This window comes from Pagrus major, chromosome 8 (assembly GCF_040436345.1).
Source record: "Pagrus major chromosome 8, Pma_NU_1.0".
In the NCBI taxonomy this organism is placed as follows: Eukaryota; Metazoa; Chordata; class Actinopteri; order Spariformes; family Sparidae; genus Pagrus; species Pagrus major.
Genome location: NC_133222.1, coordinates 6,558,600 through 7,063,393, shown reverse-complemented (window position 1 = coordinate 7,063,393; position 504,794 = coordinate 6,558,600). Strand labels below are relative to the sequence as shown.

Below are 504,794 nucleotides of genomic sequence, written 5' to 3'. Positions count from 1 at the left end.
CTCCGAATGCTTCTCTGTTTTGTTTTTTCCCTACAGTATAACAGTATACATTTCCACTGTATATCTGTTCTCGCACCATGAGAAACCTACTTGACTCCAGGTTTCTGTTTAAAATCTACTGGGAGACACTGTGAAAAGCAAAAAGTGGGAAAAGGAAAAATTACACAATCAAGAAAATCAACACTACGTGACACTAATAACAGCTTCTCAGCTAAAAAGTTCAAAAGAGAGGGAGAGAGAGCTAGGAAAAGAAAAACCACAACAAGTCCTTCATTTGAAAGGTGTTATAGCGAACACCTCGCTGAGCACCAACAGGGACATTTTATAGTCCTGCCAGTTTAACACCAGAGTCTGAGATTCCTGCACTGAATAGAAACGTTGAGAGCCTCAGAGAGGACTGAGTTACTGTAACACCCCCTCCTGCTGCTTCTCCCTCTGGTCATAAACCTCTCCTGGATCCTGTCAGGCACAAAAACGAACCAGAAGGAGTCAATCTGAAATCTGCTCACAGGCTTCACACTGAGGATAGAAAGGACAGAGGGTGTTTCTGTCTGTGTGAAGAGAAAACTCCTCGTGTAGCTGTGGACCTGCTGCGCCCTCTAGTGGAACAAATGTATCACACTGCTGCACCGAAAGCCTCACTGGGCAGAAACCTTAAAACTTTATCTAAATGTGACCTTCAGTGTGTGATCACTGTGTGTTTATAATGCAAGCTGCACAAGAATTGAATAGAAAGACAATCAATACTCAAAGATGTAGTGATTTCTTAATAAGACACCATCAGAGACCAAGTCTCTCGCTTCATCCTTCATCCCACCAAACGTAACCTGAACTAAAACCTTCAATAACAACCAAAACTTAAAGGAGAGGTATACAATTTTTCAAGTCTTTCTAAAAACAACAGTCAGGTGCTGATATGAACATTGACAAACCACAGACGCTTTGGGATGGCGGCCGACCTGTCCTACAATCCCACAGGGTCAGTTCTTGATGAGTTGGGAATGAGACTCAAAAATCAACTTTTCTTACAAATAGGACCTTTAATGTGATTTCAGTGTCAGGTAGCGATCATTTTCCTCTGACATCGCGGTCATGGCCTGCTGTGCTCCAGGCTGCAAGGCCTTTAAACATCAGGAATCCAGCAAAATGTTATCACTTCACTACTTCCTGAGGATAGGAAATTAAAACCCAGAGAGACATCGGGCTAATTTCAAGGTAAAATAACATATTTAATAACCCAACAGCTAACGTTAGCATTAAACCACTTTCTAGTGAGCATTACTGTTTGATATTGTTGCAGGATGCGATAGGAAAGCCTCACATCCTGAGTGTAACATAAAAGGAAAATGGCTGCCGTGTGAATATGGTCTATGGGGGTGATTTGAGGTAACAACCACAGTCATCCTTCCATGAAAAACACATTTAAAAGTTCGTCTGAAGGTAATATGAGGCTCTATCGTTGTGACTTTGACAAATCAATCTTCCACTGCAGCTCAACACACGAACACAAGGAGGAAATTATACAGCAAAACACACAACATGTTTTATTACAAGCAACCTCACAATTATTTCAAGACAGACGTGAAAAACTGTGAACTTTGACACCATATGAAACTTAAAACATGATAAAATCTGAAAACTGCTCCAGTTTGTCAGTAACAGAATCCCCCATGTTGTTTGGCACGCCCTGGGCTGCACGTCTTTCCGCCTGGCAACAGACACATAAAAGGAGGTTGTCGGTCACCATGGGGCCACTATTGATGCTGGTGGGGTTTAGTGTAAACATGCCTGTTTGTTTATTATGTAACTGTTTGCGTTGCACTCATGATTTTGTGCTCAATGTGATACGAGCCAGTGTTATCAGAGACAACACAAAAGTGGCTCCGCGAGTCCGGATGCCTGAGGTCTCGAGTATAAGAGCTTCTTTTTAACATACACGGGGGTCCTTTCTGGTACAAAAGACTGTACGAGGGCATGTTGACATCTACCTACATGGCATTTAAAGTGAGATACATTCCTACATTTCCAGGTTACATTCCCCTCTATGAAAGAGCAGCGCTCACATCAGTGTTGACCCTGTAAACACTGCATCCTGGACTAATTATCTACTTTACATTTAGTCAAAGTAACCCAAGAGCTGCTGCTGTTTAGTGTAAACAGACGCTTGCAAAAGGAAATAAGATGTATGTGGGCAGGGTACGGCTGGGCCGCCACCTGGTCTCCTGTTGGGTCACCTGAGCAGGAATCTAATTCACTTCATTACTGGCTGCCAGGGGAGTCATGTCGGAGGAAAAGGACCAGACAGGATCCTCCTGGGAGGACCTGCCACTACCTGATGAGTATCCTGAGCCACATATGGAGGTCAGAGCTGCGCTGAACGGAGAGGAAAAGGAGGATGCGTCTGCTGCCACCACAGAGGAAGGGGTCCAAGATCAGTCAGTAAAATGCAGCCCCAACCTGTTGCAGATGTTAAAGGCAGCTGAGAGCAGGTGGACACCTCAGGGCCAGCACAGAGATGGGGAAGAGGAGTGCGAGACGGGAGAGCAAGTGACTGAAGCTCGGAAGACTGACATGGTGAGCAAGGACACTGATCAAGACGTTTTATGTAAAGCATGAATCATTTTCCACAGGAGGTGTGAAGCTGCATATACTCAGGCTGTTAATGATTTGGGTTGCAATGTGCTGCCTGGATGAATGTTTGACCAGCACCCTCACACATATTACATTCACATGCAACCATTTTGTCTCTTTTGAAAAACTGGACGGACTTAAAGGGGAAATGCGCTGATTTTATATAGTCTAGTCAAAGCTGCATGCAATCTGGTAAATTTCTCACTCAGTGGCTAAGTTGCATTGTGGGTAATGAAGGCGCCCACTTTTAAAAAGGAGGAAGAATGCGTGGAATAAAAATGGCAATGTCTCTGGTTCTGATCATTTGTTTATAAACTGTCCATAATGAGTCCAACATAGGTGTGCGATAGTAGACCAGTGGACTGCTTTTCAACACCTGATGCCAACATTACCCACAATGCAACTTAGCCAATGAGTGACATCATTGGATCATAATGCTTGCAGCTTCCTCTCAAGCAAAAAAAAAGTTTTTTTTACTAGTTTTTTCACGATTGCAGTCGACCTGTAAACACACTTTCATGTGTAAAATTGGTGGAGTCACCCTTTAAGTCTGCTTACAGATCTTGGAGATTATTGCTGCAAATGAAAAACAACAAAAGAAACTTGTGTAAAGCTTGAAGACTACAAGTTTTATCTGGAGGTGAGAAGCTGGAAAGAAGCGAGCTTACCTGACCTCCTCACCTCAGCTTGAAGCTATCTTGAGGCTACATTAGTCACAACCACCAGCATTACCCACCTGCACCTCCGCCCTTTGTGGATAGTGCAGGCACCAGGAAGAAGAACGCGTGGAATATAAAGAACCGTATTTCTGGTTCTGCTTGATCTTTCTTTGGATGTATTGTGTGTCCGACAATTTTATAGGCGTACAATTGTAAAGGTTGAAACAGAAACTCTAGCGCTTTATATTTGTACATCCACAGAGTTGGAAGACATGTAAGACACATTTTAAAAAAAGAAATGTTTAAAATCAAAGCAGCAGGGACTGAAATATCTTGACTGTTAAGGACACTGAATCCTTACATTTCCCATAATGCAGCTGCATAGCATCTTTATTAGACCTTCGCTGGCTGTTAAACGCCACCACGGTGCGAAACCCAGAATATCTGTTATGAAAGTGAGATTACACTGATGACTTTAAAAAACTCCCCTAGGAGTTAAAACACAGCTGTTTGCAGGTTGTGTGGTACCTTCCAGGACATGTACTGTACATGTATCAGGATGTGTAAAATTTTGTGGAACGGCCCCTTTAAGAGTCTTTTAATACCCTTGCTGAGCTGCTTTAGTCACTTAGTGGACAGAAAACAATGACAGTATACAGTCCAGCTCGATTGTCTGATTTACTTGAGGAAAACTAAGCTGCCGTCTGTCCCTGAATGCAACGACAAAGCTTGTGTTTTTTCACTTTGCTGCTTCTTCTATCGCAACAGCTGCTCTCTTCTTTCTCTCCTTTCTGTCATGAATGTACAGCATGTTCATGTACGTGCATCTCTTTACTGTCTGTTTAATGTATACCCCGAGAGCAGAGTGCACTTGACTGTACACGCATTCATCCGTCGCCTCCAGTAACACTCGCCTTCCTCACAGCTCTTCTTTCTTCCCGTCATCTCTAACCTGTTCTTCCCCTCTGTGAGCCTCACAAAGACTCCATTTGTTTCCACCTTCTTCTTCTCCACCTGTCACCTGTGTGCGTGGAGGCGAAGGTGTGGCATAAAGCGTCACTCTGTGTACTCTGCTCAGCATCAGCTCACAGCTCTGCAGAGTCACTGTGGTCAGCGTGAGAGCCAGCATGAAGAAAGTGTACAGTCTAGTGAACATTACTAAAGCCAAGGACCAGGAGGCCGTGCAGTCCATCTGCATCAAGGTATCAGTGCTTTTTGTGTTTGGAGACGTTTTCTTCTGGAGGTCGGTGAGTCAGGCCTTCATGTTGAATTAGCTAGAGCTCAGCATAATGTTGTTTTTTAAGCACAACCAAGAATTTCCTTGGTTTTATTGATCCCAAGGACAGAGAAGAACATTTTCAAAAGGTAATTAGGAATTCAGGCTACAAATCAAAGCACGACTGGTTTCCCAAGGAGATGCATTTTACACATTAATGCCCACGGTCACTCTAATTAAGATGATTATTGGCTTTCATTGTTTTTTTAACAACAGCTGAGCTCAAACCTATTTTCTGACCCCTGCGTGAGAACATTAAGTTAACTTTCACACTGCTCCAGGTCACAGCTTAATGTTTCTCTGTGTTAAACATTAAGCAGCTGCTTGAGTAAGAGTCTCCTTATTCAAACATTTATATACATTTGTATTTGTATTCAATCATTATTGAGAACAAAAACAGAGTTTAACATGACCAGTCGGTCTTTAAACGGGCATAAGTGCTCAAGAAAGTGGGTGTGAATATAATTTTTTACTTATTTGTCTTAAATCAGTCCAATACAGAATAAATGTTGGCAAAGTACATGTCTGCAAAACCACAAATAGTTAAAACTTCATGTTTCTTTTGGTTTCATTTTCTATTCTATTTCTTATGCTTTGGTTTGGTTTGGGCACAAAATCACTTGGTTAGGGTTAGAGATAACATCATGTTTTGGCATAAAATAACTGTTTGTTCGTCCGAGGTCTTGTTAAAACAACACGGTTTTGTTGCCACAAAAATGGCTGGAGATTGTCCCGAGGTCCCTTTAAAAATATCCAGTGTTGTCACGCTTACGAATGTTTAAACGCTGTCTCAAACTGCAGACAGTGGCTTGGCAGCCTTCCGCCGCCTTTGTCTCCTGATATGTAAGTTATTTAGTCAACGTGTAATGTAAACGTGTGATATGACACGTTTTGTGCAAATGTCAACATGAAAAACTCTACAGGCTAACAGTTTTTTTTTTATCCTGGCTGCTTAAATTCAGGATTTGTTATTTCAGATTAAATGTTACCATCTTTTTAGTGATTAAAAGAAGGATTCTCAATAATGATGTTTGATTGTTGTATCCTACATCCTTTGCTAGTGTTCCTGATAAGAAAATAAGACGTCCTAAGGGTAATTCTATATCTAAACATTATTTAATCTCATGTTCGATGTTGCTTTTTGCATTTTTAGATAGTCTACAGTGTGTAGTTGTCAAGAAATGAACGAGAAGAGCATCACACTCATTTTTCATGTCTATATAATATTAAAAAAACTCAAATCTTATCAGCTTGTTGTGTTAGTTTAAGTGTTTTTCTTAATTTGTTTTCATGGGTTTTTGGTTCTTGTTTACACATCTATCATCCATGAAATTTATAATGAGAGCTGTGTGGAAATGTTTATTTACTATGGAACGTACAAATTTTGTGGTGTGACTAAAAAAAAACAATAATAATAACGGAAAATCAGAGGAAAGAGAGCTGAGAGACCCCCACAGAGATTGTCATTACAATCGTTCATGAGCAATCTCAGGTTTAATTGCTCCTAACGAGGATTTGGGGACTTTGATTAGCAGCATGACAGACTCCTCTCGTAAATCCTTATTGATAATTCAGCCTTTCCCCAATGCAACATGATTAGTTATGATGACTAGAGGACCTGTCAGTTTAAAATGAAGGCTCTTTGTTTGTGATAGTCACATGGAAATGTATAAATCTGCATTTTAATTTGCATGAAAAACAAAAAAGCATCATAGGTCTCCTTTAATATTTGAGCCAGCAGTGTGTGTATTTATGTAACAGTATAATAGACTTGCAGTATACTGTAGTTTCATATTTAATTCCTTTCCCTCTGCAGTGATCTCATTAAACCTGGTAACACTGTATTGTTTGGAGGAGGGGTCAGTGTGGGGGTGTGTCTGCGTCGGTGGGTGTGTACACGCTGTCTGCCCACATGGGTAAGAAAAAGAACAAAAGCAGGAGATTGTAGTAGGAAGGAAATAAGCCTTCAGTTGAGCCTGCAGGGTTTTTTTTTTTTTGTTTTGTTTTTTTGGAGCTGGACTCGAGGCACAGGCAGCAGAGTCAGGCGAGCAGCCAGGGAGCAGACATGGCCAAGTGGGACTCCTGTGGCAGCAGCCCAGCCTTCACAGAGCCACACTGGATGGTGAGACGGAGGCAGATACAGGGATGAGTCAGGAGAAGAGGAGGAGATGCGTGCGATAGCGACAGGCTCTGAGACATGAAAATCTGCCCTGAAGGGTGGTGCTCATGTGCACTTTTATCTGTTATAACTGCATGAAGTTGATGAGACTTTATGCTCGTGACCAGCAGCAAAGCAACAACAACTAAAACTACAACTTTTCTCTTTCTAACTCTTTATTTTTGTCTTTTTTTGGCTCCACAGCAAATACAGCTCACCGACCAGAAGCAAGAATTCAACAAACGTCCCACCAAGACCGGTCGTCGCTCTCTGTCTCACTCCATCTCACAGTCCTCTACAGACAGCTACAGTTCAGGTATGGAAACATGAAAACACACACGCATACCTTCTTAAGTCTGATCACATGTCTTTGATATATACACTGAGCTAATTCTGAGCCCGGCAGCACGAGAACTACAGGCCCCCGAGGATTAGCCTCGGCGCTTTCTGCCTCAGCTGAACCTTAATTAAAAGGAAAAGTCCTCTGAAGACTTAAGTCTCTTTAATTTGGTCCTAATCGGCTCTTTATGCCTTTCTCCAACATGTCAATCACTGTCAGAGTTTGTAGAGACTTCAAAGGCTCAGAGAAAAGAGTTACCAAGCTTGAGTCTGATTTCTGAAACAACAGAAACAACTTATACCTTAATAAGTATGTCTGCTTTTGGACATGACATCATATCAGCTGATAATGTTCACACATGATGCCTCATTTCCTGTGTTGTAGTGGGCAGTGACAGCTCAGAGGATGAGTCTTCTCCCAGAGACAAGGCTCAGAAGAGCTCCAAGGGCTTCTCTGACTTCTGCATCAAAAACATCAAACAGGCCGATTTTGGACGCAGAGAAATAGAGATCGCACAGCAAGGTAAAGACAAAGAGTCGTCAAACCACCGAGTGATGATGAGAAAATAAATATCACTTATATACACTGGAGCACCCATCCAGTTCATGATCGGTCTGTGATGTTTCAGAGATGCCAGCTCTGATGGTCCTGAGGAAACGAGCCGGTGGGGAGAAACCTCTGGCCCGAGCCAAAGTGTTGGGCTGCACACACATCACTGCACAGACAGCGGTCAGTTCAACACACACACACACACACACACACACACACACACACACACACACACACACACACACACACACACACACACACAAACATCTGAGTGTCATGTTATCCATATTACCCAAAGTATGATACCCATATCATACTTTGGGTGTCTACTAGCTAGTGTTCACAAGCTTTAAAGGTGCAGTATGTAAGAATAAGCCAAAATTCAAAAGAATGAGGGGCCACATATCACCAGAGGGCCACTAACTGCTGCTAACTGTAGCCACCGTATTTTATCCCTGTTTTATATGAAAATTGTTTTATATGAAAATTCTTACATATTATACGCTTCATATTCTTTAATATTCAAAGAATTTCATTTCTTTACGGTCTATTGTTGCAGCACCTCTATTCATCCTCTGTCTGAACTCTCTGTTAGTGCCTGTCTATTTAAGGGGCTCCCCTTAAAGAGAGGGTTATTACTTGTATCGCAACTAGACATGTTTCATTATCAAGAAAGACAGGAAATCTCACTTTCTACAATGCGCGACCTATAAAAAGACAGACGGTGAAGGTGTTTTTTGCGCTCTGTTGCAGGTGTTGATTGAAACTCTCATCGTGTTGGGGGCTCAGTGTCGCTGGGCGGCCTGTAACATCTTCTCCACCCAGAACGCTGTGGCTGCTGCTCTGGCTGAGCGAGGTACGACCGGCTGTGTAAACCTGACTCATCTGGTGTTTTTTTTACTTGCTCAATTTCTCTTCTAAGTATCGCCCGCTCTATATCTCAAGGAATCCCAGTGTTTGCATGGAGAGGAGAATCAGAGGACGACTTCTGGTGGTGTATTGACAAATGTGCCGGCGGGAACACCTGGCAGCCCAACATGGTACTGTGTGCAAACACTCATATTGTCACAAAATGCCAATTTCTACATAATGTTGCTTTAAAGGTCCCATAATATGTTCATTTTCAGGTCAATATTTTTATTTTGGGTGCCTATAAACATTATTTTTCTCATATTCTCCATACCTGTGGGACCTCTATTCGCCTTCTGACTGAACGCTTCATCGTAGCGCCTGTCTCTTTAAGGTCCCCCTCCCAAAAAGCCCAGTCTGCTCTGATTGGTCGGCTCTCACAGGCCTGAGCAGGCACTGCCCACTGTGTTTTAACATCACGGCTTGTTTAAAGGCAAAATTTCTGAATATGGGCCTTTCTACGCATTTCTCTGTGGATTGAGCATTTCGATACTTTCATCAAAAAAAGACAGGACATCTCACTTTTTACAATCAGGGACCTTTAATGACTTTTGGAGGGTTTAGCTTGTTTTTCCACTCTTGTCAGATTCTGGATGACGGAGGCGACCTGACCCACTGGATCTACAAGAAGCACCCGAGCCTGTTCAAGAGGCTCAAAGGCATCGTGGAGGAGAGTGTTACAGGCATCTATCGGTTAGTTTCACACAGAACTAGATCGACGTTCCTACGAGTTCACAAAGTCGTTCTCCAGCTCACATGTGTGTGTCTCCGCCTGTGTTTCAGGTTGTACCAGCTGTCAAAGGCAGGCAAGCTGTGCGTCCCTGCCATGAACGTCAACGACTCGGTGACCAAGCAGAAGTTTGACAACCTCTACTGCTGCAAGGAGTCCATACTGGACGGGTAATTAACTAACAAGTGAAGCCACTGCTGCAGCACAGAACAACAGTCTGACTGTGTTGAACTCTCCTCTTTCAAGGTTGAAGCGGACCACTGACGTCATGTTTGGAGGGAAACAGGTGGTGGTGTGCGGATATGGTGAGGTCAGTACGAAGAGGAATTTCCGTATAAAAGAACGATGACATCTCAGCAGCTCTGCCAACCTCTTTTCTCTCTTCTTGCAGGTCGGCAAAGGTTGCTGTGCTGCCCTGAAAGCGTTGGGTGCTGTCGTATACATCACAGAAGTGGATCCCATCTGTGCCCTTCAGGCCTGGTATGAATGCAGGAAGCTTTTATCAGCACGGATGTGAAGTGTGCTTCACTCTGTCAGGCACGCTGCAGCAAAACATCATGAATTATTGCTTAAAAAAGAAAACAAAACGCTGTTCTCTCCTCCTCTCCTCTCAGCATGGACGGCTTCAGAGTGATTAAACTGAGTGAAGTGGTCAGACAGGTAGACATGGTCGTCACCTGCACAGGTAACTGCTGTCCTCTGCTATAAGCTCTAATTAAAAATATCAATACAACAATAAGATCGTGTTTAACTTCATCTCTGTTTCTCTGCAGGCAATAAGAACGTGGTGGTGAGGGAACATCTGGACAGAATGAAGAACGGCTGCATCGTCTGCAACATGGGGCACTCCAGCACCGAGATAGACCTGGTGTGAACATAGACTAGAGTTTGTGCATGTGTTTATGCGTGTATAAACCTGTGTGCTTCCTTATTGTCAGTGTAAAACATGGACTCTTCCTTCTCAGGCGAGCCTGCGGACTGCGGAGCTGAGGTGGGAGCGCGTGAGGCCTCAGGTGGACCATGTGATCTGGCCGGATGGGAAGAGAATCGTCCTGCTCGCTGAGGTGGTGATACTTTAATTATCATACACCCACACCGAGGGATAATGTACAGAAACCAATTTATTGTGAAGTATATCCCCCACAGTGCGCTCTGAACTGGGCTCCTGCTGCACATTATGCTATGCTTCCCTGCTTCTCCACACAGGAGGGGAGCTGATGGTCATCTACTGCAGGTCATACACCGATTAGGGATAAGTTCCTCATACAACCCCACATCAAAAGACCCAAACTATCACTTTAAACCTTCACATAGCACTACCTGAGTCTTATAGCTCTACATATGCACGTCTGATCCAAGATAAGTCGACCACCAGGAGCACCTTTACCTGATCATTGTTATGGGATCTAGCAGTGCAGCATAGAGACATAGAGAGGGAGACTTGAGGATTATTTTTTACATAATTATTTGAGATAATACGCTTTCCTTTACATGTCTTTAGGTTATTATCAGTGGCTGCTGTCACATCACAGTATGTTTTTTTGATGCTCTCTCAGGGTCGTTTGCTGAACCTGAGCTGCTCCACGGTGCCGTCGCTCGTCCTCTCCATCACTGCTACAACTCAGGTCAGATCATATGTTTCATGTTATTAACTTACAGAGTTTTAGTTAGCAAAATACAGGCACTTTGAGACTGGTGTTAGCCACCTGTAGTTGTATTAACAGAGACTTTCACTGTACTGTTTGTCAGGCGATGGCACTCATAGAGCTGTACAGCGCTCCAGAGGGACGATACAAACAGGACGTCTACCTGCTGCCAAAGAAGATGGGCAAGTCCTCAGCTTATATATCCTGAAACAGTCACACCTTTCTTGTGTTTCAGGAGTGATTAACTGATATGTATGTTTTGTACTTTCAGATGAGTTTGTGGCCAGTCTTCACCTGCTGACCTTTGACACTCACCTCACAGAGCTGACTGACGAACAGGCCAAGTACCTGGGCATCAGCAAACACGGGCCCTTCAAACCCAACTACTACAGGTGAGGATGAGTGTGCTGTTTCTTACACACAAAACAACACATATGGTTTATTTTTTATTTGTATCTAACAGAAACAATTTTTCATATAGGTATTAACCTTCAGGAGATAAAGCCAAAGCTCTTCAGGCGTGCTCTTACGGATTTCACATCCTGCAGACTCTGACGCCCTCTACAGTCTGAACCGTGTTCAGTTTCATGGAGAGACGGTGGGTCAGGACGTCAGCTCGCTTTGTCTCTGCGCCGTTGCATCTGTTTCATGTGTTGTTTCCTTGTCACAGTATCCAGAATGTAATCATAGTGACTTCTGATTTAAAGTGAAACACAAAGTGCTGAATGGGAGCTGAAATAAATAACAATATAATGTATTAATTGGAGCAGCAATCAGTGATATATACTGTATTTAACTGTGGATTATAAATTAACATCTCAAGTGATTAAGGCTGATTATCAGCGAGAGAGAAACACATTTGTACATAAAGAATAGCTTCATTTCTCCTGATTTAAATCTTGCATTAAACCTTTTTTTCTAAACTTCACCTTGAAATCCTCTGGTAGTTCAGCATGCATGAGATATTATAATAAAAACAACAGTTTTGCTCTATCTCACAGCTTTTTCTTGCGTCTCTGTCTCATCACTTTAATATAACGAAAAGAAGAAGGCCTTTTGTAGCTCTGAACTGCAGATAAGCGAAGCAGTAACAGGACAGTATGTGATTTTGTCTGGTGTCAGACACAAAACCAAATTATCTGCTCGAACTCATAATCTATACAACCACACAAGCCTGCACATCCATTTTCTTCTACTCCGGTACATTTTGGATGCAAATATTGTACTTTTAACTCCACTACATTTATTTGATAACTTCAGTTACTTTGCGTCAGTTTTAAAATAAAAGTATTTTGTCTGCACTCGGCTGAAAAACAAAAAATCAAATCATCAGAAAAATGCTGAATGATGGAACAGATAATCAGTCGACCGACACTACATGCACGTAAATATATTGTTACGGTCACACAAAACACACAGTCAGCTCAACCTTGTGACAAGCACAAGTTTGCAAAAAGATGTGAGTTTAATTACAGATAATACTTAAATCAGTCTAGGAGTCTGGAGAACCTCCGTCCCTAAACTAATAAAATCCCCACAAACTAAATTCACAAACCAAGCTGCAACTCCCAGGCCTCCATCCTAAAAAGAAAGAAAAACAACTAATGGAAAGGAGAAAGACAACAGAGCTCCCAGCGGGTCAGAGATGGTTTGTCTGGAGAAGAGAAGCTCCTGGTGCCTCGACGTCCATTAAATATGGAGCAGGGTCTAACTGCATCATCAGGAACACCTGAGAGAAGAGAGGATGGAGAAGAAGAAGAGAGGAGGAGGAGGAGCTGGACCAGCAGTCCTTAAAAGACCACAGAGCCTCACGAGTGACTGTTTTGCCACTAGGGGGCGTAATAGCTCTGTTGTCTTTGAGTGTTCCTTGCAGTGGGTTTAATTAAAGGTGTCACTGTTTGTCCTGTTGTTAATAGCCTATATTTAGCACCAGTTTTTTTTTTTTTTAATGAACCTCTCACTCAAACAGTCACACCGCACTGAGGTCAAGGTTATAGGATGCAGTGGCAGATGGACGGTGGTTTGCTTCGGTGTATTTGTGTGTGTGTGTGTGTGTGTGTGTGTGTGTGTGTGTGTGTGTGTGTGTGTGTGTGTGTCGAGTAGCTGTCATGGAGATAATCTGCAAGGTGATGAGGTTGAACCCAAACACAACAGACCTTTGCTACAGAAGACATTTTGACATTTACCAGTGATAAAAAACAAAACAGTAACAGGTGTAAATACTGAAAATTAAAGATGGCTGAATTCCATTTAGCTGCCTCAGTTTCAGGGTCCTGATATTGTGCTGGTCTCCTCTCAAGTCATTTGTTTTCTGTCAAGTCAAGCTGAAGTCACAATCTCACATCTCTGGTTCCTGAGTTCTTGAATCTTAAGTGTGTTCTGCCGCTCTGCTGTGACGATCATGGGAGGAAATGACACACACATTAAGATTAAGATTTATTCAACCAGTGTTGTAAAACAGGGTAGGAAACAGGGTTTGTGTCTCCAGTTACAGAATTTTAAATATGACTCACTGTCGCTTAATATTCCTCCCTGTCTTCTTCCATCGGACCTACAGAACATGAACTGGAACACCTTTTCTCTCCATCCTAATTAATAAAGCGAACACTGACACATGAGTATTGTCCCCGTGATGTTTAAAGCTGCATTGTGTGGAAAGACGTAGTAATATTTTCCATTTCCCTGTCGTAGCTAATGATAGTGATCATCATCCCTGAGCGTTACACAATCTATCTGTTCTCATAACCTGTAATTAGTTCCTCTTGTACAAATGATTAGTTTTAACTATCGGCTCCATTTATATGATGAATGCCATGATTATATTTCAGGTACTTACAGTGTTTGTTTTAGTTCAGTCATTAACTTACTGAGCGTAAAAAAAAATGATTTCCTTTTATTTGGTTTAATTTTCACATCCATTCACAAAAAGTCCCCTCTGATACTTACTCACAGTAGCTTTCTATGCTGAATTAGCTTTCTGAATCAGACGCTACGTAATTAAATCTGTTCCAAGAAGATCCAGCTGGTCATATGACAATCATTATCTCTTTTCCTCGATTGTTGCATCCTGTCTGTCTCTGATCATGAAGTCCTAAAAATACCCCCCTGTCCCTGGATTACTGTAATCCAGAGTCTCCCTCTGTGTGTGTGTGTGTGTGTGTGTGTGTGCTGAAGATCCTTATTGAACTGAACACTGTGTTTCGTTTGGCTAAAGGTGAGTCACTAATGCTGCAGGAAATAGTAGCTGATGTCTCTCCTCTCTCAGATAATTGAGACTTTATGTTACTGATTTACCTCAAACGCCTCATTCCTTCACTCTTCTCTCATCACGGTGGCAAAAGGTGAACCGGTCCACCGATAAATCATCAGGAGGTGTCAGTACGTCACGTGTTTTGTCTTTGTAGTCTGAGCGAATGTTGTGAACGATCGATAAATTCAGACTCGACATGCTGAGATTAGTGTAATATACCTTTAATGCAATAACACAGTGATGTACAGCACAGAGGAACGGTCGAGACAAAAGCAATTTAACCGCCATTAGTGTGAGAGATTAATGAGGAGATCGCCACACCCAATCTAATCTAATGACACCACTCATTCTCCTGTATTACCAACGTGTGTGTGTGTGTGTGTGTGTGTGTGTGTGTGTGTGTGTGTGTGTGTGTGTCTCCTGCTGATAATCCATTGGTCGATGATGCATCTGAGAATGACAGATGGCCTGTTCAGCCTATACGCTGCTGGCCCTGTGTGCTCAGTTTAAAGGCAGTGTTAGCAACCAGGAAGTTCAGGACTCTGTGTGTGTGTGTGTGTGTGTAGGTGTGTGTGTGTGTGTGTGTGTGTGTGTGTGTGTGTGTGTGTGTGTGTGTGTGTCCTGGCCTCCTCCTCCCTGTCAGGGATTCTCCCTAAAGAGCTTTGATGCCTTCCCTGCATCACTACACGGTCTAATCACTCGTACCAGCTGTCAGCGTGTCGGCCTCCCTCCTTCCTCTCTCTGCGCTCTCCACTGGCACCACTTAACCTCACATCCTCTGCAGTCGGCCATAATGGACTCTCACAGAGTCCATACTGAAACATGATGAACGTATATCAGACGCTCATCGCTCCGACTGCTCAGACTCTACAAAGAAGCGCAGATGGTGGACTTACTAAATAATGGACTCTTGCCATTTATCCTCTATCATCCCTCTGTTCTGTTTTCCTCCTGGCCTCACCTTTTGTCTTTTTTCTCACACTTTGCTACAACATAATGTTCTTAATAATGCATATGGTAAATCATTAATTATAATACTTTTAAGTGAAACATTTAAATTTTAAAGGCTGCAGTCATTCTTGTACAGGGTGTCACTTTAATTCAATGCTTTAAGACCTTTTCGGGATCATTTTTAACCAAATTTCAGACTGATTATTGGACAATTATGAAGGAATATGGTTGTTAAATTGAGTTTGGTTAATCTATATTTAGTCAAAAGATTATTGCAGGTATAAACTAAAAAGACAGCGTTAGTTTCAGTCGTAGGTTTCAAGATTTGTAACATCAGAAATGTGGATGTTACTCAGACGAGCTTGACTCATTTCGGCGAAAAGAAATTATAAGATGGATAAATTAGATGAGATAAAATGTTTGTGGCAATTAAAACCTCACAAATCCAATGAATTATTTAATGACTTTTTAAGGACCTGCAGACATCCTGTTGAACACATTTTACTGTAACTGTGCCAGAAATATTCAGCATTTTTGGAAACATTCTGCTTTACCAGAAGGTTTCAGGGCCACAGTCAGGACTTCAGGAACACTGAGGTGTTTTTCTAAATCTTCTATTCATCTAAAAATATTGTTTCCACACATTTTATCCCCACACAAGGTTGTCTAAATTATGTTTCAAAGCTTTCCCCTTTATATTAATATGTTTTATGTCAGGATACAGGATGCATGCACAAAACAAAAGACGTGAGTAGCAAGGGATCATGGGAGCTGTTGTCCTTGTTGTTAAACAACCACCATTGCTGCTGAAAATCTATCTGATGTTCATGGACGAAGTAACGTTTTAAAGTTTATTCACGACATGTTTAGTCACATTCACTGACTTCCTTCATCACTCTCTGACTCCTGGAAGTTACAGTAACAGGCGACCAAACGAAATACACTGTTACCTTCAGTAAAAAAGGATTTCTCTGAGTTTAAACATTGTTAAAACATTTGAGATAATGTAAGTAAACACCTAAAGAAAAACAATTGTGAAAGTTGAGATGTTTTTATACATTTTAATGCAGAAATGTTACAGATTATATTTTTTAAATGAAACATTGTGAACAGTCCGAAACGAACATTTCCGCCATTATGGCAGGCTGGAAATAATGACGCTTTAATGACGCACATGCAACACAAATGTTTGAGTAGTTTACTCATTTTGTCCTGTGAATGTGTACATTTTAAAAAGATACGTGCATATATCGACATCGCCATCTGCAATCTTCCAAAGTGAGTTGGAAAACGTCAGTATATTCGGCACAAGTTCAATACTTTCCAAGACCTTTGACTCTGAGCTTTGAATGATCAGAGAAGTAAACTCCTCGGGTCGTTAAAACCTCTCAAATTCCCAGAAACACCACTGAGGACGTAACTGTAAAGCCCTGCAGGTTTGATAGATGTTACTGTAACAGTTCATCATGGTGGTTTAATGGTTTGACGCAGCACTGACATCACTTATGATGAATCTCTGCAGCGCCTCGACGTGACTGAGCTGGATCAGGTTGCACCATAAAGTGAGTTAGCTGCTGCTGCTACCTGCTAACACACTGAGGCTTTACAACTCCAGGCCCTCAGCTGGGGGCTTCACAGCCAAACACTTAAGAACAATATTGATTTATTGAATTATTGATCGGGGTGGATGATAGTCAACTCAGTGCTTAATGGCGTGTGTATAGATTTATGTGTCGCGGCCCATTGGTCCAAAGTCTCCTTTGGTTCATACCTTCAGTGTGATCTTCCTGGCCGAGACGACCCCGAGGGGACATCATACATCTGAAAGGACAGACGGGCAACACAAAGAGGATTTAAAATCTCTGGGGATGTTTTTCCTAACCAGCAGACTTACTGGACTTTCTGTACGTGGCTCATTTTGTTCTTCTTCCCCTCAGAAACTGTAAACTTCTTGCATCCCCTGCAGAGTTTCTCTGATGTTCTGCGACTGCAGGACACTCAGGGGGGGATGCTCAATTCAGACCCCTCACTGCTCCGCCTGCAGTCACTCACACGCCCAACAACCACACCCGTGTACTTACACCCTCTCCTACAATAAAACAACCGTCTTCCTGTGATGAGTCCTGCCGTGGTGGCGGGCAGGTCAAACCTCTCGGCCAGTTGTTGGCAAGTCTAGAACCACCGGATCCTTCCAAGCCCACCAGAGTGAGTTCTACCATTGCCAAACACTGTGGGAGAGTGCACCAGATCTGTGTGACGAGCAGGGCTCGGGTTACGTGCCGTGTTCGAGCCTCCATGGCAACCAATGATATCTGAGATGGAACGACGCAAATCGATCAGATCCATAGCTCATCCTCCCGTCTCTCCTCTCGCAGACAGACAAACGTATTTTCCAAGCTGCTGGGTGTCTCTCTTGTCCTATATTGGCACTACACATGATTGCTCAAGCGAGGAGAAACAAAGCAAAAATGTGCTAGTGCCAAAATGGGCAAAGAAGATGGTCGAACTTCACCCCCGGGTTGAAGCGGATGAGGACAACAGGCAGTGTGGTTCTGTCTCTACTCTGTTTATGGCCCTATGGTAATTCACTGATAGTGTGCTGTGACAGTGAATTCTACCAGTGCCATACACAGAACAGGAGGAGATATGACTGGAGCCCAACGCCCAACATACAATGCAAACATAGAGCTGTCTCAAAACCCGAGCGTCTGTGACTTCCTGCCTGCTGCTCCGCCTGTAAAACTCCTGCTGACCTCTGTAAAGGTTGGGTCAGCACGCAGAGTGGAAATAAGCGGTATCAGAGTCAGCGGCGTCCTTCCCTCATCTTTTGTTGTAGTAAAGTAAATCCAGCCACGCCATCTGGTACACACAGGCCTGTAGTGTGAGAAAATCTGCCCGTAAATTAGCACCTATTCATCCCTATTACAGGATTATTGTGGGCCTCAGTGTTTTGGGGACTCTCTGGCCTCCATGATGCGATGCCGCTCGGTGGAGGAGCAGGTCTTCTGCTGCTGCTCCGATTGATTCTGGCTGTAGGGAATGATGCGCTAAGTGATTTTTGAGATGCTCCAAATGGGTCCCAAAGCAGGGCTCATCTTTCCGTTTCCGGGAGAGATCAATAGAGTAAAAAGCTTGAGAGAGAAAGAGAGAGAGAGAGACAGAGAGCATAAACAGAAATGTGCTGAAGCTGCTGCGTTTGGCTGAATGTTTTTTAAGTTGCTCCTCATGTCTTGGTCGCTCTTTCCTCTCAGTGAACGTCACATTGTCTGGGGTGATAATCTGACAGTCTACACATGACTGACACTTCACTGATAGTTCAGTATTCTCCAATAAAGTCTTTTCCTGTCAAATCCACCGCATCTCGCGCGATCACCTGCTAGTTCCAGGATCTTCACATCTTCACATTATGAAAGCAGAAATCAAAAAGCATCATTTCCAAAGAACAACTACTCATGTGTTGTATTTGTTTGTGTTGTGATGAGCCTGGCTAGAGGTCATAAATGCTCATTATAGGCCAAAAAGAGAGTATAACTGCCCGATTACTCTCATTTTAAAAGTGGATTTTGTTTGGATTCTTACCTTATAAATGATCCAATATCCTCAAAGCACACAACACAACTTTAGTGCTCTCAAAAATACAAGATGAAACTTGTTTGTTGAGCCTCCAGGAGCAGAATATCTTCACAACCAGACGTTTTTTTTTAAAATCAAAGACGAGAAAACAACCTCGAAGTGGTCTTCATCTGGGTGACCTGATGACTTTTCTCTTGCTCCACTCTGTGCCAGTTTACCCTCCATACCTCCATCTCTCCGTCCCTCACGGCTCCCTGCTTGTTTAGGCTGTATGGCAGGGGATTTTAGTGGACAGGTAATTAGTTGGTAAGCATCTTAACCCACTGGCAGTATAGTAATCCAAGCCTCCCTCCTCCCTCTCCGTCTGCTGCTCCTGTATCTACGCATGGCCTACAGCACATTTCCTCTGCGCCCTTTTACGCACAGGACGCGCACTGCAGTGGCGACGATGATGGACTCCAGTGATGCCCAAATCAGCCTGCATACGTCAGACAAAATCAAGATTACGCTCAGACGAAAATAAAGTTAATTTAGTGCGACACAAGCCGGAAATAAAGCACTCACACCGATGTATGCTACCTTAAACTTTAAAGATTAAGGATTTGTCGGACGCAAAAACCTCTCAGCTCCTTTTCTAACATTTCACACGCTACAAAATAAAAACTCCTGACGTTTTCCCAGACCTACCAGCATCTTCCACCGGGTGTGGCACCCTGCTGCAGCTCCGTCTCAGCCCCTCCACGGGACTCAAAAGTTTCTCCGAGCGCAGGCCTCCTGTCTCTCTCCGCTCTGCGCTCCTCGTTATATACGCGCACCCAGAGGTCCCTCCTGGGCTCATTTACCTGCTGTCGGTGATTATTAGACAGATTGCAGGTGGAAAAAGAGGCATCATCCTCTCAGCTGCACGAGAAGCCGTCAGAGTGGGATGGGACAGGTTTGGGTTACGGCTCTTTCAAAGTTGACGCTGAAATCCACCCGTGCAGCCTTTTGTCCTCTCCATACATTATGAAGGAGGCGCAGCCGGCCAGCAGCGCGCTGCGTTCAGCTGCTGCTGCTGCTGCTGCTGCTGCTCGACTTACTCTCACATAACTCCACTCAGCAACCACTAAAGCCTAAATCGACAGATACATCTATTTTATTAATCATGACACTCATTATGTCTCCTTTTTCGATTGTTATACAGTTTTTAATCTTCTTAAAAAGTAGCTCTACACTCCAAATATTAACTGTACTGAGCCTGAAATAATACAAATATAAATAAAATATCTTTACCTCAACCATTAATTTATTTTCAGACACTTTTTTTCTTCTAATCTGAGCAGAACACAAAATAAAATATATGAATAAAATATACAGGAGCTGGTAATCCCATTAAAAACCTTAAAATCAACATAATATTTAAAGTAATAATGAGTTTCTGGAGAAAATAATCCCAATGATCAAATGTCTAATCTGCCTTACAGAGTGTGTCTTTACCCTCCAGCTAAATTAAACTGACGCTGAAACAAGAAACCTGACTGTGCTCCTAAAGAGGCTGAATGGCAACAACTATGAATATTTCATAAGATGATTATAAGCTCCTGTGTTCCTGATGAACAGCGTCATACTTCAGCATCTCATGCAGGAGGGCTGCCTTCATTCATTCATTTACTCACTTACTTACTAACCCAGTAAGGATGTAATGGGAGAGAACAGGGATAACATTACAACCATCACTCCTGATTTGGCCATTTGAGACATCTACACAATTAATCGAACTCTGGACAAATGCAATATCCAAACTGAAGAAGCTGAGATGTTTCGGTGAAGGTAAAATATGTGACAAACTGCGTCTTAGTTGAAGTACTGTAGAGCTGCAGAGATGACAAGACCTACAAATGTTGTTGATGATGTGAGAAGTGTCACAAATGTCACATCATCGTGAGTGCAACAGTTTTTTCAGTGAAAATGACAATTGTGATGCAAATCTGATTATTCCTTCTAATCATGAATCTTATCACAGTCACAATATCTGTCAAAAATAATGGTAAAATGTTTTTGAAGCAATATCACGCAAGAAAAAGCTGAAAACTCAGGTAGAAAACAAAAAAAGCTTATAGTTAGTTATAATTATGAGATGGTACGTCAAAATCATGTTGTCAGAAAATGTCTAAATCCTAAATCATAATTTTAAATATTTGATTTACCACAATATGTTTTTATTTTGTCATGACAAACTATAAGCAGACATCTTGCCCTGGAGGAAAAGCACTGGTGTTCGGGCTGGAAAAATATATATCTTTCGTTTTATCATGATTTGTCATAAGTGTTGTCTTATCCTGGTTTTAAAGGCTGCATTTCAGTAAAGTGATGTCATTTTCTGAACTTATCAGACTGTTCTACTTGTTCTTATATTTGCCTTTACCAACAATTACATCCACATTACCGATGAGTAAACGCTCATTGTGTTAACAAGGTCATATTATGCTTTTTTGCCTCTCTTTTATTGAGTTATGTTGCATTTTTGTGCATGTAAAAGTGCTGCAAAGAGAAAAAGCCTGAAGTCCACGCCACAGGGAGTTACTCTGGTACGCCTGGTTTGGAGTCGAGCCTTTACTTCCGTAACTTATGTGCATCACTATGTCACAGGCGTTACATAATATATATATTTATATATATATAAAATATATATAGCTGTACCGCAGCCGTGGTTACCAGCTGAGTGGCAATGTTTAGATCACATTACCTTGTTCAACATGACCCGCCCTACTCTGATTGGCTACATCCTGCTTGTTAAGTAATGAGCCTGAGCAACTCTCATCAAAGATTGAACAGAGGCGAGATGTCCCACTCCATAGCTAAAACAGAGCGTTCAAGACTTACTCAAAAATATCATAATTGATTTTGTTGACCAGTTCAGCACTGAAGAACTTTCCCTCCTGTGACATGACAAAAGGCCTGCTGACACACATAAAGCCCTTTCTCTTAAATATATATATATACAATAAGACATAAATAATTACAACTATTAAAACGGCAACAAGACATGAAAAATGAACATGTAATGATATACCATTTCCTACCGATATGGGCCATGTAAAACATATCTGCAATGTGATTTAGAAATGGTGTTTTTTCTCTACTCATATATTTAAAGAATAAAGTTAAAAACAAAAACATAAATAAGTGAAGGTTCCTCTAAAACTTCCCATAACTTGGTGGACCTCTACAGGCTATGAGACAGATAGGACTGCCATCTAGTGGTCGGAGGAGGGACATGTTATTGTCGTTCAGTGATTGTGAATATCCCCAGAGTGACATCATTCTTCCCCAGCACATGACTTTAATTATGTTACATGTGTGACTAGTCCTGTGAAAACTAGGTTCAACAACTCAAACGATTTGAAAAGCTCATTTGAATGACATTTAACTCCTATTAATAAATGGCAAAAAAGTCTTACCATGTCATACACACAAGCAAAATACACATAAATCACATATTTTTTGTTGTTTATTTCTTTCTTCAAGTTACAAGGGAAGCACATTTATTCATTTTTTGCTTTTTAAAAATCAGTGATATCTGGATTTCTTTTTATCCTGGACAAAGGGCTTAAAAGACAAAAAAATAAAAACATTCAAACAAATTATAGGCATCAAATATATGTCTCATTAATAAAAAATACATAACACACTGATGAATCCAGAATACAACGAACAACAAGGCTGGACAGTGGTCTGTTTTTTGTTGCAAATGACAGTCCTAAGACCTACACCAACTTATATTTGGTTATTGAGGCCAATTACAGCCATTTAACTAGGGTCATTTAACAAATACATTTTTAATGTCATGTCAGAAAACAACCTGTGACATGCTTGTTATACCAAACTATGTTAATTCTCAAACAAAGGTAAACCCTCTTGCAAGAGACCACGGAAAGATCCTGATATCATTTTGAAAAATAACAAAAGGGGTTATTAATTAAAGTTTGGATTATAATCCAAGAAGCCTGTTGTGACTGGGCTAAAGTAAGAGTCAAATTTTTGTTTCTTTTCCAGAAATAATACACCCCGATCTTCAATGCCTGGAGTGCATCCTGCAAACATATATCAGGCTTTAAGCCTGCACTGAAACACAGACCGGCGTACCATCATGAAATTTAACAGTAAACTCACTCCAGGAACACGAGTCTTTCCACGAAAAGCTTTTAAACTGTCCTCTGAAGAAAAACTGAACTTAAGTTTTGAGATTTTGACACTTGGAAGAACATTATTCATCCATCTTCTTGTTTAACCTCCTTGTTTAACCTCCTTAACCTAAATCTGAGGAGGATTTCCTTGTTTTCTGAAGGGGTATAATTATGAAACTAAGCTTGTAGATCCATTACATTTTGGTCCCACCATTTTGAAAAGAAAAAAAGAACAGGCCATCAACAGCATGAAAAAGTAAATGCGGCAGTGTTGAATGGCTGAAACAAAGAGCACTTCTGTCCGACAACGTAAATGATCTTTTATGGACATATTTGCATATAAGAAGGGGGTGCAGGGGGTGCAACGTGTCTTTGGAGGAATCTGATTCATCCCACAGACACAGAAGTTATTAACTCTCCTCATCTTAACAGGACAATTAGTCTTTAAACTAGTGTGTTATATAAGTATTAAACCATACATAATGATAGGATTCACCACCCGCAAAAAAACTAACTATCCCTACGCAAGTCAAACACCTATTATAGTTCAACACAAGCAATAGGCAAAGTTAAGAAGTTCAATAATTCAACAAGGACCTGGATAAACCCCACCTGCACACAGGTGTCCTCCCCACGTCTACAGCGTTACAGCTCCACAAAGCCCTACACAACTTTACTTCTGTGTCATGCCACAATATACAAAGATACTCAGAGAATGACAAACACTTTCCTAAAACGGAGAGGAGGAGGAGGAGGAGGAGGAGGAAGAGAAGGGAGGAGATGGGTGTTGAAGGGAGGGATCAGGATTGTGCTCCTGATCTGTATCAGCGGTCATTACAACACAGGTTATCAATACGCCATGATTCCCTGGGTTACATTCATGCATGCACACACACACACATACACACACACACACACACACACACACACACACACACTGTGGCGTCGTCATGGTTGATGCATTTGTTGTTTGATGATGTGTGTGTGTGAGTGACGTGTCAGCAGGTTTGCAGTCCTTTCAGAGAGGTAACGCCTGTACTGTCTGTACACGACGAACATGTGGCGGCACTGTGGCCTCCTGGTCCTCAGCTCCTCGGAGGCGATGATTGTAACGGCGACTCCTCAGCGGGGGGGTGGGGGCAGTGTCAAAATCAAAAAAACAAAAAGGTGACGGTTGAGAGTCCATGTTCTTTTGAAGCTGACACCGCTCAGAAGTGGTGGATTGTCATCCTGCAGTCCTCTGTCGGTGATGATTCGCTAAAAAGTCAAATTAAGACGAAAAAAAAAAAAAGCGTGACGGTTACGCTTGTTACAACTGAGGAGGTGGTGAGTTGTGGCTTGTGGAACCAAAAATGTAAACAGTTTTGTTTGGACGACAGTCCTCCTGCCTCCAGCGCTGGTCTCCCCGCTGGAGATCATGGAAATGAATGATGCACTCCTTTCTGATCTAAACAGGCTCTCAGGGCGAAGGGCAGGTGGTCGTGACTTCCTAAATAAGGGTTAATATTCTGCAATATCATACTGCAAATCCTTGTGTCACAATAAAAATCCTTGTGTCGCTGTAAAAAATTGTCTTGTTTAAATATGAATATAGTACTGAGTTTCTGCTCTTTAGGAAACAACAGTCTGTTGTGAGGTGAAGGGGACGGGATCTTCCTCCCTTCACTACAACTCCATGTCCTGAGCCTCGTCCTCCGAAAAGTCTGACATGGAGCTCTCGGAGGAGGAGTCGCCCCCTCCCTCCTCCTGCTCCTTTAGAGCCTCCTCTGTGGCATACCTTTGGATGTACTCTGAAAAAAGACACACAGGGAGATATTAGGAAATAATTCAGGAATGTATCCATCAAGCTGGTGACGGTGACAATAGTTATTCTTTAAAGTATCATTATAAAGTAAATGTTGATTGCACGGTGTAACGGCCACAGAATAATGACACCATTATATCCATTGGCTCTCTACACCCTGCTTTCACTATGCAATTTGGTCTGCCACCAGGCACTAAATCTCCCAGGAAAATGAAGGCTGAGTGGCGATCCAGTCTAGCACAATTTCTATCTGCTTTCACGTCTCCATTACAGACTAAATGAGTGAATAAATAAACTCACTTGTTTGATAGTTGCTACGCTAGGGAAAACAGATAGCGATCCATCTGTCTTTGCAACTCGGCACCAACAAGAACACCCCTTGTAAATGCTAGGGGGGAAAGTTGTCTGTTTCCACTCTTTCGTTCAGAAATCTACATTTCGATGATGACTGAACAAACACAGTTTTCAATTTGTGCATAAAAAACCTGTGTAAAATCAATAAAATTTTTAAGATCAAGCGATGTGGCAGAGTTGGTGTGTCGTTAAAAACAAAATGCAACCGAAACAGACTAAGCGAATGACATAAATGAAGCATGTAACTTACTGAAGCCTCTAATGAAGAGACGAACACATCAGATCTGTGTGGAGCGATGAGGAGACTGAACAGTTCCTCAAATTCATACATGGACACATATCTTCAACAAGGTTTCCCTATTGACTTATTAACATCTGATGCTCGACTGGCTCTTTTTTTTTTTTATTTTGTCGCACCCTCTTCTTCTGCAGTGGTAAAATGGCACCCAGCTGGAGATTAACCAGTGCAAAAATATTCACATAACACTTGTGGATGAAAAACGCTCATTAACGCACTAAATCCAGAACAAGCAAGTACGTGGATTTTGAGCAGGGCTCGTTTTGCGCAACAATTACCATTTTCATATTTTTTAAATGTTAACATCTCACTCGTCGTGTCAGATTGTCAGTGTAAGACGCTGGTGTGCTACCTTTGATCTTGTGTTTATAATCCTCCGGTCGGTGCAGGTACATGGCCGCTGCGTCCCCGTTCAGAGGGTCGATGGGGTTGGGGTAGGCGAGCAGCTGAGGGAGGAACGACTCGAAGATGTTGGTGAGGTCTAGTAGATGTGGGGAGAAAGATTAGTCAGTACAGAGAACTACACAGTTACAGAGAGACGTGTGAGCTCTCATTACTCCATCATGTGTGTAGCTACGACAGCATCCACTAGAGGTCTCACTTGTAATGAAATGATCAAACAGCTGTCTGGCTGCATAATTGTACTATTTTCTGTTCATGTGTCATCAACCTCAGCACTTAAAAGTGTGAGTAAAGACAGATGAGTACATTCTCTACATACGCTGCTCTATATAAACACAAATTGTACGTACTATATTGAAAAATGGTAACAGAATAACATCTATCCACCACTGTGACCACACAGGATGCGTTCAGGTAAAGTATTAAGTGAGGCATTTTGAAGATTTCAAAACCTTCAGTTTGTTTTTTTGTGTGGTCTGTCAGCTGAAAACTATTTTCAGATACATAATCAAGCAAACCAAGGATATCTAAAGGGCTGATCTTCATGTTGAAACTCACCATGTTCAATATTAAGATGTTAAGGTTTCAGTAACACCTTCAAAATGTTACGTCAGTCAAGACTCAAACACAGCTGCTGGCTGTAATCTTCCATTTGTTCAACTGTTCGTCATCGCAGCTAAAGATTATCATCTGTGCTAACTACTCATCACACCGGTGTCACGCCGCCCCCGCAAGACACACAAATACTTATCAGGGTGTTTTAAACGTACACAGCACGTGTAACAACAAACAAAGCTGTGGATCAAAAGCAGGCTGAAGAACAGATAAACTTCAGTTGTCTCTTGGCTATCCCTCTTCTGTTACACAATATCATACTCTCTCTTTCTTTAACATAGAGGGGCTTAGATTTGAAAAACAAATAAACCCTTTTTCATGAAGTCCTATGCAGCATCTTTTTTTAAACAGATAGCTATCAGTATGACTCACAGCCCGGTTAAAAAGGGTCTGAAGAACCATGCTGAGTTCTTTTGAGCAACTTTTTAGCTTTAAGGTAATCCTTCAGTATAAGGAAACCTTTACTGGGACTTTACTGGGGAATTTTCACTTGAGGTTTTTTGTGCTGCCGGCCCCAGGAAACCACTACCTAAACCTGAGCGCAGCTGACAGAAGAGTTTTACATTCACCGTGACACTAACTTGAACAACAGACACAAAGTGAGAAAAATCCCCTTCAGGTGAGCGAGTTCACCAGTCTGCCAGCCTCAGGACCTTCTTAGCTATCAGTACTCAATGCATGACCTCAATACAAGCAGCAGTTATCACTGAAGTATAAGCTGATTAAACCGATAAAGATGCTCTGCCTGAAGCTGCACTGCAGAAGTAGTAGAGACTCATTCTGTGTGTGTGTGTGTGTGTGTGTTTTTATTGACTATTACTGCCAGTCAGTTTAAACAAGGGACCGATGAAACTCTATGAACCCGTGACCCACCGTAGAGAGCCGTCCATGTCTGGTTGATGACATCTAAACACACAGTTCCTGACCTGCAAAAAAAAACAAAAAACACTGAGGACAACACAATGGCCTAGTAATGGTTGTCAAAGCAAAGCAGGAGCGCAGAATGAGGGGAAAAAAACATCAACTTCTTCTTAACTGTGTGAATCATTTCTTACACGTCAAACCAGAGGATGTGCTACAGGAAATAATGAAAATATTTGTACTTACACCCCAGGTTGTTGCCATTAAAACCTATTCAATCTTGGCTATATTGACTGACTAAGAGCCAGTGCAGAGAGATATCTAAAACACTGTATGTCTACTTACGCTTCATCGATGTTGGGATGAAAGATTTTATTCATGAATCCTGTAAAAACAAAAAAAGAAGAAGAAAAAGAAGCAGGTTTTAATCATCAGAGATTGATTTCTTGAGGCGAGTTTAACGGCTTCACCACAACACTTTGTAAAAAATATTTCATACCTATTGATGGTGATTTGAAGGGGTATTTATCTGGTAGGTCCACTCGCACTTTCCACACACCTCCTTCATACGCCGCTGCACAGAAAAGACAGACCAACTGATTGAGTCCAAAACTACAACAGTGTGACACAAACTCAATGAGAGGGAGAATATGTGTGAAAATCTGTAAATTTCAAGAGGCTCTTACTTCCTGGTGGTCCGTGAAACTTGACTACAAACTCGTTGAGACCGCTGAGGATGGTGACCTCGTGCTTGCTCTCGATGCTGACGGCTGGTTAAGGAAAAGGCAACGACAAAAAAAGGAGCAACAGGAGACGCGGCGAGAAAAAAAGACGCTGCAGTGCTGATCAAAAAACTGCCTCTTTCTCTCTTTTTTTTTTGTCTGGGCAGAGGTCAAACATAGGATCAATAACATGAGCAATAGCAGCGAGATCAATAATGCACACAAACTCAACCAACACACAACTCCTGAGCAACAAAACAACCTCACAGGATAACAACTTATCAAACATTAAGATAGCCGTCGATCTCAAAGTAGAAACGTCAACAACCAACAGCTACAGAAGACATTAATGATCAGTTTTCTGATGGTTGAGGAAGAAAAAACACTAAAAAGGGAAATCAAAACTGATGGCAGAGACGTCAGCGGAGGGTCTATCAAACATTATGAGGCTGTGTGTGTTCGTCATGTGCTGCCTCCAGCCAGCTAACTGACTGACGGGAACTTTCATCTGTTTTCGCAGGTAACTTCAGATCTTGCGGATGAAGGGGGAGGATGTGTCATAATCACAGCGTGTGGTGACAGCAGAGAAGCTGAGCGTATTCAATCAACGACTGCGCCGGTCTGACACAATGACAGACTGAGAAACAAAACCCCGCAAAAACCTCACGAGCAACTGTCACGCCCTGTTTCATCATCCTGTCATAAATCCTTCTGTCATCTCTCGCCCAACCATCTAACCAAGGTAACGCACGGATGTTAATTTAGCCCAACTGCCGGCGCACGATGAAAAAATAGCGCTACATAGTTTGATTACATAACTGTCAGGAGGCTAAGCCACAGTAAACATCTACCAGAGGAAGATGGTTTAAAAAGCCAAGACACTCGATAGGAGGAGGTTCACAAACCACTGACAAAGAAGACACAGAAGCACTAAATGTGATCCGAGGCAATGGTGCCTATAAATAAACCTGTTATAGACTTGTGCAGTAAAAATGTGCATCTGTCTGTTATGCCTTTCCCCAAGGGTCGAGCACAGAACAACCCAAGCATATGCTCACTCAAGAGTAATGTTACTACGCCAGGGAAGAGCTTTATTTTGAAAAAAAGCTCTCAGTGCACTGCGATTTATCCTCTGATACCAAGAGGTTTGTGTTTAGGTTTTGTTCGACATTGAGTTTGTCCGATCTAAACCCATCTGTGCACTTAAACTACACATTTAAAAAGGACAAACTCTCCTGACCTGCAGTCAGAACATGTGGCAGGACATTTCCCTCCAGCCTGATGCACACGTGTTCGACGTACACTGAGGTTTGTTTGTGTCTGCTTGTAAGGACTGTAAAGTAATCAGAGCAGCTACGACAGCTGTGGCGGCCGGCCAGCGTCAACTGTGCTCCGTCACAGCGGTTCAATTATACAGATTTTGATTTAAAGCCGCATCATGAAACTATGCATAGCGTCTGCTGGTAAAACAGTGGTGCTACAGTCGACAAGAACTGAAGGATCCCAACATGTTTGCACTGTGTATTCTTTGTTTTGACACTGACAATGAAACAAAACAATATTAGCAATAAATAAGCTTATGTTGTGTTTTTCCTCTGTTTCCTCTTTCTCTGCTATGTTAAGTGTAAAATTCTCAAACGGATACATGTGACTCACGGCGTCAACACTGATTATATTTTAACTAATTCCAAATAAATGCTCGGGTGCGTTAGGTCGAACTTTTTATTTTCAAACTGAAAAAGTTTTTGTGTAAAACTTAAACTTTCTAACAACTTCAAACTCTTTTCAGTATTTTTCCGATGATCAGTTTCAGTGTTTTTGTGTCTAGTTGGCAATAAAAAATAAATTAATTTAAAATTCACTACTTTGATTCTTTATTTATTTCTAGGTCACCACTCTAAGTTCTCATTAAATGTCCTACCCACAACACTATCTGACTGGTTACAAGTCACGTGTAATGGCCTATTTACATTGAATAATCTGAATCTTCAAAGTAACTAGTAACTAAAGTTATCAAACAAATGTAGTAAAGTGAAAGTTTCAAATGGAAATATTTAAGTAAAGTACCTCAAAAATTGTATTTAAGTACAGTACATCACTGCTCCACTGAGCAAACCCTGTTCAAAAGACATCGTTGTACATCATTAAAGAGCCAGAATTAAAGTATTCGCAACATCTTTTCATTGTTTCATTGACATCAGGCTGTGTGCCCCACATACTCATCACAAAAACTTTCATTTTGAACCACCAGAAGTTCTTTAGACATCCGGTACTGAAGTTAGAAAAGATATCTCAAATGGCTTCGTAAAAGCTTTAACCCCCTGAGCCCTGTAAGGATGTGACATGGACGTCAATAGTGAACGTTGAAACGACGTCTGGAAAGATGTTGCTAAAAGCTTTCACTGGTGCTCTTCAGTGGAGGTCTTTTCAGCTTCCTGAAAGATGTTGAAAAAACATTTTTCTTTTGGATATGTTTTGCTCAGTGGGGCAACACTTAGATTTTGATTTTTACTGCAAATGTATTTCAGCTCTAAATATTGGTTATCAGTCATATTAATTACTAATAATCAGTATCAGCCCTGAAAAAAACACGAGTTGGTCCCTAATTTTAACATTATTCTTATTCACTTATTGCATCCGAGGTAAAAGGTCTTAAAAAATTGCAACCATTATATATTCAGTTATGAAGGACTGAAGCTAGGCTCACTTCATGCTGTCTGTGAGGCTGCAACAATGATTATTTCTACTCTTGATTTACAAATCAATAACTTTCTGATTAATCTGCAAAATGTCAACTATTGGTGGAAAAAAATCCCCATCACATTTTCGGGGAGACGTCTTAACAGCTACATGAATTATACATATATATATGATCAGTTTTAGCCTCTTATCCCATACTTCATTTTGGTAAATATTAATTGTTGAATAAATAACATGTCCAGTACAGTCAGTTCACTATAGCACAGTTGCCAGTTAACACTAATGCAGTCTGTTACAGCAGTCCTGCAATAAATTCTCCTTTCATGACTTATAATGTTGAGGATTTCTTGAAATTGGTGTGAAAGTGGTGTTGATTTTATCTTCAAAATGTTTCTCCCCCTTTTTCTTAACCAAATCAAGGTTCTGGACTCGGACGTCGTAAGTTGTACAGGCTGCAAAGTCCCCTCAAGCATATATTTTATGCTCACTTGGTGCTGCAACGATGACTATTTCTCCTCTTGATTAATCGTCATCACATCGATAACTGTCTGATTAACGTCTGTTTAAATTTGACATCTTCAAATTGCTTGTTTCGTGCGACCATGAAAGAAAAATACAGCAAATGACTTCAACCGATGCATTTTCTATTGATCCGCAAACCAACAAACGGCGTCATCAGCAGTGGTCTGTTTGCTCTCCAGATGCAACATGGACACAAGTTGTCCACCTCCTCCAGCCTACAGCCCTGTCTGTCCCTGTCTGTCCCCTGCCATGGACTGGATGTTCCCAGTCCCCCCTCCCTGCCTCCCTCCCTGCCTGCCTGCCTCCCTCCCTGCCTGCCTCCCTGCATGTGCCCCTACAGCACGCTTGTTGTTCCTCGATCAGCTGTGTGCGAAGCTCCGCCTTCTGCCGTGTTCCGGATGGTAACAGGCGGACCAATCAGAGAGCGGCATCTCGCTGCAGGACAAAAACAAAACAATTCACCTCACGCTGTCAGAAAAACCCTTTCATGCAAACTTCAGCTGATCGCCGCGAATAAACTGGCAACAACTTAAAAATACATACTCGACGATAGAAGAGGATTGTGAGGGGTAAACAAATCAAACGCACTGCACCTCAAAGAGAGTGTTGTTATGGGAAAAACAATTAAAATAATAACACATCCATTAGGTTTTTTTTTGTTTGTTTGTCTTTTTAGCATCGCGGAGATATAATTACATTTCGTCTTCGGAGTTTTTAGTCAGTGAGATTACAATTTATATTTATAAATTTATATATTCAAATATCACAAAAAGGTCAAACTGTGGTTTGTGTGCAGTGTGAAGTAATCTGTCGACTTTGCGTTTGTCACCTATCGTCTCTCGTCGAGCTACATCGAGCCCGTTTGTTCCCCCTCGGCGGTAGCATGCTACACGGCTAGCTCCCCCTGACGTGAACGTGACAAAAACACGAAAAAACAAACGCGTCTTCCCAAACGACGCTTCTCAAAACGTGAAAAAGTGCTCGCTAACCCTTCGCGTTGTGCTGTCAGTCCCGTGGGAGCACATTTTTCTTTCCTTTTTTTTTCTCTAAGCTAACACAGCTAACTTCTCGCTTCCGAGCTAAAAGCTAACACAACGTTCAAACAGAGAGTTCACAGCCAGCGTTGTGTTGCGACACAATTCACGACTGATACACACACACACACAAAAAGCACTGCTAATGTATTAGCAAAGCTAACAGTGGCTAACAGGGCAAGTGAGTTCACGCAAATAAAAAAACTAGAAAGCGTGTAGCTTCATCGCCGTCCTGCTAACTTCACCGAGCTAACGCCAAAGTGCTCAGCGATACACACTTTTCACTAAATATGTTAACATCTCACAGCTGCTAGCCAACACACATCACCATCCACATTAGCAGCCATTAGCAAACATTAAGACAGAGCTGACAATTCGTATAAAATGACATGTTTTTTTGTGGGGGGAGGTTGTTTTTTTTGGCTATCCGGGGGCTTGTTGTTGTTAATGTTGTTGGAAAAAAGGATACAGTTTCACCACGTCGGTATCCATTCGCCTCTTGCCCGGACTTGGAGACGACATTTTTTTGTATTCCTCTTCAGAAGTGATCTAAAAATACTGCGGCGATGAGGAGGCTACCTCAACCAAAAAAAAAATTACCTACAAAAGCCCCTCTCTGGACCGTATCAGCAGCCTTCCCACGATGTCCATAAACAAGATCCGAGCTGCAACATCGCCCACTTTTTTTTTTCCTCTCTCTCTCTCTCTCTCTCTCTGGCTCTCGGCGGATCTTCAGTGTTTCCCCCCGGCCAGCTCTGCCTCGCTGAGTCCCGTCCTGAAGTCTCTCTCTCCGCCCGTGACATCAACCTCCAGCGTCCACACCGACGGGAGGAGGAGGGGCTCAGGTATAGACGTGCACCGCACAGATCACGCAACACACACGCTGTTTGAATGTCGCGTGTGATGGTGGGTTAAAGTGATGTCATCGTTCCTGTTGAGGTGGAAGTCGACATTTTTTTTTTTTTTTTTTTTTAACATAAAGTTGATTTCTGAGGTGTTTTTTTTTTTTTTTTGTCAGGCTGGTCAAATTGTGCTCGGAGATAAAGTGCGTGCCTGTCTAGTTTGCGTACATCTATGACAAAGTTAGCTTTATTGTAAAGGCTGAAACGAGCACTTGAGGCCAAAGTTGTTTCTTCACAGCCACTCTGTGTCCAACAGCTGCGTGATCAGTTTCAGCCTCTTATCCTGCACTTAATCTGGTAAATGTTAATTGTCAAATAAATAACATGTCAGCTCAAGATAGCAGAGTTGCCAGTGAAAACTAATGCAGTCTGATGCAGCAGTCCTGCAATAAATTCTCCTTTCGTGACTTATGTTGAGGATTTGTTTGAAATTGTTTTAGAGCGGTGTTGATTTTATCTGCCAAATGCAATAAATTCTCCTTTTGTGACCTATAATGTTGAGGTTTCTCCCCCCTTTTCTTAACCAAATCAAGGTTCTGGACCCAGTTGTTTGTAAGTTGTACAGTCTGCAAAGCCCTCTCAAGCATATTTTTGTTTTTCGGACACCGTACGGGTATATTTAAAAGGTCCAATTGGTAAGATTATTGTTGAGTGTCATTACCAACGTGTCACAAGTGTCAGTGTTTGACGACCTGGGAAAGCCAGATCGTCGGTATGAGATTCAACAATCATCATACAAATTGGACCTTCAAATATGTTTTTTCCATGTACTATTTATGAGTAGAGTAAATAAACAGTATTTATTATAAGGTTTTTCAAAGGCTTATGTGCACATGTTTCACAGGGGTCATCCCTGAAGGAAAAATGTACTTTTTTAAAATGAAGAAATTGGAGTTTCACAGGTTTTTAGATCATTGGAATAAATCCTCAGGGGACCTACGTCAACCATTAGATCAGGACAAAGTAATTTAGTTAGTTTTACATTAATTTTATATTAATTTGGTGTCCAAAACAGCGTGGATGCTGCACCCAGGCCTGTAATGTGAGGTAAAACCCTGTTCTTAGCTCAGGCCACCCAAAATCCTCTCCCACATACATTTGTTTGTAAAGAGACCTACAGTAGCAGCTGAAATCCACGTCTACAATAGTGTATTTGTGTAAATGGAAATGTGAAAACGCATTTAAGGTATGTGGAAAGGACACATCAGTTGTATTCCCACAGTCTCACATGACCTGAGATGAGTGTGTGGTGGTCAAAGTATGACCTCCTCAGGTCACGAGACCCTCGCTTGTCATCAGATGACAGTACTGAACTTTGTTCTGCTGTTAGAAATCACATCGGCACATTGGATCTCTGAGCTGTGTTGCTCCAACCACACGGAAACAAGAGGAGAGCCATGTGACAAAAACAAAATGTCATTACTGTTTGACGAATGTCTCTTAAATCTCTGTGTTTGTCTGTTGGCTGTGAGATGTTGTCACCGTTGTTAGCGTCTGTCAACACATTGCTACCAAGCTGCACGGACGTGACGAAGGTCTCAGTTAATTAAACTATGAATCACAAGTCATGTAACTTGACTCCAAACTTAAGGACACTGAAAACCTCTTGCATTGCACACTGTGTCCTTCGGGGTTAGATTTAAAGGTAATGAGATCCTGCCTCGTGAAAGTTTTTAATGAACGCCAAACAAACTCTTCCTGCAGGTCAGAACTTTTTTTGTGCACTCAGCTAAAAATGTCTTCCAGTAAAATCTTTTTCAAGCTGAATTTCCAATTTCCAAAAGGTCGCCGAGTGCCAGAAGGTGTGTAAAGGCCGTTCATTTCTCTGGGTTAATACAAAACAAAACTCTCTGTGAAGCCTATCCTACAGATTTAAAACATGCTGAATTGATTAGATGGTTTGAAGTCCTGACCTCCATAAATCTGAGTAGATCACTGGATGGAACAAAAGTTGATGACTCGTCTCCTGTTTAATCTCATTAACACAGCTGCAGCTCATTGTTCCTTTTTCCTAGAGTGGCTTCATCTCCTGCCTGCAATCAATCTGTTGAGAAATTATTTGTTACCTACCAACAGAGTCTGTGATACTTTCTGCTGACAAACCACCTGCGGGTTAACATTTTAGCCACTGTTTCTGCTGAGATAGCAGCCCCACAATGCAGCCATCAGCTTGAGATCCATGTTGTTTCATCCACATTGTTCCTTCACCAGTTTCCTTCTGACTCAAGACGTCACTTTTTAGAAGTGCAATCCCAGTTTGCCTCAATTGTAATTATACTGTGTTGACAGACGAGAGCCTTAAATGTTAAACATGATATGTGCATGGTGAAAACACTTCTGTTGTGAGGTGTTTGTAGTGTAAAAAGTGTGAATACTGAAAATATTGTGTTAGATCTATAGCTACGATGATTAAGCTATTGGTTGTCAACTATTTAGTTAATTAATTAATTAGTTAGTTAATTTTTGATGGTAGACAAAAGTGAAAATTCTCTTGTTCCAGCTCCTTAAAGGTGATATTTGTAAGAAAAGTTGATTTTTTGAGTCACATTCCCAACTCTACAAATAACGACGCTCTGGGTTTCCCAAATTGTCAGAAACTGACGCTCTGGGATGTAGGACGGGTCGGCCGCCATCCCAAAGCGTCAGATTTTTGACGAGTTGGGAATGAAACTCAAAAATCAACTTTTCTTACATATAGCGCCATTAAATGAGAATATTTTTATGACAGTTAACTGAATATCTGACACCATCTTGGGCTGTGGAGAACACTTATCCCCAATTTCTGATATTTTATACACTAAACAATTAATCGATTATCTGAGAAAATCACAATAAAATAATCATTAGTTGCAGCCCTAGTTTGAGCCAGTCTTTTCTTGATCATTTTGATAATTGTATGCTCTATGACTGATGACAGCTCTTAACTGTACTAAGTTTATTTTCACACGGCCTGCATAAATAAAAAAGCCATAGCAGCTTCTCGTGTGGTTGGTCTCACCCTATCCCAGTGAGCTTCAAATCCAGATTACCACATGTCAGCAAAGCAGCCCCAGAAGATCTGGAGTAAAGGTTGACTCTTGGTTCAGTCGATCGAAGGGAGTCAGACCAACCACTTGTTTCTCTCAAAGTAACTATGTTGTCCATAATTTAAGCTATATAGAAAATGTTGTTTGTACTTTGCTTAAGTTAATCTTTCTTTTGTCAGGTAATATGTCACCATGAGGTCCTGTGACATTAAATTCAGTGGAGCGACAGTAACTGAGAGACAACATCGAGGCTTTACAAGTGACAACTCAACACATTCACTTTGATGCCTATGTTTCACTTACTGAGGGATATTCCTCACACCTTGTGAATCTCTGGTATTTGACATCAGATGACAACCTATTTTGTGACAGTTTTTCTACCAAGAATGTCAAACGTTTATCGCTTACAGCTTTTCATTTGTGAGAATTTGTTGCTCTCACGCTGTCTTATGAGACTGTGAAGTTAATATCTTTGGATTGCAGTCGGGCTGCAACTAATGATTATTTTCACGATTAATCATTTAGTCTTTTTAATATAAAAAAAATTGTGAAAAACGCTTATTAAAATTTCCCAGAGCCCAGAGTGACGTCTCAAAATTGCTTCTTTTGTCCAAAACCCAAAGAGTCTTTAATCTTAGAAGACAAAGAAAAGCAGAAGAAGATACTTTTTTTTTTGCTTGAAAAATGACTGAAATGATTAATCAATTACAAAAATAGTTAATAATAATAATGATAATAATAATCATAATACTACATTTTATTTGTATGGCGCTTTTCACGAGACTCGAGCACACTTTAAATGTGAACAAAAAAGCAATACACTAGAAAAAAAATCTAAAAAACACATCATACAACATTAAATCTGGCAACTAATTGTCTTTTGATTGCCCTCCAGATTTTTGACTGTTATTTGGACAAAAAATAATTGTGATGGACATTTTTGACTATTTACTGACATTTCTGTTGGATCAAGAAAATAATCTGGAGCATAATCAATAACATATTATTTCACTTTTCTATTAGACTCATTTTTCTTTAAAAAAAAGATTATATTTTTATGTTTCTTCTATGTTTTAACTGTTATTTACACGGACAGCTTCAGGCCCCTGCAGCCTTTCAGAACTATAAACAACACCATGTGGCTCTTGAACGCATCACGGAGGGTCCCGCCTCCTCTGATTGGTCAGCCGAGGCCAGCTGGCTGTGACGCGGCAGCAGCAGCAGGTGTGGACGCTTGTTGTGTCTTTAGCTTTGCTGAGATTGCTGGAGCCCGCAGTCTCATGCCACTGCGTTTGGGCAGACTGAAGCGGGTCGTCATCCAGGTCCAGGTCCAGTGAACCCTGTCTGTGTCAACATGTCGGCCGAACCTGACGGAACCTTCAGTCAGCTCAACAAGTTTGAGAAACTGTCGTGGAGGCCCTTCGTCCGCGACTCAGGTTTGTAAACAAAGCTCACTCCTCTGCGTGAGCAAACAGAGGAGCAGATGTTGATCCAGATGACATTACTCATCGTTTATTTTGTCTTCGTGTGCACCAGGATACTCATTTGTGTGAGTAAGCGACGTGGTGTCATGTGTGTCGTCAGGCTAAAAGCTAGCTAGCTAGCTAACGTTGCTACGGAAGCCAGCAGGAGTTAGTGAGAGGATGAGCACCTAGCAGGCTAACACAGCGCTATTGTTGCTGTTTATTTTGGTTAAATAAATATTCACACTTAAAAGACTTGATAGAAAATAGAGGGATGAGCATTAGCAGTAGCTTCTGCGCATGTTAGCTTTAGCACACTGATAACAATCCAGGAAACGTCCTGTACCTGCAAATACAAGCTTAATGATTTATAAGAAGTGTGCCAAACGGCCTTCAGCTCCACACAGTGTTTGCCAGCAGAAATGACTATTAACTAGCTAAATAAAAAAGCTTGAAACTGGAGACAAAAACACTGAAGAACCACTCTGAATGGCAACTACTAGTTCTGGTGATAAACATTTTAACCTGAAACTCTCAAAGACAAAAGGCTCCAGTGTCCTTTAACCAACATGTGACAGACAGGCCCTGACACTAAGTGTACATATTTTTTCCTCTCCCACATCTGTTGTATGGTGACTGACTGACAGGCTCCAAGAAGCGGGCACGGTGGCTTCAGGCTCGACGCATCTTCTCCCCGTCCTGCCCCAACCTGCGGATCCCCAACAGGTTCCTGAGAGAAGGTGCTGAAACAACACGATGTCGCAATCAGACTGTTTTACCTCAGAAACAGGGAGACTGATGCCAGATAATCTGATCCTTCTTCCGTAAAATGCGTAACTGTAGTGTTGTAAAACTCATCGCTTGCATCATTTCCATTTCCTTTTGTCTTGACCGTCCCTCAGGTCACTGTGTGCCCCCCGCCCGCAGCGGACACCGCTGTGTTGCAGACAGCGCCAACCTGTACGTGTTTGGAGGCTACAACCCAGACTTTGAGGAGGCAGGCGGGTCAGACAACGATGACTACCCTCTTTTCAGGGAGCTCTGGCGGTTTCATTTTGCCACAGCCACCTGGCAGCAGGTCCGCACAGAGGGTTACATGCCCACAGAGCTGGCCTCCATGTCAGGTGAGGACCGATGTGCACGCACCCACTTGTGCTCATTTAGAGCCGGTTACTGGTCTTGTTTAAAGGTATGCTGCTGACCCCTGGTAGGACTATGGCGTAATGTTTGTAGTTGATAGTTTCAGATTATCCTACTGATCTACAGGTGGCAGTAATGCACCAAAAAAACAATGCAGTGTTCCAACAAGGGCAGGGAAGACAATGAGTTAACAAGGTGCACATCCCAAGTCTCCTATTTAATATTTCCTCACTCCTTGCTTGAACCACAAGCTCCGCCATCTTGCAGGCCGCTCATGCTTCTGCTCTGAGGAGCGAGGAGGGATCTCTATGAACGAGGATACACGAGATCATCCACAGCCCCTACATCTGGCACGTGACATGACATCACGTGATGACACCTCAGAGGAAGGGGATCTCTCTACTCTTCCCCTCTCTCTATGCATGGTTTACTTTGTGGGAGGGACTGGGATGAAAGAAAGGAGGACAACATGGATGCAATTAAAGAGACTTGGGGTGAACCCATAAATGTAAACAATGAAGTTTCAATCAAGAAAAATCTGCTTTTCAGTTGTTTTAGGTGGAAGCAAATGTATTCAACACAGGTGTTAGAGCTCAGGACACAGACAATGAGCTTTGTTGAGTGAATGTAAACAGAAGCTTTGTTTGTTGGCAAGAAAACTCCACAGGGCTCCTTTAATGCTTTCTATTTAAGCTGTCTGACAAACTGTGAACAATCAGTGGGTTGACATGCGCTCAGTAACGAGATTAGAGTCAGCCTTCAGGGATTTAATGCCGTAAACTGTCTTAGTTTGCACCTTGCGAAACTCCGATTTCACAAGACGACATTTGGAAAACCTTTTTATTTGATTGTTTTGAAAGATTTTATTGACTACATAGACATGTGGTTTTGTCTCCTCATCTTAAGACTTTTTGAAAGTCTTGAAATTATTTGTAGATTAATTGATAACTGATCGATCAGTGGTTTCAGTCATTTTTCAAGTAAAAATATCAAACATTTGTCTCTCTCGCTCTTTCAGCTGTTTTACACGGCAACAACCTGCTTGTGTTCGGCGGCACTGGGATTCCATTCGGTGAAAACAACGGCAATGACGTCCATGTTTGTAACGTTCAGTACAAACGGTGGAACCTGCTCAACTGCAGAGGGAAGAAACCCAACAAGATCTACGGACAGGTAACTGTAGCTGGATTAGATTTACAGATATTAAGACCATGACGTATGTGTAGCTTTGCATTCAAACGACAAACATCTCCATTTTCAGGCAATGATCATCATAAACGGCTACCTCTATGTGTTTGGAGGGACAACGGGCTACCTTTACAGTACTGACCTGCACCGGCTGGACCTGACCACTAGAGAGTGGACACACCTCAAATCCAACAACGCACCCTCAGATCTTCCTGAAGAGAGGTCAGAAAGAAGTCATAGTTTAAACGGCTCCAGTATGTGTGACCTACAGTGAATCACTAGAACATTCATGAAGATAGACTGAAACTGAATGCATGATTTTACAGGTACAGACATGAACTAGCTCATGACGGACAGAGAATATATATTTTAGGAGGTGGGACTTCCTGGACGTCGTATCCTCTGGACAAGGTGAGAACGAACGAGTTCAGGTGAAAGATTTGACAGAATAACGGTGTGTTACTAAAATTCTGTTTGTCTTCATCAGATTCACGCGTATAACCTGGAGACAAATTACTGGGAGGAAATCGTCACCAAGCCTCATGAAAAATTAGGTTTGTCATCCATCTTTTTTTTTTTGCTGAATAGAGGATTTCAAGATCACACGTTAATTAACTTTATTTGTCATTATCATGACAGGATATCCTGCTGCCCGCCGCTGTCACAGCTGTGTGCAGGTGAAAGATGGTAAGGAGTATTTCACACAGCCTTACCTGGACACCAGAATATCATTACACATGAAGAATATCTCACTCTGTCTCTTCCTCCAGAGGTGTTTATATGTGGAGGATATAATGGAGAGATGATCCTGTCTGACCTGTGGAAGATCAACCTGCAGACTTTTCATTGGACCAAGCTGCCCGCCGTCATGCCAGAACCAGCCTACTTTCACTGTGCTGCTGTCACTCCGGTTAGTTTAACATCATTCAGACAGATTTCTCTTCTGCACCGAGGGACAGAACAAATCTACTGAAATTGTAAATGCTGTTGGACTGATCAGGACTCGTCACCATTTTCATTAATAGTTTATTATCTGATTAATTATTTAGTCGGTAAAATGTCAGAACCCGTGGTGATCTTTTATCTGACAAACAGCCTACTAGGGCTGCAACTAAAGAACGTTTTCATTATTGAATAATCTGCAGATTATTTTTACAGTTAATCAATTAATAATTTACTTGGTAAAATGTTGAAAATGAAATATTCTCATCAGAATTTACCAGTGCCCACAGTGACGTCTTCAAATTGACTTCTCATTTACTTTTTATTCATCATAAATGACAAAGAAAAGCAACAAATCCTCACATTTAAGAAGCTGGAACCAGCAAATGTTTGACATTTTTGCTTGAAAAATAACTGAAACACTTAATCAATATCAACACAGTTGGTAATTAACTTTCTTTGGATCGATTAATCGCTGCAGTTTTACAGCCCAAAAACCAAAGATAGTCAATTTACAGTAAGACAGAGACGAGCCTCATGTTAGTCCTCACGTTAGTAAAGCTGAAATCACAGAATATTCAATTCAATTTCAGAGTTGATTGATCAGTTTAAGGTTAATTGTTTTGTTACTTTCTCCTTCAGGCTGGCTGTATGTACGTCCACGGCGGTGTCGTCAACATGTCCGGGAACAGGAGGACGGGCTCTTTGTACAAAGTGTGGTTGGTGGTGCCCAGCCTGCTGGAACTGACCTGGGAGAAACTGCTGAAAACTTTCCCTCACGTAGCCCAGCTGTCCACCCTTCAGCTGCTCAGCCTGGGACTGACACACACACTAATTCAGCGGCTCAAATAGAGACCGAAGGAAGCGGTACGTGACGCAACAGCACTGACTCAAAAATCGCAGGTAACCTGGCGGGAAAAAAAAAAAAGGACAAAAAAGTTTTTCATGATGTCAGATGGTTATCAAACAACTTTGAATGCCTTTTAAACTGTAGTCTTATTTAAACGTGTGCTTTTTTTTTTTTTTTTAAGGAAAGAATTCATAGATTTTAGTTTGCACGCATCAACCAGAAGCCATGCATCCACCAAACTCACTGTAGTATACTTATTTCCACCTCCAGGTACTTGCTCTTGTCATTTTTGGTACTTTACCACCGTCAGAAACTTGTGCTGCATGAGCATGAACAGTTCAATGTTCCAAAGACCATTTCTTGAAGGCGAAATGAATGTTTGCTTCTAGAGATCTTCTTGTTTCACAATCGCTGAAGCGACTATGATGCTGAACACAGTTGCCATCTTTGTCCCACGTTCAGTCAGCTGCTGCTACTCGCACTGTGATGTAGGTTAGATCAAACAGTGCTGACGTTCACTTAAATTTCCATTTAGTTAGTCAACTTAAGAGGCACGCTGCTGATGAAGCATGGACACGTTATTACTGTGATACCTCTTCACTGTCTAATTAGGTCAATTATTTAAGGAATCATGTTTTCGCCTCGAGGACTTTCTGACTGCATGCTGATACGGAGCTGTGATCATAAACAGAAGAATATTCCCCTTACATCAGGCCCTGTGGTCAGATCTTTTAAAGATACGTGAGATGGCATCACTGTGAATCTTCTTGTGCCTCTTTGATTATTTTTCCTCTTTTTGGAAACATGAGAAGAAGTTAGAAATGAATTTCCACACCTGTAGCTCCGCAGTGATTCTCAACACTTTTTATTTTGTCATTTGGTGCCTTCTGAATTTCCAAAATGTCACACACGTTGTTTTTAATATTTCTGTAAACCTGTCTTTTTTATCAACATTGTTATTTGTTCGTTGCTCTCTGAACGGTGTACGTGTAGCTGTTTTCTCCCCATGTGATTTGCCTGGTGCTCTCCACATGAGCCTCCTGTCGCTGAACCTTTCTGCTCATGATGAATCAGGAGATGCCGCTCGCAGCTAAAGACTTTTCTCTAACTTAAATTCACAGAGACCTTTTTTTATTTTTACCTATTTATTTTAAACACTGTGCTGCTGTTTAATTCTATTACAGAGTCAGTATCGTAGCAGAACGTGTTGCTGCATTTCTGTTTCACCTGCTTCGATTTCATCTTTTCAGTTCCCGCTTTATGCCTCAACTCCACTTTAACCTTTTATACTGTAACATAAGCTGCATTATTATTATTTTTTTTACTTTTTGTCTTATTTTTCTCAAATGTTTTGCTGTGGTACTTTGAAAAACAAGTGGCATGGGACTTCCGTAACTAGTCACACGGCAGAGTATGTAAGGAGTACTCAGGATGTTAAATACTGTGATCAGACTCGGTCTGTTGAGCTCCGCAAACATTCGCCAAACGGTTAAACCGACTGTAATTCTTGTGAAACTACATTTCGGTACGCTGAGATGACTTTGCTGAAAACAAATCTTTTGAGGTTGCTGTGGACTAACGAGCTAAAATACTGTAGTAAAACTCCCAGCTGCTTGTATTAAGTCAAACTTTTTTGTCAACCTCTCTTGAATTTCTTCCGAGTATCTGCAGCATTGTATGTCACATGTTCACTGTAAACTAATACTAAGCTCAAACTTACTGTATCATCATCATAACGTCCTATTTCACATTTCAAAACTCCACCTCAGTTACTTTTGATTATGTTTGACATGTTATGGCCTTATTTATATCTTATTGTGAAGCAACAGTCTGCTTCGGTACGTGCTCTGACTTGGTAAATGTACTACGTTGCTTAAGATTGAGATGTTTATATTTGCATCATTTTCTGATGTTAAAATGATCTCTTTTGCATGTCGGTATGCTGTGCATGTGACTTTACATAATCTCTTGGGAGAAAAGGTGAATGCCTCCTCAAAGGCAGTTATGGCTGTAATGTACATTACGTTTTGTAATTCCTGTCTGTACAAACAATAAAACACACAGGCAGCCAGTTTTTCAAAATGTTGTATTGACAGATTATTATTCTTGTTAAGCACAGCCAGCCATGCCTCGTTTTACAACTATATGGTGCCAGTTTAATCAAAATAATTTACTTGTATCATTAACTCTGACAGACACGAACCATTTAAAAAGTATACAAAATGTATTATCACAGTACCTTAAACAAAATAGCATTAGTGCAGATACTTTACATCATAATATCCATTTGTATTGTAAAAATACTGCTTCTCTATCTTTTCATCAGTTTACAAAGACCATAAGAAGTTATCCGTCTAAGAACACATTGTTCAGTGTGCATCTTACAGTAGGAGTGCCGACCTGAGATTAAAAGTTTAAGTTTTGTCATTTGTATAATTTAGCATAAGAAACAAAATACTCAAAGGATAGGTTCACCCAAAAATGAAAATTCAGTCATGATCTACTCTCCCACATGCAGATGGAAAGACAGGCGAAGGTTCGTAGTCTTCACGGCAAAACAGCGTTGCAGCATTCTCCTAAACGACTGAAGTAGATGGGTGCTTGTTTTAAAATGTAATAAAACAACTGAAAAAAAACAGAATCGTCCAGAGTAATCCAAGTCTCTGGAAGCCTGACATCCCAAATTAATTTGACTAACGACTTTATTGCTGAAATCTTCACTGTAGCTGCTAAGATAAAAGCGCCCTCACCCTGTCTGAAGTGGGTGCACAAGCTCAACCCAGGTCGAAGGTGCAAATAACGTCTATTCAAATCAATTTGGGATCCCGGGGCTTCCGGAGACTTGGGTTACACTGGATGAGCTGTATCGAACCATTTTATTTTTTATTTTTTTGGTTGTTTAATTTTAAAACTAGTCCCCGTCTTCTTCAGTTGTTTAGGTGAATGCTGCAACTCTGTTTTGCTTTGACGCTCCAGAAATGTTTTGTGGACTACGAAACCATCTTTCCATTGGCATAGGGGTGAGTAAATAACGGCTGAATTTTTAGGTGAACTTATCCTTTAATAATCGGCCAGTGTCATGATTTTTTGCATCAGCGTTAAGTCATAATCCTGTCAGAGTAAAATCTTGTCAACAGGGGAGTGGTATTAAATGCGGTCCTCCATGTTGCTGAGATGTGTCAGCAGCCTGCTGGAGATGGAGCGAAGTAATACATAGCCAGTAGAATAAGGTAGACGACCACCAGAGCTGTGCCTGAAGGAAAAAACAAGACCGGAAATAACACTGAATATACAAGACTGTCAGTGTTTTGTAATCCTAACATTCATGTGTGCCAAGTGACTAACTCTTCCTGAAGCCTGTTTGGCTGTTTTGACAATCCACTTGCCACATTTGTTTGCGGTCTCCTGGCGTTTTAAGAAAGAGTTACATAATCATGACCAAAACATACAATTTATTTTGTGAAAGTGCTTAAATTTTACTCTTAAAAAGCTGTACGAACTGTGTAAATCTTACCCTGAAAATAATCCGACTTTCCGTCCATGAAGATGTAGTTGACGAGAATAACGCTGAAGATACTGGCCCACAGGTGCAGGTCGCTGAATAACAGCACAAAGCCCACATCCTACCCAAAACAGAGATGGTGTTTTATTCTAGCAACTATAAAACAGCAAACAGTAGGTATTAAGATGAATGAATCTATGAAAATGAAGAAAGGGTGTCTTACGTAGAAGGCATTAAATAAGACCAGAATTGGGATCTGTAGCATGCAGACCTGAACAGCAATACAGATCCCCACCTCCAAGCTGAGGAAAGACAACTCATTTAGAATACAGATATATCTATTCATACAGAACCTTTCTAGAAAAACAGGATTTACCTGAGGCTGATGTTGTTTTGGAGTGCGAACTGGATCCCATTAACAATCTCTGGGATCTCAGGAACCATAGCGAGAACCGTCACCCCAATGAAATACTGCAGAAAGAAACAAAAACCGTTAGCACAGCCGGAGGAAACGATCAAATAAGACCTGCCTCAGCGCGCTCAGGTGCGTGTCCTGACCTGAGAGATGTTCGGCTGGTTCAGTATGGGCTGGATGTTCTCTGTGACGAGATCGGCACAAGCAGACGTGAGCACGGTGGCCATGATGAGGATGACCAGAGACCTCCAGCGTGACCAGTGGACCACTGCTCCATGGTGGCCGGTCACTGCACAGACAAAAGAGGAGATGGTGTGGTGTGTTTGCATGAGACAACTGAACCCTCACTTTATTGTAGTGTAATAATACAATTAAAATCTTTACGATTATCATGTGAGAGGGAGAAGCTCACCCTGTCCTTCTCCGACGTGAATGTCATAAATGTGGGAGTGCGTCTTCAGCGTGAATGTCAGACCAATGATGTAGGCAACAGGCAAGAGGGCAGAAACTGTGTACACCAGCGGCCTGAAGACAAGAACACACAATAAACGAGGAGAAAGAGGGTAAAACAGCTTAATGGATTCTTATACAATATATGTTTTTTTCTCTGGTCTTTTACACCTTAAATTGTAACTTTGGTATTTCTCAACCTCGATGTTATTTTCCTATGTTTTTGGATCTGAGTAATGGTGACAACATTTTTGAAGTTGGTCCAGTATTGAGTGAGACTGCGGCAGCCGCAAAAACCGGCTGCAATGTAATCCCTGCGGGCACTGTCAAAGTACAGCCACTTAAAGTGCTTGTTTATGCGACTGGCAGGCTCAGAAGTGTCAGACAACATTATGGAAAGGATCCCTACAGACATTTTTGTCAAAGATTAAAATGTTTTTTATGTTCTAACCCAAAACAGCTGCTATCGTTCTCGCAAAAGCCACCAGACTCCATTTGCAAAAACAGTGATTATATCGTCGTAAACTTGACAGAAAAACAAAATAAAACTCAGCAAAAACCACCTTGGTTCATCTGTACACTGTTCCAACAATCACCAACTTCAGTTTGGTTGAAACAAACACTTAATTCACTAAGTTAGATGTGAAAATATCGGGAGAGGATAGATCGGAGAAGCAGAATATTTTCACATCTGAGGCAGAGTGCAATTAACAGCAGTGATTACATTGGAGCCCATTTCGTGGCGGCTGTCTGCAGTTGTCTCACTCATTACTGGACACATTTATAAACTGTTCATAGACTAGCTTCAGATATATTTGTCTCCTCTGTTTTGGATTTGTTTCAAAATCAACTCAGAGAGAAAAGTGTTGAAGCCTCCTTGTTATACTTGATACTCTTGATACTTGGATGTCAGAGCTTCAAAGAGAAGAGTTTTCAAATGAACCTCTGCTCAAAGCACAATGGCAGAATTACAGCAGAAATTTTGTTTTCAATCAGTATGTTTTCTGCAAGTGTTTTTTAGGCTCCACAACTACAATCAAGGGCTAAAACATGCAAAACCACCAGTAAATAAATGAGGAAAAAAAACAAGTTTCTTACTCAACATGGTTGCGGAACAATGTACCGTTGTTCTGTAGAAAAAAAATCAGATCACAGATAATTCAGTGTGAAGTTATACATGTTTTTTTTTTTAAAAAAAACGAGACTCATTGGTTTGGGAGTTCCTCTTGATTAACTATACTGACCAGATCGTAGTGGCAGTTGTGGCAGATGAACGGCCCGCTGCTGTTACTCGTGCTGTTTCCTCCAGTGGAGTTGGTGCAGGCGTCGCACACCAGATTTCCATACGCCTTGGAGAACAGCGTGGGGGCAAACACACCTGCCGTTGACAGTCAGGCGGAGGAGTCAGTGTCAAACATTTTGGTAATGTAGCTGATTTCTGCTTCAGCGGACAGAAATAAGAAAACACCCGTACAGCCGGCTCTGTTGCTGCCACCATCGCCTAAACTTCATCGAGCGTTTTCATGTCAGATTGTTACTTTTGGGGTTGAATTTTTGATTTATATATTAACATGGGCATGGAAATAATTAACAAATGTCTTCTTTATGGGTAGAATATCCCTGAACATGTGACTTTCTTTTCTCAAGACATTGACTTGTCTCTGGTCACGTGTCTAAAAAGTCATGTTAAGCCTGGATGTGTTAAATGTAAAACTTTGAATGAAAACAGGAGCTGGACAAAGAAAACAAATGTAACTGTAACATGTGTTGCCATCAGGTGGCAGAAGCATCAACATTTTAAGCAGCTGCTACTTTTTGTTGTCTTTAGGAGGCAAAAACAACATGTTTGCATCTGGAGATTCAAGCTCCTGCTGCTGTTTCCTGTAAGACATGTCTGCGAATGACCAAACAGGTGTCCCAGTGGACAAACTGCAGCTAACTTAATGTGAAGGGATGAGTTTGTGAGTAAGTTAGGTGCCAGTTTGATGAGGGGGAGTCCCCTCAGGGAGGCGCTAAAGGACTGTTTGTTCCTGGACAAGCAGGTTCAGGAACAGCTTGTTCCCCTCGGCTGTCACCCTGCTGAACTCTGGGACTGTTTCTGTCTCACAGGCTGCTGGCTCATACATACTGCTATACTCCTGCACGTGACTGTACTATATGTACTCTCACATACTCATACATATTTATACTACAGTCTATAGTGTATATATATGATCTATAGTGTATAATGTCTCACTATTTCCATTACTTGAACTTATACCTGCACTGTATCTTAGCGTACTCTAATCTAATATCTAATATCTACCCTGTACTGTTTTTTCTGTACATATTTACATTACTCTACACTCCTTTTTGCACTTCTGGTTAAATGCTAAAGTGAGGAAAAAATCCTGGATCCGTCCCCCAAAAGTTAACCGGGTCTCTTCTAGGCCGAGACCTATCCTCCATCCAAGTTTCATGGAAATCTGCACAGTAGTTTTTGTGTTATCCTGCTCACAAACCAACCCTGCACTTCCAAAAATGTACAGCTGGTTGATGGGTATTGGTTTACTTGCCTCCTACAGAGATGAAAAGCAACGCAGAGCTCACTCCTGTAGAGCGACTGTTGAACGTCTGCTCACTGTGTCTCAGCCCTCCGATTATCATGCAGATGCCCTGAGAAAAAAAAGACAAAGCAATGAGCCTCATTCATGCTGCACAGCCTGTTTTATTGATGTGTTTGAACATGACTTGTCTTGTAACTGATTCACTGATTTAACTTCTAATTGAGTGTACAGATGTAAATAAAGTTCATTCAAACCGCCTCCAATTTCAAAGTTTTCTGTTAAAAGCTGTAAAATGAGACTGATTGACTCACGGGGATGAACAGGATGCATCCGAGCAGCGTGCCCGTCAGCGCTGCTTTAACAACTTCCTGAAGACACTTGTTGGCTGCGTGGTGACCTTTGAGCAAGGCTGTGATGTAAAAGGTCAACTCTGTGATCGAGCCAAAGCTGGCGTTCACCACCGCACCCACAGCGAAGTTACTCTGGGCGGAGATACTGCAAATGTGATGGACAAATAACATCAGAAGCACTTCATAAGAACATGTGTAACACTTTTAACATTTCTGGTGCACTACATGTAAAAGGCAACATCAACTTTGACTTCTAATGTCACTGTACAGGGTTTTAAGGAAGTAAAAACAACTCACCTGGCAATGCCCATACCAATATAATAAGACAGAGGTATGATGGAGCCGATCGCTATGGCGAACTTGACCTCAGAGCTGGCGTACTGGTTTTCTCTGTCAATATATCCAATTATCATGGCAAATATTACCAGAGGGAGGAGGTCTGAGATCGGAGTCAAGGATAACAATATGTCCTTATAAGACAAACACACAGATATACACACACATTTACTGGTAAAGGATACTGACAGCGAACACATTGATCCCATCAACAGTGTACTTGTAGTAGTACCAGTTTACAGCGTGGTAGCAGCACAGCAGAGCTCTGGTCTCATAGCCCTGAGGCTGAGGGTCAAAACAAAAAAATAAAGCAAGCATAAAACCAACGCTCTGTAATCTCTTCAGGTTTATGTGCTATGGATGATAAAAATTAGATCTTTCCCTTGCCTTCCTCCGTGAGCAGGTGGAGACGGAGACATCCTCAGGAGCCAAGAGAAGAATGACGCCCAGGGTCCTTGCGTTCATCTTGGAGACAGGGATGGTGAAGACCAGGATCCAGGAGAGGAAGCAGGCCAGGGAGTGGATGACCACCAGAGGAGGATATCCCAGCAGCAGCCACACGTAGGTGGAGAAGCGATGCTACATAACAACAACAAAAAATCCTATGATTGATACTCCATTTAGCAGAAAGTATATGCATATAAAGGTGCTCATGTGTTGTGTGTCTACATGTACTGTATATTTCACATGTGACAGTTACCCAGTAGGGAGTGCGCAGAGGTCGTCCAGGCAGCTCTGGGACCGCCACCTCTGTGGGTGAAGGCAGCAGAACTGGAGAGTTTTCTTCCGTTCCCTCTCCGTAACAATCACAGTCTGGTGCTTGCTCACAACATCTCCTCAATGTATTTCCAATCTGGAGAAACACAACCAGAGGAGCATGTTATCTCGGCCTCATTAGATCAAACAGTCAGTTGGGGCTGCAATAGCAATTATTTGCATTATTGATTGATCTGTCTTTTATTCTTTCAAATAATTCATTGTTTAGTGTATTAAATGTCAGAAAATAGTTCTGAAAATCCCCATCACAATTTTCTTAAGCTACGTCAGAGTCTTAAAACTGTTTTATTAGACCAACAGAGAAAAAACCAAAGATATCCCATTTACAGTGCTCTAGAAACAAGAGAAAAAAAGCAAATCCTCACAATTGAGAAACTGGACACTATGGATATTTTGCATTTTTGCTTGATAGGTAACGTAAATGCTTAATCAATTATCAAATTTGTTGTCAAAACTACACAATAAAAGGAAATCAAATATAAGAAAACAATAAGAAATCAAATAATATAAAAAAGAAACTAGTCAAATGAGTTAGTGTAAAAGTTTGTTCAGAGAGAAAGAATTTAAGGGAATTTTAGGACAGAAATTAAGTGACAGCAGGTAGTTTCAAGGTTTATGGAGGCCGTTACTGTGAAAGCTCAATCTCTGCTTGAATGCTAAAAGTCAGTTTGCACCAAGTTGTACAGCATATGCATTGTGCTGTGTTGCACACTTGCAGTGCTTTTCAGTAGCAGCAAGATTTCCGCATTCATGACCACAAGACATTGAGAAACAATGAGGAAACTACAAGATTCACTTTGCAGAAAAAGGGAAAAGAAACAGCAGGAGAAACGTCCCAAACATCAACTGAACCCAAACAATACCTCGTGGATCGACTTGCCAAAAGGCCACAGGAAGTAGCACGACAACTTCCAGCAAAGCTTGCCTGAAGAGTGAGAGATAAAAATGAATGAGGACACCATATTTTTAATAATAAACACTACAATTAATCCCTGTTGATTTGGCACACCTACCATATGGTATACCAGAGATAGTGATGAACATAAGCATGCCGACCAGAAAATACACCAGGGAGACCCACCAACCGAAGAGAAGCACATACACTACATTTCCACAAGTGATAAGGTGACCTAAAACCAAGAAGACAAAATATTTTTTAAAAAGGCTGACAGGTTCTCCAGCAGCCACAGTAACAACAAGTCTCCATGTAACTTATATATAAATAATAATGTTGGTTTATTACAATTTGGATGTTATTTTTGTAGTTTGTAGTAACATTTCTTCCAGTAATAGTAACATTATACTTGTGAAGATCATTGTTAATTTCTTTCCCCGTCAGATTTTGCATCTCAGTAATTACTTTAGCGAGTATGGTGTTATTAGTACAATGACAAACAATGGTCACATCTACGAAATTAAGGCTCAAGTTGTAATAAACTTTAACTATCTTTTAACACAAGCATCATAACCTGTACCTGAATGTGGTTTAATGACGTTCAGTTCAGAGTAGAGCTCTTTTACAACCTCTGACCTGACTTCAAACGGACGCTCAGTCACATGGCTCTTCCATTTTCTAAAACCAAACTGAGACAAACAGACACACACACAATTTGGGGGATCAACCTTCCTGCCTGCAGTGCTTCACCTAAATCAGTGTTGATTTATGAAGGGAAACATTTGCCTTTAGACATCTTACCCTGTAGTTGTTGACCAGTTTGTTGGCTTCCACTTCGTTCTCCGCTCTGATGGTTCTCTTGCTTTGGATCTCCACCCAGCCGTCATCACAAGCATGATGGCTCTGACCTTAAATGACAAGCAACAAGATGACGAATAAGTGTTTAAAAACACATCACATATTGGTGTTTAAGAGATCTAAATACGTTGGTGCCCAGTACTCACATGTGTGTGAAGATATGCATTTTGCTGTGCACAGAGCAGGACATACGGAGGGATGTGAAGATGGAGTGCCTGTTGAATTAGGTTGTGGGTCTCCATGCAGTCGGTCATGGATCTGTTCATGATTGTGACCTGCCTGAGGATCAAACTCCCATGGAGCATCTGCAACACCAAGCGAGAAGTAGGTAAGTAGCCAAAATATTGATCAACATGATGACAGAAATATTACAGGAAATACAGCAACAGTCCTTTTTCTGAAAAATACAAACTGCTGAAAATACAGATCATGTTGTTGTACTACTGTATTTTTGCATGAACTAGACAGTATTATTATGATATTATATTTAACCATCAGGTTATTAAAACATTTTATCATCTGATATAAATATAATTTAACTTATTGTTTTATATAGCAGTGAATTTACAATAGGGTTGCAGCAGTATACCAGTTTCAAGGTATACCATGATATGAAAATTGATGGTTTGTGTATATTTGCTTATTTACAATATTGAATCTTACCGTATTAGTTTTATTAAAGATATATTTCAAGTTTATGTTAAGTTTCATGTCTGTTAGACTTTTATGAAATTATAATGAAGCGTTTGTTCAACCAAAAAAATAAAAAACCTTCTGTTTTGATTCATTTAAGGGTCATTGTAACTAATAATTAGGATAATAAATGTGTAATACCGTAATATCATGGTAATTTCTGAGATGTTATTATACTGTGAAAATCTGATACCATTATACAAAAAAAATAGTTAAATTACCAATTTAAAAAGTTACATATTGTACCACAATAGGCCTCAAAACTAGTTGGGATGGTCATACATACACAGGTTAAACTCAGATTTAAGGTGAGCACATTTTGAGTTGAGGGGGACATTAAACATTTAATGGAAACATCATAAAACATTTTGTAATGAAATTCAGACTGCAACACAAGACAAGTCTTTGTCTTGAGAACAACGTCCACGTGTACTGACTTGATGCCAGACTGTGTCAGTTACACCCTGTATCTACAGCTCTGCAAAAAAAAAAATCAAATTAAATAAATGACCCTCCCAAACCCCCAAGGTCTGAGACTTCAGCAACAACCATCACACACATAGTATTTAGGCCTGCAATAGCACCTGACCCAGGCATAACCTCCATCGTGTGGATGTATGCATGATAATGTCTCGGGGCATATGTAGTACAACCTTCCTCTTAAGGTCAAAAAGCCTCTCTATCCATCTTTGATCTGATTACTGACTCTAACAATCTGACAACAGCTTGATTTGTTCTGCGGGGAAACCAGAGGCATGACTGCAATTATTGAAAGGGTAAAAAACATCTTGGATCATTCACTGCTCATTTTCAAGGGTTTGTCTCTCACAATACACAGCGTTGATGATTTAAATACTGACAAACCACTGGCATCATGAGACAAGAGAGCACAGAAACCACGACTTCCCCTTTTATACAGTACAAAACTGTGCCTTCACACATCAGTCTTGTTTTGTTTCCTTTTTCTTTTTTAAAATCTGCTTCCTGAAATAAGCACAAACTTTACATATTCTAAGAAGTGTTAATGATTGTGCAGCATCAGTTTATTTCACTACTCACTACTTTATTAATATCTATATTATGATGGGCATAGATCAAAGTAAATTCATGCAGTCAGGGCATTATTCATGAACTCACACTTGGTATCTTATATATATTAGACTCTTACAGATTTGGAAATTTATGAATTTTCAGATTCAGATATGTTGCTGTCATGGAGTGATGGAGAAAGTCTGGACGAGGCATGAAACAATTATTTCATTAGTCAGTTAGTAAATCAACTCATTTTGATAATCGATTCATCGTTGACACAATTTATCGAGCAAAAAATGACAAAGATCCTGATTCCAATTACTCCAATGAGAGAATTTGTTGCTTTTCTCTATTACTGTTTCGATTTTGGGCCAAAAGCAATCAGCCTTTTTATAACCTCAGTCTGGCCCTCATCCCATCATCAACCCCATCATTCATTAGTAACGTCTGGCTGTGTTGAACTGACAACCTACTTCTAAGATTAAAAAGGTGCATTTTCTCTGTACTTTTGTATACAATATATATATATTTTTAATTGTTAAAACTAATAAACAAAGCGAGTGAAAAAGACATAGGGAAAGTAAAAGTTGCCCCCTTAGGACTTTTTTTCCAAGAAGTGGTTGAATAGGTCTGCTGCAGATGTTACCTCAGAATATGGGGAACTGTGACGGTCTATTTTTTACTATTTTCTGACATTTTTTTTTATACATGAGCCTAATTAAAAATGAAAATAATAATTAAAATAAACATTAAACGCAGCCCTAGTTTGGATAGCTGCAGGTGTCTGTTTTAAAGCTGCAAACAAACTGCAACAAAAAGAGATTTCCAATGTGTATATGTGCACTTTTAACATGGACAGAGATGGCTGGCACCCCCCCCCCCCCCCCCCCCCCCCCTTCCCCCATAATGCATTTCCAAGCCCTTTACCTAACCATCATCTCTACATGCCTAACCCTAACCCCCTCAAAATCAAGTCTTAACCTTCAAACAGCATTTTGAAATTGTGAGGTCCTCACTTTCTAAAATGTCCTCACTCTGGTCCAACTTGTTCCGGTCCTCACTATGTAACTAATACAAGAACACACACACAAACACACACACATACACACTGAGGGGGGTGGGCGGACTACATCTTAATGAATAAGACGTGACTGTCCCGGTACGCAGCAGCCCGGTCCGTACACTGGACCGCCGTCTTCACCCTCTTCATCAACACAATAAATAACAGCCCTACACATGCTGACGGACTTAAAATGGAGAATGTAGTGACGGCGCTGTTAATGACACAGTCTCCTTGTTAACGTACACATAAAGTTGATTTGTATTACCACGAGATAAATATGAGCTGCAAGTCGCTCACCTTGTGCGTGTTCAGCCGGCCTCCTCCTCCGGCTGCTCGTGTCCGAGCTCTGTGCGGATGACAGGGACATCTCCGCCGGCACAAACACCTCACGGTGCGGTCTAGATCGGCTGCTCTGACCCGCTCATACTCCCTCTGAACGGACGCTGGTGCTGCTGCTGTCGCTCCGGTGCTGCGAAGTAGGCGCACTGATTCACGAGGATTTACCCCGCGTGGAATTGTGGGAAATGTAGGCAGCATACATAGTTGAGCTCCGTAAAGGGAAAAAAAACACTATAAGTAGTTACATTGAAATAGAAAAATATTTAATTGTATAAAAAGAAAATGTCCTGCATTCAACAACAAAATGTAAAAGTAGGACTTATCATTGTGCAGAATGTTATATTATTATATGTCACATAGATATTTATGTGTAAGAAGTTTTTAAATATTATAGCTGCACGCTGATCTATTAGTATTCATCAGTGTAAAAAGTCATAAAAGTTAAAAAAAAAAATATCATGTATAAATATCAATAGGCTACTACTTTGGTAAAAGTCAAAGTCTTCTCAAAATAGTATCTGATATGTAATGTGCTGAAGTATCAGATGTAATATTCTGGAAATAAATGTACTTTAGAATCAAAAGTACAAGTAAAAGTGAAATTATAGGCTACATATATTTACTGTAGTGGCGTATTTGTTCTAAATAATAATGCCCTTTGTCCAAATCAAAAACATTATCAACAAAATCAAAATCAAATAGCCACTGAGGCACTTAAAGAGTGAATCTTACGCAGGGTTGTGACAAAACAATTTTCCAGTCATTTTGGTACGGTTTTGCGGTTTATTTTCCTTTTGAGTGGCAAACAATTGACAATGGCGTCTGTGTCTCTCTTGCCCTGTCACCCTGGTAAAAAATCATAAACCCTTCCCAGTGCCTGCTTAGTCATATATATAGATTCACCTGTGCCAGTGCCTTCAAAACAAAAGCCTAATCAAATATTCAAAATCACAAAAACAATGCTACCAATATTGTAATCAAACTAATTAACTAACTTGTACTCATCAAAACATTAACAAAATAAATAAATGTTGAAATTATATTACAAAACAATGAATAGCTCCAACATTTACATGTATGTATACACTGTATGCTACTGGCAAATTAACAAATCGAATATTCAGCATTTTACTGATTACAGAATAAGTTATTTTTCGTGGATTGCAGATCAAATAAATTATTTTTAAAATTACACCACCTTGGCTCTAATACAGCAAACAAACTGCAAAGTAACTAGTAACTGAAGTTATCAAATAAATGCAGAAGAGTCAAAAGTATAATGTTTGTTTTTTTTCCAAGTGTAATGGAGTGGAAATATAAAGTTGCAGAAAATAGGAATACTCAAAGTACAAGAACCTCCAAATTATACTTAGGGAGACCTACACTTAGTGATATTCCATATCTAAAGTTTTGTATGTAAAATCTAGCACACAAAAAACACATGTGGCGAAGTACAATTACAATATTTCCCTCTGAAGTATGTGAAATTTAAATACTTTACTACAGTTCAACCTCAAAATTGCACTAAATAACAGAATGAATGTATTTTTTCCCCACCTGCAAGTTGCACAAATAAGATAGTCTGTCACCCAAATACTCAAAATCAGAGCATACCTGATGACTTGAGATGAAAATCTCACCAAGTAAGAATTTGTTTATAAGCTGGTAATTCAGCTGCTATACAATTAAATATTTGGCCTTATGTAGTGGTTGTTATTAGGGTAATACTTTATAATAACCATTATTAATAAATGATGAATTTAAAGTTAATTAAACTTTATAAGTTGTATACTTAATTAAAGATTTATCAGTTGCAACTTTTTAATGGCCATCCAAATAATGTTTTTTGATGAAATACACAGTATTTATTTGCCGTTTACGAAGTATTACAATCATCAGTTGGTAACTTTACAATAAACAATTGCTTAATAAATGGTTTATAAAGCATTTTCTTGTTTGTTAACAGTGAAATAACTATTAATTAATGTTTAATTAACGATACACTTACCATACTTAAATTGTGGTTTTTATTAAGTGTTACTGTTACCGAACTGTCCTTCTGTATTTATGTCACGTTAGTATTTAGTTGTATCCATTCACCCTCCTCCTGCAGAACACATTCACTGTTGCTTTCTGCAGCTTACTCTGAAAAACACACAAACCAGAAATGACAACAGTAGAAATAATATAATAGATAATAATAATACATAAGAAAAAACAAGATCTTTACATAATGTATTCATTTTGCTGTAAAAGTATGTGTTAGTAAGGTGTGTGTGTGTGTCCTGCCATTGATCTATCCAAGGTGTCTTCTTGTAGCGGAGACAGAGAAAATAGCTCCACAACATGGTCAATAGTAGCTATGACATGGAAGTTTTTTCATTTCACATCCCCAGCTCCTCAGTCAGCTTGCCAGCAAAGTGTTGGCAGTTCATTTTGTGAACAGCTGTTGTGCATTAATGCATTTTTTAAAAGAAACTTAATGAAACGGCAGGTTTCATTTAAGTATCTAAATAACAATCTCTGTGATCATGATGATTTAGTATTTTTTTTAAGCGTTTGATTTTTTAGAAATATATTCTCCAATCAATCATTTTACATACATTTTTGACAGAGCAAGATTTTTTGCCTGTTATCCTAGGGTTTAGTCTACAGTGTTTTCCATATAAACTAAGATTGCACAGATTTAAAATATATATACATATATATACATATATACAGTATATATATATATTTATTTTTTTCCTCTTGCAAATAAAAAGTTGAAAAGCCATAAAATCACTCAATATACCTTACACAGTCTGGTGTGACCATTAACTTATTCTGGCTAATGTTAGCTGAGATTACAGAGTTGGTTTGCTGACTTTAACTATTCTATAACTGTGCTACTGTTATGTTACATTTTAACATAGCTGTTTTATTAGTGTTATCACAAGAGTAAAACAAGTCTTTTAAGCAACTTCATCTTTATAAAATGAAATTCAGTGCAATACTGCAATGACAACTTGTAACCTCAAAGGCAGATGTTTAGCAAAATAGTTATTTATTAGAGTTCTAGAGAATAGTTTGAATTTATTTGTCTACACAAGGCATTCCCTCTGAGGAGGACTTCTTAAGGGAAATAGTCAACACTTCTAAAGCAAATTGAAGTGAAGAGGATTTGGTTGAAATGGATATTATATTATTATATGACCAGTTGCATGTATGATATATATGACTTATGTAAATGTGGTTCAGCATACACAAAAAAAGCTAATTTTGTTGTGGATTTGTTTAGAACACAGGTGACCTAATTTGCACTTTACAGACCTTGTTTTAGGTCAATCTATTAAATTTGGCAGTTGCATTATACCACTGAAATCTTTCTCATCACATCAAAAGGTTTGCAGCATGTGAATAAGATTGCTCAAGATGTTTTTCTAAAATAGAAGTTTATAAAATGTAACTACTTGTCAGAGCTATGGAAGTTTTGGATACAACATTATGCCTGCAAGAACTCTGACTGGTCAGCTTGGGTTGCCTTTGTTTTCTCATTAAGTTCCATTATTAATAGTGAAGACAACATCTTGCAAGCTGAAGGAAGGATATATAATCATTTTCAGTAACACAACCCTGCAAACTTTCTGCTTGCTATAGTCAATAGTCTATCACAGCAAGTGGACTGCTGTTTGGCAAGCATGGCACAACAAAGCCCCAGATTCTGAGGAAGGGATCTACATGACCCATTTCTTGTGTTTCTTCTTCTTTCTCAATGTCATCTAAACCTTTGACTTTTTAAGTTATAGGTGTCAGACAAACTACTAGCTAAACCAAATTGAAATCCTGCACATGCATCCTGTGCACCAGCAAAATAAACATTTGGTGACAAATACAGCCTGAGACCACAGAGATCTTTAATGAAGGTTTTAGTGACCCAAACGTTGGACTTGTCAATAAATGCTTTAATGTCAGACTGTCCACCACTGACCTGATCTGACAGGGCATGTGTTTTTTCCTCTTGTCCCACCCATACGACAGGTCTTGTGAACAGCTTAGCAAGCATCCACCCAAATAATGAAAAAAAAGCATTACCTAATACATCCCTGAAGTGTTTAAGTGATTATTAAAAATATAGGAAGCTGTGATTGGTTGTGATTTGGCCTAAGGGGTGGGGTTTTCAAAAACACCATGTCAAGTCACATATAAATATGGCAACACAGTGGTACAGTTAGGGACTTTTCAGGTCAGACTGCTGTTGAACCATGGCAAAGCGCTGGAGTGCCACGTCTTTAGTGGCAATAGCCCTGTTAGGATGCTTATTTGGGACAGAGGTTGAAGCGCAGGGCTGGACGAAGTCTGGAACGAAGGGTTCTCCACCTCCTCAGGTACCACAGTCTCGTGAACCTGCTGTACCTCAGCCTCAGCCTGAGCCTCAATATCCTAACACGCCAAAGGTCTATCCTCAGCCTCAACCTGTGCCTCAGCCTCAGCCTCAGCCTCAATATCCTAATACGCCACAGGTGAGACCTGTACCTCAGCCTCAGCCTCAATATCCTAACACGCCAAAGGTCTATCCTCAGCCTCAACCTGTGCCTCAGCCTCAGCCTCAATATCCTAATACGCCACAGGTGAGACCTGTTCCTCAGCCTCAGCCTCAGCCTCAATATCCTAACACGCCAAAGGTCTATCCTCAGCCTCAACCTGTGCCTCAGCCTCAGCCCCAGCCTAAATATCCTAATACACCAAAGGTCTATCCTCAGCCTCAACCTGTGCCTCAGCCTCAGCCTCAATATCCTAATACGCCACAGGTGAGACCTGTACCTCAGCCTCAGCCTCAGCCTCAATATCCTAATATGCCAAAGGTCTATCCTAAGCCTCAACCTGTGCCTCAGCCTCAATATCCTAATACGCCACAGGTGAGACCTGTGCCTCAGCCTCAGCCTCAGCCTCAATATCCTAATACGCCACAGGTGAGACCTGTACCTCAGCCTCAGCCTCAGCCTCAATACCCTCAACCATCACATGATCAATCTCAGCTTCAGCCTAAATACCCTGAAACGCCACAGGTTCGACCTTGGCCTCAGCCTCAACCTGTGCCTCAGCCTCAGTATCCTAATACGCCAAAAGTCTATCCTCAGCCTCAACCTGTGCCTCAGCCTCAATATCCTAATACGCCAAAAGTCTATCCTCAGCCTCAACCTGTGCCTCAGCCTCAATATCCTAATACGCCAAAAGTCTATCCTCAGCCTCAACCTGTGCCTCAGCCTCAATATCCTAATACGCCAAAAGTCTATCCTCAGCCTCAGCCCCAGCCTAAATATCCTAATACGCCAAAGGTCTATCCTCAGCCTCAACCGGTGCCTCAGCCTCAGCCCCAGCCTAAATATCCTAATACGCCAAAGGTCTATCCTCAGCCTCAACCGGTGCCTCAGCCTCAGCCCCAGCCTAAATATCCTAATACGCCAAAGGTCTATCCTCAGCCTCAACCGGTGCCTCGGCCTCGGCCTCAGCCTCAGCCCCAGACTAAATATCCTAGTACGCCAAAGGTCCAACCTCGTCCAGCACTAAAGTTTCCTCAATATCCTCAAGCACCAAAGTTTGGTGGATATCCTCGAGCATTTCCTGATTCTCTGCAAGAACCACAGGCCCCTAAACAGTTTGAGCCGGAGCGAACATCACCGCCAGTGTTCCCTGGCCCTGCCCAGTCTTGTGATGTGACAGAAAGCCAGAGAGTCCCATGTGGAGCTTTTGATATTTCTGCTTATGAATGTGAAGCGATTAGCTGCTGCTTTGACGGAAGACGGTGCTACTTTGGAAAAGCAGGTGGGTTTTTTACAAAGCTGTGATTATTAGAGTTATAGTCTAACTTCGTTATTAGGGCACATTAGCATCGTGGCCCTGGCAATGGCAAAGCTGATCAATGACAGACAAATATTGGATGAATTGTTGTGTAATTGTTGAATGATATTTAAGATCCTGAGAGGATGAATGCTAATGACCAATACCTGCAAAAAGGTAATTCCCATTAGCTTTAGCTATACTTTAATTGGTGCTAGTTACCATATTTCAGTGTACAGACATGCTAAACTAAGATGGTGAACATTAGCGTGTTTAAATTGTCATTTTGAGCAATTTAGCAATCTGATGTTAGCATTTTGCTCTTGGCACAGCTAAAGCAAATCCTCAAATAGTTACTAAATTTGGCTGTGGACTTTTTACATTTTCCTTTGGTCAATAATATCAAATCTTTCAACATATCAATGTCTGTTTTTGTGCCGCCAGTGACCGTCCAGTGCACCAAGGATGCCCAGTTCATTGTAGTAGTGGCCAGAGATGCCACCCTGCCCAACATTGACCTCGAGTCAATCTCACTGTTGGGACAAGGTCCAAGCTGTACACATGTTGACTCTAATTCAGAGTTTGCCATCTACCAATTTCCTGTAACTGGCTGTGGGTCGGTTGTTACAGTAAGAATTTGATTTTCTATTTTCCAAACAAAAAAGACAACTTTGAAAGATTATTATCCCACCTGACATTTTTTTTTGTTTGTTTTTGTACCTTTTGTAGGAGGAGCCTGGTGTTATCATCTATCAGAACAGGATGTCTTCCTCATTTGAAGTTGGAGTCGGGCCTCTTGGAGCCATTACCAGGGACAGCAGCTATGAGTATGTGATCATAAAAAAAAATGTTTTTGGGTCAAAATAAAAGCTCTCACCAAGTATAATGCCAGTTCTCTTTTTCAGCTTGCTCTTCCAGTGTAGGTACACCGGCATATCTGTTGAAACTGTGGTTGTAGAGGTACTGCCATTGCAAGATCCTCCTCTACCAGTTGCTGCTCTGGGACCCATCGATGTGTACCTGAGGTTGGGTAATGGACAATGCAGTACAAAGGGTTGTAATGAGGGTGAGTGTATGTTAGCCTGGCAGCATTTCTGTTTTTGTAGATAATTCCATAATGTTCATGCTAACTGGTATCTCTGCTCTCACAGTGAATGCAGCCTATACCTCATACTATACGGACTCAGACTACCCTGTGGGCTATGTTTTGAGGGACCCTGTGTACGTGGAGGTTTTTATCCTCGATAGGACAGATCCCAACCTTGTCCTGACTCTTGGTCGCTGTTGGACAACCACAAGCCCCAACCCTCACAGCCTGCCCCAGTGGGACCTTCTGATAGACGGGTAACTAAAAAAAAAAAAATTTAACTGTCCATTTTATTCCAACATGTACATTTTTTTCAGAGTTTGCAGGTCTGGTTATTTGAAATAGTGAATGGGGAAATTATTGCTATGAAAACATTGACTTCCTCCTGACCCATTTTAATTTCAGTGTCGTCACATCAACTTAATTTGCTCTCCATCCAGGTGTCCATACAGGGATGATCGCTACTTGTCCCAACTGGTCCCAGTTGATGCGTCCTCTGGTCTGGACTTCCCAAGTCACTTCAGACGTTTCATTTTCAAAATGTTTACCTTTGTGGACAATTCAATGGAGCCCCTGAGGGAACAGGTAATGAATTTATCGACAGCTGAGAAACCGATAACAAAATATTTTTGTATTGCTCTGCCAACACTGCTTGTTCCTTGTTCAGGTGTACATTCACTGCAGTACAGCTGTTTGCAGTGCTGCACCAGGTCGCAACTGTGAACCATCATGCTACAGGAAAGCAAGTAAGAAAAGTATATTTTCTTTAATCTGCAGAATTCAGGAGCAATATGCACTTAAATCTGACCATGTTTGTATTTGTGTCTGTAGAGAGAGCTGTCAAGGAGGAGCTCCAGGAGACGGCTGAGCCAAAGGCCGTGGTTTCTGTTGGACCTGTGATCATGGGTAGACCTGAGTAGTAAACAACTCAGTGTCAAGCTCAAGAATTTCACTGAGAACATTCATTAAAATATTTGGAACTTTAACATGGTTCATGTATCAGTGGCAAATGAAAATGACACTGTACGCATCAAGTCAGTGAGGTGCAGATTTAACTGCTAATTTGAGGCTGTATTTAGTGGTGAAATTGTATTGAATTACATTATATTCAAAGTGTTTCTAATGTTTGTCAGCCCTCATTTTTACATAATGGAAGCAAAAAGATAATTGGAATCTCTCTATATGATTAAATTCAACACAATGCCACAACTTAATACAGTATCAAAAATAAACTTATAGTTAAATCAACTCCTATCTTATTTTTGTTGTGTTTCTGTCGAACAGAAAAGAAAAGAAAAGAAAAGCATTTTAGATTAACAGAGATATTACATGGATTGGACTGCTTTAAAAGAGTTAATTAGAAGTTATTTAGAATGAACAGGGGATACAAAAAGGGGAAGAAACTGTATTGCATGAACTTTTGACTGCACTTTTTGGGTAATCTGTGACTTTAAAATAAACGTGTACTGTTTGCATTGGACCATGTTCCCAAAATAATATAAAAAATGTCAATAAAACAATTCATTTCATTCACAAAATGATTTTTTTGTCAAATATTTACTGTAAATGAGTCATAAGTGTTTCAATGGACCTAACTGTATTAATTTCATTAAGTTCCTGACATCTCATCAGGGAGTATGAACAGTATTTGTCAACAAACACACAAAGTGTAGACCACCAATAAAAGGTATAATATTGACAAATCAAAACATTTTTGATGGATACAATTTATTTTGTACAGTGTTAAGGGATCCTTTATATAGAGTAAGTTATACAGTGCTACCACTATTTAAAAATACATGTTAAATACGTGTACGTACAGTATATAAATTCAAAATTGTACTTTTAGTGGTGAAACTGCAGAGTTTCAGCAGAATGTGAGTGAAATTGTCAAAAGTAAAAGTACTAATAAAGTTCAATTATCACTACATTGATAAGCATCACAGACAGCTGTGGACACTACACACCAGAATGTTTAATAAACTGTGGGGTCACATTTTTAGTTTTAGTTATTTTAATTTTTGATTAAAGGCCATTATACCAGTGTGCTAGTGAGACAGCTATTTATCATTACACAGGGTTTGGAGGGTGTTGTCTTTTTCCTTGCCTTTCCAAAACCTAAAGAACAAGTACACAAGTGTAGGGAATGTATTAAAGAGTGGGGTTATCTGAAAACATATATTATTTGAATGCACAAAGAAATATGACAGTTAAGCAACCAAACAGAGTTATGGAACAGTTACAGAGTTTTTTTTCCATGAAGTGCATATTTAAAACAGATTTTTTTCTTTTACAGAATCTCATTTTAAAATGAGTCCGCTGAAAAAATTAAAAATGTGACAGACTACCGATTTAAATATCTAACTCAGGGAGCTAACGTTACCTAAATTAGCTTGCTAGCTAGATAGCTACAAAGCAACAAATCTCAGATGATAAAATCAACGGTTGCCGACTGGAAAAGAGAAGCTGCTGTAATCTGCCTCTGTGTAAAATCAAAGCAGTGTTTGAAAATACTAAAAAATGTAATCAAGTCAATCTGCTAACGTTATCATGGTGAACTGCTATGTAGCTAGAATGTGACATCAGAAACAGTTACAGATACATAAATGTATCCATCATTACCACACCTTGTGAGTTTTGTATGTGTGCCATATAACTTATGTCTGTATGTTCGTCTGTGGACAGATATTTTATAACTGTGCAAGATACAAATTTACTGTCTTCAAATCTTCACTTTCACACAAACATCATTTGATGAATTACACAGTGAGGTATTCAGATTTTGAACAATAAAGACTGGTTGAATTGACTCAGTTAAATATCCTGGGTCTAGGGTGAAGTTACTTTGCTGCAAGTATTTACAAAACATCACAATATAATTGTTATTATCCTATGCCACTGTATAATTGGCAGTTTTTATAACTAGATGGGAAAAAAAAACCTTGGACCTTTTTCATGTGTCACGTTCCAAGCTACAACAATTATGTAACACTGAGCCATATCTAGAAAAGTCTTCCCAGACTTACAGATCCACTCTGCAGTGGTCATAGCTCTCTGTCCAGGAAAATGCAAAGTGGTTGTGACTCAGAGATTTATAGATTCCGAGAAAAGATCAATATATTCGCTATTGTGCACGAGCAAGATCAACATTTGGTGACAAATAAAGCCTGAGGCCACAAAGACCTTTATTAAAGGTTTTAGCGACCTTGTCAACAAAGGCTTTAATGTCAAACAGTCCTCCACCTCAGTGTCCTGATCTGACAGGGCATGTGTTTCACCCCCTCGTCCCACCCATACAACAGCTCAGTGAATCATCAATCACCTGAATAATGTTGCAAAACATTACATAATAGGAGCGCCGCATGCAGCACATAATCAGTTAAATTTCAGCTGAGGACATTTGTTTTTAATGTCACACACCTCCCTCTCTCCCAACAGTTCCTCCTGTCTGCCTTGAAACTGTCCAATAGAGGCAAAAGTCTCTAACGAATAATGACATGATACACCCCTGAAGCTTTTTAGTGGTTACTGAAAAGATAGGAAGCTGTGATCTGTGTTTTTTTGTTTGTTTTGTTTTTTATCTCTGAGGTGGGTTTTTAGTCGCATATAAATGTGGCAGCGCAGTGGTACACTTGGGGACCACTAACAAAATATTTTTGCATTGCTCTGCCAACACTGCTTGTTCCTTGTTCAGGTGTACATTCACTGCAGTACAGCTGTTTGCAGTGCTGCACCAGGTCGCAACTGTGAACCATCATGCTACAGGAAAGGAAGTAAGAAATGTATATTTTTTAATCTGCAGAATTCAGGAGCAATACGCTTTTAAATCTGACCATGTGTCTGTAGAGAGAGCTGTCAAGGACGAGGTCCAGGAGACGGCTGAGCCAAAGGTTGTGGTTTCTGTTGGACCTGTGATCATGAGCACACCTGAGGAGTAAACAGCACCGTGTTGGGCTGATAACATTTAGCAAAAGTTTTGGAATATTTACTTGGCTAATTCATGAGTGGTGTGAAATGAATTAAATGTAAAACTACTGTCTAAAAGAGCCAAAAACATGATGCCAGCAGATTGAAATGGAAGTGTTGAGGTCAAATCTGTATTAAGAGAATATTGGCTTTGATGTGATGTAAATACTCTGATTATGTTTGTGTATGTTTTATTTTTTCTTGTCATTGGCAGTGATAGTTAACTACTATAATAAATAATAGCAATTCCACTTTACCTTACCTTTTAAATATATTTTTAAAAATGTGTGTAATTTTACTAGTAGTTTCTGTGTCACCTGATGAGAAGACATACACATTATTGACCAGGCTCATAGTTTATCAATGAAATCTGAACATTTTAGAATAAAGCTTTATCCTTACTTTTGATGTTAAATGTGATCTTTATCATTTTAATGGTATCTAGCAATTTAAACATGGCATACATCTACTGCGATCAATTTTCTACAAAGATGTTATCGACTGGTCTAATCTTAATTTAAGAGTTAATTAAAGCTTTTTGGGGTCGAAAGAAATCCTTCCCTTACTGATGTAATCTACAGGCCATGGATGTTTTTGATTTGCAGAGACTGACATTTACATTTTTGTATCGGAAGCAAGTTAAGTCACTTTAAACTTCTGTAACAAATTTGTTTATGAGTTTATCTGGTTGCTTTTTCACCATTCATTCAGTTTTTTTCTTTATGTTCGCTTGTTTAACAGTTATGGTTACAGACTCTCTCCACCTCCCTACACTCATATTTTGAGGGTAATTAACTTGGAAAAAAAAGGGAGACAAAACACACAGGAAACAAAGTTTAAGATACATTTCAAACACATGGTTTTCACAAGACTTATTTTGTAACTGATGGAACACGATGCATACCAAACCTTCAGCAAAGGCTTTATTTATACATGTTCTTAATACAACATTGCCATTTTTCAATAAATTGTCATTGTTCAGGAAACTTCCAAACAGTCTGCAACACTGATTAACACTTTGAAACCTTCGTTTTGCATCATACAAAGCTTGAATAGCAGTTCAGAGTTGATTTACAATTGAAAAGGGAAAAATAAATTCTGGATGTAATGTCAAGAAATCCCAGCCATCGGATTTTTGTAAACACAGTGACCCTAAACAAGATAACGGAGCGTTAGCCGAGAACTTAACTCTCATGCTTTGGTTAAGAGGGAGAGATTTATGCCATTATTAAGATTCTGGGTCTAACGTGGCAGCTTGATGACATCACGTCACAGTAACTATGAAAATATAGATTTCGTTAAAAGAAGTGTCATGTAGATAATCAAAATACTCTTAGACTTTTATAATGACACAGTATTTATTGCAATAAGTCTGATTCTGCATCAAAAGACCAAGTTGCGTTCCACTGAGCTGAGGATATAACCACCAGAGGGCGATGTGACCGCAGAGGAAAATGTAAACTCACAAAGATTTCAAGTGGCAGAGATATCAAACTGGATCTTTGCCGTTCATCATTGATTGTCTTGCAAGTGTAATTTAAGTGCGTTTACCCTCTGAGCTTTCTCCTCTGGTACGGTCTGCGGTGAAAACAGTGCCGTGGCTTATCATCAAAAATGAAACATGGACTTTTTTTTTTTTAAAACAATTTCAGACACAGATCATAATATTATGGTGTGTTTTACCTTTAACAACAGAGCAGGAGAGTCTTTGTAGGTCCTTGCCACATACTCATATTAACCACCAATCACACAAAACAGAAACTTAAAGGACAAAAAATAAACAAACCACAGACCCCCTCACCAAAGTGTGTACACTACACTATTGAGTCCTCTGTTAGTCTTTTCCTGCTCATAAATGCTATAACAGGCAAACACAGTGCGAGCCATCCACACTCTTCCTCTCCACGTCAGTCAGACTTGTCCTTCTTTTTGCATCCTCCTATGGGAACTTTGCTGACCACTGCAGAGCCGACAGCAGTCACTCCTCCAGCTACGGCGCTCACTCCTCCGGCTACAGCGCTCACTCCTCCTTTGACCAGCCCCACTCCCATCCCAGGCACAGCGGCTACAGTGCTGACAGCGCTCTTGGTTAGGTCCAGACTTTTTCCTCCCACCCAGGTCACACCGCCCACCGTCGCTCCCACAGCTCCCTTGGTGACGCCGTACAAGCCCCCCGCCAACCTGCTGAACATGCCCGGCTGCGTCTGCGGGTGGTCCTTGTTGTTGTCTGATTTAAAACAACAAGAGCAATTTTAAGATTCAATATGTCACTGCCAAATAACAAAGGAGGGAAGAATAGCTCCAAACTACAGCTGCAACTAACAACAATTTACATTATCATTTAAGTTGATTACTTTCTAAATTAATCAATCGTTTTGTCTTTAAACATCAGAATTTAGTGAAACTGTCCATCGTGATTTCATAAAGCCAAATTCAATGTGTTCAAATAGCTACAGTACATTCAAATATAATCAGTTTAATTAAGCATTGCTCCCCACAACAGGACCTCAAAAGGACATTTTCAACTGACTTTACCTGTAGCTACTGGCTCATCATTGAGGTATGCAGGCATGTCCTCAGGCACCTCCTCGGCCTGACTCATCTCGCTGGGAAAATAAATGACACGTTTTACCAAAAGAGACAGTGACAGGTGATAAACATAAATACACAGCATAGACAAGTATATGGAAAGAGATTCTGTTTAAAATTAATGCTGCTGCCTTAAATAGTTTTTCCTCCTGCCATCCTTGTGTAATTTATGTTATGATGCAAACCCTGCTAGACTAGATCTGTGCCTGTGCTTGCTGTCACATATTTTTCTGTGTTTATTGCCGTCTGGTTAAAGAGCTTGTTTGTTTTACCTGGTGCGCCTCTGAGGTGCTTTAACTATCCCACAGAGATTGTGACATGTTTTTAAAAAGGCCTTATATTCAACAAACGGGCTGTGTCTTTTTTAGAAATGACAGTTTACAGAGAAAGCCTGAATGTCAACAGTAAGGAATGGGGCTGAAGTTTGCACACATGGTGCAAAGAAAATAGAGAAGCTTGCGTTGGGTGTGCTGCTGATCCTAAAAAACAGGGCAGACCTGTTCACAGAGCTGTACAACAAGTTAAAAGGGCCACTGTGTAGTTTTGGAGAAGAAATTCAAACTCAGAATTGTAACATTTACAGTATTAATGAGGCTGTAATACAACCTCAGATATATGTATCGTTTCCATAATTGAACAAACAAGCTGCGCTCAGAGGAAATTAAGGTCCCCAGAACACTGTTTGAAAGGTGGCAGGGTCCGCCAAATGTAAACAAAGTAAAACAGTATTACACCATGAAAGATAAGAGTTGTTTATTTAGTGGGTTTAGGCATACAAAAATAAAAGATGAAGATTTTTCTTCTCTGATTAAAATGTCTTCCCCAAAACTACATAATGCACCTTTAAAATAGTAAACAAAGGACAGACTTACTGAACTTAAAAACAAGTATTGAAGTAGCTACTGTTAAGAGTCCTTGTCTTCTGGACTTTATGAATACAAACTACAGGTTTAAAAGACTGAACATCATCTCACCTACATGACTGAACTCTTCTGACTGGGTTGTAAATAATAAAAAAGGCCTCGTCAGTGATGCTTTGTTAAGAAGTCATTAAAATCCACTCAGACAAAGGACTTGTTTACACAGCCATCGCGTTTATGGAGCTAAAAGATAAACTCACCTCAGCTCACCTGGCAGGTAAACACCACTACCTCCCTGTGTATCCTGGTTAGCTTAGTTAAACTTGTGCTAAGTGTCGGTAGCTAACTTTAGGTTTGTTGCGTCGACTCAAGCTAGCCTGCATTTTCAACACGACCGTCGCGGATGCTCGGTTAAAAGTACGTAAAACTGCGCAGCTCAACTCGTGAGAAATGTTGCCGCCTCACTTTTAAAAAGCATAAATTAGTGAACTTTTAGTTGATTATCGCGTCCGTGTGGTTGTTTTGTCCGACATTTAAACGCCACAAACTGACGCTAGCTCTCCTGTGGAATCTTCTAGCTGACATCCACGAACAGACACGTCACCCCCGAAACACTAAACATCACTTTCACCGCTTTTCCTCGACTTTATTGTCCCTATTTTGTCGAAGTATCTCTGTAACATGTTTGTTTTAAGTGTTTAAAAGCTGTTACATCAGATAACACGGCTCACTTTTTTATTTTTTTGATCATAACTGAGGCTCGCGGACCTTCAGAAGTTCTCATGAAACAAACTGAACTAGCTAGCTTCTTTAGCATCTTTAGCTTCTTTAGCTCTTACCTTTGGGTTGTAGCGTCAGCAGACTGATCCGATGCACCGGTGATGTGTGTTTAAAACTTAACCGATCCGAATAATGTGCAGGCTCCCGGGGCTCTGCGGTGATGTAGCTGCTGCTGCTGGTGCTGCTGCTGGTTTAGGCTGACTTGTCTGACTGTGTTTTTGGGGGAGGACCTCCGTCTCCACCCATAATAACACACAGAGGTACACACTGTCCGCACAGTGGAGCTCCAGCTGCTGGCTGTAAAAAAACACACACACACACACACACACGCATGCGAGTTAAAAGTGTCTGGATTCAATGTTAGTTCACGCAAACAAAAAGGGGATTTTATTTCCTTTTAATTCAGATATTACTGGTGATATTGCTGTTCCTTGCTGCTCAGAGATGATCGCAGGGTGTGGTGATGAATGAGGGGACATAAATAAGAGATAAGCTGGAGGTTTGTTTGTGTAACTTTGGCGGGAGAGGAAACTGATCAAAACAGCCCAAAAACAGCCTCCTCGCGACGACGTGGAAGTGACGTAGCCTCCGTTCAAAATCCTCGAAGATCGTCTCTTTTATCAAGAGATGTCACGTCACAGTTAGAAACAACGCACCAGAATCAAGCACCGCCCTGCACATTGTGACCTGCCGAGGTCCATAGCTCTTAATATCATTATGTTTTATGTATAAGTTCCCCCAAATGTGTCTGTAATAACTGAATAGACACATACAGTTTGTGTAGAGGTCTCCATTAATTTAATTTAGCAGACAAAGTTATTTAATGTATTCACATTGACTCAACATGGCAAAGAATTAAATGTGACACAATGCATGGGATGGGAAATTCACGTGTAATCAAAATACTAAAATTAATTAATTAATTTAGTTGTTATGTAGTTGCCCATTAATTTTCTGTCAGTCAACCAAATGGTTTCAGCTGTATTTGTATATGCACTGATGGGTAGTTTAATTTATAATGTGTCAAATTGCCTAACAAGTAACCACAGCTGTCAGATAACTCAGTCATAATTACTTATATGTTTAAACACCTTATCGACGATTAATAATTAATAATAACATTTATAAGGTGTTTAAAGACCTTATCAGCAGGAGATCTGTGCCAACATTCACATACATCTACATAAAAATGTGTGTTTACCTAGATTACCTGCTTTATAGGCTAATTTGTGCATACAGATATAGATAAAGGCTTACAGTCACAACAAGTAGCCTCCAAAAAGAGTGGATCCCAGACACAAATATTTTACAGCTTTATTTGAAGGCTTAATTGTTTTGTTTTAAAATCTTTATTTAGAATAATGTACAATCAATCAGTCACACCAGTTCAATGTTTAAAGAACAGAAAAAGGATAAAAGTAACAACAGGCCATGGCAGAATAAGAGAATAAAAAGAATAAAATTAAAAAATATATATATACATTGGTGACAAACTTTCCTCAGGCAAATAATTCAAAGTAAATATTAATTGCTGAACTGCACTCCTTGTTGATTACCAGCTTAACAGACTATAGAAAATGATGGTAAGAGGAGGAATAAATAATAAATAAATATAGTAGCAAAATATAAAACAAATAATATCATACGTTAATAACATTTTTTACTTGTAGTAAAAGTGCCGTCATGATGGGACACTGGGGTCGGGAAGCGGAAACACAGACCCACGTGACCGCAGCCCTGTTTCCCGCCTGTATGTTAATGACTTATTGAGTACCCGGAAACAGCAGCGGAGTGACAGCTCTGTCCTCTAAACCTCTCCGCTCCAGGCCGCTGCGTGCAGATAAAGTTGGTGCATTTCAGCAGAAGGAGACACTTTAACTGCTGCAGGAGCACATGTGGAGCTGACTGCTGCGGCTGCTGGATTATAAACTCACAGTTTAAAGGTTCAAGAAGCTCCTGAGTTTCCCCCCCTTTTTTTTTTTTTTTGTTGTTGTTGGATGTGGAGCATCACGAGTAGCTGAACGAAGTCACCGCCGTCTGCTCAGCATTCAAAAGGTCCGCCGACTGGAGAGACAGGTAGGTGGTGATGGTAATGATCAGCCTCTCATGATGTGGGTTATTATCACCTGGAGAGGTGTGGGGATGCCTTCTTCTACCTTTTTTAGACAACAATAACAGCTATTTCCTGCTGACTTGCATGAGCCCATTTGTAATTTTCAAGTTTTTTTGATTATTTCACTCAATATGAGCGACCTGATTAATGTGATTAACAGCAGCTGAGGATGTTATATCAATGGAAATGAAGCCTGGATGTTCAGACTGTCCTCAGGAAGTCTGTTTACTTCTCATGACACTGCCCAGTCTGTTTTCTCCAATGAAAAGCTGGTATGTTCTCATGTAGATGAGAATGTGTGTGTGTGTGTGTGTGTGTGTGTGTGTGTTTGAGCTTGCAGAGTTTAACACATCCAACAGTGAAAGGGGAAAAGTTCCTCTTTGCTCACACTGAATCTCAGCTGAGGAGGTGTAGGCGGCCTATCAGCAGGACCTTTGGACGTCTCTAGTAGCTGGGAGGCCTATCTTGGTCCTATATCAGCCGATATGCAACTGTGATGTGATGTGATTCACAATTTTTGTTCTGGTCTGCATCAAACAGACATGTTTTCTTCCAATCCAATCCAAATCTTTGTATAGAGCGCATTTAAAACATCAACCAAAGTGCTGAACAGTCAGAAATGGCAAAAGAAAAACACAATAAAACACAAAGACCGTAAAAACAAGAAAGGGAAACGCTCGTACTGAATCAAAAGCAGAGGAATAACAATGTTTTTTGAGACGGGATTTAAAAACAGGCAGTGTAGAGGACAGCCTAACATGTACATCTGACCCGAGTGAGCCCATCGTACATCTGGAGAACCAGGACGTCTCTGCAGCACTGCAGTTCTTCATTACAACACTGATTTATCACACATTTTAAATTCAACTTCAGTGATTTGGATATTGAACTTGAAGCCTCCTGGTCACAAACACTGAGAATGGAGACATCTTGTGTCCAGTAGTTAAACTTTTGTAATCAAAGAAAGATGCATGTTCATAGATTCTGGATTTTTGAAGTATATATCATTTTACTTTAACAATCTTTAAGACACCAGTTATTATTTTAAGATGAGTATTTTAATGTCTTAAAGCCCATTAGTGCATGTCCAAGGTGCAGATGGTCCCCTGCACATATTGTAAATGCCTGATCTTTTTGAATGAAATGCTTAACATCTTTATAAAATGTTAAAAACAATATAACCTGACTGAAAGCTCATATATGGGCTTTCACAGATTATTATGCTGAAATTGGTATGGGCATATAATTTGCCCAAAACAAACCGATATGAAATTATAATGAGCTTATAACGCAGAATAAGATGCTTGGGTGAATTTGTACTCGTTAAATTCACAGCAAGTTTACTGTCAACTTATACTTGTGTCATTTTAGACGACAAGGTTCGTTGTTTAACTGTAAAATATCCTGCAGACGAGTGTTTGATGACCAATTTTGAGGGATTATTCTCCTCAGACGGCTGCGTATTGATTATATTTACTGTTTAAACTGAGTTAATAGTTTGTGACTTGCTTCCACTGAGATACTCAAAACAATTAATCCAATTTTAGCTTTCTGTGAAAAAGTAAACCACCCAACTAAGCCGGTTTCAGTGTGTTTTTTTAATTGTTTTCATGTGTAATGACATTTAGGTTCCTGCAGGTGGCGGTGCAGCCTCACTGTTGTGACTCCTCTGTGAGGCCTGAGACTGATGAGGGATGTGTCACCTTCTGTTTTTATTCAGCAGGTGTGCTTTGCTAACAAGTTAGGCAGTCGCCCTTTTTATTAGTTTATTTTTTTTAATAGGGGTTTAAAGTATTGTGTTTTCAAAAGGCCTGTTCTGTAACACAGACTCACACTCGGATGATTCGATTGTCAACTAAAGAACGAGGATGAAAAACAGTTTTGATAATCAGTTTAGCGTTCAGTCATTTAGCACAGCAAACATTTACTGATCAGATAATAGGATTTGAGGCTTTTGCCGGTTTTTATGCATAAATATATAGAAATAAATATTAAAGATTTAAAAAACTGATGGTTTATAAAAAAAGTGATATTTTTAAGATCAAACGGTTACTCGATTATTTAAATTATTAATCTGCAGATTAATCAACGATCACCAATATTTTTCTCGATTAATCTTATTCTAATTTCTTCGATCAATTAGTTGTTTGGTTTATAAAATCTCAGAAAATAATGAAAAATGTTGATCAGTGTTTCCCAAAGCGAGAGATGACGTCTTTAAATATCTTGTTTTGTCCACAACCCAAAGATATTCAGTTTGCTGTCATGGAGGAGTAAAGACACCAAAACATATTCACATTTAAGAAGCTGAAATCAGAGAATTTTGACCTTTTTTCTTAAAAAAAAAATGAAACTGATTATTCGATTATCAAAATTCTTGTTAAAATTAATTTAACAGTTGACGACTAATTAATTAATCTTTGCAGCTTGAATATAAATAAATATCCTTTAGTTTAAAAGTGTTGATTTTACAAAACATGCAACAATTTTACGACTTCATGGTTACTTAATCCAATAATTAATCTCCATAATAATTTATAATGTGGAAAATTGATTGTTGCAGCCATAAATTAACTGTACGACCTTTTTATTTTTTCATTTCAGTTGCTTGTTGTCACTGTATGTAGTGTTATATGTGATGGCTTAACCTTAAGCGTGGACACATTTCAGCTGAGGATCACCTGGAAACGACGAAGAAATCCACGTGGTTGTACAAATAACGACACGTAACATTACTGGCAGATTGGTGTTTAATTTAGGGCTGGTAATTCCTCAGAGGAGTTAACAGGACAAGAGTCATTAGTTTGCCATCGACCCACCGGGCAGCATTAGCTCTCCGCCGCCCTCCTTCCCCTCCGTGTGCACAAACAATATACTAACACAAATTAGGACTCGCTGCTTTGTGTCAATTGAGAGAGCAACAAAGATGCTACACAGAGTGATATGTCATTAGCGAGCAGGTGGGGACGGAGGACTCGGAGCTACTGCCTCTCCAACTAAGTAATGAAGAGGTTTCCATGGCGACCAGGCCGCCGTCCCCTGTGTCTTGGGGGGGGCGGCAGCAGAGATCAAAGTCGGGCCGTCCTCAATTCTGCTGTAAGTGGAGGGTTAAATGCCGGGGCTGCGGGGAAAAGCCCCTCATTAAACTTAACCAAATCTGCTTTAAGACGCGGCTGACGTACGACTCCGGACATGTTGTTCGCACTCGACTCCAGAGGAGCCGCAGCCATCGGTCGATTAGTCGATCAAAGGAGAAGCAGTCGCCGTTAATTGATTAATCGTTTCATGAAAGTTTCAAGCAAATGCATTAAATGTGCTGGGTCCAAATTCTTATCTGTAAAGATTTGCTGCTTTTCTTTGTCATTTATGACGGTAAGAGAAGAGGCGTCACTTTGGGTTCTGGGAAATTGTGATGATTTTGTGTTTTTTTGACATTTTATAGATGAACGATCAATTATCAATCTTAGAAATAATGTGCAGATTAATGGAGGATATCATTAGTTGCAGCCTTCCTCTGGAAACAAAGTAAAACTGTCTGCATTAAATGAGGATCTGATTTTTGATGTAATACCTGTTTTATTACAGTTTCGTGAAGGTTTTATGGTTATCGCACTGGACCACAAAATATAGACAAAAATTTAAATATTGCTTTTGGTATTCAGAGAAAAGAAGCCTTTTTTTCTTAATACTAGGAACATAACATTAACTTACAGTAATAAAGAGTATAAATTGGATTAACTCGATTACTGTCCAGTTTTTAGATATTTAAAGGACTTTTAAGTTAAAGATTTACTTTAACCGAGCCAGATTCCTAACGAGTAGAGCTGTTGATGTATTGTCTCAATTTAATATTTCATGGAAAGTAAGGGGAAAACAAAAAAAGATCAAGAGTAACTGACAACAATTTTTATAATTATATAGTCATTTATCCTGGTAAAAATGTCAAACATGATCTGGACCCCTCAAATGTGACCATTTGTGGCCTACCTCAGTTTTGGATCATGGTTCAGACAAAACAAGTGATATTAAAGATACTAATCTATAACTGAAAACATAGAAATAAATCTGCATTTAATAATCAAGTGACGTAATTGTTAATTGCCGCCCAAATTTGAAAAGAAAGTGGAGTGAAACTTTGTGTTGTCACGACCTTTTAAAGCTTCTACAAAGTGTTTAGATCTTTTAACTGAGTTCGTATGTGCAAACTGTGCTTGATCGGCCTTTTTGACAGCAGACGTATTGACTTGTCTTCGCAGCAGAAGCACAGGTGTCAAGATGTCTGCTGTGAGAAATCCTATTGTTGTATTGTAAAGATTTATTTTTATAAAATCTTTTAGCAGTTAAGACAATATTTTCCATCCAGGAACATCGATGTCGGATCGAACATTCAGCTGCATCCAGACTGTAGTTTTTAGACATCAGGTTGACTTTTAAACAGACTAAATGGGTTGTAAGATCTAACGGGACCCTCATATATTGTTAAAGTTATTATGTGTGTCCATGACATTAAATGACATTATTTCATTTATTTGTTTCCATCTTTCTTTAGTTCTTTCTACCTCACATTGTGGCGTCTCCTCTGCTAAAAGAGGAGCTGCAGCTGTTGCTTTCTTGTTGCTCTGACACAAACTTTTCCTCCTGCTGCTGTCTGGCTTTTGCTCCCAGCCTCTTCAGTTGCAAAAAGGATTATTCAGCAGCCTGACTTTTTGGGTGGTAATGGAGAGCAGCGAGCTGTGCCCAGTGTTGTAGGACTGTCCTAATGAGATAACTGTAACCCTCATATGAGCAGCTACACTCCTGGTGGTCCGGTACTGGGACACACTGGGACACACTGGGACACACTGGGCTCAGCTTCTCGACTGTGGAGAGCTGCGAGAACAAGCGATGTGAAAGGCCAAGAAAAAAGAGGGGGGGGGTGGCTCTCAAATCCTTTTTAAGCCTTTTGTCATTTATACAGGGATTTATTTGTCATTAAAGAATAATAAAAGCATTTGTGGCACAATTAGGTCTTTATCAGATAAAAACATGGACACTTAAAACACTGAAAGGAAGTTTGATCTCATAAAAATAACTTTTGTGCACCTGTGGATGGGAATTTTTTTTGAGTTTTGGTTGGGGGACCTTCAGAAATATGCACAATATTATTTTAAATTGTTTTAGGTTGTTGCTGAAGTGTCCTCCATTTTGTCAACATTGCCCTTTGCTGCTCTGGTTTGAACCTTTTTCCCTAAAAACCTGCTGCAGCCTCGCCTCACCACAGCGTTCCCCAGCCACACTGACTGTTTCCCCTCGCTCCTAACCTGTTGCATGTGCTGTATTTGTTGTTCCTGTTCTTAATTCAATTAATTTCTGGTTAACCAGTTTTCGTTTGCATCGACTTTTTCAGCAACTGTTCCAGATGTGATTCGAGCGGTGTGATCGTGGGTCCGCCGCTACACCGCACCATCTGTGTGAGACCTTAATAACTGGGCCGGTGATTTATTGCCTGTACTCAGCAGTGTCTTTTTGAGAGGAGTCCAGACAAAAGCCGAGACCCTCACCCTCCCGCTGCTTTTAATAGTTCTTTAGGATGTGCAGGGGGGGAAGAAAACACAGTAAGTAACGTGGGGGCAAAGTGAAAGAAGATTGAGAGGCTAAAATGAAAGAGATTTTTAAGATGGTTCAAAAGGTTGTCTGCAAATTAAGCATCAGTTTTCTTTAAATGTTGATGTAGGAATGAGTAAAAAGCCTTGAGGCTAATACTCCTGCTGTGTCTCCGGCCGTGTCGCTGCTCCTTCTGTCGCCTCCGCTGACCCCTCTCCTCCTCTGCCGTCCCCCTCCGGAGGGCGATAAGGTGCCGCTGGAGAAAAGCTCGCCTTATCTCCCCGCTGCCCTCTGAAGCAGTCGTGTTTTATGGGTTGTAGCTCTTTTGTTTCCGTGTTCGCTGCCTCTCCCTGATCACTCACACTCATCCCTCATGGAAGTTGTTTGAAGGCCGAGAATAGCCCCCGCCTCCTCCTCCACCTCCTCCTCTCTCCTCTCCTTCTTCTACTCCTCTGTTCCCTCTTTATTGAATCACGCCTCCGTATCATTTATCTCTGCATCCCCCCCCCCCCCCCCCCCCCCTGCCCTTTTTTCCTCACTCTGAGGGGGCCATTAGGGGGCATCCTCTTTTCTCTCCCAGCTGGGTTTGTTGACACACAGTCAATCTACGGTTCCCTTTCACCTCTGCCACCCCTCTTTTTAACTCTCACCCCCCTCAAACCCAACCCCCCGACTCTACCCTCCACTTTCCCTGAACAGTAAAGCTGCCACAGCTGTGGACTGTATTAGCATAGCTGCTGAGAAGCAGGGGTGGGGGGGTTGCCAAATATATTGCAGCCATTACCTTTTGTCCAACAGTTGACAGTTTTAAAACATCTCGGCTCCTCTCTGAGCAAAGGGAGAGAAGAGAAAAGGATGGCACGATGATTTCGGTGTAACAGCTTTTTAAATATGGGACACAGAAGATGGAGGGAGAGGAGGGAGAGCGAGGGGAAATCACTGAAAACAAGTCAACATTTGATCGGTGCAGTGAGGGGAAAAAAGTAGACATTACAAGAAAATGTCCAGAAAATGAACAAACAATCAAGCCCATATTTTCCATTTTGCACAATTAAAGATAAAACATGGCTGACATTCAAATGTCAATTGGACAAATCTCATTTTGAGCTGACAGCTCAGATGACGTTGTATTACAGCTCATAAAACCGTGATTGATGTTTAATTTCGGCTCTCTGATTTGTTTTGTTCTTGCGGTCAACAGGTGTTGGAATGAACCGGTCCAGGTCCAGCTGGGATAAAAAAGCCGCCCAGCCTCCAGTCACCAGGTTAACTCGCAGCTCCAGCAGCACCCAGACCAGACAGAGCGACACCACAGAGACCCAGGAGTCCGGACCGGGTCTGTATGGAAAGCAACGAAAAAAGCAGACGGACTCCGCTTTGGCCCAGGACCTCAGTCAGATGAGAGTGAGTGGACAGGACGGTTTAAGTACAAGGTGAGGACACTCTAAGGTACCTTTTTTATTTTTACATAATTTTTTTAAATGTATAACTGATGAGGAAAAGGAGCCTTACAGCTCCAAGAAATCAAACATGAGACCATGAAACACGCACACTGTTGTACATCCATGAAACAAAACGAAGGCATACCAGTGGAAGCAATGACTGGTCCAACACATTTGAAGAAAAGTGGCTCCAGATTATAAGATAAACCATCTTTTTTGAATGCTTGGTCAAGTGCAACTCCGTCCTCGTCAGCTGGACAAAACTCTACAGCCACGCCAGCATACAAGTCTATCAAGGAGTTACTAAGATATGTCAACAGACCAACATTCACTTACTTTGTTGGAGATCTCATGCCAGAATTATTGAAAAGACAAGAAGCAGTGAGTGAGATTTTGTACATTTAGGACATGACGAGAAGGAGTCTGCCTCGGTCTACGTTCCACATTAACAACTCAATCTAAAATAGTTTAGTTGTGATCATGATTGGTTTTACGTTGTCTTCATGTGTCACTTCTCGTCCCGGTCTTCAGTAAAGCAAAGATGTCCAAAGGCAGCAGTGACTCTGTGCAGGCTGCTCAGTCCTCTGGGTCCAGATCTGATCTGAGCAGTCCCTCTGAAGTTTCTGCCAAGTCCTCGTCCCGGGGCGGTCTGGCCTCTGTGGCTCGCCTGGTGAAGCTCGGTCGCTGTAAGAACGTGGTGGTGGTGGCCGGAGCAGGGATCAGCACGGCCAGCGGCATCCCAGACTTCAGGTTGGTGTCTGTGGGATTCATCTCTCTACATTCTCATCTTTATCTTGCTTATTGCCGTCATATAACTAAAATGTACTTTTTCAGAACACCAGGAACAGGTCTTTACGCCAACGTGGAGAAGTACAACATTCCTTACCCGGAAGCTATTTTCAACATCGACTACTTCTCCAACGACCCGCAGCCTTTCTTCTCCCTGGCCAAAGCTCTGTATCCCGGCAGCCACCGACCCAACTACATACACTATTTCATCCGCATGCTCCATCACAAAGGCCTGCTGCTCCGAATGTACACCCAGAACATCGACGGGCTGGAGAAAGGTAAGTGAGATCTGTAGACCAGCTGGAAGTGTTGATAAACTGTCATTGAAGATATTTACTTTTTCTCTTTTATTTGTTATTCATCAGGGGCATCATACATTAATTAGCATGAATATATTGTATATTTTTTTTAATCTGCAGCCCCTGGGCAGATTGATGTTGCACATAGGAAACAAACAACACATACAAACAGCAAAAAACGTATTAAAGCAGCGACAAGGAGTCTTTTTTTTGTTGATTCCTGCAGCCCCTGTGGAGAGTCAGTTTTGTTTAAGTGCCATGCTGTACCATCAGACAGCAGCTCCTTTCTCCAGGCTGCGACACCCCTCAGTTCAGCCTCAGCCACCCCCCATGAAAAATAGTTTTAATTTTATGTCTTATCTGATGGAGATAAGTCTGAATCTGACCCAGTGACTGTCATTAAGAAGAACCATAATAACTATACAGGAAAAGCCAATCTTCCTGCTGATGGTCTCACATCAATATTAAAGAGACAGTTTCATAACCAGTTGAAAACCCGTCATTAAAAAAGTCATAAGAAATGAACAAACACACACAAAAGATGACAATAAACAACATTGAACAGTAAGATAAAAAAAAATATATATATATATTATATTATATTATATTATATTATATTATATTATATTATATATATATATATATATATATATATATATATATATATATATATATATATATATATATATATATATATATATATATATATACAGTCGTCCTCAAAATTATTCATACCCTTGCTAATTTTTGTGATTTTCTATTTTTGTGATGAAATGACTGCATTTTTTCCAAGTTTGTTTATGAGTTATACGTGACCAACAAGTGAAAGAATGACAACAATACACAATACAAGAAATTCTTCATTTCAGGGGTATTTTATTCAAGGATTCCCAAAAAATGCCATGTTCAAAATTATTCATACCCTAGTCCAATGTCTTTCTTTAATAGTCAAAAGCATAGCCTTTGTTTTTTATGACTGCTTTGAGACGATTCTTGTATGTGTCCACAAGCTTCCTGCATGTCTCCTGTGGGATGTTTGCCCATTCCTCTTTTGCGAAAGCCTCAAGCTGGGTCAGGTTGGTCGGTTTCCTAGCCATCACTCTGGTCTTCAAGTGATGCCACAAGTTCTCGATGGGATTCAGGTCAGGACTCTGACTTGGCCATTCTAGGATGTTGACATCATTGTCCTTGAACCATTTCTTCACTACCTTGGCAGTGTGTTTGGGATCATTGTCTTGCTGGTACGTCCAGTTGTGGCCAAGCTGTAGTTTCTCAGCAGATTCCTTCACGTTTTCATCAAGGATCCTGATGTAATCTTCCTTTTTCATTATTCCTTGGACCTTGACTAGGTTCCCTGTGCCACTGGAAGAGAAGCATCCCCATAGCATTATGCTTCCACCACCGTACTTGACTGTGGGCACAGTGTTCTTTGGTTTATATGCTTCGCCTTTCTTCCTCCAGACATATTGAGAATCCATATGGCCAAATAACTCCAACTTGGTCTCATCAGACCACAGGATGGTTGACCAAAAGCTGGGATCTTGCTTCAAATGACCTCTAGCAAAGGCCAGGCGAGCCTGCACATGTTTCCTCCTGAGCAGCGGCGTCTTCCGAGGCCTATGTCCATGGAGACCTCCTCTGTGCAAGACTCGCTCAATGGTGGACCGTGAGACCTTTGTCCCTGACTGGTCAAGCGTTTCAATTAGGGCCTTGGTTGTGGTCTGGGTGTTGTTGTTGACCTCTCGGCATATTTTCCTGGCAAGTTTGGGGGACACCTTACGCTTCCTGCCACGCCCGCTGAGGTTTTTAACAGTATTGAATTTCTTGTACTTGCTAATTATGCTCTGGACGGTTGCCACAGGGACATCATACTGCTTTGAAATGGCCTTGTAACCCTTTCCTTCACTGTGGGCACGCACAAGACGTCGATGTAGGTCTTCACTGAGCTCCTTCTTCTTGACCATGATGACCAGAAATTGAGAATGACCAGAACACTTTTCCTCTATTTATACTCTTCTGGAAAGATGCTATTTTTTTAAATCAGTGTTTAACATTTGTTCAACAATGTTAATGGTATTTATTCCATTGTAACATTTTGAAATGACCACAGGACAAAGATTTTTGTTGAGATATTGTCAGGGGTATGAATAATTTTGAACATGGCATTTTTTGGGAAACCTTGAATAAAATACCCCTGAAATGAAGAATTTCTTGAATTGTGTATTGTTGTCATTCTTTCACTTGTTGGTCACGTATACCTCATAAACAAACTTGAAAAAATGCAGTCATTTCATCACAAAAATAGAAAATCACAAAAATTAGCAAGGGTATGAATAATTTTGAGGACGACTGTATATATATGTATACATTCACAAAATCAACTTATAGAAATGTAAAAGATTTAGTTGTCTTTATGTCAAAGGTTTCATCACGTGTGAAAGCTGCCAGTTGGGACCAGCTATGAAAGCTCTTCTTGTTTATGGATGGACATTTTGGCAATACATTGTTTTTATTGGAAAGTGCCAACATATAGCGTTCCTCTGCACAGTTTGTCCATGAATGCACCATCGTGTGAGAAGTTTCTCTTTGTAATGACCTGTGGTCATGCACTGAAACTTCAATGTTTCTGTCATTGTCAGGCTTTTAGCCGACCTAACATGTCACTCTGTTTTGTTTTCAATCATCAGTCGGTCAAACTTTATTTATAAAGCACTTTTCAAACAAATCAGAATGCAATTCAAAGTAATCGAGAAAAAAAAACATGGTACAAAAACAGGTTTAGAGGCTAATGCACACCAATTGCAATGAAATAAAAAGTTAAAATAATAAAAGATAAAAACAAGCAGTAAAAATAATGATAGAAATAAAATATTGCACGTAAAAATGTGTTTTAAAAGTTTATAAAATATAATGTAAGATTAAGAACATGAAAATGTAAATGAAAATCTATATAAAATCTAGTATATATAAGTATATAAGAATACAGGGCTATGATATGATTCTGTCCTTGTTTGCTCCGGATGTCCGTCGTCATATCTGATAACTCTCCTCGCAGTGTGTGGCATCCCTGATGACAAACTTGTGGAAGCTCACGGTAGTTTTGCCACGGCTTCCTGTCACCTGTGCTACACTACGTACCCTGCTGAGGAGGCGAAGGTATGTCCGACCCCGTGGTCAAAAACTTTTCTGACATACAGGAGCTCTCTTCATCTGATGCCACAGGAATGCTTCCTTCATGTCTGTTTGTTTGACAGCATGCCATAATGAGCGACAACGTCCCCATATGCACATTCTGCGCCGCGACAGTCAAACCTGATGTCGTGTTTTTCGGAGAGGACCTTCCTCAGAAGTATTTCCTCCACACTAAAGACTTCCCCAAAGCAGACCTGCTGATCATTATGGGCACGTCTTTACAGGTAAACATGTTTAATATCTTTTAATCAGGGTATTTAGTGCATTTTGTGAGAAGCTAAACCCTGAGTTCAATTACTGTACATAAATGTTTCAGATTGAGCCGTTTGCCAGCCTGGTGAACACGGTGCGCTCCACTGTGCCACGTCTGCTCCTGAACCGACACGCTGTGGGTCCCTTTGAGAGGGTCCCACTGCGCAGAGGAGACCACGTGGAGCTGGGCGACCTGGAGGACACAGTACGGAGGTTCGCTGAAATGCTTGGCTGGAATAACGAGATAGAAGAGCTGATGAGGAGTCAGGAAACGCTGGTGAGTTCAATGTTAAACACCAGGGACCAGATATCAGATTAAACTCTGTGGAGTCATGACCAAAATATGCATACGCAATCCTTACGTATTAATATTTAATACTTATTAAATACACCTGATTCTGTGTTATAAATCTCAATCATTATGGAAACAGGTGCATGAGCTTCATTTCCACTAATTTTTCTATAAATGGATGTAGAATCGCAGCTCCCTTTGGATAAACTTTTATCACTGTATGAACCTTTTTTTTTTCCACAAATGCAGTAGTTCTTCCCAACAGACTTTAGGACATGTCTTATGACTATGGCGATAACTTTCCTCTCTGCAGAGCCTCCCTGCATTGATAAGCAACCCTCCGCCAGTGAGCGGACAGACACCGTGTCAGAGCAGAGGAGCTTCAGAGCCTCCAGCCAGGATGGAGACATCCAGGTCCAGACCAGGAGCTCAAAGAGGAGCCAGCAGCGGCAGCAGCGAGGAGACGGACTCAGAAACGGACAGCAAGAGCTCTGCGTCATCCAGCCTGAGCAACTGATAACTGCATGTTTTATAAACGACGGCACTGGAAAGGTTTGAGACGGTTTCTCACTCTAAGACTGTTTTCTCCTGTTAGCTGTAAACACGTTACTGTTCAGCTGGTTATTTTCTGCTGGTGGCGGATGGTTTGTTTCGTGTGCATGATAGTGAAAGTGCATCATCGTACCTCTGCGACTGGGAGTCACAGTCATGTTCATGTGTTAATCAAGTCAACAACTACAATTTATTAAGCGCAACAAGCACATTTAAAGCACTTATTATAGAGTGAGGGTCCATCCTGAACACTAGTATATAAATGAGTCCTGCGAGGAAAAACTCAAGTGTTTCTTCAGGTGTTTTTTTTTTTTTTATATATGTTCCATGTCAGTAAACTTGTTCATGTTTTATATCTGCACAACACTGTATTTTAATCAATATTTAATAAAAGTTGTGTGTTTTGCATCTTTTTCTGTGGGATTATGTTGTACGGCTCCAAAAATGACAACTATGCTTACTCTCCAGTTTATTAACATTTCAGTGGAAGCCTCACTACATAAAGTAAGTGTGATGCTATTTACAGTGTGTAAAGAAAAGAGCATCTTCATTCAACATGGAGAAGTGATCAACATGCAATTTTGATTTATACCACTATGGTTGTGGAGGAACAAGAGCCCAGAAGAAGTAAAATCCAAAGATGCACGACAAATTAAAGGGAAAAACATTATTAGCGGTGCGCTAAGCAGGAGCTGACATGAGTTTTAACGCTATATGTTTACATTTATTTGTAAACAATTGAGCAAAACACAGGCTCGTTACTTGAGTTATAGCGGGAAGGAACAAAAAGTGCATGTTTTCCATCTGAAAATAGAAGTAATTAACGAAAATTGGCACGAAAGAAATTCATAGTGCACTTTAACAGTCACTGAATGTTTACAAGCATCTTATGAAACAATTAAAGGTGCATTATGTAGTTTTGGAGAAGAAGTCTTAATCAGAAGAGAAAGATCTTCATTGACTTAATAAACAAATTCTTTGTTGTCACGACTGTATAAACCAAATAAACAAACTGACCTTAAAGGACAACACAATCTCATACTGTTTTACTTTGTTTATATTTGGCGGACCCTGCCACCTTTCTAGCTTCAGGGTTCTGAGGACAGCTTGTTTATCAGTTATGGAAAAATGAAACATTTCTAAGTTTAACATTAAAATTCTGAGTTTGAATTTCTTCTCCAGAAATACATAGTGCCCCTTTTTAATGTTGCTTTTCCCTTTCATTTGTGACACATCTGTAAATCCGACCTTTCATGGCTCTCTTAAAAAAACAAAACAGTTCAATGATTCAGGAAACGAGACTCACGGTGTTGAGTCACCTCTTTTGTACCTGTGTGAAGCCAAGTCCAGATCATTTACATACTCTTTTTTATTCTTGTGTGTGTGAGCCAGGCAGTAGTGATGATTCACAGGTCAGGAGAAAAGTGTGCTCATGATTATTCACTATTAAAACTATTAAGTGACGTTCCAACCGTTCCTGTAATGATGACACACGTTCTCTGGTTAAAGCACTTTGTCTGGATTTATCACAACAAATGAATCCAGAGGAGGGTTTCAGACCTGTTGGGCCAAATCTAGTTGTGAAGTCCTATATAAAACCATGCAGCTGATGTCAGAAGTGGCAGCTTTTACAATAGATTTAATTGTACCAACATAAAGAAATATTATTCAGTTTATACATACACTAAACTTGTGGATTTATATAAAAATTAGCAAAATCTAGAAAAGAAAAAAAAAATCACAGCACTGACAACTGATTTAACGTCATGCAGATTTGGCAAAAAAGTAACATGGATTTGAAAACAATCGTCGCAGTTTTACACATTTCTTTGTCAAGAGGCAGAAAACAATCTGGTTGTACGATCATCCAGCACAGGATAAAATGTTTGCACCTTTTCCATCTTATGTCATGATTTTGAATGAAAAGACGTTCTTGGCCTAAACAGTTAAGCCAACAAACCCTGAATTCAGAAAGTTTCCTCTGGTATTAACTCGGTGTGCAACATTCGTGATAATTACACAACCACATAAGACTCAGTTTGCCTGCGTCCACAGCTTTGAAATCCCTCCGCTCCACCGAGTTGACTGATGGAAAGTGTAAAATTCAGTCTGATGTCAGGCACTGTGAGCTGCAAGTTAAAACTATCCACACTGACACTGCCTGATTTTTTTGTTTTAAATATACATCAATCCTGTCTGTGGTCCTCACTCAGCAGGCCCCATGATTTTAAACCCAGAACTAAGCGCACTGCTAACAGTTTTTAAATGTGCTTGTATATAATGTGCACTTGAATCATCTAGAAACACAACGAGTGGACAAAATCATAAGGTAGCAAAAGAAAATAAGAGAGAGAAACTTAAAAAAGAAAGTGAAAATCAAAAAGCACCGGTGAAGGAATGATTATTCAGACCATATTACACTTTCAACATAGCAACAGTTCTTTCAGTGAGATACACAAGATCAAGCAAAAAAATTATATTATTACCTCTATTTTCTCAACATAGGGAGCAATAAAATAAATGATAAAGGTGCAACAGCAACCACGGAGGCCTCTCCCTCCTATGCATTTTGATGTCACTGCAGAGTCTTTATGCCACACGTAGGTCCACTTCTACTTCGGAGAACGGCTCACAGCTGCGGCGGGTCCTACAGAGTTTCCTCTGACATGTTGAGCTGTGTCCCAGTTCGGGGCTGGATCATCAGAAGTCACATATCTGCACTGAAATCGCCACAACGCCCCCTGTTCCCTTTGCACACCGGTTAATTGTTGCATGATGTGTTCAGGTGATTCTTGTCAACTTGTCACATTGACCAGATTTCTAGTTGTCACTGTTCACGATTAAATATGACTTAAACTGGACGAGGTGTGAATAATGGTGGCCGACATAAGTGTACAGATAAATAGATGTTATATGGATACATTGTTCCTTTAACTTGATGCACTATTTGAAATATTAAGACTTCTAATACGGACTCTGGTATCATGAAACAAATATTCAACCTTTGTCGACCAATTTCGAGCGACTTCCTGCCTACAGCCTAAATTCCACCATTAGTTTCAGTGATCAGTAGTCTAAAATCCACACACTGTGCTGATATCTGCCAAACCATTTAAGTTAACAGAGTGATTTATTGGGAGATATCCGTACAGCATGTGGCTCTTCTCACTGACTTCTGCTAATTTATGGCCGAGGTTCAGCCTTGCCCCTTCACGAGCACCACCCTTCAAAAAAGGATCCACGCCTTGAAATGGGACACAGCTTTAGATGTGTTGGGGCCCGGCTAGCGTAGCCTGGACCGTGTGGCCTGGACCGTGTGGCCTAGATGTGGAGTGCACTAGTCAGAATCGGATCCTGAGTTGTCCTCGTGTGGATCGCAGAGAGTTTCCTCAAGAGGCGCTAACGTCCCGTCGGGCCTGACCCCCATTGGCCGGATCACATTCTGCCTATAGACACAAAAAGAAGAAGAGCAGAGATCGTTACAGAGGACGTAATGTACGTCTGTCAACTCTACGGTAACCTTCACCTCCAACCTTAGTGATCACACTCCATTTTCATCCTTAAGTTAGTTACTTCACCTTCACGGTTAGCTTTGTTCACATTGTTAACATAATTTACCATTTATTTTGGTAGATAGTGCCAGGGTTAGCGAGTTAGCTAGCCTAGCTGGCAACGAAACTGAAGAAAAGCATCAACAAGTTCATGAGCGATGAGGTCGGAGCTTTACTACTCGCTTTCTCAAGACAGTGACAGTAACTTTAATTACTCGGTGCCTTGAAGAGCTGCCAAAAATTAAAAGTGACCGACTTGCACCGTCTTGCGAAAGCGACACATTGGCTACCTGACTGGCTAGTGAGGTGGTTATCAAAAGCTAACAGTGACGGGAGGAGGAAAAAGCGTTGTGATCACTAAGGTGGTCAGCATAAGGAATGTAACTGTAGAGCTGACAGGAAGTAAACAGACGTGCAGCTCGTAAAATGGACTTACGTCACACTTCATTGTACGAGTAGAAGATGGACATGACTGTCTTTATGGATACTTTCAAAGTAAACAGACGTTATACGTTACAGAACCAACTCTGTTCAGGACCCTTTGTATCCACGGACACTCTTATGAAGGCTTTCACTTGTACATCTTTACTCTCTTACATCCAAAAGCTTGAGGACCCTCACTCAACAACCCCCTTCCCCCCCTTCATGGACACTCGGCCCTGTCTGGCCATCCTCCCTGCCCTCCTCCCCTCCTCTTCTGTGGCAGTTTAATTACAGGATCAGCGCTCACACTAATCTCCTCAAAGCCACGGCTGCCCCTTCATCCTAATCCAATTATACCTGCACTGTGTGTCACCACTCCCTCTAAGATGATTTATCAGAGAATTATCCATCAAAGATTTAAAAAGGACCCATTTGCATTCATTTGAAAGAGATTCAGATATAAATGCCCTTGTAATTCCTGCTGATTCCTGCAATTAATTTGAACTTAGCCTACGAAATCTACAGGTTAAGTTCCTTTAAACGGAGATAGAGGGAGACCTATGATGTGGTTAAATCTGAAAATATCTTAAGCCTGCAGAGAGGCACCACCAGTCCACAGCCTCGCAGCACTGGTCAAAGCCAGCAGGTGCAAACGAGACAAAAACAAAAAAATATCGAACATCAACTCTCCTAATTAGAGCAAAATGAAAGAAGCCCTCCTCTCCTCCTCAGTGTTGACAGAGGACCGAGAGTCTGGCACATGTAAGAGGGGCTGGTGGTGGGTGGGGATGCAAAATATGTGCTAATTGGAGGACCAGTTAAGCAGTTAGGGGAGCACATTCTTGCAGGGCTCTGACCGATCTCCTTAGAGGCCGCAATGAGGAAGCACCTCTCCGTCGTCACCGCATCTCCTTTGCCGAGGAAGAGAAGAAAGAGGGTGCAGCCTCGGAAAGGAATCTTCCTCTTCTGGGCCGCACGTGCCTCATTACAGCTCAACCCCCTCTTTGGCTCAACAATGACGAGGTCAGCTTTCTTATGTCTGCACATTTGTTCAACCGTGTCTCTTCCTCTTCGTCCACGTTCCACCCAAATTGCTTTGTCTACCTCTTCCTTCTGTCTCAGTCCACTCTCTGTCTGGGCAATGACCGACTCCTCAGAATGAGAAGAATAAAGTCAGCACACACGAGTTATTAAAACTGAATGCGACACATAAAGGCAAGCCGGCTGTGTGTGCCAATTAGGTGATAATTAACGGAGCGCTGGTAATGATGGTGCAGTGGCGTGCCGGCAGCCTCCCTTTGCCGAGGCTGAATGCTGCGGCGTGCTGGAAGACCCGGCCCTAATTGAAGCCAGCGGCTAACGGCAAGAGATTCTTCCTTTGATGAGCGGGTTGGCAGGGAGCGAGCTCACCGTTACCTTTGTACAAACTTGACTAATGTTAGCCTCTGCTCGCCGGGGAAAAAGGTCAACACAAATACAACAGGGCTCTTTGCAGAGGAAACAATAAAGAATATGAATAATTTGAGCAGGGAAGCGACAGAAGAAGTTCATCATCTTAGAGAAGCACAATTCATTATTTGTCTCCAACTTTTGCGGCATCTTTTGTTTGTCTTGTTTGTTTCCTTCTGAAAACATTTTTCTTTTCAGTCTCTCTATTGACTTTTCCATTATATACAGGATGCCGGACACTGTTACATACAGTGCCAAACATCTCTAAAAACCTGTCAGCAGATTTTAATGAAATCTGGTGGAAAGTCGGGCAGAAAGGTGAAGAGGATAAACCACAGGCGTCTCCTATCACCAGGTACATCTAAACAAAAACTTGGGACTTGCACTGACAGGCTGTATTTGCACTTCAGTGCTTTTTCACCACTGCAAGAGTCAGAAGATCCAACGTTTATTAATGATGGACATCTTTTTAACCATTTATATCAAGGACTAATAATTACCGAGGGAAGTTTAATGAAGTCTGGTCACATAAAGAAAACATAATCGAATTAAAATATTCTTTTTCTTCTTCATTTTGTCATACGTATCTGGTATTTTTAGTTATACTTCATGTGGCTTGGCGTGCTTACTTTAAAGGTCCAGTGTGCAGGATTTAATGGCATCTGTGGCATATTTGTTTTATTTTTTATGTATCATTGTCCCTGCTTTTAAGTGTTTTTATATATGCTTTGCTAAATGTACAATATTGCTGCTCTGTTTTATTGTAGTTGTCATTACACATGCCCAGGATAGCTAAACCGGCACATTTACAGAAATGTTATTAATGTCCTATGTCTCTAAACTGTATTAATAAATAAAATAAAAAATCTGGCAGTAAAACACCCCTTTCCTCACCCTCCCCTACATGAGCGACCCTCTGCAGAGCCGGTGTTTGGCTTGTCTGCTCTGGGCTCCTGTAGAAACAAGCCGGTATAAGACAGCAGCCTGCTTGGAAGAGGACCCGCTGCCTCTGTACATATAAAAAGCTCATTGAAAACACAACAGCTCTTTTAGCTGACTGTACATGAATGAAAATGTGATTAGAAAGATTATATACCAAGAGGTTTAAGACGCTGGCTATGTTGTAAAACATCCGCGGTTAGAATTCAGGTGGAGGCCTTTGTTCCACCTTCTCCCTCCTCTTACTCTCTTTTCTTGTCACCTCTGTGCCGTAGTTGACAGTAGAGAGCTAATTAAAATACTTTTCGTGCTCTCTGAGTCTTTTCTTGTCGAGTGTATTTACCTCGACAACTTGTCAAACATATTGACGAGTTCCTGGGCTTCATACTCCTTCTGCTCCTCCGTCATCTCTTCGATGGGGTTTGGCAGCGGCTCCTCCACGTGACCGGTGATGGGGTTGATGCTGAAACAAAGAGACGAGCACGGTTAATTCACACGTTACCGATGCATGCGCATTAATGTTGACATCACATTGCAGAGCACTTACAAGGGCTTTGCAGATTTATATTCCTCCGTGTCTGAGTCTTCATCCTCGGAGTACTGAGTCTCTCCTCTGCCTCCCGCCAGAAGTCCTCGAGCCACCAGGAGTCCTGCTGCGTTTCCATATCCTGTGTACTTCAACAGGTTGTCCACTACAAGACGACGCCACGGACACACAAGGTGTGACAATAAGTTATGCTGTAATTACAGTTGCTCACTCGTTCTTGTATTCTCCCCCCTCTCCTGCTCACCGCTTTCTTTACAGAGGACGAAGAGAAACTCTGCAGCCGTCTGCTTCACGCCCATGTCAACATGTGTCATGAGGCGAACCAGTTTGTTTCTGATGGTGGTGCCGATCTCTGGCCTGATCTTCACATCTTTCAGTGGGGGAAGTACCTGGAGATGCAGAGATTACAAATCATTCAGATTACTGTTTATTTACGTATTTATTTTTTTTAGATCTAAACCTGCCGGCAGCTTCTGTACCTGAGCTTTGATATATCTACGGATCTCCCTGTGCTGTCTGGATCCTTCAGTCAGGAGGCTGAGCACCGGAGTCAAACCCTCTTTGTAGTTGGAGCCCTGCTTGGAGTGACACAAACCACAGACACTTCACAAGCTGGAACAGCGGATAGATTGTAACCAGGAGTGGGTAATGTAAAGGATACTGAGGTAAAGACGGGACGAGTAGCTGAGACACTGAATGACTTTAGCTTTGTGTGAAGTCGTTGTAAGCATCAAGTGATCAGTAATTTCCAGTGTGTAAACAATGCTGCCAGTTCTCTCTCTGTATTCGCAGCAGAGGATGAATTTTACCTTGTCGATCCTTTTCTCCATGAAGTCTAGTAACACTTGGATTGCATCCATGTTTTTCCCACCATACTTCTCTTGTCCTCCCTGGACAGGCAGATCGATGAGCACATCCAGGCAGGACGCAGGCAGGTTGTTCAGCAGGTTGACGGCATGGCTGCAGACAAAATATATGTATATATATATATACTTTTTAAGACATAAATCTTATATATAAATATGGACATTAAGCACTTTAAATCTGCTTAAATCTGGAAATATTTCTTATAAAAACGACATGTAATTGTTTTCTATATTAAAACAACTTGTTCACACTCCCCTCTTCCATTCACACCAGTTCAGTCACATTCAAACAAACTGAAACAATGTGATGTTGGTCACTGGGCCAAACTCCCATGACCAGGTCCAGCCACCGACTCGACAGGTCAAGAGAAACATCAGTCACTTTTACACGACGCTGTTTAAATTTCAGTCTACGGCCACAGATTCTTGGCATTCCTGCATAAATTACCATGAGAAGAAGATGCTGCCGCACTATTACGACAGCTAAGAGCAATTTAGAGGATGAGACACCCAACAGGGCACCGAAGTCACATGTTGGTTCGGGTTTTTCCCACGACACCGCGGTCTGCTATCGGACCTATCAGTCCTAATTTGCAGCGAGCCCCTAGCTCGCTCACAGCTCCTCGGTGGACACTTAAAGCCAGAGGAGGTGCTCACATGCAAATCACAGCAGAGGACAAAGATACAAGTTAGTCCTCTGAGTGGTGGAGGCACTTTGTGGGCTTTTCTATGCAAATCAGTTTCAACCGAAGCAGCATTCGAGTTAAAGTAGTAATACTAGTACACACGTTTACACACTGTGAGCTATGAAACACAGGAGCATCATGGGTAAGACTGGCGAGGAACGGACTTCCCACCTGTGTGCTTCCTCTGTTTTCTCCTCCGTCTCAGTCTTCAGCATCAACAGATGACGCAGGATGGCAGCGATGAGTCGGAACTGGTGGTCGTCCTCCTGTCACATCAAGGACGCACAGAAACGTGACTTCCAAGCAGACGTTTCATTGTTAAAAGCAAAGAGGCAAAAAATACTTTAGCTACAAGGACGGGAGCGTTGAGGCGAAGGCTTAACTGCAAAAAGCTTCCTCAAAAACCTCTACAGCACAAGACTGAGGGAGCAAAAAAAAAAGCTTTTAGTCTAGATTTTAGGGGAGGTTTGGACTTCTACAGTTTCAGAGAGGAGTGAAGGATCAAACACGAGCCCAAGAGCTAAATCTGCTGTCATTCAGACTCACACTTTGTTAGATGCCATCATGTGTCTCCTTGTGGAAATGGGGCATGTTTGAAATACGTTCTTAGACGAGACGGCCGAAGTCTTTTCACCAATCAGCTACAAACTATTACATGATAAATGCATCATGAACAACAATCACAGTCAAAGATCACACAGACTTAATGGTCCTAAAGTATACATACAAAATTGCCTCCAGTGATGTCATTAAGTGACTAAATTGCATCCTGGGTAATGTAGTCCACTGGTCTATCTTTGCGCTTCTTTAACGCTGTTGAACTCATTATGGACAGTTTAAATACAAATGATCACAATCGATCCAGAGACATCACCTTCGTTACTCTGTGTTTCTACACCTGGTGTCTTTATTACCCACAATGCAACATGGCCACTGAGTGACATCACTGGAGGCAATTTATCAGATTACGTGCAGCTTCCTCTGGAGCCAATATGAAGTAGTAACTCCCCTGTAGAGACCTGTGAACACACCTTGATGTGTAAAACTGAAGGAGTCGGCCTTTAAATTCTACATTTTGTGTTCCTGACTGTGTGTGTATTGATGTGTTTAATGTGTATTTCTCTTCCTGACAGTACATAGTTTGACATAATCAGCAGAAGTGGTTCGTGACAGATGTAATTTGGCTGTTGTGGGGATCAAATGTGTGATCGTTGTGAGACGGGTCAGTCTAATCTGTGACCTGAGCAGAAGACTGAAAAACATCCCCACCTATTCTGAACCCCTCCATGCACAATTAACTCATGTGCACACATTTACACACTCACCTCACCACCCGTGTAAGACAGCGTGAGGTTGAATGAGGCTTTGAGCGCCTCCATCGCTCGCTCGTTGTCCTCCGCAGGCATGGGCAGGGCCTGTGAATCTGGACGGGCGGCTTCATATGGACCGACCCAGCTCACGTCCAGGGTGTGCTCCAGCACCTCCGACAGCAGTCTCACAGCGTGCCACTCTCTCCTCAGCACCCCTCTCAGATCAGGTCTCAGGGCCGACAGCAGGAAGAGAAGGCGCAGCGAGAACAAGCCCACCTCGTGGCGCCACGAGCGGGCCGTACGCAGGCTGGCACACAGGCCGTGAGCCAGCTGCACGTCCACACTCACCTGCTGGGCTGCAGGACTGTTGTACACCACGTTGCACAGGCACTTCAAGGCCTCCACCACCACCCTCTCCTCCTCCTCTGACAGGGCGTCTTCCTGAGAGCTTTTCTCCTCATCGCCTCCTTCCTCTCCGGCACGCAGCCTCGCCATCCGTCCCAGGATCATCATGCCCTCCCTGGTGGCCACAGGTGCGAGGACACGCTTGTCTCTGGACAGGATGCGGAGCGTCTCCAGACATGTCTTCTGACAGCCGGGCAGCACCTGCCTCCCGAGCACCGTCAGCACACTCTGACACAGTTTCTGAAATGACACAGGGAGGAAACATGGCAGGTTATTACTTCACTGAGCTGCCTCGATCATCTGATGGATAAATACTCAGATAGTCAGCACTTACACTCCGCAGGGCTTCTTCTTTTTGTTCAAAAGCGAAGGTGTGACTGTTCTGAAACACAGAAGATGCTCATTGTGGACACCAAACAACTCAGTCTGACACGTCACAAACAAACACACTTCATTACAAGTAAACCCCAGCCCCCTTTTAAAGAGGAAACAGGTTTAATGGCAACATATTTCCCAGAAAACGCTTACAAAGTTAGCTAATATTGCTAATATTGCAGTAGCTAACATGATACGTGAGCAGGCAGCATTAGCATCGCTGTAAACAACATATCAAAGTCCCTTTTGCCTCATTCAAAGGTTTGGTGCGATGTGCTTAAACAACGCAACACAGGATATCATATGACAGCGCTAACATCTTAGCCTAGCTGGTCAGCAGGATGCTTAGCAAACTAGAAGCTAGCTGTTTAGCTCGCTGGCTAACGTTAGCAGCGCTGTTTGTTTTGGTTGACGTTGAAAACGAGCAGCGACGCGACTCACCTCGCGATTATACTGCTGCAGCAGCGCGTCCACGTCCTCTTCGTTGGCAGATTCAAGCTGCGAGAGGATATTATTCAAATCCATGGCGGATATCTGAAGACAAACGGGTGGCTAGCTCGGTTTTTTGACGGTGACCAGTTAGTGTTGTGGAGCTAGCTAGCTAGCTGGTCGGCTAGCGTAGTGTGTGTGTGTGTGTGTGTGTGTGTGTGTGTGTGTGTGTGTGTGTGTGTGTGAGAGGGCTGCTGCTGTCAACAGGGAAACTCCCCTGACTGCCTCCATCAGCTGCAGCAGGGCTGTCCTCACTCTGCACTGGGTTTATTCACTGTTATATAGTTTTATATAAAAAATATAAATCATCAGTCTGGTTATTATGTTGCATTATATAACAACAGATGACACACAAACACCCTCAGCTTTGAACGTGTCTGGATCAGAGGCTTGTTTCCAGGCAGAAAACATGTTAATGTGAAAAACAGTCAGATAAATAAATAAAAAATACAAATAAATAACTAATACATAAGCCTGCACAACAGTGAGTTTTATATTAGTGAAACTTTTATATATTTAAATAATTAAAAGCATAGGGGATGTCTCATAATAATAATAATAATAATAATGATTTCATAAGACCACATTTTAAAAATCTACTTTATTGACTCAACAGTGCCTGAAAAGAAATATCCAGAAGATATATTTATTTTTTTAAGTAAAGGTACAAAAGTATTAACATTAAAAAATATACCAAAAGTAAAAATATGGATATAATGTTTATAATTAATCATTATAAATATTGACTTAATGTTGGTAAAGGTGATTTAAAACTACTTACGTTTATCTGCAAGTGAAGTTTTATCTTATTCTATAATAATACATCATAATTTACTTGATGATTTTATTCATATATGTATTATTGAACTAAATCTGCAAATTAACCAGTATGTGAAGTCGTCAAACACTTGCAGTGAAGTAAAGAGTTCAATATAGAAGTATGAAGTAGCAGAAAATGAAAATAGTGCCTCAAAATTGTACTTCAGTAAATAAACTCAGAAAATAAGAAAATGTTTTCTCTTATTTTAGTTTATAAAGAAGATAGAATATTAATTCATATGTTAATCTGAAATGTCTTTTTGTTTTGTACATTTAGAAAATATAAGGATTTATTGTACATGACAGTAAGTGATGCTGCAGATCGGTCAGTGCAGGAACTTAATTATTTGTAGGCGCTGTGTGTATTTGTGTATTTGCATTTAAAAATATAAACCCAGTTGAGACTTGAATTAATATTTTCTGTCATTGTAATTTTATATCTTCAGATACGTCTTTTGATTTCATTTCCCTTTTTTTTAGTTTCATACAAATGAATTACAGCTTGTAGAATAAATAAACTTGAATCAGTGGATTTAAAAACACAAAGCGAGGTGCTACAGGTCACAAACACTGTACAAGCAGCTCACGTCCCACCGCAGCTGACAGTGATGTCCTCCTGCTCACCCTGTATCACCGATCTCCCTCTGAAATCTGCAGCGGATATTGATAATGACACTCGGGTCAGGTGATTAAATCACAATAGTGTGACGCCGACAGGTTTCCTCCATTGAGAGTCTGGGCTTGTGAATCCTGCAGGACGGCGGAGAGAAAACAACACAGAGGATCTATGTTCCAATAAACACAAACCTCGGCAGGGGTCGGAGGTCAGAGGTCACGGGACTGAGGTGCAGTGACCCCGAGCACAGCAGGACATTCTCTCTATAGAAATGTAATTCTTTCTGCTGCGGGCCCGACCCGCCCCGACCCGCCCCCCCACTGTGTTGTCACCGCATGAAGAGAGAGCGAGAGAAGTAAAGAAAATGTTTTTCTCTTTCCCAACATCGAAATGTAAACTGGAAAACTGAAGGAAGACGACACAGGAAGTTATTTAAGTCAACATATGTGGACAATCAGTGAAATCTACCTTAATTAATTATATTTTTCTATTATTTAATTATTTTATTTAATCAGTTACAGCTGTCTGGGTCACAGCTGACTAGAAAAGACTAGAAGAAGCAGGACTGAAGTGCTTATACTGAATATAATATAATAAATAGATACAATAATGTGTTTATATACTTATATCAATATATTAAACACTTGTTGATGTTACTTTTGTGCATGATTTTGTGTATTTTTAACACAAAGAGCAGAGAAAAGAAGACGATCCGACAAACACGACTCACTGTGTGTTTTTAAATTGTGAAATTATTTATGTGGCGCCACTTTTCCCCACAAACACATCAGCTTCAACTGTGATCGTTTGACAGTCACCACAGACGGTTTCCAGTGCTTTTATTTACAGAAAAGTGACTAGACTTCATGTTACTGTACACTTTGATATTTTCCATTTTTTTATAAATACCCATAGGGTAATAGGTCCTCAGTAGCATCGAGTGCATTATAAAACACACAACCCTAAGTTAATGTGTCTTTTACTAACCATACAAAACAGAGAACAAAGTACCAATTGTAACATAGAAAATAAAGGATACACCATGTTACAAAGTTACAGAAAATACATACTATATATAATATATATATATTGTCACAGGAAAACAGCAAAAAAGATTGCGACAGAATACACTCGCACTGTTGTTTTTGAGTCACAGCATTCAATCATTAAAAAAACTATCCAGGATGAAGACGCCTTAACGCACCGATCGAGGTCTTTCGTGAGATTTCTACGATGTCGCCTGTTGTCTTCGTGCCACAAAACACAGCGTTAAGGCAGTACAAGTTCATCCCGCAGCAAAACAAATCTGCTGCAGCGAGCCCGCCGACGAGATGTCGCGCCGAGCGAAAAGAGAGGAGACAGCGGCGTCACTGAGATTGTACTGGTGTCAGTAACAGCTTACAGAACCCTGATCCGTCAGTCACCGACGAACCGACGGAGGGCTGATCTGCGTGCTGACGAGGGAAACTCTGGCAGAGGTGTACATTCCTTAAAACAAAGGCACAGCTTGGCAGCAGCATTGCACTCTTAAAATGATTTTGCTGCAAGTTTTTGAACAATCGATTTGATTGGAATTGATGTTTTTTTTTTTTTTTTGCTCCAGCAGTGAGAAAAAACATCAATTGTGGAATAAATTTCATTTAACCTCTGCACGAATTACACCACGATCACTGGAGCGATTGACGTAATGAGTCGTTTCAAATAGTCAGTACATCCGCACCATGATTCCTATCACCCTGCCTTGATACTCTCCACTCTCTGCTCCTCTTTTTTTTTGTTGATGTACTTGATTGGAAGTGTTCAGAGGCTTTGCATCCTGCAGGCCTTGCAGCTTGTACACGACTGTCCGAAGCAGTGTTTGCCGGCTATTTGGCCCAGCCCGTGGTAGCCTCTCCGTTGATATAGGCAAAGCCGGGGAAATGCTGCGAGTGTTCGTACTCTGAGTTCCTGCGTGGGCCCAGTGGAGAGTACATGTCCCCAGAGGCGGCATAGCGGGATGAATGCATAGGTGGGCTGGTGTAACAGCTGTTAGCTGGCGACACATCTGGCCACCGAGGAGCAACAGGTGCGGCGTGCAACCGAGGAGTGCTGCTCATCAAGCAGGGCTCCATTCGAGACATCTGGCCGTTGAGCTGGTACTGTGGAAGAGAAGAAGAAGAAGAAGAGGACGTTATGGTGACGCAAGCGTAACATGTACAGTGATTAGCTTAGCATAAAGCTTAGCCTGGCTCTGGGAAGAAAGACTACAGCTAGCAGTCCGGACCAGGAGTTTAGATTTAGGCCGAGACAGGCCGGGGCTAGCTGGTTAGCATGCTAACTTCAGTAGATATCTCTGCAACACAATACATAGATGTCATAATGTCAGAACGGCTATTTCTTCTCATTCTGTTGATACTTTTAGTTTTGAATGTTTTTCAACTAAAAATCTTACATACTGCGCCTTTAAATCATTATGTAAACAGGAATAAAGGTGCAATTACTTGTTTTTCTGAATTTAAATCACATAAAACGAAGAAGACATTGCAATGACCCGTTAAAAAGAAATAAACTGCTTAGTTTCAGGTGCACCGATGAAAATGTTTAGTAGCACTTGACAGATTTTTGGGCGCACGTGAGACTAACAGTTGCACCCTGGAGGCCTGCACAAAAAAAGTGCATAAGTGTCTTTTTTAAAATGTCGAACTATTCCTTCTCCGCGATGTGAGGAACTAACCGGCGTCGAAATGTCCTTTATTTACAAACTGGCCTAAAAGCAGACATCCATCAGCCCTCAGTGTCCTCAAAGGTAGCTGTACGACTTCATATTTGACGCCGTGTTCGTCCTGTAGCGTCGGGCGTGTGATCTGACCCCGCTGATGGTAATTTCCTGTCAGGGGAAATTGCTTCACAAGTTGTACCACAGTGGACAAAATAGAAAATTAAGCCACTTACGAAAATTAGACACGAGCAGAAAAAAGTAAGGTTTCCTGTGTTATATTTGTTGCCTATGGTGACTGAAGCCAACAGCTCCGACTAAATCTGCCTGTTGACAAGAATATTTTGGACAGATGGGGATCCGACAAAGTTTTGTGTTCGTCTCAGCTCCATCCCAGACCTCTCACGAGGACAAAGCGCCGGCATTGTGCCCGATTTAAGCTCAGACAGGCTTAAAAAAAAAAAAAGTGGAAGTAGCACCCTTTTCCCTTTTCTCACTAAATATAAACACGACAGTCGCTTCCATTATAAGAGATCGCGGCATGGAAAAAGACAGTCAGTGCAGGTCAGAGAGCAGAACAGACGGCTCGGCTGCCTCTTGTTCACAAGCAGAAAAGAGACCATTGAATAACAATATTTTAATAAACGCCCCCTTGCCCTGCTCTGTGGCTACTGGCTCAAACAGATGAAGAGACTATTGAGAGCTGGAAAGAGGAGTAACGGAGCAGGGCCCCTCTTGGCCCCAGCCGAGCCACCTTTCACTGTCTGCTTCCGCTGTGTGGAGAGGGTGATTCGGGGACTTTTGGAAACACTGCGACCGCTGAGGCCCAGCTGATCTCCTCCCACTATAAAGGCAGCGGAGGCTGGAGGGCCCTTGACAGGAAATTACCATCAAAAGAGTTAAATCACACCGGTCGCTACACGAGCTGTAGATCAATGACTCCATCTCCTCCTAATAACGTTTTTTTTTTTCCTTCTTCTCATGTTTAAATCTTCAGTTTTCCATTTAAAGGGCACTTTAAGTATTAAAGGGCCAGTCTGATGTTATTCATCCACCGCTGCTCCAAGTGAACCAACCGGTGCTTCAGGCTCTGCCACACATCGTCCGTTAACATTGACGTATTTCTATTTTCTGGACACATTTATGCAAATATGCTACCATTTCTTCTTCTACATGTCTCAGTTTTACACTGCTCTGTACTGCAGATGCACACAGTTAGTTACAGTTTAGACACACACACACGTATTCACGAACGGTATTGCAAACATATTCAATTGTTGCCTGTACGATTAATGTTTATGTTGGTGGAAAGTGACTTAAATACAATTTAGAGGTACATTTCCTCTACTTAGTTACTTAGTATTTCAATTTTATGTGATTTTACACTTCAGTTCCACTTTATTTAAGCAGGAAATATTAAACATTTACCTGGCAACTATAGTTACTTTGCAGATAAAGATTTTGCACATGATAAATTGTTGCACATTAAAACACTCGTATAGAAGGTTGGTTCACCTCCACCACATTAAAATGCAGCTCACACCTTATATCAATTAAATATGAATAAAAGTCAAATAAAAATAAAGCACATAATAACAAGTAATCTTGTATAATCAGAAGTTTTACTTTTGAATGTTTAAGTCAGTTTTGTGGATAATACTGTTTGTTTGTCTGACTTTACTTGGAGTATTTTCATACTGTGGCTTTGTTACTTTGACAGTTTTATATCTTTTTGCTGTTTTAGTTCCCTGAATGTAAAATGTTTGTGTTTTTATAAATGAAACGATGCCTTTATAGATTTCCATGTTGGATACAAAAGGATTTAAATTCACTAAGCAAACGTATGAATTGACTGTCGTTCATTTTAAATGCTACCTGAAGCTCAGTTCCTGGGTGGCTGAGACTGACCTGTGCAGATGACCGGTGGTAGGCGGAGTAGTGGAGGGGGGCTGGGATGGCCGGCTCGTGGGCCAGACTGGGGTACTGGCTCTGGATGGAGTGAGGATGCTGGTTGGCGTAGCTGCCGTAGTTGTAGCTCCCAGTATACCTGGAATGGAGTAAACAACGTTCATTCAAGACAAACCCTCCAACATAATGTTTCCAAAATGCCTCACAGTTGAATTTTGATACTGAAATCATAATTACCCATGCTCCTCTCTGTGGGTGTAGACTGGCATCCGGTGGGTGGAGGACGGAGCTGGGACTGGAGTGCTGTTCCTCATACAGGACAGCTGCTGCCCGGCCTCTGGAGTGGAGCCGCCTGCTGTTGTCACTGTGTATGTAAGGGACCAGGTATATGACTGAACAGCGCCTGGCAGACACATATATGGACACAGAGACAAATATGTTGGCGCAAAGGAACTAATGTGCTCATCTAAGATATCTGCGTGTGACTGTGAGCTCTGGGTCACCTGTGGTGGTGGTGGTGGTGACGCCGCTGTACTCCGGGGACACGGCCGCAGTCGGGGAGCTGGCTGAGGAGACGCCCACGGAGTGGACCGAGCGAGCGGGAGAGAAGGATCCAGGAGACGGGGAGGTGGGGGTGGTTTCTGTCAGCGTGAACTCCTCCTCTCTCTCTGCTGAGGGTGTCAGGAGAGGAATGAACATTAGATTACAGGGGTCGCATGTAAAGTACAATTTTGCCGTTACTTTAAAAGGGTTGATCTGTTTGTGAGTCGTACATGGATGTGTACGATTAAAGTACATACATGAGGTGCTTGTTTTTCAAAACACTTGACCAGAAGGACATGAAATTTCAGTGCATATTATGCTAATATGCTATTTAAATACGTATACGTTAAAGTATTTCTCTGTTTTTTCCTTTAGTGTTTTATATACAGTTGGTGCACCAACAGAAGCTCCTCTCTCCCACAGAAAACACTGCTCCTGAAACGCCTCGTCAGTAGTCCCGCCTTTAATTCCGTGACTTTGTGACATCACACTACATCACCATGTCACGCATTTGCATAGTTTACGCCCAGCGGCTAATTTGGCGTGTAAGAAGTAATTTAGCACAGCTGCTCTGTTGTTATTGCTGCTGCTGGCTCAGGTGTGTGTGAGCTGACCAATCAGAGGAGAGGAGGGTATTCAGGAGGGGGGGGGGCCTTAAAGAGACAGGAGCACAAATGCATGTAAACCAATTCTAGTAGTCACCCAAAATAAAGTTATGAACCTGAAAATGAGCATAAAATGTCTCCTTTAATAAAATAAATCGTTTAACAAACAATTTGATGTACAGGAGGTAAAATTGTGTGTATGATAATGAAGATACTTCCTGTCATTATCATTACAAGTAAGGTGTAAGAGTAAAATCTTGGGCTGAAAAGATTAAACTACCATGGCAGAGCACTAAACACACCACCGATCAGGGCTTCTGAGGGTGTTTCTGGCAAGTGAACGCATCATATGCTCCCAAAACTCTCACAACTTGGTTTCAATCTGCTGGTTTTCTCTGAACAACAAACCCAAAACCAGTTATTTAGTTTATTTTTAACATAAAACAAAGAAAAGCAGCAAATCCTCACAATTCTTGAGCTGGAACCACGATGATCGGTGATTTATTAACACTACATAATTACTGGACAAAGGCAGCGGTCTCACCTGTGCTGCCCTCTCCCTTCATGGCCCTCATGAGGTCGTTGGCTCTCTCCTGGCAGTGCAGGGACTCCAGCAGGTAAAGCACATAGTCATCAAACATGAGGTGGATCAGGTGGAAGGAGCCTGCGTGCAGACAGACAGGATGAGGTGAACACAGAGGAAGTGTGTGTGCTACTTGTACCAAAGAGGATTATTGTGTTGTGTTAAAATGTGACTGATTGAATGAAACGCGACCCTCTCCGTGTTTTTGGATAGGACTTAATGATGACGACCGTTAAGGCCAAAGTGTTTCTAAAAGCATCCGTGTGATGACATCACATCCTGCAGACTGACAGGAGGGTCGCTGTTATCAAAAAGGAGCGAGTCAGATTTTTTCCGCGTGCCGAGTCAGTGCCAGAAATATGTCAGCTGACCTCGAGGTCGCACGGAAGACGAGACCGTGGCGTGTGAGGGAGTGTCACAATTGTGTCATTGTGCCGGTCGCTGCCGCTGCCGTGCGCATAATAAACACTTGTGGCTATTCAGGAGAGCAAGGGTTGTAACACTGACCGGTCATAAAATGGAAAAGACAGGCAAACACGTCGGCAGAGGGGAGGGGAGGCTTTTGTTAATTAGCTGTTTGTGCACAGAGACCTGCTTTATCAAAACACTGCAACCAGCTGTGTCTTTGATATTCACAGACAGGAAAGAGAAGCCATTTTCTTTTCTTTCATTTTTTACAACTCTTCACTTATTGCACAACAAGGTCGTGCACAACAAGCCATTAAAGCAGCCATTTTACGTTTGTCCTTGTCTCCTTACGTCAGACTTTAGATTCACACAGCAGAGGAATCTTCAACCTGTGTGGACTTAAAATATAAATATAAATATAAATGTACAGCAGCTTCAGCCGTCAGTGGTGATACGAATGTTTGATGTTTTCTTTATTTTGTATTTTTGGAGCAGACTTGTACACACGTCTGAACAGCAGAGCAATTAAACTATCTTTAACTAGGACATCCCTGCATAGTGATGTGACATTTTCAATTTGTTGTTATTTTATTTGTTGTTTTTTTTGTTTCATGATGCTTATTTCTTAGGTATAAAGAACGATAGTCCATTGATGTGACAAATCCAAAGTTACAAACATATTGCTTCATTAAAAACACCTACATTTTGCCTAATGTGAGGCAGAATTTAATCAGAAGTCAGATATCTGTGTGCATCAGCTATAGGAACTATAGAAACCAGCAGAATGTTTTCCTTCGAAGAGGAAATACTAAATTGATTGTTTTTGCAAAATTGAAGTCAGTTTCGTGTATTGTTGCTCATCACAGGGTGATTTCAAGGACACAGTTTTCAGTAAAATGTCCATTTAGTTTAAATCTCTTTTGTTCTGAACTCTCAACATCCTTCACATGTGGAGTCTCAGATGTTTCAATCGTGTCCTTTGCTCTGTCTGCTGTCGGTTTGTTTAAACCAAATATAACCCTGGATGTCAGTGCGTCTTCATTTTTTCATGTTTCATATTGACGGTGTCAGAGTTATAGATCTTGTGCTGTGTGTGTGTATAATGTATGTTTTTGTGTTGGACTACTGTCTGTAAAGCAAATGGCCCCTTGGGGACATTAAAGATGGAGGATTATTGAAGCTTGTATTGTGGCAAATTATTTCTATTACTTTGTTTGCAGTGTACAAAGTTATGATTCCTTGTGTACTGCAGTCGTTTTTTGGCATCTTATAATTCTGTGTAATTATTATTATTATTATTATTATACTGATGGTTTATATTTTAGCTCATCTATTTATTTTTCAGCATTCATATGCAATAGGTTAGTTGTGTATCTATAGAAGAAATAAAGCCCTATATTTAACATTTCATTTAAATGCATTTTACATTTAATTATAATCTGTATTATTCAAATTTAGATATTTAAATAAAAAAACATTTACAGATGTTTTCTCCTGACTTTCAATTCAATGTAAAAAAAAAAAAATCACATTGAAATAAAAAAAAAACATTTAATTTTTTTATTTTTCTATTTTCAAAATATTTTAAAACATGTTGAACATTATTTAATGTAGTTAGTCTGTGCTCCATAGTGGGACGGAGGCCTTGATCCAGCCCAGTGCACGACACAATTAACAGAAAATGTATTCATGCTCATGAAGTGCCGTCACAGATTGTGTATTTCCTCGTCTGGTGCGTTAAGTAATGATGACAAAGCATTAGCAGCTCACCAAAGCTGGGCGCGCTGTGGAGGGTCATATCCCGGATGACTCTGGTCCCGAAACACGACCACATCAGCAGGAACTGTTGGGCCACCTTCTTCAGGCACCCGGGCCTCTTGCCTGCCACCTAGAGAGAACATTTCCATGAGAAAAGGGGGGGAAGGGTCGGGATGCCGGGGTAGAATTAACCCCTGGGTCCGCATTGGGGCTTAACCCTCAGGAACGAAAAACATGTCAACAAGTCAACTATTTAATTTGCCCCCAGGGACACGCCTTCCTATTGAACTATTGTCTGGCCAGTCCAAGACGTTGCCAGGGCGACCAAATTTTACAAGCCCATATCTGGCACATAATGGACGCAAATGGGAAGCTTGAAGACATCATTAACTGGGAGGATTGCAACCTAAGTGCCTCTGGGTAAGAAAGACACGCAGAGACGTGTGGCCTCCAGCCGCAGGTGTCTCCTTAACTACAAAATAATCAGACTGCTGCTGCGCAAACACTTCAAACGTTCAGTTAAAATCACAGCTCGGCATCGAAAGTGGAAAATATGTTAACTTAATTTGTGCAAATTGAACAAAAGACAGATCTTTTATGCAGAAATGCTGACTTACACCAGGCTTAAACACCTTTTAAAAAAGTTTTTGCTGACCTTGACGACACAGCGGTCCACCATCGAGTCCAGCCATTCGATGTACGCCTCGATTGGAGACTGCTCCTCCAGTAGACGGTCAAACTCCTGATACACTGTGAAAGCAGGGAGAACGTCAGGTTACACGGTTTATATTCTTCATCAGCTGAAAGCTGGAAAACTTGGAGGCAAACGGCATCTTTGTGCAACAACTGCTTCGTATGTGTGACCTCTGATCCCGTCAGGACTGATTCAGAGGAGTGAATCGGAGAAGCTCCACAGGGTGTTTCAGAGGAGAGTGAACTTGTTTAACCTCTTGGTCTCCATCATTAATGCTTTGACTCTGCTGGTCGTGGGAATGATTGCCTCTCTGTGTGTTGTTTGTGTGGAAGTGGAGTGTAACTCTCTCTCCAGCTCGTATGCATGAACCTACAGTGGATAATAAGCTGCCGGTGCTCCTCCTGCGAGTCCTCCATGGTGTAAAGTGTCTGCTTGGTGATGCTGTTCAAGTCCACATTCCTCCAGTCCTCCAGCATTTGAAAGGTGATGTCGGCGCTGTTTATCACAGTCCGCGACGCCTGCGGACAGATACATCAGCGATATTACTTACACAAGCATACCCATATCCCTTATCAGCCGTGTTTGTTCATATGGATTTTTATTAAAAAAAAACATTCAGAGTGTGAGAGGCACCTGACAGAGATGGTTTAGGGATGTTTGTCGCTTGAGAATCTGAGAAAATCTCCTGGACACTGGAGACAAAGAATGAGAAGAAATATGGTTCACATTTCTGTTCAAAAATAAAAAACATTAAGACGTTAACTAGATTAAATACTTACATTCAAATTTGATATTCCTCAGGTTTTCAGGAAGGTCGTGAAGTGCTATTTTTAGCCACTCATCGAGTTGTTTGGCAAATTTTCGAATTACCTGAGTCAAACTGTTTGAATGAGGGAAAGAGAAGAGAAACACAATTAATATCTTAGACAACATTCGAGATGTCATTTAGGCAACAAGAACAAATGTTTTCATCTCGAGATAATTCTCTAAAAATAATAAATACATTTTTGGTTCATAAAATTTCCCAGAATCCGGAGTGAGATCCTCAAATTACTTCCTTTGTCTGAGCAAAACATAAATATATGCAACCGAGGAACCACAATATGATGAGGAAGAATGAGATCCGATTAAAAGCTACAGAAAAAAACAGTAAGTGGACCTTGAGTCACATTTCTGTTTCCAAGTAAAGTTCATGGTATTTTTAATAAGAAAGAAACTTTGCAAGTAGCTTTAAGTTTGGTGAACAGCTTAATTCCCTGAAGTGCATGATAGAAGAAGATGAAGAAGAAGAAGACAAAGAAGAAGAAGATGAAGAAGAAGAAGACGAAGAAGAAGAAGAAGAAGAAGAAGAAGAAGAAGAAGAAGAAGAGATATCATCCTATCCAGCTTTAGTAACAGCAGACAGGAAAATGGCACAAAACTCACTAATTTGAAGCGTGAAGGTTACAACAGGCGCTCACCTATCAGGCAGTGCTTGCAGGACGGTGGGCATCAGCACCCCAGAGATGGCCTTGTAGAGGATGGAGTCACAAACGCCCACGATGTTCACGACCGTGGGGGAGCTGAGGACAGGGAGCATGTGGGGCGGCATGCCCTGCCAGAAGTGCAGCAAGAAGCTTTGGACCTGAAAGTATCACACACACACACCGTGTTAGTACGTGTTACAAGAAGATAAAAGATCAGTTTACATACAATCAAACTTTTTTGTTGAATTTAACGTGTAAAATGGAAGCTTGCCTCGTCAAAGTTGGCTCGAATAACAGTGTCCAGTATCCTCTGACAGTGCGTTCTGTACATCATGATGAAGGTTGACACCTGTGGACAACAACACATCATTAATCTCACTGCATCACAAACTTAATAGCTTTCTTCTTCTTTCGGGGGAAAGTGGGGAAAAGAAAAGCGGTACAAAAACAAGAAAATAAATCTTGCACAAAGCATGTGAACCAATAAATACATGTTACAGGTCTAGGCTGGAGCGGAGCGATATAAAACGAGCTTTAGAGATCAGCAAAACACAAACCATTTAAAATCATGGCCCCTCTTTAAGAGCCGGACAGCTAGTGCCTGTCCTTTGTCCATCGCTAGATCTTATTATCTCCCCCAAAAGATTAAGAGTTAGTGAGGAGCCAGCATATAAATCCTCAAGGTCCTTCTCTAAATGCAAACCCAGTGAAGGTCCTGGGGCAGATAAAAGGCTGGAGCCAGAGGGGGCGCAGAGATGGTGAGATGGCAGGGAGAGGTGGGAGGCGGAGGCGGGGGAGGGGGAAGCTGTAAGGATGGACTTTTAAAACTCCTGTTTACCCTCTCTTCTGGCAGGCTGGCAGGCAAATTTAGGTCTTTGACATTTGGAAACTCTGGCAGGAGCGTCCCCAGTTTGGAGCGCGGTGAATACGCCACTGTCTGCTTCGTGACCTCTTTCTTCCCCGTCTCATTCACCCACGCCGCTCCCTTCTTGGAGTACATCACGTCGTAATACTGAGAGGTCTCCTTCACCGCGATGCCGTAGTAGTGGTACCTGAGGAGAGAAGAGGGCCAACGGGTGAATAACATCTCTTTACTACAAGCAGGATCATTACAGGCTACAAAACACTGAGAGAGAAACGATTCATACACATTTTATAAATAAAACAAAACAAATATGTCTTTCTAACAAATATATTTGTTGTAAAAGTTCTTTCTGGTTTAATCTCATCAAAACGTGTATGTAGTCGACAACAGGGCTGATAGTAATAATTATTTTATTTTTTTTAATCTGTGGATCTTTTGGTCTATTAAGTGTGGTGAAAAATGTTAAAGCTCAAGACAACGTCCTCAAATGTTTCACCTTTTCTACAACCCAAAGATTTTCACTTCATAAAAACACTTGAAAATAATCACATTTAAAGAGCTCAAATCAGACAATTTGGATTTTTTCCCTAAAAATAACTAAAACTGATTAGTTATTAATCAAATTAGCTGGCAATTAATTTAATAGTTTCAGACTAATTGATTAATTGTTGCAGTGCTAGTGTATAATTGCTATATTAAATGTGACAAATGCTTTTGTAACCGGTACAAAGAAACAAAGAAAGTGTAGATTTACACTTTTTAGACTTTTTGGATACGAACTCAGAATCTTAGAAACTCAGGATCACAGTTTAAATGAGTTAATTTAACTTGAAGTGTTGTTTTCCTTTATCATGCTTCATTTTAGGCTTAAAACAGCTCTTTAAAGTCTCATTTTATAGTTGTTTTTTTTATCTGCATGCTTCATGTTTGATTTTGTGCCTTTTGTTTTGGTGTACGTAGGTAACCAAACCAACTTACTTAGACTGCCCTCTTGTCCCCAGTCTTCTGGTGGTTAACGCTGGAAACTGTTGTCTGATGATCTGTTCATTGTAGAAGAGAAAAAGTTGTCAGGTTAAACTTTTTTATTTTCAATTTCACGTCAGTCTTTCGCCGCAAATCATTAAAGTAAAGAGAAAAGGGAAAAGCAGGTGGAAAATAAAATCTTAAAATATCAACTTGACTGTTTTTTTTTTACTCGTTGGAAGAAAAATACTGTTGAGCAGAAAATGTTTGGGGCTGATTTAATATGCAAAGTAAATATAGGAAACACGACTTGACTGCACTTGTACAGTATCTTCAGCTCTTTATGAGAAAGTGTTTAATAAAGTTTGTCAGGAGAACAACATGAAAGTCTCATAGCTGTGTCCACGGGGAGGTCTGCGAGGGGAAAAAAAAAAAAAGGCTTTGAGAGCCATCCATTTATGACATCCAGGGGTATTACTTTTTTTTCCTCCCCTATATCAACAGTCTCCCCTCATCTATCCTCCCACCCATCCTCTCTCTCCTTCTCACTCTCTTTCTCTTCTCTTCTCCACTCCCTCCTTCTTCTTCCTTTTCCTCTCCTTTTTGTCCAAAAAGAGATTGGCTCCCTCGGTCCAACTCCTGGTGCAGAAACTTTAGCAAACAGTGTAGCTCTCCATTGTGTGGGATGAAAAAAGAGGCCAAGCTGTGAAGTTTCTGTCAGGCCCCGCTTGATAAATGAGCAGACAGGGAGGCAGTCCGGGCCCTCTCTCGTTTTTTTGTCCTGAATCAATGAAGCCTTCCTAAAGGACACCCCACACTGCTCCAGCCACTGATCTAACATTCCGCAACATCTCACCCTTCCAAATTTCCTTTAATTACACATTAATCCAGGCCCCTTCTCTTTTTCAATATCTTCCGACAGGAGCTGCGGAGGGGCGGGGGTGGGCCGGGTTGGGGGTTGGGGCCGGAGTCCAGAGTACAGGGCGATGGCTGGGGGTAGGAAGGCTGAGGAAACTTCTTGGGGTTGTGGGAACAGACGAAAGCACATCTCCTTTGGCTCTAGATTAGGTGTTCAGTGAACGGCCGCAGAGCTTTTGCTCGCTTCACACTGAGCTGCGGTTGATATTAGTTCAGCAGCAGCCAGCGCCGCAGCACAAAACCAAGCCAGGCATGAAATGGTCAGGCTAATGCTTATGGCCGATTTAGTGTGTGAGATTATTTGCCTTTATAGAAGGCTGCAGCATCCGAGTCTTCTTCTGTTCTGTGTCATTTTATTCTGATTACTTTAAACTTACTGTGCATGTATAAATGTATATTAAAACATAAAATAAATGCTTGACTACACATCATTAATTTTATATAAAGACACCAGCTACAGATGTTACTGAGCTAATAACTTTCATGTGTTTTCAAGACATTTTAGTGAAACTGAATGCAGCTCAGACTGATGAGTTGCCAGACCGTTTCACCGTTATCTCCGCTGACGTTTTATGGATCTTACCTTTCCAAAGCTGGCCGCGTTCACAGGCTGCGTGTCGTGCTTTTCGCTGAAGTCTAGGTAATGCATGTAGAGGGCACTTCTGGGGATGCACACGCCTTCGGCTATCTCGTAGTTCTCTTCTAGCCTGCGAACGACAACAGGAGTGATCAGGGCGGCAGATAAACAAAGATGGAAGTTGGAGAGTCGTTAATATGGATGAGGTGAAATGAAATGAGAGAATCACACCAGGGAAAAAGGCCTCTTATGATCATAACATGTAAAATGATTTTAAAAATGTGTAAATGTTTTGACAGCCAGATTAGATCGATGTCAACAAAAGGAGTCAGTGCAGTGAAATAAAACTATTTGATGTTATATTATGTTAAAGTTAGAATTGTATTTACTTGAGACAGAATATAAATGTACCAGATTTTAAAGTACAGTCATATCAAGTGAAACAACAGCAGCTTCAAGAACATTAAAGCAACACATAATCACATCACACCACATGTAGTTTAAAGCTCATTTAGGGGACACTAAATACTTAACAGGAAACTATTACACAGACATCAACACCAGCACCTGATGCCATTTTGTTGTTTAATTGATTTGCAATTAAAACCCTTTCACTGATGAACTATTTAAATCTCTATTAAGCAATAAATGTTCGATATTCACATTGAATCAATCTCTCTCTGTGATGTGAAAGAGTTGCTGGTCGGGGAGAGCGGGGCGTCTCGTCACACTTTTTACTTTCACTTCATTTACTTTTGTGTCAGTAGTAAATTCTTGTGCACAAATATAATCTCTATATATAAACTTTATACATGAATAGAGCAGCATTTCCACACTCTTTTTACAGTTAAAAGTCTGATTTAGTAACATTGAGACATATTCTGCATGTCAAGAGGAAAATGACTTCAGAATAGTGAGCTGAACATGCAACTGTAAGATTTTTTTATACAGCTCCCTCTGGTGTTAGTGATATAACCAGTGTGACAAGTGCACCACTGTCTCTGACTGTAAATCCCAATGAGAAGCATTGAAAAAAATGCATTTTGCTGTGTCTGCTGGACTTTCACCATGACAGTGATTTCACTCTGGAGCACTTCAGCCTGTATCTGTCCAACAGGTCGCTCTCTGTTACATTTGGAAAAAATGCCTCCTCCTCTCGTGCTCCTCTCTTTTGTGGTGTCCCCCAGGGGTCTATTCTGGGTCCCCTTTTATTAACCGTCTGCATGCTACTCCTCATGTATAGACATGATACTGATTTTCATTGCTAAGAGGATGATACGCATCTGTATGTCCTGATAAAGCCTGGTACCACTGATGTGTGATGTGTAATTGATGTCCTGCCTCGCTGAAATTAAAAACTGGATGTCCAAAAGTTTTTTTGTAATAGTTTTTTATGCAAAGCACTTTGTAACTTTGTTTTTCAAGGCTGCTGAATGAATCTCATTATTATTTTAAACATTTGATAATCCATTAGTATATCAGTGCTGTTCGCTGATGGTCCAACAAATGAAAATTGCTTAATGCAGCTTTAAAGCCTCTTCACTGACATGTTGGTCAGCTATCTCAAAATACAGATTATCACACATATTTAATCACATTATCTGTGCACAACTTGCACGTCACAAGAAAAGATCAAATAACTAAAATAAGAACAGACCCAAATCTCAGCCTCGAGGTACGACATTGTATTATAATGTTATTTAAAATAAATAAAACGTTCTAGGAAAAATACAGCAGTGACAAAAAATGCCAAGGTCTGTTATTATTACTGACACTATTGTGGCAGCCATGTTTTTTTTTATGTATTTACTGCAGTTTTCCAGTTGTTTGGAACAACTCCTTCACTGATAAACTCCTTTTAGCCTTTGAACATCCAACAGAGGAAAATATTTGTGCAGTTTGTTGCAGGTCAGAATAAAAAAGTGATGTTTAATGGAGCTAAACCTTCACAGAGTCAAAATACCAACTGAATCCAGCCTCAACGGCATCATGACTTACATTTTCATTTCTATAACACGTCTGTTTATGCACTCAAAAATGTGTGTAACCTTATTTTTCAGTCCTGACTGAATGCCTCATATCATTCTTATGGAATATATACGGCTGCTATAAGAGCCCGTTTCTGTTGTTTTACGAGGCGTGACTGTATTGTTTCATCTGGCCAGTGGAGAAGAGCTCTTTAACCTAACTTAGCGTCTCCTTTCACTTACAGAGCAGTGAACTGTCCTCTGAATTACAGTCATAAAACAATTACAGTCATTACATCTCACGCCTGCAGGGGATCATGCTTTGGTCGTGTGTGTGTGTGTGTGTGTGATCTGTCTACAGCTAGTCTTAAAACACTGCTGGACCCATCAGCCTAATAATTTTTGTGCACATTTAGGAGTGTAAGGTTCAGGATCTCTTGTGGCTGTGGTGATTCACAATTTTTGAAAAACGTATTGTTTTGACTGCTCTGTTTTACACCGACACTGCCTGCTGTCTCTTAACCGACTGCGAGATCAACAAGTTTCTGCTCGGCTCAACGTACGTGTGGTTACGTCAGTGTTGGCGGATTCCTTTGCTGGTATTTTGACTTTTGCATTGACATTTTAAGTCGCTGGCGTTTTGAAACCTGCATATCGTCTCCCCTGAATTCAGCTACTATCATGCACACATGCTGGACACACAGGCAGCCCTGCACTCCCCTGTTCCCCACCCACATGCCCGCAGACACACCTGGTGGACATCTGTACTCTACTGAGCGCACTCTTAAAGGTCTGAATTGTTGAGATGTAAATATCTTCTTAAAATCTGAGCTAGAAAATTATATTTCCTGCGAAAATACAGTGAAATGAGTCTGAAAGCACAGCTGAAAATGCAGAAATTAACTGCCTGACAAATCATAAAACTAAATATATTCTTAAAATCTGAATAAGTTGTGGTTAATCAGTCCTGTGACCAAATGTTTTCTTTCAGGGTGAACAATGACAACCAAATAATGAATCAAAAACTCATCATCACAGTCGTAAACATAGAAGTTTTACTAACTTTTACTGCAAAATCAACTAATTTGTAACAAATCTCACTATAATACCTACAAGAAAAAAAAAAAGCTCAGTATGCACAGTGAAGTGAGGTCTTTAATGCTTCTCTTTACAATGCTACACTGACCCAACTCATGTTCCTCACACTGGGCTTCAGCCCCCCCACAGTGCAGGTTTTAAATCAGTATGAATATTAATCTAAGAGCATGTGAGAGAGGCAAGCACATGTAAACAAAACGTACGCATGAGGTTTGTATTATATAGATAGATAGATAGATAGATAGATAGATAGATAGATAGATAGATGCAACATTAAGATTAAATAAATAATAACTATATTCTCCTCCTTGTTGTTACTTAATCTTTACAACATGATGTGTAGAGAAAACAATGAAGGAAATCCTGCAGGCTTCATCCCCAAGTTACCGCTGCTGACCAGGATTAAGATAACAAAAAAGATAAGGTAAAATAATTCATTACAAACCTCGCCTCACAATATTTGTATATGAGTATTGCTGTTTGTCATAAAAATGTCAAAAGTTTTTATTTTTTATTTCTCACTTTTCTTTCACTGATTCTTACGTATGAGAAGAAAACATACAAATGTGTTTTTATTAACTTACCATTCCAGAGTAGCCGGTGTCGAATGGGGTTTAGAGGCTCTGTTGTTTTCTTTTTCTTCATCTGTGACACGAAACATTTTGGATTTCAGAACAAAATCGAGCTTCACAAATATGGTCAATGCAACACAATAATGTGCAAAACACTGTTTCTGTGTCGACGTGGTTAAATGACTTTAACTGCGCTCAGTGTTAACTAGAGAAACACAACAACAGTTTACAGGATTTCCTCAGTGAAGTCGGTGGTTTCAGTGTTAACAGTGTTCGTGCTGCTTACGTTCGTCGTTGGACATGTTCCCCAGAGACGTGTGACTCGAGTATCGCTTGCTCTCACTCTCGTTGAGGCATCTTTCAATCCAACTCTCTAAAAAAAGACACAGATGGACCACAGGATCAAGAAACTGTGACGCTAACATGAAACCTCTTCAAGAAAAACAATTTATATTCTTATTTAGACAGAAGCCATTATGAAATGATGCATCTGCTCAAAGGAATATGATTTTTGTGACATTTAATTTAATTGTGATTTGACTAAAAACATCAGTTTTCTGCAGTTTTGGTCAAATTTTTCTACTAATTTTCATTCAAATTGAAACTGTCAATTTAAGAAAACTCACTTTGTGAATTGAACCCATTTTGTCCCGCAGCTCTCGCACAAAGCTGTATTTACATAAACAGTGAAAATCACCGCCTATACAGGACACTTTAAATGTCGCTAATGTGACAGGGCGAGCTGACAACAATCGATTGTATGGGCAGCGGTGCAGCCATGGCTCTATTTGAGATGTTTTCACCAGGACGGCAGGAATCCAGCATTGTTCCCAGGGGACTACGAGCGTACACACTTGCTTAAAAGAGCCTGCGCACATTACTGAGGCAGTCTGCTGGAATAGAGGCCATTGTCCTGTTTTAATTTCTACTTTAGAAATAGCTCAACTGGTGTGCTTTCTGTGAGTGAGCAGCAGCAAAACACGGAAAGCTTTCATGTAGAAACAGCCTGATAAGTAGAGTGGAAATCCGTTTTAAAATTCCTGCTCTGTTTAAAGAAAGGTATTCAGCATTTGATAAATGTAATTAAGAAGGAAATTGTACATGAGTAATATTCTTTTTGTTGATTCGGGTGCAACAAAGCATTTTCTGAGCTCTATTTTTGTTATAATAAGAAGCAGAAGCTTCTTTTTAAGCAAACAGAAACAAAAAGTATAATAATTATCATTAACTCTGGTGAATTAAAACTATTATGTAACCTCAAGTAGAAAAGTCCACTGTGTACCTTTAATTTAGCACATAAAGCAGTGAAATTAAACCACTAACTCTTCAACAAAATTTTATATATTTTTTTAATTTGAGTTTAACTTTTTTTTTCTGGATGTGAACTGACAACACTGATTATGGCAGCTGATGCTGGGACAGACTGTTGGCAGCTGAACCTGTTGGTGGGGAGATTTTCACAAGTTTCAGAAGTTTATACTCGATGAGGAGTCTTCACGTCGACGTTCGGCACGTGCTGACAGAAAAAGGTCAGACTGCAGTAATTTAGAGAAATCTCACGGCCTCTGAACACAACGTTTTTTTCTGCCTCTGCTAGAGAAATGTATTGATTAGAGCTCTGTAATGGTCTAAATAAATGTGTCTGTGCTTATCATCACTCTACATGACAATTATAATACTTGTTAGACAATAAGAAAAACCCATCTTGAGTATTTTCCCGTTTTAACTGTGAATAAAATACTAACATCAGTGTCACTGACGGCCCTCTGACACGTCTCGTCATTTACAAACAGTCTTTGCTTCTTTCTAGCTAAAAAAAACCCCAAAACAACAAAAAACAAACAAAAACTGGAAATGAAAAAGTGAATCCACTGAAGTGAAGCTAATTCTCCACAGAGGCTCAGACCTCAAGCTTCATTTGCCACAGGAACAGATAAGTTGGGGATCTAATTAATTGGATTAAATTTGATCAACAAGTCAAACGGATGTTAACACACATTCAGAGCTAAACTACTCCACACTGCTCCATCATACTACAAATATCAATTATTTCAAAACCCATCCATCATTTAAACAAAATCACCTGCTTCTCAGCTGAGAAGAAGCTGCTGGTAATTTGTTTTATTTTAAATTATTTCAGTCAGATTGGACATCAGTCATTAATGTCTGAAAACCAGAAGATGTTCCCCTTTTTACCAGATAAGATACAAAATGATTTCACAGAGAAAATCTCTTTTGAAGTTGAAATGCTTCAGTTTTCTAATTTTAGACTTAAAAAAACCCCATAAAAATGAGCCAAAAACACAGATGCATAATACTTTAAAGAGCACCATGATGTGCACTTGCTGCTTTTTTATTTCTCCTTCTGAAGCATGCAGATTTTTTTAAGTTCGTTTAACTGAAAAGATGAAAAGAAACAGCAAGAAGCCACTTGTCTGAGCCAGTACTGGAGATGTAAAGGACTATTTCCCTGCTCGTCTGTGACTTTAAATCAGTCGACACCTGCTGTTTATAACAGCGCTTCTCATAAATGTGTGTGACTGAATGCTGATTCAGAAATAACTTGAGAAATTTAGAAATTAAACAAGCGAGAAAAAATAAAACAAAAAGGTAGAAATCAACCACCGAGCATCCGGACACTTGCTCTGAATGCCTGCAGAGAAAGTTTGAGACTTCCAGCAGCAGCAGCAGCAGCAGCAGCAGCTCACACACTGTCTCTGAGCAGACGCTAGTCTTTCTCAACACAATCCACAACAAGGCGAAGCGAGCAGAGTTTAACAGGACTGACCTGTGGAATCCATATCAGGCTCCTCCAGCAGCCCGCAATGCATCCTCTTCCCATCAACGACACTGGCTCCTCCAAGAAAATGGCTTAGTGCACGTTTCCCCCTCCTCAGCGGCTCTCCCCTTGTCTCGCTCTGTGTTTCCGTGACCACTGCCCGTCACAGGAGATGTTGAGGATCTGAGGTTCGCCCACAGAGGGGTGGTGTTGGCGGAGGAGAGAGAGAGAGAGAGGGGTGGGTGGGGAGGTGGGAATAAGGGAGGAAAGGGGGGTGGGGGGGGGTAGAGACTCCAGAAATCCAGCGGGGGGAAAGCCAGACCCGTCAAAATGTTTGCTGATGTTTCATGGGAAAGGGGCTGATTTTATAGGAGCCCTGATGGGGACATGTCATTGATAGGCTTGGAAGGCTGATGAATGGCCCCAAGTCAGATGGGGATGTGGCAAGGCTCACTGGAAGTCTTTTGTGGGGCTGTTTTGAATAAGAAAAGCTCCCTCCCAACGAAAAAAAAAGAGGCTTAGATCTACGCAGTCCTAACACTGTGGCCTCCCCGTCTTCCATTATGGCATTTAATACGTTTTTATACACCCCAGAGCTCCATATAAACATACATCCCGACACAACCGCCGCTCCTGCTTCTCCTTCTGGATTTTAACTCCAATTTTCACATCATCACCGCAGACACTTGTTGCCACATTTGGTCCAGTTTCTCCACCGTGAAACCAGCTCTGTGATAACTTTTTCAGAGTTTTTTCGCTCAGACAGACAAATCCGAACACGCTGCAAAAACTCAACCAGTGTGAATTTTCTGGTGGCGGCCTCTCTTTTTTTTTTTTTCGCTCACTCTTTTCGCTGTGGCAACCTTATTTTTTTGGTGTGCCTCTGAGAAGAGGGAACGGTCACAAAGGGGGGGAAGTAAAAGTGCAAAGCCCGAGGCTGGGAGGGCTCTGATGGAGTGCCTGAGAGCTGGAGAAGGGAAAGCTGTGATTAGAATATGAATGGAACCACAGGAGAGGGGGAGAGGAGAAGGGGAAAGAAGAGGGGAGAGGAGAAAGGCGGATTATGGCTGAATTACTCACCACACCATGGATAGCAAAGGAGGACTTTCTCCACCAGTGCGCAGGCGTGGACACCATGGCTGCTACTCACAGACACACACACACACACACACACACACACACACACACACACACACACACACACACACACACACTCACACACACCGTGCAGCCACCTGTGAGCACGTGTGGGACAAGGTGGCAGCAACATCACACGGGACACTGTGGACAGAGTCACAACAGGTCCGAGCATAATAAAGCTGCTGGACCGAGCGACAGGGTCAGAAAAACCTCCAACATCACGACAAGAAATCAGTTTCTGCAAAGATTCTTTGTGCGTAAGAGACAATCAAAACAAGAGCACACTATAACGACCCATCAATGACACACTGACCAAAGGCGTAGATGGACGGCTGGTGCAAAGCTGTGACCTCAAAAGGAGGATCTAATTAATTTCAGTCAAATAAGGAGAAGGTGGAGTCTCCATCTCCTTCCTTTTTTTTCCTCCCCGTCCCGTTATCTGCTTATTAGAGCCTCATAAAATAGGACAGGTGCAGCCACCAAAAGAGCCTCTTCCACCCGTCCTATTCTCACACACTCTGCCCGCACAAACGGATGTGTACCGCTTTTGTTCAGTGAAAAGGCCCCAATTGAGTTGTGTGTGTATGTGCGAGTGGGGGGTATGGTTACGCCACATACGACATGTTGGTGGTATTAAGGCTTCGGTCTGAAAGAGGAAACCGTAAAGAGACTTTCTCTTCCTATTAACATGAATGAGGGTGTTGCTCTGTGTGGGTCTGTGTGTCGTCACTCGACATTGTTGGATTTACATGCAGAGAGATCCTCCTCACTGTCTGCTGAGAAAAAACACCTTAACAAAACTCATTTTGATGGTTTTATGAGCAGATGATTAGCTCCTAATGGGCTCACATGTAAATGCAAATTTACATTTTACCTAAAAAGTCAAGTTTACTATGAGCTGGGTGATAATTCAATAGATTTTCAGGGGATTCACACGTTTTGTGTTTTTATTATCACAACCTACAAAAAACTAGAAAGCCCTGATGATTGGTTGATTAATCAATTAGTCAAACAATTAGCAAAACTATTTACAAGTAATTGATTAACAGCCCTGATTGCAAAACAGTTGAGATGCTGTGTAAAATGTTACTTGAAACAGAACTCAGTCATTTGCAAACGTTAACGGTCTGTTCCTGCACATGTAGTAACATCCTTTATGCAACCGTGTTTCACAGAGTGGTGAACGTAACCCCACGTCTGAGCCTCTCGAGGATGTCCAGGTCACACACAATCACGATACCATCACCTGATACCAACGAACCGGTTCACCTGTGGAACGTTCCTAACAGGTGTTTTTTGGGGCGGATGAGGCTGATGAGGTAAAACATTAAATATATTGTTTGTTTATATATTTCTACAAAGGATTTTCAAAGTATCACTTTCATTTTTATTTGTTCACACAGGGTCCCAAACTTCTTTTTTTTTAAATTGGGGCTGTATGAAAAAATTCTTTGGTCTGAGCTTCTAAAATGTGAATATCTGCATGTTTCCTTCATTTACAGTTATAAACTGATTATCTTTGGGTTTTAGGAAATAATTCATAATTGATAACATTTAGATATTAACTGCTAATGGAAGTAATCCTGAGTAGAAAAATTGCTTGATTTTTTTCTGTATTATTTTTTGCTATAAATCATGACAATCAATTTTAGAAAATATACTAATTTTTTATGGATTCAATTCTATGATATCTCCCACAGAGATGAATTTAGATCTTCAGGAACATTAAATAAAGCGCTGTCCAGCAATTATTAGTTTCTTTATTATTCAGCAAGGTTGATTTATATTTATTTTTTTGAGAATAAATTAAAATAATTTGTATTTTTATTCTGTTGCTGATATTTTCACTCCTGTTGGGATGTTGATGCACGGACCGTCACCAGTGTAGGATAATGTGCCATTATATAGATAATAGAATTGTTTTAATGTGAAGAGCTGTCAGATTATTATTATTTTCATGTTGTTTTTGTATTTTTGTCTGTTTTATCGGGTTGATTCTTTAACTAAATGACTTGTGAGAGACATGTCTCAGATTTCAGAGCTTTTATCAGCACATGAATGCACCATAAGTGACTCCATAGACTTCTGCGTTGAGTTTAATTTCTTTTCGGCATTTTGCCTTTTCAAGATAGACAGAGACAAAACAAACAGAAAGGAGGGAGAGAGGCGTTACGTGCAACAGCCTGGATTCGAGCCAGTGATGTCACCTGGTTGCCTCAACAATCAGATAACTTTGACAAAAGTACCACAGTAATGGATTACCTGTAGCTCGAGAACGTTTCAGGTCTCTGATTCAAAAACCAGTGTCTCTCTTTAGTTTAGAAACACACTGAACCATCTAAAACTACTAAAAATACTACTTTTACTTTGAAATCTAACTCTAACTTATTTTAAGCACTAAAACACATAAAAGTAATGATGTTGTTCGTCGTGTTGTTACTTCATACTCGATCAAATGTTGTATATCGATTTAAACAGGAAGTGCCAAATTAAAAGTATTCACACACAGCAGCTGTTTACGAAATAGTCGTTTTGTGTTTATTATGTACACATACAAAGAGCATAATGAGAAAGTATCAACGTAAACAAGAAACTTCAGTCTTTTGGTTCGTGGACACCAACAAAAATGTCAAAATGACTTTTTTTAAAGTTTCTTTCTGCTCTAACAGCTTTTACAAATGAATCAGCTTCAGACTTTGTAAATTATATCTAACTAAACCTTTCACTCACACAGACTGTGTTTCTGTCCTGGTCACTCGTTGTAGCGCGACAGTTTGAGTCTGGGGATGATGTTCATGGACTGCAGCTCCTGGAACAGCAGCTTGCAGGCGTACGGGATACGTAGGGAGGAAACGTGGCAGGAAGACTTACAGTAGTGACACCTGGGAGAGAAAAGACAGAGAATCAGACTCGAGATGAAGTAGAGGACTAATGACTGTACTTTGTTCTGGCTCTATCGTCCAGTAGAGGTGCGACGATTAATCGATTAGCTGTCAACTATGAAATAAATCGAGAAAAACTTTGATAATCCTTTAATCTGTTTGAGTAATTTCTTCAAAATCTGGTCTGTCGTAATATTGAAATAGTTAGAAAAAGCTCTGTTTATTGTCCAGCTCCAGCTTGTGATGAACAAGGACCAGAGATTAAGCAGCCAATGAGAGCGCAGCTGCAGTGGGGGTGAAGTAAAAATGATAAACAATAAACCTTACATCATATCACAGTTCTTTGTTCTTTCAGAAAACATTAATACACACTGGATCATGTGATCTCTGACGTCCATCTTTCCAGGTGTGTTGTACAAGAGTTAAAAGGTTAGCCTGTACACTGGCTTCCGGGGAAAAATGGATCAACAGGTGTCAAAAGAAGTGTTCAACTTACCACCCAGAGTATCCCAGCAGGCCGCACTGTCCGCACACGTCCACCTCGAAGGCGTCGCTGGAGATCATGAGGCGCTCCAGCAGTAACATGCTCGCTCCGTAGCCGATCAGACAGTCACGTTCCATCTCTCCCAGACGCAGACCTCCGTCTCTGGAGCGACCCTCCGTCGGCTGCCTGATGGCGGGACAGACGCACGAGACGGACGACAGAATGTATTTTGCATTCACAAAGCTTAATAATAACAACATAAGTAATGGTGATATTGACATTAGAGAGCAACACTTTTCATGTTATAATTACAATAAGATCGTTGAGTTTACCTGGTGAGAACAGCTCTGGGGCCTCGGGCTCTGGCGTGCATTTTATCGAGCACCATGTGCTTCAGTTTCTGATAATACACCGGTCCAAAGTAGATATAAGCCTCCAGAGGCTCCCTGAGGAAAACACAAATATCAAGATGATGCATCCATAACAGATCAAGTCAACACTAAAATTGTTACTTATTTGGGACGGCTACTTCAGCTCTGTTCAATATGTTTGTAAAATTAACTGATGTTTGTTTTTTTAATTATTTGTCCAACAACTAAAAAAATGTTGTGCTCTAGTAATGACTTTTTTTTTTTACAGACTGATGGATTCATCTGTTAATCAAAGTTACATCATTGTCTTGTGGTTATGTAGGAGAGACACTTGATGCTGAAAACATCATGAGGATGATGGTGCATTCAAGTGCCAATGGGAAGCTCAGACTTCCTATATTTGACACCTGGCTGCCAAGATATTTCAAAGTTTTATTAAGTCTCGTTTGATGACTTCTCTCCTCACTATCTGACTCTCACCCGGAAGTTACAACGAGAGGAGACAAACTGAAACGTATAATTAACTTGAACTCAGAATCAGATATATGAGTTTCACTGAAGACACCAACAAGGAAGAATTATTTAAACAGTCCTTTATCAGTCTGAGAATAAAGTGTAATGTGTTGGAAATTATGTTTTTTTTTTATCACAAGTTTTATGACTCAACAAGCTGGTTTTCTTCATAAAAAAAAATGAAAACAGCCCTTTAGAAAATCATGCTTTGGAAAATGGCGTATGAGTCTAATGAGATGAGACTTAATCTCTTTATTACCCGGTGATTCCTGAGGTGACGTAGTCTTTGCCCTGGTAGTTGTATCCGTACCGGATGAGATCCTCGCACACATCCTTCACCTTGCTGCCTCCGAAGGCCGTGCCGTAGTGAAATCGCCCGTCCAGGACTCCCGCCTTCCCCGCCAGCAGTTCAATCAACTTTCCCACCTGACAGAATAGGACGCAGAGAAATGCAACAATGGTTCAGCTCATACCATAAATCTCACTCTTTCCTGGCACCAAATGTTGATATTGTGGGTGAGATTAGATTACACATGTACCCCTCGGGGTGGGACCGGCAGTCTAAGGATGACTGATTTCAACAATTCCACCGAGGTCGCACCCAGAGGACCCCTGACCCCGTCACATAAAAGGAAACACCTACTCTCATTTCACTCTCAGGCCGCAGAAACATCCTCCCGAGCCAAACATTTCTGAGTCCTTTCCATGACAACCAGAGCGAGCAAACACGCTGCCGCTGACAACTTCAGCAGTAAAGATCGCTCCAGTTTTTTTTACAGTGTAAGACACAAAAAGCAGGCAGAAACAGAGCCAAGTTTCATGTCATTCACATTCAGCACCATCCTACAGTTCAGATGTACTGTGCATGTTTGATAAAACTTCCACACACACCGCTACAGGCGGCGGCGTCGCTGGCAGCCCTCTCCGCAGCAACAAATATCTGTTTGTGAACAGTGAGATTGGTGCTTTAGCGGCGTCAATGGACGTGTGCTCTGGAAGCCAATGATAACCCAGAGAGGAGAGGAGCGGGGATAATGAGGGTTTTGTCTCAGAAGAGCCGACACAAACTTATGAAGAGCGACGGTCAACACGGAGACGGAGGTGATTCAGACTCAGCTCGCAGCCAAAAATCACAAACAACAACCGACTGTCTATGAGGTTTCAGATTGAGCGTCTAATCACAGAAAATCACAGATTAAATCGACCTGCCTGACATATGATGAACAGAATATCAGAGCTGAAATGATAAGGCATAATGAATTAACTGTCAGAAAATTATTATGCAAACTTTTTTGATAATTAGTGAATCTTTTCAGTCACTTTTTCAACAAGAATGCTAAATATTTACTGTGAAAATCACTGCAGATTAATTTGGGTTAAAAAATGATTGTTAGTTTCAGCTCTACAAAACTCTTGTTCTTCCAAAGCTGTGAAGAGTCGTACCGTCATTCTGGAGGGATATCCGTGAGGGTTCATGATGATATCTGGACAGATGCCCGTGTCACAGAACGGCATGTCCTCCTGCGGGACGATGAGGCCACAAACACCTGACACACACATACACAAACACAAACACACAAACACACACACACACAAGAAAAAAAAGACATATTAACACCTGTACACACAGCAGTGTGACTGCACTTTTACTGAAATTACAGGTAAAGCACACAAAACACTTTTAATGTATTTATCTAAAGTTAGTTAATTACGAAAACAGAGGATAATTTTGACATTTAATCGATAGTTCAGGTCCTTTATCAAGCAAAAATGCCAAACTTGCTGCTTGTTTCAGCTTTTTACATGTAAGGATTAGACACTTTTCTCAATTTATCATCATAAGATGGTCTAAACAAGCAATTTAAAGAATCAGAATTTAACTAATCCAAGATAATAATCAAGAGATTAATGTGAGGAAAATAATCTGTTTTTCCCCACACACTTTTAACAAACAAATGAGCAGACTTAAAGTAAAATGTGTTGTTGTGTGTTCTGCTGCCGGGAGGCTCGGTGTGGACCTGGTGTGGAGCATGACATTTCCATACTCATGTGGACAGACGGGGTCGTCTTTTGATTCACATGACGTGGGGGGACGAGCGCCCTGGTAGCCAGGAGTTTAAGTGTGAGTGCAAATGTTTGCCGAGGGGCCAAAGCACTCTTCCCTGGCCAGGGTAAACAGATTGTAGGCCCATTTGCAAATGAAAAAAAAAGAGAAAGAGGAGAGAAGAGAAGAGAAGGAGAGCAGGAAGTGGAGAAAGGTGCTTAGCTTGACAGGGAGACCGGGATTACACATCCATGACTTTCAGTTCAACTCAGAGGAAGTGGAGGGGATCAACTGGAGAGGAGAAATTGAATCCGTGCACGTGGGAAAAATTCACTATTAGCCGGGCGGTCACCGACACAGCAGACTGTTGATGCCTTACAGGATGTAGTAGCAGGATGTTGACTGAGAACAAGTGCAGCGATTTACTGGAAAGTCATCCAACAGCAGGAAGAAGGTGAAAAGAGAGGAGAAAAGGCAAAGCCAGAAGAAAAGGTAAAAAGGGGAAAAGAAAAAGAAAGAAAAAGGCACTAAAAAGAAAACGTTTGAATATCGGGGTAAAAGTAGGATGAAAGAGGAAAAGAGAGGAGGAGGAAGGAAAGTGGAAAATGGAGGAGAAGTTGAACAGAAAAAGATTCAGGAATAGAGAGAGACACTAGTTCCCATAGCCGACATCCTCGGTGTTGTTTGTTTTGTGTGAAAGTGAATGATAAAAGAGGCATGAAATCAGCAGAGAAAGGCAAGACAACAGCAAGGGTCCAGAGCCCTCCATCACAGCTCATACAGCTCCACGCTGGCGGCTCGCACAATGGGCCCCTACTACTGACAAACCCTCCACCTCCTCCCCCACCTCCACAGCTGTGTGTGTGTGTGTGTGACCGGTAAATAATTAACTTATTCTGCTCTGCTGACCAGGACTTATGAGACTAGTCATGAGTAGCTGGGAGATCTACTGCTGTGGCCAAATTCACTTAAAATAATAAAACTTTGAAAGAAAACTTTCAAAGAAAATGTGGTTATTCCTACACACAAAACCAACTAAATAAAAGATTTCACAAGCGTTTCTTGATTTTGAAGAAGCTGCGAACACCTCAAAGTGACTTCAAAGAGCTCCGATTAAAAAAAAATGTCCATCAGTTGCACATCTGGGATCTTTCCATCCAGATCTCCCTTCGGCTAACCCCCCGGCGACCCCTCTCTCTTCGTCACTATCCGAGACAGAAGACATTGTCCCACCCTGAGCTGACCGCCCAGTGGCCACAGCGTTAATGAGGAGAGTAAATTATGCATGGCGCCAGTTAGCTTTTTGATTAAAACATCATACAAGCCCTCTATAGGGGAGGTGCTGCAAAACAATGGAGGTTGTAAACACTTTTTTCCCCCAGTAGCAGCAGAATACTGCTGGGGTGTAATAAATTTGCATAGTCTGGCACAGGACAAAGAGCCAATTAATTGAAAAGAGCTCTTGAAAGATGAGGACAGGGGGGCAGTGACAGAGCAACAGCTACTGGGACTTGACTCAACAAATGCTCCAGCACGGAGACGACCAAAGTTTTTTTTTTTCCCCCTAGTCATTTACAATCTTTCATGACAGGTTCAAATTTGGGGCTGGTTGAAGATGAATGCAGTCGTCTGTACTGTGCACATTTAGGTTTGAAGCTCAGTGTGCCGCTCTTTTCAAGAGACAAGACAATGTGCTGAGGTACGCACCTTTCTGTCCGTGCCGACTGCTGAATTTGTCTCCTATCTCTGGTCTCCTGGTCTGCCTCAGGAGGATCTTGATGAGGAAAGCATCTTCGGCGTTGGATGAGATCATGACCTTCTCGATGTACGAGTCCGTCGAGCCCTTATAGCTGCAGAGAGAGAGAGAATAGCCAGTGTGATTTCTACATACAGAAGTCTAACAGGTGAGTTGACAGCGAGGTGAGACAAGCTGAGGGCGGCGGCGGTAGCTCTCACCTGATGGGCACGTCTCTGTACTGGGGCTGGCCTGGCTGGGTACTGCCCTCCAGTGGTGTCTGGGTGACAGTTGGCATGGACTTGTTCACCAACACCTGCTTGTTCTCCACTCTCTCACCTGTGCCACACACAAAACACATCGCACATGTTTATCACAGTGTCAACAACAATTACACTCAGTTATTACAGGTAACTCAGCGACAACAGAACAGATGTGCACAGACAGACGGCCTCTCTCTTGATCTTCACTGGAGCCCAGCAATAATGAACTTTATTGTCCTTAATGACATTAATCCACTGACATAAGAAACTTCACTGGGAATTTAATAATTATAAATAGCCCAAAAATCTTCTTCTGCATTATAATCTCTAAAAAAAAAAAAAAATGTTTTCATATCAACACCGGTCAATAATATCTGCTATAAGCTGGTCGGGCTCTAATTTTCACCCCATGTTTTTCTATTAGACTTGGTTGTTTTGAAGTTATCTGTAAATTAAATGTTTATATCACAATGAATATGTACAACTTGGAGTCTTCGGCATGGCGGACAGCGTGTTTCCACTCAATCACCATTTGGTCAACCAACCTGTCGACGACTTTTTTGTTTTGAAGTCATTCTGGATGCTGTCAGTATCTGCTGATTGGCTTTCAAACAATTAAATACAGGCAAGCACATGAAGTGTGCTAATTAACTCATTGCACCACGTTAGTGTCCTTAATTGGGTCGTGTTGTGTGAATGTAAACACAAAATGAAGCCTTAATCAAGAAAGCTGGAGACTCCGTTAATGTTGTAACGCCAACCGTCCGTACTGGACTGAGAGATTTTTAAGAGGTAAATAAATAGAGACTAGTGAACAGAGACGCTCCTTTCTTTTCCTGCAGTAGTTCTCCACAAGCAGGAATAACAGAATCAAACTATAAAGCCATCACACATTTTAAGAAATGACACTACAAAAATCAAATTTAAGACTTATTTCCTGTATTTCTTTAGTTTTTTTATTTATTGATGATATAATTGCATGAGGCCTTAAACACCTGGAAAACATCAGTTACAAACTCATGCCAGCAAAGTAAACTGATACACTTAAAAACACTGAAGCGTTAAATCATCCCTTACATTAATATACCAGTTAAGGTCGAATCCAGCGGTATTATTAATGATGTAGTCAGTCACATGTTAGAAGCAGTGAGGCACGCTGGGTCTCAGAATAACTCACTCACCGGGGGAGCAGATGCCGTCAGCATCCAGGATGCTGTGCCTCCAGATGGGCTTTCGTGTGGCAGCATCCAGCATGGGTCCCATCACCTTGTCAAAGGTCTGGTTGGTGTAACGCCGCAGCGTGCACTTAGCGTTTTTATAGACGAGGCACCGGCCAAATCCTGCAGGGAAATATAGAGATTAGGCTGTTAAAGTGCCTGCTTCAAACATATTGTAAGAGAGGCCTTTGTTAAAGCAGAGTCTGACAGCCACTGTGAATTAAAGCGGTATGAGGACCACCAACTCCTGTCGTAAAAATCTTGATTTGGCGAGTGCAAAATATTTTTCATTTTATAATCAGCTGTCTGCAGAACGCATAGCTTTGACGTAATGTGTCTTTTTGTGGCCATGTGAGATTAATAACTGTAATATGACGATGATGAAACAGATCAAACTTTGTTTTGGTAACGTCACCGTTCATACACCTCAGTTTCAGCCTATCTTCCTGCTGATGGTCTTGTTTGATTACATGGGTCATATAGAGGCATCCGTATTAAACTGAGACTGTTTCATAAGCAGTTAAAAACTCCTTGTAGCACGTTTAAGGAAAATCCAATGAAAGCCTTCAACTAAAATCCTATAATCCTGTGAGACTGACAACATATCACCTCTCACCTCTGTCGAGTGAAGCTTTATTGAGGACCAGAGCGTCCTCAATATCGTAGCCGCTGTAGCTCATCACGGCCACGGTGGCGTTCTGACCAGCAGGCAGCTTCTCAAAGTCAATAATCTCGATAGTTTTTGTTTTGACCATCGGCCTCTGAGGATACGCCAGCAGGTACATCAGAGTGTCGATACGATTCCTCTGGTTGTAGCCGATAGTGCCTGGAGAGAGGAGACGTGGAGAGAAGATGAATGACTCTTACAACATACAGAGACTTTTCTTTAAAGTTTAAGGTGTACTGTACATCTACCGTCTATCTCTGTCAATGCAGGTCATAGGTGTTGAAAGGATAAGTTCACCATAAAAAGGAAAATTCTGTCTTTATCCTACCCCAGGGCTGATGGAAAGTCCACAAAACATTTCTGGAGTTTCACAGCAAAACAGTGTCGTAGCATTCTCCTAAACAACTGAATAAAATGGGGACTAGTTTTAAAACGTAAAAAACAATCGCAAAAATAACATAAAATGGCTCCATACAGCTCATCAGGTGTATTCCAAGTCTCAATTTGGGATCTCAGGGCGCCATTTTATGGTTTTAAAACAAGTCTCCATCTACTTCAGGTGTTTGGGAGAATGCTGCAACGGTGTTATGTTGAGTAGCTCCAAAAACGTTTAATGACCTTCAAAACTTTCCATCGGCATGAGGGTGAGTAGATAACGACTGAATTATTTGGTTGAACTTATCCTTTAATGTGTCGGGGCAGGGCCTAGTTAACACCATCTCATAGCAGCTGACTGAAGGAGGAGGAGAGTTATGGCATATAGTCTGGCCTCCCTGGAAGCCTTGACATTTGTCAGATGCTATTACTTCACAATCAGGCTACAAGCACAGAGTGCGTGATAATAGGCCCGAGCCACACAAGCAGATTTGCACATGTATAGGGCCGTCCACACAAAACAGACAAGGCGGAGGATATTGGGCCAAATATAGTTCCAGTCTGTGTTTTTGTAATAATGGGAGGAGGGGGAGGAAGGGACGGATGGAGGTAAAGCGGTGGGGTGGGGGTGACCGTGGCTCTTACGAATGTTAGCAGGGCCGTTTGGGGAAGTTTTGGTTACCAAGGAGCTGCGGGTGCGCACTCTGTGGTCTTTCGCAGCTGAGCACACTGACCCCCTGAGCACAGCCAGAGCAGACACAATGAATTGCTAATGACACTCTGGGTGACTGGCAGGGAAAGGGCCTCCGCACACACACGGCACAATAGAGAACCTACGCAAGCGCCCCATGTTTGATGTCCATGCGCATACACACACTGACACACACATAAGAAAAACACTCAATCACACATACAAATGTATTCTGACAAGAAGTAGAGCCGGAGCAGAGTTTTTTGGGGGAGACGAACCAGCAGGCTGCTTGTATCTTTAGTGTTTGTTATTCTAATGTCCTTTTGTATGATTTTAACTTGTGCAAATAAAACTTTAAACTCTGAACCTGCAGATTTAGGGGGCTTAAGAACAGTGTTGATGCAAGATTAAATTACTGTCAGGATCTGTGTTTGTGCGTATGCATGCACAGAAGTAAACACTGCAGCTGTGTAGAGGATGTTTGAGAGAGGATTTGAGATCCTCACAGTTTAATGACCTGCCTGCTGACTGAAGCTACCTGCCCAGCTGAGTCTTACCCATCGCCTGCTTGCCCATAGCACACTGGTATGTGTTCCTGGGTGACTGGTTGTGGTGGGGGTAGGGAATGAGGCCAGCACACACCCCGAGCAGCGTGAAGGGCTCGATCTCCAAGTGTGTAGTGTCTCTGCAGGGATAAGAAACCAATGAAAAGAAGCAGTGAAACCAGTGCGGTGAATGACTTCAACAAATTAGGAGAACCTTTTCCTCATTTTCTTAATACGTCAGCTGAATTGTGTGGCGCTCACTTGTAAATCATGTGCTCATAAAGGGCGATCTGACAGTCGTTCTCCTCGTTGACGTCCAGGTACTCCACCAGGCCCTCGTGCAGAAAGTCTTCAAAGTTTCTGCAGTCGAGAAAAGTGTGTTTCAGAAATGATAAAATCAAGATGACAACACAAACCAATATCTTGACAATCTGCAATCTCAAACAAGACTCCCAGCCTCACCTGTAGCCCTGTGACAGATCTTCAATGTGCTTGTTTTTTACCATCGGTTGTCCCTTCTTCACTATAATGTACGGTCTGATGGAGAACAGACGGAAGCAGAACATTGTCAAACTACTAAAGAGTCACTTTTAACATATTATTGTTGCCTGTGTGCGTAAAAAGTCCAGACTTCCCCACCTGCAGAGACGACCTCCATCAGAAGAGATGTAGACGCAGCGGTCCGTCAAGTTGGTGGAAATGGACACGAACTCGTTGATAAAACCGGCCCTGCGCATCAGTCTGAAGGTGTTGACCAGCTTATGATGATCTCGAATCACACCAAGAATGTTACCTGTCGACAGAATACAGACGGACAGAGAGAAAGACAGAGACGATGTTTGTATTATATATAGCTCAGAATTTTAAGTTTTGGACTGCTTTGGGTTTGGACAAAAACTAAAATTGTGAAATTGCCGTTATCTTCTGACATTCAACAAACCAAACTCCTTAAATGTAATTGATTACGAGAGAAAATTATCAGGATATTAATTCATGACAACACTAAAATGCGGCTCAGACATTAATGAGTTACAATAACCCACTGGTATTATATATAACAGCTGAAGAGTCACAGGGACATTTTTCTGCATAAGTACTTTACTACTAGTGTAGCAAAAGTACTTCTACTTAAGTAAAGGATCTTATTACTCCTCCCACCACCACTTGCTATCATATAAAGTCAAGAAAAGCAGTAAATTTACACAGTTTAGAAGCTGAAACATGGAGATGTTTGGCATTTTTGTTTGAAAAAGTACTCAAACCATTTATCCACAATCAAAATTGCAGATTTATAAAATAAAATTAAAGATTAACAATAGAATAAAGACTTTACTGAAGTTACTGTGTAATAACGCCAATGAACCAAATCTGCTTTGGGGTTAAATACTGACTCAAAAACTGCCATCCATAAACTTAAATGGCAAGAAAAATAGGGAACAGCATGCGTTTTACAGTAGCGAAGCGTCCACGACCGGTGAAAGCAGAGCTCAAACTGGCTGCAGGGGGTTTGTTCATATCAAGTCTGACAGACAAATGACTGGAGAACAGAGGAGACACTGTGCTCTGCCTCTGTGTGAGGGCACAGTCGCACCGAACACACTCTGAAGGGCTTTGACACCTGCTGCTCGCAGCTAATTAAATGGTATGGCAGCTAATATAATTTGACAGTTATCAGTGGCAAGACAAACATATACAGTAATTAAGGGGCCAAGTTCTGACTCAAGAATAATACCTACTGCTGCCATGAAATTAATGACTTATCAGCTTGCCTGCAAAACACAAAATTGCCTTCTGTAAACTAAACAGAATATTTTTCCCTTCATGTTCATAAGCAATGCATTCAAAACAGGGAGGATTAAACTTTCTTTTCAAGTGATCTAAAGCGACAGCATCCAGCGGTAATTCTCTCTGCGTTTCTTAGGCTCCACCGCTGCGGAGGAGTTTTTACCATTGAGGAAGACGAGGAAGACGCTCGGGTACGAGAGCTCCTCTCCGCACAGCAGGTTGACGTCCTCCACTCCCAGGTTGAAGGCCAGTTTGATGATAGGACCGTCCTCCATGTCGGTGGTGATGTGCGTCATCAGAGCCAAGTTCTTCACCAGACCACACGCCTACAAACCAAAACGATGATACGATGATTCGTTGCACATCCAGGACAGCATTCATCATGATAACATATATAATATTTGGCAGATATTCAACACGGACATCAGTTTGCACGCTGTCAGTACAATCCTCTCACTGGCTCAGTCAGGTGTGGCCGCTGCAGCTCACTCACCTCTCCTTCAGGGGTGTCAGACGGACACAGCATGCCCCATTGTGACGGCTGCAGGGAGCGCGGCCCGCTGACCTTCCTCGTCTTCTCAAACTGGGAGGAGATCCTGGTCATCATGCCCAGAGCCGAAATATAGGAGAGACGAGACAGGACCTGGGTCACACCCTGACGGTCCATCTTGAATCTCTTCAGAGACCAGTTGCCCTGTGGACACAGAGAGTTCACTGTTGTTTATTAAAAGTAGAAATAAGATTGTTGTATTAATAAACAAACATGCTGGTGCTTTCAAAAGGTTTTTGATTGGAGGAGTATTCATGATTAAATTGCAACTGACTTTTAAAACCTCCACCTGTTAACATCATACTGCTGCGACAACAGTGTTGCTGCAGATTTATGCAAAGACTCAGCAGATAAAGCTGTGATATAAAGGTGTGTGGTCTGCACGCAGGTGTTTCATTAACTTTGTTAACTCAACTTTTCAATCTGTCCTGTTACTTTACTTCTACTTTCTACTAAAGCTTTATTAGTTACGACTTTCTTCTTCATCAAAAACACCTCATGAGAGTAAATTCAAGTTTCAAATGGTAAAAAAGTGATGTTAACTGGGGAAACAGAAAGGAAAGCAAGCTCTGCGAGGTCCATTTCACACATTGTTGCCTTCTAGAGTGTGCTACACCTAAAAACTGGAACACAGCCTGTGGGCACTATAGTATGAAACATTAAGTGACAAGCTGACAGGACCCGTTTGAGCCCACTTCCACTCAAACAACCCTGACTGGACCAGACCAGTTTGATGAAGCTATAACAGATCGTGTCTCTATGGATCGGCATATTTATGACACTTGTCACTCTTCTCTTCTCTTCTCTTCTATTCTCTTCTCTACTCGTCCGTGTCTTTTTCTCTTTCTTCTGTGCAGCAGTACTCATCCCTCCACAGACACAATGTTTGTTTTACTACTGCGGTTGTGGAAACATTCTGATTAGCGTAACGCTCCCTTGAGAACTGACGTTTGTTACCTTCACCTGTGCCGAGAGCGCAGTGTTTTCACTTGGGACACGCGTTTGTGCCGGCTGGGCCAGGTGTTGTCATTTGTGTTCATGTATTAGCACCTAAAGTACTTTATATCACACTATACATTAAGTAAACTAAAAAAAATTGGCAGGCACTCGCTGCTCAAAGAGTTTATGTTTATGGAGTCGGACTCACCGTGGATATGGCATTGACCATCCCGTTGGTGATCTGATCCTGCCGCATGTGCTTCACCACATCAAACTGAGCGGCTCTCTGCTTGGGGATGATCTGGTCAGCGATTTTTTTCAGTTCAGAGTTGAACTTCTTGAACAGATCTTCAAAAAGCAGAGACAGGAGCTAGAAAGGACAGAGAGAGAGAGAGAGAGAGAGAGAGACCTTCATCAGTAAGACAGTTTTTGACTGATATGATTCACTTGTCAAGTTTCAGAGATAGAGTCATCACACAGTCTGACTCTCAGATGTCGTGGCACCCTACACCTGCTGCAGCCTCTAATCAGTGCTGAGGTGCGTTTACAGTCAGATTTAATAACCAGGTGCGCCGGCTCTTTGATAAGCCTGACCCGGCCCCTGTCCCAGGTCCCTGTCCTACAGGAGGCAACCTCTCTCACAGCCCCCACCCACCCTGTGCATTAGCATACATCAAAACAAACAGGCAGCGCTGCTTAAAATTAATAAAGAAATTAAGCTTCCGTCGCGCAGCCAGGCCAATTAGTTGAATGTCAGGGAACCATAATTGGAGAGTGAGGAGATTGCTGGCGTTGTTAGTGTGTAAGCCCCCTATTGAAAGAAGGCTCTGTGCCCTCCCTCCCCCTCCTCCTCCCATCTCCTGCTCCTTATACAGAGCAGGTTGGGGGGGGGAAATTAAAGGCCTTAAGACAGCAGTAATTACATTATCAGAGCCGGGCCTGCGGATTAGCTCAATCGCTCCAGTCAAGGCAGCAATTCTATTGTCACGGTGCTGAAAAATCCCCATGCTTCCACAGCCTTTGGATTTTGGTGCCACCGCATATCTCTCTCCTGACAAAGCCAGGCTGAAATACAAGGGGAAGGAGGGGGGACGAAAACAAAACAGAGAAAAACAAAGCTGAGGGAAAATAATGAGAGTCTTATTAAAGGAAGGAGGCAGGAACAAAGATGCAGGTGAGAGATCAGGGCGGCAGCCGCCGCTGTCCTCTGGTCCAGTGCTGTGATCCATTGGCACTAAAGCATGCGAGCATTATTGGCACTTTTCTATTCTTGTATTATTAATACAAGGCATGAAGCCTGTTTTGTTTTCTAGTGGCTCTATGAGCAAAGACAAGGTAGTAAACACATTTCAGATGAAAGAAATGAATAAGCACTCAGATCAACAGGGTGCCTTTTGATGTCACAGCTCAACTGTGGCTCAATTATAATGTTGTTGAGAAATTCACAAACAAACTGAACTCAGTGGACCTTCACGTTTTTGTCACACATGTACAATAAAAGACCGAACGGCGGATTACATACAAGCAGTAAAAAAAGACGGGTGCAGAGAGGCTTACCTGTCCAGCCAACTCCAGACGTTTGTTGCCATAGTAATCTCTGTCGTCCACCTTGTTGTCCCCCTGAGCCAGGATCACCCTCCGCACCATCACAGCCAGGTAAATACACTTTGCCCGAAAGTTAAACTCTTTCACCTGAAGACAAAATACACAGTGATTATACTCTGTGGAGAATACAAAGTGAAATCCATGATTCTCGCCGTCTGTCAACGTACAGGAACATGTGTGAGGATGAGAGACGCCAACAGCTCTCTGGCCTCCTCCATCTTGGTCTTCTTGGGGCCTCCCCACATGCGCTGTCGCCGCACTTTGTTCCCGAGGTACCTCAGAGCCTGAGACAGACACAGCAGAGGTCAGAAAGAGTAAGGATTCACATTATGGATTTTTTTTCAGCAGATTCAAATGACCGATAATTACCTTTTTCTCACGGTCGATACAGAATAAGATGATCAATAATTTCACATATTTGTATTTCTTTTTTTTTTTAAAAGTTCATAGCCTACAGTTTCTGCCCACACCAGCAATGCCATGTTTGTGTCTCTCGTCTACACAACAACGTGACAAAAGCGCACTGTTCTTCTTCTTCTTTATGCTTATTGGTAGATCACAAACCAACTTTAAAAAAGGTGCATGGCACCACCTTCTGTACTGGAGTGTGTAGATGTTGCACTTAAGTCAATGACAGCAATCTGGTTTTGTATCATCAGCTCCCAAAAATATTAAATTCTGAATAACGAGCTAATACATATTGTGCATCACTAAGAAATATCAGTCAACAGGAGATTGTTGTTCATAAACATTTTAAATATTTGTACCACGAGGATGCCAGAGTTTCAAAACTTGTCTACTAAGTTTGGGGAAAACAATTTTTTTTTTCCAGCTTTAACATGTTTGCAAAAAGCAAAACATATAAGCCCGTCTACCCATCCAACAAATTTGGTAACGAGACCTTCACAAAGACACCAACACAAGACAATGAAAATAAATAATTAATAATAAATTAAAATTTAACCACTAGGGAGGAGAGGGGTTGTGAGATATCATCATCAGCAATAAGCACAAGTGTCTTGAGAACAGCATCTTATTTTCTCTGACTTGTTCCTTCAGTGCCTTCAGTGATCCAACCTTTGAATAAGTTGTCTGAATAAACAACTTGGAGATAAGATTTTAAGATAAGTAGAGATTTAGTTCGGAAATATTTGATCCGAGAATGAATAAGTTATTATGTCTATGATTTTGACTGATTGCATTATTATTCAGATATTATTGGAGACGTTTTGACTAAAGATGGTAGAAAAATGAAAGATAATGAGCAGAGATAGAGGGAAGACATGCAACAAAGATTTACAATTACTTGGTCACAGTCTTTCCACAAGATGTTCCACAATTTTTGATACATGAAAGCTTGTAATACTCGATGTAACCGGGGAAACTTGACTTGGTATTAAAAGGTTTGTTACCTGGCTATGTCAACAATATGTTTATCAACTGATGCATTCAGAGGCAGTTGGTTTTCGTACGTTTAAAGTGAAAATTATTGTAAAATGATTCATGTGTGTGGAATTTTCTTGGGGAGGAGCAAAGAAAATGCCATGTATCCGGTTGTGTGAGGTCAAGTGAATCACAAAGGGCACACACACACACACACACACACACACACACACACACACACACACACACACACACACACCTGACTCAGTGTGCCTCTGCAGCCCTCCACAGATCTCCAAAGAGGTCAAAGGTTAATGAGGCTGAAGACTTTTAGTAAGACCACCCACCCTGCCCACCATGATGCATAATATTTATAAAACATATATATCATAAATAACCTGAGGACAGCTCTGTAGAAAAACAAGTTATTGTCTAAATCAGAGAAATTAAAAATGATATTATTTGATGAAATCCAGTGATGTCTCAGTGTATATCACTAGAAAAAAAAAGATGACAATCAAATTTGGCTAAGGAAGATTACTTATCATAATCTGATAACAATGTTTCTTAAGCCTTATCTGCCTTTAATTATATAGATTTAGGCGTCATTGTGCACAATACAATGACCCAATGAATACCATGAAAAGACATCATGGAGGCTGGCGGACAGAGGAACATGAGAGCTGCGGCGACCGGTTGCTAGGAAGCAAATATGGCCTCATCAATGCATCAGTGGCTCCTCTAACAACATAATCTTTATGAAAAACAAATTGGCCGATTGCATTCATCTGTAGATGTCAAAGAAAACACGCGGGCGTCTTGAATAACACATGAAAAGCATTACTTAACTGGCCGGTAAGACAAAACCTTAGTCATCTGATCACAGAGAGACAAAGAAAATAGCTTCTGTCAACAGGCAGGAGTCGCTCGTTTGTGTGTCTGAACGACTTCCTGCTCCTCACACAAACTTAATGGGCCCATTAGTGCCGACTGATAATTCACCCCAGCTGACTCATAACCTCATGATATGTCTTCATGTTATCAACCTACAAATGTCTGTTTTCTGTATTACTCAGTCTGAACAAGCTGCAACTTAAAATGTGTCGAGTCACGATGTAGATGTTTGTAAAGCACCCTTAATATTTCAACTTATTGAAAATGCTTCTGATATGGTCTAAGATGCTGGGTCGGGTATTGATGAGTACACAAGCGATACGATACCAGGTGATGTATATGCCATTTTTCAGCAATGTCTCTGTCCACACCTGTATGTAACTTCAGTACTAGTTAACTGACGTTTATGTTTAAAATTTAGCTGACTATTCCTTTAATTTTGTAATAATGACTTTAACCAGATCACTCAGCTCTGGCGCACATGAGGTACCTGAGTCTGTGTGAAGATCTGGGCCTTCTGACACTCCTCCAGGCTCGGGGCGAAGCTGGCCATGACGTGCTCCTCCGTACCGATCATCTGCACGATCTCCTGGTCGCTCTCTACGCCCATGCCCTGAGTGAATGACAAGCAAAGACAAAATTAATCAATAATTAATTCATGTGTCCACAGAAAGACCTTGTAGGTGAGGTGAAATGACATTCTGTAGCTGGTAACTGGAACAAGAGGTGAGCCAGGAGTCATGAGGAGGAGCAGTGTGTATACAGGGAGGGAGAGGTGAGCTGGGAGTCATAAGGTTGTCTGACATTTGCTTATGGAAATGTGAAGCTGTGGGAACTGATCCGTCTTGTACCACAATGATTACGAGGTTGTTTCTGCAGCCGTTTAGGAGAGACGGGGAAGAAGTCTCCCAGGATATACAAGCGCACAGCAAACAGAGCGAGAACACAAACATGCTAGTCCTGTGGATAATATCCAAACACTTGACGATCACACGACGACATGTTCGGGGAGATCCGTCCTCAGCGGGAGAGAAGTTAATGATGCCAGCTGGCTAAGTGACATTTTCATCGAGAGCAAAGGGCGACACGTGAAAATGAATCTGAAGACGAGTTAATAACAATGCTGACCTCCGACAACATGCAACAAACCTCTTACTAAACACATGCGTTATTCATGCTGCGTGAAATCATCTATTAAGGACAATCCAGGGGGCCGTGGTAAAGCAGAGTGAGGCATGAAAAGTTCAGTTCAATCCAATAAATTACAGTGGAAACAAACAGAAGGTTTAAGTCTCTGGGGAAGGAAACAGATAACACAGTTTCCAAAATCATCTAGCTGTCTTGCAGCTCCCCCTAGTGGCAGCAAAGTATCACTGAGCTGTATCAGTGCTCATCATCATCGTCGACAACTCTTTTACCTTGAATATGATGGCGATCGGGGCATCCTCTGACAGCGTGTTGTGTCTCAGGTAGAATCGGCCTTGTTTGACGATCATATTAGTTCTGCTTTTCTTCTCATGAGTGGAGCTGTTATTCAAGAAAGAATAAGCAGAAGGTTTGACAGAGAAAGTGAATAGTTCCCCCAAAAAATTAGAGAAATGGACACTAATGATAAACATGTCATATATAAATCTATCTTACTGCACAATATATTGTTTAAGCATCAACATCACACTGTGAAGCAAATGTAGGAATTTATGACATAATTCAAGAGCCCATTTGACATCGATCGACTCATACAGTCTGAGTTTCTTGTGCAGGATTTCTGTGTTTTACTAGCTAGAAATCTATATCTACAATCTGTGAGATGTTGTTACAGTACCTGGTAACCGAGGCTCCGACTGCACCCTTCCTGTCCTGCTCCACAATGATTCGATTCTTTGACAGCTGCTCTTGAATCAGGATGACTTTCTCCTGACCTTTTACAATGAAATAACCCCCTGTGAAGAAATAAAACAATGAAGCGTATAAATCATTATTATGAAAATGGACTGATAATCATTAGACATCATTCTTTGAAATCCTTTGTGTACCTGGATCCAGAGGACATTCATTAAGTTTTGAAAACTCCATGGGCGTCTTTCCTGTGAGAACACAGTTCGAGCTCCGCAGCATGATTGGCATCCTGAGAAGCGCAGGGTTCAAAACGTTAACAAGAATATTGTATGAGTACGACAACTGTTATACTGTGTGTGATTACTGGTTGTTTTGCAGTTCAGATAAAAGGAGAGCAGCCTTTATTGGTGGTGAAGTTGAGTAAAAGTTGTTAGATTCAGACTGATGAAATGGCTTTTTGGCTTTTAACGTTTTGACTATGAAGGTCAGAAGCTCCCTGATGTGACACTGTGGGACACAGGAAGACAAACAATGATACCTTCCGATGGGCAGTGCATTGCGGATTATTCTCTGGCTGCCACGGGTGTACTCGATGTCCACTGTGATGGGCGCCGAGTAGGTCATGTCTCTGAGACGACACTGTGGAAACAGACAGGAATGATGAGCTGTATCTCAACAGCAGAGACATTTTGTCAGATTGATTACCAAATATCCCTGTTTTGGTTACAATGAATGATTTTTCTTTTCATACATTCATTCATCTTTATATTAAGTAATCAATTAATCATGTAGTCCATGAAATATCAAAACATTGGGAGAAACATGCATCATGCTGTAAGTTTTTAAGAACAAATAAGATTGCTATTTTGGCTGATCAACTGTCCAAACACTAAAATATATAATTGTTAATAATATACAACAAAGAAAAACAGCCAATTCACACATTCGAGAAGCTGCAACCATCAAATATTTTGTATTTTAGGCAATTTTCTCCCAACTGACACATTGTCTCTAATAAAAAATTGTCGACCTACTACTACAACTACCACTAGACAAACTTACATTTTTAAAAAATGGTTCAAATTCTTGAATATTACACAACAAAGTAAGCTCACCTCATGAGGAGATACTGGTCTGGTTACGTTGAAGCTTTCTTCAACATCAGGCATGCCGACGTAGATATTGAGGTATCTGGAAGAAAACATTTAAATATTTTGGTTCAGAGCTGAAACTAGAAGCTGCTACATGCTGCTTACTGTTGGTCAATGCAGGCGAGGACAGTTCGTGTGACTTACTTGAGGTACCACATGGGATCAGCATCACTTGTGATCTTCTCATTGGCTTTCATTATTTTCTTTATCTAGAAAACAAGACATTCATAGTCAAGATGCGGCTGAGACAGCTTTCACAAAGTCACTCAAACTGGAGTCGTGTTTTACCTCCACGTTGATGAAATAGTTGAACGAGTCGATGTGCTGCTTCACCAGCCCTTTCACCTGGACAACAGAAAGTCAAAAAATGTTACACAGCAAAATATTTTTCCTGCAAATCATCAACATAAATCCTGACATGATATTCAGTGCTGTCGACTACTAGGTAATTGCAACCTATCTTTGAGTAGAGGACAAAACAAGACATTTGTTATTGTTTTTATTGTTGTTATTATAGGCGAAAAAACTAATCGATTAATCGATAAAGTAATCCACAATGAAAATAATTGTTAGTTGCAGCCCTACACTGTAAGCAAGGTTGAAGCAAGTCAATGAGCAGGAGCAGGATTTAAGGCAATATCAGATTTGACTGTGACTTTTATTGTTTCTTCATCTGTAAGTAATTCACAGCATTTAAGGAAAACAGACTCTATCAATTAAACAACCACAATATAAGGGTACATACATCGTGACAGAGGATTTAGAGGAGATGTAGGATATTAAAAAGTGAAATGTTTGGGATGAACAGCAGGTGAGTTATGTTACCTTCAGGAAGGCTGGTAGCAGTTTCCATTTTTCCTGTCAAAAAGAATAAAAGAAGTTAAAAAAGAAACACATACTTTCATTGGACTCTGTTGTTAACAAGCTAAATTAAACATTGTACTTGACACACTGTTAAATATGCAGCTGTCACTAATGTAAGGAAACGTTAATGAGTTGAACAACTGTCTTTTCAAAATAAAATAGTAAATAAATTTGACTCTTTTCAGCACTCAGACCAAAACAAACTGACACACTGTGAGTAGTTCAGGTTCATACCCTCCTCCTCCTCTGCTGTGTTGTGTTTCTCTGTGCTGTTAGCCACCATGCTAGCCACCATGTTAGCTTCTCTGCACTCGTGGTGTGAAACTTTCAGTGTTTATTCGCTCTGAACTCACCTCCACAGTGTTGACAGGAGCCGCCAGCTCCTGAGGACTCATGTCACAAAACTCTCCTCCAAGAACCTCCATGATTTATTTCTCCTGCTCAGCCCTAAACACGTAAACCTCTGCTCATACTGGCAGTGTTGTTGTACGGCGTCGGAAGTCGCTCCAGCATGCTCCTCTCTCGTGTGCTCCACTGTAAAACGTCCGTGCCGGCGGAACCAAAGAAAGGGTTCCGCTCTGACTCGTTTTGTGCTGCTGATAAATAGACAATAAATCCGTTGTTGTTTTATCCTCTGCAGTAATCAGGTACAGAGGATTCATGTATGTATTTAGGTAAGAGTGGTTATCTAGGAGAAGTCTGTGAAAATATACAGTTTAAACTCATTGTAGCCTCCAAACAAGTGGTGAAAAAAAGTACTTTTGTCCAGGTATTGTGATTTGAAGTACTGGTACTTTACTTGTGTAGAATAGTGGAAGAATGATATATATTCAAATTCAAATTGTACTTACAAAACACCTGATTTATTTCATCAAGATCCATCCATTATTCCCTGAGAAATTAACAAAATTTTTGAAAAAACACCCTCACTGGCAATGTTAAAAAAAGTGAGAGAACATTCCTGGATCCGTCCCTCAATCTGCACCTCTGCATCGTAGATGAGTTTTTGTGTAATCCTGCTGACGAACCAACCAACAAATGGGCACGAGTGGAAACACAACCTCCTCGTTGGAGGTAAAAAATGATAGGTAACAAGAAGGGGACATCAAACACATCAAATATTTGATTTTAAAAAGAATTCATTACTTTTATTGAAATATGACAATAAATCAAGTTAATCATCCTGATAAAAATTACAGACGTGCACATCTAAGTCCTGCACTATACTATCACTGCTGTATTAACCACAGTGCACTGGTGCCTCAGATTCTTGGTCGTGAACATGACGAGGATGTGAGCATCACTTTGCATCAGAGGAGCCTCCACATCAGTGTGAGTGCTGCCTGAGATGTCTGCTGTTGCTGCTGAGCAGTTTGGGGTACGCCGTCCCGAGGGAGCGTCCGTGTCTGATGACCACCAGCTCCATCTGACACTGGTCGATGTTGACCACCACTGTGGTGCTCCTGTCTGTGTTCAGGAGGAAGACGATGGTGAAGAGCGCCATCTCAAACTCGGGGCTGGTCCCGATGAAGGCGCTGCCGACGGGCTTCACCAAACCGTGCCAGCTGAACTGGAGGTTCAGGACGTGGTCGTCTTGATCGGGCTGCGGACAGAAACACAGAAGACAAAGTCAGACACAGTTGTGGGTGGATAATAAAGACAAGAGTTTATTTATTTGTTATGTTGTCACAGAAAGAGTCTGATGAACTGTTTTACTCACTAAGTCATGGTCCCTGGCCTTGTATCCTTTGTAGTCCAAGTGGCTGTTTTTCTCTTGCAGGTAGAACTGGATCCAGTTGTGAAAACCGACGATGTCTGATCCAGATCTGGTCTCTCCAACAAAAACATGCTCGAATCCACTTGAGTCCAGGCTGTGAATGTTTAGAAATACCACAGGGAAATAAAATACTACTTCAAAAACAGGTCATAAACAATCCTTCACACAACTGCAGTAAATCCCTCGACCGCTTTCCGTACACACGCTGATTTAACGACGTGATCGTCTGCTGGTGTTTGTCAGGGTGTTTCTCACCCTGCGTTCCTCTGTCTGTGGTAGAGGTGGAACCAGATCAAGTTCAGCTGGCTCTTAAACTGCCTCAGGTCAGAGCTGGACTTCCCTTTGCTCACCAGGTACCTGTGAGCGCGCTGAGGAGGAATCACATTCAGGACGTACAAGTCAATGAAATATGGCTATAATTCTTTTTAACTTAACTTGACATCTTTTAATGGCATTACTGTTGACTGTTTGCCTTCATGTTTGTTTTTATCTTCTGGAAACGTTTGCTTTTGTTTGTAATTCAAGTTTTCCATCACGTATTTTTGCTATTTTTGCATATTTTTTTCTTTTCTGTTGTGGTTTGTTGTTTCATGTGAAGTTTTATTTCATCTGTTTTTCATTTGCACTGTATTGTTTGGTTTTGTTGACAGTGCACTATTTTAATTCGTATTTTCGTGGTTAAAAATAAAATTAAGTAAACACTGAAGAATTGTAACCACTCTGTGGAAGCTAACGGGGATTCAATAAAGGTTAAAGAATGACACCAGAGGAATTTTACTGTTATTTAACTATCAGAAACATGTTGTAAGAATATATTTACATTTAGTATAAGCTTTTCCATGTTGCATTGTGGGTAATGTAGGCACAAGGTTATGAAAAGGCAGAAGAACGTGTGGAATAAAACAGGTGATATCTCTGGTTCTGCTGTATCGACATGTTGGAGCAATGGACTGTTTTTTAAAAACCTGCTGCCTACATTACCAACAATGCAACTTAGCTTAGAGTGACATCACTGGATGCAATTTATCAGATTACATTCAGTTTCCTCTGGAGGCTTTATACTACTGTTCCCACATATGCAGTCGTACTTCCCAAGACCTGTAAACACACTTCAATGTGTAAAATAGCGGAGTTGCACTTTATATTGTTCCCATGACTACCATGTCCATTTTCTTCATTTTATTTTCCCCTTTAAAATGCTCTTTGTTTAATTAATTTAACAGTTTAACAGTCCACCTCTCACAAACATGCCTTCTTCTTCTTCCAAACACAACAAGTACTGCATGTCCATATTTTTTCCACTGAATGTCTCCGGGGAGACAGCTGAGGCCAAAGCAGCATTCCACAGCTGCTCGCAGATGTTTCAGATGTTGTTGTTTTCTAACTTTCTAACATCATGAAGTGAATGTGTTCAGCAGGAAGAGACAAACCTCCCTCTGGAGCTCAGCTGCAGCCTCAGAACCACAAAATGTAGGAAAACTGGAAACAGTCAGTGGGAAACAAAACAACTTATAGTATACGTTATATACGTTATGTTTTTACTCTGAGAGGCCTGAGACACCCAGAAAACAAACAGGTGTAAGAAATGACGCATTGGTGGGGCTTGTTAGGTGCAACTGGTTGTAACATGTCAGATGGTACCTTCATGACTTCTGTCTGTAAGACGGCATCCAGGAAGAGATTAATCTCCGTCAGCTCCTCTGCTGTGACTCGTTCGGCCACGCCTGTGGACCGCTCATAGTTGTCCAACAGTCTGGTGAATCCTGCAGACACAGAATTTCATTTTTATTTGTTATAGTGAGATCTGAAAACGAGCTGAGATGGAGAAAAACTGTGTCCGTCACTCACGGGAGATGGTGGTTGAGTTCCTCAGTTTGCCCTCATTAACGTTGGAGAACAGAGGCTGTGAGGCGTGATCCTGCACAACATGGCTGCCCTGGGTCACAAAACTGGCTCTTCCCTTGAAACACAGAATAGTTTTTGTTTTTAAATACATTATGCATATAGATATAAGTGTGGTCTGAATGAGGAGAGGCTCCGTACCTGGACAGAGATTGTGTAGTCCACCCCAGGTGTCATGCGGTTCACATCCAGCCTCCACAGCTCATTGAAAATATTGGATAGTTCCTGATTTACAGCCGGTCTGTGAGGAGAAATACAGACAACTGACAAATACTGACAAACACAACAACTCATGAGAAATGTTTTTACTGTACCTTAATGCATTCAGTCCACTGAGAGACACTGTGAGGAGGACAAGGACTCCACAGAACCTGAACAACACACAAAAAAAGACTTCATCTAGTCAACTGTCCAACATTAAGTTAAAAAAACAAACAATATCACTAGTTTGTGTGCAGTCATAAAAGAGTTATCAACTACAACAATGTCCACATGGAGGGAATTCATTTTCAGTGTTTGGACAAAAATAAAAGCACAAACCTTGCAGCCATGATACTTCTTCCAAGCTTCCTCTCCTGCAGCTCGACTACAGCAGACTACTCTCTTGTCTGTCTCACTACAGGTCCAGTCTCCACCCGCACTAATACCCCGCAGGACCATGTGAAGCAAACTGCGCATGAGCAGCATGTCCACATGTTTTACTTTTCAGCCACCAGAGGGCGCTTTCTGCCAAGTGTGTTCACATGCAACAATGGTGATACAGTGATCACAAGTTTAACAGTAAAATTCATTTCAGTGATTTATTTCTGATTTTATTTATAGCCCACAGTTTCTCACAGAGAGCATCAGTGTTGTAAGAAGTACCTCAAAGTCATACTTGAGTAAAAGTGAAGATATAATGAATAAATAAAAAATAAATAAATAAATACATGTGAAGATGGCTACTTGCACCTGCAAAGTAACTACAAATTTAAGTTATCAGATGAATATAGTGGAGTATAAAGTAGCAGAGATAGATATACTCAAGTTATGTACAAGTAGCCTACCTCAAAATTGTACTTAAGTACAGTACTTGAGTAAATGTACTTAGTTACATCCCATCACTGGAAAGCATGTTTTGCAAATATCCAACACAAGCGATCAATCTGAGTGCATATTTCACCTTTATTTTAACTATAATTACCTTCAGTCCATTTGCTTATTAGAGAGCCAGATGTAATTTGAACCCTTATATGGAAAAGCTCAGTATAAATGTTTCCCTTGTCTTCACAAATCATGTAGCAACAAGTAAAATATCTGTTCACCTGTTTGTTTTTTTCCCTTTGCCATTCATCTTTCAGAGAGAGAGGAGAGAAAGAAGCTGGAGATGGGGCGTATTGTAGTGGAAAACATGTTTTTTAAAAGACTTAATTTGTCACTTATTTTGATGAATGTGATCTGTTAGTCATCCCACCAGGTAATCAGAGTTAACCAATTAAACCTGTCATCAAACTATTCTTACCAAATACAATGACTGAAACTGTGTGCAGAAAGATGAATCCAGCAAGTTACAAAATGTTGATGCATCTAATCATATATGTGATTTGAATGAATGTAACTAAAATCGCCCAAAGTGAAACACATTTTTGCTGTTTTTTGGCACGATGAAATAGCACAAATGCTTTACATAGAAAGCCAAAACAAGAGGAAACTATAGGAGGAAAATGTTTAGTTTCTAAGGCTGATTATCAAATTTCAACCTCAGTTAAATGATATTATGAAGAGGAAAATGTATTTCAGTACAACATATGAACAGCCAAGCTTTCGTCTTGTCTCTCCTCTCAAAGTGAACATATTTTGGAACCAGGGATATTAGATTTGTGTCAATTATTCACACTTAAACTGTTACCTGGGTCACATGAAAGCCACCCATTTTAAATCAGAGGGTCCTTTACTTCATGCTGGGTATCAATTTTACTGTTTCTGTGACTATTACACCTTATAATTTAGGCCCTGATAAAACAGCCTCAGTTTGGTGAAAGTCAAGCTGTAATGTCAGAACAGAAGAGTGCGACCGATATAAACCCTCATTTCATTTATTGCCAGTATCTGTAGTGAAGAGTTCAGTTATACAGACTCTTTAACAGACATTTTTTTCGGGACTCGTAGTTTACTTTTCATCATTCAGCAGTGAAATCAGCAGTTTTACCTTCATCTCTTCGGTCCTCAGTTCACGAGACGTGTGTGAGGGAAAAAACAAGCTGATTTAAATTACTTTATTGATCTTAGAAATGGATAAACGTTTAAAAAAAACAACACAGTCTATTTTCTCAGGTATGTTCAAGGGTTGTATTACAACATTATCATTTTGAAAAAATCTGACATTATCTCACAAATCTGAATATGCCACAACACTTTCTTCATAAAAATAACTCTGTCAGCCAACATGGTTCCATTAAAAATCGATTTATAGTAAAAAATAAAATAAACAACAAGCTGTTATATCAACGTGTTGGATTTCTATACCATGCAATGATATTTATTAGGCTTTGTACTGTATGATATGTACTGATGCAAATGCATATAGAATATTACTGTTGAGTGAAAAACCTTTAAAATGTTCAGCGTAGGATAAAATAAAAAAACTATTTCTATTTCATTAGCAAGGCTTAGTTCTGTAGAAAACATAGCAGCTGTTTCAGAGTTACTACTTTACACTAAAGTCTAAAAAGGGGGAATAAAATCGCCTCAACTTCTGAATGAAGTCCATCTCTATTTTTCAACATTTCTACAGTCAGAAGGCAACTTAAAAAGACATATATTAAAATCTATATGGCATATTTTATTTGTCTTTGTTTTTCTGCTGGAGTACGCGACCGAGTACAAAATATCTCCAGAAGCCAGCTGGCAGGTGAGCAGTGGTGTTGCCCTTAATGTTCCCTCTGTCATCGGACGACAGTAACAGACAAAGTTCAGGAGTAGAAGTGGCTACTGGACTGCGGGCTTCCTCAAAACACCGTCGTTTGACACTGAAAGAAGAAGGGCACTAATACTTTCGGCTCATCTTTGAACGGTAACACTAAGAAGAAATGTGGGAGCATTCTTGGGGTTTTGTTGAGACAGGTCTGTGTGCGGGTGGAGAGGGGGTTGGCACAGAGTTTCATTCACAGCAGGACCAGGTCTCGTGGTGCTGTCAGTCTCATGCGTTGGAGTCCTCGTCTGTTACGCTGGGGTTCGGTGAATTTGAAATCTCTTTGAAGAATTCGTCATCTTTCAGCATGCTCTGGTACAGTGCAGAAGGAAAGAAAATATCAACGTTACGACCAAAAGCTGGAGTTTAATGTGTAATGTGTTCTGGTCGACCCTTAGATTCCTACCGTTAGGTTTTGAATGCCTTCAGAGAAAGCTCCGATCTGTCTCACAGTTCCCTCAGAGTCATCCATCTGTGAGACAAGAAGCAGATTTCAACACTGGTGACGATGTACACACGGTAAAAAAATACGAAACCTAATTAAAATAGGAAGTGTTTTTTCCTTATGATGCACATAACATCTTGACTTCAGATGTATGGTTTTTGCAGTTATATATAAAATAGTTTTCGGTGACATAACATTATTCTTAAATAGACCCTTCGAAAAACAAGCTCACCTGTTCGAGCCTGTCGAGGTCGTCCTCGTAGATTTGAAGCTCAAAGCCTTTCTGAAAGCTTCGTCCCTTTGGCATCTCCACGTCCATCGGACACACGTACTCCTCATTCTCATCCTGCTTTTTCTTCCTCAGGCTGCCAAAGTTACCAAATGACAGTTTCCTCGGCTGGTGTGAACGAGGAGAGCGAAGACAAAGAAATACAGTTAACATATCTTTGTTTTCTGAAGATTTTATGGGAGAAATGTATGATCAATGTGGGATTTTTGATTCTGTTTCTGATAAGAATGTTCAATTTGTGCATATCATTAAATCCACAAAAAAACCCAACATCTTCTTGGATATTCATTACCCGGGAATCCTTGTAAGCAGAAGTACTTCTAGTACCATCGACAATCTATATTCAAGAACTCATGTGTTACCTTGACCTTCGTGGTGGCAGTAAGCAGAGTGTAGTCTGGATTTTCAAGACACTCCTGTTTGAGCTGCTGAGCCTCTGAGCCAATGAGCAGGTTGAAATGTGTGGCCAGGTGGCGGCGCAGCAGCGTCTTGTTGGGGGGGATGTTCAGCAGCAAAGCCATGGTCTCTACGTTGAACCGCGGCTCCAGAACCTGCAGAGAGAAAAGACGTTTGAGGAGTGGATACTTTTAGGAGAGAATCTCTGTTTTCCCATGGAAGACTGAACACTCACCATCAGGCCTCCGTGCACACCGCTGCCTCTCAGGTTGGGAGCGTATTCAGCGAGGTCCACAGACCGCAGCCACTCCATCACCCTATGGTTGGTCCACTGGGAAATCTCTGCTGGAGAAATATTGTTCTAAGGGAAGAGGATGGAAATGTTAACATACAGCCAAAGCATTATAAAATGAGAACGCGAAAGAGTAGAACAGGCTGCTGAGCTCCGTCAAATGATTTCTCAGGTGGATGCACCTCGTCAGATGGCCTACGACGCAAACAGTTGGGCTCGTAGTTGTTGAGTCGCAGCACTTGGATGGCTCTCTTGATACTGAGGTGATGCAGGACGCTCCCAACTTTTAGAGAAAGCAGGTCATCCTGAGGGACAGAGTCAGACATCAATGGCTTAGTGTGATACCAAAACAAGTAAATGCAGAGAAGACTTTCAAACATGAACATTCCCTGACAAAGAAGTCTCTGTAAGGCTATCGCAGTTTGAGCAGAGACAGACGCTGTGGTATTTATTCAACACTGTCCCAAATATGGAGGGTGAGATCAGGACTCTTTAAGCCATAGTCCTAATGCGAGATGGCACCGTAATCATCAGAGCTCCTTATCTGCGGGGTCTCTAGAGGGAGCGCATGTGTCTTGCCAAAACACTCACCACTGTCATGTAGTGCAGCATGCGACCGTCCACCCTCCCCTCATCAAACTGGGTCTTATACTGAGGCAGGCCGATGTCATCCAGCCATCCTGTGAGGAGAGGGAAAAAATAAAGTGTCATGAGAAAGGAAGTTATGTTTACAGTGAAGCAGGATTCAAAACATAGAGCATTGGTAACTTCATGTCTTTAGCCGGTACTCACTCGTCACCCAGTTGTAGTCCAGCTTTCCCTTGTTGTCCTCCTCCTCTGAGCCGAGGGCCTGCAGAGCCAGCTGCAGCTTCTTTCTGTGCAGCGGGTGTTTGATTCCCAGCTCCTACGCATCCACAAGAAGACATGGAAGGATTATACACAACATCTGCAACAAGAATACTTTGCCTGTCTGACAGCTTTGCTAAACTAATCTAATTCTTCTGCTTCATCTCACCCTCTCCAGGTCCTGTTGTGAGGCCTGTAGAAGCGTCTGACCAGAGGAGATCCACACACGAGCCATGTTCACATAAAGGCCGAGCCCCTGGTCCTGCAGCCAATCACACACCTGATCCTTTGACCAGCGTGCAAAGGGAGCGTCAACTTCACTGAGGAAAGGAAACGAGAACAGAAAAGTCAAAACTTTTAAAAGTATAGTACGTACACATTTGTGATTTCTTCATTATCCTCACAAAGACTGCTTTGTAAAAACACTCACATGATCTCTGAATTTCATTGTGCTCCAGAGATTCCAAACACAGAAACCACATTCTGAGTCTCATTATTCAGGCTGAATGCACAGACTTACTTGTTGACTCTCTGGAGGTCACGAGACCAACCCAGTCTGGGTCCCGCTGTGGCTCGCACTCCGCCTCTCTTGAACTCACCCTCTGACAGGTTGTCGTCCAGGTTAAATGTGGTCGATTGACTTCTTTTTAGCCTTAAAAAAATGATATTCATTTTTCAAAAATCTAGCTGAATCTGAACTTTTATATTCATGTGTTTCTTTTGATCAAATCTAAAGATCCTCATGTCATTTTCTACTTACTTCCCAAACAGCTTCTTTATTCCTTTGGATTTCTTCTTGCCCTCTGGGGTCGTTGGGAGTGTGTGGGTGCTGTCGCTGTTGGTCGACCTCTGTGGCATCCCGGCCAAATCCAGATGATCGGTACCCTGTCGCTCTGTTTCAGCTACACAAACAGATGCCCACAGAAAATCATCAACATCTTGAGCAGCAGTGTGGCAGACATGCTCAGGGCCAGTCGAGGGACCCAGAAAGAAAGAAAGACACATGACATCACCTAGATGAACTAGGAGGTCATGGTGCTTTGCGTTAAAAGCGGTTTCCTCTCTAGTATGCATGCATCAGACGCGGCTGATATCTGAATAAAATGGTCTTATTGTATTAGATAAAACAGGGAGTTCATTAGTTGTTTTGTTTTAGCTATTTAGTGGGATGCCTTCAAGATCCAAATAAATCATTTGAGCTGATAGTCTGGATCTCGACATAGATTTCGTTTTGGTGAAGGGGTTTGAGAGTGAAAACAAAAACATGCAGGCACGCAAGCAAATCAACATACACAACAGACTGGCTGTATGTTGGACGTATAGTGGGTAGTGACAAGGGTGTGGCTGCTGAAGCGCTGCAGCTACTGAGACGTGATATGATAAAAAAAGATGTGAGCTGAATGGATGAGCTTAGAAAAGGCACATAGGAGGTATTCAGTAGTTTCCTTTGTTGCCTTCGGAGAACTACTGCAACCCTACAATGACCTGCGGTCAATACTGTACCTAGCATAGGCGCACTTGCACTCCGGCTGCGGTCTTCATGTGTTCACAAAGCACACGCAACACGGGAAAGGGTCCAACAGAAAAAAGAACAAGACAAAGGGCAGAAATTATGATTGAAATAACAACAGGATTGGAGAGGTGGAACAAACACAGACACAGACACGAAAACGCACATAACACAAAACGAAGGGCACAGAAACGGACTTCCATAATTAACTGGGGACCACAGTTTGTGTGGGCTGCAAATTATGGTCTTGGTCCATGTAGTATATTCCATGGGTGTGGCTTGGGAAAATAAAAAGCGGATCATGGTGGAAGAAAAACCTCCAGGGAAAGAAATGTCACTCTCCAGTAAACAGCCAGTCAGTTCCACAGATATCTTAACATCTAAATGGCATCAAATACAGACCGAGTCACCTTTTACAGCTGCTGAATCAGGTGGTTTGCTCTTACCCAGGTTAGGTGTACTGTTTGTCTTCTTGCCCCCACGGATCTTGAAGAAGCCCTTTCCAAAAGATGAACGAGCCTTTCTCGAGCCAAAGCTGTCGTCTTCCGCGGTGGCAGGCAGGTTGGCAGGCAAGGTGGCAGTGGGACTCATGGGGGGCTTTTCACTGATCTTACTGATCTCTTCACTTGTATTCTGAGAGAACAAAACACATATGCAAAACACATTATTTAGAAATATTTTATCTTTAACTGCCTAAAAAAAACTGTACTGTGGGTTATTCTAAGGGTTAGAAACACTATGAATGCTATGGTGTATTTTACAGATTTCTGAGACAAACAGTATGAAGACGAGAGCAAGAGAATGAGTAAAACTTGTATCAGAGACATTTTGGTGAAGCCATCTTCTTTTTTCCTACTAATCAAACACCACTCAAACTGTGTTACCTTCACCTTTTCATTATTGCTCCTATCCAGCTGGTCCTGGCTGCCAGTCTTTGTGGCATCTTGGCTGCTGAAATGACAAAAAAAACAAAACAATTCACACACTTTCACTCATGACAGTGTATTGGACCAGAGCCCATCTCACATGGTCATGAGAAGGAGCGCTGAGGGGCAACAGGATGTGAACTACCATGACCTCTCGAGTGTAACTTAAAGAGGGCTACTGAGGCACTTCCTCTCACTCTGTTTGCGTAAGCAGGCCGACACCTGTTTTGTCCATTTGCTGCAGCCATACAGAGTAAATTACTACTCTGCTCTCAGCAGCACTCTGTAAACAAATGTGAATTCAAATGGTACACAGACAAACTGAATATTGAGATAACAGCGTTAACTTAATCAATATGTTACAATCTTTTCTAATAAGTATGTTACTATGTATTTTAAACAATACAGCACAGCTATAAATATTGAGGGGCCATGGGACAGACATTTTCAGCATCCCATTTAAAACAGTTTTCATTGTCAGTATTATGATTCAGTGTTGATAGAGACATATTTTCAGTATATCACTTGTCTACTTGTTACTGTAAATAGCCAAATGTTCTGAAAAGCTTGTATTCATTCAAGGACATGAGTAGTGGCAAAGAAATTATGACTTAAGTAAAAAATATCATTATCTTCTTTAAAAAAAACATCTACATTAGCCAAACTCCACCTGTAACTTAAACTGCAGTGTATCAATGCATGTGAATTTTTCACCTTTCTACGTCTGTCGGTGCAGTCTCTAACAGTCGTTCTGGATCTAAAGGGCTCGGTGTGGGTGAAGGTTCTTCCATCAGTCCATTGAGGCTCTCCAACTAAGCACAGATATATCAGAATGAGAAGACATAAAACAAGACAGAAAATATGCAGCTCTAAAATCCAAGCGAGCACTGTCTTAAAACATTAACTTGCATATTCTCCCGGGGCCGTGAAAATGCAGCGGTCTAATTTTGCACACAGGCTTAGAGAACTGACGGGAGATGTTATTCAATTAATTGGATGTCGAGCCCTTCAACACTCATTTCACAAGTGTGAAATTTATGTGAGCCATTAGTGTTTTACTGAGCATTTTAGAGTTTAATAAGATTTGAAGCTGCTTGAGGGGAAAAAGGTAAAAGCTACAGGACAAGAGAATCTTTTGTCAGCTACTCATTAGCAATAAATTAGAAACAATGACACACACACACAAAAATGACATTAGTAAACAGTGGGACATTGTTTTAGTACATCCTATCTGCTATTATTTTTTTCAACGCTGTATATTGTTAGTAGACAAACCTCGTCTGGGCTCTTCCTTGTCAGTTGTTCAACATCTGTCATTTCATGATTTTGCAACTCCATAGACACAAAGCTGACGGGCAAGAATGTGATGGATCCATCACTGTGAATCTCGACATGCTCGTTATCTTTGGTTTTCTCTGTAAAACACAATGAATAAGATGCAATTAAAGTTGACATGTAAAATATAAGCTGTTTTATTTGGCATCGATCAGCCCATCTCAAAGCTCTGAGCAACAAATTTATCTGACAAGACATGTATCCCCTCTAGACAGCCACAAGTCCAATGGACATTAGATTAACATCATCCATCTACAGAGGATTTATCTAACCTTTCTTTCCTTGCACTGACATCACCATGTCTTGAACTTTCTTGTACCGCAGCAGCGACTGCTTCAGTTCCTCAATCTTACGATCCTGCAGAGGAAAAGACAATTAAAACACAGTGAGGCAAATTTTCAGAAGGAGATCTGAATCAATTGGTGCAACACAATCACAAACTTGTCAAATGTACCTTCTCCTCATTGGCTGCCATCAACGATTCAACTGCCTTTTTCATTCTCTGCACTTCCACATCTAATGAGCAAAGAAAAGTGATTAGACAAAGAACTGTAGTGTTCACGTGGGGATGGATAGTAAGCCTGAACACACAAGGAGCAACTGGAGGATTTACTTCATTCAGACCACACAGGCTGCAACGTTACTGACTGTCATTACAGTAACATCACAGCCACAGTCTTTGTTTTGTAAGAGTCCTTCAAACAGACGTGTAATGTCCTTGTGTACACAGGTGTTTCACTTTGGTAGAACATTTTCACTTTTCAGGACACACACAGCTACAAGGTTCTGTGAGCAGTCAACCCTCAACATTAGCAGTCCTTTTGATTTTATCTCCAAGTAATATAAAATAAAGCTGCATTATTTTTGTCTTTTTGTTTTTCCTATGAACAATCCACACACAGTGCTGGTAGTGAGAAAGTCACTACACATACTAACACATTTGTAATAATGTTAATATCTGCGCAACCTTGGGTAGATCATCTGATTGCAGTCGTCTGTTGTTTATAGCTTTGGTACCTTGGATACTACTGAATGCATGAAAGATATAATATGTAACATTTCTGCATTAAAATGTCTTCAAATGTTCAGAGAAGTGTGTAATTTCATTCAAAGTAAAGGTCGGTTTCATTTGGTTGCCTGTTGCTTTGACTTCAAGGGAAACAACAGATGATATATCAAAGAGTGAGAAAGGAAGTCTGAAAAAAACTTGAATACATTTCTTTGTCGTTCTGCCCGAGTCACGTCAGATAAGCTTCAACGACAACAGTGGTTTTTAAACCCGAACATCTCCCACGCTATTTCTTGACGTCATCAAGTGATGTCTTTGTTTTCACTGTAGGTTTCACTGAGATTTTATCGTTCTAAACATGTGTTGTCCAAAAGTATCAAAATATCAATATTTTTGACAACTTTAATCTCTAACAAGAAACGTAAACACACTGGTAAGTGCTTTAAAACATGTTTGAAGATGTGTGACATACATCATATAAATAAGAAGTTTTGTTTAAAGCCTCCTGTACAACTCTAGTGATGTAAACTTCTGAGCACTATCTCTGCAGGGTCATGTTGAGGGAGTCTGAGCCTGAATGAAAAATGAAATTGTTCTACATAGGTGAAGTATCACAGATATAAAGACACAACTCACAACACTGTCACATGACACTGAACATGAACACAACATTACATATTAGCGGGGCACACACTGGTTGATGATGGGAGCAGTGGAAGGTTTAGAGGAGTTTGAGGAGAGACACTGAGGGGAACAGGAGGTGATTATTGTTGGAGGACATGAGGCAGGAGGATGAGTGAGCAGCCTGAATGGTTATGACAAACAACACAATTCATTCCTCATTCCTGTTGAAAACACAAAGCAGACATTCCTCGCTGCTGTTGGTTGGACAGATGCACAGCTTTTGGATGACAGGGTTCCTACACATCTTTTCTTTCAAAATTACACTTTTCCAGACTTCTATTTGACATCTTAGTACAAAAACCTAGAAGTTTTTTATGTAAATAAACAAGTTTTAAATACAACTGTTATTACGTATGTTATGCGGTGACTATGTATGCTAATATGTTGCAATTCAAAGATATTGCCAAATTTTCCTTAAACTAATTTGGTCATGGATGTCCAGATTTGTAAAGTTCTAAGGTTCTTGGGACAGGCTGCGACATACAGGCGTAGAGGCAGCTCTGCCTCGGGTTTGGGCGTTCAGTTGCACGCCAAACATCTTGTGGTGCCCTCAACATCAATGTCACTCTGGCCTGTGATCTCTCACGCAGTGGTAAATGTCTCGACTGTGCTGGCTGCCGGCTCCAACTGGCATTAAAAAAAACACTACTTGCGTGATCAAATTATTTTTAGATTCAAGATTATGCAAGATAGATTTAGTTTAAATTCTGAATTTCATTTTTAAAAAAGGACACAGAATAGGAGCAACAGTCTGGAAACACATATTTTTTACACTCTTCTCTTCCGTCCATACTTATCCACACCTGGAAGTTACTAAAATCTAATTCCATGCTTTTTCATACTGCGTAGGAACCCTGGAATGACCTTTGTTCACTTTCCTTAAAAGGGTTGACAACCGTTGGACAGGTTGGTGATGTGGTGCTCTGTGGTCAGGTTTTAGCACTCCAATGGGTTATAATGGACAAGCAGAGTTCAGGTGGCTCATGCTCGTTCATGCAAACAGGGGTTGCGATGGGTGCAGCAATAAGGTGCAACAATAAACACAGGCATAAAAACCCCCCTTACGTTTTTCTTTCAGCCTCTTTCTAAGAGTTTCATCTTGATGAGAGACTAAACGGGACAAAGAGTTATGAAACAGAAACTGGTTGGTTACAGATTCTGACTTCTTATAGAATTATCCTAGTGCTTTGCTACTTATAGACAGATAAACACGTGTGAACATGAATTTAAACATCATGCATGTTCATCTTCAGTGGGGGTTGCTTTTCGACTGGTTTTCCCACCTCTCTCTGTGGGATCTGCACTGCTCGAGGCGATGGCTTTGAAGCCTGTCTCATCCTGTAGCCTCCTCATCTCTCCGTCTTTGCCCTCCAGCTGCCTCCTCAGTATGGCTAGCTCCTCCTGTCCAACAGACGACAACAGTGAGGAGATTTCCTCCACGGAGACACTACCCCCGCCCCAACACCCCCACCCCAACTCCACACTACAAACAAACCACAACACAAAAGGTTCACAGATGCTGACGTGGCGTACAGGCACACAGGCCACACCTGCTCATGTGAGAGGTGAGTTGTAAGCACTCACGTCTGGGAGGGCTGAGGTAAAATCAAATACAGGAGCCATTAAACAAAAAAAAGTGTTTTAGTGAACAGAAAAGGATCAAACATGGTTACAGACACATAAAATTGTAAATAGGTTTTAATGAAGATCAAAAAAAGGAAATCAGTGGGACAAGTGTGAAGAGGGATAAAGAAAGACACAGAGAAACACAACTTGCCAACTCTTGACAAAAACCCAAAATTAAAGCATACCTGTGGTTTAAGACACTGGTGCAGACTTAGGAAGTGACTACACTTGACTTTTTGCATTTCGCTGTACTGCACATTTCAGTACATAGAGTGATTTCATTGTTTGCAAAGTGACATCATTCTGCCTAAAATAGCAACAAAAACAAACTTGGAAAACTGCTGCAGACCAGATATTATGTTTTTTTCCCTCAAAAATAAAAACAGAAGAGGAGCCAAAGGGAGAGGTCAAAAACCATAATCATACAGCAAGCAAAGCAGTCATCCTGAGAAAAGCCAACCTTCATAGCCTGGAGTTTGTGCTCCTTCCTCTGTTTCTCATACTGCATCTGGCCCATTTTGATTTTCAGGCTAGAAAGCTTGGCCATTAGCGACTAGCAGTAGAGAGACAAACCAAGGAAGAGAGAAAAATAGAGATGCAAGAGGTGAAAGATAACGAGGTCAAAGAGGTGGAATACCCAAAATTCAAAACAGAGATAGTTATATCAATTCAGAATTGAGTTATTGAATTATTTGTGAGCCTTTTATAGAAGCAGGAGGATATTTTAACCTGAAAGAATGTGGCATGTTCTTGTGAACTGTTTCAGTTGTGAATCCGCCCAAACAGTTTTTAACTATTTCAACATCAAGAGGGATTAAAAAAAATGTGTTGAGCTGGAGGAGTCAGCGCTGGAAGATATTTAACCACCCAGGAGAGAGTAAAATGTTGGTCATAAAACTTTTTCATATAAACCCTGGGAGTGTGACAACTTCCCTGTGACAACTCACCTTTGTGGATTTAAGTTTCTTTTCGTACTGCATTTTTTCACTCTCCAGATCTGTCAGTCTGTACCGCAGTTCATTCATTTCAAGAATCAGATCCTAAAAGAAAAGAAAATGTATGTCACAGAATGGTAGTGAAAGAACAAGCAAACTCCTAAAATAAAAGCCATACAATACTACTTTTCAGTTAGAAGTTCAAATCAAACTGGTGGCACTTGGCTTTTGGTACTGAACAGTAATGTCACTTTCCAGAAATCAGAGGGAAGCGTGCATGCACTCATAGCAGATACGCTTGTGACAGCGTAGGATGTAAACATTAATGGCGTCCTCCTCAGCTGACCTGTACTTTTAGCTAGCTTAGTTTGCTATCCTTTTGTCCATGGCTACATGCACGCTTCTTTCTGTGCGGTGATATGGAAAGAAAATAGTTCCTACATGAAATTGCTCAACAAGGTCTGTGGTTTATCTTGAGGAACCCAGTTATGATTTCTGGAAGGTGACATTACTGTTGAGTTTTTAAATGTATTTTGGTGTTTTGAGCACCACAAGCCAAATGCTATCTAGTTCTATTATATTTTAGAGAAGACCAACATCTCTTCTGCTTAAATCTCCAAAAAACAATCTAGATGGATCAATAGCACTACATGCAAGAGGATAAATATGTATGTTTGATTTTGGGGTGAAGTGCCCCTTTAAAAAGAATTGTACACATCTAGCCTAAGGTTTAAATTCCATTAACCACTCTGATCTAATCTAACTCAGCCTAACTGGTACAGTCCAGTATAAATACACTAGAATCGTTTGAAAGGACTGAATTCCTTGAAAAGTAGACGCATCAAAGCAGCAGCAGTGAGAAAACGAGAGGAAGCTGCCGGCAGAGGAGAAGTGATTTATGTGCAGTGAGGCGGAACATGGACAGCAGCTTTTTTGTTCCAGTGGGGTGGAAGAGACGGCCGCGCTGCTGCAACAATAACATGACGTGTTTGAAAGCTTTCCAAGTATTCTGCCTGGTTCACCCGGGAGCAGAAATCTCCCTCATCTCTGGTAAACAAATGATTGACATCTGAATGTTTGTAATCTGACCAGAGGGTAGAAATTTTTTTTAAAAAAAAGGTAAAAAACAACTGTTCAGTAAAGTTTTTCATTTATATTCAAGACAAACGCAGCAGGCACATTTCCCATGGATAGTAAAGTGTCGTTTCCTCGAAGAGCTTGAACTCCATCTGACTTTTACTTTCTTCCTCAACACACAGCTGCTGTGAGACTGACAATAAAACAAGTCCCTCTCCCACACAGGTGTCAGACAACATGAATGAGTGTTTGTTTGGTGTGTGGGTAAGTGTGTGAGGTTAGAGAGAAAGGACATAGGCAGAAACAAAGAATTTCTGTCCTGTGAATGAGCTCACATACCTCACTGTCCCTAAATCTGTCAAAGTCCAGTCCGTCCTTGTCCATGGTGTTCAGCTTCAGCTTTAAGTTGGACACTTCAGACATCAGTTCGTGCTTCTGCGTCTCCAGCGCAGTTCTGCAGAGAAGCTCCTGCAATGATACATGGTAGTAAAAACATTGTGGTTGCTATGCAGTTAGTATTGGCAGTGCAAACAACATTTGGTGGTGTTGTCTGGCCTATAATGATGATGATTTCCAAACGTGCAAAGGTTCAGAGCTTTGTGCTACAGAGAAACACATCTCAATAGCTGACAACAAGCACAAGGAACAAACAAAGCAGATGTTTGCTGACAGAAGGACATGAAGTCAGAGCTTCCAGTTACAAGTCAGTGTCTCTTCCACACATGTGAACCAGGCTTTCGCTGTTGGGTAAATCTTGATCCTGCGTACAAACAGTTTGTCCTGAGCTTCGTTTCATATGACACACAAACACACACCTGTTGCAGCATCTCCTCAGTGGCGTTGAGTTTATCCCTGTGCTCGTCCAAACACAAGTCCAGGTCTCGAATCTTCTCTCCCTGAGCCTCCACCTGGTCAGTCAGCACACTCACCTGCATGGAACCACAAAGTTACTCCTTTATATTTCTAACATACATATGCACTAGAGATTTTAGTCTTTGTGGAAATACTCAGATCATCCAAGCATTCCTGGATTGGTACCTGAAGAACCAGAGACTCCTTGTCACTCTCTAGTCGGGAAAGCCTCTCCTGGTAGTGGTCTCCCCCACCCAGAGAGATGTGCCCATTAGACTGCAGGGAAGGAAGAAAATATATAAAATTCAATCTGTTAATCTTACTTCAATTGCTACACTGCACAAACAAAACCTTACATGGCTGAGAAGGAGACTCAAATTCAGACTGCTGTACACAGAGTGAGTTACAGCGTTACACAAAAGCTCTGGCATTTATCAGGCCTACAGCCCATCAGTCTCCCAAACAGCACTCTGGTTCCCAAGAAGTCAGCATGTTTCACACTGGCCGTGACATTCACAACGGCAGCATTTCATCTTCCATTCTCTGAGAACTCAGCAGAGGAGGACAGTTATGTTTTCGCTTAGCAAACAAGTTTGCCGTGTACTTGCACACAGGACTTTTAACCCACACGTGTCTGTATTTGGAGAGTTTTAATGCGACACAGAGTGAGCACAATCAGAAGCAAACCAGATGTGCTTCAGCCTGTTTGGAGCACATTCTGTCCAAGCATGGCAGACAAAACCCCTGTATGGTTACACAACTTAGCGTTCTCTTTCCATCACCAACATATCAAGGGTAAAATGGACAGAAAATCTCAATATACTATATTGTACATCTTGTACCATATGTCTAGATAAACCAGTTACGTGACATTACCAGTGAAACTGATCTGACCTAAGGCTAGACCTTTCTCAGATCACAAGACTATTAAGATCTTCAATTCCAGCTATTAAACTAAAAGATTAACATAGAAAACACATTCTTGTTCTCAACTAATGATGAAAGCTCCACACCTGTGCCAGTTGCATTACCTCGTCTGTTCAATATCTCCAATAAAGAGAGTCTACTGCAGCATGTATGCGTCTTACCAGGTGACCATGGAGCCACTCGACCAGACTGTCAGCTGTGGAGTCAGGGATCTGGCAGCGTAGACTTTCCCTTTCCTCTGTGTCCATTAACTCCAGGACGCTCCTCAGGTCTTCCAAAAGTTGAAGTGCCCTCAGGCTGCCCATGAAAGGAGAGGTGGGTGACTGGCAGTCAAACAGCCCATTAGAGTAGTCCAGAGCCTTGGAGCCTGAGGGGGACGAAGCACAATGGAGAAGTGAGAAACACATTCAAAAAGAGCTAAAATCCAAAGAAAGACATCACTAAGAAATTATTTAGACTACTGCTAATAACAGCACAGCGGAGAGGACAAGGGAACATTTTTGGCTCTGGTCCTCATAGTTATTAAAGCACACATATTAAAATTCACTGTGCCCCACATGAGACAAGACTTGGGATCTGACAATTTGAGATTGTGATTGCTAGTACTTTGGTTTACTGGTTTACTTCCTTCACACAACCTCATTGACAAGTTGATCCACGCTACAAGCACGGACCAATGGAGCGATGTTACTAACAAGATTGCTATGCTGATTGGATTAATTAGTTTACATGGCTTTTCCTTGAGGGATTTACTGGAAACGATGCAACGTGAGCTATAGCATGCTAGCAGCATCGCAAATGTAGAGTTTGAGCCAAAAAATAACTATCTTTAACCCAATTTTGTTTTAAATAGTTCGAATTGAATAATTCACAGGCTATTTTAAGTCACGCTCAGGAAGATTGAGTAATAAGATCACAGTTTAGATTGTGGATCGCGGTCAAAATTAAATAGATCTGACATTTTGTGGGCAGATCCCCCAACCTCTAGACAAGACTTCAGCTGCCTTTATGTATTACAAGTACGATTGTGGTTATTAAATGGTAGTTAGCAATCATAGGCTGAACTAAAGTGAGTAATTCCAATCATATTATTTGGACTGAAGTTGGACATTAATGGCACTGCTTTGACATCTGATCCTGCCGAGCCACACCCAGTCTTTCTAAAGCACTTTTCAATACTACATTGTGTGGATATTATTTCAAATGGTCCCTTGATGCACAATGCAAGTTGGTATTTATATTAATGTAACGATTGCAACGCTGGTGAACATGGCTACAAACCAAACAGCCTAAATAAGAACAGAATAAATGCTAAAACCTGTCTTGACAAACATGAAGCTCCACGCTATACCGTCAGCTCTGCACATTGGATCAACAATTCTGCAGGAGAACTTTACCTGCTATAATGCCGTCCATCTGCTCCAGAGCGGCTGCCAACATGTCGCTGGCATCGGACATCATCTTGAGTCACTGATAAGCCTGGGAGGAGGAATGACACCATGTAAAAAGAGCAAACCTTTCTAACTTCATAACTGTATTTTACTCACTTTGTAAACTGAATGTGTGTATTCTCAATCGTATTGAAAAGAGCCAGTACAGTAATGCTTTGTAAAAAAATATCTTTATGGCACTGGCACTTTGTACCAAGCAGTAACACATGAAAAGAAAACAAGTAACCTTGACATAAAACAGAGGATTTCAAAATGAAAACATCCATGATTATTGTGACTACTAACCCAGCAGCACGATGCAGAGATAACCACAGTTTAGTCTGAGGAATAACAAATCATTGTGGCAGCCGCTCTGTGTTGTAAATGTCAACAGTGTTGGAAGAGGACAAATCCAACAACCCAGTTACAGTGGTGTTCAGCTTTCGAGGCTAAAAAGTGCAGGAACGTCGCTTTAAGCATGTGATTATAAAAAAGGTTCCCACCCAGGAATTAGGCCCGAACTGCAGTACATCCTCAACAACCCTGCATGCCTAAAAAAGGACAGTGCCTGGTGAAATGGCGTGTTTGTTAGATGAGCTTGACTTTACAGAAGCAGTTAAGCTGAGCGATATTGTTACATGAAGACCAGGGGTCGGTGGCAGCTAAAAAAATGAGACTGAAACAAAAACAACTGAAAGAAAAGGATGCTCTCTGCCGAGGTGTGAAACCCTCTATTGCTGCAGAGATTTTATGTTAGCTTTGTCAGACTGATGAATGCATTTCAGAATATCAATCAGGCCATTTACCTAAAATATTGGCAAAATGAATGTCCTGCCAATAGGACACTGGACTGGCTCTGTTTGGAGCAGAGTGAAGACACATTTTAGTGTCCCAGCGTTGGACATCTGCCCAAACAGCACAACAGACCCTTTATCACTGGACGTTTAATCAAAAGGCTCTGCTGTACATTCACGCATGCCTAAACATGCATGCACATTCACTCATCTGCATATACACGTGCACAAACACACACGCGCACCTCTTCTTTTTTTTAAATCGGCTGCCTCACATCCTGGGAGTGCCCGACGCGGCACCGTTTTCAAACTTTATGGAAACCACCCACAGACCTAACACTGTTATTTCAGCATTCCTTTGGTTACATGTTTCCATTATGTGTAAAATAAGCGAGCCCTAAAACGTAAGGATCGTCACAACACAAAGCAGGCTGAAGGAACCAGCATGCCATCAGTCAGCTCCATCGTAAACTGCTGAGTGGTTTCCAACAGTAAAATGCTGGATGTGGATGAAACGCTCCTCGCAGGCTGCCTTCAGTTACTGCCTGTCCCACTTCTTCTACACATGGGTTAGGGAGACGTACAGCATGACATTTAAAAAAAGGCAGTGCAGACAGAATCCAACAGTCAGCCTACTTCGAAAGGACAAATTTACACGCTAGCATTTTAAATTGTTAGGGAGAGAAATACTCAGATTTCTTGAAGAATTCAAAAGACGGCATTTAAAATATGTTTTCACAGGGAACCTCAAAATATCTCGCCCACTGAAAAACTAGCAATGGCCTAATGTCAGACAGACACGCAACATTAGACTGTAATACGTGAAGACAACAAGACAATCCATTCCACATTTATGATTTCGAGCTGAAACGATTAGCAAAAAAATTCTGCTAAAAGAAAAAGAACAGACTCAGGGAAGGGACCTTCATTACTGTAACGTCCCAGAAAATACATCCACTCTGCTGTAGGTCCATTGGAAAAAAAAATATATAAGAGAAGGAGAATATTCAACTCACTAGACCTCTACAACAAATTCACAGCAGAGGAAACACAGTCCTTAACAGCAGATTAAACAGACTGAATTTGGATTGTGATGACTCAAACGGGAAAGAAGGCCTGCAGGGCATCCCCTCCAAAACCCTGAGTCAGCTGTTCTCTCCCGACCGAAAGGCAAACATGGGTTAAGTTAACACATGGCTTTCAGCAAACATACTTCAAACACACCCGGCCAAGACCAGACACGCTGCCCAGATACCCGCTGTCCATGTGCGTATCGGTGCTAAACAAGTGTCAAGGGCGTGTCTGGGCACTTCATCCTGGATTCAGTGGACACAAAGAGTCCAGAAAGATGTCGGCACAGAGAAGGTCTAATTACAGAGAGATGCACTCTGTCCTCAAGTCCTGGGATGCCTCTATGGTATGTAAGTCATATGTAAACACAAGAGGGTTGTCTAGCAAACAGACAGGGTGACTTTGAAAATGTTGTCTTCACTAAGGCTGCAACTAACCCTTGTTTTTGTCGATTAATCTGTCGATATTGATGTTTATAAAATGTCAGAAAATGGTGAAAAAAAACTACTTGAACCGATTAACTGATTGTCAAAATAGTTGGAGATTAATGCAAAGGTTGACTAAATTAATATATTAATTTCTGCAGCTTTTGTCTTTACTATGGATCAGTGTTTTAGGGCTTTTGTGCGATCAAATGTCAGAAAATAGTGAAATGCTCATTTTGTTTTCCAAGAGCCCAAAGAGACATTCACATTGCTTGCTCTGTCCAAACAATTGTCTAAAGCCCAAAAACATTCAGTTAACTATTACATACGACAAGGAACAGCAAGACACCATCACATTAATGCAGCTAGCCCCAAATGAATGTTTGGCATTTGTGCTTGAAAAATCCACTAAATATTTAAGCTCAACATGCTTTCATTTTTTCTTGGATTAGAAGACATTATTGGAGAATATGTCTGCACCTATGTTGGCTCTTAATTAATATGTGCAAGCTTTCTATGAAAGGAGATGTCTCAAAAATCCCAACACACAAGCATCACTCTCAAAAAACAAAGTCTCACTGTCTGCTCTTCTATAAGCAGCACTTACACCAACCATAAGACACACAGAGAGTCCTATTGTTCATGGTCGCGGGGTATTTTGACTGAGAGGCATGAGAAGACAAAGACAGAAAAAAAAAGTGCAGTGCAGTCCAACGCTACAGTACACATGGCATTTGCACTAACACCTGCCTGCAAGTTTTCTGCTTAGAGCCTCAAAACAAAACCAGAAGAAAAAAGAGAAGAAGAAACGCATTCAAAAAGCAATCGTGCCCTTTGGTGAAAACAGCCATATAATCCATGGAGACATGCAGAGAATAATGAATACAAGGGGGAGAGTGGACCACTATAATGGCTTTTTACAAATCCTTCAGCTCTGGTCCCTTAAGGTTGGATGAACCATCACAACCCATCCACACTGGACACTGCAGAGAGCTGAAGTGGGACAAAACGAGAGACAATCTTGTAGTTCCTCAGTCCCGAATGACCAGTTAACTACAGTATGCTCTTGCACACACAGGAAATGGGAAACAAAATAGAAACCCCCAGGGCCACATGTCTCTGAGGGGGGAATGTCTTAACAGCAGCCATGCAACTGGCTTTAACAGCTTGTGTTGAGACGCGTTGCATTGGTGGTGAAAAGGCCCGGGGAGAAAGGAATTTGCAATCTTGGCATGAATCATACAGTAGTTGTCTATCCTGCTTCTCTTTTTTTAATCCAGGTGAAGGTAGTTTTTTTTTTTTTTTTTAAATCAGTGTCGATTCCTGTGGACATGAGCAGATAGGTCTCACCAAATGATGACATTTTCCATGTTCTGAGTCATGCAGGCCCTGACTCTTTGTTGTTGCCCTGAGTCTTTACCTTCACACAATGTTTCCGTGAGAAAATCTCAACTCTGTCATACCTCAAACTGTGAATGCTCTATTGAACACTACAAACCTTAGAAACTGCTCACGGGTAACTTTTCTTTCGGCATCACCGCAGGCACCGACCATATGCTGTGTGCAAGATGATTATGCTGTGAGCAAACAGTGATTTGATCTCGTGACGGGATGAATGTTTTCGTCTCCAGGTTTAGGCGTGCATGAAATGAAGCAGTGCGGTAAGAAGGCTGTGTGTCCGCTGATTCACCGGGTGTACACACAGTCAGGGCATTCAGCAGCCGCCTGCAGGGCGCTGCTCTGGAATAACCTGCAGCTATTTCCAACCCGAGTGAGCAGGCAGAATACATCATGACTAATTTTACACCTCCAAACAACGAGGCCTATATGAAGACGAGATGCGGGTGCAAAGCTGAAAGAGCCTTTTCTTTACATTTAGTCTGGCTGCTGGAACTAAAAGTAAGAAGCCCACAGGGCGTCCGTGCAATGGGTGATGCAGTGTGTAAACACGCTGAACAAAAGATGGAAACTGAGGTCTTGAATTAAAGAGCTTCAATGTGATAAAATCTTCAAGAATTTTTCCTGCCCGTACGTATGCAAAGGATCACAGCAGCAATTTAATTTATGTTGGACAGCAGCACGCATTCTTTTCACATTAAGTCACGACTGCGCTGCTTGTATCTGAACTCGACCTAGAAGTTGTTTATCTTTGACATTTATGCAAAAAGCCATGCAGCACTGAATAGTGCACACGTGGTGCAGAGGGTTAGGTTATGTAAATCACAACAGCAGAAAGCTTACACACAATTGTTGTTTAGCTGTGTGTAAAAAGAGAATAGGGCTGCAACTAAAGATTATTTTCAGTCTTGAGTAATCTGTTGATTATCGTTAGTAGATTAGTTGTTGATCTATAAAATGTCAGAAAATCAGCCGAGATGATGTCTTAAAGAAACGAAAGATGTTGTATAGAAACCAGAAAAAATTAACATATAAGACTTTTATATCTTAACAAATTGCACAAACCAATTTATCAATTATAGAAAAAAATAGTGCAGCTCTGCACAAGACTATAAAGCATCGCTCCATATCAACTAAAACAGTTTCTTGTTTCAGTTTTAAAAGGTCAACTTCCAACATTTTTGTAGCATTGTTTCTACATAAATTCCTTGCATTTTTTGCCGCAGTCAAGACTGGACGAATTTGAAATTAAGATCCCTGGGGGTTTTCCCAACATGTGAACATGTTGAATGAAGACTCTTGAGTTAAACCACAAGGAGACACCTCAAATACCACAACACACCTTCATACAGCATCTCACTCTCCAGATATGGGAGTAAGATAAGCTCCAAAACTACTAAACTTATCTTGTTTTGAGGCTATTCTGTTGTTTAGAAAAGCATTTGAGACTAACCAAACAGTCTTAAGAGGTTGCCTGGAGGGCAATACAACAGCTGATCATATTTCCTAGCTGTTAAAAACACAAACCCAGACAGTAAACACTGGACAAACTTGCTAGTAGAGTTTACAGTCTGGGTCCATTCATCATATTCACTACCAAAGTCAATCTCACCAGTCAGCAGCACCTCGGGGCAACATCAAACCAGATGAGGTGTAGAAAATGGTGAAAGAGGTGGCCCCGGGCAGTGGGAGTAACTAACCACAATGTCTGGCTCTGTCTGGAGCTGTGGCACAGTCATAAACCAGCGTTAGACTGACTTTCTCACGTCAAGAAAACTTTACACCCCCGTTTCAGGATTCACACTTTGTTGTAAAACATTAGCTAACGCTTTTAACCAGATGAAAGTATCAGAGAAACGTCAGTCTGACTCATAAAACTAACTTTAACTCCAGTGAGGCTTTACGAGCACTTGCTGTCGACGTTTTCTGACGTGCAACAAGTGAAATAAAAGTGAAATGTAACTTATTTTGCGAGGGTGCCCATAAGTCCCTGAAGGTAGCACAGGAACTTTAGAGGAGAAAAAAAAAAAAACAAGTGAACGCAACCTTTTCTTTTCGATCCAACGGTCGCAGCTCCTGAACCAAAGTTAGTGGAAATCACAAATCACAGCCCGAACAAAAGAGTATCCACTTACCGGAACTCCACTCGAGGAAAAAGTCGGGATTTTTCCGTTAGTTTGTCCCCTCTAATATTTCCAAAAAGCCCGCAGTGCTTGGTTTCTGAACTTCTCCGTGACCACCAGTGTTGCCCCCGGTCGTCCGCATCGCTACGCCATGATGTCGAAGTGACAAGACCGCTGGAAAACTTGGGACGTCATGGAGACTAAGCCCCGCCCACCGAGTGCGTGGATTGGCTCGGGAAGCAGGGACGTGGCGCGTTCACTGTAGCATGGGAAAAAATAGGAGAGGAGAGTTTCTCGCTGGATATAACCGCTCACTGTAAACGTCAGCAATGGACGATGAGGATAATTTAAAAGTAAAAAAAACAATTTGTTCACTTATCTGTGCGAAAGATGACCAGGAGCAATCGTAATCAGCCGTAAAACTACGCGGTAAACCTTCCTTGAATACTCTTCTTTTTTTTTTTTTTTTTTTGCTGAAACTTGAAAGCTGCATACTCAAGTCTGGGAGGTGCCTGTGTGTCAGTTTAACAAAGCACAGGCGACATCAAGTGGTCCGTAAGCTTAAGTGGCAGACTGAGCATTAAAATTAAAGTCAGAATGATAATATTTACAGTATTAATGAGCTAATAATACCAACTCAGAAAAAATTAGAAACAAGCTGTTCTCAGAGTAAAATAAGCTCCCCAGACCACAAGTGAGAAAGCTGGCAGGGTCCGCCACATATAAACAAAGTAAAACAGTATTAAATTGTAATGTCCTTTAATGTCAGTTTGTTTATTTGGTTTATACAGTCATGAAAAAGAAGAAAGTTTGTTTATGTAGTTTGTTTAAAAAAAAAATTAAGATCAATGAAGATCTGTCTCTTCTGTTAAAATGTCTTCCCCAAAATTACATAGAGTACGTTTAATTCAAATTTTCATTTAGTTAAAAACACATACACATTAACAGCAATATGCAGAATGGTCATATTCAAATTATTTTACAGATTATATTATTGGACTATGTTAGCCCAGTGATGCATATCAAGGTGGGGCTAGTTATTATCGACTTGTATGGGTTAAGCATCCACTGCTGAGGCCCAGAACTGGACAGCAGACATGCAATGAATCCCAGAGTATGCAGGACAGATGTTACAGGGTCACTCAGGGGATATCACTGCAAATGTCATGTTTTGGGTCAGTAGCCTGATGCAAGTTAATCTGGCCACAATTGCTGAATGGATTTGTAATGCTACGATAAGAGCAGGTTAAAGTACAATTTCATTGTTGATGTATTGTATAGGGAGATGCAATCAAAAGCAGATCAACAGGAACAATCAAAAAAACAACATCAAATGATGCGGCAAAGAAAACACCAACAATAGAACATTACTAAGCAGCACTGATCCAAATGGCAGAAAGATGATAATGCAAAATAAAACAAGGCAGAAAACCGTATCTAAATTTCCTTTTGCTCTTCAGCATCTACTTTGAAGTTACTCAACAGGCTGTGATATAATTTATCACAGTGAATAGAAACTGTGTTGCTGCAACGATTCCTGGAAATCTCCAAGTCTGAACATCAACCAGTTTATTTCCCTGCTCCCAGTGAATAGAATACTCCACTTCAGGTCAACCGTGGGTCCCCAAAACGGTGTCCCTCCTCAGGGGCCTCTGCACGTTCACAGTGCTGGGGTCACATTCCAGCATCTCTCTGATCCAATCATCATCCAGCGCTCCCTCTATGAACTCCTCCAGACTGATGATGGCTACAGTCAGACATAACAAGGGCAGACAGTGATTACAGACAAAGAGCGCTGCAAGGTAGACAAAGAGCTTTATGGTTGTTAGTGTTATCTAAACACAGCCAATAAAAAAAAAAAATAAAGTATATAATCTATGACAGGAGAATGTTTGATGTCTTTCTTGTTTTCTAAAATGTAAGCATTACATGGAGGCAAATGTATATTAACAACCTAAAATGGATCAAATTTCTGAACTCTGCCAAATGTTTTGCAGCTCTGTTTTCCATGTGGTTCGACATAGAACAGTCTTGAAAAACATATTGTTATGTTTATAGCTGTTAACTGTATGTGGTTGGTTTTTGAAGGGTGAAAACGCACACTAGGTGTCCCATCACTACGAGGGTGAGTGTGATTTGGTTCCAGGCGGAAATAACACTATACCATGACTTCAGGCAGAAAAGGGAAAATCATTTCCTCACCGTTATTGTCTTTATCTAATCGCACAAATATCCTGTTGGTACATTCTTCAGCAGTGAGTGAGTTGGCTTTGGTCAAAGCAGCCGCTACACTCATCTTATAAACGGCCTGTGGACAAAAGGAAACACAGTTGGACTGAAAGATGCAGCATCTGTCATCTCTGTAGTTGCAGTTGGAAATGTTGGAAAGCACACACACACCTGCATGATCTCCAGCATTTCCTCCCTTGTAATGGCTCCGTCGCTGTCTTTGTCATACAGCCTAAATGACCACTGCAGCTTCTCCACAGCTGAACCATCAATAAGCATGCTGATGGCCATGACGTACTCCCTGAAATCAACCACCCCGTCCTGGAGAAAAGCAGCCTCATTAGCATCTGTTGGTTTGTTATTCCCTTTTTCTGGTTGTTTTAAAGGTCTGACATTTAAAAAGTGAGGTTTTCTGGTTTTTTTTAAATTATCATAAAGCAGGTCTGGGTGTTATACAAATACTTTGAAAATATCAAGTCAATTAATCCAAGGAGAAGGTTGTGATGTCACAAATAACACGTCAGCACCCTCAGCCATGCCCCCAGCATGACTGTGTTTGCAAAAAGATATGCATATGTAGGGTGGAAGTAACGGAAAGTAATTTATATAAATGAAAGTGTTGAAAATGCATGTCAATTTAAAAATTTAGTGATAAATGATCAAGTGATTTGATTAATTTGAAGCCATTTTGATTAAAAAAGTTGTGATAAGATGAAAACAGAGCCATGCTTTAATATTTTCCCTGTCTTATATTCATCACTGACAACACAATAAAGCCATTTATCATTTAAAGAAAGTGGCCTCAAGGGTGGGCGTTACAAAATATAATAAACCGAACTGGTATTTATCGGTTTACAGCGAGCAATTTTTGTCCCCTCCGGCCAAAATGTCAATCAATGGAGGCAACAACTCAAGAGAAGGAAGTGAGAGAATTCATCTTCATCCTACAAAAACCGACCATGATGTGCTTCACTTTCACATCAACTGGCTTTTGTCATTTACCAAAAATGTGCGATAAATGTCTGTTGGGTGTTGAGAATGATGAATGAAAGACAGTAACACAGCCCAGTTGATTATCGGATCAAAACTTAAAATAAATAAATAAATAATATGTCTTGTTACTTCCACCCTTGAGATAACTTTCCTTATATGATAAATTAATTTTTTTTATTACCCCTCCATTTTTATAATAACATTTTTGTTACTTATACTCCTTCTACGTTCAGGCCTGTGGGAGCTGACCAATCAGAGCAGACTGAGCTTTTCAGGAGGGGGGAACTTAAAGATACAGGCACTAAAACGAAGGACAAAAGCAACAAGTTTTTTGTTTTTTACAATACAGCATACAAACATTTTCCAGAAGACGCTCATAATAAAAGTATAAACCTGATAAGGAGCATAACATGGGACCTTTAACTTTATGATGCATCATTATGATAAAACATTTATCATTGCCTTGTTCGTGCTGTAGGATTCCCTCCAGACTCATCAGAGATAAAATATGGCGTCATTGAGTAATTTTCTTACCCTATTACTGTCCAATGTGCGGAATATCTGTTCTGCATACTCAGCCGACTCACTGCCCACCGTCCCATTGCAGAAATGCCTTTGAAACTCATGTAGAGTGATCAGACCACTTGGACATTCATTAATAAACTTTCTATGACAAAACAACAAAGAATACATTTTTTTTTAATAAAGAGAAAAGTTGTTGTAATACACAAGAAGATATAGGTACAGTTTGGAAGAAGGGTCAGATTTGTAGCAGAAGACACGTGTCCTTTTTTTTTTATTATTAAGAATTAAGAGAATTAAGGTCAAGCCATCCCCAACCTGTGGAGATTACACGTGTTTCAGAAGCTTGTGTACACCCTGGGACATGAGTGCTAAGATAATTAGGCTGAATGATTTTGAACCACTTCACCACAACATGGCAAAGTGAAGCTTATCTGCAGTGTGTAGTCATGAAGATAAAGCCGGGCTGTAGAGACACTATTCCTCAAGTTATACAACTGCTCATACAGGAAAAATAAAAGGAGTACAGAGATAAAATGAGAAGAAATATAAGAAACAAAAGGCCAAGGAAATGCTTTGTAAATTTATCTGGAAAATAACTACTCTACACAACAAAACACACCCACAGGTACTCTTCCCAAGAGTTGCTTCACCCAAAATCTGCATACAAGTCGCTCCTCGCAGCTCAAATGGGAGCTTAAAATGTTTCCACTCCCTTTCCCCTTTCATTTAAACAGACATCTTCTACCTGAATACACATAGAGCATGGTATTATTATCATACCAATAATAATGTCAGGGCCAAAGGAAAATCTTACCTGAACCACTCGTACAGCTCTGTAACATAAGACTCCCCTCTTCTACAAGGTAAGGTAGCAGCTTGGCCCATTCTGTAAAGGAGCAGTAACAGCTCTGTGTTCACCACAGACTTAATATACACAACAAATCCCAGCTTATGCCACGCTTTCTTAATTGCACCGACCACTACCTTATCACATTTGACAAATTACTCAGCGCTAATCTCCTCAGAGGGAGGGGGGCAAAAAGGAAGGGCGCAAGTGGGTTCAGTAGACGGCAAATGTAATTACTCAGAAAGCAGGCGACTGCTTCTCAATCTACCTCACAGAGAACAGAACAATGCAGAAGGGAAACTGTTCTCACAGTCCTTCTGTTTGACAGATAGTTTAATAACATGCCCAAAGTTCCTGTTGAGGGTTTAGTAAACTAATATTTATTAACATGACAACCTGGGGAGACAGCCCAGACATGCTGATAGCAGCAGCAATAATGCATTAGACACATACAGTAAGTGCTTCTGCTGGGGCCCAAAAATCAAACATCATCATCAAACAATGAAGCTATAAATTGGCAGGAAGTGGTACAATGGAGGCAGTAACAAGGTCCCAACAGTCCAATGTAAGCCCAAAGGTCAAAGTCCCTCCTCCTGTGCAGTGACAGTTGGCTGTGTCAGTGTACGCACAACACAAACACCAGTCTGTCTTAATTTCCCCAGGTCTAATGATGCAACAAATAATAATAATTAAAAAAAACTAACAAAAATCGATACAAACACAGCATGCAACGAAACACACAGCAGGGCATGAAATCAAACATAACATTCCCTATCTTACAAAATCTACTGTTTTCAAATAAACTGAGACAAATGCGAGAACAATATTTTAGCTTTCTGGGGGAAATTACAGCTACAACAGTGCAATGATTGGACAAGAAGAACGGAAACAAAATAAAACACAAAATGGACTTTAAAAAAAGACCAGCCTGCGTCTATGGCACGCCTCCATAGCTCCGGTTGTTTGGTCAGGTAGTGAACAACTGTTCTTCCACTTCATTCATGATGTGCACAGCATGCCATGTTGCATCAAGTTAATCCAATGATACATTGTAGCCCTCCTTTCAGTCTGCTGAGGTGCCAGGTGGGGAGGCGGTCTCTGTAAGCAACACAGGGTTTATTGTGTGTCCGAGCAGACATGTCCAAAAGGCACTTCGGACACAGGCAGGAGGGTCCTCGGGAGTTCAGCCGCTCCATCCACTGGCTCCTCTTCAATTCAAGCATTTGGGAGAAAAAAACAGTACTCTTCATGATTCACAACAACCTTTTTCTATCCTTTAAAAACTCTGAACAGTCCTCTTGAGATGACTACTGTATATATCGTGAACGATGGCAGGACGTAAAAGCTACACAGCTCTATATAAAGTATACTTGGGCAGCAATACAACAACTGATGTTTTGACTGAGGGTAAGATGCACAGACACAGCCCACGCACAAAAACTTAGCACACGTATTGACTGCACTCCAGCAATGTACACTCAAGATTAATCAGGTAAAAGAAATGGGATTCGATAAAAGTAACAATGAACAACCCAAAATCAATGTGCCAACTAATATAGCTGGATTTCAGTGTGTTCTCATTTTCCTACCTATAGTTTGTAAAATTTGCATTCACTATAGTTTTGAGAAATGTTTTAAGTTTTCATTAAGAACTGGGAAAGTGAAGTAAAGTGAGCCAATACAATATTTTTCCTAAACGTAACCAAAGTGTAAAAACATTATATGGGTATTATATGATTGCCAATCATTTTACATGACCCATAATGCCTCAGGCTGCCACATAAATCCCAGGAGTGGATCACATAGACGTCATCACATAATGGCTATCAATGTTGTATTAGGAAAAGCCTAGATATGCACTTATGCAACGGAAAAACACAATTCCACATGAGGTAAATCGCAACGGGATCCATCCAACACAATCAAGTTCTCACCAAATGTCATTTTATACGTCAGAGTTATGGCTCATACCTTTTTTTATGTCATGCATGATATGGACTTGAGATATATATAGGGAGAGAAAGGAACATATCTTAAAAGTTAGAAGTTGTGGAATGATAGCTCTTCATAGGATTATCCCTTAATAAATGTATTCATAGAAACGAGTGCCTCTGACAGACTATGGAAAAAAACAGCACAGCTGAAGCTATGGCTTACCTATAATGCTGAGACAGAGATGAACTTACACAGACTCATCACGAGACATGAATTAACACAAAGTAGGAAGGTAGGAGGACAAAATACTGCTACAGTTACTGAGAACTGCGTCTTTGTATGTCAAAATAGGGCGGCTCTGTTTCCGTCACTCCCTGAGTTATCACTTCTACCACCAGACTCAAGAGATCGACCTCAAACATGCATTGATAAAATGTCACAAATGTGAAATAGACTGCTCCCAAACCTCCATGTCAGCACCTCTAAAGTACCATTTCACTGTGCATGAAGTAGAACTATAGTGCACCATAAATCCACCAGAACTGGCTGCTCTGCCACACATTTTGAGAAGATGGATCATTTCTGTCAGGAAATGTTAAATGTTTAGATCTAGGGCAAATTAAATCCAGGGCAGCCACATCAGGGGCTGAATGTCTATACATGTGTGCATTAAAAAAAAAATAAGAAAGTATTCTTCCTATACAAGCTATCCCTTTAAGACAGATTTGGCCTGAAGACATGGTGTTTGCAATCATACCAAATCCACACATATACAGTATGTTCAAGTCAGTGGACAAGAGAGGAGGTTTCTGGACCGTTTCCATGGAAAATGTTCAGATACTGACAAGTTAAGAGAGAATTCTCTGAGTTGCACATCATTAAGTGACTCTCAAAGTTAGAGGTTATGGAAGTGTGGTCTGCCGTGGTACACTGGCTACCTACGGCTTGGATCCTGAGGGGTCACAGAGATGGGCCAGGTTGTCAAGGTGTCTTCCTCGCATTTTAATTAAACATACAGTACCTAATCAAAGTACAACCGTTTAAAAAACATGAAAATGATTCAGTGCAAATTGTTTGTTTTTTTGTTTGTTTTTTTTTTGCATCGTGACTCCCAATGTAGGTACAGGGGAGAAATATAAGCAGGAATCCCATCACGTCACTGTCATTTTTTTGTTCATGGGTTCTTGAACCTCGTGAGGCCTCTTCAGTTAAACAGAGGATGACCGTAGATGTGAGGAAAGCAGTGAGGAACAGCGTTTCAGGGCAGGCAGACCGCTGTAAGGCTTTAGAGGCACATCCTCCTTTTGAAAAGGGGAAGCAGGTGTCAATCCCGCTCCCTGTTAGAGCAGCCACACGAACACTACACAGCTTATGTGGAAAAAGGTTACTAATAAATAAAAAAAAAAAACCTTTAGAAAAAAAGAGGAATGCTGTGTCTTTGAATAAGCATTCGAGCAGTTCTCGTCATCAAAAAAACAAAACAACAACTGATGGTCCAAGTGTTTTTCAGTGTGCTACAACGTCACACTGCAAGAGCAGATTCTATAAAGACCAGTGCATCTCTTCAAAGTCCACAGCTTCATCCAGGTTTGTGTCCGTCTCCAGGAGGCTCATGATCACTGCCATGGCTGCTTCATCATTGCTAAGACTACTAAGGCCAGGTCCAACCACGCTGTCCAAATCCAGCTGGGAATTCTCCCCTGAGGTGTCAAAAAAAATACAAGGTAATTGAGTTATTACAGGAAAAAACTAAACATGTTCCTGTAAACAAGTTTATCAAAAGAAAGAGTACCCATGAGTGATTCTCCTGAAAACGCAGCTCCCTGTGGCTCATCCTCTGAGCTGGACTTTCCTGGCATCTCCACGTCTGTTGCCTCTCCGTTTGGCACCTGAGACCGAAAAAGGAAAGGAAATTACAGCCCTTGCAGCAACATGGTAGGAGTTTAATAATGAGGGAAAATGAGAAAAGAAGCAAATCTGGAAAAGCTTTGATTACGCCTTTAAACTTTTGGAAGAAATTCACCATCATTTCTCAATAGAGTTGTGATTGCTTCACATTATGGTTGTTCTAACTCCAAGAACATTTTTTTTGCCATAGCTGAGAGATGTTTTAACAAAGGAGGCAGCAAAACATGAGAAACCAGAAAGAGCTTGAATAGTTAAAATGCCAGGTTGAAACCTATTTTTCTATATTTGAACTGTAGGTTAAGCAGGCTACATATAATGACTGGGACATATTTACCTATGATCAAAGACATGCATGTGTTAAACCTTACACTGTTGCTGATTTGATTGTGAGTTTGTTGACTTTTGTCCGTTGGTAGACTGAACGGGCTGACGCTGCCACTAGAAGGTGAAGAGTTCATCCTGAAAGCATCACAGACACAGATCAACTTAAAACTGCACAACAATAACATGAATAACAACTGATGAGCAAAAAGCTTGGAGGACATGCTCTGTTATGACGCCACACCTGTTGAAATCCAGCAGCTCATTGGCAATCTGGGTCCCTATGCTTCCAGCATAAATCATAGACCCAGGTGTGGTGGAGATGCCTGGTATAACCGTGAAGGACTTCTTGCCATCTTGTGACAGAAATAAATGTTAGAGGAGTAAAAGGAACAGACAAAGTGTACTTTACAGAGTGTTACGACACCACAATCTGCATCAGATCTGGTAATTTAATCAGACTTTTCATTTGAACCAACCTTCAGATGTCTTGGAGTTGCTGGAACGTTCAGACTTGTTTCCTGACCGACTGGTTCGACTGTTATCATGCCTTGTCACGGAATAAGAGAAAACAGGTTGAGCTGTTGATACTGCATATCTATCTCAGGTATTAAGACTTTTAGGTAATGCACAAAGAGACTGAAGCATGTACTCACGATATAACTGTGTTAGTTGACACTATGTATTCTACTTCTTTGGTCCATGGATTGACAAAACTAAACCACTGACTTCGCAGAGTGACAAAAGAGCCGTGTTTCGTTTTGAACTTGTAGCAGTTTGTCTCTATTTTCTCTTTACTCCGCAGCACTGTGGGAGAAAAATAGTGAGAGGACGAGTCACAGGACCAGACACATAGAACCGAACAAATTCAATAAATGATTCACTTTCAACACTGCAGCTGTGTTGTAAAATAAAATGTGATCTGAACGGGCCTACGTGATTAAAGAATGTAGGTATCACCTTCAAAGATGCTAATAAAGGATCCAAGACGTGGTATGAAGTTGCTAAAAAATGGAATTTACCTTTTCGATGTCTGTCAGCCAACTGCGGTAAGTCGTCTTGATGGAAGTACTCATAACATGATGTCCCAAGCAATTCTTGGGGAAGATAACCGAGAATGGTTGTAGCTCTGCAGAAGAAAGAGAACAGGTTAAAGTCAGACTCCAGTCAAATATGTGTCTTTCTTCTTGTTCCTACAAGAAGAAAGACACTACTGCATTCGTCTACCACCCTCTGGTTGAAATTCAGTTTTACCTTTGATCAACAAAGGTGAATTTGCCATCCATGGCGTAGCGTGTGACGAACTCAGTGGGTTTAACTCGGATTTCTCCGTTGACCTGGGGGGATGAGTGGGAGTGGACACGTCCCACTGCCACCAGGCAGCTGAAGTGGGAGCTGTCCTGCTTATCTGCCTCGCCCTCCCCATCTGCTCCCAGCTGACTGGTGGGCCAGCTGCGCATGTAGCCTGTACAGTGGACTGTGCAGTACTTCTGCGACTCTGTGGCACAGGTGGACACAGATCAAAACATGCATACAAAGGACTAGTAAAATGTCAGAAATATCTTTTTAATGTTGTACAAACAATATTAACTTGAATTTCTTTATCTTACTTTTATTTGGGGGATAATCATGCTATAGATTTGGGAATTACATTTCACATAATGCTTTAAGAGCCCGAAAATGGGAAGTATAACGTCTCCTTCGATTCAGGGAGGTACGCTATGGGTTACAACCTGATGCACATTTACTTTTATTACTTTAATTTGCTATTAGCAGGTCCTTTTGGCAATGTACCCACAGATGTACCAACAACTATCACTGGATTACATTTGATACTGACGAACTTTAAAACGTGATGGCAGTTTTATTGTTGTTTATTCACGACAAACATTGCATATCGGTTTAATGTTTGACTGAGTTAGGACTCTGAGACTGAGTGAGAGTTTTGATCAAACTGTGCAATTCACTTCACACAGTAGCACAGTTGATTTGTGATTTAAAAGTCATTTTTATTATTGAAATCAAGAGTGTAGAATTTGCAAATTTGTTCCTCATTGCCTTAATTTATTATTGCTACCAATGCAGCCCAGGAAACTGTCTGTAAATGAGTATGAAACTACTTAATGCTAATGTTGCTCACCAATAGCTGATAGTAAGCAGTGGCGAAAACATTGCAGCCAAAGTGAAGTGGCTTTCACGATATTGTCCTTCTCTTACTCTCTAACAATTTCCTGACTGTCTGTCCTCACTGCGTGCTGTTCCTGTTGTTGTGGTTGTGGTGCAACAAACAACACAGCAGTTAAATGATTGACTGGTTGCTTGTCTCTTGTAGCACTCTCTCTATTATCAAGAGATATGAAACGCTGTTTATGAGTTAGGGCGTATTCGTTATGTGCCTTCATTGTGGTTGGCATTTAATTAATTAAAGTGAAACGGAGCAATCCTCTCGTTGCTATTGATGAAGTGTCATTCACCAATTCAGGCCCAACAAAGCTTGAAGACCTCAACTTTACACCAGTACTTCTTGTGAATGGAAGCATTACTGATAAAATATCATATTAATGCCGAATAATACAAAACAAAATAATCCACTTGATGATGTCCCTACCTTTCTTTTTGGAAGTGCCAGCTTGGAATTCCTTCTCCTCCACTTTGACAGAAATTTTATTGTACTTCATGCGGCAGAAGAATGAGCGTCGTGCACCCGAACACAGCCGTGATGCACCAACTGGCAGGTCAGCCTGGACCTGCAGACCGGCTGGAGACATGACAGTGTTAAATGTGCTCTCTCTCTCTCTTTCTCTCTCTCTCTCACACACACACACACACACACACACACACACACACAAAATCACACACAAAAACAATTGCTTTACTTTTAGCATCTATTAGCCGTTCACGAGGGTATAATTCAGAAGCTGACAGCTGCTCCTTCACTTTTCCCATGTCCTTTTGGTGTATGTAATCAAACAGGCTCTGTCCAATCAGCTCCGCCTGTAGGAACAACAAACAGCTTATCAAACCGACCTAAACATGGCTCTCATGCTGATAAAAAATATATGTAAAAAACATTCTGCATTTAAGGCAATTCCGGCTGACAAACAACAAATTGAACAAAGTACATTGATTGTGGAGTGTTGACTCCGGAGCACACCAGATACTGCGCGGAGCAGAAATTGAGGAGATTTAGCTTTAGGTGTGAAGCAACAGCTCATTTCATTTTGAAAGGACAGCTTATGAACGTCCTTTTATGCCAGTAATCAAAAACATCACATGTAATGTGGTAGAAAAATATATCACATTACACCGTGCTCATTCGCACCAACATCAGTGTTTGCACATTTCATTTTAACATGAATTAACATAAAGTAAAGACATATTGATGTGCATTTTTAGTATCATAATGCAAATATCACCATCAATTTTGTATTTCTAAAGTGTACTGTTCGCATGATGCCAAATGTGTCACTACAGGCCCACACACGCACTTGTGGGTTCTAGTCCGTTACCACTGGCGCCATGACAACGCAACCCATCTGGTGTGCCCGGGGTTTCACATGAATAAAAATGCTACAGTTACAGTAACAAATGTAAAAAGTGTTACCCGACTATAATTTAATATCTTCGTGACGGACTCTGAGACAAAAACTATTTTCCCACGATCACAGCCCACTACAAACAGGAACCCATCCGCAGCCTGCACGACAAAGAAACATGGGGGAGAATAGGGGGATCCAATGTGATGACATGGTCAAGACAAAAGTAAGAGACCACTGAGTGATATGTTTCATTTTGCTTATATATTTCATTTTGTTTAATATAGTTTTTGAACTAAATAGAAGTATTTTAAATATCATGAACATTTGGTGAAATTAACTACAAGGAGAACAGTCTACACAATGATTGAAATTCAATGCATGTAACAGTTGTTTCTCTCTTCAGAAAAAAAATGTTTTTTTATGAATGACCTGTAAATACACTTTAATGTATCAAATTGGTGGAGTCACCCTTTAAATTTAAATCTTATCTGTGGCTTTTGAAAGAAATGTTTAAGACATCCTCAAGTGACTGATGAGTTTAGCACTTAACATTGTATCATTAAATCACTCAACAGGTGACAGAAACAATTATCTTAAAAACAGGTATTCCACTGCATTTAGTTTCTCAAATAAATAACCAGTTTACCTTGAGGACGAGGTGTTTGAGCTCCTCGTCTGGAAGGAATGATGGTTTGTAGTTGGTTTCAGAAAAAGAACTTCCTGAACCTGAAGAATAGACAAGAATGTTATGACGCCAGTCCAATATGAGATTAACACATTACATCTAGACATTAGAGCCGTGTCTCAAATCAGGGCCTGCATCCCTCAAGGCTGCATTTGAAGACCAAATGCTTCACAGTGGTGCGCCAAGGCCGTCCCAATTTGAGGGCTCCTTCAAATGCACCTGAGGAATGTGGCCTTCCTTTCCCGTGCGGTAAATGATCCAACTGTTGCATCCTTCGCCGCCCATCGTCTCCCAAGTTTTATTGCGCACTGGTGACTACGCTGGACACACGGAACGAAACCGCAGCTGAATAAACTTCTGAATTTAAGTATGGAGTTTCAAATCACGCACAAAAAAATAAGGGACCCCAATACTGTCATGGTTGCTAGGTGACAGAAGCGTCTCATTATGACTCAAGGGTAAGATCTGAGGGAGCTGGTGACGTATATAGGAAATTCCCTGTAGACCAGACGGTCTCATTAACAATGCCACTTGGTTTGGCCCACGCGGCCTAGGAAGGCACGGCTTTGTAGACCACATCCTGCAAAGGATGCAGCCCTGGATTGAGACACAGCTTAGGTTTCATGAGTAATTCCAATTTATCACAACCTGGATCTTTAAATCTTCAGCGTTTTAGGCTCTTGGCTCTATCGGTAATAATAATGTGCTTACTTAGTTGACTGTTAAGATCTAGGAGCATGGTAAAATTGCTAAAGACAAGTCAGACAAGAAACACGCGCAGTCAAGTGACCAGATCATCGATTCACATGGTACCTTTGAGAGATTTGAGGTGCTGCACAGCCATTCTGAGCACAGTGAGTTTGTCCAGCTTCCGGGACATGGGGTTACAAGTAGGGATCATGGCTGATAGTTTGTCAATGAGATTGTTCATTTTGTCCCGTCTCCTCTTCTCAATTTGGCTGTGCGGTTCCCTGCAGAGACATTAAATAACAAATAATTCAAATTTCAGACCATTTGCATCTGTGAAATGCAGCATATCCAAATTTTAGAGGGCATAAACAATGGATATTTCAAGGTTGATGGTAGTATAACAAGAACACAGAAATAAATGCAGTAGTGACAAATATAAGCTACCTGAAGCATTTCATTTTAGCATGTTGGTCGTCTCCATCTGACCTGTAGGGCAGAAAAACTTTAGAAATGTATTCATACACACGCACAATCGAACAAAATAAAACAGGTCAGCTCTCAAAGTCCTGAACTAGCACACAGTACCCTTGGTCGTCTTCCATGTCTGCATCAGGGGTGGAAGCAGGTTTTCTATCCCTGGGAAGAACATTCATAACCATCAGTATCAATTAGCAACAAACGAGGTCACTGGATGAATGAGATTTCCGGTGAGTCAAATTGAAGTAATCACACTACATACTGGTTGTCCACGCTGCCCTTGCGCTTCCGGGGCATCTCCATGCTCAAGGACATGCTACCAGCTGGCGACGGGGCCAGCAGGCTGCTCAAAGACATAGAACTGCAATCGTTTTCCTCAACCAGCACATCATCTGAAACACACAAGACAAAATGAGCCGTAACTGGTCATAAGGGGTGGGGATTTTATTTACAAGCACAACACTATGCTCCCTTACAGTGCAGCAACTCATGCAATACATCTGTCAAATTGCACTTTCTCAGATTCAAGTGGCTAGGTAGTGGGTTGCAAATACACATATACACTGATCTTAATTATGGTATATTTTAATGGGTTTTATAGTAAATTATTGTGAAGGAGAATGAGGCTCCTTGTGCATTTTAGCCCACACAGTCTGTAAATAGTATGATTTTGAGCATCTGATATTAGTTTGCATAATATGTCAATGGCAACTAATTTAAAAAAGGGTATTTTAAACTGTAAAATTAAATTACAGTGTGAGGCTAAAGCATAACATTGTCCTCACATGACCCAGGCCTGTTGCTTTGATAACACTGCTTGTTTTAGTGTTTGTTTGCAGTGTTCAGCCATAAAAAGCGCAATGTTAATAAAGATAATTCAGTCATTCATTCATTAAGCCCGTAAATGTCTTCGTGGCGGTTATGGAAAATGAGACGCTTTCAAATGATTTTTTCATTTAATTACTGTGCAGTCATCAAGTTGCTGCCACTGATGTCTTAGTGTCCTAAGTATCCTGTATAATGAAGATTTCCCCTGTCTGAACTATCAGTGCAATTCCTAATATGTTTTGTCATCATTTGCCTATATTTGTTAAAAACTGAAGACAACTCCCTGCTCTCTCCTACAGACACAGACACAGACACTTATATATAGAATATGTGGAGGCAGGACTGATGAGTCCGACTCGAACTCGTCAGGTGTTCTGTTTTTTATGTTTTAACCCAGCTTAAGCCTGACGCAGTTGATGTTAATTAAAGCCCTGAGTTTGTGTTACCCTGTCACGCAGTTGCTACCATGGTTACAGTTGCCTGTTAACACCAATATCACTTATTTTTACACTATATCTTCACTCAAAGAACTTGAGAGCAGCATTTCAATTAACATGACTAGCCTGTTCAGGCCCAACAGGTCTTTTTTTTCAAAACACACTGGTATTGGATTGTTACTCTGTTCGCAAAGTTCGTGTATTATATTTAAATTGGGAAGGAAAAAATTATATCTGTTTTTTTCTAATGTTAAACATTGAAAAGCAGATCCTCTTATTTGACTGTAACCAATATACATTTAACATTCATATAAAAATATGCAATGAGACTCTTATCTGAACAGTCTTTTTCTTTTTAATCGACTTACATCCTGAGTCCTTTTCTTGTGTTCATGGGGACCAACGACCGCTTGGTGCTAATCAGTAAAATCACCTGCTGTCATCTGAGCTGCAATGGAAACGTGTTTACTCTTTGCTCTTCTTGGCTCACGATTGAAGAAGCCTGGACTAATCGATGAGTCAAATAATCCCTTCAGCCCCCACATTACACCCCAGCTAAAGACAGTCCATCAATGCTGGTCAAACTTCAAGCAGAAACCTGCCTACAGACGATGCCTGAATGTTGCTGCTCGCCCACATGGATCTTTATTGCGTTAACAGAGATGATTAAACCTCGAGCGGCTGTTGTGGAGCTGCTCAGAGACTACGGACAAGCTCCACTGCCTCCCTCTCTGCAGCCTCTCCTCTATTCTGGCAAGATGTGGAGCTGCTGTGACTGTGTGATTAGTCATGGCCTCAGAAGTATGTGAGTGTATGTGTGGGAGAGAAACACGAGAGCGCTGCACGAGACCGATATCCATGGCATCTATTTTTAACTCCGCTCCACAGACCCTGTGACCCAAATAGCCATTAACAGATCAGCGACAACCTGATTTTTAATCCCGCTCCCCCTGTCAAGATCTGTGGGATTACAGGGTTACAGTGAAGGCAACTAGTTGACTGGACAACAGGCTGTACAGACGTCCCTCTCTACTGCTCACGTGTCCATTAGCTTGCTCATTCACTCAATCCATGAATGAGCATCTGCTGCACCTGATGAAAGCCACAAACCTGTCCTACTCACATTGTCACAAGTTAATAGCAACGTGAGAAAAAGGCAGATCGGTTTATCGTAATGAAAGTCAAGCTATAATTTGATCAACTTTGGTCCGTCATAGGAAAAACTTCCACCACAATTAAAAGGTATTTATATTCATGTGACCACTGTTCGCTGTGTGGTCAAACTAGGTCAAGAGCTGCCTAAGACCATCCTACTTCTCATTCATAAAGTTAATCATACACAAATAACTGGGATCTGCCCAGTTAGTCCACAGTCTTTGATGGCTGCCAACACAATAGCTTTATTTGATAACACTTTAGTCCCAGTAAACATTTATGCTATTACAACACACAGTTAACTGCATGCTGCCTTTCATACCGATTAGTGTGTTGTGATGCAGAGAAAAACATGTCCGACAGAGAATAAATGAAATGAAAACATATTTTTTTTATTATTTTGAATTCTATGGGTTGTATCTCCCAGGATACATTACTGTATTAAGGTGTAAACAGAGTCACAATGGTACACACATTTTTAGGTTTTATTTGATGAAGAGAAGTGAGACATTCTTGCTTTCCCTGGTGATTTACTTCACACAGTCTGGTTTTAAATAGATTTTAATCACAGTAAAGGCCTACAACAACCTTCAATTCTGCCAATCCAGTTCTACCAGGTGAAGAGCAACAACAACAGTTTTAATAATTATAGTAATTATAATAATTATAGTAATTATAATACACGTTATATCATTATTCTTAAATAAAATAATATTAAAGTGATTAACTATAGATTTCCCAGTTTGAAATTAAATGTTGAATACTACACATTGACCCCTAATCTAGCACCATATCTCACAGGGTAAACACATTTAAAAAGTCACTGAATAACACCACAAACACCGTTTGACCATGTTTTGTCATTAGCATAGTTATACAATCTTTCAAATTTCATATAGTCAATCTTGTCTCCAAATTGCAACAAAAAAAGTATGTTGAATATAGAAATAGAGCTAGATTTCCCATTGTTTGCAGTAGAAGAGCTGTCAAAGCAGTCTTCCTCTCTGTAATGCATTATGGTGATGTGATTTACAGGCATGCCTCATCATTGTACCTTGCGTGAAAAAAACTGGGTGGTTTTTCCTGTCTGTGAGACGTGACGGGACATTTTCATTTGTTCATCTACAAACGGCCCTTATTAGGAAGTTGCCGCCGCATTTATCTGCTCTGCTGCGCTGGTTTTCGGGTCCTTATCAAACTCAGTCTAATGACTGGCTGTCACAGCAGTTCCCTTGAGTTTGTACTGAACTTTGAAAATCTGCTTTTAGTTTTTATGCCCCTTGTATCTTAAATTTATGGTCTTATTTTTGTTTTTCTTAATATTTTTGTATGTTTTACTCAACATCACTGTAAATGAGGGCTTGCCCTCAATGATCATCGAGTTTAAATTAAAGTAATAATAAAACCAACTTGTCAGCATTTCCTGCAACACTAGCGTGAGTGATTATTTCTGATCAGGTCAACTAAACGATAATAGATGACCTCAACCAAGTCATGTGACCTAGATACTAATACCAGACAAGTCTTTTGATAAATGATAACTGGATTGGGGTGAAAACCTTCATTCATGTCCCTACAGGATGTTAAAGAGATGACTTGAATATTTTGATTAGACATATCCATTTCAACATGGTATAGGATTATCTGACTTGATAACTACTTATATAAAAGTAGGAAATATGAATTGTTCCATCCAGTCCCAGTGAAAGGTCCATTGTGGCATCTTCACTGGGCATTTCACTCAACCTGCCCTACAAATGTTTCTCTAATTCACAGATGCTTTCAAAAGCTTTCACACAAGCAACAACAGGTTCAAAGCCAACTAAAATGGAAATATCCTCAAGAACTACAACTGATTTGTCAATCATCTAATTGATTTTTACTAACAAAAATAAGTAAAAACAAAATAAGTTTAAAAAAAGTAAAGCTGTATTTATAGAGCAATTTTCTAAACCCAAGTTACAAAGTGCTTTACATCAGCAACAACATAAATCAAAATAATGTTTAAGTGAAATACAGAGCGAAGAGTGCAAACGCCAATACTTTTTTGTGTCTTTCTGGGGGAAAAACCACAACCCAAAACTGGTTGTAGTCCACATTGTAAATATCTTTAACTGCAGTTTGACAGCATAATGGTGCCTTTAGCTCTGACAAGAAACATTTCATGAGAAATAAGACTTTTTTTTACAGCAGTTTGAAGCTGAAGAAAATCAAGCTGAAGGTGTGTTATTTCACAAAAATGCGAAAACATCTATAATCAGACTGAAGCACAGCTGGTTTAACCCCAGCTTTGTTAGCCAGTCCCAGAAAGACACTGCTGCATTTGTATATATGTTGTAGCTCCTATATATATTTATGTAACTACCATGCAACAACAATGAGCACACAAGGCATTATCTCAGTACAGCACATTATCTGTTTCCTTAAACAACTCGTGTTACTTTGCTTGATGGAGTAAAGTCGCTGTGATTGACTCCAGTTGGACTTTAAGGGCAGCTGACAGCTAACTTATAGCTTCGTCCTAGCTTACATCGGACCGCCGGGTCGAGCGACCCGTTAGGCCCTAAACAACACCCAAGTTCGGTCGGAAATCACGGACTGTCAAAGTGTGAAACAACACCCAAAGTAAGAGACTGTCCCGGGCTGTAAAAAACCAGCTCTAATGGCTGATTGAGCCCGCTGCACTGGTAAACAGGCCGCGCTAACATAAGCTAAGCTAACATTAGCCCGGTTCGGTCGCTTCAGGTTCACATCAGCAGCAACTACACAAAATACAGTTTACATGTAAATAACGTTGTCACTGGTGGCGAGCGTGAATATAAAACCATATTGTACACGATACGGCGACATGACAAACAACGCGTTACATAAATGTCGTAGAGGGCGAGTTTGCTCTACTGATCTACTGACCTAGTTTTGAAATAGCGCAAAAAACTTACGGTCAGCCGGTGACGAACCGCCCGAAAACGCACCGCCGAGCTGCTCGTTTCTGGCGCCACACGCACTCCGGGTCACCCGGTACCGACATTAAAACTCCTATAAAGCGTGTTAATAGTGTTTTTTTTATTACCTGCCGGTTCGCCTGCCGCTCTGTCACCGTCGCCAGCCGCTGCATTCCTGGCCGACATGGCTGGAGCCGGAGCCGGTGCGCTGGGGCCCGGGACTCCAATGCATGGATGAGGCGGTCGACAACCCTGGGACGTCGCTGTATTGATAGGACAGGTTGTGTGTGTGTGTGGGGGGGGGGGAGGAGGCCGAGACGGCGGCACAATGTTGTGCAACAGCTTTATTTTTCCCTGTGTGAAGAAGAAAAAGGGGGGCAGGTCGAAGGAAGGTAGAGAGTCGGTAGAGAGCTGGGGAAACGCGGAAGGCAGGACAGAGTCTCCTCCTACCGGCGCACCGGAGGCACCGCTGCTGTTTACCGCTGCTGTGAGCCCTTCACGGCCGTCGGAAAATCCGAATGCGGGCTGATTTGCTGATATATCCTGTATTCGCACCAGGTGGCACTATTGAAATAATGATGGATTTAATTGAATCTGTCAGAATATATCCCACTGATCAAATAAAATACATGATAGTCAAAAATTATCATAAAGGGAAATTAAAGATTTATCAATAATAAAAATTATATTCACATGAAGTTCACACATTGAACAGTGCTGGATTTCATAGGCCTGGGAAAATAGGCCTAAAATTATTATTATTATTTTAAAATCTGTCTTTAATTCCTCCTTCATACATTTCCTTTTATCAGCTCACCCATGAAGACACTACTGTGCGATTTCCATTTCCAATAATGGACATGGGTGAATATCTATTATTATTAGGATCTTTAATTTTTAGGAACAACTCACAGTATTGCATGCTTTGGATTCATTTGCAAGGAAATTTGAAAAACACTTTCAGTTCACGCCAAAAGTTAATTAGCTTTAGACCAGAAATAGCAGGCTTCTACAAAGTTTGGTATGAGGACGTGAGTGTCAAACTCCATCAATGTTTCACAACGTGTGTCATGAAAACAAAGAGAGTGTTTATTTAGTGTGTTTAGGCAAAAAAATAAATAAATAAATAAAAATTAGTCAGTGATGATCTTTCTCTTCTGATTAAAATGTCATCCCCAAAACTACATAGTGCACCTTTAAACTTTCACACTAACAATTATATTGAAATTGGCTCCCCTATATTAAAATACTTCACATTGTTAATGATAATATTCAGCTGTGACACTTTATAATAACCATCATTAATAAATGGGAAATATATGAAAGGTGCAATATGTAAGAATTGACCACCTGTCAATTTCGTACTCCAACCATCAGTTGCAGCTTCACAATAAACAATTGCTTAATAAATTGCTTATAGAGCATTTCATTTGTTTGTTAATAGTGAAGTTACTATAAATTTACCATATGATGGTAATTATAAAGAGTTACAAAATCTGTTAATGCAATATATCGCATTATATAATAAACTGAAGGGGCGTGATTCTTCAGTTAATTCTTTATATGGTAGTATAACACATAAGATTTTATTTTAAAGGGAGTACTTCAATTTCAATTTCCATTTTTTTAATATCCAAGTACCTCTTCCACCACTGGCCTTGTCCACAAGCATTTTAACCAACACCTCACAGTAATCACAGTAGTAATTACCACACAAATCAAGAATGACAATTACAAACTACTTATTAATCAACAGATTTTATTTACAGAACATAAAAGTATGCAGGTGGACTGTTTCAAAGCACTCTGAGAGCAGGAAAACATTTCCTCCCCAGATTAATAGAAAGAATGAATTTACAAACAGTGAACTGAATACAGACTTTTGTAGCCAAAGACCGATTCTGACACTTGAGAGTCGAAGCCATTATTGATCTTTTCGAGTCTCATCCTCTGACAATCTAACATCTCCTCTCATAAAGATCCCTAACCCACCCACCCCCCCATTCACGTCATCAAACAACTGACAGCTCAAATGTAACCACTGCCTTGTCAAATAAATACCACTGAAAGAAGTAAACCACTGAGTCTTGAAGCATTAGACTGTGATGACATACAGGGAAAAAGCAGAGTGGTTAGTATGGCAATCGCAAGAAAGATTCACATATAAAAAAAGACTGGATATGGTAATAAAACATATCGGCTAAAACTAAGAAAAGGTCCAAAATGTCCGTCCTACACTTCACACTCTCCTATACCATCCACAAGCCTACAGTTTACAGAGAGAGAGAGTGAGAAAATGAATGTGAGAGTAAAAGGATCAGTCTGGTTTCATTACTCTGTATTTAATGCAGTCAGATGTGATTGAGAAGAAGTAGTACTATGATTGTTCATGTATCCTGGTGGGCCTTCTAAGCAGGACAAAACTCTGCTACGCCTCCAGGTGAGTGTCTACATACAGTGGGCTAGTAGTAGTTAGCTGCTTTTAATAAACAAACAGCGAGACGAGACAACAAAGTTAAAAGAAATAGTATACAATATTGACCAAGTCTAGCCAGTGTCTCCTCTCCTCCCCACTCCACCGCTCCAAAACCTACATCCCCACCAAAAATGTGGGACCCCCTCTCTCTCCCGTCCCCCCCTTAAACGTGCTTGTAAGCAACAATTGGCAAAAGCCTCCCAAAATCAATGGACAAACAAAGCCAGGTGAGATGATCTACAACCTCTGCCCATGCATTTGAACAGTAGTGAGTTAGGACGACAACGAGTCATTTCATTACTAGTGTGCATTTAAATCACCAATTATCAGCAGTTGATTTTAGTCCTTTACAACATATTCATGTTTATTTCATAATATATATGTATATATATATATTTATATATAAGACTGTGTCCTTTTAATGCAAATAAAGTTGGAGGAGGTCTTGGCAGAACATGAGGAGTTGTTTTCACACTTCACTTCCACATGTATCTCCACTGGTGGGGCTGCTCTACACTTCGTTTTTGTTTGCATAAAGCCTGGTCCATGTCTTGGCTGTAAAGTAAAAAAAAAAACAACAAAAAGAAACATGAACATGAGTCAAATAAAACGTACCTAAACGTTTTTTTTTTTTTACAAAGCATGTATTACGAAAGGTTTATTGTAACGACTGCCATACCTAAACACACACACGCGCGCGCGCGTGCGAAAAACACTAAATACACTAAATGTAAGAAGGGCAAAAATAAGTCAGAAACAAGTCAATGTGGTCATGAATTTAAAAAAAATATGTTTTTATCATCATATATATTACGTTGATTAAAAAAAGAATAAATGGCTTGAGTATTGTTCTTTCTTTCTTATCGCAAAGATTTCAAAGTCCAGTTACTGGACTAGTAATCATTATTTTGTTTAAAACGATGTGCTTTGTCATAAATTAAAATCCACCAATCTGAATGATGTTCTGTCTCTCTTTTTTCACATGTGCATGTGTGTTCAGGCTGAATGTTTCAAATGATGGAGGGGAACGAGGGCACTCCAGACAAGAGCCCTCTGTTTGAACCCAGCCAGATCGTAGCTCTCACCTGTTTCTATGGCTTCAGCTTCACTGCTCTTCCACTTCTCTGCAACGTCATTTGCTAGGGGATCATCAGGGTTGGGTGCACTTAGTAATGCCTGGATTGAGAGCAGCACTGTACGGATCTGCAGAGCTGGCGACCATTTATCTGAGAAAAAATTACAGAGGGATTAAAAGACCAAGAAAATCAGAGGGACAATAGAGAGTCACAAGAAGTAGTAGTGTATCTACTTTAAGCTGCAGGGAGCAGTGAACAGACAGTGGTGATATGCAGTATTATTGGCACAAAGCTCCAGTTCAGGGTCACGTCAAGTGTAACAAAAGAGGCCTTGATCTTTTGAGCAAGATGAAATTGGAAAATCCCTCACTTCATTCACAGGCCAAACATCACAGGACATAATACATACAGGATTTTCGACAGTAACAAGCCTGACTGAACTGACCACAGAAAGAACAATCGCAAAGCTAAAACAAATCAAAAACATATCCCTGAAGGTAGATCACAATGCATGCCACACATAGCTGGCCAAACATTAACGACAACATTACAGAGCACTGACTTACCTTTCAAAATGTCTAGACATATTCTGCCCAGCTTGTCTACATTGGGATGATATATTTTGGTCATGAAGCGCACTTTAGGAGCTGCCATGGGATATTCCTCTGGTAAAAAGAGTTCAAGTTTAAATGTGCCGCCCTCAAAGGGTGAGTCCTGAGGTCCGGCGATGACCACATGAAAGTAGCGAGCGTTGCTTTCATCTGGCTCTGCCCTGATGCCTGGGACAGGCTCTGCAATCAAACGCTGAGTTTCCTGGTACAGAAAAAAAAAGACAGGAATTAACTACGTGCTGGTGCCACCGTCAGTGCTACAAAGTACTTTCATTTATACATGGAAAAACTTCAAGGACACAGATGTGTGTTTCCGGGAAATGTTTTTGAACTCTTTTTTGGAAAAAAACTATTACTTTATTGATAGTTTTGTAAAGGACATGCAGCACAGAGCATCTGCCACACCCCACAAATCAACCAATGAGTTACAACGGAGGCCAGAGCAACCAATCTGTCTACTTTTATACTTTTTCTGTGTTGCCGTTTCTTTTGTAGATGAAGTTATTATTAATGATGAAACACAGCTCTTGATTTATGATGCTGTCTAGCTCTAACAGTATAGTTAATGTGGCTAATAGTCAAGTTTTTCTCTATTTCTCCATTATCAATACTGACTTTGTTGTAACCAATGTCTAATATGTAAAAACTGACTAATGCAGAGAATATCATCCAACTGAGGTACCTTCATCAGTAACTTGGGGACACTACCCAACGCTGTCTGTTTAACTTCTATGCTGCTGTCAGTCAGCTGCAATTTTCATTTGATAGTTGATATTGTTAATTATTAATTCATTATTATTATATAAAAGTTGTGAGTCATTATTATTCGAACAACAAAGATGTTGGAAGGTGGACTGTCGTCTGCTTTAACACAGAGGGGAGAGTGGCCTCGAATGCAACGGTGGCTCACTGCTGTATTTCTGCAGACTGTTGGTGCACTATGTAACTGCCTTTTAGAGGTGACACTGACTCAGCCACGGCACCACAGGAAACCGTTATTTCCATTCCCATCAGCCACTGCACCAAGGCCTCTCCTGAATCGTGTCAGCCAAATGACAGAAACACACACCTTTACTGTGACAGAGGAGCGGGCATCTGATATCTCTTGGTACGCATGAGGCAGAATGAACGACAAGGAAACTACATTCAAGCTCACTGCTATTCACATCATTATATACACTGCAGTGTTCTCAACTCGTCCTGTCAAACTGTAGTACTGACTATACTAATAAGGCTATACGAGGCCTTTTGATTTCATCTAAAAACCTGGTGTCCTTGTTTGAAATACAGCCTTGTGTAATGTTCATGCTCGACGCCAACAGAGCAGTAAATACATGACAGCGTAATCAGCTATGAATGAAATCAAATAAAGCCTGCACAACAACTGGCACTCTTGTTTTGGACGTTCTTTTCCCTAATGCGACTGCGAGTGAGATTCCTGAAATGTTTCAGATAACCCACAGACAAAACCGTGCAGTGAAAACACAGACGGGAGAGGGGCTCCCAGTCCCAGTCACACGCTCTGAGGGCTCAAGGGCTCGGTACTGTTCCCAGCCCTGCCACCTTTTTCCCACAAACACTAGTCTATGGTCTGCTTACTCACCCACCTGTGCAACCCTCTCTTGGGCACCATTAATGATCCCATAATGCATTCTTAATAAAACTCAATACACCTTAAGTACTATTCTTCAACAAATCATACCCTCTGATTCCAGTCATAGGATAAGTTCCCCCAAAAATTTAAATTTTGCGATTGTCTACTCACCCTGATGCAGATGGAAAGTTAGGTGAAGTTTTGTAGTTCACAAAACTTTTCTGGAGCGTCACAACAAAACAGAGTTGCAGCATTCCCCTAAATAACTGAAGTAGCTGGGGACTTGTTTTAAAACTTGAAAAAACAAATGACTGAAACACAAAATCTTTTCATGTAGCTCGTCTCTGGAAGACCCCGAGATCCCTTTAAAAAGATGTTTACTTACAACCTTTTTAACCTTCCTCTTAAGCTTAAGAGGTTAGCACCCCTGTCTGAATTAGGTTCACAAGCTGGACCATGGGTCAAGAGCGTAAATGACGTCTTTCCAAATAAATTTTGGATCTCAGGGCTGTATGGAGACATTTGATGTTTTCTTTCAGTTGTTATTTTTAAAAAAAATGTTTTAAAACAAGTCCCCATCTACTCTATTTTGTTGTGAAGCTCCAGAAATGTTTTGTGGACCTGACTTTCCATCGGCATGGGCGTGAGTAGATGACGACTTAATTTTAATTTTGGGTGTCTGTCACACCCAAGTGACACAATGAATGACTGTTATTTCAATATTCAAAGTGGCTGCATAGAAAAAGGAAAAGTGAAACTCCATGGTTCTGTAAGGCTTTTCTGTGAATACGAAAGTTAAACGGGTAAAAATGAGTCATTAATAGGTTCACAAATAGAACAATGGCTAGTTTTTCTGCTTTTCATACTATTTTAAATAAAATAGTTGGGGATTTGTAGCTGCACCATCAATCCATCTCTGTGAACTTGAGGTTTTTGACATTTAAAAAGACCAAATTCTTAACAATTCAACATCGTTTGCATTAATAAATAATGGAAACAAGTAGAGCCGAGTAATCAGAGCCTCTCTCAAAACTTAGTCCACTGACATGTCACGGTGACACAGAGACAAGGTGCACCTGAGGTACTATTTTTATCATTACTTGAGAACAAACATGACGACAACGGCCTCCATAATGGGGAAATGTACTTGTGACTCATGACACCGCCATAAACTTCTGAGCGCTGTGATTACATTTAATTTAGGAGGTGAGAATATTAGACAACTTCTCTTAAAAACAAGGCACTGTGTGACAACACTAACATATTGTCCAGGCCAGAGGCTGTAATTCCTTCAAAACCATCTCAGAAAACCCTGTGTGGTGAGCTGGATGGAGACCCCTGAGGGGATGATGCTGATGCTGCAGAAGTATCATAGTCTTATTCACACTACTCTGGCAGGTATGTTATGGTTCTCAGGTTGAACATAACTCCTAGCTAGTTGCTAACCAATGAAAGAGCTAAACGTTATGGAGCAAAACAGTGTAGAAAGAAAAGACTCCAAGTGGGAAACATCCCCTCTGAAGCTTATACACGCTTCAATAAGAAGTATAATACTGTGAGTTGAGACGAACAGGCTAGCTTTAGCTTAGCGAGTCTTCCTGTTATTATTATGCAAATCAAAGCTAGCAAGCTAGCCGTGGTTAGCACTGTTAGCCACACAAGGTATGTGTCAGCACCACAGTCTGACCAGTGGCAACTTGAGAGCACTATTGTGCTTTAAAAAAAAAAGTACATTTACACTATGTGTATACACACAGCGGCATTTCTACACAGCGTGGCTGTATTTTTAATCCGCGGAGTAAAGGTGTGTCCGAAACGGAAGTTACTTTATCAAACTAACGGCAGCTAGCTGGATGCTAACGTTAGCACACAAAACAGTTCACCAGGCGGAGCAGCCGAGCGCCGAGAGTTCAGACTGTCCGCGCTGAGTTTCAGTCAGAGGTCACACACACAAAAAAAGCCACACCTTGTGCTGTTTACAGTGTGAATTAATTACCTTTATGATCCTGCGGGGCAGTCCTGCCATCTTGTCTTAAATGCGGGGCTTTTAGCTCTCTCAGTTCCTCCTCTCCGTCGTTAGCATTGACAGCAGACGCACGTCTTCCGGGGTCTCTGCGTCACGACAGGAGGGGAGCTGATGGACACGTAAACTGGTGTTTGTGCATTAATCTGGGATACATCGGAGTAATAGAGTACATGTAACGGGATTATTACCTAATTGGGATACAAAAAAGGCAGCTGTATTCTGTTAGATTTACAGAAAAAAGGATTTAAATAGATTACAGATAGCCTATATTTAATAAAAAGGGGGATTACTAACAGGATCACAGCCTTAAAATGAAGACTGATATACTAGTCTGTCATATAAACTCGTTATTAAGATTAAATAAGTCATCTTATTGATATTTACTTCCTCTTGTCTTTATTTACAAAAGCTATGTTTGGTATTGAGGCAATACATAAAATAGCAGAAAGCAATCAAGTACATTATTTTTAACAGGTAATAAGGAACTATATAGGTAACCTTCCCAAACCTGTGGATAATAGTATGTGTAATTTTATCAAAGTGGCTTTCAAGAAGGAAATGGAGCTATATATCAAGACATTAACCTCAGCAAAGAACAATCAAGCATTTGAGACTGTGCTTAAGTAAAAGCAAATATTTTGTCATCAAGTCAGAGAAATGTACTTTTAAGATTATAATTCACCGAGCAAACTACTTTCTAAAGAAATATGTTAATAGAATATTTGTATTATTTGATATTGGCACAGAAATGATCACTTTACCCTCAACAACACTTTGTTGAGACCATTGCATCACAGCTAAAGAAGGCAGTTGATGCGTTACAGCACAGGCACGACTCTGAAAAAAACCTCATCTGGAGCATTTTTTGTCAATTTCATTCATTTCCCATTGGCACATTTTGACATCTTGACCTGAAAGCAAGCATGTCCCTGACATGAAAACCCAGACCTTGTTTTCCACAAAGTGTTGTTCTAGACATAACAAAGCATGAATTAGACTTAACACTTCCAAGGGCCAATCAGGCCGTACGATACAGCTGCATTTTCACTTTTTCTTGCCCCGCAGGCCGAATGGGAGGGAGCTATAGATTGGAGGGGGTTCGGAGCTCCTCCTCCTGACATGTCTGTACGGACAAAAGCATTGTCCCTTTGGGTATCAGACCATGTCAGACATGGACATTAGCAGTGCAGCAAACTAAGAGGAACTTTATTTCAAAAAGCTGACTAAGAGGAAGACATCCAACATGCAATATCTGTCCCAATACAACCCAACAGGTAGGTTTGATATTTCTCTAAACGGTTGCTTTTTTGTCTGGGATGAAAAATATTTGTTAGTTTTAAATTTGTAAGTAAATGGTGAGTAAATTTTAGCAGTGTCACTGTAGAGATTAAGTTGAATTTTGTTATAATTAAAGGCGATTTTCTCATCTTGTTCATTGCAGTCTTGCTTTATTTTCCATCATTGCTACACAGACATATTCTCATACATTCTTCTTTAAAAGGAGCACAATTTGTTATACTGTTGAGTGTTTTCAAATGTTAAAATGTTACTTTGAAAAGTTCATATTCACACTGATCTTGGCCTTTCCACCACAGTTTAGGTCTAAATATCTTTCATTAGCGTTTTGTATAATATGTGTATTACAGGCACCAGAAAAAGCAGCCAGGTGTCAGATCTTCGCCTATAATTACTGCTCATGTTTGTTGCTTTACAGGTGCAAGGCTTCTGCTCATTTAGGGAGCTCTTCTGACCTGTCTGACCTTGTGAGACTTTAAATTGATACACTTATGCAAACATTTATGCAAACAATATAGAACATTTTAATGGATTTGATAATAATTTTGAACCTGAATATGTGATGCTTTTTAAAGTTTGTCGAAGGTAAACTAAAAAAGTCCCTAAAAACATTTAAAAATCTACAATTTCTATAAAAAGTATTCTCATAACTGATTCCCTGCAACATATTCATGCTTCTAGGTAATATCTCAGTTACTCTTTTCAGTGGTGTCTTTTGGCATTTTGTCCTGCTTCACCTCGCCAACCCTCCAAAAAAATTTCCATTGTTCAACACACAGAGGAACAGACGAACCAGCACCTAATCTACACCCTTCACTCAGTGCACAGAGAGAACAGACAATATCAGCCACATTAGAGTGCATGATTTGAGTGGCAACATCTATCTAGACAGGGCTTAGCCAGACTTCCTTATCAACGTGGAGTTTTTTTTAAATAGAGGTATTTTCAGTTAAGCTCAGGCCGATACACAAGACTCAATCTAAGAGATGTGTATTTTACCTATATACTGAAGCAACGTCGACCAGTGTTACGATACTAGAATTTCTCACTTCAGTCAACATTCGATACCTTTGTGCAGAAAGTAGTCATACGTTTATAGTGAAGAGTCTTTCCTGGTGAAGAGTTAGATGAAAAGATAAGTACCACTCTGGTGAATAATGGTATGAAGGTGCACCAGCAGCGGTTAGCTTAGCATAAACAGGGAAACAACTAGGCTGGCTCTGTTCAGCCGTGACAATTTCTGCCCACCAACACCAGCAGCACCTTTTTTTTTATTTTTACACTTTTGTTTTTGTGCAGATTCAAACAAACGCTGGCAGATGGGTTTTTTTGAACACCGGACAGAGTCAGGCTAACTGTTCGCTGCTGGCTGAAGCTTCTTATTTAACGGACAAACACGAGGGAGTGCTATTAAGTCTAGCCCAAAGTTGATTCAAAGCTGTTGTTGAACCATTTGCAGTATAGGCATGCTTTTAAAATCTCATTGGCTACATGATGCATCAATCATCCGAAGGCTGGTGTGTAAGTGGCTCAGGAGTGAGAACGAAGAGAGAGCTGGTCGCTGGTCTACACAATCACCAATCGGTTGTTGTAGGCTCTAGGGCGGGCATAGAAGATCACATCTGCTCAAATGAGCTGTCAATCAATCGGCTGCTATCTCAGGATCTCAGGCGTGGAAGGATAATGGCGTCTGATGTAAAATGAGAGGAGTCTTCACAGATAAAAAGCATCCGCGGTAGCAGTTTTTTTGGTTGCTTCAGTGTAACAGGCTAATTCTCTGCAAGAAAGCAAAGTGTATTTCCCAAAATGTCAAACTGTTCATTTGATCATGTGGTGACCCCGGAGATTTTTCTTGATTGGCGCTCCTGACCACAAGGTTGGAAACTTCAAGACTAAACTTTTATTTTGTACAACAAAAACATCCAATATCTAACTCAATGACTCAAACACTTGGACTTGGACTTGATTTGACTTCTAGTCTTTGTTGATTTGAAGGTCACTTGAAGGCATCAGTACTACACTGAGACCGTAACCAGTTAAAAGGTCCTCATTTAAATCATCTGTAAATTTAATTTCTTTGATTTTCTGTTTCAGCTCCGTGGAGCACACATTGCTACCTGGCATGTGTTTTCATCATGATCGCCTGCTCAGGACTAGTTTCACCCCTTCATGCACCTCCTGGGACAACAGATCTCCGCTCTGCTTTCTCTGCCACACAAACAAACAGTGTGGTGGGAGGCAGGCAGAAGGCAGTGACCTTCAACAGGCTCAAGGTCAACATCGGAGGGGACTTCAATCCAGACAACGGTCAGTACCGCTGTCGTATCCCCGGGGCGTACTATTTCTCCTTTTCGGTGGGGAAATTTCCAAAGAAAATGCTCTCTGTGATACTGGTGAAGAATGGAGAGGAGGTGCAGGCTATAGCCTACGATGACTACCGCAAGAAAGGGAGGAAAATACAGAGCCAAAGTGTGATGATCAGCTTGAAGGAAATGGACACGGTGTGGCTGCTTTTGCAGCAAAGTCCTCAGTATGCTTTGTACAGCAATGCCGGCCCTTACATCAGCTTCTCTGGTTACCTCGTCTATCCTGACGTCTCCCCAAACAGCTACATAACCAACCACCTGTCCTCAGGCCTGTCCTACCCAAGCTGCCCTCCTCAGGTTGATCCCTGGGCCAAAGGTCAGCCGCGGTCTGCCTTCTCTGTGGCACGGACATCCACACTCATGGGTCAGAGTACCAGGCAGCAGGGCAAGCTCCCTCTGACCTTTGACGTGGAGTACGTCAACATTGGGGGCCATTTCAACAAAACCTCTGGCTTGTTCACGTGCCACTTCCCCGGTGCGTACTTCTTCGCCTTCACTGTGGGGAAACATCCTCGCAAGGCTGTTTCTGTGAAGCTGATGACCGGGAAGGGCGAGGTGCAGGCGATGGTGTTCGATGAGGACACATCGAAGAGACGGGAGATGCAAAGTCAGAGCTTGCTGCTGACTCTCCACCAGGACGACAGTGTGTGGCTGTACAGTCAGCAGGACGAGCGCTACGCTGTCTACAGCAACCAGGGGAGGTACACCACGTTCTCTGGCTTTCTGGTTTATCCTGATGCAGAAACATTCACAGCTCCCAGCACACAGGACAGAACTCACCTCTGAATGTCTTAACCCTTCATGGTGTCCCTTTTAAAAAATAGTAAAAACTAATTTGTGGTCAGTGTAGTCTATGTACATTTACTGCTTTGTATACCTGTCTTTCGTTTATTGTTTTAATAAGTTGTCGCCAAATTACTCCACAAGATGGTGCTATGATACAATTATGGACACTAACCAGCATGCGACATGGTTGACTTTGTACTAAAAGTGCAATTAGCTGTAATATAACACAAATATAACAACATCTTGATTAAGTTTGGTTGAAAGATACATTTTCTTTTAAAAAAAATTGCGTTTAGAAGTTTTAAAAAGCCTTTTTTCCATGTAAAAATCATTATTGTAAGGATAATTCTGTAAATGATGTATAGTTTATTAACATTTACTTACTGTAAAAACAGGATTTAGAGATACATCATGGTCATGTAAGTGGGGTCATGTTATGGAACATACACACTGTGGATATATCTGTATCTGTGTTCATGAATAATGTGCATTTCCGGAAAAAATAAATAAATTCATACACTTCAATGGATTAAAAGGGTCTGGTTTCTCCTAAGTCTAATGCTAATGATACAGTATTTATTGAGTAGACAGGTAGAAAGACAGAAAGAAAGAAAGAAAGAAAGAAAGAAAGAAAGAAAGAAAGAAAGAAAGAAAGAAGCTTATCAACGTTCAAATTCGACCATTTTCCTGTTGTACTTTTTTTTATTGAGGCAGAACATGCAATTTTTGTGTATTTACAGCAAATACAAGTAGCAAGTACAATGACTTTTACAAATAAAAAATAAATGAACCCCTTATCAAACTTAGTGTAATCTAAACTTTGCACTTCTTACAAGCACCATCGTTGCTGTGAATAATTTCCAGTGTTTGTTCTCGTCTGATTAATCACAATGGGACTTCAAGATGTTTCACATGGTATACACGACAAAAAGAAGTTATTTCTAACGTCTCAACAATGAGACAAGTCTCAAGAATCACACAGTAAAGACATGATGATGTCCTGAGTCATAAAAAACAAACTACACGAGCAGAATAAACACAAGAGTCAATACATGACTGATCCCGAGGTCAGGTTGTGTAGGGATTTAAATCCAGATCGTCACATCATCCATATAAATATACACCGCAGCTGAACCATGACCTTGTCTCGCAAGTTGAAATGTTCATGTGATCATCCTTTCACTCTCCTCACTTCCTGTGTGTCACTGCACGTCCCAGATCTCACAGAGCAGCGGGGTAAATTTGTGGTCGTTCACTCTCCAGGATGTGAGCATCTCTGCGTGGTAGTGGCTGAGTGTTCTCAGCTCCGTCAGGCGTCCCAGGAGACGAGCAAAGTACTGCGGCTCCTGTGGATGCTGCAGGACACACATCTTCCTCAGCACGTCCAAAATGGTCTCCTGAAGTCTCTCAACGGCCTGTTGATCCTTCACATAAGGCCGATCTGGAAGATGTGAACCGTGATGATACATTAGCCTTTTAGAATAGCTTTGGTAATGCTTCATTTTACAGGTCCGTCAATTTTGTGTAAGTAAGTTGTACAATTTTGTGATTTATGCGTAATTTAAAGCAACATTAAGTAACTTCAAAATCCTATTAATAACATGCACTAAAGGCTCTTGTGGCCCTAGAGCCGGCAGTAGTTGCACATGATCTCTGTTGAGAAAAAAGTCGATGTTTTTGTGAAGATGATATTAGATTTCCATCCCTTGGTTGAAGACTTATTGTCATATTGTTACAAAAGCTGTCGATACGGGCTCACCTGGTGTCAGGATAGTTATGGTGGTGAGGAGAGCCTGTTCCTCCTCCACCATCTGGAGTTCTCCGATGCTTTTGTAAAAGTTGAACATGGGTGTGATGAATTCCTCTGATATACCTGCAGAAGAACATATATTCAATTTTTCAAAAATATCTTCGGCGGATGGGCGAGTTTCCATTAAAAACTCAAAGCCGAGCACAAACTTTGGACCAGGGATAACATGAACAACGTACTGAGCTGCTTTAATTACTCACAGTAGTTACAGCACGTATACAAAACTACACTAACAAAGCCCAACAATGAGAAGATACAAGGTGCACAACAGACAAGCAGCACGAGCCACAGTGATTAATGTAAGGGCAGCGTTTGTTATCATCACAAGACATTTACAAGCACTATTACTAACATTTATATAGTTCTATTAATACATAATAATGTTAATAAGCATCTTATAAGGAATTACAGGTGCCTTTTTTACCTGTTAACTAATGCTCATCACAATGACCTTAATGTAAAGCATTACCGTGACGGGTGTCTGTGAATGGAAAATGTTAGTCCATTAGTGCTGCACCTCATGAATAATCTGATGAATTATGGAGCGACTTCTGTGTCAAAGGCAGTGCGGAGCAGTCAACACAGTGGGAAGAAGAACTGCTGAGAACAAGTAGTTTTATCTCGTAAAATGCACGTATGGGACATCACAGGGGGGAGTGCTTGTCTTACACAGCCGTCTGCACTTTGAGCCAGACATATAATATCATAAGAGTGCCGCCTTAATCTGCATTATTGTTCACCTGTATGATCATCCACCGCAAAAGATTATTAACTCAAGTCCAGTTCTCTGTGTAAAGGAAGTATTTTTGGTGCTATTTTTCTTGCAGGGAACATTTCTGTGCACTTGTCATTCAAACAGAGCTTAAAATGCATCAGACAAATTGTCATCCACAGTACTTACTTTTATATTTGCTTTTTATGTTTCTTTATATATTTTTCCTCATTTTTTTTATATGGATTACAGTGAAACGTGAGATGCAATCATCACCTTACATTCAACTTTACTTAATCAATAACAAATCATCGGCAGTGACACTTTTGCACATTTGATCTCATGTGATTTACTCAGGCGAAGGGGATAAAGAAAGCAAACTGAAAACTGTAACTGTAAAATCTACTCTGTAACCGTAACAAGGACTCATAACTGTAAAATGAGGCCTTGGATCAGTGTTATAAAGTAGATTATTTCACAACTGGATAGAGGCTGAAGGACCTTGAGTGCATTATGTCTTGACTAAGCTTTGATCGTATAACTCCCATTTGTACAAATCAAAATACAGTATACCATGGTCTGAGTGAATACTTGAACCTGATTGGCCCGAGGGTGTCAATTAAATGTCGATACACAGACTCCTCGGGAACTCCCCGAGTAGCTCCAGTGAAACTGTCTGTTCACTGTACTTTATTAACGCGCTGTAGCCTGTATCTGAAATGAGCGGCATTGGCACCAGCTTATTTACAACACAATGTAGTCCTTCAGTGCATCATCCACTGAACACCACAGGATGGTGCTTGTAACACACAAGCTGCAAGAAGTAGCCAACACTACTACAACTAGACAAAAGTGAGGAAACCCATTTAGTTACTTTAGTTTAGACTTTAGTTAGGGATAATGCCCGACAAGGTGTCCATTATCATTACATCATGACATTATCATTTGTTCGTAGAACTGGATCTCGTTGTTTAACGTGCTGTTAAATTATATCCACTGTTTGTCGACCTTACGTAATGTTATTGACTCTGAGTCCTGCTAGCATACGTTAGCTTTCTGGCTAACAGCTAGGAGGAGGGTGCAATGATTTGAGCGGACTAGTTTATCTCCCTTCTCTAAGGTCCGTCCTATTTAATGGAATTGTGAACGTTTCCATTATATCAGAACTTTATGGGATTGTGATGATTTAAGGCATTATCCCTTACGTAATTGCAATGCATAACAACAAATACAAACATCTCTGCTTCTCTTCTTTAGGTAAAGATTCAGTGATTAAAGAAAAATATGATATTTACAAACTGCTTCTCTGTATGATGTTTGCATTCAGTTTGCACTCTGGCAACAGTTCCCACTTTGGGCGCTCTTCAAACTAGCAGAGGGTGTCTGTCTGCTCGGACACATCATCAAGCATTCAGAAATGCCAGTGGGGCTCAGAGGGAGAGAAATGGACAATAGCAGTCTTGATGTTTTGATAAGGAACAATGGTCTCTTCAGACAGCTTTGCTCCCTTATTCTCCCAGACTGGCCTTTAGTGTGAATATCTCTTATCCCCACCATTCACAACAGAGCCGCGCTGAGGGACCCAGTGACTCGCACACACTCCTGCCATCACTGCTGCTGTCTGTCCAACTGTCCAATCTGGTTGACATGATGACACCACACATACATATAAATGAGTTTATGAAGCCACCCAGCTGTAAACTATTTTTATTTATTTATTTCTATTTTTGTTCAACTATTTTCTAAAAGGATAACACGTAGAGGCCGTAGAAACAGTATATGTGAGAGAACCTTTCCATTGTAGAAACAAACCTGTGTTTTAATAAATCAAACCCAGCGTCGCAAAAGCGTGCCCACACACAGCGTGAAACTGTACCCAGCGAGGGTGTGTGCGTGTGTGTGTGTGCATGTGTAACCTAAACCGAGCCAGAGATCAACAGGTCAGCACACATCTCCCAGCTGCATCACACAGATCATGCATTAATTATTAAAAGGAGGATCTGACTTGGCTGCAGGTAGAACTGCAAAAGTCATGATGCTGCAGGTGGTAGAGGAACGGACCGAGGCTCTTGAAGGTCATGAATTAGGAGTTAAGATATGTCTGAGTGCTAGTGGAGCTGTCCCAGCTTGAGTACCATCGAGTATAATATGCTGTGTCCGACAGTGCCTTACATTATTATGTATCGCTTCAGTTGACTCACCGCTCTTGCGTATCCTCGCCTCCAAAACTTCTGTATGTCCGTTTGGCATCTTTCTGCTGAAAACCTGAGCTGAGCGCAAAAACATGGCCTCCACAGCCGAACCCTTCAGCAGAGCGATCTGATCCTCACGATCCAGAGAGAGGAAACCTGCCAGAGGCACAACACCACTAATTATATCCAGCGAAGAACAACAAGCTACTTTGTTTTTTTCTTTATTTGCACTGATATCATTGTGTCAGTGTGGTATGTTATTATGAAGGGTGTCACAATTCTCCAAATCCACAATTTGACTCACATCTGGATTTGTAAAGATGGACAGATCATTGGTTTAATGCCCCGACAACTGTCATTTAAATTCTTCTTCTTCTTTACAACAACAACTTGACTTTATCCTGGTGGCGTTTTGCAGATTAGAGTTGGTCAAGTTCAAATAACATTCACCAAAAATCAGATAATGTGTGTTTTTTTACACTGTTCGATTTCTCAAATCTGTCCTGAGTAAACCTTTTTCCCATGCAAATCAACAAAGGATCTCTGGAAATGTTATCATCATCTGTTATCAATTCTTCCCGCACAAGCAAACCCTCCTGTAAAAGAAAAAAGGGTCTCTGAAACACCTCCAGCTCAAAGTTACCTTTGTGCACACTGAAGTGTCACCTGTAAGCTAGCTCTGTTGTCTTTGAGTAGTTCTCAAAGTGTTTTTTCCTTTTGTAGCACACTGGATGAGTGCAAGTCGACGCACGTGGGGCCTACCTGGAATATTTTTTGTAAACTCCACCAGAACTTGAACTTGACTTGTTGCCATTTCTGTCAACAGGAGGAAGTTTTCCTCTGCACTGTACTGGTCCTGCAGCTGGAATCAACGAGAGTAAACAGCAATGAAAAAGGTCAGATCAACTGAAAAAAGACTCAGCAGTAGTTGTATACTACATGTAGGAGCCAGCAGCGAAAGTGCTCTCTTGGTTGCCCCCTGTGGCAGATAAAACATGACATTCACTACGAATGTATCACAACTTTCTGTGAGCTGAAAGGCCCATAAATATGTCATCATGTGAACTATAAGCTAAATAAATATATAATAATTTAAAAAAAGTAGAAAACAAAAAGTAAAAAGTAAAGTTTTAAGTGATATCGAGGATGATTTACCAATTTTTTGGCCACATCTTGAGGAATTTGATGTCTGTTGTAAGCTTCTACGACGACCTTCACGAGCGCCTGCTGCTCTTTGGTGATTTCAACTTTCTCCTGGACACAAACAGAAAACAGAGACACACATCGTTACGCGGTGACACATTTTATATGACAGAATAAAAAACTGTAAATGTCCCAACACAGGGCAGAGATTGTGATCACCTTTGACAGCTTGGTGGTTGAGGTGACCTGTTTGCTGTCTGTGTTGTCCGCCCCCTCTGTCTCGTCTCCGGTCGACTGTCCCGGGGAGGTCTTGGTGTTCTTTCGCAGCCTTTTAGATTTACACTGGATCTCTGTCAGCAGGCCTGCCAGTGGTGATGAAGGCTTCACTATGTGTGTTAAATACCTCACGGCTCTTTATTCAACAGCATTTGTAAATGTTTATTTTCATTAATCAACTTAAAATTAGTGCCAATACAGGAAAGATTCACCAGTTAAATAAGAATCTTAATTATACGTAATTTTCTGCCATTAATATTTTAACATCATAGATCATATCCACTGTAATGTAATCCATGTAATCCATGTATGTGCTTTTTTTCGATTAGTGCCTTTTTAAAATGTTGCTTCTGCACATTTTCCGTCAACAAAAAATATATTTTTACTTTACGTTATTATCATAATTCGTTCCAACTTGTTAGTCCTTTACATTTTGATTTGACTTTGTAAGTTTGAGGCTTCACAAGACAGTGACGAGAGGGGAGTAATCAAAGAATTAAGACAGAAATCGACCTCTCCGGTGAAAAGGCCAAAAAAGTTTCTCTTTTGTTGAGCTCTTATTGTGCCAGCTGTTAGAGTCATGAACGCCTGCCACCCTGCAATATTCATCACGACTTCCCTGCACTATTTATGAGCAACAGGAGTCCGGTCCGTCACCCTGCTCTTTCCAGCCGCCAGCTCTTAATAGACCCAAAAAATAAAAACCCTCCAAAGAAAAAAAATTACATGTTAACATTAAACAGCTCTGTCTTCACATTGGTGTACGCTCAGCTTATAAAAATAATGAAGACTGCATTCCCAAATGTCCAAAGGTTGTTAAGGAAACAACATTTCATACCAAATGCCCTTTTAATGACAGCAAACAGGTGTAAATGATTCCTAAATGGAGCTTAAGGTGTCTGTTTAACTGCGTCTAATCCTGTAACTGTAACAAAAGCTGGACCCTCTTATTGTGACATTTAATCACCCAGGAAAATTCAACCAGCCTCGTCAGAATGGAGAATGAGGGCTCACCACAGCGGCCACCGACAGACTCTCTTGACTCTACTAAACAGGCAGCGCAGTGTGTGCATGCAGACAGCGCAGATCAGGCTGAATTGATGCTTGGTAGTGAGCAGAAATATGCCAACAATTCTTCTGCTCTCCATCGTATCGATTAACGATTGTTTCCTGCAGCCTGCCGGCACGAGCAGGAGCCATGTAATACTCACATTCAGCCAGCATGCCCATCTCCTTGCACTTTCTTAGCCGACACTCCTGGCATTTCCTGCGCATGTACATGTCCATTTCACAGTTTCCGCCACTCTTGCATTTGTACACAGCGTTCTTCGTTATGCTCCGTCTGAAGAAACCTGAGCATGGTTGATAAAAACAAGTCATTTTAACACAGGGTGCACATACAGAGCAAAGACACTCTGGACCATAGATATAGACTATATATTGTGGCTTCAGTCGGGCCACACTGTAGTAAAGTGGTGGAAAGCAACTGAGAACAATCACGTAAGTAATGTATTAAAGTACTTTTATAAGGTAATACCATTTTAGTTGTAGTTTAAGTACCCTGATGCAATCTGTAGTTGAGCTACTCGTTAATTTGCAGATTAAAGTTCGACATAAAAGCACATTTATCTTCTAATAATGATGCAGTCCTATAAAGTCGACATTCACTATAATACAGCACTCTGAAAGAGCCCGTTCTACATGTTGAGTTGAAGTAGTTTTAATACTTAAATCTGCATTCATAGATTTGTTTATTGGCCACTTCGGTGCAACAGAAACAAGTTGTGAAACAAGCTCGGCTGTCTGAGAAGCAAACACTGAAAAGTCTAATATCGATGTTGTAGTAAGAATTTCTTATGATAAGTAGAAGGTCTGAGATAGGAGAAGACACAGCCATGAGTTTAGGACTTGCTTCCCCAATAGAAAGGTAGGACTTTTTTTCCTTTCTTTGAAACTTTGGATAGTTCAAGTTCAAGTTCAAGTCATCCTCGGCCGGCCCGTGTATTTCATGCAGATTTAAGCTTATATAACCACAATCGATGAACGACAAGGTGGTATAAATTTAATCCGTTGGCTACACACTGTGCTAATAATGTCACGGCAGTGTTTCAGACAGGGAGAGCAACAGAGCAAAACACACACACACACACACACACACACACACACACACACGCACACAGAATAACTCTGGAACAGTTATTAGACATTCTGACACAGCACATTAAACAGAATGGCATGCATTAGCGTAACTGAGCTCAGGTTGCTCGTGCATTGTGCGGCAGAAAGGTGAGAGGGAACCCAATCTGGCAGCAGAACCAGGTAGACCTGAGCCTATTCTCAGTCAAATGGCAGGACGGGCCAGCTGCTGCACTCCTGGCATTGTCCACCGGCACAGTGTGGAATTACACTCATACCTATTCAACCTGTGGGTCGGCAGGAATCACAGCAAATTCACAGTGTCATAAAAACATGGGGAGGAGCTGCTGGAGGCCACGACTCCACTTGTCGCTAGGTGGATAGTTTTTACACTGACAGGGGTTGTAAAGTATAATGTTTCTTCATATATTTCCTCATGTACTGTGTCCTTTGTTCAAGTTATATTAGCCTCAGTCTTCACTTCAGCTGAAGAAGTCAGTCTGACCTGAGCTTGCAGCCAATGATCTGTTTTTAACAGCAGCATGCAGACAGTAGGATGCAGCACTAAAGCATATTCCTGACAAAACATTTCCCCTGTGACGAACTGTCACTTATCTACCCCCTGATTCCTAGTGAGCACAAACAGACTAGTGCGCTTGTAAAAATGACAAATGACAAACAATCATGTATCAATACTCCTCACCAGCTGCTGTGTGGACTGTAGATATGAACATCCCTATCATGGCTGGCCCCTAAAGTCAACAGCTACTGACAACAGCAGAATTTTTGCTATGTGGGTCAACTGTCATCCTACACTACTGCAGACTTTGTCTATGTGTGGACATTTACGTTAATGGTTCAGTGTGCTGGGGGATTAAGGGGTGTCAATTGGCATAAAATGTAATTGGCAGGTAATGTTTTGACTTTGTAAGTCTGTGAGGCAAAATGTGGATCTGGAGGCACAGTTTGTAGCAGGTGACTTACACTGGAGCAAGAGAATTTTGCCGAGTCAGCGTACAAGATACAGTCACGCAACTTTACAGGCGTACAGTTGAGATCAAAATGAAGGCCGACTTCTGTTCACGCTCAAGGTGGGAAACTTGAATGCTTGGATAAGATAACGTTGCTGTGTTCTAGGTTGAAAGTCGTATAAACGTCAGGAGTCTGACAAATTGTCGTAATTTTACAGCTTGCTGATTGATCAACAACTGAAAAGAGGATGAATAGTAAAAATCTGGAGGCACTTTGAGCTTCCCGCCTACAGCGCCTCTTCTCTCACCTTTACATCCCTCACAGGTGAGAGCATTATAGTGGTATCCAGAGGCCTTGTCTCCACACACAACACACAGTTCCTCCCCTTTGACCCTTCCGGCCTGCGACATGTGCCGGGTCCTTTTCAACACGGCAGGCATCACGGCAGACACCTCCTCCATCTCAGCATCATAGCTGACCTCCAGGGGTCCTTTCCTCAGTTCGTATATCCCCGTGTGTGAGTACCATTCGTCCGAGCCGTATTGAGGGTAGTAGTTCTGACTGGAGTAGTATGGTGTGGAAGACATGGTTGGCTCCATGGACGTGTACTGCATGCTGGGGTAGCTGGTGAAGGGTAAGATGTCGGGATCCTGCAGGAGAGGACTGCTTTGATCTGCCAGAATATCTAAGACAGAAGCGGGACACAGATTATAATGTAAGAAGTTTGACAAAAGCCACTTGTTGAATTCAAACTTAGAACAATAGAGGAACCGCTAACTGCTGCCAACTATAGCTGCCATTAGCTAGTTAGCTCAGTTTGCTGTGCAGCTAGCAGTGTGGACTGGGAGCACTGTTGATTCCACTTCGAGTACAGGAGCTTTGAACTGGGACGGGGCTAACATGCTATACATGCTTTGCAACACAATACATAGACTTCATAACACCAAGACTGTTATTCCTTCACATTTGGTTAACTTTCAAATGTTTTCAAATAAAATTCTTACATATTAAATCTTTTTTGAACACACGTTTTTTATGTTTCTGCCTGAAATAGGCGCCCAGTGTCAGGTTTTTACCAAGTTGTGGGGCAGAACATCAAAACAATGCACTGAAAGACGCCAAAATGCTCAAGATTATCACTGGAAACATCACTATGAGAGACGCCTTTCACAACACAGGTACTCAATAATAATGTTGATAAGATATAAAAATACTATATTAGTGCAGCTTTAATAATATGGACTGGTTTCTTGAGTGGGAATAGTGAAGCGAAAGTGTCAGAAGCAGTTAAACACCACAGGAAGCCAATTCACTTTTATTTTTATGCCCCAAAATCACATGTTTGTCTCGGGGGGATTTAGAGTTTGTGCAACATGACACCGTCTGTCATTAAACCCTCATTTCAGATAAGAAAAACCCCACGAAACAGTTTTATTTGACGTGCTTCCCAGCAGAAGCTTGTTGGAACAGAAACGGCCTCAGCAGTAGTCGGCAACCCACACAACACACGCTGTAAACCCATAAATGATTAACAACTCGCTTTGCACAGAGCACACTGTGTCTTAGACTGACATGTAACTCCATGCCAATCAAGGTGACACTTTTCAAAACGGTTACAATATTGTTTAATATGATTAAAGTGTTGTTTAATCACGATTTTCAGAGCAAGTGTGGTATATTCATGACTTTATAGACCACGTGTAGAATAGTCTACAAGAATAATCACACAACTGCACTGAAATACTGTCTGGAGTTCAAATCTGTGTCTAAAGCAAACCAACATGTTCAACACTTGTGCATCTGTAAAGGTTTTGTAACACTGACCTCTCGAAGATTTGGTCTGGACCATGGCCATCTCCGTGTGACCACACACACAAACTATTCAGAGACTTTATTCTCTGATCCCGACAGTCCGGCTGCGTCCTGTAGATCAGTCCTTCCTTCTAAACAACAAATCATCTTCCAGTTATGTCTTTTGATGGGAAACCCTCCTTTAAGGACGCGAGAACAGCAGATCAAGTACTGAACTACTTGGCGCTTGCTTGAGAAATCTCAAGGGGAGCAAAGGTTGCCACAGCTACTCATTAACCGCGTGGTCACATTTCTTTACATCATTACAAGTAGCTGCCTAACGTGTGAAGTCAGCTCCAGATTTGGGCAGTGGTGCCAGCTGACTGCTACTGTATGATGTTCAGATACGTGAGCGGCCAGACACGGAGGTGAACTGGTTCATGCAGTTATCTGGAGGAACATGTGCTTCCATACATTGTTTGCAGGTGCTGGGCATTTATTTTCTGCCTGCATGTTTTTTTAAATGTACAGATTTATCAAGGACACTGCTTTCCAAACGTTTTGTGTACAATACCCTGTCAGATAAACTCAGTAACCCCTTCCCCCGTCACCAGCCCTCATGTTCCAGATGTGTTCACTTAATGTGATTTTAAAAATGTGTTATTGTAATTGTTATTTAACATGGTTATTAATATAAAAGTGGATCCATTTACAATATTTGTTTCATACAACACACACAAAGAGTGATCCTGGAATCCTTGATGATCAGGTTCAGATCTGAGTCTCCTTTTTCTGTTTCAGTTGCTCCAGTCAAGTTTGTATTTGTGCTACAACCATTTATAGTGACAGAGACTGGACATTTCCCAAATATATGTTTTATTTGGCTTTCAATTTCACTTTGCTTCTTGCTTGTTAACTACTTTTTACTCTCATGTGCAGCATGTGGTGTTACAACTCACTCAAGAAGTTGGAGGTCAGTTATAACAGTAGTTGGTGGATTGTTCCGACAATAAATCAACCTCACACCACACTAGTTACAATTCTATGTGCATATTTATAATATAATCCTAATATGTATGTAAAAGCCTTTTTTTCCCCACCTGGGTCTGTGTAATTAAATGAATCAAGGAGTATGATAAGGTATTGGTTCAAATACCTGCAAAACTAATGACATCAACTTGAACTGTGTTTAGTGCTAAATAGCAGCTGTTAGCATGCTAACATGCTAATCTAAGATAGGAAGCATAGTAAACATATCTGCTGAAAAATCTGCATGTTAAAGTGGAAATAGACATGTTTGCTTAAACTTATCATTATGAAGTAACTATTGATTGCACAGTGTAGGAATGGGCTGATATAAAAATGTCCAAACCGTTTTGATATTGATATTTGATATTTGATATTGCTGGTGAGAGCCAAACACTAAGTGCCTGTAGACTCTTCTGCAGTCCCTTTCCATCTTTGCTTCCTGCCAAGTAAACTTACCAAACAGGTGGGAGCTCTCTGAGATGGCGAATTCATCGCTGGGTGGGATTTCCAGCGGTCCCACCACATTGATGTCGGGGCCCACCCACTCATTCATTCAGAAGGGTCGTTGGGCACCAACTCAGAAAACACAGGTTGAACTGGGCCGCAAAGCAGCAGTAAGCCTCTGTCTGCTTCTGCAACAAGCATAAAAATAGTGTGATTTGTGAACTGTGGCGAAGATCTCCTCTTGAACACCCTTACAGGTCTGCAGCATCCTCCGAAACCTGCACCACAATGTAATTAAACATCGGCCTGGGAGTCTCTACATCATCACACCTGACAGGTCTTCTCTCCCACACAGAGATGAGATGTTCAGTAGCTGCCTGCAGGGAGGTGGCGTATAAAGGTCCGGCCATTGAAAGAGTCTTATCTTTCAACCTTATCCTGTCGCATTGTTTCGTAGGGGTTCACTTGTCAGGATGTTCTAGATCAGTGCCGTCTCTCTTACTGTAATTTTACTGAACATTACTCATGCAAGCCTTTTGTCTACGTAAGCATATACAACTCATTTTATATTAAGGTAAAACCTAAATAGTCGATGAGCTTGGAGGTGTCTGGCAAATACAGACATGTTTATAAACTTGCCCACGGCCTTTCTGCTGTCAAGGCCACAACATGGTCGCATGTGAAACATTACTTTTTATATCTGCCACATTTTTACAATTACCTTCAGTGTAATTTCCCCTGAGATCCAAAGGCAACCCACATGGACTCATGGAAACCTCCAACCTACTGTAACAACCCACACAACAGCCAAACATCGCTCACAGTGGCACACCGCAGACTCGTAAGAAGTCACCCATTCACCAGTGAATATAAAATATGTCTGGACTCGGTCTCGTAGCACTTACCTTATTCTGGTTTTTTTCGTTAACTCCCCTCGTTTTTCAGCCTCGTCGGTGATATCCACGCTGTGAGCTCAATCAATATTTGCTAATGAACATTTAGCTGCTTGTGTCTGGGCTCCAGTGAGAGCATTTGTGTCCAGCTGAGGTCAGGGAGGAATGGATGGTGGTTATTAATTAAACTGTCCATTCCTGTCCATGCCCCCCCCTCCCACCCCCACCCCCCCAAAAAATCCCTCTTTATCTCACCAAGACAAGAGACTGCCTCATAAAATCTCCAGCAGACCAGAAATCCCACCCACACACACAAACATCACACATGGAGCATACATCCACACATTGGTGTTGCAGCGTAACAGTTTTTTAATTATATTTTCACAGAAAAAACTATCCCACTATAGACGAGATGGTGACATTGGTCGCCATCCATCCTAGAACTGATTAAAGTCATTATTTGAGGAAACAATGTTCATATTTGCACATACAGACCTCAGTGTACCTGCCCTTTTGTTTGTGTGTGTTCTAAGATCTACTGATTTAAAACTGTTCTTGTCTTTATGATCCTTAATTTGTCCAAAAAACAATAGTTTAATCATTGATGGGTTGTTGCTCCATCCAAAGAGGCCCTTCTGAGTCAATAGACAGTCTCTCTGAAATAAACAGGACCTTTGCCATTGGCTGCCAGCTGTTTGTGGACTATCTGGTCTGTGTTTGAGAGCATGTGGGGAGTGAGTTGGCAGCGATGGCCTCTAGAATGGGACGGACACGACTTATAAGTTACGTGTACAGTTGTCAAATCTCTCACGAGTATTGGTGAGGCTCATTTAAACACATTTTAAATGTGTCAAGATGAGGACTAGAACAGATAATGGGTGTTACCTTTCGCCTTGGTGTTTTGTGACTCATTCCAGACGGACCGTATTGTCAGTGACATACGCATGAATAAACAGAAGCACACCCTGGGAAGTGACATAATCACCCACATGTTCTCAAGGACAACCGGCAATAAAGTCCACAACCTTGAAACTATTCATCAGCGTATGAGAGAGAACTAAAAGTGCATATGAGCAAGAATACATGTGCATGTGTATATTTCACATTAAAAGGACTCCCTCTAACTATCAGCTGGTCAAGCGGCTGTGTGGAACATCCTGTCCAGTAATTACCCTCCGTGGTGAAAATGAAGCAGGCGTTGTAAAGACAGATAAGACGGAGGATGTTTACCACAGTGTGACGGGAAACAGAGCAGCCTTTGTAATATTTAAAGATGTCTAAATTGGGCCCACTAATATAAACAGGCAGCATTAGGGACAGCATGACAGAAGATAACAATAAAGTTGAAATGGTATCACACATTGTATCTTTGAGAAGACTTTATGTTCATGATTTAAATGTAGCTTTTATTTCTTTCCAGCCATGCTACAGTAGCAGCACGGCTCTATGGATGGTTAATGGTCGGACAGTCAACCTGATCCAGACTGAAATATCTCATCAACTATTAAACTGAGAGAACAAATTTTACTACTTTGGTATTTCCCTGACTTTTCCTCTGCCGCCACCAGCAGGTTGGCCAGTGGCGGACTCAGGATGTTGGAGAGGCAGGGGCGAAAAAATTAAAAAGGCACCGGTGACGGCACTTTATCATGTTTTATCTACCGTAGGTACCAGAAGCCCAGCTGTAATATGGTGCGCAGCAGGACGGTCGTACGGTAGAGGGAATGTAGTGCCAAAGGAAAGGGTTGTTTGACTGCAAAGTAAATCACCAAAAATGTTCAAAACATAGCGTACATTTCAATCGATATATATAATTTAGGTGGTTAAAATACATCTTGTTGCTGGTCTGGTTTACAGCAGTACAATGCTCTGCTTCCCTGACGGTCATCTACTGCAGGTAATACACTGACTAGGGATAAGTACCTCATACAAACCCCACATCAAAAGACCCGAACTATCACTTTAACCCAAAGAAACATGTTTTCCATAACATCAGCTGAGCAATTTGATGATAAACTCGTTTTTATAATTTTCCAAACACACAAGGTAACATGAAATGTCATATAACCTGATGCAAAGTACTCAATAATTCAGAACCATCAAGCTCTTTTATGTCTTTAAACAATCTCAATACAGAATAGAAATGTAGTTTATTACATTTCCAATGTGTTCAAGTAAAGTGCAAATCAAGTCAATGATATCTCAAACAGTAAGATAACGATTTACTGTACAAAACTGATTTTCTCTTCGTTAGCAGTGATGATAAACCGTTCCTATACTCTTTTATGACTGAAGTGAAACATTACATCATTGGTAGAAACCACTGACTTGTATAAAGATGGACAATGTGTCTCCGCTTCCTACCGCTGCTCTAAAATGAAGCTAAACTATCCCGGACACGAGCGCTGCCATATTGCGCCGGTGACGTCATAAGGAACCAGAGTCTGCGCAGTTGGTGGCGCTGCAGTATTGAGTTCCCGCCCAAACATCCACCTGCTCGATCTCGAGTGCGGTTCATCTGTCAGTTACGATGTTTCATCCTTTTTCATAGCACCAAATAAGCTAAAATGACAGAAACCTTCTTTGGGATACATTTTTTTTTATGTGCACTAGGACACATGATTTATGACCTATACTGCAGCCGGCCACAAGGTGGCGATGGAGATGCTTTGGCTTCACATGTTGTCCATCTTTATACAGTCAAAGGTAGAAACAATCTGGCTCGCCATGTATCAAACATTGCGAAATTGCAACAAAAGACAAACACCAGAAGAATAAATAGAGTTACACTAAATGCTTCACAGAGTAACGTCGGCACTGAACTCACCGTCCATTTTCGTCTCATTACGAGCTCAGAGCGCTCCAAATAACGAGGCTGATGTAACGCTGGAAGAAGTGCATTACAAACGGACGGTGAACTAAGACCTGCTCAGACGAGGAGAGTGAGCTAAGCAGTGATAGAGTGCAATCATTCAGCAACAGCAAATACATATAAGCAAAAAAAAAAAAAAAAAAAACCCCTAGTAAGGCTCGTTACATTAACACTATGGTCTGCTGCCAAACCCATTATTACATTCCAGAAGCACGTCTCTTTTCACGTTGCATAGCTGACACAAAACATTTCAAAAACTGTTCACGTGTTCAAAGTAAACTACAGAAAGTTCAGCTTGCACAGACGGAGTACGATCAGGTCTCAGAGTTGATATGTGTTTCTTTTAACGCAGCACTAGTTGGTTCATGAATGTTGCTCTGGTTTCAATTATACTAGTCATACTAGTCTACAGTGACTATTGGTGTAGGTTAAATGTATTTTTCAATTTCTGATATCATGTATTTGTTCATGTTTCTCTTTTTATTATGTTACTCCAATGAGTTTCTAATAAAAATTGTGTTTGATTTTAGCATTTAGACTTTTTGAATGTTGTGTTTTCATGTGACAGTACATCACAGTTAAACTGGGCCATCTTGAGGTACATATGATGCTGCTGTTCCTGTCACTTCTCAGAGGTTTAATGACATCTCCACAGGTTTGAAATCTTCAGCCTTGACCAAGTTTGAGTGTTTTGGAAGTCCTTTGCCCCGCAGGGCGTCTCACTGGTATCCGCCCTGGTAATCGCCATTCCCCAAATGTTCCTCCTCCTCTTGCATGGTCGCCCCTCTCTTCTTTTTCCAGCCCTGTTTTCGACCAGACGAATCGTCCGCGGTTCCGTAACTCCTCTTGGGAACCACCATGTTCTCACTGTTGAGCTCTGACTCTTCAGCCAGCTCGTCTTCATCAATAATGCCGCATTTATCCTCACTAGTGCTCTCAGGGTTGGCCCAGTCCTGCTGCTCTCCCGAGGCAAAGATAGCGTAGAAGATGACCCCTGAGTAATGCACCATGGACGCAATAACAAAGACATTCTGCCACTCCAGGCGAGTCTGTGGGGAGATGAATGGAGTCAATGAATTTCCTCTCTACAGCAGACTCACTGATCTTTAATGTACCACTGAGGCTGTAAATCCACTGCCTTACTCATGGCATCAGAAAAAAAACAACTGCAGTGTGTATAAAAAAACTTACAGGGATATAAATTATTAACAATAGCCACTGATTAAATTCTCTTACAATGATTCTCCTGTTATGTTTTATACATGCAGTACAGGAAAACCCATACTGCATGTTATTAAATATAAATAAAACTAATTAAACAGAATATGAGATCAAATAACTAAAGCATGCATCAATATATAGCCTGTGCAAAACAGCTACTGTACTGCTACAGATAAGCTTATTATACCTTGTGTTTGGTCAGGGCTCCAACAATTAAAGGACACACCATTCCAGACAGCGTGCCCACCCCGTTTGAAATGCCCATCAGGATGCTGGCATAGCGAGGAGCAATATCCAAATGATTTACATTGAAACCTAGATTGAAACAGCACACACAAGAGCGGCAATTATAAATCCTCTCCTTGTTTGGCATTTTCATATTTTGTATATGTGTGTACATCCACACACTGGTTTTGATTTTTTCGTCTGCCTTGACAACAATATATAAAATATTCAGGAGAAGCGCCAGTGTGCATGTATACTGCATCACACCCAAAGGAAAAGAAGTACTGCATTTCAGCTTTTGGAGTCTTTCACAATCGAAAAGATGGAGAAAAGGGAGAGAAGGCTACGAAAGAAAAAACAGTCTCTCTGCAATGTTGTGTGCATTTCAGTGTTACAACCAACTCAAGCTTTAAGCAAAAGCCTCAAGTTTTATGTTAAGTGTTTAAATCAAATTAAAGGTCTTAAAATTCAAACGCAGAAGTCACATTTTGTCCCCGTAAGGACTTTTGGTCCTGACATGGTTTAAGCCAGATATGGTCCCCAGTAGGTAACAAAAATGTGTACACAAACACACACACAAAACACAGATGTGGCAAATACCTGAGATGGCGAATCCACTGAAACCCACAGCCAGAACGAGGAAGGAGATGGCGACCCCTCGAGTGTGAGAAAATCCGACCACCAACAGCAGAGTTGCTTCCATACCAAATCCTGTGCAAAAATAATACAGCACAGAGTGAGTGAGTCAAAGAGTTCATATAAGACACAACACGATAAACATTTTTCAAATATATGCAGAGAAATTGTTCAGCAAAGAACAAAAGTAATCTGACTTTATCTCCTTAAATCTGTGGTGACATGGCCTCCTTTTATCACAACAATCTCCATCATACAGTAAAATCAGGGAGTGAGTCTCCTGGTTTCCATTATCAAGATAAAGAATGAAGAAACCTGTTGCTTCTACTTTCCCAATACATACCTCCACAGTTCATGAGTTTCCTCACATTCGTGGTAGACATGATTTTATTGCTGCGTAAGTAGTCGGCCAGCTGTCCTCCAATAGGAACTACAATTGTCATCACCATGTGGGGGACGGCGGACAGGATCCCAACCTGTTTTGAGGAAGCCACCATGTAAGTCAGTCGTATGATTAATTATCTCTCTTTATGGATATTTGTCATTGTCAGTGGAATAGCTGTAGTGAAACTGTGAGGCCAACCTTGCTGATGGGGAAGCCAAAGACTTCCTCAAAATACGCCGGCTGGCTGATGAGGAGCAGGTAGAAGGTCCAGCTGCGGCAGAAGTTGGCCACGATGATGGCATAGACGGGCATGGAGGTAAAGAAACGACGCCACGGAGTCTTGAATTTCTGTGATCGGAACACCAAAATTAATGGATGTCATTTATTCTGTGTGTATGTGTGTTAGATAACCTTAAATTGGCAGCGTTTTACACTCACACACCTCAGTCACGCTCAATTGGCGCATTGTTTCACCGATTGTGGTCTCGATGTACGTCCTCTCCTCCTCAGTGATTGTGGGATGTTCAGCAGGACTACCATACGCCAGCAGGAGCCACATGACATACCATATGATCCCAAAAACGCCTTTTCATGAAATGGCAACAACAAGAAAAAGTTAATGCATTCCTTTGTACGTAGACACTGGGTCAAGATTTTTCTCTATTTGTAGAAAAAGGCTTTGTAAGGGGCAGGACAGACTAATTAAAACAAGTGACGACCTTCTCTGGACCAGAAGAATTTTCATTATTAAAATGAAATGAACAAGGTATGAGTCACAGAGCTCAGACAGGAAAATGCTAATTCACATCAATAAATCATGAGATGATATCGCAGCAGAACCAGAGTAGACTTTTATTAAAACACGTTTGGCAAAGTATGAATTTGATGTCAGTGTTAATCATTTTAATCAAACTCTAAAGCTATTCAGATAATGCTTATTGGGCAACGCATACAAAGCGCAACTACCACAGAGCCAGTCGTGGATTACTAAAATGATATTGCATGTCACTGAACTGACACCTGATGCACAGCCTACATATCTCACTGTAGGTGGGTGAGAAGTAATGTCGTAGGCCACCTCCTCTTAATGACCAAAAGAGTGAGTGACTTAAGTCTTTGTTGTAATTTTATGAATGGTTCAATGGTTCATTCCAACATCAGTCTCACCGTAGATATAGAAGACCGAAGACCATCCGACGTACTGAACAAGTATTCCAGCTAAAGGCATGGCGATCACTGCTCCTGCATAGGATCCTGGGAACAATTGGTGTCAGATTTCAGTGTCAAGGTATTATTACACCAGTACTCACATCAGATCTCAGTGATGGTCAACTAAAAATATATCAAACTTAAGACTAAAAGAAAGGAGACTCTTTTACATATTTCATAAATCTGAATATTATACAGCAGAATTGCACAAAAACACCACACTGTATAGAGAATGTGTGTCTTAATAAAAAGAAATCATGAAAGAAACGCATTAGTTTCATTGAATACACGCTGTCAAAATGAGCCATTGGCACAGTAAGGGTGTTTTAATGTGTTTTCTATTATCAGACTGATTCAGTAGAATAGAGCACGGAGCATGAGAGTGCTTTTGGACAGTAAGCAATGTGACACTTCATTTAGGCGCATAGAGAGAGCAGCTCCTTCAGAATACGCAGGTGATCCGTGTTCATTACAAACAATGTCAAGAGGGTTTTGATGCACGGGTTGTCATGGCACCAGTTGAAAGTGCAACGTGGTTATTTTAATTTCAGGGGACACGGCAGTGGACAGAATCTGCAAAGCAAAATTTGCTCCCTCACATCCATTTGCTGACAGGCCCCTCTATGACTTGTCAGGTTGTGAGAACAGAAGGTAGACACAGACGTTTCTATCAGTGAAAAGCAGTTAGTGGAGTGTTTAGGAGCATTTTGACAGGAGGCAGATCGAGGCATCGCTCACCACAGAATGAAGTTGTGGCCAGTCGACTCCGTTCAAGAGGTGGTGCCCATTTGGACCACATCCCGTGGCAGGCTGGGTAGGTGACACCCTGTGGAAGATGTCAAAGTGGACATGCTTTAAGAGAATAGTTCGTCATTTTGGGAAACACATATATCGGCTTTCTTGCTGAGAGTTGGATGAGATTGCTCTCAGAGCCGTAGGATGAATATGACACTACTGAACTGAGCCGGTTAGCTTAGCTTAGCTTAAACTGAAACAACTAGCCTGGGTACTCTTGCTTGTTAAATCCATACAGAAAAATGAACAAGTTGTGCTTTGACAGGACTATTTCATGGCCAGAAACATTAAAATGGTACTGCACACAACTCCCAAATACAAATAAAACAGCAGTTTAACATATAACATGCTAATAACTTAGATTAAAGGGTAAATATATGAGATTTTAACAATTAATAAAGCAGCCAACAACAATGTGCTGTGTAAAGATGTAGTGGAGTAATGGCGTCCTAAGCAGAGAAAGATGTCACCCTCCCTCTGTGTGTGTTGTAATCTGAGTTTCTCTGTTTTTTGTGTTTGTAGCCGGTCCGGCCACACGTGCGTGTCAGTGCATGTGAGCTCATCTCCGTCCTCCCTGCATCGTCTTTCAACATGGTGACCTGGTAAGAAACTCTCTCTTAATAAAGCTAAACACTAAAGCGTGTTTCTGATGTAGTAACAGAATCCTGAATCATATTTGATCAGCGCTGCCTTGTCTGACAGTTTGATTAGAGTTCGGTGAGCTCCGTTATGAAGCAAAACACAAAATGGCGACCATCTAGTGACGAACTTCATCATATTATAGCTGTTTTCCCCTGTGCAAAGCTAAGCTAACCCACTGTGTTACTAGCGTTTGTTACTCACACACAGTTGATCACCAAAATGTATATATAACTACTAAAAGTTAGCAACGTTAGCTACCGTTAGCAACGTTAGTGCACCGACTGGCAACCACTTGAGGGGGCAGATGAGTCGAACAACAGCGATGTTGTAACAGGAATGCAACGAAAGGGGGAGATGGAATGCCACATTTAGTGGCTGAATGTTATTATTAACACTTCTAACTCTCAGCAAGAAATCAAGTAAGTCTATTTTCCCAAAATGTCAAAGTATATATACAGTCATGGTTTTCACTCTTTTGCCACTAACATTTTTACTCTTACCTCTACTAAGCCCTGCAGGATACGAACAAACATGACACAGCCGTAGTGGACCCTCGCTGCTGACGGGATGAACATATTGAGCACTGACGTCAGGAAAATGGCAGCCCCAAAGACCCTGTAGGAATACTGACATGTCAACATATTGTGTGTGTGGACAACGCTGAAAAAGTGATAACATCAATGTCCACCTTACATATGAATATAGAGCATTTTCATGGTACTGATAGGGAAAATGTAGGTACTGTTAAAATGCTACACTTTCAATTAAATAATTCCAATTACTTGACAGCTGAACATGCAAAAAATGGCAACTCTATCCACAGGCAGGCACACAATTCAACATGGAGAACAACATTTTCAAAAATGAGTTTATATGGAGCAGTTTGTTCAAGGAAACATCTTAAGAAATTATTGGGGAGCAAACACACTGCTCTTCAGTGTCTGAGCGCTAGTGTATATGTCTAATACTGGCAGGCAGTATATCTCCAAACATCTCACGGTCAAAGCATCTCCGTCAGCCTTATAATGAGACACATCTCACGCCTCTGCCTTTCACACACCGAGATAAAGACATCCCATTCAATCCAAAAGTTTGTGCTTCATCACGGCGGCGCCGCTTAGCTCCCTTCTCTTTTCTCCTTCACCTCATCCCCCCTTCCTTCTCTTTTTCCAAAACAGTGTGTAAGTGACACTTGTAATATTCCAGTGGCTGGTGTTTCAGAAAGAAATCAGAGGCAGGATCTTTCATTATTAACTCTGTCAGTGGCGTGTCCTCTTTTCCTGTGAAGCTTTTATTACAGGACTGCTATCTGCTCCATCAGCACTGCTCACCGCACCGTGCAGCTTTAACCCTTTAAGCACACATGCTGAGGAACCTTTATCTTTATTTTGTCTTTCTTATGATCCTTACATATGTGGTCAGGGCTGCAGAGACCATGACTCCATCCTCTGCTCATGGAAAAATATCAACAAAAGACAAAAAGCATGATGTGTCTCTGCAAACTTCCCATGTAACATCAGTGTCTGTCTCAGGGACAACAGCAGCAGTAGTCTCTGCACTGTGTTAAGGGCTGCAACTAATTAATATTTTTAATTATGGATAAACCATCACAATAAAGGAAGAATGGCTCTCAAAAAGCATCATCATCAAATTGCTTTTCTAACCAACAGCCAAAAAAAACAATAATATTAGTGAGACAGAAATTGTGTTGTTACAGTGGGACTTTTGACAGTCATGATTCATGAAGCGCACGTCACCTGTTGGCAAACAGCTTGTTGGAGATGAAACCACCAGGGATTTGAGTTACAATGTAGCCCCAGAAGAAGGAGCCGTGGATCAGCCCCACTGTCTCTGGGTCCCAGTTAAACTGAGCTTGCTGGAGAAGGAAACAAAAAAAACAGAAGCACACTCCAGCATTTGTTTAGAATGTTTACACTTTAACATTTACTTATAATGTTTACACTCCAGCATTTGTTTAGAATGTTTACACTCCAGCATTTGTTTAGAATGTTTACACTGCATCATTTATTTACAATGTTTACACTCAGATTTATTCAGAATGTTTACACTCCAGCATTTGTTTAGAATGTTTACACTGTCACATTTATTAATAATGTTTACACTCTAGCATTTGTTTAGAATGTTTACACTCAGATTTATTCAGAATGTTTACACTCTAGCATTTGTTTAGAATGTTTATACTTTAACATTTATTCAGAATGTTTACACTTTAACATTTATTTATAATGTTTATACTTTAACATTTATTTAGAACATTTTCACTCCAGTGTTTATTTATAATGTTTATACTGTAGCATTACTAAGCCAGTATTTATTCTGTTAACCGCCCAGTATTTCAATTCATCAGATTCCTTTCAGATTTTCCATGAAATATCATGTGTGTAGCATTTATTTATACTGTTAACTACCGTCATGTGTCACATACTGCAATATTAATCCATATTATCTACACTATAGTAATAGTGTAGTACAAGGCTCATATCTTACATCTCTATTTCTGGAAGCAATTTTATTTCTAAACATAAATTCAAGATTCAAGAAACTTTATTGTCTATCGCATAGTGACAGAAAATTATTATCGGTTAGGGCTCGAACAACATGAAAACACATTCACACCCTTGAGACCCACATATATATAGTTGGCACTTACAGTTTAATGCATATCATTTTGTTTTTACAGTTTTTTTATTACTTATAGTCTATATTTATTTTACCAACTCTTATTTCTTATTGTCGTCTCTATTTCTATCTCATTATAATCTCTGTGTGTCATTTCCATTCTAGGAGGAGTAACTGAGCGTTAAGCTATATCACTGCTGATTATGATGTTTTTTAGTAAAGTGTTATGAAAATGAGAATTTTATGAATGGTGGCCTCCACTATGGCAGATCTGGTCCTACCCAATGTTAACTATATGGCTACAGCCTTAGTTTGGCTTATCCTGCTAATCAGACTGATTTTGTCTCAGCAACAAGAAAAAAGACACACATCATGAAAAGTTCTGATGAGTCCATAACCCAGGGGTGCTGTCTGGTTGATGTAGCTACCTGAAGCACAGGGGTCCCATTGATATAGACAGTGTTGTTGTTCACCATCTCCACAATTGCCACACCAAGGTTGCAACGGATGCCAAAGGAGATGCAGAAGCCCAGGCCGCTGAGGATGGCAATAATGTAGCGCTTGGGCAGACCGCCACAGCTGCAGTCCAGCAGTGGGGCAGGACGTGGTGCTGATGCCACCGGACGCCCATCCTCCGTCAGTTCAATGTTGTCCTCTTCTTCTACATTGCTACCATCTATTTTCCTAAGAAGAAAGTATTAGGGAAAAATCCACAGTAAGAGCAGGAGTACTAGTCAGTTGTTATGTGTGATTTTTTTAAGCTATATTTGGCAGCAAGTCAGACAAGCATACAGTACTGTTGTGCGAATATTGCAATCATTTCTGTCAGATTTATAAAAATGTGGAAACACAAAGTAACACAAGTCTCTCTGCTCTCTTATTAAGGCCGTGAGGTGAAGCCAAGACACGTGACCAAAAAGGTCACATCAACTGCAGTTATCGAGTTACTTTCAGGTGCATCACTCTCCACGCCTGTTCCACTACCCAGAATTCATCTCTGTCACTGTGCCCCTGCACCCATGAACTGCTTTCACCTGTCTATACAGGCGTTCTCCCCAGCAAGACACAAATTAACAAGAAATGGGATCAGTTTTTGATATCAAGCTCTCAAATCTTCACTTATTTTAGGATAGTGTTACAAAGAAATCAGTAGTGTCTTTGCAAATGTAATGAGTTTTTTAAAAATATTTTTATATAATTCATTGTATTGCTATGGAAAAGAAAATATTTTATTATTTTTTCTAAGTCAAAAACTTCAGTCAGTTAGAAATCGAGCCAAGCAGACTTGCTGTGGACACGATTCTTTGAAGGAACAATGTGGTTGGTAGGTGTCAAATAAAGAGCTGCAGCATAAAGAGTGAACTGCATCGTGTGCTCATTTTGTGAAATGTGGTTTTCCATCCAGCTTCCCAAGTCCCAAATTGTGTGGTTTTCACCATATTTGGTTTGTTTGGGCCATTTTTAAAAGAAATAGTTGGAGTGTTGGGGTATCTGATCAGTGTCAGCCTCTTCACATCAAATATTAACTCCTAAGATGAAAAATGCAACATACAAGTTTTGCAAAAATCAAACAAACTGCTAATTTGATAGATTTTTTCATGTCATATCTAAATTGATCAACAGCGAACACCAAAAATATTCACATTTTTCATTTGTTCCTAATGCAAATCAATGCATTCTTATTAAACAACATGCATATTAACAAAGTACATTCTTTTTCCAGGAAATTGCCTACTTAGTGCTTTATCTCTCAAAATGACAGCAATTCTCGTTAGGTATGCCCCCACCACCGCAACACACTCACACGTCTGTGAAATATGTATCAGATATGAAATATGTATTAATGTCTTAAAATAAAATCTGTGATCACATCACAGGCAATGCCTGGCAAGCACCAGAATCAAATATTTATTTATCGCCAGGATCTCTGAGAACACGTTGGGCTTAATGTGCTCGCTTCCAGGCTCTCCGCATCCCTCTGATGTTTCAGCCCCTCTCCGTTGAGCATTCTTACAAAGTTATTTTAAAAATTAATCTCCACCGTCAATGCAATACATGGATAATGAGCGAAATGCTGATTTCATCCCGTGGAGTGTGGATCAAACAGCCTCCACACACATGCATCCTTCCCACCGCTCTCCATGCGCACCCTCTCACCTTTGCAGTTTTCCGAGAGAGTCCCCCACTGTGTTCTTCACTTCCTCCTTTCCAGGCTTAAGCACCTGTTCCTTCAAACCTGCTAACCCACCAAAAGGCATTTTTTCTCTGCTTGCGTTGTTTTCTCTCCTCCTGAATGTCTTGATACCTCACTACACTTTGCTCTGAGAAAGGCGAAAATTAAAATCCCCCTAGAAGCTGTTCTTCATCCTTCCTGAGTTTGTGGCACTGGGGGTTGGCTCCACCTTTCAGCGGTGCCACAGGTCCCTCAGAGGTAGGACAGACTTTTCCTCTCCACCTTTTCTTCGTTGTGAGGAGAGGATTCAGTGGAGAAGTGCAGGGGAGGATGATGTTGAAGTATTCCTCAGTAAGCCAGAGGCTCTGGAGCTTGTTTCATCTCAGGAAGATCCAGTTGAGAGAAAAACTGATGAATAAAGGACAGGAGTGTAGTATCCAAATCTAGTCTCTAGACATTGCGAGCCCCCTTTTGTCTGCAGCTGAACTGAATGGACTGCTTAGATCTCCTCTCCATCTCATAACTCATCCATCGAGGAGGGGCAGGTGTAGCTGGTTTCACAAGACCCAGCCCCCTCGCTTTACTCATCATCATCATCATCCCCCCAGCACCACCCCTTCAGCTAGTTCATCTGATAGCAGCCCGGTAGACCCACGTTAAATTTGCATGAGCTTGACAAGTTGCATTGAGGACAGACGGGAGTAGCTGGACTGCTGTGGTGTAAAATGGGAGCAGGTGAAACCTTAGACAGAACCATCAAGTACCAGGTTTACTCTCCTGCTTTTCCACGACTGCTATTTACACTTTCTTCATTATTGAGGGAGTGACAAAAATCATCACTGAACAAAGCATGAAGCCCTGTCGCTCATAGACTGAGCAACAACACCATGCCTCTTACCATTTGACACCCACAGGCATTCCCTGAAATGCTTATTTTGCCAGGAGGGTGAAGCTCATCATTCTCCAGAGTGAGTTTCCCTTTTTGCAGATAATCAAATATGCAGCATTTCAGGGAGACTTTAAAATTTAAACAGTAGAGCGGATGGTGTGGGCCTGAGCCGTAACAGTATGTTTTACTGCTGAGGGTGGTGCTGGTACTCCAGCTGTTTCTGCACTCCATAAATAAACTGAGGGCTCGCTCCCCAGTGGACGCTCCTTCAATAAATAAGGCGCTTTACACCAGAAACATCACAGCTCTATTACAGGAAACTGACAGGAACTGCCTACCTTCACTTTGGAGGTGCTGATTAGATACAACTTCAGAAATTAGATTGAACTGAGATGTGTGTACTTGCGCCTGTGATCTGAATAGCAGCATTACTGTTTATAAAACACGCTTTTGGTTGTTAACAAATTAATACAATTTTCAACAAAATCATTAAATCAGATGCTTGAACAATTAATTCAAGGTTTTGAATAACAGGCAGTTAGGCGAGGGCATCACGTTGTGTTGAAAACTGGTGGGGACATAAGGGCACAGATCACCCCGCTGGTGCCCTATGTTCAAAAAAATTATATGAAAGTGCCCTCTTAGATGACCCTATGGTAGATGAAACATGATAAAGTGCCCTCTAGGATGCTCTTTCAGTGCCCTTGTTGCACGCTGTTGCCCCATCGCATACAGCTAGTGCCCTCAAACATCCTGAATCCACCACTGCTTCAGCATATGTGATCTCAGACAATGTGATGTCCAAGAGGAAAAAGTGGGGATGTGTTAAAAACTACGTAAGCAAGCTACACTGTAACCTATTTTTTGAATCCAGAAAATAAGATGCAATGATCTGCAAACCTTTTCTATTTAACTATCTAATCAGCCTTTTCATGGCTTTATTTGACAGGACAGCTTAGAGAGATGACTAGAAACAGGATGAGAGAGAGAGGGGGGATGACATGCAGCGAGGGGCCACAGGTCGGCTTTGAACGCTGGGTTGCTGCGGCGAGGACACGGCCTCTGTGCACGGGGTGGACGCTCTACCAGCTGAGCTACCAGGGCGCCCCCACATCTATTATCTGAGGAACAAAAACAGTTTTCCTGCACATGCTGTTGTTTGTTGCTTACAGCCACAGCTGGTCTCAGAGAGGGGTTTTGGGTGCACCATTTGGGCGCACCGATGGTTGATAAAAAATGATTAAGAAGTCAGACAAGGTGTTAATTGTAATAAAGTATTTCTAAATGTAATGTCTCAACATGACACAAAGGATTGTCCCCTAGTCTTTCTATTTATAAGTAAGTCGTGCCTACCATCTAGTGTCTGGAATGAGGAAGTGACACATCATCGTTCTGCAGAGAGACACAGACTGTATAATCAATCAGTGATGGAATTAATTAAGTACATTGCTCAAGCACTGAGCTGTTGTAAGTAATATTTTGAGGTAGATGTATTCCCATTTTCGGCATCTTCGTACTTCCACCCCACTCTCTCTATTCTCCCTTCATGCACTGAAAGATACTTGTATGAACTTAGTTTTAAATGCAAATCCAAGTGAATGTATTTCCCTTAACCTGGTGCCTCAAACCTTCACACAGTAAACAGCATGAATCTGAGCTGTGTGCTTTCTTAAGGCACATGGGTCTATTTGAGTCAGATTTAGTTAAAAGTGCAAAGAGGTCATCAGAGTTATCCCACTAGTCTGGAAAATTGAAGGCTGCATGCTCCCATGCCCCTGATTTTAGTAATTATCTTTGCGGAGCATGGCTTTGTTTCTTGTGAGCCACTCATGTGAGCCATAGTGCTGCTTTGGATGTGGGTCAGGATAATTTATAAATCAAATCACCAATCATCAAGAATTTTGTTTTTTTAAAACTAAGCCCAGCACTTTCTTGTTCTGGTTGCCGCCAGATTTCAGTGTCCTACAGTTATTAATGTCCACATTCTGGTTTCTGACACCGACAGTCAACATTGAAGAATTCACATCCAGCTCATCAGCATTGTCATTTTTGAACGCCTGTAAACATTCTCACCTTTGAACATATCCTGTTGTTTAAAGACAGTCCACATTCACTAGAGGGAGTCCTTGAGCTGTGTCACTCCCACACTCACCAGTACATTACAGAATACACCACCTCGCTACAGTTAGCATGAATAATATGTGTGAGTATCACCAGGCTGCTGCTGTATGTAAAAAAATTTACTTCAGATTTCAAACTGATATATTTTCGACTTTTAGCTCATTTCCCTCACATCTGGGATGTACATTGTTAAAAATATGTTTATATGTAAAAAACAAATGTTAAAAATTAAATGCTAAATATGAATATTACATCTAATTATATATGTTAAATCTAAATATTACATGTTACAGCTCTACAATGTTTAAGTTAAGCGTTTTGGTGACGTCACTAATGCGTCTGTTGGCTGTGTGGTCTTTATAATAACATATTTTCCAAGTCTTATATTTCATTGTTTTAAGACATACTGCGACTTTCACGACTTGGAAAATTATTACTATTACTTTAAAGAGGTCATACTATGCTTTTGGGGTTTTTGCCTTTCCTTTATTGTGTTATGTAGCATTTTTGTTCATGTAAAAGGGAGTTACTCTCTCCCACTGCTCCTGCACTGCCTGAAACACCTGGTTTGGAGTCGAGCATTTACTTCTGCAAGTTATGTGTGTCACTATGTTATAGGCGTTATATAAATATATATTTATATATGTATTATAAAATATATACACTCCAGTCAGTCAGCAGACATACAATGGCGACTGCCGCAGCAGCGTTATTTTAGATCACACTACCTTCGTCAGCATGGCCCACTCTACTCTGCATCTGATTGGCTGCATCCTGCCCGTTAAGTAATGCGAGATGTATCACTCTGCAGCTAAAACAGAGCACTCAAGACACAGTGTGAAAAAGGGATGCTGCAGCAATGCACCATATGAGAAAAACAATGTTTTTTTGAAAATTAAAGTATGTGAACCTATTCTACTAGGACCCCCAAATAAAAGCATGAACCTGAAAATTAGCATAATATGACCTCTTTAATTACGAAAAAATGCGACTTTCTTGACTTTAAAAACCATACAAGGTTGTTTTTTTTTCAAAGTAAGGTCTCATGAGGGAAACTATGAATTCAACAGGTGACCAAATCCTACATACTGCACCTTTAAAGGATCACTTCTGAGATAAACCACCCTCCTCATCAGTTAACAATCCCTTGCTTTGTGATATGAAAAAGGCACTCAAAGTATCTTCTTAGTTCTGTATTTATTGTTGAAGTTGTGAAAAACTGGGTTAGCTAGTCAGATTTGAACGCACCACTCACACACGCGACGTTTTTGATGATTACTAGGCAACGGTGATGAAAAAAAAAAAAAAAAAACGTCCGCGTGGAGCTGGCAGCAGTATAAAAGCTCCGTGTCCGGTTGATCGGTCTTCATAGTGATGGAGGTGAAACGCGCACACGTCAGGTGGGAGCTGACAGCGGGCAGCTCTCAGGTCAGTCGTTAGCTGCTCTCTCTCTCCGGCCACAGATGTGAGCGAGTTTGTTGAATCATGCGTGTTGACAGCAGCAGTGCTAGCTTACACCACCGCGGTAGCTGCAATTTACGACCAGATGTCTGACATTGCCCGGGAATGGATGGACCGAGTTCACACGCTGTAAAAAACACCCGGGACTAAGTGAAGAAGTCGGGCAGATTTCGGGGGGGATACGGCGCCGTGACGGACTTTGTTCACCGTGTTGGTTGAACCCACAGTGTGTTTTTTTTTTAACCTTTCCTGGCACTCGACGACTGGCGGGATAATAATATAAATGATGAAGTTTAAGCCCAACCAGACCAGGACGTACGACGGAGAGGGGTTCAAGAGACGAGCGGCGTGTTTGTGCTTCAAAAACGAAAAAGAAGACGAGGTAAGCGGCGTGTCGACGGCTCGAGTTGGTGGTTAAAGCGGTCGTCACTGGAGGAGAAGGGAGGGCATTTACTAACACTTTACTTTCTGACAAAGCCCCAAGTTTTTGTGTAAAAACCAGGCAGGCTGGGGTTGTGAGTGTTTATATTGTGTATTCAGCTCACCAGCGCCTTTTTAATTGCTGTGTTGGGCAGAGGCGAGCATAACTTGGCCCGAGATATTTTACCTACTAAACAACAGGGAGTCTTACAAGCTGGCACCCGCTGTTAACACCCAGCAGGAGACCATCATTTTCATTTCCTGTCCAGGAGGAAAACTCATAATTCATAAGGACGAGGCTTTCCTCAATGTGTCCTGGCTTCAAGTCTTCATCTTTGACAGTCCTGCACACTCAAGAATTTATTTGATTTATATATTAATACTCTCATAAAACTTAGTGCCACCTCCTATATCAGCCTGTAAATACCTCCTGTCATTCAAATAAATCCACTCACCAAGGTGGTGTCTGGTTTCTAACTTGGTTATTGTACAGAGTAATTTCCTTATCAACACATGTCGTTGTGATGACTAATCCTTTGGTCCTGCACTCCTGTTGCTGCTGCATTTCCTCCCAACATCCCATCTGCAATCATGTTTCTTGCTTGCTCTGAACTGTAGTGTAATGGCAAATGGAGTGCAGCGACATCTGTCTTGTTGCTTCATATTCAGTCTATATTTCGTGATGCATCATAGAGCAAAATGTGCAAAGGCAGGACTTGTTTGCACACACTTGCTTAAAAATATTGCCTTCAGATTGTATATAATTCTATGTTTGTTTTGTTTATGCCTTAATAAACTAAATAAACAAACTGAGCTTAAAGGACAACACAGTTTCATACTGTTTTACTGTTATATTTGGCGGACCCTGCCACCTTTCTAGCTTCAGCCAGTGTTCTGGGGACCTTATTTTCCTCTGAGAACAGCTTGTTTACTCAGATATGGAAACAATAAGTATTTCTGAGTTTGTGTTGTTGCCTCATTAATATTGTAAATATTAAAATTCTGAGTTCGAACTCCTCCTTTTTAAATAAGACTTATTACATGAAATACTAATATCCAAGGCATATTGCCACCTCACAGGGTATTGTGGGTAATGAGGAGGTGGGGTGACTGACATTACAAGTGTACAGGTTTGAATGAAGCTAAAGATAAACATTTTGTGATATGTTTTTCTTTGATGCTGATGAAATTAAGGGGATTTTGTAGTTAAGGTTTAAGGCTGAGTTAATATAAAGAAGTGAAACACTGGGGGTGGATGAGGAGCTGTCCTAGATCACAATGTGTCTGCCTAGTGACGGCAGCCCATCTCAGGACCACATGTGATAGGGGGAGTGGGGTCGCAGGGGCCTGGCTGGGGGCTGAGTGTTACACTGTGTGCTAAACACCAAGTGACCTATCAGCTGCAATTTATAGAAACAAGGTGCGTGCACTTTCTGTCCCCTGACAGATTTACTTTCCTGCTCCTCATGCTCCCACCCTCTCTCTCTCTCTCTCTCTCTGCCCTGGTCATCTGTGACAGAGTGCTGACATCTGCTCAAAGTCACGTTGATTATTGTTGATTGTGCTGGAAGTTGATGAACCGGTCTCATATAGCTTGGCTTGTATGTCATTCTCACTGCTTTGCTTTGATTGCATGTGTCGCCCTTTATGTGGTAAGCTATCCATCCAGTCTGCATGCCTGTTTTACAGTCACTTCCTCAACATGTCAGCTGGAGTCCAGGAGGCAGAAAAATACTAGGCAGGATGACTTCACACTGGTTGTAGAAACATAAGGTCATCTGCCCATACGACATGCTTTAAGTAATAATCTGGTGAATTAGTCTTACATAGGGCTGCAACTAACTATTATTTTCATTGTCGAGAAATCTGTCCATTATTTTCTTCTAAATCAATTGGTTGTTTGGTTTGTAAAATGTCAGAAAATGGTGAAAAAATTTAAACTTACACCGAGAGCTTCATGAAGGACAGTACCAGTAGTAATGCTTGTGTAGTGGTTTGCATTATAACATCATTGTAAATTCAAATTATTGTGGCCAATCAACGTACCAGAAAATATGATAGACTAAAAGAAACACAACCCCTACTTCTGTTTTTGCTTTAACTTCTCGCCACATGATACAGTTTCTAGCTTAGCATGAGTATAATATCTGTCGACAGCATGTGAGCTGGACTGTGATCAGGTGTTGATCACCTTAAAGCTGATGTGGACACTCCAAGCTCTTCCTCACTCTGGGCGCTCTCTCACTGAGGTGTGTGGAGCTTGTTGGGGTCATTAACCTCCTCTGCTGAGCTCTTTTGTTGTCATACTGAAAGGCAACTGCTGATCCAGTGGTTTTAGAGCGCAGGCCTACGTGTTTCGCATGGCGTTTGTGTGAAATTGCGCATGCATGTGTGTGTGTTGTGTGCATTTGTGTCAGTGAGACAGCTGCCAGTGTTTCCGCAGCCTGCAGGGCCCTGCACGGATAGTTTACAGGGCAGAGATTCAAATGAGACTCGTCTCTGTTCTCATCCTCTGCGGCTATTAATTTGCCACCTCATTATCAGTCATGACGCAGCAAAGTCTTCACACCACATTAATGTGACGTACAGTTTTGTGCCCCTTTAAGACATTAAATAAATCAGTACGGTGCCTTTTTATTTCTAATCAGAATTATTTCAGACAGAGGGGGAATACAGCGCTGCAGCACTGGACAGTAGGAGAAAACTGATGTGTTTTTGAGCATTGCAGCTTATAAACCTATTCTAGTAGCAACCCAAAATAAAATTCTGAAGTTGAAAATGAGCATGCGTCTCCTTTTTAAATGTGAAATCAAACTAGGAAAGTGTACCATTCTTTTTCATCCTTTGGCTTCTATATTTTTTTATACAATTGTCTATAGTTGAGTGATTATTATTATTATTTTTGATAATTTGAGCCACTTCAGTTTATGTCTTCCTAATTTTAGAATGGCACTATAAAGAGTAGGACCAGTGACCAGTGAAAGATCAAGCTCTGCAGGATTTAGTGAGTAAGCCAGATTCAGTTTACTGATGTTAGATGACAGAAAAATCACAAAAACCCACTAAGTGGGCCTGGTATCCATACATAAATATTGACAGAGAAGCCTGTGTTAAGGATTTGTCATCGTCTCCAGAGAGTTTGTATATGCAAGGACAGACACAGAGAGAGTTTGTCACACCCATATGCATTAAATTGTTTGCACAAATGATCCAAAGCATGTTTACAGATGAACAGGTTCTCTTTGTGAGTGTATAATGTGCTGATTCATGTTGAAGTTTATGTCTGAATAAGCTCAGTTAGCAGTGAGACTGTTAAAATAATGTTTATCTGAGTCCTGAGATTTCTTGTGGGTTTTTATCTTTATCTTGACCTGCTTACAGCATGAGTTACAGCCAAGGGTCACACAGTATGAAGTTTCACTCATCACAGTAATTTCTGAGACCAGCTTTGACAGCAGTGAAGATGTTGTCATTAGTGCTCTTCACAAATCTTCTGCCATGCTTCCACTATCAAGTCTCAGCAGGCATGCAGACACCTCTTATAATTAGGAAACCTTTGCTGGGACAGTTGTGTTTGCCCGCAGTGTATAATGTGCAAATAGCTGATTTCCGATGCTGGTTTTAACCTAATCTTTGCTTTCAAGAGAGCTGTTATAGGAAAATGTAGAGGCTGCACATGTCTTGTAGAGTTCAGAAAGCATTCACACGTGAACTTAATGTGGGTCAGTGTGATGCCAGATGGGGTTTAAGGTCAAGCGACTGCTTCTCCTGAGGGGCACCGTGCTCAAAAAAGACTAAACTACATGCATTTTAGGTCAGTTAAAGATAGTGCGAGGCTTCAGTTGGATTATTTTAAGACTAGACTGATGATTCGTCATCTTTTTGTCATGTTTTACGGCTTCTCAAGCTTTTAATGTTTTATTGTTTTCCATTTATAAAAAAAAAAGTATTTGTTTATTGTATTTTTACGCTAATGATGGCTGAAATACAGCACTGCAATGTTACGTGTGGACTGTTTTTAGAGAGTTTTTAAAAATAAAATAAAATAATTAATCTACATTAGAGTGTCTGCCTTGAAGCGTAAATGGCCAACTTTTGGCACTGCGTTAGCAACATGGTTTCTGCTAGCAGCCTGGCTGCTATCCAAAGCAAAAAACAACCATAAGAATCCAAATTTGACCAAGAAACCCCAATCTCAGTGCTATGAAAAGGCAGAGGGAAACTTGTTTGTATTATTAATGGGCAGGTGTTGTTACTTACTGATCTAGTAGAAAGAATGCCAGTTCTGAACTGTCTTATGTCCTGCTGGTGAGGGAAAACACATATTGACCTCACCTTCTTTGCCTCCTCCATCAGTGGAGTTCTTCATCTTTTGCAGTGTAGTGTTTCCAGTTATTCCAGTTGTCCTACCGTTACCTGGGGATAGCGACCGGGGGGAAAACAATGCCTCCTGTTTTGGTTGCCCAATGGTGGATCACCTCCTTTACGCCGAAATGCTGCCTTCATTTTTGCGTGAATAATCGAGCAGGTGGAATAGCATGGTGAAAGCGAGGTTCATAGGAGACCAATCTAGATGCAGATGGTGTCATTTTTCTACAGCCATTATACGGTGCAATCAATATTTACTTCAGAATGACGAGTAGTAGAGCAGGAAAGTGAGTTTTTGTGTTTTTCATGTGTATTAGTGTTTTTAATGCAACATTGAACACCAGGCTGACTCTCAGTCACTTTTAAATTATGTGGCAAAGTGTGTCATGCTCAGCAGCTCAGTCCACACCACGCTCGTATTGCATTAAGGAAACGCACTGAATGACTGACATGACATGCGAGACGTTCGATACACATCCTGCCACCACCAGACACCTATAGTGGTGAGGGACACTAAACTTGGGCATGCCGTTTACGTGTTTTTTGGCACCCTGAGCTCAGTAGCAGTGACCTGAGGAAGGCCTTTCTCCTTGAAGGTGATACTGGTGAGCAGCAGTCGACATCCGGACCAGTGGATCGTGCCAGGAGGTGGAATGGAGCCAGAGGAGGAGCCGTGTGGAGCCGCCATCAGGGAGGTGTACGAAGAGGTGAGCTCATCCACTGAAAAAATAAAGACAACACTCACAGTGACACATCATGTATCCGTTCTTCTATATTTTGTGGTTGTGGTTGGCCATTTGGCATGCTGTATGTATTCACTTCAATTTGTGCTAGTACAATGTGAAAATAAACTTTCAGAAACTTGGAATTGTATTGTTGTTAATGGGGTCAAAGTTGTAACACTAATGATAATGCAGGTTACAGGTGGACTCAGCTGGTTGTGGGAATTTCCAGCCTGTGAGTTGTGAGAGTCAGCTGATTGTCAGCATTACTTTCACAAGGTCTGCTGTCATAAAATGAAAGGGGAAGATAAACAAAAAGCAAACCATGAACATTGGGAAAAGGACACTGTGAACTAGGTCACTTCATGGGTCCAAAAGGTCTGTGGTTTGGAAGTCAACTCCCCAAGACTCAGATGTTGGAATATGAAAAAACAGTTTTTAAAACCCAGACTCAGGCCTGTTTTGGCCTGGATAGAAGTATTTGGCAAAAATCCATAAATGTCCAGTTAATTGTTCTGTGCTTCAGTAAAGGGGGCTGCTGGTAGTTGGCCAAAGTGTTCGGCGTGGAGTGAGCTGTAAGCTTCTGCCTTGGACAGTAGTGGTGCTGATAGCTTTAAAGTATGGCAGTGACATTTGGGAAGGGTTTCCAGTTACCCACATCCTGTGCCTCCCAGACCAGACATGTATCTCAATATGGATGAGCTGCAAACTAACTACTATGGCCAGCTAAGGATTCAAAACAATGTGGATAAAGCAATCGTCTCTGTCTGTTTAGCGTTTCAAGATGTTCTTACTGATCCAGGTGGATCTGAAATGAAGTCTGAAGCCAGCCAGCAACAAGAAGACTTATTTATTGATTCACAAAAAGCTAATTATACATGTATCTGCTGTCTTGAAGCGTGCTCCACAAGCTGCCTAGCTTTATTAACACACTCTAATATAGTGGTTGCTTTTTTGTGAGAAAAAAGGTTGGGATCGAGTGAGCACTCTCTTCTATCTCAATATTAACCGCCCTGAAGAGGTTCCACTATCCAGAATATCACAAGGAAAAGCAAATGTCTGAAAATGACAGCACATTTTCTCTACCCCTCCAGTCACTTCACAACCTAATTTTAGAACTTCTCATGGGGGTCCTGACCCCCCAGGTTTTAAAACCACTTCTCTAGGATATATGTCAGTTTCCACAGCTAAGTGCAGTGGCCGCAAAAATCTGTCGCAAAGTGTGCATAAGCAGAAATGGATCTCGACTCATGCACTGTACTTGTGTGAAGCCCCTCTGTGTCATCATGCTGTCACTCAGACTATGTTTAGGCTTACCTGGTCATCCAAGCCATGCTGTCTCACCGGCACGTGGCCATGCTAGGATGGTGCTAAGCCACAGGGTTTCCTGACGTGAGTGAGACAAATGTTTGACTGAGAACGTGGACACACATTAAAACGGGGACAAGCTGTTCCTAATACCAGGTCACGTGTTCTTGCTGTGACGCAGCTGTATGAAAACATTGCACAGTGAGTGTTTCATTTAGATTTGTTGGCGTCAGGAGGTTTCAATGAACTTAATAAAAAAAAACACTGTGTGGTCACTCAAATGTTAATGTCTAAAATGGGTCCTGATTGGTTTTTCTTCATTTGTGTGCAGGCTGGTGTGAAGGGGAAGCTTGGCAGACTACTCGGGATATTTGAGGTACGTTGTCAAACTGTCATGGAAAATTGTAATAAATTCTCACTCGGCATACACAACATTATATTACGCTGTTAAAACCCTGTATCAGCTTAGCTGGTAAGCCTGCTATCATGCATAGGATACCTTGGCAGGTATGCCTCATGTCTCTGTGCCAGTCCTCCGTCAGCGAGAGAGTTAAGTTGTTGTGTTTTATGTAGTGCCTACAAAGAAACAGTGCAGCTAATCACAGTAAATATAAGCTTTACATGCATTGCACCAATACGGTTTAGTGCAATTACATAATGTAATGTCTTCATCCAAACCCTTGCAGCACAATCAAGACAGAAAGCACAGGACGTACGTCTACACCCTCATAGTGACGGAGACACTGGAAGACTGGGAGGAATCTGTCAACATCGGTATGCCTCCAAGTTTCACTTGGTTATCATATGACTGACTGACAGCCTTGACGCACACAGAAAAAAGTCTTTTGCAACAAGTACATCTTGTCCCAGTGGTTTATTGAACTAATTTAATTATATTTTGAAGGGGTTTTGGTCCTTTTTGTCACATAAGACTAGACAATTTTCACTATTTAGTAAGTAATTAGGGCCCCTCAACCTACTGCACTGAGACAAATTGAAGATGCCACCACAGTTTCTGTTTGCATTCAGTGTAAACCGAACAGTGTACACAAAATGCGGTGTGTGTGTATCCTTGAGGTCTAAGAAATGTGAGCTTTGCTAATAAAAGACTTGCAGAGCCATTTTTTGAAAGTATAAGACACACACAAAAAAAATCTTCTTAGTGAGCATTTCTCTTTCCACCTGACAGGTGTGGCATATCAAGCTACTGATGAAAGAGAATAATTATTACACAGGTGTGCCGTGGGCTTATCAAAACGATAGGCCACTCTAAAATGTATCACACAACACAATACCGCAGATGTTGCAATTGGCATACCGACGGCAGGAATGTCCATGAGAGCCGTTACCTGTGAATTGAATAAAATATTAAATCAGCATCTTGATATGCCACACCTGTCAGGAGGATGGATAACCTTGGCAAATGAGAAGTGCTGACTAATACAGATCACAGATTTGTTCTCAAAAAATCTAGAGAAATGAGCCTGTTGTGCACACAGAAACAGTGAAATATTTACATGCATGTTTGCAGTAGCTTGAAGTCTTCCTCTTCTGTGCCTTTGTTGGTTCATCACCAAGCGTTCCTTTTGAATGTTGCAACCACCAATTTTCACGGCAGATATTTTGGACTTGTCAAAGCAGGAAAAGCAAGTTTGTCACCAATAATGTTAACGATGGCGCCATTAAGCCACGTCAGTGAGCATGTACAACACCAGAGCCCTGGAACTAGCTCGCCTAAATGGTTTGCCGCCATCCTTAGCCAAAAGTCAAAATGTCTGCCCTGAAAATAGTTTATTACCGATAGTAGAATAGCATAAAACCGGCGACAGAATGTGAATTTGGTTGCCTGCATGCTCTGTGTGTCCTCTTGATGTGAATGAGACAAAAAATATATATAAATCATATCAGTACACAGATCATATTTCTGACAAATGTAAGTGATTTTGCTGGGGTTTTTTGAGGGTACAAAAAGTCCTATGTAGATCACAGGTCAGAAGGTCCAGTTGGCGTCAAGACCATAAACGGAAACTATTGAGAAAGACTGTTGGGGCCTCCAGTCATCACTCTGTAAACTGAGAAACTGGGACACATACCTGTGGATGAGGTCAATGCACCTGATCTAGTGTTTACGGTCCCAAAATGTCGCAACAATTTGCCATACATACTTGTCCCATTTCCTTGACAGTGTTCCATTTAAAAACGACTAAGATGATTGGACGATTAATTGATTAATCGATAGACATGACATGAATCTGCAGCTGGTTTTGATTCTCCATTAATCGTTTCATTTTTCTCAAAGAACTGCAAACTTCCTTTGGTTCCAGCTGCTCCACTTTGAGGAACTTGTTCTCTTCTTTGTTTTATTTAATAGAAAACTGAACTTAAAGATTTTGGACTGTTTGGTTGGACAAAACAAGTTTACAGTGATGTTTTCTCTCATCACTGTAAACTTTCTAATGTTGCTCTAATACTTTTCTGGGGACTTAATAATTAATTAAACTAACTTCTAACTGGGCTGCAAAAAAGTGGTCGTGATAATTTACTCCCCTCACCCACAGGAATAGTTCAGCCTGTTCACAAGGGGGAGGAATGTTTGCTGTCCCCAGTTGTTTTCCAGTTATCATCGCTCACCACAGCCCCCTCCTCACTCGTCCTCTCTCGCCCCGCACGAGGGCTGCGACTGAGCGGAAAGAGCTCGGCACTACTTGTCTAATTTACTCTCCTCCCGCTGCTGAAAGGCCAGAGGTTGTGTACTTCAGGGTGTCAACATAAAGTCTCACACCACGCTCTCATAATCACTGGCCACGCCCAAGTACTTTACCAAAATGCTGTTGGGAATTGAATGGGAGGAGATGATGGGTTTGAAGTAAAGTATAAATAAGTACCAGCTGATGGTTTACTGGACAGATCGTTTTTGTGGAAGGTGCTTTTCTTAGGAAGGTTTGGTGACATGAGAGCTTCATAAACATGAAGTGAAGTAGGTCAGGAATGTCCATTCCCGCTCTGCCTTTAGTGCTGCAGCTTTAGTTTATTCTTGAGCATGTTGTATAATGTGGTTTAGCAGTTTTAAGTTAATTTGTTCGTTGAGCAACTTTACTCACTGCTCAATCATGTTAGTCAGTTAGTTTGTGATGTACTGTGTGTGTGAAGTTCTGATCCCAACTAACATGTTAAAACACCAAGTTCACACAATAACACAAACTACAAACGGATGGCTAGTACACTTGACTTGGCTGTTGGCCTCAAACGGGACTCAAACCTTAGTTACCTGGTTGAAAGCCAGCCCCAGTGCCTTGCCTCACCTTTCTGTTTCTCTCTACCAGCAGTGTTATCTGCTTTCTTCGTGTGTTTTTATAAAGTCGGCAAAAAGATTCAGCTTGTGTTTAGGATAATTTCATCTGCGATGCTGTTGTCATAACAGCAGGTGAGCTGTGTGTGGAGGAAGCTTATTGTTAAATATGTAGCCAGTCAAAACCACCGAACAACATCACAACAATCAGGTGCACTTACAAGTTTGTCTCTTTATTATCTATTGTCAGTACGCAGGAGGGGACGAGCGGGGGCAGATTGTCCGGGAATCAATCGATCGCAGATGGCGTTGTTCTCTCGAACATCAAAAAAAGTACGAAATGCTAAAATGGGTTGGCAAATATGCTTGGCTGGGCCCTAATATACCTGGTGCACCGCTAAAGTAACATCTTTGTGCGGAAACACTGCTGCATCTCCACAGTGTGTGACAGTCACCCTCATACACTGACCTCTAGTGGATCGGCAGGTCCATTACACGCTTTGGCATTCGAGTGGGCTGATTCATCAGCAGGATGGAGGCCTACTTCAAGGGCTTTGATCAAAGTACTTGCTGGATTGTCAGCAGCTTCTGAAACCTCTCGTCCCACGTCTTTCCGACATCTACATTTCTCATTTTGTGTAACTTTCCATCGCTGTCTCAAAAGCGGGTTACAGGGTTAGTCCAGACAACTGCCAACATGTTAAGCGTAATCCCCAATTGCAACACCAACATTTACCTGTTGATCAGTGTTAGCCAACCTTTCCTTTTCTTGAATGTTTCCACAGGGAGAAAGAGGAAGTGGTTCAAAGTTGACGAAGCCATCAGAGTCCTGCAGAGCCACAGACCTGTCCATGCAGAGTACCTACGCAGGCTCACAAACACCTGTAACCCCACCTGCAGTCCCGTGTGCAGCCCGACTAACGGCAACACCCCGAGCTCCCAAGTGATGGACAACAACACACCTCACTATGTTGTTTGCTCCACACAGGGCTCACATCTGGTCAACAGATAGGACCTTCACCGGCAGCTAGCGGCTCTTCTAACAGGACACCAGGATGGACATATCTGGAAAAGACTTCTGCATTGATTGCATTACTAACGCAGCCTCTTAATATGTACAGTATGGACTTCCTTGAAGTTGATTTGACACCGGTTCCAAGTGGGCTTGAAGAGTGCCAAAATGTTATCCAAGTGTATTTAAGATTTTATATGGATATTTTTTAACAACCATCACCAGCTAAATAGAGCAAATGTGTAAAGCAACGTGAAGGTCCTTTTTAGTCCTACATGCTGAATATTTGAGTAGCAGTGCACCGCGCTTTTGGGTGGTTTCCTGGAAGCCAGTACTGGGAGGCGTTTGCTCTCAAAGGAAGTCATATCCCCACAGTGACTCAGTGCCAAATAATGCCCTTCTGCAAACCGTTCTGAAGACGAGTAGCTACATTGGTGTGGATATTTGATTACGATTCAGTTTTTGTGAATTATCATGACACTTTCTGGGAGTAAAACTAATGTGACCTCCGTGTAGCTCAAGTCCTGTGAGGTATTTTGCCTTAAGGGAGCTGAGGGGCAAAGTCTGTTTAGATTCAAGTGTGAGCAACATTGCTCCTCCTGTACCTTTTTAAAAGTACACAGTACAGTATCATCTCTGATCACTAGTAACACAGTAATAAAGATGAGATGAACATCTGCACACTGGAATGGAGTTTTAAATAGTCCTTCCCCACACATCCTTACATTTGTACATATATTTAATGTTGTCAGGCTGAACAAATGTCAGTATATTGGCACAGTTCAATAAATATCAGCTTTTGTATCGCGGAACAAAACTTTCAAATGTGCCAAAGAAAGAGCGCATTCAACACTACGAACAGACTGTATCATACAAACACAATACATATCTTCTGAAAAAAGTATTATTAATATTAAGCGCGTTGGACAAATGTGAAGCCATGTTAAAGGAGCAATATGTAAGAACTGTAAGAGATGAGATGACCTCTGTAATGCAGAGATACCTGCTGAAGTTAGCATGCTAACCACCCAGCCCCGGCTCCTCCAGCTCCAAGCACCCAGTCTGGACCACTAGCTTGAAGGCTAACTGAGCTAACGGCAGCTGCAGATAGCAGTTAGCGGTTACTCTGGTGATATGCTGCCCCCTGTTTCGTTTTGAGTTCGAATTCGACAGGTGGCCGTTTCTTACATATTGCACTTTTAATGTCTGAGAAGACAATAAGGAGGCCTTGGTTCTTCGAGAATCACAATGTGTTATAAGTGCCTTCACAATCACAACAGTAAATTGTGTTTATTTTCTAGACACTGTGCACCTTACTGACTGGAGGGAAGTACAATCTGCCTTACACACTGTCAAAACCAGACCCTTACTGTTCTCAGCTGTTAGAGTCAAACAAAAAGGATGTTGAAGGAAACTACGGATTGTTGTTACAACTGAATGTACATTATTTAGTATGCATTGACTAGATGTATTTATTTGTGTTTCATAGGGGATCACCCCTTCCCATCACGTACAGGAAACTATTACAGGAAGTCATGGTCAGTGTGTAGACCAGACTTTTTTTTTTTTTTGTCAACATCCCAGAGGAAGCTAATTATGTGATAAATTCAGTTTATTGAGCATCATTAGCCCTTGTTCTTAAGGAGCATGGGAAATTGATTATTATGATTAACCTTTTTTTTTTTTTTTTTCTATGTGTGACTGGAATACTCTGCTGTGCACCATCATGTTGTGTGTGTAAATAAAACATCAAAATAAAAATGTATTGATCATCCACAGTGCCACGTTTTAATCAGTGCAGTGGGTAGATGAGAGACGGTGTTTATACTCTTGAATGTAGCCAGGCTGTAACCATCCTCTCCGTGACCCCGCCCATTCGCCGCCGCCGCTGCTGCCTGAGCCTGGTCAGGTGTTCGTTGTACAGCGACGTAAACTTTGCGTTTGGTTAAACAACAGATTGGATTTTCGTGTCCGGGACAAACAGAGTCGAGGCCATGCTCAGACGGATACTTCAAATGGTAAGCTGCCGGTGTAACAAAGTCCACCGCGTCGCGTCTTGGGTAGCTAAAGACGAGTCGTTTACCTTTGGGAGACCCAGGCCTATCCTCGTCTTGTGTTTTTATGGAGGGGACGCGCCGTTTATTACACGGCGTGTTGCGGGTGGGCGGGGTTTGTGTTTGTAGCAACAGGGGTTCCTCGTATGGAAAAAGAAATCCGCTACTCCGTCGGATCGCCGTGAACATATCAAGCGCTCCTTGTGTGGGGTTGACACAGCTAGCCGTAGATGCTAACATGGTTCGGTTGATTGATGCTAGTGTTGACAGGGATGTAGCAAGCTAGTATATGTTTATATATAACGTAGTAAGGTTAGCAAACTAAGTAGCTAACGTGTCCACCTTGTCTTAACCCTGACAAATAAGGAATAAGTAAGCTAGCTAACGTGCTTGGTCACGGAGCCATGCCATATTTGCATGGTTTCCGTTTCATGGCTAGCTAGCTGTGATATAGCGGTGGGTTAATTCATGGTCCACTCATCATCACATGCTAACGCTGACGTTGTCCGCATATTGGGAGGTCCTCTGTCTGGTGGCTGACCGCAACATGGAGAAAAATGTGTTTTAATTAATGGAGCTCATACTAATGTTAACGTGGCTTTTACACGCGTGTCACTAAAAACACAAGTGGGAGTAACCCAGGTTAGCTCATCCTTGCTAGCTTCTATGTGGGACTACATTTACCACAAGGCATTGCTAATGTTAACTGCATCATTGTGTACATTTTGAAGCCCCGGCCTTGTAAACCAGGAAAATCCATCTGTGCTTTTAGGTCAGGGACACTCATAAACACTTCATTGCAAACCTGTAAGAAGCTAAACGAAATAAAAAATATGTTATGCTATAAATCGCTGTTTTTCCTCTTTAGTTAGCCCTTTAAATCACACCACCGGACCTGTGCAGTAACGTTAGCTTGTTAATTATTCAAGCTGTGTAGCTAACAACACAGACACTATCACAGGCTAACAGCAGACAACATGAGGCTCCTGTCTCTCACACACATCTGTTCTCCTTATGAACAGTTTACAGGCACAAACACTCAAGCTGTCGACCACACTGGCAAGATAACACTTGGATTAATATTACTGCTGTATCATGTCAGAGCTACTGTATCACCTTTGACCAAAATGTGCAACACTGATGGAGATTTCATCATGTTTTAAAGGTGCACTATGTAGTTTTGATCAATAGAGAAAGATCTCCATTGATTGTTTTTTTTTTTTTAATGCCTAAATAAACAAACTCTCTTCCTTGTCACGACTGAATAAACAAACTGACCATAAAGGACAACACAGTTTCATACTGTTTTACTTTGTTTATATGTGGCGGACCCCGCCACCTTTCTAGCTTCAAACAGTGTCCTGGGGGCCGATTGACTCTGAAGATCCTTATAGTGCCCCTTTTAAAGTCAGCGTGTAGTGGTGTAATAGAAAGAAAAGTTGTTAGTCTATTTCAAAACAGTATATTTGACCACAATCCCTAAAAAAGTAAAGTTTTGTGTTCTCTGTTGAATTCAATCGAGTCAATAATTTCTTAATCTGACTTTGTTTTAGCTAAATATTAATTTTCTTTTGGTTACACCAGTGTAGTGTTGTTTTATTTATGTCGTTCTTCAGTCGGCTCAAAGGTTGTTTCATGATGCAAATGCGGGGCCTGCCTTTACAGTGGTGTTTTCCAGCCATCCAACAGGCTCTGATGTTCAAAGTACACAAAGTCCCTCTCCCAACACACACACACACACACACACACACGTGCACACACATGTGTTATCACCGGATTCATTCATGCAGACTATCAATACAAACCCCTTTTTTGTGAATGGACCCTCAGTGGCACATCCACTTCATGTGTTTGTGCTTCAAACCAGTGGACTGTGCTGATTTGAAGTGACCCCACTCATATCTACTGCCAGCCTTTTGCAGAGGGTTGATTTTTTTTCTGCATTGCCACTCACACTCTAAGCCAAAGGCAGCAAAGTGACATATGTTTGGACATCACAAAGCTGAACTGGTGAAAAGAAGAAAGTTAAGTCCTCTGACAGTAAACTGAATATCTCTGAGTTGTGGACAGAGCATGACTACCAAAGACGTCATTTTGGGCTTTCAGAAGCACTGATCAACATTTTTCAAGCATACAAGTACATTTCCAAGGCTTTGAATATCCCCATCATAAAATCAACCATAAAATGTGGATAAAGGTATGGCAGAGCTATAAATCCAAAAATACTTTTGCCTGTGTGCGTCACCAGTCACAGCTTTGTGAGGCTGTTAAAAAACTTACCGTATATGACATCAGGGCTAATGTTTGCCGGAGGTCATGGAAGACTCTCAAACTCTATAAAGTGAAGGAATCTTCTTTGGTCTGAGGAGATTTAAGTGGAGCATTTGGCTAATTATGCTAAATGTTTGGTGTCAGCCAAACACCACTCCTACCATGAAGCTTGATGGCAGTGGGGATGCTACTCTACAAGAGGCACCTAAAGGGTTGTGAATGTAGAAAGAGGAAAATAAACATGAATGGATGACAGAATTAGGTATTTGAAAAAGGTATTTGTTTAGTAATTTTAAAAAAGATACACGGCCCGCAGCAGTTTAGCAAAGAAGAATGAGGAAAAGTTGACAGAAACATATCCACATATATGAAGTCCCTAATTGCTGCCCAACATGCCGATGTATTTTTCTGTTCATTGTGAGTAAAGATGAATGAGATTCACTGTGATTCAAGATTGTAAAACAATGAACAGTCGATGACATCCTGCAGCAGCTGGAGCAACTGGTGTCACCACATACAACAGTGTTGGTATTTCATGATACCACGGTCCAACATAATCATACTTTCAAATAGAGAACACAACAACATTCCAGGGTTAAACCTTTTACAAAAATGTGTTTAAGGCTTTTAAGTCGCACTCAGCGGGGTTGTTTATGCCAGGACTCAAACTGTCAAAGGCCATGACTCCTTTTCTGAGAAACCTTCTGGACCTTGGATTATTGTTTACTTGATACGGGGCTTAACAAGATGCAGGGGTTGCAAAACGATACAAGTAAAGAGCACAAGCATCAAAGTCAGAGGTGTATGTTTGTGTATGTAAAATTAAAAATGTCTCTGGAATATTGTACATTAATGTATTGTGTGTAATAATCTGTATCTCCTCCTCCTCAGACTCCTGGGAAGGGAGGCTCCCAGAACGCAGAGTCAGAGCAGCCCAGCACAGACCTCAATCACGACCAGACGTCTGAGGTAACATAAACTCAGAGCTGCAGAGTCGAATCTGTCTGAACAGTATTTATCACATGAGTGATTCTGATGTTCTGTGTTTTGTGTCCAGGGCTTCATCTGTCCTCAGTGTATGAAGTCTCACAACTCTGCAGAGGAGCTGTTCAAGCACTATGAGCTGTTCCATGACACCGGAGACCTGCCCGCTCATGTGGCCCCCACAAGGTGAGGATGTTGATGTTACATTCATTATTACATTATTGACAGAATGTGGTGTTTTTGTGAACTCACTCTTTCTTCCTTTTACAGGGAAGATCTTACAATGCTCCGGCAAGAGGTTCAGGACCTGCACGTTTCTCTCAAGGTACAGTGGAGTGTCTGGACCGAACAGAGGTGTGTAAATGGTCGGTTCATACAAGGACTTGATTGTATATCTGCGTTTGTGTGTGTTCACCTGATTAGGAGGAACGATGGTTCTCCGGAGAGCTCAAGAAGGAGTTAGACAAAGTCCAAGGACAACTGAAGCAAGTAATTCCTTCAAGATATTTAAGATATATTATGATTAAATGTGGGCGATGTGAATATAAAACTGCTTAATGAGACATGATGACAATGCTTCCTCTTACTGTACATGTTTCTCTCTTTGCCTCGATCCAACAGAACGACGGGCCGGTGGACTCTGAAGATACATGTATGGGAAAAATATATTTAAAATTAAAAATTAAAAAGATACCAAACATCAGTCGCTAATAATATGTGGTGCTTTTTTTTCTCAGTACTAGAAAGGAAGTTGAACGAAGCAGAGACAGAAAAGTTCAACATCAAGCAGATGAAAGACCTGTTTGAGCAGAAGGCTGCGCAGCTGGCCACAGAGATAGTAGGTTAGTGTGGGGCCAAGAAACTGGGTGGCCTGTCTGTGTGTGTACACATTATTTAACAACACTGAAGTCCTCTTCTATGACACCACTGTAAAGCTCAATCCATCCAGTGTCTTTTATTTTGTGTAAGATGTTGTTCATTCTTCAACATTTTGTTTGCTGCAGCCCAACGGCATTTGACACTGATGCAGGGAGTCTGTCGGTCCTAAAAAAAGTCTTATAATGTGTCGTCTTTATAAATAATAGGCCTTTTAACACATTAAATCAGTGTTCTTCAGTCCTGGTCCTTGGGGCTCCCCGTCCCTGCATGTTGCAGATGTTTCACTGCCCCAACACGGTCAGCTTGTCATCAAGCTCTGCTGAAGCCTGATTGATTGCCACAAACATTTGATCTAATTTCATTTATCCATTTTTTTAATTTCTTTTTACTAACCTGGAATACTTGAATAAGAAAAAGATGATTTGTCTTAAAATCTGGTTAAAAAATATCTTGAAAGGGTCTTAAAACACATGTAATTTAAGTGCTCTAGATGTTACATCCCCCTCTGCTAAGCGTCAGCAACAGTGACACATCCTGGCCAGCAGAGGTGGAGCATGTAACATCTAGGCAGTCTGTGACAATGTTTTCCTCACAAGTGAGGTTTTTGTGTTATTTATATTTGGATATCATTAAATTGACTTTCTTTATGCTGTTAAATGCTTTTATTGTTGAATCTGACAGACTTAAAGTCGCGCTATGACGAGGAGAAGAGCCTGAGGGAGGCCGGCGACCAGAGGTCGGCCAAATTGAACGAACAACTACAGAAAGAGAAGCAGGAGAACGAGAGACTCCAAACAGAACTGGTACAGGACTCACTTTCTGTTGGGGTTTATTCTCTACTCACTTGGCTTGAGACGTACTTTCAGTCCTTTCTTTCATGAATTTTGTGCTTTGAAGTTTGAAATAATAACATTGAATCGACACCATGAAATCCGTTTGGCTGTGCGCTGTATGGTGGCAGATCACAATCAGACAATCCCTTCACAGTTGTTATGGATACATGAAACAAAACTTCATCCTAAGAATTTTTATCAAGAGAGCTAAAGAGCTCGACTTTAAACAAATCTAAAACATCTTATCAGGTGCCAAGCTGGATACATCCGTATACACGTGAACAACATTGCAACACCAAGGAGCCTGTCCTTCCCACGGCTTTAACACGGTGCCTCTGCTCTGCCCCCTAGCTGCAGCGGCCGGGCGTGGAGGATGTGGAGGTGCTGCAGAAGGAGCTGGTGCAGGTCCAGACACTGATGGACAACATGACTCGTGAGAAGGAGGAAGTGTCCGAACGCCTCAAAAAACACTACGAGCAGCTGCAGGCTAATTACACTACCTCAGAGGTAAAACACCTTAAGTCCTGAAGGTCACGTGTAGTTCTGCTGATTCTCACTTTAACTTTTCCTTTTCCCTGTGCACACTGATTCCCACAGTTGATGTAATCATTAAGAAGATATGAGATATAGTGAAGTTGTCCTTATTTGATCCCTCTTCCATTTCACCCGTCGTTTGCTGAGGCCACACACAGCGCTTTTTGGCAGGAAACCGTGTCTTAAGACTCTGAAATAACTTATGAATTAGTTCTGATGTACTCTGGTTATGTCAGACCAAATGGCTTTACGCCTAATTCTTAGTAATTCAGGCCTGGTGAATAATTAAGTCTCCTTTCCTGCATGTTTGATCGAGATCTCTGTCAGGCAGCACCAGGCCCTGAACCTCTCCTTCTGAAAATCATCTCAGAAGATAGTTTTTCAGAATTCAGGAACCATATTCTGAAAATATTTGAGAGCTGTCAGGCTTTTGATGATGTAACAGCTCTCAGGATTATAAGTAGCTTTGTTATAGTCTGCAAGCTGTCTGAAACAGGATTGTAATTCATTGAGGTTTAAGTTCCACAGAATGAACATGGAGGTTTTTGCTGCGTCCAGGTCTGCCAGCGAAATGTCAACATTGCAACAGTAAACATTACATTCAGCTCTATACGTCGTCTGCTTCAGCAGAAGCACCTAACAAAAAGCAAACCGAACCCATTCTGATGAATGCTGCCATAACAAATTTGATGATTTATCCTTTCATCCCAGCAGCATTGCGATCAGTGTTGCAGATTGGCCTTTTGCTGTTGTATTGTGACTTACCTTTTGTCCGTGTCTCTCTTTCCCTCCCCCTCTTCTTCTTCTTCTTCTTCTCCTCCTCACATATTGTTTCCCTCTCCAACACTCCCTCTTTCTTCAAGATTCGTAAACTGGAGGTAAAACACGTTGTTTCAAGTTGGCCCCAAATTTGGTTGCATCCTTTTGAGTTTCTCCAGAAAGTTTTTTCTCTTTTTTGTTAATAGTGTGTTATCTCTTCATGTTTTTGTTGTTTTTTTGTGCAACTGCTGCCTGGTTGTTACTAATCCATGTTGTGTTTTTTTTTCTTCTTCTTTTATGTCAGTCCTTCTCAGTGGTGCTGCTTCAGTTCTTGAATGTACACTAAACGGCTCTGTAAACAGAGTGTAACGTGTCTGACTGTTGTATTGCAGATGACTGTATCCCAACTAAAAGCAGAGCTGGAGAAGGGTCCACAGGAAGCAGCCGTCTACACGCAACAGATCCACCAGCTGAGGAGTGATCTGAATAATTTGCAGCAGCAAAGCCAGGTGAAAAACACACCACCAGAGCCAAACAATTACAGTTATTAGAGTTTGGGATGTCTAAGTCTAACAATGTCATAGCTGTCAGTGCAGAAAAAAGTTTGAATCAAATCAATCCTAAATTTGGAGAATCGTGACACCCCTAAAATCACTCTGAGCAGATTACGGCAGGCACATGGCGTCTGCCACACATTTTATAAGATTGTGTAGGATTTACTTTGACTTCAGAAATGTTAACACGCCTTGCCAGCTGCCTCTCAAGTGCACGCCATCTCAGTTTCATTAAACCTTCCTCTGTTGCTCGGCATCAGGCCCGGCTGTCATCAGCCTTCTTTGGCAACCCAGCCATGTTGATTAAAAAAAAATCACGCGCAGACCTATAATTAAACCAGCAGGGGGGGATCTCTGCCATGCCAGCTCTGTCACTTTGGGTGAAATACAATCACAGGTAACTGGGCCTGTGCACTGGGAACTGGGGAATGGAGGCTTGGGGTTCCTGCCAGAGATTAAATCCTTCCACATCAATGCCCTTCCAGCCAAGTAGGTTTCCGGGTAAGAGGGGGGGATTACAGAGTGGATACCTTGAGACCTGATACAGAGACTCATCTCATGAGAATAGAGACAAAAGTGATGGAGTAGACACAGACAGTGACGGACAGAGGATCAGGACTAAGAACAGACAGGTGAACAGCAACAGGGGTTTCACTGGTCTGTAACTTCAGGATTAGTGAGGAGACACGCAGCAGGGAGCTGTGACAATGACACAAGAGAAGGACAGCAACAAGGCCATGAAGAGGAAGAGGGCTGAATGAAAGAGGAGGGGAGAGATATGAAAGTGCCCAGAGAGGCTTGTTAATGTTGGCCAGCTGCTGTGGTGGCCTGCAGAGGTTTATTGAACGTCTGTGAAGTCCAGGTGCCCTGTCACACTCCCTAGTTAGCAGCACGCTCCACTATTAACAACATTTTGTTCTTTATCACCCTGTAGCCAAGTTTACTGCCAGCTCAGGGGCGAGTGCTGCACACACAGCATGGTATTCCTGTAAGTCCTGTGTCGTAAACCTCCCCCTAGAAATGCCATACCTCACTTTACTCTTGACTCTTGACAACCAACTGTTCTTTTCCATAGCGCATGAGGCGCACAGGGCGTGGGTGTTTGTGCCCTTGTTGCGGCTCCTATCAACCAGCCAACTGTTAACTTAGAAAAGAGAAGTGGTTCATGTCCAACTGTGACTTAAATTGATGACTCAAACAATTTCTGAAGGCCTCTCAAACACTGTCACACTGTATCCTTCAAGTCAGAAAACAGACATTTTATTCAATGTTTAGGTTTTCGCTTTCAGTCCATCTTTAACCCTCTTAAATCCTAAACTTCTGGGCAACTTGTGTCATCTGTCTCACGTTATCCTCTCCTCTCCCCTTCTCACAGAGCCTGTCTGAAAAGCTTGCACGTAAAGAGAAAGAGTATCAGGAGCTGGAGGAGCGTCTGGGAGCTGAGAAGGCCGCCAAAAAGGGAGTTCAAGGCAGCCTGAGGGAGAGGGAGCTGGAGGTTCAAGAGCTCCAGACTCGGGCCTCGGGGGCAGAGGCCTCCCTGCAGAAGGCCCAGGTGGAGATCAGAGAGAGGGCTGAGGAGGTGGCAAAGTTGAAGAGTGAGATGGGGGAGCTGGAGGTGAAGCACGCAGAGCTGAAGGTTGAGAGGAAACAGTTGGAGCACCAAAGGGAAGAAAAAGAGAGCCACGGTGCTCAGCAGCAGACTGAGATCAGTCAGGTGAGTGAAGGACAAAGAGGATTCCACTCGTCCACTTTCTTCATCAAAGTATCCACCATATTTCTTGCTGTTGTTAACTTTGTGATCCTGTGTTCTCCGTCTTCATCACTACCTGTCTCTCTGCTCTTCCTAGCTGCACGCCAAACTGCTGGAGGCGGAGAGGCAGCTGGGCGAGGTGCAAGGTCGTCTCAAAGAACAGAGGCAGCTGTCCGGGGAGAAACTGAAAGACCGCGAGCAGCAAGCAGCCGACCTGCAGCTCAAACTGTCCCGTGCAGAAGAACAGGTAGGCATCAGATGAAACTTGAATGATGGCTACAGGGAAACTATGTTAGAATAACAGACTAGTAAGAACATCCGTAGGTAGATGTGTCCGATTTTGTAAGTGTGCATCGTTAGACACTGTAAGATATGCAACTGTAGTTTAAGGTTTATTTACGGGGCTGAAACAGAAGCAGAGTTGCAACATATAAGGAAATCAATGATCCATGAAGATGAGATAAAAAGGAACTGTAATAATACAGAAACAGTGAGATGCACAAAATGACTAGTATGGTTAAAAAAAAAAGAAATAAACAGAGGAAAAGAAATAAAACCGCTGATGTGTCTTGCTTCTTTAGTTGAAGGAGGGTGCCAGTAAGAACACAGATGTGCAGCACCAGCTGGAGAAAGCCAAGCAGCAGCACCAGGAGCTGCAGGCGCTGCAGCAAAACACCAACGGCAAACTCCGTGAGGCGCAGGTACTTTCCACCAGAAAGTACCCTCTGGTATCAATCATGGGAACTATAAAGCCAAGAGAAACTGTACAGAACAGAGAGTTTTAAAATTGCAGAGAATTTCTAGTTTGAATAACATTGTTTTATTAAAAAAAACAACTAGTAATTGGATTGTTGTGTGTAGAAGCTTTATAACATTATATCACATAGTTCACATTGTCCTGATGGCGTAACATTTTGTCTGTTCACAAACAAAAAACACTGGTGCAGTATATCTACAGCTTAATATACCTCACACACAGCACAAAACCCAACATGAAATAAATACATTTCTGCCAAAATACCCAACGTAACCTTTCTGCTGTGCCGGCTCGCTTTCACGCTGCAGAATGACCTGGAGCAGGTGCTGCGCCAGATTGGAGATAAGGACCAGAAGATCCAGAATCTGGAAGCTCTGCTGCAGAAAAGCAAAGACATCGTGAGCCAGCTGGAAGCAGAGAGAGAGGACTTATGTGCCAAGATCCAGGCCGGGGAGGGAGAGACGGCTCTGCTGAGCCAGCTGAAAGAGAAAAACCATGCACTACAGGAACAGGTTGGTACACACACATGGACATACACACTTTCAAGGGTCCACGTTCACTCTCTAGTGTACAAATGTAATGTGACAAAAGACACATGCCACTCCCACACAAAGAAATTTACCCTAATGTACAATAATGTCAGGAAACTATTGGTCATTTTTGAGCTTATTCCCTTTTTATGTGGGTCGTTAAGGTAACACAGTTGACAGACAAGCTGAAGAACCAATCCGAGAGCAACAAGCAAGCCCAGGATAACCTCCATGAGCAGGTCCAGGAGCAGAAGACTCTGCTGCGTTCAGCCCAGGACCGAGCCCACACCCTGGAGACCTCGGTCACAGAACTCACAGCTCAGCTCGCAGACAGCAAGGAGAAAGTCTCCCAGTTGGATGCTCAGGTAATTGTAATGTATATTTAATAACGTACAGTGGGGGCAATGATATTTCTGTTCAGTTTGTAGTCATAGACCACAGTGTTCTGCAGACTTTGGTTTTTTTAATAATGAAAATAACAATTTCTGTGGGTTTGTTCATCTTCAGCTGAAGGCAAAGACGGAGATGTTACTATCTGCAGAGGCTGCCAAGGCTGCACAGAAGGCTAACCTGGAGAACAACCTGGAGAGTGCCCAGCATGCATTGCAGGACAAGCAGCAGGTAAGGGCCTTCTTTGTGGCACTGATGTTGCAGTTTGGCTAAAACGCAGCACAGTGTCCCTTGTAATGTACCATATTTCTTTATGCCCTTTACTCTACTCACTTTTTCCCCTACCTATCCTGCACCCTCTCCCACCATCTTGCATAGGAGCTGAATAAAGCTCAGAAGAAGGTGGAGGAGCAGGCCCAGAGGCTCAAGGAGAGACAGGAGCAGTGCACGCAGCTGGAAGCCAGTCTGAAGGAGTGCAAAGACAAATTAATGGCCTCAGAACAACGTACAGAGCAGGTGGAGGGCCTCAATAAGGTTTGTGTTGAGTCTTTACAGTGAGTACCTGATAAAGTGTCCTCCGCGTACACGTTTCATTTAGAATAATCCAGGGTTTTAATTTAATCTGACAGAAATTGGAGTCTCAGGTTGGGGAGTTACAGACCACACGCGACCAGGTGCAGCAGGAAGTGCAGAAGCTGCAGAAGGAGGGGTCGGAGGTTAAACGGAAAGCCAAGGAGCTACAGCGCTCGTTGGAGACAGAGAAAGCAGGGTGAGATAAACACACCCCTGTGTGTTCGCCTGTAGATGAAGTGCATGTAAATGATCAACGTTTGTCTTAGTGATGGTTCAACCACATGTATTTTGTTTTCTTAATTTGTTCCACTGCTTTCTGATGAAAAACATGAATGTCTTTTTCATTGTTAAGGTCTACAACACTACAAGAGGAATTGAAGAAAAAAGCAGCTGCTCTGAGTGACATTCAGCAGCAGCTGGAGCGCAGCGAGCAGGACAAATCTGCTCTGAAGGTGAACCTGGACAAGGTAAACCAGGAGGGAAAGACTAAGCATGCAGAGCTGGACAAAAAGGCTCAGAGCCTTGCAGCAGACTTACAGAAGGCCCAGCAGGAGAAAGAGGCTCAAAGGAAGGAGCTTGCCTCTGCACAGGAGAGCCTTGGAAAGGCTAAAAAGGCACTGAAAGAGAGTCAGAGTCAGCTGGACACAGAGAGGAAGAGCCACAAGTCAGCCATGGAAGAGAAGGTAGGTTCAGTAAACTAAGCCACTTCAGTGTTATTTTTCCATTTTTCAGTTTCAACAAAGAGTAAGAAACAGCCACCTGACTACAACACCAGGACACTGACAACATCAATCTGTCTTAATCCTCAGGAAAAGGCCAATGAAAAGGCCAAACAGGAGCTTCTTAAGAATAATGAGGCCATCACCAAGGCAATGAACCAGTCTAAAGAGCAGCTGGAGCAGATGAGAGAGGTATGTTTCTGGGGGGAAAAAATAAAAGGATCGAACTAAATTGTATTCTAATGTAACATCTTACGACCTGTTGTGTTGTTTCTGCAAATGTCAGGCAGAGAAAAAGTTGAAGGTGCAGCTGACCACAGCGGAGCAGCAGCACACAAAGACTCAGGAGGTGCTAAAAGAGAAAGAGAATCAGTTGGAGAAGCAGCGGGCACAACTGAAGACGGCCCAGGGGTCTTTTGAGGGGGAGATGAAGAAACTGAAGGGCCAAATTGCAGAGTTACAGGAAGTTAATGTCAAGAAGGTAAGTAGAGGATAGAAAATACAAACATGCATACTGTTGCTGTCAACTCTGAGAGGATTGATGTGAACTGTGAACCTGTGAACTCCAGGGAGAAGAGGAGGGTAAGCTGAGGGCGCAGGTGTCAGGGCTCGGCCAGGAGCTGTCCTCTGAGAAGAGCCGGACGACAGAGCTGCAGAAGGCCTTGGAGCAAAGCCAGGGAAGCCTCACTAAGCTTCAGTCTGACTTCTACGGCAAGGAGTCTGAAGTCTCTGCCCTGCGTCAAGACATGAAGGTAGTGTGTGTGGCTGTGGGATATGACGACATGTATTGTTCGATGATAGAAGAACGTGTATTGTTTATTTAGTTGTTTCTTCAGAGCAGTATTACGTGTAGAGAGGAAGAAGCTCTCAGTGATGTCAACCTGTTAATGACATCCAAGATGAGATGAGACAGATGCACTGATTGCAGTGCAACCTCTCCTTTTTAATATAGATCTACTTGTATAGATTATAGCGCACCTGGTTGGTGCCGACATCATCTGGTACTTCGTGTTGTGTGGGTCGATACAGAAATATCGATACATCTGATCCCAAATGTCTCCGTTCTAGGATTTATTCTCATGTAAAAGATAAATATTTAATTCAGTATTTGGGGGTAAAGGTGTGTTCAAAAGGCCAATAAGCCATCTCATATGGTCATTTTATGTAAACTAATCATTGAATTTACAGAAAATTCTGCCATATTATGATTTGTTTCATTATCTGGATATGAAATTATCTATATCGGGATATGAGATTCTGGTTGTGACACACAGCCCTGAAGGTACTTTATGCAGGAAAGGCTGACGGAGAAGAAGCTGATAGTGACTTGGTTTAAGGAGGTCGTGTTAAATGTTGTATTAGCAGAGAGGCTGTGATGCTGCATCACTTTTAACTCATTCTCAGAGGTGGATTAAGGATAGGGAGGGATGTTGATCACTCTAGACAAAGACTTGCAGACTGATCAATAAAAACAAAACACACACACACACATACTCCTCCGAGCTGTTACCTTATTCCTTGCTGCTTGTATTGATTTCTCTCTTCACCCCCCTCACTTTGGGACTTGTGATGTTTCTCTGACTGTAGGCGTCGGAGGAGAAGTTGCACCTGGCTCAGGAGGAGCTGGCTGCTAACCGAACCCATCAGACAGGTTTAGAGGCTCAGATCCAGGAGCTGCAGACGGGCCGGGGCTCGCTGGAGCAGGAGCTGACGAAACGGGACCAGAAGCTCAAACAGCAAGAACAAACCCTGAGGGAATTACAGAAGCAACAGGTCAGACGAACAAGAGTTTTAAGAGTAGCACACACAGAAATAAACACTTATATGACTTGTGATTAAGTCCATGAGCTACATAGTAAACTGTGGTTACTCAATCAGGGTCAAGTAAAGGAGGAGATGGAGAAGGAGAGGAGTAAAGTGGAGGAGCTGAACAAAGCCAAGAGTGTCCTGGAGAAGAATAACAGCAGACTGACTTCTGAGTTAAAAGCACTAACGGAGAAGAGCGAGAAGGTCAGTTTCTTTTTATAAGAAGCAGCTAACAGAGCCTGAGCTATTGTCCGCCATTTTTTGTCCCATACTGGCCGACGTGACCTGCTTCCCATGCTTGTGTCTTATGTAAACAGCTTAACTCGGGGATACTGCAGGTCATAAGGGGCCACATTCTTCAAAGTTAGAACTAAAGCGTGCTTGAGTCGACAATTTGACCTGAGCCCGGGTTTCTTCAGTTCTTCAAAGCTGTCTCAAAATTGATCTGAAGCTGTTGTCAGAGCAATAACCTGCTGAAGCCTCTCATAGTTTTACCCCAACTGTGATCTCACTTTTAGTACTGCTGCTTTCTTTAGAGACAGTATAAGTGTGTTTAACAACCAAATATTGCGCATATTTACAGTATATATTTCTTTTTCAGGAGCTAGGTGAGTTACGGGAAGCCAAACAGCTGTTGATCCAGCAGAAACTGGAGCTGCAGGGTCAGGTGGAGGCAGCACAGAGTTCCCTCGAGCAGGAGCAGAAAGAGCACCAGGCCACCAAGGACAGCAGGCGACAGAGAGAGGAGCAGCTCCTCGCCCAGACCAAGGAGGTCCAGGATAAGTTGGTAGGCCAATCTTCCAAATCCCACTAAATTCATCTAAATATCATCACTTCTCGCCCCTTCCGTGACACGATCAATGCTTCCTCTTAAAGCTGGTGGAGAAGCGAGCCAGAGAAGAGCAGGTGAAGCGCGGGGAAGAGGCGGAAGCCAAGATGGGCGTGCAGGTGACGGCTCTGAACGAAAACGTGGCCACGCTGAAGAGAGAGTGGCAGGGCAGCCAACGGAGAGTCGGTGAGCTGGAGAAGCAGACAGATGAGCTGAGAGGAGAGATCGCTGTGCTGGAGGCCACCGTCCAGAACAACCAGGACGAGAGGCGTGCTCTTTTGGAAAGGTGAGTTGATCCTGCTTCCCTTTGGTTATCCATAATCAGACTTTTGCTGCACAGATGCTTTTCAGGGGCCACATTCAGATTATTAAAACCATTTGCAATTGCATTTTCTTATGTCTCTAGAGTGACTAACATATTCCTCTAAAACAAGCACTTGGCTTCAGTTCCTCCCCAAAAAACAATTAGGCTGTGTGAAACTCATTTTGTTTGATACATTAATATTGAACATTGCCTCAAGGTTACTCATGCTCTTTAAATTCATTCATGTACCATCTCAATTTTTAAAGACCTTAATTAAAGAGCTAATTAAAGTTATTATGTGATATTTATTATATATTAAGCCTATTTTAGGACTGTTGCATGGAAAAAGGAACATTTAGAAGATGGCATCTGTTGATCAATCATCAGCTTTGTACAGTTTTTTTAACAGTTTAGGTGACATCAGACAAACATTCCTACAACACTTATAGATTCATGTTTGAGGATAATAATAATAAAGTTTGAGGGGCCTTGCAAATTATGGATGTTTCCTGAGAGGAACAATAAACTAGGGGGACACTCGGTGATGGCTTTGAAATACGGGAGAAACACTTAATGAGTAACTCATGAAAACAAGCACTGATTTAGCACCCATCAGAACACACAACAGATTGTGTGCTCTGATGGGTGCAATGTGATTAATCAAAATTGACTTTAGGCAAATCCACCTGTAAATAATAGAGCTCTGTGGTAGCGCAGAGATAATAAATAAAAATGACCCAGAAGACGAGTTGTAATTCCCCGAAACACTTCACATCAAAAGTATTAATTAACAAACTGATTACGCAGCCTGCCAAGTAGCGGTGGTGGGAAATTATGCCGAGCAACTAATTAATGAACACGTACACACAAATCATCGTTTCCCGTGTGGTTGTGTTTTAGGTGCGTAAAGGGTGAAGGTGAGATAGAGAAGCTGCAGGCCAAGGTGGTGGAGCTGAGGAGGAAGCTGGACGACACGACGGCGGCCATGCAGGAGCTCGGCAGAGAGAACCAGTCGCTCCAGGTCAGTGAAGAAACGCCAAGAGATGAAAAACACTGAAGTACAGATATGTTGGCAGTTGTTAACAGTTTGTCTTGCAAATAAAGTTCGATGGTCTGATTGTAAGTCTTGCTGTTGGTGCTTTTTAGATCAAGCAGTCACAGTCTCTGACCAGGAAGTGGGCCGAGGATCACGAAGTGCAGAACTGCATGGCCTGTGGGAAGGGCTTCTCTGTCACTGTCAGGAAGGTAAGAGTGGATTGATGCTTGTCGGCAGCTGGACACACATTTGAACTGTCTCTAACCTCCTCCCTCCTCTCTCAATATCCAGCACCACTGCAGACATTGCGGAAACATCTTCTGCGCCGAGTGTTCGGCGAAGAACGCCCTCACGCCATCCTCTAAAAAGCCAGTACGGGTCTGTGAGACATGTTTCGAGGAGCTTCAAGGTTGATTTCCCTCTCCCATCCCTTTACCACCACCCCTACCACTTACCCCTTACCCTCCCCCTCCTTCCTACTCCAGCAGACAGAAGAAGGCGTGTCTTCGTCATATTTAAATGTGCACTATAAAGGACAGACCCAGTGCAAGACTCCCACCTGCATGTGACTCCTGGCCCTGGCATGGAGGGAAACAGCTGAAGGGTTTTTACGGAAGCGACGCCAGAGCCACGTGATGGGAATTTGGTGGGATTGGTTGGGATTGTCTGTATCTGTTTTTGTGCCTTTGCTACTCCTGTGGACTGCCAGAGAGCGGAGACAGTGAGAACTCAACACCATCCATCTCTTTTAAGTTCATGTTCACATCTCCATCGTTGTTTGGCATCATTTGCAATTGCAAGGTAGTTGCATTTTGTTGTAACATGTTTGGCATCAGGAGGTGGAAGGTCGGTGTGACACTGCAGGAGTGACCGGGGAAGTAAATATTGGAAATCACTGCTGCCCTACAAAGGTCTACGCAAGTAACTATTGTGTTCAGGATAAGTGACATTTTCTGCGTTTAACTACGCCAATCTGATCCTTCACTAAAAAACTAAAATTAAATCGGTAAAGGCTAAAATATTTTTGGATATTTTTTCAGTTTAACTCGCATACAGTACGCAAAGTTGCGTTGAAATAAACCTCGAACTGCGAACAAGATCAATTATGACTCTTTCTGTTATGAACTTTTGATCTATGGAGGTTTTATATTTGTAAAATTTTTCCTCGAGTCATAAAAAGCGTTTTAAAAATCAGACGTCGTCTCAATGTGAAGTCTTCAGGCAGAGCAGGAACTTGTGGGGGTAGGGCCGGCGGGAGAAACTCTACTGTGCATATTCAGTGGGCCACATAACCAGGAAGTAAACCTGGAAGGTAGGAGGCTTTTTTTGGCACCAGGCAAGCAATGGGCGCCATCTTTGGGTTCACTATTTCTATTTAAAATCCATGTCTTGCAACCACTGCTGTGCTGAAGGCGGTGACTGTATAGTTGTGACATCACAACCGTACAGGAGTTCAGACAGCTTGTTTAAGGGCACAGTTTCAGAATATGGGCTTTGTGCATTTCTCCGTGGACTGAGTGTTTTAATACTTTCACAGTATTTGACCTGCTGTATTATCAGACAGAAAAAGTTAATTTGGCCCCAAAACAAGGTTGTTAGTTTACCAGCTGAAGTTTTTAATTTGATGTTTGCAGACAGGATTTCATGAAAACATGAAGATTTTAGATGTAAGCATGCATTATGTTCTGTAAATTTGAACTGGTAAAGAGAACTAGATCCTTTTTGTTAACATTGTGTTAAGTGCCCACCGCTTGAGATTTCAGAGTTAAACGTCACTGTAAAAAGAAAACAGTTCATCAGTCGATTTATGCACCAGCGATTTTTCTGTACCGGACTTGAAAAACTAACATTGATGTCAAATCTAGTTACTGTGTGTTTCCTTTGTGCGGCAGCGTGTTCGTGTATTTTGTTGAAATTAATGTTTTCACGACCAAAGAATGTCAGCAGCAGGAAAACAGCCGAGATGAAAACCCTGAGTTTGTTTCATGTTTCAGTATTTTTCTAATCGTCTCTTTTTGAAAGCTTTTGAGTTTTAAATCACAGGGTCCTACATTTTTATCTTGAACGCAGCATGTATGACGATCTGAGATGCTTCTCTGTACGGTCCGTTGTTTTTGCTGCGATGCCACATTTCTCTCGTTGCAAATCGTGGTGCTTTCTGCAGTCATCGAAGGTGCCTGCATGTTTATTTTAATTTTTTTCTCCTGCTGCTCGTCTCCGCTCAACAGCACTGACTACTGCTGGAGCTGTGTGTGTGTGTGTATGTGTGTGTGTGAGAGAGAGAGAGAGAGAGAGAGAGAGTGCGTGCATATGTGTGTGTGTGTGTGTGTGTGTGCTCTGCTTCCAAGCAATAACTGTGGCTGTGTGTGACGTTGCTGTAACAGAGTGTGTGTGTGTGTGTTTTAGTGTTTAGGCCTGCTGTGTTTGTCTGCTGAGATGCACTGTACGAATGTTGGCTGCTCAGAACCTCAGCATCTCTCTGGCCCGTGTTCAGGGATGTCGGTGCTGCTTTCAGGTGCGGCCGTGACTGTCGGTTCTCTGTGCAACCTGTCCGCAGCTGAGGACACTGTAAAAGTGAAATTCCTGCTTTTGTTTTAATTTATAATTGTTGACAGATATTTGGTAAGATCTTTTTTGTGCAATCGTCTAAAGACTGGAGCAGGTTGACAAACACTGTAAGCCAGCTGCGACACCGCAGGCTGTTCTGGCATTTTGCAAAACAAGCAGCGTGTTTCAGACTTTGGCTTACCAAATTAGCTCTTCATGCTTGTATGCTCATTTAAAAAAACATCCATCTCAGTTGCAAGCTCTCAAGAACACCTCTCTTTTGCATTGCATTGGTTTTGTTATGTCTACCTCAGATTGGCACAGGAAAGCACTATTTCTAAACCTTTAGAGATCACAAGTATTGTGTCATTGCCTGCATTTGATCAAGGATTTGTGATTTATCTATCAAGCTGTACAGTCCCTTCAAACCTAGAGAGATGATTTGCACCTTATTGTATTCTGGGATCCTCCAGCCACAAAACATAGGACCACCGACTTTATACAGGCTTCAGCATTTCTAGCCCCGATGTACTTAACTGCTCATTAATACTAAGGCTGTCATAATTATCTTTGTAAATGTTTGTAATGAAAGAGAAAAAGGAAATTATATATAACACTCGTGGATGTAGAATCATGACAACAGTGAAAATGTATGTGGACTCATCAGTGTCTTACTCATTTCTACAAAATGGCACCACAGACCTGTGCACACTGAATTGTGGCTTGCTTCGTGTTGCTGTCAGTTATCATGCATGATGACTTATAACTGGCCTGTGGCTCACACGTTTTTCTCTCCATGTTTAGAGTCATCATATTTGATGGTCGTGAAGGTGTGCCTTAGGCCAACGTCTCGTACGTCACTGCTCACCGTTAGCGGCGACACGCACCGTGTAATTTACCACAGTCAGGGTGATCTCAGCTCACCTGAAGGGACGAGAGGAGTCATGTAATTTATGTTCACATGTTCACCAGTTGATTTTCTAATTCATCATCATGACAAACGTAAATAAAACCAGTACGTTTCTATTTTCTCTCGTGTTGTTGTCTTTCTTTATAGATGAGAAGAATTACTCCTACAGCTGTTGAAGGTTTATTTTAAGAAATGCAAAATGCTACTGAATAAGTCAATAATCCTCTCTGGAGTTAAAATGGTTTCATCCACCATTTTTAAAAAATATTTGTACACCAAGAAAGACCTTTTAATTTGAAGTTCATTCTCTATCTCTGCCTGTATTCAAGGTCTATTTAATGACTGTTCTCGAGCTTTCGATCATAAATAATCCTGTGATCTTTCTGCCCAGTTGTCACGGAAATGTAGGTGTTAGGGTTGTATTTCACTTTGAAGCACTTCTCGTTCATGTTGTCTTAAAAATGGAGGCCGCTAAGCAAACTCCCATCTGCTGATGAAGAGCATGTGATATGATCAAATGCTCAGGAACAGATGTTTAATGAAAGTTGAGGTGAACTTGAATATCACAAAATTTCAGTGTGTGGGGGGAAAAGAAAATTAGAAGCTTAAAAAATAAATACATAAAAAAATAAGAGGTGTGAGTTCTTGAAATAGAAAAAACCCTCAAGGACAACTTTTACTACACATTCAGATATTTATTGTACACTACTGCAGCAGCTGCCTTTTACAGGCAAACATTTTAGTTTACAAAATGATCCTAGTGCTAAAAACAGTCATTTACAGGATGTCAGGAGACAGTGAAGTGCACGTTGACAAGGAGAGAAGCTTCAGACGGCTTCTCGTGCCGTTGGACGGGTCATATCTGTGAGGACTCCAGCCACAGTGAGGAGCTCTTGACTCGCGGCTGCTGAGAGTCCAGCTTCAGCAGCGCCGTCACAGCGCCCTCTATCTTTGAAATCCACACTCTCTGGAAAAATGTCACACATGAAGAGAGATACAATCAGATTTACTGTTTACAGCAACAAAAGGATGGTTTGCTCAGATGATGTTAATTTACTTCTTTGTCATATTTACTTCTATTTTGTAAAGTGGTTTGATACGTATGGAGTCCTAGGGGTGATGTAAAAAATAAACAAGTGAACAAAAAAAAAATGGAATTATTAAGATAGGGAAAAGCAAAGGCATTAAAAAGGTGTGAGGAAAAATAAATGGATAAAAATAAATGACAAAATACATTAAAAAACATACATCTACGGTAGAAATATATCAATTTATGTTTGTTATATTTAAACATGTATTTTTTTTATCATTCTTTTACAGTTTTATTCTGTTTTTGTTGCACTTCTATGACTCCATGACTACAAGCCACCACTAAATCTCATAAAACAGCCTCAGACATGTGACGACCAGTGACTTAAAACAAGTTCCCTCCACTTACAGAAGGGAAAAAGATACTATTAAAGTAAATTATACTGTAACATGCATATATATCCAAGCTATTATGACTTCATTAATTCATGGCAATATTCAAAGTTTAACTTGAAGATAACGTGTGTATACTCTAAGACAAAATACATTTTCATAGAGGAAACCCCTGACAGACTACCAATAATACTCTGTTGTTCAGTGACTCCTAGCATATGAGGTAAATTTAAATTATGTGAGTGATGAGAAAAATCTTCTCAACTACTTTTAGAAACACACACATTTGAAAACATAATCTTTGTGGCTCTCTGTGAATGTTATCAGTGAAATCTTGAGTTGATTCCACACACAAAGCAGATGTTTGGATAAAATAAACAAATCCACGTATCATGTTGCACATCCACATGATGTTTACAGAATATAATCAGCACTCATGGGTGAAGTGAATCTACCTTGGCGGACTCTGACGCAGCTTGCAGGATGAATGCACCGATGCATTGCTGGTAGCGGTTCTGGTGCATGATTATGAAAGAGTGAGGCAGCCCCGATGCTACAAAAGAAAGCACAGCGTTACAATTCCTCCATCGACATCAACTGTAACGCACAATACAGGCTGTAAACATCAACAGAGAGAAGTTTCTCAAGACCCGGCAAGACTTTTTGATTCTGCTGCATGTTCTCAACATATCTTCTCACTGATGGTAGATAAATAATAATCGTTCATTATCAGATTTAAGTCTGAACTGAGGGTCTAAATCATTACTTGAGGCGTTGAGCTGATCAATGTTCCTCAGCTGGAGTCGGTCCAGAGAGACGGGCTGGTCCAGAACCGTGAACGTGCACCCCTCCTTCAGCAGCTGATCCAGCTCCAGGTTCTGTGGCAGCCTCAGAGGATTCTGATCTGGACCCATGGACCGCTACACAGGAAGACAGACACACACTATGAACGAGCTCTGAAGCTTCTCTACAGACTTACGACTGAATATCTTCAGCGACGTACCTTCTTGTTTCTCTTTATCTTTGTGATCAGCAGGAATTCGTCAAACAGGAACAGATAGACGTCTATCAGCTTCGTGTTTTCTGGAAATGAGCCGAAGAAAAACAATGTGAGATATTTGCTCGAATCGAAGCTCTGAGTGCAGAAAATGTGTTGGAGTCGTGCCAGCTGTGCACACCTGTGAGCACCAGCTTCCCTTCATGCAGGAGACTTCTGTGAGAGATGAGATTCTCCAGAGTGACGGCCTTCAAGAGATGCTTCAGACTCTGAAAGAGAAGCCGTCGGTCAGGTAAGAAGAAAACATTTTCACCATTTGGCACGTAAACTGACACGGAAATATCCGATTGTCTGATAACAAAGGAACAGATTATAACATGCTGTTTCTCTTTGCTTTCCAAGATCTCTGATTTCACATTCAGATAAATGATCGGGACATCTTATCACGAACAAAAGGTATTAGAGGATGAAGTGTTTGTGCATATCCATGACTTTTGCGCTCTTATCTGTCAAAAAAGCACAAACATTAATAACTGAATATGCAGTATGTCCACATAAACACACGTAAGCAGACACACCTCAGGGACGAAGGCACGCTTGTCTCTCTCCCACACAGGCAGCCACACCAGGGTGTCTCTCAGCTGTTTCACCTTCTGGTAGTTATCCAGCCACTTCACCTTCCCCTCTAAGTCACCTGGAAGCAGAGAGGGATCATTTCAATAAGAGGGACTTAAAATGTACTGATTAAAAAAAGCTAGTACTACATAAGTACTACATAGCTCTTTTTTTTTTAGTTAAGCTGCACCGCTCCACCTTTTTTAGTCCCGTTCTCTAAACCTGAATGTGGAAATCTGCTGATACTGATACCAGAGCGCCTTTTTTCCTTGATACTTCTTCTTCTCATCAGTATTAGGTGGCAAAAGTTCACACATTCTTTACTTAGCAGAAGTATATGCACTTTGTAATAACAGTAGAAGTACTGATTCAACTTCTTAACTCAGGCTCTGACATGTTCTCCAAATATAAAAGTGAGAAGTATCCCTTTGACTATTTCTGTGCAAACTAACTGAACCTGAGCCTCTCATCTCCCTCTCTTTCTGTCTTCTCATGTCTTTCACGTCATTTCGTCTCGCCTCACCTGCCGTGCATAATACACACTGATAGGTTGAAATCAGTCTTGTGATGTTGGGAAGGCTGCGTGCTATGACGCAAAATAGGAATAATGGATTATTCTCCTCAAATGCTTTAAAACTAACGTAATGACCGTGTTTTGAAAATCCAAGGAGTAGAAAGTGCTGATACTTGTTAAAATGTAGGGAATACTCGGTACAGAATATTTGTAGTATTTGTACTTGCTCACTTCCCAAATCTGATTACTATGATGTTTACGAGTTCAAATGGTAATAAAACAATCAGTCAGACAAGGAATTTAGGATCGGTGACTCATTGATCTGTGACATCTGCTAAGTCAGTTTCGACACCCAATAAAAACACTGAATGGGATCAGTCCCAACTCTATTTTTAGGATCAAACTGTTAATTAAATGTATTGCTCTTAAGAATAATCATGTGCTTCAGTCCCACTAATATCATCTTTACACTTTAAATAAATGTTTCCCTGGTTCCTTCATTGTGCCAACATGGCTTCTAAAGTGTCACTTTATTATCTTGTTTTGTCTTTCTGTGCTGCGATGGTTACCTGCCAAACACGGGTGTGACCTGTATCGTGAGAGATTATAGCACACGCTCAGCTTTTACAGTAAAATCACCCTCCACACCCAGAGGACATTGCCCTGCACATCTGAGCTGTGGTGATGATAGTCCTCGTCACCTGTGCAGCTCTGACACACCTTTTTAATGGTTATGGGAAAGTGTGTTGTTACAGAGTCGACGCTGTTTGGTTTGGTATGAGTAATTGTTCAATTCAATAAAATGACATTGAGGTGCAGCATAGTTCCCACAGCCTGTCCATCTAGTTACAGAGTAAACCGCCTCAACAGGTCTGCAGGCGGAGGCGTGCCGAAGAATGAACGGTCAGGGCTCCTGGATGCCATCCAACACATATAGCCTGTTTGCTTTGTTTGTGTTGAATGATATAACCACGCTTGCATCGACTTAACATGCTTCTGTATCTTAATGTTTGTAAACCACCTGCTGACAAACACACAACTTAAGAAGCACTGAACGACAGGTGAGCGTTTCAGATTGCCATCAGCTGCTGAAAAGATCTGTGAGAAGAGCTGAAAGGCATGCTGTGTGAGCTTTGTCAGTCGCTGTTGTAAACACAACAGGTGAGTAAGATTCTGGCTAAAGATTGTTGACTGTTGAGTGTCACTGCCGTGCCTTTAAGTATCAACGCTTTAGTTTGGCGAGCCACCAACCCAAAGTGTCAGATAATTGACTACCTTAGAATGAAGAAAGATCGGTGACTGTCTCAGACACCGCCTCACACTTCTAATGGGTCATAGGTGATGATTGAGAAGGATTCATTTGTATTTTTCCTGCATAATATACCTTTAAAGTCATATCCCTTACCCTGCAACAGTACACAGAATCAGTGAGTGACTGCTGATAGATAAGTCAGTGCTGAAATGCTCACGTGGTGGTGAAGTGATGGATTTTTCAACTAGAGCACATACCTCTGCCAAGGCCCCACAGTCCCCTCTTTGAATCAAGCCAAATCCAATATCCAATGAAACATATTTAAATCAGCTGGATCAGAATTTTCATTTGTGTCAGCATCAAATTGTTAACGGGGTCCATTCCAGGCTGTTTCATGGAAATCAGTTTAGTAGTTTTTGTGTAATGCTGCTCACAAACCAACCAACAAACGGACACAGGTGAAAAAATAACGTAACAAAAGGTAAAGTGAGTCAGGGTGGTGCATGGTGCTCACATATAGACGTGTCCACTTGCTCTGCTATAACCTGCAGGCCTCTGGTCTCGTCCTCCGTCTGGCATCTCTTTGCGATATTCCGCAACAACAGCGGGTATCGAGTTAGCCTCTGCAGCGGCGCCACCAACAGGTCGCGCAGTTGCAGCCTCCGGCACTGTTCGTTCCTCTCGCACCACTGGGGAGAAAGAGAGAGAGAGAGGGAGAGAGAGGGTGAGAGGAGGAAAAAGAAGGAGGTCAGAGGGGTGAAAGAGCTCGTCACGGTGTTTGTTAGAACAGAGGGCTAATGGGGGGGATGGGTGGTGAAAAGCGTGTGAAGAGAAGTGAGATCTGAGACCAAAACACAATACAAGGCCTAACAAATACATAAGCATGATGACAGGGAAGGTTACACAAGGGACAAATGGTCACATTCCTCTCTCTGGCAGGCCTCGGTGACACTGAGCCGCTTGTTTGCCGTTTAGGCAGCAATGTTGCTGTGTTACCTCTCTTACACTTGGCACCGCCGCTACCCGTACCTTCACATAAGATCCAAAGTCCTCTCTGGGCTTCAGGCTGTCCAGATAAAGCAGAGCGGTGGTGTAGTTGAGGCAGTACTTCTGCAGGCAGTGACATATGCTCTCCTGGAAAGCCTGCCAACAGATAGAAGCACAAACATCATGACACAGACTGCCGGGTCACTTCAGCCATCACGCTGCAGATAAACAGACCATAAAAATGCAGGAAGAGGGATCTGGGTACCAGCATAAAAAATATATTCTCAAGCTACTGTGTGGTGATTTATTTCCTCTCTGCAGCTTCCTGTGATGCATAATTTAACAGCAGGATGAAGAGGTTTCTATTATTTCCTGAGACTATTTCAATAGTTGGGCTTTGAAGTGCTAAATGATTCATAATGAAAGGACAAAATATGAAACTAGGATTGTTTTAGATCGAGTTTTTCTCTGTTCTTTGAGGAAATATCCAGTAGAAGTTATGAATATGCTATTTTTATTATTATTATTTTATTCTGAAGGGGCAACAGCAACAGATTCACAACAACAAAACAAATTAATATTTGTGACAATATAAGTGTTGTGCAATAATGTACCATTTAAATACTGTATAATAATGTTGTAAACATTTTGGATATACTAATGTACATAATGACTCTGAATGTCACAATTTCTGACAACTGCTGAGACCCGGCTGCTTTTTCAGTCTGTGATGGAAAATGGATGTTTGTGTTCGTGTGAATCCGTCCAGTTTAAAGTGTGTTACTGCAAAATGTGCACACGTACATACATTCAGATAACCACGCCTGTCAAGTGTTAAATGTTTCTTTTTGCCTCCCACATATTATCAGTGTGGAGTTTTACAACTGAGTAAATAACTGAGAATGCAGTCAGTCAGTGTGTGCTTGTGTGTGTGTGTGTGTGTGTGTGTGTGTGTGTGTGTTTGCCTCCACATGTGAGCAACACTTGCCTTGCTGAGCAGCTCCGGCAGGGTGGGCCCGCCACCCTCACCTATCACCAACGTGTCCCTGATGACGCGGAGGAGGTTGTTCAGGAAACCAAAGCTCACCTGCAGCAGAAAACACTCTGTGTCAAGAGTCAGCGGACGGCCACACGCTCACACCTCAGTCACATTCAGTTTGTTAACAACGGGACAAAATGTTGAATGTTAAATGCTAAAATATTTGTTGCAATATTTGGCCTTTTTATAAGGTATTTCCCTTTTTTATTACCAAATTTATAAAGGTGCAATATGTAAACAAATAGAGAGCTGCATATCACCAGAGGTACCGCTAACTGCTGCACACTGTTGCTCTTTTCTGTAGCTATCTGAAGCTGTAGCTACAACCTGTCATTATCCAGTTAGCTCAATCAGCCGTGTAGCTAGTGGCCCGAAGCCTATTTTAATCCCTACAGACTGGGAGCAGTGGGCGAGTGTCATTGTGACATTACTGGTGAGACATCAGCCTCCACCTTTGACTCAACGTCAAAACTGTCACATCTTCACATTCTGATGATAACTGAAGTTTTTTAAATGTTTTAAACTAAATGTTTTCATCAGTAACCGTAAGATGCATCAGATACTTAAGTTTTGTAAGTATATTTCCTACTAAAACCTTCTCTATGCAGCCGAGATACACTGTTAGACACCTGATGTTATGATGTTACGTGTCACAAATAAAGTTACAGTTTTAGTTTCAGAGAGCTGTTGGGTTGCTTCATGAATTGTTTCTAGGATTAAATCTTTTGTACGATATTTTTTAGAAACTGTATTCACAATTTAAATCATGATTTTGTGGCGTGCACTTTCTTGTGTAATCTGTTTGTCTCTCACTCATTGTTGTCGTTGCCTCTCGACCCAGGCACTCTAGAAAAAGAGTTTAATCTTTAAGTCTTAACAAGGTTAAGAAAAAGGTTTCATCATCTTCTTATTGAGAGCACTTTGTCAAGAGTAACACCGCGCCTTGCACAACAACCAGTGTTGTTATAATACTATGAAGGCTGCTGTTGTTTGTAATTATTTACATAATGTTCCTAAAAACAGTGGAAAACTACTGTTGCTTATTTGCATCGTGTCTCACCAGGCAAAGCTCATTGAGGTTTGCGAACAACATCCAGAGGTCGATATCATTCAGGCAGTTCCTCGTCTGCAGGTTCGTGAGTGTAGCCAAAAACACCTGGAGAAAACAAAGAAGTGAGAGAGAGAATAGGCTCAGCCTATCTGTTGTGCCAGCATTAAATTTCTAATGCATTGCTGTAAAGAATGGAAATCCCCAAAGAGACTTTTACATGAACCTCACTCGCAGGAATTCAGTGACAGGACGAAAAGCACAAAGCAGCAGGTGTTGGGTTTCGTTTGGGTTTGGTCAAGTTATTTGTGGTGTTGTTTGTACGTGTGTGTGCGTGTGCATTCTGAGGCTTTGTGCAGACGGTTACCTCTTTGAGAACCATGAGCTGATCCAGGAAGTAAACACACTCGCTGGTGAAGAGTTCCCAGATGGCCTCCTGTCTCTTGAAAAGCTGAGGGTCAGAGGTCTGGCTCACCTCGGAAGACTGGTCCCGCAGGAACTCCGCCAGACAGTAGTCCTGCACGGAGAAAACATAAAAAATCATCAGACGAGAAGAAAAAACTATTAAGAAAGACATTTATTTAACTCAGAAAGTGTGTTTGAAAACGAAACCGTACATTCTGTCACTGTAAAGTTCCAACCCCCATCCTGATACACTCAGAGTCAGTGTTTGTTTACATACGCGTGTAGGTTTGACCTGACTGGTAACAGTCTAGAAAGTCTGGTTCTTGCACAACTTGTGTCACTTAAACGTCGCAGGAGCCTCCCCTCTAACGGCCGTGCTGTCATTCCTGAGTCACTTGTCAAACACTGAGATCTATTTGGTTTGGAAATCTGAATCTCTTCGGTTGTTCAAACCCTGAGTTTGCCTGGATTAGAAGTCACTGCACAGTCAGAACCAACACGAGCATTTACATAACAAACAGCCTGGACGCTTGAGGGGCTTTTGCTGCTGACAGTGTTCATTTCTCACCTTATACCGCTGAAGGTCAGAGTTTCTCCAGTTTTGAATCTGTGCCGTTGAGAGATATTTTTCAATGTCTGACGCTGTGCTTGTCTGCAACTTCGCTTTAGTCTGAAAGGTAAAGGAGAAAACACACAGCTACGTCAGGGTGATGTTGAAAAAGGACTTTCGGTTATGGATGTGTGTTGACGTGTTTTTGTTCCAGTATCCCTCCAAATAATAGCTTTGAAAAACTAAACAAGTCTGACTCAAGTTCTGCTTTTCAAGTGTTGACCAATTATAAAAGAGCCAAAAGGGATAAGAGGAACCACATTAATCTGCTTTGAGAAGTGGGTCAGAGAACAATGTCCAAAGCAACTGCTCACTGCTTCAACAAAGAACATCAAAACAAACCACGAGCACGCCATCGGCCTCAACCACACAACAACAACTAACAGACAAACAAACACACCTACCGTGCTACGCCTTGAGAAGGGCCACTTTGACTTCTTCGTATCTGTAAAAAGCACAAACACAAAATAATGATTATCACCACAAGAACGAAGAAAGTGTGCTGTGCAATAAATGGGATTAAGAATCAAACAAACAAAACAGTGTGTTCGGATAAAAACTGTGGCAGACTAAAGGACTTATGAGAAGTGTGAATGGCTCAGTTATTTTTGGAAATATTAGGAGGTCAAGTTAAGTTCATAGTAGCGCACAAATGGTTTATGTGTTTTCTTTTATCTTCTGGACTTGATTTGTAGTTTAAACTGCAGACAGACACGCTGGTCATCCATCCTTTCAAGCAACAACATGCACCAAATGACTGTACTCTGTGTCAAACCTGTGTTTTAGTGCCATCTGAGCGTGTTATTAGCTTCAGACATGGACGTGTTGCACATCGTCTTCTCCAGGATAACAAAGATATGTAATTGTATTCGTAATCACAACTTGCCAGAGTATGAGAGCTCATTACGGAACAGTAAATCAACTCACAGCAACTACGGGCTTACTGCAGCCATTCAACTATAAAATAAGTTCAAAAACAAACATTTGCTCAAAGTAGGTTTTTTCTAAAGTCAGACCATTTTACTAAGCCCTCAGAGTTCATGGAGGTCAATGGGTCAACACTCAGACTGACAACAAAGGTATTTAGTGAACTTTTTTAAAGCCTCTTTCCTCAATATGGAGACTCAGTCACAGTCTACAGTCAAGCTTAAAGGGCAGCTCCTCCAATTTTACACATTAAAGTGTGTTTACAGGTCTTGGGCAGCTCTACTGAATATGTGGAAACAGTAGTATAAAGCTCCAGAGGAAGCTGAGCATGTAATCTGATAAACTGCCTCCATTGATGTCTCTGAGTGGCTAAGTTGCATTGTGGGTAATGTAGTCACCGGGTTTTGAAAAGGAAGATGAATGCGTGGAATAAAAAAATGTGATGTCTCCGGTTCTGCTGTATCCATTTTGATAATTTGTTTTTAAACTGTCCATAATGAGTCCAGCAGTGTTATAGGAGTGGCAATGATAGACCAGATACATTACCCACAATGCAACTTAACCCATGAGTGACATCACTGCAGTCCATTTATCAGATTACATGCAGCTTCGTCTGGCTTTACTACTTTTTTCCACATGTGCAGTAGTACTCCCCAAGACCCTTTAAAGACTGGGGCCATTTATGTGTTGACTGACAGTCAGATACGCCTGCATCAGTTTACGTGGAAGCGTCACTTAAAACATGGACAGATGGGGTTAAATCAGCAACAATATATTATAATATGGGACGTTACCAGAGAAGTTTGAGCCGTTTAATATGTCAGCCGCTCCGTTGGATACAAAAAGGTCTCCTGGTGAAACATCCAACCCCGGCAGGCTGACCACCACAGAGCTCCGCCTCCTCTCCTGAAGCCTGAGGGGGAACAGTGAACAGGTGAACGTCTTCAGATGGTTTTTCCACTTTTGTTGGCTGATTCAAACTGGCACTAATGTTTGACAAATGTTAGCTTCACTGTTACAAGGACCATTGTTGTCCTATCGTAGATATAAGTGAATAGACTTAGTGCAAGTGCCACAGGAAATAACAAAATTCCTTTTGTGCTTTTACATGGTTGAAATACCACTGAAATACCATCTGCATTGTGCAGAAAATTGGCGATTAACATGAGCAGCAGAAATCATAGAGGATAAGTGTTATGTGTCGGGCTTATGCGTGGATAGCGACTGATTAATGGATCACCCTATTTGTGTGGAAGGAGGCGAGCTGTCAGTGTGAGCCAGTTTCTAATCCTCTTGGTCTCCTTTTCATAGTTAGGAACCGAGGCATGGCTGCGGCTGGAAAAACACAGGCCTGCCTTTTAGCCTGGAGCAAAGCTCAAACAGCCACTGTTCTCAAGTGTTTTGACTTATCTTTGTGCTGCTGTACTTCTGGGATTACAGCTGAAAGTGAAAAAAGGGACATTCGTGTGGTGAAATTAAAAACCTTAATAAACGTAATTCAATAATGAGATATGAAGAATGGAGACTCAATATGTCTGTCTTCATTTCTTACAAGAATAATAACGACAGCTAAGAAAGTAAAACTTGATCGGCGACTACGTGACTACAACAATCACAATCTAAACTGTGCCAACGCCAACAAGAGGCGTCTAGCCGTTTAACGTGTATAATAAGCCGCCGGGCAACCAGACAGGCTTGTTTTGCCAAAGGTAAGATTCACTTTCAGCAGGCTGACACTGATCGACAGCTGGTCAGTGACCCACGTCACCGTGCTGCGGTTTCACCTCTAAATTTTTCAGGCTCTCGGCTTTAAAAACAACAGTTTAGAGTTCAGAGGTAGATAGAAACTGAAGGAATAAAAAAAAAATCCTCATTATGTCAGGGAAGATCGACACACTGTCTGCCTGACAAAGGTTATCGGGACATGATCGCACCATGAGGAAGCCAGTGTGCCTGTTTATGATAACAATACAATAAACCAGAGCAGAAGTACAAGCAAGAGGAACTATGCTGGTACTGGTTCTCTCTGTTTACTATCATACGTGAGGCCAAATGAGCTTTCTTCCTCTTTCAGCTCACAGTATCTTCTGAAACAGTAGCTGACATTTCTGCGACCGTGCCTGAACTGTTGCACAAGCAGCAAACGAGACTAACTCGAATGCACATGTAGGCCACATGGCTGCAGGGACAACCTGTACCGTGGAGGATAAGTTTACTTTACTACAACTGAACTGGAGTGGCACCTTTCTCCTCCGGGACGCTTTTGTTAAAAAAAAGGCACCGACTGTTCTCAGCTGCTCTCAGTGGCAGGGGTCGAGCCCTTCCTGGTAAACCGATACAGAGATCGATGTATAGGCAGGCAGAGCTGAATCAACAGTAAAACAGACAATAGCGAGCAGCAGCAGCACCTGAACACTGTAGGGAGGATATGTGGCTAATGGGATGGTAAGAAAGGCACGATTACTCCTCTAAACCAGGTCAGTACCTCCTTGCAGTTCACCCTCACAATGACGTCCTGTTGCTTTGTGGCCGCTCAGAAAGCTTTCTCTGTGCCACCGAGAGCACTTGTAAAAAAAAAAAATGGGTGTTTTGTTCCCGCACAACAAGAGAAATAATGATGCCCCCAAAAAACAAAACTGTCCCGACCAATGGCTCACAGGGCCCGGTCACTGTAATAAGAGGCACAGTGCCAGGGTGCAATTACAGGGACAATAGCTGCCTAATTATCCAGTGAGGGGAAGAGCCCGGCAGCCCATTAGGAGGGGTGTGGGTGGCAGTAAGAGAAAACAGCCTTAATGAGGGTTTGTCTAGCCCATACATAACCATGGGACTCTCAAAACTTAACCCACCAAGCTTATGCACCATTAACAAAGACGTGAGCGACAATGAATGCACAATGGGGCTCCTCGAACGTCCAATCATCCTCGTGAGTGAGCGTCCGAGACATGGCACGGTGACATGTTCGCATTTTTTTCCCCCCCCGACACAGATATCGTTGGGAAACAGAAGCAGCAATGGAAATAAAAGAGATAAATCTGAGTGACAGAGAGACGTGCGAGCACTGTGCAGTCCATCTTATCAGTCACAGGGAAAGTTTTTTACTACATTCCTCCTGACATGCAAACATGTTCTGACGAACTTCAAAGGTAAGTCCAGGTGCTTCTGGCTGCGCTGACATGACATGCAAATCAGTCCAAAGGTACACTTACCTATTATGTAAATGCTCTTTCTCCTGCAGGAAAAGGGAAAAAAAGTGCATCAGTCAATGGAAAATACTTTGAATCGTAACTATTCTTTTCTTTATACTATTACATAACCGTAAGCATAAATTACAGTAAATGTACTGGAGAGGAGATGAGAAACAGGCTGACGAGTTACAGCACCAATCTATCGATTAATCTGCAGATTGTTTTCACGATTAATCGTTTAAACGCGAACGAGACGTCTTCAAATTGCTTCTTGTGTCCAGAAAAACAGCAAATCCTCACATTTACAAGCCGGATTCAGCAAATGTCTGACATTTTTTGCTTGAAAAATCACTTAAACGATTAGTCGATTATCAGAATAGTTGGCACTCTGTTGATCGACTAATCTGTCGCGGCTCTACGTGAATCACAACAGGTTAAAAATCAGATAATTTTACGCCCTTTTATTCTTTCGTGCCATGTCAGCACTGTCTTTACTGTACACCCACAGCCTTAAATCCAGGGTGCAGAGGCCTCCTGCTGCTCACGACACCCACTATATCACTTTCAAAGACGGTCGAGTTTGAATCAGTGTTTTAAGTGGCCGCTTGCATTCAAAAGCCTCTGATATCTGAGGAGAATGTCGGGACTCTATTGAGAATGTGCTCGCTTGAATACCGCGAGCTGATGAATAGATCCCCCCATTATCTTTTTCCATCGCTCACTGACCCCTCCATTATTGGGTGACTGCTGACTGCGGTGAATAGGGGCCCAAGGAGAGCACTTCCCAGGGCTCTCCGGGCAGTGGGCTTGGTCAGAGCTGTCAGTGCATGTAACTGCTGATTCATTTGCTGTCAAAAGCTCGCATTGTGAGCGACCACCGCAGGAGGCAAGGCGGACCGAGGGGAGAGGAGGGAAGGAAGGAAGGAATGTGTAACCATTTAATTTATAGGGGAAAAAAAATCCTCACCAGCACATGTCTGGTGGTGATCACACTGTAAAAACTGTCTCACCTGCGCTTTACTATCAGGAAATCCAAAATTGTTACTATGTGTAGGATGAGCACTGTGACACTCTTGTCTCTTGGAAGTGACACCGTTGTCAAAAGTCTTTGATCTGTGCGATCTGGTTCTCTCTCGGCCGGAGGATGAGATGGGCTGATGATCGGGACACGTCTCCCCGTCAGAGAGGGGGCTCGCCGCAAGAGGAGACTTGACCCTGTGGGGGCTTATGGGGGTCGGCGTGCTCTCAGATGAAGGCTCCTCCCGGGTGCTCCCCATCCTGAGAGGATCCCAGGTGTCCGTCAGAGGACGCCGGGTGCTCCTCATCCTCCTCAAGGTGGGAGACGTGGAGATGCGCCCGGGAGCCTGACGGTCAAACTGGAAGAAAGGTGCCACCAAGCCGTCAGCGTCCACCAGGGACGAGTGCTTCAGCTTGGAGTTTGTCCGTGTGAGATCTATGTGCATGATGACCGGGTTGCTGGTCTGACACTCCTTATCCTCAAAAGACCTGCAGTCCGTTTGTGTCTCTGCGTTCGCCACACCTGTGGTGACCTCTTCATTCTCGACCCACTCGATGTAACTCCAGTCCAGCCTCTTCTCCACGTCCTGGCCTTTATCTTGTAGGATAACGTGCTTCAGCGCAGACATTATAACCTCACAGGCATCGTAGTGCGGCAGAGATCAGAAAAGTGTGCGATCTAGTGGTCCGGTTTTGTGCTTTTTTCCTCCTTCTTGAGTTAAGGTCAGATGATAATCCTGTTGCATTCCAGCACTGTTCTCACCATTCACCTCTTGAGCTACTGAGGGGGGGGAGAAGAAAAAAAAAAAGAAAAAAAAAAAAAGCAGAAAATATGTCAATAGGCACAAGCACAAGCAAAACGAGGCAGGCTGAACACAAAAACTCCTAATCTTCTGAGAGGGGATTTGAACTGGGTTGAACATGGTCAACTGGCAGTGAAGCAGCCTTAAACACAGAGTGTGGGTATCAGGACAACACGTCTGTGAGTGTGTCTGCACACACATTACAGTGTTCAGCACAGTGAGTGTCATTACAATGTGGTGTGAGACACAAAGAGCCAGAGGAAGCCATGCACCTTGTCTCAGCTCACTCTATTGTCTGCTTTCAAACACTCTTATCGATTTTTTTTCTCTCCTTCGTCTGGACACAAACATTTGACACTGTTGCTTTTTTTTTCTTTCTGTATCTGTTTTTTCCACCATGTTAGCTGAGTTTCATTGTTTATGGGGAGCAGATAATTCGGCACATCCACGAGGTGACAAGGTAAAAGGAGAAACAACGTCCCCGAGAAAGTTTACAGCCCCAAAACAAACAAGATATCAGCTGTGAGGCCGCAGAAACAAACCGCACGTGTTATAAAAGAGAAACTCGTTAAAATGTGACAAGTCTGGTTTTTACTTACATCCGCCGGAGCGTCGCGACGTCTGAGGCCGGGAGAGAGCTGCGGCTGCCGGCTGGTGTCGCGGGCTCCTCGACACTGAGCCCGGAGCTGAGAGGCTCAAAGTGTTGGTCTGAACACCGCCTTCAGTTTAGTGTCTCAACAGCAGCGACAGCGAGCAGAACAGGTCGGTGTGGCGCCGCGGGAAGGACGAGGAGGAGGAGGAGGAGGAGGAGGAGGAGGTGGTGGAGGAGGGAGTGGAGCGTCTCACTGTCCGGAGCTGCTGGGAAGGTGTGACCGTGCACCATCAACACTCTCTCTCTCTCTCTCTCTCTCTCTCTCTCTCTCTCTCTCTCTCTCTCTCTCCTCTCTCTCCCTCCCCTCTCTTCTCTCTCCTCTCCTCTCCCTCTCCCCTCTCCTCTCCCTCTCCCTCTCCCTCTCCTCTCCCTTCTTTTTGATATTTTTAGCCTAATCTCTTTTCAATATATCTAATCTAATCATATACTGTATATTCTTAAAAAAAACAAATAACTAATTCCTTCTGTTGGCCTTGATGGAAGAAGTAGGCCGACTAATATACTTATTTAATTAAAAAAAACTAACTTAAGTTTTTTATTTTGTATGATGAATATAGATTGTATGGCAAAATCATTGATGCATAAACATGTGTTAGCAGCATGTTAATCCATATTGGTTTTATTTCACTCATTTCAGCGTCTAATTTTAAAAAAACAAACAAAAAAACAATTGTACTTGATGAATATTACACTTTCACTCAACATACTTAAAAACATGTCCGATGAACAAAACAGGAAAGAAGAAAAACTTGTGATCAAGGTGGAGATAATTTGAAGTACTTAATAATGATGTTGGGTTGTTGAATCTGTTTAACTACATCATATTTTATTTGTTAAAAAAGATTAATTGTAAAAAATTACAGTAGCCTCCTCAAGGTAGTGGAGTAGAGATCTAAAGAAGCATAACATGTAAACAATAAAGTAAAGTAGCTAAAATTCATACTAATGTATGGAGCTTGAGTGCTGTGAAAACCTTTTGTGAATTAATGCAGAAAATTGTGTGACAGCTTTGTCAATAAAGGCCAATTTGTTTATATTTTTCTCACCTTATAAAACAGTGATGGAAACTAAAGTGCTGTCTCTAATTTTTTCCGTTAGAGGTGTTGTATCAAAATGTCTATTCGGCACACCGAGGCTGTAAACATGTGGCTTCCAGGCGGGCAAAACCAGTTTGTGTGGCAACATTAAATCATTTTCACTGCATTAAAAGGTCAGTAATAATCTGTGATGACAGAGCAGGATATAAAAACCACTCCAAAGGACGATTATGCATCTCTGTCAACTCTTCTGGTTCCAGTATGCCTCTGGGGAATAATTTATATATTTTTTAATATAATTCTGAGACAGTTTTGGCCAAATGTTTTGGTCTATCATCACTCTGATCTCTAAATGTTTGGATCAGACCAGACAGATTTAAATGTGTGATACTGTGTCTCACCTGCAGCCCGAGGATTGTTGGCATCAGTATGAAACAGTCTTGTCTGGCCTTTTTGTTTGTACTTAAAACACAGACAAATTAAGGGGATGGGGGGCATGGGGAATTACCTGTTGAACACTAGGGGGCGACACAGGTCAAATAATGGGGATGTCTTACATGACAGTGCAGCTGAGTCAGACCCCTAGCGGCCCCTCCTGGGTCAACACAGGTAGTGCATCAATGTGTCCAGAACCACTTGTTCTTTAAAGGCCTCTTGTCTCTGTCTCACTGCAGGCTACTAAGTTCTCCACTTCTGTCTTCTTCAGTGAATCAGATAACTGAACGTCAGATACAATTACATTAATGTTGTCTCTTTCCTGTAGATGTTTTATGTCGGTGTGCCGTGATTGAACATTTGGCATTTATGGCTCTTCCACAGAAACATCACCATCGCCACTATCACTATCATCTTCATCATCAATGCCATTGTGATCATCTCATTATCATGTTCAGCATTAAAAGAATATAAATACTGATGCATGGATGTGTAGGCAGCAAGTTACGGTTGTAGCTGGTTTTAACTTCTTTATTTTCAGTTTGCTGGTTTGTGCCTGGAGCCTCCCAGTTCAGAGGACGGGGCGTCGAAGGGATCACAAGCTGAAGCTGCTGATGTGAAAGAAGACCGTGGTACTTTTGTAGTATGTACGGTGGCCCCGAAGTCCAAAACACAACATTTCACAAAAAAAAGAACATTTCACAATAAAAAAAATGAAAAAACACAGACATTACATCTTCCTCGTGGCATTAAAATGCACCACAACTGTTGTAACATTAAAATGAGACATTTATTTTTTGGGGAAACTTTAAACTCACTCTGGCTTTATATATATATATATATATATATATATATATATATATAAATATATATATATATATATATATATAAATATATATATATATATATATATATATATATATATATATATATAGTGAAATGTTGTGATTTCAGTTTTGTTGGTTATTTGATTTTCTTTAGTGATATGTTGTTGTTGTTTTTACCTGCATTAAAGGGCCACTGTGTAGTTTTGGGGAAGAAATTCTGACCCATTTACAACATTAATGAGTTAATAAATAAGGATGAATAAACAAGCTGTTCTCAGAGGTAAATAAGGTCTCAGAACACGGTTTGAAGATAGAAAGGTGGCAGGGTCCGCCACATATAAACAAAGTAAAACAGTATGAAATTGTGTTGTCCTTTAAAGTCAGTTTGTTTATTCAGTCATGAAAGCAAACAGTAGTTATTTAGTTTATTTAGGCATAATAATGATAAGTCAATGAAGATATTTCTGATTACAATTTCTTCTCCAAAACTACAGAGTGCACCTTTAATTTGTTTTCTGAAATATATATATATGTATATATGTATATATATATATATGTATATATATATATATATATATATATATATATATATATATATATATATATATATATATATATTTTTTAAGTTTTTGCTCTTAAATGGAGACCCAAAGTGTTCAATGTAAAAAAAAAATGAAATATGAGATATGATACAGTCAAAATAAGTAATATAACTATGAAATCATGAAATAATCCTCACTGGTTTTAACTATGTATAAGATTGGATTGATTGACGTTTAATCCTGCTGCTTTTCACAATAAAAGCATGTATTGCCAGTCATTTTTATTTCATTTCAGCAGTTACGATTTCATTTATCTACAGTATATATCCACCTACACACACACACAAAAGGTAGAACAAGTGTACATGTACGAGACAGATATTAATAAATTTATGTCCAACAGAAACAACAAGTAGCCTCCATCTGTCCACTGAGCAGACAAACATCCAACAGCGGTCTAACCCCTCCAGCAGCAGATACAACGTGTACATGCACAGCTAAAGGTAACAGATGAATGAGCAGAAGTCTTCCTGCTCCGGATAAAAACAAAAACATGTCATTGAACGGAATTCGCTCACAGCCCTGACAGCAGCAGTCTCCTCCCCCTCAAGTGGATGTGAAGAAGAGCTCTCTCCGGTCTGTGTGACATACAGGAAGAAGTTGACTAACTCTTTCAAACATTGCGTTTTCTTTAAAAAGAAAGAAAGAAAAAAAAGCTTCACCACTTTTTCTGTTTTTTGCACTTTTCGCTTTTCTCCTCAATCGACTGGCTGAAATGTAGAGCTGGAAGAAATGAAGGTGGATCCGAGGACTGCTGCTGCTGCTGCTGCTACACCGGAGGAGCTGTAACGTGGGGGGATCACTTCAGTCCGGAGAGAAGACGCCTGCCAACACTTTTATAAATGGGAAACAAAGCCTACAACGAGCACTGAGTGAGAAAAATGTCAGAGCACAGATCCAGTTTTCTTCACATTGGAGACATTGTGTCTCTGTACGCGGAAGGCTCGGTGAATGGCTTCATCAGTACTTTGGGGTATGTTCCTCCTCCTGCCTCTCACTTTCTGCTCACTGACCTCTCCATATGGATTAATCCTCATTATCTTGACTGCTTTCACTTCACATCTCGCAGCACTTCTTCACCTTCTCCTTCTCCCACTCCTCTTTTAATCTTAAATGCGTTTGTTCACTTGTACTATAAAAAGTGCCCGAGTGTGAAAGTGTTGCGACTTGTGGCCAAGGCCTGTCAGCGCGCAAAACGCTGCCTTCTCAGGAAACTCTACGCAAATGTAACAGGAATGCAAAGCAGCGTGTTACTCCAGGTAGACAAGTGGTGGTGCTCTCAAGGTTTTTTTTTCCTCTCTGTGGTCCCCCAAAGTAGGGTTTGGGGACCCGAGGGGGGACAGAGGAGGTGTCAGTGGGGGACCTTTAGAGATTTAAAATCAATTTTTATTTATATAGCCCAAAATTACAATCACATTGCCTCATAGGGCTTTACAAACTGCTCAGTGAACAGCATCCTCTGTCCTTAGACCCTCGATTTGAGTGAAAACTGAGAAAAAAAACCTTTTAACTGGGAAAAAAAGATGGAAGAGCCACAGAGGAGGGATCACAGTTTACAAATTGCATCGACAGAATATCTGATACAAATTATAGTATATGTAAAGTGTGTGGATCCAGGAGACGACCGAGCTACACGACCCCCTCTCCACCGTGCTGACCTGGAAGAGGGCAAGGCCACGCAAGATAATTATCAGTAAAACAGAAAAGATCAGAGTGAAGAGGCGTCAGGTTTGACAGAAAATACAGATATAAGGAGATGAGTAAAACGGAGGAGAGCAATGATCCAGCGTGACGATCCAGATCCGTCAATATGTGAGGCAGCAGGGGCCAGGAGAGGTTGATGTTACCAGGGGCCCGAGGGCCATCAGAAGGGAAGCCTGAATGAAAAGAGGAGGAGGAGGAGGAGGAGGAGAAAGCTACAGAGAGTGAGAGAGCGACACAGCTCGTGGGAACCGAAAACAAAAACGAAAAGTTAGAGACATGCGATGTTAATCAGAATAAACACATCTAACATCTAACACTGTAGGTGAGATACTCGTCGAGACTGAGACCGACCCACAGAGGTAACAGAGGAGGATCACTGTTTTATATTCATTCATAGTGAACACAAGGAGTTGTCATCTATTTCCATGCTGCTCACTAACTCCTCACACACAGCATAAAGTCACACAGTTATGTAAATAGTCAAAGTCAATATTTAGAGTCCACAGACCGTAAAGAAATCTGCATCTTCTTATGTTATAATCCTATCAGCATATATACACAGTGCAGTGACTAAGTCCTGTACTTTAGCTGCTACTGGCTGCTAACTGGGCTGAATTGTTTAGACGTGTACTCGGAAAAATGTTACTCGGTCTTCACCGTAACTTTATATCATGATGTGTTTATTTTCTTTCTAGTGTCCGTCACTTCGGAGGAATAATACACTTGACACGAATAAAATGCACGGCTCCTACACATAGTATCATTCGCTTAAAGGTGCATTATGTAAGATTTTGCAAATACAAATTCATACTCCAAACAAACGGGGCAGCATGTCACCAGAGTAACTGCAGCTAACTGTAGCTGCTGTTAGCATCATGCTGATGAAGGGTCTCAGTCATCCGGGTCATCTGAGCGGTCACAAGAGAAGTACAATGACAGGACAGAAGAAATAACAAGCAAAATGTATATTGAATTTGCCAGTTTTAGTAGGCTTTGCATTTTTCTGATAAGATACTTTTCAGTCGATTACAATCAAGTGAGTCGATCAGTGAAGTTTGGCAGGATGGCTAATTAACATATTCAACTTATGATGAGGGTTTTCAAGCAGGCTGCCAAACTTAGAAGGATCACGACCGTTAATACTCTGACATGTGATGTGAGTTTTTATTTTCCGTCAAGTTACTCATCCAGTCAGTCAGTTGTCAGTCTGACCTCATATGTTCAGCTGTGTGTAGGTGTGATTTTGAAACTTCTTTTCATAGTGTCGGTCTCCACACAGCAGTGCAGCAAAAATAAATACCACAAACAGTTATTGTTTGACCGTTGTTCCTCCTGAGCTGAAAAATGTCAGTGCGAGGGTGAAATGCCTCGGTGGTTCCTGGTGCACTCTGGCCTCTGAGCCTGCAGAACAAGCGTGGAAAGATCGACCGGCTCTGAGGAATGAGTCTGCCCCACCCACCTCCTCTCCCTTTCCCTCACCCCTCCGTTTCTCAGTCTTGACTCTTCTGCCGTAAATTCCTCTCGAACAGAAACAGAAACTTCAGCACAGCTGGCTTATTGGTGCCTCCCTCTTCAGTAACTTATGCTGTGGAGTTGGTACACTGAATCATGTGTGCAACAATGCTCCCTGCCTCGCTATCTGCCTCACTCTTTTCATGAAAAACTCCCCGACTGTAAAAGCCTGTGCCAAAGTAAATGTAAGCAGCAGCAGCACACGGTCTGTAAATGTCAAAATGCAAGAGCAGGCGATTGTTTGCAGCTCCTGTTGTTGCGAAGCAAAGCAGGGAAACTCTTATCAGCGATTCAATAACTTATGTAGTTTGACAGGAGCGCTGAGTGTTTTTATCAAGGGCTGTGCTGTGCCAGAGAGCTCACCAAGGCCCAGAAAGCAAAAAAAAAACCCTGCAAAGAGCCACAGCCCCTGTGAGCACAATGTAACCTCGGCTGCACAAGGCTGCTCATGCCTGTGTTTGCTTAGGATAACATTAAATCTGCAAGTTCCTCACACACCTTACATTGCAAACACTCGAAAGCCAAATGACCTTTGAGTTCCTTGTGATTTCTGGCTGATCAGATCCATTGTTGACCTTGATGTCTTGGATCTCCTGCCACGTTTTGAATCATCGGAGGTTCATTTTGGTGCATTTTTTTGTGTTTCAGTCCACTTTATTGTGGCCCTGCAGTGCATGGATAAGATGAGAGATATATTATACATTGCAAATACTGACCTTTCCGTTTCTCATGAGGTCGTCTGGCTGATCAGATCCATTAGTGACCTTGATGTTTTGGATCTCCTGCCACATTTTTTAATCATCAGAAAGGCTCATTTTGCTATAATTTTCGTGTTAAGACAAAGATAATAATTTCGTTTCTATATGATTATGTTCCCATTGATTCATAGGTTCCATAAGTGTTGAAATAATGATAGGGTGCAGTTAATGAGAAAGTGTATGACTCATCCAGATTGCTCAGCTGCTTTATCAGCAGGTTGAAACCTGCAACGACACACATTAGTTGTAAAATCTTTCACCCACCAACGCTTTCCTTACGGATGTTGTCCTTCATTTTCAGTCACATCAGACCTGCTGCTCTGCATTACATACAGTATTATTTTTCTCTGTTGTTGTCTCACGTTGACCCCCACAAGCAATGGAGCTAAAATTAGCTCTCCCGTGTCTAGCCTGGTAGATTTATCATTGGTTCATGTTTAACTCGGTTACAGAGCAAACTCTTGCGCCGGCTGTGAGTGTCAGGCTCTGTCAAAGCCTCCCTGTTTGAACTAAAGCCCGGCTCTGTGCGGACTTAAGGTTACTTATTTATGAGCTGGAGGGACTTTTCCAGAGAGCCTTCCTGTTTTAGCCATTTAGCACTCGATTGTGCTTCCTGCCGGGCTCTATTGTCTCTCATTTAGATGTAACTGATACAGAGGCGCAGGAAATAATACACAGCCTGTGGATCGACGCTGATCAAGTGCCGTGGTATGAATAGGAAACAGCTCAGCTCACTTCTGCACGGCTGCCAGCTTTGTATGAATTGGAGGAATTGTGCAATGCATTATGTTTCTCCTCAGTGGACGGGATGAATGGATGGGCTTGTGCACCTCGGCCTCTGGCGCAAATAGGGTAAAGGGAACGGGATGACATGGAGTCTTTGATATAGAAACTCATAGCTGGTGTTATAGGATGTATTTTCAACAGGTTGAAGTTACAACATCTCTCTGGTTTAAAGCCGTGTGTGGCTGTCACATGAGAGGTCCCTCAAACACTGTGAGCACTGTGACCTTTGCCCTCACAGAACTGGTTGCGCACACATGAATTAAACCTTGCTCTCGACCTGAGTATACTTTTACATCAGACTATCTCACATTTGCTCTCTAAGATGTGGTCTGTTCATCTCGAGGCTTGACTTGACTTAACTAAACCGATTTCCTAAAGGAGGATTAGAGTTACTCCAGCAGTGTTAAATGAGGCAGGTGTAAGGTGTGATTAGTGGATTATTTGGTGTGTTAAAAACAACACCAATAAGTGGCAGCATCCAAACAAGGATTTAATAACAGGAAGAACAAATTACTTTTCTCGCATTTTGAAAACGAGTGAAATAAAGATGATTTCACTGCTGTAGCACACTTAAAACTGGTCATAAGTTAGACTCAGATGCAGTCTGAGTTCCCCATTGATCACTTTAACATTTTAGGCCCTTATGTTCGTATCCGCTCTTTTTTCCCAGCTTCATTGTCTTGCCTCCAGTTCCACCAAATAATGGGCTCTCTGCCATTACAGCTTTTATGTGCGCTGTCACCCTCAGTCCTCTCGGTGTTGACTGCTAACACAGGTGGCCGAAACGAAACTTGTTTAACATGGTTTTCTGAAAGCCACTTTTAAAACCAGGGTTAAATATTCTACTCCTGGTTTCATTTACACTGCGGGAAGTCATCCGACGACAAGAGAAACTTCATGTCATTAGATTTAACTCATCTTAACCCCACTGATATGTGATGTGACACATGCAAAGGTGTCATTAACGCAGGGGACGCTGGGAACATGTCTCCACCCCTTTTTGAAATGACTTATTTATTAATAGTTGAAAATGTGCTAAATACATGCTTGCACCAAGAAAGGATAACTCAGATGAAATGGATTTTGCTGCATATTGAAGTTTTATCCTGCTGTAATTATCTACTGTGATCTCATACGATCCCCCCATTAGACAGACTGATATATGTGAACATTTGTGTGAATTACTGGCCCTTAATTTAGAAATGACTGGCTCTTAAAAGTGCTTGAAAAGTCCTTTAAACAGATGTTATCTTCGCCCTCGTGTCCCCACAACAAAGTGACGTCCTTGGACAGATGAATGCATGTTTTTTTAACCGTGTTTCATGAATGTGGTAAATGAGGCTGTAATGAATCCTCATCCCACTTGTCACAGTGTTCACTTAATGCTCTTTTTTGCAACGTTAATTCCTGTCAGCCCCTGCGAATTAGTCTAGATGTCATCAGCTGCAGATCTTTAAGTAAGTGTCAGTCAAATGTGGGAATTTTCACTTAACTGTCAATAAAACATCCCTAGTAAGTAAAGTGATTAGATAAAAGGCTTGGATGTGGGGAAACAAGGCCGTTATTATTATTACAATGCCCTCTAATCAACCCTGCACAGAAACCACATGGTTTCCTCTGGTGGCAGCAGCCAACTGCTGCCTGTGCATGCTCTACTAACCTACAGCTCAATCCTCAGTGAACAGTTCGCTCTCAAAGCTTCCTTTAGCATTTTACACCATGTTGATATCTGGTTTTGCTTCTGTATGTACAATTAGACATATTTTCTTTGGCATCCATTTTTCACTTTGCACTCTGTGGAAGCCTCAGAAACATGGATGTCATTTTATCTACCTCGATTCAAACCACAAGACTGAGCAGACGTCCCCCCTGCTGGGCTTGAAAAGCGGAGATCAAAGCGGCATCAAATTCAATGAGCTCCATCCAGAAATGTTCAGAGGATCAGTCCAGATACTGGGAGAGCAGCGAGGAGATGGACATGATGGTGCACAGAGACGTCATTCTTTATTATATTGCCAGTGCAGCTTTACATCCTGCAGGAGGCCGCAGGCAATCAGCTGTAGAGCCGGTGTGGTTTTGAACCGTGTATTCTAATGATGGGTTGTAGTAGTGGTCCGAGACTGAGCGTTGTGTATTTGCATTTGACTGTGTTACCACAACTAGACCACAACGTACGCCATTCAAATCTAAAGGAGACGTATTATGCTCATTTTCAGGTTCCTCATGTTATTTTGGGTTACTCCTAGAATGTGTTTACATGCTTTAGTGCTAAAAAACATAAAAAAAACTGCTGACTTCTTCTATCCTGTCTTTGTTGGTGCGTTGCTGCATTTCTTGGCATGTTAAAACCACCTCTGAAATGGTGTGAAACCACCGGCTGCACTACGTATTACTGTGTTTCACACGAGACAAAACAGGGACCCATTCATATTAAACTTAAAGTGCTGCTAGAGGTTAAAACAAACTCGACCGGGTACCTTTAAAAATGTCCAACAACAATAATATCAGTGGGACAAAATATCCACACTGCAATAAGTTGTGTTGCTTCCTCTTGTGATTCTTGTGATTGAAGTTACCAGAGTCACAACTTTATGACTCCTTGTGGTGTAAACTTGTGTAAACTTGTGTGAACTTAATTTATTCAGATTATTAGTGGGGCAAAGTTGTTTCCTTCCTTTTAAATATTTTGACTCCAGAGCTGTTCTGCTTTCTGTCCGTTCAGCCTTTGGTCAGTTTATGGCTATTTTACATTGCAATGATTATTATTGTGGGAAGGAAATGATGTCAAATTATTTATACATTATCATTTTGTGCTCTTCTCTTCAGGCTTGTCGATGACAGGTGTGTGGTCCAGCCTGATGCTGGAGATCTGGCCAACCCTCCCAAAAAGTTCAGAGGTGAGTAGAAATATACTAGTTACACTGGTTCAAGGTTACACACACACACACAGATAGAAACACATACGCACTTGTCAAGGCAGACCTGATCCTTGCCGCTCAGTGTTGTGTAACACAACATTATGGTTTTAGAGAAGCTTTCATGTGTTTAAGTGACTCTGCAGGCCTCCGCTGGGTAAATAACCATTAACCTCAAAAAATGCAGTTCCACCACATTAAGACCCTTGGGTGGCACTAAACCTGACTCCCTGAGAGCGACTCCCGTGTGCCTGAATGCCTCTCTTCCTCTCCAGATTGCCTCTTCAAGGTGTGTCCCATGAACAGATACTCAGCCCAGAAGCAGTTCTGGAAGGCCAAACAAGGAAAACAAGGGAACAACAACACACAGGCAGACCTGTTTAAGAAGTTACAGGTAGAAACCTTTTGTCACAAACTGCTTCTCGATCTCCTTTTTCATTTGCATCCCAAAGCTTCAGTCAATCTCTGTTTCATTACTCAGCATGCAGCAGAGCTGGAGCAGAAGCAGAACGAGTCAGAGAACAAGAAGCTCCTCGGAGAAGTTGTCAAATACAGTAATGTCATCCAGGTACTTGTCCACCTCTTCTACAAACATCCGCGGCACCAGATTGTCTCGAGTCCAGAGCCTCGCTCTTGTTTTCTTGTTTACAAGGGTTACATTACAGTCATCAAACCCCTGACACCTCAGGCAATACTGTGAGAGCTCACAGTGGTCGAATTAGGTTTCTGTGAGACTTGTTTTCGGGAACTAAATCAGGAGAAGCAGTTACATATTCAACTGCTGTTGCGAAATGCGATCAAGGCAGTCTCCATTGTTCCATTACTTCAGCCTAATCAATAAGAAATGCATCAGGATTGACTTCAAACACTGGTATAATTCAGCCCGTGTTTGTTAAATGGAATCAGGAAATGTGTTGTGTGCTTCTACACACACCTCTTCAAATGAAGTCTAATTGAATTAAATAGTAAATCTCTGTTGAATCAACCAAGGAGTTACTGGAAGTGAAAACAGCTGCTTTTTTTGCCAAAATGTAGCTCTGCTATCACTCTTGTACAGTGGTGGAAGGTAACTATGTACATTGAGGTACTTCTACTTTACTTGAGTATACTGCTGTTCAGAGGGAAATATTGTACTTTTGAATCCACTACAATTATATGACAGCTTTAGTGACTAGTTCCTTTACACATTTAGATTTTAGCACACAAAACCTATGAAGGGCTTCAAAAATATGATGCTTTTCTTATAAATTGAACTACCCAACAGTATAAACAAGTACAGCTGAAATGATTAGTAGATGGACAGAAAATTAAACGGTAACACGCTTATTTCCAGGTCTTGGGGAGTACTGCTGCATATGTGAAAAAAGTGTTTTAAAGTATTTTGTGGCTCCAGAGGAAGCTGCATGTAATCTGATGAATTGCCTCCAGTGTCACTCAGTGGCTAAATTGCATTGTGGGTAATGAAGGCATCAGGGTTTGAAAAGGAAGAAGAATACGTGGAGTAAAAACGCGATGTGTCTGGTTCTGCTGTGTTGATTTTGAGTGCTTTTCAAAACCTGGCCCCTACGTTACCCACAATGCAACAGCCAATGACTTTCATCGCTGGAGGTAATTTGCCAGATCACATGCAGCTTCTCCTGGAATAATACATATTTTACCAGTGACAATTTAACTTGAAGTATTTCTACAGTGGTATAATACCTTGAACACTTCATCCACCGCTGCTCTTGAAGTATTTAAACACCTCGATTCTTCTCGCTCAGCTCCTGCACATTAAGAGTAATAAGTACCTGACGGTGAACAAACGTCTTCCCGCTCTGCTTGAGAAGAACGCCATGCGGGTTTCTTTGGACCCGGCCGGGAACGAGGGCTCCTGGTTCTACATTCAGCCCTTCTGGAAGCTCCGGAGCGAAGGAGATAATGTAGGTCCACCCTCCACACACATTTCTATAGACAGGCAGTAGTGTACAACAACTTGACTTCCCTCTCTGTTACAAGCAGATGTCGTTTGGTGTTTGAGCCGACTTTTTTCATCCTGTACACTGTCAGTTCATTGTTTGTCCTGTTCCAGTAACATTTCTGATTTTGTCCTTCCCCTTTGGCTTTAGCATCCTATGGTTAAAGGTATTGCTCTTGATGATTGTGCATGGTGTTTGTGCATTATTCAGTCAGACACAGAATATCATGTACAAAGCATGGATACACCGACCTTCCCCATTGCATGTAGGCTTTTAGGTTGAGCTTTAAAAGCATCCCCTAGGATGTGACTTTCTATCTACTGTATGTCACTGATACTGCTTCTTTTTATTTAAAATGTGTTTAAAGATCCCCTCCACTCAAAAAAACAAGTTGTTTCTTATGTTTATGTCCTCTAAAATGTCTGACCTTGATTTTACTGACTTGTATGTGTGCAACATTTATCACTTAATCTTCAAACGAAAGCCAATTGCTGTCTAATACACAACCGCTAATGCTGTGTCCACGAGTACCAGTAACAAGCTAACAAGCTAACAAACAACATCAAAGAATCAAAGATGCTAACATCACTTTCCATTCTGATTTGTCTGCATTTTGCTGATTCTGGTGCAGACTTCTCATTTGAGTCTGTGTCTGTCTGAGGCTCAAACATGTCACGTTATGGCCGAATCTCTCCGATGTTTCCTCTAACGTTAGCCATCTTGATCCGCTCTGATCTTTCACTGGTCAGTGGTTGGCCGGGCACGAAGACTGCGGTTGATAGATAAAAAGCGATGAGAGATGAGAGATGAGAAGGAAATATGAAAGGTTTTAAAGTATACATATAATACTAGTTTTCATATTCATAATTTTTAGTTTGGGTTACTACTAGAATAAGTTTATATGCGTTAGTGCACACACACACACACAAAAAAAATCAGTTTTCTCGTACTGTCCAGTGCTGCAGCTCTGTCTGAAGTGCTGTTGTAGCTCCTGTCTCTTTAAGGCCCAGTCCCCTGTGATTGGTCAGCTCAAACACGCCTGAAAACAACAGAGCAAGGGCCAAACTAGCTACTAGACATACATTTTGCAAATGTGTAACACAGTGACATAGTGTGATGTCACAAAGTCGCGGAATTAAAGGAGGGATTACTGACGAGGCGTTTCAGGAGCAGCAATTTCTGTGGGAGAGAGGAGCTTCTGTTGGCACAGACTGCAACCTTTTTAACTTTCAAGATCCTTTACGTGCACAAGAACCTGATATAAAACACTAAAGGAAAGGAAAAAATGAAAAAGCATAATATGTCTCCTTTAAATATACCTTTTAAATAGACAACAGCCTGACAAAATGTGTTTACGCTATCCTTGGTGCAGGTATGAAACTGAATAAAATTACAAGCATATTCTGTAAAACTGTGTAAATATGTTAAAAAATAAATGTACTATAAATAAATAAATAAATAAATGTTTTCTAAAATATCTTGGTGTAAATAATAAAAAACAATAAGTATACATGTCTGGAGGGGAACTTTAAATATTCCAACACAACATTGGAATATGTGTGACGATGAGCCACCCGTGTCTGAAGCCACGGTGTGCTTGTGTGTGCCTGGTAAACATGACATACACTTGACTGTGTAGAGGCTATTGTAACTTAGATTTAGGGAGTTAAGCGAGCATGTGTTGTGCAAGCAATGATGCAATAACAGGCTGTGTACTTTTCAATCACCATATCCTTGTATGCTGCATTCATGTGCACTCACCATGGTATGAATCAAGCTGTTCCTCATGTGAAGCTCAGCCTGTTGCTGTTACACAGAGCACCTTGTTTTTAAATAAGGATATGTTTGCAGACCTGAGACAAACCCCCTTGCATGGACACACTCTTACTTTCTGTTTGGTCCATTTGAACACTGCTGGAAGTTTACCTGCCTGCGTCTCCTGCTGTCATGTGACTGTCTTTAATTGGGTTTCAAGGTGGTGGTTGGAGACAAGGTGGTGCTGATGCCAGTGAACGCAGGGCAGCCTCTTCATGCCAGTAACATCGAGCTGCTGGACAACCCCGGCTGCAAAGAGGTGGGATGAGTTCATTTCCGTCAGTGCTGAAACATACAGCAAGAAGAAGCTGTAGCTTGCCTTCTAGCTGAATTAGTGCCTGTCACTTCAAGAACACGTCACTTAATTTCATGTTTCCCCTTAATCTCCACTTCGTGCCGCAGGTCAACGCTGTCAACTGCAACACGAGCTGGAAGATTGCCTTGTTCATGAAGTTTAGCGACTACAGGGAAGATGTGCTGAAGGGGGTGTGTTATCTTTTTTTCACCTCTTTTACATCTGTTTTCAGGTATCTGTTACAGAAATCTAAGTTTTTATGCATGTGTCCTCTGTCAGGGAGACGTGGTGCGGCTGTTTCACGCCGAGCAGGAGAAGTTTCTGACCGGTGACGAGTACAAGAAGCAGCAGCACGTCTTTCTCAGGACGACGCTTCGGCAGTCTGCCACATCCGCCACCAGCTCCAAGGCTCTCTGGGAGATCGAGGTAGAACAAACACAGGAATAAACAATATTGTTTTTTTAGAAAGAAGTCGCTTTCTGTGATGTTCTTGCAGAAAATCATTTGTCAAGCTCAGTTTAAATAAAAAATGAATATTTTTAAGCAGTTGAACTTACAGTTTTGTCATATTATAATAGTAAAGGACCATTTCTCACATATTTAGGCCTCTATTTCCTCTTTGATGACTATAATGTCTGCCTGCCTTTAGTTCTTTGTCATGCACTGTCTATTGTACTGTATCTTCCTCTTATCAGCTTTCATTAAATTGAAGTTCCTGTTGTTCCTCTGCTGTTTGTGCCAGAACGTACTTATGTTACTGTATCAGTTGTTGACATGTTGTCGTGTCAGTATGATGAACACAAGTTCCTGCTGAACTCTTCACTCAGGGTGACTCATTCAGACCCTGCAGTGACAGGCTAAACCGACGTTGGTGCACCCACATGCTGAAAGTGAAGTGACGTGTCCCTGTTAAGTTACACAGGAAGTGTAATAAGTTACTTTTTACTTGGCTTATTTTGGTGTCAGAAGTAATTAGTTGTTGTACTTGTGTTATTACTATAGATATCGTCTTTTCCATGATATAACTTATCCAGCGACAAGCTTCTGTACATGTTGCCCACTTAACGTCTCTCCACAACCATTTTTTGCTCGGAAATCCACTTTCTGTTGTTGAGCCAGAGTCCTTCCTGCCTCACTGGCAGTAAATGCCTCATTTCCAGCACCAGTATTTTTTCCACATTGCTGTGCTGCCGTATCAGATGAGTCAGAGTTAGGGTTAGGGAGTCAGGAATTTAACCTCCATGTTGTATTTATTTCGCAGTTGACTCGCACAAAGTTTGAAACAAACAAGAATGTTCTGCCATTTCATGACCTGACCTGCCACACATACACGTCATCGTAACACAGCCTCGGATAATAAAACTAACTGTTCCTGCAATGCAGTAATGCAGCATTGCATCATATAATGAGTGATTTGGAAATTGCAATCCCTGACACTGCTGTTACTGGTGAAAGTAAGACTGTTACAGTAACTAGTTACTGAGCAACACTGCCCATTTCATTTAGTTTGTGAATTATTGTCATTTAGAATAACAAGAAATGATCCAAAAAAACAGTCCTGTCCCACACGGAGCTGTTTTGTCTGCTACACAGGCACTTTATTATGATTACATTATTTTGATCCATTTATTTGTATTTTTTTGATCTTATTTTTTCATTTTCTCTTTTATTCTGCACTTTTTAAAAACTGTTTTAGGTTTGAATCGACTCGTTCTTAACTTTTGTGTTCTCTGTACAGCACCCTGAATATTTATGTATAAAATGTTTTATTTATGAAAAAAACTTCCTTGAATTACCTTGACAAACCCAGACACCACTGTGCCACCCATACAGATGTAAAATGAAAACTATGAATAATGTTTTAAAAGTTGCTCTGCGATGTATCGGAGCAGTTGAAGTCGAGCACCGACTGACACTAAACCAAACACCTGCAGGAGACAGAAAACGTCATAAATGGTGGACAGAAACCGATGTTTGTAGACGTATAATGCTCCTTATTTGGTGTCTTTGTGTCAGGTTGTGCACTACGACCCCTGCAGAGGCGGAGCTGGCCAGTGGAACAGTCTCTTTCGCTTCAAACACCTGGCGACCGGGAATTACCTCGCAGCGGAGGTGAGTTTGTCACACGCTTCGGTTGTCATCGTTTGACTTTGTCGCAGCTTATGATTGTAATTAACTCTGCAGTATGTTTAGAAAGTAGCTTGATCATTTTGTCTGAGTCACTGATGCACAGTTGAAGGGGAGTTTATGGGGATGTGCTGTAGGTGGCAGTATTCCCATTGATATGGCCACTATCGCCCATCTTTGGCTGCTGAACAGTTTGGATCTGGGTGATGAGGGATGATAATGACAGGATTATGAGCAGAGCTTTTCGAGATTTCTTGAGGTCACTGACTGCTCATTTTCCCCGCAGGTGAACCCTGAATTCAAAGACAGCACGGTGGAGCCTAAAGGAGAGGTGAGTCGGTCAAACAAGCTGCAAAAATCACTGCACCTCGCCTCTGATTGGCTACCACTAACATAATTTTCACATTTATGATTCAGGACAAGCAAAGGTAATGCAAATAGTTTGTAATGTTACACAATAGATGAGTCACAGTGCGCTCGAACTGAAGATGCAAGTATGTTTTCATAGAGGGAACAATTATCTCAGCTGGTTATTCGTTGTCTGTCCAACTTCAGGCCCTTCTTCTGTCTCCTCATCCTTTGGTTATGCAATATCACCAGTTCTCTCACACTCGCAAAGTACTTGTGCACGCACTCACGCACGCACAAACTCTGAATCTATATCTAGACATTTCGTTCAGCTCTCAGCTACCTTGCGCATTTGTATTCTGGCAATGCACAGGAACACGCACACAAACACAGACACGCACACACACACACACACACACACAGACACTCTCAGCCTCACACTCTCTCATGCACATGCTGAATTTCAGACACACAGGGGGCTCCTTACATAACGTCTGGGTGTGGGGGTGCCCTGCGAGAGGGGATGGAGGGGAGGCAGACGTGCTGTCTGCTCTGCTCCACTCGCCTGTGCTAAGCTGGTGGGGTGAGTCACCAGCAGAGGAGGAGGAGGGGAGGGGAGGAGTGGGAGGATGGAGAAGCTGAGGCGTGGAGGCAGCTCTGGGGAGCTTCCCATTGACATGCAGAGAACAGTGGGAGAAATTAACCCTCGCCATTATCTGCTGCATCTGCACAGCGTAGAGACTGTAGCAGCCTACGTACTGCAGTGTCTAACACAGCACACAGAGAAGTCATGGCTCTCTGGCTACATTTCTGCGTAATTTGATACCTCATTAGTGTAAGGCGCTGTGACAGTATAGTTTGGCTCACATCCGTCTGTCGTCAATTATAGATTTTATCAACAGTTGGGCTATCAGTTTTTTCTGCGAGTATGTGTGGAAAGTCAAGGCAACCAGACTCAAAACATGTCTCTGCTTTTACTTTTTGGTCACATGGACTCACTGACACTCGACATCACTTTCACTGTTCACTTTAATGAGGCCGTATTTTAAGATTATAGCCAGATATGAGTGATGTGACTGATAAGTTCATGGCCTAAGGCAGACGAAAAAGAGTCACACAGGTCTTTTTTTTCCGTGCACATGTAGTTCGACTGTTTGAGTGATTAGGCAGGAGTTTGTGGTCAATAACTTTTGTGCTATTTCTGTTTCGGGTAATTGTAAATTGCAAGTCAGCACTCTCTGACGAAATGGACAAGCCCTCAAGTCCACAGTGACGATGGCTGCCAACCAGAAATGCAGATTTGAACTCGTCCAACACTCGCCTGTTTTGACACCCTCGACTAACACCTCTTCTGTAAGATGAAGAAGGTGTTCAGTAGTCAGTGATGATGATGTTACCGCTGGTGTGGACAACTTTATGGTGGTTGTAAACATCAACTTCTGCAGAGAAGGGGTCTGTATGGTCCTAAATTAACTGATTTGTGGACAGAAAAATAATCAATCACGTTATCATAACACTTGTGTTACAGTATCCTGTGTATCTATATGTATAATCTTAAGTCATACACCAAATATGCGCTGGCTGTTGCCTCCTTTATCTGTATTTTAGTATTAGAAGCTGACTGACTTTGAATTGTGCACTCATTACTGTATTGCTTCTTTTATTGAAGCACACAAGAGTTTAAATCAACTGAGAGAAGGAGTTTAACGCTCTTCAACCACCTCACATGGAGCTGAAAGCCTGTCCGTTGCTCTCAGAGCAGGGGCGTTCCAGTATGAGGAAAAACTTCAGGATCACATTTCGACGCCACGTGCATCTTCATCAGAATCCATGAAGACACACATGGTGTTGAAACATAAGTCACTGAACGTTTGAGCTGAAAAGTTTGTTGTCTTGATCCTTGTGCTCCAGTTTACTTTGGACTCGGTTCCTGAAGTTTTTCCCTGATTTTTAGATTTACGATGACATTTGGCAAAGAAAAGCGGCAAATCAGAATCATGAATGTTTGACATTTTTACTTAAAAATGGCTTAAATGATTGATCAGCTATTTAAAAAAGTCGTAGATTGATTTTCTGTTTGATCCACCATCAATTAATCTTACTGACAGCTTGAGTTTTTTAATGGTTAGTCAACAAAATAACAGTTTACAGAATAATCAGTAACCACATTAATGATTAGATGCGGCCCACACAGGCTCCAAGTAAGGTTCATTGACTTGTAACAGCGTAAACACACTCGTGCATCTTTCTGTTACATATTTAGATATATAGACTGACCATACAAAGGGACATGCAGTGTGTGTTTAAAGATTGTTGGTACAGTAAAAAAAAATCCACTGTGTGAGTATTGATAAAAGACTTAACTGTCTGCGCCTTACAAGCTTTAAGACTGCTGACACTAACTTCTCCTTCCTGTGTGTGTGTGTGTGTGTGTGTGTGTGTGTGTGTGTGTGTGTGTGTGTGTTTGTGTGTGTGCATGCGCTGCAGAACGAGACAGACATTGTGTTCTCCAAGAGGAAACATCAGGCAGCAGAGAAGATTGCTTTCACCCTGGTTTCTGTTCCCCATGGGAATGACATCGCCTCTCTGTTTGAGCTGGATGCCACCACTCTGCAGCGGGCCGACTGTCTCGTGCCCAGGTCAGACACTCACACGAGGGGGGGCAGCAGTAACAAGGGCGAGTAACATCTGCTGTAGTTTTTATCCACGGGGGGGCATTTTTCAACCAGAGTTCACAGCACAGAGCACAGCGGTTCTTGTCAGGAAATCTGCCATTAGGGTGAGATAATATCACTTAGTCTGACACCAAACCATCTGCTGCTGCGCGTTTTCTTCAAGAAAGTGTCGTTTTCTTGTCAGAAATAAAAACTACTGGAAGCAGCTGACACTGGTTACTGGATAATTTCACAAACAAGTGGAACTGTGTTAGAAGATAAGGTGTGTCATTCAATTAGCACATAACATTAAACTATACTACATACTAAACTATACTATACTAAACCCAAAGAGCACTCAAGGTTTATGGGGAATATCAAATGTTTTGCAGGTATCTTCTGGTCATAAACCAAAGTGTTGGACAAATTAAAGAAAAATTCATGTCATGGTGGTGCTGGATGAAAAATCACCAAAGTTCATCCTCAGGAGGACACGACTGTCTTCACCAAACTTCATGTTTTATGTTTATCCTGTGGGGTCCATCAATGTCACCCAATAGTTGCTAAGATATACTTTACAAAAGTGCGACATTGTCATCCCTCAAACTGTACCGCTAGCTATTATTATGAACTGAACATAATGCAGAGTATAGATGCACAGGGCCCCAGAAAAAACACCATATACTGTATACAGTGCACATGCTCCATAGTCTTCTGTAAATAACTTTTCCCATCCTTCCTCAGAAACTCCTACGTGAGACTTCGGCACCTGTGCACCAACACCTGGGTGACGAGCACCAACGTCCCCATCGACGCAGAGGAGGAGCGCCCGGTTATGCTCAAGGTCTCCAAACACACCCATCCACACCCACGCAGACACACAAGTAAAACAAACATGGATGCATTGTTTCAACATTTCTCTTGGCTCTCACAATAGATCGGCACCTGCCCCACTAAAGAGGACAAAGAGGCTTTCGCCATCGTATCTGTTCCCCTGTCGGAGGTCAGAGACTTGGACTTTGCCAACGATGCCAGCAAGGTCCTGGAGTCCACTGTGAGGAAGCTTCAGTACGGCAACATCGCTCAGAACGAGAGGAGGTACTGACACGTGAAGAGACAGGTGACACGAGATGGTGTGCACGTTTTTATGATTTGATTTAATTTTATCGCCTTGATTATATTTTCAGGTTTGTGACTAAGCTCCTGGAGGACCTGGTGTTCTTTGTGTGCGTGGTACCGAACAACGGCCAGGATGTTCTGTCCGTCGTCACCTCTACACCCAACAGAGAGAGGCAGAAACTCATGAGGGAACAAAATATCCTCGCCCAGGTTGGCACGAGTACACAACCACATACAATGAGCACAAATTCAGAAGTGTATTTATCAAAGTATTTTCCTGCTCGGGCCCTTTTCTTTATCATCGTATGCTGGTGTCCGTCCCTTCAGATCTTTGGCATCCTGAAGGCTCCGTTCACGGATCAGGGCGATGGTCCGATGCTCAAGTTGGAGGATTTGGGGGACCAGCGCTACGCTCACTTCAAGTACATGTTGAGACTCTGCTACAGGGTGCTACGCCACTCCCAGCAGGACTATCGCAAGAACCAGGCATGTTTTCCTCCTTCTGCACAAGTCTAACATTGAGTATTGAGTTCATCCACATGCTCGTTATCACAGGGATGTGGGGTAGCTGAAGGACAGAGGATGGATCTTTTTTTTTTTTTAATGACATGTTTCATGACAGATTTTTATGAGGTAGGTTTCATCTTTACTTAGACTGTCTGAGATATTTCCAAGATAGAGGCGATGTGAATGTTTTTTTAAGATGAGATTCAGGCTTTTTTTTTCTGGGACATTATCAGTCTGACCACAGCTGCTGTGATGATGCCCTCAATCAAGAAAACAAAGGAGCGCTCAAACAGTCTTTTGAATCGATTATTGGATGAACATGAATAATTCATGGCAAGTTTATTAATGAAAGTGAGCTGATCTGATTTTTTAATCAGGAAAAGGAAGTTTTATTTTTGGAGGAATTAAATGCTCCCCTTCTAAGTTCATTACACTGAAGTCTTCCCTGCTCAGGTACGACCAGCTGGTGCTGCTTGCTAACTTAAGCTAGATAACTAATTATCTACTTATTTCTGCTTTCGCTGCTGTCGTCCAGCATTTTAGCAGTGTGGTTTTATAACAAGAATAAAACTAGAAGTTAAACAGCTGTACCACGCTGAGGTTAATTTCCTACTTTTATTCTCGTTCCGCTCACCAAATTACTTCATCACAGCAACCGGCCTTTTTTAAAGACATTTCTACATGTCACAGAGGAAAAGCACAGATGTTAATGATAAGAGGAATCACCACCATCACTGTTATGGCTTGCAGGGAACCTTGAATAGCACAAAGCCATCGTTAATGTTATTAGTATCTCCTGTGCTTCTCTACTATAACAAATCAAAATGCCTGCTGTGAATGTGCCTCAGATGTAGCTGTAGCTCAGGCGGTAGGGCGGGTCGTCTAGTAATCGGAAGGTCGTTGGTTCGAATCCCCGGCTGGAAGTGTCCTTGAGCAAGATACTGAGCCCCAAATTACTCCTGATGAGCAGTTGGCACCTGGCATGTCAGCCTCTGCCATTGGTGTATGAATGGGTGAAGGTCACAAGTGTTGTAAAGCGCTTTGAGCGGTCAGTAGACTGTAAAAGCGCTATAGAAATGCAGCCCATTTACTTGCTTTAACTATTTTTTTCAAGAAAATACCAAACTTTTGCTAGTAACACCTTTGAAAATGTGAAGACTTGCTCGTGTTTCTCAATTTTATTTCATTAAAAATTCAATATTTTAGTTTATTCTGTGCTCGTCAAGCAGAGTAAGCCTCCCCCTGATGAAAACAGTCATCAGTTGCAGCCCTTGTCTCAGCACATGTAGGTCGTGTTGAGCTGCTCAGTGGCTAACAGGCTGCGGGTGTGATGGTCAGCTGTCAGGTGTAGCTGTGGGTCACTTCAAGCCGTTTATTTAAAAACTTATCTCCAAGAAGTTCTCCCTGGATTATGGTTAAATAAATACATTGGATGCAGTGATTCAGCACATTTTTACTCGTCAGACTTTTCTTCTTCGCAAGTTTTTACAACCCAATGTTTTTTTGTGCCACGCAGGAATATATAGCCAAGAAGTTCTCAATCATGCAGTCTCAGATTGGGTATGAGATCCTGGCCGAGGACACAATCACTGCCCTGCTGCACAACAACCGCAAGCTGCTGGAGAAACACATCACAGCCAGAGAGATCGAGACCTTCGTCAACCTGCTGAGGCGCAACAGGGAGCCCAGGTCGGAAATGTACACCTCCCACAGATGACATGACCTAAAGAAACAATTTAATAATAGAAAAAATATGAAGGAAGAGTCTGACAGAGTGGATACAACTTTATTATTCTATAGACATGAGACACTATGACAGAAACACAGTATAATGCCCCTCGCGCAATAGAAATACATTTCTCATAGATGTAGATCTAATATATTAACATTCAAGGTTTGTTTCATAACTTGTGTCTGTTAAACTGTATAAATTGAAACAGGCTCATGTTATTGTCTTCTTCATAAATATTTAAATATATATTTAATAATGCACTCGCTGTTAATAATTGAATACAGTATATCAAAATCACGTTTCCCAAAAATATTATCTAGTAATATACGCATAACATATATTTTAAGTTACTGGATTTTTAAATACATATCAGGAACACGCTCGGACTCCCATGTGTACAATCAGTCCCGTGTGTGTTCCTATGCTGGATCTTTTGTGTGGAAAACATTTGTTTAATGTGTTGATTCATGTCTGTTTTTACTCTCCCAGATTCCTGGATTATCTCTCTGATCTGTGTGTGTCCAACAAGACTGCCATCCCCGTCACGCAGGAGCTTATCTGTAAATTCATGCTGAACCCCACCAACGCAGATATCCTCATCCAGACCAAGTGAGTCACACCCTGTGGTATCTATATTTAAAACATCCAAGTTGATCCTGTCGTATTCTAGTCGTTCATCTTCAAACATGTATAAACACGCGCATGCGGTACTCTCTGCAGTTTCCTCTCTTGTGAAACAGCTCGACGTCAGACTGTAATATGTGCAATTTGTCTAGGAACTGCTTTATGTCATACTTTCTCCCTCACAGGTTAATCCCTAACACGGAGACCACCCTGGAGTCGTCCCTGCTGCAGGAGGAGGCCGAGGAGGAGGAGGTTTGGCTCTACTGGATCGACAGCCACAAGGAGCCTCACGGCAAATCCATTCGCCACCTGGCCCAGGATGCTAAGGGCAACCACAAGATGGATGTAGACATCATCACCTATTACAGGTGACGGTGGTGCCCCATGTGCTACACCTCCCCAGTAACACACAAGCAAGAAAGTATATACCTTTTTCCCTTTTCTCCCCTTCACATGATGTACTCCCCCTCGCCTCCTCTGTAGGTACCAGCTCAACCTGTTTGCTAAAATGTGTCTGGACCGTCAGTACCTGGCCATCAACCAGATCACCTGCCAGCTGCCCGTGGATCTGATCCTGCGCTGCATGTTCGACGACTGCCTGCCCTACAACCTTCGAGCCTCCTTCTGCCGCCTCATGCTGCACATGCACGTGGACCGTGACCCACAGGAGGCCGTGGTGCCCGTTCGCTACGCCCGCCTCTGGACCGAGATCCCCTCCAAGATCACCATCCATGAGTAGGCGTCTGTCTGTGTGATTATGTGTGTTACGTGCAGGCTGTGATTGTGATTGAGGTCGTGCTTCTCCACAGGTTCGAATATGAGTCCACTGACACCTCCAGAGAGGAGATGAAGAGGAAGTTTGCTCCCACCATGGAGTTTGTGGAAGAATACCTCAGAGATGTGGTCAGCCAGCCTTACCCATTTGGGGATAAAGACAAGAATGAACTCACGCTAGAGGTAAACTAAAATCAACATTTTTCATTTTTATTTTCTCACGTCGGCTCTTCGAGTGACATGCTTGTTTTACTTCTCTCTTCCAGGTGGTGAATCTGGCTCGTAACCTGGTTTACTTTGGCTTCTACAGCTTTAGCGAGCTGCTGCGTCTCACACGCACTCTGCTGGCTATCCTGGATATTGTCCAGCACCCACTCACCTTCATGAACAAGCTCAACAAGAGCCCAGAGGCTGGTCAGTGCTGCTACACAGTCACAAGTGCATCATTTCATTGCATTGCTCATCACAGATCTACTTCAAATGGAAGATACAAAGTTTTAAGCTAATGAGGCAGGAGGAGGCTAATCTATAATTTGGGTAACAACATAAAAAAGCTAATAGAAAAGGATGAATGATTCAAATTAGAGACAGACAAGAGCTCAGCGTCAGGAGTCCTCAGCTTTCTAGATGCAGTATATGGATGCGGCAGTTCATAAATGTATGCAGGAGCAACGCTACACCCAAAAGCTTTGGGATTTAGACTCTCGCCTGTGAAAGTAGCACCCAATAGACAGAGGTAGAAAGGAACTGGCGTGATAGTTTGCAGATCTTGGTAGAAGAAGCCTGAGTGTCAGTGGAACCAAAATAACATGTCGATACGAGGTTAAAGATGACTTTCTTCAGATCAGAGAACGAAAAAGACAGATCTTGCTCTTGGAAATGATTCAGGAGACTGTAACTGGATTGAAAAACTCTTTTGGAGATGTTTAACATTGCTGAGAGAGGTTCCTGGGTCATCCATTTGATGTCCTCAGGGGATTTTTTTTTTTAGCTTTTATGATACACATCATCAAACTTTCACTTTCAAAGGCTGAAATATATCAAGTGTGTGAGTGGATGTAAAATGACAGGCTTCAGGATGCAAAATGTAAGAAGATGAATGTTTCCTTCAGGCAACAATGTCCTGCGTACGATCCACGGAGTCGGGGAAATGATGACTCAGATGGTGATGAGTCGGGGCGTGCCGCACAGCCTCCCCGACACCCCTCCCTCCCTGCGCTACGGGAAAGGACTCTTGCTGCCGGACATCGAGGACGTCATGGTGATGGACACCAAGCTGAAGATCATAGAGATCCTGCAAGTAAGCGCCACCTACTGGACGCACTTTTGGTGACTTCTGGAGTTATTCAACTGTTTGATTTTAACGTTTGATTGTGTTTTCCATGTGCTTTTTGTTTCCCTGTTAGTTCATCCTGAGCGTGAGGCTGGATTATAGGATCACATACTTGTTGTCCATCTACAAGAAAGAGTTTGGGGACAAGAGCATAACCGACAGCTCCGCCTCTGTGATGGAAATGCTCCCGATGACATGTGAGACTTTCTGCTCTCCTTAAAAAACAATATGAAGCGTTCATTCTGCCACACTTCACTGACTTGTTGTCCACTTAATTTTGTCCCCAGCTTCTGAACCAGACATCGATGAGATTGCAACCAAAGCAGAGAGCATGTTTGCAGGGAGGTTGGTGGAGATTTGCTTAAATATACTCAAACGTTATTACAAATAAAGATGTAAGCTGTTTATGAATGATCTGGCTCATTAGTCTCCTAAACCTGCCAGTATTGTGCTGACGTGTGCCTTTTTGTAATTCCAGCTCAGAGTTGAGCGCCGTGGAGCTGGACGACGAGGGTGGCCGGACGTTTCTGAGGGTACTGATCCATCTGATCATGCAGGATTACCCCCCGCTGGTGTCCGGCTCACTGCAGCTCATCTTCAAACACTTCAGCCAGAGAGCCGAGGTGCTGCAGGCCTTCAAACAGGTAGCGACAGAGTGCGGCGTTAGGCACTTCCTGAGTTAAGTGATTCTTGTCATGGTTGATGTAATCAGTTTGGATTAGGAGGGTTCTCCAAAGGGCCAAACGGCAGCGGCTGTAAACTGTCTCACTAAGAGCTTCCTCAGCTCCCATTTTAACAACTCGCTGAATTTCCAAAGTGGTGCAGTGAGACTTCTTGGCAGAGATGTGCTTTCACACACACTTGTTCTTTGTCTGGTTTATTTCTCATCAAGTGTGTGTGTGTGTGTGTGTGTGTGTGTGTGTGTGTGTTTTCCAGGTCCAGCTGCTGGTGTCTGAGCAGGACGTGGAGAACTACAAGCAGATCAAGACAGACCTGGATCAGCTGCGTCTGACTGTGGAGAAGTCAGAGCTGTGGGTGGAGAAGAGTGGTGTCTACAACGGTGAAGACCTGGGAGTCCGGCAGGGCAAAGAGCAGAACATCGAGGTGCTGTACCATCAGTTAATGGTGTCCACCATCGTAAAAGCAAAATTTCACACTTCAGATATTAGTGTGAAATGACATTTGTTTCCCCACAGGAAGTTACTATATTTATCGTAAACATCCCGTCAGTCACTCAGCTGCACTGTAAATGGCTTCTTTGTTTATTGTCTCTGTTATTCATCAGAGCTGTTTTGTTATCTTAGTGCAGGGGAATAATGAATAATAATATCTGGCAGAACAGGAAGCTGCTGTAAATCAGCTTTTATTAGTCCGGCCGGTAACATGTAGGGTGGTTTTTACATCATTCTTGTTGCAATAATGCAATAATAAGGACGATAAAGATCTGAGCTGGGATGTTTCCCACCGCACTGTGACGAATGCCTGGTAATTAGAGGCTGGATGTGGAGGTTATTGCATGCTAAAGATAACACTTTATAGATGTGTGCCTTCAAGTTTAAAGGTGCAATATGTTAAAAAGGGTTAGGGGTCAGTTTTTCATGTATTGTGTTGCAGAAATATCTACTGAAGTTAGCATGCTAACCAGCTAGCCCCGGCCTATCTTGAGTGTTAACACCAACACATTGATGCTCCGAGCTCCGAGCCCTGACTGCTAGCTGCACGGCTAACTAAGTTAACTAGCTTATGGTAGCTATAGTTAGCAGCAGTTAGCCGTTATTCTAGTAATATACCGCCCCCCCTTTGTTTAGAGTATAAATTTGACAAGATGCCAATCCTTACATATTGCACCTTTAATCACTAAAGGTCTGTTATTCATGTGTTTCTCTCTCCAGGAGGTCGTCCTGAGCCCAGTACAGGATGGAGATATCAAGCCTCAAATCGACAGCAACAAAGCAAACAACTACAACATTGTCAAAGAGGTGAGCTCCGTGTCTGTATCTCCTGCTTATTTATAACACTTTGTTCTGTAGTGTGTCTATAATAGCTGTGTGTGTGTCTGATATTCAGATCCTGCTGAGGCTCAGTAAGCTGTGTTATCCCAGTAAGAAGAGTCGTGTGCAGCAGCAGAGGCTGCTGAAGAACATGGGGGCTCACACTGTGGTGCTGGACCTGCTGCAGATCCCCTATGAGACGGTGAGTAATATTGAACTGGATGACTCCTCGCGCTTTATGTTTCTGTGAAATCTCTGTCCGTCCGTCTGACACTCCCTCTCATAATGCTTCCTTTTGTTTGTTTGGTTCTGCCTTCCCACAGAGCGATGAGAAGATGAACGAGATCATGACCCTGGCACATACGTTTCTGCAGAATTTCTGCAGAGGAAACCCTCAGAACCAAGTTCTGCTACATAAACACCTGAACCTCTTCCTCACTCCAGGGGTAAATTGATATGACGTCGCTGTTTTTTCCCCCTTGTTGATCTTCTTTGTCCTCTTTTCTGGCAGAATTAGCCTTTAATGAAATATACAAGTGATATTTTATCCTAGTTTTTATGAGCAGGTTCCAGGACCAGTTTCCTGTTGTACAATTAAATAAATGTACTTATTATATAAAGATCTTCTTCTGTGTTTTTCACCAGTTGCTGGAGGCGGAGACAATGCGTCACATCTTTATGAACAACTACCAGCTGTGCAACGAGATCAGCGACCGCGTGGTCCATCATTTCGTCCACTGCATCGAAACACACGGGAGACACGTTCAGTACCTCAAGTTCCTGGAAACCATCGTGAAAGCTGACGGGAAGTATGTGAAGAAATGTCAGGACAAAGTCATGACGGAGGTGAGAATGACATTCACGTCTCATTAAGCCACATGACAGTTTCCCAAAATAAGAAATATTAGCAGAGAAAGCAATTAATGCGCTTGTTACTATCACTGTTTATGTCCAGCTGGTGAACGGAGGCGAGGACGTGCTGGTGTTCTACAACGACCGCTCCTCCTTCCCGGTGCTGCTGCAGATGATGGGCTCCGAGCGAGAGCGGACGGATGAAGACGGAGCTCTGGCCTACCACAACACGCTGGTGGAGCTGCTGGCCGCCTGCACAGAGGGCAAAAACGTCTACACTGAGCTGAAATGCAACTCTCTGCTTCCACTGGACGACATTGTCAAAGTTGTCACTGATGTCCACTGTATACCAGAGGTGAGGGCTGGAGCATTTCACTAGAGAGCATTCATATAAATAACCCAATCATAACTTAAAGAGATCTTGGCCCCGATAAGAGCCAGTTGCAACCTTGGATCCTAAGGTGGGGCCTTTCTGGCTGTTCCAACGTCGAGGGCGCTTGACACTAGTGTTGTCAGGAGTTTAGAAATATCAATAAATATCGATGTTGAATATTTTAAATGGTTTTAATACTCATTTTTCGTATTATTGATACTGCAGCACTAGCTGTGTTTTTTCTGCTCTCCTCTCCGACAGTAAGTTGACCCATGCACCGCTGTAGTGCCCCCATCTCCTCCAGAGCTAAACAAACTTAGATGCTGTTGTTCTTAACACAAAGTACACAAGTATTGTTATATTTATATTTAAATACAAATCTGAAATGTTATGCCCTCAATGTTGTGCCAGCTTTTGCCCCGTGGTATCCAATCACAATATTTTATTTAAGTAAGTATTGTAGTGAAGTAAAAAATTCCAGTATTGTGACACATTATGCGACAAAATATGACAAAATTCTCAAGTTAGGCGACATGTTGAAAGTGCCGAGCAACACTTTTTTCTTTTATTCTTTTTATTTGTGAATATATATATATATATATATATATATATATATATATATATTTACATTTTGCCTTTTGCATTTTTGTGTCTCTAGTCTTCTTGTTTTCACGTTGCCTTTACCGTCTACATTTCTATTGTGATATTATCAGTAAGATAAGTTATATAAAGTGCTAGAAAAATAAAGGTATTGTAATTATTTCAAACTGAGAACAATATTTTGGCTACAATCTCTCTTAAGGCATCTTATTTCTTATTTCTTTAACCCCCAGGTGAAAACTGCCTACGTAAACTTCGTGAATCACTGCTACGTGGACACAGAGGTTGAAATGAAGGAGATCTACACCTCCAACCACATCTGGAAGCTCTTTGACAACTTCCTGGTGGACATGTCCAGAGTAAGGCTCTGTCAGATTTGAAGGTCACACATGTCTGCCTGATACTTTTCTAATGAGGCAGCATACACAAGACTTACTTATGTGCTAAATCTAATCACACACTGCATGTGAAGAGAAAATGATAGAGCTGCGACGTGAGGTTGAGCTCATTTTTGCTTTTGTATTTCAGGTGTGCAACACTACGACAGACCGCAACCACGCCGATCCTGCCCTGGAGAAGTATGTGACAGAGACGGTGATGGCCATTGTCAAGGGTTTCTTCAGCTCGCCGTTCTCTGTCAACCACTCCAACCTGCAGGTATTGTTTTCCACCTCTGACAGCTGGTTAGACGTGCCCGCACAGGGAGGCTCACTCACGTCACATCTGACTCCTTCGCCAACTTTTAGCTACTTTACAGTAAAATATTTGACAGCTGACTTCCTGCTTCACTCTACCTTCGCCTGAATCCTTCTCGTTTGATTGCAGACATTTGTACCTAAAGCAGCTGCTTCAGGTGTTTCATGCAGAAGTCTGTACTAACGTCTCCTATCAGAGACAATATTCAAGTGTTCCCATCAGAATTATCTGTCTTTCTCTGCACTTATGCCCTAAAAACCTGTATTCCCCGCTCTCTCTCCTCTTTTCACAGACAAACCAGTCTGTCTTCATCAAGCTGCTTCAGTCTTCTTTCAGGATCTACAACTGCACCTGGATCAACTCGCCTCAGAAGGCTAACATCGAGAGCTGCATAAAAACACTGGCTGACGTCGGTGAGCGTTGCTATTCTGCTGCCCAGACTTTTGAATGCAAACAGTAATGGAGATAGAAGCATTGAGGTACATTTAAAATTGCGTCATCTGACCCTTCATCTTCTTCCCTCAGCTAAGGCACGCGCCATAGCCATCCCAGTGGACCTGGACAGTCAGGTGAACACTTTGTCTCTCAAGGTCCACAGCACCATGGTGCAGCGAGCAGCCAAAGACTGGAGGATCTCTGCGCGCACACGACCTCGCAAGGAGCCCCTGGGCGGCCCTGACTACAAGAATATCATTGAGAAGCTGCAGGTGAGCACTTTTTAACAAGAATCCACAGAAAGGCTGGCATGCTAACATTTGCTGATTAGCACTAAGGCTGATGGGAATGTCATTATTTTCTAGGTATGTAAGTGTTGGACACATTTTATTTCTTGTCCTACATGTAAATTAAGGGGGTCACCAAAGTTAAGAGTTTATCCCGAGGGAGACATTAATGTCTGGACCACATTTGATGGCAATCCATTCAATAGTTCTTGATGCATTTCACTTAAAAAAATGAAATAATCAATATCATGATGGCTCTAGAGGAAAAGTTTGGGCATCAGCAAAGTTACTAGGCTCCGGGTGATGCATGAAAAAGTTTCTGAGATATTTGAGTCTGAACAAGAACGATAGACCTGACCCATGGTCTTTAGTATCAATCTCTCCAGGACAGCATCTCCTTGAGCTCTTCTCCGTGTCTCTCTGTGACGTGCAGGGGGTCGTGTCTCTTCTAGAGGAGCAGTTCAGTCCGAAGGTTCAGGCAGAGTTTTCTGTGCTGGTGGACGTTCTTCACAGCCCCGAGCTGCTGTTTCCAGAGGCTGCACGGTTACGCTGCGAGAGCGGAGCTTTCATGTCCAAGTAAGTCACCGTGTATAACCCACAGTATGTATGGAACAAAAAGAACACATACCCAACTTCTGAAAGCCTGGAGGCCGCATTTTAAAGTGTTCGTGTAGCTGCGTGACTGATGTAGTGGTTTGGAGGTGGATGAGTTAAGATTTTGGACAGAAAAGCTGGTATTCAATGTGTGCCGAGTTAAAGATTGCCTCCTCGAAAGATGACAAGTAATTGTGAAGTAATATAATGTACTGTAAATAATCAGTGTTGCAAAAAGGCATCACTGAGTAGAAAATAAAGAGATCACGTTAAAACATTACTCTGGTAAAAGTGAAAGTCTAAAAGTGTCTGATATTAAATGTACTCAAGTCTCAACAGAACATGTAAAAGTAAATGATACATATATTTACATGCAAGTGTTGTCATGATATGGATATGAATATGTGACACCATGATAACAAGGCGTGTGTACTGTGTGTTGAGCACAACAGCAAACCTTTTATATAAACCTGGAGATGAAAGGTTTGGATATTAATTCAAATTGTACTCAGTGCTCAATTATGATTTTATGCATACTAATGCATACTTAAGTACGAGTAAAATTACAGACTTAATTACAGTAATTTGAGTAGATGCAATTGGTTACTTTCACCCCTGAGAATCAATGTTTTTTTTATTGCTGGTAAAATAAATACATTTAAAAGTGCGCTACTTTGACTGTGATGCAAAACTACAGTATTTGCATCCAAAATGTAGTTGAGTGGAAATATGTAGTAACAGATAATATACCTCCAAGTTGTACTTAAGTACATTACTTGAGTAAAATGTACTTAGTTACATTCCAAAGCAAAAAAAAAAAAATTAAATAAATGAACATTACAAACATCTAGCTAAAAAAAATAAATAATTAATGTAACTCTGGTCAAACAACTCAAACTAAAATATTCCACTCATCTCCTAACAAATTAGTTTGATACATCATCAGACCTCCGGGGGTGCTGTTACCCTGCTGCTGCTGCTGTTTGACCTCCCTGGAGAGACACAAAAGGAGATCTCACCTGTGGCGATCGATAAAAAGCATTTGCTTTGTTTTTTTACTTGTGAGCCAGTGACTGCATTAGCAGGACGCGGCCATAAATGATCTGGCACTTCTCTTGTCACCCTGTCAGACTGATTAAACACACCAAGAAGTTAATGGACAAAGAGGAGAAGCTGTGTATCAAGATCCTGCAGACACTCCGAGAGATGCTGGACAAGAAGGAGTGCTTTGAGGAGACTGTGAGTACTTAGACCCAAACGAGGTTTACGTTCAATTATTTCTCACTTTTAGAAGCCAGAATTTTAGGATTCTACGAGAAAATCTCATACTCTCACTGGTGCATGAAAAAACACATTAATTAGGTACAATTATCTTAAAGTTTAGAGTGGATTTAGCCGCGTCCTCAAGTGTCAGCAGTGCTGCTCTCCTATCAGCAGTGCAGTGTAGTCCTTGTTTTCTCCCAGGTCTGTCGGCCCAGAGCCCAGACTCCCCTTCATCAGTATGCTGTGGGCCTTTCTATGTTACATAAGGCAGGGAGGCACTTGAGGACACACTCACACTGAGAGGGAGAATAGGAGGGGAGGAAGTAAGGGAAGGAGGAGGAGGCGGAGGAAGAGGAGGAGGAGGGGGGGCAAGCACTGAACAAACAAATCAATACTGCAGCGAGTGGGGGGTGCGGGAGCCCGTCTCCTGCTGCACCCCCTCTCAGCCAGAGGCCTTGGAAAGTGAATGACAAGAGTTGGTAGAGGAGACTTAAAGAGCGGGCAGTGTGTGGATGTTTGTGCACAGCAAGGGTGCGGAGGCCAAGGTCTGAAAAAAAAAGTGAGGTGTGAAATCACCTCTGGAAGGTTCAGGAGAGTTTGTTCCAGCTGTGCTGCGAGATGCAATCCACACAACATGAGGCGCTCCAGACTTCAATAAGAAGACAACCGCTCCAAAGGATTGTCTGGAAGTCAGATAATTGTGCTAAACGTGGGGGGACGGCACGTGCGGCTTCATGCAGCCACGTACTAAAGGCTGTTTATGTTGCACCAGATCATCAGCTGTTAAAACATAATGCATGCATGTGGCTTTATCCTCTATTTCAGCGTGATTGCATTACTAGCTTTCTCACTATCGTACATGTCAGCCAGTGTCACTTACAGCTGCCTGAGGAATCCGAGTTTTGTTTTCCCTATTTGTACGTGCGTCTTGTGTCAGTCAGCCGAGCTGTTTTTCTATTATTTTTTTTTTTTTCGAAAGGCAAATTATTCAACAGTTGTGTGGAACAAGATCAGAGGAATTCAAAGTGGAAAAACAGTCACTTTTAAAAAAAAAAAAAAAGCGGCTCGGCGCATTCGAGAAGCCAGACAGTGCGGTAACGATATGTGAAATGTCAGTTTGTGTAGGTGTGCGTGAGTGTGCTCGAGCATGTATTTGTGGCCTCTCTTTGTCATATCCCTGTAGCCCTGAGCGTGGAGCTGCAGCCTCACTGCACAGGAGAAAGAGGGAGGGAGGGAGGGAGGGAGGGAGGGAGAGAGAGAAACGATTGATGGAAATAATGAGAGAGGGAGAGGCAGACAGACAAAAAACAGAAGGAGAGAGAGACAGAGTGACAGCATAGGCAGCAGAGGTTGGTGGCTCCCCTGGGATGCAACGAGTGGGTGGAGGAGAGCGAGAGAGAGAAAGAGATGGAGGGAGGGAGGGAGGGAGGGAGGCAGCCATGTGAGGAGCCATGTGAGTGGAAGGGAAAAAAAAAAGTGGGCAGCGGCTGCAGGGTGAGGGATTGGAGAGAAGCGGAGTCTGCTCAGTCTATGAGGAGACAGGGCAGGGGGTGCGCTTACGTAACAGCCTGCAGTGGCTGAGCCAGCGTCACGTGGACCATCATGTTCTCCCTCCCTCCCTCCCTCCATCCTCCCTCCCTCCCTCCTTACTCTCACTCTTCTGTCCGCTCACTGCCTCTCTCTTCCTCCTTTGCCCCCTCCACGCATTGTCTCAGTCTATCGCGTTCTGTCCGCCCAGCCGAGTTATTCTCCGTCTATCTCTCTCTTCCCCTCTCTTCCCACCCAGGCCCCTGGTCTCTGTTCTGCCCGGGTCACGCCAGGAGCGCTGACCGGGCGGCGAGGGAGAGATCTTGCAGTAGCCACAGTATAGAGATGTGTTGGCTCTGACTGCTGCACTTCACTTGTTTTGGCTGTCAGATAACGGGCAGCTTTATAAATGTTTGTGCTCCCACTTGGCCCGCAAGATGTCTGGGGTGAGGGAGGCTTTTCAGGGAAAAAATGAAAAGACATGCATACTGATACTGTGTACAAACATTACAAGGGAGAAAATAGAATAGAATACCAGGGTTGAGAGATGGTGCCTTAAAACAATGTCACAATATTTTGTGATATTGTCTCTCAATATTTTATTTGTATGATAATGGCTGGGTGACAAAATCAAATATCCCAATTTTTAGAGCAAATACGTTGATATTGATAATGTGAAAAATATTAAATAATCATTGTAATGTGGATATAAGTGGGTAAAGGCAAATATTAGAACAAGTACTGTAGAAAATAGAATTATATCGCTTTACTGAGGACAACACTATCACGATACAACGCTGATCTCATCCCATATCACTTAAAAGATTAAAAGATAAGGCCGGCGTTTTACTTTACTTGTCTGATTTTCAAATTCCATGAAAAAGCCAATAATGCATCAATCCGTCTTCCCTACCGTGTCTGTGATTCTCAACTCCAAGCACGTGTTGCTACTGAAGACGTAAAACTTTAAAAACTTGGTCACAATATATAGTTTCATCTTTAAATTAAAAAAAAAAATGCTGTGTAATTTCTTAAATCATCTGGGCAATGTAGTTTTTTTTTAATTAATGCTACTCGAGCAGGAATTAATAATGCATTTGTGGACTATTTTCATCTCTGGATTAATAAACATTTGATGTGCGACTAGCATTTAAAGCACCAGGATGTCGTATGTCGTCGGATTCAAGGCAGTTAATCGCCGTGTGCGTTGAAATGGCACCAGGGTGGAGAGTCGCGGTGGCCTGTTGGCTCGGATGCTCTCCTGTCCACCTCTGAATAAAGTCTGAAATGAAACGCTTTGAAACTGCCGACATTAACTTGTTATGCATTGACTAAAAATAAACTACAGTTTTCATGTGTCTGCCGGTTATTAACATAAAAGTTTATGGCACAGAGGAATAAGTTAAATCGTGCTTTGAATACACAGACTTTACTTTTAATGATGATCACTTCACTTTCAGTTTTAATCTCCTTCTATTCATGGGATCGGTTGACGATAAAAAGACTATAGAATATAACCAAACCTTCCCTTTTATTAACTTTAAACGATCTTCTGCAAGCACACGCATGCATGTGTATGTAACGTGCTCTCGTGTGCACACGTAAGCGTGTCGTCTTGTTTACCGGGGATTGAAAAAAGCCAGTTATGTAATATAAACCACTCTCACACTCTCGTTCCTCCCTCTCTTTCACACTCATCCCTGTCATTCACACGCCGTCTCCCTGTCCGTCTGTCCGTCTTCCCCCCCTTCCCTCTCTTTTCTTTCTTGCCTGCCAACTTTCACACCACCTGCCCAAGGCAAAGCAGATTTACAGATTACCACCCTCTCAATGCTAAGCGCATCACACAGACGCATGTAGACGGAAAGCTTCGCTCAGACAGACACACACACACGCACACACACCCACTTACAGGCGTGCAGTGCCACGCTGGCCGTCCCTGTGTGAGCTCATCCTGCTGGGTTTTCCCTGTTTGTTTGTCTTCTCCTGGGAGTAGTGGAACATGGCTTAGGTTCATCCAGAGGGAGCGGGTCAGGCATAGAGCTGGGTTAGCTCTCGGATAGTTTGACCTTTGGCTGGATTCAGGCTGACATCAGCATGCTGAGTCAAGCCAGAAAGTTGGAGTTAGGACATTTCAAACCTATATCTATATCTATAAGCTAAAAAACACGACAAAAGTTTGTGTGAAAATCAGTGTTGTGTGTTTGAGTCGCCGAGGTCGTCCCTTCCTTCCTCGCAGCCCTCGCTTCCCTTGATCCATCAGTCAGGTGTCTGTTACTGGAGTATTATGCTTTGGTTTCCATGGCGATGAGGGATTAGCACATGTTGTTTGTCTGTCTGGTCTGGCTGCGACTGGGCACAGGAAGTCTGTGTACCCTGTGCAGAAATGCCTTCAGAGCAGGAGCACGGTGACTGACTGCCGAACTCTTCCAGCCCCCGAGCCGCAGAGGAAACAGGCGTCCTGGAGAAACCACTTGTTAAAAATGCGCAGCGCCTCGACTTCATGCATCTGAGGGCCGCTATGAATGAGATTAATTGTCATTGTGAACAGTGTTTCGACACACTTCATAGCGCGTTATCGAATCTGACTGCATGTGAGTTAGGTCTCTTGTGCTCAGGGGAGCACATGACAGGCAACAGGATGAATCTTGTGAATTGCAGCTTGTGTTCGGACTGATTGCTTCCTGCTTTTAATTTTGCTAATGCACATAAGAGAGTAGAGTTTAGTAAACCTAATTTTCGCTCCTGGTTGACACTGTCCTTTGTGGTCATTTCTGAGAGTGTGCTTTGTCCTGTTAAATGTGTCTCAGTCAGTGTTTATTTGTGTCTACTTGTGACCTTTGTTCCTCTTTCCATTTCAATATTAGATTAAGACTTTTCCTCTCGCCTCATTACATAATTTGGCAATGGTAACAGCTATCAAAAATAATAGTGATCACAGCTCATTAGGGCTGTGACTCTGTATTCAATTTGATTCAAGGGCTGGGTAGCATCGGCTTTTTTAATCAAGATTAAATTGCGGCTGCATCGGTCGCAGATGCTGGAAAATGACGTAATAGCAAAGGAAAAAGTCTCAAGTCGTGACAGCATGTGTCAGTGGTCAAGAGTAGACGCTCACCTACACTGATGGGAAAAACACTCCACACACACTACAGACTCAGGAATGACTGTTGAGATGATTCAACACCTCAAATGAACAAGAGTCTGCAGCCACACTAGCAGCTCTGTGAGGATGGCGTCAGCATGCTCACATGCCCAGAATCACAATGCTATCTTTGCTGAATGGCACCGAATCCAATTTCTGCTGAGGCTGATGGGAAGGTCATTAGTTTTTACAGGTATTTTCAGATTAGGATTTTGACCTGATGATGGCGTTCGATAGGAAAGTTAAGAGGCCATCGTTACTACGATGCCTCCTTTTGGGGGAGATGAGTGTCTGTACCAACATTTAAAAGTTGTTGAGATATTTCAGTCTGGTCCAAAGACATTATTAGTCTTTTTTATCAGGAGGTGTTTCTCTTTTTTTGTCCACCTTATATACGTGCTCTGCTACCAGTGAGACGGAGGAAATAAACAAGCCTCACCATCTGATCTTCAGCAATATAGTCAACAATCTCGATTGGCGCTTAACGACGTTAGTGAATCACATGTAACACTTCCACAGTGAACCGGGCAGCTGACAGTTGGCCTTTTCCTGGATGTTGTTTACGCTGCTGCTGCTGCTGCTGCTCTCATCGGTCTTTCCCCGAACCAGTCCCACCAATTGCTCTCACATGTGTGCTTAATTTGTTGTGCCGATTCGCTTGTTTGTTGGGTAAAAGCATTTCATGTGTTGTGGAATTGCAAGCTTGAAAACATTGTAAATGACGGCACATGATGCGTGTCTCTCCATGCACGAGTGTGTGTTTTTCAGATGCGTGTGCTGTGATAGACTGTTGACCCTGTGTTGTGTACTGACCGTGGTTCAGGAAATGTTTCATATTTGAATAGCATCACCTAACATAGCCTCGCACGGTAGCATTAAAGTGCATTAACAATAATTCACACTTACTCTGTAAGTGCAGCTCCTGTGTGTTTACCCTGTGTCATGACTCATGAGGTCACGAGTCAAAGCCACTACCATACATTCACACGTGTTGTCTGCAAATTTGATTTGATTCAAGGGAATTCTTGGCAGCTTATAAACGATAAACTCTGCCCTAGAAATCTTTCTCTATTTCCTTTAATTAGTTCCAGATTAGTTATTTCTAGGAAATTTTCAAATTCTCATGACATAGAAATGTCCAGAAAAATCTAGCAAGAAAACAAGACTACAAGCCAACATTCATTTCTTCTTAAACGTCTGCAAATTTTCTGTTTGTCGCTAAGATTATTACAATAGATGCCAGCTGTCCTGATCTGCTGTGTTTTAGCTGGCATTAGCATTAGCTAGCCGGCATTATTCTGGTAGATAAATCCAGAATTCTGTCAATTAGGGCTGCAAGATAGGTTAAAACAAACCAGATTGTTATTGCTTTGACAGATATTGCCTTTGTGGGATGATTCACTAATAGCAGGAATGATTAGTTTTGCATCAGAACTCTAAAAAGTATTAAAACCCTGATGATGTGACATTTGTTGGAGTCTGTACCAAACAAACATTAAGATGCAGTTTGTCGAACATTTTCCAGCTTCTGCAATTTGGATATTCCACAGCAGGATAGCAATTTTGATAGCATTTCAAATAATTGTGCCGTGATTAAGAAAAGTGGGTTAAGAATACAGAAAAATGTGCATATTTCTAAGTGAAACATCTCCTCTAATGCCAAAAAAAACATTCCCTGATAAAATAAAGATGACACGACCTCACTGTCCTCAATATTAGCTACCGACCTGCCCGTGTCCTCCCACATCTCCACTCTCCTTAATAATCATGAAAAATAAAGTGTCTGCACTAAAACAGCAGGATAATGCGACTGTATGCATCTTGATTTCCTGATTTGGTCCTATTCATAAACAACCCCTCGGTGAGAAAGCCTTGCACAACACACTGATATGGATATGTATTACATTACGGAAGGATCCCAGCTTTTCATTTTCCCTCCGGTTCCAGGCTGACTCCTTAGAGACAACTGATGTCTTTATTAGATAACATGCTACACATCGTTTCATACTGTGCATGGTCAGATTGAGTTTCAGTACGATCTGGAAAACGACAACAACAGTACAAGGTAGAGTTTCAGTCTGAAACCCCTCTCGCTGAACAAAGTGTGTTGACTGCAGCTTCTGCTGGGACCTAATTGTTGCTTCCTGATGGTGAAGTTGTTGGATGTTGCTCAGCCCTCGCAAGGGGAAGCTCGACTTGTACTGTGTCACGGTGTTCTTGATCAGTGTTCCCCACTGTTTACAAGCACACACACACACACACACACACACACACACACACACACACACACACACACACACACACACACACACACACACACACACTGACTCCTCTCAGGTTTCTGTTGTGTGAGAAAGTAACAAGTAACACAGAAAAGAAAACTATTAGCTTTCCCGATCTGAACCTTGTTTGGGCAGCATCCTCCTCCTCTGTGGCCTGAGTCTCCTCTATAATCGACCTTGTCTGACCTGAGCAGCTCAAGCGTCCCCCCGCCTGTTCCCGGCACTGTCTGTCTGGTTCGCAGCTGGTGCTGCCCTCCGCTGCCTGCGTGAGTTTTCAGACCACCTAAAGAAGCATAGTTCAGGCTGGTGTTTGAGTCTTTTTTCTCTCCACGCGTCTCTCCGGGGTTGAGGAGAACTGTCGACAGCAGAGCTGCGAGCGGGCTGGCAGAGGGAGGGAGGGAGGGAGGGGGGAGAAAAGAAAAGGGGGTGCGAGGTTGCTGGAGGTGGGGATCAGCAGCTCATCCCCGGCTTGGACACCAGAGCCGCAGTGTGGCGTGCCGGTGCACATTTTAAAACACCGCGACTGTCTGCTTCTCGCTAGGTTGTGTTTGTTCCTATCCTCCCTCACCCCCCTCACCCCTCCCTCCCCCCCTCCCTCCCTCCCTCCCTCCCTTACTTCTGTCAGTTCTTCAGCCTCTATTTCTATCTCTCTTTCTTTTCTCGTGGCTCTTACATCACCTGACTGGAGTTTTTTCTCGTCAATGCAGCAGCAAGCAGATGAGTCAGGCTGGGCTGACTCTCCTCTACCGCCATCCTGCCTCCCCTCTCCTTTCCTCTCCTCTCCTCTCCTCTCCTCTCCTCTCCTCTCCTCTCCTCTCCTCTCCTCTCCTCTCCTCTCCTCTCCTCTCCTCTACTCTCTCTCTCTGCAGACCTAGCCAGCAGACTGCATCGCCCAGAAGGGAGGCGAACAGGAGCACAAACCTGTCACCCCCCTTTTCAACTTCCCCCGCCTGAGCGCTTCTTTCACTGGCGTTTGAGAGTAGTGCAACACCAACACGTCCTGTGTCAGAAAAAGGGAAAACGTTGAGTCAAACATGATTCGATCAGTCAAAGTGCGCGCATCGAGACGCCTTATAGAGTGTAGTTGCACTGACGTCTGTGTGTTGCGGTGTGGAAAACGAGAGAGGCTAGCTCAATAGATGCTCACCCTCAGTTCAAGAAGTGTGTGTGTGTGTGTGTGTGTGTGTGTTTGTGAGACAGTCAGCCAGACAGTGCAGGCAGACAAGTGTCTCTGCTGACTGCAGATGAGATGGAGTGTTTACTGACACAGGGAGCATCAGCTACACGTGCTCCTCCATATCTTCACTCGCCGGTGCACTTACGTTGAGGCTCTTCAGCTGGACTGTACCTGGGCAGCCTTTGTGGCGAGGTACGGCGGTGCATCATTTGTCTGATCTCTCAGTGTCAAAGCATTGATCTGGTCTTATTTTTTCTCTCAGGGAGCAGTCTGGAGTGTTGTTGCCAATCTACTGTCGACAGTGACTTTAGTCCTTTTGCGGCATTATAGTTTTGCTTGCTTGCAATGCACCAGAAATTTACTGTAAACAGCGACTACTGTCAACGTCGATCACAAAGGCAGCTGCACAAATGAATCATATTGAGCTGAATACCAATTAGCAGCATGCATCAGCTTAAACAGAGGTGTGACTATCACAATAAGGGAACTTGCAGATGGACGGAGAGGGAAGATGTACGCTCATGTGCCAGTCACAAACACCGCAAAAGGAAAAGGATTTAAAACGCATCACAGACACGAGGAGGCTGCTTCAACTGAGAGGAATTGTCATTATTGATCGTCATAAATCTGACCACTAATTTCTTGTGTTTACATGCAACATTCACTGCCACTAGATGTCGCACTAGAGCACCGGCATCTCAGACCAAAGCAAACGGGTGCATAGGCAACAGCTCCATATCAAGAAACGGTCGTTACATTGTCCCCTCAAAGCCGCCAGATCTCACTGACATAATCCTTCATTTCACATCGCAGGTCATCATAAAACTCATAAAACGAAACAAAACCATCTTGGTTAGTCTTTCCACTGTTCCGATGATCAGCAGCTCTGTTTTGGTTGAGATAAACTCTTTATTCAGCGAATTAGACATGGAAATATTCTGGCTTTACATGCTGTTAATCCCAACTGTACATTGGTAACCTACCCAGAGCATTTTCATGTTGAAAAGACGTTAATCGGGACAAAACCAAACCTATTGTCACCGACTAAAGGCGCTGATTAAACGTTCTAATTTAGACCATATTTGACTAGGATATGCAGTACTGTAAATCCAATACAAAATTATGATAGGCTGATAATTACACACTGTGGAGGATGAAAAATGTCTCTTTTGTGCATCCAATAACATATGTTGAGCATCATTTTACTGGGTCAGAGATCAAACCACTGACTTTCTGATTACTGGATGACTCACTCGATCTTCTGTGGCCACAACTGCCCCACGTACGAATCCAGCTTGAAGCCTCAGGTTTATTTCATCAGCTCGTTCACCTCGCTCCGCTAGTCCCATTTCAGAGTAGTCAGAGCTGTATCGTCTATGTACTTGCGCAAGGCCCTTACAGCAGTAAACGCAATGTCTCATTTTACATTAATGTGCAGAACTGCTTCTGTTACGATGTCCTGGAAGCTTGTTGTTGGCAGCTCAAAGCCTTTATACAGCAGTTCCATATTTATGACATTTTGCCTACCAGTGCAAAATAACTTTGGAGAAATACCTTCACTCTAACCACTATTGTCTCTCTTTCAACCTACAAGTTTTCAAAATGACTGCACAACTTTGGGTTTTGGGGCACACTGATGTTGTAACCTCATTGTAGCTGGTTGAAGCTTGGCTAAAATGAGCTAACATGCATGCACGGCCAGACCGGCTACCAAAACAAAGAACCAGGAAGGAACGTGACTTCACTCTCCACTCTGGACAACATTACTCCACTCTGTTACATAGCAATTAGTTTTTTTACTGCTATATTAATGTTCAAAAACACGTATTAAAAAACCTTTCATCAATAAATCTTCTGACAGCTTCAGACTTCTTGTTTTGTCCGAGCAACATTCAGAAAATATTTTATTTATAATGATATAAAAGAGAGAGAAGCTGCATTTTTAAAGTGAAAGCCAGAAGATGTTTGGCATTTTTACTTGATAAACGTCAAAATAATTGAACAATTAGTCATTTATTAAAATTGTTGCAGATGAATATTTTTTTTCATTGATGAGTGGACTAAATTGTTTCAGCCCTAATTTTCTCAACAACACCTCAAACTGCAGCCTTAACAGTGTTCATGGAGGTGGATGAACATCTCGACTGGATTTATTGCAAAGCTCTAGTAATTTCAGGCGTTCCTGTTATTTTGTCCACCGCTTGTATCCCAGGGGGAGGCCTGTCTCCCAGGGAACCACAGGTGTTTTTGCTTACAGTCCATTCATCCTTTAGCTCCACCCTCCAGTCAGTCTGTTTGTCCATCTTTTCATCCATCCCTCCACTCTGCTGATCAATAATGACGGTGGCGATGAGTCATCGGAACAAGGGGCACTATGAGTTGTTCGGTTGACATAGAAACGGATGTTGACCACCCTGAGTGTCCATACGTTCTTCATATCCCATCCCCTCCTGTTGCACAATGAACATGTCGCTGGTGTCGGGCACAATGCAAGCCATCCACCTGTCAGTCACTCTCGCACGTCGATTACACAACCACCGCGGGGAGATTATCTCCACGAATCCTTTAATCTCGTTTCTGCTTGTCTGCGTCAAATGTCACAAGAGACGCGCACAGATATTTGTGAGAGATAGAAAGAAAATAAATATAGTCTTTAGATAAATGTTCAGCTCGAAGAAAACAGGTGTTGTGTAACGCTTTGTTTCGTGCACATACATAAAACATCACCTCGCACAAATAACTACGTGCAGCCTCCTTTTGTCAGGTTTCACTACAGAGCCTCGAGGTGTGTGATGGTCTGTGAGTGTATTCTTTTAATTTTTGTGTCTGTCTCTGCTCTTTGTCCACTCACAAAGTTTAAGTTTGATGTCAGACTTTTCCTGCTATGGACTCAAAACATCGGGGTGCCCTGGTAGACTGCACGCCTTGTTTCAAGGCTCAGTCCGGGTTTGAGTCCAGCCCGAGGCCCTTTGCTGCATGTCATCACCCCCCACTCTCCTGCCCTGTCTCTCTCCAGCTATATAAATGCCAGTACATATCTTTATGTACTGTATGTAAAAAAATCAATGTAAAAGATTTCATATAAAATATTTTGATTATCTCAAAGTTCTAACAAACCTAAGATGATTGAGGTTAGCTTACTTTTCTCTATCTTGGTTGCCATCTCCTTACTGGACTACACTATTATTGTTGCTTTGCAATAAGGCGGTCCGATTTCTTTCCCGATGATCGCATTGTTGCCCTGAAAGCCACCGCTTCCATCGAGAAAGAAATGCATCATGGGATGACATAGATTATTTCTATCAGGTGTAAAATGAAACCTGCTCAACCATCTTGTTAGTGTGATCGGGTGGCTTCCCTCCAGAGAATATACCACACTCCTGAATAGGACACTTGTTAGTGTGCCCTTTTTTTAAATGTCATTTTTATGTCTGTGGCTCACAGAATGCTCCTTTTTCAAAAACGTGTTAAAATATGAATTTCCTAGTTTGAGGCTGGGACTCTCTTAGACTGTGATATGGATTTAACATTATGATTTCTGTCTCCACAGGGAAACGAGTTGAGAAAGATTCTGCTCACACGCTACTTTGGAAATCAAAAGCTTCTCTCCAAGTCAGAGCTTGGGAGTGGAAACAGCTCATCTGGCGGCTTTGTCAAGCCGTCATCTGGAGGTAGTGAGAACCCCAAATAAACCCAGTAGACACTGCAATGACTGCTCACTGTACAGGAAACAACAGCAGCTTACATCAGCTGACATTGCTCAGCTTCTTTGGACAAATGCTGTTTGACAGTTTGAATAGATACAGTATTTATGTCCAGACTGTTGTGGAATATAGAGGCTGTTGGTAACCTGGCTTTAACTTATGTCTGGGCTGATCCGATCACAAGTGAACAGCTCTAAATTCGTCAGTTCACACAGGACGGCCCAGACCACCTCCGAATGTGGAGTCCACTTGTGATCGGATCATCCAGTACGAATGTTAATGCCAGGCGTAAACAGCCTCATAGTTAGATTTGATTAAAAAATGTAATGAACAATCATGTTCAGTGTTCATATTCAATCTCTGCAGGAGGTTCTCCCATGCTGGACTCTGACAAGCCGGGCAGCAGTATTGTGGAGATCCAGTGTCTCCTGGACAACGTTGGGGCGTCAGAGCTGGTGATTGACCTCATCGTCAACACCAAGAACGACCGGGTGTTCGAGGAGAGCATCCTGCTGGGCATTGCCCTCCTGCAGGGAGGAAACACACAGATACAGGTGGGCAGCACACACACGCTCAAATGTAGCAGATCATTTTATTTGATGAAGCTAATATACTGGGACCATTCTTGCAGTTTGGGGATTATTGAGATTCATGTTGATAACCACTCTGCCTTCCACCCAGAACTCCTTCTATAACCAACTGTTCAAGCAGAAGAAGTCCGAGAGGTTCTTCAAGGTTTTCTACGACCGCATGCGACTGGCCCAGCAGGAGATCCGAGCCACCGTGTCCGTCAACATGTTTGAGCTCAGCTGCAGAAAAAGGGATGACGACAGCGACGTCAGCAGCATCAGGATCAAAAAAGGTAGAGTTGAGTCATGATGCGTTCAGACGCCTCTGTGCTCGAATCACAACCGACACACTGTGGCTTCTCCAAAAAACACATCTCGCAAAACCTCTGTGTCAAAAACAAAGCTGGAACTAAGTAAGAAAGGTTTATATAAAGTGAACTAACTCATGGGGTCGTGTCCTGAGCACAGCCGAGCATTTCCATAGAAACAGACCTGGGCTGAGCGAAAAGCCACGAAATAGGCTCATATATAAACTTGATTACCTTAGTGCTTCTCCACTATGTGACGTCGTTAGGTCTGGCTCGGCCTCCAGCTGAAACAATAGTGGAGGATAAATATCAAGAATGATTTTTGTTGCTCTGCCGACCTCTGGGCAGACTGTTGCTGCAGTCACATGTCAGAGGCCATGTGACGGCCCACATCACAAGCCTATCAAAAGGCCATTGTATCAAGATCGGGTACTTTCATGCTGCAGAACCCCACTCAATAATTGCCCCACTGGTCCAGGGGGGGTCTCTGAATTTCTTTTAAAACACGTCTAGAATGTCAGGTTGCCATTGATCGTAGTAACCTTTCACATGTTTCAACTAGTTTCCCTCCAACCGTCTTCTGCCAAACGTTATTCTTGAAACATTTTTATATCTCTGTATGCCTGCTCCAGGGAAAGACTCGGGGATTCATATGAGGGAAGACATGCGTGGGCAGCTGAAGGAGGCCTCCTCAGTGACCTCAAAGGCCTTCTGTGCCTTCAGAAAGGAGCTGGATCCGGACCTCGAAGGCCTCGGCCACAACAGTGAGATAATCGGAATGGATGACGCTTTGGAGGAAACTCAAATGATGAGCCCAGCCATCACCATCATGAAACCAATCCTACGGTACCTACAGCTGCTCTGTGAGAACCACAACTCAGACCTGCAGGTACTGGCCCCCTTTTTGTGATCGAGAGTAAGAACCTGAACCTGAAGTCCAACTGCTGTTAAACTGACTGTTGTTTTTTGTTGTTGCTCTGAATCCAGAACTTTCTGCGCAACCAGAACAACAAGACAAACTACAATCTGGTGTGTGAGACCCTTCAGTTCTTGGACTGTATCTGTGGGAGCACCACCGGAGGCCTCGGGCTGCTGGGCCTTTATATAAATGAGAGTAACGTGGACCTGGTTCGACAAACCCTGGAAACCATCACAGAGTACTGCCAGGGCCCCTGCCATGAAAACCAGGTAGGGGGAGGATTGGTTAGATTGGAGCTGATGAACGGTTTAGTTCAGTGAATAGTTAAGTAGGTTATATGACAAAAGTTAAAGGTGCAATATGTAAGAATTGGCTACAAATAACCAAATACTGGGCAGCATATTACCAGAGTAACCGCTAACTGCTGCTAACTGTAGCTGCCGTTAGCTAATTAGCTCAGTCAACTGTGCAGCTAGCGGTCCGGACTTTGACTCTGGGGATGACAAAGACATGGCTGGTTGAGGTGGGGACAGGACAGGCATTAGTCTGGAGAGCAACAAGAGGAAGGTTGAACATCAGTCACCAGCCACCTCTGGAGAAATGAAGCTAGCTGGCTACCATGCTAACTTCAGTAGACTTCAAAACAACACATAACATCGAAAAATACTTACATATCGCACCTTTAACCGGATGATGGGAGTCTAGACACCCTGAGATTTTGGTCATATATTGATAAATAGCTTGTACTGTAACTTTTCCTCGACTCAAAGCAGATACAATATAAAGAAAATGTAACTTTATGGTCATTTTGAATGTTTCAGCCTGTTAACTATTGTGCAAAATCAATTTGCAGAGACTTCAAATTTGCTTGAGATTGTCAGCCTGTCACAGTTAACATATTGTGAAATGTGTTACAGTCGTGACTTTCGTTCTTAGAAAACCAAACCCAGGAGCATTAAACACTTACCAAGCATTTCATTGCAAAAAGAGGTCATTAAAGCTGACACAAATAATACAGCCAGCTCCTCTTGCTCGCTCTGATGCTTCAGTTGTGGTTCAGCGACATATTTACGAAACACTTCTCTGCTGTTTGGTTATTGTTGTCTTACGTGCTGTCACTCAAACCATTCCCCTCTTTTTTTTCTCCAGACGTGTATAGCCAAGCATGAGTCAAATGGCATTGACATTATTATTGCACTGATTGTCAACTCCATCAACCCTCTGGGGAAGCATCGACTGGACCTGGTGCTGGAGCTCAAGGTGAGCAGCAGGTGTTCTGAAAGCCCTGAGAGAAAACTTGCCGTGACTCACGGCCATTTACACAGCGTTACAAAAGAAATACTTACAATTTGCTATAAAGGAATAATCGCCTTTCGCTGAGATAGCTGAAGGCAGTTTTACCAATCCTCCAATGTTTTGATAAAAGCAATAAGATGAAAAATGTTATGTTTTATTGAATACATGAGCCACATTTTTCTTTAGAGAACGCTTGGTTGGCTGCACGTTATATCCAGCGGTTGGACTGACTCATTAATGACATTCAGATGGTTTGATTCTGCTGTCAAGTCATTGATTCCTGAATTACTCAGTTCTGTACTGAAGGTCTCAGTCGATCGAGTAATGTCAAAGCTTATCGTTGAAGCCTTGTGTTGCAGAACAACGCCTCCAAGCTCCTACTGGCCATCATGGAGAGCCGCCATGACAGCGAGAACGCAGAGAAGATCCTCTACAAGATGAGACCCACCGAGCTGGTAAGTGTGTGTCAGCATGTATACACACACTAGGGCTGTACCAAATGTTTCTTAAATTCAAAGCTTCTATTGAGGTTTTCACTCCAAAAAAACAATAAACAAAAAAATCTTCGAACAAAACCCTCCATTTGAATAAAGAGATTCACCGGATTAAATGGAGCGCTGAGCTATTCTGTACAAAATGTGCGTAATTTAGCATAATAGTGTTCAAGATGAAATAGTTTTTTTGTTATTGCGGTTATATAAATGTTGTCTATGGTGCAGTCAGATTGCTGCTAGACTGTCCTGTGAATATAAGTGCGTGCGTCCCTTTGTGTGCAGCAAGCGGGAGAGCATTGACAGCAGGCAAAATGTTGTTTTGAAAAGGCTAAACGGCAAAAAAATATGGATTGAGGCAGAGTGTTTATGTTGGATAAAAACATGCTGCAAATTTGGAAACGATTACTTTTTTCAATAAATTACGACTTTTGGAAGCAGTCCTATGCAGCCACCACCTGAATCTATTTCCACAAATATTAAAATATTAATGACATGCAACAAAAGCCTGTGCTGCATTTAAATGTCAGCGTTAAAATAGTTTGGAAGTGTTCAGTACGGCCCTAATACACACACAAACACACACACATGTGGTGCAGTGTAAGTAGCAGTGACTTTTAATCACTTTTTTGTGCAAAAGGTGGATGTAATGAAGGAAGCCTACGCCCAGGGTCTGGAGAGTGAGGAGGATGAGGACAGCGTTGGAGACCAGATCAAGCCCCGAGACGTCGGACACAACATTTACATCCTGGCCCACCAGGTAATAAAAATGCCTGAGTTTGTTTTTGTCTGTGACGGAGGAATAACTGCATTTCCTCTCTCTCCGTCTGTCCGACCTTCTGCCCACGTCAGGTGCCGTGCACCTGACGTGGGCAGAAGGTTGTGCACATCCATGTCCTTATTTCAGCGTGTCCTCCGTGTTAAATGATGGAAGACTGCTCCTCTACGAGCAGACCGCTCTGCCAGTTTTTTCTAAAATTAGCTTTCAGGATGTGGCACTGGTCGAGCAGACGTAGGTGTTCAGTGAAGCCGGCGGTCGTCACTGTATTACTAAACAAGTGTGGCTCGCCTGGTCCAGGGTATGAGCAGAAAAGAAATGAGATGGGTGTGTTGTTGATGAAGGCTCTCAGTCATCCAGGTCATAGTAATGAAATCCATCTAAGTCAAACTGGAACGACCGTCTTTGAACAGAGGAGGTGGCCTACGACATTACTTATCACCCACCTACAATGCTGTACTGAGTTCCCTCTCCAGACAGCTAAACAACCATTCACACCTGGGCTCACCTAGCCTTAGCAACCCACATGAAGGCCTGCTAAGTCAACGACCCACAAGTGGCCCTAACGACTGTGAAACTCAGAGCTCACACGTGTCCTTAATGACTCTGTAAGGACACTGCAACACAGAGTTTAAAAGCCTGCAACTCCCCTCCAGTTAGTCAGAACTGAAGAAGCCTCTTGGATGAGAGGTGAAACGTCTTCAAGAAACTGAAACACGTCCAATTGCCTACGATACAGCACCTAGAAAGATGGGTGTGTCGGGCCACAGAGGAAGCAGTTGTATTGAGTGTGTGTGTGTGTGTGTGTGTGTGTGTGTGTGTGTGTCTGCCTTTCTCTACAGTTGATGTCAGTTAGAGAGGTCAGACCGAGTCTAGCGGGTTTTCACTTCTGCCTCTTTAGACTGTCAAAGTGTCAAACGGGGTATTTTTGTCCGACCAACAGACTAGTTTCATCATGACGAGGAACGTTTTTTTGTGACTGTGTGTGTGACTGTGTGTGTGACTGTGTGTGTGACTGTGTGTGTGTGTGTGTGTGTGTGTGTGTGTGTGTGTGTGTGTGTGTGTGTGTGTGTGTGTGTGTGTGTGTGGTGTCACTTTCTTTCACAGTTGAACACACACACATCCACTGATGACACACTAACTTAGACATGAGCTCATCATCTATCTGATTAAAGATATTATCTGGTGTGTGCTCCTCTCCTCATGACAGCTGACATCCAGTGTACTTGGTGTGAGAGATAAGAAAAATAGATAATGAGTGAGTAAATAAGCATGAATGATAAATAGTGTATCATAGAAATACAGAAGTAAACCACTGTTCAGGTTTTTTTTTACTGGCAGCCACGAGGTTCATAGAAAGAGATGTAGAAAAACTCCACATGTTGCTCATACTAGTAGAAATAAGGGAATTAGAAAAAAAGGAAGAGAAAACAACTGTTCCATTATATTCCACTGTTACACAAGAACCATCTCTGTTCTTATTGTTGTCCTTCCTAATTTCCTCCTACACCACTGTGGTACATATTGACAAGATAAGACAAACTTTGATCAATTACACAAAATGCAAATAAATAAGGCCGTCAGTACAAAAAGATTGAATATTGTAGCTAAAAATCAAAGCTTTGCCGAGCTGTATATTCAGTTTCAGGTCATTGTTTTGCAATCTGGCACACACCTAACCCTACTGGATCACTGTCGTTGTTTCATTTTTGTTATTGTATCAGAAAAACCTCTGATAAACCCACCAAACACTGTCTGCTCAGCATCAAACGGCAGACAGGCACAGTCAGCGACTAACTGGTGAACATATTGAAGCATTTAGCAGAAAAAGAGACAGATATTTCCCTCAGGAGTTGGTAGAGACCAAAATGGAGCCAAAAGAGAGTCGATATTGGACTTAGATTTGCCAGATAGACAGAAGCACAACACCAAATGATTACGAATGTTGCTCCACAGCTGGATCTAGTCCTCACTGCTATGAAGGTCAAGAATATTACACCAGTGCTTAAATTACTGCACTGGCTTCCTGTCTGTAAAAGATAGATTTTAAATTTTATTACTGACCTATAAAGCACTAAATTGTCTGGGGCCTAAGTACATCTCGGGTCTACTTGTACGTTATGAAGCATCCAGACCCGTCAGGTCATCTGGTTTGGGTTTACTCAGTGTCCCCAGGATCAAAACCAAGCAAGGTGAAGCAACTTTTAGTTCCTGTGCTGTGGATATTTTCCGATCTCTAAATGTATCCATCATTTGGCTTTTTGTTGCCTGTCTGTCTTCTTATTGTCATGTCAGGTTGCATTTTCTTGTTTTTAGTTTGATGAAGTTGTCTAATGTGTCCCTGTTTAAAGCAGTTTGACGCAGGATGGGTGTGTTGTCACTCAGTTCGGGAATCAAAAGGCGGGATCAGAGGAATATTTCCCCTTCAGTTGAATCATATTACCTGTGTTATTAATATTGAAAGGCTTTTGGATTGAAACAGATCGTTTTTCTTTGAAGTCCAATCTAAGTCCCCTCTTTGAGTGACATGTAAGTTAATTAAACGAGTTTTGTTTCTGGATCCTAGCTGGCTCGACACAGTAAGATCCTGCAGCAGAGCTTGAGGCCGGGGTCGGGGTCAGGGTTGGACCCCGACCATGAAAAGGACGACGCCCTTCATCACTATGCCAATCACACAGCTCAGATAGAGGTACGCCTCATCATCACTTCATCCATTTGTCCTTAAGAAAACACATTACTATAAATCTGCAATGAGGATTTACTGGATCTCTGTTCACCAGATTGTGCGTCACGACCGCACCATGGAGCAGATCGTGTTTCCGGTCCCCAACATCTGCGAGTACCTCACCGAGGAGTCCAAGGTGCGCGTGTTCACCACCACCGAGAGAGACGACCAGGGCAGCAAGGTTAACGACTTCTTCCAGCAGTTTGACAACCTCTACAATGAGATGCGGTGGCAGAAGAAGATCCGCAGTAAGTCTTTAAATTCTGAATCCGGCTCTCGCAAAAAATAATGATGGTGGTAGCAGACGCAGGCAGCGGGATGGGAAATCATGATTATCACCCAGAGTGTCTGGTTATTGTTATTCCAGAATAAATTGAGGGGCCTGCAGCGACATTGGCGTGTTTGTGTGCTGAGTTTGTGTCCCGGTACTTATACTTCCTGTTGTGTTTGTGCAGAAAATAAGGCTCTGTTCTGGTTCTCGCGCCACATCTCTCTGTGGGGGAGCATCTCCTTCTACCTGGCCTGTCTGGTCAACATCGCCGTGGCTGTGTTCTACCCATTTGGTGATGACGGAGATGAGGGTGAGAATTTGAGATTATTGTTATTTTTTACAAATGATCAGTTTTTGTTCTTTTTTCAAGGTTGGCGACAAAACATCAGGTTTGTTCATGCAGTTATAGCAAACATGACATAAACCCGAAGAAGTTTGGGGTTAGCCGTGTAGAAATGACCCTGCCTGATGTGCGTCTCGTCGCTCAAACGGTCCGCTCTGCTCAGTTTACGCCTAAAAATGATGAAACAGGTCCTAAAAAGAGGACTTGCTTCCCCTTTATTGACAGTTGCCTCTTGACTCACTTGTTCGTCCTCTTGCCTCCTCTCAGCAGACTGTAGTCTCACACCATTTTATCCTTCCTCTTCTTCTTTTTGAAGTCTCTCTGGCGATGATTAAAGATCCTCGACTACTAACTTCTTGTTTTTATTCTATGAATCTGTGGTGTTATACGGGGCGGAGGCGTTGAGGGTCGGCCGTTTGTCGATACTCCTGATAATCTCCCTTTTTTCACAGCCTCATGTTGGCAGGTATGGGCCGGGGTTGGCTTGAAAGGGGTCACTAAGATTGTCATCCTCGGGGGGGGAAAAAAATAAATGTGGATTTACAGATCCTACCGAGGCATTACCCTAACCCTAACGGCTGAATTCTAATAAACGTAAAGAAGTTGCAGATGAAAACATAAAGCCACCTCATTATAATTACATACACACCCGTAGTGCACCCACACAGGTGTTTTCACTTCTTCGCCTGATTAAGCTTCAGGACAGTGTTTGTTTGTTCAAAATGTGCTTCATCGCACTCTAGTTGCACCTGTTGAAGTGGAACAACTTTGGTGTTTATTCTTTATTGTAATGTTGAGGTTGTTGATCCATGCATAGCTTCACCCAGATTCACCTTGAGGTCTGACTGAAAATACCTGTCAGTGTTCGTACGACTCTTTACAACTCTTTATGTTTACCTGCAATGTTGCAAGATTGCTTTCAAGTGTTGTTGAATGCATCATATTGACAGCTGAATCAGTCACATACCAGGGATTTAAAGATCTTTTATAGATGGGATGTTTTATTGTTGTGTCACACTGTGATCAAATGCTTTGAACCTCACAGAAAAGTGAACCTATACAGCGTGTGGTTCTTTTATGATGCTGATAGGTGTTTAAGTATTTCCTGAAAGCCTCTTTCATCAATAAATAATCAGAACACTGCAGTTTTTCCTCAAGAATCGTGGGCTTCGCTTCAGTGCGACCTGAAGAAGTTGACGGTCCACTGTTTGACATTTTAAAGTGTTGCCTCCGACTGTGTTGTGCTAAGTTAAGCTCTTAGCTCAGGTGAATAATTCATTAGAGAAATGCCACAACGTTTTACAGCTCTGATGTGTGGCGCCTTGATTGATGCTTTATTCTCCCGTCCAGGCACCTTGTCCCCGTTCTGGAATATCTCCCTGTGGGTGGCGTTGGGGTTGTTCACGTCATTACTTCCTGTCTTACCCAAGCCTTGGGGCATCCTGTTTTTCCTGGTCTCGCTCATTCTACGTGCCATCTACACCATGGGCCTCGGTCCGGCTCTGTTGTTGCTGGGCACTGTCAATGTAAGTGATGGAAGATTTGACCCAGTGTCGTTGGGGGACATGTCTTTTCTTGCCCCTACAGACATCAAACCCTGAGCCTTATTGTCTTCTCTTTCAGCTCTTCAACAAGTTAATCTTTCTCGTAAGTTTCGTGGGCAACCAGGGGACGTTCACTCGAGGCTACAAAGCAGTCGTAATGGACATGCTCTTTATCTACCACTTGGGCTACGCCATCATCTGCGTCCTTGGCCTGTTTGTGCACGAGTTCTTCTACAGCTTCTTGGTAAGAAATCTCTCACACAGTTCACTTCCATTACACCGAGGCTGATGACTCACCGATGTCGATCTCTCCTCCGCAGCTGTTCGACCTGGTGATCCGAGAGGAGACGCTGCTCAACGTGATAAAGAGCGTGACGAGGAACGGCCGCTCAATCATTCTGACGGCTGTTCTGGCCATCTTTCTCGTCTACTTCTTCTCCATCATCGGCTTCCTCTTCCTAAAGGACGACTTCCGCATGGAGGTGGACCGCCTTCCTGCACCAGGTCAGAACTTTAGATAAATAAAAGTCTGTTAATCATGAGGTGTCCTGGTGTCCTAGCGCTCTAAGATGCTGCCTGCGTAAACTGCAATGTGCTGGTTTGAGTCAAAGAACAAGGAACAAAAACACACTAAAACCCAACATGTGTACATCATATGACGTCTGATGAAGAAATGCCTCCAGAAAATGAAGGAACACGCTTCAGAGAGTTGGTTTCTTTTTCCAAATGATTGACAGGGCAGATAATATCGTGACCAAACGGGGTAGGTCCAGCCAAATATCGCTGATGAGACCACAATTACACTGCGAGCAGAAAATCAAATGAAAGGGACGAACAAAGTGTTGATGAATCTACTCTCTTAAGTGTGTTCTTTCATTTTCTGGAGGCATTTCTTCATCAGAAGTCATACGTTGCGTTTTAGTGTGTTTCTCCAGGCACCTCCCATAGACTTCAGTAGAGCTGTCACCACAGTCTGGTGCCAAAGCAAGATTCAGTCACGTAATGGCTTTCTTGGTTTGAGTTTGGATAGGAAGCTTAGTTGCACGTCATCCCCCTTTACTTCCTCATTTCCTGTCAGGTCCATACTGTATTTGGTGTCCTTGAAATAGGGGGTGTGTGTCTCTCGGCTCCTCACGATTTTATTCAGTTCAATTTTGATTTAGAGTGCTACAATGTTGTTTTATATAACGAGTATTAGTGCTCACTGATGCATCAAAAATGTTTGATTTCTGCACATATTTATCTGTGTTCCTACTTTTAAGACATGGTGTATTTGTAATGACATAAATCTTCCATTTTCGGACATAATCTTCAAGAAAAAATTGTGATGCCTCGAAGAATCTATTTTCATCCCCACCCCTGCCTTGAAATACTTACAAAAAAAAGCTTTTTTTTTCCAGGGTTAAGGTTGTACCACAAGGACCTTTAAACTGGTTATGAGACGGTCTCAAATGAGACAATCAGTAAGAAGATTGGCTGTTTTTCTACAGTTTCTATAGTTACTCCTAATGCCTGTCACCGGGTCGGATTCAGACTAATCCGGGTCGGATAAGTCATCAAATTACAGCTATTTTTCATGGCGGAGTGGAGGATGGATTGAGGGGTCTCACATGAAGCTGCTCTTTAGTCTGTTCTATCGTTGTGACGCTAAAATGAAGTTGACTTTTTTCACTTTTTGTCCACACGAGCTGCCAGAATCAACTAAACAAACTGAAACTTCCATGTAGTTGCTTTAACTTGCTTGAACCTGCACTCTCACAGACATCTATGTGTTGTCTGCATGTTCTGTTTCTGCTTTAAACTTATCAATACGCTGGATATTGTACATCCTAAAAGTTAATGAGTTTCAAAATAAAAGATAACTGCATCTCTTATAACATTATAGACAGTAAACTCTGAACTGTGAGGACAATCATTAAAAGGATTCCTTGTTTCAGAATGAATCTATTCCACAACTCGGTTTTACCAGAAGTTGATCAAATATTGAATTTTAATGCATTTTCTCAGTTTTTTTTGTTTTTACCCTTTTGAATGACAATTTCCCAATAGAAACTCTAGCTCTGTCCGCATGTATACAACCTCTACATAAAGAACTGTAGAGTATGTACAGTTTACTGTAATACGTACCCAGACACATATTTTGAAAACACTGTGTAGTGCGTGGGAGTGCTAATGAGCACCGCCACAGTGCTCCGATGGTCAGGAAGACAACCTGCTAGCACATGTGCACCTGTTGCATAACCTGGTGGCCGCGCCATCCTGTGTTTTGCTGAATAGAGCGCGGCAGACGCAGCAGAGCAGTGGTAGGTTATGTAACCAGCTGGGCTCACGCCTGTCTATCCGTTCTCTGTGGGGTGAGCCGAGGCACAACGCTGACTGAGGAGCACCCTGTCCACACTGCTGCTGCCTCGGGGCTGTGACCTCTGCGCCCTGCCTTAGCCTCCCCCTGTCCCCTCCACTCTTCCTCTTCTTCCTCCTGTCTCAGCCTGACCCTCCGTCCTCCACCCTGTGAGGGATGAAGGCCCTTTTAGCGACACTCTGACCCAGGTGTACAGGTCTCCCTCTGCCTGTCTGCCCAAGCTGATCACAGTCAAGTACGGCTCCTCTGCTGCTCAGGGCTTCGCCGATGTGCAAATGATTAGTTCAGGTTTTTTCAGCAACACTTCACCACCCACCCAGCAGCTGCTGCTGCCTGGGTTTACATAATGTCTGACTGTAGCTGATTCCACCAGCGCTGATGAGAATTAGCGGGAAGGTGTTTTATTGCGAGAGTACAATTTAACCATCTTCTTTCATTTGTAAATCCTCAGTGCTTTTATCATTAATCAATTTCACATTTTCTTTGTTCTCTGTTTTTTTTTCTGCAAAAAAGGAAAAAGTGATTTGTTGAGTAACAAAGAACTTCCTGACTCGTGTATGAAAGAGAGCTGCCCCGTTTCACCTGCTAAACCTGCTCCTGGTAAGTGTTATGATTAAATTAAATTAAATATATACATATATTTTTTTTTTTCTTCTTCATCTTGCTCGTTACTGAAAGTCACTGTTGAGTTGACAAGTTTTTAGATTTTGTGGCTTGACCGGGGATGTGGGTGCGTATGTGACCTTTCCTCACAGTAGTCAGTTCCTGAAAGGTTACGCACACACAATCATACACTGTTTCTAACACACACACACACACACACACACTCACACTCTCAGAGGGGCGTGCACACAAAGAAACTTGATGAGGCAGAGGGGGTGACTCACACTCCTGTTTGTTCTCCTGCTTCTCCGCGGATCACCTGCACCGCAGGGCCACGCACGTGATCTCGTCCACATCCTTCACCTCCTCTCTGTCCCCAGCAGCTGTACATGCCGTTTCCTATTTACAGTATACACACCGTTTTCATACGTGACATGAATAATAGATTCGATTTTTTATATATATATATAGTTTACAGAGCTTTAAGTCTTTTCATTTTTTTCTTATGTTGAGGAGGTGAGGGAGTTGAAGGCATCATTCGATCATTAGTCACACCATTATTGTTGGTGTTTTGTAATCAGTAACTTGATCTTGAATGTTCTTGAAACCTTTCACACACTCTTAGTTCACATTCATTATTTGACAAATGAAAAACTTAGTTGTGAGTGTTGTTTAAATCTGATTGATCCTTAAATCAACAATCAAGGAGAACAAAGTGATGAAAAGGAGATGCAACATCAGAAGTGTTGTATATTCATGTGTGTTGGGTCAGTCTTCTGTAATGTCGTTTTTTTGGATGTTGATGGAACATTTGCTGCACATTTTCACTTGCTATTTGTCTGGTTTTTATGATGTTTTTTCGAAACCCTCTGAACCCTAGGTGGTTTCTGGGCGTTTTTCTTTTGCTCTGGTCACATCTTTTCACATTCAATGCAATATTTATGCAGTTTTTTTTTCCCCCCTATATACAGTAAGTCTTGCACCTCCATGGAAACAGCACAGTAAAGAAGTAGGGAGAAGATAAAAATGTTTTTCGTGCAGTACAGCACAGTTATCGTGCCATATATAATACAAAAAAGGGGAAAACACATGTCGATTTTGATTCTAGAAAAAATGAAAAAAAAGGTAGGTGCAACATTTCCAACATGCCTGAAAGTGTGGCCAATATTGGAAAAATTGAATATTGAACATGATTCAGATATGTGAATATCTGGAGGTCATTTCTTGTTTTCACTGTTTCCGGCTGTGATATATGATGTAGTTTGGATTACTTCTTTTGCCTTCCGATCCATCGGCATGCTGCGGTTTTCCGAGGCGTTAAATGATGTTTTATTCTTTAACTTTGTCACTCTCTGTCCTATTCTGTCTGTTCTCACACTTCTTCGTCTGTGTTACAGAAGAAGACGATGGGATAGAGCGGGTGTGCGACACTCTGCTCATGTGTATAATCACAGTGCTGAACCAGGGACTACGTAATGGAGGAGGTGTGGGAGACATTCTCAGGAGACCCTCCAAAGAGGTTCGATATGAGCATTAACAAAATTAATTTGCTTTGTATTCTGTTTGCAGTGAAATATGTATAAATGTGCTGCTTCAGCGTCTGTTCAAGATGAAATTAAATTCATTCATTTCCTCCATATTTCACCTGTAAATAAAACCATCCAGGAGCCGCTGTTTGCAGCCCGGGTGGTTTACGACCTTCTGTTCTTCTTCGTCGTCATCATCATCGTTCTGAACCTCATCTTCGGTGTCATCATCGACACCTTTGCTGACTTGAGGAGCGAGAAGCAAAGGAAGGAGGAGATCCTGAAGACTACCTGTTTCATCTGCGGTGTGTACTCAATGCAAATGACAGTGAAATGACACAACAGTATATTTAGATGAAGTCATGTTAAATGAAGCTGATGTCTTGCAGGGTTGGAACGAGACAAGTTCGATAACAAGACGGTGTCCTTTGAGGAGCACATCAAATCCGAACACAGCATGTGGCACTACCTTTACTTCCTGGTTCTGGTGAGGGTGAAGGATCCGACGGAGTACACGGGCCCTGAGAGCTACGTCGCCCAGATGATTGCGGTCAGTTGCTTCCTCGTCATTAATAGTCACACAGTACCTTTTGTAATACGGTTTGTTGCTTATTTGGTGTTTGCAAGGTAGACAACAAAGTAATGATTTCAGGAAGAATAGGGAAGAATTTGAGACTGCACTGCGCTATTTTTTAAGACGGCACCAAGTACATAAACACACCCAACCTCAGATATTTTATTTATTATTCCAGCAACAAGAAAAAAACAAATCCATGCATTCTGCCCCCCTAATTCATATTTTGCTGGCGAGCAGTACCAATCAGCATACAGATGTCTCGGTGTTGGAGTCTCAAAGTTGTGCAGCCTTCCTCACTTTGCAGACTTGCACAGTGTGCTAGACGAGCGTGAGCCTCTACAGCAGACGAGCGATCGAAAAAATGAGACTGAGCCCGGAGGCCTGTGCCAAGCATCCCAATTTATCCCCCCCCCTCCACCTCCTCTCGCCTCCTCCTCCTCCTCCTCCTCCTCACCCCTCGCTGCTGGAGAGAGATGGGTCTCTGTGCTCAGGTTGTCTTCACTATGCTGAGCTGCTAACCTGCTGGGACACAGTGTGGTTAAATAGTAATTAAACGCAGTCCAGCTCTATTATCATCAATGCACCAACTTGCTGCACTGACACACAGACAAGAAGTTGAAGGATGTAAGGGCAACTAAAGGTGTTGCCGTTAGGTTAATGGATTCAAATGAAGCCTCGGAGCACAATGGCACATTTTGTGATTAACACTTGGCCATGATGGGCATAAAAATGGTTGCATTATAATGAACAATTTGCATAACAAACAGGTGACAGACACCAAATTAATATGCATCAGCAGGTCCTCCAACAGGTCGGTTCTGTGATGCCAGGCCAAAGTATCGCTGTGTGATGAGGCAATGATGAGTCAGGAATTTATATCAACACCTCCACACAAAGGGTGAAGAGACAACACATTGGTTTCCATTTTGTCACTACATGCAGCACATACTCGATTTATAAAACATATTCTTACATGAGTCGCTTGGTTGGAAAACCTGATCGCGGATCGTTCGTTTTCTCAATAACGGTGAATATTCCCATCTAAATAAGGAACAATTTAAGTGAGTCATTGTTTATTAAGGGAACAGTCAGCTTCATCAAGACTGTGTGGGTGTCATCCGATCAGATTTGATTGACAGTGGTCACAGAAGCGAACAGCCGCACAACTGTAATCAAGTGTCGGCAAATTCTGATTGGTGCACGGACGCATGTGTCACCGTTTTATAACCGAGTGCAGAGAAAATTTAAATATAGAAAACTCTCATGTGAAATAACTTTAGCAGATACAGCCCATAATAAGAGGCTGAACAAGTATGTTTTTAAAGTTAAAGAGGCTGTTCTGTTATCGGATGGTAGAGCGAGGGGTTCTGACCCGACTTCAACTGCGTGCAAACTTCACGAAGAAGGGAAATCACTCTTAAATGGTCAAAACTCCAACCAAACTTGTAATAATAGAACTTTGTCAGACTAAAGTGTATAGTGGCTTGTGGCCTTCATCAAAATCAAGATACAACCCTTTACAAAGATCATTTAAATATGATGAGTTTGGAAGAAAAGCAATTTTTCACAATTTTAAGGTGCACTGTGTAGTTTTTGAAAAGAAGTTCAAACTCATAAAGGTAATATTTACAATATTGAAAAGGTAAGAAATTCAGAAATATTCCCCAGAACACTGGATAAAGCTAGAAAGGTGGCTACAATGAAAGGTCCTGCAGATATAAACAAAAAAGCAAAGTAAAAATAAGATAAAGAACATGAATTCTGTTGCCTTTTGTTCAAACAGTTTATGAAATGCATGCTCCGGTGAAGGTTGTTCAACTAATGACTAAAAGTCAGGAGATCTCGATAGCTTAAATTCTGATCTTTCAGTATTTTTATTGTATCTGAGATCATGGTTACATTTCAAACAGTGGTATCTTGCAGAAATCTAGTGCAACAGAAATAACAACTTTCTTCATCGGTCTCCGGTTAGTCAACTAACTTCACTGACGTCACATCACATGAAATAAATCCTGCACACTGACAACAACAAGTAGAGGAGACTCATCAGAGGCCTCTTCAATTTAAAAAAAAAGTGACGTTTATGCAAGTGTAATACTAGATTGCTCGAGTTCCCCTTTGAGCAGGACCTAAACTTGCTCCCACACAGTGAGTTACTGTGAATGAGAGCGTATTGGTTCAATGACAGGACCTGCAATGGAAAATCAGCTGAATGAGAAAGTAGAAGAGTGTGTGGTGTTGATCTCTGCAGCCTGAGCATGCTCCATCTTTCTTCTCCACACCGCAGCTAAGAGTAGGCTTGGACTTGATGTTTAGGTCGGGATAAGTGTGTGTGTGTGTGTGTTTGTGTGTGTGTTTGAGGTCAGGTAGGAGGTGGTGGTGGGACGCAGTAGGGCTCCATCTATTATTCTATCTCCTCCATTGCTGCACTACAGTTTTGGGGCGACAACTTAACATGAAGCTGCTGCACTAATAAAAAAAAAACTCTTCCCTCCCCTTGCCTTGTTGGAAAAGAGCTGAAACCTGATGACCTCAACACACACACATGCATGCACTCACGCACGTCCGCACACACTGACTCTCGTAATGATTGCATCTGGTTGGACAGGACAGACTGATGCGGTGCCAAGCAAAGAGAAGGATCGTGTTACATCGACTGTTCTGCTGGTGTGTTGTGCATGTGGATGTGAATCAGTGTGCGGGTGTTTGTGTGTAAAATTATGACAGCGACTACAGGCCTTGCAGGTACTGCAGCAGCCACAACGCTGTTACATAACCCATCTCAAGTGGCCTGCTAATAGCTCAGCCCTGCCTGGCACGTGCTCTCCTGTCCCTTTCTCTCTCTCTCTCTCTCTCTCTCTCTCTCTCTCTCTCTCTCACCCACACACACACACACGCACACCGAGTCACATCATGAACCCTTCATTTACTTTACAACACACATGTGACACGTGGTCTGTAACAAACGCAGCAACAGAAGTGTGTGAGTGGAAAAGGGAGCCTGCACTTTTGATACAAACTGAGGGGAGAGGTCAGAATTGGCTTTTTGACATGTAGGAGGACTGTGGCTCTGTAGAAACTGCTCAGCTGATGAACGTGTGTGTGTGTGTGTGTGTGTGTGTGTGTTTGGGTGTGGAAAGTGATACCATCTGCAGACTCATCTGGTACACTCTCTGTGCGCTGTGTGGCTACGTCTCCTGACATGCTTCTGTATCTTTGTGGTTGTTGTTTACAAGCATAACTACATCATTTAACAGCCAGAACTTATTATACGTATTTTTAGCTGAAACATCTGACTGCATGAAAGGTTAATAATATATATTACTGTAGACACAATGACATGCTGTTTATGTGATTTTAATTGTAAGATTTTTCTTGAGGTATGGTAGGAATATGAAAATTATGCACATACCTCCGCCAAGGCCCAACAGTCTCCTTTTGTAACAAAACCAGCCACCTAAATATGTCTGACTTTTTTAATCAGATCCATCCTTTATTCCCTGAGAAGTTAACGCCATGTCTTGCAATGAAAAAAAATCCTTGGATCCCTTTATTGGGATCTGTGGCAAAAGTTAATGAGGCCTATTCTGGGCCGATCATCCATCCAAGTTTCTTTGAGATCCGGATTGTTGTTTTTGTGTAATCTGGCGGACAAAGCAACCAAAAACTTCATTATTTAATTAAGTTCAGTTTATTCAAATACAAATTGTCATTTTTGCCGCTAGGGGACTCTCAATCGAAACAATGAAAATAAAGTTGTATTTTGATGATGTTGTGAAATAGCGTCGGATCATGTGAGTTATTGTCTTCGCTGTCAAACAACCACCAGGTAATGTGAGCAAAGTTTTATTCGTGTCATGTTCTGTTACATTTGCTGACTTCCCCCCTCACTCTGACGTATCTGACTGTGTTTTCCTGGAAGTTTTAGCAACAGGCGATCAAATCAAACTCACTGTTACCTTGAATAAAATTACGTATTTCTTTGGGTTCGAACATTGTTGGAAACATCTGGGATAATGTAAGTCCTATTCGTTTTTTAGACATTTTAACACGATATTAATCAAAGAAGGTATTCACACGTCCAACTAACTGAAATGCAGGCGGGTTGGAAAGTGTCACTTCGGTCTTCAAGTGCGGGATTTTCTTTTTCCAAGACATTGTGATGCAGAAATGTTCCATATTTTATCTTTAAGTCTTCAAACGAAATCACATCTGCCTGTAAGAACTAATCACAGCCCAGTTTATTTTCTTTAAAGTTTCTGAATTTTTCTGGCCAACAGGATATAAGATTAGAAATTGTATATGAAAAAAGAGCAAGCAAGCGAATAGTCACATGTTGAACCACGTTTCTGACTCAGATCCTTTCCCCATGGACTCAGAACCTTTGGGAGGAGCTCGTTGCATTTCCACCACAGAGACCAGGATCTAAATTATTTTACCCCCTAAAAAAGCCCCTGCTGTCAGGGGGTTGTACTTTTCCACAAGAAACTTTTGGGGTGGGGCTTTCAGCTCTAAACATGTCTGATTTATAGAGAACTCGCAGCATTTAATTTCAGCCACCATCTTTAAAAAAATCTGCAACCAGTTTGTTTTTTGTTCATTTTGCTGCGACACATCAAGATGGAGTTAGAGAAGAAAGCCGCTCATCGCTGTTGTATGACCATGCAGACAACAAGGGGCTGAAGGAACCTTTTAGTGCCTTGAAGAGTAGGTCCTGGGTAGTTCCTGGACTATCTGTAAACATTACATGTTTGGGGGTTATGGTAAATAGATGACTCAAAACTTTGTGTACCAGGAGTACCGCTCATTCATTCATTACTTCTTTTACAGGTTTGACTGTTTGAGTTGAGAGAGTTTCCACAACCCTTTCACCAGATCTAGAGGAATGAAGTAGTTATGTAACAGTGTAGATGTGTCATACGGTCATTGTAGACTATCACAAGGTTGGATTTGCTCTCATTTCAAGAACTCAAAACAAAATGATGGCTGAATTTAATACATTTTAGGACATTTTCAGAAGGTAGTAGCGGTAGAAGTAGTAGTTAAGACAAATGGCAACCACAAATATCTCAGCCTTGCTAAAATTTGACTATACCGTCCGACATCAGTGATCTTTGGTCGTTCATGTTTAAAGCACCGACTTGACATTTCTGCTCTATGATGTACCTCCGTGCACAGCTGGGGTACATTATGTACAAGTACTGTACATGGTGACGGCAGCAGAGCGAAAGCACATGAATGTCTGTAAGTTCATGCTCACTGAGGTGTTTAAATGGATCAGTGAAGCAACACTAAAGCCTCGACTCATTCAGACAGCGCAGCGCTGCACACAGTGGACCACTGTGCGAGACACGAGCGGGATATTTCAGATTCTGTACGTTCATTGTTGAGCTACCTCATTAAAGTAGAGGCGATATACTTCATCCGTCATGAGTGACTGTACGTACTCAGCCGGAAGAACGTAGGTCTCTTTATTGAATCTTTGAGGTTATTTAATCCATCAGTTATGGATGACTTGGTAAGATAAGTATCGGATTCAGTGATGTTGAAGCTTTGTCTCCCAACTCACAGAACGTCTACTGTGTTTTTGGAGCTGCGTGAAAGGAAACTACTCTTTTTTTTTTATTCTATCGGGCCGTTGACACCCGAGGCCCGAATTAACCGAGGTTTTACAGAAAAGGTCTTATATAACGACTCGATTCATTCTGTGTAGCTAACAGTCATACTTAATCCGTCTAACTGCCTCCCCTGTAGCCAGGGATGGAAAAAGTAGTCAAAAGTAAAGAGTAGTCAAAGTGTCCATCCCACGACGGGATCACACCAACCATGGAGCCGGTCAATACATTATACATCGCTAATGCTAGCTAGCTAACGTTAGGGCAGTAGAGTATGCTGGACGCATTGTGTACAACTCATCCGTTTTTACGTTTTTTCCACAAACTGGCAACTACCAAGAACGTAGGTTCTGACGAAATCACCAACTGCGTTTTTACTCTTGGCGCACAAACCTCGTTAGAAGCTGGAACCAACTGTACGAACTCTTACACAGACATAAACAGAACAATCATTTTGGACCTGACAACATTGTAAAATGGTTGATTTATAATCAAAATAATGTTTTTCAGGAAACTTTCTACAAGCTCTGTAGATGTATTATTTAAAAAGTGATTTTCCGACATAAAAACGTTATCAATGAGACCTTTGAATTTAAAGTTTTGACCGAACCTGACGAGCCTGTCTGAGTCTGAGATGCGTTTAGACTGCACAAAAGATACAACCTGGTAATTTAGTTTACAAAAATGGCTATAATTCAATCTGCTGCCAAAGCCATACTCACTGTAGGTTACACATTTTTCCGTACCAGTGGAAAAGAAATTATCTTAGAAAAGCAAAGTTTTCTCTCAACAATTGCATCCTTGTTTGTCTTTATCCTCAAATTACTGGTAAAAGCTGCTTTACAGAGCTTTTCTATTCTCATGGATGTCATAAATTATTAAATATGGCGTACGTGTTGTGCATTTTATAGCCAATGTTACACAAATAGTAAAAATATTCCAGATTTTGACGGACAAGCAAGAGGATATCAGCACTGGTCATTAATGTAATAATTATCAGAATTTTTTGGATTTTAACTTCAGTTTATTGGTCCTGCACATGAATTTCACAGACAAAGTGAATTTAGATTTGGATGATATGTCCCGGACAGTGATGTCGCACTCAGCGAAAGTGTGATAAACTCATTAATTAAGGAAGCAAAAACAAATAACCCACACACCCCACGCTTCTCTCCACCCTCAGACTCCACTCTCCACATGTCCTCCTCTCTGTCCTCGGCGTCTCACACTCTGATCGGCTCCTCTCTCCCTGTAGTCTATTCTTATATAAGAGTAGGTGGGAGAATACCTCACTCCCTCCTACTGGACTTAATGTGGTGCCAGTCAAATCCCACTCTCAGCACCTTTTAAGTCATTTTTATCAGAAGAACTGGCAAAGGAATATTACATAAGATCAGCTGATGGCAGTCTGCCTCTGTGAGAGCCATCTCACTTTCAAGAGCATGCGTGTTGTAAAACACACACACACTCTCGCTCGCAGTCTGCTATGTACATATCCATGCAGATGCACGCCGACAGTACACACACCCACACATGTACAAACACAGACGCACTTAAGTCCATTACATAATGCTATAGGTTTGTTTTGCTCGCTTTTTTTTTTGTGTAGATGATGCAGATGGTTCGCTCTGTCCACTGAGCTGCGTTGGTGAAAAACAGATAATAAAATAAATGTCTCTGTTTTATACGAGGGCACGCACACACGCACACACACACACACACACACATAGATAATACTACACTCCCAGTTGAGTTTCTCGGTAGACGACAGTGACTCATCCTCACATCAACAGTGTGTTTCAGGAGTGGGTGAGAATTGAAATGCCAGTTGCTGTTCATTTAGTGTATAATTGCTATCTGCAGTATCCTAGAGGCGGTGGTGCTGCTTAAAATTTTTACACTGTCGAGCGCAAAACAGAGAGAGCAGCTTCCACTCTGATGGAATGATTAATATTAAAACCTCCACGCCGCTCTCCAGTCACCAATACCCCCTCTGTTTACTCTCCTCCTGCAGTTAGCTCTGTAATGCTCCCTCCATGCCCATGCAGATCCTCCTTGCCCTTGTCTCTGCCGTCATACTCCCTCGCTGACCTGCTGAATCAGCGCTATTTCGGCCTTGTGTTCCCTCCACCCTTCTCACAACTGTCTCTCTCTCTCTGTCTCCCTCTCCTCCTCCCAGGAGAAGAACTTGGAGTGGTTCCCCCGTATGAGAGCCATGTCTCTGGTGAGCAGCGAGGGAGACAACGAGCAGAACGAGATGCGCTCTCTGCAGGAGAAACTGGACAGCACCGTCACTCTGGTGTCTCAGCTGTCCGGCCAGCTGGCTGAGCTCAAGGAGCAGGTAGAGTTCCACTTCGGGGACGTTTTTTCATGCTGCGGTGGGAAACAGCACTGTGGTAGTCCGAACTGAATGGATGATGATGTATCTAAAGCAAAATCCTTGTGTTTTTTAGAAGTATCAATAAGGGCTGTGTGATGCGGCCTTAAAATCATGTTTTTAGTCTTTATTATGATCCATGATATATATCTTGATGTTAGGACTGAGCGACAAAAATCAAATATCACAATATTTTAGACCTAATACCTTGATATCGATATTAAGACAACATTGTAGGTGATTTCACAAAAATATGAGCAAAATGAGATTTATGATAAATAATCACCCTTAATGTGAATATAAAAATATGTTCCTGCCTTTACCCTGAGTGGGTAAAAGGCAGGAACAAGAAGAACAGTCTGGTAAGTTCAGAAAATCACATCACTTAACTGTAATGCAGCCTTTAAAACACTTATGACACATCACAATATAAAAATAGTAATGATGTTATATAGTCTCATACAGTGATGGAGTTAACTAAGTACATTTACTCAAGTACTGTACACTTTTGACGTACTTTACTTGAGTATTTCCATTTTTTTTGCTACTTCATACTTCCACTTTACTTCATTTCCCGAGGCAGACATCATGCTTTTGACTCACTACATTAATCTGAAAAGTTTAGTTACTAGTTACTTTTTTGATTACATGCTGCATCAGAGCCAAATCCGTGCATGCTGTGCAGGCTGATAATCAATCAACCCATAGTATAAAATATTTATATACTATATAATATCGATATATTGCCCGGCCCTAGTTTAAACCACAGTAACATTTTGTTTAGATGCGTGCTGTTCAGCCAGCTGCAGCACATGGACCGCAAACTCCTCGTGCTACTTGACTCGAGTCTACTTTCACCTAAAAACACCCGAAGGGCACGAGGTCAGTGTCATCGCTCTCCTTTAGTGATCCATCTCTCTGTAGTGAGATAGATTCTTTCATACCCTTGATGCTCCTGAACGCAGCATGACAGGTGACTATCACGTCAGCGATCAACACGACTGCGAGCCGCCAGTGAGTGAGCCTCTGGCTGTTTGGATGGACTAGCTCTGCTGCTGCAGTGTGACTGATCACTCTCATCACCTGCCTCCCCTGCATGTGATTCCAGTCACAGGCTTGTCCTTGTTCCTCTTCTGCCAGATGTGTGAAAAAAAACAGCTCCTACTTGAGAGGATCGCTCCAGTAAACAAAACAACATCGACCTTGGTAATAGTTAAGTCTGTAACATATTCCTGCGGGGCCGGGATCCCTCATGTAACACTCAGTAACAGTAAGTGTGTTGAGGTGCCCTTCAACGCAGACGTCTTATCTCTGAATGTAGTTTGGATCAACTGCAGGACATTTATTTATTCTGATCTAGGTAAGGGTGTCACTCCGACTTTCACATAAACCTAAATTTCAGAGTACACCACAAGAGGTGAGTGTGTTTATGCAGGTCAAACCACAGCTCTGCAGTCACGAGGAGAGGCCTGTTTCTGACTTCCTGCAGCTCCCTCCCTTCATTACAACCTCTGCTGACCTCGGCACTTTACACCATCACAGCTGAGATTGTGTGTGTGCTGCTGCTTGTCTGAGTGGGTTATGGGGGTTCTGCAGAGTGTGCTCGTTTCCTTTAACCTACACATACAGCTTATGGTTAATAAGAACGAGTGGCCTTTATTTTATGGTGACAAAAAACCACAGCTTAATGCGTCGCTTATGAGAAACCAGCCACTTGTGATTCATGAAACTTCCACCCCACACTTAAACGACATCCAACATGCAGGTTACAGTGTCTGCACCACACATGACCGTGTCCTCTGGTGAAGTTTTCAAGGGCCGTGTTTTTTTAGTTTCCAGTCACAACAGCGGTTGAACAAAAACCGATTTGACGTCTCAAATGTTGAAACGGAAACTTCAAATTGCTGCTCACAAAGTAAATGTTGCAATGTTCAAAATGTGAGGCGTCCGCAGCTTATCCGGATCATTTCTTAAAGCAATGAACCAAAGATTCATTTTATTTCGTCTAAATACATTACTTAGAGTAGAGATTTAGAGCACCATTTTACCTGCTCTCCATGTTCAAATAGATAAACACTCCTCTCTGGAATGTAATAATTATGCATGAACGAAGTGGAACATTGTGTTTTGCATAATGAAGTGCCCACTAGAACAATAATGCTACATGCTAAACTAAAAGCCACTCCACGTTAATTTTTTTTTTTTCCCCCTCCGTCTCCTTCACAGATGACAGAACAGAGGAAGAACAAGCAGAGGCTCGGATTCCTGGGTCCTCCTCAGCCCAACCATCACATCCCGGCCCACTGAGAGGAGGCTCGAGGCTCCGACGGGACTCAGTGACGAGCCACGCGACTGCAGGCTCACAGTAAAAAACGCAGACACAAACTCAAGCCTTATGAACAATACATGCATTCAGAGTGCACTTACAATTACTGATGTCAAAAACGCGAGACGCCGGCACATCATTTTTGACACGGTGCCTTTTCTATGACACAATCACAGCCTTATGGGATACATACCGTGCCTTATACGCTCGCTCGGCCACAAGTAGCAGGGGGAACTCGTCTCTGTGAATGATCTGCCAGGCACGACACACATCCACCAGTGTGGTGTAAGTGTGCCAGACAGAGATCGAGGGAAATGTAAAGGTTAATGGTTAAGTGCTGTCAGGTCTGTGGACGACCTTCGTTCCTCAACCGTCTCAGCGCGGATGTGTCAGGGAAGGGGCCGACTGGCCGCACAGAGGTCAGCGATTGGCAGAGAGCACAGAGAAGTTGGCCTCAAGGGAAAGAGCGTCAAGTATTCTCCCCTCTTTTAGATTTATGATGATATTTATGAGAAAAATTTGCGGTTCATAACTGAGGTATTACTTTTGGAAAGGGAATCATGCTGCCTTCCTCATTAACTTTTATGAACAGTACATTGCGATTGCTGAAAGTGCACTTTTATTAAAAAAAAGGGTAAAAATTTAAGCCTGTAACTGAAAAACATTGCTTAGTTTTGGGGGATTGTTATTGCATGCTTTGTGTTTAAAAATGCATTCACTGCACCGTTTCAGTTGCCTTTTTACAGATTTCTTCGAGTATATAAATAACAGAAATGTGAATAAAAATAATGATTATCTGAGCAGAACTTACTTGAAATTTCTTTTAAGTCTAAATCTTATATTGGTACATAATGTAGTAATGACCGAAAGATGGTGAGCTTACAGTTCTTTGTTCTACTACATGTCGTTACATGTTCTACTGTTTCTTAAAGTTTCATATTTTTTAGTGTAAATCATCCTCACTCATCTCTCCTGGACTGCAATTGATTGTTCATTCTGAACTTCGTGTTTTAAACTTGCACAAACTAACGGCAGATTACGAGTGCACGCACTCGGTGGTGACTGTTCTTTGACACTTTCTGTTAAAACAAAAGTTTGTAGAGGAATTGTGTGTTTTTATGTGGTCGGATGTTGTAATAAATTTGTAACAAGACTCCTCGGCTCTGTGCTTTCTAGGAGAGTTTTGCCTCCGTCCTTGTTGCTGTTGGGGATGAATGAGCACTCCCCCACACTCACCCTGACCCCCTCTGCACCCACCCTCCCACACACACGCAGTGTTTACTCACACTTGTACTTGTCCGTGAAGGGAGCACAGGACCTATGAAAAGACGGGGTCATATTTCAGCTCACGCAGCAAGAGTAGTCATCTAATATTAAAAGCAAAGTTAACAGATACTCTGTACACGCTGACACTATATTGTTGTTTGGAACATCTTGACATTTAGTTGCAGCTGCCCAATAGCCTATATATGCACAGAGACTATGGCAGAGTCTGGTATCTAACTTTTTGTTCTTACATCAGTTCATGAGCCTTGCCGTTAACCAAGTCTAATACTCTTTTTAAAATACAGAAATGAGATGCAGAAAATCAGAAACAATGTTTTCTTCAACAGCATTTCCAGAACCACAGGTACATAGGAAAATAATAGATACATGGTTGAAATATATACAAGTAGTAGTAGTGGTCAAAGACTTATTCAGACCCTTTACTGAAGTACTAATACAACAGTCTAAATAATAAAAAAAATAATTCTAGTTTCACTCTTAGTTTAGTTTTTACACAAACAGGTCTGGAAAATAAACACCCATGCACAAACGGGACCGTTACACATGCATTAATGCTTGGAGAGCTGCCAGAGCGAGAGGGCTGCCCTGTAGTTAGGCGTCTGGATAGTTAGGGGTTCGGTGCCTTGCTCAAGGGCACCTCAGCAGTGGCCAGGAATGGGAACTGGCACCTCTCCAGCTCCCAGTCCAAACTCAGTTACTGACTGGTCCATGCAGATCTTGAACTGGCCATGAGTATTAGCATCAAAATATACTTAAAGTACCAAAAGTAAAAGGACTCATGCATGCAGAATGGTGCGCCCGGTATTTAAATGTTTTGGTGTGTAAATGATTCATGCTTACCAAAAGTTTCGGTCCAGTAGATCAGCTCAGCGGGCAGTCACGACACGGCTGCAAAGTAATGCTTTGGGTCAATGCCGACTGTCAATGTTACATCCACTAAAAGTTCTCGTTTATGCCACTGACTGAGGTTGTTGACAACATGGTGTCCTGACAACATTATGGAAATGATTCCTACAGAGACGGACCTTTTTGTCATATAATAAAATCCTTCTCGTAACCTGAAACACAAGTTTCGCTCGAGGAGAAGTTGAGCAATTGCAGTTGATGTCCAATCTAGATTTTTCAAAATCAGTTAATTATTCAGCCGTGACTTTGGGAATAAATTCTTGCTGGCAGTTCCTCTAAGCAAACTCTGACTCACATTTCCTTGAAGGAGACTTTTGTTTCTTGTTACAAAAAGGTGAATCATTTCCATGAAGCATTTTTATTGGACGTAACTTTGATGACGAAGGTGCCCCAAAGGATTACAATGCAACCACTGCAGTCGTGAGATCTACCAGACTGATTTCAAAACTTTTGGTACGTATGAATCATTTACACAGTCAAACGTGAATAAATGACCAGGTTTAATGTCCAAGTGTCACTAACTTGCAGCTAGTAAATGTGAACTAAACTTTTTTTTAAAAGATTTAACTATTTTACATACTTACATAGTTGATGTATATTTTGTATTAATAATGAATCTGCAAAGTAACTAGTAACTGATGTCGTAAAATAAAGGTAGTGGAGTAAAAAGTAGAATAGTGGCTTCCAAAATGTACAAGTATGAATGAGCATAAAATGGAAGTGCTCAAATTGGGTATAAGTAGTTCAAAATTGTTCTTAAGTCTTAAGTGGTGTTGATGAAGGGGTACTTAAGTTCATCCAACAAGGCTGTAAGTGTACATTAGACAGAAGTTCTGCTCCACAAGATGTGACAAAGAATAAACATCTTAAGTTAGGGTCAGTGGAGTGCTGCTGTCTATTCAAACGGCCATGTTTTCTCTTCGCAATGTGTTTATACATAAAGAAATGAAATACCTGTATACGTATGAAGCATTAGTAATATGTCGGCCTGTCATCAGCACAGCCACTCAAATTGTTGGTAATTTAGCACTCAGTTCTTGTGAAAAACAATAATTCAAAGCTGTGGCCTGGTTGACTGTCTGTATGTTTGTGTTTGTGAAACATATTTGAGATGATAAACGAATCACAGAAAGGCCTCAACTGGTCTTTTATCCCGTCCTGTCATTTACCCTCCACAGAGAAGCCCGTCCTTCTTGGCCCCGGTTCGCTGTTTACGCTGGCAGGCCTGCATTTTCTCCTGCTGCCTGTGACAGCCATTAAAATTAGCTCACGCAGTGCCATAATGGTGAGCAGCTGTCACTGCGTAGACAAGAAGGGTAAAGTGCAGCATTACTGGAATGTATTGGACTCGGAGAGGGATGGGAGGGGAGAGGATAATACCAGGACCGTCATTACTGTCTGGCAAAAGTCTCACTACCATAGTGTGAGACCAAACAAACACGCGCCGCTTCGGTCTGCAACACTTTCTAAATGGGAACATTTTATCAGCTCAGATTTATTTGGTTTTGATCATGGAGAGAAAACATTAAATCTCCACTTACCCAAAAAGACTTTTTAAAACGACTTGTTGGGGGGAATCAGCTTAGAATAATAAACGAGATTGTCCTCTTCATTTCATCCTCTCGGCACACACTGAAGCTTTTAAATGCACGTGGGCAGTTTATTATTTACTTTATGAACACAACCTTGAACACATTTGGATCACAGTCATCTCTTTGTAAACCAGAGTCAGGAGTCACGTGCTCAGCCTGTGTGTATTCAGTAGTGAGAGTGAGGAAACACCCGCAGAAGGTCAATAAATACGAGGCAATGTCCCAAACACCTCTGTGGCTGGAAGCACTGCTTTACCCAGCGTGAGTGAGTCAGACGACTCCGATGTACTGAGAGGACCGGACCAGAACGACACCTCGCAGGAAGATCCAGATTTAAACTGGATATAAACTATACAGTACATCTCGTAGATATAAATGGAACCTTAGTTGCTGTACACATTACATTTTTGAGGGTTATTTTTTATTACTTAAAGGGTAACTTCACCAATTTTACATGTTGAGGTATGTTTACAGGTCCTGGGGAGTACTACTGCATATGTGAAAAAACTAGTATAAAGTCTTTTGTGGCTCCAGAGGAAGCTGCATGTAATCTGATAAATTGCTTCCAGTGATGTCATTTAGTGGCTCATTTGCATTGTGGGTAATGTAGGCATCAGGTTTGAAATAAAAAAGGCGGCATAATAATGAGTCCAACAGTGTTAAGAGTTTAATGCTGGACAAGTGGACTGCTTTTCTAAACCTGGCGCCTACATTACCCACAATGCAACTTGCCACTTAGTAACATCACTGGTGGCAGATTGCATTTAGCTTCCTCTGGAGCCACAAAAGCTTTTTATACTACTTCTCTACATATGCAGCATGTAATCTGATAAATTGAGACCAGTGATGTCACTCAGTGGCTAAGATGCATTGTGGGTAATGTAGGCACCAGGTTGTGAAAAGCAGCCCGCTGGTCTAGCATTGGACTCCAAAAACTTTGTCGGACAAATGATCAAATCAATACAGCACAACCAGAGATATCGCCTTTTTTATTCCAGGCATTTTTCTACATTACCCACAATGCAACTTAGCCACATAGTGACATCACAGGAGGCAATTTATCAGATTACACGCAGCTTCCTCTTTATACTACTTTTTTTCCACAAACGCAGTAGTACTCCCCAAGACCTGTATACTACTGGATGAGTGTTCAGCCTGTTGTTGTCAAGTTGCTGTGAAAGTTGTTGTGATTTGTGTCAATACACATATTGATCTTCTGTCTCCTGCAGCCTCCTCTAAAGACTCACAGCAGCGTCAGAATAAAATATCATTCCCTGTTTTGTTTTCAGCCTTGAAAGATCAATTGACCACACAGAAAGTTGAGGCTGGAAGGTCCCTCTTCGCTGTCATTTTTTTATAAATAAACATGCCCCCTCCCGTGACGACTCCCATGTGACTTCCTGTATCTGAGTCCTTTGTAGTCACATGACGCATCAACATCACAACACTGAGCGAGCGCATGGAAAAACACTGCGAACGAGGCCTCTGCCCTCAATCACATGCAGATGCAGTATGTACAGTGTGAGCTCCTACAGTGTGCGAAATGCATCATTAAACAGAATTGATTAATCATTTCCACAACAGCACACTTCTTCTTTTCACATCCTGTTGTGTGTATGCTTTGAGCGTTGTCCAACAGAGCTCCATCATCAGCACAACAACAGCGATAATGTTTCATGATGAAAGGTATCAAGTGTGTTGCCATGACGGATATACATTTACAGTTGTGTTGACAGTAAATCACAAACCAGGCTCGGACAAAGACGACTTTATCGCCGGCTGATTTCACAGATTAGTCATATGCCAAGGTTGTGTCTGAAAGCCTGCTAGGTTTTATGCGGATGTCCAATCAGAGTTGATGGTAAACATTGTTGGTTAAAGTGTATGTTTTACTTACTACTGAGAAAGCTGATTCCTCCTTCATAGCCAGATGCTCTAAAACCCTAACCCTATAAAAAAAGTATAATATAAATTGCTGTTGATGCTATTTTATTTTTCCTTAAATATGTAGGATCACTAATTATTACTTAATGTTTCATCTGGGTTTGAGCACAGTAGGCACTAGGCAGAGTGAAACTGTGCAGAAATGCAGTCGACTAAAGAAACTCAGATATGTGTTCACTTTTGGCCCCTTTGGCCCCCCATTAAATTTCAGTGTCGGACCTCCCAGGGTAAAAAGTTCGGCCACCCCTGGTCAGTGGTTCTTCGGTGACCTTTTCAAGTCATGACCCCCCAGATAAATCAGGCTGGTGGTCAAGACTCTCCCACTAGCGCTGAGACATTTAACTCAGAACATCCTGAAAGTGCCAAAAAGAAAAAGTTTTTGTGTTTTTGCGTGTGTCGAATCGAATCAGGCTGACCCGGATATTCTGCTGGATTTATTCGAGCCAGATTTAGATTGATAGAGTCCGTATTAACAAGTGTATAATTCTCCATAGTTCCCCTCATCTATCACGATGACTATCTTTTTATAAATTGTAACGATATGCTGGCCTCGTGTTGAGGTGTACTACATGGTAATGGCCTTGAGGATGCAAAATTAGAGATGCTCACTCATTGTCTTCCTGCTCAGTTTTCACACTTTATTAATAGTAATGCATTTAACCACAAATGTAGTGGGTTTGAATCGTCTCTTCCTGTGTATTAACTGTCTGTGTGCCGTGACAAAAAAGGAAAAAGGAAACTGCACGGAGCAAAGATTTGTATTTGTAACCACAAACAGCATGACAGTCTCTCAAACACATTTAAGGCTTCTGTGAAAAAAAATCATATTTTTTATTTATCCCCAGTTAATGAACCTTTTTCATTATTGATAAAATAGATGTAGCATTGCAAACTAATTACACTCGCTCACTACACACGCTTCTGGCCACATGTTTCATCTTATTCGCCGCAGGAACTGCCTCATGTTTCCTGCTCAGCGTGTATAGATCGTAGTTGACCTGTCTGCATCTGAGATGAGGGTAAGAAAACATAAAGCTGAACCTCAGCGTAAAGCAAACCGTTTTAAAATTACAGTGTCAACATTTTGTGTTTGTTTTCACCCCTTTCGCTCCGTCCTGCCAAAGTGAAAAAAAACAGCTTAAACGTTGTAAACACAGCGAGATGATTTAGTTACCTCAAGTCCAGCTGCCTGTCTGAGTCCCCCTTTCCTCACCCCGGCCCCTTCCCCCTCCTCTGTGGCTGCAGTAGTTTGACTCCTACAGGCTGTTTGAGTCATGCTGGCTACTGGCCTGGCATCCACCTTCGCAAGCCACAGCCCAGTTCAGTCTGGATCCAGACTCATGAAGTGCACTCTGCACGGATTGTTTACCGCTGTCAGGATCTGTTTTTAGTGCAGATAACTGAGTATTACAGGGTTACTTCTATCAGCTGACAAGTTATTTCTACACAATATTTACAGAGCTGCATAAGTTTTTATAATAGCAACAGAAAGAAGACTGTGGTTATTCACAGGACTGATCCGTCTTGTTGCTTTTGTATGTGTTTCAAACACTGAAAATGAGTTACATCAGGCAAACATAGTTAAAAGATTAAAAATAATGTGATTCAGCAAATAAAAAGTAGTAAAGTAGGAAAGAATTTCATTGAATTAAGATTAAACAGGATGTGTTCGCAATATTTGCCCATGACTTTGATTATATTTGACCTTTTTACTGTGTAAAACTGTTTCCCAAAGCTGGAGGCAGTGTCGTTTAATATTTGGCAACCATAATTCAACAACACAGAGATTCAGTTTGCCACCGATCACTGCGTCACTGGAGCAACAAATCATGATCGTTATATCTCAGTAACTCAAACCAAGAGACATTTTGCAAAACTATGTAAAATATTGGAATTAAAGGGTAACTCCAGCAGTTTTACACATTAAAGTGTGTTTGCAGGTCTTGAGGAGTGCTACTGCACATGTGAAAACAGTAGTATAAAGCCTTTTGTGGCTCCAGAGGAAGCTGCATGTAATCTGATAAATTGCCTCCAGTGATGTCACTCAGTGGCTAGATTGCATTGTGGGTAATGTAGGCATCGGGTTTTGAAATAAAAAAGGCAGCATTATAATCCAGGGTTAGGGTTAGGTCCAACAGTGTTACAAGAATTAAATGCTAGACCAGTGGACTGCTTTTCTAAACCTGATGCCTACATTACCCACAATGCAACTTGCCACTTAGTAACAGCACTGGCAGAAAATTACATTTAGCTTCCTCTAGAGCCACAAAAGCTTTTTATACTACTTCTTTACATATGCAGCTCTGCTCCCCAAGACCTGTAAACGCACTTTAATGTGTAAAATGGGCGGAGTTACCCTTTAAGTGCATAACAAATCAGCTTTTTTGTGCTAATAGTTTGTTTAGTATTGCAACTGTATATGAGCTGTAAGTCACAAGAGCAGAAGTCAGGATAATTAGAAAGACCAGTTGTTTTTTCTCCTCTTCATCTATTCACGACATTGGAAAGTTACAAAGTTACTTATATAATATACAAAAATTGTGCAAAAAGCGATTATAGTACAACCAACACAAAAGGTTAATATAAACTGACATCAAAGAAAGACAGCTGGCGTCCCCCTCCATCCCATCGACTGTGTCATCAGCACGTTAAACCTTCTGCCACTGCTTATAGGAAGGAGAGCCAATCTGAAGACCGGCGTAAAACACCTGGTAACGGTGCTTCCACATGATGAAGGCGCCGACGGCGCAGACCAGCGCCTGGACCACGTTCAGCACGATCTGGAGCAGGAAGTAGAGCGTGAGTGTCCCGGTGATCACCTCACAGTCGCTGACTCCCTCGTAGGTGAAGGTGCGGGCTATTGGGTCCTCTTGGTTCAGTTTGCACACACAGTCCTCTCCCACCTTCTCACATGTGAAGTTACTGGTCTGCGTGTAGTGGTGTGCAGCGAACGCCATGACCAGCACCGAAATGACCAGGCCAATTGTGCACAGGATGAAGTACAGGAGCTGTAGAGGGCACAGAACAAATTGTGTGCTTTGATCACAAAACCTTTAAGTCTTTTGTGCTTTTTATACCAGAAACCTGGCTCCCGCTTCAGTCTATTGTCTCATGATTAACACAGAGTGCCAAAACTGTAGCTTAGAAACAGACATGCTGGCTCAGAGCCTATGGCAAGTTAAAGAGATTACCCACGATACTACAGGGAGAGGTCTGACCCTCAGAATAGGAGCCCAGCTCCGAGCACAGATGAGACACAGCACATGCAAGACTGCCCTGCAGCTACAGCCGCTTCCCACCTTTAGTGCACATCCTGAGTGAGTATGAACAACAGACAGTGTCTAAAAATACAGTTGTAAAAATGTGACAGAGGCTTTGTGTTGTTTATGCAATTGCACAATCTCAATCACACGAAACCTTCATCTTAATCCGTCGCTTATATAACAGGAGAGCTCGTTTGCTGGTGTATTTTGATCTCAGTTACACGCTGCTTATGGAATTATGCAAGTGTGCTTGATTCGAGAAAAAAAGCCATTTATGTTAATTTTGGAACAGCTGTGAAATCTGGAGAGTGGTGGGTTATGGGGGAAATGTACATACAGCAAGTGCATCAACAAGTACTTGGTTGAACATGATGTACTTCAATAAAAATAAGATGATCTGAAACCCTGAAACAGGTAGATCCAACACTCAGTCGTTTAGTTGTTGTATACAGTCATGATGGTGACTATGACTTTATAGTGAGCACTAATGTTGGAGGATCTGAGCGTTTCGAGACAATGAATTATTATTTGAAAAGGTTATCAGAAGGTCTCGACCTTCAACCGACAATTCAGTAACACTTCACTTCAGAAATCTCTCCACTTCCAGCATATTTTCTGCTCACGCTGCTACAAGAGCAATTGAAATGAATAAAATGACCTGATTGTAGAGCCATTAATTCTTGAGCTAATACTGAATATAAGGCCGTGAGATCATTGAGCTGTTTGAATTAATGACATTAATAGATTGAAACACGCTGGAATGTGTGAGAGAGAAACACTTCAGGCTAATTGCGGCTGTTCTCACATTCACATTATCAACTGTTTTTAAAGGAGACGTTTATTTGGCTTTACTTGTGAAAGGTCAGTGCTTATGGATGAGACAGGGAGGAGTATTTACTGCAGTGCGACAGAACAACACAGTCATAATTCAACTAGAAAGATCGCATGCATCATTTTGATAACTACTTCTTAAAAGAGTGTTTAATATTTCCAAAGTCTGCATTTTGAAACTTTGTGTATTAAAGGTGCAATATGTAAGAATCGGCCACATGTTGAATTCGTGCTCAAAACAAACAGGGGGCAGCGTCTCACCAGAGCAACCTCTAACTGTAGCTGCCGTTAGCTAGTTAGCTCAGTTAGCCGTGCAGCTAGCAGTCAGGACTGGAAACTCGGGATAGATATCTTTGCAACACACATTGACTCTGCTTCATAATGTAAAAACTTCATAATGTAAAAACTGTAATTTTTTGATTCTTTAAATCAAGAAAATCATTGTAATTTATGAGATTCAGACAATCTGATGGTATTTAAAACTACACAACACAGACATACTTGGAATTTCCCTTTTTTCACGCCTCTCTTTTGCAAATTAGCTGCTATTGAAGTGTTTTGAAGGACTCTCTTCACAGTCCATGTACATATTTGATCCAAGAGCATGACGGGAAGAAAAAAAAAGTGGTTGCAGCTTCCTTCTTCTCCTTCGCGAAAAAAACACAATGGTGGACCGATTTTTATAATTGCCTTGAAATTCCAACTGCATATATCGTACGGCTAATTAAGCTGAACAATCGAGTCACATTAATGAATGCACTCATCCACTCGCAGGAATCCCCGCCGAGCTCTTTAAAAAACAGGAATGCCATTCTCTCTTTGCCATTTACAGTTACAGTTTCTCAAAGAACAGAGTTAGAGCATCTCAGTGAGTAAAACATTATCGTCTGTCTCAAAACATACGCTCATACATCTGATCGCACCTTTACTGCATATAAGATTTAAGTCAAATAGACACGTTCTGCATTGAGGAAGCTGATTTGACCCCGAATATGACATGGCAGATTTGTGTGTCAGCATATGAGTGTGTGTGTGTGTAGACTCACCTTGCAAATGAACTGCATAGACGTCCTCTCATCAGGGAGGTAGGTGATGAAGTACAGGATGAAGCCCAGGATGGAAACTATACACAGCTGCAGCAAAAGATCAGAACATATTTTTTTTAAATCACTAATATCTGGACAGTGATGTCAATATAATGCTCGTTTATTAGCTTTCAGTATCAAAAGGAAAGCATTCAACACATGTTTGTGTTGTTAAGTTGTACCCTGTTGCTATTACACAGTATATATGTATGTATGTGTTGTTAGATACAGTATAGAAACAAGCGTCTTGTTCTCATTCTTAGTCCGGGTTTTCAGGCTGTCTCTTAATATTGCATGATTGCATGATTCAGCAGTAAGCTGTCATCTGATTACATTACTATCTCTCTCCCTCTCTCTCTCTCCCTCTCTCTCTCACACACACACACGTACACAGACACGCTCACACTCGATCTCTTCAGTGCAATTGGAGTCTTGTGACTAACATGCAGCATCTTATTGAAATGTTTTTTCCCAGGTTCTTAAGCACTCAGGATTTTCTGGAAAGGTCTCGATGACCTACGTGTTTTTCACTCGGCTGAATCTCGTGAGGATCTAACTCGGGATGTTGGTGTCCAGGGATGTTTTTCGAGAGCAGATGGTGTCTGTGATAGGCCAGGACGGTATCCAAGCGGCAACAACACGTTTTTATTCCATCACCAAAATGTGACCTTATATCTTAAACCAGATCAGGATCATAAGTAAAGAAAGGACACCTTTCACAGACAGTTAATCATTGTTCACTTTCACTAAAAAAACAAACATTTTATAGTCTCATTAACTCACTCTAGAGTGTCAAAGTGCTTTTTATTGTTTACAGGTTAGCTAAATTTAAATGTTCATCTCTTACTCTTCAACTGACGCTTCAAATGCTCTCAGTACTCACATGTCAACGATGTTTGAGTTACTTTCATCAAAGAACTAGTGGCGACGAGGGCTGACTGTTGCGTCACCTTATTTCGCCAGAAAGCTGCTCTTGAACACACCGCGAAGACTGCAACCGACGACCAGCTGCCACCGTTAGGATAAAGCAGCATTTTTTTTTTTAGTCTTCCTATCCTATGTTGGACAAAAAGTTACAAATGACTCACAGGCCTTTTTCTTTCTCTTCTTGTGCACTGAGACTAACAGCCAATCAGAGCGACTTCTCTCACCGATGGCCTCGACACTGGCCGATTGGTTGAGTGTTGCCCTGGTCTATCAGTGCCATGACACTCTTATCCTAAACAGGTGCATGTCCATGGGGTGGCCTGTGGTGGCACCGACCGCCCCTGAAATCGGATTAGCCACCCTATTAGCCTAAAGTGTGACGGGCTATCTGCCCAGTGAGAGGCGGGACCTTAGCTTGAACCAACTGTTTGAGGCGTATTGTTGAAGATGCATCGTTGTCTCGTTGAATGTAGCAACTTTTGGAGGTACGATCTCTTTTTAAGGACTTAGGAAGTATTGTAGCTTTATATTATATGTATGGCGTCACTCACTCTGCTGTGTTGTGATTGGTCGGGCTGTTTCTCTTTCAAATAAAAATGTTAAACACAGGAATGTAAGAAAGTGTCAGATACTTTAATGTTAGTCATTAAAGTAGATGCATCATGCCACCCCTGCATAAGCCAATGCCCTACTTGTGCCAATCCCAGTGAAGAAAAGTCCTGACACTCCTCGTGAACTGTTAATTTAATGACTTTCAGTGTTTACACACAAACTGACAACTTATCTTCCTACAGCGCTTAAACCGAAACTTCACATGCTTCACATCAACGGACATTTCACCTGCTTCTGTGACTTAAAACTGACAACTCAAGCTTCAACTCCTTTAAGTGTATCAACTTAAAGTGCAACTTCCAAACAATAATTCACATGCATGTTCATATTTTATGACATTTAAGACATTTTAATGGTCTTTAGATCTATTTTTGCAAAAATTGCACAAATTATTACACACTGAAACTGTCAAATTTAAACTCTTGGGTGACATGAGTCGTGTATTATTGTGTTTTAATCTGAAGGCAGATGGTAAGGATGACGAGGTGTAAGCTAGTACAGTATGCATGCACATCGTATATTCTTTTTAAAGTTCTAACGAGGTATTTAGATGCCACTCAGGTGTTCAAAGGTCAGGCTGGAATATGGCATGCTGTCGTCAGCTGGCTCGTCCCATTGCGCCAGATGTTTTTTGGACATATACACAAAAACAACAGAAGGTGCAGGCAGGCCTGTGTGACTGTGATGGATTGGAGATTCAGGTGTGTACATGTGACAGATGGAGATTTATCAGAACATGACAGTACCGGTGACTTGCCATGCCTACAGTGACCGTCTGCCTGAGACAGGTGGGATATAGCTGAGGGTCATGCAGAAGTATCAGACTCAGAGTCCATGCAAGTGTGCGAGCCGATAGAGTGTATAAGTACGGAGCTTACAATGATCCCAGCCCAGTGTGGCGTCTCCCTGGCAAGGAGCGAGGGGCTGATGGCCAACATGAGGAAGGCCACGGCTGTGACGGCCACCCCCAACAGCAGCTGGAGCAGGGCGACGAGCAGAGGGAAGCGACAGACTCTGCATTTTTGGCCGTCTTCTGGCGTTGGGCTCTCATCTCTCCTCTTCTTGCCCTCCTTCTTGTCTGAGGAACCTTTCTGCCCCTGCCCCATATCTCCTCCTTACTTTACCTCACTTTCCCCTCTCTGTCTGCACTCTCGACTTTTGGTGTTGCAGTGTTTTGGGTGGATGATCTTGTCTGCCGTCTGCCTCGCTCACCCTTCCCTTCCCCTCCCTTGCCAAAGGCCTCCTCTCACCATAAGCCCTGCTCGGCTGCTATTTGGAAACAGAGAAGGCTCTGAACTAATATGGAAAACATTTGGACTGGATTCCTAAAGCAGCACCAGAGCCACATATAGAGCAGGCAGCATACTGTGGAGGGAAAGGAAGAGGAGGGAAGGAGGGGGGCAGGAAGACGCCAAAGGGGGATTCCAACATACGACAGCGAGGTGATCTCACTTCTGCTTACTTTAAGGACAAGAAAAGGGGAAGGTGGGGAGGCAAATCAGCAGGTATGAGTTAATGAGAAGCCAGCACAGAGGAGGTCACACTTCATCTGAGAGCAAGAGTGATTGGATCATTCTTTGTCAGCACTGTTACACAAGAGAGCCATATGCTGCCAGCCAGAAACTAGTCACATGACTTACAGGAAGAAGTAATGTGATCATAAGGCATGTGAGGGCATTACATGGGCTCGGGTTTTATACCGTTTCTGAGCACTTTAATGTGCTCGAGTGGGAGAAACAGGTGTCCAGTTAACTTCTGGGAAACTTTTCTAATGTGTCATAACTACGCAATTAGATGGGAAACTTGTACGAGAGCAAATATATCAGTGACATCAACAAATTGAGTGATTTAATTATTCGATCATAATTGTTTTTTAGAACATGAGACAAATCAGAGAGAGTCACAGTCATAAAACCTCATTTAGCAGTCCTCCCCGCCGGTCTCTGTCACATGACTGTTAACATTTTATTATTAGACAAAGACGCTCAGCTGAAGGTGGGAGAGCAGCAGCACCCATGCTGAGGTTAATAAAGAACCGCGACGCACGTGTTTGAGCACACAGCTGGGCCGGTGCCATGGTTACTGACAACGCAGCTTTGAACGGCTGGAGATGTGTTACCGTGCCCTGGGTAACGCACGGCACGCACACCTTTGGATGCACTTGCTCCCATGTTTACGCGGCTGTATTTACATCACATTCACGTGTGCGTGTGTTTTAAAATGTGTCATTAAAAGCTGAAAAAAAAAAACCTGCGATATTTGTGATTTAAACTGTTTCGTATGAGATCTCGCATCCTGGCCAAAGTTCAGAAGACACATTTATATGAGACGAGTGAGCCTCTTCGCGAATCACGTCTCAGCCACCAGCTCCGCCACAGTGTTTGGACTACATCGCTATAGGAACAGCCGCGGTCGCTGCTGCTGCTGCTGCTGTAACACAGAGCAGCTCTAATTACCGGACTTTGTGCTGGTGCAGGCTACACGTGAGTCGGAAGCTTGTTCCCTACCGGAGGCGCGCGTGCGCTCTAACCACAGCACGGACGGCTCGGCGAGGCGGCAGCTCAGGGAACTATAGACATCAGTCTGAGGCGCAAGCTCCACCGGAGGACACGCACTGTGCATCATCTCCCTTCAGCCGTCCGTCTTGCGGGGTCGTGGAAAAAAAACAAACAACAACAAAAACATTTCCTCCAGAGAAGCTCGGGAGCGGAGACGCAGCAGAGACAAGTAGAGAGAAGTGATGGATGAGAGAATACCGCATTTACAGGACAGACAGTTCATGGAGCATGCAGATTTCTTGGGGTGAGTGTCGCTTTTGGCAAACTCTGCCAAACTCTCTCTCATAAAAACAACTGTGATTAACGCTGCTTTCACCTCTTTTCCTTCAGGATGGATTACCCCTCTCTCTACATGTGCAAGTCCAAAAGAGGAATCAAACGAGAGGATGGTGGAAAGGTGCGCGCCTTTTTTATTTTTATTTTTATTTTTTTTTAAATTCTAAGAGAGTCTAAATGTTTAGTTTGTTGATTTCATTAAACTCAAATTATTCAAATGCATGATACAGCAACTTTTTTTCAAATATGCACGCGTGTTTTAACAACATCAACCCTCCTGTTTGTGCCAGCAGGACGCGTACAAGTTACCACACCGGTTGATAGAGAAGAAGAGGAGAGACAGAATCAACGAATGTATCGGCCAGCTGAAGGATCTGTTACCCGAGCATCTGAAGCTATCGGTGAGATCACGACACCACAAAAAAAAGTTTAGCGAACCTGTTTTTTACATGACAGACAGAGAGCGAGCAGCTGAACCTTTGTTTTCCCTCCACAGACGCTCGGGCATTTGGAGAAAGCAGTTGTCCTGGAGTTGACACTGAAACATCTCAACGCACTGACTGCTGTCACCGAGCAGCAGCACCAGAAGATCATCGCTTTGCAGAATGGTGAGCTGAACAACCTGGATCATTTTCAGCGATGTTAGGTTGCGAGACTGGCTGGATTATTAAACTTTACTAGTCCTTAAATGTGCATGAACAGAACAGATATAAGTAATATGGAGATAATGCGCAGAGAGAGAGCATGTTGGCACGTTTTTATTGTCTTTATTTTACTGATGATCTTTGTTCTGCATGTCTCCCAGGGGACCGATCGATGAAATCTTCCATTCATGCAGATCTGGACGCGTTCCACTCCGGGTTCCAGGCCTGTGCCAAAGAGGTCCTGCAGTACCTGAGTCAGTTTGAGAACTGGACGACACGAGAGCAGAGGTGCGCGCAGCTCATCAGCCACCTTCACAAGGTGCTGGCGCAGTTCCAGCCTGGCGCGCCGCCGCTCCAGCACCAGCTACCCGCCGGGGACGCACAGGATGGCCAGAAAGCCGACAGCCAAGCAAACTGTGTCCCGGTCATTCAGAGGACCCAAGGCGGGGAGCTTAACGAGAACGACACAGACACGGACAGTGGATACGGGGGCGAGGCTGAGAAGAGCGACGGCAAAGAGAAAGAATGTGAGCGCAATAAGGCGCAGGGACACAAGGCGGTGAAGATCAAGCAAGAGTTTGGAGATGATCGCCCTGCCAAAAAACCAAAGATGAACTGGCCTGGGAACGGGTTAGGGGGCACAGACCCCGTCAGACCCGACCTGGCTTTAATGAACTCTCTGATGGGAATAAGCAGTGTGGGACAGCAGACACCTATTTGCATGCCTTTCTACTTCATCAACCCCTCGGCCGCGGCGTCCTATATGCCTTTTTTCGATAAGAGCAACATTGAGAAGTACATGTACCCAGCCGCGGCCGCTCTGGCGTCCCCGTTCCCCTGGCTTTACCCCGCACACGCGTCAGCGGCGGCGGCCGCGGCTGCTGCCGCCGCCTTCCCCGGCTTGTCTGCGCACTTTGGAGCCTCTTCGCAGTCCAATGACTCTCACAGTCCAGACAGCGACGAGTCACACGAGGCTGAGGCAGGCTCACCTGAGGAGCGCGAGGAAAGTCCCGCGAGTGACGAGGGAGAGGGTGACGCAGCCGACACGTTCCAGGAGCGCAGCAGCAGCAGCAGCAGCCCACATGATGATCAGTTTTCTGCCTGTGAAACGAGCTAATTGTGTCCGTGTTACCTCTCCGTGCATTCTGCTGAGGAGTTTCTGTATGTCATTTTCTAAATATTAGGCGAGTTTTAAAAACGAGGTTTCACAGAAGAGTTTCTCATGTACAGTATCTTTGGCGAAACAGGGGACAGTTGTGACGGCGCGTGCCTTTTGCACTCCTGCTAGATTAATCAATCTAAATGATTATCGACAATGATTGACATTAATACACGGCTGTGTTGTGCTGGAGCTAGTTTTTTATCCTCTTTGATAAAATATTTTGAAAACGGCAGCGTTGGTGCCAAAACTTTGAGTACGCCGTCAGTGCGCAATGTCCCAATCAGCGAGTCTCTTTGGATGTATGAAGTTGCAACTGACCTCTGCCAAGGTGATTAAGAGCCTGGCTGACTCTGACTGTAAATACGCTCACCTGGAAGACAGTCTGATTCATGAACATGTAAAACGTGCACTAAACGGGCCTATAGAAGAAGTGCTCCGCCACAGTACCTCATCCCCAACTTTGCATGGGGTTAGGCTGATTGGGAGGCACGTTACTGTCCCTCCTGAGAGGAAGTGAATAGCACCCCCTCCACCCAAAACACACACATCTCAATCATTAACAAAAAAAAAAAAAAAAAAAAGAATCAGCTACTTTAACTATTACAGTTTGATAATAAAGACATGATGGGAGAGGTATTAGGTCTGATTGCCCTTCAGCTCATTTTTACAGATCTGTTTTTCTTTGTTCTTGTGAGGAAAGAAAAAAAAACAATCTCTGAAAGCATTCAGTATGATGGAAAGAAGAAGAAGCCCCTCACACACAAGGGGCTGCTCAACCAGCATATATAGGCTACGTTCCCCCTGAATGAAGCATTTCAGCACAGAGATGCAGTGACCTCCTGTACCTCCAGGAAACATTGTAGGATAGCACCTTATAGATCTTTGATATTGAATGTACCTGTATTTTCCCAGCTGTTAAAGTTTGTATGTAGGATGATCTTTACTCTATGAGACGTAAAGTGCACTTTTTTCTGCTTTTATCCCCCCAAAAACAGTCACCTCATCATCTGAAAAAGTCTCTCACTGTAGTTCTCTCTGACCCTTTTTATTATGTTGAGTTTGTTCTTGAAATAATGACAAAGAAAAGAAAAGAGGAGAGCAGAGGCACCACATGCTCTGTGGTGATAAAGTAATTGACCCGTTTTATCAACACACAGCTCATTCGTGGCTCTTTCAGGGTGAAAATGATTCAAATCATAATCAGATTTGAGAACCCTGCACGCCCGACTACCCCCCGATTCTGTGTTCTGTGCTATCATTATGTAAAACCTTGCTTTTTCTAATATGTGACGGAGGTGGGAGAGACGCTGTGGTCACGCAACGTGACCATCCGTTATGATTGTTGCCGTTTTAAGGAACTTTAACTTTATCTTGGCCTGTTTTTTTATTTCTACGAGATTAATTCCTGCAAGTGTTAGTGTTGTTCAGCTTCTTTTTTTTTTAAAGTTTCACACGTGACTGAATAAAACAGATGATTTTCATTGTATTTTGCATACAGGACATTGCTTTTGTAGTTTTTCTTCAGCTGTTTTCTTTTGCCTCAAATCTGTTATCAACTGTTATATGAAGTGGCATGTGCGTCTGTAAATAGGTTTTTGTGAATATACCATAAAGTATACATGTCTATGTCAATGTTGTAGAAGTCTATGGATTTTCTTTTTTTTAAAAGGTTTAACTGAGCAACTGTTGCACATTTCGTTAATGCTTTACACATATGCTGTTCTAAATTATTGCTGATGAGTTGTAAAATAAATATCAAAACTGAACTCTGCAGCCTTCTTCTTATTTAACACTTAATTCTGTTAGTAGTTTAGGTCATGAGGAACGATGCACATTATGTTTGTGGAAGACAAACAGTTCAGAGTACATTACTACTCATAACCAGTAGTGGAAGAAGTATTTAGATCCTTTACTTATGCTAAAGTACTAATACCACACTGTGAAAGTGCAAGTATTATCAGCAAAAATGTACTTTATAGCATGAAAAGTAATAATTGGGGAGTAAAATGTTCGTCTTACCACTTTATCTGATGTTTTTGGATTAATATCACTGCTGAATTTATGTGCATGCTGTATTTTACTGCTTGAGGTTGAGCTAATTTTACCTACTTTATATACTTTGAGTAGTTTAATTAACAGCAATACATCATATTCTATAAGATCATCATATGTTTGTAGCACGTCTATCCTGTGAAAACAAAGTTTCTCTAAAAAGTTCATAGGAAAAACAGCCTGTTTTCACTTCATCCATCACTTCATTAGAAACTTTAACATTTAAAATATCTGACTTTGGAGAGGAACGGTATGTAAATCTTAAAATTTAAAGTAACTAAGGTCTTCACAGAAATGTAGTGGAGTAAAAAGTACAATATGTGCCTGTAAGATGTAGTGGAGTAGAAGAATTATGTTGCAGAAAATGGAAAAACTCATACCCAAGTTAAATACTAAAGTAAAAGCAACTTATCACAACTACTCAAATTACTGTGATTAAGTCTTGTACCTTTATAAGTATTTTTTCAAGTCTGTCATTTTAGACTTTTTTTCATAACTGAGCACACTTTGAATTATTATCTTCACCTTTCATCTGTAGCTTCAAGGCTCTCTGATCACAGACGGGCCGGCGAAAACCCTGACAAACAGACAAAAAAACACAAAACTGTGCAGTGGGCGCAGGTTTGGAGAGGCGACCGTGACCACTGAGCAGAACAGAGCAGGAGGAATATAAACTGAAGAAAACAGAAACCCCTTTAATATAATGTCTGCTGTTGATAATGCATCAAACATCAACGGTTAAAAGGTAACTAATACTCTGAGTAGTGTTTGAGAGAAATACTTTGTACTCTCTAAAGTATTATTTCAACACCAGTAGTTTTACTTGGAACTGAGTAATATTTCAGTAACTGTACAGTAAATGTAATCTTTCCACCACTGAGTAAATGTACTTAGTTACATTCCACCACTGCTAATAACAATACCAGAAGTCCAGTAGATGAAATGTATTGTTACAAAGACTCTAATCAGCTGACAGGTCACCGCAGAGGAATGTACAGTAAGCCAAGGCTTTAAACAAATGTCATGTGATAAAAGGATGATGAAGTGAGATTACCCTCACTCTGTACCGGCTGATCAAAAACAAGGGGCCTCCTCCCAACCTGTCTGAAGCTTTAAGCAGGATCAAGTCTGCTCTTTGTTGTTGCCATTAACCGGCTCACTGCGATATTATTTTAATCTGTATGAATAATTCTTAAAACCTCAGCGTCTGAGTTTATTCTTTCTAGTGATCCAGAAGACCAATTACTGCCAACTTTCAAGGTTTGAGTTTATGCCTGCTGCCTCAAGGTGCAGCCTCCAGTTCCACTTTAAACTTCTTTCTCAGCTCAAACTGCAACAAGGTTCAGTCTTCTTCCACGATTGAGAGCAACTTTGAAAGTTTGAGCAAATGCATGTTTGCCTTTATTTTAACATCCTCTTATAAACCTCTTACGAAGCCAAGTAACATAATTCATTATGCAGAGAATATTATTTATACACAAGAATATTTCTTATTATTTTGCTTTTCTGCAGGGAAAAAACAGTGGCTTTCCCCTCAGTCTATCCCAGCCATGTTGTGTCCATGTTTACACCATTACTGAGTAAATGTCTCCCTCTAGTGGTAAAAAGCTTGAGGAACATGCTGCTCCATACATCACAAATTCCCCCCTCATTTGCATCCACGAGCAAACACGTACGGCTACCACAAGCACCTGCAGTGGCGCATCTCAATTTTCGTCAGATGGTTTATTGAATCATGCAATCCTTGTCATATCAGCAGCCACTTACAGCCATACATCTGTCAACACTTTGCAGTATATTAAGGCAAGAAAACATAAAAACAGGTTATATACAGCGACATCTTACAGTTCTCTAGAACAGAAACGGTTGTAAACAGCTACGTCTCATCCCAGGGTGGAAAAATGCACACAAGTGGTTTCTTAAAGGGAAAATCCACCCAAATATATACTATCGTCAATTAGTTTAAACTCTAAGAATTTTTAAAAAGGTCTCTTCTTTAAGTGAAAAGCAGAGAGACACACTGCAGTGGTGATGTGTTGCTGAATGCTACAGGGTGGACTTTTCCTTCTGTATCACATCCACTATTCATACCTGGTTGACAGTACTATAGTATACAGTATGTGTTGCAAATCAGATTACAAGTGGATGCAAAATACAGCACATAGTATCACGGTGACAATAATACAGTAGCAAAGTGGGAAAGCACTATCATTGATGTTCTTTCCACTGACATTTATATAAAATACTGACAGGTAAAACATAATTATAGTTTCCTCTTTGTTGCTGCGCTATTGCCGTTTCTCTCTGTGCAGCACTGTGGCTCTAAAACATCTAGTGACATCTGATCTAAACTGACTACTGCTCATTGCTTCAACGTCCCTACTAAAGCTTCACTGTACATTATTTGAATACGCCAACTGTGGAATGGATATAAGGCACTTTGATGTGAGTAGCAGCTGAACTACAACCTAAGAGGGGCTTCAGACCTTGGCTGTTCTGACTCTGCACACACACTCACACACACACACACGCAAGTCGATTTAATCACCGACTCGCCCACGCTCTCACACACACTGTAGCTGTAGCTATTCATTGTATACATGCCACCGTTTGTAGACTCAACTAATTGATTTTACTGTACTGTGGGTGCTGTGCACATCCAGATATGGCTATATTAACGACACAATCATGCAACAAGACCTGCTAATCTTTGGCCAACCAATCCTTACAGAAAAAAAACAAGCATAATACATTTGGCAAAAATATACTGTGTAGTCATCTTAACAACAACAACAACAAAAAAGAAATCAGCTTAAGAGGATAATTAACTGGTTCATTATGCAGATATTACTGCAGGAATGAGGGCACTCCAATCTTTGTAACCGTGAATGCACAGTTTTGTAATAAAATAGAATAATTCACTAAATAAAGCTGAAAAGTAAGAAAACATATTTACAGTAAGCCATCATTTTGGTACACACAGACAATGACATTCTTCAGTAACAAAACTATTTACCATTTGTGCATAGTTTGAACATGAACAGACAATCAGAGCTACAGGAATAAATTCTGATTTGCAAAATGAGAGATTCTAGCCAGTTTTAATACAGACACAAGTAGATCCTTCATTACTTATATAAGAACCAGTCATTATGCTGGGTAAAATGTATTCACTGCAGGAATTACATATGATTTTTAGAGATACGGTTCATAGATTCACATACCAAGATTCTCAAGAATACTGTTCAGAAGGCAATAGTTTTGAGTCATGATGCTAGTGAGAAACAATACAAATCATTCAGCAGGTACTAAAGTGAGAGTAAAAGTACATTAAGTGGATATGTTTATAAAGGGAGTCCACAACAGCTCAATGCTTAGAGAGTCCTTATATGTTCAGGGAGTGTGCACCGTGACAGACAAACGTTGCTGCCGTGCGTTTTCTTCATGTCATAGCTTCTAGGCTTTAATCCCACTAAGTGCTCCATGACTTCCATTTAAAAGAGCAACACCAGTCCTTCACTAGTGGAGTCCTTACACTCAAGGTTGCCTTCATGTAATTGAGAAAACAGTGCATAGTAGTGTGCTACTGAGGTATCCTGTACAAAGATATCCACTTACAAATGTGTTCTCGAGTGAAATGGGCTCCAGGAGGGAGAAAAGATGTGTTTCACCGCCAAATACGACGTGACTGCCTCACACGTAGATCCCCTCTGGGTTCAGGCCAGAACTGAGAGGGTTGTGGAGGACCCGGAGGTGACTGGACATCGGGTGTGACGACACGGGACGCTTCAGGGAACCAGTCAGGGGAACTAACTCTGAGGATGAAAATGCATGAAAGACAGAACTTTAAAAACACTATGTAAATTAAAGTGTGCAAAAAAAAAAAAAAAATACAGAGCTTTGATTGTGCTACATGACATCTCTGCTAAGGCGCCACCAGGGGGCAGTACTGAGCCATACAGAGAATCTGCCTATGCGGTGAATTTTATGGCCGGGAACAAAAAAGCTTGCTGACTTTTCACACATGAACTGGAAGGTCACTAGAAGGACATGAAGACCCAGTTCATTACTTTTTCACGGTTGAAATCCACCGCCATTAAGTTTAATGAAGAGGACGATGCAATGATGAAGAACATGTCACACGAGATTCTTGTGATTTTTTTATATTAACACAAGTTATGAGATCTTAAGGCAGTGGGCATGTTGGATACTAACTTATTTAACCTAGGAGTGCCTGAACATAAAGCTTTAAACATCTCATATGTTGAAGTGCAGGTTCATACTTTCATTTTGGGTGCCTGCTAGAAAATGTTTACATGCTTTAATGTTCAAAACCCATTATTTTTCTCACACTGCTCAGAGAGAGGGTAATTAAAGGTGTTGCAGCAATTGACACTATTTTAGTGGCCGTCTCTTTAAAAGACCCCAGTCTGCTCTGATTGATCAGCTCTGCTGGTGTTGCAACTACAGCCATACTTGGGACGTGGCTGAGGGCGGTGACTGTATAGTTGTGACATCACAACCTTGCGGAAGTACAAATAGCTTGTTTGAAGGCAGTTTCTGAATAGGCACCATGTGCATCTCTCTGTAGACTGTTGGGTGTTTTGATACTCTCGTAGTATTCATAAAGCACCTATACCTGCCCTTATAATAAAAAAACAGATGGTAATCTCACTCTATACAGTATGTGACCTTTAACTGAATGTTTATACTTGTACATGTGGATTCATGCATTCCTTTCTGTGCCGGCAGGCTTATCTTTTAAATGTGTACTTGTTTTGTTTATGCCTAGAAACTTCTTTTCAAGTTTGATATCCATCTTTTTGCTTCCAAGCTTTAATCTACAAGCTGGCGGTAATGTCCCGCGGTTACAACACATAATGCACAGCTCTGCTCTCACCTCAAACTTCCTCAAAGTCAATCTTAATTACCATATGTCACTAATTACATTGTTATTGTATAGCTTTTGATGTGGATAGCCTCTGTCTGACAGCTCTCCCATCATTCACTGCTCTGAGTTTATGTATCGTCTCTCTGCAAGTCTCTGTAGGCTGATGGAGCTTTGGTTCACTGAGCCCATCACAGAAACTGCTGAGCATGTGATAGAGGGACAGCGTGATAGGAGGAGTGAGGGATGGACGGAGAGAGTAGGGTGAATGAATGACGCCAGGTCTGCCCTTATCCAGGCAGCTGTTGGCATGGAGACTGTAATTGCTACTGGAGTGGGTAAAAACTAATACTGTACTCTCCACTACCCCTGCCCACATCCCATTTTCTATATCACAATCTCTCTCTCTCTCTCTGTCAGGCACACACACACACACACACACACACACACACACACACACACACACACACACACACACACACACACACACACACACACACACACACACACACACACACACACACACACACACACACACACACACACACACACACACACACACTAAGCTGAGTCATTTTCTCTCAGCAGGCTGTCAAGGCATGAGGTAGAAAAATAATAAGTGCCTTGATGGAACAGAATGACTTTACTCATGCACGGGCAGACTCAGACTGCACTTCAGTAAAAGTAAGTCATGTGTCTCCAGTGTGAATGGCAGCCACAGATCAACATTTATCCTCACAACATGCACTTTCCCATATGATGAAGTTGTAAATCCTGTCTCAGGTCAGACCAGTTCAGCTCAGTTAGTCTTAACTGACCCCCTATGTCGCTGACTACATGCAAGGTCAGTTCCCTACTGGCCAATTTAACATATTAAAAGCATGTCCTAAGATATGAGCTAAATCTTTAAGTGCACATTCCTCAGGAGAATGTAAATCCACCCCATTAATGTTTAAAATAAAATGTTATTACCTATCCCGTGACTGTTGTGGATACTTTCATCCTCAGAGGGTTCAGCCGGCAGCACTGTGACCTTGGTGCCGGTCTGCTTGATGAACTGCTGCAGGTTAACCTGCCTCAGCTCTTTGGTCAGCTGCTCCAGCTCGTGCTGCATGTCCTTCAATGAAACAGCATGAGAGAGTGATGCTCCAGGGGACAAGAAAACATTAGCAGCAGCTTGAAACTAACTAAACATCGACAGTAACAGATTATATGAGGCTGTGTTTGAGAATTTTGGTGTTGGGACACGAGCAATGTTACTTTAAATCCCCAAGTTCATTGTCAATCTTATTTATTATGCAACCAGATCAAAACATCATACTGTTATTTATGGTAGTCATTTTGTTTAACCAACTAAAATCACCTCTTCAGTAGTGATGTAAGTGAGACACAGATGGACCACTAAAATACAGTGTAATGAGTCAAGTTCACATTTATTAATCCTTTTTCTCATATTATCTGTTTGTATAATTGACACACACACCAGACAGCACCTCATTTTACATACAGAAAATTAATTGGACACAAATTTCTGAAAATGATGAACATTATTTGACCAAAAAAAAAAAAAGCATTTTTATGAGCCTATTTTCGTCATATTCTGTCAAACTCACTGATACTTAAAAAAAGAACAATTAAGCATGAACAGAATGATTTAGCATCATGATGAACGGTTACGAAAAGGATACAAATAGACATTACCAGAGATATTGTCTTTTATGATTCCATAAATTTCACTTCCTTGTCAAAATCTGGTGCCTTCATTAACCACAACGCAACTCAAGTAGTGACAGTTTGGTTGGAGATTCACGTGTGTTATGCTAGCAGCTGCTAATGACGAAATAGATAAGAAGTGGGCTACAGAAGTCTGGTAAGCTCACTTTTTACTAATTTTTACAAACATTTTTTTAAACTTGTATCCTTCAGCCAATGCACATCGCTTGAGGCAATTTATCAGATTTCACGCAGGTCCCTCTGGAGCCCTGAAAGGCTTTATACAACCCTTTTAACATATGCAGTAGTACTGTAAACAGACCTCAATGTAAAAAAAAAAAAAACCCTCATCAAACTGGCAGGGAGTCAGCGTCATGCTGTGTGATGATTCAGGCAAACAGATGCTTTAATGCATTTTTACTGATGGATAGTCTCCTCAGTGGCTATTAGAAATAAGTAATGTAAGCATAAAGTACGTCTTACCTGCAGTTTCTTGCTGCTTTGTCCAAGTGACCTGTCCACGGCTCTGCAGCTGCTCTCCAGCTGGACCGCCTGTCTCTCCTGGGCTTTCAGTTCTGCTTTGACCCTGAGGACCTGAGCCCGAGCCTCTGCCTCGCTCACCCACTGGGTCTCCTGCCGCTCCCTCTGTAGACGCTCCTCTTCCAGGCCTGCCTCTACACTCTGATGGGACAAAGAGACAAACAGATATGGAAAAACAAAGAAACCACCTACTACAAACAACACTGGAAACACTGATAACAGCTTAGCAACCATAATGAAAAAGGTATTCTTATTCTTTGATTGTTAGCTGGTTACTTTGCATTTTCCCAAAACTATTTTTTTATTCAATATCCCAAAAATCTCCCAAACATAGCACACCTGTACCATTGCCAGCTTTTCTTCAATGTCCAGTTCACAGCCCTGCAGCCGTCCTCGTAGCTCCTGCAGTCTTTCCTCCAGCTGTCTCTCACTCTCCATCTCAATCTGCAGCTCAGTGGCCCAAAACTCCTCCTCCTCCATCTCCACCTCATTCTTCCTCAGATGTTTCTCTAACCTCAGGATCTCCTCTATCAACCCTCCTCCTCCACCTGGGTCACCAATGCACCCTCCACCTCGGCCCACTCGCCCTTCAGCCCAGCCCTGGAGCTCAGCCTCATAGGCCTCCAGCTTTGTCTCCAGCACATTGAGAGTCTCTCTCTGCAGGCCGACCAGTCTGACTAGATCTTCCATGCGACAGGCCCACAGGCCAGGTGATGCACTCCCGATAGCTGGTCCCGCATGGTGGTGATTTCCACCGTTTCCCAGGAGAAGTCTTCGTTTAGCCTCAGCCTCACCGATTCTGCCTCCGCTCAGTATTTCCCTAAGGCCTCTGGGCGCACCGGTGAATGTTAGAGACTTGCGGCGTGGTTCACGGCGGCGGAGGGAGCGATCATTGGGATGACGAAGCTTAGCAAGGGGAGGGAGGCTCTGCCGATGCAGCCCACGTTCAGGCCCCCTGAGAGGAGGTCCTTCTGAGGGAGGTCGTTCAGTCAGGGAGGGACCGGTGCGATGTAGGATCAGCTGGACATCACCAGCGTACTGACCCCAGGTGTTCAGAGACACCACAGGGCTCTCGTGCGGGGCGAGGTGACGCTCGGTGTCCCGCCATTTTTCTACCAGAGTGTATCTCCCAGTGCGACCTGTAAACACCAAAACAGAACAAACCGCTTTTTAAAAAATGACTTGTAACGAATTCTGGTTTTGCCAAAATTGCAAGGATACCGACTGAGACCTATGTTGCTTTTTCAGTTTTTTCCTTTCCTTCAGTGTTTTATAAATGTTCTTGTGCATCTTGAAAGTTAGCTAAAAGGTTTTGAAAGTTAAAAACGTCAAAGTCTGCACCAAAGAAAGCTCCTCTCTCCCTCGCCAGTAGTCCCGCCTTTAATTTTGTGACTTCTTGACATCACACTGTGTCACCATGAATTTAGTACAGCTGCTCTGTTGTTATTAGCAGTGCTGGCTCAGGCGTGTGTGAGCTGACCAATTAGAGCAGACTGGGTATTTGGGAAGGGGGATCTTAAAAAGACAGGAGCTGAAACAGAGGGGGAATACAGTGCTGCAGCACTACTCTATTCACAATTTTTTGTTTAAAAATGTATTCGTTTTACAATACCCATCTCTGAAGGCTGTTTTTTTTCTCATACTCTGAGCCAGATATCTCCACTTTTAGTTGCAATGACATTCACCCATACAAAAACCTTCAACTCTAATATGTCAACAGCATGAAAAAGGATTTTGACCCTGGCATTCCCATCGGAGTCATGTTTTTTGGCTGAGCACATTATTGTGTGTTTTTGGCACGCAACCATAGCTTTTATAAGTGAGATGTTTCAACAATACAGTAAAAACTCAGGCTTGAAACCCTTTAATTTTTACATTCGATTCAGTGTTTGCAAGAAATACATTTCTTAATGCTTTTTAAGGAACCTTAGACACAACAGTAGTAGACATAAACACTTGAAATGCCAAAGTACTAAATCAATACTGATGTCTCATCATTAATGTGGTGTATGTATTTCTAATAGGGAAAAAGGCAGAGGAGGGGGTTCAGAAGTGCCGCTTTCTCAGTTTGGCAGGAGACCGAGGGATGAGTCAGACTTTCCCTCCTCCTACCCTGCGCTTTGTGGGAAGTGATGTCAATACAGCCTGTTCAAGTGCCCCCGTTCCTGAAGGAGAGCCATATGGGAAGGGAGGGGGTGCTTAGATCCAAGACAGTACCAATGAAATCCTTTGACTATGACCCACTGTATCGCAGCAGGAGCTTAACATGTAGGCAGGACATTTCTTTACCTCATGAGGATTTATTTTCAGGTCACAAAAGGAAATTTGGCAATTTGGAGAGCGTTTTAGTCAAATTAGCTGTTGGTTGATGAATGCTTAACAACAGGATTCATGAAAATGCTTCTATTATTTTCTACTTTCAAAATGTCAAAGTGTGAAGAAAACTGTAGATATTGGCTACTTTTGCTGTAAAACATCTGTTGTGTACTTGCCAAATCCCAATAGAGCATTTAACACTGAGGCATTTCTGATACTGGTATCAGTATTGGAACAACCCTTTGTGAAACCAACACACCAGAATGTGTGTCTAACATCAGTGGTGTAACTTCACCAACGAACCAGAAGTTGGCAATCCTTGAGTTCACATGTACGCCACACTGTTCTCCAACATGAAATTACAACTCGGTAGAAAGTTCTTACAGGTTTGTTTGTATTTCAGGTGTGTGTGTGTGTGTGTGTGAAAATGACCTACCTATGGCCTGAGCCAGAGCAATCACCACTTCCTGGCAGGTGGTTGCCTCGGTGACCCCGCACACGACCCTCTGGACTCCGTCCACCCAGACCTTGAGCTCCATGTTGGGTCAGAAGCGAGGGGGCCGGTTGTGGTGTGTTGGCCCCGACATTATTGAAGGCTCCAGTGGTGCAGGGCAGCTGAAGCCCCTTTCCGGCTACTTCACTAGGGAGGAAGCGCGACGGGAAACAGGAAGCAGTTAGTCAGGATGTGCTCAAGGCTGCAGTCATAATGCTCAGTCGCCTTAAAGGATTAGGACACACAGTGATGTGAACAGTTGTGGTAACACCTACTAACCCCAGTAGTCAAATAAGTAGAGAAGAAAAGGCATATTCAGGCTATCTCAGCAGTAGCTGATGGTAAAAGGATAGTCCAGTTGAGAATGGACTCGTACAGCCTGGCATGCCAGGACCAGCTGGCCATAACGCTGTTGTTTTGTTCTTCTCTATGAATAGGTACATGTCTGTTGGGGGTGCAGGAAGAGTCTGCCAGCAGAAATTCCCAAGTCCAGTTCCTGCTTTTGTACCACGAATTACATGTAAGCAGGAAGATTAGCTCAGTGGCACAGAGAGAACTGAAACAGAGAGTGAAACAGAGAAGGTGTGAGAGCGTGATTAAAAAATGAAAAAGGGAGAGCCGGAAGAATCATAACACAAGGGAGTAGAGTGGGGGTTGTTTTTGATGTCGCAGTTATTTTCACTGTTGTGTAACACATGTAGCACGGCAGAGCTGCAACAATTAGTCAGTTCAATGATTAGTCATTCAAACTCAAATGAAAATTACTTTGATATTCAATGGTTTCAGTAATTTTGCTGCTGGTAGTTCCAGCTTCTTAATGTAAGGATTTGCTGCTTTTCCTTGTCATTCACAAAAAGTAATTGAAGAGTTTCTGGTTTTTGAACTGTTGGTTAGACACAGTTTGACAGAATTTGATGTGTTTTTGGGTTCTGAGAAATTCTGACATTTTTATAGACTAAACAAATTAGTCAGCAGATTAGTCGATAATGAACTTAACTGTTGGTTGCAGCCCTTTAACACAGTTATGGTCTTAATCAGGCATTAATCCCTTCTGAGTCATTAGAACAGTCAATACTATAATGAAAGTACAAATACAACTAACAAAATACTATTGATGGACTGTCTTCAAAAAGTATAAAGTCATTTCTTTATTTTTAATAAATCATTTCTGACTGATTGCTAATAATTCACAAACTTAGCTTTGTTAACTGGTTACTCACATAACCAGATTTACAAATCATACATTAAATACTACAGATATAACACAATATACTGTATATGAAATACCCATCCAGGTGGAGGGATCCATCAAAGTTGTCTTCAAGGACAGTGTACTGGGAAGGGAATGAATGGCATCTCCCCAGATCTGTATCACTCTCCGTGGATCTAACCTTCACTGCACCTACACTACCGAGTCAAAAGGTCCTTTTGTTCGCCAACCCCCCACCAATTACACCTCCCCCAGCCCGCGTATTCCCCAACCACATTCACAAAGTCACACACACCAGCCTGTCCTCGATCCACCAAATTGCTTTTCTAAATATGGTAAAGACATTAGTGAGTACTACAAAGTAACATTTTGAAGAGTTAGACGAACAGAAGGAGCAGCAACTAATGATTATTTTAATTTACGATTATTGTATAATTCTTTTCAGTTGATTGATTACTTTATAAAAAAATACCCATCACAAGTTCCCAAAGACCAAGGTGACAGCTTCAAATTGCTCATTTTTCCTGACTTGCGGTCCAAAACAAAAAAGGCATCACATGAAGCAATGAGGAGCAGCAAATCCTCACATTCGAGAAAGTGAAAATGGCAAATGCTTGGCATTGTTGCTTGATAAATGAGATTAATAGAATATTAAAATTGTTTTTTAATTTTCATTTGATTGCCTAACCGATGAATCAACTAATCATTTTAGCCCTACAAACAAACAAAACAAAGCCTCGCCACCAGCTATCAGATTTAGGGACTTGGATTCAAGTGTGCATTAGGTGCAAAAATGTACTGTCAGTGTGTCTCATTTTGTACTAATCCAACACAGTCTGTACATTTGTATAGACACAAGTGGCATCTTTGTCTGTGGCTTGGCTCCTGATCACTCTATTCTTGGCGTGTTCACAGCTGGTTGGAAAGTGCTTTTGTCCTTCATTTCAGACTGCCCTTAAATGGCATTAAAGGCTGAAAGGATGGAGAGGAACAGGAAAATAGTCACACACAAGCACACTGAGTGAGATTTTTCTGCAGTGACCCAAAACACTGTCACCATTTTGTTTAACCCTCTTTCCAGGGGGATGTGGAAACGGTAATAGGGACTGAGTGGGTTCTTGATGCAAAGCAGGCATGGTGGATCAGCGGGGGGGGGGGGGGGGGGGGGAGAGAACGTTTGGATACACTGAAGGGGGGAAGGAGAAAGTGCCTAAAAAAAACACTACCTACAACAACACTGTGTCAGAGGGATTTACAAGAACCACTGCATGAAATCAAGTACACTGCATTGGCATTAATAATGTGTTTTGATTAAAAACAGAAATTTGGCAAAGAAACACAAAAGAGACAGTTGTTCAAACCAAAACAGAACATTTCAAAACAAACAGGCTGCTTTGATGCCTCTTCCTTGCAGAAGCCCAACAAGACCCAGCGGGGCATTTATAAATGTCACTCGCTCTGCTTCAGTCCCGTAACATTTATATTCATTAACATTAACCCAGAAAACCCAACTGACGATACAGGCACAGTGGTGTGGGGCAGAGTGCCATCCTGAGCTCTGCAGGCTCCGTTCCTTTGGCCTGTCAAAGCCACAGCCTGGGGAAATGCCCGCTCCCTGATTTGTGCTGCTCGTCTTCTGCCAGAGAGGCATTTCATGAGACAGAGGAGGGCTTAAATTCCCCTGAATTCTATCTAAGCTCCGTTGAGAGATGATCAACGGCAGCAAACCATCAAACTCAATCATTTTAGTCTCGTATTGGTTCAGTGGTTGTTGACTCAAGATGCATTCCTCTCAAGAGGAAGTGAGGTGAGCGGCACTGAACAGCCGGCTGCTGGTGACAATTCTCCAGGCCTACAGGAGCACACCGAGCTGGCAGGAAAAAGACTTCGAGTGGCTGCTGGTGTAAACAACCTACCATATGCTCTGGTGGGTGTTCCAACACCACCACCACCACCACCACCACACTGCTGTGACATACACCATGAAGGAATACTGTAGGAGTTTCTAACTGTAGGAGCTTAAGTATGGCACCGCTTCTTCTGAGGATTTACAGTCTGTCAAGCATCACGCACTGGCCTGAGGATCGGGGAGTTTAGCTGTTCGCTGAACAAGGGGGCATTTGAAGAAAACAAAATGGGGCATTCATTACATTTAAACAAAACCAAGACTGAGCTCCACTCAGGAAAATGCCTGCAGGGCAGCAACTGAACCAAGTTGTGCAAAATGATCTCACAGGAAACCATCAATGTTCCACAAGTACAACTTCCCTGAATAGACGCTATTACACACTAGCTCTTCCTCACCATTGTTCACAAGGTGGAAAACAATGCAGCCAGTTCTGAAGGAATTTACTGGGTATTCAAGCAGCTGATTAAAACTAAAATTCGTAATAATTTCTCACATTCAAAACTCCCCCACACTGCTGTTCAATTAAAGACAATGGGATGCTTCTTACAGACTGATGGGACAGAAGTCTGTTCAAGTAGTTAAACCTCGTTGCCTATTGCTAACCAAACTTTAATTTAAATTGCACTCCCTGTAGCGCAACATGTAATTACTAGCAATTTATACCCGGCTGTAATTGGTAACAGATCTGTTGTGAAACAGATCTCTGTGAGCAGCCCTAGACAGACGCTGGTTTTATTGTGGAGGCGCTGGTGGTGGCTCAGTTGGAACTAACTGGAGAAATCTCTTTCCTCGCTTTCAATTCCTCCAGATTGTCATCAAGTGCTGCAGCTGCAGTGTAATCCCTGGGCCTAAAACACATCGGGACGGCAACAGTACAACCTTAATGAGAGACACACTGACAAGATGGGAACCCTGTGGCTAGAAAGTTGAGGGTCTTGCAGTGGGGAGGAGATAGAAAGTAGACAAGATAGTCATCAGTATGCCAGCCTCTACAAATGTAAATGAAGCAGAGCAGGGCAAAGACTGTTGCCAGAGACGGGGCCTTGATCCTGAAGGGGTGGCGTCTGATAACGTCCAGGATATGCATTCCTGGGCTGTGAGAATGCAACGGGCCATGACTAAGAGACAAGAAAGCTATGGGTCCCTCAGCTCTGTGATCTTGACGGCTCTGCAACAGGCAATGGCACTTCAACAAACTGCATCCAATCTTAAGAGTGTTATTAGTGTTGTTATATAAAAAAAACTGAAAGATGAAGCAATGTTTCCAACAGTTTTCTATTCTTTTCTGAAATTTCTAAAAGCCCCTCTTGTGCACGATGTCTGCATCCTCTCAGATAATTAAGTGTCTCACTTGAATTATTCTCATCACAATGACCTCATGTCTGCAATGTAGATAACTGTTAAACAATAACAATGAAAAGGTGACACTGTACACACCAAAGTTGCCAACTACCTACAGTGCCACCTAACCCCAAAATATACACAAAAAAGGCCAAAGCATCATCCAGCATTTCCTCACAATTTCCAGTCAAAATGTTCACTCTCGCTCCAGTCTTTAGATTGGGGGTGTTTGGGATTAAACCCAAGTCCAGTCACGCTACAGACTGCACCCTGAGAGCTCTCCAGTGGCCCCTGGCCCAGAGCAAACCGCCCTCTTTCTCTCTCTGCCTGGCTGATATTAAACTATTAGGCTCTGGAGCTGCCTCCCCCCCATTTGGGAGGTCAGCGCTGGCAGGATCTCGAACATCTGGACGGCACGTTCAGCCAGCAATAAATGCCGCCTTTGTTCCCTTGCCATATTCGCTGCTCACTAGCCAGCTTTGAAGAGCCAGCGGGGCAGGCAGCAGGCTCCTGCACTGGGGCAGCAGCACAGCGGGGCAACAAGGGGGCCTCTGGCCAAGGTTTACATGTTACAGCGGTTTGTGGAACATCTCATCTGGTGCTGAATCACACGCTCTTGCATGTAAGCATTTATAGAAGTGAAATGGGTTTTACAACAGCAGCTGAAATGGCAGCCACACACAAAAAGTTGTTTATTTTTCCTCCGTCTGAAGGTAGTTTCCTTTTGCAGCCTTCGGTCTTCATGGTGCTATGAAACGCAGTCAAGAAGGACCAATGAATTTTTCTATTTCTAGACTAAAGCCGTCCTCTAGGATCACAGAAGCATAAAACCTTGGCTGAGTGCAACAACTCCACAGGTTGGTTCTGCTGCACCTGGTGTATGTTAGAGCACTGGGGGGCTTTAGATAAGAGTGAACTGTGAGAGATTGTGTATCTAGATTTTGTCATGATTTCTGGTTACATTACATTACAGCTCCTTTTTTTCCACAGAAGATACTGAACCTCATTTGAGACAATGGTCAAAAAAAAAAAAAAAGGAACAAATCAACATTCTTGAGAGTGAAAAATCTACAAAACATAAGAAATAACAGTCTGAATCACACTACAGCACTTCATAATGCATGCAGCTGCTCTTATTTATCAAACTAACACATAAGACATCATTAAAAAGCAGTGTGAGCTCGACACTTAACGCTTTAAAAAGACATAACACATTGGTTCGTCTCAGCTTAACCCTGCCTTCTCATAATGCTGGTGTCGAGTGGGACGAGGCTGGAGAGAAATGGCGATACTGGGCTGCTTTTAGTGGGCTCACAGAGTAGCAGAACTATTCTACTACACCAAATGTTCCCGTTATCTCAGCCCCCCTACAACTACAACGGGCTCAGCTTGCGGCACAGTCTGCCATTATTAGCACCGTGTCATGGTCTTTACCTTTTTTTTATGCTGCAGAACAGGATTCGGGTCGGTGTTTCCTCTCCGAAGTGAAGTTTGGGGTGAAAACACAGGTAAAGGCGTGAATTCCGCAAAATGTGTCCTTCTTCAGCATTGCCCAGTAAATCACTTCCAACGAACTGCGACAAAGTAACGTGCGGCTGCTGGACACAAAGACGGGGAGGAAAAGGGGCTACAGCCGCGTCCGGAGACACATATTGGACGTTTCTGTCCTTAAAAGTTTGAGTCCGTCCTCTCTGTGCGCTTAGTCTTTTGCGGTCTCACCAGTGAGCTGCGGAAAATGCCCCTCTCCCCCGTTTCATTACTCCTGCTGGTAAATACATCGCATTGGAACTGGGACACCGCAAGGCATTGTGGACTGTTTAAAGCTGCAATACACTGTGAGGAGGAGGAGGAGGAGGAGGAGGAAGAGGAGGAGGAGAGGGGGGCTCGAGCCAACTTTTATACATGCAGGGCATCTCAACAGGAGCACGAGACCATACTGACTCTTCCTTTGATGACATACCGACATCACCAGTGGTGGAATGTAACTAAGTACATTTACTCAAGTACTGTTCCTGTTTTTTCTGCTATAATTTAGTTCTGCTAAATAAGATTTATAATTACATAAAATCTTATATATAAAAAAAAGATTATTACCCAGGTGATCATTTTTTTCATTTAAAATATATTTAATTTTTGGGTTGTTTTTTTTTTTATCATATCTGTAAATATATAGAGTATACTAACATTATTTGATGAGTTGGGAATGAGACTCAAAAATCAACCTTTCTTACAAATAGCACCTTTAAAAGTTTCGTTGTGGAAATTGGTACGAGCATGATGTCAGTGTACTTTTTGCAGATATGACAATTCTTTGTTGGTATATTTGCAACGTAGGTGTTGAAAATGTGAATATAATTGAAATTTAAAAAATTATCACCTGGGTTATAACACATTTTTTATTTTTATTTCAAAGACATATATAATTATAAATTTTATATATAAACAGTACTTGAGTAAATGTACTTAGTTACATTCCACCACTGTTACCCAGGTGGAAAAAAAGAGTTTTATTTCAAATATATTCATATTTTCAATACCTACATTGCAAATATACAAACAAAGAATTGTCATACATGCAAAAAGTACACCAACATCATGCTCGTACCAATTTTCACAATGAAACTTTAAAGGTGCTAATTGTAAGAAAAGCTGATTTTTGAGTCTCATTCCCAACTCATCAAATAATGATGCTATTGGCAGCCGACCCATCCTAAAATCCCAAAGCGTCAACCCAGAGTGTCATTATTTGACTAGTTGGGAATGAGACTCAAAAATCCACTTTTCTTAAAAACAGCACCTTTAAACACTTTTTAAAATACGTATATTATAGTAGACTTACTAGAAATATAGGGCCACTCTAAGTGAAAGTTATGTGTGATTGTTGCGTGAGTGTGCTGTTTGGACTTTGTTAAACATAGTAAAGGTCTGGTGTAGGATTTAAAAGGATCTGTTTGCAGAATATAATATCCATAATTATGTTTTCATTGGTGTTTAATAACCTGAAACTAAGAACTGTTGTGTTTTTGTAACCTTAGAATGAGCGTTTTATATCTACAGAGGGAGCGGGTCGTCTTCAACGGAGATGGTGAGGTGTGGAGTGCTAACTTGGTTGCAATCTGCAACCACACTGCAGATAAGTACTACACACTGGACCTTTAAAATGTCTGCCTAAAATGATCATTAAAGCAACATTATGTAACTTTTTTACGGGTTCAAAATCGTGTTGCAGATACAGTGTCATGTAACAGGATGAATGGTGTCTCTGTCTCAGCCACTCTGCCCTCCTATCACTTGTTTCCTCAATGTGTAACTTCAGTGAGAGGGGCAGGATCACAGCGTTACACACATGTTCAAGATACAAGTTTTCAAAACATAAAATTGTTATGATGTAATGAGTAGTTTTGTTTGTAGTGAGCACCAACATTACATCTGAGAAATTGTTACGGACCTGGGATTTGTATTTATGACACTGGTGTCGCACTCAAAAACTGTGGATGCCACCAAACTGCACAAAACGCCAATATCTACATAATGTTGCTTTAATAATGCACTGAAAGCATATTTTAAAAGTACACATTTTAATATGATGTAGTTTTTATACATTTGAAGTAATATTTGAGTGTGATTTTAAGTGCCCTTGTTCATGTTTGTATTTAAGTAAATTTCTTTTAGACAGTGTCAAAAATGTAGTACTGCAATAAAAGCCCATTTATAACATTTTTCAATAAAGTGTATGAAATAAACAAATAGCTCTCACAATTGTGATGTAATGGTTAATAACTTTATTTTGGCAAATAAGTATCATGTTACAATATTAAACTACCCAGCAGTATATGAAGTAATTCAAATGAGCTCTACTTTATTGTGATGAACCCATTAATGCATCTATAACTATAATACAATAATAGTAATTATTCTGAAATGGGCCATTCTGCATAGTGAGTCATTTGACTTCTCTTACTTTAAGTATATTTTGATGCTAATACTTTTGTACTTTTAATAACGTGAAAATTGGAATACAAAACTTTTGCTTGTAACAGAGTGTTTATACACTGCAGTATTTCTACTTCGAGTACTTCTTCCACCTTGGACATAAACCAATCTAAAACCCTTCAGTTGTGACTATATAGGCTTTTAAAAGTCTTTCATATCACAAAGTTTAATTTAATGAAATATGTAGCTTGCTCAAGTATTTTCTGACTGTTATCAAAACTTTGTTGATGACTGAGAACCGTTGAGAGATTTGCAGGATCTTTGCAAAAGTTCGTTTTTTGCAGATGTAGTGTTGGTAAAGAAAGTTGTGCTTGGATTCATTCAAAGCTACTGCAGAAGAGTCTTAAAGATACTCTTCTATACTATATAGATAGATATAGACTTCCAAATTCAATGCAAAATATACGATTATATGTGTTATTATAAATTTTATGAATCTTAGAATTTATTGCTGAGGGTAATAACTGTCAGAACGTGTTTTTTGTCACACATTTAATTAAATAAACGTAAATGAAACAGTAAACAATTACTCTACACAGGAGATAATGTAAGAATCTTTCTATTTTATGTGTGAGTTGTTTGTAATAGTTGAACTTAAAGTTGCAGTATGATCAACTGGAGCAGCTGATGGACTGCTGGCAGTGGGACCATATATAAATGGAGGCTTACTGCCCTCTTGTGACAGAAGAGACGGTTGTGATGAAATGTCAGCTGGAGCTGTCAGATCTCTAAATATGGTCTCGGCTTGGTCTGAGGGCGGTGTAGTCAGCAGGTTTAAATGCCTTTAGTCAGTGATCAAGTCTGGTTAAAGACTGCAGGTCAGGATTACAGCTTTATTCTCTGAACATGCATTTGTACTTAAGATTGAAAGATTAATTTTCTTTTAAAATAGTTTTTTCATAACTTCTATTTTAATCTTTGGCAAGTTGTTCTCAAGACAATGCCCGAGTGTTATCTTTTCACAGCAGATATCGTAACATGCAGGTGTGACGAATGACGTTAGTGATGGCCTTTTATTGTGCAGGAAGCCATTCTAGTGAGTCACTGTGCCTGAAAAGCAGCTTTGTTATGGTGATCAGATACACCTGTGACTGTCCTGTTGTGACATATCCAAAATGTCTTTACACTGTTGTTAAAGCTCTTATATTTTATGTGTAGCACAGCAGCTGTAAATAGAAAATGTGGCAATTTTAATGCCATATCGTTTTTGATAATGTAATACAAATTCTATATTGTATTATAATGTATTCGGTACTTAATCTATAGATTTACTGATTACATTGAAGCTTCTCTGTATTGCATCAGTGGGGAAACAAGCTCTCAGATGTGATCTACACTTACTTTACATTTGCAAACTTCAAGTTACAGTGAATTATGATGTTATATATCGATAGTGATATAAATATAATGATTAATGACCAGTGTAATGTGGTTCTAGATGTGAATTAATTCTCGTTAAAGTGTGACCTTTCTACCCTCGAAGACTTTTCATTATAAATGTGAAATTATTAACACTTTAACTGTCAAAAAATGTACACTACACTTTCTTTCACATACTTTTGCATCCTGTTGGATAGTTTAATCTATTACATGGCATCGCACACTGTCTTTATTCATGTATTGTTATTGTTTGGCACAAACCTACAACTTCATGCACAGTGTGTTTTTCTTCAAAATTGGCTTACTGTTGTATAAATCCTGTCTCAAACATGGTGCAGTTACTAATCCCTGCCCCCGATAAATTAATTATTGCCTCTAGGCTGCAAGGGCTTCCCCTAATTTTAAATGACGAGGGATTTCTTACACAAAAACAAAAACAAAATAATTTTAGATTAAAATTTACTTTCACTTCTATTTCAAATCACAAACATAGTTGTGCAACTTGGGTGAGCTGCCAGACAAAGAGTCAATAGTGACCTCTAGTGTGTCTGCTGTGTGGAGGTAAAATAATATATAATCTTTTTTGTATTTCATGCTTTTTCTTTTTATATACCTCTTTTTTCCCCTGCATGTTTTCCTATTGGCTATTAGGATTTAAGGGAAAGTGTCCATCTAAATATTAACCATATGGTTACTGTGTCTTTCAAAAGGAGACGCTCCCTCGATCGGATCCTTGCCATTAAATAATCATATCTACAAAATAAATCAAAATACAGATTGGTTTATGTTTCCCTCCTAATCTTTGCATGTTCAGGGTGATTTTTGAGCGCTGTGGGGTCTTTGTTTTGTGTCGAGCCATGTATGCACATAAAGTGCGCAGGAGGCAGCCTAGTGAACACTTTGGAAAACTGACATGGGATTGCCAAATCATTTCCTTGCCTGGGAATGACGTCCCTCCAGCACAGCTCAGTTATATTTAGAGCCTATATATAGTGGAGTCGCCCCCTAGGCTTTGTTGACTCTGCAGCAGGCAGCGGCAGGAGATCACCATACAGAGAGGAGACGTCCAGAAACCGACACCATGTGACCTACATACTTTTTAATATTGTTTGTGATCATTTTTAAGCATGAATATAAAAATTACTACATCTGGCCTTGCAGTGAGATGTAATGCCAAGAAAGAAAAAAACAAGTAGTATAAAGCATTTACATTCACAACACTGGTAATCAGGGTTTATATAAAAAAAATACAGTCGTGAATTAAAACATGAATAATGCATTTATATAAGACAATGAAACGCGTATTTGTGGCCGTATTGCGACACAAGAGTCGAGCGATATGCCCAAAAACCGGTTGAAATCCTCAGCTATGCTTTCTGGGTAAAGTGCGCCCCGGTATCCGCCCATATTCGCTTAAAGGAGGCCAACCTGAGCAGCTAGGCCCGGACGCTGGGATCAAATGGAAAGTTCAATCGATTAATTTACCCACTTTTTTTTTTTTGTCTTCGCATGTTCCCCCCCGGCTTTGCTACTGGAAAAAAAAAACAAACAAACGAGGTAGACCGACGTAAATGCGGGCGTTTCGGTGTGAAGTAGGAAATGCAGAGATCGTGTGAAACGAGAGGATTATCAGCTTGACTCCTTTTGGTCGCTACTTCGGACGCGGAACTCCACTCGCTAAAAGGTAAAACACACGGATAAGATTCGTACATGCGGTGGCTTCGAGGGGGGGTTTGTAGCGATGTTTTCACTCTATTATTTAGTAGATAAGGCCCCCGTGTGCCCGCCGTGGGACCACTGAACCGTGTCATTGTGGTGGAAATATTCATTTTCGTTATGAGTGCAAACTACGCCCAATTGTTAACCTAACGTCTGGCCCTGCAATGCAGACCTTTTTTGGGCTAGCCTGTCAATGGCGGCTTCAAAAAAGCTGCACCCTCAACCCCTTTTTTTTTTTTTGTTGGTTTTTTTGAATGAATGAATGAATGGTACCGAGTTTGTACGAGCAGACGATGTAAGACAACGCTACATTAATGAATTACACTTGTAAACCACGCTAGGTTAGCTCACAGAGGGGGGCTAAGTTAGCTTACTCTTCAGGCTGTGGGCGAGCTCCGATGCTAAAGCTAGCTAACAGCAACAGCAGCCCGGTTATTTAAACACAAGGACTCGGGAGGTTGGTTTATTTTTTTATTTTTTTTCACACGACCAAAATCTGGCAAACCCTGCGGGCACAGAGCAGTGGATTTAAATCAAATTCCTCTCGACTTTAAAGCCTGTTTCTGGGTGTTATTATCGCCGGCTTGAACACAGGCGCAGAGGGGTTTCATTGAAAAGTGGGGAGGCCTGTTTTTAAAAACCTCGGCTAATTGACATAAGCGACTAACTTGTAAAGTAGCCCGATATTTATGTGGCTGCTAATTAGTTCTCGCCATGCTGCTGATTCTCCTGGTGTGACATTGTTTGGAGAAAAAAAAAAAAGCAAGTTTGCATTGGGATTACCCTTGTTTTATTGATGTAGTAAATAAAAAAAGGTGTCTACACAATGCCATCCCAGATGATGTCAACATAAAGCAAACAGCGCCCATGACTGGCACAGTTCATCTTATGAGGAAATTAATGTTTCATTTAAATGCCCCAGCAGCAAAACTGTACCTCCTTTTAAGGCAACATACTGTGAATATGTCATGTTTTACTCAAGTTGACTCATTATTAAACCATTAATAAGTGCACATGCGCTCCTCCACTGATTTTTAAGAGCATCATTAGGAATGTAGTGAAGGAGGCATGTTGTTGTTTTTCTTGTGTTCATCTGTTTTCTTGTGATTTTTGTATATAAAGATCTATATGTTGCATTTTTTTAAATGTGATTTTTTTTTATATACTATTGCTACCTCCAGGTCTCTCTTGTAAAATAGATCCTGTTCTCAATGGGACTTTCTGGTATAATTAAGGTGAAATAAAATAAATAAACACATCTTTCCTGAATACTGGACTGCTAACTGCACATGTACTACATTCAGTCCTTCAAAGGCACTTTCACTGCCTAATCAGATGAAAAGTGTTGATAATTCTCCCGGTATGGCAAGCATGTGGCAGACAACTTTCATATGTCGCCGGGACGGCCTGTGACATTGTCAGTAGTCTTATCTGCTCAGGTACAGATAAGATTGTTTCCTAATGGACAGAACAGCCTCGCTGTAATATGTCTAAATCGCAGTCCATGTTAGATGTAATTTTATATGTAATACTGCTCATCATGGGAGCATTTAAAAGTGTCAGGAGCACTAACAACCCTTAAGTGAGCCTCTGTTGGCTAGATACATATCAAACCACATTCTGGCTTTTGTTTGTTTAGAAAAGGCAATAATATTCAGTGGAACTCCTCCCTGACTGCAGGCTGTGCAGAGCTGTGAGCAGCATGCTCTGTAACTTCTGAAAAGGCCAGCTGCCACTATTGACGGGTGCTTCTCCACAAAGCAGACAGCAGAGAGCCTCCCAGTCGCTTGTCAATTTTGGAGCCTTAATGTAATGTCATAGATTTCTGCCTGGGGTTAGTTTCTGCTGTGTGGCTGGCACACAGAAAACACCACTGAATGTGTTGCTGGATTTAGACATTTGATTAGCGATTCATAACTTGACTGAATTTCTTGTACCTCCACTACCTGATTATTTGTGGTATGAAGTTATTTCTGTGCCACGGTCACAGTTTAAATTTAATTCATTTCAAAATAGGAGTTCATCAACATTTTTATTTATTTTTCATGGCTTTTCCTGAATTCAGTAACGGGTTTCTTTTTTTTTTGTTTTTATGTTCCCTCATTTGCACATAATCTCTTGCACTTGAACCATCATATTTATTTTGTGGTGATTATAGTTTCCTCTTGAATACTAAAATGTGCATTTTCCAAATGAAAAGCAAAATAAACATAGCGGTATAAAATCTAATTTTCCAGTGCATCAACAGTGTTATTAAAAAAAGTAGTTCAGGCTTTTTTTTCACACAAGGCTGTAGGAGTTTCTCAATGGAAGTGATGTTGATACATTACCATTTTCTCACTCTGCCAGTACTGAGGACACAGATTTCCTCGTGAACTGACAGCTTGTCAGGCTGAAATGGAGAGCAGCAAACGGAGCTGGTTGACAAAATGGTTTTAAGCGACAATTCAGTGCTTTAAAGAGACTTTTAATGGGCTGATGGAGCACTAGATGAGTTGATGCTGTGCCAAATGACTGCTTGTGGGAATATCTGAATAAAATGTTCTTCTTTTTTCTTTTTTGTTCCCACAGGTGAATCATGACAGAATATAAGCTGGTAGTGGTGGGAGCTGGTGGCGTTGGCAAGAGCGCACTTACTATTCAGCTCATCCAGAATCACTTTGTGGATGAATATGACCCCACCATTGAGGTAAAGACACTTTCTGTGCATGGATATACATGTGAAAGTCTGTAACTGTGTGCATGGTTTTGTGTGTATTTTGTTATGGAAGCAGAAGAAGGAGAAAAAAGGAGCTGCAGCAGGTTCTTCTGGTTTAAGTCTTTAAAAGACACCAAACAGGTTTTTAATAACTTTCCTTGCAGGCCTGTCTGCTTTCTCAGGGGGCCAGCCTCTGCTGAGTGAACACAGCCTCACTATGATATCAATCAATTATTGATGTGCTGTTGCAGGTTAGAGCTCCACTAAAGATTATTTGAATTCTAGATAACATCTGAAACAATAGCCGCTCGCTGGATCAGACGGTAATTATTTGTGTTGGATCAGACTGAGCACGGCCATCAGCGTGATGAAAAGCTGGAGCGCTTTGACACAGTGGAAACTGGGACCTCCATTATAGTTCGAGGTCTGCTGGAAACAAGAGTGCCCTACAACAGTTAGAGCAGGGCAGTAATTAAGTGTCCTCCTGTGACGTCTTCTGGCAAAATCATGTGGAAATAATCATGTCACGATGAGGCCATGTAAACACTTCTGTTTTAATAAAAATAAAAAAGCTCATCATGGATACTTTTAAATAACTTTTCACCACAGTTCACTAAGCCGAATATTTGTTGTGATTATTGTGACATTAGTTATCATTTGATTCTAATCACCTATCCATTAATATTGCTGAATATCAGGAAAAACATGCACAGTTTTAAAAGCTGTTACTCTGTTGTACCATGTGGACCTGTCCTGATGACTGTCTTTTGTTGGATGATATATTGTCCCAGAAATAATTGTGATAAACTATCATTGTCATTTTAAGACCATTTTATGCCACTGAGAGGGAATATGGCTTAGTAATGTAAATATACCCTTTCCAAGAGCAATTAACTTTTAATTCCTGATATGAAAACACTGGAATGTGAAAAAAAATCATACCAAAAAAATGTCAAAACATAAATAAAATGAAACCACACAACCAAAATAATAAATATAACGGGGGTAAAAATCTCACTCCGCCCAATTCTTACAATAGTAAGGAAAACCCTGCCTGCTATTCTGTCATCATGTAAACACAACACAACAAACACAACATGAAATACGTACAATAAAAAAGATATGTATAAGTCATACCATAACTGTTGTGACAGGCCTAATACGATATTTGTTTTTAAAATGCCCTTATAAAAACCTTAAGTATGAATACAATTAAATGACTCTTGCATTATATCATCCACAACCATCTTTTATTTTTATTAAGCTGTTTATTAGGATGCTCTTTCCACCCAGTCGCAGTCATTCTGATCGCTTTCTGACCCGTTCCTCCCTCAGGACTCCTACAGAAAGCAGGTAGTGATCGACGGGGAGACATGTCTGCTGGACATCCTGGACACTGCAGGTCAGGAGGAGTACAGCGCCATGAGGGATCAGTACATGAGGACAGGAGAGGGCTTCCTCTGTGTCTTCGCCATCAACAACACCAAGTCCTTTGAGGACATTCACCACTATAGGTGAGCTGACAGCCTGCATTCTCTGGACCCTCTGTGAAGGCAGTGTTGTAGGATGGCCGAAGGGTGTGAGGCACTGACAATGTTATCATAATGTCAAAAACAATGAGTTTAAAAAAAAACAAAAAAAAAACACATTGACATTTTAAAAAAAAGATTTTATATGTGGTGGTTTGATTAAATAGGCTTTATTTATCCCACAACAGGGAAATTCACCTGTTACAACAGCTCAAGATGCAACAAGTACGGGAAAAAGAACCAGACAAATACGCATAAAGTTAAATAGAAAATAAATAGGAATTTTTTTTTAAAATAGATCGTTACATCTGTTGCCCCCTCACTGCTCTGCACCATGTGGTTCATGTCTGACGAGCTCTTGAAATGTGCAGGTGACATTTTAACATGCAGAGTTTAGAGAAAAGACGCAATGTAGAGCTGCAACTCCCTATAAATTTATTGTGACAACATTGTAGGACTCAGATTTCATGTTTGAATAAATGATAACAAGTTTTAACAAAATCTGGCCCCACATCAAAGTTTAAAAACAGGCAGAATAATGCCTGATAGTTGCAGTATATGTATGCTAATAGGTTGCAGCATTGAGCAAAATGAAGTTATTGCAGGTACTCTAAATTAGGCTGGCCGATAGAACAATCTTGATACAGGATCATGATAAAATTAACCTGACGATATTGAGCTTTAAACATTTTTTACTGTATGGATACGTCTAACAGCCTATCACAGAACAGAAATAAATGTGACAACAGCCAGTCAGTCTGCAGTTTTTGGCTTGCACGTTAAAGTACACACCCATTTCCTTATTTTTTTTTTCACCCATATCGCCCAGCCCTACTCTGAACAGATACTCTGAACGCTTTTTACTCTCACTTGGATTTCAGTAAAATGAATGTCTATTGTGTCTGTCAACGTCCAGAGAACAGATTAAGCGGGTGAAGGACTCTGAAGATGTCCCCATGGTGTTGGTGGGGAACAAGTGTGACCTCCCGTCCCGGACAGTGGACACCAAGCAGGCTCAGGACTTAGCACGCAGCTACGGCATTCCCTTTATTGAGACCTCAGCCAAAACCAGACAGGTGAGAGTGCGGCCAGAGACGGCCACGCCTTCGAACACTTAAACTTGTCAGTCTGTCACTGAACAGCTGGAGTACTCCGCTGCAGGTCTGTACAGCATGTTGAATGGTGAGAAGCTGCATGTGGTCTCAGGGGGATTATTGGCTTGATGGACACAGCAGTCCTTCTATAATTTTCACTTTGAATCAAATTTTATTACTTTCCCAGGGAGATGTAGCTCATTATGAAAAGTGTCCCTGCATAGGCTTGATAATCTTTTGCACTTGGATCACAGGAATAATTTCAATTCTTGAGTCATGTGGTGCTGTTGATTTGTGTTACATTCAGTGGCTCTAATGGTCTTGTTTATAATAATTTTGCTTGGAAATGTCTCGGGCAATGCGCTGCACATCGTTAAATCCTCTTGGTTAATTGAATATTTTATTTATGGGTGATAATGTAATCATTGCATGCTACTCTGTCATGGACATGTGAAATTATATCATCATTAGGGCCATTTTCAAAGGACCCTGCATTATAAATAATCAGCAAATCAGTAAATGTGTGTCAAGGAGTCTGCATGAAAGGACAAACAGTCGGTAATTACTCAGGGGGGTTAATGATTCTGCTTACTGGTTACTGTGACTGGGTGCTGGAAGATTTGCCGTGGCGTAGACGCATCAAATGGTGTGTGTGTGTGCGTGTGCGTGTTGTGAGCATGGCGTTAGGTGGCTGACCGGCTGACGCAGTGATCTGTAAACACATCCTTTCTTGGTCTCTTTGACCTGGGGGTGAATCATGGATCCTTCTGGTGCGGGGGAAATTAATGACACAATGACTGATTTCTCTGTTCACCTATTCCCACCTACAATAATTCACTATCCATATCACGCTGATGTTGTTGGACGAGCAGCAACTGTCTCTTGCTTTCAAAGTCACAGTGTTTTCCAGATCTCACTGACTTTCTCTGACTTCTCTGGGAAATCTCCCACATGATGTAAAATGCACTAAATAAGCTCCTAATGCATGCACTTCTTATTTTTAGGCTAGACAGTTAAAGTGATGCTCCACCAGATATTTCTAGTGACACTCACCCACTGTGGGCTGAAAAGGTGGTGTTCCTTTTGAAATTTTTTAAAATTCAATTTTTTTTTTTAGTTCAGTTTAAATGGATTCCACTGAAAATTAAATATAAAAATTCTCAACCCACTCGTGCACCATAATCCACCTCTTCACTGTCCTTGTATGTGCTCAGCATGGTGCAAATAATACAGCTAAATACAGTCTGCCTGTCAGAACTTGAAAAATGGCAAAAGCATAACACAGAAACAGTGTAGCAAGCTGCATTTTATAATATGGCCTTCGAACAATATGCGTTTTTTCCAGGCTATATCACGATACGTATATTTTTAATATTTTGAAATCTCCTCTTCACCTCAAATGTTAGGACTGGGCGACAAAATCAAATGTCACAATATTTTTGACCAAATATCTTGATATTGCAACACTATTGTAGGGATGACTATACTTTCACATGGCTGAAACGTGGATGAAAATGACAACAGAAAAAAACAAGTTTGCTGATATGACTTATCTCTGCAATGCAAATCAGCCACCAGTTGTCCACTCGGCAGTGACTGTTGTTGTTGGCGTGACGTCACAGTGATTTGGTCAAGTAGAACAGTCTCAGAAAATACGCTCAGAAAATGAAATCATATTACTGTTATGCAGCCTTAAAACCAGGAAAAGACCACACCTTTGCCATGTCACGATATAACATCCGAAATCTAAGACGATGTATAGTCTCATATCAAGAAGACAATATAATATAGATTTATTGCCCAGCCCTAAAATTTTAGGATGCGTTGATACTTTTTTGTTATGCCATGTAAACTTATCACCATTGGCATTCAATCTAGCCGCTGCTAATTTCACTGAGCAGAAGGAAACTGCAAACATTTTCAAGGCTTCAGGAGGTGAGTGTTCGGTATTCACAAGACAGGCTTTGGGTGGAGTATCAGTCTATGTAGATGATGAGGCTGGCCAGACATTACAGGTAGACCCCACCCTCATTTTGTATCTGTAAGATGTAACACATGCACCAACACAGTATGTCCTCCTGTATTCCTCAACATTGAGGGAAGTTGTGTCTTATACTGCAGAGAGTGGAAGATGCCTTTTACACTCTGGTACGGGAGATCAGGCTGTACCGGCTCAATAAGCTCAGCAAGGAAGAAAAGACTCCGCGCTGTGTCAAGCTTAAAAAGTGTGTTGTGATGTGAAAGGGGTAAGTGTATGCAGCCGCGCGCCCACCAGCTCTGTGTGTCTTTGTTTGTGTGTGTGTGTGTGTGTGTCGTTAGTGGGGACTGTGGAGAGAAGAGGCGCAGTGAGAGCTGGTGCTTCATGGATTCTCAAAGCTAACCTGCTGGTTTCTACTTGGGCTGTGGTGAAGCTCTAACAGGAGGCTGAAACAGATGATTTCTTCCCTTTTCAGTGTCTCTTTGTGTCATGGCTGATTATTATCTAAGGTCGTTTTCACACTGGCTTCGTCTGAACGCGACTCATCTCCCCCTTCCGCTAACCCCGCTGGTCCTGCTTTCCACTTTTGCTCTCGGGCTGCACAATTGATGGAAATATATTATTGAAATCGCAATATGTCCAAGCGCAATATCCAAATGTGTGACAAACAGCATTATAATGAAGTACTGTAGTGCTGCAGTGATCCTCTGACCTACAAATGTTGTTCTCAAAATGTAAGAAAACAAGTTTGTTTGGTGCAGACCCCAACGAACATCACATCATGATTTTAGGTTTTTTCAGTGAAAATGAAAACTTTGACGCAAAAAGGATCATTTCCACTAATCATGATCATATTGTAATATCTGTCAAAATATTTGCAATCATGCAGCCCTATTTTGTTCCGATGTCGTGGGTATATTTCTGTTCTTTCCTCATCAAGGTGAAGGTGTTCACCGTCGTTTCCACAAGCAAATGATGACGGGCGCATGCAAAAAAATGGAGACTGATGTACAGGCAACCATCACAATTGGCTGAAACATACTTCAAAAAAACGACAACAAAAAATCCAAGCACAACCCTACCACTACTCTACTGGAGAAAATGTATCATGGCATCAATTTGGGATTTTTATTCTGCGCTTATCCACCAGTGAGATATTTTATCTGCCTTATTTTGTTGGTAAAATACCAAAGAAATGGATAGGTCTTCCTGAGCGAAAAGGATTGCGTTCAGTCATACTGCAGTTGGCCTGCAGCCAATCAGACCACCTCATTCAGGTTGACTTAGATTCTCTGTCTGCACTCGTGTTCAGATTAATCGCTCATGTTATCAAATTTTCGTGCAAATCGTTCCCGGATTCAGATACCAGTGCGAAAGCGTCCTAATCTTCTGAAATCATCATAAAGAAAGGGGTATATGGGCCGGTGAGCCAATGTGTTTGTGCGTATGTGTGTGTGTGTGTGTGATTCAAAGGAGATTAGGGTGAATGTGGGAGCAAATCATGTGCTGATATTTTTCCAAAGGAGGATGTGGTCCAAGAAACTGGCAAGATATGTTGTGAACGAAAATTTTGTGTGTGTGTGTTGGTGAGAGAGTTTTTCTTTTCAAATCCCTTTTTTATTCTTTCTTCTCTCCTTTCCTGCTGTCCTAAAGTCAACCTGACTCTTCACTCTGCAGCTCCTCGCAGATCCATCAGCACATTTATTGCACTAAACAAACTGTTCCATTAATTGCCTAAGACTTGTGGCATCAACAGACACTAGCTGCATTTACATTGAGCCTTTTCATTCGCTAATAATTGGAATAAGATCTCAGCAAGAATATAAAAGCCTCATTTAAACACATCAGTCAGAAAAACATCATGTTGTTTTATAAACTCAAATGACTTCAGATTGTCAGAATAACACACTTGGTTTTCTGACTTAAATCAAAGCTATTCACCTGAGGAAGACGTGTCTCCTCCTTTAATTTGTTGCTTTTCAGAGTTTTCTGGCACTTTTCTGAGTGTTGCATCTTTCCCAGGGGAACCATCTTCAAATAGTTTGTTTATTAGTTTTATGGAGATAAACAGAAGGCTTGCCTTCTGTTCAATAACTCTGTTAGAGGAATATTTTTACAAAACTGTTGCTGGAGTACAAACCCTCAGCAGTAAACCAGTATTCATGCCAAGCAGGTCCATCTTTTTCCAAGAGTTTGCTTGTGTTGGCTGAGCGCATGCAGACTATTGCAAAATGTAAATGGGACAAATTCTTCTGTCATTTTATTTAGCAACCATTTAAACACGTGGGAGTTGTAAATTTGGATTGATTCACATTTGGAGGGAAAAGAAATTGGCTCGTTTTAAGTGCAGCTACTGTCTGTGTTGTTGTCAGGGGAAACACTGCTGATGTTTATGCTCGACATTAGAGTGGAGTTTGATCTGTACTATACTCAGCTGTGTCTCACATAGCCTGGACTGGATTGATAAATTTACCTGCACCCTGATGTGTCATGCTGATGTACACTTGACAGAAAATAAGTTGAAAACTGATTGACCAAGACTAATTTTTGGCGATTTAAAGCAACATTATGTATCATTTTGATGGTACAGCGTCTTGTAAAAGGGTGAATGGTGTCAACCACTCTGCCCCCTATCACTTGTTTCTGCACTATGTAACTTCAGTGAGAGGGGAAGGATCACAGCGTTACTACATGTTTACTTCAACATACAAGGTTTCAAGCCAAAACATTGTTTATGAAGTAAAACATTTTGTTTGTAGTTGGCACACGACCAGGGATTTACAAACTTTTACTTACTGTGGGGGGGGGCCAAATCGCACAAAATGCCATTTCTAGATAATGTTGCTTTAAGTTTAATTTCTGGTATTGAATTGGGTAAGAAAAAATAACAAATTCAAACTGCCATAGATATAAAAATGTTTGTAAAACTACTGAATTTTGTGTCTTTGGCAGTGGAATTACCCTTTAAATTCAACATCCTTTAAAACTTCACCTCAGAATCAGAGAACATTGTCAATCCTTTACATTTTGTCAGGCTGTATAATATTTATTGGATGATTATTTGTATTCTAGTGTGAAAATAGTAACCTGTAACTCTGATAATAACCTCTCTTTATTTTTTTCCACAGGGCGTTGATGATGCCTTTTACACATTAGTGCGAGAAATCCGGAAGCATAAGGAGAAGATGAGCAAGGAGGGCAAAAAGAAGAAAAAGAAGTCCAAGACAAAGTGTACACTTATGTGAATAATCACCCCTTTTCAAGACAGACTAAAAAAAAAAAACTATGTTGAACAGTTAAAGTAATACATTTTGTACATTACACTAAATTATTAGCCTCTTTCTCAATACCCACCATACTGAATACTAAACCTGACCCAATATCTCTGCCTTTTCTGTTATTTGCTACTCGGACACCAATAAGCTTTATTTTCAGTTTAGTGCCAGTTGCCCACATGTGTTGGTCCAACAGCCTGTTTGATTTTGAATAGGATGATGTCAATCTGAATAATTTTTCTATAACGGCGGAGCTGTGAGCTAATTGCATCACAACTCATGTATGACAAATTATTCATTAACAATTTAAAGTTGTTTTTTTTTTGTTTTTTTTTCTCCCTTTGCTTAAAAGGTCATGACCTGCAAAAGTTCTGTAATGCCCTTTTTAAGTATGGGATGCCAAAGAAACAAGTTTTCATCCCGATTTTACGTCGACAGTACAGATATGAAGAAAGGACCAACATTCAGCCAGATGAGATCCAAATGTCCCAGCCACTGTGTAATTTCCCCATCGCTAATGACCTCTAGGTATGACTTAGTTATGTCACTGATATAAGTATGCATGCAAACTCCTACTCTTCTCCGAATGTTTTAACACCCTAATTAGCTATTAATTAATTTGCAATTTGTCAATGCTTTGTACTGTGTGGGGAGTGATTTCATGCCTACATGAGACATTTGTTTTTTTTTCTTTCTTTTTGCATGCATTGTGTCCTTAAAGACATGGGTATTGCAATCTGCCTCTGGTTGATGTGTTTTAAAAAGAGCCAGCAACAAGGAACTCTGACCCAAGTGGACGTCATACAGTTTTTCAGGTTTATATAAAGTAATCAGTACTTGCTTTTGTGAGAAAGAAATCAGCCACTTCTGCTTGATTAATGACACATTCAGAGATCCAGATTTATACCCGTTTTGTGATAATAAAATGGGACTAACAGCCAGGTTTTGTGTTGGCCGTGCAGAGTCGGTTTATGTTGCAGGGATTCACGCCTCCTCACAATCGAATGTCTAACAGCTTTGTTTGACCTCACCGGTCACATTTCCTGCTTTTCTTTACTGTAAACTTCTTGACTGCAGGATCATTTTAATTCATCCTGACAATAATCATTTCATTGCTGCTTTGTTACAAAACAACTCTCCCTTCGACATCCTCCTGATTGAGGCTAACAGTATAATCTTTTATTCAATGTTTCTAAATTTGAGGATTCGTGATTCTTCAGTAGCCGTGGAGGTGTCATGCCTTACACATTTCCTAAGCTGTCGGCTCGTTCACTTGCGACTAGCCAGAAAGCAGATTGCATCTTTTTTTTAAGCTGCTTTCAGGAATATTTCTCTTGGTGTGGTGTCAGAGGTTGTTCCATATGTTGTCCAAATGGATTTTCAAATTCTTCCTTTAGCAGAGCTTTTGAAAGAGTCTTTATTGTGGAAGAATTTCCCTAAGGTGTTGAATCTGTTTGGTGTACTGCCTTTCAACAGAAATGATTGTCCAGCAAAGTAATTTGTCATTTTCTCTCTCACAAAGCTCGTGTATCGTGGTGATGTAACTGGAACTGATGTTTGTAAATGAGGCAATAATTTGCCATAAAATTGGTTTTTAGAGAAAATTGTCTGAATTTATATTAAAAAAAGGCCAAGTTTCCTTCCAAGGTCAACCCATAATTCACCATTTCCATCGTATTTACACGCTGTTCCCCCGGGGATTTTATTTGCCTTTTATGTTTGCATTAGGTGCTACATTTAGACGGTAGAAAGAGCCGAGACAACATTTGCTTTGTCCCGTGTGTGCTCGAGAAATGCACAAAATGCTCTTTTAGCGGAGAGATGTTATTGACACAGAAAATCCAGACGTGACACATTTTGCTTTCAGGAGTAATGAATTTTGACCCAATTTATTATTACCTCTTTTTTTTTCATGAAGTAGATAATAACTGTTAATGCAATTTTAATTATGGAACCCTCTTGTTAACAATACTGTTTCAAAAGTAGTTTTACTGAAATGTTCCTCTTCCTTTATTGCGTGCCAACAGCTGATTTCTGAAATGTATCATTTATACCTGGATCATATTTTAACAACCTTTGTATAGTTGTGATACTGAAAGGTGCATATTTTGTAAATTGTGCTTCATTTCGTTGGTGTGTCTAAATGAATGTTGCTTTAATGGAGTTTCACTCCGCTCTGTGTATGTGACTAGAGAGTGTGACTGGGTCCAGGTCTAGGGAAGTGAATGAATGACCACTTTACAACAGACCTGTTGTGGGCAGTGTAGAGTGGTGATCTGATCTCAAATGAGTCTATTTTTTGCCATGAATCTCACCACTCCTATTTAATGTGTAATAAAGAACAAAGTAAAGAGGAACTTCGTTTTTGTCTGTCTTTTCTTAAACTGTCTGTGGCCCATTTTCTGCAAAAAAAAACCCCAAAACAATGTACAGTATCATAAATCTGTGAATTTGCACAGAAGTTTTGTTCTTGTTTTTGCCTCCATTATGTCTGAAGATCACATCAATGTCCCCAGCAGGTGGCACTGTTCACTCACAAGTCTGAACTTTAAAGACCACAAAATGTATGAAGGGGGTTTTCTCCAGCTGCCCACACTCCCATAGAAAGTGAGCCTAGATTTAGTTTTTACAAGTCATCTAAAAAAAACAAAAACAACAACCAGTAAGTGACCACTAAATGTGTTCATTTTGGAGCATATGAAAATAGACTGGGAGCATTTCTGCTTAGAGTGCCATTGTTTTAAAATGCATGAGCAGTGAGAGGAAATCATTTCATGCCTTGTCAAGTTGATTATCTTTCAGATTTAAAGGAAATGAATCGAGTGAATCATTGAGATTAACATAAAGCAACAGTTTAATTTCACAAGGACACCCGTCGCCAGAGGAAATATTTAAAGTGACGAGGCTTGTTGTAATTTTGTGACTTATTGTAAATAAATTATTTTTCCAGTTCCGCACAACAGAAGAATTAAAAAGTACTAAATTATTGAGGTGTTAAAAAACTTTTGAGAAGTTTGTTTGAGCTTAAATGTCGTGAAATGATAAGCTCAGTCATCAATATGTCCTACATGTTTTTCATTAGGTTGTAAAGGCAGGAAATTGAGGGTGTCCGACACTACAGCCGGTTGGATTATGTATTAAATCAGAATCAGTCTTGATCTTTAGAGTTATATAGAAGGCAAGGAACTTTCAAAATACAAGCTTTAGCAGCTAGCTTTGCAGAAATGACCCGTGGTATTAAGGGAATATTTGGGTTGTGAAACTTTAATCAGATTAATTATTACTTTATATTATTATGTCCAAGCTTTGGCTGCATGACAAAGGTTAATGTAGCATTTATTCATTTGTGCAGATATTTAGTCACCATTAGTTTGCTGTAAGACGCAAACAGGGTTAATTTTATAATTCAGCCAAAATAATGAACACACAACTCTTAGAAACAGACATGACAGGGTACAAACTCATACAGTGAGCAGAGACACACCTGCTTTTACTGTTGTTCTGAATGTAACCTGAGTTCATGTCCCTGCTTTTGAACTTCCTAGACTAACAAGTCTGAAACTGCTCAACACTGCAGAAAAGGGTACGTGTGTCTGTTCGTTATAAGAGGATTATTTTAAAGGGGCAATCTGTTAGATGTGGCCGAAATTCTAGTTCTAAAAATGAACTCACATTATCAACAGAGTGTGAAGAACAAGTGTTGACGTGATGCCAAAAACATCTATGTACTATGTTGCAGAGATGTCTACTGAAGTTAGCATGCTAACCAGCTAGCACCAGGCCGTCCTATATCGTCTTCTAATACATAAAATAAATTAAACTTGCCAAAAACACTCTCGGTTTGTCTTTCTACAATCATCTCTGGTTTGGTCAAAATAAATCCTCAGTTCACTGAGTAAGATGTGAAAATATTCAGGCTCTACACGCCGCTACTGATGTCCGACTCTGTTACTCACCTCCATACTGTGTCCCCTGTCTTCAAACTGGCATCCGTCATCCGAGTTTGTGGCGCGGCCAGACTCCAGCCACCTCATAGGCCCGCATAGCTCCATGGCCAACTGAGCTACTTGCTATTGCCAGCTACAGCACAGATTATTTGAATTCTGGCAATTTTTTAACTAATTACACCTTTAAAGGTTACTGCAGATTTCTGCTGCAATATCTGGTCCACTGAGTCCTAAATTTATACTCTTCTCAGTGAACCTGAGCATGAATTTATAACTTGAATTTCACATTTTAAATGAAGTGACAAACCTTGTTAAACAAACTGATTTAAATTCATGTTTTATAATGATGTGTGGTGTTGGTTGAAAACCTTTGATTTACGGATTTATCCATGACAGCACATATGAAACAGATGCTCAGTATCCTCTGTCAGATACTGAACCTAGAATCAACACCAGCACCGCTCATTCAGGGTTTTAAAGCACGATTCGAGCATCACTTTGATTGTTTGTGTTTTTAATGGTTTCCCTTTCTTTAACTCCGACTGTGACTGACATGGTTTTAAACTTATTTTGCAAAAAAACCTCAGGCTCATTTACTCATTTTTCAGTATTAAACAACAAAGGGAACAGCTCCAGAGATGTTTAATTCTGCCAGCAAAGGTAATCCATAACTTTGAACGAGAAGCCAAGAGTGTTTTGCAGAGTAGCATCAGAATACTAATACCGGGCTATAAACTTGAAAGAACTTCTGTTCACTTTCTTATTAATGTGCAAATTCCTGCTTCTATTTTCTGCATCTTAAAAGAACAAGCTTTTTTTTCTTTTTTTTCTGCACTTTCAGTGTTTTCCTGTCGAAGCTGAAATGTTCAACTGTTCACTGTGGTAACATTCTGACCCTTCTGTCAAGAAAAGCAAGACTTGTGGTCAACAAAGTTCATCTTCACTGGGAATTAAACAAAAATTCAGACAATGTTTTTCAAAAACATCTTGCTTAAAAGATACAACAATCGAACAATACAATGCCAGTGGTGAAAGAAGTCCTCTTTTACTGAGCTATAAGAACTAATACCACTATGAAACGAAACCTTAAAAAAAGTATCAAAAGTAAAAGTACTTATTGTGCAGTAACATGGTCCCTGATTAATGTGTATGTTTCATTTTACTGCAGTAGATGTTTAAGATCAAGCTAATTCTAACTACCGTATGCACTGTCGGGTAGTTTAATCCACAGCAGTGCATCATATCCGAAGGGATCATCATGTGTTTGTAGTGTCGCTGCCCTGTGACAACCACGATTCTCTTAAAAGTCAATGTTTTTTATAAGAAGAACAGCCTGTTTTCAGCTTTGTGATGATACATTTTCCGGCTAATCCAGGAGGGTTTTTAAAAAGGTTATTAAGCTTAAGGAGTGGGAGGATTTTCTCGACCCGTGGAGGGAACACGTAATCCTTCAGTGTTTCAAAAACATTTAGATTGAACACATTTAGAGATACATGGTTTTCACTGGACAGTAAAAAAGTGAGATGTAGTGGTGTGGACATCTAACATAGCAGAAAATGTGAATGTTCAAGTAAAGTAGGCTACAAGTACCTTGAATTTGTACTTAAACAGTTACATTCCACTACTGTACAATGTGAGGAGAATAATATACCTGTAGCAGATAAAGAAGATGATAATAGAACAGACAGAGACGGTTCAAATTGATGTGAAACAGTAACAGACACTATAAAGTTAATAAAATCTGTACAGTATTATAATGGGACCATAAAATCTGTCTTAGTGCTCCTTAAACTGGAGTCTGCCTCCAGCATCAGATTACTTTTTGTCACATATTTCAATTTTGTGCTGCTCTTGCTCTTTTTTGAAACGCACATTATGTCATTTCTGCCTCAGTCAGTCAAAACAATGAAAACAAAAGACCTTGATTACATCATGAAGAAGCGTTGAATCATCGGAGTTGTTGTTTTCATTGTTAAAAAAAACAGCTAATGCAGATGAAAACCACAGTTGAGGTAATGTATTAAAGTTTTATTCACACTATGTTTTACATTTAGCATTTGTCCAAAGTGACTTACAGTAATTCATACACTGATGGCGGTGGCTGCCATGCAAGGTGCCAACCAGCACATCGGGAGCAGTTTTGGGGTTCAGTATCTTGTCCACATGCAGACCAGGGGAATCGAACCAGCAACCTTCCGACAACAAGACGCTGGCTCTACCCCTGAGCCACAGCCACCCTATGTTTTGGCATGCTGCCTTTCTCGCTCTGTGACCAATCATCTGACGTTTCTCCAGAAGTTATAGCAGCAAGTGACCAAATGAAAGCTTGAATAAAATTATGGATTTTTCAGGGATACTTTTAACATTTTGGATAATAAAAGTACACAACTTAGCAAAATATACGACATTTTAAGGCCTAACTGTTATTTTATATGCTGTAAATGTATATTTTTCCCTTTGTTGTGATGTTTTTTAACCTCAAACTGAAGCTGCCTGCATTTAAACAAAATCCTACCAACACAGAGACATATGTCCAAAAAACATCATTATCAATATTGATGTGGAGTTTCTGGCACATTATACCCACGCAAGGTAATTTAGAGGTCAGACTGACTCTGTATTGGCACAGTTTCATTTAAGTCCCTTCCTCACCAGCCCGTATTTACTGTCGCAGTGACAGAAGTTGTCCTCTGGCTTCAGCATGCAGGATTGGCTTGTTGGAGGATGTGCTTGTTTAGTCGTATTCTGTGAAGGGGAATGTCATGTAGCATCAAAGATGAGATATTTTTCCCTTGCAGATTTCCAAGAACTAAATGCCTGCTACATCATGACCAGAGACAGTATACAAGCTTCAAAAGGACAGCCCTGTGTATGTGTCATATGCAGGCAATGCTGGGATAATTGGCTGCAAAACATTGTTTGGTGTAGAGGCAACCTGTATCGCTGTATCCTGCTTTTGGTTTATTGATATTTCAGTTATGATTATCTTTAATGAATCCTTTTTCATGCTGTTAACCAATTATAAATTTAAAGTGGCAACTGTTTTGTCCTAATGGCCCATTTGAATCCTCTGTTTCCTTCATAATTATACTACGCTGGAGAGGCAGAATAGCCTGTTTCAAAGGAAGTTAAGTTGTTTCCAAACTGTTGCTGTGAACAATAAACTATGTTAACATATTGTGACAAGCTCCATTACTCTGTCTTCTTAAACAATGGGGCTACGGTGCCTGCCACACAGCAGCCAAGAGTGAAAAAGAGAGGAGATCTAATGAATTATGCAGAGAGAGCTTTCTCTCAGCCTGACAGTCTGAAACCAGCCTGGAGAAAATTGTAAGAGAAGTACGAGTCAGTGCAGCCATCACAAATCCCCCTCCCCTTCCCCCCAGGGACCGCCGAGGCCAAGGCCTGTCAGTCAAGCGCCCCCCTCCCTAAACTGTAATCTGGGGACAGCACTGAGGAGCCTGCAGGTCTGATAAAGTGCTGAAAAGATGCCCAAGAAACCAATCCGTGGCACTCTAGGCTCCTGTCAAGGAGAAGGGCGGGGGAGGAAAAGACACAGCAAAATGTTCCTAAATTGCTAACAACAAGCCTCAGACTGGTTCCACTCAGAAACCACACAACCCAGGCTGGCAAATCCATCTGCCTGCTTTGCCCTGTGCACACTTTACGGAGCGAGCTCAATCAAAATCACCAGCGCTGACCCATTTGAACGTGCGCGGAGGGCGAATTCACAATCATCCGACTGCCTGACCTCTTGCCTTGTTAGTGCACCGAGTGAGAGGATTTCCGTTTTATTTTAATGAAGCATGGCTTCCCTCCCTGGCAGGCAGCTGAGTGCGGGGCAGCGAGACCGCAGTTTGGTAATGAGAGGCCAGAAGGTTCAGGTGTCTTCAAAACCGCAACACATAGAAGAGACTTAATACAGACGTGTTTTCACCAGCCCTAGAGGAAGCAGAGAGCCGGATGAATATTCATGGAGCGGTGATGAATTGTGTTGCCTACAGCATCGTGCCACTTTGAAAGCCCTCATGCTGCTTCTTTTATCACAGGAGGTCCTTGCCACTGAACCTCACGGGCCACAACACAGCGCCCCAGCATCCAACTACCAATTATCATCTGAGATCATTAACTTGTTATGTTGACACAAACACTGCAATTTCAGATGCCCTTCTTTATTCAAATGACCCTATTCATGAGGAGTGGCTGACTGAGTTGATTGGATTTCTTTCTTGCACGCATCGCAATCACTCAACAAGTGATGTTTGGACACAAAATTAATGAAACAGCGTGCGGTGCTTTGAACTGTGAGCGCGCTATGTTTCAAGATGGATAAACAAGCTTCATAATATCTTTCAAAGTATGCATCAGCACAGATTGATACAGTAATGGCATGCCGTTGAATGTTAATTCTTTGTTGCATTCAGGCAGCAGTCTCCCTATAATGATGGTAAAGTCAACAAGGCAAAGAGATAAAGGGATGGAGGGACGGAGGCGGAGGAGTGGCGTGGCAGGGTGGAAGGCCTGGGGATTGAGCAGCGTCATGTTCAGCAGCCCCAGACGGGTGATTCATACCAGCCTCATCACTGGCAACAGACAGGACATCCAGGCCTTTATTACCTCCATCTATCACCATCACTTCATCAATCTGAGCTCCTGTGAGCCAGCTCTCCAACCAGTCCCCAAACACCCATCCCAGCGTGCTGCTGGACAGAGATTTACACCTACCCACCAACACCCTCTCCCTCTCTCGCTTCAAAACACACACACACACACACACACACACACACACACACACACACACACACACACACACACACACACACACGCACACACACACAAAGCAAGAGAGATGAGCTTCTATGTCGACTTTAGACACACTCGCACACACTCACACACACACACACCCACCCACACACACACACACACACACACACACACACACACACACACACACACACACACACACACACACACACACACAGAGCAAGACAGAGAGAGAGAGGGAGTGTGTAAAGGCCATTCTGCAACCAGACATGGTGTGAAGCTGTTCCCCTAAGGGCCTCTGGCTGACAGGCTATCCTGCATTCTGAAAGCCACTTACACTTCAGCCACATCATACCACCTGCTGCTGCTGACCAACGTGCCGGGGAGGGGGGAGGGGGGGGCATATCATGATGGATACACTAAGCTGAGGGAGAAATCATTAAATCATACCCACTTCTCTCTCCATTAAAAAAACCCTACTTGCTCTACCGTGCATACCAGGACTTGTTTTCTTTCAGCTGGACACGATATCATGCACGTTATTTCAAGTCTAATGCAATACAATACGACAGCCCTGCAATCAAGGCAACCTCGTTGAGACGTGTTGAGTGAATTCAGGTAATTTTTAAGACTGAAATTTGTGGAGATGTTGCATTGGGTTGCATTATGTTTTCATGGTGTTCTTCTGTGTGTTTCTTATTGTCAGTGTATCCCGTGAAAAACACATTCATTTGTCAGTTTCAATACTTTCCGGCTGCCCTACGTTGTCTGTGGCATTCAGCCTCAAGCCCAAAGACAATATTCACACGGTGGCCATTTTCCTCTGACATCACGCTCAGGGGTGGGAAGCTCGTATGTTGTACTGCTGCGTTCCAGGCTGCAATTCCTAACATTACTGTTTGATACATGTTACCTGATTCGACAGAAAATGATTAAGTCTAAAATAACAACAGTAACAACTTGGAAACATTCATTTTAGCCTGAAAGTGAGAGGCACACGATATAATCAAATGGTAATGTTAGTTAGGAATAGTTGAATGCTAACGTTAGCTAATGGGTCATCAAATATGCTGTTTTACCTTGTAATATGGCCCAACGTCCCTCTAGATTTTCATTAGCCATCATCTTTAGATCAGATCACACCAGCTGTGACGTCCGTCAACACATTCACGTTCCAACCCACAGCTACTCAGTGGTGATTACTACATTATTACAAGTGCTCATGGGTCGGACCGAGCCCATCTTCAAACTCCCACTTAATTTTGATCTCAACTACACACCTGGGTTTCATGACTGCATCTTGCAATGTTTTGAAGTTATCGCGTGGACAAATATCTGTCCACAGATAAACACCTCGCTCAAAATTGCTTCCGTGGCAGGTCGTGCTATAATAGGTGTCGCCAGGATCACAACGATGACACACAAACAGACTCAAAGACTGAACACATTACCAGTCAACACTGTAGTGGCTGGAAATCACCAGGTTTTGGACCCAGGAACATAACCCAAAGACGCGACAGATAAGTAAAAAGTTCTTGTCAGAAGCCGGCAGTCAAATCAAGAGGCAAACGTATCCGAAATGGGACAGGCAGAGGAGCAGAAGTCCGAAGGTCAGGCAGGCAGAACAAAAGTCTGGGAAGCTAAGGCAAGAGCACAATGAACAATTTTGACAGCCTTGAGTGAAAATGAGCCGGTGTACAGTATATACTCCACCGCTGATAAAGGAAAGTGGGAACAGGTGAGCAGGGAAGGTCAAGTGATGGATGAGGTGGGAGAGGGGTCACAGCAGCGCAGCAGGGGAGGGTGGGGGTTAGACAGCAGAATTAGTCAAAACAGAGCCGCCAAGAATGAATGAGCTGGCTTAAGTTGTGACTCATATCTCTAAAGCAGTATTAATTGATTGTTTTTACACTTGAGGGCAGTGGAAGCACATCATTGACCGTTATCTCTGCAGGAGGTTAATATGGGGAATGTGTTGGCAAACATTTACCCATCAAACATCCAGCAGCTACATTAGCATTCATTTGAAGTTGTGTTTATGTGCACCTGATGAATGTTAGTCCAATATTGATTCTCCCGTTAGCTCTGCTTTGGACTCCGGCCAGCTGTCTTCCATTCGGTGCTGGGAAAGTAAAATAAAATGGGTTAATCTGCTAATCTGCTTTGGCTTTGGAAAACGACAAAACCATAACAACAAAGTTACATGACAGAAAATCAAAGTAAAGAGAGAGACGTTTAAATGCTCAACAGAGCTACGGGGAACTGCAGAGTCCAGAAATAAGTCCAGAGTCCAGAAATAATTCTCTGTGGGTTCATCACACGCCCTTTTGATGGGGGCCCTTGTTCTGCCTCTGAACAGGCAGTGGAGGCAGTAACAGTGACGAATCGATGTGTGAGTAAAAAGAGAGAGCTGGCAGGACGGGACAGGGGTGTGATATTTTAATAACGTGATATGTGTACGATCGACAAGCGGGAGATGGTTAGCAACTGTTGGCAGAACATCAACCGAAAGTGTCTGCAAACTGGGGAGACAATAAGGTCCAGGAGCTCATCACCCTTCAAGCAAAGGATCAGTACCCATATAACAGGGACGGTAAATGAATGTAATTGTCATGACATGTATGTTATATGTCACACTAGATGCCTACGTTGTTGTTACATGTCACCTCTTTGCTTCCGGAATGTTTATTCCTGAAAAAAAATTCAGTTTTCTCCTGAAAAAAAATTCAGTTTTCTCCTGAAAAAAAATTCAGTTTTCTCCTGAAAAAAATCCTTTTTTTCCTGAAAAAAATATTTTTCTTTCCTGAAAAAATTGTTTCCTTTCCTGAACAAATCCTTTATTTTCCTGAAAAAAAAAATCTTTTTCTTTCCTGAAAAAAATCTTTTTTTTTCCTGAAAAAATCTTTTTTTTTCCTGAAAAAATCTTTTTTTTTCCTGAAAAAATCTTTTTTCCTGAAAAAAATCTTTTTTTTTCCTGAAAAAAATCTTTTTTTTTCCTGAATTTTTTTTTTCTGAAAAAAATCCAGTTCTCTCCTGCAAAAAAAAATGGACCTTTGATAGGTGAACACTATTCCACTTTTCCTGAAAAAATCTTTTGTTTTTCCTGAAAAAAAATCATTTTTTTCCTGAAAAAATCATTTTTTTCCTGAAAAAATCTTTTTTTTTCCTGAATTTTTTTTTTCTGAAAAAAGTTCAGTTTTCATTTCTCTCTGCACTCCAAACACAACATGCATCTATTATATGTTAACAAGTTATGTAACATGACTGTCATGTTTCTTTTGGCGAGGAATATGTCAAACATGCCGCTACGCTGCCCTTAGTGTCATAGTTGGAATTGTGGGTATTATCAGCTCTTGTTATCAATGGGTGCCTACAGTGAATAGTGAATCACGGCCACAGCCAAGTGGAAGCACAGTATTTATTTGCTTACAACGATCAGACTGACTGCTTCACGTACCTAAATTATGCGCGACAATCAGTGGTATCCCTCAGCCTGGGATATTGTTTGAAAATGGACCTTTGATAGGTGAACACTATTCCACTTTTCCTGAAAAAATTATTTGTTTTTCCTGAAAAAAAAATCATTTTTTTTCCTGAAAAAAAATCATTTTTTTTCCTGAAAAAAAATCATTTTTTTTCCTGAAAAAAAATCATTTTTTTTCCTGAAAAAATCTTTTTTTCTGAAAAAATCTTTTTTTTTCCTGAAATTTTTTTTTTCTGAAAAAAATCCAGTTCTCTCCTGAAAAAAAATCGAGTTCTCTCCTGAAAAAAATTCAGTTTTCTCCTGAAAAAAAATCCAGTTCTCTCCTGAAAAAAATTCAGTTTTCTCCTGAAAAAAATCCTTTTTTTCCTGAAAAAAATCTTTTTCTTTCCTGAAAAAATTGTTTCCTTTCCTGAAAAAATCCTTTTTTTCTGAAAAAAGTTCAGCATTTTCATTTCTCTCTGCACTCCAAACACAACATGCATCTATTATATGTTAACAAGTTATGTAACATGACTGTCATGTTTCTTTTGGCAAGGAATATGTCAAACATGCCGCTACGCTGCCCTTAGTGTCACAGTTGGAATTGTGGGTATTATCAGCTCTTGTCATCAATGGGTGCCTACAGTGAATAGTGAGTCACGGCCACAGCCAAGTGGAAGCACAGTATTTATTTGCTTACAATGATCAGACTGACTGCTTCACGTACCTTAATTATGCACGACAATCAGTGGTATCCCTCAGCCTGGGATATTGTTTGAAAATGGACCTTTGATAGGTGAACACTATTCCACTTTTCCTGAAAAAATCTTTTGTTTTTCCTGAAAAAAATCATTTTTTTTCCTGAAAAAAATCATTTTTTTTCCTGAAAAAAATCATTTTTTTTCCTGAAAAAAATCATTTTTTTTCCTGAAAAAAATCATTTTTTTTCCTGAAAAAAATCATTTTTTTCCCTGAAAAAAATCATTTTTTTTCCTGAAAAAAATCATTTTTTTTCCTGAAAAAAATCATTTTTTTTCCTGAAAAAAATCTTTTTTTCCTGAAAAAAATCCTTTTTTTCCTGAAAAAAATCATTTTTTTCCTGAAAAAAATCTTTTTTTTTCCTGATTTTTTTTTCTGAAAAAAATCCAGTTCTCTCCTGAAAAAAAATCAGTTTTCTCCTGAAAAAAAAATCAGTTTTCTCCTGAAAAAATCCTTTTTTTCCTGAAAAAAATCTTTTTTTTTCCTGAAAAAAATCTTTTTTTTTCCTGAAAAAAATCTTTTTTTTTTCCTGAAAAAAATCTTTTTTTTTCCTGAAAAAATCTTTTTTCCTGAAAAAAATCTTTTTTTTTTCCTGAAAAAAATCTTTTTTTTTCCTGAAAAAAATCTTTTTTTTTTCCTGAAAAAAATCTTTTTTTTTCCTGAATTTTTTTTTTCTGAAAAAAATCCAGTTCTCTCCTGCAAAAAAAAATGGACCTTTGATAGGTGAACACTATTCCACTTTTCCTGAAAAAATCTTTTGTTTTTCCTGAAAAAAAATCATTTTTTTCCTGAAAAAGTCATTTTTTTTCTGAAAAAATCTTTTTTTTTCCTGAAATTTTTTTTCTGAAAAAAATCCAGTTCTCTCCTGAAAAAAATTCAGTTTTCTCCTGAAAAAATCCTTTTTTTCCTGAAAAAAATCTTTTTCTTTCCTGAAAAAATTGTTTCCTTTCCTGAACAAATCCTTTATTTTCCTGAAAAAAAATCTTTTTCTTTCCTGAAAAAAATCTTTTTCTTTCCTGAAAAAATCCTTTTTTTCTGAAAAAAGTTCAGCATTTTCATTTCTCTCTGCACTCCAAACACAACATGCATCTATTATATGTTAACAAGTTATGTAACATGACTGTCATGTTTCTTTTGGCGAGGAATATGTCAAACATGCCGCTACGCTGCCCTTAGTGTCACAGTTGGAATTGTGGGTATTATCAGCTCTGGTCATCAATGGGTGCCTACAGTGAATAGTGAATCACGGCCGAGGCCAAGTGGAAGCACAGTATTTATTTGCTTACAATGATCAGACTGACTGCTTCACGTACCTAAATTATGCGCGACAATCAGTGGTATCCCTCAGCCTGGGATATTGTTTGAAAATGGACCTTTGATAGTTGAACACTATTCCACTTTTCCTGAAAAAATTATTTGTTTTTCCTGAAAAAAATCATTTTTTTTCCTGAAAAAAACTTTTTTTCTGCTGAAAAAAAAAAAATTCTGAAAAAAAAATCTTTTTTTTTCCTGAATTTTTTTTTTTTTCCTGCATCATGATTAGGACTCACAATGAGGATATGGAGTGTAACAATTGTAACAAAGTTCAACTTTTTTTTTCATTCGTGTAACAGTGAAAAAATATTTTTTTCATTCCCCTGAGGGGCAACTGAGATTTTTTTTTTCTAGTGCTCCATTTTATAAGTTACATTTTGTTTTCATTTGTGTAACAGAGTGAAAAACGTTTTTTTTTATTTTCAAAATGTATTTTTTTCCTTTTCAAAATGTATTTTTTTCCTTTTCGGAACAGTGTAATAAATGTTTTCAGTGTTTCTTTCTGTAAATGAAAACCCTGAACGAACGTGGATGCGTCTCATCTTATGAAGGACATGTGTAGTGGCGCACTTCTGCCTCTTGTGATCAAAATGAGTATTACAGAAAGAAACACTTGAATCTTAGCTCCTCTGGAAAAATATATTTTTCACTGGGTTTCACACACACGAAAAAAAAAAAAAAAATCACGAGTGAAAATTTAGTTTTTACTCCTCTCAACACAAAAAAAATAAATTTTCAATTGTGAAAAAAAAAAATTCAATTGGCTTGACACATGAAAAAAAAAAAATTCACCCGCGAAAAAAAAAAAATTAACTCGACACAAAACAAAAATTCACCCCTCAAAAAACATTTTTTCACTCTGTTTCACACATAAAAAAAAATATTTTAGAAAAAGGAGCACCAGAAAAAAAATTCTCCCTTGCCCCTCAGGGCTTCCGTAGCATTGCCTATTAGTCATTTCAAATTTGTTCTAACTTGATATTTATGAAAAGTGACAGACCTGCTGACCAAACAGTTTTCTTGCCTAAACATGACCAAACTGCAAGTGTGTCATGGTCCGATACGTGTGTCGCTGTTGTGCTGCAACGGTGATGTTGTTTATGGGAACAGTAATCTATGTTGTTTTTTGGAGATGCTGACGTCCGACCTATCAGTCGTTCAGGTGTGAGGACGTGTTGACAACCACACAATGGGGCAGCATCTTGCCGCCATTGGTTGGTTAAGTGTTAAAAAACAAAGGCAGTGTAATGAAGGGTCTTTGATGCAGATATTGTGCGATCTGTTGTGCTACTATTAACCTTTCCCATTACGCAAAGTCATTTCATATATGAATTCTGATTGGTGCAGCTTTAAAACAGGTTACAGATGTTTTTTAGCAAATGTTAGTCAGTCAGGAGCAAATAGCACAATTGTGGAGGCCTGCTTTCAGTGGCGGATTAATACGTATTTAATTATTTGAGTATTTAGTGCAGGACAATGACTATGAGACTGAAAATAAACTACAGTGTTCAGGTTCATTGTAATGAAGCAACATGTCGCCCAGTGAGAAGATGTGGCTAACTGCTGTGTTTTTAATAGTTTGTGGACAACAATGAAGCCCTGTGGCAAATAATTGGCTACACAGTAATACTTGTAAGTATCATGTTGACAATGAGAACATTGTAGAAAGTCACCAGCCTTATTGGTATGTACGTAGTGTGAGCAGAAGGCAGAAGGCAGAGAGCAATATTTAAGAAATCTGCATGAATTCATTCTAATATACAGCAACAGCATAGCAGCATCTCTCCAGAGAGCTGAATCAGCTCCTCAAAATAAATGTAACCTTATTAGCTTCAGTATTAATGCAGATGTATTGGGCTGCATTAAATTGTACATGTGCTCATGATAATATGTCCACCTGCTGCACACACAGAGATGTATACTACGAATGAGCTATTGGTTAAAAGATAACGCTCATTCTCTCTTGATATGATTACATTGGCATGTGATGAATGTTTTACTCTTATTTATTCACAAATATTCTCCCAATCTGCAGTTTTTCTGCTCACCGGCTGCAGAACTTTCTCACTTGAATAAATCATTGTTTGGAATTAGCGTTGTATTGTGCACTATGGGCAGAGAAATAAATACTCCATGAGGCCACGCTCAGGTTGTGAAGGGGATATAAAGGACGAAAAGAAAACCTTTCACTTTTAGACGTTGTGTCATATTGATTTATGGCTACTATTATATAACCCTCTACCTAGTCGCACATCCATGTACACAGACCTTTGTCATTGTATATGATGTGACACAGAGGGTGTCATTAGACAGTATGAATATAGCCAACTTGGGGGAGATAAATCAATTTTCCGTTCAGAGGAACATTTCACTCTGGGCCCTGTAACGTTATTGATTTAGGCACCACATAGTGTTCCACCGCTGGCTTTAATTTATCTGAAAAAATCTGGAATACACTCAGATTTTTTGTTTCTTTTTGGCTTTTTGAGCCCAAGCTTTATTTTTCCTTTAGTACTTAGAACAAAAAAACACAGACTGTGAGGGGCAGCACATTTACTTGGAGATGTTTACTTGCTGGACCACATGATGTTGGCGATGACAGGGGAGAGAGATGGAAGTGAGGGGCTTAACAGAGGGAAAGAGAGGGGAGGACACTTTTAATGTAAGTGTCCATCAGCGTGGGGATTGTTTGGGTAATGGCGGTTTCCGTGGCGACAAAGCGAACGGCAAATACACTAAGAGAGAGAGCGGTTTTGTGCTTTTTGGAGGGCACAAGTTGAGAATCTGGTTTCACGAATGCCTCCTTGAGTGCTTTATTGAGACGTATCCACTGTGTTTTGTCCGCAGTCTTTTTTTTTTGTATGTGTGTGTGTGATGCGCGTACGCTTGTGTGTGGGGGTTTATGTGCATCAGGATGTAGGATATTACATTCACACCCTCACACGCAGATATAAATAGTTGAGCCAGAATACAGGGGAACCTGAATAATAATTTGTTTCACTGGCAGCTATTCAAACTTACAGTCTGTCACGTTATGCAGCGCAAGCAGTATGCAGAATTTGATAGCAAATATTTGATGTGCACTGCAATAAATTCAATCTGCAACTTATATCTGACAATACAGATGAGATTTATGAGAAGGCAGATTTGAGCTCATCATACAAATTATGTCATTTAGTCTCCTCTTCCTCTTCTTTGTGCTCACTAGCTGCTCTGACTTTGTGATGGGCGTGAGTGAGTTTGTAAATGTGTGTGAAGGTTTTTGGACATGTTGGTTATTTAAGTCAGAGGCACCTACAGTATATATATATATGTGTGTGTGTGTGAGTGTGTGTGTGTGTGTGTATGTGTGTGTGTATGTGTGGCAGCGTTATCTCTTCCTCATTCAAGTCATGTCACAGGCCAGACACCATTGTCAGGAGAGGCTTTCATCGGCTGACTTCAGATGTGCCTGTCATCCAGTCCAATTATACAGAGAGAAATAGGTATTGTTACACTCTGGGGATTGATTCAAGACAAAATAGAAAAAGTGAAGATAAGGCTACACAGTCATCTACGGCCATGCGCCACTCGCTTCGGTGTCACACACACTCTCGCTGGCACGCACAGATTCGAAATCACATGGACGAGCAACTCCAATATCTCTGTGATAACAAATCCTTACAAGGTAACACGGCCTCCCTCCTGTCTACGGTGGGAAGTGTCTGGCAGGTAGGTTACAGTAATTTGAAATGGTGAGGGATCGAGCGCTACACCTCCGCCTCGACCTCACTGTCAGGGTGATGGACCGGCTTTTTATGGAGATAACTCCGGGCTGATGGAGCAGCTGAGCAATGCCGGGCTTAAGACGACTTCAACCTGCTGCTGAGAGCGGTTCAGAGCCACTCACGCATCAATCGGCACCGCTGACATGAACAGCCTCGTTTCGCCACTTTCTGCATTCTCCCCACTGCTCTTTTTGGCTCTTCTCTCGCTTCTACAGTGCCAGAAAAAATGTCAAGAACCCCCACTTACCTCCAACCACTCATGGGGAACAGCTCCAATTTATTTAATACCACCCTGCCATTGCACTCAGATCATGTTTTGCTGCCATGTTAGTCATTGTTAGGCTTTCAGAAAACTGGAGAGAGCAGCCACAGAACTTGTTGAGATATTGTTTGAACACTCTGTGCTTCTTGAAAAACTTTGCAGGTGCCTCTTTCAGGCCTTGTTTTTAAATGTGCTGCGTTATCAGGACGGCGAATGATAAAGAGGGGAGCCAAAAAAGTTCAGCCTCTCTCCGAGGCTCCATTTACCTCATCCGTCATCTCATTAAGTTTGTCAGGTGTATCCTTGTTTATACACAAGAGTTGTGACAGCTCAAGATGGCAGACGTCTCAGTTTAGACAATCCCCTTATGTGTAGTCAACCCCGCGTCTCAGCCGAGCCTCCAGTGTCCTTGCTCCTGATACTGATTCACTGATGTGGAACGCAGTTGGCTGAGATGCTGCATGGCATGGGGAGAAGGGATTTGCTCCTCGGCTAAGTCTTTTCTCTGTGCCGATTCCTGCTGGGCCATGAGAGAAGATTTAAACTCTCATATATACACTTTCAAAAGGGCACACACACACATACACACACACACGCACACATGCAATAATACACACATCTGTTTGCATGCCATCAATCTCCTGAATCCACCCAGGTTGTTGTGAAAGTGATAAATTCAGCCATTTAATATCCATAATTAATAATTCATTACACACAGTGTGCCGCAGATTTAGATTAGGTAGTATTTTATCTAGGTAATAGTTGTAGCCTTGAAGGTCATTCTGAATGTTTTTCATTATTGCTTCCTGAGCTTACAGTCAGTAGGCCCTACAGCTCTGCAATAACTTAGAGATAATAACTGAATGACACTATTGGGGAGAAAATGAGAGAAAAACACTGGAGGGTTACATGAGAATTTTTAACAGACTTCATCAGCCCAGTTGGTAGAATATGTACATGTACATGAACATCTCTGCAAACCAGGAATATGTCAAATTCGCACATGACATACGTACCATAGCAACATTTCTACAATATGTGTTGACAACAACCCGATCGGCAGAGTAAACATTGACAAGAAACCACAGAAACTTCATTCATCTACATTCATTTATGTTGCAGCTTATGTTTATGTTTTATGATGTGACAATGCTGATCTTATGGTCTGGTTAGGGTTAGGAAAACATCGTGTTTGGCTTGAAATAACTGCTTTGCTCGCCACAAAAACAGCTGGAGATGTTGCGAGGTCTCCTTAAAAACACCCAGGTTTTTTGTCACGAACACGGCTGGAGATATCCCGACTTCCCTTCAAAAATATCTGCTTTTTGTCGCTGCAAATTATAGTTGGAAATTGTCCCCATGTCCCCTTAAAAACATCCAGTGGTTTAAAACTTCCCACCACCACTGATATGGAAGTCAGATCAAAAACATGTAATGTTGACGTGATATGATGTTTGTTTGCAGAAACATTAAGTGCCAACTTGTTATTCTGGTGACTGGGCTGATATAAACTGACTTAATCTGAGTAGGTGGAGTGTAGGATGGTGTGACAGCTGGTCGACATGGCATCAATGTAGCTGATGTTTTTAACGAGAAGTCAAGTCAATTTCCAGCTGTGTTTGTGGCAACTGAACCAGGTAAGCCAAATCATGATCTTTTCCCAACCCTCACCAAGTGGTTTCTGAACATAGCGATAATGGAAAGTTTCAACATAATGCTGTTTTGCAGAGACATTAATTCTGGCGATTGGGTTGGTTTTCATCCATATTTTTCTCTAATTAACTCATCTGTTAGGACTGGACATTACCATAAGGTTTCACATGCCCACAGCAGCCTGAAATACCCACCCAACAATTAATGACAATCCATATCTCACCTTTAAAAGGGGCTCCAGTTTGTGAGAAAGTACCCTCACACAGTATGGAAAGATGCAAGTTTCAATCCAATATTTGTGTATTTCAGGGTTGTGTTTTCTTCAGCAGTGTGTTTTTTAAACTTGAGCAGTTTTTTTCTAAATCTGGCAGGTGTATTTTCAGATACGCCGGCAGCCCCCACAAAAAGCACACAGTGTTTAATCAATTAAAAACTCACAAAAACAATATGCCCAGGAATGAGTTCAGACACAGCATTAACACGTAGGCTTTAACTGTTGGTATCTCAGTCGAGGTAACAACACTTTTATTTTTGGCGAGGCTGTTGCGGAGCCATTAGTCAAAAAGTTAAACAACTTATTGCTGACGGCCAATGAAAAGTGAACAAGTGAGGCTTTCCCTGATGCAGAAAACTGGCTTTTTTCTCTCCTCCTTTTCTCTTTTTGTAGTGAATAAATGTAAGTGAACCAAGTTATCTCGCTGTCACCCCCCTCCTCCCTCCCTCCCTCCCTCCCTCCCTACGCCTGTCTTTCTCCTCTGTGTGTCTCTGAAATACACACATACTCGCTCGCACAAAGGAGGGAAAGTGTCACTATGGAAACAAGGAGGCGAGCTTTCTAAAAGCTACCTCTTGAGGCGAGAGTTAAGACAACAAAAAGGAGTCCACAGAGTGAGTGGCAGTAAAGCAGCAATATACACATCTATACCTCTTCCCTCCTGTTCTGACATCCTCAAGCTGCCACCTTTACCTCACTGGTTTGTGCCTTTAAAACATTGTGTTGGTCTGTGTGTGCAGACATGTGTGTGCATTTCCAACATACTCTGCTGCATGTGTGCCAGAGGATTGAGTCTGGAGCTGTGCAGTTAAATGGCTCTTTGGACAACACTGTGTGTGTAGGTGTGTGTGTGTGTGTGTGTGGGTCTGGGTGTAATATGCACCACACATTTCTTTAATAGGGCTAATCCATTTTAATCCCACCTGCCACTGTTACCTTACAATGATGAATGTAAGCCTAAATGAGTTGAGACGCAGAGAAATGCCCGCGGGAGACAGAGGAGGAGGCTGGGAGGTAGATGTAAGTCTCTATACGTTTGTGTGTGTGTGTGTGTGTGTGTGTGTGTGTGTGTATTTATTAAGGTTTCTGCAGTGGCTGAAACAGGTTTTTCCTCCCTGCCTTGTTCAAGGCTATTTTCCGTGGGTCTGCAGGGTCACTGCTGTCCTTAGTGATGTCTCCTTCAGCTGTAATCAGCACCATGGACAGCAACACCGATCTCCACCACCGTAGGCACCGCAGCAGGCATCCATCTCAATAGACTCAAAGAAGGCTCCCTCTGCCCGGCTCCTTTCCTTTTTCATTTCCTGCTGATCTAAAAGAATTGGATAGGTGTACGCTGGCTGCCCATTAAGGCTCCAGCCTTGATGTACTCCTCCAATCCTTGATCTTTAACAGGGATAGGAAAAGGAGATGCAGGGTGAAATAGGAAGAAGGGAAGCTAATTGTGAAAGACCTTCAGGCAGCCACATCTATTAATAAAACCTCTAATGGAAAAAAACTCCTCGTGGATAAGTTTCCTCTGGGATGACAAATTCATATGCTTGATTATGAGGTAAAACACAGTGCAAGTCCAGGCTGCGAGTCCTAGTTTAGCACTTGTTACTGTGCACAGAGCCACAAACGTCTCTCTCTCTCTCTCTCACGTGTGGTGGCTTTGAAAAATAGTAGCAATATGTGGAGGAAAATGAAAGAGAGAATAAGAGCAGAGATAAAAAAAAAGAGAAAAAAAGAGGAGCAGGGGAGGGAGAGATAGGAGGAGTATACTACTGTACAGAGAGAGTGAGTGGCCAAGTTAGGGTGAGAGAGGGAGAGGGAGAGCGAGACACACAGAGAGAAAAGAGGGAGGGAGAGAGAGAGGGTGCAGATAGCGGGAGGGGAAAACCTCCTCTCTGAAAGGGATGATGTCAGTCTCTGCAGCTGAGCCCCGGTCCCCGACTCGACGGGGTGAAGACTCTCTCCTCCAGAAACAGGCTGGCTGGCTGGCAACAACCACATCCACAAAGAGAGAGAGAGAGGGAAAGAGGGAGACAAACAGAGGGGGAGAAAGAAGCAGGGGAGAGTCTGGTGAATGAAATCCTGCAGGTACGTATGCCACGTTCTCATCCATCCCTGAGTTCATTCATTAGTGCCTTTTGTCGCGTGCTGCCTTGCCATTACGCTTCAAACTGCTGCCAGCATCTCATTCTGCTCAAAGTGATTATCATGTTTTTAGGATGTGTCACGGCAAACCTCGGGATGTGTGTGTGTGTGTGTGTGTGTGTGTGTGTGTACACTTCTATATCCGAGACCTGTCTGTGTGTGAATTTGTGTGGGTGTGTATATTTTAGCGGGGGTGTGGAAGGAGGGTGCTCACTGTAAATGAGGAGGCTCACACAAACACACACACACATGCACACACATACGCAAATACACACACACACACACACGTACACACACACATACACACACACAGAGAGAAGGCATTAGTGGAAAGTTTTTAATGAAGAAGAAACTGCTGTATCGAGTCCTCCGGGGATGAAAACAGCTTCAATTATTCAAATCCGAATCAGATGTGGGGTCCCCAGAGCAGAGGGCATGACAGAGATTTGAGATTAGAGTGAAGGGATTTTGTGTGCGAAGATAACCTATCGACGTGGAACAACTAGAAAGAAAGCTTCTTTGTCTGTTGCGTCATTGTTATAGAGCTCTAGCTCCGTCTGCACGAGAGATTTGCCAGGTTAAAGCAATGCCTTCTGGGATACTGGTGGTCAGACAGGTGACATAGCTGTGGTGAGTCATCCTGGAACATCTGTACCTGACACCTCGAGCTCTCGCATCAGATTACCGGGGTTTGCTTATGCACGAGAGCTTCAACCTGTTCATTCATGCTCCTCACACACAAGTCTATAGGATGGCTTCCGTATTATAGAAGAAGAATTGATTTCCTGTTGCTGAGATTAGTTATAAATGTCACAGACGGCCAGACGACAGCACACGCAGGGTCACATTCAATAGGCGACAACGAGGGATGACATTGACAAAGGATATTTTTGTATTGGAGAATCCTGCACAGTGTGTGTGTATGTGTGTCCTTTCCCCTCTCTGTCTAATGAACTCACAGGCCATCAGACCAAAAAAAAAAAAGAAGAAAAAAAAAAGCTCAGGTCCCAGACACATTTCACCAGCAGCCATCCATTTACACGCTCAGGCTGTTGGCATGCCACTCAATTAGTCACAGCGTGGATTACACTCCACGAGGGGCTTGGGGAGAGAATCACACTGGAAATCCAATTTTGTGCCACATCAAATGTCAGGGTGGATCCTTCAGATGCTCTGTGATAACCACTGAGACAGCGGGAGGAGAAGCTGAGGAGTGGAGGAGGAGGAGGAGGAGGGGTGAGGATGAAGGTTAGCGGAGAAGTAATAAGGGGGAGGTGAGGGAGGGGTTGGAGAGAGTCTCAAGAGAGGTACGAGAGGCAATCCTTACTGGCCAGCAGGTCCGGCTAGAAGGGTCATTTGTAATGTTTGTAACCAACATGGGGTATTCTGTCTCTGTCTCTCTATGCGTGACTGCAGTTAGGTCATTTTCAGGAAGTACGATACGATACGATACGATACGATATGATACGATACGATGCGATACGATGCGATACGATGCGATGTGATATGCCTCATTGTGTCTGTAGGGACATTTGTCTTGGACAAGAAAGAGGCCGGCTTTCTCTAAATGTTTTGCTACCTGATTTTCTCTGCAGTCTGTCATTAAAATAAAGAATTCCACTACAACAGCATGAAGAAGTGGAACTGATTTGTAATTATACTCGCAATCCACTTCATAAGTGTGCGTTACAAAACTTTTCTTAAAAACCAGGTGTGTGTGTGTGTGTCATCTGCTGTTGGGTGCAGCCTTCCAGTCCCTGCTACAGACACCAACAGGCGTTCATTTGTTTGCATAGCCCCTGCAGAGCAACCCCATTTATGCCTGTAAACCTGGAACATCAAACAGGTACTTTTAGCTATTGTGTACACCCTGTTCCCTCTCCGGTGCTGACTGCGGTGACAAATGGCTGAGCAGATAAAGGCTCGGTTGGCAGTGAGCGACCACAGCTTCCCGCTGAGAGGCCTTTAATTAGGAAATCCAAAGTGCGCTTGACTTTGCTTTAATGTTTCGTCTTCCGCGATTTATTTTTATCTTGCTCATTTGCTTGGTGATTTATTTTGATCTTACTACTGCCCCAGTTCCTTTGACTCCTATTTCAGGTGCTATTGTTGTGGAAGTGTAGTTTCCCGGCGTGTTTTCTCACAGCCGGCTCTCCTATTTGAGGATTTTGAAAGGGGGGTAGAGGCAGTTATTTGATGGTTGTAGGGCAAAAATTGGTTTGATGTCTTGATTTCAAAGATTTCTCTGTCCTCTTTGTTCACACCGGGGGAACGTGTTTATATTGAATTATTCATACACATTCCCACTGTCGAACACAAATGATTTCAGATACCATCCCAGTGGAAATTCATCACGATCTCCCCACCGTGTGTGTGCAGAGAGAGGGATGCTCAGTCATTCCTTCCCCTTCATGCGACAAATCCCTCCCCGTCCATCTATCTATTTATCTCTGTCCGTGATGGCTGAAGCCTCACATTCCCAACGGAGGCGACCCGCGTGGCCCCTCAGCCTGTGTGTCATTACCGCTGACCACATCTCTATCTGCCCGTGATCTCTCGACCTCCCCTGCAGAGGCAGCCAACAGCACGCTCCCCAGTGAGGGTGGGGTGAGGGGAGAGAGGAGATAGAAAAGGGGTGAAAACAAGGGAGAATGGTGGATGGAAAGGTGAGAGGGCAGAAAGGAAAAAGAAAATGGAATGAGGTGAAGGGAAGGGAGAGAAAGGGCGAACAAAAGTAGTTGCTAAAAGAAGAGAATGGGGAGAGGCAGAGGCAAAAATAGGTAGAAGGGGTGAGTCGCTGGTTAAGAAATTGATGGAGGAGAAAGGAAAGGGAGAGCAGGAGGACGAGGGTGGCGGCGGAGGAGAATAGACGGAGGGAAGAAAGTGGGAGATCAGATGAGACACGCAGGGAGACTCAGCAATGGAGTGAGAGAGAGAGAGAGAGAGAAGAGATGCTATTTCAAGACCATACTTACTGATAATGTCACTCTACTTCAAAGTGCAAAGCGTTCCTGTCATGCTCCTGCGTGACTGTGCCTCTGGAGAATTTCCTCACAGATCAGATGATAAAAGGACGGCTGACAGTCGGTGTGCGTGGGGCTCCTACTCACTCACTTGTGTGACACATTTGAAACGGTGACAAAACATACTGAGATCTCTGCCTTTCGTTTTGTGTCTTAATCAACACGCAGCTGCTGACCGGAGGACCTGGAGGAGGTGCGTTCAGGTGCAGCGAGACCGAGCACACCGAGAAGGATCAGGTAAAAAAACTCTAGGTACATTCAAGGACACAAAATCTAGGAGGGAAATACAGTAGATGAGCAGCTAGGACGCATTTAACTTAAAATACATAAAAAACATGCATCACTGTTATTTGGCTTCTTTTCTAATTATCATGTTAATCATAGACATTTCATTTACATGTCTTGATGGCTCAGTCATCAATCATGTTGCCTTCAGGCACCATACTCATCACTGAACCCATGACTGGCCAAGATTCCTGCAGTGTGATGAATTTAATCTCAGCTTGGAGAATGAACCATGCTCCCTCTGCCTAATTGAATACTTAACTAGATTTAATTTTGCAATATTCACATAACAACATTACGGAGTCTTTTGAATGTTTATTAATTACATTAGATGTGAGATCAAACTGTGTGTTTAAACTAAAACACATTATAATTCTCAGTAAGTGTTCCTTTCTTGTCTAATTAATGTTAATACTCCTGCTTTTGGATCAATGGCATCCATTTATAGCAAGAAGACCCACACACAACAACAACAGATGGTCATCCATCTTCCCACGCTGACTTTTATTTAGTTTATTCTATTTAGATCTACTGAGGGGACTCATTGTTCTGTGGATTGAATAAAAAGGAGGCATTCCACCAAAATCACACAACACATTTTATCGTTTAGTGAACCGCTTTGATATTCCCCCATGGCTATGAGTAGGAATTTAACAGCAACGTGAAGTGTTACAACGGGTGAGGTGTTTACCACATAATCAGCAAATTATCTGCAATAAATACACTGCAGATTCAAATCACTGACCTCCCCAGTGTAGCTCTGTTGTGATTGAAATTGAGAACGTTTTTTTCCAGCTACAAAAACTTTCACTTCCACTTCTTTGTTTGGATGGAGATTGCAGAAAGATAAACTAATAATTCTCTGATAGATGACAGATTGTCATACTGTGACGGCTCCTGCTGTCCGCAGAAAAAATAGCCAAATACAGTTTGTCAGTATTGTTGTTGATTGTGTGAAAAGGATTCTAGATACTGAAGGACAGACCAGTACGTTTAATCCATGCAAACTAACATTAATTGCAAGTGTAAATATGTAAGATACTTTTATATGCAATATATTGGTATTTATCATCAATTTGCAGTTACACTGCGACCAAAAATTATAAAAATAAAGGGTGTTGGAAAAGCTTTTGACTGGCAGTGTATGCCATCTACCAACATCTTTATTATTGAGTACATCTGCTTAAGTTTTAACAATGTAGTTATAATATGCTCTAAGGCACTTATGCATGTAAAAGAAGTCAAGAATAGGGTAGGGTAGATCATGAAATAGTATTTCTGCTGATGAGGCCCAAATAAAACATTTAACAGATATCTGAATAAAAGCTTATTATGTAGCACAAATGCTTTCATGCATGTTCTGAACATGGTGATTTCTGTAAACAGATTATAATAAGTGGGGAGTCATTAGCTGTTATGACAGCTCCTCCTCTGCTTCAAGGAACCCGAGAGTGAATTTATATCTTTAAGGTGCTGCTCATGACTTTTTGCTGCACTGTGACAAAGGTCGAGATGTAACACATCATCCAGCTTCATGATGATTTGAATTCTATCCCGCCGGAGGAACTCAGATCCAGTGAGTGGAGAGGAATAGACAAGTAGACAGCTGAGCGGGCCTGTAATTCATGGACAGTTATTCTTGCTTTTTTTTTTCTGTTGTCGTCAATGAGTCCAAAAATATGCTCTCTGTGGGTGCTGCCAAACCAGCATTCCCACCAAATTAATTAGAGAAGTTATTTCAGCAACAACAACGCTGTGGTTCTGTTTCCCTCCACACTTCCTCTGAATGTCTGCCATGGTCACCCAATTAACACACGGCCTGATTGTTGTTTATTTTGTTTACAGAAAGTACCGACATGTTCACAACACCTTATAAACTTAAAGATAAAAGAGTGATGATGACTATGAGACATATTACTGCCATACTGTATTTAAAGGCCATCCTGGTGTCCATTATAAAGCCTCAGAGCAACATTTAATCCATTGTGCATGTTTTGATGTGATACGTGTGTTTATAATGCATTACAGATGTTTGATCTGAAGAAAATGCTTATAAAATCAACTCATAGGCTGTTTCAAATCTCAATTTCAGTCAGTCCACAGCTAACTACAAACACAAAAGTGTGACTTTGTTATTCACAGTAGTACTTGACAAATATTATAAACTCTTTTCTTTCTTTCCTCTCCGTCTACTTTTGTTCTCTACCCAATCTATCCTCCTCACAGCCATCCCTCTCAGGTTTTTACCTTCCAACCTCCATGTGGATTTCTACATTTATGCCTCTGTGTCCTATGGCTTTTTATTCCTATGTGATGATGAAAAAAATGTTCGTGTAGGAGTAGAAGCCATTTTACACGTGGTGAGAGAGCGACATGACAGAAGCACTGACAGAAGCGAGAGCTCCACGCTGCCTGCTCCACGCCGCTCCTGGAGACTAACATATGGCAGGATGAATGTAACTGTCTTGTGCTGAATGTTTCCCTGTAGTAAAAGATACATTTATGCTCATCTTTCACATGATGAGTGCGCTCACTGAAGTGCTGATCTGAAGACAGAAAAGGAACTGAAGTCAGACTCTGTTGTGTGTGCACCTGTTTTTTGCCTCCAGGCACAAGCAGCTTCCACTGTTTGCAGTGTTTGATGCATGTGGTGACAGCTGCAGTCCGCGGGGATGGAAGTCAGTACATTTGCAAAACTTGTCATGAACAAAAAGGAAGAAAAAGAGCAAGGAGAGACCAATACAGATCTTTAATAACCAACTATAAAGGAGGCACTTAGTGAACCACTTTACAACCTGCAAGAGGCACTGCATTTCCCTTTCTTCTCACTCTGATTCTTTTGCACATTATTAAAATAAAACTTTGACATGAAGCATTACACCAAACAATAATCTACCTACAATATTATACAGTATAAGATACATACAGTATAAACAAGATAAAGCACCTTTGTTGTCCTAGTAAATACTATTCATAATTAAACAGTTGGAGTTACAGACACAGATGATTGAGTTTGTGATTTGTGTGTGGTATTATCAGTGCATTGGAAGATCTCCGAATACAGGTCTTTGGGACTGTGATGTCCTTGTATGCACCTGAGTTTATTGTTTATTTTATGTGGAAGCTTTTTCCTAATCTTCTATAAGCCTACATATGTACTTGGATGGTTTACACAGTATCTTTAATAAAAACTACAGAGAACAAGTAAAAACAGTCGGATGAATGTACTGTAACTGCTACAGATCTCATGTTCCCTTCCGAGGACATTGGCTTTCACATTACAATAAAACACAATGTAGCACCAGGTAATATTTATACAAAAAGGCTAATATGATGAATGTCAATGCAGTACAGTAAAGTTACAAAATAATACAAAATGAATATTTGGAAGCATGAACGAAAAGGTGCACAGACAATAGTCCAGGTCAGTTATGATGTCGTTCGGTCCTCTTGTGGAAAAGACTTAAAACTGATAAGATCATGTTATGAATGCAAAACGAACATGCATTTCTTAGAAGAAAATATTTTACTGTATTTTCAAGTATTCTTTTTTTCTTTCCTTTTAAGGTAAATGAAATATAATCTCTGAAACGGATAATATCCTACAAAAGGAAAAGAAGAAAAAAAGTTGTTGTTTTTTTCACCCAACTAGCATCATTTTATGACCCCTAAAAATTCATATCTGCTGTTCGTCCTCACATTTGTGTCATTAAAAACACATGTACAAAGAAGACATAAAGTGACTACGTAAGTATTTAAAGATAGCATTTCACAGAAAAGAGCTGTGCAATCTCATTCACCATAATGAATTGTCTTAAACATTTAATAACTGTGAAATTTACAGTCCCTTATTCACAGATCCATCTCAGTTAATAGATTCTGATGTGTCCTTCCTTAAAGGAATCTTAAAGCTTGTCAGTTTTTGGCCAAACAGCTGACTTAGGAGGTGGTTCTGTGACTCAGCTGTCCGGTAGGAATGGCTCTCCATTGACCTAACCCCCATCTTTGGCCTAGATTTGTTCAGAGAATTGTTCATGGAAACTGAAGACACTTTAGAAATAGGGGGGTGCAAAGGACGTCCCAGAGGTCCCTTTTTGGCTTTGTAATCCCCGTTAAGAGGAGTCACAATGTCCGCTTTCTTCTGTGTACAGCTGTCGAGCAAGCTCCTTTTTGACTGCAAACCTATGTTTGAAGTCTTGCACTTGGAGACGATCTTGTTGCTCACGACGTCGTCCCGCACCGAGGACAGGACAGGGTAGTCGTTGGGTCCGTCTGACTTCCTCTGCAGAGACGGGTTTGCACACTTGCTGGGGCGAAATTTCTTTTTGGCCCGAGAGTCGACACCAAAGTTCTCTTGTGTGGCTGGAGAGGAAACCCTCTGCAGGCTGTGGGGGGATTTGACGTCTTTCCTCTTCTTCTGCGGTCTCACAGATTCTTTGTCCTCGTTGGAGGCGGTTGAAGCGTTGAGGGTAGCTTTGGAGTGGAGGACAGGTGTGGATTCTGTAGCCTTCGTGCTGTTTTTAGTGTTGTCAGCCGTTTTGTCTGAGGCGACTTTGTCTTTCGTCTGACTGCTACTTTCCTGCTCAGCACCGTGAGATAAAGTCGTCTGTTTGCTGTCATTATTTGAAGCTTTCGACGTGTGATGCCACTGCTCCTCATCCCTCTGTTGGTCTGTCAAATCAGCAGCTAATTCATGCTTTGCTGACTCAGGTGTCTTTGAAATTATTTGATTTTCTCTTGAGCTGACAAAAGACTCCTCACTAGGTGGAAGTGAATCTGTTTTTTCCTCAGTCTCAGCTGTGTCACCCTCAGCACTTTCCTCCCCTGCACAACTGCTCTCTTTGGACACTGACCATGAGGTTTCCTCTGCTCTAATGCAGACTGACTCATTCTCCTCTTTCACATCACATGGTTCAGTAATTGATTTTCCATTACCCTCTTTATCAAAAATAGTAGAGGTGGTTTGGTCAATGTCCTCTTTCTTGGGTGAGTCAGAAGAGCCCATGTGAATGCATTTCTCCAGCTCTACAAGCAGCTCAGAGTAATCTTCAGCGATGTCCTCCGTCTTGACATTCGTATTGTTTGTGTCACTGTGGTATTCGTTTGCGATGGTCTGCGTGGAGTCGTCTGCCGTGGACACAGATGCTTTCGAAGACTGCGTTTCAGAGTTTTGATTTAAGTGCAGCGAGCTGACGCTGGCGATGCCGCTGTCAGAGCTATTTTCCTGCAGACTGTCAGAGAGAATTCTCCTCTTCTTACTCGCAGGCGAATCACATTCATCTTCTTTGGACGCTGACGCTTTGACAGGTCTGAGAACACCTCGGAATTTGAAAATTTTGTTCCCCCCTGACAGGTGCTTCTCCATGTGACGATCAAACTGCTCCTTCTTAGAGAAAGTATAGTTGCAGGTGCTGCAGATGAAAGATTTTTTAATCACGTGCATGACATCAGCACAGAGCTCGCAGGTGTAGAGGGTGGTGTGTTTCGAATCCAGCTCGTCCACCTCCTCGTGTGCTCTCTTCAGATGGCCTTTCAGCTCCTGGGCCTCCTGATAAGAGACGGGGCACTTATGACACAGGAAAATCTTCTCCAAGTTGTGAACCACTAGATGTCTCTGGAGTTTGAAGGGTTTGGGGAATTGTTTCCCACAGTGGTGGCAGTCTCTCGAGGGATCTTTGCAGTTGGGATGCATCTCCACACTTTTAGGTGTCTCAGTCTTGTGGAGGACTTCCAGCGGGGTTAATGTGCTCTGCTTCCCGCCCGTTCCACTGCTGCTTTTAGTTCTGTGAACTTTTGGCTCGGCCCCCTCGGAGGTTTTCCCCTCTCCCACGGCGCTGTCCGCAGCAGCAGCTTTTTCCTGTTCTTTAGTGGCTTTGCTGGACTCCCTGTTGGTTTTGCTGGGACGGTGCTGCATGATGGAGGTGATAAAGTTCTTCACGGCTGTCTCCTGCATGAAGGGAATGCCTAACATGGAGCCTTGTGTCTGACCCCTCCGGGCAAACTGAGTGGCATGTTCTCGTAAATGCTCGTTGTACATCCACACATCTGATATCTCCTTCAAGCACATTCCACAGGTCCAGATACCTGTCTTGTTCTTGGCATGTTTCTCCCTCAGATGGTCTCTCAGTTGCTCCCTGGAGCTAAACTTGCGCTGGACACACATGTAGCAGGTCGGAGGCGGGGAAGGGTTGTGGGAGAGTTTGTGAAAGTTAAGTTCGCCCAGCGTGAGGAACCAAGTAAAGCACGCCTTGCACTTGTACTGCTTATCTTTGACCTTCATTCCGCCATCTTTCCGTTTCCTGCCTCTCCGCTCTGTTATTTTCTTTGACTTTTCATCATCTTTGTTCTCTGTCTCAGCAGTTACAATAGGAGGAGCCACTGAGATATCCTTGTTAGAGTCGAAGAACTGAATGTCAGGAAGCTGAAACGTGGTGTTGATGTTTTGGATGTCGATGCTGTGGAAGGTCTGGACACTCTCTGTGACGCATGGCTCTGTGGTGTAGGGGGCAGAGGGCAGGGAGCAGGGTGCAGGCGGCACTTCCTCTTTACAGGCGCCGGGATCAGAGTTCACTGTCGGGCTTCCATCGATGTCACTGGAGCGACTTGTAGATTTATCGACGTTGCTCTCGAGTGGATTCAATAGGCTGTTCCCGAGCTCTTTAATATTCTCATGAGCATCCAGCTGATCACTTTGTTGAACATCTGGCTTGGCATCAGCCTTTAATGTGCTGTTGTGGCACATGTTCAACATGATGGCATCATCGAGAGATATTGTCTCATATTCACAGCGGTTCGTCTGATTGTCAGTGAATGTTGGCTCTGCTTGATTTTGCATGAAGCTCTCTGAAGGAGTGTAGTCCTGAGTCACGTTTGAATCAGGCGATAGCTTCTGTCTTTTGTTTCTTTTGCTGTACACCCTCGGGCACTTTTTCCTTTTTGCCTCTTCATCTCTGGGGAACAGCTGTGAAAATGTGGTGTCATCGTCGAGCAGGGCCTTCAGCTCGGGACTTAAGCCGGCAGGACTGAGAGGTGACGAATTCAAACAGGAGAGGGGGCGTACCTCGTCTGAAGGGCCACTGTTTTTCTCACATTTTATCTCGACTGCCACTTTTCGGAGGATCTCTTGGGCAAGGCTGCCTTCTGATCCTTTCCGCTCACACATCTCTTCCACAGCACACAGAGTCTTTCTGTCACATTCTCTGATTATATCCTCGTGTACAGATATAGCACTTTCCACATTGTCGTCTGTGCATACTTCCCCATTTGCAATCTCTGTCATGCTTGTACATTTCATCTCGTCCTTGTCAGTGGTTTGATTTAGCTCCACAGTTTCATCAAGCACATTTATCTCTTTTGTAGGAGATCGGGGTGTGTTGTCGAGGCCGTTGCGAGGGATTTTCTCTGTTCCAGTTCTGTCATTTATTTTCACCTGGGCCTCTGGAGATTTGGGCCGCTCTTGTAGTCCGCTGCTTTTGAATTCAGGAGTTAAAGCTTGTAGTATGTCTGTTTTTAATATATTCAGCAGCTCATCAGAGAAAGGGTCAGGCTTTATGTTTACCTCGCTGTTTTTGTTCTTTCTAGCTTTGTTGTTCTTCTTTGCTTTCGCTGGCAGCAGAGGGTTTTGATGGCCTGTTTCATCCGCTGCCACTGTACTTGTCTCTGTTGCCATTTCCTCCAGGAGTGACTCAGTCTCTGCTGCTTTAGATATGAAAGTGCTACTTGTCTCGGGCAGCCCATCTATTTTTGTTGAGTAACAGGTCTGTGAATCATCTTTATGTTCTTTCTCTGTGCTTTGAGATGCTTCATAAATAAGCACAGTCCCCTGATGGCTTGATGTCGTGCTCTGCGGGCCGATGTGTTTCTCAGCTCTGACCAAATGTTTCATGGCCTTATGTCTCTTTAACCCCGGCACAGTCCTGAAACACATGAGGCAGATTTCGCAGAGCACTTTCCCCTGCTGAGCGTTGTTCCGTGTCTTTTTTGGTGACATGTCCTTGTTTGCTTGGTGCGTCGTTGAACACGGGCCAACCTCTATTGTTGGTTGTTTCTCTGATGGGTCTAATGGAAGAGGCATTTGTTCGTTTTCACAGATGATGAGTGGCGTAGGAGTGGGCGGACCATCTGAAGTCTTTTTCCGGACGAGCGTACTGTCTTCAGCAGAGGCCTCGAGAGAAGCTAAGTTCTCTGATTCAACCTTTCTCAGCAGGTCCGCATGAATATGTAAACGCTCATCGGGTCCAGTTAGAGCTTGGCAAACTTCCAAGTTAGTTTTTACATTATCAGCTGAGGAATCTTTGCTTTTGTTTTCGGGTGGGAGGCCCAATGAGAAACATGTGAATTTCAGACCCTGCTGGAGGACCAGTGGTTCATCTGATAAGTTCAGCTCAGCTGCAGGCTCTGATTTTAGTGTTGCCTCTGTGTCTGTGTCTGTTTTGTTAAAAATCAGTGCAGGGTTAACACTCAGGTCACACTCTTCACAGTCATCTCTGGGACTCTGCTTCATGTTGGGATTCTCTTCAGGTTTACTGGCTGGTGAAATCGGTATGTAGTCATATTGATTCAGTTGTGGAGGTTCATCTGAGATGCTGCTGTAGTTGAAAGGGCTTAGTTTGAAATCGTACATTGGATCTCTCTTTTCAAGACCACCTGACTCTTCCTGTGGTTCTGCTGGGCTGGTCACCGGCAGTGGAGAGGGAATGGGGGTGTCGGAGCCGGGGATTTTACACACCATGATTCCCAGGTCCAGGGGTGGCGGGCTTATCAAAGAGTACTCCATCACGGCTGGTTCATCCCTGTTTAAAGCCACTTTGATATTGCTTTCTTCTTCTTTGTTTATGGGGGATTTTATATTTTGAATCGAGTCAACAAATGTATTACTTTGTGGTGGACATGAATCCTCTTCCAGCTCCCATTTCTGCATGGGTGTTTGATGAGAGGTTGGTAGGAGAGGGCTGGTTGGTGCGGCGGTGCGTAGAAAAAGACTTTCTTCCGCCTCCTCTGTGCATGGTGAGTTTTGGTGACTTGCCATGAAATCAACAGGAGGATGTTCATTGATGTCCTGAACATTTAAAATCTCCTCTTGCTTCTGAATGCTGTTAAAGGCGAGATCTGTTGCATGGTCGGTGGAGTCATTTGTCAGTGAAGTAACTTTGCAGGAATCACCGTCAACGATGCCATCAGGCTGTGAAAGAATCAACAGATTACTTGGCTCAGTGTTACGGGCAGGTGAGCAGTGACTACTCCTCTCTGTGCTGGTTTCCACCAGTATTGGACTGCAGGGCTTGTCTGTGGTGACTATCTCCACTGACATATCAGTTGCTGGGCTGTATGTCTTTGCAGGGCTGCAGTTTTTAGAGGGAGACAGTCCAATCAAATGATCCTGTTCTGGTGTTTTAACAGTTATGTCCTCGATCACACAATCTGAGCACTCCACTTTCAATTCATCCGCATGTGATGAATTAGCGTCTCCGGGATTATCATGGTTATCAGTGGATTGTTCTTCAAGTGCTGCTTTGATCACATCCTGCATTAAACTGGAACCAGCTGGTGATAAAGGCCGGCGAGCCGACTGACCGGTGATTCCCTTCACTGCCTCTGTTTCCTCATAGCCGCCTGTCAAATGTTCTGGACTGTCACCGCTGCTTTTAAATGACTCGTTCACATTGTCTGCCGCGTTGCTTTTCCCGCAGGACTCCTCCACCACATGTGGGTCATGTGTACCCACACTTGAGCGGTGAGCAGACTCAATCAAATCACTATTCTCAATGATATCCGCCTCTGAAGAGACTTTAGTCTCAGCCTTGCTTTCTTTGTTTTCTGCGGGCTCAGTGGGCTGTGATGAAATTGGATGGTTTCCATCGACTGCGGGGTCAGTGCTGTTAGAGAGAGATGACTGTGACTCATTCAGAATGAATTCGCTATCGTCCTTCCGCTCATTGATATTTCGAGGTGATAATATATTCTCCTTCCCAGTAATTGCTTCCTTTTCTCTGTGATCTTCCCTCTCAACTGCATCAGTTTCCTGACATTCAATTTCTTGATGTTGTTGACTCGTGAGAGAGGTGACATTCGGCTCTTTCTGTTCTGAGATAATGGGTTCTTTTTTGAATATAGAGTCTGAAATCACCTCCAGGCTTTTCATTAGGTTTTCTGTATATCTCTTCTGTTCTAAGATCTCTTCCTTTGTTTCTACAGGAGTCTCGTTTTCAGTGTTTCTCTCCTCTGATTTCTGCTCGAGGGGGAGCTGTGGGTGCTCGATACGTGAGGCTGCGGAGATCAAATTTTGTGCATCGTCTTCTTTTTCAGTAAAATGTTCAAGGGCCCCTGGTTCATTGTGAATGGCAGTGTGGGGACTGTGGTGTCCACCCATTAACTCAAACTGGAACGGACTGGCCCACGGTTCAGTGAAAGGCTCCGAGGGCAAACTGGTCACTCGCACATCAATGGTTTGCACGGGGCACCTCATATCCAGACTAGAGCCTCCACTGCCCGAATCATCACTCAGACGTAAAGGTGAAAACTTGCTCATTTGCAGCTGCTTGGGGACATCCTGAGCTAGCAAGGATGGGCTTTCCATTTTGGTTGTCTGCAGCTGGTTTTCAAGCTCATTCACTATTCTTTTAATCTCTAGCTCATCCTCTGATGCGCAGCTGTTGAGATTTGCACTGTAGTCAATTATTTTTTCTGGCAGAGACAAAGGAACATGATCGTAATCTGGTTTCTTTTCATTTGATTTCTCAGAGTTGCCTTTGTACTGAGATATCTCATCCGGTAGCACAGGGCTAACTATAAGATTCCAGTCTCTTTGTTCCAGGAAGGGAGAGAAGGACGAAACAAACTCTTCCTTTTTATCTGCTGTGGTCTCTATTGAATGGAAACCCTCTTTCTGAATCGGCATGTCTGAGTAGAGGCCGCTGTCGAACCCGGCCAGGTCCCCGAACATCGACGATGTGTCGAATGAGAGTGGGGATTTCATGAGCCCCTGCTCCTGATCCAGAGGGTAGGGCATGAGGTTGAGAGCGTCCTTTTGTATCAGCTGGCCTTGGCTTTCAGTCGGAGATAGGCACACCTCATCCATCAAAGAGGTGGAAAGAGACGCCGGCTTGTGTGTGTCTAGGTCATTGACTAAAGTAATAGGCTCTTTCACCATGCAGACACTGTCGCTCTGTTTTTCAAATGTGCTGCTGTCTGATAGTTCTGCCTGTGTGGCTCGGGGCTCCTCTCTTCGTTTGCCCTTTGTGTTTCTGTCAATATTGAAATCAGTTTCTTTGTTGATGGCGGGAGAGTGTGAATCAGACTGTAGTGGCTTGTTATCTGGACTGCTACACTGCGTCGGTTCTTCTTTGGGGCACAGCTTGTCCGTCCTCTGCAGGGTGTTTCTGTCTGAACACACTGTTGCGCCTGTTTCTTTTCTCGGAGACACTTGCTTCCCTCTCGATTTTGTGTGAGAGCCTCTGCTTTTTTCACCGTTTTTGTTTGTGTCTTTCGCTTTTTGTGAAGATGACACCGGCTCACCGACGTCTGGGTGTGAATGATACTTCTTTGGATCCTCTGTGCTGTCTTTGTTATCAGAGAGAATGGCTTTGTCAGTATTGTACTTCTTGACAGATTTAGTGAATGTCAGTGCTAGTGTGCTGGACTCTTTACATAACTTCTGCGGGGAGGACCTTTCATACGTTTTCTGCTCTGGAGACTCTTTCTTTTTGATGTCTGTCTTCTTCTCACAGTCAGAGTCAGTGCGGTCAGTGCTTTTGGGGCTGTTGATACTATCACTTGAAACACTCACAGATGTGCTGAGTTCACTGCTTGTGGACGACCTGCTCCCCCTCCTCCTGAGTCTCTGGTGAGAACTGTGTTTCTCAGGCGAGAGTGAGACCTCCTCGCTTTTTTTCACCTCGAAACACTCCTTTGACTCGTGTCTCCACGCCGCCTGGTCCCGCTCACTCCTTGCTCGCCATTTGCACTCCTTGGTGTATGTGTATTTACACCGGCTACTTTGATTCAGCCGGCCTTGGCTCGCTATCTTTACAGGCTCACATTCATCGTCTGAGTCCGAGACGTAGTCGTATTCTCCGAACGCAGGGTTCTGTACGGTGGGAGTCACTCTCTCCATCACTAAGGAAAACTGGAGATTTTTGGTACCTTTAACGTGGAGCTTATGCAGCTTATTTTTCTGTTGAACTATTTTGTGAATCAGTTCTTTGCTCCAGGTGCCTCCTCCGGTGCTTTTCCTCTTGCTTTCTTTCACTGCACTTCTCGAGGTCGGAGATGTGGAGGCCTGCGAGGGCGCTGACCCTCGCAGCGCAGCGCTGTCCTGAAAGCTTTTTACGCCGCATCGCTCAGAGAACTTGCTGGATAAGAGAAACCTTTGTGTACTTGTGTTTTTGTCCTCACTCTTGCATAGTTTTCTTGCCTCTTTCACTTTGCCATCTTGTTCCCTCGTCTTCTCCCTCGAGGCGTTTCTTGAATTTTTATGAGAGACTTCTTTTTTTATGTTAATTTTCTCATCTTGTTCCAAATTCAGAGATATTTTCTCGAGCTTGCTTTCTGTGTACTGTTTATCTGTCTCAGGGCTCTCCACATCAGAGTCGTAAAAATACTTTCCCTGTGTGAAAGACCTGTCATCATCGGCTGCTTGTTTATTTTTGCTCTCAAAGACGAGGGATTCTTTGGTTTTCAGACACTGTTTGTTTGATGTTGCTTTAACAGTGGTGAGGTCATCGTCAGCAAATGCGTCGATAAAGCTGCTGTCTATCTCTGCATTGTCTGACTGATATCCCAGTCCGTTCAAGGCTTCTGTGATGAGGCTGTCTAATTTGGCATCCTCCATCTCCAGCTCAGGGAGAGCGACAGGGAGGTTACCAGGACCGGAGAACAAGTTGAGTTTCATTGGATCGTCCTTACTGTCTCCTTTTGTTTCACTCTCAGAAATCAGTTCTCCATTCTTATTGAGGCCCAACAGAGACAGGTGAAGGTCAGACGGGCACCTTGACATCGAAACATTTGCCGTAGATGTCACCGCTTTTGCCGGTTCCGCATGAAACTTTCTGCCATCCTCCATCTTTGATATATCTTTGAGGTCATTCTGTGAAAACGCATGCTGAGCACAATATTGTTTATGGCCTAGAAATGAAGCCAGGTTGTTGAAATTCTGATCGCACTGCTTGCACGTCAGAAGCACATCTAACTGGTCGAGATTTGCTGCGGCTAGCGAGGTCGCCAACAGCTGATGTGCAGAGTACGGCGGGGGAGGCTGGTGATGCTCCACCCCAAAACTGTCCATGTAGCCTTTGTTTCCATCCATAGTGGACTTTGGATGCGTGCCGTTTTGCAGGTAGCTCATCATGTCGTCTTTGGCTCTGTCAGGTGCGTAGGGAAGGTTTCGTGGAGCGTCAGAATGAAACTGGTGGGGGTGAGAGCTCAGGTGATCTGACGTTAACTGTGTTTTGGCTTGGGGCTGGTGATAAAATGGGTGGGGGTTTGCTGATTTTGACATCTGACTGTCCTCTGAGCTGATGTTAACAGGACTGGTGGATGCTGGGGAGAGGGAGGAGCAGGTACTACTGGATGCGGGGTTATGAACTGGTGAGGGCAGAGGAGATTCATAAGGTGACACCATCATGAGTCCCATAGGTGGGACCTGTAATGGAGGATAGCTATAGTTTCTTGTCGGCGCTGCTGGAAGAGACTGATTGAGTCCAAAATATACTGCCTTATTCTTGGATTCACAGACTTGCGCGTGGCTCATCTCTACTTTAAAAGTTGACACCGTATTGCCGCTGTGTTTTACGGCCTCTTGTCTTTGGTTTGAAAAGCCATCACTAGTTCTGCCGTTCTGAAATGAGCCGGGGTTTTTCAGGGAGCTGTGTTTATGGGATTTACTGTCATCCTGCCAGTCAGAGGGGGAAACCATGTAAGTCATTTTTTGGCTGCTTATTTGCCTCGATAACTCGATTCTGTTTTGGTTTGGCATGGCGGGGGTCGGCCGTATCTGCTGCCAGGGCATTCTGCTATTTTTAGCTGAATTTGGCCTTTGGTCAAGTGCTGGCTGGTTCTGAAAATGAAACTTATCATTCATGTCAGAATACTGAATTGTGCTTTGATCTGCCGGTGAATATGTCTTATTAGACCCTTCCCATGAGTGTGGTAACCTATTCAGAACCTTATTATTGATGTTTTTATCAAAGGGCATGGAGCCTGTGTGCATGTTACTGACTGGAGGGTTGTTATATGTTTTTCCGGGAAAGTGCATTTGGGAGCCTGGACCTTGTGAAATATTTCTCGCATGGTGCACACTTCCTTGAATGAGTGTTCTTTGGTTGGCAGCTGTGTCTTTGGGGTGACAGTTCCTCTTACTCCCCGAGGTGATTGCTGCATCCCTACTGTCTACTGCCTGTCCAGTAACGTCTGTGCTCTCAGGCAGGGCAGTCTTCCCCTGCTCTGACTGCTGTGAGCTGGAGCCGGAGCTGTCACTGCTCGCTGAGTCCTCACTCAGATTCCTAGGACATTGGATGGAAGATGCTACCCCTTGAATAAACTGTGACTGTGGGGGCTGAGGATAAGAGTTTCTATCCTCCGGCTGCTGTTCGTTACCGAACTGAGTGCTGTTCTGAGCAATGTTTTGTCCTTCTCCAGGCGTAAAGGAAAAAGAGTTGTGGGTCACGTGAACAGAACCGAGTGAGGAGTCTGTGAAGTCTTGGGATTGGGGGTTCTGTTCACAGGGGAAAGAGTCAGAGGTCGATTCTTCCAGAAAATGATATCCATATTGAAATGGAGCAGGCACAAAGGCACCTGCCTTATTAGCTTCTGTAAGGGCAGTGGATTTTTGTGATGAAACTCCATAATTAGCACCATTAAAAGTCCGTTCAGGAGACTGCCATGTATTAGAGCCACTCAGCTGAAAGTCAGCCAGGATTAGCTGGCTACTGGGCTGCGTGCCGTTGTTCTCCATCAAGGCAGACTGCTGCTGCTGTGACAGGGTCGGATGTGGGTGGGATGACGTTCCGCTTGAGGAAACCAGTGCCTGTGAGGTATAGCTTGGGGAGGTAAGGTTAGAGGAGGCCTCCTGGAAGCAGCGGCTGTAGTTGAGATCCTCTTGCTGTAGTTCGGCTTCTCTCTCTGGTATACTGGGAACGTGGAATCTGTAGCTGCCCGAGACTGGGCCACGACTGGTCTCCAACTTCTTGGGTGGCGAAATCTTCTGCTGTGGGTAGGCAATGCCAATGTTCGGGTTGGAGCGTGGATTAGTGATGCTAAGTCTGTACAGCTGCTGCGGGTTGCCACGCTCTGCCTTTCCTGACCGCTTCCCCTTCTCTCGGCTGCGGCCCTTTCCACTCGGGGACTGGGGGCTGCCTTTGCCGGCCGACCAAGTCCTGTCAGTGGCAAATTTTGATCGGTTCTGCAATGACCTGAAGTCAATCTTCCCTGTCTGCTGTGGCCGTATGACAGCCTCACGTTGCTGAGGACAGTCCCTTTCCTTCTCTAGTTTTTCAACTTTGGCCCCTCTGCTGCTGGCTCTGGCCTCAGTGCTGGTGCTTGAAAAGTGCTCTGAAGATTCCTTTGTGGTTTTGTCACTCTGCTGTTCCAGTGCCGTCCCCTCATCCTGCAGTTTGGACTCAGCGTCCAGCTCTTTGACAGCATGCATTCGCTGAGTCTCTCCAGCCATGGTGCACAATGCGTGCTGTGAAGGCCTGGTCCTCAGAGGTGCTATCTGGGAGACAGGGGCATCGTCTTCTGGGTAGTATGAATCAGTAAACCTCCAGTGGCAGGAACTGCGGGGACAGGGCTGCTCGCTGCAGGTTCATCCCTTCACTTTCATCGTGAACCTGTGATCCGGCACCGAAGCAAAGCAGACCTGGAAGGAAAAGAGAATAGAGAGGATCGTCAGATGACAAGCTCATTACTGTTTGATTGAAAAAAATAATGTAAAGTGATTATATTATGTGCTTTTTATATAGAAAAATCTGGCAATACTATCCAAACATGCAAGCAAAGCATTAAACACCAGTCATGAAAGAATGATGCATCTTTATAATAAGCAGAATGATTATCTTTCATTCTTGAAAATAGATGGAAATAGAAAAGTGAGGAATTTGTACATGAAACAAGTTATTAAAGGGTATGTAAAGAGGAGACACTAGTAAAGGCACAATTTAAAAATCTACCATCATGTGTGAGATTGAGTACCAGTACAATGTTCCTAGTTTCTGCCAGCAGAGAGCACTATTGCAGCGTTTCACAGAGGAGCTGCACAAAGCGCCAGTGTAATCAAACAGGGCATTTTTTTAAAAACTGCCAAAGTCAAACACTCCAAGTCTTGGAGATACTACTGACACTGACGCAAAATTCTTTATGCCTACAATAAAAATACATTTCAAACAAGTAAATACATTTCCATCAGAGCGTTGGATTCCTGCTTTACAGCAGTGGATTGATGGCTATGCAAGTATCACAGCCCTAATCCTCTACATAAACAATCACACAAAGAAAACCAGTTTGGTCTTGACATGATGAAGCTCACTACTGTACTGAAGGATGAGAAAAATACAGTACACCGATCCAAAAAGTGCTGCCAGTAAATGAATCACAGACTCCTTAAGAGCGAGGACACAATGCCACAGTGTTCTTTTGCTACAGAGGGCTGCAGGTTTAGATCATGGAGGAATATCAGGGATTAGTCAGTCAGCCATTAGACAGTGAGGACTGTGGGCACACTGACGTTTGTTGCCTTTCCTCAGGCATCCCAGACACAGCTTCTCAGGTCCCAGTTTACTTTGGCCCCTCCGCTGCCTCTGCTTCTTTTGAGGTCAGACCAGATGAAACTTGGCGTTAGCACCAAAATGTAATTTCTAGGCCTGGTTACCAAACTTCCATCCCACCTTCTTGTCTGGCTACTACCAAAGCCAATGTTGGGGGTGGCCTGGAGGTTGGAGAGAGAACACAATTCAGCCAGAGGATTCGGATCCAAGCCTCTGTTTTGGCTATCATCCACCCTGCTGAAGTGTCCCTGAGCAAGACACATTCCTGGCAGTTTTATAGAGGTGCTCTTATGGTTTTTCTTAGGATGGTCCTGGGATTATTGAGTAAGAGTTGTACAATTACACTGAAGTTTTACTGTATGAATGTGGTACATGTGAGCTTTGCATTGAGCCTCTCAATCAGGTAATGACTGTGAAACACACCTTCAGCAGGATGCATCACCTCTCTGCACCAAACATTTAAAATCAGCTAGGGGCAAGCAGCCAAAATATTAAAAATGTATGTCCACATTTACCCTCAGACTTCAGTGGACTGATCTTTCTGACATCTTGTTATCAAGTGAAGAGCCAAATGTGTCTCCGCTCTGCAAAGATGCAGAAAATATGTCCACCAAAGCTCCATCCTCATCAATCTCTCAGGAGATTTTGTTGTTCTGGCCTCTCAGGGGTCATTTAAAGATCAGCATCAGATGTTTCCATCCAGAATGCCCGAATGCCTCTCTTCCAGTACGGGGGCTTAGCTTTTATCAGCTAGCTTACAGTAATGCACTGATTTAATTAGGACTGTACACCCACATGCCATTTTTCTTTTTTTTTTTCGTTGCTTGAGTAACGTATTTTGGCTGCAGAAACAGTCTCTTTGTTTCCAAAAAAGACTGTGAGGAAACATAGCAGGATTTCTTGAGTTTTAGAGTGAAGGAGAAGAAAGAGCTCAGCTTTTTATTTTTTCTACAACACACCTAGATTCCTTTCCTACAGATCCTATCTGATCATCTCAGCATTGAGGTTATGATAAGATTGTTTGACATAACATTCGTGCTGATTATCAGACAGATGATGACAGACTGCACACAAATGAATTCTTTGTGAACCCTGGTTAAATAACCAAACCACCTGCAGTCAGGACATGTCTCGTTGCCTTATTAATGATATGAGTCTCCAAACATGATGTGTTGACTGCTTTACAGTGCAAATGAGAGCTCACAGCCCCAGAGGAGTGGATTGAAGAGGCTTTAGGGGCCTCAGTGGCAGACGTGTGGTCCCATAGGGCAAATTTATTCAGAGTATAAAGTCAAGGCCCTCTCAGAGGCAGAGAGAGGAGGACAGAAATCAGATAAGATGTCTTGGCCTTTGGCACTGCATCTTGAGGGGCTATGTTTATGTCCACAGACCAGTAGCCCAATGTGTCCAGATACCACCTGACAAATGAATCAGTGAGATATGACCCTCCACTTTTACCCGGGGGGATCGCTCCCTGCTATGTGTTTCCTTGTGTCATCCTCTGGTAAACCTCCCGGAGGTATTTAGCAGGTTGGGAGAGCGGCTTGAGGCTGAGACCTGGCTGACTTTAGGCTGGTTGTGAAAAATCACATCCCCTCTACAGCTCCACAGAATCTGAAAGCCTAGAGTGTCTGCAGCCATCTCTGCCACTGGTCAGGGGAAACTGGTATGAATGGCCCTGCCAGCATCTTCACCAGGAAGTGCTTGATCCAGCTCCGCAGAGTCAACAGTCACAATCATACATCATAGCCCCAATTGTGTTTGCCCAGACCGGCCGCTGAGGTTTGGGGCTGAGGATGAATGCCTCCAGCAACAGAAAGAGCAGTATGAGGATCACAGGGGCCTTACAGAAGTAGCACCAAAGCCTGAGCTGTCACTTTACAAAGAGTAAGGGCTCATTTATATCCTAACAAAAAATGCCTCGTCCACTTCCCCTACAGCACGGCGCGGCTCGATAACTCTTCCCCTTGCACCAATCTCCTCCTCACAAGCCAGAATTACTTCACTCACAGACTTTTTACGCATATCCATCTGCCAATTTGGTGGCGTCTTTGGTACGGCTTATTCATTTATATCTCGAGAAGTATAAATTGCTCTTGGACTGCGTATAAAGACAGTGTGGTGGTGACAGAATTGCAAGCTGGGCACAAGCTGATATCAAATCCTGTGCGACTGGTCTAAAATTTGTTCCATAAAAGTGTGTTTTAGTGCAGTTTTACAAGTCAATTAAGTCTGTCTGTTTGTGTGTGTGTGTGTGTGTTTGTGTGTGTGTGTGCTTGTGTGTTCTGCAGGCCTCCTGTCAAATCACCAAGTTTCTCAGGCAGCGGCGGCCCATATGGCTTCACCACAACGCCACCCTGAAGCTTGAGACTGCTGAGTGTCGAAGAACTGGTGTGTTTGTGGTATAGGTGCACGTGTGTTTCTGTGTGTGCGTGACTACATAACTAGTGCAAAACTGGAGAAACTAAGAGCGTTTTGTCATCACTCACACACCACGTATTGGTTTCTCCCAGAGTTGAGTGAGTGGGTAAAAGGTGCTCGAATAAAAAAAACTCAATTTCCTGAAAGTCCTTTTCCTGTCATTTAGGTGCAGGATGTATGTGGTGTTGGCTTGAGTGAAAATATGCCGGTAGCACTGTGAAAATCTCTGTCGACTCATCACATCAGTGCCTTAAGCTCGTAATTGCTTTTGCAATTTCTATTTTCCAAGGGGGGCAAATCCCCCAATAAGCTCCATATCTCTCAAAGTCGGTAAAACTTAAAAGACTACAGGCTCAGCGTCTCTTTCTTCTGAGCTATTCAACGATTTCTGTAGATGTGTGTTCTGTAACAGGAGAGCACCCAAAGGTGGCTGAAAAGAAATGGTAAAAGCAGACCACAGCGATCAAGATAGACCTTCTTAACAGTGCTGCAATTTAACATTTGCGTAAGACACCACACAAAACTGTTAGATCCTGAAGACAATGACTCTCCAGAGACACAAAGCGTTACGAGAGCCAAGAGAAGGGCAGCAGCAAGCCGAGAAATCCACTCCTACAAACAATGGCTCCTTTTATAATAATGTAAATCAATAACTGGCATTTGGAGGAATTTCCAAAACTTGTTCAGCTTTTCCAGATGCTTTCTCACTGAAATATCACCACACGGTCGTCTCGAAGACCACTGAGAGAGACAAGACAAATGAAGACGAGGGGTGATGAGATCAGAGGTGATGGAGAGGAGAAGAGGAAGAAAGCCAATAAAGAGTGGGGAAATCATACAAAGGGACGAGTGTCAGGAAGTAAAAGGAAGGGGGAGGGGGGACATTCAGTATTCTGGTTAGCCTGGAAGGTTGTGTAATCAAAAGGGATGCAAGGTTGGAGGATCAGGTGGCAGAATAAAAGCTGTCTTTCCTCACACCTCTCCCAGCGTGACTGGTCCACTGAAGGGAGTGCGCAGTGAGAGCGGCTGGCCCGGGCCCATACCAGGGCGCGCCGCCAAAACCTCGGTCAGCGTGCCTGCCTACTCCTCTGTATTTTTGGAAACATCCATTATGCAAGCAATTTGCCTTTAAGATATCTGCGCGTATGTCCATTCAAAGGCAAGACCGGGAGGAAAGATATGTCAGCGATGCGAGGAGAGCCCGGCACGCTTTCACAACTATACAACCACACAGTTATTAATACAGAAGCTCTGGGTGTGTGAACAGGAGTGGTCTGTCAGTAGTTTACAAACTGATTTTCTCAAGTTGTGATTTACAGAGAATAATTAATGAGTCATCTGTCCTCGTCTGTGCCGGTGACGTTTTGTCAGAAGCCTTCAGAATATGTGAAAGACGCCGGAGAAAACCCGACGTTCAAATGAAACAGTGAGCACAGCACTGAAGGAGGTTTGTTATACTCCCTACCTCCACCACCCCCCCTAACCCCACCCTTAACCCAATGTGGTTAGCTGCGCAGTGGGGAAGATGGAAGGAGTGCATGTGTGTGGTGTGTGTCTGAGTGTCTCAGTGTGTGTCTGTGTGCGTACATGTGTGTGTCTGAGGGGGTTTTGGTGTGTAATTCCAGAGGCTCCCCTTACCCCCTCCCAAGTTTTTCCTCTTTCTCAGACGAGTTTTTTTCCTTTTATTTATTTTTTTTTCTAACCACCGAATTCTGGACTCGGTCTGTTTCCATATTGCAAACCACAGCATTCCACAAACATGATGGAATCTTTGTTTTAGGCTGTTTAAAGGTTATTTCTTCCTCTTTTTTGACACAATTTCCCTTATTTCTGCATGTCGTCGGAATATTACGTGTGCGGCTGTGCAGAAAGCAGGTAGAGTGTATAATAGACGTTAAAACACGGCTGAGTAGAACAGGATATTAGTGAAAGGGCATGCTAGACAAAATTTCCTGACTCCCACTTATAGCCACGATAACCTTATCCTTAATGGACAAAATCCGTCTTTCGGGGTTTTATTCCTCCTGCATTCCTTTTTTCAGCGTATCAATATTTGCTTGTCCCTTTTTCTCCCTGGGCCAAAGTATTTGGTTGCCTCTCAAGATCAGCAAAGTTTTATTAAATGTAAAAGAAACTTTGAGATGGAATGAGACAAGACAGCCCTCTGTAACCTCAGACTTAATTATCGTATATTATGTGTCTGAGGGCTACACTCATTTTCACGCATTTTAATGGCTGAATATTTGACAAAGAGATGGTTTATATTATATAACACACAAAAACGGTCGCCACTTAAAAAGATCACCCCTACTGGGTGCAAATATTCAGATATTTAGAAGGTAAGAGACCCTCAATTAATATTTTCTTTACCAAACCACACAGCTTAAGAGATTTTCTGAGCTCTCGGCAATCAAACACCGGTTAAAAGGTAACCGGCGAGAGTGCCATTTTAAGGTGGTTTCTGGGTGAGAAAAATTGAATGTGGATGCGGTGGACGGACCCCCCACACACATAAACAAGTGGTGAAGGGTGAAATACGGCAGTCTTGACTACAACGCTACCACACACTACAAGGAAATCATAAATCTTTCGTTTTTAATTGTGCCTCGGCATGCTAAAGAGAACCGAACCGGCAAAAAGCAACAAACAAAAAAGAGAAAAATAAAATCTATTTCACATTCTCACCATTAAAATTTCATTCAGCTGTGCCAGATGGAAAGACAACATATTTTAGATCTTTTAAAGGCTGACTGGACAAGTTTCATTTTTAACTGCAGATGTGAAAAAATGTTCACATTTTCTTTCCCTCTCTCATCTTCATGCTTTCAGTTCTCTAGGAACGGCAATACTTTTTTATTAAGGCACACACACTAGCCATTAACTAGTTGCTTATAAACATGCATATTGGCTCTTTAGTCATTAAAAACCGCTGACTAATGCCTTATTCTGCACGACTATATTCTACAGCTAGGCCATTAATCAATAACCTCCTAATTACTGCTTATTGGTAGTAAGTAAAGAAATTGAAGATTAAATATGATCTTAATATGAAACACTTAATTTAAAATTATTTGGACACTATTAACACTTGTGATTGTGTGTTTTGTTATGTAAGAATAAAATGTATTCATTACAGTAAGTGTTATTAATGGAAAATTAATAATTTTTGATAATTCATGTACAACAACTTCCTTACTTACTATCATCAGGAGCTTATTGAGGGAAATGTCTTGGTCAATGGCTAATAGTTGTAGAATATGTAGGTAATATAAAGAGCCATTTTTGATGCTAATAAGCAACTAGTCATTGGTTTATATGTGTACCCTGAACCACTTAAACAAATCTGTGTGCAAACCAACAGGCAGATGCAGATCCACACATAAGAGCGACAATACCATGCAGTTGTATATACACAAGAATTCATTTTGCCTTACTTTACAGGCTCCCATTGATCAGTGCTAATTTATGAAGGTATTCCAGAGGAAGCCTTTTTATTTACGCAGAAACTGCATGTTTAGCTCCATTAACATTTACATATCCTCTACCACAAGGAAGCCAGAGGCAGTGAGAGGAGTCTGGGCACACAAACGCATAGGTGAAAGTCCACTGAGAAGATTGGGCCTGCAGAGACAGAGTTTCAACCCCTTGCCCTCAGGGGAGTCAGCCCTTTCTCACTGACCCGTCACCCTCCCTCCCATGAATCAATGAGCAAACTCACCTAAGACGAGCACGCACAGGCATGCAGGGCCGTAGGTAGCGGTGTCCGCGTGTCACTAACCACACGGTTTGACAGAAGCTCCATTTCCCCTCGTGCGTAATGCATAACAGGCAAAACACTTATTCAGCAACACACTTGGTCCTCTTTGTACGGCATAACCGAGGGTGCAGTGTCACAAAATCTCCATAATGATTTTCACAGGCTACATAAGGTCGGTGCTTCACACTAAGGGCTAATGCTTTGAGCAGTCAGGAAATTCTATATTCTCCTGCAAAATAACTAAATGCGTCTGGAATTTGACATTTTGTGTGTTCTTGTGTGAAAAGTTACAAGTACAGTACAGTACAGATCATACAAAGTTTAAAATTGTTAAAATAAACGTGACATCCTGGCTTCATTTGTTTCTCATGTACACAGCTGCGACTGAGCACCGTAGGGCTGATGGTCCTCCACACTATCACCTCCTGAATGTTTTTTTTCCCACAAATACAGAAGAAAAAGAGTGACAGGCTCTTCGCCTCCGGAGGGACACGTGGGAGGAATGATTTTGAAGTGTGACTTGGGCAGTTTGTTTGGTCTAAACCCCAAAATACCTGCAGGCCACACTCATAACCTTTCACCTATAGGTAAGACCTTTGCTTGTAAGACTTAAAGGGTGGTTTCACGCCCGTTTATCCCCGGACAAGACGTCTGACAGTCAAGTTCCAACAAGTGGCGGCGAAAGGGGATTTTCCTCAAACCTGGAGAAAGTAAGCTGCGTTAATGCACCACACATCGATGCCAAATGAAACAAGCTAATTCTCATGAAATAAAGTTTCCTTGTGAGAATACAGAGCCGGCGGATACACAAAAGCGCTGTTTGTGAATGAACCTTTGGTCTAAGTTCATGATCGCAATAAAGAGGAAGGAGAGCGTTTCAGGTTTTACACGAATGCGCTGAAATGCGTGCGAGTACACTCAATTGGGTATAATTGTACATATGTGCATCTCTGTGAGTGTGGTTGTGCAGTATTTAAGTGTGCAAGTGCTTTCATGTATAATTTCAGTGTATATTTTGTGACTGACATGCAGTTTTGGCAGAAGGTTTTTATAGACTGGTGTGTATAATGTTGCTTTTCCAGGCCCCAGTAGATGAATCAACGTATTTCAGTCAAATTTAATGCCGTCTTGCCGGGGTCACAGGCTAGCACACAGAGCTCAGAGGGCGAGCACACTCGTGACAGGAAGTGATTCATTTCCTATTGACTTGACATAAGGTAATATGTGAGAGAAGCAGCTCAAAAATAAAAAAACAAAATGAAAGAAAAGAAGTGACCATCCTCAGTAAACCTCCACCTTCTTAAATTCCTCTGCTTCAAATCCCAGTGGCAGATGCATCATCCTGCCTCCTTACTTCTCTCTGTCTGTCTTGCTGTCTCCATTTCTTTTCTCCAACCCACACACACATGAAAGCAAAGTCTCTTCAGTTTGGCATTAAGTCAGAGGAACTGAGGGGCACGTGGGGGTTGGTGCCGGGAGGAAACAAAAACATTTGTAGAAGATTTAGGATGAACTTTAGTGGAGGAAGTGCATGATTGACAGTCACGGCTAAATTCTAGGAGCAACACAGCTAACTCAAAGAATAAGACCGTGAGCTGAGGTTATTTGGAGTTAAGTGTTTTGGGATGAACCTGAGCAGTTTCTTTTCTCCAACGCTATTCCAGTACATATGGGAAGAGAAGGGTGGAAAAGGGTAGCAAAGAAAAAACATTGAGTAATATTTTTCTCTCCCTTTTTATATTCTTCAGTCCAATTTGCACCAAAGCCAAAATCAGTAGTCCCCTGGCCAATGGGAAAGAGGGAATTCCAGGCACAGTGTGCGTGAGTCAGTACCAGCATTTTCCAAATTCACCCTGCCTGCCTCCCTTTAAATAGTCTAAGGAAACGTCCAAATGACCTAATTACGACTCAGGCTTTCCTAAGTAGCCCGTGTCAACGCATGACATGGTATTCAAAAATACACATGATCACAAAACAGCAGGGCTTTGGTGGCAGCGGAGCATGTTTTTCATCTGTTTAGGTTTTATTAGCGCTATGGTGGGACACTGAGCTGGATTCTGTCTGCGTCTATGTTACTTTCTGTTTGTGTCTCAGTTCTTTTCAAGCTTTCCCTCGGTCTGGGCAGACCTTCAAAGGCTAACTGGAGCTAAACGATTTGCCAGAGACATAGATTTTCACCAGATCACTCCATCACACTTTAATCTATGTCACAATAATACAAAACCACATTAAAACTCTGTTTCGGTAATACATTCTACAAGACTAAAATAAAGTCAAACTACTACTGAAGTTTCAACTCTGGCATTGATGGGCACTCGCACACAAAAGCGGCCCTGCCCGAACAAATACCATTAAATAATTGTTTCTATTTTGGGGCCCCCGACACTTTTGTCCACTTCAACAGCTTAGTTGCACCTAAAGTAGTGCTTGGAAACAAAAACAATGAATCCTGTTCAAACAAAAGCCTCATTCATACCAAGTGAAGCTCAGCTGAGCTGTCATTTAGCGACATTTCAGCGGCAGGATTCTAACTTTATCCTTTTACTGTGTTTGTTTATGTAGCACTGCAGGAGATGAGGTGGTATGCATCCTGCTCAAAACCACTTTATAGTAATGGTTTGGAAATAGCCAGGACAATTAAAGCAAAATGAAGGGGAAAGGGATGGACTAGCCAGAGTGCCTCAAATTCCTGCTCAGTGTAAAATTAGTGTTTTGTCAATGGGCCACCTTTGTGAGTGAGGCCTTTTTTTATTTGCAGCTGCAAAAACTATCTATAAATACCCGAGCAGAGGGGGAATGATGACCTCGGGCAGTTACAGGATCTGAAATCAGATATAACGGAGTTCAGAAATTCACCTACAACAATTAGGTCACCTGGGAAATCCAAAAGTCCAAAGGTGGGAGGGAGGGCAGATATGTGGAAGAGGAAAGGAAGTCAAGCAGAGAGAAGATGGATTCCAGCTCCCGGGGCTTTGAGCAACGACTGCCAATCTACCTCAGATCCAGGATGGGATTATAAAGCAGCTTTTACTGCCGCAGACAGACACAGTTTAACAGGTTACTCCTTCCTGTATGCCATGGAAAAATTGACCTGCTGTACCCCTGTTGCTTGATCCTCCATGTCCAATTTCAGTATTGTTTTTTCTTTTGCTGTGCAATAATAGAAGATTTCACGGATAACAATTTGGCCTGTTGTTCAGTCATGTCAAATTTTGGCAGCGACCTCAGCAGCGCTCTGGTAAACATCTTTTCCTATCTGTGACTAAAGTTGTAGAAGCCCACCATTTGTCATTTTCCCTTGCGTTCCACTTCATTCTCTCCCCTTCTCTATCTCCTCCTCTCATCTCTCCGTCTCTCTTCCTATTGGTCTCACGTAGGTGTGGCCTGCATCTTGCTGTGGCTGCAGCAGGAGGACTACCTGATGTGTCGCTGTGCAGAACGGGACCAAGAGGTCTGCTGTTGAAAAGGGGCTCTGTGCTGCATCTGCAGATCGCCTTACACAACCACTTCCTGCTTCCGACCCACTCCTCACAGGCAGCCCTGTGTGCCAAGGCCGAAAAAAGCACTAACAGAGGGGTTCAGTCCACCCAGGGGCTGAGCACAGGACCCTATTCATCCTCTCCTCACTGCTCCTCCCTGATTCTCCCCAACCAGCCTCAGGATGGCTTTATTTTAAAATTCACAAATATTCCCCTCTCTGAGGGATTGAGATCAACTGGAGGCTCATTCCCTCTTCTCAGTGGTGCTTGACAGACTAGCTGTGTCAGTGCTGCCCCCGGACAGGCGAGGTGAAACGTGCTGATGTCAAGTGTTTGTGCGATGTCTGTCTGTCTGTCTGTCTGGCACAGCCACACCTCTTGCATCTGTCTTGTTACATAAGAAGGGAAACAGAGGAGCAAGGGTCATAGATAAAAGGACAACTTCTAGCAGAGCAACATAGTTACAGAGATGCTTCATGGGTTCATGAGTTTATTGTGGAAAAACTGTCCTTGCACGGGAACCCTCACAGTCACGTTTACAAATGCAGAGGAGAAAGGGTGCAGGCATTCGTACTCCCTGTCTGAGGGGGAGGGGAGCAGGTGGGTCTGGGTGTTAGAGTTGTGCTGCTATTCCTGGAATGCTCACTTTGTCCCATCTAGACCTGGCAACAGTGAGGAGGACAGGAGCTCGGGGATAGTGGACTCCCACTGAGCTGGACTATTTAAGCAGGGACCCAATGAGGGCCAAGGGGGCAGGGGTATTTAAGATTCTTGGGGAAATGGCAAAGTGGGCAAATAACTCTTAAGACAAACAAACCCTGAGCAATAATGATGAGTCTGTCACTGGACTGGATGTTTTCGCTTTTCCCCCTGTATACTGCGAGGGGAGGGCAAACGGCCTGAGCCACAGTCTGTTTTCACTACTGTCCTTGTCGTTCCTACCTTCGGTCATTGGACACTGCCTTGTTTTTCTTCTTTAAACGCATTAAAACAGCACCCGATACGTCCATTCCTACCAGGGGGATAGAAAAACATTTAACCTGCCGGCTCCCTGGGCTTCCCCCTCGGATGTCAGCCTCAGATGAGGGTGAGAAGAATGACGCTCTGTACAGCAGCTGCAAGAAGCCATTCATACAGCCACAGCTCAGCCACAGAGAGTGTGTAGCGCTGACCCATGGTGGCTGGAACAGAACCAGTACTGATCCAGTCCCTGCTGTCCCGACACTACACAACACCAGTATTGATCTAATCCATGCTGGACAGGACGGCACTACTCAGACAACATATCCACTGATTCAGCAGGATCGGCCAACGCAGACAGCACCGCCACTGATTCAACCAGACAGACAGACTTCTGCAGGATCCTGCTCAAGTGGCTCAGTCAACACCTGCATGGATGAGAAGGTACATCGAGATCCTCACCTCTCTCCAAGACTGAATCACTGCAGACTGTCAGAAACAATGTCGCTATTACTGACTGAGCTCTATTAAGATATTGCAGCGTATCTACCCGACCTGTGTTTGCTGGACTAATCTCTGGTTGATCAACAAACTCAGTCAACCCCGACTACTGTAAATTCTTTTCCCCTCTCCCTGTTACCTTTGCCATGTTGAACAGGAGGCCTTATTATAGGTCAGTGGCTGACTGGAGGCTGAGGAACAAACCAAAGCCCCTGGCAGAGCTCACGTTGTTCCCCTCAGACCTGCTCAGGCTCACTGGAGACCGGTGCTGGAGGCCGGGATAGAGAAAGTGGCTTCTGTGCTTCAACCATGCCCAACCTTCACATACCAGTGTGTGAGGCAGGCAGCTGGGCCAAGCCAAAGAGCGACCCAAAGAGAATGCTGTGTACTGTATATTTTTCTCAACCCGTGTCTTATGGAAAATATACCAGTTCAGGAGCACTTAGTACAGTATTTACATAAAACACACAAAGATAACACAACTTTTCGCTCCCGTGATACGTTCACTTTTCTAAAGGTATACAGAATGAATGAGTGTGATTTATTCCAAGTCAGTCAGAAGACGGTACACCAGAGGCTAGAAACACACTGAAAGTGCTTCTGGCATAAGTGTGCAGCAGTCTCAAGGCAGAAGATTAAAGGATAAGTTCAGCTGAAAATGAAACTTCAGTCATTATCTACTCACCCGTATGCCAATTGAAAGTCAGGTGAAGTTTTGGAGCTTCACAGCAAAACAGCCTTGAGGCGCTCTCCTAAACAGCTGAAGTGGTTGGGGACTTGATTCAAAATGTAAAAAAAATCAACTGATCAGTAACAATAAAATGGCTCCATACAGCTCGTCCGGCGCAATCCAAGTCTACAGAAGCCCAGAGATAGACTTCTTTAAGCTGCTAAGCTAACGTGTTAGCATGAGCTTGACTGCACGTTGAGGGTGTAAATAACGTTTTTTCAAATTAATTTGGGATCTCCGAGCTTCCAGAGGATTTGATTATGCTGAGCTGAATGGAGCCGCTAAAGTCCCCATCTACTTCAGTGGTTTAGGAGATTGCTGCAATGCTGTTTTGCCGTGAAGCTCCAGAAATGTTTTGTGGACTAAAAAACTTCCCTTGACTTTCCATTGGCATGACGCTGAGTAGATAATGACTAATTTTTTGGGTGAACTGATCCTTTATGAAATCTGCTGGATACCAGTGAGAGTTTGCACACCAACTTTAAACACACAACTAGTGGGGACTGGGAATATTATTGTAATTTTATCAAGATGTCTTAAGTCACAGCTGTCTCCTTATCAAACTGGTCTTTCCCATACTCCATCTCTTTGAGTCACGGTGGGAGCTGCCTGATAAGGCCTGACTTAGACGCATCATTTGGATCTTCTTCATGGTGCAGCAAAACAGTATAAGTAAGTTGGAGTAATCCTGTCCTCCATCACATGAATCATACTTTCCCTCTCTTTCCTATTTTTACAGCTGCTGTGCATCTAGATCTGCTCAAACGCTTTACTCCTCGGTGACTGAGAAAGACAAGAAAGCCAGAGTGTTCAAGACTCAGGTTCTCACAGTCACTCTGCTTCCGCGCAGCCTTTGCATAAACAACCACCAACGATCCCCTCTTGACCTTGAAACGCACGCAAACATTCATGCCCACGAATGTGTGAGCGTGAGCGTAATGTTGCGTGCTCATGTGTTTCAGGAAAATGTGTAATCTGAGAATGAGCGATGATTTATAAGCTCTGCTTTTCTACTTTGATTTAGTCAATTGACTTCAGACTGCAGGAGGTAAAAGTACAAGAATCTGATGCCTTATCAGACTGTCACAAAATCAACAGTTGGAGAGCGTTAAACAAACACTGAACTGTTGTATTGACAATAGTCGGCCTTGAATCAGAGACAGGAAACAATAAATTACTCACTTAAGACTAAGTAAACTTTAGAGATTACAGAAATAATCGTTTCTGAAATCAGAAATTAGAATAAATCAGCGACTAAGATACACAAAAGTGAAAGACGGACTTAGCTCATGTTTTGAACAGGGAACTGTTTACATGTTTCACTGCATGCTGTTATAATGATGTTTTCCATTTCTGATAGCTTGTAAACTGACAATCAATAACATAAATAAAATGACTACAACGACTGTATCTGCACAATTTGCAATCCTTGGCTTTCAGAGCTACACACATCAGTCAGATGAAAACATTTGCATTTGCACAAGCTGAGGTAAGGATAGCACACTGTAATTTATGTGTCAATCTATGCACACAAAATGTGTTAGTGTTGCGCCCACGAGCAGCTCTGATGAATAAACCATTCGGCTGAGCTGTCGGGATCGGAAGCCCAGTCACAGTCCATTTAAAGGCTGAGACAGAGGGACGCGTTTGGGTCTGTAACCCCCGCGCCTTTGACCTCTGCGCTCATCACTGTGGTCCTGACGCTGCCTCCATTCAGCTCCACTAGAAAAAAAGTTGCCTGTCTGGACTGTGGTCTGCCCATTGCCCTTTTGCCCTCACTTCAATTTGTCATGCCAGCCTCGCGTGCCCGACCATTTGTGTTGGCACAGCTTCCATCTCTGGGGCAGCAGGAAAGCCATTAATCTAAGGCTAGTGGGTCTTTAGTGGCCGTGTGAGGACCATTGGTCACCAAAACACACCCTGATCTTGGTCAAAGGAGCAGTCAGAAATAGGCGCCATCATTTAAGAAATGTGTATAAATATTTGAATCTGTAGAAATGCTAAATAAACAAGAGCTGTTCATATGTAAAATGTGATTACATGTCTTTGATCCCATTTCCCTGCTCTGTTTCCACTTACTGAAGACTGACGATGTGTGATGTGTTTAAATGTGCATTGGATACGCTTGCCTTTGCATGCAAGCATTGCACATTACAGACATTATATAAAGGTAGCGTTGTCGTACAGCACGTCCACTCCATCCGCCACAAAATGAATTTGAAGAGTGAGAATAACATCGACTTCATTTTGTTTTCACAAACGAGACACATTTAAAGTTCATGCACTGAACGCTATGATGGGGGAGTGCAGGAAAAGAATAACAAATGAACGTATTCCCATCTGATTGGTACGTTTTCTCCAAAGGGAGTGGATTCTCAGCATCCCTTATCCACCTTGCTATCATTGCAGAGAGAGAAGCGGTGGGCAATTAAAATGAAATATGAGGTTGTAAAGTTTGGAGAGGATTTTTAAACGTTAAAAGCATTGACCAACCTCTAGGTGAAAAACACGAATCTCTGTTGTGCTAGTTTAAAGGGTCAGTGAACACTTACTGTAAAGACAGAAATGGAAAATCTACCAAAGAACATGCTCTTATCTTACACTAAAAATACTTTCCTTTCTATGGCAACCACCGTTTCTTTAAAGCAACAGTGAAAGTCAGCAGAGCTCATGTAAGGACTGCAGCGCGCGTGTGTGTGTAATCATGACTACAGAGTCACAACAGTCCACACATGATCACCAGGTCTTGTATACTTGGCTACAGAATAGGAGGAATTTATGAATGGTATTGGGTTTGTCTGTTTCTCTCAAACGTCTGCTGCTGTTCCGACAGACCTAAATAACCTCGGTGATGCAATCTCTCCACAGACGGCCAGCTGATGTTCCATTGTTTAAATAAGAAAAAGTAATGGCGGTACGGGGGTCAGCGCCCCTGCTTTAATGGGGAAAAATGACATCACAGTGGTAAAAAGGCACCCCTGCTAAGGTATGTGACTTCAGTATATTTGTGTGATCACGCTCTGGACTTTAAGTGTCCATATGCCATTTATCAACACTGCTGTGATTGTGTACTTGGCAGCCAGCGCTCGGCTCTTTATGTCGTCTGGGTGAAAATCTGAACAATATGTAATTGCTGGCAATCGTAGCGTGAATATGTGTATAAAAGGAAAGCGGAAAGGATGATGGGATGTCTTTAGTAGCCCTTGCTAAAAGGGAAAGTTGAATGCAAAATCAAAAATACATATTTTTCCCTCTTACCTGTCATGCTGTTTATCCATCTAGATAGTTTTGGTGTGAGTCGCTGCCTTTTTGCAAATATAATGGAACAACATGGTAGTCAGCTTGTGGAGCTCAAAGCACCCAAAAAAAACATTTGAAAATTGTCTCTTTCCAGAAATCATAACTACTTACTCAAGATAATCCACAGACCTACACTTTGATGGATAAATAGCACCGTAAAATGAAAAATATGCATTTTTATATTGGGGTGTACTGTCCCTTTAAGCTGGAAAATTGAACTCAAACAAGGTTAGAGTCGGGTCTTTTGAAAAGAAGAGTGCTGCAAGGTACAGCAGGTTCACCATGTGATGAGCGCAGTGAACCCACCTGGTCCAAGCTGTGCCAGAATTGCTCCAAATTGTTCAGAAAGACAGAACCATGGGTGTGTGCCGTCTAGAGAAGTCTGCTACCATTGGCCAGATGGATGTTAGTGAATAAAAGATTGTTTTAGTTTCCGAGGGAGGATGTCAACGTCCCAGAGACAGTGTCTAGTATTTTTAGAAGCAGTTCTCCTCTTTGTTAGACGCTTCTCATAAGTCTTTGGCACAAATCACCAAATTCCCAGTCCCCACTGAGAACCAACCAACACTCACCTGTTCCATTCATTTTCCTGCCAGTCAGGGGAAAAAGAACAACTTAACAGTAACAGAGATGAGGATGACACATCAGGCTGGGTGGCATGCTTGAACCGGGACAGTAGTAAGTTGTGAGTCAGACGCTGAGACTGGAAAGCAGTGGAAGCATTTGAAGAATGGGTGACTATGTAGTGTGTGTGATTCACTGCTTGTGCGGTGAACGACACTCAGAGAAGGGCCATGCCACCGGGCCCTGTAAAAGCTCCTCTGTTATTCCACATTTCCAAGCACTAGGTGCTTTTATTGCAGCACCAAGACTCACAAAAGCCTCGGGGCCAAATAGGTGTGTAATGGCATTGCTTGAGCCTGACTGGCTGACTGGCGTGGTGAGAGGGAACAGTTGACAACATAAGAGTCTGATCCACTCAGCAGTCTCTCTACAGCATCATGAACTCATTCTCGCTCTCTCGAAGATTCATCTGTCCCACATCTTTCACAGCACTTCTTCCTTCTTTGCCTTTTTTTTTTTTTTTTTTGCTCTTACTCCGTCTCTGCCCTCCCACTTGTGCTCCATTTTCCATCTTAATCCCTCCCTCCTCGCTTGTCCTCTTTCTCTCCTCTTTTTGTTTGGTCCTCTGCAGCACTTTGACTCTCTCTCTGTGGAGACAGACTCTTTAACAAGCCTGCCCCAGTGGGCAGTAGACAGAGAGGGGAGGTTATTTTTAGATTGCACACAGATTAAAAGTGGAACGTTTTTCTTCATCCTTGTAAAGAGTCCTCTTCCCTCTCTTTCAGTCTGTAATGGAGTTTAGCATCTCTGTGGGGGATCTCGAGTTACCTCCCCCGCACATACTCCTCCTTCCCCTCCGCCAGACTCATGTCACCCCCCCACCACCACCAACACACTCATCCTCTCCAAACACTGACATCATTCAACAGACCTAACTCCTTCCTCCTGCCTGTGGGGGCTGATCTGTTCTGTCTGTACACCATGAAATGGGTTGAGTCTCAGCCCCTGACACAAATCAAGCGATGGGAAAAAAAAACTTCGCGGTCAGAAAACACACATCTGCCGGAGTAGAAAAGAGCCCGATGTATCATTACATCCTTGGTGCAGTTCTCCTTACATGACCTTTTTTCCCTCATCCACATTAGACTGGTGGTGGCTACACACAAATACATGCACAAACATACACACACTGGTAAAAGGGTGTTAAAAGAATAAATCACACTACTGCCTTAGGAACAATTAGGCCAGGGCTTTATCCGGTAGTCTGGGAGGTGACGGGTGAGCTTACTTCAGCGTTTTCCTGTCTTGGACCAAAACCAAAGTCTGACTTTTTCCTCCGTACTCTGCACACACACACACACACACACACACAAGGAAACACACACTTCCCCTGCCATGTGGATCACCTCATCTCTGGCCTGAACTGGTGAAGTGAGAGGGGGAGACATGGCCCTCTAGGTTTTACTAGTCCTACTCTCACTGACCCATGCCGGGGTCTAAAGTCGGATGCGGCTCCTGTTACTTTCCCTTGAAAACAGTCCCGTTCCTTTGAAAATATTCTGTTTTTAGCATCGCAGCTTTTTCCCTCGCCCTTAATTTGAAGGAGTGAGCTCTTAGGGAGCGGGTGATATTGCATGGTAGTCGGCCTGGCAGGGACCAAGCAGGAAATCTTTCATTAAAACTCACTCACAGTCCATCATGACTTGAGCTCTGTGTTGGATATTGAATAATAAGTGACATAGAGCAACTCTGTTTGAGGGTTTGTAATGTGTTCCATCACAGCCTGACTAATGAGCCCTGGGAACCCAGTTGAAAATCAGCAGTCTAGATAAATCAGAGATTAAAAAGGACTAAAATTTTAAGCTTCTGATGGATGTTTGAAGTCGTCTTGTGGGCCTGTGCGCACTTGATCAAAGACTTTTTGCCAACGAACCTTCACGATATTCTCACAATGGAGCCGGAACAAAGAGCAAAGAGTGTGAGCAGCTTGCTGTTGGAAGAAGAGTGAAAAATGAGGAGGGGAAAGTGATAAAGACAAACCAAAGGAGTCTAATCACAGAGCACTATGGTGACTTCTGCTGCATCAAACCACTTCAAATGGCTCCTTCTCGAGCATATTTTATTGATGCTTTGGGAGCAGCAGTCATAAAAACAAGGAACACATTTGGGCTAATTGTCGATCACACGTAAAAATATCTATGTGGGATATGTAACTTTATCCAAAACATATGCCGCAACCGAGAGACGCTGCTCCACCACAGAAAGAGATGTATCCAACTGTTGCACCAAAACACTGCCACCCCCACTCATTCTTATCCTTCCCTTCACCCCCCTCGCTAGGAAAATGACGGAAAACAAAATATCAGCAATAACGTTCTTCCGTGAAACAGAATAGCTGAGGCCAAGCATGTCATTTCATAATCAGAAAGCACATGAGTGCCTCTGGGAATATGAAGAGCCCTGTGGCAGCACTGGCTTGGGCCCAGTTTTTGCTGTAGTTAGAGGGAAACCTGATAGTAATACCCCTGCTCATGCCCACCCTCTTTCTCTCCTGCTACACCCCTCTGAGTCTGTCATTCTAGCCTGAAGGGGTGCCTGGACCACAGTGATAGTCTAGCATCTCACAGAGCCATGAGGATTTTAAAACTCAGGCGCAGCATCAGTAGCTTTCCCTGGAGCATCAGAGACGGGGGGGTCTGCGTTTACGCCAGGAGACAAGAGAGAAAGAGCGGCAGAGGAGGAAAGAAGACAGACAAGGAGTTGTTGAGGAGCAGGGAGAGTGAAGAAGATAACATCAGTGTTCTCTGCTGATACTGAGACAGTCCGGGGGATTCCCTCGCCCTTCTCTCATGTGTTCGCCTGTGTCTACAAGACGACTAAGCTCCTTAGATGTGTTTAAGCTTCTCAAATTAAAGTAGCTGAGAGAAAGAGGCATTTGTGGTCCGGGCGATGATCTGCCTATTATGCTTTCTATTGTTAGAAGAAACCTGAAAGCCTTAGGTTTCCTTTTTCAGACCTGCAGCAGGAAAAGCCTTTCTGCTCCAGGGCTGCAGAGCGTTTATGTTGTTAGCATACCTGGAGCTGTGCCTCCTGCAGAAAACATTCTCATTAAGCCCCGGCTCTCAGGCAGAGGCATTTCTTTCAGCGGGCCTGGCTGCTACATGCAATGACTGGCAAAGTTGATCCCGGACTCAGATGTAATGCCCTCTTATTAAGTGCAACTCAACATATGTAACAAAAAACTAAATACAAATCTTTCAAACAGCTTCATCTTTATTCCAGCTAAAAGATCATTCTTGAATGCACAGTAAAGGTTAATTTCTGCCACTAAAGGTCTCTCTACCAAAACAAACACAAGACGTAAGGAGCGTGGGATCATGGGAGTTGTCTTCATTGTTTAACAGTGACCATTACTGATGACAAATCTATTTATGTGACTCAGACAGAAAAGTCCACAGATAAACCAATGTAAAAAAGTTAAGTTTAGTCACCATCTGGCATTTCCTCGGACGTTATACCAAAAGGCGACGAAATGAAACACACCAAAATTATGGATTTCTCTGGGTTTAAATATCTGGGATACTACACAACTCTACAAAATATTACATACGTTACATATTATGTCTTTAAATCCTGTAGCACATTCATGTGTCATAAAAAAAAAGGTATGTACATTTGCGGGATTCCTTTTGTTTTAAAAAAATGAAAAAATATACTTTATACAGTTACTGTACACAACTATGGCATGATGACACTTTTGGAAGAATTCGAGCCATACGTAGCTTTCCAGAGTCAACATCCTTGTGATAATGCTGTCAGCATGAGCATGATTCAATACTGTGCTAACACATGTAGCATGACAGCTATCCCGAGGCTACATAAACACCGCAGCACCAACCCACCGCACCTCATACTGATGAGGCCATTGTTAGCCCACTGTGAGTGGATCACTCCCAAAATCTGTGAATACATCCGCCTCCACGGTACACTATCTGTAGCTGTTTTACTTGTAGCACCACTGTGGCTCACGGGGAGAAGCTCTGTTAGTTTAGCCCAGCTGCACAAGCCCACTCACCAGATCTGGATAAAGGTGAAAGCTTTTTGAAAGTCAACCCTTGAAAGAAAAAGTTTGATTTCTTAAAAACTTCTTGGGCAAAGGTGGACCATGTAGTGTGATTTATTTGATTGTTACTAGAATCTTTGCAGATTCTGATTATTAATACTTTTATCATTAAATTATATTAAACTTGTATTATTATGAAAAAACACACATGCTGATAATCAGACGAATGCTGAATGTTGGATCCAATAATCAGGATGGTAATTGGTCGATCCCTAGTTTAATCCAAGCCATTTAAGCCATTTGCTACCCTGGCCTGAAGGAGACCCTAGAGGGCTAACGCTATCTCCAGTATCAGTGTTCATTTTTGGCCTCACTCTTCGTCTTGGAGCCGACAGCATCTCGCAGACTGTCAATCTGATGTCTGAAATCAGATGGAGAGTGAAACAGATTGGCAGATGAAGCCACACTCTTTGAGTTCCCCGCTGCTTTAAGCTCTCCCATCTGCGTCAGCAGTCACACATGGTTCGCATAACAAATCCCTTTCTTCTCTGTGGCAGTTTAAGGCTACATGCAAACACGGAAATGAGATATACACTACTGTGCTGAGGCTGAATCTTGAGGGGTGGGCACCGACTTTCTGCTGCAGAGATATAACCAACAGATAGCCAAGAGTAACCACAAGGGGCCATTTAAACAAAAACACATGTGGGTGTGTGTATAAATGGCACACACACACACACACACACACACACACACACACACACACACCCCAGGCTCAGTCAGTCAGCTGTGGTGATGTGGATGACCAAAGTCCAGTGGGGTCAGGCAGAGTGAAAGATGCTACATGAAACAGGATTGCTACCACTGTGACAGGAAGCCAAACTTTGCCTCTGGGACTGTGATTAATTTTTAAATTAGACTTTTTTTCTTGGATAGATGGATTTCCTGTTTTTGCGATCAGTGAAGTATCAATTTATGGCTTGGCAAAGTAAGCTGATGAAAAGTGGTAAATTTACATGAATAAACTGATTTATTATTTCCTTTTCGGATCCTCTTAAATTAACTTTCCTAAATGTAAAAACAAAAGGAGAATCTGGGATACAAACAGGTAAACTGAATAAAAAAAAGAATCAGGCAAATTAAGGGTACATTCAAACCAGTCTGACACTCCCCTCAAATGACAATGTTTAACTTTAATTTATACTCAAGTTTGTCATTACTCCACCCCGTCACTTCACCCATCTGTGCCTCCCATTTCTACAGCCCAGCCACCTGTTTTAGCCCTATAAACGTGAGTGTATTACCCTTGAAAAGTGAATGTTTTGCACTCAAAAAGTTTGTGTGAATAAGCTGCATCTTCTTTCCACACTGTGTGGCTGTATATATTCTGACCTCTTTTATTGTTTCCTGCAACTTTGCAGCACAGATACATCTCGATCCACTCTCATGTGAAGGGAAATGGACGAATGTGAGGGGAATGCAGACAGTTGAGGGGCTGTTTTAAAGAGATACAGGCTGTCGTAGATCAAGATAGAGAGGTCGTAAAATTTCAATGGACCTTCTGGCACTGAAGAGCTGAAGAAATATGGTGCAATCAGTCTATTATTTTGCCAAATCTAAATAAATCCCATCCAATCTGGTTAAATTTGTTTCCAGAACTAAGAATTATTTGTATGAGTTTACACTCCCACACATTGTTAGCCTCCTTGTCAATCTCTGCCTGAGGTCATGGGTTTGTATGCTTGCATGGATAACTTTTTAGTGTGTGGGTGGCAGTTGAAGATCCTTAAAGTTGAGGGAGTTCACACGCACGCGCGCGCACACACACACACACACACACACACACACACACACACACACACACACACACACACACACACACACACACACACTCCACTAAAACAGCCTCTGTGAATGTTTGGCTGTGCCAGCTGTGTGAGCTCGAGGCTGGGTGTGGGGTGTATACAATTGTCTGACAGGCTGCATGGTGTGTATACACATAGTCATAAACAGAATCTGGAGCGGAAGCACTGATCACCTAGATGTGCTTGACCTTATGAACTGTTATGCTTTCACTGTGTGTAATACTTGGCCCATACGGCTGGGGGGAAACACTGGGCGCAGCACTGGACCGCAGCCAGCCAAAACTGTTTGCGAGTGTGTATGTGAGACAGGACCCACATGCAGGAGAATTTTCCCGATTTCATCTTTTTCGCTCATGGTCTTGTATGGGAGTAAATATAAATTATCCGAAAGTCTGTTTGCGTGTCTGCGCATGCGAGTGTGTAAACATGTCTGCGTCCAAGTCTTTGATGTTGACCACAGTGGCACTGCACTGTAGTGAACTTGGGAGAGAGACCCACAGAGACCCACATTTTATGTCAAAAAACATCTGCATTTATATATAATTACTCTCAAAAAAACAGAATTAGAAGAACGGAATTATATGTGTGGTGCAGAAGTGGGAAAACTTTTTCTGCATTGCCAACTTGTTGGAAGAGGAGCTCCTTAAATATCCTCGGTATAAAACAGCAACTGCTACAGCTGAACACCTGAGAGAACAGACGAACAGATCACCTGGATTTTTCAAGGCCGTCATACCACGCAGGTGAGGCAAGCGCTGCTTTTACAAACATTCAAGACCCTGTTTTCATAGGATGACAGTTCAACCTTCTAACCTGAGGGAAATATAACTTTAAAACACTTGTGTCTAAGAGCAACAAGTGGCTGAAAGCATTGTCAGGATGTGGACCTTTTTCCACTAATGCAGCAAGATGTGGGTCACCAGGAGGCTAGAGAGAGGCAGTCCGATGACTATATGATCCAAATGCTGTTTTCCCTTTCTCTGTGTCTGTTGACTGAATGGGAATACGACCATCGAAGTGCTAGCAGACAGCCAATACGTCTTCTAGCGCTTCGTGTCATTGCAGCTTTCAAGAAGCCACTGTGAACTCCCTGAGCAAACAGCGAGAGAGCACAGTGAGGGATGAAGATCTGGCAAACATGCCCGTTTGAACCGGAAATATTCAGCGGGGGTTACAGCTTATGGCTGTTTGAGCTGGGGACACTAGAGAGGACCTGGCAAATACATGTGTGTTTGAAGGCCAAACAGTGCGGAAGGCAGAGCTCCTATGGGGAATCTGACAGTGGAGTCTCCACAATGCTGACAGTTTAAATAAGAAGGCACCGAGGAAAAGATTGCCCTCCATGAAAATAAGGTGCTATTCCCAGCTCCCCCGAGGCTGGAAAACAATGGATTCTTTCGTATTTAGATTTGGTGCAGAATAAACTATACTGTACATACACGTATACCACACACTGAGAGACAGAGAGAAAGAGATTCATTATCCCATTCTTCAATGGCATGAGGTGCCAGGTTCATTGACTGACAGAGCTAATTAGAGAGGCATGAAAGTTTAGGCAGCATGTGACTCCTCTGACCCATAAAAAAACCTGTCATGTTTGTTTTTTCAATTGAGGGCATCATCTTTTTCATTTCATCTAACAATGGATATTGAGTTTCGCTCATAAACAGCCGCAGTGGAAGCTTCAAGCAAAACCCAGTATTGTTCGTATGAGTGGCGGATTATTCCAAATGAAGGCGAAGCTGAGATAACTTCACTAACCCGGTGGGCAATGTGAGAGAAAACATAACAGGAAAGAAATTCCATCTTTCTGGCAGAGTGGTACCTCCTCTCTGAACCTTTCCAAAATGACATGCCTGTCAACACTTAAAATGAATGTGGTCATCTGTCCATGACACAGATTGCTGTGCCACGGATGACAGTCATCAGCAGTCCTAGACACAAGCTTTGAAGTGAGACCACAGCTCCTTTCCACCCAGTTCTCATGGCTTTGCCTCTAAATAGAGCATGACATCAGACACCGCACAGGTCTACCGGCCCGAGCCCAAAACAAATGTGTCCAAACAATGCCACATCTGGAGAGAAACCCAGGAGTGAGAGGGGAAGAGCAGGAATGCAGCGGAAAAGGGGTTGAAAAAGGGAAAGCGGTCCTAAAGCTGTTTAGCTCTAGGACCCTGGCCAAGGCGTCTGGGGATGTGCCTGAGCTATAATTTACTGGTGATTCCCTGTGCTTCGCTCCCCCCAAAGTCCTGATGTCACAAGTGCAGAACCAAGCATCAGGCAGAATGAAATGTGCTTCTGCCTTTCTTAGTGTGTGATAGCGATGTCTATTCATGTCTGGTTTAATCTCACTACACTGAAAAGTCCACTACTGTCTGCCAATACAGCCTAGTATCGAACAGCTACAGGCATCCGCGAAACAATGGCACTTCTATGGTGGTATCCCAACTGTAACAGTCAAAGTTTCAGAAAGTTCGCCAGTAGGTTAAAATAGAAAAACAATTTCTTGTTTGATTTGGCGCGTTCTCCTGATTTTTCTGTGCAAATGCAGGAGGAGGTCTTCAGAAAGTCTTCTCGGGCAGCCTGTTCTTGTTGTCACTGTCAAAAGCAATCAGAGCTGCCAGGTCTGCATTCAGGCAGCAGAAGGAGTGGAGGAGCAGGCAAAATATTCAGGCCAATTTTCTGCCTGTTGGATAAAGTGTCTAATAAACTCATGACGGCTGATCCAACAGTTATTTGTCAGTGGACACATAGTAAACCGCCTTCGATCTGACAGAGATACTTGGACTTACAGTCAAGAATGCATAAAATGTACGCAACGATACATAAACGTACATGCGCACAGTAAAACACGCAGACACATAAGTCTTTTGAGTCTGGAAGTGGATTTGTGTGGGGGCTCAGGGGGCCTTTTAGATTGAAGGTGTGACCTGACAAACAGAGACGTACGGTAGGATGGAAAATATGCCGAATGTGTCCTGTTTGAAGAAGAGGACAGAGATAGGGAGGAAAGGGAGGAGAAGCAGGAGGTGGAGAAAGAGCTGAGGGACTCTCTACTCCCGTAAGTCATGTGTTTTACATCTGAGTCTGATCAGCTTAGAAGCCTCGGCCTCCGAATCCTATTTACAGGCTCGATTCTGTGTGGGCTGACCGGCACCATCGGCCGGAGAGGGCACCAGAGAGGATGGAGGGTAAAGTAACTGATAACTTTGACGCATCGCCTTATTATTAAGGTCTTTAAAAGTTGCGTCAGAGACAGGCCTGCGTAGCCAGCTTCAGCAGTCCAGCTCTGAGAGCATCCTGATGTTACAAAAGATGCTTTGCAGTATTAATTTGATACAATGAAATGAGGAAAAAACTGACCGGGATGCGTTATAGAAAATGAAGGAAAAGGAGGATAAAAGTAAATTAGTTATTATAATTAAAGCACATTTTGAGTCAGAATTAAAGCCGAAACAATGAAAAACATATTAACTGTCCATTCAAATCGTATAGAGACAGAAGCCAGCCATGCAAAACGAGAAAAAAGGCTCTTTTCATCCTCAGCTCTACAAACATGTATGTAATTCATACTACAATTTATCCTTGTGTAGCAACTAGACTATAGATAAGATGAGATGAGATGAGATGAGATAAGATAATCCTTAATTGAGCCACCAGAGGAGAAATTTGGGACTCGCTATCAATCTTAAACTAGCAGACAGACAGAGGGTTTTTGATACGGTTTCAATCAAGAAAGTATATAAATCAAGAATTAACACAGGCCTATATGATGATTTTTAATGATGCACGGCAACCCTTCAATTACATATTTAAATTTAGCTGAAAATTACATTGGCAAAGAAACCAAGGCTTGGCTGTCTGATGTGTTTTTTGACAGAAAGAATAAATAAAAAAGAAGCTTTTACAACCAACTCTGATGTTTCGTTTTTAGTGACTGGGAACAAAATCTGGTTCGCCTGTTAAATTAAATCTGATTATTTATTACACATTCAAAACTCATAGCACTCAGGTATGACCAAGTAAGGACATTTTTCCTTTTCTTTCTTCCCCCTCAATGTTATGTTTGTCGCTCATGTTAAAGTAACAACACTTTTAAACTGTTCCCTGGGGCCACATCACATACCTTGTCCTGAGGGGAATATCTACAATATGTGGATGCCAGCTGTCAGTAGAATAGTAGGGACACCTGTATCATATGGCAGTCACACAGTGAGTTTCTTTGATAATTCAATTGTTGACAATAAGATAATGTTACAGCCTCTTAGGATATTTAAGCACTTATTTGTATCTACAAATCAGAGAAAACGTTGGCTTGAATGGGTTAGATTACCAGAAGCATTTCAATCTGTCTGTATGATCCTATGTGGTGTCTCCCCCAAGTTTTGTGCATTTGTGTGAGTCTAGATGAGCAAAGCAATGAGTCGCAGAGGGACAGTAAGACAAGCTGGTTCAAATGTTTGCTGGAGAACCCCCCCCCCATCAAACATACATCCTATAGCTTGACGAATAAGATGTATTTTAGTGACTCATCACCTCCTCAGAATATATCCCAACCAGTTATTTGTCACCATATAACACTGGTGATGAAGTGCAGATTAAACCTATGACTCAAGCATTTTCCTCTGAAGTTGAGGTCATTGTTTCAGCCTTTCACTACAGCAGCCTAATGAAAGTCAGCTCAGCCCTGTCAGTAGGGAGGCAGAGAGGTCAAAGGTCATGACGGTATCAGTCAACATGGGAATTAAGGGATGAATAACCTCCCTGCTCTTATGTAACCTTAGTGACTGGGTCTGAACAGTACCTGCTGAGCGGATAATAAACCAACCTTATAGTCAAAATCATGCCCCTTAGACAGCGAACAAGATTTAATACTTAGAGCCAGCCATCTCTTAGCCACAATGACTGGCTGGAGGATTATGATTAATAGTCTTTAGCAAAGGCAGATGAAAATGCAAATGTGTGTGAATCATAAAAAGAAAAAGGGTCTCTTTAGAGTGTTAAATCACACTTCCTGAAGTTATCTTTCTGTCCACACTTCAATCTCCTGACACACTCTCTGGTTACAGTGAAGTTATCCTGCCTTCATACATTTTCCCAGGATCCCTGTGGATGATTCTTCAGAAGACTCTACTGTTGCAAGTGTTGATCTTTCCATACTTCTCTGTCCCAGTAATCATGCATGAGTGTGGTGGTGGTGGTGGTGGTGACGGCGGAAGAGTGGGGGCGGTGGGAATCTAGAGTGACTTTAACAGGCAGCGTGAGAGGCAGGAGGCGGTAGCGGGGTCAGGGTTCACGATGCCCTCGCAAACAAATGAGCCACCCCGGCGAGGAAGTCAACAAGAGATGCTTTCCGCTGCAGCTTCACGAGCCCTAGCAACAGCGACTGCTGGCAAACATGTGTGTGACAAATGTGCCATCTGAACCAATGACAGGGTCTCAATCATCACCATATGGGGTTGCCACACAAACATGTCATACAAACACAGCAGGGAGGGTGGGAGACAAACTGCAGGGGTTCAAGAGGGACAGAGGAGGGGGGAGACAGCAGACACAATAAAAAGATATCACGGCTGATATTGATAAAATATGTCAAGAACTGTTGATATGGAGACGCAGCAACATAGATCAAACTTTGCTCGAGGCTCACTGGTGGTCTGTTTACAATAGGAGACTGACTCACAGCTGAGCAGACTGCTTCATAGGGTTAAATTGTTATGATGACTCCCTGTTGGGAAACTCATGGGAGACTCGCTGCTGTTAGCTGGACTGCAATTAAGGAGGTTTTACTGCAGATTCTATTGTTGCCCTTTGGGGCTTAATGACCAGCAAACAGTCTCATGATGGCCTCCTTCTGCCATTCCCTCCCACTAAATCTCATTTTATACGCGGTCCTAACTGACAGACCAGACGAAGTTCACACACACACACACACACATACTCAGCACTGCTCTCGTCTCTTTTGGGTTATTTAAAAATAATTTTTAGAGAAACTCCTGTGTCCCCCTGATAATTCCTCCTCTTTCCTACGCATTTTCTTTTTATGGTAGCCACAATGTTTTCAACTAGTCCTTTTTTGATTTTAAACACTTTCATCTGATAATTTTATTTGCCTCAGCCTTCTGTCTGTCCCTCTATCTCATGCTCTTCTAGTATTTTCCTCTCTCTCTCTCTTTCTCTCCCCCTCTCCAGCTCTGGAAAGTACATTCGCACAGTTCAACTGTGACACAAGGACCGTCTCCTTCATGGCAGACCATGCTTGTGTTTTTTCAATTAAGCCGGGCTCCTGTACACTATTCATTTGGGAAACCATAATTCTCATGGCCCGGCAGAAGCTAATGGAAAGTCGCTTAGGTTTTTTTTTCCGGGAGAAGTATCGGAAAGACCCGTTCCCCAGAAGCGTGTCTGACTAGTGGGGATGGAGAATAAAACCATAGGAATACTGCTGATGAGAATACGAGAGGTGTTGATAGGAGGTGAAGGCCCCACCAAGGGGTATCAGGGTGCAAGAACTCATGGGGTGAAAGGGAGCAGGAAGGAGGTGAGTGAAAGAATACAGATGGATGGATTTCCAAGGGAATGTGGATGAAAGTGAGTGAGTCGCAGGCCGGATCTGAATTGCCCAGCGGGGAGGAGGACAGATCCACTGAAATCACTTCAAAGCCTGGTGTCACTGGGCTGCAGATGAGTACAGACTGTCTCCTGTCCTTTTATATTTACAGGGATGATCCCCAATATAGCGCAATAGCATGCCTTAAAGTGCAATCAGCAGTGTAAATAAACAACTCCACACGTGCCCACACACACAGTTCAGTAACACTGCCCTGTACAACATTTAACAGCTCATTTAAAGTTAAAGGGTAGTATCATATAGCATATATGACTGCATATTAGACTCGCAAGAGCCAAGACCAACAATAAAAGTCAACACATGGGAATACCTCAACTTATTTACCTGACAACAGAAGCACTTCCTAAAAAACAGAATTATGACTGAATATCCAACTTGCAGTCAACTCTTACAAAAGTTCCCATCCTATATCTGTGTCCCATCTTCCTTTTTCCAGAGCGTCTCAGCCTCAGTCTGACCCTCCTCCTTGCCTGACCAGTAGGACCCATTTATCACCATTAACATAAACCTTTCACTGAATGCTGACTCAGTCTGCGTTCATACATAAACTGTGCAGGAAATGTGCCAAGACACAGACACACACACACAAATGCAAAGAGTCCATGTGTGCATGCTCACTATTGCACACCTACCTACCACTGCACATTACTGTATGTGCACACACACACACATATAAAGTGGGAGGGACCTAAAGCAGACAGCCCACGTTACACCCCCCCCTGCACCCCACCCTCCACCCCCCACCACAACAATCAACAGAGACAGACAGACAGTGAGGCAGGAGCAGCACACGAGCAGGAGACAGTCTGAAGTCTTACCTCAAGAGTAATGCTGTGGAGCCGATACAAGGGAAAGCCTCATGACTGTAGCGGTCCCACTCAGTCTCGGGTCTCTTTTGTATCTCTCAGCTGTGGGAGACAGGCGCTGAGACACGGCAGCAGCGCGGAGCAGAGCGGACTGACGCTCAGCACACTTTACAGGCGGAGAAAGCAGTGGAGCCGCGCAGACCCCGGGCCCGTCCGCTCACACTCTGCCTTCTGAGGATGAAAAGAGAAGACTTCATTACCAGCTGCAGACCACGCCTCCAACCCCTCCAGTCTCCCTCCTCCCGAGCCCTCTCTCCCTCCCTCCTCTCCTCCCTCACTACCTCCCCGCTTCCCTTCCACACTCCCAGCCAGTAGCACGCTCCAGGGCCTGTCCCGGCCAAGAGAGGGGAAGCAGACTGCCAAAGAAAACCTCCCAACCCCTCTGACTGCCAGCGCTGTGCAGTGCACAGAGAGAGAGAGGGGGACAGAGAGAGATGAGGAAGGAGATGAAGAGACAGAGAGATGGCATATAGCATATGGTTTGAATTCGCAAGCTGTTATTTGTTTGTTTAGAGAGTTTACATCGACCACACTGCCTTAGAGTTGTTTCAGGTCGACAGTTTCTGCCAGTGGAGCACTCAGCACCAATGAGGACGGATACAGTTTGTGTGTGTGGGAGGTGGGGAAGGGGGGGGGGGGGGGGGGGGGGGGGTAAATGAGGATAAAGTAAAACAAAGAAGGAAAGCAGAAGGAGGAGAATTAAAGTTGGACCAAGAGTGTGAGCAGAGATTCACTTGGGGGGTGGTAGAGAGACAGAGGGAAGGACACAGTCAGGCTGGCAGATGGAAAAAAAAACACAGACACACTCAGAGAGAGACGGGTGATCAATCTGATAGTTTTAGGGAGAAAAGTAAAAAGTGAAGAGGCATATTTAACCAGAGGGTGTTGGAACTTCTAATTAAGACTTACTGTAGATCACATCAAAAGACTGTCGCACAAGAAGTATGAGCAGGGGGTGGGGACAATGTCTCTCTCTGTGTATTTGTGTCTATAAACCTGTCTCTATGCCTCACCAGCTCTTCGCAAACTGCCTCCATCGTCACCACCTAAAATAAGGATGACAGTTTTTGTCCATCTCTCCCTCTCCTACTCATCCTCTCTGCCGTTTCTTCTCATGCCAAAGTGAACTCTCTCCCCATCAGACGGGGGAAAATAGGCCTAAAAGCGCTAGCTGTTTACTGTCTGTAATTATGAGGGGCTGGGTACGCTCAACCCAGGCGAGCTCTGCACCCTGCCCCCAGTGCCACCACCACACACAAACCCAGCTCTGCCAAGTCTGCCAGTTAAAAACTGGGCCATGACACAGACAGAGAGGTGCTAAGTTAAGGAAAGGAAGAGTAGAAAAGTTTAAAGTTTCAGATAGGAAAAATTACATGGGAAAGGGGAATTTACTCAACTTAAGAAAACAAAACAATCCAAACAGCTTACAGTCATGGGTTCACTCAGGTCAAACTGTACTGTAGATCCTTCACATGAAATAGCAAAAATTAAAAGTTTAAAGTAGTGATTTTCAGGGAATCTGAGATAAATAATTTGCTGGTATATGATGTAGGTCAAGCTCCAGTTCGTAGGAGGACAGTTGAGCCTTGATCCTGCTGAAAATTAGAAAGAGACACCACCACAGCTCATCCCTGCATCCACCAGGGCCGCCGCTCCTGCATATGGTGTCCCGTTTGAAGTGCTTTCACAGGAAAAGACAGCGCTGACTTTAAATAAAGTTACAAAAGATCCTGTGGTACTGTTTTTATTGCTTACACAAATAAGCAGTAAGTGCTGAAGAAGTATTACAGGAAAAAAAAATGCAGTGCTATTCAAAAGATCACAGAAAACAACAACAGGACCAGAAAGTCTTCATAGTGTAATAAAAAAAGGGAGCAAATTTTTTGGCAGCACATGATGAGGTAAGCAGGGATTATACAGATCTCTGGCGATCTCCCGCTCTAGCATTAACACCTACACAGACCCTCTCTGTGGCATAATAGTGTCAAATTTAAACGGTCCACAAAACAGTACTTAAGGTTATGGCTGCCTTCATTGCAGGTTGTGAAAGCCCCAGCCTTGGGGTTGGGGTTTGAGAGCGTTGGAGTGGGTTTGGTCGAGGTATGACAGAGGAAAGGAAAGACAAACTCATTTCAGTGCACTTTATTGCTAAGAAACACTAATCCCTCCAAAACCAGAGACATGGGCAGCCCTTCTGTGGTGTTTTACATCTTTAATCTGGGGCTTTAGAGACAGAGAAAAGACTAATCCAACATCTGAAAGCTGTTGTTTGTTTACTGTCTACTATGTAATCAAGTATTGTAATCACCGAAACGATGGTAAATAGATCAAAAATAGCACAAAGTGGCCGTATAATAAGGAAAATTAGAACGGTAATGACAGGCTGTCAGTCACGCTTTGATGCAAAGAGATATGATTGTGCTTCAAGATCTAAAACTGGGTTTTAGGAATGAGGTGGAATTTACGGAAGGATACAATATTCTCTCCAGCCACTAGGGGCTGAGTTAAGCTGTAATGTACAGTACATAGAGGCCACTTACAGATGGAGATGAGGAGAAGGTTTGACACTAACCTTTTCCATCTCTCTTATCCTGTTTCTGTTTAAGGGAGGATGGACCATTGTGCTTCTTGATTTCATAACTGAGGTCTTTTTAGGGAGGTTCATCAATCATTTTTCATCTGTATTATATTCATTAAATTTAGTGCAACACACACACACAGGCATTGTGCAATGACTTATTAAGAAGATTCAAAATAGCAAATACTATCATTTCTCTGGAAGTCTGTCACTGTAAACTGAATTCAGTCCAAGGATCCAAACAAACACAGGCTGCATGTGTAATGAGGATGCCACATGCTGCCTTCTGCAAAAATCTGCTTATTACAAACAACAGATCTCAAGGAGAATTTGCCAGGCTTGAAAAAGTGAGCTGTAACACGCCAGAAAACTCAGAATGTCTTCCTGATCGGATATGTAAGAATTTATTCAAAGGACAACATTAAAAATCCCTTATTCTGCTCAATTTCAGGTGCAAGCTTTTATTTTGGATGTCTACTCAAAGATACTTAAAAGCTTTGATGTTAAAACTGTCTGTTGCTGCAGCACCGCTATGTCTGACGGCTCTGTGTGAGCGTCTGTCTCTTTAAAGCCTTCCAAAAACCCCAGTCTGCTCTCATTGGTCAGCTCTCACAGGCCTGAGCAGGCACTGCCCACCATGCTTCAGTATCAGCTCTGTCTGTGTTTTTGCAACCACAGCTGAATCTTTGAAAAAATCAGCCCAGAAAGCACTTCACAGAAAAATGTCATGGCGAGAACAAGAACAAGGCAGTAGGATATACCTGCCTCAGATAAAAACAATGTAAATATATACAGAGGCTGGGATTCCTACACCACCTAGTACCAATACCTAGTCTTCCTAACACAATGAGATGACAACAGACTTTAAATAGAGTTGAAGGGATAAAGTGTTAAACCTGCCTTATAATCAAACAAGACATATAAATATCACTTTCCACAATATGGGACCTTTAAATATCAAAGTAAGAGGATATATGGGTGAATATCTAAACACCACTGGGTTAAAAACACCCTTCATACTGAGCAGGCTGGAGGAAGAACTACACCATCATCTTACAGGAACTTCAGGTTACAGAAAAAAGCCAAGACGGCTGCCTCTGTGATTAGATTTCAGAAGCGACAGGAAAAAGTCTGAGTGTTAGGCATCGCACACATTTGGCAAAACATCCAGGCTGGGTTGGGCCAAAAGGGAGGAAAGAATGAGACGTCTTAACGCCAATAACTGCAAGTATAGTTTGTGGTAAGATCACATATGCATGTAAGTGAATTAAACTAGAGAAATAGACCAAGAACGTACAACAGGATATAAGGTTTATGCTCAAAGACAACATGTCTTTGGATGGCAGCTGGAATCATATTGCACTTCAGGATTCAATCATAGGTTGTTGTGAAATTTAAATATCGCTAACAACCTGAATTGGAAACAGAGTCAAGGCGGATGGAGAAGAGAGGGGACTTTCTGTGTTGTTAACACAGAAAACCTTTGTGAGATGTATCAAAGTGGAGTTTAGGATCGACTCCTCGACATTTTCCAGGATGAATATGGAGATTGTTTGAATCCAGCCCTGGGCCTGGGCATCAGGACACCAATGGCTTGTATTGTACTAGTCTAAAAATGTATTTTTGTTCATGCAGAGCACTAAGAGAAACATGGTTTTACACTTTACCCTCAAACTCATATCCTCGCTCTGCCAAGCGTCTAAGGTGTCTAAATGGTCTCTCTCTCTCTCTGTGGAAGAAAAAGTCACATAAAACACCAAATGCTAAACATATAAAGTGTTTTAAAGACCTTAGAGTATTCTAACCTCCCCTCAGGGACTAACACCTGGGTCAAAATACTAATTAAACTGGGTCTTTTTGGAGGCAGCATGCAGGTAGACATTCACTGACCTACTGTTATTACTAAATATAATTCCCTAAAGCTAAACATAGCAATGAGAACCCATTTCTGACATTTACCTTCTCTTAATAGATACACAAAAGCTTTTCTTTTCATCTGAAAACTACAGGAAGACAACACTTAGGCACCACTTCAGAGATAAGAAGGATTTATCAATGGAGCCATGGCAAGATGGTAGTGGAGTCAAGTGTTGTGGCCTGGCTGTGTGCCACATTGTGTGCCACAACAGTAGATGCACTCACAAGGCCACACACAGTCATTAGTGTGTGGTAACCAGGAGTGCTTCTCAAACAAGACTGGACAATGAAGTGTTTTAGCTGCTGAAGAAAAGATCAAGCCTCGGGTCTGGGTTTTACACAATAATTACTGAGGCTTGACATGCATAGCTTCATGGTATTAGAGCCTGTTAAGTACTGTAAGTTAACTGTTTTTCTTCCAAGATGTAACCTAAGTTTCTTCCTGTCACGATGTACAGTGCCAGGATCATTCCAGGACATGTTGCTGACACACCCAGTGCCCCAATGAAAGGCCTCCCCAACACCCTCCAATAACTCTCAATTAAGGGCAATGAGGTGACTACATGTTGTGACTGATTTCCATGACTGCTACACACCTGATATGTCCAACAGATACAATAATATTAAGACTTTACAGCAGGAATATGCAATATCTTACAAATCATAGCTATGAGTGTGTTGTGTCTTTGTGCATCGAGACAAGAAAGGGCTCCAGAAAACTGAGACTGTGGGTTTGATCTCAGACACAGGTGATGGTGGCTAACCAAAATGTCTCCATTCCCTCCCTCTGTCTGCGCAGCTTTTGGGCTCTGGTGCTGCCGGGCTGAGTGGCCAGCCTCAGCTATGGGAATTTCACACCTACGATGGCCATGACCAGCAGAGCAAAGCCCATCACACCCTGGTGTGCCATTTCTGACCCAGAGAGCCCAGCTTCCACGAACACATGCTCTCCCCCAGGGCAAACACGGGGCACCCCAGCCAGTGTAGACTTAGCAGCTCGGCGATGTGTACTCGCCTCACCATGTGGACCAGGAGTGATGATGTTCCCAGGGAGACAAGGTCTGGGGGTTTGGGTTGGGAGGAGGAAGGGTGGGACTAGGGGGGTTAAAGGTGAAAGATGAAGAGTTGAAGAAAGAGTTGAAGGAGAAAGGCCTATCCTAGGTGTTCTTGGAGGAGCAGCAAAATACTTTTTGATTTTCTATCCTAAAAATGTTTCTTGAAAAATGTAGATAAGCTTCAAGGCAACCTCATTGCTAGACAAGAACAACTTTATTGGATGATTTCATAATTTTGAATTATGTTGATTGAAATTCTGCACGATGAAATCACAGCTGATAAACAAGCACAGCAGACTCCCACACAGTTGGTGGCGGTATGCACCTATGAAGTCGGAGCTAGAGCTAGCTTTAGTTGGATGAAAAAAATGATTTGGCAGCCTGCTGTAGCTGATGAACTTAACTGATACCAGAAACACTGCATTTTATTGCGATAATCTATCACTTTTACTATTACTTCTTAAAGTTGGACCTTTGCAATGTGTTCGCTTTGCAAGCTCAGTACTGACGCCGATCAATTATGTCCCAGTGAGATCATGATTATAATTAATAGAGCTGCAAACGTTAATTGCAGGTCTGGGATGGAAGGTTAAACTTCGGTCTCCTGTGTGAAAGTCTCCCCACGCCCATCCACCACCTTACATATGCTACACATCAGGCCTTATTGACAAAGGAAGTAGTTTATCAACTACTTTTCAAAATATGCAAATCATCCAAAACAAAAGTAAATCATCACACGCAAGAATCTGAAGTTCTCTTCACAATTATCTTTCACAAAGATCAACATCTTTCATGCTTGATTCATTTCTAACACCTCATTTTTCATTTGTGCAACATAAAAGACAAGAACTTTTTAAACCCATGACATAAAAAAAAACCCAAACCATTTGCTAATCATGTTCACACAGTGAAAACAAGGTAATCGCTATGCTCTGCCTTGGCAGACTGGTGTCTCAGGCTAAACTGTGGCTAATTGAAGGGTAACTGACTCAAAATGTCATTTATGTCTGGAGCAAGGCGATAAAGCGATAGAGTTAAACACATATATCGATGTTTCCTCTTTGGGGTTGCATCTTCCGGTGCTTTTATTTTGTCTGATTAAAAGCGTCTGGGTTGAAATAGAGGAGGGTGGATAGAGCTGCCATTGAACTGTAGCAGAGCCACAGCAAACCAAACACTGAGCCCTCATCTGCACAAATAGGGCCTTTCAATCTTTCCCCTCACTTTTGTCCCATCAATACTTCACTCTTCATGGAGACCAAAAGCCACCACCAACTACCAACCTTCCCTCTGCCCCCTCCAAACACACAGAGAGGTGAATGGTGTCTACTGTACCGAGCACCACTCCCCTCTCTGTGGGGTAGAACACATTTTGACAGGCCTGTATTTATGGCCGGCTGGAGTCGTGTTGGAATGAATCATGAAAAGGACCAAAATCATCTCGCTGGATGTTCATTTATATTGAGAGCTGGTCAGCTGTGTGGCTCTGTGTGTGTGTGGCCCTTGTGGAGAGAATGGGGCTTGTGTAAGTGGATCAGTGAATGTGTGGTAGCGAGGATTAAGATAAGCCCTCTAATGAGTAACGAGTGTGTTGGTTATTCTGTGTTTATTATCCGTCTGTCTGCATGGATGAAAATGCGACATGCTTTCCTTGCTGAGACTGTGTTCCTGTCCTACATTATGAAGCCCGGCTGCTTGCTGAAATGTGATTGTGTAAGTACCACCATATAAACTACCATCATCAATACTATTAGTTTTTTAGTGTATCTAAAAAAAAAGCTTGCAAGATTTAGGGGGATAAGCGGCCACCTTAGGGGGGGTGAGACGAGGGATGTTCAGTTGGTTGCAATTTGCAACCTCACCACGAGATGCCTCTAAATCCTACACACTGGACATTTAAAACAATGCCCACATGCCATTATGTACATTAAACAAGTTACTGGTAGTTATAATCATTCATCCGTTTCATACTGGCCATAAAGCGATCCCTTTCAAGTGCCACTCCGATGTGAGAGATGCCGGGTCATATTTCCACAAAATTACAGGTTAAAGTTCAATCAAAGATAATAAAAGGCTTCAGTTGTCTGAGTCAAATCAAGTGGGTATCTCCCAAATTTACGGCAAAATTTATTTTTTGTGCTTTTTGAGAAGAAGGGGAATCTAAGGGGATCTTTATGACCAGCATGGGCAAGAGGAATGATCACAGTGACCGATTACTCTTTCAAACTGTTTTATATGGTCAACGAACATACGAGGCCTGTGAGTGTTGTTTTAAGACAAACTTAGAAAAATGTAAACCTATCCTTTAATTATAAGCAATGTAAGCTTTATGCAATGTTAAGCTTGGAGGAAGCCATACCTATAAAGCAAAAAAAAAAAAAGGTCACACACTTTAAGCAAATGCTTGTGACTCATCTAATTTGAGACCAGTGTGTTTCTCCAGAATGTCTTGTGTTTATGAACTGCTGCACTGCTTGATAAGTCCTCGCCTTATCTGTCGGAGAGAGGTTTGCCACAACATAACCTTAAATTCAGAAGAATTTTGTACAAACACACAAATACACACACACACGCTGCATGCATCATCCCTCAGTGTGCACTGTCTCTGTGGGTGTGTTGGAACAATGGGAGCTGGGGTGAGCTAAGGCAGACTTCTCTGGTCCTTCTCCACATAAACCTTTAATATGAGGCCTCCTCAGCACCAGTCGGCCATCTAAAGGCACTGTACCCTGTAATTGACCTTAAAAATACTTTCCGTGGAGGTCGGCCGCCATGTCATTGGCCTTCGGCCCAAGAAGCGGCCGCATCTCCCCAGCCCAGAGGAGCCTGGGAAGGCCTCACAGGGTATACTTAGTGGCCCTGTCCTTTGAGCGGAGCAGGAGATGCAGATAATGCCAGTCTGTGTATAAAACCACTCCGCCGCCCACGAGTGGCCTTCTCACAGTCACATTTCCCTCTCCCACGGGGATGTGTTTCCTGAGGTCAGAGGTTGGCTGTATGCTAGGCAGGTATATGAACACACACGGGAGACACTGATGAGAATCCACCTCTGCATTGAAGGAGGGGTGTGCCAACTTTTTAGCTCTGCATGGCAGACTTGTTGTTGGATACAGACAATTTAAGTGCAACACACATCTGTGGCGTCACATTGCATCAATTAGCGCTGTAGCTCACACAAGGCGATACAGGCTATCAAAAAGTAGCTGGGACTTTCCAATCCAGGGAGCAAATGCAATAAAATTGCCGGCTTTGTAAAGAGTTGCTAGGCATTGACTGAAATATCGCAGTGATTTATCATGACAAGCTGCCATGTGTTCATTGCATCCCTGAAAAAAGGATAAAAGACAAATTTATCTGATGCCACGTCTACTGTCTACTGTCCCACCATTTATTTCATAGATAAATCACTGATTTTACCACACCGAACACCTCCCACAGTTTAGCTCACCTCACAGATTGTCTTACGCTGCTCTGGCATGTTGACCTAAAATGCTCACCGTATGTGAGAGTTGTGGCGGTTGGGCACGTGCAGGTGGATGTAGTTAAAGTTATTTGATTATTATAGAAATTATTTGGTCCCATCCCAGAGTGTCACATCGCTAGCTGTACCTTCACTATTCCCTCTGTCTGTATGGACTGTTGCACTTCGAGGATATTGAGCAGCGATGTCCCGATCTGGTCCGCAGGATCAACATCCAGACCAATCATAACGCCCAATCCACATCTGATCCTTTGCTTAGTGCAGCTAGGGTCCAACAACTGTCTAAAACGTTTTACTACACTAACATGCCTGATATTTAACATCCATCTCAGGGACATTTCTCAAGAGTATAATGCCTCTGAAGAGTTGCTGCTCTGCATCTGAACTTCAGTATTTTAATCATGCTGTCTAATTCCTGTCCAAACCTTCCTGTCACAACAGATCAACACAGACACTCCTGTCTCCATAGATATTATATAAAACATATGGCCATTATACAAAATATATTATATGTAGAGCATGGCAGACTATCAAAGGGAAGCTGTGATGCAGAGCTTTTCATAATTCAGAGTGATTCAACTGTCAAACATATAAATTACTAGCTGTCTACTTTAGGCTATGTCTTCACTGTGCAGCTGTATTACATAGGAAAATACTACTCTATCAGATCAGACTTTGTTTGGTCAGATAATCAAGATTAAGAGACCCAGACTGGATTGACTGGTTATGTAATTTGTTACACCTAATCTGGTTTAACTTAATTAGTTTAACAAAAACAAACACTAAGACCAAGATAATAAGCTAATGAGAATAATGATATGAATGCAACCTTTATTACTGACTTTTATGACTGATGTATTGTTTTTATTTTGTCATCTGGTTGCCCATAGTGGTTGGTGGTTAGTTATTGTGACTGAAGCGGGAGCCTGTTCCCTTGGTGTCATACCTACCGTAACATTCCTGCTGGTTTCTGTTAGAGGCTCTTGGCAATGGCATCTGCAGGGTAATTTATGATTTCTTTCACGTAAGATCATCGTTGGAGATAAATCACAGATTTCTTCTGTCTTGTAAATTTTTTAAAGGTGAAAACTGGAGTTGATGTTGGAATAAAAACACACCACCACCTCCTCTTCCTCCTCCTCCTACTTCTTCTTTCTTGTGACAGACCGACAAAATGACAATAAGCCTCTGGTGTCCAACACTGTTACACATCTGAGGACAGTAGAATGATGCAACGAAGCCTTTAATCTGACACAAGTGTGTTGCACTTTTTCACGGATTAAGTTTTCCAATAAAAACAGACTGGCCCTCATCTCTGACAGGTGGAGTTATGAGCAATCGTAGCAACAAGTACTGCTCGACTCAGTGCCACTGGCCATTGACGTTGCGTAATAGCCATATATCCATTTCTCGTCTCTCTGAGGCTGCTGTCTATCTCACTGTATAGCGTAGTGAAATGTTTCTGTGTCAGCTCGACTCAGTTATGGGTGAGAGAGAGAGCAGATGGGCCAGTGTTTACTCGGAGCATGTGCAATCATACCTTTAAATTCCTTCAGAGTAGCAGTGAGAGAGGTTGCAGTCACTTGTGTCTGCCTCTGCTCCTTACCACTGGAAACCACAAGCCTTGGCAAGCTTTAGCCACACCATAAGCCAGCACAACTCGTCTAACTTTAGATTTCATGGCCTCCAGCAACGAGCACTTGGATATCACACAACAACCTGGCACTTGTGCGCTTAAACCGTCCACAGAATCGTTCAAACGCTTTCACAAACGAAGAGGATATCCTTCATATTTAACGATAACACATCAGCTCTTATTATCTTCACATATTTGCTTTCCTTCTGCCTTCTCCTTCTTTGCTTCTTCTAGTTTTATAACAATACACATGTACTGAGCCACAGTGATAGCAGGAAACAGGACAAAGAAAGAGAGAGAGAGTCTCAAAACTTTCGCATTCTCCTCCAGAGACGCTGCCCCTGAGTATAAAATCCGAGTCCAACAATAACAAAGAGGCACTTTTGATCCGCTGTATAAAAGGACAGCTACAGCGCTCAGCAGACCAGGGGTTCATGTGCTCACCGTGGTCACGGTGACAGATCTGCCGACCACTCCTTGCCCATCTGGGCTGCCGGTGGCGCTCTGCCTGCTCTCTGAGGACAGCGAGTTCAGACCAGTAATTTAGTTCAGATGAGGTAAAGCAATATTTCCAGATTAATACGAGCCATATTCCTTCAGAACTGTCCTTTCTTTCTTCTCCTTCTCCTTCCTGCATTTTTTTTACATCTTACATGTCCAAGAAAGTCTGGCTGAGGATGAAAGGAAGAAGAAGAAGAGAGAAAAGGAGACACATAGAGGCAGGGAAGATGAACAAGTTTTATGCTTTGCGAGGCAGACAGAAGAGATAGCCAGTAGCAGTATGACACGAGTGTTTCCGTCAGTTTGTTTTGATCATTTCCTAAAACACCAAATGATCTGATCTCACTGAGCGGCTTATTTAATAAGCGAAATGAGTGGATAGATTTACACACTCTTGCTCATCCAATTATGATTTTTATGTCACCAATTGATGCCTATTAAGTTAAATAAACCCCACAGTAGCGCTTTGTTGCTACTAGGCAGGCACGCTCTGAATCCTAAATTACCTGGAAGAGATTCAACCAGCTGTGCAGTACATGTTTAAAGATGCCCCAAACAACCTTGAGCACTTTTCCTTTTTCAACCACTTTCAGGATAACACCCCTGATCATAAAACATGTCTGGGTTTTTCAAGAACTTCATGTAAGCCGCATCATTTCATATCGGAATGAGATCGCTCCAGCTGTGATTAGTCTGGCTTGGCAACAGTTTCGGTAGGTGGGATTCAAGAAGTCGCAGCTGTCCCCATCCTGCAGCTGCTGACTGAACATGTGACTGGCTGCATAATCAGCCCATAAATCTCTATAGCATTCAGAGAGAAGCATCTAGTTACAATATCTCTGATACATGCTCTGATAGCAGTAAACCAGATTTAATTTAGCAGGAAGAAGCTAAAACCTGGGATTAATTGGCAACTGAGCAGCTGGCTGGCTTTGTTGTTGGAGCACAGCCAGCTGGACCAATAGTAACCTTGCATGCCGGTGCTTTCATCAGCTGGCCATTTTGTTAATGTATTTAGAAAATTGGAGATTAATCAGCTGTCTCGCAATACTTTTTGGAACAATAGCTCAGATCCATAGACCCTGTGCAGTGTTCCCCATAGTCTTCAATTATATTCCGACGGACGTTCCTTCATCTACTTCATATACAGATGGATAAGGCAAGCCGCCACATTGGCTCTGGCTCTCCGAGCTTCATAGCAGAAGCACGATGATGAAGGACCGATGATGGACGTACAGCAATGGCACTCTCCAGGGCTGTGATTATTTTATGGTTTCCTTATCCTAAAGTAACCGTAGAGTATCGCAGCGTTCCTGCCTCGTAAGCAGGACCTCTGGCTGGATGCCACTCTCCAACCAATTCTGCTGATTATTGCTGTGCGAATAACGCAACTAGAGTTTAAACTCCAGCTTCTGCTCTCAGTGTTTCTGATGTTTTTCCTGGAATGTTCTTCCCCATCCATCTGCCACACTGCATGACTGTGATGTCATGACTGGGCTCTCTCATTGGCTGGGCTCCGTTCACCCGCAGTGCTTGAACGGTACAATTGAACAGTGGGTTTTAAAGGGAACGTGAAATTAGTGGTGACTCATCTCTGGCCGCTATGTTATTATATAATTTCTTCACCAGCGATGATTTCAATCGATTGAAAGTTCCATGAAATCAGACCGAAAAAGCCAAAAATATGTGTCTGTATCCGAAAGATGGAAAAGATGATATTGTTTTAATGACCACATTTCTTTCACATTCTATAGATCCATTTTAAGTGGGGGCACGAGTCTCACACTGAGACACGCTTTACACATGCAAGATATTTCACAGAAAAACATGTCTCTTTAAATTACAACCATAAGGTGACAGCCGTCTGCCACTCAAAGGCATTATATCCGCAGCTCTGTAATTTGTAACATGAGGCGTCATCGGAGACATGACAGAAAAATGTCAAAGTTATTGACAAAGTGGAAAACAATGTGGAAAACTACTTGCTTTACAGCACCACTTCACTAGTTTTATGAAGGAGGGGGAGGAGAATTTCTTTGAATGTTAAACCTTCAGAGAGCAGCTGAAGTTCAGAGGTCACACTCACGACTACAAGTCACATCAGAGGCTTGAGGATCACTATAGCTGTGCCGCATCGTCATTATTCTGCAGTGATATACAACCGAGTACTGAACTGCAAAAAGGAAGAGAAGACCATTAAATAAAGTCTGTGCATTTTTTGCACTACCACCAGTGATTTTTGCACTACTCATCTGTAGTGCAACAAACTGCCTATGTAATAGTATTAAAATGTGCAAACCATTGTTTTTGAGCTGCAACGATTATTTTCTAGTTTTTTAGAGCTGCAACGTTCAATCAATTCATCTTCTTAAGAGATGAAAACCGATACATCACTTTTCCAGGAAAACATCTCATAAAATATGTATTTTATAGCTACTTCACCTGTGGCTGAAATACCAGCAGCCAGGCGTGGTTGACTTCTATGGGCTGTGCAGACACTGAAGTGATGCATACACATGTTTTATAGAGTATGGCACGTTGCATCGGACAGTAGAGGGGCGAAGCCACACATTATAGCAAACTGTCAAAAAAACAAGGCACAGGAAGACCCAACATCCACACATTCCCATGCTTGAGCTTGACTTTAACCTTGGTGACCTGTAACTGTGTGTGTGTGTGTGTGTGTGTGTGTGTGTGCCCTGTGTATTTTCACATCCACTCTTCCTAGTATAGTGGACGGCCAAGGGACCACACCAGAAGAACAGAAGAACTTTGGCTTTATAAACAACTTTTAAATCAACCGTTTCCCAACTGCAGTATTTTTCCTGCAGATTTCTCACCAACATTTACAAGCCATAATTCATGGATCTACTGTGACAGTAGCACATTTAAAAAAGATTGTTTCGAATGTCTGACTCTATTCCCGTTGGCAAGGCGATAATCAAGCTTTTAAGCAACGCGTCATATTCCCCACAGTGGAAATGGTTTTAAAATACACTTTCTCACACTTCTCCCAGATCAATCCCAGCGTCCGGGTCCATCCATCGTACTTTATTTTCACCCCTCTGGCTACAGTAGATGTATGACTTGGATCTGTATGTCGCATGAGCTGCACATTTCTGTTGAGGTAGCTAGCCAGTGCACGTTTAGCCTGGCGGAATGCAGCCTTGCATTGCTGAGCTCGGCTGAGATTTATGTGACTGCTGTGGGGTGTGCATGTGGGTAACAGATGGTGGCATCTTGCTCTTCTTTCCTCCCTCGGCACATCGCTGCTTACTCAATCCCCCCTCCGCCCCCCGTCCCTATCTGCCGTTCTTTTTTCCCTCCGTTGCATCTGCCACGACTTTGCTCTCCGTCACTTCGACGCTTCAGAGTTGAAATCAACACTCTCACGGTCAGCTGGAGTTACCAACAGTTATCAACAACAGGCTCATCCCCGGTACGCCCACTCTCACTAACCTACACACTTTTCATTCAACACCACTTTAATGAGCGCTCAACACTATGTGAGCTTTTACAACACACATGCTGCCTTCAGTGGCCCTGGGGCCCTCTATCTCCATACACATGCTGAACTCACTCACACACACACACACACACACACACACACACACACACACACACACACACACACACACACACACACACACACACACGTATACATAGATACAAATGCTCTAGCCCTGAACCTTGCAGCCTGTCATTCTTTCTGCATGATGTGCTTAAATAAGGGCTGGGCAATATATCAAAAATATCTTTATGTGACACATCGTTTTATCGTGATGTGGCATAAGTGTTTTCAAGGGTGCATTACAGTAAAATGATGGATTTTTTTAACTTACATACACCTCCTTCCTACAATATTGTCACAAATTAGGTATTTGGTAAAAAAAAAAAAAAAATTTTGATCACCCACTCCAAGCATTTATGATGTGCTTTTGAGGAGATTTCAAAATATCAAGATGTATATGGTGTATTGTGATAGAGCCTAAAAATATCACAATATTATTGAGGCCAAGTAGTAATCCACCCAAAATCTATTGATTACATTACCTCTCACCTCCTGAAGGCTTGAAAGGTAGCTGTGCTTAATTGAAAGAATCCAAACTTTCAAATAAAAAACACTCCAGCAGAATAATCTGCTTCTTGGCTGTTCATCATAGTGCTCAGTACGGTCCAAACGCTCACTGATTTCCCAAAATATGGCTGACTCTGCTGATTTAGTGTTGCTCAGAGGATCCGCCTGAAGCTGTGGGAGATATTGGCTCTCATTACAACACTTGTCAGCCTCAATCACAATATTACTGATCACAATGCCACTGGAAACAGTTGTGGTGAAACTTTTAATCTACAGCCTCTATGCAGCTACTGCTGACTGTGTTTGACATGCGCTTTGTAGCACAAACCTATACCAAGCAGTGACGCAGGAAAACACTCACCCTGGGATGACACATCTGTTTCGCTCAGTTATCAAAAACCCCTCACATCAGGCGGGATGGTCCTGAAGAATAAAAGTTAACCTGCTGACTCTCAGCTTCACAGCATGTGCCAAATCCAAAAAATATGGCACACACGTACACTATATCATACAGTAGAGGAGACATGAAACTGCTCCAGCACTGTCCAGAGTTTAACGCTGGAAACTACTTTAAAACGTGTGGTTTTAGAAAACAGCAACAATATAAACTGCCCATTGTGCCAACAATAACAGTTTAGAGTCATAATTTTAAAATAAAAGCTGCCTAAAAATTTCTCTCCTCTGGCCACTAGGTAGCACCGAGCCATACAGAATTTACTGCCAATCAAAGAACCCATTCAGTGTAAAGACATCAAATTATATACCAGCTAAAACGGGCATGTGGCACACAGAGCCATTTAACGCAGCCATAAAAAGCTGACCTATGGGAGCCCACTGGAGAACAGTCACATAATCTAATAAAAATGCAGCCAGCACTGATTGTGCCTTCCCACACACCTTCAACTGGCAGGAGTCTCACAGAGCCTGTTTATGTGCAGACACAGATAAACACACAGATGCAATCAGACGAAAACACAGCCATCGCCTACAGATGCAAGTGTTCCACTTTGCTAATCTAATCCCACTCTCAGAGTCTGGGAATGTACAGCTGTGTGGTTTTGTGACACACTGGGCCCGCTGCCATGGGGAGTCACCTAGAGGTGTGCTCAGTTGTGTGTGTGTGTGTGTGAGTGTGTATGAGACATTGAGTTCATTTAGTCCATGAGACCACAGAGCTGCGACCACAAGGAGTTAAGGACTTTTACTATTGTGACAAACACGCGCATACAAGCACAGACACACAGACGCAGCCGAGCGACCGCAAATCCACACACGCCCACGCGCTCGCACACTCACACACACAAGGAAGGAAATTTAAGTCGTATTAGTCACTAAAGATGGTAACGTACACACCACTGCACGCTTTATTTAGGTCAGTCTTTCTCCCTTACTCATTCTTAATGACGCAGAAGAAGAGAACAAAGTGACACAACATTGTCCTTCCTCCCTTCAGTTAAAGAAACACTTCTTAAGAAAAGTGATTTTTGGGTCTCATTCCCAGCTTGTCAACTACTGACACTTTGAGATCACAGCTGACCCAACCTACAGTCCCAAAGTACTTGAAAGGTTGGGAATGTGACCCAAAAATCACCTTTCTAAAGAAGTGCTTCTTTAACTCCAAGAAAATTAAAAAATACAAGGACGATGGCCAGATGGTCAAATAGGTTATTCCTTCTCATCCATCACGCTGTATCTCTGTTTCATAAGCACACTCCCAATGTGATTTCACTCCTGGAAAGACGTTTCCAGCTGACTTCACACAAAAAGAAGATTTTTCCTGTCAAAAAGAAAGTAGTGATGGGAATTAAAATTAAAAAAACAATCACTAGAGTGATAGCAAACGGGAGGGAGAAAGCTGAAGTTTGTTGTTCCTTATTTCAGGGACAGAGTAGTCTTCCATCTCAAGGACACTTGCACATGTGGAGAAGAGGAGCTCAAACAGACAACCTGCTCTCCCCTGCATCTTGCAACCTCTCATTCAAGAACAAGTTGACAAACACTGCAGAAATTTGGTGACCGAATTGACATGATGCCCTGTCACAGATATGAAAGCACGTCTGATAAGGTCAGGACTTGATCATGTGAATCCTGACTCATATTGGATACCAGATGTAGGACTAAGACAGTCCTCTGCCTTTGCATGTGAACTATATGTGATTATGTGTCTGCACTGTGTGGGTGTGCTTTACTGGTGTCTGGCATTATCCCCTCTTGGCATCCTTGTGTACCCTCCCTGCTGGGAGGAGTTGTGAGCTCAAACCCATTGCATCTCAATCAGGTGAGGTGGTGAATGCAATCTGGTGTCCAGCTTGTACTGAACTGCTCTTCATGCTGAACTGGGTGGGACTGTATATTTTAACTATCAAAACTAATAAACACAAAAAACTGTAACAAGAGGTGGATTGGCTAAAGCTCTGGGCAGGAATTGTGGTTCATTAAGTAAGTTATGTGCCTTCAAACAGAGCTGAAAGTCATGCTGGTTGTCAGGAGATCATTATCTCCACACCCCCGCCCCTGGTCCTCTGCTGAGGTCTCAGAGAAAGTGCTGAGATGGGTTACAGGGTTACAGCCAGCATGTGATAGTTTGGTGCCTCAGGCGTAAAAGCAGAGGTGCTTGCATGCTCAAAAATGTCTTCATAACACAACATATATCATGTTTACATACACTGCATGTATTGTTTAGAAAAGTGATTGCTGTATTTAAAAAGAGAATGAAAGAAATTTTATCATTATTGAAAATATGAGCATGTGAAGACACACAATTATTATTTATGCTTTGAACTCAAATGAACAGAACACATAAAACCAACCCTGACATTAGAGAGGCATTTTCCTGTTCAGAGGATGAACTTTTTCTTTTTACTCGTAACTCAACTTTTTACTCGTAACAAACTCAACGGTTTTAAATCATCGCACACCATGTGATGTGGCCAGAACGTAAAAGGGCAGAATGAAACTGGGTGTCCCTTCAACAGCATTACCAGCGATCCGTGCTCTTAACCAAAGCAAGGAGACACTAAACTACACAAAGATTACTGGGGGAGACTGAGGACATTCATCAGCATCTTAGTAAACCACAGCCCGTCCACAACAAAATGTCAGCTGATAAAAGCTAAGGTTGTCATGAACAGCAAATAAAAATGCGGGTATAAACTGTTTGTTGAACAGACTTCAGACAAACCAGAACCTGAAAAAGAAAGTGACTTCAGCTCTTTTTCTCTAGTTGGGTAGAGGAAACACTTATCTAGGAGGAAATGCTTTGTCTGTGTGAGTTTGTGGTGTTTAATGATAATCCTGCAGCAGTCGGCTCTGATGCCATTTGTTTCTTATTTCCTGCAATTTCCTACATTAGCTCTTGATTTGGTCGACCAGAGCCTGATGCTCTGATGTCCGCCAATGACGAAAACAGGAACAAACATCTAACAGCTGACCGTCTTCCAACTTCTAAGAACACACAACCTGCTGCCCACTGCCCCATGCTTTACACCCAATGAGTTAAATTGCCCACAGCTGTTTATCCTTCAAGCCCCCGGCTCCACCACACACCCTGCCTGTTATTGTAGGCCAGTGTTTTTATACATCTATGCACACGGGGGTGTTGAGTCTGAGCTATTAGCAGTGAAAAATGGACTTAACTAAGTCATATGATATTTCACTGCTTTTAAATTATTTACATTATAACAGGCCAGTGCCTACCTGTATAATGCCATCTGGCATACTTCAGATATTAAAATAATTGGTAATGGGAGATTAATCAGCATGTACTTGCAAGTCTTGAATTTGATTATTTTTTACTTGGTTTAGTCCCATGCCATGGGGCAGATATTTCCACTTTGTCTTATGTGAGTGAACCCAAGGACACCACCTTATTACCGAACTTTGACAGCTCTTAGCAAATCCTACAGGAATCTTGGAGAAACACCCTGAGTGCGTCTTTCAAAATGTTTTGGTACTGCATTTTTTAGCTGAGGTTTAATTCAGTGTTTGACAATTTTAATCCCTGAAGGCATATGGAGGTATCCTATTGTTAAATGCATTGATAAATGCAGGGGAGCAAGTGAGGGCTCGCATGTGTTGGCTTTGCCTGCATGTGAGAATGCAGTGTGTATCTTGCTCTGCACGTATCTCTCGGCGAGCACATACAAACACAAGGAGGCTGCGATGTGAAAATATTTTCTGAAATTGACTTGCCTTAAATTAAAAGCACATCAAGTCAGAATTGGCAATTTGACAATATGTTGTCATAGTCACTGGTAGAATATAAAAGGGAACACAGTTCATAACAGAATGCAATGAGTCATGGCTTTGATAAACTTAAAGAGAGAGAGGAAAAAAATGAGAGGAAGGTGGCACTGAGCAGAGTGAAAGAAGGAAGGAAAAAGGAGCAAAAATAGGAAAACAGAGTTTTTTTCAGAAAGGCGGTCGACTGCAGAGGTTGTAATTGACTAATGAAAACCATACCATTGCCAGAGCCGTGGCGGCCCTAAGGCAGGAAGGAGGCATAGAGGGACAGGAGAAACGAGGGGAGAGGTAATGTGAGGTAAAAAGTCTGAGGCGCTGATATGGTTTTCATTCCAGCAGTCTTCACTGAGCCATTGAAGAGCTCTACCAGGCCAACACTTCTGTCATACAGCTGGACAGGGACTCTCACTTCTCTGCTGTCTCCCTCTTCTGTCACACCCTTCTCTTTCCATCGTTCCCACTCCTTTTTCGCTAACGGCCTGAGGTTTTATACCCTTGGCTATCAATGACACCTTTAGCCTTCTGTTTCTTCGGCCAACGTTTCCAGCACACACTAACTTTACGTCAAACATCCCTCGTCCATTCTATTGTTCTCGGTGGAATCTGCGTCTGGCACCCTCAGCTCATGACGTTGTACACCTGGATTTCTGACCTCACCACCGCCCTCAATCTCATAAATCAATCAGTTCACCTGTAAAGATTTCAAGGGAGTACCTGGATAGTCCTGTAATAATGGGCACATGATTCTGATTGCTGACTGATGGAAAAATATGGCAATTTGTTTCCGTGATGTTGTAATTGTGCTGCCATTGTCATTATTATCAAATAATTATCGAATAGTGCTTGCCTGGCACGGAGGTTTACATGCTTATGATGTTTTTTTTGTATGGATGCTTGAGGGCAGCTTCTGAAAAGAAAAACGGACGTAAGAAGCTGTATTCTGACGTCGTCTTCTGCCTGAAAGACACGCAGTTGCCTGCATGTAGACTTCACTTTTTATTTATGTCCTCATTATTGCAAGAAATGACACACACCTACACTTCCTATTTCTCTTGGGAGTGGAACATAGTAATCTAAGCTAATTATCTCGATCACTCACAGAAAGAATGTGGTATACACACACAAACACACATCACAAGAGGAAGATATCAGTAATGTCAGCAGTTTGATTTGTGGCGTTCATCACCAACCCACGCATTCAAGATCGGAAAAGCAAAAAGACTCCACTGCCCAATTCCGCTCTCATATTATAGTCTCCTTAACTCAGACATGCTGATGGCACACCTGGCACAATCCAACATTACACTCACAGGGGGAATGCCACACCTGGCAGCATTGAGTATGATTTTCCACCTTTTAAATGTGTGTGTGGTAGTTAGGCTGGCACAAGGAGGCAGACTGGCATGACTGAGCAGGTTCCACTCACAGGGCAGAGAGGATAAAGTGGGTGTGGGGAGTGATGGGAGGGGAAGCAGAGTACCTGGTGGGAACAGAGGTTGGGTGGGGGCACTCAGGTTGGGGGCTGGGTGTATCCACAGCGGAGGCAGCACTGCTGAGGAATCTCAAACATTCCACAGTGACCTCTATCTGCTCTACCTGAGCCCCACCCTTACGTCCCCTCAGCCACACCCTGGAAGCTCTTACCTCTGAGCTGTCACCAGAGGGCTGGAAGTAACAGCAAGGTAACCACAACCCACAGATAAAACAATCTGAAGATGTATGAAGAAGAAAGAAGAGAGAAGAAAAAATCTTTTGAGGTGTGGAGGTGAAGTGTAAACAGCATTATAGCATGCAGGTAAGGGCAGGACAACACCACCACTGCAGCTACTTCTCGGCATTTTTAAATATATCTTAAAGTGTGCATGCTTTTAGATCCTGCAGAGACGATCCAACATCGAATTTACTACGTCTGTTTTCTGCCTTTCATCACTGTCATAACATCTGATTGTCTGTTGCACATACAAATCTTTTACAAAAGGAATCCAGCCATTTTCAATGTAACAGAAAAATGTGCAGGCAGCTCCATATTGTGGCCAGATGAGTCCCTGAGTCTCTACGGTCCGTCTGTCTTTGACTAGGTGTTCACTGCTGACACAGCTGAACGTTTCATTGTTGCTCATAGATCTCTCTTGAACCAAAATCAAAGTGAAATCAAAGAGAAGCAACACACACATGCTGAAAACATACATGCGCGCCCGTGTGCAGTGACGTTCACAATGTGTCTTTTGCTCCGCTCGCAGGGTGATTCATGCACACACACCAAACTGTGATCTCGGAAAGGCAAACCTGTCACACACGCTTCAAGGTCCGATCACTGACACGAGGATGGTTTACGCGCAGAAATATGAATAGCAGCCTTCATTCAGGTGGATTCAAGGAAAACTCTCTGCTCAAACAGATCCACTGCGTGCAGCCGCCTGCTCAATGCCCTAATTCAACCCTAATCATGGTCTCACTCGCACCTACACGCATGTTTACATATAGACACTACTAATATACATGCACACAAGTGCACACATGCACTCACTCATGCACAGGGAAGGCTCAGAAACCGGTAAGATATTCTCCTCTCACCTCACCTTTGTGGGCTGCACAGTGACTCCAAACTCCAATGTGTGAGGTGTGCGTCAGTCTCTCCTCTCCTTGATCTCTGTCTCCCTTTCTCTCACTCACTTCTCAACCTGTAGTCATCGCGTGGCTCTAGTTACGCTCTACTGCAGTGAACTAAGCTTCGGCAGAGGGAAAGCGGATGAGGGAGGGAGGGAGGTGTACAGGGACAACTGAGTCCTGCCCAGACTGATGAGAGAGGCTTCCAAAAACGCCCTCAGGAGAGAAAAGATTAGACACTTCGCTCCACTCAAATTTTTAACTTTCTCACCACTGCGCTGTTTCCACTGATTTCTTTTTTTTTTACCAGGCTCTCTTCTCTTCCATTCCTTCTTCCCAACAGCTTTTTAAAGTTTTCCTGAAACCACTTTTGCTTTCTTGAGGTTCGGCCAATCAGTAAACCAGCCGTTCTCTCTTTTTAAATTCCTGCTTTCTTTACCTTTTCTGCTTCTTCCACTCGCAAAAATATTCTTCTCTACTTCCCCCTCTCCCTGCTGCAGTATGTCACTGTTTATCCTCTCTCCTCTCTCTCTCTCTCTCTCTCTCTCCCTACCACACACACACACACACACACACACACACACACATGCACTTAATATACCCTCAGTGTGTTCCTTTCTATCCATACAGCTCGACCTCACTCTAATGCTCTGGTGTGCAGCTGTATGATGAGGGAGACACACCTGTTATTATTAAAGCGTGCCTGTGTGTGTGTGTGTGTATGTGTGTGTGTGTGTGTGTGTGTGTGTGTGTGTGTGTGTGTGTGTGTGTGTGTGGTAGGGAGCTCACTGTATGGCAAAGGAAGGAATCCTTTTGGAGTTTGCAGTCCATACTGTTTCAAGTGTAGTCCGGTTTCAGGAACTGTTAAACTGAAACTATAAATCTATGGTCCACTGAAGGTATTTAATAGATGATTCTGAGAAACGCACAGGTTGGCTCACGGATGCCTGACTGCTGCATGTGACATTGTGTAATGTGGCCTTTCCTTGGTGCAACACGCACGCACACTCACACACCTTTCACTTTAAGGGTTTTAATAGCGTTGACACTTTCTTTCCAGAATGTGAGGAATGCACAGTGCCTGATTGGGCGGCCAGTGTGTCCGTTAAAGGACAAACCTACTGGGAGTCTCCTAAAGGGGTCGTGACCTCATTGAATGAAAGGAAGAGAGCACAAAGCAAAGAAGAGAAAGGTGGATAAATTTGGGATTGTTCAAGGTAATTTGTCAGAACAAGAAGCCAACAAAAAGCATGTCCTAACTTCACGAGAATCTCCTCATTATCCGTCTTACTGCATGTTGGCACTAACACTTTCTAGTGAAAAAAGATGACAAAGTCAAGAGGAGGAGAGTGTATCCAGCCCAGCTCTTCAGTCATCTTGCAAGCTGATTAAGAGATAAGCCAGAGCAGTGCTGACACCCTGACCATGGCCTTGACACACAACAGCTTTCACAACAAATCCCAGCCCAACAGGAGTCATCATGATGATCCCCATCACCATTTGGCCCCAGCTTCAACACCACACAAGGGATAACACAACAATGGTCATCACACAACACGTCCTCAACATGCTGAACTTCGTTCACATCTACTCCCCCTCTCCTGACTCAACTGATAACTGGTTTATATTCCCTTGCTTAATTTCTGACTCTCTTCCCATCCCTCCCCTCCTCCCTGGGAGATTAGTACTACTTGAATCAAAGTGATGGAGATTATAAAAGAAAAGCGGTGCAGAGTGTACGAGTGCAGCCTGTGATTCAGTCCTCAAATTATGAGAAAAATCCTGTTTACAGGCGAGGGGGCCTTGACCTATGAGTCATGGTGTAGTCTTTGAGAATTTGGCACAGCTTCCTTCTCTGTTGGATCATCATCCCCCCTCAGATTTCCCAATTCCCGCTTGTCTAGTTTAAAACATTTCCATCTCTCTCTCACCCATTCAGCAGATTTTCAAAAGACGGGCTCAGCTTTGTCATGGGTCCTAATGTGCTAAGACCTAACAACTGTTCACATACTTAGGCCGGTATCCCAAATGTCTGTATGTTCAGTAATATGGCCGTGTCAGTCAGTCTTGGTGGTTTTGTGTGATTTTCTATGCATTCCTGTATATGTAAATGTAAATATGCGATGCACAAGAATGTGTATGTCTATGTTCAGTATGTACCCAGACCAGATCCTACTTGACTGTCATGGGATTCTCACACAGCTCTGGTGGTGAAAGTTCACATTCAGGATTAAGACTGCACGATATCAGGACAACTATGGCAAATGAAGAAAGGCAAATGATTTTGCCTCTGGGACATCTCCACTGACTGTATTAAATAAGCAAAGAGCCTCTGGGTCTGAAAAGTGAAGCCAATGACAAGCAGGGGGCAAGAGTTTATGGTCTCAATCACTAGTTTCAAGTATTCTTCAATACAGTGTGAGGTTCAGTTTCTACATTATGGTCCAATTTAGAGTAAAATAGATGATAAAGCAGGGAATGCTTTCAGGCACTACCATGTTCTCCGGCTGATCCAATCAGGATGTCCTCACTAGCTCCTCCCTCTCGCCAAATATGGTCACTTCTGACTCAAAAAAACCAAGATGGCTACAGTCATTATGCCAAACTTGAAGCTTCAGAACAGTGGTCGACAAACTAAAAGGTGACATTACGGTGGATTTGCACTCACAAGGCCCCAACAGAAAAACTAGCATCCAATTTTCTGGTGTCTGGTGACTCTTCAAATTCCATTAATGATCCTTGAACACTCTGGTCCCTTCTGTCCAATCACTATTTTATGTCATGTGGTTTGTAAATAAGACAAAGAGTCTGCAGCCACTCTAGATCTTGTCATGCGTGTGGCAGTATTACCTGGTTTATCAAGGATGGTGTAAGCAGAAGGGCCATTGTGTTGAGGCACTTGAGATTTTAGGATATCATATGAGGTGCTGGGTAAGATGTGAAAATTTATGCATAAAGTATTTCTGCTATTTACTGTATGGTACTGTGTGTGTTAGCCTGCTAACTACTGACATTTAGCTCAAAGACCCATAAGGCCTGCATCAGATTGCCTGGTCTGAGACACTTCACTCTGAATCACATGTTAACCTCATTGAGGAAAGGTCAGGGAATCACTATGAAATCATCAGAATTCAGCTTCTGAGACAATGAATTTCTAAAGTATTCACAAATAAAGAGAAGCTATTTTCACCTCACATTATTCGTGTCAGTTCTATTGTGGTATATGTGCTGATCCACGTTACTCGCCCAAGTTTGACCGCGGGTTTATTAGCCAGAATCTTCCTCCCAATCTCCTCTCTGTACGATCATAAAGTTCAGTGCACTCCATGCAGCAGTCAAATAAGAAAGAATTGCGCAAGATTTTGGCACTACCAAAGCACTGAAGATAAATCCACTTTTGAATCCCAAAAGTTTAAGAAACAGACTTGATTCTGGGTATTTACTCCTCCAGAGGCTTCAGGCTCAACCCATGGCTGTCTTCTCCAGAGCTCGCCAGCTCCAGCAGCTGTCTGCAGGTTAATGCTAACAAGTGGGCCTCCTCCAGAACTGACCTGGAAGACTCTCTCCACCGGGCCAGCTCTGGAAAAGAGAGTTGGGTACAGAACCAGACCTTCTGGGGGAATAAACATCTGAAATTATAACATATTATGCTCTAATCCAGAGCCGTTTACCAACGGGGGGAGAGCTAAGAGGTGGTTTTTTAAGTTTTGGGATTGAAAGGTACATTTATCTTTCCAGCCATGCTGCTAGAGTGGCAAAATATGCAAGTAAACCTACAATGTTGGTCAGTGTTCAACTTTTAGTCTGACATGCCTCTTGGCCAAGTCACACCTGGAATATGAGGGACCCTGATCACATAATCTGACATAGAGACCATCAGGACAGACATGTGATGTGAACGACATTTCATTAAGTCTGGAGTGGGTCCGTCGATATGACCCCTGACCTGACATGACAGTTGATCTCTCAGCACGTTATTATTTTAACTCTACCGGATGTGATCCCAGAGGACTTGAAGTGATCTGACATGTTGCTAGAATGAGTACCATGATGAATGGTGTCCGCAAACACTAACTGGAAACTCTGCCTCCCTGTTCCAGTTAGGAGTAGGGCTTACAAGCACCCACGGGGGCATGACGAGAAATATTCGGAATGACGGTGGTGATTGGAAAATGAGGAAAATAGTGGGTTTTTATTTCATGGGATTGAGGTCTGGAAACATTCACAACAACTAGAATCATTTAGTCATCACAAGTAAGGTTTGCAGTATAATGGCACAGGGCAGAAATACATTCCTGTAAAGGCGATGAAGTGAAATCACTGGAAAATGAATCACCCTGGCTTGTGTGTTCGAAAGTTTTTTATAATCAAACAACATTTCTCTACCTCTTTACAGAAGGACCTAGTCATATATGACACCTCAGTTTCTTTATTCCTGAATGTCACCTCCACAGTCCCTCAATACTGGCATAATACCCAGATCCTCTACGTCTAATGCTGTCTAGGGCACCTACTTCTTTCCTGATGAACACCTGCTCTGTCAGTCTAAATAACACACACCACTGGCAGGTGCTTCTGTGGATGAAAGTCTGAAGGGTACATAATGACTCTGACCTTATCATGTGCCCCATACTCACAGTGAGCCATATAAACCCATCAGTCTATACAAATGCATTACTGTCAGATTAGATTTTACTCAAAAAACTGTGCACAGCTGGGTCAAAGGGGTCCCTTAAAGTTAGAAACAAGAAAAAAAGGGTCAGGGAATGATGGGTTATTAAACATCCTCCCTGATGAAGTGTCTATAAGCAAGTTGCCCTCCAGCTATTGAACATGCATGTGTGTTACATGGGTGATTTCAACAGATAATGATCGGAATCCAAGCCCAGCGGTCATAAATTCTTCGCTGGGTGACTTAACTGAAAGGCAAATAGAAGGTGAAGGCGTGTGTGAGTGTGAATGTGCGTATGTGATAGAGAAGGAGAGAGAGAAGGGGAAAAGAGAGATCGAGCCAGAGCAATCAGGAGTTCTCCTATGGGCCTTTGTCTGCAGTAACACCTGCTCCTACTAACATTCGCCGCAGGAGACAGGCGAGTTGATGCAGGCAGTGGCTTGAGAACCGGGCATGATCGCAGCACACCACATAGTAGCCCCCGCAAGAATCCACTTACAGATTTTCACTTCAAGCACGGTACCTATGGTTTAGCCATGACTTCACTTGACTGACACTTTATAAACAGTGTCTTCAATATCCATCGTTACAGACTAATGAGTGACCTGAAAAGTGCAGAGCAGTATAAAGAGAAACATTGTAGGTACGAACAGGTTTTCATCTGCCCAACAGTCACATTCCCTAAGGCTTTGTTCTTCTGGAAAGATTTACAGTATATCTCATACAGTATATCTAATCATCAAAGAGATAGAGACCCAGGATCTTCAGCAATACACACATGCTCACTATATTTATGACGGACATAGAAAAATGTTATAAAAAAAAGAGACAACCTATGGAGAAGTATATTAGCCATGGTCGACATGTAATCAGAGGCATCTGCTTTACATTTTCGGATTCTGGTTGTGATTCGCACAAGTGCTGCAGCAACTTTTGGGTAAAGTTAAAGGAATGATCAAAGAGATCACCCCTGTTCAGGATGAAGTGGAGGATACATGGGGTACAAGGGGGCTGTCTTCTCTGCGGGGAATCTACAGTACGCTGCAACATCTGTATCACTCCACATACAGCACATGGGTTGAGTCGGTCAGAGGGCTTACGAATGAAACTCCAGAGAAATTCTACAGAAAAATGAAAAATCGTAAGTGGTGAGCAATAGAAAGTGCCACATAGGTGAACTGAAGGGAGTAAAAGGGTGAAGTAAAGAGGCGGAGAAATGTGGTAAGCAAGAGCCATGCAAGGGAGCTCCGTTGGCCCACCCAAACACCACATGAGAGGACAACTTTTACTTACGTAGGCTTATGACAGGAATGATGAGTCACACAATAGGGGAACAAAATCCAGATCTCTTGGCTATGAGAATACATTTCTCAGCATTTTAGACAAAGTCAAAAATAGTTTGTACGTACAAAGAGTGACAAGTTCTATCGCTTTTCACCACGATGAATGTCTGAGTATAGTCTGTCCAAGAGTCTGTACAATTATTGTATGTTGCTCTTCTGAGTGTAGCCATTCAACGCAGAAGTGACAACGAGAAGACAACATATTGAATGATTTATTTTGTTTTTCTGGCCTTGTTCAGTGATATTTAATAACATCCAGTGTTTTCATTACTTTTTTTACTACTTTTACCATCTGGCAGTTAGAGGACAAAATTGTGCAGTCCTTCCTTAAAGTGTATTGAATCATTATTTTCTACGCCGTGTTTAAGCGTCTAATGAGCCGTCTTATGGATCTACAACTCAAACCAGCCTTAGCGGATTATATTTCATTGTCTCACTGTGTAATTTAAAAACGCCACTACAAATGCAGCCTTTTGTGTTTTGGTTTTTTCTTTACCTCAGTGCTAATTTAAGTAACTCTCTGTTACTGATTTTGTCTTAAATATTCCAAATGATACAATCCCAGTTCACACGTTTCACGACATGGAGGCACAGAGCATAAGTTGCACTCAAGTTGCACCAGCCAAAGTACAACCTACTCTCATTTCATAAACACACTGCTTTGCCCTATAATAACACAGAAAAGTAGGGCACAACCTTCAAAAACAAAATAACACTAGTACAGCTACAGCATGGTTTAAAATATTTTTGGTTGCATAAATTCCCTAAAAAACATTTATGTAACCAAACCATGTAACTTCATGTCCACAAAAAAAGGCCCAAAACAAAGATTGTGAGCACAACAAGTCTTGCAATAACCTGGCATGGTTTCCTAAGGCACCTATAGCTGGTACCTGGACCACTTGCTGTCCCTTTATCCGCCCCCCTGCTGTGTTGTGGGGGTGTGTCGGGCAGGATGGGGATGAGACAGGATAGGATGAGGAGGACATGCAACCTAAATATGGCTCCTGCAGCCGAGGCCACAGGGAGACAGAGATGGGGACCACAGACCTCGGTAGCGTACAATTATCCAAAACAAGAGAGTCAAGCCAACCTCCTGTCACTGAGACTCACAACAAGAGCAGAACACAGTAAAGCCAACACCATATTTTACTGTCCTTTACCCCCTGGATCACATACACAAAGTATATGTGTGAGCAGATATGCACATATGAGATCATATGTATATGAAAATATATGCACACACACATAAAAAGACACGGATGTATCTACACACACATGATAATTCACTGCATGATTTCACGGTGCCACATGCACTGACTGACTCCATATAAAATACTTAGCTGTCTTTAAACCGCTTGGCAGGTATTTTATCTAAACATCTGTCAACAAGCCAAATGCATCTCACAAATGTATTATCTTCAAGGCCCGTCTGAGGCAAATACCCAAATCCTAATAACACCCTAGTTAAACTTCTGAGCATGCACTTGATGCACTTCCCTCAGTGTAGCATATGGCAGAGATATAAGGGCTCTTCTGCCTTTGGAGTGAATTACTGAGAGTCAAAATGTGAAAGGCTGTCTGGAGCTGGCAGCCGCTGGCATTCCTTAGGACTGGGGGCCTACAGAGGGAGACAATACCTGGATCTGCAGCGCACAAGGATGGACGGCTGCAGCTCTACCTGAGAAGGCCACACAAGTGCCATTGCTTATCCCTGCGATGAGGTATTGTTTGCATAGAGGCGGTGAATTTGATCAATAGTGTTCCATTCTCCCATCAGAGCTGGAGGAGATCCAGCTGGATGCATCCAGGCTGTACAAGCTTGAGGACGCTCACCCTTTCGAGGAGGCCCAGGGGAGAGAGATCAAAGGCCCGCCGGCATGCTCTGGTGTGTATGCCGGCTGGACCCATGAACATGTTACAGATGAGCAGAGGCGCCAGAGGACCATCTGGGGTTATATAATGGTGCTAAGTTCAAGGCACCGTACTGTGGACATTGAAAACACAACAGAGAATACAGAAAAAGACTGAATCTTGACTCATTTGTGTGAAGCACCTGTCTTCTGGTTTTTATGGGACTTGTCTGAGTGTTGTTTAAGTGTTGGCAACAATTACTAAAGTAGCACTGAGGGTGTAACTGATTAAATCAGTATGTAGTACAATAGACTTGAGAATGACTTTAACATCAGTTTTGTGCGCCTGAATTAATTAAATTGAGAAAGTGCGAAAGCCCATTTGATCGTTGTTGAACAAATTAAAGCTTTGGCTTCAAAAAGTGTCCGTCTGTTGGTCCACCACTTTTTTCTACATTGAAATATCTCAACTAACAGATGGATTTCCATGATATTTTTGTACAGACATTCATGGTCCCCAGAAGATGAATCCAACAGACTTTGGTGATTTATTAACTTCTCCTCTGTGACAGATTGTCATAAAATTTGGTGTAAACATTTATGGATGCATCCCAATGACTTCGGTTATCCCCTGACCTTAGAGACACCTAGAAGTGGAAATTATGAATTATTTTGCAGATTCAAATCATGTCATTCAGTTCGGTTCAGTTCAAAGATTCATAGTCATATTTATAGACGTTGTTCATTCCCTTTTTTTCCCTACGTTGCCGCACTTTGGTAGGTACATCAGTAATTAAACGTATCACCATTCAAAGCAAGTGAATGCATCACTGTTCATTCTGCCACAACGTTCAGCGCTGCTTACAGATGGGTATCGAGGACGGTACTAAATTGGTATAGGTTTCTGATTGGTCAGTACTGAACTACTGATAAGCCCCTGGACAAAAAGTGCGGTTTACGTTTAACGTTGCGTGACTTGATGTTTACACTCTGTGCTCCGCAGTCATGGCTGACAGGGCAAAAACGTTCAGAAGTGTCGGCTCGCTTGGCTAAATTTAATGAAAAAGCAATTAAATGCAATCTATGTAAAACAGTAGTAATACCAGTAACCTCATGACACACAAATAACACATTCAAAAACTCTAAAGCAGTGGAGCGTGTTGACTGTTTTAGCAATGTTGCGTCCTTAGTGTAGCCTCCCAGCTCTGACGGTGATGGGCCAAACTAAAAATGCGACTGACTGACTGACCTTGTCAAGTCAAGGTAACAGGTTATTGTTATAAAAATAGGTCTGTAGTCATTAACTCAGGAAACAGCATTGGTTTTAAGCTTTTTCTAATTTATATTCCTAATTAGTCCTATAGACAACGTTAGTCAGCAGCCACAGCTTTGTCAGTGGACAGCAGAAGCCAGGTCCAACCCATTCTCCATCACTGGATGAGGTAAAATGACACAGGAAAAGCAGCAGAATGTCACAGGGCTGCTGCCAAGTTTATTGTGAAAGATTTGCAACCCTTCACTACAGTGGACTCCAGTTGGTTTAGCTAATTGCTAGGTAGCTTGAGTTTGAACTTAGTGTGAGCTGTCCTGACAACCAAACTAATTTTGTATTCGTTAACGTTGTTATTATTTTCAACTGTAACTAGATGACCACAGCTGTTAAAACCCAAACACTGTTGAATTCTTTTTTGTTGAATTCAATATGAGTATTGATATCAAAGTATAATTATCAATAAGCAGCATCAGTTGTGATAAAATCTAACAATACACGTCTCTAGGGCTGATTAAGTGGTTATGTTCAGGTCAGTTCAAAACTTGCCTATAGAAATCACTGCTCATAAGGATGACAGCACGTCATCCTATTAATTATCAGATTACGATTGTTTTTGTGGCTTTTGTGGCTTGTGCAAAACATTCACGGTTTTCTTTTGCTCATCAATTTTTCTTCTTTGTTTTGTTTTCCATGGTTTTCTTCTCATAAAAAAGTCTATCCGTCTATCTATCTTCTTGTGGTTTGAATAATGTAGTGTCATCGCAGTGCTTGAGGGGAAATTGTGAAGAAGGCTGAGAGAGAGACATGACATGTGGACGCTTTGTTTGACAGATCATGGGCCTCTGCTGTAACACATTACTCTTTCATTTATACAGTCCTGGAGGTGAGGACAGTGGAATGAGCCAAAGTGAATGACTGTGGTTCTTAGTGTGTGTGTGTGTGTGTGTGTGTGTGTGTGTGTGTGTGTACTGTATCAGTGTGTGTCCACATGTATGTCTCTGCATATGTGCAGAAAGTGGTGATGATCTCACTTCTCCCTGGAAGCAATATGGAGTGACTGGTAAAAATCTGTATAAGAGGGATACCTCAACAAGCCCTAGCTTGGGATTGGTACCATTGATATTCTGTCATCTGAGGAGATGAGTGACAGCAAAAAAAGAAAAAAGAAAAGGGGGCCTAACAAAAAGGGTTCATGGTGGGAATGGAAGCAACACTTTTAAATAGGCACATTTTAAGCTATAGTTGGCTAACTTAAGGCCTAAGGGATTCAGCCAGCGCAGTCGCCAGCAGGTAGCCTACTGGTCCGGGCCCAGAGATGGGTCCAGGTCCAGCCTGCTGCAGAATGAGGCCACAAAGTGCTTGGTGTGTGTGTGGAGGGGCAGCCCTGCTGGTGCTTTTACAAACCATATCCAGTAGAAAAACTCACAGATAGATGCTTTACTGTCATCTGCATTATTGTTAATTCATGTTAAACACACATGAAATTTGGCTTGGCAGCAATCCACTCCACTTACCACTTATCATCATAATCAGTGCATTTACAGGAGGAACCTAATACCAGGGCGAGTCTCTTTCCCTGCAAAGCAAGTGTGATTGACAGAAGACCCGAGGGGAAGAGCGAGGGCAGGTTGTTCATGGATGGCGTCGTTCTCTCAGACGATAAAAAATAAAAGTATAAAATGCCAAAATGGGTTGCCAGATATACTTGGGCAGTCGTTGATATACCTGGCCTGCCCAAGTAAAGTCTTTGTGTGGGAGAGTATGTGTAGTAAGAGTTAGGGTAAATGTACTACAGTAGGTTTTAAGGTTATTGTCTTACAGGGGATCATACTGACTTTGAGTGACTAACCTCGAGGGCTTTAGATAGCATAGGCAACATGACATTCATTCAAATATCTAAACAAAATGGCACCAAGTCAATAACATATGACTCGGTAGGTAGTCATTATACCCCTTCAAACGTTATGGACTTTGAATCCAGAGCTACATTAAGCTCACTAGAACGCAGCTCTCATTGTTGTATTACTCACTGTGGTCATCTTGCAGTTCATAAAATCAAAGCTGCATAAAGGCTGTAATTTGGAGACATATAATTTACCTGTTTAAGTTTATAGCTAAAGCTTAACCCTTTGTGAAAAACTATGCATGAGTTAACCTTCTGCTTGGAGAAATGCAGGGGAAGGATTTTGAAAATTGTTGGGGTTTTGGCTGGGGTGAAGGTGAGGGTGAGGGCAGAGCCGGAGGGGTCATCTCTGGGATACACACTCCTCAATTAACCTACAACAATGTTTAAAACATGGGCTTGGCATCCTTTAAAACATACATAGCCAGCGAAGCAAAGGTAAACACAACCAAAAAACTGGATTTATGTTCACATATGGCAGAATAATAAGCTCCTAAAGCTCTATTTCAGGGATGTATACAAAACCACTGGCTTTGTTTCAATAAAGTTGAAATAACTAAAATTATTGCATTCAGTCAGCTTGAAAAGAAGTCACCTGGACATCCTTAATCATATTTACATGTTTTTGCATTTTTGCAGGATCTCGGCCAGGAAGCAAGAACGCTCTTGTCTGTTTTCTACCTGAATGGGATTTGAGGAAGACCCTGGTGGGATGGATAAGATGCCTGCGCTCTGCTGGAACCCGTCAGATCTTAAAGATGCATTGCAAAACCACTATCAGCAAAGGGAACTCAGGATATTTAGATAACAGATGCTTTTAAAGACATCTACACTTTAATCTAACAAGTTTCCACTGTTAGATGTTAAATAACTAAACAGGGAGGTTGCAGAGATATGGCAACATTCATGCTTTTACAATACTGAATTTCACATGAATCAAAGTGTTGAAGCAAAATTATTATTTCAAAAATTTGAACATAATTTCCACAAACTAGATTAGCCCTCTGACATTTTGAAGATTAGGGGATATCAAATAAAATCCCTGATGTGTTTGATGATGAAATAGATACGATGTGTTCATCTCTGTGAAATGGAAAGTGT

General features: G+C 41.9%; 27 protein-coding genes across 39 annotated transcripts; 10 read left to right on the top strand and 17 right to left on the bottom strand.

Moving 5' to 3' along the window:
* Positions 1 to 2,280: 2,280 nt before the first annotated feature.
* On the top strand, positions 2,281 to 11,294 carry LOC141001156 (putative adenosylhomocysteinase 3). Of its 3 annotated transcripts, none has more exons than XM_073472141.1 (16): positions 2,281 to 2,574; positions 6,929 to 7,040; positions 7,449 to 7,586; positions 7,693 to 7,793; positions 8,367 to 8,469; positions 8,559 to 8,653; positions 9,109 to 9,215; positions 9,306 to 9,422; positions 9,499 to 9,562; positions 9,644 to 9,732; positions 9,867 to 9,937; positions 10,026 to 10,120; positions 10,218 to 10,316; positions 10,809 to 10,877; positions 11,002 to 11,080; positions 11,170 to 11,294. In XM_073472141.1, the coding sequence occupies exons 1-16, from the start codon at positions 2,281 to 2,283 to the stop codon at positions 11,292 to 11,294; spliced, it is 1,758 nt and encodes a 585-aa protein (XP_073328242.1). The 3 variants fall into 3 exon arrangements, with proteins under 3 accessions (XP_073328242.1, XP_073328245.1, XP_073328244.1); XM_073472144.1 differs by lacking the exon at positions 2,281 to 2,574 and adding an exon at positions 4,418 to 4,438; XM_073472143.1 differs by lacking the exon at positions 2,281 to 2,574 and adding an exon at positions 4,418 to 4,492.
* Positions 11,295 to 22,144: 10,850 nt separating this feature from the next.
* On the bottom strand, positions 22,145 to 32,937 carry LOC141001315 (ubiquitin-conjugating enzyme E2 H-like). Its single transcript, XM_073472347.1, has 7 exons — positions 32,620 to 32,937; positions 27,859 to 27,935; positions 27,672 to 27,746; positions 27,518 to 27,557; positions 27,185 to 27,237; positions 25,647 to 25,775; positions 22,145 to 24,628 (listed from the first exon to the last, which is right to left on the bottom strand). Exons 1-7 carry the CDS (start codon positions 32,670 to 32,672, stop codon positions 24,504 to 24,506), a joined length of 552 nt encoding a protein of 183 aa, XP_073328448.1. The 5' UTR covers positions 32,673 to 32,937; the 3' UTR covers positions 22,145 to 24,503.
* Positions 32,938 to 37,283: 4,346 nt separating this feature from the next.
* LOC141001314 (kelch domain-containing protein 10-like) lies at positions 37,284 to 43,743 on the top strand. Its single transcript, XM_073472346.1, has 10 exons — positions 37,284 to 37,514; positions 38,189 to 38,281; positions 38,444 to 38,665; positions 39,700 to 39,854; positions 39,943 to 40,091; positions 40,196 to 40,280; positions 40,357 to 40,423; positions 40,509 to 40,556; positions 40,640 to 40,779; positions 41,454 to 43,743. The coding sequence occupies exons 1-10, from the start codon at positions 37,433 to 37,435 to the stop codon at positions 41,661 to 41,663; spliced, it is 1,251 nt and encodes a 416-aa protein (XP_073328447.1). The 5' UTR covers positions 37,284 to 37,432; the 3' UTR covers positions 41,664 to 43,743.
* Positions 43,731 to 55,036, bottom strand: LOC141001313 (uncharacterized). The gene is made up of 20 exons (XM_073472345.1): positions 54,876 to 55,036; positions 51,937 to 52,095; positions 51,734 to 51,840; positions 51,513 to 51,621; positions 51,051 to 51,167; positions 50,901 to 50,962; positions 49,961 to 50,113; positions 49,648 to 49,839; positions 49,446 to 49,545; positions 49,222 to 49,363; positions 48,886 to 49,069; positions 48,584 to 48,683; positions 47,273 to 47,406; positions 47,127 to 47,158; positions 45,991 to 46,103; positions 45,722 to 45,867; positions 45,540 to 45,634; positions 45,387 to 45,465; positions 45,176 to 45,284; positions 43,731 to 44,914 (listed from the first exon to the last, which is right to left on the bottom strand). The coding sequence occupies exons 1-20, from the start codon at positions 54,943 to 54,945 to the stop codon at positions 44,841 to 44,843; spliced, it is 2,277 nt and encodes a 758-aa protein (XP_073328446.1). The 5' UTR covers positions 54,946 to 55,036; the 3' UTR covers positions 43,731 to 44,840.
* Positions 55,037 to 57,994: 2,958 nt separating this feature from the next.
* LOC141001704 (uncharacterized) lies at positions 57,995 to 63,362 on the top strand. The gene is made up of 8 exons (XM_073472862.1): positions 57,995 to 60,719; positions 61,179 to 61,363; positions 61,464 to 61,561; positions 61,640 to 61,800; positions 61,886 to 62,078; positions 62,262 to 62,406; positions 62,489 to 62,567; positions 62,653 to 63,362. Exons 1-8 carry the CDS (start codon positions 59,159 to 59,161, stop codon positions 62,739 to 62,741), a joined length of 2,511 nt encoding a protein of 836 aa, XP_073328963.1. The 5' UTR covers positions 57,995 to 59,158; the 3' UTR covers positions 62,742 to 63,362.
* A 3,334-nt stretch (positions 63,363 to 66,696) lies between these two features.
* On the bottom strand, positions 66,697 to 70,390 carry tmem263 (transmembrane protein 263). Of its 2 annotated transcripts, none has more exons than XM_073472094.1 (3): positions 70,076 to 70,390; positions 68,323 to 68,393; positions 66,697 to 68,014 (listed from the first exon to the last, which is right to left on the bottom strand). In XM_073472094.1, exons 2-3 carry the CDS (start codon positions 68,387 to 68,389, stop codon positions 67,695 to 67,697), a joined length of 387 nt encoding a protein of 128 aa, XP_073328195.1. In that variant the 5' UTR covers positions 68,390 to 68,393; positions 70,076 to 70,390; the 3' UTR covers positions 66,697 to 67,694. The 2 variants fall into 2 exon arrangements, with proteins under 2 accessions (XP_073328195.1, XP_073328196.1); XM_073472095.1 differs by lacking the exon at positions 70,076 to 70,390 and adding an exon at positions 69,497 to 69,928.
* Positions 70,391 to 71,853: 1,463 nt separating this feature from the next.
* On the top strand, positions 71,854 to 85,659 carry LOC141000774 (NAD-dependent protein deacetylase sirtuin-3). The gene is made up of 8 exons (XM_073471602.1): positions 71,854 to 72,092; positions 78,914 to 79,145; positions 79,686 to 79,904; positions 79,989 to 80,221; positions 83,298 to 83,398; positions 83,497 to 83,658; positions 83,751 to 83,963; positions 84,292 to 85,659. The coding sequence occupies exons 2-8, from the start codon at positions 78,922 to 78,924 to the stop codon at positions 84,493 to 84,495; spliced, it is 1,356 nt and encodes a 451-aa protein (XP_073327703.1). The 5' UTR covers positions 71,854 to 72,092; positions 78,914 to 78,921; the 3' UTR covers positions 84,496 to 85,659.
* Positions 84,987 to 95,732, bottom strand: ric8b (RIC8 guanine nucleotide exchange factor B). 2 transcript variants are annotated; one of them, XM_073471601.1, is made up of 10 exons: positions 95,523 to 95,732; positions 95,041 to 95,088; positions 94,317 to 94,946; positions 93,163 to 93,257; positions 92,249 to 92,399; positions 91,919 to 92,014; positions 91,684 to 91,828; positions 91,440 to 91,584; positions 91,236 to 91,355; positions 84,987 to 87,976 (listed from the first exon to the last, which is right to left on the bottom strand). In XM_073471601.1, the coding sequence occupies exons 1-10, from the start codon at positions 95,604 to 95,606 to the stop codon at positions 87,868 to 87,870; spliced, it is 1,623 nt and encodes a 540-aa protein (XP_073327702.1). In that variant the 5' UTR covers positions 95,607 to 95,732; the 3' UTR covers positions 84,987 to 87,867. The 2 variants fall into 2 exon arrangements, with proteins under 2 accessions (XP_073327702.1, XP_073327701.1); XM_073471600.1 differs by having other exon boundaries at positions 91,919 to 92,017; positions 95,523 to 95,723.
* Positions 95,733 to 97,847: 2,115 nt separating this feature from the next.
* On the bottom strand, positions 97,848 to 117,456 carry rfx4 (regulatory factor X, 4). Its single transcript, XM_073472280.1, has 18 exons — positions 117,414 to 117,456; positions 114,912 to 114,998; positions 114,638 to 114,698; positions 110,995 to 111,118; positions 109,509 to 109,570; positions 108,504 to 108,717; positions 107,937 to 108,014; positions 107,660 to 107,823; positions 106,979 to 107,079; positions 106,833 to 106,891; positions 106,573 to 106,717; positions 106,161 to 106,255; positions 105,518 to 105,635; positions 103,301 to 103,420; positions 102,112 to 102,279; positions 101,846 to 102,011; positions 101,609 to 101,747; positions 97,848 to 99,143 (listed from the first exon to the last, which is right to left on the bottom strand). Exons 1-18 carry the CDS (start codon positions 117,454 to 117,456, stop codon positions 98,871 to 98,873), a joined length of 2,217 nt encoding a protein of 738 aa, XP_073328381.1. The 3' UTR covers positions 97,848 to 98,870.
* Positions 117,457 to 121,059: 3,603 nt separating this feature from the next.
* On the bottom strand, positions 121,060 to 141,847 carry polr3b (polymerase (RNA) III (DNA directed) polypeptide B). Its single transcript, XM_073472652.1, has 28 exons — positions 141,692 to 141,847; positions 141,300 to 141,332; positions 140,763 to 140,819; positions 140,619 to 140,683; positions 140,439 to 140,514; positions 139,862 to 139,962; positions 139,521 to 139,612; positions 139,310 to 139,427; positions 138,906 to 139,014; positions 137,978 to 138,100; positions 135,378 to 135,494; positions 135,163 to 135,297; positions 133,814 to 133,975; positions 132,610 to 132,810; positions 132,280 to 132,442; positions 130,971 to 131,124; positions 130,794 to 130,868; positions 130,593 to 130,691; positions 130,344 to 130,471; positions 128,670 to 128,879; positions 128,018 to 128,176; positions 126,795 to 126,912; positions 126,546 to 126,688; positions 124,238 to 124,341; positions 123,054 to 123,220; positions 122,243 to 122,356; positions 121,923 to 122,096; positions 121,060 to 121,426 (listed from the first exon to the last, which is right to left on the bottom strand). Exons 1-28 carry the CDS (start codon positions 141,761 to 141,763, stop codon positions 121,297 to 121,299), a joined length of 3,399 nt encoding a protein of 1,132 aa, XP_073328753.1. The 5' UTR covers positions 141,764 to 141,847; the 3' UTR covers positions 121,060 to 121,296.
* A 612-nt stretch (positions 141,848 to 142,459) lies between these two features.
* endouc (endonuclease, polyU-specific C) lies at positions 142,460 to 145,646 on the bottom strand. The gene is made up of 8 exons (XM_073472340.1): positions 145,558 to 145,646; positions 145,332 to 145,388; positions 145,159 to 145,258; positions 144,964 to 145,075; positions 144,757 to 144,878; positions 143,371 to 143,483; positions 143,059 to 143,209; positions 142,460 to 142,941 (listed from the first exon to the last, which is right to left on the bottom strand). Exons 1-8 carry the CDS (start codon positions 145,566 to 145,568, stop codon positions 142,666 to 142,668), a joined length of 942 nt encoding a protein of 313 aa, XP_073328441.1. The 5' UTR covers positions 145,569 to 145,646; the 3' UTR covers positions 142,460 to 142,665.
* A 1,612-nt stretch (positions 145,647 to 147,258) lies between these two features.
* On the bottom strand, positions 147,259 to 168,490 carry ppfibp1b (PPFIA binding protein 1b). Of its 4 annotated transcripts, XM_073471631.1 has the most exons (27): positions 168,370 to 168,490; positions 162,514 to 162,595; positions 161,278 to 161,483; positions 160,376 to 160,465; positions 160,153 to 160,266; positions 159,677 to 159,805; positions 158,273 to 158,365; positions 156,983 to 157,100; positions 156,765 to 156,809; positions 154,461 to 154,522; positions 154,279 to 154,363; positions 153,947 to 154,086; positions 153,386 to 153,483; positions 152,636 to 152,696; positions 152,192 to 152,378; positions 151,739 to 151,771; positions 150,996 to 151,137; positions 150,756 to 150,887; positions 150,405 to 150,555; positions 150,182 to 150,293; positions 149,981 to 150,069; positions 149,572 to 149,694; positions 149,333 to 149,458; positions 149,064 to 149,252; positions 148,645 to 148,809; positions 148,374 to 148,439; positions 147,259 to 148,279 (listed from the first exon to the last, which is right to left on the bottom strand). In XM_073471631.1, the coding sequence occupies exons 2-27, from the start codon at positions 162,575 to 162,577 to the stop codon at positions 148,196 to 148,198; spliced, it is 2,904 nt and encodes a 967-aa protein (XP_073327732.1). In that variant the 5' UTR covers positions 162,578 to 162,595; positions 168,370 to 168,490; the 3' UTR covers positions 147,259 to 148,195. The 4 variants fall into 4 exon arrangements, with proteins under 4 accessions (XP_073327732.1, XP_073327729.1, XP_073327730.1 ...); XM_073471628.1 differs by lacking the exon at positions 156,765 to 156,809; XM_073471629.1 differs by lacking the exon at positions 156,765 to 156,809 and having other exon boundaries at positions 152,636 to 152,693.
* An 889-nt stretch (positions 168,491 to 169,379) lies between these two features.
* LOC141000731 (guanylyl cyclase inhibitory protein) lies at positions 169,380 to 173,232 on the bottom strand. Its single transcript, XM_073471532.1, has 5 exons — positions 172,919 to 173,232; positions 172,114 to 172,246; positions 170,758 to 170,907; positions 170,560 to 170,665; positions 169,380 to 170,104 (listed from the first exon to the last, which is right to left on the bottom strand). Exons 1-5 carry the CDS (start codon positions 172,987 to 172,989, stop codon positions 169,968 to 169,970), a joined length of 597 nt encoding a protein of 198 aa, XP_073327633.1. The 5' UTR covers positions 172,990 to 173,232; the 3' UTR covers positions 169,380 to 169,967.
* A 76-nt stretch (positions 173,233 to 173,308) lies between these two features.
* bmal2 (basic helix-loop-helix ARNT like 2) lies at positions 173,309 to 188,271 on the bottom strand. Its single transcript, XM_073471531.1, has 17 exons — positions 187,997 to 188,271; positions 182,769 to 182,898; positions 182,615 to 182,665; positions 182,474 to 182,515; positions 182,153 to 182,310; positions 181,301 to 181,380; positions 180,720 to 180,812; positions 179,992 to 180,109; positions 179,724 to 179,873; positions 178,370 to 178,613; positions 178,138 to 178,244; positions 177,772 to 177,922; positions 177,595 to 177,665; positions 177,360 to 177,471; positions 177,163 to 177,253; positions 176,679 to 176,775; positions 173,309 to 176,586 (listed from the first exon to the last, which is right to left on the bottom strand). The coding sequence occupies exons 1-17, from the start codon at positions 188,052 to 188,054 to the stop codon at positions 176,429 to 176,431; spliced, it is 1,911 nt and encodes a 636-aa protein (XP_073327632.1). The 5' UTR covers positions 188,055 to 188,271; the 3' UTR covers positions 173,309 to 176,428.
* A 1,339-nt stretch (positions 188,272 to 189,610) lies between these two features.
* ube2na (ubiquitin-conjugating enzyme E2Na) lies at positions 189,611 to 195,713 on the bottom strand. Its single transcript, XM_073472814.1, has 4 exons — positions 195,622 to 195,713; positions 191,987 to 192,233; positions 191,430 to 191,570; positions 189,611 to 190,899 (listed from the first exon to the last, which is right to left on the bottom strand). The coding sequence occupies exons 1-4, from the start codon at positions 195,649 to 195,651 to the stop codon at positions 190,856 to 190,858; spliced, it is 462 nt and encodes a 153-aa protein (XP_073328915.1). The 5' UTR covers positions 195,652 to 195,713; the 3' UTR covers positions 189,611 to 190,855.
* A 3,321-nt stretch (positions 195,714 to 199,034) lies between these two features.
* On the top strand, positions 199,035 to 200,099 carry c1qtnf13 (C1q and TNF related 13; the record flags this gene model as incomplete). Its single annotated transcript, XM_073472873.1, has 1 exon — positions 199,035 to 200,099. A coding segment is annotated over one exon (1,065 nt), but the record flags the coding sequence as incomplete, so codon positions are not given.
* A 682-nt stretch (positions 200,100 to 200,781) lies between these two features.
* Positions 200,782 to 213,645, bottom strand: nr1h4 (nuclear receptor subfamily 1, group H, member 4). Of its 2 annotated transcripts, none has more exons than XM_073472972.1 (10): positions 213,510 to 213,645; positions 212,617 to 212,792; positions 209,648 to 210,025; positions 207,444 to 207,584; positions 206,176 to 206,318; positions 205,969 to 206,067; positions 205,576 to 205,675; positions 204,823 to 204,969; positions 201,859 to 201,972; positions 200,782 to 201,540 (listed from the first exon to the last, which is right to left on the bottom strand). In XM_073472972.1, exons 2-10 carry the CDS (start codon positions 212,711 to 212,713, stop codon positions 201,302 to 201,304), a joined length of 1,458 nt encoding a protein of 485 aa, XP_073329073.1. In that variant the 5' UTR covers positions 212,714 to 212,792; positions 213,510 to 213,645; the 3' UTR covers positions 200,782 to 201,301. The 2 variants fall into 2 exon arrangements, with proteins under 2 accessions (XP_073329073.1, XP_073329074.1); XM_073472973.1 differs by lacking the exon at positions 213,510 to 213,645 and adding an exon at positions 213,326 to 213,436.
* Positions 213,646 to 217,088: 3,443 nt separating this feature from the next.
* Positions 217,089 to 226,380, bottom strand: slc17a8 (solute carrier family 17 member 8). Its single transcript, XM_073472412.1, has 12 exons — positions 226,280 to 226,380; positions 224,551 to 224,806; positions 223,240 to 223,358; positions 221,983 to 222,097; positions 220,784 to 220,871; positions 220,004 to 220,090; positions 219,279 to 219,421; positions 219,035 to 219,184; positions 218,795 to 218,927; positions 218,416 to 218,526; positions 217,778 to 217,905; positions 217,089 to 217,418 (listed from the first exon to the last, which is right to left on the bottom strand). Exons 1-12 carry the CDS (start codon positions 226,378 to 226,380, stop codon positions 217,089 to 217,091), a joined length of 1,761 nt encoding a protein of 586 aa, XP_073328513.1.
* Positions 226,381 to 230,648: 4,268 nt separating this feature from the next.
* Positions 230,649 to 243,659, top strand: nudt4a (nudix (nucleoside diphosphate linked moiety X)-type motif 4a). Of its 2 annotated transcripts, none has more exons than XM_073472311.1 (5): positions 230,649 to 230,733; positions 236,151 to 236,261; positions 237,916 to 237,960; positions 238,271 to 238,358; positions 241,659 to 243,659. In XM_073472311.1, exons 1-5 carry the CDS (start codon positions 230,680 to 230,682, stop codon positions 241,883 to 241,885), a joined length of 525 nt encoding a protein of 174 aa, XP_073328412.1. In that variant the 5' UTR covers positions 230,649 to 230,679; the 3' UTR covers positions 241,886 to 243,659. The 2 variants fall into 2 exon arrangements, with proteins under 2 accessions (XP_073328412.1, XP_073328411.1); XM_073472310.1 differs by having other exon boundaries at positions 230,665 to 231,148.
* A 119-nt stretch (positions 243,660 to 243,778) lies between these two features.
* Positions 243,779 to 260,248, top strand: eea1 (early endosome antigen 1). The gene is made up of 29 exons (XM_073471536.1): positions 243,779 to 243,903; positions 247,102 to 247,179; positions 247,268 to 247,380; positions 247,465 to 247,519; positions 247,618 to 247,683; positions 247,816 to 247,846; positions 247,932 to 248,036; positions 248,755 to 248,876; positions 249,258 to 249,413; positions 250,592 to 250,708; positions 252,129 to 252,467; positions 252,601 to 252,750; positions 253,085 to 253,204; positions 253,569 to 253,772; positions 253,955 to 254,155; positions 254,298 to 254,411; positions 254,559 to 254,714; positions 254,810 to 254,949; positions 255,106 to 255,436; positions 255,563 to 255,664; positions 255,759 to 255,953; positions 256,042 to 256,224; positions 257,060 to 257,245; positions 257,351 to 257,482; positions 257,880 to 258,065; positions 258,155 to 258,393; positions 259,312 to 259,432; positions 259,558 to 259,656; positions 259,739 to 260,248. Exons 1-29 carry the CDS (start codon positions 243,880 to 243,882, stop codon positions 259,859 to 259,861), a joined length of 4,188 nt encoding a protein of 1,395 aa, XP_073327637.1. The 5' UTR covers positions 243,779 to 243,879; the 3' UTR covers positions 259,862 to 260,248.
* A 3,330-nt stretch (positions 260,249 to 263,578) lies between these two features.
* Positions 263,579 to 278,604, bottom strand: plekhg7 (pleckstrin homology domain containing, family G (with RhoGef domain) member 7). The gene is made up of 17 exons (XM_073471632.1): positions 278,328 to 278,604; positions 276,919 to 277,706; positions 275,930 to 275,952; positions 273,515 to 273,633; positions 272,198 to 272,238; positions 271,752 to 271,853; positions 271,146 to 271,295; positions 270,791 to 270,886; positions 269,680 to 269,778; positions 268,734 to 268,847; positions 268,219 to 268,393; positions 265,902 to 266,017; positions 265,505 to 265,592; positions 265,330 to 265,409; positions 265,093 to 265,246; positions 264,782 to 264,879; positions 263,579 to 263,871 (listed from the first exon to the last, which is right to left on the bottom strand). The coding sequence occupies exons 2-17, from the start codon at positions 277,552 to 277,554 to the stop codon at positions 263,761 to 263,763; spliced, it is 2,202 nt and encodes a 733-aa protein (XP_073327733.1). The 5' UTR covers positions 277,555 to 277,706; positions 278,328 to 278,604; the 3' UTR covers positions 263,579 to 263,760.
* Positions 278,605 to 281,867: 3,263 nt separating this feature from the next.
* itpr2 (inositol 1,4,5-trisphosphate receptor, type 2) lies at positions 281,868 to 348,948 on the top strand. Of its 2 annotated transcripts, none has more exons than XM_073471464.1 (57): positions 281,868 to 282,254; positions 288,868 to 288,938; positions 289,232 to 289,350; positions 289,438 to 289,524; positions 290,720 to 290,878; positions 292,890 to 292,988; positions 293,132 to 293,215; positions 293,304 to 293,450; positions 295,041 to 295,136; positions 295,438 to 295,482; positions 297,987 to 298,138; positions 298,898 to 298,997; positions 299,091 to 299,251; positions 299,341 to 299,482; positions 299,600 to 299,758; positions 301,296 to 301,468; positions 302,001 to 302,120; positions 302,321 to 302,503; positions 302,619 to 302,870; positions 302,945 to 303,092; positions 303,176 to 303,323; positions 304,022 to 304,209; positions 304,316 to 304,439; positions 304,530 to 304,587; positions 304,721 to 304,886; positions 305,179 to 305,346; positions 306,135 to 306,221; positions 306,310 to 306,435; positions 306,557 to 306,679; positions 306,879 to 307,079; positions 307,189 to 307,440; positions 308,292 to 308,417; positions 308,587 to 308,715; positions 309,047 to 309,167; positions 309,280 to 309,461; positions 309,910 to 310,052; positions 311,201 to 311,309; positions 323,015 to 323,135; positions 323,535 to 323,722; positions 323,850 to 324,030; positions 324,678 to 324,934; positions 325,033 to 325,233; positions 326,114 to 326,224; positions 326,620 to 326,715; positions 327,392 to 327,511; positions 330,096 to 330,218; positions 330,310 to 330,502; positions 330,710 to 330,835; positions 332,219 to 332,394; positions 332,492 to 332,656; positions 332,733 to 332,916; positions 335,285 to 335,371; positions 336,775 to 336,893; positions 337,040 to 337,205; positions 337,290 to 337,450; positions 345,272 to 345,433; positions 347,696 to 348,948. In XM_073471464.1, the coding sequence occupies exons 1-57, from the start codon at positions 282,163 to 282,165 to the stop codon at positions 347,774 to 347,776; spliced, it is 8,058 nt and encodes a 2,685-aa protein (XP_073327565.1). In that variant the 5' UTR covers positions 281,868 to 282,162; the 3' UTR covers positions 347,777 to 348,948. The 2 variants fall into 2 exon arrangements, with proteins under 2 accessions (XP_073327565.1, XP_073327564.1); XM_073471463.1 differs by having other exon boundaries at positions 336,772 to 336,893.
* Positions 348,949 to 354,267: 5,319 nt separating this feature from the next.
* Positions 354,268 to 361,436, bottom strand: sspn (sarcospan (Kras oncogene-associated gene)). Its single transcript, XM_073472965.1, has 3 exons — positions 361,121 to 361,436; positions 358,665 to 358,751; positions 354,268 to 356,532 (listed from the first exon to the last, which is right to left on the bottom strand). Exons 1-3 carry the CDS (start codon positions 361,346 to 361,348, stop codon positions 356,173 to 356,175), a joined length of 675 nt encoding a protein of 224 aa, XP_073329066.1. The 5' UTR covers positions 361,349 to 361,436; the 3' UTR covers positions 354,268 to 356,172.
* Positions 361,437 to 362,215: 779 nt separating this feature from the next.
* bhlhe41 (basic helix-loop-helix family, member e41) lies at positions 362,216 to 366,648 on the top strand. The gene is made up of 5 exons (XM_073472964.1): positions 362,216 to 363,044; positions 363,131 to 363,197; positions 363,370 to 363,477; positions 363,573 to 363,684; positions 363,882 to 366,648. The coding sequence occupies exons 1-5, from the start codon at positions 362,983 to 362,985 to the stop codon at positions 364,835 to 364,837; spliced, it is 1,305 nt and encodes a 434-aa protein (XP_073329065.1). The 5' UTR covers positions 362,216 to 362,982; the 3' UTR covers positions 364,838 to 366,648.
* A 1,992-nt stretch (positions 366,649 to 368,640) lies between these two features.
* Positions 368,641 to 383,147, bottom strand: rassf8a (Ras association domain family member 8a). 2 transcript variants are annotated; one of them, XM_073471300.1, is made up of 6 exons: positions 382,779 to 383,147; positions 376,828 to 377,031; positions 374,415 to 375,214; positions 374,019 to 374,216; positions 372,795 to 372,939; positions 368,641 to 370,749 (listed from the first exon to the last, which is right to left on the bottom strand). In XM_073471300.1, the coding sequence occupies exons 2-6, from the start codon at positions 376,928 to 376,930 to the stop codon at positions 370,628 to 370,630; spliced, it is 1,368 nt and encodes a 455-aa protein (XP_073327401.1). In that variant the 5' UTR covers positions 376,931 to 377,031; positions 382,779 to 383,147; the 3' UTR covers positions 368,641 to 370,627. The 2 variants fall into 2 exon arrangements, with proteins under 2 accessions (XP_073327401.1, XP_073327402.1); XM_073471301.1 differs by having other exon boundaries at positions 374,421 to 375,214; positions 382,779 to 383,146.
* Positions 383,148 to 388,122: 4,975 nt separating this feature from the next.
* Positions 388,123 to 401,367, top strand: kras (v-Ki-ras2 Kirsten rat sarcoma viral oncogene homolog). 2 transcript variants are annotated; one of them, XM_073471302.1, is made up of 6 exons: positions 388,148 to 388,401; positions 391,008 to 391,125; positions 392,470 to 392,648; positions 393,580 to 393,739; positions 395,879 to 396,003; positions 398,864 to 398,951. In XM_073471302.1, the coding sequence occupies exons 2-5, from the start codon at positions 391,015 to 391,017 to the stop codon at positions 395,996 to 395,998; spliced, it is 570 nt and encodes a 189-aa protein (XP_073327403.1). In that variant the 5' UTR covers positions 388,148 to 388,401; positions 391,008 to 391,014; the 3' UTR covers positions 395,999 to 396,003; positions 398,864 to 398,951. The 2 variants fall into 2 exon arrangements, with proteins under 2 accessions (XP_073327404.1, XP_073327403.1); XM_073471303.1 differs by lacking the exon at positions 395,879 to 396,003 and having other exon boundaries at positions 388,123 to 388,401; positions 398,864 to 401,367.
* A 27,144-nt stretch (positions 401,368 to 428,511) lies between these two features.
* Positions 428,512 to 440,324, bottom strand: znf469 (zinc finger protein 469). Its single transcript, XM_073471754.1, has one exon. The coding sequence runs from the start codon at positions 440,322 to 440,324 to the stop codon at positions 428,526 to 428,528; it is 11,799 nt and encodes a 3,932-aa protein (XP_073327855.1). The 3' UTR covers positions 428,512 to 428,525.
* Positions 440,325 to 504,794: the final 64,470 nt, after the last annotated feature.

What these genes read in the sequence shown, in the direction of transcription:
- slc17a8 (XM_073472412.1), bottom strand. Translation starts at nt 226,380, where the DNA reads ATGCCTTTTGGTGGGTTAGCAGGTTTGAAGGAACAGGTGCTTAAGCCT. An exon ending in AACAAGCTGTTTGCCAACAG is followed by an intron (nt 222,098 to 223,239) that starts GTGACGTGCGCT and finishes GTATTCCTACAG; the next exon opens with GGTCTTTGGGGCTGCCATTT. An exon ending in GAGCCCTGACCAAACACAAG is followed by an intron (nt 217,419 to 217,777) that starts GTATAATAAGCT and finishes ATCTCCCCACAG; the next exon opens with ACTCGCCTGGAGTGGCAGAA.
- ube2na (XM_073472814.1), bottom strand. Translation starts at nt 195,651, where the DNA reads ATGGCAGGACTGCCCCGCAGGATCATAAAG. An exon ending in TGCCCCGCAGGATCATAAAG is followed by an intron (nt 192,234 to 195,621) that starts GTAATTAATTCA and finishes TTTCTGTACCAG; the next exon opens with GAAACTCAGCGTTTGATTGC. An exon ending in ATGTCTAGACATTTTGAAAG is followed by an intron (nt 191,571 to 191,986) that starts GTAAGTCAGTGC and finishes ATTTTTTCTCAG; the next exon opens with ATAAATGGTCGCCAGCTCTG.
- plekhg7 (XM_073471632.1), bottom strand. Translation starts at nt 277,554, where the DNA reads ATGTCTGCGCTGAAGCACGTTATCCTACAAGATAAAGGCCAGGACGTG. An exon ending in AAACGGCTCAAACTTCTCTG is followed by an intron (nt 272,239 to 273,514) that starts GTAACGTCCCAT and finishes TGCTTTTTACAG; the next exon opens with ATACGAAGAAGTCAAAGTGG. An exon ending in AGATAAAGAGAAACAAGAAG is followed by an intron (nt 265,247 to 265,329) that starts GTACGTCGCTGA and finishes CTTCCTGTGTAG; the next exon opens with CGGTCCATGGGTCCAGATCA.
- kras (XM_073471302.1), top strand. Translation starts at nt 391,015, where the DNA reads ATGACAGAATATAAGCTGGTAGTGGTGGGAGCTGGTGGCGTTGGCAAG. An exon ending in AATATGACCCCACCATTGAG is followed by an intron (nt 391,126 to 392,469) that starts GTAAAGACACTT and finishes TTCCTCCCTCAG; the next exon opens with GACTCCTACAGAAAGCAGGT. An exon ending in CCTCAGCCAAAACCAGACAG is followed by an intron (nt 393,740 to 395,878) that starts GTGAGAGTGCGG and finishes CTTATACTGCAG; the next exon opens with AGAGTGGAAGATGCCTTTTA.
- znf469 (XM_073471754.1), bottom strand. Translation starts at nt 440,324, where the DNA reads ATGGCTGGAGAGACTCAGCGAATGCATGCTGTCAAAGAGCTGGACGCT.
- rfx4 (XM_073472280.1), bottom strand. Translation starts at nt 117,456, where the DNA reads ATGCATTGCGGGCTGCTGGAGGAGCCTGATATGGATTCCACAG. An exon ending in GGGACAAGAGGGCAGTCTAA is followed by an intron (nt 108,718 to 109,508) that starts GTAAGTTGGTTT and finishes TTCTCTCCTCAG; the next exon opens with GTACCACTACTACGGCATCG. An exon ending in GAAGGGAGAGGGCAGCACAG is followed by an intron (nt 102,280 to 103,300) that starts GTGAGACCGCTG and finishes TGACACCCTCAG; the next exon opens with CAGAGAGAGAGGAGGAGTTC.
- LOC141001315 (XM_073472347.1), bottom strand. Translation starts at nt 32,672, where the DNA reads ATGTCGTCTCCAAGTCCGGGCAAGAGGCGAATGGATACCGACGTGGTG. An exon ending in GATACCGACGTGGTGAAACT is followed by an intron (nt 27,936 to 32,619) that starts GTATCCTTTTTT and finishes ACCAGCCGTCAG; the next exon opens with CATCGAGAGCAAGCACGAGG. An exon ending in GACATGGACGGCTCTCTACG is followed by an intron (nt 25,776 to 27,184) that starts GTGGGTCACGGG and finishes CACATCTACTAG; the next exon opens with ACCTCACCAACATCTTCGAG.
- bmal2 (XM_073471531.1), bottom strand. Translation starts at nt 188,054, where the DNA reads ATGTCGGCCAGGAATGCAGCGGCTGGCGACGGTGACAGAGCGGCAGGC. An exon ending in GCACCTCAAATCTCTCAAAG is followed by an intron (nt 181,381 to 182,152) that starts GTACCATGTGAA and finishes TCTATTCTTCAG; the next exon opens with GTTCAGGAAGTTCTTTTTCT. An exon ending in TGGCACTTCCAAAAAGAAAG is followed by an intron (nt 178,614 to 179,723) that starts GTAGGGACATCA and finishes CCTGTGCCACAG; the next exon opens with AGTCGCAGAAGTACTGCACA.
- nudt4a (XM_073472310.1), top strand. Translation starts at nt 231,050, where the DNA reads ATGATGAAGTTTAAGCCCAACCAGACCAGGACGTACGACGGAGAGGGG. An exon ending in AAAACGAAAAAGAAGACGAG is followed by an intron (nt 231,149 to 236,150) that starts GTAAGCGGCGTG and finishes TTCTCCTTGAAG; the next exon opens with GTGATACTGGTGAGCAGCAG. An exon ending in GACTACTCGGGATATTTGAG is followed by an intron (nt 237,961 to 238,270) that starts GTACGTTGTCAA and finishes AAACCCTTGCAG; the next exon opens with CACAATCAAGACAGAAAGCA.
- tmem263 (XM_073472094.1), bottom strand. Translation starts at nt 68,389, where the DNA reads ATGAGTCAGGCCGAGGAGGTGCCTGAGGACATGCCTGCATACCTCAAT. An exon ending in TGATGAGCCAGTAGCTACAG is followed by an intron (nt 68,015 to 68,322) that starts GTAAAGTCAGTT and finishes GTTTTAAATCAG; the next exon opens with ACAACAACAAGGACCACCCG.
- bhlhe41 (XM_073472964.1), top strand. Translation starts at nt 362,983, where the DNA reads ATGGATGAGAGAATACCGCATTTACAGGACAGACAGTTCATGGAGCAT. An exon ending in AACGAGAGGATGGTGGAAAG is followed by an intron (nt 363,198 to 363,369) that starts GTGCGCGCCTTT and finishes TTGTGCCAGCAG; the next exon opens with GACGCGTACAAGTTACCACA. An exon ending in CCGAGCATCTGAAGCTATCG is followed by an intron (nt 363,478 to 363,572) that starts GTGAGATCACGA and finishes TTCCCTCCACAG; the next exon opens with ACGCTCGGGCATTTGGAGAA.
- LOC141001156 (XM_073472141.1), top strand. Translation starts at nt 2,281, where the DNA reads ATGTCGGAGGAAAAGGACCAGACAGGATCCTCCTGGGAGGACCTGCCA. An exon ending in AAGCTCGGAAGACTGACATG is followed by an intron (nt 2,575 to 6,928) that starts GTGAGCAAGGAC and finishes TTGGCTCCACAG; the next exon opens with CAAATACAGCTCACCGACCA. An exon ending in CCTGCTGCCAAAGAAGATGG is followed by an intron (nt 11,081 to 11,169) that starts GCAAGTCCTCAG and finishes TTGTACTTTCAG; the next exon opens with ATGAGTTTGTGGCCAGTCTT.
- rassf8a (XM_073471300.1), bottom strand. Translation starts at nt 376,930, where the DNA reads ATGGAGCTCAAGGTCTGGGTGGACGGAGTCCAGAGGGTCGTGTGCGGG. An exon ending in AAAAGCTGGCAATGGTACAG is followed by an intron (nt 374,217 to 374,414) that starts GTGTGCTATGTT and finishes TTGTCCCATCAG; the next exon opens with AGTGTAGAGGCAGGCCTGGA. An exon ending in AAAGCAGCAAGAAACTGCAG is followed by an intron (nt 372,940 to 374,018) that starts GTAAGACGTACT and finishes GTTTCATTGAAG; the next exon opens with GACATGCAGCACGAGCTGGA.
- polr3b (XM_073472652.1), bottom strand. Translation starts at nt 141,763, where the DNA reads ATGGAGGTTCTTGGAGGAGAGTTTTGTGACATGAGTCCTCAGGAGCTG. An exon ending in CGATCGCCATCATATTCAAG is followed by an intron (nt 138,101 to 138,905) that starts GTAAAAGAGTTG and finishes TCATTCACTCAG; the next exon opens with GGCATGGGCGTAGAGAGCGA. An exon ending in CTTCCTCGTCTTCCTCAATG is followed by an intron (nt 131,125 to 132,279) that starts GTAAAAACTCCT and finishes TTCTGTCGACAG; the next exon opens with GTAACATTCTTGGTGTGATT.
- sspn (XM_073472965.1), bottom strand. Translation starts at nt 361,348, where the DNA reads ATGGGGCAGGGGCAGAAAGGTTCCTCAGACAAGAAGGAGGGCAAGAAG. An exon ending in CACACTGGGCTGGGATCATT is followed by an intron (nt 358,752 to 361,120) that starts GTAAGCTCCGTA and finishes CTTTTGCTGCAG; the next exon opens with CTGTGTATAGTTTCCATCCT. An exon ending in CTATGCAGTTCATTTGCAAG is followed by an intron (nt 356,533 to 358,664) that starts GTGAGTCTACAC and finishes TGCCCTCTACAG; the next exon opens with CTCCTGTACTTCATCCTGTG.
- ppfibp1b (XM_073471631.1), bottom strand. Translation starts at nt 162,577, where the DNA reads ATGATGTCCGATGCCAGCGACATGTTGGCAGCCGCTCTGGAGCAGATG. An exon ending in GGACTACAACTGGGTGACGA is followed by an intron (nt 150,070 to 150,181) that starts GTGAGTACCGGC and finishes CTCTCCTCACAG; the next exon opens with GATGGCTGGATGACATCGGC. An exon ending in GTGTGCACGGAGGCCTGATG is followed by an intron (nt 149,253 to 149,332) that starts GTGAGTGTTCAG and finishes TTCTCTCTGCAG; the next exon opens with GTTCTGGAGCCGCGGTTCAA.
- itpr2 (XM_073471463.1), top strand. Translation starts at nt 282,163, where the DNA reads ATGTCAGAGCACAGATCCAGTTTTCTTCACATTGGAGACATTGTGTCT. An exon ending in TCAGGAGACCCTCCAAAGAG is followed by an intron (nt 336,894 to 337,039) that starts GTTCGATATGAG and finishes AAAACCATCCAG; the next exon opens with GAGCCGCTGTTTGCAGCCCG. An exon ending in TGGCTGAGCTCAAGGAGCAG is followed by an intron (nt 345,434 to 347,695) that starts GTAGAGTTCCAC and finishes TCTCCTTCACAG; the next exon opens with ATGACAGAACAGAGGAAGAA.
- eea1 (XM_073471536.1), top strand. Translation starts at nt 243,880, where the DNA reads ATGCTCAGACGGATACTTCAAATG. An exon ending in TCCAAGGACAACTGAAGCAA is followed by an intron (nt 247,684 to 247,815) that starts GTAATTCCTTCA and finishes TCGATCCAACAG; the next exon opens with AACGACGGGCCGGTGGACTC. An exon ending in TTGGAGACAGAGAAAGCAGG is followed by an intron (nt 254,950 to 255,105) that starts GTGAGATAAACA and finishes TTCATTGTTAAG; the next exon opens with GTCTACAACACTACAAGAGG.
- LOC141001314 (XM_073472346.1), top strand. Translation starts at nt 37,433, where the DNA reads ATGTCGGCCGAACCTGACGGAACCTTCAGTCAGCTCAACAAGTTTGAG. An exon ending in GCCCTTCGTCCGCGACTCAG is followed by an intron (nt 37,515 to 38,188) that starts GTTTGTAAACAA and finishes ACTGACTGACAG; the next exon opens with GCTCCAAGAAGCGGGCACGG. An exon ending in AGAGCTGGCCTCCATGTCAG is followed by an intron (nt 38,666 to 39,699) that starts GTGAGGACCGAT and finishes TCGCTCTTTCAG; the next exon opens with CTGTTTTACACGGCAACAAC.
- LOC141001313 (XM_073472345.1), bottom strand. Translation starts at nt 54,945, where the DNA reads ATGTCCCTGTCATCCGCACAGAGCTCGGACACGAGCAGCCGGAGGAGG. An exon ending in TCACGTCGGAGAAGGACAGG is followed by an intron (nt 45,868 to 45,990) that starts GTGAGCTTCTCC and finishes TTGTCTGTGCAG; the next exon opens with TGACCGGCCACCATGGAGCA. An exon ending in ACCAGCCGAACATCTCTCAG is followed by an intron (nt 45,635 to 45,721) that starts GTCAGGACACGC and finishes TTCTTTCTGCAG; the next exon opens with TATTTCATTGGGGTGACGGT.
- LOC141000774 (XM_073471602.1), top strand. Translation starts at nt 78,922, where the DNA reads ATGAACCGGTCCAGGTCCAGCTGGGATAAAAAAGCCGCCCAGCCTCCA. An exon ending in CAGGACGGTTTAAGTACAAG is followed by an intron (nt 79,146 to 79,685) that starts GTGAGGACACTC and finishes CCCGGTCTTCAG; the next exon opens with TAAAGCAAAGATGTCCAAAG. An exon ending in CATCGACGGGCTGGAGAAAG is followed by an intron (nt 80,222 to 83,297) that starts GTAAGTGAGATC and finishes CTCTCCTCGCAG; the next exon opens with TGTGTGGCATCCCTGATGAC.
- LOC141001704 (XM_073472862.1), top strand. Translation starts at nt 59,159, where the DNA reads ATGGCAAAGCGCTGGAGTGCCACGTCTTTAGTGGCAATAGCCCTGTTA. An exon ending in GCTGTGGGTCGGTTGTTACA is followed by an intron (nt 61,364 to 61,463) that starts GTAAGAATTTGA and finishes TACCTTTTGTAG; the next exon opens with GAGGAGCCTGGTGTTATCAT. An exon ending in ACCAGGGACAGCAGCTATGA is followed by an intron (nt 61,562 to 61,639) that starts GTATGTGATCAT and finishes TCTCTTTTTCAG; the next exon opens with CTTGCTCTTCCAGTGTAGGT.
- nr1h4 (XM_073472972.1), bottom strand. Translation starts at nt 212,713, where the DNA reads ATGAATGAGTGGGTGGGCCCCGACATCAATGTGGTGGGACCGCTGGAA. An exon ending in GATGGGCATGCTGGCTGAAT is followed by an intron (nt 206,319 to 207,443) that starts GTGAGTATTACA and finishes CACCACTGGCAG; the next exon opens with GCCTGCTGACAGAGATCCAG. An exon ending in GGCGAGGATACGCAAGAGCG is followed by an intron (nt 201,973 to 204,822) that starts GTGAGTCAACTG and finishes GTTCTTCTGCAG; the next exon opens with GTATATCAGAGGAATTCATC.
- LOC141000731 (XM_073471532.1), bottom strand. Translation starts at nt 172,989, where the DNA reads ATGGGCCAAGCTGCTACCTTACCTTGTAGAAGAGGGGAGTCTTATGTT. An exon ending in GAGCTGTACGAGTGGTTCAG is followed by an intron (nt 172,247 to 172,918) that starts GTAAGATTTTCC and finishes GTTTTGTCATAG; the next exon opens with AAAGTTTATTAATGAATGTC. An exon ending in GCACATTGGACAGTAATAGG is followed by an intron (nt 170,908 to 172,113) that starts GTAAGAAAATTA and finishes GCTTTTCTCCAG; the next exon opens with GACGGGGTGGTTGATTTCAG.
- endouc (XM_073472340.1), bottom strand. An exon ending in AGTGGACTGAATGCATTAAG is followed by an intron (nt 145,259 to 145,331) that starts GTACAGTAAAAA and finishes TTCTCCTCACAG; the next exon opens with ACCGGCTGTAAATCAGGAAC. An exon ending in CACAGACAGAGGAACGCAGG is followed by an intron (nt 143,210 to 143,370) that starts GTGAGAAACACC and finishes AAACATTCACAG; the next exon opens with CCTGGACTCAAGTGGATTCG.
- ric8b (XM_073471600.1), bottom strand. Translation starts at nt 95,606, where the DNA reads ATGGATTTGAATAATATCCTCTCGCAGCTTGAATCTGCCAACGAAGAG. An exon ending in CGTCCTCTGTAAAGAAAGCG is followed by an intron (nt 91,585 to 91,683) that starts GTGAGCAGGAGA and finishes GTCGTCTTGTAG; the next exon opens with TGGACAACCTGTTGAAGTAC. An exon ending in ATGTTTGACAAGTTGTCGAG is followed by an intron (nt 87,977 to 91,235) that starts GTAAATACACTC and finishes TTGTGTCTATAG; the next exon opens with GCAGAATGTGATCCGGCCAA.